General features: G+C 44.9%; 1 protein-coding gene across 2 annotated transcripts; it reads right to left on the reverse strand.

Moving 5' to 3' along the window:
- Positions 1-2,127: 2,127 nt before the first annotated feature.
- ACOT11 (acyl-CoA thioesterase 11) lies at positions 2,128-411,411 on the reverse strand. 2 transcript variants are annotated; one of them, XM_069232622.1, is made up of 16 exons: positions 411,107-411,411; positions 224,106-224,353; positions 196,959-197,028; positions 153,606-153,666; positions 150,014-150,115; positions 140,623-140,758; positions 139,421-139,580; positions 117,911-118,030; positions 116,749-116,893; positions 97,934-97,989; positions 90,183-90,249; positions 68,144-68,227; positions 51,441-51,574; positions 26,688-26,819; positions 14,930-15,056; positions 2,128-4,935 (listed from the first exon to the last, which is right to left on the reverse strand). In XM_069232622.1, exons 2-16 carry the CDS (start codon positions 224,242-224,244, stop codon positions 4,780-4,782), a joined length of 1,689 nt encoding a protein of 562 aa, XP_069088723.1. In that variant the 5' UTR covers positions 224,245-224,353; positions 411,107-411,411; the 3' UTR covers positions 2,128-4,779. The 2 variants fall into 2 exon arrangements, with proteins under 2 accessions (XP_069088723.1, XP_069088724.1); XM_069232623.1 differs by lacking the exon at positions 411,107-411,411 and adding an exon at positions 224,467-224,526.
- Between the last annotated feature and the right edge of the window lie 165,305 nt (positions 411,412-576,716).

The following is a 576,716-nucleotide window of genomic DNA, read 5'->3' on the forward strand; positions in this document are numbered from 1 at the left end:
GGCCTGGCAAAAGGCCAGGTTGAATTTGCAGTTTAAAAACTGCACACAGTCAGACAGACTCGCTGTATGCACCTTTATCAAAGAGTGAAGCGTGCCTGTCCAGTACATCCCATCTGTAGGAGCAGGTGCGTTCTTTAAACGTGCTCATATTCCATATTACCTACTGTTGCCATGGTTGCATCTGGGTCCTACTTTTGGCAGCCATCAAGGGGCTGGCGGTTTAGATTCTTGGTAGCCCCATGCTTCCAGATGGAAATGTCTTTGCACAATGTGATGCACCATGATCAGCTGAACATCCTTAGCCTAATCCATCATGGCCGCCTATCCATTGATTTCTATGGCGTTTTCCCATCTCAAGATGTTGGAATTCACTTCCTTGATTCCTACTTTCCTTCTAGGTAATTGTTTCCCTATATAAACAGCTTGTAAATGCCTCCTGGTGTGTCACAACACTTTGCTTTTTTCCTGGCCTTACTTCTCTTTGTGCAGTGTGCTACTGCTGTTGTAGTGAATTTCAGAGGTTTTTTCTGCCTCATGCTTTTTCCTCCTGTTGGTTTCCTTAAAGGGCACTTTCTAGCTCCGTGTTTCTATCACTGGCTGGCAACGTGGCTTCCGGAGGCAATTGTCCTTTCTTAATATCCAGAACTTCCAGACCCAGACGTCAACCCTTGTGTCCAGCTCTTGAGACCCACAGACTGCAAAGACTGCCCTGAGGCATGTTTTAAAGGGCTACTTCAGTGGGTGACACAATAAGTACTGCAGGCCCACTAATAACATTTAATTTAAAGGCCCTGGGTACACATTGTACCACTTTACTAGGGACGTATAAGTAAATAAAATGCGCCAATCCTGTGTTAGCCAATATCACCATGTTTAAAGGAGAAAGCTGAAGCACTGTAGCAGGGATTTAGCAGTGGTAAAGTACACAGTGACCTAAAGCCCACAAAAATGAATTTCAGCTACAGGAGGTGGGTGAGTAGGCAAAAGGTTTTGGGGAATACCACTCTAAGGGCTGTCAGATCTAACAAAGAGGTGATCATAATAGAGTATGTCATATTGGCAGTGGGAGCTGAGGTACATTTTGGTAGCTACAGAAACATTTCACCATAAGATGTGAGTCACTGTTCCGAGGGGTTGCACCCGGTTAGGTTTAAAAATACCCAAAGTGTACTTACTGACACCGTGAGAAAAGTAATGAAGTTTAGTCATGAGAAATCAAAGGAATGTGTACAATGTGTGTTGTGTTTCTGAGGGAAAGGAAATGGGTGTGAATGCTACTTTTTTTATTAGAGAATTGATGCCTAAAAATGCTGAGTGTTTATCAAATGGGAGAGTCAGGCATCAGATCAATATTGCAATCTGTTTGTAGGAGACAAGGTCCAGTATGTATGTGGGCAACAGGTTTTGTTTGAGGAGAATGTGTATGCCTAAACATCTTTATGGATAGGGTCAGGGCCTCCCTTATTTTTGTTTCCTTGAAATTTGCTATACAGTATAAAGTGTTTGAGATTACTCCTAATTTGTTCAGGGCTAGTGATGCCTAAGTGTAATTCTGTACCATTCCAAACCCCCTGTGTTGTCCATGTAGAGGGTGCCCCACTGAAATGAATAGTGACACTAATGTATTGTTTTTTCTGTGTATGGTTACAGATTTGTGTCCCCAGCTTTGCTCATCACATGGAAATTAAAGACACCTCTCTGTGTCCTATTATTCAACCATTGAACATAGCTAGTTACCAGTAAAGATAAAACAGAGTCTAACATTATTACTGGATTATTAAAGCCAAACCCACAAAATGGTAAACAGATTTGAGGTTTTTCAGAAAGTTCATAAGAAAAGTGAAACTTGAAAATAAGATAATCCATATGTAATTTACAACATATTGTCTTGCATAGCCTCAAAAGTCTGTTGCTAGCTCTGCCTACATAAGATGTAGTTGTAAATGTACAATTGACAAAGCACCTCAAAATTATTTAGATAACATTGTGTTTACTACCCACATCAAATCCAAATTTATGTAGATGGGTAAACCTGAAACTTGATACACAATCTATCTAATGTCAAATGTGTTTCATAAATATACTTTTAAAATGCTCAGGTTAAAATAAATGAAAGCTTAAACAGAGTTCAGAGGGAAGTTGCAGAGGTGGGTAAATAGGGTCTGGTTTATAGCAAGATAGAAAGATGCACATATATTCCTGTACCATACAAAATGTTTATTTTTACAGCTTTGCTGTCACTCACCAAACACCACTACCACAATCCTTAAATACAAAAGGGTAAACAGGAAATATATTCCTTCTCTGACAACTACAATTGGTTTATGAGAGATTAGAGTTGGACGATTTCCATAAATGCCCAAGAAAACCAAGAATTCCTCAATCCATTCTGTGCAAATTAACAATACATGTTATATTTTTAAACATATTAAAGCAGCAACTATGCTTTAAAAAGATTACATCAAAGTACTGAAAGAATTTATTGGCTCATGCATCAGACTGTAAAAATGCCTGAGATAAGGTTTCTTCAAATTCCTGATGTTTATTGTGTAAAAGGGTCACTATTCATCACTGTGTAATGTTATAAAAAGAGTTTGAATTGTAATACTTTCTTTAAGTTATTTTTAAATAGTATTTATCATATTTGAACGTCTGCAATGCATTAGGTGGTTTAATTTGCAACTTCTTCATATGGGAGTATTTACATGACATTAATACTCGAGATTCATCTCAATATGGATTCCGGTAACATCACAGCACTGAATCAGCTCTTATTTCTACGACGGATCTGATTCGTAGGCAAGCTGACCAGAGAGGGTCAGCTATGTCGGTCCTGTTAGACCGGTCAGGGCCACTGACAGCATTTCACCTGCTTTGATGGTGCAAAGGCTGTGGCAGGTCGGCCTGAAGGGCAAGGATCTGAAGTTGTTGGAGACCTTTTAGTAGTGGCGACTTCAGAGCTACATCCTTCCAGCTGCCCAGTGGAGTGCCACAAGGGTCATCTCTAAGCCCCACTTTATTTAACATATACGTCACCCCTTTGGCGGAATTGATAGAATCGTTCAGCTTCCAGGTTTCGTCTTATGAGGACGACCCAGATCATTATGTCCATCATCGATGACTGGGAAGAAGTAACTGACAGGTTTAGCTTGTATATGGTAGAGATCAGCGGTTGGATGATAAAGAACTGCCTAAAAATGAACAGGGAGAAAACGGAGATCATGCTGTAAGGAATGGACAGCGCCATTTGAAATGCTCGCTGGTGGCCAGGAAACTGTGGTGCATTACTGGTTTCAGTCAAAGTAGCTAAAAACCTGTGGGTACTGTTTGACAACACCTCTTCTTTTTGATACTCAAGTTAACACAACTGAGAGCTCCTGCTTTTCGTTGGTTTGCATGTTGAAGAAAGTTCTGATCTTTCTTCCTAGAGATCTCAGGGCTGCAGTGACCAGTGCTTTAATCACATCTTGCTTATACTATTGCAATGCCCTGTATCTCAATGCAAACCAATTTTGTATTAACAAGTTTCAAATCATCCAGAATATGGCTGTCTGCCTTGTAAATGGTCTTCCTAGATACTGTTCAATTAGAGAGGGGCTGAGATCTTTGCACTGGCTTCCGGTCAAGAAGAGGGTGCTATTTAAAGCACTGTGTTTGACCCATAAATTTCTCTATGAGCAGGTATCACACTACCTTAGGATTATCCTGAGTTGGTATGTGCCAGTGAGAACGCTGAGATCCTCAGATCAATTCAAGGTGATTGTACCGCGTTGTAGGAAAGCTAGATCGGGTGCTCGGTGTTTCACGGCGGCAGCAGCTAGGCTGTAGAACTCCCTCCCTATTCTTATCAGGTGTTTGAGTTCTCATTTGCCGTTTCGTAAACAGCCTAAACATGGCTCTTCTTATCTGAGTAGTTGGTAGGGATGGTCCTACCGCATACCGGGGGGTTGATTTGTTCTTTCCTGTCCGTCCCTCTAGTTTTTCCTCGGGTTCTCCCTTCTTTTAGAGCTTTGATACCTATTTGTTTTAACACACTATAAAAATTACAAATATCATCAACTAGGAAGACATAGTAATGTACATGCCTACATCTGCTTCAAAGCATGCAGTGTTACTAAAAATGCCACTTATCTAAGTTATTTTACAGTAGTTATTTTAAGGAGCTTATGCGGTCAGTTCTTTAGTACAAAAAACCATAAATGTCATTTAGTACCTACTTTGTGAAAGTGCAATTCTTCACGCAATGTGATAAGTGTAAATAGGCCTGATATATGACTACAATAAGTTCCAAAAGAAAGTATGTAAATAGGTTATATACAGAAGGGTATATGAACAACGCCCAAGTGCTGGCCACAAACGTACTGTTAAGCAGCAACCGAATGAAGTCATTCCTTTATATGAACTGTCAACATTTAAGGAACGTTGGCATGTCAATTAAAATAATGTGATAGCAACACTTCCTGGTTCCTACTTCCATGCTGGAATTTAGTTTGTACCTCTGGTATACCATGCTAACAGGTTTATTCACCCTGTTACAATCTTCCTTGATGTCTGTTCAATTAGCTATTGTCCTTGAATGGCAAACGTTGTCCACAAACTCAGCGGTATAAAATCACTTCTTTATAACACCCACAAACACTGTACTAGGCACTCCCTTGTGTTCTAAAGTAGATACAAGTTCGATAATTCTGACTACCACCTCCTCTTATATTGCACCCTGCAAAAATAACATGAACCAACACCTCCTACATCTATGGGAAAGATGCACAGATGCTGATGTTACAGATTTTGGAGTCCCACGGAAATATCATCTTTATTTTTTTCAAGAAATTTTTCGCAGTTTTGGAAAGTAGTGTAGAGCTCGGAGGATAGTCCAACAATATTTGTAGTTACGTACGAGACGTATCCCGGGGTAAGTTGGTTGTAATAGGAAATCTAGAAAAAAATAAAGAAAAAAGAAGCAGTTTACTAATTTAAAGGCATCCTTTCCAGCAGATAACTGATAGTCCTGTTCATTTTTCAAGTTACTGAGTACAACTAGCTAGGTGGTATAAAGCCTGAACACATGTACAGACATCTCTACTCTCTTACTGATGGTTGTTCCAACTGATGCAAAGGGGAGCTTATCGTTCGTCGCACCAGCATTTGCTATCTGGCTAGAATGAGTATAAAATAAAATATACTTTAACAGAAACATTTGCATGTAAACATAAATAACAAGCAAATGTATTTTACCAAAAGTGCGAAAGTGCTTTCAAGATCATTTCATGTTATTTTTCCACTTGTAGTAACTTAACCTTGAAATACTTCCCAACTGTGGGAATTTCTTCAGGTATTAATATGCATACTTAACTATTGACATGTATCCCTGATGAGTGACCCTTTAAGAAATTAACCCTAGGAAAATAAAGTAAAGGCATATTGCTTACACTTGTACAATCACCCATGCATAACACATAAAGACAAACAATGGCAATGCCAATGGGTCTGGCCTTTTTAGTGTCTTTTTATGGAACGAAGTGAATTGTTTTAATAGCAATTTTTGAGGTGTTGAAGAAAAACATTGCAGACATATATTTGATAGAAGTGAAAACTCAAACATTTACATAGAAAGTAATAATTTGTAGCAACTAAACATTTTCTGTTTTTTTAAATAATTTATACTAGTTAAAACATCCAAAGTTTATTTAAAAAAAAAAAGACAGGTTTTTATTGTTTAATTTGTTATACAAATACAATGAAATCCCACAGAGTAAAAGGACATTTACTCAGTTACAGAATGAGCTAGTGCACATTATTCGGATAACGCGAATGGAACAGAGCACAGGGTAATCACTCCGTCGGAACACATTAGTCAACAAACACAGCCAAAGACAATAGGTCTCGTGTTGGGACCTACTGACTTTGCCGATGCAGTTTGGCTATGCTGTACAGCATTGGCAAGGCGGTGTTCAGCACAGCCAGAAAAAAGGCATGATGACGATACTGCAGTTGTCACATTATTTTGAGTGCGTGTATGTGAGCATGAGTCACTAAACATGCATGCCTACAAAATGAAACGGGCACCAACTTTTTATTTACCATGCCAAGATCGGTCAGTAAATATACAAAAGTTAAAAAGAAGCAGCACAAAAGTGTTTTTTAAGGTGGAGGGGCCGGCAGCAATTTGCTGTATAATACCCTCCCAAAAAACACGAAACATTAAATATTTTTTAAAAAAAAGAGTGCGTGCGTGGTGCCAACAGAGGAGGTGTGGGGAAGGGAAAAGCAACACACGAGGGAAAGCAAGATGGCGTAGGGAGAAGCACGTGAACAAGAAAGACACACGGATTGCGGGGAGGGAAGCATGTTTTAGGGTGGGAAGGACAGAAGCACACATGAGAGTGCTTGCAACACGGAGCCCAGGGCAGCATTTTGTGTAGGGGTGGGTATCTGGCAGGACACGAGGGAAGAGAACTTGATAACACGTACTCTCAAACAGTGCTGAAGCAAACAGAAAAGAGAGGTTCCCTAAAAGTGAGCAGTGGAAAGATAAAAGCCAGCCAATGGGAGAGCTAGTCAAGGATCTGTGCTCCAGGGGAGGAAGAAACAAAGGACAGACTGGAACTAGAAAAGATACTGGATAAGAAACAGAAGAGCTCTGACAGGGCTGCTGGGGAATGCAAGGTGGGGGTTGTATGAATCAAGCAGATAAAGTGAGTGACAACAAAAGTTCACCAGAAGTGTGGATGCAGCCGGCAGCGCAGGTTCTGAGGGGACCAGGCTGCAATGAGGAAGACAGGAGTGATGCTGATAACCACTGAATCCCTCGTCTCCACCTATTAAGCAACCCTTTGTTTAACAATCGCTTTGTTTGTGAACATAAACTTCAAAACTGGTGCTTTTTCTTTGCACCTTTAAGAATTATATGAATTTGCTATAAACGATTAGAAACATTTTTATGGTGAATCCATGGATTATTAGCACAGTGAAACTTGCGCGAGGCTCTGGCAAAGCTTTGCCCAGGATATAACCAGACACATTGCCAGGGACATTCTGGGTACATAAGACGAATCAGGGCAGACCATAACTTTTATTAAAAAAAACAGCTCTCCCATGCACTTATGGGTTTAATATTTTATTTGAAATAGGTGTGATGATGCACACGTGGGAGAAGCAACATGGAGTGGGGAAGCACAGGAGAGCTTGCAGCACATACGGAGAAAGCAACATAGAGCACGCAAGGGGGGAGGGTGCACAAGAGGGCAAAAGTTGGAAAAAGCAAGCAATCGTTTTAGAGTGCTTAAGAAAGAAAAAAAAGCAGTTCTCTGAAAGAGTGCATTGAAAGGGTAGAAGCCAGCCAGTCAGAAAGATGGTAAGATGGCCCTGCTCCAAGGGATGGACAAACACAAGATGGGAAAGCTGGGACAAAAAGTCAATGAACAGGAAGCAAGTAAAACAGTGATAATAAAGACAACCAATGGTAATCAATGAGACTGCTATAAGCCCCCGTAACTCTTGGAAAGCCTACAATAGGTCTTTTGCATCCAGTTAGCTGGTGCTGTCTGGTAGGCTAGACCTAAAAATGTATCCAACAACATCAGGCACAATTTGCAAAGCAATATGATGCTCGCTAATGCTATGTGTTAAAATGATCTACCCTATTAGCAAAAAAGTACATGTACACCACAACAGAATCTCTAAACACAGATCAAAACCAAAGATATTCTACTTGGCCATGCCGAATTAAAGGGCCAGAACAAACTAATTGAGCGACTATGCTAGAAACAATGACCATCTAAGGAATATCGCCACCTTGCACTGCAGTACAAGATTAATACACAACTGGAAAAGGTATAGCAAAGCAAATGTACTTGCACAAGTGATACCACAGAAAGGTAAAATATATTCCAATTTAACGGAAAAAATAATACAGAGTAGAAATGCAAAGTTGCTGAAAACATTTCAAATTGGCCCGAAAAGATAAATGCTTTCACCTAGAACAAAATGGACATAAAATGACAAATATTTTGGTAAATACAGCAAACTAGAATGTGTCTACATGTCAAAGCGAACATGAACTAGTGAAACTGAGGTGTATCAGTCTAGTAGGGGTGAAGATATTAAACGCACTGCGTGAATGAACGTATCTGGCAATGTGCTGACTATCACATGTATGTCCTTTCTACATGAAGGAATCACATTAACTATTACATCAACATCTTCCTTGTACATTGGGGCGGCCTTGGGTAAACGTTTATGGCTAGCGATTTCTCAACTCCAAGCCCTTCATTACAAGGAGGGAGGACAGTTACTGTAGGCAGAAGAAATAAAAGTCAGATTACAAGAGATGCAGCAGTAATACTGGGAGAGGGCCCTGAAGTACCTTGCCTCCGTTGGTCACTATAGGAGATGTTTCTGGGGTTTTTCTTATGCTGGGGACCATAGTTACCTCTGAATTACCAGATATGCTGCTGGTAATGTTACTCCTGGGTTAGAGCCTTCCACCCTATTTTTGTTAATTAATGAGTTGAGGGATTTCAATAGTTTAGCCTTCCTGAAGTAGATATCAAGATGGATTATTCTCAGTGCAAACCCTTTCTGACACCTACGAGGAAACTAATCGAACCAGTCTCTGGGCAGGATGAAGGCAGTAGCTGACTTCTTTGCTACGAGACTTGACAAGCTCTGGTCAGTGACTCATGCCTCATTGTTAGCATATCACTTGACATGAGTAGCGGGTTCGATCCCTTCCTATTCCAACGGGTATGCCCACCCACATCTACAGGCTCCTGTTTTGCATCTGGCTGCAATGCAGTACAGCAGCACATTGATTATTATCAATCGATTTTCAAAAAAAGGCTGAGCTACTATTGAGAGTGTCCATAAAAAAGCACTTGTCCAAACTTCCTTGCTTGGTCTGCCAAAAATTACAAAATGAAGGGTGGTCCAAGCGACACATGCTTAAAATACATTTACTCATGCACAATTCAAACATGCACAGCTGTTATTGACACCCGGGGGCATATTTAAGAAAAGTGGTACTGCACCCAGTGCAGCACCACTTTTCTTGCACCCCTTAGCGACCCCCTAACGCTAAGTGTGCGCCGGATTTAAAATATGGTCACCATGGTGGTAGTTAGGGTACTAGCATCTGAATTTTTGACACTAGCTTTGGAGGATTAGCGTAAAGAATTCTGACGCTTATCCTGTGAAGCACCCAGAGTTCCATCGTAAGCAACGGAAGCCTTAGGCATTAAAAGTGACGAAAATAATGGCGCAATTAAATCTCTTAGATTTCCTTGCACCATTTTTTAGGCCCCCTTAACAGGGGAACGAGGCGCAATGCATGCGTTTTTGCATATTCCCAATTTTCACTTCATCCACTGATAGACACGTTTCTAAAATCACATTTCCTCTTACTTTTTCTAGCTGGAGAATGGAGCAATTCAATTCAAACACCTGTAGCCAGTTGTCAATATCACTGTTTGGAACGTGGGGTATACGATTCTCAGTATGGAGTGCATAATAACCCAACTGAACCTGCCACTGACCGCGTGCTGCTGGGCCCCTTTAGGTTTCAATCTTCATCCTAATGAAGCGCTCCTCATGAGCCACAGCTGTTTTCCTTGGAATCTGGACAATTTACAGTCTCCCACAGAGTCTACAGCTCCGTGCTCCTCGCCATGATTAGCGGAGACGTCTGCTGGAGGTTCTACTGCAAACTCTGGAATGCAGATTCAAAGAGGGAAGGCTCCCACTGATTCCCTCACGGACCACCTCACTATAAATGAGCATTATAGCACACTTCATCGTGGGAATTTACATCCGAGGTCACCCGTATGCCGCCGATTTGACCCTGACTGCATTTGTCGATGAAAAGGTACATATTACATGTCCGATAGCATTTATATAGCAGAGGATATGCTTCTTACATCACCGGCCTGGGAAATACCTGCAGCTCTAAAGCAACATGTTTTAAACGCAGCTGGGATACTTTGACCCTGCTTTATTTCATTTACATACCTGCAGTCTTGGCAACTGTGTAAGGCGCTTGTGCACAGATACCTTACAAGAGGCTCAGTTATGGAAACTTGGAAATAATCAATCTCTCTCTCTCTCTCTCTCTCTCTCTCTCTCTCTCTCTCTCTCTCTCTCTCTCTCCCTCTCCCTCTCCCTCTCCCTCTCCCTCTCCCTCTCCCTCTCCCTCTCCCTCCCCCTCTCCCTCCCTCCATGTGGTTGAGCCCAGTTCTTAGTAAGCTGCAGTCACTGCAAAACGTATGGAAACCAGATGGAGGGGGACACGCCACAAATATGTTATTTCTCACAAATATCAAGTACAGATTTGTAATTGTGGAGTAAATAACAGCCACTGGATGGCTGAAAAGGCTTCAGAAATGTGGTCTCATCAATGTCCGAAGATGAGCCGATAATTTGCAAGGGCCGGGTACGAAGCACTGGAGAACAATCTCCTGCAGTAGTGAAAAGGCAGGTTTTCGAGGTGCTTGAATAAAAGAAAAAGAATAACAATTAAACAATAGCTGGAAGTTTCGACTCAAGGGAACGGTTCTTCACATTACAGCACATAACGGCATGTTTTCAGAATGGGGTGGAGGGCTTCGCAGGCAACTCTTTGTCTCTACCTGTTGGAAAGTGCCTAGAGACCCATCTATCTTACCACATCATGAGGCCTCAGAGATATCACGCACTCAGGGGAGACACACTCACCCCCCAACAACTAAAGCTCTTGCCACTGGTGGATTCAGTCCGCATAACCCTCTGTAGAATACATTAAGAGGGCAACGTAAACATGTTATGAGCTTGCAGTCGAGACAAACCTTTTGATCACAATCACTTCGACAAGCTTGCCTTACCAAATTTGCACGTCACATCCTCTTCCCTGAAGACCTGTGTGTAATGTACTTCTGACAGTCAACATTTAAGCTTCATAAGGGAAGTATGTCTCCATCTGTGCCCAGTGCACATTGGCTTCACTATAAATGGGTGCCTGTGAGCAGCCTCATGCGCATAAAGAAAGTGGTTCTTTGCGGCTTCTGGGTCATGGTACATTGTACTACCCAGGGTCAATACTCTTCCAGCTCTCAGTGCTCCAGTGCGGAGTCACTATGGTCAAGGGTACCCATACCTAGGTGAAAAGAAGAACAAGGTGGCGCGTTGGAATAATGGCAAGCTCCAGGGGGAAGTGGCTGGCCTGTCAGCCGTTCATTTTAGGTTAGCTAATTCCCTGATGAAACTAGAAACATCACCAGCAGGAACTCCAAATTATTTGAAGAGTGCTCAGGCAGCATTAAATGACTCCTTTCCCACTGTGCCGTGCAGCGTGACATGCCAGTGTGCCAGTCTGCCATGCTGACAGTAGTGGTGAGTCTACCCACTTAGGTGTTCCACAACATTACAGTCTCCCGAGCCCAGTCACCCTTTTCTCCTAGCATACACCAGTCCCCTGATGCTGCCACTCTTAGAGTAGATGCGATGTACAATGTGCCATGGGAAAGGCAATTAATGAATTGTGTGCACAGGATTTATGCGCATGCAACTGTTTGTGTGCAGTAGTCTGAATAAGTGCGTACAAGAGTATTTATATGTATTGGTGTGTATGTGGCAGGGTGCTTATAATAAACTTAATGCAACATACAATATCGCCAAATGATCACATTACTACATATATCATTGCATTACTAGGCATAGCTTGGCACTTGGTTGGCACATGATAACATCGCTGGCATGTAATGGAACTGTCAGACATTTCAATGAAAAATGCTTGCTATATGATCTTATAGTGTGGCAGTGCCTCACAAATTATGACAATGCTTCCCTGAAGATGACATCACTGTTTAGATGATGACCTCACTGATCAAATGATGACATGGAATAACTTGGCAAATTATTCTCTTTCTGGGCCATATAATATCAGTGCGCATCGTACGACATATGTCTTAACTGGGTGTAAGAAACTGGGTTGTTGGTTGACCTGGGTGTGTAACTGGGCCAAGCAGCAAACACAATCCTTGTAAGGATATGACACAAGTAAACCGCAAATTAACCTGTGCTCTACGCCCTAGTAGCTTAGCTCAGAGCGGTCAGGCTTAATGTAGAGACAATGTGTAAAGTATGTGTGCAACACTTCAAACAATAACACTGTGCAACCACCCAAAAAAGGAGACCAAAACTGAGTTAGATAAATAGAGTAGATTTTAATAAATAACACAAGATCAAACTGACAAAAATCAAAGTTTTAAGTAGAGAAAGCGCCAAAAAGCACAAAGTGTTATTAGGGGTATCTAGTTGTGCTGGACCACGGAAAAGTCACAAGTTCAGGCTGACCGCAATGGAGTGTGGGCTAGCTACAGGGACCCAGGTAGGCCAGATAAACAAAGTACCTTAAATCTGGGTTGCAGAGCTTTGAATGAATCTGTGTTGAAGATTGGCACGCAACCAAGGCGCTGCATTGGTTCTGAGATGCGCCAAGGCTGCGGTGCAAGGGCCTGTTGCGTCAACATCGAGGAGCCCATCGACAGGGCTTGCATTGCAAAGGCAGGTGTAGGGGATGCATTGTGCAGTTGAGGCGATGCGTCTGTTTCGGGGTGCAGTGAACTTGAGATGTGGAGCTTTCAGCATTGTTGTCGAGAGATTCATTTAACTGCTCTGGGAAGCTCTGTGGTTCTGAACGTGATACATTGAACCCAAAATGCAGGATGCAGCAGCAATGCGAGTCTTTTGCGATGGGTCCAATCCATGTAGCAGTGACAATATGTGAGTTCTGCTTGAGGATGCACCCCTCAGCCGAGAGGATGCATCAGTTCTGCTCAGGGATGCATTGCTCAGCAGAAAGGATGCATTGGTTCATCTAAAAAGCACCTTAGGCCCACTTCCAAGGGACAGGACTGTGGCGGCACCACTTGGCAGGGTAGATTCACGGATGGCAGAGTCGAAGTGCAGAAGGAGGGTGGTTGGAAGTTTGTTAGGTCCCTGAGACTTCCGATAAAGAGGGCAGCCAAATAGCCCTTGGAGACACTTTGGGTTCTGAGTTCAAGAGATGCAGGTCCAGTCCTTCTCACCCTGACAAGAGGGCAGCAGGCCAGCACAGCAAAGCTGGAGTCTAGCAGAGAGCAGTCCAGCATAGTGACAGTCTTTTCAAGAGCACAGCAGTCCTTCTTACTGGCAGAGCATCCACAGGTCCAGAAGTGTACTGAAGTGGTGGTGTCTGAGGTCCACTTTTTATACTCAGTTGTGCCTTTTAAGTGGTGGAGACTTCAAAGGAATGTTTTTAAATTGCACAAATGCCCTGTCCCCCTGCCCTGGCTCAAGACAAACTACAGGGGGTATGCAGTCCTTTGTGTCGGGACAGGAAACAGCCTATTCCAGTGGAAGCGAGGCTGTGTCCAGCTCCTCTCTCCCATCCTGCCCAGGATGACCCATCAAGTCTAAACTAAGCTCCCATTGTGTGTGACTGTCATGGAGGAATGCACAAAACCCGACTGCCAACTACACCCAGTCATGTGGCCAGAGACTGGATGTAGGCACCAAGTTGTGGCTGTCTAGAAGGAATACACAAAACCCAACTGCCAAATACACCCAGAGATGGGTTACAGGCACCAAATGGCTAAGGCAAGAAAATACAAACTTTCTAAAGGTGGCATTTTCAGAACTGCAATTTAAAATCTGACTTCACCATTTTAGAATTTTAAATTGTAATTCCATGGCACCACACTTGAAGGAGTTATCTTCCCATTTGGAAATTACGCTTAGAAAATGTAATAAGGCAATTCCAATGTTACCCTATGGTAGTGATAGGCCGTGCAATAGTGATATACTATTGTTACCACCAAGACACTAAAACGTACATACTTTTTAAATACATTGCACCCTGCCCTGTGAGCTGTCAGGGGCCTACTCTACAGTACGAGTGACTTATATGTATTAAAAAGGAAGGTTTGGGCCTGACGAAAGGTTGATTTTACCAGGTTGACAGAGCAGTTTAAAATGCACACACAGGCTCTGCAATGGCAAGCCTGAGACATGCTCAAGGGCTGATTAATTGGATGGCACAATCAGTGCTGCAGGTCCACTAGTAGCATTTAATTTACAGCCCCTGCGCACATATAGTGCACTCTACTAGGAACTTATGAGATAAGTAAATTCAATATGCCAATTGTTGACCAGCCAATATTACAATTTTTTAGAGAAGAGTGCACAAACACTTTAGCACTGGTTAGCACTAGTAAAGTGTGAAGTGTTCTAATATCGCAGTATCTTTTTTATCTCTTTCATTGTCCCATCTGGCCCGTGGTAAGTAGATTTTTATCCTTGTATTACTGATAACATACTACAGGGAGGCAGGATTGGAAAATGAAAGCAAATATAAAGCAGACATTGGGAGTGATGATTTGCACATTTGGAATAGGGTAAGGACTGACGACAAATGACATAGCAATATTATTTGACATTGATATAAAGCATGGGGCTTTTTAATGATTTTGTTTGGAAATTGTGCTGTAAAATACACCAATTGGCTCAATGTATAGCAAAATTCTGCACGTATTCCAGATCTTCTTTTGGCATGGTTGGGCTTGCTAATTTTAGTCACCGTGTATAATTTAAGCCAAGTATTTATGCCCCAAATGTTATCAATAATAAAAGTTCCAGGGTTTATCTTCCAAGTGGTTGCATCAAACAGTGTTGGGTAAAAGAGGCTTAACTAGTTGCTGTAAGACACAACGCAATGTCAGTTGCAGTGTGGCCTTGAGCACACACAACCTCTAGCAGCTACATGGCTTTAACAGTGATCTGGACATCAGCTGCAAGTATTGTGGCAAACCACTAGTACCTAAAATAGAAATTAGCTCCTACTATGGTTGCACTGTATTTAATGTCCAAAATAACAAAAACCTAAATGGGTTATAACACAATAAATATTCGGAGAGCTTACCTTGGTCTTCTCATCTTTATCTTTCCAAATACAAAAGCCAGCACAAAGTATCTCTCCTCTTGTATACTCGTCGGTCGCTGGATGTGTAGGTAGTGTGACTGATCTGAATGCTACAACATAAGGATCACTGAAAGACAAGAGGCACTACTGTAACCATGGTTATATCAATAAACACAGCGAGCTTCAAATATGAAAAGTGATGTGATGTATTTAAAGGAATGCCAATTACTCTACAAACTTTCCATGCCATTCCATTATACTGGATCTGCCTACATCGTTCAGAATCGTACACTCTCGAATGCACGGTGGGTAGACCGAATTTATTAATAGATATTTGGTCCTTAAAGCATCGTGTTTACATGTTCGCTGACAAAGATGTTTGAAGATGATCTAAGAATTAACTTTAAGGGGTTAACTTTAAGAAGGGCATTAGCTTGGAATATTCACATCAAGCTTGCAAAAGGTGATAGGAGAAATGCTTCCAATAAATGTAATCACTGGCAATGGCTTCGGGTAGCGTTCCAACCCGTTGTTCTCTTGCTGTGCATGCTACCTACATTTGAACTCAGCGATGCAAATCAGTCTTTACCCAGATCTATTAGGAACAGATCAGCTTGACCTGCCAGGTCTGCCCTGGACTGGAACACAAGCAACATAGGACTGGTTTTATCCTGTTTGCTGCTGATCAGTCGGGTAAATATTCACATAACTGATAGCTACATTACATTTTTTTAAGTTGTAAGAAACAGGTAAAAACATGTCTGCACAGATGGAACTTGCAACTCAACTTACTTTCCAAGCAGAAGCCCCAGTCTTTTAACAGACCACACCTAGAAGTCTTTACAATGCCAACCTTTTATGCAGTTAGTAATTCGAGGTGTCTACTTTTAAATCCCTTGATCAACCTTACAAGGAGGCATCCACTATCTCAACTTGTAGGGCTACGCTGATCTGCCTAATCACTCACCTCCCAACTGGTGCCTATAACATTTACACTGAACTGCATGCTGTGAAAGGAGGTCACAACCATTTGGGAGAACGAGGAGGGCTTGTTTGGTAACTCTCCATGCAGTGCTCAAGGTGAGAATACCCTGAAAAGTAGTTGGGGAGGATTTATTTTCCAAAATTACTACAGACTGGTAAACATGTGATGTCACATACCTTCAAGGGTGTGGGGAGGCTCAGATGCATGTCAGGGGCATAAGACACACATTAGCTCATGTCCTGAACTTTAAGCTGGTGTGAGGGAAAGAAATCAGCTCTTGCCAGCTGCCTGTAATCTGGGAGGACCCTAAAAAGGCCATAGGCACCAAGGGCAACATGTCTGTGCAACTGGCATGAGTATCTGCCTGGGCTGAGATTCCATGCCTTCAACATTCAAATAAACGTTAGGGAATATCCTATGGCCTTTTTGCTACACACTGATGCATGTGTTCAACTTCAGCCTATGTTGAATCTTTATTGATCTATCCTAAATTTGATCCTAGAGTCTGGCATTCACTGCTTATTGGCTCCTGCAGTGCCAAGACCACCAGCTGAAATCATCTCCCATCCAGTTCGGTGGGGGAGGGGACTCGTTCTCTCCACCATCAGTCAGAGGTCTCGGTCTCACCCATCAAACTGACTGCAGTAATAGCCTAGCTCAGTCTCACTGGAGGTCACATAGCTTAGCTGCCACTGGGTCTAGTCAGGATAAATGACCTTCAGGCCAGCTTCTCCACACGTTGGAGGGCCTGACTTGACTCCATGGACCATACCAGTCAGTGTCCCACCATATACATATATCTTGGCATTGTGTTGAACAAACGCTCTCCTCCTTCGGCCTCCAAGCTGTAGCTGCGCTTGCCTGTCCTCATACCAAACCTTGCCATTCTGGCTTTTAGATTAAACTTCTCACCTGTTTGGTGGGGGTCGAGCTCTTCCTCACACTAACCGCTTGCCTTTCCATGGCTGATAATACAGTGAGCTTCTCGGAAGCCACAACTCACAAATTAGGTACTCCGGTACATTAAAGTGGGTGATGTTAACAGGCCCTCTTATCATTGTTCCAGAGCAGGAATCCATGGAAGAATGTGTATATGCTTGAGGAATATTCCCTATCACCTCGTAACTATAATGTTTTGATTGATGTGAAAGACAGAAGCTTGGCTAGGCTGTTTCAGACAACGAATTTTGGAGGCAGTGTCTGAGCTGCAAGACGTAGCTGCAGAATAAAATCAATCTTTAAGAAGGCAATAATCAGTCTTTAAGCAGGCAATCTGTCCCAACCAGGGTAGTTCGAGTTTTCTTCCTCGTCACCAGAGATCCTTAAGCAAAGCATCTAATAATAGTGGTCTGCTATAATCATACAATTGGGCTATCTAGCTCTCAATTTTAACCCTGCATAGTAAGAGACCGGATGCTGGGAAACTGAAGAACTAGTACATGATGGGATCCCCCGGGCCACCGTCATGGATTAGTTTACTCAGAAACCCGATCCTACAGTACATTCTTTCAGCTCCTCCACCTCTGTCAGCTATGAGTCTGCCGGGTTTATAAAATACTCACACAGACGTCTCCAGTAAACAATGCCAGTTTATTAACGCCCGAATCCACTGTCAGCCCCTGGATGTTGCTGTTAGAATGTATCATTTGTGCCAGGGGCTCCACTGAGAGGGAAAATAAAAGTGGGGAGGAGAAACCCCATCTCGTGTTCGTGCATTTGAGAAGGGTAATCGGAGAAGCTTTGGTATTATTGACATTTATTCTGAATATGTGACAGAACTACTAAGTCCTAAACAAATATAGCCTAAACCACTACTGCTAAACAACTAAAACGTCTCTACAACTAAGTACTGAACAACTACTGTCTAAACAACAATTGTGCCTGAAAAAACAATTGCCTGAACAACATATATATATATTCTAAACAACTAATAAACCATAAAAACCAAAAAGAAAACCTTACCTTACAATTAGTTGTTCAGGCAATTGTTATTCAGGCACAATTGTTGTTTAGACAGTAGTTGTTCAGTACTTAGTTGTAAAGACTTTTTAGTTCTTTAGCAGTAGTGGTTCAGACAAGTAGTGGTTTAGACCTAGTTGTTCAGGATGTTTCTCATTTATTCTACCGGGTAGACAAAAAAAAGCTAGCTAAGATGCATGTTTGGAGAGCAGGGTATAATTCTGAGAGCTTAAGTAAAAAAAATACCTATTAACCCTGTCAGAGGTGTACTGTGGAGGACATTCTAGATGTCCCCTTACTTCCTGATTTCGCTACTAAACGTAGATGGTAAAATATCAGCAAACATATTTGTTAATGAACTTACTCCACTATTATTCACTGTAAAGTTTCCAGAACTGCCCTTCTTAGTGCAGATAAGGCCTCTCACAGTTTAATCTTTCTTTCATGGGGGGCAATGTCAAGATAACATTTTTCTGCACAGTACAACAATGCTATTAAAATATACTGCTCGAGTACACCAGCCTTCATGTGCAATAATCAGACGGTGCAGATGTCTCATTGAAAGAGGTATGAACCAGGGTTGCCCCAATTGAGGCCTTTACAGAGGTCATCTATTCAGAATTACATGTGCACCATTCTTTTCTTTTCTGCACATGCCACATTATTGAATATTAGCGTTTTAGGGTGACATTATACCAGCAGCCAGGATAACTGCTATCAATGCAACAGAACACACTTCTAAAGACGTCTGGAAATTGTTTGATCTACAGGGAGTGCAGAATTATTAGGCAAGTTGTATTTTTGAGGATTAATTTTATTACTGAACAACAACCATGTTCTCAATGAACCCAAAAAACTAATTAATATCAAAACTGAATATTTTTGGAAGTAGTTTTTAGTTTGTTTTTAGTTTTAGCTATGTTAGGGGGATATCTGTGTGTGCAGGTGACTATCACTGTGCATAATTATTAGGCAACTTAACAAAAAAAAAATATATACCCATTTCAATTATTTATCATTACCAGTGAAACCAATATAACATCTGAACATTCACAAATATACATTTCTGACATTCAAAAACAAAACAAAAACAAATCAGTGACCAATATAGCCACCTTTCTTTGCAAGGACACTCAAAAGCCTGCCATCCATGGATTCTGTCAGTGTTTTGATCTGTTCACCATCAACATTGCGTGCAGCAGCAACCACAGCCTCCCAGACACTGTTCAGAGAGGTGTACTGTTTTCCCTCCTTGTAAATCTCACATTTGATGATGGACCACAGGTTCTCAATGTGGTTCAGATCAGGTGAACAAGGAGGCCATGTCATTAGATTTCCTTCTTTTATACCCTTTCTTGCCAGCCACGCTGTGGAGTACTTGGACGCGTGTGATGGAGCATTGTCCTGCATGAAAACCATGTTTTTCTTGAAGGATGCAGACTTCTTCCTGTACCACTGCTTGAAGAAGGTGTCTTCCAGGAACTGGCAGTAGGACTGGGAGTTGAGCTTGACTCCATCCTCAACCCGAAAAGGCCCCACAAGCTCATCTTTGATGATACCAGCCCAAACCAGTACTCCACCTCCACCTTGCTGGCGTCTGAGTCGGACTGGAGCTCTCTGCCCTTTACCAATCCAGCCACGGGCCCATCCATCTGGCCCATCAAGACTCACTCATTTCATCAGTCCATAAAACCTTAGAAAAATCAGTCTTGAGATATTTCTTGGCCCAGTCTTGACGTTTCAGCTTGTGTGTCTTGTTCAGTGGTGGTCGTCTTTCAGCCTTTCTTACCTTGGCCATGTCTCTGAGTATTGCACACCTTGTGCTTTTGGGCACTCCAGTGATGTTGCAGCTCTGAAATATGGCCAAACTGGTGGCAAGTGGCATCGTGGCAGCTGCACGCTTGACTTTTCTCAGTTCATGGGCAGTTAATTTGCGCCTTGGTTTTTCCACACGCTTCTTGCGACCCTGTTGACTATTTTGAATGAAACGCTTGATTGTTCGATGATCACGCTTCAGAAGCTTTGCAATTTTAAGAGTGCTGCATCCCTCTGCAAGATATCTCACTATTTTTGACTTTTCTGAGCCTGTCAAGTCCTTCTTTTGACCCATTTTGCCAAAGGAAAGGAAGTTGCCTAATAATTATGCACACCTGATATAGGGTGTTGATGTCATTAGACCACACCCCTTCTCATTACAGAGATGCACATCACCTAATATGCTTAATTGGTAGTAGGCTTTCGAGCCTATACAGCTTGGAGTAAGACAACATGCATAAAGAGGATGATGTGGTCAAAATACTCATTTGCCTAATAATTCTGCACTCCCTGTAAAGCGTTTCAAAACTCAGATTCTGACCCTTGATGTCTTGGCTTTTAATATTAATACTCGAAACAGAAGCTGAAACATCTGAAGGTCAAACTTCTCTCCAACCTGGCTTGGATTGGTGTAATTAACTTTGTAATGCTACTTAAAGATGTTAATAATTAAAGGAGACGGCAGGATAATCTTCTCACAAACTTCACCCATCAACTTCTTCCTTCTCTTCTCTGCCTCTCATAGGCTAAGATCCTAATGACAATTTTCATATGAAAGCAAAGAGAATCCACAAACTCAAAAATGCTTGCGCATGATACCTACACACGGGGCTGGCGCTACCCGACGTACAGTGCTATTATTGGGCTAAATTATCCAATTGTGTTTAAATGATAAATCCCGAAACAGGAAAACCTTTTTCTTCAAGTTCAAGAATCCCAGGTTTTATTTTAAAAACATAAAATTAAAAAAAACAGCATAAGGGGTGATTTATGAATGGGTGGTCATGTACTCCATCTCTATTTGCTTCCTGCTCGATAGATTCTACCATTTTTCGTAGAACCTACTGTTCTTAAATACTATATATGGCCAAAGTGCGAAGACAGGAATACATGGCATTGGTCAATCTGTTGCATTTCACAATACAATGAATGATTTGCACTTTTGTTACAAAATTTTAACGTTTTACATTACCGTTTTACATTTTTACTAACTGCATCCTGTCTAGATATTACATTTTTCAGAGTGTAAATCCTCAGTATGTTCTTTGGTCACTGGAATGTCTCTGTAAATGCTCTATTGACGCTACTGTTCTTTGTTTGTGGGACTCCTCCTAGCGATTTGGCCATTATAAAAATGAAATGGGCACGAGATTTGGTGTTTTTTTGTTCAGATCATTCATTTAATAAGAAGGCCTTGAAACATGACAATGTACAATAACAGTGGTATCAAATATCAGGCCAACTTGATTTTAATCCTTTGCAAATGTGCAGATACCAGATAGATTTATGTGGACATATGAGGTACTGGGAATGGTATCAAGCCTGGTACATATTCTGCCTACATGTTTTGTAGCATAATAAATCATAATTTCCTAAATAAGAATTGCTTTCATTTCAGTTGTATAAATATGACATTTTACCCTCACCGGGTAAACAAGACATAATTTCAAAGAGGCCCAGCCAATGCGAGGCTACATACCAAGTGTTCATTGCAATTTTGAAAGAATAGCAATTGTGCACAACAAACAACATAATCCATCAATTCACACAACACAAGTTGGAGGACATATTTCCCCTCTACATTCCCAGGATCCCAATGCCCTATAAAAGGGAGAGTGACTCAGTCATCACTAACGGGATGTAGCAAGAGCCCCGGAATTGAAATAGGAGAGTAAAGAACAGAAATATGGAAAGGACTGATATAACAGGGATAGGTAGCAATTTGGGATTAAAAGGTATACAAAAAGACCTAAGAGGAGGGAGAAGAATCAGGAGCTCACAGACCCTAAATGTGTATGGATAGTTAGAGTTTGTTTCTTTTGGTCGTGACTTGATGTACAAACATTCAACTGGTGTAGCCCAGAAAAGGAAAGTAAGAAGGGAAAGGGACAGCAGTGAGTATATGAGGTGTGGCAAAATAAATGAGGGGGGGGATAAACCTGCACTTGAGGCTCATCCTTTATCCCTCCTAACCATAGAACCCAATAGTAGCATTACTCAACCTCAAAGCAGCAGTATCTCCTTCTGCAAACCCCCTGTAGGCTATCCATACTTTAGCAGCAAGTCAATGATGTCTTATCCCTCGCTGTCTGTATGATCAAGGTTGTTCACATATGCTGCCCCTGCTGGAAAAATCCAGCTTCTATTCTCAGCTGAGCAGGGTATAGGAGCACGGCCACGAATCCCTAACCCCCACTTCTCGGACTCCTTTCCCAGTTCTTTAATTTTTTGTCTCCTTGCGCTAGTCCTGGAACTTAAGTCTGTAAAGAAGAATAGTCAACGTCCTTAGCAGAGTTCTCTGTCTGTTTGCACTGACCTCAGCAATTTTCACTGGTATGTTGCCTATCCAGGCGGGACAAAATCATGCCTCCAGTTTCTCCTCAGTCTTGCAGCATTTGTTGGTAGTCATTCCACTTTCTTAACCAATAAAACGGGGTCACTGGTTCTGGGTGAATGCAGTAAGGTTTTGAAAACTTGGACCCCATCCACCACCACGTGTATTTTGGTATGGTCCAAGTGGTCTGTGGCGGAGCGTGGCAATGGCTTTGGTAGGGCCATTAGCTGGTAGGAGTCCCACTCCATATTTATTTCTTGTCACAGACTTGTACTCACGTTTGCCAGAGATTCTATCAGTGAATAACACCAGTCTGAAAGGGAGCCTCAGCTTCTTAAAAGGGATCTTTCAATTAGGTTTCCTGTGAAGATACTGACAGGCCATGGTGTGCCATGTTCTTCAAAGTAATTTGAGGATTTTTTGAAGTTTTTCAATATTAGGCACCACAAGTGTGCTCTCTACCATCCATAGTCTAACTGAGTGGTGGGAAGGCTGAGCAGGGCCATAAATGAGGCAATACAACTGTCAAAGATCAGTCGACTGGACTGGAAGAAGTTCTTACATGATAGAATGGTAGCTTATCAGTTGTCCCCACATCAGGACAGAGGGAGGACTAATTTTGAGTTGTTTAGAGGTAGAAAAGCACATAGTAATTTAGTTTCTCAATGGCTGTGCTAGGTCAAAGGATGGAATGATGTTGGCAAAGGTGAGAGTTGGACATCAAAATGAGTCTTGATTGAAGACTAAAAGGAAGGTTAAGATCATATAAAAAGGTTGAACTGAAAGTGGGTACTTTGTTGAGGATATGGGCTCCTGTTGGTGTGCAGCTCTGATCTAAGTTTACACAACCATTTTGGGTTGTAAAATTGTTCCATAAAACTGTAAAGTAAGGGGATGGCAGAATTTATATTTGGAGCCGTGAGGCATCATGTTGGAGTTTATATGTGTCACAAGGAATCTATGCAGTTTGACAATTCAATGCAGCCGTCTGAGGCAACTCTTATAGCAGGCCAAGAACAGATCTTTCATTTGGGTTTGGCAGAGGGAATCAAATCAGATCGCAGGTCTTACTTGAGGAATTCCAGGATTCCGGATTATTGTCTTATCTAAGATGAGGTTGATATGGCAGATCTCCAGTTCAACCTTAGTAAAAATAATAATGTTTTAATATATTTGTGTGGGTGATAAATTGGGACCAGAAGAGCTTATTTATGTTTAACAACACATTATTTGCCAGACTAGTTTTGACACACTGCTAGTTTGGCCCCAACCATCAACAAAGCATCTGTAGGTGACATATCAAATGTGATAACCTTTTAACATATAATTTCAAGTGATGGCAGGTATGTATCAAATTATTTAGACAACTGGCTCGACAAGCTTGTCATTTTAACAACTCAGTACTTCTATATTTATATTATCAAAGGAACGACAGCACCTACTGTTTTCAACTGTTCTCTTGACTTTCTTTTTTTTTTTTTTTTTACTTCTCTGTCCGGTGAATGATCTGTAATTATCACTGCATTTCTATGGAATCAATACAGATTTGCCAGACCACCAGAAGAAATAAAAATCAAAGACAAAAAAAAACTGTGGCTTAAGCCTTCACTGTGCAAATGTGTCTGCGCTTCCTGCAATTGCAGACTAGCTTGCTACATCCTTCTGACGTCAAACAAAACCAAATCAGCTAAATATGATTCACACAAATCTTGCTTAAGGGGTCAAACATATTCAACCTTATAAATGACACCTAAACTTGACTGAGAGAATTGAGTGGTCAGATTATCACTAAATCTGCAGGGTGAACCCACACATTATTTGTAAGTCATTTAAAAAAAGTTTGTCAGAGCCTAACTGGGAATAACTGTTGGTAATTTGAGACCACCAGTAGTGCCCATTACCTAAAGATTCCTCTTCAAAACAGTAGGAAAACTAATCAAACACCTGTACAGAACCAAATATTAATAAACTTTTCAGGAGCCTACCTATCCATAAAAGGAGGACAATTTTAAGAATGTTTCAGGGTATGAATGATTAAACATACAACAACCATTGTTCAAGGCTATGCATGATTTAACATACTATGACCACTGCACTTTAAAGAAACAGCGGAGATCATGGCTGAACTTCAGAGAACTACTAAGTATCACAATGCAAGTCTTGATAGGGATAACAGTATAATACATATTAGAACATTAGAATGTTGGGAGCTCCACCACAGACAAAGGAGTGCTCTGGGCTTTTATTGGCTGGTAAAAGCGAGAGAGTCAACATTCCAATGTTCTTTGTTCACAGCAACAGCGGTCAACAAAGGCCTCAGGAGCCCGCGGGGACCTTAACCCCTTTAGTGTGGGCGTCGGCCGCACTACCTCCCTGGTGCGGGTCACGACCAGTGGCCGACACCAGGGAGGGGGTTTGAATTTTTTTTTTTTTTTTTTAGCCCTGGGAGACATGGAAGAGGTTCTGTGTCTCCCCCCGCCCGCCCCTTTGTGACGTCGACGTCACAGTGTTGTTTTCCCCATCGAAGTCCGATGGGGAAAATGGCCCCAAACGGCCTTCCCCACGTTCGGGAAGGCCTCGTATGAAAGGGGAGACTCTCCTTCCTGAACGCGTTTCCTGGCCCTCGATCGCAGCACAGCTGCGATTGAGGGCCAGGAAACACCACTAGACGCCAGGGATTTCACTTGGGGGGGGGGGCGAAGGGAGTGTGGGCTGTCGTCCCCCTAGGAAAACACCCCCCCCCCCGGGGGCCATATTTTAAAAGTTCGATCACGCCACCCCCAGGGGGCTAATTGTTTTTTTTTTTTTAAATAACAAAATTGACAGGGGGTCACCCGTAGGCAGGGCGACCCCCAGTGGGGCCATATTTTTAGATTTCAATGTTGGGGCACGCAAGTGAGGTAACATTTTATCGGGAGACTTGGGGGAACACAGAATAGCACAACAAATGTTATTGCCCCTTGTCTTTCTCTATATTTTTTCCTGCCAAATGTAAGACAGTGTGTAAAAAAGACGTCTATTTGAGAAATGGCCTGTAATTCACATGCTAGTATGGGCACCCCGGAATTCAGAGATGGGCAAATAACCACTGCTGCTCAATACCTTATCTTATGCCCATTTTGGAAATACAAATGTTTTCTTGATACCTATTTTTCACTCTTTATATTTCAGCAAATGAATTGCTGTATACCCGGTATAGAATGAAAACCCATTGCAAGGTGCAGCTCATTTATTGGCTCTGGGTACCTAGGGATCTTGATGAACCTACAAGCCCTATATATCCCTGCAACCAGAAGAGTCCAGCACACGTAACGGTATACTGCTTGAAAAAAAACTGACATTGCAGGAAAAAGTTGCAGAGTAAAACACTGAGAAAAATGGCTGTTTTTTTCAGCTCAATTTCAATATTTGTTTTTTTCAGCTGTTATTTTCTGTAGGAAAACCTTGTAGGATCTACACAAATGACACCTTGCTGAATTCAGAGTTTTGTCTACTTTTCATAAACACTTAGCTTTCCGGGATCAAGTGTTGGTTTCACACCCATTCCTGTCACTAACTGGAAGGAGGATGAAAGCACCAAAAATAGTAAAAATGAAGTATGTCCCAGTAAAATGCCAAAATTGTGTTAAAAATGTCGTTTTCTGATTCAACTCTGCCTGTTCCGAAAGCTGGGAAGATGGTGATTTTAGCACCGCAAACCCTTTGTTGATGCCATTTTCAGGGTAAAAACCACAAGCCTTCTTCAGCAGCCCTTTTTTCCAATTTTTTTTTTAAAAAAACTAAATTTTAGGTGTACTTTCGCTAATTTCTTGGTCTCCTCCAGGGGAACCCAGAAACTCTGGGTACCTTTAGAATCCCTAGGATGTTGGAAAAAAAGGACGCAAATTTGGTGTGGATAGCTTATGTGCACAAAAAGTTATGAAGGCCTAAGCGCAAACTACCCCAAAGAGCCAAAAAAGGGCTCAGCACTGGGGGGGTGGGGGGGAAGGCCCAGCAGCTAAGAGGTTAAGAGGTTAATCCCCTCCGGCTCCGTGAGGACTTTGTTTTATTTATTAGAACATTCTCCCGTCTAGTGGCAGAATGTCTTAATAGCCTTATAGCCCTTCGTAGCTGGGCCATACCAGCAATTAAAGGCCCGCTCCCTTGTTAAAGGCCAGAGCTGATGCTGGAGCAGACCTTTAATGGCCGGTACTGCAGGCTGTAAGGCTATATTACATTTGAGAAACGAATGACAAATCTATAAGCATATATTGCAAACATGAAAAGCCAATACTGTTTATATAAATGAATTACCTTTTGAAACATCAAATACATTATGCAGTGTGCACAAAAACTACACTTACCATACAAACAGATAAATGAATGATTTGTGTAAACTCATATGTGCGCAATAGCCAGACCAAAGTAGCTTTACCATCATAGACTAATCATTTCAGCGTACCTACCCAACATCACAGGGTGTTCTTCGTGATGCCAAAATAATAAAGTCAGTGAGTTTTTTGTCAGTGCTGCTAGGGGGGGTGATCACATGGTATATCATATCATCTTCATCGACTTGCTGTAGAAGCTCACATTTTCTAAACAACAACAAAATGAAAATATTTTAATTGTTGGCTTCTAGATAATCTTGTAGTATAATAACTCAGTTACGATTCTATGTATGATTCACAAAACAAATATGCATCTCATAGGTCAATGAAGCATAACATCATCTTTTACACAAATGGTCCAACCTAGCATGCAGTACTGATCCCAAGCTGTGCTGGGCATTGACACAGCAAAGGAATGGGCAAGTCAGCATAATTTAATTATTTGACTGGAGTCTTCACATTCTAAACGTCTGGGAGAAGAGCCCCAACAATAACAAGCATTTGCAATGCAATCTGTCTTTCATATTTCAAACAAGTTAATTGTCATCTTTTGACAAAGGCGCTCACGAGCAAACATTAAAAAAAATGAGTAGAAACTGAGAATAGACGACTTAACAAAATAAAATAAAGTTAGCTTTAAAAAATAAAACTTTGCAATTGAGTTTGTTCTGCTACGCACGTTTTTGCCAGTCACAAGCCTTCTCTTTCCAGGGCACTGGAAGTTAAAAAAAAAAAATAGTACCTCGATCACCTCGGGAGCAGCGGACGGGCACTAATTAAGTTGAAATTAATTAGTGCTTGATCGCGCTCCACAGAGAGGAACGCTAATGATGCCAGACATGCTTTGACAAATTATGTTGCTGTAAAGAAGAGTGCCACGCAAACCAACAAATGGCAAGCAACAGGGGGTTCCAAGCCCTTTACTGAACACAACAGCGTCTCGCTTTTGAGACACATGAGCAAGCGCATGCACTAGCAGGCTTGACCCTAAAAAGGACAAAGCTGTGGTATAACAATTTGGGTTATGTTTCAAGTAAGCTGGTTAGGAAGACAGTTCAGGCTCAATTATGTATCTACAATAGAAATTGCATGATGGTATCTACTTAAAGGGCACAAACGGCTACCCGACAAGGGTGTCCTAGCGGCTAAGAATTGTGATAGCCACTGGGAACGAAAATTCACAGATATGTGTTAATAACTTACCGTGAGGACATAAATCTATATGTGCCTTAACAAGTTCTCATATGTTGGTTTTGATTTCGTTCTCATACTTGCTTGAAACTCACTAATCCCCTAACATAATTGCACATTTACATCTATTTTAAACAAACTTCCACTTAATCATCTTGTATTGTACATTGCACATTTCAGCCCAACTGTCCTAGTCATGGTAGTCTTGTTCCGAAATTGGCAAAACGAAGTGGGGATTGCAGAAAATAGCAGAATTAGCTTTTATTCAAGAAACTTCTAACAGTCTTCCAAGGTCATCTCACATTCGTCTGAGAAGTGGTGCCTGGCACCTGCTCAGTAGTGCTTCTCTGTACATTTCTGGCTTTTGATCAATACTTCTAACAACAGATTCCTCGCCTTTTGAGCCAATTACAAAGCTGTAACCCCCACCCCAAAAGTTGCATGGTCTAGGGAGCGGTCTTTTCACCGGGAAGTCCTGCAGGACTGGTCAGGCAAAATGACCCTCCTTGCGGACTTAGGGATCAATACCACAATGCCTGGAATGGACAGATGCTCTTGTAGCAGCACTGAACCCCTCTACCCAGGACTGCAGTGGCAGCATTTGCCCTGGTGGAGTAAGCTTGAAGGTCCTCAGGAGACTCATTGTGGGCACAGCACAGTTTAATGCAAAGGTCAACCCACCTCATTAAAGTCAGTGTCTGGACTGCATTTTCTTTTTTTTTTTCTAACCAGCTATTCAGACAAAGTTGACCATCCACCCATTGAACATTAATTCTGTCAATATAGAAACTAACGGCCTGCCTAGGATCCAATCGGTGTAGCCTTTATCCCTCATTATAGGGATGCTGTGGAAAGAAGGTCAGAGGGAGCATACTGGACTGTCCCTCATAAAAAGTTATCATAACTTCCAGAAGAAGGGTCCAAAGCATTAACCTGTCAGGGGAAAAGGTGTTACATAGCAAGAGAACAGCTAACACCTGCAATTCACTGATGTGATGTGCAGAAGTGATGACAGTAAGATAAACCATCTTAAAGGTATCAATGGCATATGCTCAAACAGCACACATATCAAAAAGGTAAAGACAATGGATGGCTTGAATAAAGAGGGCTGATCAGACAAACCACGAAAGGCAGAAAGGTCAGTTAAGTAACCTTTAACTTTAGAGGTGGGTGAATCAAAAAATTAACAGGAGGAGCCAAGCCAGAGCAGAGCCAAGGGTCTGGCTAGGCTCTAAGAGCCTGTGCACGAATAGAGCCTGGAAAATATTTGGTATGTAAATCATGCAACAAACATTAAGGTAATATGATAAGGTGGTTGCACAATAAAAAAAAAAAGTGTATTCCTTAAACATGCAGGCCCATTTCACGTTAGTACTTCAGATTGAGAAGTGTTTATTAAAAGCAAGAGTTTTACACCATAACCTGGAAACATTCCTGTCCTTATCCTTGATGACAATGCTATTAGAGTAAAAAGAAGCAGGCCAGCTGGCATGTGTGGTCTAGGTTCTTATTAAAGATGGAGCAACATTATAAGCTATTAAACACAAGAGAGGAATTTGTATAGCACTTCCTTAACTCATGTATTTGAAGGTGCTCGCGTATGCGATAGTGAAAAAAAAGGAGGATGGATCAAATAAAGTATTTTCCTAGGATCACACAACTTGGTCAAGCTGGGAAGCCAGGGCTGATCCCAGATTTTCCAGTTTTAGGCTGCAATTGAGCCTCTAGTTTCTCTTTCTGACATCAAACGTTAATGGTAGAAAAACAAAAGGTAGAAAAATACTTTATTAGTTTATAAAAACCATAAACATACATATACAAAATACAATTACAGTTATCAATTATCCTAAAAAGTGTGCAAATGGTAAAATGTAAACAGAAAATAAAAAGAGGTCCTCAAAATTAAAATGAAGGAAACCCAAATACAATTCTGGACACAAACATAACGTATTATTTTAAGAGAGCATAATCACAACCATCCCTATGAGGACGTATAGCATTCTGTTATCTTAAGGTGCATTCAAGAATAACAAAACCCTTACATTGCCGATACCTAATGTCTACAGGATGGATTCTGAAGTTATGTGACTGAGCAATTCCCTTATTTGTCTAAAGGGTGTTGGAAGAGCTTGCTGGAGCTTCCCGGGCAGAAAATATTCTCAGAAACTGGATTATTCTGATATTTAGCTTTTCGTTACTTGGGTCGAGAGCTGTCATGATAGCCGACCTACAGGACCGAACTCCTAGGATGTTAAATTCTCTTCTCAGTAATTCCCTTCTCTGATTTCCCATAGCTGGGCAAACGCAGACCACATGGATTAGGGTCTCCCTAGTTTGATGACACAGTCTACAGGCCTGTGGATGCATCCCTGCCTCTCTTTTCCATTTCGGTAGGAAATCAAGATTTGGTAGATCTCCCAACCTCATCTGTATGAGGGTCTGCTTAGTTTTTCGTGCTAATGAGGAGGACATGATAGGAGATTCCTTATCCAATGCATATGAATTTAGGACCAACTATCCATGAGATTGATTCGATAGAGCCTCCATGTCTTCTAACCGGCTTAAGATTTTGGCTGATTTGTTAACTCCTTTTCTAAAAGTGGATGCCGGTAATGAGCTGCCCCACAGATCACCCAGCTCCTGTCGTGCTATGCTGTTTTCCCAGTAGTACTTAAAAAATTTATTGACCCTGTCAAGATTGATTTCCTGCCAGACTATATTTGCAAGCTAAATGTAATTTGTAACAGCCATTGACAAATGCTGCCGGTCTTGCCAATGATTGCTTTGTTAGCGAAAACTCTAGTCTGACTTGGGCTGGGGAGGCCGAGCTAGGAAGTTGGAAGACTTGTTTATACGATTTCACAAATAAGTTATCTAGTATAGCCACCTCCGCCCCCCTCATTATTACTGTCCCATATGTAAGGGTCGGAAGTAATTGTGCTCTCATAACCATGGTCATTGGTTTAGGGCCACCCAAGGATGGAATCTGCCAAGTTACCAAAGGCCCGGTTTAAGGTGTGTGCCTAATCCCTTATTACTTCTTTGTGGGCTGCAAATGTGCCTTTAGAGTCAATCCTGACCCCGAGGTATGTGTATGCTACTACTTCCTCAATATGCTGGCCACTCAAATACCACTTTCGACGTATGGTACGTTTACGATTAAGGGGGATTATTTTGGATTTCTTATAGTTTATTTCTAAATCATTAGCCAACGCATATCCTCCTAAATAATTCAAAGGTTTCTGTAAACCTATTCTGGAATTACTAAGCAGCAGCAGGTCATCAGCATAAAGTAGGTTGGATATTTGGCGACCCTTTAAACTTGGTGGGTGGGATGGCTGCTTGTCCAGTGCTGGAGATAGATCTGGTATGTACAAATTGAAAAGGAGCGGGCCTGTTACACAGCCCTGTTTCAGACAAACAGTGGTTTTGATAGGCCTGGATAGATAAGAGCCATCTCCCAATTTGATTTTAACCCAAGTGTTAGAATAGAGCATAATAATGGCATTTAATAGATTCCCCGGCATCCCCCACTGCTGTAGTTTTATCTATAATTTATCTCTGGGGACACAGTCAAATGCATCTTTAAAATCCACAAAGCACAATTAAAGGGGTGTCCCTGTAGCCTTTGCTCTATTGATTATTGAGCCCTTCCAGATGTCTGGGGCAAGGCCTGTTGCTGAATGTAGTTGAAAATTATGGTAAAGAAAGCCGCCCATCTTGATGTGCGCTGTTTAAAATATGGCCTGTGTAGGCCGTTGGGGCCAGGAGCACAGTCTGGGCATGTTTTTTTCTATTATCTTAGTTATTTCAAGAGAACTAAAGGTAATAGGCTCCTCAGGCTCCCTATTATCCGCAGTCATCTCCCGTTGGGCTGGGCTGGAGATATTTCTTTAAAATGAGATTTCAAGTATCCCACCCATATCTCCTCTGTGATGTTTGCGTTGTTTGCGGCGCTGGGGCCTTTCTCAATGTTGTTAATCAACCGACTAGAGTTTGCCAGTGTTGATGCATAATGTAATTTTGCCCATAGTGTTTCCTGCTTAGATCATTTAAAAAGCCAGATGCCCCTCTTTAATAGTTTATTTTCTTTCCGTAGAGTTTTTAAAATTAATTTGTCAGTTGCATATTTCTGTAATTGTCTCTGAAGCCTCTTCACTCCCGATTTCCTCAGTCGTATTGCCCTTGGCAAGAGTATAATCTATCTATGCCCCAGGTATGACCCCCTAAACCTGCCCCTCCCTGGAGATTGCTTAATGAGATTTTCTGTGAAGGACTCCAATATGGCAGCTACCCTTGATGGGTAATTAGCAATATTTTCCAGTATCCCACCAGCTTCCTCTGCTTGGGCTACGACCGAATATGAGCTCCATTTTAGTTGCTTTAGGTTTTCAGAATAGAGTTCCCATTAAGGAGGTTTGTTTCTTCCTGGATAGGCACTTGGCTCCGGATTGTAATTATTTGTGGATTATGGTCACTTTCTGAATGGTCTTGAATTCTAAAATCCCTCACAAGTTTGAATAGGGGGCATTTACCAGGGTGTAATCTAAGTATGAGACAACCTTTTCCGTAGCTCTTGTCAAGACGGGGGGGGGGGGGGGGGGGGACTGACGGTAGCCACCCATTTGGTGCAAAGAGACCTGCTAACTCACAGCTCTTAATTAGCTTAGTACCAACTTTGTCTTTCTTTATCCAGAGTGGTAAATTTTGAATGGGCAGTGGAACCGCTAATTGTACATGGTCCTCAGTTTGCATGTGGAATAGATTAAGATTAAAATCTCTGGAGACAAGCCAGTAGGCAGGATTATACACATTTTTTTAGTTGGAGCAGATGTTTTAACAGAATATTGGCTTCCAAATTTTTCTTTTTGGTATTAAAGTACACAGTAATCAGGATCAAAGGATCATGATTATTTTTTGCCCAATTATCCAGGCGAACCTACAGTGCGGGCTGATCTCCCATCTGTCCTCCGGACTATTTCGCCCCAAGCTTAGAGTTAATATAAATTGACAGACCTCCTATTGCCCTTCCAAACGTATTATGTTTCACTGCAGGTTTATAAAACTCCTCATAGCCAATTAGGGTATGATTCGTAAGTGCCCATGTTTCTTGCAGCATTATGATACCAAAGGAGCTCAAGAATTCGATAATCTCGGCATCTTTCAGCTTCGACTGAAGACCCCCTATATTCCATGAGCAGACACTTAATGATCCTTGCGTCAGAGGTGTTTGTTGAGCTGTCATTCAGGCTTTTCGAGATAATCTGGGGGTAGCACTGTTGGAAGCTGTTGGGTTCTTATGTCGAGTCCTCTGTGCGAGTCTTCCATGCATTCTGGAATTCCTGCACAAGACTCGACATAAGAGAACGGGGCTGGAGAGCGGTTGGGACGGTGTCGGTCGTTCTTTGTAAGCCGCCCTGCATATTTATTGGAATAAACTTACTTTGAAAGTACAGACGCTTCATTTGGCGACGAGGGAGCTGCAGGACAGTTTGCGCCCACGCGTGCGCTTCTTCTGTGTTCGACGCCGTGCCGGTTTTTCTTCTGGCACCAGTTTGAACGGACGACCCCTGTTCTGGACTTGGCGGTTCCGGATTTCATGGTGCGGTTGTGCACTGCTGACCCCAGCGTTGCTTCTGTGTCACTGCCTGATTTTGAGGCAGATCCTTCGAGGAGCTGTACGTTGGTGGCGCGTGTTAATCTACACGTGCGCGCTTCATGTTGCGTCACTGCCCTGCACTTGAAGTGTTTCCTAGCAACTGGGACACTCCTGCGCTTGAAGTGTTTCCTAGCAACTGGGACGCTCCGTCCTCGTGTACGTGCATCTTCTAATTGGTCTCGTCAGCAACTGGAACACTTTCACTTTGGTTCCTCCTGTAGATCGGAAAGAGTGGAATTTCTTTTCCTCAACGATCAAACTGTGTTTTCAAGACTTTTCTTCAGTGGTGATACGCTCATCTTATGCTAGCGTATCTTCTGCAGTTTTCATATTCTTCATAATTCTTACACCATTTCAACGGTGATACGCACACCCTTTTTGCATGTCATCTTTCCAGTAACAATTTTTAACTTTACCATTATCATATTAGTGGGAACTTATAACTAACTTGTTACCATGCAGCATTCCATCCTTCCTCCCCCTTTGTTTTCTCCTGATCCAGTCTCATCAGAGGCAGATTGGGATTCATGGAAGGAAGGTTTTGAAGCTTATCTTGATGCTCTCGATGGTGACTACTTTACTCACAAAAAAAAGTTTGCTGTGTTACGTCATTGTTTAGGTCCAGAAGGTCGCAAAATTTTAAAACACATTCCCCAAGTATGTGTTCCTTTGCCTGTGGGTGAAGGGGATGGAGGTATTGATGAATATGCTTCTGCTATTAAGTCACTGGATTCTAGATTTAAAGCATGTAAAAATGTTATAATGGAAAGGCACAGATTTTACAAAAGAGGACAGATTCCTGGGGAACCAGTAGCGAGTTTTGTGGGTGCTTTAAGAATGTTAGCTGTTTCATGTGATTATAAGGCGTGTGAGGATGAAATGATAAGGGATCAACTCGTTGAGAAGACTAATAACAAAAAGGTACAGGAAACTCCCTTGTCTACTCCAAATTTAACGTTAGAAAAGGCGGTAGAGATAGCAACTAGAATTGAAAGTACTACCATGTTCATGCAACAGATTAACACAGCCAGTGAGAAGGATTCTTTTCAGAAAATAGCAATGATCAAACAGAAGTCTAACAAATCTCACGTGAATGTCAAAGATGAAACATCAGTTAAGAAGGAGAACTTTAAGAAAACTGAATGCTTTAGATGTGGTAGTTCCTCTCATTTAGGCAATGTAAGCAGTTGTCTGGCCGTAGGAAAGAGATGTGCCAAGTGTTCTAAGATCGGACATTTTGCAAGGGTGTGCAAATCTGGATCAAGGGATAAGATTTCAAGGGATAAGATTTTTAGGTTACATAGTGACAATGGGGGTTGGTTAGATCCATCTACCAGTGAGGAGGACGAAATTCTTACTATTTCTGGTGGTTCTAAAATTGGCAGTGATAGCCGCCACAGTGTATTTTTTAATAAATTCAAGAGGCCTACCTGTAAATTGTCAATCATTGGATATGAAATAGTTGTAGTGGCTAATTCAGGTTCACCCTACACACTTGTGAGTGAGAAGGTATGGAAGAAATATTTTGACCATATTGAGCTTCAGAAGTCTCATATTAGGCCAGTGGGATATGGTGGAAAACCAGTGGAAGTATTGGGGGAGTATGAGGTTGAATTGAATTTTCAAGGTAATTTAGCTAAAGGAGTGGTGTATGTAGCTAAAGATGATGCCTGTTTGTTGGGGTGGGAGGATCAAAAGAAGTTAGGTATTTTATTGGACCCCAATAACCCCGATCAAGTAATCTTAAGCAAAAATTATAACCGCATGTTGTCTGTGGGATCTATCTGGCTTGATGCTTTTCCGGATGTTTTCAAGGATGGTATTGGTATGTTTAAAAACTTTGGGCACAAGATTAAGTTGAAGGAGAATGCTATTCCCAAGGTTCACAGGGTACGCAGAGTACCATTAGCACTGAGAGCAGAGTTGAAAAGAGAGTTGGACAGATTGTGTGATCAACACATAATTGAAAAGGTGGACGCGTCTGATTGGGTGGCTCCCATTGTGATTGCCCGTAAAGCCAACGGATCCATTCGCATGTGTGTGGATTTGCGCAATCTTAATGCGCAAATTTGGGTGGATTGTCATCCTTTGCCCAACATTGCTGAAATGCTATCTACACTTGGTAACGCTTGCGTGTTCAGTTTATTAGACATGACATCAGCGTAACATCAAATCAATTTGCATCCCGAGTCAAGGCAATTGACAGCCTTTATTACGCCTGAAGAGTTGTTTCAATTTAGACGCATGCCATTTGGATTAGCTTCCGCAGTGTTACAAAGAGTGGTAGATAGTTTATTCGGAAATATGGATGGTGTTATGGCCCTCCAAGATGACATTCTAGTCTTTGGCAAGGATCAAGATCAGCATGATGAAAGGATGAGACAAGTATTATCTACGCTGGGTGAGAGAGGGATTGTTCTCAGTGCAGACAAATTAAGTTTAGTACGTCATCAACTGACTACCTAGGTTATAAAATATCAGAACGAGGCGTGGAACCGAAGGAGAGTTTGGTCAAAGCTTTTGAAGATTTCCAATTTCCCTGTAATAAGGATCAAATTAGATCCTTTATGTGTCTCATTGAGTTTTACGCCAGATTCATTCCCAATTGTGCCAGTAAAACGTATAATATCAGGTCTCTCTTAAAAAAAAAAATGTTAAATTTGACTGGTGTCATGAATGTGAGCAGGAATTTGCAGCTATCAAAAAAGAAGTTGTTTTGGCCATTCCGTTGAAGGCCTTCGACACCAAAGATGAAATTGTAATCATGACTGATGCTAGTCAACTGGGTCTGGGAGCGGTTACAGTGGATGAATGGCAAGGATGAAGCGATTGCTTTTGCCTCACCCAGTCTAAGAGGTGCGGATGCTACATATTCGACAATAGAAAGAGAGGCTCTCGCGTGTTGGTGGGGAATTGTCCATTTCAAGCCTTATCTGTGGGGTGTGCATTTTACTGTCAGGTTGGACCATAAACCTTTGGTGCAATTATTTTCCACTTCAGGTGCGCACCGCGCCACTCCTAGAATAGACAAGTGGCAGTATAGATTGCAAATGTACGACTTTCATGTGGAATATGTGCGAGGTGCAAAGAATGTTCTAGCTGATTGCCTTTCCCGTCTTCCTCATACTAGCGTACTTGGTAAGGAGGAGACAAATGAGGATGATGTTCTAGTATGCTCATTGGAGTGTCAATTGGAAGGTGCGGTGACTGAAGATGAATGGAGGGAAGCATGTGATAGGGATAAACAAATGAAGGAAGTTATGGGAGGCATATCACAAGGATGGTCGGTTTGCAAATCTATACATTGTGAAGGGTACAAACACATTTTTGAGGAGTTGTCTGTTGTGAATAATATGTTGATGCGTACGGGAACTATGGTTGTTCCTGTGGGATTGAGGTATAAAATATTAACATTGAGACATGAAGGTCACATTGGTATACGGGCCATGAAGAGGAGATTAAGGGAAATTGTTTGGTGGCCGGGGTTGGACAGAGATGTGGAACACTTTGTGAGAGATTGTTTGCCCTGTGCTATTAGTGACAAGTCTCAGGTCACTCTTCCTTCTCCTGTTGAGGCAATTGAATACCCGTGAAAGCTTGGAGCAAGACTGCTGTGGATTTGATTGGTCCCGTTAATTTGCTGAATGGACAGGTGGAATATGGTATAGTATTAATTGATTTCTATAGTCGTTGGCCTGAGTTCAAGTTGGTGAAAGTTCCTACTGCTCATAAAGTCATTGAGTTTTTGGAATCCGTTTTTGACAGAGAAGGTATTCCCAATGAGATACTTACAGATAACGGGAGTCAATTCACATCTGCCCAGTTTTCGGATTTCCTGAGACACTTTGGAATTAAGCATGTTAAAACATCCCATTATCATCCTAGGAGTAATGGTCTTGTTGAACGTTTAAACAGGGCGATTAAGGAAAGCATACAACTGGCTAAGATCGGAGGTTTGAATTGCAAGGAAGAGTTGAGGAAGCTATTGTGGGCGGTGCAAACTACACCCAATGCAGATACGGGTGTGTCCCCTTTTATGTTATTGAGAGGAAGAGTTCCTGCAACCAAGTTGACAAGAAAATGGATGGGTAAAGTTGAAATTGAAAAGGGTTTGATTGAGAAGGTGAGTGAAAAGAGGTTAACTGCTCAGGACAAATATAAGGGGCGTCCAAGGACGACTGTTTGTGTTAAGGAGGGTGCTTATGTCAAAATTAAAAGTGCTCGTATTATTCAGAAGGGTGAATCTAAATTTTCGAGCCCAAGGAAAGTCGTCAAAATTTGCAAAAATGCCGTTATGTTGGAGGATGGCAATTGGTTGAACAAGGAGAGGTTGTCCTTGGCTCACGAGGTGGAATTAAAGAAAAGGACATGGGATGAGTCCACCAAGGTGGAGCAAGAAATGAAGGACATTCGGGGAAAGAATTCTCTTCGTGGTGTGAAAGTGTTGGACAAGGAGTCGGTGGACCCCTCCAAGGAAGTGTATGAGAAGAACAACGTGAGGAGAACGGCTTCGTCTAGAAACAGGATGCTTCCCAGAAGATTTCATATTTTTGTGCTTTAGAATAGTTGTTGTAATGTTTTTTTTGTGTTTAGCTTTGATTTTAGTTTTGTAAAATTTCATGTGTTAAGAGGGAGGATGTGTTGGGTTCTTATGTTGAGTCCTCCGTGCGAGTCTTCCATGCATTCTGGAATTCCTGCACGAGACTCAACATAAGAAAACGGGGCTGGAAAGCGGTTGGGACGGTGTCTGTGGTGGTCGTTCTTTGTAAGCTGTCCTGCATATTTATTGGAATAAACTTACTTTGAAAGCACAGACGCTTCAGAAGCCAAGACCAGTTGTCTTGTAAATCGCCATATCTCCTGGGTTGTCTAGCTATTATCCTTCTCCGGCCCTCTTCTTCCCTTATTTCTATTTGTAAATCTAGTGGAAGTACCGCACCTTGTCCTGGCAGGTCTTGGTCAGGTTCTCCAGCCTGGGGCTTCCCGGTTGATCCTCGCAGAACAGACCAGGTGGCTGTTTTTTGCCTGGTCATGTGGCTTCTCTGCAGTAACGGGTGCGGGTATCTTTCTTCTAAATAGTAGCATATTTCAATTCCCCAGTCTTTGAGGATGCTTCTTTTCTCTATAATTTGCATTGGTAGTTCCGGAGATGCAAATATCACAACAGATGGGTCTGTATACTGGCTGTTCTGCGCTTGAATGAATTTTATGGCGGTGCTGTCATCAGAACTCCCTGGTTCCAGGTCCGGGAGTGCCTTTATTAATTTGAGAATAGTGGAGCGATTTAGCACATCTTGGATTTATATTCTGGAATCCATAGTACCTGCAAGCCTTGATCCAGCAAGGCCTGATTTGAGCTGTCTGCCAAGTTGGACTGTGCTATTGTAATCTTCGCTGTATCTGCCCCTAGATGGTGGTTCCATACTGTCGCATCTGCCCCCTCTACTTTAGTTGTCACTTCTGCTGGCACACCGGGGGTGGGCCTCAGCTCAACCTGAGTAGGTACAAAGGGCGGCAATAGGATAGTTACTTGCTGGTCCTTGGAGAGCCCAGCCATACCCTCTGACTCTGGCCCTTTCAATGCCGGGTCAGGGGGCAAAAGCCCCTCATGGTCTAATGTCCAGGGCTGTGTTGTATGTGGGGGGCTTGTTGTCCCCACATCCCCCTCCTGCACTATATGAGGTGGAATTTCGGTATTGACTGTGAAGGCCACCTGGGTATTCTTTCTGCCCTTGCCCGCTTCCTCTCTATCTTAGTCAATCGGTGGCAGGGCTACCCTTCCAGATCTGTGGGTTCTATCATTTGGGATGTGTGTTCCAGAGCACTTCCTATTTCCCTGATTGTGTTCCCGTCTGAGTTACTTATCCTCATGGCTGATGTTATTTGCGGGCTATTCTGGTTCTCCTCCGAGGGTGTTGGCGGTTTGGGAGTTAAGGACAATGGCAATGGGGTCTCCATATCCATGCTTTCTTATTTACTTGAAAGGCGAATTTCCTTCATAATATCTTTAAAGATTACTGGCAATTGACCAATGCGATCTACTACCTCCTTATAAGAGCAAATGGTGAAGTCCTTAAGTTGTTTTTTTTGTGTGTCCTTGTTATTAGTGAGTTTAATTCTTCTAGTTTACCATCAATTCCTGCGACAAAAACTGCCATGGTTTTTAACAGATCTACCTGGATGTTAATTTTGTGGGACTGTAATTGCAGTGCTGTTACTGTTGTCTACATCCGGTTCAAAATTGTCGCCCATATATCCGTTGTGGGCGCCAGGATGGCAGTGGGCTCGTTCGAGTCAGTTCTTTGGGATGCCCAAAGGGCTTGAGTAATCTGAGTGGATCGCCATGCGCCCCTAGCTTCTTCTGGTGCCCTTAAAGCTGGCTCCTCCTGAGCTGCATTTTTCGGACTGATGATAGAAAAATTGTAGTATTTAGTTCTAAAGCACCTTTGGTGGGGGGCTGTTGCCCCTCTCTCCCCACGCCCTGCGGGGTGTTATCCTCATCACCCGGTAAGTTGGTTAGGCTATCCTGCCGGGAGAGGCAGGATGCTGTTTGGACTGGTTTCTCCACACCAGAGGGTATGTAGGGGAGCAATCTTTGAGTCTTAGTGTCTTTTGAGTCCATGGGGCTAGCCCTTATGGTTCTGACTTCCAAAATGCTGATGGTGGGAGATAGTGGTGGGGGGGAGGGGGGTGGATAGTTTTCTTTGTCTTCTGGGCCCCTTCTCTGGTCGAGGGCCTGATTCTCAGTCAATATTAAGGGGGGGAGAGAGTTTGATACTTAGTAATCCTGTTTGTTGTCCGAAAATAGTCTGATATTTTACGCGGCTTAGCTGGAGCTGGGGAGGCCCTCCCCCCGGACTGGAGGCTAGTGGTCTCATTGAATGGCTTGGCTATAGCCTCTGCCGTTACAAAGTCCTGTATTGACGAGGGCTCAGTAAGCGAGGTGGGGGGGCTCTGAGGACTCGAGAAAGGGGTTTCCTGGGAGACCTTGCAGGATAGACTCTGTTGTCTACTCTTGCTCTCCTTTTGTTTGCATTCTGGCAGGCAGTAGTTCCTCCTTCCTCTTTCTCTTGTTTATAAGTGAGGTCCTGCCTCGTATTCTGCCAGATCTCATCTCTGCTAACCGCAGTTAGGGCAAATGTGGGCAGTATGGCAAATAGAAGCAATGTGGTAACAGATGGTTTCTCGGTTAAGCTGGCTTATTGTGGGGCAGAGTTGGTAGGTGGCCAGGCGACTTAGATAGTCTAGCAGAGCTAAGATTGGTTGGTTGCTTAGTTGTTTGATACTTGATTGCTTGCTTGCTTGCTTGTTTACTTGTTTACTTTATGAAGATGTGAAAAACCGAGGAAAGGGATGTGAGTAGGGATGAGCAGGGGCAAGCGGGTCCCTCCAGCCAGCCCCAGAAGCCGCACCCAACCTAGCCGGGCCGCTTCCGCGGGGAGGCGGGGCACACACGCAGCAGTGGAGACTAAACCCACTGCGCTCGCCACACACAGTCACACACCCCCTTACTGTATGCTCCAAGGCCACCACTGGTCCAATTATTGTCTGCTGTCCTTTGTATACGGTCCACCGGCCAGTGTTGTCCCAGTCTCCTTCCCTCCTTGGACACTCCGCTGATGCACTTCATACTCCGTAGGCTGGGCAGCAGGTAGCAGGAGGGCGGGCAGGCAGGCAGGGAGCAGATGGGCAGGCAGCAGATGGGCAGGCAGGCATGTAGAGGGGGGCAGGCCACCGCTCACTCCACTGCGCACACTGTCTCTCAGCCGCCCCACTGCTCCCCCGAGTGCTGTAGAGAGACGACCGAGCAGGATTGACGACAGGGTAGGCACACCGGAGCAGCTGGCAGGTGTGCCTAGACCGCGGATGAAGCAGCAGGTGGGTCGCAGCTGGGCCGCGGGCCGGGCAAGCCCTCCTCTGCCCACAGCACCACTCCTGCACTCCCGCAACCCCGCACCCACTCCTATTCCCGCAGCAGGGCTCTGCAACCGCAGCTAGAGGCCGCGGGGTCGAAGGCCAAAGAAAGTGGCTGAAGAAAGTGGTGTCGGGTCAGAACGAGGGGGTACTGGCAACTGCAGACCCCTCCATGCCCCTCCAGGTCCGATGACCAACGGCACCCAGCCGGCAGCACGGGCCGCGATCCCACTGCTCCTCCGCTTCACGTTTCCGCATCGTCTCTCCGCACGCCAACCCGGAACCGGAAGAGGATTGAGTAAATCTCCTTCCTAGGTTGCAAAGGCATCAAACGTTAATGCTTGCCCTTTATTCTCAGGGGATGAGCTGAGAGTGTGGGTGACACTCAGAATTCACATGTTTTACTTGGCAGTTTTACATAGTGCATACTTGCCCAAGGAGATATGAGAGCTTTACAACAGACACAAACTATGTTACACCTTTTATTTTTCGTCACAGGGGGACTGGAAATCACAGGATACTAAGCTGAGGCCGAGAATTGAATCTGGTTCCCCATGTTACATGGTCTATAAGTATAGCCATTAGGCCACTTCAATTCCTGTGACAGCCCAGCTCGGTTTGGACCGAAGTTTCTAAGAGGACCTGGAGCTGAGCCAGTGCTAAGTATCACGCTTGAGCCTGGGTCAAGCATTCAGTGGCTCACCCACCTGTACTTAACTGTGCCCAGAGAAAAGGCTTGCTGAGTCAGACACAAACATTAGACAGCTTGGCTTGAAGAGGACCAGCCTATCTGTCCTCACACCTGGTAACAAACTTAGACGATCATCCACAGTAAATAGACTTTGATGATGGCCAACGGGCAGCAAAAAAATCAGATCCACCACCACTGGCGGAAGACAAAGCCACTTTGTTGTTCCTGCTAAATCTCCACACATTGAGGTGTAGATTGTGGAGGTTGAGGTTCAGAACTCCTCCTTTCTGGTGGAACAGCATATGCTCCTGAAGAAGACAAGCATAAATGTTCAGATCCAGCAAGCTGGCATACTGAGCAGCCAGAGCCCAAACCGAGATTATCAAGATGAGCCTCCTCATCATCGGCCTGAATGTGTGGAACATGTTTGAGCCTTGGACGGCATTAAAGTGGCTTTCAACCAACAGAACTAGCATGAAAGCAAGGCAACAGTAGGGGAATCCACCCAAACCACAGGCTTCATTTTAGTTATAATGTAGCATGACACAGGCCAATAGCTTGCTGCTGAAGTTGGCTCTGGATCAGACATTGGAACTGGGATAGAGTTTGGAACTGGTGCCTCTGGAGCTGAAGCAGAGGTGTGACCTGGCAGCAGTGGGGACCCAGACTAAAGCCGGATAAGGTCGCATGGCACCAGGGGTGGACTGCTTGCATAAGTTCAATGGTGACCTAAATGGGGCCATGGGGCTTGAAGACATGTCAGATGGATTCAGAGCCATTAAAAACAATTCCTTAAAAAAACCTAATGATGGCCTGGAAAAATTCAAGGCACATTGGCTCTCAGAATCCTGTCTGAATTGGATTATGCCTCCATAGTTGAATCTTTCGACTGCTCACTGAGTGACTTCTCCCTGAAGTAGAAGCAGCGGGACAGAGTAAACTGCCACTTGGACTTTTGGTACTTGCACAGGGACACTTCTATCGACTTTGTCTTAGAGTTACTCTAGGATGGTGATCCGAATGATGAACAGACCTTCATCTTTGAAAGGGATTGGTCTTGCTTGGCATCACACTCCCCAATGGCCACTGAAACCAAGCCACCAAAGACAGGCTGGGAGACTCCTTTTTGGGGAACACAGGGCAGCAAAGAGCTACTGAGCCTGGTTGTATGATGGAACCACACATGCTGGAACAACACATACCTTCACAACGCGGCTGGAACCATGACCGCGTCATTTCAACGCATGCATTTACCACGCATGCCTTTACAACAAATTTCATTGTAAAAGCATGCCTAGTAAAGGCAGGAGTGGAAACGCATGCATAACAGCATGTGTTGTTCTGTCATTACACCCCCACCTGCACTGAGGCCCAAAACTACCCACACCCCTAACACCTAAACTACCAGAACCCCCACCCGCCCTGAGCCCAAATAAAAAAATCTATCCAAACCCCGCCCCTATGAACTAAAGTACCATGACCCCCCACTGCCCTGAGCCGCACCCCTTGCCCCATAAAACTAAACTACCCCGGCACCTGCCCTGAGCCCTAAAAAAAAAAAAAATGATCCCCACCCCTGCACCCAAAAAAGTAAACTACCCTGTTTCCCCACCCGCCCTGAGCCCTAAAAAAAAAAACTACCCTAACCGACCACCCCAAAAAACTAAACTACCCCGACACCCCCACCCGTCCTGAGCCCTAAAACCTTCCCCTCACTAATAAGTAAACTACCCCCAAACTCTCTAAGCCCTAAAAAAAAAATATCCCGACCCCTTCCACCCATGCCTCTAAAAACTAAAGTATCCCGACACCCCCACCCACCCTAAGCCCTAAATCGACACCCACCACTAAAAACTAGCCCCCAACCCTGCCCCAAGCGCACTTACCTCACCATGTCCTCTGCCCATCCTCCATCCTCCTCCCGCCCTTCCTTAAACCTTCTCCCACCCCTTTAAAAATAAACTATCCCACCCCCACACGAAGCCCTAAATTAAAAAAATACCCAAACACCCCATTCCTGCCTCTAAACCCCCCCCCACCCTAAGCACTTTCAAAAAATACCCAAACTCCCTGCCCCGTCCCTTAAAAAAATTGCCCGCCCCGATCACCACAACCACCCCAATCCCTTAATCCACCCACCACCCCTGCCCCACCCCCACTTACCTCCCCGAATCCTCCATGTCCTCTCCTGAATAACGCATGTTTTTTTTCTGTGCCTTAACCACGCATATGCGTAGGTCAGCACATGCGTGCTTAAAGCACAGAAAAAGCCATGTGTGGTTACTCTTGCGTGGGAAACGTCTGTGTCCTTAAGGACACGTTGTTAAGGATGTTTCCCACTGGGCCTAAACCCTGGAGGTTCTGGTTAACTGTCTCTGTTGTACTGGGTGCTTCCTACTTTAGCTCTTAAATTAGGCCATGTATTACTCCTTCACCAGAAGACCCTATGTGCTAGCGATGGAAAGCTCAGAGCTCACAAATCCTACAACACAATTAATAAATGCCCAGCCCAGTATTTTTTCTTAAACAAAGAAAAGTACTTTAACACACACCAGAAGGAAATATTCCATATTATTATGATAAAATGCCCTTGGGAGCTATCAGGCAGTGCTGCACCTCTATCTGCTGTCTCCTTCGATCCTCCCCTTTGCCTCTGACAAAGCTTGGTTACTCTTAGGTCTAGGTCGTTTCCCCTCCTTAGCCTCCTTGGGGGAAGAGGTATTAGTGAGACTATGATACAGGTGAAGTTGTCATTCTGGAAGTTGGTGCATTCAGTATTTACTGCTCAGTCTCAGTTTTAAGTCTTACTACGCATGGTGGTTCAACCCCTGTTGATTCCATGCACTTGGCTGGCTCTCTCTGTCCAGTACTCTCACACCCTTTCTCCTAGGAGCTGACAACTTCATTTGTGCACCCTGCTATATCCACTAGGCCCACATTCCACAGTGTGCAGAGTAGGAGTGAAGTTGGGATTTTAAGTTGTAGTCCCGATCAGACTTCCTATGGAAGTTGCAGCACTCAGGGCCCCTGGCAAAGGTCGCAGGTACCACTTCTTTTGCCTATAGATGATGTAGGTAGATGTAGCCTTGCAGGGGCCTGAAGAGCCGGCAATGCATAGACCAGTTACTCCGATTTGACCATGCACAGGCCAGTTAGTATGGGAAGACGTGCCATACACTCTGGGAAGTAACTCTGGTTACTCTGGGAAGATGCGGTCGTGCACAGGCCACTTAATTCTGACACTCAATCACAGCCCTGACCGGGGCTCAGCATACTTTGTGGTTCCCGGCAGGAATCAAAGAGGAAAGACTGCAGGCCCACAGACATCAGAATCCACAGATGATTCTTGGTCCTTTTCTTTAGGGTGTCACGGCAGACACCTTGGACACGCTGTCACCCTGGACAGACACTCTACTTGCAAGATTGCCAGGCTCATTCTCTCTCTCAGCATGCATGCAGGTTTTAAAGCGCTTCAGGTTAGATACACAGCTCTTTCAGCAAGTGATCCTGGCATAGGTGATGTCCTCTTTCAGAAGATGCTTGTCAGGCAGACACCAGCTCTGGTTACACCGCACTCCTCTGAGTACTCTTTGGAGATCTCCATTCCTTGGCTCAAAAGGATTTGCAGCTTAAACAAGACACAATGCATTGAGGTACCACTTTTTCACACAAAAATTAGACGGGAGATGTGTATCCACTGACTGCAGGTTTAGAACCAGTTTAAGGAGTTTCAAAAACATGATACACTACCTATCAAACAATCAATCAGGATTTATAAAGCGCTGCAAATCAACAGTGAGGGTCTGAAGGCTAGTTGCTTTGCAGTACTCTGTTCTTTCTAACAACCCAGTCCTGAGTCCTTTTATGAAATATTAAAGAGGTGCTGCATTCCTAAGGTGCAGAGCAAGGTCGTTCCAGGCTTTCGCCATCAGGTGAGAGAAGGAGCGTCCTTCGCAGTTGGATCGGCAGATCCAGGTGGTGTCTGCTAGGAAGAGGGAGGCAGATCAAAGGTGTTTGGGTCAGTTGGTGTAAGGTAATTTGTTTGTTAATGCATGCTGGTCCTTCTTTGTGCAAGGCTTTGTTTGTGTGGGTCAGCATCTTGTACTGGCATCTCTTCTGGACCAGGAGCCAGTGTAGCTTCTGAGGTGCAGTGTGATGTGAGTCCGTCTGGGGAGGTCAAGGATGATCCTTGCTGCTTAGTTTTGATTTGTCTGTAATCTCTTCAGGAGACATACAGTGAGTCCTACATGAAGAGTGTTACCGTAGTCCCGCCTGCTGGTGATGACAGCTGGAGTGACAATCCTTCTGCCATTGATTGGGAGCCATCTGAAGATCTTACAGGGCATGCACAGGGTGTGGAAGCAGGTGAACGAGACTGCATTTACTGATAACTTGCTGTCCATGATGATGCCAAGGTTGTGGGTGTAGTCTGTAAGGGTGGGGGAATGGCAGAGTTTAGAAGATCACCAAGTGTCATTCCATGGTTACGTGTTGTTCCCAAAGATGGAAACTTCAGTCTTGTCTGTGTTGAGCTTGAGACAGTTGTCTTTCATCCAGTCAGCAAAGGTTCACCATACATATGTGGAAGTTGGTTCTGGTGGTGGAAGGGGTCTTCTGACAGAAAGAGGATGATCTGGGAGTCATCGGCATTTCAGATAATGTTGACTACGTGCGATCTGGTGGTCATGTACATGTAAAAGAGGCTGGGGCTGAAGGACGGTCCTTGTGGGATGTCGCAGATGATCTTCTTGGGTTCCAAGGTGAATGGTGGGAGATGGATTCTCTGGGTTTTTTCAGTGTGGTATGAGGTGATCCATTTGCGGGCATCTCCCTGGATTCCGATTTGGTGGCGTCTGTTGACCAAGATGTAGTGGGAGATGGTGTCGTAGGCGTCTGACCGCTCTAGGAGGATGAGGGCTGCTTTTTCTCTGTGGTCTAGGAAGGACCAGGTGTCATCCATGGCTATGATCAGGGCAATCTAGATGCTGTGGTTGGCTCGGAATCCAGATTGAGAGGGGTCCAGGAGGTTGTAGTGTTGCAAGTGTTTGGTGAGTTGTTGGTTAATTGCCTTTTCAAGAACCTTGGCCGGAAACGGAAGCAGGGAGATGGGCAGGTAGTTTTTCGGATCTCCTGTGTCAGTGGATGACTTCTTCAGCAGGGGCCTCACTTTAGCGTATTTCCAGTATTCAAGGAAGGAGGCTGTGATGATGGAGGCATTTAGGACTTTCTTGAGCTCGTCACCATTCGTCTTGCTACCGAGGTTGAAGATGAGGTGGGGACATGAGTGCTCCTGAGTTTACAAGTGATCACGAGTGTACGAGTGTCCAGTGTTTTATGTGCTAAAACCACAACAGGGACAGTGGCCAACTATCTGTCCAATGTCTGTCAAAGAGAGCACACTTGGTGCACCCCTTCAAATCACAGGACAACACCATGCCCTTACAAATTGAAAAGGGATGAACCTAAGCCTCTGAACACATGCCAAATTAGCGTGGCACCAGGTCCAAAATCAAAAACCAGAATACCAGATAAATGCAGTTGGGCACTCAGGGAAGAGAAGCACTACTGTACAGCATGAATTGGCATTTCCGTCCTAATGCTGTCTGGGTCTCTGATCGGCTTCCTACTGGATCGCTGATCGGCTTCCTACTGGCACTGCACGGCTTAAATATTGTGGTCTTAGGCAATAACAGCCCTGTACACAGTCACAAAAATACATTTTGAAAAAGGTTGATAAAACCTGCTGATAGCAGAACTGTGGATCAGAGTCAAAGGACATGGTAAAAGATGAACTAATGTCAATGTGCAAGGGTTCCGCCCATATGCATATTCATGACCTCACCTACAGAGGTGGGACAGAATTGAGATGGAGTCTTGTGGCGCCACCTGCCAGTGCACATGAGATATTGCAGAAAGTTTTCTGAATCAAGACTGGTGCCTAGGTGATTTAAAGAGTGAGGAATTTATGGCTAGAAGTACCCTTTAGAAATGACTGCTCATGCTCCAGAAAGTTAAAATGAGGGCCTATGTCTTATACATTTCCAAATATCCTTCCCTTCAATGTGAGAAACAAAGACTCTACAATTAATAACATAAGGAAAAGAGTAGGATTGTGCAAGAGAAAGGCATCCACCTAGACAACCTGACAGCATTGAGAACACTAACGACTCCCATTAGTACCACTATAAACTCCTAACTCAAATTATTTCAGTACAATTGTAAAGCAGACTTTGTAGAATTAACAACCACATATAAATTGGACACACAAAAGGCTTCACACGTATGACAAAAAAGTGGAATGCCAACATTGAGTACAATTTCCTCATCCTCTTTTATCTTTTACTCCGCAAACGTTATAACAGGAGATCAAAGGGTTGGATTAGAGATCCGAGGAACATTGATACATCCTGTGGAGATAAACAGAAAATTGGCAAACACTTACAGGGAGTTAGGCCTGGACAGCAGACTGTGAGCCCTTTTATTTAATAAATAAGTTAGCACATATCAACTCTTTCCAATGATGCTCCTGTTTGGTGTTCGTCATCTGGTGCATCACTCTAGTAGGCACCACAAATCCTTTACTAACAGGGAATTCTTCACCCTTGGTAAAATCATATAATGCAAGTATCACGATTACGTTGATGTTCAGGAAAAGTTCTTCAACAGAGTCTGTCCACTTCCTTTTGTGAAAAGAAAATCCCGATTTTCCACCCAGCGTACCCTAAGCAGGCCCTTTTCACAGTAACTACTGGTCTTTTTTTTCCTTTCTCAGCAGCGTTCCGATATGTACCATGAAAGTTAACTGCCTCCCCTCCTTTTTCCCCACTGTCAGGCTTTGTGTGATACACGTTTTGGTGATTTTACTGTTTATTGCTAGTTTTGGTAAGTCCTCGTAACCTTTCCTGCAACTGCTTTAGGTCATGACCCCAAAATTCAGATCGGGGCATCCGGGGACTCAGCGCCTCTCTCTCTCTGAGGTTGCTGGGTCTTGCACAGAAGAGCACGATGCAGATTCCTGGATTCCAACTGTCCCTTTTCACTGATGGGCCTTTGAGGTATTCCTTTCAGTTTCTTTCACGCCTCAGACAACACTATGATCTCCTCTCGTCTGCATCTCCTTCCAACCACCTCCTTCTATTCCTCACTGCTCGTCTCCTCAGGTGTTCTGCAATCATTTTTGTCATTCTGGCTTGTTCTGCTTCACTCCTGCACCTCTTCTGTGGGTCTTCTTGCACTCTGCTCCTTCTTTTCCTTTTATCTGTCACTTGATTTTTGCTCCGCTCCTTCACTTCCCCCTTCTTTTCATCACTGTATTCGCTCAATAAGGAGTTACTGCCTTCTAAATAGGATGGGCTGATTCACTTCCGACTGAGTCTAGGAGTGGTTTCCAGGTTTTCTGCATGGCCCACCCATTCAAGCAAATGATCATCAGGCTCTGTGCCTGACCCGGAAAAAATAGGAGTTTCACAAGGACTCAACAGTTCCGCGATCTATGACTTTGTGACAGGTGACCTGCCACACACCCATTTACTACAGTAGGAGGTCATGGATCTCACAGCCAAGTACAATGAAAACATGACAGAACTGATGTGCGTGACTATCCCACAAACACTAAAAACGCAAAAAAACTAAATATCAGCACATTAGAACTCATAGATGTAAACAAGGAAAGGAAAACTGTCCTACTGTACAAACAACATATTGTTAAAGCAACATGTGGAAACATAAAAAGGAGAAAGATCAAGCAAAAACCCACCTGAAAAAGATTTGAGGCTGTGAAACAATCCGCTCTCCTTAGAACTTGCTCACCATGCCATTTCAGTTTGGACCCAGCCACGTACAAATCAGTCTTGACCTTGCTCCAAAAAGCACAGTCCAGTCCAAACTGCTATTATGTGATAGCGTCAGTTTCTCATGCATGATGAGAACTAATGATTTACTTTTCTGTGTTTGATCACATAAAAAATAACCAAAGTTCACACAAGCGTCACAACTAACCAACAAGGGGTTCTCCGGGGTTATAGTCTCTCTTCTATCCTATTCAACATTGACTTGCAGTGTTAAGCCTTAATTTTATGAGTTTTGAACATCTCATATAGTTTACATGGAAAGTATATGACACACAGCTAGTGATATCTAAATATTATCTCCCAAGGATGGTATATTAATTGCGAATGTGCTTGAGGACACCCAAACCTGATGGGGCTCCACCACCCAAAACCTAACCCTATGACAGACAGGTGTGTCCTGTTATCACACACCGATTGCCTGTCCTGATTCAAACATTGCCCAATTCACTTACTTTATTAAACTGTACCTTTGCCTCTAGCCAACCTTAGAACCATAGACCTGCGTCCATGCACAGGCCAGTAAAGTTGGACAACATTTCACATTTGCTGTAGTGGCGCCCCTTATACGTTAGGATTATATTTAGATTAGCATGAATCACTGCCATGTATTTGGGAACCAACAACTACCTTGCACAAAAATGTTCTATTTCTGGCACAGAATACTATTGTGGGAGCATTGTCATTGAAATACCAGCCGGCAATAAGACAAAAAACATTGGCAAAGCCAACAGGCCTGGCTTATGAAAGTACTATCTAAGTTAATGACTGCCAGAGAAATGAAATACACCATAAATTACCTAAGTATCTAAGACAGCTTAATAGTTTTACAATGCCACATAAGTGCCCTTGAAAGGTCCACCTCAGGCAGCTGGACAAATAATAAAAAAATGATCACAGCTGTATGGAGGACAAGCACTTTTTTGTGGAAGCACACAGCTTTTGCCCAATGGAAACGTACTCCGGGCTCCCAACATGTGGGATGAACCACACCCCTCTCTAGAAATGCTCACGTATTGTCTGGCGAGAGCTGCGCTGTCAAACCAGACCATAAAAACTCTAAATCAATCCTTTTTAGGATGTGATCCCAGAGTGAGGGCCTCCATGCAAACAGACATCAGGATAATCTCATCCTACGAGGCTTTTAAAAAACTAAAAATCCTGCTTTCCTTTGCCTCTTTCCATCTTCTCTCCTTGTAACAGATTCCAACATGAGTTCCTTAATTGAAAATCTTACTCCTTACATTTGCTACTCACCGTTCATATCCTACACAGCCTGTGTGGTCGTTACATAGCAGTATACTTTACTGGACACTGTACTACACGTTTTTATAGTATATATCAAACATCATATTTTTTCCGAAACAGGCCGCTACTCCATCACTCGCTATATGTTGTCTGTGATATATAAACTTGCTAATAAATACATGTAAAACCCATGACGCAATAGAAGTTGCACAGAAGTAATTCTCAGTCTGGGAGTTTCGTTCTTTGAACAGGCGAGAGCATCTGGAGTTATCACTTACATGTAGTGCGGATCCCACTCGTGCCGGCGGCTTAGATCTGACAGGAGGAGGAAGGCTTGCCTTGGGTCAATACCGAGGGTCTTCTCTAATCTAATGGACAAAATATTATCCTCCTCCAGCGTGAATAGTTGGACCTGCCGGAGCAAATATATAACAAATGTCTTCAGTGACTGCTTAAACAAGTTATTAGCCCACCATAAACGTTCGCCAGTATACTGCTTTAATGTGATTGTACTGCCCCCGCAGAAGTGTCATAATTTACGTAACCAAGTACTTTACATTTCGACTGATAAATATATACTTATTTAAGTAACATCACGGTTGACATCATAAACACCACCAGTAATTGCACCAGTAAAGCCCAAGGGCTAGACAACAATATACCGTACAGTTAATCTTGTGCGGCGCATATAGGACTGAGCTTCCATTATGTGTACACAGGGTTGAAAATACATTCACAATAACCGAGTGTTTGTTGGTCCTATATTGTAGCCCGTGACGAAATGAAGGTACACCAAAATGGTGGACATCCTTTGATGTACACTCACTCATACTGCTAATCAGTGGTACAAGGTGATATCTGTGTGTGCCAGCAGCAGGGAGTGTATAATTGATAAACAACAAGGAGTGCAATAGGAGACATATCGTAGCTCCCTCAAACGTGCTTTATTCAAACCTATACTGAAACCTTGCCCTATTGTATGGTGTACCTACAATGAATACAGAAATTATCCGTTCAGTGGCATGCAACATTGGGTAAATGTACACCCCCACTAGTTTATTGCAGGAGGCGGCTCCTCCGTTAGGGCGGAGGAGCGTTGCCACTTGCCAGTAGCGGCAGCTGCAAAACCTTTCAAAGAAAACAATAATAAACTTTGTTTATTAGCGTTTTCTTTCCAAGGGGCGGGGTAATGGGGGTGACGAACAGTGAGGGGGAGTGCATCCTCACTGTGCAGGTATGTTTGGCCGGCCGTCTCAGGCCAGCCAAACACACATGCACAGTGTACTATCTCCAGCCCACTAGAGAGCCTGCACAGGCTCCCAGTCTGCCAAGGATCGCCCTGGCTGAGCACACCCAGCTAATCCTTACGCTGCTTTGAGCAGTGTAAGGATTGGACGCAGGGCAGGCTGGGAGCCTTGACCTGCCTGAAGCAGAGGAGCGGCACAGCGGTGGAGAAGTTAAGTGTTTTAAAAAAAAATGTAACGTTTGTTCCCCCCCCAAACACACACGCCGCCCCACCCCTTTCACGCCACGCAAGCGGCTCCTGGTTTATTGCTTCAACTGAAGCATGTGCTAAAAAAACTTACATATAATTGTAGGCATACTAAAATTAACTTTAAATTACCATTTCTGATGCATCCTTCTAATCGCATTTTCCTCACCTTTAGAATATCCCAGGCACATACCTGGATCCAGATGATATCTCAGCATAGTTCAGCATAGTTCCTGTGCACCAGAAGGTGGAGTTGTGCAGTTCTATGTTGACACCATCCGGGTTCCATCCAGGAACCGCTTGCTGGAGCTGCATATAAGTGCCACCCAAGCACACTTATGTCAGTTCCTTTCTTTTGATGTGTATGAATGTGGATCCGGAGCGAGCACCCAAAAGTTTCTCATCAGTTGACAAGTTTTGTTCCAGCGTGCAAGGGAACATGACGCCTCCTAAAACAACAGTTTTTGAACTTTTTAGGGGCTATTACAAACAGATTTCTGTGACATATCCCCACGAGTTTGGTCTCTAGTATTTCGGTTTGGGTTACTACTCAAAGACATGTGAGGAGTATCCCCATATACATCTACAGACGATCCAGGACCAAAAAAACAACCTGTAAGCATAAGACCAGTGCTTATGAAGTCAAGAGTGCAGACTCGTTCCTGCTAGCGGGGAGGCTCCTGTGACAGGTCTTCATTGCGGTCCAAGTCTTCGGGTAAGTTGAAATCCAAGAAGAGGCATAAGAATTCCAAGGGGGTTTGTTCCAGTCTTGCTATTCTCCTTTTGAGAAGTTGCAAGGACGTCCAGGTGCTGCTTCATCCTGCTCCCAGTTCCTACGGAGCAGCCAATTCTGCAACTGATCTCAATGCACCCTGAATTTCTAGATCTGTCCGCAACGTCACAACAGACTGAAGTTTTTATGGAAGCGTTGTTCCAAATTTCTGGCACTCTGTCAGCTCCTTCTGTTGCGCCTTTGGACCCCACAGATTTGTGGAGGGCTCAAGTTGGGGTACCGTCAGTGGATCCCTCTTCAATGCCATCTGTGTCCCCTAAACCTGTTTTAGGGTCAGCTCTGGCTCCAGAGCTGACTCTACATCCAGTACCAGGATCTACAGTGGTTCCTGCCATGCTGACACTGCACCTACTGTCCTGTGAGACTTCAACCCAAATCCATCTCGACCTTGACCGTGGTCCATCCTAGAACAGTTCCGATATGCTTGGCCCCAGCTTTACCAAGAGCCACCCTGCAGTGCTCCAACAACTTTCTGGATTGGACTCAGACTAAAGTCAACCAGCTTTTGGTGGCAATGTAAATGAGGATGAATTTCCCCCACAATATAATAATGACAACTTCTATTTGGTCCTATCAGAGGCCAGTGAATTGGACACTTACCCTGACACAGGGCTGGGTTTTCTCCCTGGTTCTTCAATAGAAAGGACTGCCTGATTGTCTGAAGTCCTGGACTTGCAGTTGCCATTTGTTGAGGTAAAAACCAATGTCCTCTCTGAAGTTTTGCAGCCTGAGCAGACCTCGTCCAAGCCCATGCTGCCATTCAACAAAACTCTGACCGACACTCTTATGGGTAGTTGGACCTTGTTTCTGCCTACCTGTGTACGAAATGGAACACAATGCCACAGCCCTCCCACGGGTGGCCCTGCTTTCTTGATGCAGCACTCCACTCCTGGAATTCTGGTATTCTCCTAGCCGGATTAAACCCAACTCATTCCCTACAACCCCCTTGGACCCCACCACATAGAGAATCAAAGAAAATGTAGGCATTCGGAAACTAGATGTTGTCTTTGGCTAGCCTCGCCCTTCAGTCAGGCACTGCCAGCTGTTTGCTGGGTAGGCAGTCCCATGCATTATAAGACAAAGCCACATAGATCTTGGCAGCAGTCTCAAAGTAATTCTGTACCAACCTTGCACAAACTAATAAGGTTGGCCAAGGCAAAGCAAAACATGTCAAAGTCAGAAGTGGACACTGCTGATTGCTTATGCAGAGAAGTGAGCACCAATGTGGTACTCCAATGGCACACATGGATACATTCTACAGGACGCTGGGATGACAATCTGGCATCACTATGGATATGTCTTTTGGTGGGTCTCACCTATTTGGCATGAAGGTCGACTCTGCACTAGAGCACTTCAAAGAAGGCAGACCCAGAGTGCGTTCCTTTGGTCTCCTGACAAACTGCAACAGCTTTGCACCTTTTGAGGCCTCCCCAGGGGTTTTGCATACAGGTAATGACAAAGCCCACTTCCTCAGCAAGGAGAGAACCCTAGTCCAATTGGCATTAGGGGTCCAGCAGACAAGGTTTAGACCCACAGAAACAGTAATCCTCCCAGCCCCATGCCCTCCAGCAGCAGCCTGCAAGTATCTTTAGTTTGCCCTTAGCACCCCACGACCACCTTGTGAGAGGCTGAATTAGTCATTTCCTTCAGGGCTAGCCTACCATAATATCCAACAGGTGGGTCCTGCAGATATTTCCATGAGGCTATATCTTGCCATTCTGATCCGCTGTGACTTTCAGTCGCATGAGAATGGCTTTTGGAGAAAAACGTGTCTATTTTACTGCAAAAAGTACAGTCTGTTATGGCACAAGGAGCCATAGAGAAGGTCCTGGCCTGAGAAATAGGACATGGATGTTATTTCACAGTGCGAAAAAATTGGAGGAGGCCTTTGTCCTATTCAAATCTCTGTCCTCTCAATTTCTTCCTGTGGAAGGACAAATTCAAGAAGCTCACTCTGGCCCAGGTTCTATCTACTCTGGATCTAGGGGGCATATGGTTAGCCTAGGGCCTGCAGGATGCTTATTTCCATGTTCTTGTGCTGCAGGCCAACAAGTGCTATTTATGGTTTAAAGGAGGACCAGGAGCACTTTCGGTTTTTTATGCCCCCTTCAGCCTCACCAGTGTCCAGTGAGTGTTCAAGAAGGTGATGGTGATAGCTGCACCATACCACTGAAGGTCAGGTGTACCAGCCTTCCTTTACCACAATGATCTGCTGTTCAAGGCCCTAGCCACTCATGGACCACCTCCAGACAATAAATATACTAGCATCATTGGGGTCCACTATTAACATGTCAAAGTCACACCGACTCCTTCGCAAAGGCTACCTTTTTTTAAAGCCACCCTGGTGCATTATCATGCCTTCCCTTCGAAACATTAAGTTCAGGACAACAGGCTATGATCCTGATGTTTCAGCCTCTGTCCTGGGTCTAAGTAAGGGTGGCTCAGAGGCTTCTTGGGCTATTGACCTCCTGCTTGTCGACCAGGCCAGATGACAGATGCGGGCTAAGCAGTGGAATTTTAAGTCTCAATGTGCCACCACTAAGGAAGCTCGTCAAATTCTCTACCCCACCCAGAGTCTACAATGGGGAACCGCACATCACTGTTAGTTTGAGGATGTCATCTGGGAGAGGTGGCGATCAGCAGAGGCAGAGAGCCATATCCACACCAAGCTGTTGGAGTTGTGGGCCACTGGGTTGGTGTTTAAGCCTTCCATCCATCCTTTAAGTGAAGGCTGGTTCAGGTACTTACTGACAATACCACTGTTATGTGGTATTGCAACCAACAGGGCAGAGTAAGGTGCTGGGGTCTTTGCTAAAAAGCCATGCGTCTCTGCAACTTGCTGACTCATCAGGACATTTCCCTGATTGTGCACTACCGAAGTGGACAAGCACAGCTGGCGATGCGTAGGGGGATCACGAATGGCAGCTACACCAAGCGGTAGCAGAGGGAGTATTTCACCAATGGGGAGAACCCTGGCTCAATCTCTTCACCACTGCTGAGAATAAGCAATCTTAGCACTTTTGTGTGCTAAAATTTCAGAGAAGGATCTCGGGATACATTCTGCCTTAAATGGAGCACAGGTCTTCTCCATGCCTTCCTGCCTCTGCCCCTCCTGCCTTTAATTTTGAAGAAGATCAGTAACAACAGAGCCAAAGTCATCCTCGCGACTGAGAATTGGGCCAGGAAAGTGTGGTACCCAGAAATTATGGCCAGAGCATCTGGCCTTTGGTCAGACTGCCATTTTAGGAGCATCGTCTGTCGTACAAGCGTGGCAGGGTCTTGCATCCGGGCTTGCACAATCTACAACTCCTTGTGTGGACATTGAACAGCTGATGTTGGCTGCATTCGATCTCCCTCTCAAAGTCGTAGACTTCATTCTAGTGGCCAGGCTTCTTTCATTAAAGTCTGATTATACGGGACGCTGGAATAGGTTTGTGGTTTGGCGTGGCACCCGTTATACGGACCCACTGGCCTTTTAGTGCTTACAGGACAAGCCATCCTTATTCAAATCACCTGTTGTGATTAGATTTAATTTCCTTACTGTTTGCATGTGTACCCCTTTTGAACTGATGCACAGCTGCTAGCTATGACTCCTGACCCTGAAGACTGTCTTTCTTGTTTGCAATCACATCAGCTTTTCTCATTAGTGAGCTCCAGGCTCTTTCTGTTCACCCACAGTACCCCATCTTCTTTGTGGACAAACTGGTGCGGAGCAAAAGTTGTGACTCCCTTTTGTGTTGGATAGTCTATCACACTTCTGACATTCTCTGCTCCACCTCATCTCTCGAAAGAGGAGGTGGCACTACATCATGTGGATACCAAAAGGGAGAGGATGTTTTACATCAATCGCACCAAAGACCATTGGATTACGCAATCAGCACTGTGTGGGGTCCTCTGTGGAAAAGAAAGGCAAGGCAGTGCAGGAAAGGCCTTTGTCCAGGTAGAAGCTCCTCCGGATTAAGACATTCTATGTGTTGGCCAAGAAGCAGTCTCCAGAAGGACTGGGGACTCATTCTAGGAGGGCCAAACCTGCTGCCACTGCACTGGCATGCAGAGTGCCTGCCCTTAACATCAGTCAGGTCATAATGTGGGCAGTAGTGCACAAGTCCATAAAGCACTACTGCCTTGACTGTCGGATCTGATGGGACGGGCATTTTGGCCATTTGATCCTACAGGACTTCTTGGTGAATGCCATTTCACATACCCTCCACCTTGGGAGTTACTGCCTTGGTATCTATTCTCCGACTGAGGAATCAGCAGCTAGAAGTAACCATCAGAAGAACAAGTTACTTACCTTCAATAACGCTCTTTTTGGTGGATACTATAAGCACAGATTCATCACTGTCTTTCCACCTCCTCATTCAGTGGAAAGGCCTCTTTCCCATCTAAAAAGGCCTGAAATTAGAGATCTTCACACTGGCACAGTTAACTGGTTTTTGAGTTCCGTTTCTTAGGGCGCAAAAAATGTCAAGAAAGAAACAGATGTAAGCATGTGTGGGTAGTGCTCATAAAGTGCCTCCAGCTGTCACTTCTGAGGCAGAACTGAGTTGATAGAGAGCTGCTTGATGCCACCTACGAAGCCTATGCTTTTGGATCCAGTCTGGTGCCTGGGGATATTCTAAAGATGAGGAATCTGCGTTAGCTAAAAGTATCCACTAGAAAGAGCGTTACCGAAGGTCAGCATGTTGTTTGTTTCAGCCCTGAGTAAGATGTATATTTTAGTGTTTATAGGGTTTCTCATGCCTCCCATCAGCTACTTCAGGGGACAAATGAACTAAATGCGATATATAACATTATTTGGCCATTTTCGTCTTACAAGTAGTTGACAGAGTATATAACTATCTTGTTATTTTGTGAGAGAAGGGGAGTGAGGAAGAGCATTAGTTTTGGGGTGTAGGATGTAAACATAGCTGTGGGCAATTGCGTTATGGTCTACATTGGCTTCGTGAAACAAGCTCAATGGGGAGCCGGTTTATTGTTTACAGGCCTGTTCTGCATGCCTGATTAGGTTATTACTAGGATTAGTTAAGCTTCTCTATTTAGAACCGCTTGTACTTTCCTTATTTTTTTTGTTGCCAGGAATGCCTAGAATTATCCCGCTAAACACTAGCAAACTTATGACGTTTATCTTGTTCGGAGGGGTGAAGAATGGACAGTGCACAGCGAAACAAATGCAAAACCAGGTATTTTTTCAAATCAAATTGTGATCCAGCCTTGAGGGTAATATTTAATACAGGGCTCTCCTTCCGTGAATCGGTTCCAGTGGGACCTGGGCTGAAAGTGTTTTCTGTTATTTTTGTTTCACAGAAGGATATTTGAAAATGGTAGTGATCTACACCTCCACAATATCCCCACCCTGCTCATGCATGTTTTAGATCATGAATTAGCATGTTTCAGTAAAACTTAAAGGTTCTTCTCGCAAAAATGAAGTATTTGTTTAAAAAAAGGACATGTTCCATTGTGTAGATACATATGCTCTGGAGCTACAAGCAGAATAGGTGAAAGGAGACATAGCCCAACATTTTCCCACATTCCCATTGGTTAGATAGGATGCCAGTCATGATTTGCTCGTGGAAGTGGCTTAAAAGGGCTACATAAGTGGGTGGCACAGTCAGTGCTGCAGGCCCACTAGTAGTATTTAATTTACAGGACCTGCTTTCTCCCTTTGTGACGCTTTTTCATTTGTCTCTCCTTCCGTCTTCCCCAAACGTGCCTTTTGCTTGCAGTAAATGCCTGATGTGGAAAACTAAGTGCGACCCTCAAAAATAAGTGCTGGTGCCCCCCCCACCCCCTGTAAAATACCGGCTCAAATTAATGCAATCATCACAAGCCCCTGGACTGTTGGAAATGGGTTCTTCTTTCCGTCTCTGCTCCTTTGTAAGTAAGTGTGCTTTACTTGTAGGAGCACCTTGTAGGCAGAGCTAATCTGGTGAACTGCAAATCTTTAACAGTTTCGAGATTAACATGCTGTGTAGGCTTCTGGAACTTGCCCATGGACTGCCAAGTGCTTGTTCAAAACAAAGGAGTTTCTAGGACCTGGGGTACCCTGGAATGTGCTTGTAGTCTTACATGCTTTGCATGTGAAAAGACATTGTTCAGGAGACTTCAACTACACTTTATGTGGGATTCTCAATCAATCAGTTTTTGTAGAGCATAACTACTCACCCGTGAGGATCTCAAGGTGCTGGGGGGGGGGGGGGGGGGGGTGACAGACAGAGCCTCATTCGAAAAGCCACGCCTTGAGGTTCTTCCTGAAGATGGTGAGTGATGGGCTTTGTCTGAGGTTATTCCAGCTCTTTGCTGCAAGGTAGGTGAAGGACCATCCTTCACCAGTGGTTTTCCGTATGCATGGCATGGTGGCCAGTGCTTGCTGGCCAGAGGAATCTGGCGGGGTGTGGATGGAGACGCGGTGGTTCAGGTAGGCCGGTCCGACGGTGTGTATGGCTTTGTATGTGTGGGTGAGTAGCTTGAAGGTGATTAGTTTTTCTATCGGGAGCCAGTGGAGGGTCCTCAGGTGCTGGGAGATATGTTCTTGGCGTGGTGGGTTGAGGACAAGTCTGGCGGCGGCGTTCTGGATGAGTTGCAGCTTTCTGATGTTTCTTGTTGTGGTGCCGGCGTAGAGAGTGTTGCAGTAGTCAAGTTTGCTTGTGACTGAGGCGTGGGTGACTGTCCTGCGGCAGTCTGGTGAGATCCATTTAAAAATGTTCCGGAGATTGCAGAAGGTGTGCCAGCAGGAGGAGGTGACTGAGTTTACCTGACGGGTCATAGATAAGGAGTCAAGGATAATGCCTAGGTTGCGGGCGTGCTCAGTCAGTGAGGGTGGGGTGCTTAGAGATGTGGGCCACCAGGAGTCGTCCCATGCTGAGGTGGTGTTTCCGAAGATGATGAGCTCTGTCTTGTCAGAGTTGAGCTTGAGGCAGCTTCCTCACATTCAGGTGGCGACGGCTTCCATTCCAGAGTGGAAATTCCTTTTGGCCGTGTCTGGGTATTTGGTGAGGGAAATGATGAGTTGTGTGTCATCAGCATACGCCACAATGTTCATTCCGTGGCTTCCGATGATGGCTGAGAGTGCGGTCATGTATATGTTGAAAAGAGTTGGACTCAGAGAGGACCCTTTGGGTTTAGATGTACAGTGAGGGTGCCTGACCCTCAGTATTTCCGGAGAGGAAGGAGTGGATCCGTTTCAGGCCTGTTTCGCGGATTCCTACGTCCTGGAGTCTAGTGCATAGTGTTCTGTGGGAGACCGTGTTGAAGGTCGCTGAGAGGTCAAGGAGTATGAGTGCTGCGGTGTGGCCGCAGTCTAGAAGTTATCGGATGTCGTCGGTGACTGCAAGAAGAGCTGTCTCCATTCTGTGGTTGCTGCGGAACCCGGACTGGGAGCTGTCCAGAGATTTGTTGACCTCGATGATATTTCGTAGGTTCGTTTTGTTGGCTTTCTCCATGTCTTTGGCCAGGTAGGGTAGCAGTGAGATGGGCCAGAAGTTCTTTGGTTGTGTTGGGTCAGCCAAGGGTTTCTTCAGGAGGGGGCGTACTTCCACGTGTTTCCAGTCCTCGGGGAAGATGCACATGTTGATGGAGCGGTTTATCGTGTTCTGGAGCTCGGGGCGATGGATGTGCTGGCTCTGATGTAGATGTGGTGCAGGAAAGGGTCTGTGGAGGCTCCGGAGTGGGTGCTGTTCATGATGCTTTCTGTTTCCTCCATGGTGAGAGTGGACCAGCTGGGGATGGTCTGGGTGGGTTCTGGGGGGGTGGGTCATTCGTAGGTTCTAGTGCTGGGTTGGTTTTCCAGGAGAAAGCTGTCATAGATGTCTTGGATCTTGGGGTGGAAGAAGGAGCATTTCAATATTTGAAATAGAAAATCTATCATATTACAAAACTAACTGAACTATGTCAGTAATACCAGGTTGACTTCTTCACTTTGGGTAGCGGTTACCTGTTGACTACATTCCTGTACTTTGAGACATATCAAGGCTTGATAGTACAAGTATTGAAATGATGATGCATTATATCTGTTCTGTCTGAGGCATAGCTAATGGTAAAAAACTTGGTTTTTACACCATTTTTCATGAAGGGACAAAGACAATCAGTGAGCCATGAACAATTTGGTGCATTTCAGTTTTTTGGGAGAGTTTGGTCTTCCTGTAGAAATTTGGGAATTTCTATTTTCGGTGGTCTCAACTGACATTGAACTACACACATTTTATCTTGATGTTTTATTCTGTGAGAATTATTTATGACAATGAGAATGCTACCCTGTATGATAAAATAGTTTTACTATTTTATCCCCCCTTTATTCTTTTGAATGGGAAGCAACATTATGCATATGACTTTATCCAGCGTGCTATGGTAGCAATAAACAGATTTGAAGATACACAATTAACAGCTGAATTAAACATTGAATGCATGTGTGAGGTTTCAGTACCGCCGTCAGTATTTAAACACGCTGATGGAGATCATGTAGCCTAAGTAACAGATATCTTCACAAACATTAAAACTACCTATATGGCTGTAGTACAACAGTCAACAATGAGGTACTCTGAAGAGAATTTGTAGACAAGAAAAGCTGCTGCAGCTCACATGGATTATGGTCTCAGATAAATAATGAGGTTTCTTTGTCTAATCACAATCATATACAGCACAAAGATCTTATGTGCGGAGTGACGCAGAGCTCCTCGCTCAGACCTCTTCAATATCTACATGACCCCACTGGCAAAGTCATAGGAGCTAACAAAATAAACATCCTCACATATGCTGACGTCATGCAACTGATACTGATCCTCATGCCCTGCTCACAAGCGAAAATCCCCAAAATCATCATAGACAAGAAACTGAACAAGTCAACTCAGGGGTCTCGGCCTGCTTCAACACACTAACGATCATTCAAGCCCTCTTCGCCAGCAGAGTAGACTATCCCTTCACGCAGAGATTATCACCCAGCTCACAAGAAGATTGCAGACCATCCACAACACAGCAGCCAGACTAGCCCTCAGCCTCCCCTGATGAGCCCACATCCCACCACACATTAAGGAACTACCCTGGCTCTTGATGCACACCCCCACACACTTTAAACTCCTCATCCACACCCACAAAACTCTCCACAACACTGGCTCTGCCTACCTGAACAGCCTCATCCACTCCCATCAACCTTCCAGACACCTGCACTTTCACGGTCTCTCACCAAGAACAAACCCCATGCATGCACAAAAGCAGAACACAGGTACCTGGTCCAAAAAGCCTAGAACAATCTTCCACAACACATCAGAGCCTCCTCCTCTCGTCTTACTGACTTGGCTTTTTCGAATAAGCCCCAAAGGCTGCCTCACACACCTGCTACAGAGCATCTGGATACTTTCACGGGAGATTAGTGCTCCATGAAAACACTGATCACATAACAAAAAAACTAACATATCAGGTGTTCAATACTCTAGCCTTCAGAAACCTGCTGGACATGGCATACAGCCATGCCCAAAACCAATTCCTCTACTATTTTCAGAGCACACCCGCTATGGGCATACGATATGCTTCTTGGCCATGCTGTGCTGTGTGTTCTATTTGAGGGTGTTCCTTTTTAGAAGGGATTCAACGACTGGTGTTTTTTCCACCCTAAATTTATAAGAATTTACAAATGTGCAAACAGCAAATATTAATTTGGCAAACAGCTTCAAAAACTTTACGTTTTTTTATTTCACTTTTTTCATAAAAAAAGGACATATCCAGTGCTCTGGACTGTGCACTGGTTCTCCCTGCTGTTAAGATGGGCTCACTTACCTCTCACAAGGTCCAAAAAAACATTTCTTCAAGATGTTGTTTACCGCTCACTAACTGGGAGGACCGATTCAGGGGACTAAGGGCCTCATTGCGAGTGTGGCGGTCTGAGGACAACAGTCACTGACACAGCCACCACACCCATCCTATCTGCAGAAAACCACCCCAGCAGACCCGTAGACATCCACCACAAGCACCACGCCTGCAGACAGCACAACTTCAGATACACATACATCCACCACATCCAGCCATCCCGCAGTCACCACCCCAACAGACACACACCCACCCACCACCACTGCATCCCTCAGCAACTCCACCTCCCGTTCCCCCAAGGCACACAAACGCCAACACTCACCCAACCAACAGACACCCACCACACACAAACATACCTCGCATAAGCATGCATCCATGACATCCACACCTATACTGTCTACAACCACTCCCTCAACCTCCAAATCCTGGCCCCCTTCTGGTGACCGACCCTGTGTGTTCAAAAACTGTTCCTATGTGAGCTTGATCTTACCCTTCTTCTCCCCACCCCGTAACACACCCAAAAGGACCCCATCCAGCTCCAAGACATTCCCTTCCATCTCCAAGGCCTCCCCTGCAAGCACCCATTCCCCTCCCCGCCAAGAAGAAGCCCACCTCTCCAAAGAAGACTCCAACCCCTCCCAAGAAGACAACTTCTCCTAAATCTGATCCCCCCCCCGCAATCCCCCGGATAATACCGGAGGTGACTGCCTGCCCCCTTGATGCCCTTTCCTGTGGAAGTTCCATGACAGCTGGGAGTCAAGTTTAGGCACAACAATGTGCTATATCAGGACTATTTTGGCCTGCCAATGGCCTTTGGAATTTAAAAAGTTTCTGATTTAATAAACCCAAACAGTTTGTGTTTTTGGGTACACATTTGTCCTGTAATTCCTTTAACACCATTATGTTGTCCCTGATTAATTTGTGTTGTGTGCCTGCAGTTATGTGTGGGTGACCCTGCTTGCTGCTCCATGTGCTGTTGATTGCAGTGTGTGAGTTTGTGGGCAGTGCAAGTGTCCACCGAAAGAAGCGTATATATTGTGTCTGTAAATGCAATGTTGGTGTCATGGCATTGTGTAGTATTTGGTGTGGTAAGTTTTTCTTTTAGTGTTGTGCAACGTGGGCATGTATGGTGTTAGACTTGCTCCCTGATAAGGCTTCTGTATGTATCTGATGTGTGTCATCTTGAGTTTTGTTTGTGCAGACATGGAGTGTGTTCTGTTGTGCTTGCTGTGTTTGAATTTGCCTGTGCCTGTGTCCATTTAGGTGTGTCTCTCTTTCAGCTAGTTCCTGTAGGGGTATGTCCCATGCAGTAGGAGTTGTATGTATTTTGATGACTTGCCCTTCCCCATCGTGCAGATGTGCATGACGTTTAGGTTTAGTAGTGTTTATCCCTGGGACCCATGTAGGGTAATTTCCTAAGCACGTTTGAGGGGGCTGTTCGAAGTGGTGTATGTTGCAGTGCAGTCCCCTTTCCTGGGTGTCACAGATGCCCCCCACCACCATTTGTGCAGGTATAGTTCTCATGTTTTCTTTGCATTTTTGTCTCTGTGTTTTGTGCATGCCATTGGGCTTCCATTGTGCTGTGATGTATGTGATGTGTGTGTCCATTGCAAGGCTCTTTCATCATGGTGTTGTTTGTGTTCCATGCCACTTCGATAGATATGTGTGTTGTATGTGTGGACAGTCCCTGGCCAGTGGTGTGACAATGTTGTGTAGCATTCACTGTCCCTGTGCCTGAGCTGTGTGGCCATGTGTATTTGTATAGTGTTGAGGTGCAGTGTGTGTGTGTTGCCCAAAGGGGGTGTATAGTGACTGTATGCATGTCCGTGTTGATGTATGTTTGTGGGTTGAAAGGTGTACCTGCTGCCCATGGCATGCCCCCCATGATGTGTAAGAAGGCACAACACGCTGTTTTTAAGCTTAATGATACACATAGGTGTGTGTTCTTATGGTTGTTGGCGTCCACCGCAGCATGGATTTCGTTGTCTTTGGAAGATGATCAGCAGCGGCATGACGTGTGAAGGGCTCCATGGCGGCACCTGACGTGTAAGTCTGCCTGCAAGTGAGTGTCTCTCTTTATACTGTCCATCTCCTTTTTCTGATACATGGTGGTTGGACCGCCAAAGTCACATTGTCGTGTGCAACTGCGTAATGACTCTGGTGGCAACACAGACTCCGCCGGCCTGTTTGTGCTTCCTTGTAACTGTGGTGTTCTGTGCTACTTGGCTGTGCCTGCGAACTGCCGGCAACCGCTGGTGGTCTTTTTATAGTACAACCGCCATACTCGTAATACGGCGATCCGACAGCCAGATCGACAGCCATCGGACTGCCACCATTGCGGTCTGCAGACCACCAAACTCTTAATCAGGCCCTTCCTCTTCTGGGACAAGTATTTCAGACAAATGATGCTGACCCCAATTTAGCCACCTTTTTGGGAAGATCCATAAAAGACCCTAAGTGATGCATCAACAGATCTTGGAAGGCATGCCAAGTTAAGCTTCTTGACGTGTCAGGGCCTCTTTGAAAAAATCTAGATTTGGCATTCATGGTCAAAGAGCAAGGCATTCCAATTGACCATGATGTTCTGGGGGGTTGGACACAACAAGACATCTGTATATTGGGTAATGCAAAGAATTCCCTGAATTCAGAAAGCCGCAGATCCATTTTCTTACAAATTGACCCTAAACTCTGCACGTTGCAACAAATGAGGCAGGTTCTTCATATGAAGGGTTACTATTCAGAGTCCTATTTATGAAAAAGATGGTTACATTTTTGAGTACTTTCACATCCTTTGACAAACCTCAAACTGCCCTTAAAAAGGTATTTCACCCTCACCTTTCCACTAGCACTGGCAGGAACCAATCAGACAACCACTTATCTTACACCACGCTCCCTGTTGAGGAAACTTTCGACGAAGGGGTTCATAAACAACAACCAAAGAGACACCCTTTTCTTTCAAACCAGACACTGTGGATACAGGGGTAATTTCGTATGCTGAGGTAACAACGGACGTTCAGTGAATTCTGCCTTTCAAGGTAAGTCATCAATATTTTAATTTGGTGTTGTGGGGGAGGACTAGACATTATTTTTTTTATTTGGCAACAAATCACCCAGGATACATGGATACGTGTGTAGTTGTGTTGGTGGTCATGGTTGTGTCATGTGTGGATGTAGTGTTGTTAGAGTGTGTCGATAGTGTAAGAAAGATATGATGTGTAATGGATGTATATCAATGGGTGCTTTCGGAAATACGTGTTGTGTGGTGGTGGACTGACAATGGCTACTAGTGTGAATGTGGTGTGTTGAGTAGTGTGTTGTGCAGGGGGACACCTATGGCTGAGGTACAGTGTGCGTGTGCATGTGTGTGAGACTTACCTCTATCCCATAGCCACTGCCATTGTTCGATGTCCATTTGGTCCTGCGACGTCCTCCCTCCATCAGCAATCCGCAGCCAGTACACTACCTGAGAGTTGTAACATCTAACTATGGGCGATGGGAACCTGCCAGCCAGACGGCTGGGGAGAGCATGCTGTAATGGCGGTCGACGGCTCAGCTGCAATACATCTAAACATGGGTGTCGGACCGTCACCTGCCTGACAGAGTACTTGGGCCCACCACTGTGGCAGACTGGCTGTAATACCGTCAAGGTCTGAATCAGGACCTTATTTCAGTGTTTTACTTCTGAGCCACACCAATAGCAAGACAAACATTTAAAATTACAGATTACAATTTCCAGATGACAATGGGACCTTGCAGCAAGGACAGGTGGATCTTTTCTGGTCATCTTTTTTTTTTTATTATTTGGACATCTGACAGTTGATAGGCCATTGATTATTGGTCTCATGGGATGTGGAGGTCTTGAATAATCATAGTTTTCATTTTTTTCTGCAAAGAGGTTACATGTTAATGTAACATGGACGCTGAAAATAAAAAGCGTTAAGAGACTGCATAAACCTAAACCTCCATGTCCTTAACAGAATTGAAGATCCTTGTTCACAAATGCTATACATTTTTCGATTAGTGTGTCACAAATGTTCAAATACTTGCAAAAGTAATGATGTCCAGTGGGAAAGATTATATATGAAAAACGCATATTTTGTGAACCTGGAAGTTCAAACAGGGAGCTAGCAATGCCTAAACAGATGTTAAATATTAACTAAGTAACCTGCTTTGCTGGAAATCACCCAACTCCCTCGGTTTGGAGGCAAGTGAGCCTATTGTTTTAAATATAGGGACTTTATCTACAAGCAGCTCTCCTGTCATTAAAATATCGGACATGTTTCTTTGTGTCCTCGCATATCCCGGTGTTCTCACTCCTATCTGTTTGTAGGTTTGGTATTTTTAGTAGTATGTAAAATATTTTTTGACCCACAAAGTTTCGTGTAGATCCGAGTTTTCATACTTTACAAAGACTGTGACCTTTACACAACCAAATTTCAATTCGCTATTTCTTCCCCCACAAGGAGGGAATGTTCAATACAATGTCACAAAGAGGAAACGTTTGCAAACGACACAAAGCTACAACATTTCCCTAAGACCTTACCAAACTCTGCCACTTTGCATACACCTAGTTACATTGCTCTCCCTTCATTATTTCTCAACCATCTCCTCTACCTAAGTCTTACAAATAAAAATAGCTCATGGTAAATGTTCTGAAAGATGTGCAAAATATATTATTACCTGAAAGTGAAATATTGGAATCTTCACCATGTGCACGCCACAATAGCAACATTAAATGGAAACATATCCATTTATTGTTCAATTACCAATGCCAACGTAAAAGTAATATACTGTCAACGTACAGTCAGCCATATTTAGAAACGTGTTATAGAATCACACATGAATTAAAAATGCAATACATAAATGCATTATATGTCAAATTGTTTTTATTGCAGTACCTTATTAGCTTCTGTTGCAAGCATCCAGTTTGACTTTGATACGAGTATCTTCAGCGAAGACACATTGTTGTAGCTCAAATAAACCTAGAATTACAACGTTAACACTTAGCCATTGTTCACTATAAACACCAGGTCAAATACCAACATCATCAGAATATTTCTATAAAGCCAAATGTGAGGGAAAATGCTTGAAGGTGCTTTTTTTTTTAACAAACATTATAAGCAGGGCTACTAGAATAATGAAGCAGGCGATGGCCAAATTATGCGACAGGGTTAAATTAATTATGTGGCAAGAAAAGGCGCACTATGTGGTGTGATACAGCACATTTTCTGAGAGTAGTATTTCATTATTGTTTATTTTCACACTTCTAAACACTGTCTGGGCATTGGTTGTACCGCATTAGTACCAGTTTAACACCCACATATAACACTAAGCAACAAGAATTTGACCAGTCATTCTGTAAAGGGTCTTCCACTACGTGCCAACATGTGTCATTGCATTTTTTTAACCATTTAAGGTAGAAACATTTTTTGTTGTTGAAATCAGCAGATTAAGCAGCAAATGATGGATTATCTGGAAAACACGGCAAATCTATAATTATGCGAAAAATACCACAGCCGCACAATTTCAGTGACCCTGATTCTAAGAGGAGACAAACAAAAGGAAAGGCATGGTAGAGGTTCAAGACGAATGGAAATACACAATTCTTGACATTCTTAATGAAAAAAACAGGAATGTGTGACAGCTGTACACTAAACTCACGACCTCCCCCCCCCCCCCCTCACCCCCACAGCATGAAGATCTACGTACAATGGCATGAATTAAGCTGAAATGTCTTCAGCCGCTTATATATTATACCAGAGTTTATAGTATGTCGGCTATCAGTGCACCACTTAATAATTACAGACATGTAGGAATGATCTCCTAAAATGTTGTTTTTTACATCCAAGAAGCAAGAGAATTAAGACCCAGGCAGACTATCTAAGCTTGATCTATCTAGGATACCGTTTTAGCAATTTGTCCCAAATCTATATATACATTCAGTATTTTCACATTTTGACCCATTAAGTCAAATATGTCCCACTCATATGATGTTTGTGAATTAATGGAAAAACGAAAACTGAGAAAACATATTGGATGCAAGAATCATTGTATAGTTTAGTACTGTGTACATAAACATAGTACATCAATTTAGCACATAAATGTTTACTTCCTTACGGGTAATCTGAAAATTACCTCAATGCACTGGTCCAAACTAGTACCAATATGGCACTCTTATTAAATAATACGCCAATTCTTAACATGCATTTTCATTTGAGAATCAAATTCTGTGCATGTGCTGGACTTGCATTTCTATTTTGGGGATATTGAAAAAAAGAGTAAATGTGGCAAAAATTCACAAACTGTATGGCTACTTTTTGTTGACTATAATCTGATATAACTGCCAACTTGTTGCGGGTATTTTCTTACTACTGTTGAAATTGTTGCACAAGCCATATAGCCTCATTTGAGATGAATACTTCCCCTCCGTATAATTTTTTGTTATCTTCAGGTCTTTCATGAATATTTTCCCTCTCCTAAAATGTATTATTATTTTCAGCTCCTATAGTGGCTGTCCATAGAAAGATGTTTCTATTTTGTCAAAAGACGTAAATGCAGTTAGTGTGTAACAATGTGATGTCTAAAGAGAAGAAAGATGTCGTGATGCCCTAAAATAAATATTTGGGGGCATAACTATCTGACCACTTTCACAGCCGTTTCTTTCATGCTCTGTGCTATTTGACCACTATGAGAGCCATTTTGCCTCATGCTCTATGCTAAGGCTTCTTCGTCTCTACAGCTGTGTCTTTTCTGGGGTTGAGTGAGACTGTTTTCATGCTGTGGGTGCCAGGGCCTCTCATGTATCAGAGGATTCACATGCTTGAGTCCGGTGTTGCAGCGAGTCTGGTCCTTTCTCTCATTTTTTACAATAACACTGAAGCCTTTGAGACAGAGCACTAATAGAAAACCTCTTCTGGGTTTCTCTATAAGATGGAACTGATCAGTGTGGAATCTTTGGAGCTTGGTATGTGGAGCCCCCAAGATAGCCACAGGTTAGTTCAATGGGTGATGGAGCAGCACAGAGCAGTAATAAAGGTATAGAGGACCAGAGCCAAGACTATAGGGATCCAAATCTAAGGCAGACTCCGCTGGTGACGAGTTGACTCTCTAGAAGTATGAGCCCATGTTGCATCTTAAGATTTGCATCAACATACCCAATTTTTAACCCATCAGCTTACAGTCATATTGGATTATGCAGGTGTTCTCATCACATATTGTTAAAGATTGGGGAGTATCCTTGAAGCAGTGATGTCACAAAAATGTGAAAAGAAGCTAGCAGGACTGATGCCTTCTTCAAACAGAACATGAGAACATGGAGCACATAGACCAAGGTGAGGCAGAAAATGAACAGGAATTTTCCAGGGGGGAAAAAGATGCTTTTTTAATGCATTCACTCCATATATGCTAATCCAGCCTTAAAGATGTTCACACTGAGAAGGATAAGACAGAAGGGAAGTACAGGATGGAGGCATTGGTTTAAGGGTGACAGAAACAGTTATTGCAGTGCTGCAGAGACATCAAATGGGTGGTCCACAGAATTCAAGCTATTTTCTTACCAAACTATCATCACAATGGAGAATAAAACTGGGAGTTGAAAACACTCATATAAAGTTGGTGATACAAGTCACTGGTCAGCCTTCGAATTTGGGATGGAAATGTTTTGATAACTGGGTACATTAATTGAGGCGTTACTGGGTGCTCGGAAGGGAAGAAATTGGTAACTGTGAGGAAAGCCCTGAGACGGATCTATATTACAATGTCAGTAGGACCTACTGTGAAAATCAATACATCACATTTAAAACATTGGGTAGTACTATGTTGGGAGTGCCATTATATCCCAAGCCATTACCATTACAATAGTCATTACACCACAGATACTTTTTTTAACTATATATATATATATATATATATATATATATATATATATATATATATATATAGTTCTGCTGTGCATTAAACCCCGAAAACACTGAAATTATCTATAACTCGCAAAACAGGTATGCAAACCACATCTGGCATACCAAATGCCATGCTTAAGACATAACCCTTGACGTGCAGATAAACTTACAAATGTTGTAAATAATATTAAAGATGAGATTACATATCACTTTACCAATACCACTACGAAAAAGAAGACTATGAATATAATATTATTTTTTTGGTTTCAATACACATTGCCATTTAATTACGTCATGCTTTTTGTGTTGTTCCTTGATGGTATAAATATTTTGAGCATTGCATCTGGTGGGCGAATTTTGATTTCCATGTCTGTTGTGCAAGTTATGAATTGCGGACTGTAAGGAACCCAATACGAAAGGCTGTAAGAAGACACAGCATTGAGAAAGTTGGTCCACATCATCCTGGTTAGCGAAGGATAAGAGGGGGGGCATTATCAGAAAAGACGAGCATTGAGTAAATGGAAAAGGTGGTGGACAGGCCTCTGGAGACTAGAGTGACAGGACAGGAGGAGGGACTTTAAGGTGCAAGGCCAATAGAAGACTAGGAAGAGCTTGACGTGAACTTCCAGGTTAGCTTAAGTACAAATAGCAGAACAGAGGAAATACCCTGGCAACCTCATTGGTGATAGGGCTCTCTGTAGCTGTTCGTTCATGTATTGTTGGTGTCTTCCAAAAATGATTGTTGAGTTTTGGCTTTCCTCTCATCTGGTTCCCCCTTTGTCTTTCTGACTTAGTTGCTCGGAGGCTTTGTTCCATTTTTGATCTCTGCCTACTCCTGTCTAGCATTCTACATGTGTGACTGTTGGTGCACCTGAGTTTCAATAGGATTTCCGAATTTCTCCAGTGTCATCAATTGCCTTTTCACCTGATTATCAGCTGGGCGGACAAGAGGTTTTGGAGATATTAAGCTACTATGGTCACACACAGTGAACTGAGGAGTTCATATTTCTAAATTGTTTCCTTTCCAATAGTTCACATATCAATAAAAGCCTGCCCCCAATAACTGGCATTGGAGACGTGACTGGATATCTGATGATAAATGTGTTAAGTTCGAATCAGTGGGCCACAACCAATGTTTTTCTTGGGCTCGCTCTCACAAACCCCATTTTTCCCTGGAGTGATTGAGGCTCAGCAATTACTTTATTTTTCACGCCCTCATCTCTCTTCACAGTGGATATTGGTGGATTATCTTGCCACAACACTGCAGCAGGAGATCACTTTATGACACGTTCTAATAATAACTTGAACATTTCTATAGTTTTAGGTTTCAATGGGCACCCATAACTTCACTTTAACTGTGTTTGTTTAAGGGAATGTCTAAGGTTTCTTTAGACATCTATTAAGGAGTTGTACACAAAGCGAACTCTGACTTCACTTTAACTTTTGTATTGTCAAGTTATTTTTTTTTTTTTTTTAATGATATACCACATTTATCGGTTCCCTGAACCCAACTTGCTGTGGGTGGCCATCCAAAGATGGGCACAGACAAAGGCCATGGGTGGAGGGTTTCATCCAGGCGTTCAGCCCTTACAGCCTTTGGCCAGCCACTGTGCCCAACCACTGCTGGAGGCCAACCTCTGAGTGTGACCACTAGCCAAGTGCAGTAAGCACAATTGTAGTGTTTTTTTTAGGGTTATCTATTCCTGTGACCTCAGGGGGTCCACGGGACCAACGGAGGGTGCAGAAGTTTCCTTCAATAAAACATATATTTTCCTTTATTTCTAAGGACTTTTTTGAAAATTTACATAATCCAAACATAAACAAATATAAAAAACAATACAAAGAAAGTATGAATGTGTATAAGCTGATAAGAAAAACAAGAGCACAAAAGATAAAAGCAAATCATACAAATGAGAATACACAAGTCGTCTAATAGAATCGATAAGGAAGGATTGTGTTAAACAGTATGCACTGCAATAACAATGTGATGGCAAGGAGCAAAATTAAAGTGTCACCTGTGCAAAGCAGAATCATTATCAGAGGTTAGCATAAAATCAAAATGTACATTGCCATGAGAAAACGATTATAGATATTAAAGAAAAACAATGGCTGAATTAAATGGAGTACTGAGGGAGCATAAAAACAAAAATGGATATGTGCTCGGTGTGAGAAGGATACCAGAAGGGGCTGATTCACGCATATGTGGTTGATTAGCAGTGGAGGGAGAATGGTGACGAAGCCTCATAGAGGTTTACTCTTAGCTAAATGTACCCAACAATGGTCCATTCTGTGATTTCCATGGGGTGTGTTATAATGCAATAAAGTCTGTACGTCTCACATGTGCAATCCAATTCAAACATGACTTGAAGGCGGTGGAGGCAATGTTTTTCCAATTGGTAACAATGGGCCTACAGGTGGCTGTTGGAACAATATCTAGGAGTAGTGCATCACTGAAAGAGTTCAGTCGAGGGTCCATGGATAGAAACTCAAGTTTTAGCTGAAAACCAAATAGTGTTGATAGAAAACTGAATATTTTGTCCCAGAAAGTATTGACAGCACAGCAGTAGAAGGTTAGATGCAGTAGATCACTGGTTTTCTTTGTTACAGTTCCAGAAAATTTGGTCATCTAAGAGACCAACTATGTGGAGACGTGAGGGGGTCCAAAAGTCTACGAAGGAGCCAGAATTGTGTCTGGGAAACAGCTTGTATCCTTTTTTGGGAAATGACCTATTTCCCAATCAAGTTCCAGTCCTCTTGGGATTTGGTTTAGTTATGTTGAGATTGGTTGTAAGAGTTTGTAATATCTTGAGACCTAGTGTCCAGATATATTGGTTATGGTAATCAGCCTAAGGAGAGAGGGGTCTTGGGAAGGAGGTTTGACGTTAGATACACCTGATTTAAGTTTAAGGAAGTTGTAAAAATCCATGTTTTCTAATCTGAAGTGGTTTTGGAGCTCTTTGAAGCTATGAGGGTAGTTCTTTGAGCCTAAATGTAACAAAAAGTGGATGCCTTCAGAGGACCAGGTTGTCGAATAGAGTCGAGGCCCATTGATCTTAAATAACGTGTTATGCCAGAGCGATATCATGTTAGAAGATTTTATCAGAACAACTAGGAGTTGGTCTAATTTTAACAAGGCCTGTTTAGTGTTGTGAAAAATTTGTTTGGCATGTAGGGATGTTTTAATGTTGTTGGATAATAGTATTATGGGGTGAAAGTCTTCCAGAATTGCTCGTTCGACTAGAAGCCAGGCTAGAGAGTAGTCTAGTGGAGGAGAGAACATGGAGCTTTGCTTTGCCATGAAAGCAGTTCTCCTTGAGCTTTTATTTTGCCAAATAAAATTACACAGACGTTTGTCAAGTTTGTAGTGGATGTCATCTAAAAGGGTAAGTGGGAGCATGCACGTGAAGTAGTTTACAATAGGTGTGACCATCATTTTTATGGTCTCAATGCAACCTCACCAGATAATAAATTTGGGGTTCCAGCTGTGCAGAACTATTTTGTATTTTCTGTAGGGCATTTTTTGTTATGTTTTAATGTATCGACTAGGTCTGACCTGAATTCTCTCCCTAGAGGTAGTCTGTTTGCCATGCCAATCCAGAATCCTCCAAGAGGTCTTTGCAGAAGAGGATATTTAGGCCCTTGACTTCAGATTTGTCTCAAAGGAGGCTGTAGCCTGCAACCAGAGCATATCTATTAATAGTACTAATAGAGCTTTGATAATAGAAGGGTGGGCATTATCTGTCACAATCAGGATGTCATCAGTGCACGCCGCTACTTTTATAATGACATTGTTGAAGTTAACACTGGAGATTAAATTATTATTTTGGATATTGCAGAGAAGTGGCTTTAGGGCAAGAATAAACAGGGAGTACTAGACAGAGAGGACATCTTTGCCAAGATGGAATTTGGACTTTGTTTCCCTAAGAAAGATCGATAAGACTTTATCAAATGCCTTCTTGCCATCTAGAGTAATGGGCAAAGTTTAGAAGTGTGTATTTTATGCTCTTTCTCAAACATGGCATAATAATTGAGTGTTGTCATTGGATGTGCGACCTTTCATGGAGCCTATTTGAGATCCACTGGTTAGCTTGGGTAGAAGTGGTTCTAAACGTTTAGATAAGATATTGGCATCTAACTTTTTTAGAGAGCTAGATCTATAGTTTTTAGCTAGGGTTAGGTCTTTACCGTGTTTGAGAATAACTACTATGGTACCTTTGCTTGTCGTTCCAGGGACTAACCCAGTTTCAGCAAAGTGATGAAATAGGGCAACCACTGTAAGTATCAATAAAAGTGAAAATGTTTTATGAAAATTTGAGATAAAGCAATTCGGACCTGTGGCTTTTTGCGACTTGAGGGATTTGATTGTTAGTTGTATTTCTTCTTTGCTACTGTCAGAGTTACGTTTTTGACTCTCCTCTTGGGATAACTGTGTAAGTTTTAGTTTATCTAAGTAGGATTTGCCGGACTCGGTAGAGGGTTGACAGTCAGTCTGTTATAATGACTCACAGAACTCTGAATACTTCTAGAATCTTTGGAAATTCATTTGTATATTGTTCTCTTTGTCTTTAATGTAAATAATATTTCTTTGTTTTTTTGTGTGTTTCAGATGGGATGCAGCATTTTCCCTGCTTTACTCGTCTCACATAATTACAGACTTTTGAATTTGCTGATCCGGACCCCTACCTTCTTACTTCGTAACTTGTTATATCATATTTTTGGTTTGTTAAAAGTGTTAGGGTGGTGGAGTCGAGATTTGAAATATTAAGTGCTTCGAGACGTTTAATCCAAGTTTCTAAGGCACTTATCTTAATATTATGTTCTTGGTTTAATTTTGCTTGAATATCTGTTAATGTGCCTCTGATTGTTGCTTTTATTGTGTCCCAAATTGTGGGCCTCAAGCTATCAGGAGTCTTATTTTCTCTAATGTAATTAAATATAGTTGATTCTATGTGTGATCTGAAAGTGTCAACTTTTATTGTTTCATCACTCAAATGACATTTGTTATTTTGGCTCCTTGGGCCCCATTATCAATTGTGATTTGGAGACTGCTTATACAGGGCTTGACTGGGGTACATTGAGTGATAAGTGGACTTCAAATGAGCCATAATTCACTTTCCAAACAATCCTTGGCACAGCAAATGTGGGGTACAAAACAAGTATAAAAGATAAATACAAAGAAACAGAAAAGTAAAAACCCAACCCAAAAAACCCTTGCCCTCCCCTATTCACCACCCGTTCCATCCATAACAAATAACTTGAGGAGACAACAGAGGGACAACAGCCGACAGCTGCAAGACCAATAAGTATGTAGTAATTTGTAAGATACTCAAACTGACAACCTTGGGTCACAAGTGTCATAGAGATAAACCACAGGCCCAAACCTAGATACAAGGCACTGCAGTTAACACAAAAGCTAAATTTGTGGACACAATTTAAACTGAATAATCAAAGGGATAGGATCACCGAGTCACCACTGCTACCCTTCTGAAAGTTTGTATGATGATACTAAAGATGATGCTAAAGATGCTAATTAATATGCCTTAGTAGCATAAGTGTAAATAAGCGACCATAAAATGGGCATAGAAAGGTATATGCTAGTATGACCAGTTGGCAACAGAGGGTGCTGATCAGGATATTCCTAACTAAACGTTCCAACCAATTAGTAGTAAGTAATTTAGTGTATAGGCATATGGATTTGGTAATTTCTATCACTAACAATCAAGCATTGACTACCAATATGAATCAATCAAACATTTTGCAAAAACAAGTATAACAAGCATATGTGAATCTTAACTGTAGACAAGCAGGGTATCCGTTCCATGTAGAGTCGAACCAAAGACCATTTGAATGATATGTTTGCTCGAATCATCAAGAAAAATTAAAGCTTTCTTTTATTAGAATTAGAGGAACAGCCTTTTAAATTTCCATTTTGTGATCTTCATGGTCATTTAGGAAAGTAGTAAGGTCTTTCATGTCACAAAGATATAGAGTTTGCCATCCATGAGCACTCAGAATCTTGCAGGACCAGTAAACGAAAATTGGAGGTTCATTTTTTTGAGGCTAGGACTCAGGAAAGCTTTCCTTGTTTCAACTGTTGTTTTCGAGTAGTCTTACGAGATCTATATTTTTTGCCCATTCCACAGGATATGATTACGCTTACATCTGTAGTTGAGGATCAACTCTCTATGGTAAAAACACAGCTGTTTGAAGACCATTTGTCTCATTATTGATTTTGTTTGCAGGCTTAAATGAGGGTACACAATGTGCACATTCAAGTTCAAAGTCTTTGGTGAAGGCTTTGCCGGTGGCTTGTGGAAGCCATTTTTCCAAGAAGGTGATGCATGAATCTACAGTCTTCTGATCCTTCTGGGATGCCAAATACATGCAGATTGCCCCTGCGGTTCCTGTCTTCTAATTTGGCTACCTCTTTGTGAAGATTAATCATTGATGATTGGAGCATTCTGAGTTCTCTCTCTGTTTTAGATGAGAGGTCCTCCACGGCACTGATCAACTGCTCTGCATCAGACAGTTTGTCACTGATCGTGGACCTCAGCCAGCTTTTTTAGAATCATTTCCATAGTAGCATTTATGTCTGTTTTCCCCTTTATCGGTGAGTCTGGAGAAGAGGGTCAGCCTTAGAGCATTTTAGTGGTGATTTGGGGTCTTTGTCTGCCACTGTGCAGGTACTAATAGCTCTACTAATGGTAGTGCGACTCAGGGTAATGAGGCACAGGTTCGAGGGCCAGTCCATTATATCAGGAAGCCAGTGGTGTGCAGCGAACTGTGTAGCTTTAGAATGATTGGGATGGTGCAGTGATAGTTTAGTGTTGTTATCTCATCTATAGTTGTTCAATGCTGCAGATTAGGTTGTGAGAGAGAGTGTTCAGATTGGAAGTTGTGTGTCCATTAATCTGCAGGTTTATAGTTGTATGACATGGGGATGATATTGTTGGTATTAGAAAAACTCTTTGAAAGTAGTGGGACACAAACACTTAGGCCCTCATTACAACCTTGGTGGGCGGCTGAAGCTGCCTGCCAAGATTGGATCGCCGGGCGGCCGCCAATGCAGCCGCACCCCCGCCGCAGCCATTTGGAGATCCCCGCTGGGCCGGCGGGGATCTCGGCCGCAACACAGGAGCTGGCTCCAAATGGAGCCGGCGGCGTTGCGACGGGTGCAGTTGCACCCGTTGCGCTTTTCACTGTCTGCATAGCAGACAGTGAAAAGCTGCACCGGGCCCCTAGGGGCCCCGCGACTCCCGGTACCGCCAGCCTTTTGGGGACACCTAATCCCCTGGGCAGCGCTGCAAGCAGTGCTGCCCTGGCGGATTACAACCGCCGAGCCCATTGTGGCAGGAAACTGCCGGCCCCAGCGGTGCGACCGCAGCCGTAATGCCCTGGGAAGCACCGCCAGCCTGTTGGCGGTGTTTCCTCCAGAACAGCCCTGGCGGTTTTGGACTGCCAGGGTTGTAATGAGGGCCTTAGTGTGCTATTCAGGTACAGGGGTCTAGTGGGCAAAGGAAAGGGCTTATGGGCTGTACTGGCAGACCTCAGATCTACAATTGGTGTACAGCAAATAAAAGTGTATGTGCTCATGTGTTCGAGAGGCACAGTCAGTTGAAGTATGCCATGAGCAGTTTTGTCATTAATACAACCAGATCACATGAAGCACTCAGGAGGTACAGGGGTTGAGGTGATGTAGGTAGAAGCTTAGGAGCTGTATTGGTAAAGTTGCAGATCTATAATTCCTGGTTGATAATTAGGGAACATTGGTAAACGATAGCTGGAGAGAGCGCAGACAGGTCCACGAGTTACTTGGAGTGTGCTCTGAGTGGATTTGGTAGCTCAAAGACAAACTAAGTATAGTAGCCAAAGAAAGAAAAATCATAAGTGTTGAATTCTGAATTTACAAGCTGATATCAGGAGCAGCACACGTTATATTAAGGCTGAGGTTTTACTGTGGCACATTTGGCGGCCCCATCTTAAGGTCAGGCATGTTTAGGTGTGCCGGATTTTGTCAGTGCATTTCTTCAGTGCATAGTATTGTCGGCAAGTGGGATGTGATCAGCAGGGCTGCAGCAGGAATAATGAAAGGGGTTACCTGGTTAGTAGTTGCAAAGTCGTCCTGAGTGTGCTCTAGTTAACACTGAGGTTGAAGCTGGTAAATAGGCTGCAGCCATTTTGTTGATAAAGTTGCAAGGTGGATAGAGAAGCAGTATTCTCAAAAAGTCCACAGAAATTATTTTTCGCTGAGAACAAAGAGTGTTGCTATATTCCTTCAAGCATACATTCTCATCTGTGGTCACTTGCCATCATTTTCATGCTGTGTAGATGATGCAATCCTGGTTTCTCAGCCCACGCCCTCAGGATTACGCTGCCATTCGACTCGCTGTCCAAGACACGCCAACCCCTGCCAACCCCATGCCCCCAATTTTTTTATATTAATTTTCAACTTAGGGGTGGTCCGTTCAAACAACCACTCATGGATCTGGGGGTCAGGCTCGCCTGCCCTCTCATGCCCATTTAGATTTTAGTTTTTCCAACTGTGCCCTTTGGTAGCCAGGCAATCACAGTGTGGCAGATTTGTGACTACACAACCAGATTTGCACATCTGGAATGATTAAGAGGAGAAAAAGCTTACTCATCCTAGAGTGTGCCTTTATTTTCTTTTACTGGATTCACAAATCCTTTGTGGTTTTGCAAATCTGTGCTTGATCTGCAAATTACAATTCCACATATCCACCTCTCAAGCCCACACAAAAAATTGTACATTAATTCCTGGAAAATGAGTGAGTTGATCTAAAGCACTTCTGTTGTGCTAAACTTCATCCAATTCTCTTTAGCCATTCTTGCTCTATTAGAGAGCAAAAAATCCTGTGATAGGTGAAAATGGAAATATTTTTGACCCACTTTTTGGCTCCCGCTTGGTGATTTTATATGGAATTTGCCATGCCAAACCCAAATTAAATTATAATTTTATTTGAAAGTTCTTCACAGTCAAACAGCACCAAATGTATTTAAAAAACAATAAATGCTTTTACAATGCAAAGTCCTAACCATAAGTACACATGCAAAGCATACATACATATATATATATATATATATATATATATATATATGGAGAGAGAGAAAGAGAGAGAGAGAGAGAGATAGAGAAACCTGTAGTGAAAGAGTTATTATGAGGACGGCCCATGTTTCACAAGGCAAAGCCTTCAGTGGATCATGGTGCCCTTCCTACCCCTCAAAAATGGCAATAAACTGCATGTTAAACTATGCATATCTACATATATAAGCTATGCCATATATTTTATGTGCATTTGTTTTATATGAAGGTATATAAGCAAAACCCAGAAGAAGGGTGTTAACATTGTATATTGAAGAGGCCCACTGGGTATTAAGAGAGCTGTAATATAATTATAACAACACTCTGTGAGGCAGTACCTACTGTGTTTCTCATGCCAATGTAGCTGTAATTCCAATGATGATAAACTGGAATTTAACCTTTACACTAAAGTAATAAACATGAGCATGTGAGCTTATCAATATATTAACTCTTGGTAACGTTATTGCCATACAATTAATATATTTATGCCATAGCAATGAAAATAAATGTGACCCAATAACATTATGTAACACATCTGTGCTAATAAAGATCCATTCATGCATTTACTACTGCAGTGCAAGAGTCAAATTCAAGTTTATTAGGATAGTACAGCAAACATAATATGGAAAATCAATGTTACTGCCCCACAGAGTCCACGTAACAATTACTTTACACAAGGGAACAACTTTCATAATAGTCACAATATTGCTTAAGTGTGATTTTATCTTCCTGCATATATTTAAGCCCATGCATCACAATTTTGGTCAAATACCTTTTGTTAAAACAAATGCACATGACTAAATGCTAAGGCATGAACCATATATGCAGATCCGAAAAGCATAATATGCTATTTATTACCATTGTTGAGGGAGGAGTTATAGTTATAGTTAGGTCAGTTGTTCCATAGGAAAACCGTTTTTTTGTGCTATAACTTTGGCCCCGTTTGACAAATCTCCACGATATTTTCCAAAAAGGTGCTACTTTTTTTACTATTTTATGCATTTAAAAAGTTTCAGGGTGATCCTTCAAATGGGGCTGAAAAAAATCCCTATGCATTTTCTGCAGACTCCTTTAAGAAGGGCTACCACAAAAACTGCTGAACGGATTTACACCAAATGTGGCAGGAAACTGGATCTTGGTCCACAGATTGTGCTTTTTGTGATTTGGTTTAAATCTGTTTGTTTGTGGGAAATTAAGGTAAAAAAGATAGTTGCATATCTGGATGGTTGGGTCCACAAGAGGCTTGCAAGAGCGCAAATTCAAAAATGGAGTTAAGAAGCCCATTTTTCCTGTGAGCCTTCTCACCCCCGCAAGAGCGAGAAACTGCAGTGAGTCCTGTGGGAGCGAGCACTCTGATTGGCTGGCTGCTGGAGGTTTAGAAATTAAATGGCCGCCATTATTGTTTACTGTGAAAAATAACAGGTGTTGTAGAAATGAAGTAAAATGGCTATATAAGGGAGCAGGAGGAAGGCATATTGCCGCCCCAGATCATGACAGGAGGTCTATAAGGTTTAACTATTATGATGGAAGGGCATGTATATTGGTTTTTTTTTAATTGTGATTTTGTGGGATGATGAAAATTAAAAAGAAGCAGGTGAGTTTTTAGTACATTCTACAAGGAGAAAGGCATCCTTTCTCCTTTGGTATTGAATACAGGGAGTGCAGAATTATTAGGCAAGTTGTATTTTTGAGGATTAATTTTATTATTGAACAACAACCATGTTCTCAATGAACCCAAAAAACTCATTAATATCAAAGCTGAATATTTTTGGAAGTAGTTTTTAGTTTGTTTTTAGTTTTAGCTATGTTAGGGGGATATCTGTGTGTGCAGGTGACTATTACTGTGCATAATTATTAGGCAACTTTACAAAAAAAAATATATACCCATTTCAATTATTTATTATTACCAGTGAAACCAATGTAACATCTCAACATTCACAAATATACATTTCTGACATTCAAAAACAAAACAAAAACAAATCAGTGACCAATATAGCCACCTTTCTTTGCAAGGACACTCAAAAGCCTACCATCCATGGATTCTGTCAGTGTTTTGATCTGTTCACCATCAACATTGCGTGCAGCAGCAACCACAGCCTCCCAGACACTGTTCAGAGAGGTGTACTGTTTTCCCTCCTTGTAAATCTCACATTTGATGATGGACCACAGGTTCTCAATGGGGTTCAGATCAGGTGAACAAGGAGGCCATGTCATTAGATTTCCTTCTTTTATACCCTTTCTTGCCAGCCACGCTGTGGAGTGCTTGGACGCGTGTGATGGAGCATTGTCCTGCATGAAAATCATGTTTTTCTTGAAGGATGCAGACTTCTTCCTGTACCACTGCTTGAAGAAGGTGTCTTCCAGGAACTGGCAGTAGGACTGGGAGTTGAGCTTGACTCCATCCTCAACCCGAAAAGGCCCCACAAGCTCATCTTTGATGATACCAGCCCAAACCAGTACTCCACCTCCACCTTGCTGGCGTCTGAGTCGGACTGGAGCTCTCTGCCCTTTACCAATCCAGCCACGGGCCCATCCATCTGGCCCATCAAGACTCACTCTCATTTCATCAGTCCATAAAACCTTATAAAAATCAGTCTTGAGATATTTCTTGGCCCAGTCTTGACGTTTCAGCTTGTGTGTCTTGTTCAGTGGTGGTCGTCTTTCAGCCTTTCTTACCTTGGCCATGTCTCTGAGTATTGCACACCTTGTGCTTTTGGGCACTCCAGTGATGTTGCAGCTCTGAAATATGGCCAAACTGGTGGCAATTGGCATCGTGGCAGCTGCACGCTTGACTTTTCTCATGGGCAGTTATTTTGCGCCTTGGTTTTTCCACACGCTTCTTGCGACCCTGTTGACTATTTTGAATGAAACGCTTGATTGTTCGATGATCACGCTTCAGAAGCTTTGCAATTTTAAGAGTGCTGCATCCCTCTGCAAGATATCTCACTATTTTTGACTTTTCTGAGCCTGTCAAGTCCTTCTTTTGACCCATTTTGCCAAAGGAAAGGAAGTTGCCTAATAATTATGCACACCTGATATAGGGTGTTGATGTCATTAGACCACACCCCTTCTCATTACAGAGATGCACATCACATAATATGCTTAATTGGTAGTAGGCTTTCGAGCCTATACAGCTTGGAGTAAGACAACATGCATAAAGAGGATGATGTGGTCAAAATACTCATTTGCCTAATAATTCTGCACTCCCTGTAAACTGTCAATTCTTTTTTTCTCTTTTTTTTTTTTAAATGTTGCGATCTCAGAGGACTCTCACTGGATTGTGCACAACAGAAAGTAGTAAGCGTTTCCTGAATACAGTCTGGTATGCACACTTATCAATGCAGAACGCAGTCTTGCTGGAGATGGTAGTTGTCTCTTCTTGCACAACACTATACAGTTCAGTAATCCAAGTGAGAGGTCTCAGAGTAGAAGCCAGTCCCTCCACACACACTACTGTGCACATCCGTCATATGACATAGAGGTCTCAGTCGGAAGGCCAGACCCTTCCTACACCCCAGAATGAACACCCATCATCCAAGAGAGAGGTCTCAGCGTAAATCATTGTCCTTCTCACACCCTACTATGCACACCAGTCATCTGAGACATATGTCTCAGCGGAGAGGCCAATCTCTCCTTACAACCTACTATGTACACCTGTCATCCAAGAGAGAGGTCTCAGTGCAGAGGCTAGTCTCTCTCTACACCAGAGGTTTCCAACATTTTCTATAGTGAGAGCTACTTCCAATCAGTGAAAATTATAATGAGCTACCGAAGGCTAAGCAACTTGCGCATTGTTACCAGATGCCCCCATGGCCAGTCTAATTGGCTTCAAGCCTAATGTCCATACAATCAGATTCTATGGTTTGAACAAAATACTTTCACTAGTGGTACCATAACAGGGCTGCTGTGTGTGTCATTGAGAGCATGGTCCAAAGAGATTTATGAACATGTGCGTGTGAATAGGATATATGTGTGCAGGTGACAGAGACTGTGTAATATGTATTTGTGGCACAGGACATACCTTTCACCATATGTGGCACTGTTACATGTATAACACAAACATACAACCACTTTTTTTTTAATGTGAGAAATTTAAAGGGCAGAAAAATATTTGTGAAAATGTTCAGAATATGGAACATTTTCTTCACCATCAATGTCTCCCACTTACAATAAGGGCTGCATTTTTCTCTTATAAATTTGGCACTGTGTCACGAAAATTGATCTAAAGACTTAACTTTGTTTATATGGATTCCATAAAACTCATTTACATTTTCTCAATTTTCTTCCATTTTCAAGTGTCACATTTGCAAACAAAAGGCATCTTGCTTCCAGTGGCCTGTATATGGCTATATTTGTAACAGAAAAATACACTTGTTTAAATGGAAGGAAATGTAGGTGCAGAAACATGCTTCATAAAATGCTAAGATGTAATTGGCTTAATTAAAATTGAAGAAAATTGGAGAAAGACTTTAAGATTTGGGCCTGATTTAGAGATGGCGGAGAGGTTCCTCCGTCACAAATGTGATGGATATTCCGTCTGCCCTATTACGATTCCATAATATCCTATGAAAATCTTAATACGGCGGACGGGATATCTCTCACGTTTGTGACAGAGTAACCTATCTGCCAAACGCTAAATCAGGCCCGTAATGTTTCATAGAAAGATTTCTTCACTTTAAATTTCCCCCATTTTTTTGTTATAAATATGGCACAGTGTCTACAGGCCACTGTGACCAAAAGGCCTGCTGTTTGTAAATGTGACACTTTGAAATGGGAGAAAATGAAAGTGTAATTTTCTCCCACTAAAAAGCATTCAGAAACATCATTTTGTTCTCACACTCTAATATGAAGTCGAAAAGGACTTTTGTTTAAGAGTTTAATACTTCAGTCAGTTCTTCACCTCTGTGCCCCAGTTTGGCCCTTAAATCTGAAAGAGCACTGCTCATTATCAGGCTCTGTTATCTGCAGCCTGATGATGATAATGTAAAGTAAACACAGCCTTACCTTAATGTTAAAAGAAAAATGTGACTGTGCTTTGCTTATTTAAAAATAAACTCGAGGTGAACTACTGTGGAGGAATCTGGGAGACACTGATAGCTCGGTCCCTGGGCTGTATGGCTCGAGGAGAGGGGCAGCATTCCCCTTTCCCCCAAAATAAATAAATTGGGCCTTGAGGATGTGGTCCCTGGGGCTGAATACTGTTCAGGGAGGGCAGCCTAATGCCCTCTCCCCTAAATAAGTAAAGTGGGCCATACGGGACCTAGTTCCCAGGGCCTAAAAAAAGCTTGTAATTAGATGAATATGTCTGTGATAACTAAAAAAAAACACAGAAATTTACCAGTTATAGTTAGCAGAGCTAACTACAACTTGCACCCCGCCATGCACTGCTTATGACCTCACATATTACTCATGACATGTCGATGACATTGTTAATTACACTACTGATGACATCACTAATTCAAATGCTACTGTTCTCACTGACATAGTTTTTTAAAAACAAAAACAGATTTATTTATCAGACCTAAGAATGTTCATTTAACCTCTGTTTTTTTCAGTGAATTCTTTGGTGTGTGTGTGTGTGTATTCTACTGTTTGCTAAATGCAGCACTGCAGATTTTCATCCAGTGCTGAGCTGCCCAACTTTTATGAAGTCTTGGCCAAAGTCGGCAAGCACATATTCAGATCTAAGAGAGGTCTCATTACACACTGCCATCATGGACACCAGAACAAAACAGAGTAGCGGCAGAGATATGGTGGAGATCATTGCTGTGTGATGTATGACATTACATTACATTACACCAGTCACTGATATTTCACAACACTAGTCAACATTTGTTTATTTGTTTTTATCATTAATGTCATTAAACATAATTCACTACATTGATGCTCCCAACACTTTATATTTAAAATACAAGTCTGTAGGTGCATTACCGTATAAATTAAATATCTACTCTCTTTTTGAGCTCATATGAATAAGGAGGGCATAAAAAGTATTTCCAAAAGGACTGAAGAATGTTGGTCTAGCTTGACAGCACAGCTGTCACCAGGCGTTATATGAGCAACTTAAAAAAGAGCTTTCAGAGTAGTAAAGAGAAGTGCTTTTGCTCCACCCACATGTTGATGTACAGTAGTACATGCCTGTAGTGCTTCCACAGAAGAAGCTGTGTGCTTCCACAGCAAAATCAGGTCGCCTGAGCCAGAGTTTTTTTTTTTGTTATAGCAAGTACAGCTATTGTCTTAGAACAGAGCTTGACCTTTAGGTCAAACATATGCCATTACAATGACACATTTCTCCAATATAACTATGGTGTATGTTTTTCGCTGCAGCAGCACAGACTGGAAAAGAGAAGAAAACGAAAAATGTGCTGCTGCATTGCAGTACCAGATGCCTCCCCTTTGCATCATCAGTTTCAGACATACCATCACAGAGCACACCTTGAGAGAATGGTGTTTTTCTTTCTAGTTCTTAGTTTGAAGATTTATGGGCTAAGGGGACTTTTAAAGTTATTTGGCTCCCAAACTTTCATTTGATTATTCATTTTAATAAGTTATTTAATTACAAAAAATTACTGTTAGAGATTGGGTTCCAGGTTGTCAGACTATGCACCCTGTACTAGTAGGAACCACAATCCTAGTCAGGGTAAGTCAGATACACCCTCTGGTATGCTAGAACAGAGCAGTCAGGCTAATTTAAAAGGCAATGTGTAAAGTATATGTGAAACACACACACAGTAACACAATGTAAACACCACAAAAAGACTCCACACAGGTTTAGAACAATGGTTTATTATATTCTAAAGAAAATAAGACCAAAATGACAAAAATCCAATAAATACAATTTGAGATATGAATTTCAGAAGAACAAGTGTAAAAATAGTGCTTAGAAGCAAATAGCAGTTATGAGGTTACTTAAGGTTGCACTGGAGCCAAACAAAGTCACAGTTCAAGCTGACTGCAATAGAACATAGGCTGGGTACAAGAGCCACGCAGGCATGGGGAACAGAATACCTTGATCCTCATCGCAAACACAAGATGTGGGGTTGATGCATCTGTAGATGCGTCAATGTCACTCCTGCAGTAGAGGGATGCGTTGATTTTTCCCACATGCTGATGGTGATACGTTAGTTTCTGAAGCCATTGTACCAGGTTTCTCCACACTGTTGAAGGGATCCATTGGTTGCCCTTCAGTGACGGTGGGGATGTGGTGGTTTCAGTGCTGTGTCAATGCAGATGCGCCAGGTGCCACTTCCAGCAGACAGGGGATGCGTCATTAATGCTGTGGTTCCGGAGAAGTTGCTTGGGCTCCAACTGTGATGCACCGATTTTACTCCTGCAACATCCCGGAGTCTCTAGCAACAGGAGGCAAACCAACAAGCCATTGGAGATCACTTCAGTTGCAATGCTGAGTCCAGCTCTTCATCAGTGGGGTCAGAATGCAGCAGGCAGGAGGGCAGCACAGCCGAAAAGCAGTTCTTCCAAATCAGGGTAGTAGTCCTTGAAGCAGCACAGCAGTTTTTCTGACAGAGTGCAGTTGTAGGTCCCGAAGTGTCTGATTTGGTGGGGTCAAAGACCCAGTACTTATATTCAAAAAAATACTGTATTTCCTCATTTCTAAGGTGACCTTTTGGATCCCACTTGTGATCCCTGTTATTTCTGTTGCCATCTCCTTCCCCACCATTATCAACTTCGCCGGTATCGGGAAGTCTGGGGAGGAGCTATTGGGGCATGTTATGGGGGCCCTTAGTACCACTGAGCAACACAGAAAAGCTTACCTTTATAAAGACATGTTTAGGGCATCAGTGGTAGTACTTTCAGGACTACATTCTGTGGTTTATGTACAGTGGAGGTATGCTGCATTGCCATATGGGTAAAATGAGCACCGTCCCACTAATGGAGTCATTTTACAGAATGTCAAATATTTTGCTGTTATACAACATTATTTAATACCATAACCATAATCAGTTAACATGAATTTTCAGCAAATGTAGAGATAAATGTGCAAGCGTTGTTTCTGATTCATTTTCTCCAATTATTGGTGTAAAATTAGGAAAAGCTTTTGCTTGTGCTCTGGTACTTTTAGGCAAGATACACCAAAATTTAGTCTATGTTACTGTTCTACATTTGTCAGAATAATGGCCTATCTACGCCTGCCTTTTTAGGGTCGAGCCTGCGTTGCATGCGCTCGCGCATGCGTACTGCAGCGAGACGCTTTAGGGTTTAGAAAACGGCTTGGAGCCCTGTTGAAGTCACGTCAGTGTTTTTCATTGGTTCGTGGGCTTGCCTATTAGAATCTGCTTGCTTTCATTAGTCGAAGGCATGCATACGTCATGCCTTTTCCGGTGGCTAGCCCTCCTCGAGCGCATCGACCAAGTTCAGAAAACTTGCGAGGCTCGCTGTTTTCTGTCCGGCTCGTGGACAACTTTTTCTCTAATTTACTAGCGCGATTTCGCTTGGCAGAAGTTGAGCGCTTTACATAGTTAATTGCACTTTTTCGGGTTACGTACATAAATGCACTTTTGCCGATAGGTGAAAAGTTGGGTTAGGAGTTTACAACGCTATCAGCTCTAACATGAGCAAACCCGAGACCCGTTGCATTGCAAATGCTTGTTAGGTTTGGCATGACAGTGCAGCTGCCTGGGTGACAAATGTTTTGCAATTCTTTAAAATATGCAGAGTGGCCTTTGGCGTGGCTTCACACAGAGGAGTATTACCTTCTCACCTCATGCTATCAGCTGCCAAAGTATCCTTCCACTTTCCAGAACGTGGTTCCATTCGAAAGCAAGGATTATTCTAAATCTGAGTAACAAACTCAACTATGCTGTTTGCCGCATTCAGCAGCTCCTTTTTTCCCCGATATGCATTCTACACAGAAAGCCATATCTCTGCTGCTTTTCCAGGCATTTGCAAAGCCAGCAGGACAGACTTTACTGTGCTAAACAGCTGTGCATATAAAGCATGCACACAGTATTTGTAAATGCCTATATTTACATTGTTGGTATGTTAGAGCCAGACCTATCGGTTTTACAAATGCGTGTCGTTTTTTTTGGCATCCAGGCGCCAGAAGGCCTGCATCAGTCTCTCTTCCTGAAATAGGGCGAGAGTGCTGCTTCAGGAGAGGCGTTATGCTCAGAACTAGCCTCTCGGTTTTGAAAAGTTAAGAATGTGCAATCCAGATACTTTCAGGGTCCGACAGACCCAATCTGAGCACAAAATGAACAGGCCCAGATTAGTGTTGCACAAGGTACTCTCCATATACACCTTTGTACAGTTTGTGCAAGAAATGGGAAAACAACAAACTTGAGTAGTATTTGGACGTGTTTTGCATGCCTTATTGTCCCACATTCCGCGTGTAGTACCACTAGTTAAGGGCCGGTGGTTAGTCTATGGGAAAACTGCAAACAACAGAAGTTTGATGGGGGCGACCCCATTTTACCACTACTATGTGGACCTAAATGATTTGTTTATCTGAGTGATGCGCATCTAAGAGTTAGGCAGCAAAGAATAGACATTTCCGAAGTCTCCGTCTCCAAGAGCCATCACAATGGAGGTAATGCCTGAAAGTAATTTAAGAAGCTACGGAAATGGCCTTTTATGGTTATCTCTTTGTATCCTTGAAAAATGTATGCGGGTCGAAACTTTCAGCAACAACAAAGTTGGATCAGAAAAAGACACTTTAAAATGTTATTTTAGAGGCACGATAGGAAGGCAAAACAACCAATAACACATTTGCAGGCTGCTTTCATTCAAATACCACTGTGATCACTGCAGGGTCCATTTACATTACTTTAGCTCTACAGGCATGATATTATTCAGTATATCATCTTCTAAGTATTACAGCTGAATGTACTCCTTACAAATGCATGCGTTCTCCATGCAGTCTTTCTTGCCTCACATTATGCCCAAAAACCCAATAAAAAGATTTATAAAGAAAGAGGTTACCCGGTTACTTGGATCCCAGTGGACGGACAATGGTACTTCACACTGCTTACAAGAGATGACGTATTTCCTATGACAAAAAGTTTTGATTGGTTAAAATATTGTTAGGCAGTCAGAGTCATGTGGGCATGTAAGGCAATCAAAACACGTCTCAAGTACATATCTGACAGGTGTACTACACACTCAATGTTTGCCGGTGCTTGCAAGGGCTGGAAGCTGCAACATATTTTCTGGGTACCCGGGATTACTTCCCCAACAATAATCAGTCCAGAGGAAGAGAGATAAAGACAGAATATGGAGAAAGAAGGACGAAGATGAAAAAGAGAGGACAAAAGTGACAAATTGGTGAGAAACCCGACATAAAAAAGAACCTGCAAGAGTCGGATGAACACTGGAAATACAGAGTGGTGGGAGAAAGAGGTGTGAGGGGGACAGATATTGGCAGCCTTGGTATTTGGCAACTGCTGCAATCAACAGCGCCCCGTAGTGGGGTCATAGGATACATTTACGTCGGTAGAGAAGGCATAAAATAACATTTTAGACCATTACACTTATCATTCTGCTTTTGTGTGTGGTTTATCTCTTAACAATGGCAGACTTAGTCAGCTTCACAAGCTGGGGTTGTTTCAAATTCACAGCAAAAAAATGAAAAAAGTGGTAGATGTGATTTTTAGAGGGTGCTATAAAAAAAGCAGTCCAGTGGCTTCAGAGAGGTTTTAGCTACTTTTGGACAACATCGCGATCTTAAAGCAGTTTTAATATACTTAAAACAGATCACCCCCTCCTATCAGCTGCCTGTTAATAATTCGCACAAGACTCCTCAGAACGCAGAGTGTAACCGCGGCCACAAGGGTGCGCTGCGGCCTCTCCCACAGCAGACCTCTGTTATTGGTGCTATGAATGGGAGGAGCACACACTGCTGGAGGGAGGGAGAGGGGGCGTGACGCCGCTGCTACAGTTAATTAAAGGGCTAATAGCATAACAGACATTGGAGCCTGTCAAGAATGATAGCTATTTTATGACAAGACCGGAGGCTCCTATTATGCAGTTGTCTTTTCTTTATTTTAATAGCAGCTCCAGTCAAGATTCACTACAACTCCCATAAGGCAAACCACAAGTAGCCAATGGGAGAACAACAGTAGTCCATAACAGTGCACCAATCACCGTCGATTCCACGGAATAATACCCATCTTGACTGAAAACAGCCCTCTTTTCTTGCTGCTCCTCAGTCAAGATAAGTATTATTTCGTTTTTTCTCCTCGATTTTATAGTTGGCACGTCATTTGTATATGTTTGGCATCAATGTTGTGACTTTAGTTTTCTTTGTGGATCGCTAAATCGGCTTGTCAGGCGCAAGTGTTTTTGCTCATTTTCCCGGCTCGCACGCGGCCGGTAACGGTCTCTGTGACCGTTTGAGTTTCCTCAGCACGCGTTGGCTTATTTCAGCCGACGCGCGTTGAAGAAACGGTTCACTTACCTCAACGCTGCTCCTGGGGCTCGGCTGAGGCTCGTCGGAGCAGACTTTTCGTCCTTAGGGTCAATTTCACTTCCCGGCTCCGTCTCTTTTCAGCTAACTCCGCCCGTGGGCAGGGCCAGATATCTCCTTTCCTCTCTGTGTGAGAGGTTTAACCCTTACAGGCCAGATACCTCTTTTCCTCTCTGTGTGAGAGGTTTAACCCTTACCTGGCTTGGCTGAAGGAGTATTGTGATTTCATTTTGTTACCATGGATAGTTCTCAGCCTCAGTTAATTCATGAGGAGGAGGAAGATGTGTTAAAAGAACATTTAAATGAGTTTATTCAGTCTTCTGTGGATCAGGCTATAGTTACCTCTTGGCAAAAACTGTCAAAAAATTTGGAACATTTGGTGGTTAATATCGTGTCCAAGACCATGCTGGCCCATTCTGCGGGGGAAAGCAGAAAGCATCCAGTCTCCTCAAAAAATAAAAAAGAGACGCTAACTGGAAGTGACAATGTTTCACACATGGCGGAGGACGTGGTTCCTCATGGGCCTCCTAATAAGGAGGGGTTAATAGCTAAGTCTATGAGAAAATGCATGGTTAAAACCAAACACATTTCATCTCCTATTAAAATAACAAAGATTTTGGACACTGATGAGGAAGAAAACGTTCCAGAGTCGGATGAGGGTAGTTCGGATGAGGATGTTGGAGGGTTGCTTTTCCCTCCTCCTCTCAAAAAGCCCAAATATGTTTTGGAGTCCTCAGCCGTTCTGGATTCTGAAGGGGTACCTATGTTCGATCCAGGAGATATACAACATCCGAATTCCACAGAGTGGCTCCCCTCAGAACATGTGGCGAATTATGTCACTGCAAGACTTCGTACTCCCTTGGATAAACAGGTCCGGGGGAAGTTAAAATCGGAGTGTCCCTGCCCAGCTCTGTCTTCTAAGATAACGGCGACTCCAGCGATTGATTCTTCGCTCCTGACTTTCTTTACCAGATACGGCAAAGATCCCCGTAAAGGGGTGGATAAAGCCTGGTCCACATGTCAGGATAAGCTTTTGGACATTGTGGGTCCCTTGACACGTATATTTGATATAGCGGAAGCAGCTCAGCTGGAACAAGTCGCCATTGACCCCGAAGAGCTCTCCTTATGGGCGCAGCGAGCTGTTTGTTTGTTAGGAAATGCTAATTCCTCCATTACTCACGAGCGGAGGAAGGGACTCTTGCTCAAGTTGGACCCAAAGTTAGTTAACTTAGCCGGTTCGGATCCGGGGGTGAAAGCAGAAGGGTTACTGTTTGGTGATTCCTTTATTAAACAGTTAAGCAAGTATGTGACCACTTTTTCTTCGTTGGATAAGGCGCAGCAATCTTTGAAAAAGATGTTAGCTTCTCGGGTTTTCACCAGGGCCGGCAGAGGTAGGAACTGCTTTGCCGGCCGAGCTTATGCCAACCAAGGTTCCCGCGGTACCTACCAGAACACCTATCAGGATTACAGGCCTCAATTCTATCCCCAAAGAAGCAGGGCTTTCAGGGCAAAAGGAGGCCGTAGCTCCAGAAGTGCGACCCAACTCGGTAAGTCAGACTTCCTTTACTCCGGTGGTGGGGGGCCGCATTGCGTTATGTCTGTCAAAATGGGAGGATCTCACAAAGGATCCTTGGGTTTTAAACACAGTGCGAGGTTATGTTATAGAACTCTTGTCAGAACCTTTTCAAGAGGTTTTTCCTCCCCCTCCTCAGTTTTCAGATCAAATGACAGATTTAATTTTGTTGGAGATTCAATCTCTGCTGCAAAAACAAGCTATTGTCCCTTGTCCTCTAGATCCTTCAGGTTTCCTCAGTTCCGTTTTTCTGGTTCAGAAAAAGAACAAGAAAATGCGTCCAGTCATCAATTTGAAACAGTTCAACCAGTTTGTTCTTTATCGGTATTTCAAGATGGAAACTATTCTTCATCTCAGAGATACCCTTCTTCGGGGCGATTGGTTGGTAAGGTTGGATCTTCGGGATGCTTATCTGTCGGTTCCCATTCATCCCGTCTCGCAGAAGTTTCTCCAATTCCACTGGGCAGGTCAGTATTTTCGTTTCACCTCTCTTCCTTTCGGCCTTTCCTCCGCCCCGTGGTGCTTCACAAAATTAATGAGGCCAGTAGCGGCTTTTCTCAGGGCTCGAGGCATACGCCTGGTGATTTACTTGGACGACATTTTGATCATGAGTCAGACTCGCGCTTTGCTTTTGTCACAAGTGCGTCTTGCTTTCGTTCTGTTGGAAGATCTAGGTTTTATCGTAAATTACGAGAAATCTTCTCTAGATCCATTTCAACAAATCGAGTTCCTAGGCTTTTTGGTAGATTGCGTATCAGCTACTCTCCTTCTACCGTCCTCAAAGATCAAATTCATAAACTGTTTAGAGATGCTTGCAGGCTTCTTTGCAATCAGGAGCCTCGCAAGAGACAGGATTTCCTGTTCGGTTCTGCTCAGAATGGACAACATTTCGGCGGTGCGTTACATCAATCGGTTAGGAGGCACAAAGTCCAGGCCTTTAGCGGAATTAGCGAAAGGGTTTTGGGAGTTTTGTCTTCAAAACAAAATCTCGGTTCAAGCCGAATATTTTCCGGGCAATCTCAATTTGGTAGCGGACTGGTACTCCCGTTTTTTTCGGGACTCCAGCGACTCGATGCTCAACTTACAGGTGTTCAACGTCCTACTACACAAGTGGGGTCCCTTCCACATAGATCTCTTTGCTTCACGATTAAACACTCAGCTTCCACGATTTTTCAGTTGGCTTCCAGACCCTCTAGCTCTAGCCTTCGATGCGTTTACTCAGGATTGGTCGTCTTCCCTCAATTACGCCTTTCCTCCTTTTATCTTGATTCCCAGAGTTCTGGCACAAGTCAGACGTCAGCAAGCTTCTCTAGTCCTCATAGTCCCTTATTGGCACTCCCAGGTGTGGTTCCCTTCCCTCCTGGAACTGTCAATCGATTCCCCGATTCTGATACCCTCCTTTCCAGATCTCCTGACCAATCATCAAGGCCTCCGTCACAGTTTAATTCTTCAAGAGTCCCTGATTTTATCGGCGTGGAAAATTTCGGGGAATCTCGATCTAGCGTTTCAATTTCGGCAGAAGCTGCAGCCTTCATTGACCGGGCTACAGCTCCTGGAACAAAGAAGGCTTATAGATCAGCTTGGTCTCTCTGGTGTTGCTGGTGTTTGGGAAGACAAGTTGATCCCATTACAGCGGATGTGTCTTTGATGGTCAATTTTCTGGCGTCGGAAGCCAGTAAAGGTAAGTCCTTTCGTACTATTAATTTATATAGATCTGCGATTTCTTCGATTCATGATTACTTCCAAGGGAAGCCTATTGGCGAACATCCGCTGGTTTGTCGTCTATTAAAGGGAGTAAAATTTTCTAATCCACCAAAACCTAAATACAGTTGTTTATGGGATGTCAATACAGTTTTAACGTTGTTTGGCTCTTGGCCCGACAATCCTTTGTTATCTTTGAAGCAGTTATCGGCTAAGCTTGCTATGCTTTTATGTTTGGTATCTTTTAAACGGTTATCCGATGTTAGAGCTCTTGATGTTACTGCTCGTTATTTTACTCCCTCCGGAGTTCTGTTTAATGTAGTGAGACGTACCAAAACTAACCTTTCTTCAGTTTTTTATCCCTTTTTTCCTGATCATCCCAAGCTCTGTGTGGGTCAATGTTTAAAAGTTTATGAACAACGGACAGCCGATTTGAGAAAGTCCTCTTCTACTCAGTTATTGATCTCTTTTAGGAAACCTTACAATCCTGTATCCTCTCCTACTTTGGCCCGTTGGGTTCGCTGGATTATGACTTTAGCTGGTATTGATACCTCTGTTTTTGGTGCGCATTCAGCTAGGGGAGCCATGGCATCTAAAGCTTTTTGGGCTGGTTCTCGTTTGGAGGATATTCTCAGATCGGCTGATTGGTCTAATGATAATGTATTCAAAGTGTTTTATTGCAAACCGATTCAGTATGCTTCATTTAATGTGATAGATTCGCTTTAAAATTGCATAATAGGAGCCTCCGGTCTGGTCATAAAATGTAGATTTTCCTAGTAATTTATGAAGGAAAGTCTTAATTTTATTAAAGACACGGAGGCGAGTATTATCCCACCACTATAAATTCTAACTCTGTGATTTTATTACCCTCCCTTTTTAGCTTCTACTTCAACACAGCAAACCTCTGCATAGAGATCGTTTAGGTGCGATGGCTTCCCTGATGTTTCCTTTCAAGGATTCTCAAGCGACGAGTCGACAAGACCTGCCTGTTTTCCTTCAGAGACTTATATTTTATCTACAAGAAGTTTTCTCGCTTTGTTTGGCATTTTGTGTTTGTTGGGTTATTATTCCATTGTTTACTTCTTATTGAATTCCGCACAAGGAAAGAGGGCTGTTTTCAGTCAAGATGGGTATTATTCCGTGGAATCGACGGTGATTGGTGCACTGTTATGGACTTCTGTTGTTCTCCCATTGGCTACTTGTGGTTTGCCTTATGGGAGTTGTAGTGAATCTTGACTGGAGCTGCTATTAAAATAAAGAAAAGACAACTGCATAATACTCGCCTCCGTGTCTTTAATAAAATTAAGACTTTCCTTCATAAATTACTAGGAAAATCTACATTGTCCCTTACACCGCCTGTGTGTACACCCACGCCTGTGGCTCGGGTCCATCAAGTGGGTGAGGGCTGATAACTAGCATCATTGACCTAAGTTTTCACTTCATTCTGACCTGCTTATACGCTTTGTATACGTCAGTATCATTTACTCACTAAGATTTTCCTTCAGAAACTCTTACAGTTAATTATAAACATGATAAACAGAGGAGTCAACTCTTTCTCTGTTAATGCTAGCTGGTCCACACTATTTATGACTCCTGTCCGGACTAGAGGTTTGGCGGAATTCCATGCAGAGGTTCCCCGTGACAGAAATTACTGTTTAACCCGTATCTCTGCATGGAATTCCGCCTATTACCAGTGCGACCCCTCATAATAGGGAACAACTGCACGGGCACAGAATTACTGCGCAGTACTCTGCCGGGGTGTTCCCTACTTCAAGAGGTTTAACACTCCCATTTACCGCCCGTTTCCAGCAGGCGGTGAACGGGAGCATTGGCTCCTCGGTGGGGATGGAGGGAGGAGGCTGGGACGGGAGGGGAGGAAGAGAGAAGAATAGCCTTGGCAGGGGGAGCAGAATTGCAGCCAAAGCCTCGCGCCATTTTAATGGCCGGAATCTTAAACTAGTAAAATCGGGTATAGTGTCCCACACCCTGGGAAACCGGGTGCAGGAATACAGTGTCACACCTTGGAATACGGCTCTGCCGGATTTATAATCATTCCGTAAGCGTTTTGATATAAAGTACATATTTAAACAGACGTCTCCTTTCTTCTCGCATTTACAGAGGGGGAGCTGCAATGAACCCTTACATAAAATGGCTAACACACTAAAAAGCTGTGTTGAAAAGACACTTGTGGTTGACTAATGTAGATGACGCATTCTTCGGTGAATATGGCAATCCACAACGTAACATTCTGGCATTATGTGCTTCAGGAAAGCAGCTTTCAAGAATCTGGATCAGGGTGTTCGCTTTTTGGATCTCGGCTGTCTCCAGTGACCCCCTGATGGAGACATACATTGTAAATTCTATGTTAAAATCCATTTTTGGAACCTCCAGTTCAGACCTTTTAAATTGAGTCCAGTTACTCGTCTGCTGGGGTAGGATTCTCTGTGAAATCTGACTATACAGGTGATTGTAGCACAACACTGCAGGCAGACCTACTGAAATAATTGGTCATTTTGGGAACATTATAAAACTCTTCTTGGACTGCAAGTGTCCTTATTTGTAAATCTGGAGAAGTTGGAAATCTATATCCTGTTTCATATAGGCATCACGGTGGGTACAGGCCTCAGTGTTAGGATGCAAGCCGCTGTTTTACCATTTTAGCTATTATTTGTGATTTATTAAATTGTTAATGTCATTAGTAAAGCCAGAATAATCCAAGCAAATTATTTGGATGGTGAGGAGGTTAATTTAAAATGACTGATAATCGGTTTCGCTTTCCCTCTGTCTCATTTAAAGTCCCTTAATACGCTTTCTTTAATTTTATCTGGAATGGAAGTCAGACTAAATAAAGGTTCATTTTTAGGGACGCCCGTTTTTAACTTTTTGAAAATAAATGCCCATAATCCCTCTTCTCAAATTCCCTGGCACTCCACCCATCCCAGGGGCCAACGGTGTTACCTATCTGTTTCCAAGTAGCATATTTACAACACTCACCGGTCTAGTCTGATCTTTTTTCTTGCACTTGCTTCCCGATATCGCCTTTCACCGTCCTAGAAAAGAGAAATACACTGTCACCTTAGTGCACCGAGGAAGTGAAACATTTCGTCTCTACGTAGTACAATTATTATTTCACTATACCGACTTGATGTATAATTTTTATGAATGAAAGACAAATATAATATTTACACATTAAACCGAGAAGGTAAGGACATTTAGAATCGGAATTCACAAATGCGAGAGTTCAGTCATCTAAACAACTCTATGACAACTGACTAAACATTATTCCGAGCCTCATTCGAACTGCCCTGCAAATCCAAATCGGACAGTAAGTTTTCGTTCGCGTTCATTTTTTTTATTTTTTTCATCTGGGTCAATCATTAGGGTAAACTGTAAATGTTGAGTTTACACAGCTCAGGGCGGTACAGATCGCACAACCTACTGATACTGCCCACCACAGTATTTATCAGGTGCCACTCTCCACCCAGGATTCTGCTGACAGGATTCAGAATGAGCACCTTCCAAAGGGGCATCTTCAATAAGCAGTAATAACCTAACACTGTAACTGGGAACGCCCTGAAATTAACTGATATATGCCGAGAGCTACAGCGGCATCTGAAGTTAGGGGCATCATTATGAGGGGAGAAGAAACCTCAAAGCATCCAGCAATGTAAAGTCACCACGTGAATCTTCTTCCTAGTAACGTGATGGTTTTCTATTTACAAATTAAAAAATATATACATTTCATTAAAAGACACGGATCTCAATGCCCACTTGAACCTTGCTGCTATATGCCTGTAAAGGTAAGACAAACTCAATTACCATTTAAAACGGCCTTTTTAACAATGTGTCACCGAGGAGCAGTACAGTAGATTGTGGACAGAGGCACCTTACCGAGTGGGAGAAGAAGGTTTGTGAGTAAACAGTCTGGCAAGGTCATGCTTTGATTACTTACGGGTAACCCTCATTACTCCTGGGCCTGGTCTTCCTTGTCCCAATCCCTCCGTAACCGAGGGTGAGCCTCCTCCCCAGATAGTTACTCCTTGAGCTGCTGACCGAGAAGAAACAACTTGACTCTAAAATTAGAGTATGGTCTACTTATAGTTCACTGATTTATCCTAATTCCTTCTTACAACTAGCGCCCTGCACCCTCTCTTCATACCCAAATATCAAACCTTAAATTTAGGATGTAGAAGCACGGGGTCCTAAGAGTCCGAAAGTAGCAGGAAGTGGATTGACTGGGATGAGCAAAACTAGGACCTGTAGCAACTATTACCAGCAGTAATCAAATCATTACTTCCTGGTCCGTCTTCCTCACCTCAGTCCATACGTAATGCAGGGTACACAAACCTAAATACCCTAAATTAGAATATAGGATCCAAACCCAAACTTTATTATTGAGTCAAACAAAAACAGTTTCTAAAAATCTGAGATATAAGTGAACCGCTATTTGAATTCGAAACACTTCGGCGATAATGAGTGTTGAGGCGGGAATGTCCCCTGCATGGCAACACAGACATGACAGCCCTGCACTGCATCATCTAGCTGCATTAATCTGGTATCCTGACCTTTCTTTTGGACCTCGTGCACGTGGCAATCATGCTTATAAACTAGGCAATTCTGCAAGCTGTAAGATCCAGAGCTGAGCTCGGTTGTCTGGAGGGCTGCAGCTGCTCATCAAACCGATTCATTAAGCATCCGTAGTTCGCTTTCAACAGCTCATTGGGTTCTCTGCGGAGTCAAACCCCTAAATCTCTTACCGGCTCTCTTGCCCACGTTAGCAGGAATGCTTAGGTTAACTCCCATGTTGCCTCTTTCAGGGGAAACAATATCGACTTGGTCCAGTTTATCACGATCCCGGAGAAACTTCCAAGCCTGGTAAATTTCCGGATCAAGAGGTTCAAATGATCAAGCGCTCTCTCCCATACACGGTGAAATCATCTGCGTAAGCAAAACTATGATTCTGCAGGATGTAAATGCCTGATCATGATATGCATGATGTTGCCACACCCGAGCCGCGAGAGGCGCCAAGGCTATGGCAAAATTGGCATCCCTGCCAGGTACCTCGAAACACCTGGAATGGGGAGATAAGTGCTCCATTCACCCACATGCGTGCTACAGACTGCGATACAAAAGACCAATTCATCACTGAAACTTGGGGCTCATTCCAGTGCACAACAGCAGTGCAAAGAGGTAGGGCCATTCCAGTAAATCAAATGCCTCCGTAGCATCTAAGAAAACCGCAGCAGTGCTGAGGCTGGGGTCGATAGTGTGGACTGTGGTGAAGAAGATGTGCAGATTGTGGGCCATGGAGCTACTAGGAACAAAGCTCGACTGGTCCGGGCGGACAATGGACGGCAATAGTGGAAGAAGTCGCAAGACAATTAATTTGGCAAGGATTTTATTGTCAATATTGAGCATTGATAAGGGACTGTTTGACAGAGTCCTCCGTAGATGTGTAGCATTCGTTGTCCAAACCTCGATATCCTGTGTAGCCAACCAGAAGTCAATGGGCGACCATGTGGTATGTGTAACCCTTATGCAGGTGCCCTCAGTAGTGTGCTTGAGCTGCAAGTGCCAAAGATCAATGAGATAATTGTCCTTGATTAGCAAGCATAGTTTGGCCGTTGCTCTCGGTGGGGTCTTCTAGTTTCACTGGACCTATCCATCACCGCATCTAGCCAGTCGCCACACCTCAGTAAAGAAATTAGGGGCGTATACAGAAAAAAGTTTGACTGGGTGTCCTGGAGCACGCCGGAAATAAAGACATTTCAAACCAACAGGTTGCACAGTACTCTACTCGTGTTCCATGGTAGACCTGTACGGATCAGTATAGAACCCCTTGCGCATAATTAGAGTAATATCAAGCATGTCTTACGCCCAACCATCCCTCTTCTAGTCGCGCATGCATGTCCTCTGTGAGATGTAGCTCTTGCAGCATGCATATATCTATCTTATGTCTTTGTAAGTATGCAAGGACATGCAGCACTTTACGCCTATTATTCAGACCCTGAACAGTCCAGGTTACACCGTTGATATATTGCATTTAGTTCAGCCAGAGGGTGTGGGTATCCTCGTCGCATTGTTGTAGTCACCAAGCATGAGACTGCACCGCAACACACTGAGTAGCAATTAGGGTGTGTGGGGGACAAAAAAACATTTAGCAGCCAGCAGGCCATTTGCAATAACACCCTTAAAACATATCGCCCACTCTGACCCCCCAATCAGGCCAAATTTCACTAACCCAACCACCAAACATCTACAAAGAAACAGTGTAGGCATTTTGGGATTCAACCCTAGTAGGGCATCATAGAACCTGGAACTCTCCCCAGCCAGTGTCTAGCTGGGTTGCAGGAAAAGTATATGGTTCTGGCAATCAGGGTCACCCAGAGGGGCCATCAGTGGCAATTACTTAATCGTCACTGTCTGCAGTTTTGCCGCCTCCAGTACACTTTAGTACCTTGATCTCCCAGACAGGCAGAAACAGCATATTTTTGGTTACATAGAAGCAGCCTCCTGCTAGTTGTACAGGGAGAAATCATTGTAGCCGTGTAATGTTCCCTGCACATTGCCCTCATCTTAGGAGCAATGTCGTTAGTCTCAGGATGTTGCCAAGTACGCACCAGCTTAGCGTTCCACCATCAAACAGCTCATGTGTGGTCAGACCAAGCATCTCAGTCATTGTCACTCAGATGCCCCTATCCAGCATCTCTTGCTACTGATGATGAACTCTCGTTGAGTACAGGGATGCTCTTAACAAACCTGAGGGCCACCTACAGATCTGTGAAATAGTGGGTCTTACCAGAGTGTTGTATTTGTAGCTTGGCTGGGTAAAGTAAAGAGTAAGGAGTTGCTCCGTGCGTTGGAGCAAACACTTAGCAGGTAGAAACCCCTTCTAGTGGCTTGCATTGCAATGGTAAAATCAGGGAAAATTGAAATTTCATTTCCTTGATAGTGAATTGGCTGCTTCTCTCTTGCCAGATGTAGAGCCGTGTCCCTATCTCTGTAGTTCAGCAGCCTGGCTATAATGGGGCAGCCAGGTGCCTCCGGGGGAGGCCGCTGTCCTAGTATCCTATGGGCCCTTTCCACAGTGAGCATGTTCAAGAGTGTGTTGCCAAACGGTTCACGGAGCAACGCCTTGACATAATCCATCATATGGCCCATTGCCATCGATTCTGGCAACCCTAGGTTGTTCCTCCTTGATCGGGCTTCCAGATCTTTGTTTTTGTTCATGATCACTTCTAGCACTTTTTCCATCTGGAGTAATTTCTCTCCTGCTGCAGAATGTTCATCCTCAACGTCCAATGTGCGACACTCGAGTAGGTTTATGAATTCTTCGTGTTTATGAACTTTATCTTTGAGATGGTCAAACCTGTCCGTCAAGAGATCTATTTTAGCATCAATGGCAGTCAGGCTCTGCTTAAGATCTAGGAACATGGAACGGATGTCTACTGTGAGAGGTGAACTCTCTCATTCTCCCGATTCAATTAGTGGTTGTCAGGAGGAGTGTCCATCATTTGTGTCTGCCTGCATTTTTCAAAGGTGAGCTTGGAATGTCTTGCATCTGTTTTCCCCATCATTTATCTGGCACCACACAGGAGTTCTCAGGATCAGGTGGAAGGTAAGCACAGTCTCATGAGGATGGGATCGTCACTCTTCAAGCAGGTCCAGCCACTCCCCCAGGGAAGTGTTATTGGGGGCACAAACAGACCCACTCCTCTGCATTCCAGAACCTGGGATCTGGTGTCTCCCGAGTCAACAGCCCAGCAGCTCAAGTAAGCGATATCCATGCAAGCAGTTACAGGTTAGACTCAGGAGTCCTCCTCAGCTCCTCGCAGGCCTGACCTCACCCCAGTGCTCTGATCTCGGGGGCACGAGCAAGCCATTTTCTCCCAGTTATCCTGTAACAGAGGGAACTCCTCCTTGGCATCAAACAATGCACAATCAGCGCCTTGAGGCATGAACACAGCTGTCTCCAGCAACAGGGTACCAGTTACTCATGCTCACGTAAAGTAGCTTGTCTGTGTCAATGGCCGATTGCACCGTAAGCAGGCAGGGCCACCTCTGCTGGGCAGGGATGCAATCGCCACCCACTTTCAGCTGCTCAAACAGCCCATGACCTTGTAGCTGCAGGTCTGCCACGAGAAGGGAAGGAGAACCAAACTCCCAAAGTGGGAAGGGTATGCCCAGACGTGGGTCCTGTGATCAGTGTCACTGGATTCAAGCTAGCCTGGATGATGAAGGGTGATACCCTGAAACTTGTCCCAGGATGCTTGTTTCCGGGCCAGGGAGAACCTGGACTGGCAGTTCAGGCTGGACTGTTACCATGGGGAACAGGGTCAAGACTGATTTGCATATGGCTGGGTCCAAACTTGGGGGGCATAGAGAGTAAAAGAACACTGAATTAAACCCAGATCTGTGAATGGGGGGTGTGTGTTTAAAAAGTTTCAGCACTCTGTCCATCATCCTTTTGTGTTGCTAAAGGCACCCAAAGTGGGAAGGGTCCTGGGCTCACTATGCCACTGGATTCAAGCTAGCCTGGCTGATGAATGGTGATACCCTGAAAGCAGTCCCAGGATGCTTGTTTCCAGGTCCTGCAAGGACCTGGTCTGGCAGTTCGGGCTGGACTGTTCCCATGGGGGAACAGGGTCAAAACTGATTTGCATATCGCTGGGTCCAAATTGGGGTGGCAAGGTGAGCAAAAGAACGATTGATTAAACCCCGATCTGTGACAGGGGGTGAGTGTTTGAAAAGTTTCAGCACTCCGTCCATCATCCTTTTATGTTGTTAGAGGCAAAGTATATAAGCTGCACACAAACAGTAATAGAGTGAAAACACAACACAAGAAAAATCCAAAACCAAATAAAAAAAATAGAGAACATTTGTCTGTGTGGGAGGAGAAGTTGTTGTCGCAATGAGCCGCTGGTTGAAGTCTTGGTGAAGCCGTCGACAATGGCAGGAAAAGCCTCTGAGTGGGAAACGCTGCATTTACAGGCCGAAGAGGTCATCACTGATAAGGAGCCTGTCACCATTGTGCCCAGTGAAAATGTTTATCTTCAGACAAACTACGTTTTGGAATTGGAAAACCTCCAGCGGGACAAAGCTGCAGGCTGTAGCCGAAGAGGGCTCCACAAGGCCTGGCACTGAAGCGGAAAGGTCCAGCTGAACAGAATTTGCTGCTACAGAGAAGAACATAGCAGGAGCTACTTCAAATTCAGGCCAACCAACGATACATATTGGGCAGATCGGTTAGCAGGTAGGTCCTGGTCTTCAGTCGGTTCTCAAGGAAGTTTTTGGTGAACATTTTTCTACGTCTCAAGTTTTAAGGTTAGGCAGGAGCATTACCTCTAAAACCAGTTCCAAGGGTCCATGACATCGGGGACACCACTTGGGTGATTAGGACTCACACCAAAAGAGGCCAGATGCAGAGTTGAAGGCCTTAGGGGCTTATTATGCACATGTAGCTCACACAGGACTTCAGCCACCTAGCCTTTGATGTCACTTCTGGTGGTCCTGGGTTCAAGGAGGTGGCCCACTTTTCCTTCAGGCAGCAAGTCAGGCCTTTAAGAGGCAGGGTAATCCTCTGGTAGCAGCAGGGCGGTCCTCTGGGTTCAAGGCAGCTTTTCTAAAGTCGACCACTGAAGAGGTGTTCTGAGAGTTCAATATTTATACCTGGTGCCAGCCTTGTAAGTAGGGGATTTCCTATACTACACCACATCTGGTTCTGGAAAGGTCTTCATTTCTCCTGCCAAGGCTCCAAGAAGTCTAGGTTGACAAAAGACTAGCGCCAGGCTCTTTTGTGTGTGCTGGAGGCAAGCCCTTTGAGGTGTAAGAGGGGCAGAGAACAGCTCTGCCAAAAGCCATCCTGGCAAGATGGCCCAACAACTAGTCACCTTTTGTCTTGGTGACTGGGGGAGAATAAACAAAGCAAAGAGAAGAGCCATTCACAGTCATGTCAACAAAGACACTGGGACAAGGCACAACTGGTTAGGACAAGAAAAAGGCAACTTACTAAAAGTGGCATTTTCAGAATTGTGATTTAAAATCTGACTTTGCCGTTAAAGAGGATTTTAAATTGCAACTCATTTGAGTCTAAATATAATATCCATATCCGCTCCTAATCCCACGTTAGCACTAATTAAAGATAATAAGGTAAACCAATGTTATCCAATGGGAGAGATAGGCCTTACAGTCATGTTAAACAAATTTAGGAATTTTCCACTACCAGGACACGTACAACGTAAACCCACTTGTCCAACTTTTTAAAATACACTGCACCCTGATCAATGGGCCCTTTGGGCCTATCTTAGTGCTGCATGTATGTATTAAAAAAAAGAAGGTATAGGCCCGGCAAAAGGTTTAGTTTCAAGATGAAAAATAGTCCCTCGTTTGAGGGTTTTGGCTAGTAAAGAAACACCATGTGAAGAGGAGATCTAGAAATATAGTTGGGTGTCATCTGCACACTTCTGCTGTGATATGTTGGATTTGTGAAGTAAAGCTCCAAAGAGTCTGAGGTGCAGGCTAAAGAGAAGGTAGATAAAAGAATGGAACCATGGCAAACTCTTTGAATGAGCAGAAACTGATTCATGAGTGATAACTACCTTGATCTTTTGTGATTAGTTAGTTAGTTAAGAGGCGAACTGTATCCCTAAATCTCATGCCATGTTAGAGGACTTCTAACAATGAAGCAATCAAGTAGCATACCCATCAAATGAGCGAGTTTCGCACGATGTTGATTTGATCATTATAATAAAAGGAAGCAGAGAACAGGTAGGTGGTTGGGCTTCTGTGTGGACACAGTGGTTGTTAAAATTCCTGCTGAACATGTTGCTTGAGTATTGCATCAAGTGGAGAGTAAAGTGTTCCCTGCGCTGTTCAGTGAAAGTCGAATTATCATTTGTTGGTGACAGATAATATTCATTCTGGTGTAAGAAGGGGCAATCGATTTGATTTGAGTCCTAATCCTAGACACTTGAAAGTGAAGTAGGGTTTCCTTTTAAGGGTGTTTTCATTTATGACAGCCACTCCACCCACTAGCTTTACTACAAAGCAAGTGATGACCTATCCTGCCCTGAAAAAACCATAATGGTTTAAATCCAGAATTTGTTAACTCGTCTTGTTAAGAAGAACAGATCAAGATTCAGAGAGAAAAATGTCTTCTCAGTCTCAATGCAATGTTTGGCTGTTGATCTGCAATTATGCAGTAGAAATGAAACATATGGTAGTCACCATACTCACTGGCATTAAGGCTAGTGGATTCTTACTTTTTTTTCTCTGTTCCTCTTAGAAGGGTGATGTTGGAGAAGAAGTGATTCGTGACGTGTCAAAGTAGTGTTTTTATAATAAAACAACTGATGTTCCAAGAAAGGATCCCCACGTAAGAGTGTGTATGTTTCTGTGAACATTGGAGACAAAGCGTACCACTTTTGCAGGCAACCTATCTTACTGCAGCCTTGAGAAAAGCACAGAGTGAAAGAATGTCTTGTTTAAAGAACGTCTTAGCCAACCTAGGCTAAGAACAGCTAGATAGAGAAAATAAAACACAACCGCAAATGTGGCTGTTGTTAAAATATTATAACAAAGCTAGAATAAAACATATCTGGCCACAGACCAAAACGTCTGACAGGAGGTCTGCCCTGGCTGTCAAGGCAATAGTGCTTTGTGAATGTGTGCATTGATGCCCACATCACAGTCTGACAGATGTCAAGGACACATGCAGCATGCCAACGTAGTGGTGTCAGTCTTGGCCCTGGTCGAATGTGGCCTCTGTTTTTCTGGAGGGTGATTTTTGGCCAGTGCATAGCAGATCCTAATGCAAAGGACTATCCACCTTTCCACAGTACATTTCTCCACGGTCTTACCTTTCTTTGTCTCACAGAACCCCACAAAAGGTTGCTCACCAACCTGATGGTCTTTGGTAAGATTGAGGTAAAACCTTAAAGCTCTTTTAAGATCCAGCCAATGAAGTCTCTCCTCCTCTTTCGAGGAATGGGGGTGGGGGTTTCAAGGAATGTTGGGATGGTGAAAATAAACCAACATGAAAAGGGATTACAACTTTTAGCAAGAGTTTGTCTAGAAAAAGGTAGTTTAGGATGGTTGCACTGAAAGCTTGGATTTCACTCATGCAACACACTGAAATGATCATGATAAGGAAGACTATTTTTAAAGTTAAGAGATGCAGCAGACAGCTGTGCATTGGCACGAAGAGTACACATGAGAAAAGTCAGGATCAAATTAAGATCCCACTATGTCATCACAAACTGTTTAGGAGGGAACATGTATGTTAAACCTTTTTATGAACCTCATTACAAATGGAGATTTAAATAAGGACAGCTGGTATGCAAAAAAACACAAAGAAAAAATAAACAATAAAACATCTAGCAGTTTGGCTTGCAACAGGACTCCACACCAGACCACAAATGTGTCCCAGTGCCCGGATGCTCATTCCCACAAATTTCAGGTACTACACTCTCCCGGCTCAATCTGGAGCCACTAGTATGACTTGGGCAAAGTCGTTCCTGGTCATTTTCAGAACCTTGGCAGGAGAGGTAGAGGATGAAAGGCATTCAGGAACCCTATGCCCCACTCTAGAAGGAATCGTCTCCCAGAAACAGCCTTCTTGGAAACACTAGCAGGCAAACGTTTTGACACTAAATGTTCCCAACAGTTATGAAAAGATCTAGCTAGGGTTCTCCCCACTGGCGGAATATACCCTGTGCAGTCTCTGGTGTGACTGCCAGGCACTACCTCTGTGATTCTCTGCATTGGCATCAAAGATCCAACTAGCTGGTTACGGATCAGGGTGATGTTCAGATGGTCCAGGCAACTCCATAGGCATACAACCTTTTGGCACAGGTCCTAGGATCCTCCTCTGCCCTGCTTGTTGCAATAGCACATGGCAGTGGTGTTGTTTGTGAGAACCAGCCTTCCCTTGAGGACAGCAGGAAGGCATTCAATTCCAACTGAATAGCATGCAACTCCAACAGACTGACCTCCACAGCCCAGAAGAGACACATCTGCTACCACGGTCTGATCTGGGTGAGCAAAGGAGAAAGGTCTGATGCTGGTTTAACTGCGGTTGAACAACCATTAATGGAAATCTTTTGAAGTCTCCTCTGAAACCTAAATGGAATCCAACAGGTTCCCTTGGTGCTGGGTCCACAGACTTCAGATTCTATTGCAGAGCTCCCACATGCCATCTTGCATAGTCAAAGAGCATGACCAATAGGCCATCAAGGCACAGAACCCTTCTCATTGAGACCCAGGATTGAGGTTGAAACATTAGTATCATACCCCAAATGTCCTGGACTCATGACGGAGGGAAGGCCACAAACTGCACCGTAGACAAGGGAAGTCTCTGTAAAAGAGTCTGATGCAACTTCATCACATTGATCCTGAACTCTAATGATGTCAGGAGGTTCAGCGTTGTGTGGTGGTGGTCTACGACCTTCAACAACCAGCCATCAGGGTAGGGGATGACTGGCATACCCTCCCTCCAAAGATGTGCCTCACCCACCGCATCACTTTTGTGAACACTGAAGGGTCGCTGGTGAGGCTGAAAGCGAACACACTAATTTGAAAATGATCCTGGCCTACCTTAATCCACAGGCAATGCCAGTGTGACTGCAGGACGGACACATGAAAGTAAGTGTCCTGCACATCCAAGGCTGTCATCCAGTTGCCTGGATCCACAGAAGATAGAACCTGGGCCGATGTCAGTGCTTTTGCCAGGAAGGTGTTCAGAAGGAAAATAACTAAAAGAGGAAAATGGCCTTCATCCTTCAGCTCAAAGAAATAGATGGAGTAAAAACCAATATTTATTTCCGAGTCCAGTACTTTCTCTACGGACAGTATAGTGTGCACCTCTTGCAATAAGATAGACAGATGCTCCTCTTAAAGCTGCTTTGATGTAGATGTGACAGGTCGGAAAGTAATGTAAGTGCATAGCCCCATTAAGCAAGCTGGAGGGCCCATCTGTCAAATGTGACAGCTTGTCACCCTTGGAGAAAATGTTTGATTGTGCCTCCCACAGGGTCGTCATGCACTGCACCACCATACTAGTGGAGTACTTTGTCCTAGAAGAGAACTTACATTGGCCAATCTTAAAGTGAAGCTAGTCAAAGAAAACCTGTTTCCTTAATACCTCAGTTCGCTTTGACTCCATGTCAGGGGTGGGAGAAACAGAAGGGTGGAGGCAGTTGGTTCTTAGGAAATGAATTGGGATTTACCTTAATTGCTGGTGGAAGTCTGGACCACCAGGCTTTACAATGTTGGATGTTGAGTCAAAGAATCAGGGTCATGGGGCACTGGTCCATGCCACAGGCGGGCATGAGCAAGGCTTAGACCTAGGACTCATCAATGTATCAGTTAAGGCTTCATTGAACGGCAGTAAAGATTCAGAGAAAGCCTGCCCAAGATGTAAAGCATTATTAGGAACATTAAGCTTGGCCACCACAGAAGGAATTTGTAAATCCAGAAGCTCAGCACCATGTCTAATCACTATGGCAAAGGAAGTACTTTCTTCTGTTGGTGGACCTGGGGGAAAATAGGATGTATCAACCCAGTATCAGTGAAAGTATTAAGCTCATGGGCTTCTAGTCAATCCAAGTACAAATTGTCATCATCATAATGTGGGGGAAAATCTTTCCCAACACCTCTGTTGTCTCCTAGTGGTGACAAACTGATCAGAGTTGGAAGCGAAAAGTTGGTGAAGCAATTAAGGGTAGCCCTCTGGTAGAAGCAGTGTTTAGTCTGACGCTGACTATACTGGAAGCGGGTACGTCGGAGTGAAATGGCTGCTACCATGGATGAGTGAAAAGACGAGTTTGGCTCAGAGTTGAACTTCGGCGCTGGCAAGGTGTCCCCCTCTGGCACCAGTGGCATCAACATCAAAGGAACTAGCACAGATTGAGGAGCCGGAGTAGAAGTATGCATTGGAATTGGTGAGGAACGCAAGGGAGTTCAAGAGGCGCAGACGGTACCAAGGTGGATCCAGCAACAGAAATCCAACAGGTGGCCACTGTGGATCACTGAAGCCATAAGGCACACCAGATGGAAAAGAAATAGTGCTAACAATTTGCTACATGGCCTCAATATATTGTAGTGTCACTGATGACCCAGAAAATAATAGTGAAATGGTCTCCTCAATCAGTAATCAGCACTCAGACCAAGTAGCTCATTTATGTCCCTGCAACTTCAAGGAAGATAGAGCATGGACGGATGTGGATGAGTTCCGCTTAGCTTCTTGTGTTTCTGCTTTGATTTGGCCTTTGACTTACCAAATTACTTTGACCGTGAAGAGGACCTGTATGAATGGCACCGACAGTGGAACAGGTCTGCACCCTTGATTTCGAGCATGACTTGTGTGGCTTTTTCCAAAGCTTGGAGATGTACAACTTCGATTCATGTCAAGATTGCGGTTGGATTCATTAGGGCACCTTCTCTACACAACCTGTGGAATGGTTTACACCCTGTAGTTGTAGTTTGGGACCCTGTACATTTGGGACTCTAGATTTCAATTTTTGGAAGAAATAAGGGGGGAGATTGGAAGTCAGCGTGCAGGGGTGGTGCCTATCTCCAGCTCCATTCTTTTACTTTGAGGGTTAACAAAGTCAAACACTAAGCTGCACGGCTCCACCTAGATGTGCTCAGGGGCACTGCTGTGAAATCTTCCACATCCAGTCTGACTACTGGGGATAGTCTAAAGGTGAGGAATCTACACTTAGAAGTATCTATCCGAAATACCATTACCAGATCTCTGGAAGTAGGCAGGCACAGATGCTCAAGTGACTATTATCGAGTTGATTGATACAGAGGGTAGGTAATCAGGTAGGGAAATTGGCGCCCACCTCAGAAGCATAATGTTATCGCTTCAGGTCCTAGGTACCAACGGATGCACAAAGATGTGAAGAACCACGTGACATCAAACTCAAAATACAGACAAGACATGACTTAGGAACAGGGAATGGACCAATTGACAGACACCAAATACAACAGGGCAAGAGGTTTGCAGTGTCCAGGGTTGGAGACAGTGGTCTAATTATCCCTACAAAAAAAGAATCACTGGCAAAGCTAAAAGGTCTTGCCTTGGGGACCTACTGGCTTTGACAATAACGTGCAGCATTAGCAAAAAAGTTTTTTCTGATGCTGCAACAAACATGGTCCACTTATGAAATGATGCTAGCATAATTTTTCTGTTAACCAATCAAAAGTGTATATATAAACACACATACTTTCACTGAAAAAAACAAAGGCTAAAGCAACGTTATAGTTAGTTGTGATAAAAGGATCAGTTTTTTTTTTTTTTAAAGAAAACCTTAGAAGTTTGAAGAACGATGTGGGCAGGTGCATGGATTCACTTGAAATATGCCTGTCATTTATTAGGGGGTGTTGGAGGTGGCACCTGCGCAGGAAACGCTCAAGTCCATATTAGACAGATTTCCACTGCCCTCCATCCAGCTAGAGAAGATGACATGCATGATAATTAGTTATTCCAGGACAAATGTCAAAAGTCCCTTAAATAAGTCAGTTTGCAAAATTTGGTTTATTGGGTCAAAGTTATTTCTGCTTTAAAGAAAAGTTCTTAAATTCACCAAAGTATAAAACGAGATAGTGGGTTAACTCTCTATACATGATACTAAATAAACTTAACCAGGAGGCTAGTGTGCACCCATCTTTAAAATCCAGCAGAAACTGTAGGACACTCGATGTGGTGGCACCTTCAAACCATCACACACTATGGGGGTCATTCTAAGTCTGCGCGGTCGAAAGACCGCTGAGGGTATTTTGGGATTTGCCCTGGGCTGGAGGGCGACCGCCAAAAGGCCGCCCGCCAGCCCAGGGCAAATCATCCTTCCCACGAGGACGCCGGCTCAGAATTGAGCCGGCGGAGTGGGAAGGTGCGACGGGTGCAGTGGCACCCGTCGCGTATTTCAGTGTCTGCAAAGCAGACACTGAAATACAAAGTGGGGCCCTCTTACGGGGGCCCCTCGGCACCCCATACCGCCATCCTGTTCCTGGCGGGAGACCCGGCAGGAACAGGATGGCGATATGGGGTGTCAGAATCCCCATGGCGGCGGAGCGCGCTCCGCCGCCATGGAGGATTCACATGGGCAGCGGAAAACCGGCGGGAGACCGCCGGTTTTCCGCATCCTACCGCGCCCGAACCGCGGCGGTCAGAATGCCCTGCGGGGCACTGCCGGCCTGTCGGCGGTGCTCCCGCCGACCCTGGCCCCGGCGGTCTCTGACCGCCGGGGTCAGAATGACCCCCTATGTCCTCAAAAAACAAAGATGCTGGACTCTAAATTAAGAGCCACAGCAAAACACTTGAACGGAAATGTATGAAAGACCGCTATTTCTGCGATCAAACCGTGTTTCCTTAATTAGCGTATTGCTGAACCCAGTTAGCAAGGACCTTTGCCAAAACTTATGTCCATGTGTGTTATCAAAATTAGTTTATTTCTGCATTTTGTTGAGTCACATCCCAGTAAAGATACCATTATACTGCCCTTTTAAAATCTACCATTAATGAGTCAGTTAGATTTTTCAATGGGCTTTCATAATTTCCTACTCTGCAATGGGATCTAAAGCAAACCTTGCCTCGTGAACACTTCTTTGGAGCCTCATGGTGGAGAAGAATAAACGTTAAATTTATGATCGCTCGCTTTACTCTTGGTCCTTAAGCTTTTACTCTTTATCAACTTCAGGATACCCTGACATCAAGTGATGGGACTGGAAACTGCTTCTACATCTGTTCATATAGAGCATGTACAACGCAAGCATGAATGATTGTCATCCCTGCTTGTATGCACCATTATCAGTTCACGTAACAATCAGTGGGTATTTTGACCAGTGGCATCTACCGAAGGGTGTTGAGAAAGAAAAAGAGCCCACAAACTAAGAGAAATGTGGGTGACATTTAAGTGAGAATAAGAAAGGAAGAGAAAAGAAGCATTGGACAGCTGAGGAACAAGAAAATAGGTTGCAGAGCTTGAAAAAAAGCCTCAACAGGTGTAGGTGGAACATGTGCGTGGTAGCCTACTGAAACGCCCACAATATGTCTCCGGTAGATACATGCCTGGAAGATGTCACTGCAGCCGCCCTCGCTATGTTGATGATGCAGTTTAAGCTTCATTGAGTGTGAAACAGTGAGTGATTGCAGCTTTGTAGTTGCCACAGATCCCCAGCTAAAAGACACATGTATGGCAGCCTCTATCGAAGCTGTGGAACACAGCTGTATATCCCCACGGTGAGGACCCAGGCATGGGTGGCAAAAGATGGGAGCGGAGTAAAAAGCCTGCTCCTCCCACCCTTACTGCAATAAAATGGGCCTCCTGAGATGGTGCCATCTTCAACTGCAAGGCTCCTGTGGCAGGAGGCTACAGCTATGGTCTTGTAACAAAAATATTCACTAGCTTTCAAACACTGGACATGCCTTTCCTTGCTGGAAAAGAAGGGGAGAGCTCTGCTGCACCGCACAATCAGGGCTCAGCAACTTTGACACAATCATGTCAGTCCTTTGCCACTGAAGGACCTCATGTGTCAAATGATCAAACAATTGTCAATGAGAGTCTCCTCTGTCGATGAATCACAATGCATCATCTACAATACACCTTCTAACGCAATCTGCATCTTTGGTGGGGTTATGTTGATACAGGATGTACAATAGTTTGCTTTGTTACGTCACTTCTGGTTATTACAAGTGCAACAGCATGTGCCGTTATTTCTTCAGGCAAAGTGTAGGTCATCAAAGGACAGTGACACTTTTCCATTAGGGGTTCTGCATTGACTTTGTTTGGGTCAAACCTTATCTTTGAGACCTGTGTAATCTGTTTACTCATAGTATAAATTTATATTCCGGTTTTTCTTAAGGCATCCATTTGTAACTATATAAGTCTACAAACATTAGGGGACTGAAAATACACAATAACAATATGTGCATTAAAAAGAGTCATAATGCTAGAAAATAGTTAAATATCTTGAACAACTGGCTATGATTCAGGACAATTTCTCCCGGATCACTGCAAATAATCTCCATAAAGAACAATGTCGGGGGTTGAGGATCATTCATTAACTAATGCACACTGAATGTGTAGAAATTTACAAAACTGAAGATGGAAGTTTGCAACAGTCGACCTGTGGATAGTTTATTCTTTATTTCACAAAATCACTTCACTCACCACTCCAAATTTTGGTTTGCGTTGTTATATAAATATTTCCCTTCATATGCTGTCCTTATGTATTGGTATTGTCATTTAGATTCACTGATCCAGTAGAAGGTCCAACAAACTCTTCTGCCTCAGGTTTAATTGACATTGTTGTGGGGTTATGCAATTTCTGTAAATCACTAATTTGTTCACGCCCATCAGTATGTTGTTAAAACAGACTTTGGTTCGCACTTTTTTGGTGATATGCAATTTTTTTCTTACTCTCCAGGGAGTGCACTTTGCGTTAATGATATGCCTTGCTTCAAGTTATTCAAAGACAGTGTATATCTCAGTTGTATCACTGTTTTATTACAAGGATGGTTTCAACTAGATGGAACAGGCGACAGGTACAGAAGAGAATTGTTATCGATTGGCTCAGATATCTCTAACAGAGTCATCATGGTCCATTTTCCTAACACACAATTTGGTGACATTTTGATAAATGGCTTCACTGTGCAGTGATAAGGTGATTGTCTGAGAATCTACCTAGACTTTGGCATTAGGAGCCCTGCGGCCATTCGGATCATTAATCCACAAACAGCCTTATGCAAGGAGTACTTTTTTCATAACTAGGAATTCATTATATGATCTGAGACTTTTTGATTAGTCAATGCCCTTAAGACTTGAGTGAATGTAAATAAGAACTAATCCTGAAACACCGTTAAGCAAGCTAAGATAAAATACTTTTATCACTGATTTCACTGTACCCTATTTCGACACTGACGTGGCATTTAGTGAAAACTATTCATTGTTTTTTTAAATATCACTATCAGTAAAAATGAAATGATTCTTAGAAATCTCTTTGGAAGACTAAGCTCATCGTTAAATTGCAGACATACTTATTGTGGATCTCCATTTTTCTCAATTAAATCTAATTGATTCAGTTGCTCTGGGTAATATTCAATATATCTAGTGAGAAATAATCACATCTGAGAAAAGAAGTAACAGGGCTTTTCACAATATCTAACCTATGAACTGTTGCACGAGAGAATGATTCCTTGTGTTCCCAGGTTCAGCAGGCTGAACAAGGGCACCTGGAAGAGGTTCCATTGACTTAACTTGCCCTTTATTAGATGATGGACCATCCGAAGTCAACTAGACGATTGTGTCTCGATTAACTTGTTGGATAGTGAATCCCTTTGTAAGCTGCAACGCGGCCATGGGATTGTTGCAGAAGCAGCCTGATTACATAGCTGTTTTATATGACTATTTTTCAATATAAGTTGATTACCAATAGACTGCAATGTAACCTTCTATGACACCAGAGTATTGTAGAGAAAAGACCACACTCTCCGGCCCTGTAAATCGTCCAGTAATCCAGTCAGCGAGTCAAAAAGTGCTTGGCACACCACACAGACGATCTGCATTGGCGTATTACCTTTGTTGGAGCCAGTTCATGATGGGAGGGACTTCCAGAGATTATACAGAAAAGCAATGGGTGAAGGCAGCACCAATCTAGACTGCCATAAGGGCACCCCCTGCTGGCTAAAGCAAGTCACGGGTCATTTCAGTTTATCCATTAATATGGCTGAAGGTGCAATAAAGCTAACCTGCTGCAAGACAGAAAAACAAGTCCTAGAACATTAGCTTCATTTCCACAGCTTTTTTGCCTTGTTTGTGCATGAAGTCCACCCTTCTAGGCCACAATCCAGGAGCAAGGCGGTGTACTTCTGAACAAATGGTGCCAATAGCTGGCCATGATGGTTTCTCATGGAGAGCCCAGCAGACTGGTATATTTTCTTGCCCTATGTCTGCAAATATTTACCTCTTTATCGATGTCAGAGGACACTGCGCTTAACAGATGCTAACATTACAAGCAAAGATTGGGCATAAAGATACCACATACACTGAAATTACCTTGAAAACCTGGTATTTCTTGTCCAAGCACTTGAGTTTTCAGGTGCAAAGAAGGCTCCTTCCAAATACCCAGGGTCTGGTTCAGAATGTCTTACTCGATGACATAAGTTGGCTTAAGAGGGGGAGATATCACGGTGACCTCATTACCTGACAGGGGGCACCAGGTAATTCCACCCATGTGAACCGATCATGGCACAGGTTCCTGCCAGTAGGATTGGTGATTACCAACTGCAATGTGGGATGGTAACAGGGACTCCGCACTGAGAACACCACACCTGTTAGTAGCCACAAGATACTCATGGCAGACCCCTGGGGGTAGAGCTGAAGCACAATGCTGATTTGGGAAGGGACGATGCCAGCAGACACAGGTGTTGCAGGCTCTATCACACTTGCCCACTGCAGCCATCTGAGCAATACTGACAACGGACCTTTGGGATCAGCTTGGACACTCTCTGGGTCCACTACCCCACATCTCCAACAACCATACCAGAATCACAAGCCAAACACTTAAGAAGTAATAGAACCACAGCTCACTAACTGCTACATGACAGTTAACCAGCAATAACATACAATTTGTTTACTCATCACAAAAATCCTGGTGGGTGCACTCTAGTGCCCTGAATTGAAAGTAAGGAGGCGTTTTCAGGTCAACATGAAATGTTATAAATTAACACTTGATTCTACAAATTGTCATTGTAAATGAGCATCTATGTTTTATTTCACGTTGTGTAGTAGTTTTCAAAGCATTACCTCTGGTTCCGGCCTTATACGGGGTAGGGTACAGGGTTGGTTTTTGTCATCATAAACCACAAAGGTCATAAAGGCACTGTTGATGTGTCTTCTACTGACTTCTCCTTCCTGTCGGTAAGCCTCCACGCACACCCCAACCTCCATACTGAAAAAAGAGTGCAGCAGGTCACATAAATAATCTCAAACACAACCACCAGCACAAAAGACAACTGCCTCCTCTAAATGAGCATGATGAACACGGATGTCTCTCGTGATAAAGTGCCACGAAACAGCTTCTACAGCGATAACCACTGACTATAATTTCCATTACGCTGAGTTGGTGCACTCATATATTAAAATACTGTAAGTCTACAGTGGCACTTTTTTAAACTTTATAATGTCGCAATAAAATATTAGAAACCACATTAACCAACTCACACGGCATGAAAACACCAAAGAGGAGGTAATGGTACAAAGGAGCAACACACCATATCAATCAGATCTGGTTGGTCCCTTCAAAGCTTTAGGTATTGTACCCAGTCTGTCCATGCTTGTACAGTATATGAGATAGCCTTTAGATGGCCTGGGGTGGCTCACACTTGCATGTCCTTTGCTGTTACAACTAGTACCTCTGTGGACTGCACACGGCCAGAATGCCCCCATATTTCACAACTGGTCCTGGACGTTGTGCTATCTGTAATGGTTGCCACTTTTATCGTGGGACTTCCCCATGGCTCACCAATTTTGGCGTCACTGCTATAAGCGGTTACGATACAAAGTACAATTCAAAAGTGGTGTGTTAATGTGTTAATCAGTGATGTATTAATCAGAATAGGTTATGGAAAAAAGGGCTTGTGTTGTGTTTTTTTCTCAAGCAACCAAGAATTCAATGGAACATAATGACAAACAAATTGGTGCACCGCTCTGATTACCGTGAACTGTGTCCCAACAAGCAAATGGAAGATAGGAATCTGGGCTCATTTGTTCAAATAATAATGACCTCTCTAACATTTGATGAAGCCTACTTCTCTAAAGCACACCTTTCAGTTCTCTTTAATTGGCTTTGTTGAGATATCCTTCCACACATTAATCTATACTACTTGGCATTCTCAGCGCCAGTGCCGGAAAGGAAAGCAGGGTGAAACGCTGTTCTCACTACATATAGGAAATTGTAAAGGCTCACCTGTTTTTGAATGCGTTGTTGACAATAGCTTTTAAAAGGAGGCGGTCCCCGACCTGAGATGGCCCCCGGAAATGGAACATTTCTATTGTCTTCAGAGTTGGGTGGTCGTGGCAGAGACGGCTGGGGAAAAGAAAGCAGATGAGCAATTTATTACGTAATGGCAAAACCATTATGTTTAAATTACTTGTCATTTTTGAACTAGTGCATTCAGCAGGCAGCAAAATGTGCTCACATCCTCGGGTAATTGAAGGAGTGTTAACCCCTGTGTAGCCTACAAATGCTTAATTTACACTATTGGAGTATATCCAACCTATTTTCAAACCCAAAGGTTAGCTGGAAAGGTCTTGTTTTTTTAAGTCCAGTTTATCAATATTCTTATTATGTTTTGAGGTGGGATATATTTTATTGATTGAAAAATACACATGAATACAAAATACATATCATGATGAAGTATTAAGAAAATAATCTTTATGGTTATTTGAAAGGCAAAGCCTGCAATGTGCAATAAAGGCTCAAGTGTCTTGCAGAAACCTAATGCTCAGTGGTTCGGACACCGTTAGGCCACGTTTTCTTCACCTGGAGCCCAGTACATTTAATGCCACTGAAGAGGTTAATAAAAACACTGATTAGCCAATCATGGAACTAAATCAGGTTATGTTGTGTGCATGTTGGGGATTTCACAGGTGTATATCTTTTTTGCAAAACATGCCGGAATGTTCTAATAGTGTTCTTTATATTGGTCAGTTTCAACAAGAAAAAAACAATCACTGAGTTGATCTGAGCAAAATGGTCAGAATTCTGGAAGCGGATATACGTTCCTCTCATTTTAAAAGAGGAAAATATAATAATTCCGACATGGACCAGAAAACTCTTCATCTCAAAGGTATCAAATACAAGGAGATGGACATTTTAGTTTCATATGCTGTTCTTAAGAAGATGTAAAAAAATTCAAATTCCTCGATGAATCAATTGCAATATAATTTTAGCAAAATTTAGCAATGAATCGGAGGCTCCAACAGGAGCTTATTATGTGTCATATAAGTGCACGTGTGTCCATTTCACTTTCTACCTTGCAAGTTCTCCCGAACAAACATACACAAGAAGGCTGTGTGGTGTCTACTAGTCACGGATGTAAACTGTAGAACAAAAATATATTTCCACTGATCACCAATGAAATTCGAAGTGTCTGGGGTTGGAAACAGCTTTAAAATAGCTTGTCTAAGAAGTCCTGTCCTTATTTCCTTGTGTGAAGAAATAAAACAAATATGATATTCAACAAGCACTGGCAAAACCAATAGGTCTGCTCGTGGCAAAGTGACAGAATGGATATTGTCTTTTAATTTTATAACGAGCATATGCTACAAAAATTAACAAAAACGCAAGCATGGTACAAATTAAACCTGGCAGCCCTATGCGTGTAACAAAAATGTTAAATAAAAAAAAAAATCAAATATAGTTCCATTAGAATGGAACGAGTGCTTCCTACCTGGTAGGTGTACTTAGAACAGGTGTGTTTTTGCACATTACGTGGAAGTATGATTCTTATTGGCACAAAAAAAAGATACTATGGGCCTTTGAATTACAATAACTATTTAAAAACAAAAGGATGTCTAAAATAAACAACCACTGGCAAAGCTAATGGTTCTTGCCTTGCAGCAAGACCCATTAGCAAATGCAGACCAATTAGATTTGCAATTTTTTAAAATGTCAATCTTGGCCCTGCTCCCCATGGGGACCAGTTTTGGGGGTATTACCCCTCATCAGCCAAGCTAGGTTAAATTCAGTGGCACAACTAGCACAGGGCCTATGTCTGGGCAACCCTTTCTACGTAGGGCGACAAGTGCAAAAAGAACAGATGATGGATGGAATGCTGAACAATGTCAAACATTCACCCTCAGTCACAGATCTGGGCTTAAATCCATTCTTTTTTCGCTGGCCGCGTCATTTCAGTTCGGACCCAGCCATATGCAAATCAGTCTTGACCCTGCTCTCCATGGGAATAGTCCTGAACTGCCAGGTAAGGCTCTGTGTTGCTATAGTTGCCCTAAGTGGGAGGGGTATGCCCAGACGTGGGTCCGGTGCTCACTGTGCCACTGGAGTGAGGTGCTACTGTGAGTTTGGGTGTTCCAATTGTATGCTGCATCTGAGGATGAGTGTGTATGGGTTGTTCTGACTAATATATTCTGTGGGGGTTAGGACTGTTTATTTCTCATTCTGGTTGGAATTGGTGTGAGCTCAATGATACCCAAATCTATGGAATATCTCTGCTGGGTTGGATGTGCGCTTAGTGTTCTGTTCAATGTGTTCTACTAGATGTTGCAATACAACAGTTTGTCTCCATTATGAAAAGAACCTTGCCCTTTAATTTTCTTAGACTAGCTTTCAGAGCCCTTCCTTGTTGCCCAACTGATGTGGGATCAGACACTTTGAGATGCCCACGAGGCTGCCTTGTACTCAACAACTTGTTGAGTGTCTTTCAATATTTTCGCAGTGTGTTTAGTTTTCTGCTTTCCAGAAGCTTACTTGTTATGCATGACTTAGTTTTAATTTATGTAGCCATTGCACCAGAGGTGGTACTGATGCCAGGTCTAGAGATGTATTGTAACTTTACACATTTTTTTTCAGTGTACCATTCCCTCCCAATAACTCATATTTCTCTATTACTTCAAACTTCACGCCTCACATCCCAGCATTCCTGGATGATAGTTTTTGATTTGCCCACGACCGTGTAGCGAGTGATGACGGGGTTCCGATATAAGTTGGTACACATGTGATTGCTCATGCTTGTTGAACAGTCACTCAACCAGGTTAGCAGAAGAAAGATTTGCATGGTGTCAGTGCCACTGGTGGTGTGTGGCCTAAAAACCTGGAGCTCCTGCATGGATCCCAATCACAGCCAGATGTTGCCGTAAGAGCAGGTTATCAAAGGTGTTGAAGACTATTAGCACTTTGCACACCAACAACACGGTGCTGTGCCTCCACTCTCAAGTCCCCAAGCAGAGAGCAGAACAATATCATACTTATTGCTGGCCTGAACCTGTCCGAATAGGGTTCAAGTATATTATGCCTTTCAACAAACATGCGGTTACTTTATCTTCTAGGAGTGTGATGGGGCTTGAATAAGGGGTAAAGAAACTGGTTGAAAATCGTAGGATCTTTGACAAGAAGGCTTTTCATAATTCGTATCATTACAGCAGATTAAAACTGGGGGAGAAGAGGCAGATGTCTAATGGCCTGTTCATCAAGTCTCTCAGCTCTAGGTTAACAACACCTGAGCATGCCTTATAGATGCGACCTGATTGTAAGGAGAGCCGCAGCACATCCACAAGGCCAATTATTAGAAAGACTTCTGTGATGGAAAGAAAAGTTTACTTGATTTAGAATAGGCCAAACTATGGAGAAATGTTTTCCTCACTAGGCAGATTCGAAGGAGAAACAAGAGATTCAGGCTTGATATTAAATCTAATGGTTTAAAATTTCAAAGAGAAGAAACATGTTTTCACACAAATCCAAGAATGGAATAAAGTTGTAGCCAGTAATTTCATAGATTACACAGAATAGTTATTTTTAGATATTAGAAATGAAAAGAAAACCTGTTCAGAGAAGTATGTTCAGGCTTGGTTTCACAGTGCAAATACATGCGATGCATATTGTTATTAATTGTTTAAAGTATTCACAGGGTGAGCTTTGGCTCTGCCCACAGGATATTTCTCTGTCATGTCATGATATCGTCTATTTGGAACCATCCCCCCTCTTTTTGGGTGCTTACATTACAGTCCATGAGGGAGTATTTTACATACCAAATGTACTCTTAATTATCACACACTAAATTATTTATCTCACAGACGCATTCTATAATGAAAGCAATCTGTTTTAGGTTCCCCCCCTGCAGCAGGCGTTTTTAAAACATTTACTCGTAATTCAAAATGTGGGTCACACCTATTAGCTTTGTCAGTGTTCGTATAAAATTATGATCATGTGATTGCAGGTTTTTCTCCTCTTTGGTAGATCACGTCATTGTGTTAATCTGGAGGGCTGTTTCAAGTGTGCTTTTTACCTGCTGGAGATGACTGGGTAAGTTATTTGCAGCAAGGATGCCTCTGAACTAAACTAACTGGTTTAAAATGATGCACTGTCATGTATATTCCATAGATGAATTGAGAAGCTTTAGCCAAATAACAGTTTTTTCAGGACGTAAAATGACGAAGTTTTAATTCGGCAGTTCTTAGATGACAGTCCCAGTCAACACAGGTCACGGGGTTCCTAACAAAATCTTGTTCATATTGCTTTGAAAGTTGTTGCACGTTCATCCTTTGTTATGTGCATAGGATAATAAAGAGACTTGACAAATAATCCGATATTGTGAGGTGTAATGATGAATAGTCAGGTAAGAGTACTAGGCCAAGACCCTAAAACTAGAGTTGCACAAAGTTGTATAGTTACCCGATTCTCAACTTCACACCTTACTTCACTTTGCAAGTTTGCCGAAGAGTGCAGATTTGAAAATAAGGCAGCTTTATCCGCTTTTCATAGCAGCAGAAAGTCATTCAGACAGTCATTCAGAGGACAGCGAGTTGAACTGCTGCTATTGGGCAACCATTGCTCTCCAATGCCCTTCAGCATGCACTGTCGCCTGCTGGGTTAGCTCTCTGCCAACCTCCATAGCAAGATCTGTGTCCTTCACATCTTGTCACATCCTCAGAGATCCTGCACTTCTCCCACCTATGTCCCGGCCCCATCACACGCCGTCATCAGCCTTAGATCTCTGAAGGAGTGTTAAAACTGTAGGCTTTCCCGCCCTTTATGTGTGGAACATACTTCATCTGAAGAACAGCACTGTTGTGCAGCACATGGGTGGGGAAGCCTCACACTGTCAAAGTAGTGTCTAGACAGGAAGCTTCACCAACCTTTGGGGAGGTAAAGTTTCAGACTTCATTGGCAAAGATTTCCACTTGCCTGCCCCAATTGAGAAATGCTTGCAAATCACATAAATCAAGTATAGAGGCCTTGTCGAGACAGACATTGAAATCACCCTACGCAGAGATCAGCTTACAAGTAAATGAGATCTGAGCCATCAATTTTAAGAAAAGAACTATGGAGGCTCGTGGATGGTCTAGAGGGGAGGCTATGTAGGAATAAAGCAGCAGCAATGGTCCAGGGAGGACTCAAAGATGCTGTTAGGAACTCAGAGCCTAGAAACATGCTGCTGGTAGGAGATTTAGTACCAAACTGAAGAATGTGAATATGTGGACACATTTTCACAGGCTACAGGTCCTGATTCACTACTGGGACCTAAAGGCACAGGGAGGGCCAGACCACAAAGTGCAGGCCCTGCATTCTTCCAAGCAGACCTGCTCTCCAGACTTAAACACACTGTGCATGACAACTTTATCAAAGGCATTAATATCCCTAACCTACAGGTAGACATAAGGGAACACGCTCCTGTCACCACTGCACATTCAACTGCGGCAGAACTGCGCAAAGAGAATCCCAAAATGATAGTGGGAGATGGGCCAAGTGTTTATCTAGGAAAATTACTCTGTGAATGAGGAGGCAACATCATCTTAGTTTAGCACACCCTCAGATCCACCCAAAACACCCAAGTTATAACAGTGGAAAAAAACATTTGAAATTTACAAAAAAATCACTGCGTATATGTGCAAAATGTATTTCATGAATAAGTGAGCATGCAAAATGACACTTTTTCTCCAAATGTAGGAAATGTTTTTGTGAATTCCACCACTATTAATATTCAAATGAGAACTAAAGAAAATAACTGATCCATCCCCATTTTTGCACTCATGGACCTGACACACAATCTTTCAGCTGGGAGACACCAGGGTGAAATTAAAGAAAATTGCACTAAGGGGTTCAATGGGGTGCCCACTTTTGGTGCCCCTGGGACACTGTAGTAATACAGAAGTGGTCCATAGACTATCTTAAAGGGTATTCCCTCATTTGCAATGGGATGTGTCCCCATGAAAAGAGGGAAACACTTTGCCTCTGTGCCTGCGTCCATAATACCAAGGCCTGGGCACAGAGGCAAAGTGTATATCAGGAGGCGCACTGAGTGTGCAGCACAGTCAATGCGCGCTCTGCAAGGGGGAGCAAGTGGGCTCCATGGACCCACCATGTATCCCCTGCATGCAGGTGTAGTCACTCATTGCACCCACCTACAGGGAGATCTGTTCCCCCTTTGCAGAGCATGCGGAATGCAGTGTTCTCTGTGAAAGGCGGAGCAGCTGCTTCAAACACCCAAAAGGACTTTCACTGTGTGTTAGCTGAGAGTTTGAGGGTGGCACGTTATATTTAATACAGCACACCATCCCTGTTTGCATCTGATGCTTCTCATTAAAGGTGCGCCACGGGACAACCAGTGACAGTGCGCCATAGGTATAATAATACGGCCCCAAAGGCCATTTCATGAAGGGCTGCTTCAGCTCTGCGCAGAAGTGAGTGCCTGTTCTTTTTCCTGAGACACCTAAAGTTCATACATATAACTTGGAATGTCTCTGAGTTAATGCATGAAGTTTATAAAAACAGTTGGAAACAGAGACTGCCTATCTCTACTCACCGTTCCGACTTGTTCTGACTAAAGTTTATGCATTAATTAACTCGAAGAAATTCAGCATTATATGTATTAACTCTACACTCCTCTTGGGCAAAGGGCTCAATTCTGCAAAGAGCCAGTGCACCGGATCATGAATGCCCCAGGCCTGCTAGCAATCGAGCACACATTGGAGCTAACCAGGCCTCTGTAATATAGCAGTGTACCACTCCTTAAACAAGTAGTTCAAAGATATGTGAACACGGTCCACCCCGAGATGACAGGAGGAAGCCTGATATAACACAGCAAGGCATTTGTCCAGCACATTTAAAAAGGTGAACATAATCTGTGGTAATTGCCACTACAGTTCTTATGTCCATCTCTTTTTCTACTACTACTTGGACTTGGGAGATGCACTGTTTTCTATTTGGAGAAACATTTCATTGGAGAAATTATACCTATTAAACAAGTTATTCCACAAAAATGCCAAAGTCCCAAAAGATCCAAAGGCACTGCAGTGAAGTGGAGTTGGTAGCAGACAGGGACTAGGAAGGTCCTTAGCATTCATCTAAATTATGTGCAGATATCCAGATTCGGAACAGGAGGATGGAAGGGTTTGAGTCTTCTCAAACAACTATTGAAAAGAGACTTCCAGGCGAGCAAAGGCACAAGGAACGCACAAGTGGTAAAGGTCGGCAAATAACATGTTTGATCGAACAATCTGCTAAGATAAAACCCTTGTAACTCTGTAAGGGAAAATTATAGAAGGAATAACTTGCACATTTGTGGATACCAGAGGGGTGTTAGGAGAGGAAATGCCCTTGCCTTTAAGTAAATGTGCGTTTTTTAATCTTTCAACAGCAGGCAATACCTAAAGCACTCCCCTCCCCCCCTCACCACCCACTAGCCCTGCCACCCCAGTCTCTTTGTTAAATGGAGTTGCTGCAATGCCAGAGGTCTGTTTTTCTTAAATGCCAATATTAGCTCGTCTGGGCTACATACGTCTCTATGATGTTGCCGAATTGAAGTGCAGTAGTCATCTGTGCTCGGAGGCGCTTTGATTATGACAACTCCTTGAAGTCTCTACTAAAGGAGTCTAAAAGTCGGCCCCATTATTTGGAGAAGGCTCTCCCCCAATGCTCGTTTGGACAATTTCCCCAAGCTGAGAATCCACCACAATCTTCCAATCCTATTATCTTCAGACAACAGAATCTGCTTTCCCCAAAGGCTCAGAATAGTTGGATTAGCTGCAAGCCGAAGGTGGGATATCAGTTTATTTAGTGGACCACATAGTGGATAAATATCTGGTATGGGAAGTCCCATGAAAATCACCTCAGCATACCTGGTCAGGTCTAACCCAGTGACTTGTTCAATAGTGACAATATTGAGGTCCAGAAAGGGTGTATATTGGGACAAGACCAGAGTATGTAGGTAAGGGATGTCTCCTCCACGCATCTCTTCCAGCAGAGAGGGCTACCACCTCTGCTCATGAATAGATGTGTTGGGTGAAGTGCCAGCGGTATAGTATCTTAAGTGTTTTTTTCTCCCTCCTGAGTGGGCAGCATAGCCGTTAGCACGATTCAGAATTTCTTCTCATGGGTCATGATCTAAAGTGATACCTAGCTGCTTCTCCCAGGTTTGCAGAAATGTGCGCCTGGTGAGGCATCGAGTGGTGCTAGGCATGTATATAATAGAGATGGCACGTTTGTTATCTGTGCAATGTAAGAGGTACTTTTCAAAAGATGTAAGAGCCCTTGTCTCCCCTTGCTTAATTCTAGGGCTTAATAGACAGTGACGTAGTTGTAAATAGCAGTATCATTCTGTCTCTGGGATATGCTACTCTTCCTTAGGGTGTTTGGACGATTTTATGAAGCCCTGCGTCAACACGTCTCTTAGTATTTTGCACGCTTCTTGCAGGAACTTGTATGCGGTTCTGGTCAGTCCAGGTGTGAATTTGCAATTTCTCCAAAGGGGTGTAAATGGGAAGAGGAATGTGGTGAGGCCCCACTTGACCCCCACCCTGTCCTAGAGTTCCAATGTTGCCCTCATGATGGGAGGAGATGTTGTGAGAAGGTAGCCTCTTTCTAGCCTTGTTACCCCCACTTTTGGCCTGTTTGTGAGTGTATGTCAGGGTGTTTGTCACTGTTTTCACTGTCTCACTGGGATCCTGATAGCCAGGCCTCAGTGCTCATAGTGAAAACACCATGTTTTCAGTATGGTTGTTATGTGTCACTGGGATCCTGCTGGTCAGGACCCCAGTGCTCATAGGTTTGTGGCCTATATGTATGTGTCACTGGGACCCTGTCACACAGGGCCCCAGTGCTCATAGGTGTGCATGTGTATGTTCCCTGTGTGGTGCCTAACTGTCTCACTGAGGCTCTGCTAACCAGAACCTCAGTGGTTATGCTCTCTCATTTCTTTCCAAATTGTCACTGACAGGCTAGTGACCATTTTTACCAATTTACATTGGCTTACTGGAACACCCTTATAATTCCCTAGTATATGGTACTGAGGTACCCAGGGTATTGGGGTTCCAGGAGATCCCTATGGGCTGCAGCATTTCTTTTGCCACCCATAGGGAGCTCTGACAATTCTTACACAGGCCTGCCACTGCAGCCTGAGTGAAATAACGTCCACGTTATTTCACAGCCATTTTACACTGCACTTAAGTAACTTATAAGTCACCTATATGTCTAACCTTTACCTGGTAAAGGTTAGGTGCAAAGTTACTTAGTGTGAGGGCACCCTGGCACTAGCCAAGGTGCCCCCACATTGTTCAGAGCCAATTCACTGAACTTTGTGAGTGCGGGGACACCATTACACGCGTGCACTACATATAGGTCACTACCTATATGTAGCTTCACCATGGTAACTCCGAATATGGCCATGTAACATGTCTATGATCATGGAATTGCCCCCTCTATGCCATCCTGGCATTGTTGGTACAATTCCATGATCCCAGTGGTCTGTAGCACAGACCCTGGTACTGCCAGACTGCCCTTCCTGGGGTTTCGCTGCAGCTGCTGCTGCTGCCAACCCCTCAGACAGGCAGCTGCCCTCCTGGGGTCCAGCCAGGCCTGGCCCAGGATGGCAGAACAAAGAACTTCCTCTGAGAGAGGGTGTGACACCCTCTCCCTTTGGAAAATGGTGTGAAGGCAGGGGAGGAGTAGCCTCCCCCAGCCTCTGGAAATGCTTTGTTGGGCACAGGTGTGCCCAATTCTGCATAAGCCAGTCTACACCGGTTCAGGGACCCCTTAGCCCCTGCTCTGGCGCGAAACTGGACAAAGGAAAGGGGAGTGACCACTCCCCTGACCTGCACCTCCCCTGGGAGGTGTCCAGAGCTCCTCCAGTGTGCTCCAGACCTCTGCCATCTTGGAAACAGAGGTGCTGCTGGCACACTGGACTGCTCTGAGTGTCCAGTGCCACCAGGTGACGTCAGAGACTCCTTGTGATAGGCTCCTTCAGGTGTTAGTAGCCTTTCCTCTCTCCTAGGTAGCCAAACCCTCTTTTCTGGCTATTTAGGGTCTCTGTCTCTGGGGAAACTTTAGATAACGAATGCATGATCTCAGCCGAGTTCCTCTGCATCTCCCTCTTCACCTTCTGATAAGGAATCGACCGCTGACCGCGCTGGAAGCCTGCAAACCTGCAACATAGTAGCAAAGACGACTACTGCAACTCTGTAACGCTGATCCTGCCGCCTTCTCGACTGTTTTCCTGCTTGTGCATGCTGTGGGGGTAGTCTGCCTCCTCTCTGCACCAGAAGCTCCGAAGAAATCTCCCGTGGGTCGACGGAATCTTCCCCCTGCAACCGCAGGCACCAAAAAGCTGCATTTCCGGTCCCTTGGGTCTCCTCTCAGCACGACGAGCGAGGTCCCTCGAATCCAGCGACACCGTCCAAGTGACCGCCACAGTCCAGTGACTCTTCAGCCCAAGTTTGGTGGAGGTAAGTCCTTGCCTCACCTCGCTGGGCTGCATTGCTGGGAACCGCGACTTTGCAAGCTTCTCCGGCCCCTGTGCACTTCCGGCGGAAATCCTTCGTGCACAGCCAAGCCGGGGTCCACGGCACTCTAACCTGCATTGCACGACTTTCTAAGTTGGTCTCCGGCGACGTGGGACTCCTTTGTGCAACTTCGGCGAGCACCGTTTCACGCATCCTCGTAGTGCCTGTTTCTGGCACTTCTCCGGGTGCTACCTGCTTCAGTGAGGGCTTTTTGTCTTGCTCGACGTCCCCTCTCTCTGCAGGTCCAATTTGCGACCTCCTGGTCCCTCCTGGGCCCCAGCAGCGTCCAAAAACGCCAAACGCACGATTTGCGTGTAGCAAGGCTTGTTGGCGTCCATCCGGCGGGAAAACACTTCTGCACGACTCTCCAAGGCGTGGGGGATCCATCCTCCAAAAGGGAAGTCTCTAGCCCTTGTCGTTCCTGCAGTATTCACAGTTCTTCAGCCTAGTAAGAGCTTCTTTGCACCAACCGCTGGCATTTCTTGGGCATCTGCCCATCTCCGAGCTGCTTGTGACTTTTGGACTTGGTCCCCTTGTTCCACAGGTACCTTCAGACAGGAATCCATCGTTGTTGCATTGCTGATTTGTGTTTTCCTTGCATTCTCCCTCTAACATGACTATTTTGTCCTTAGGGGAACTTTGGTGCACTTTGCACTCACTTTTCAGGGTCTTGGGGTGGGTTATTTTGCTAACTCTCACTATTTTCTAATAGTCCCAGCGACCCTCTACAAGGTCACATAGGTTTGGGGTCCATTCGTGGTTCGCATTCCACTTCTGGAGTATATGGTTTGTGTTGCCCCTATCCCTATGTTTCCCCATTGCATCCTATTGTAACTATACATTGTTTGCACTGTTTTCTAAGACTATACTGCATATTTTTGCTATTGTGTATATATATCTTGTGTATATTTCCTATCCTCTCACTGAGGGTACACTCTAAGATACTTTGGCATATTGTCATAAAAATAAAGTACCTTTATTTTTAGTATAACTGTGTATTGTGTTTTCTTATGATATTGTGCATATGACACTAAGTGGTACTGTAGTAGCTTCACACGTCTCCTAGTTCAGCCTGAGCTGCTTTGCTAAGCTACCATTATCTATCAGCCTAAGCTGCTAGACACCCTATACACTAATAAGGGATAACTGGGCCTGGTGCAAGGTGCAAGTACCCCTTGGTACTCACTACAAGCCAGTCCAGCCTCCTACATTGGTTGTGCAGTGGTGGGATAAGTGCTTGAGACTACTTACCACTCTTGTCATTGTACTTTTCATAAGAGAAAAATATACAAAACAAGGTCAGTGTATATACACATAGCCAAAAAGTTTTGCATTTCCTCTTTGCACTCTTTTCTAAGTGCTGAAAAGTACTTCTAAAACTTTCAAAAAGTTCTTAAAAGTTTAAAAAGTTTTTTTCTGTCTTTCCAAAAAGTTCTGAAAACTTTTTTCTCTTTCACTTTAACTCTCTCTAAAAATGTCTGGCACAGGCCAAAATGTTGAACTGTCCAAACTTGCATATGATCACCTTAGCTGGAAAGGAGCAAGGAGTCTCTGCATAGAGAGAGGTTTGAGTGTAGGGAAGAATCCTTCCTTAGAACTGTTAATTAATATGCTTAGAGTACAGGATAAGGCCATAAGTGCCCAATCTGTAGAAAAAGTAGCTAATGGTTCTCAATCTGATCCAGGGACTCCCCCAGGAAAAGGTTCAGGAAAGAAACTTCTCAGCCTGCCCATTACTAGACAGTCTAGCATAGTTGGTACAGAGGTTGAATCACACCATACTAATGGTGTGCTCTCACATTATACTGGTAGCCAAGCTGTTAGGGTGCCCTCTGTAAGGGACAGGTCTCCTTCTGTTCATTCCCATCATACCTCTGTATCTAGAAATGTCCCTCCCACCCACCCTGATGACAGATTGTTAGAAAGGGAGCTCAATAGATTGAGAGTGGAACAGACCAGACTGAAGCTCAAGAAGCAACAGCTGGATTTGGATAGACAGTCTTTAGAAGTAGAGAAGGAAAGACAGAAGTTGGGTTTAGATACCCATGGTGGCAGCAGCAGTATTCCCCATAGTCATCCTGCAAAAGAGCATGATTCCAGGAATCTGCACAAGATAGTTCCCCCTTATAAGGAGGGGGATGACATTAACAAGTGGTTTGCTGCACTTGAGAGGGCCTGTGCTGTACAGGATGTCCCTCAAAAGCAGTGGGCTGCTATCCTATGGCTATCATTTAGTGGAAAGGGTAGGGATAGACTCCTTACTGTGAAAGAAAGTGATGCCAATAATTTTACAGTTCTTAAGAATGCACTCCTGGATGGTTATGGCTTAACCACTGAACAGTACAGGATAAAGTTCAGAGAGACCAAAAAGGAGTCTTCACAAGACTGGGTTGATTTCATTGACCATTCAGTGAAGGCCTTGGAGGGGTGGTTACATGGCAGTAAAGTTACTGATTATGAAAGCCTGTATAACACAATCCTGAGAGAGCATATACTTAATAATTGTGTGTCTGATTTGTTGCACCAGTACCTGGTAGACTCTGATCTGACCTCTCCCCAAGAATTGGGAAAGAAGGCAGACAAATGGGTCAGAACAAGGGTGAACAGAAAAGTTCATACAGGGGGTGACAAAGATGGCAATAAGAAGAAAGATGGTGAAAAATCTCAAGAAAAGCATGGGGATAAGGGTAAAACCAAAGATCCCACTTCAAATCTTAAACACTCTTCAGAGGGTGGGGATAAAACAAATTCTTCCTCTTCTTCCCAACCTGCACACATTAAAAAGCCTTGGTGCTTTGTGTGTAAAAACAGAGGCCATAGGCCAGGGGATAAGTCCTGTCCAGGTAAACCCCCTGAGCCTACCACCACTAATACATCAAGCTCTAGTGCCCCTAGCAGTAGTGGTACTAGTGGTGGGACTGCTGGCAACAGTCAAGCAAAGGGTGTAGTTGGGTTCACTTATGGGTCCATAGTGGAAACTGATGTAATCAGTCCCAAGACAGTTTCTGTCACACCTAGTGCCATTGGCCTTGCCACACTGGCTGCTTGTCCCCTTACAATGGATAAGTACAGGCAGACAGTTTCAATAAATGGTGTTGAGGCCTTGGCCTACAGGGACACAGGTGCCAGTTTCACTTTGGTGACTGAAAACCTAGTGCCTCCTGAACAACACATCATTGGACAACAGTATAAGATTATTGATGTCCATAACTCCACTAAGTTTCTTCCCTTAGCTATAATTCAGTTTAGTTGGGGTGGAGTTACTGGCCCTAAGCAGGTGGTGGTATCACCTAGCTTACCTGTAGACTGTCTCTTAGGTAATGACCTAGAGGCCTCAGGTTGGGCTGATGTAGAGTTTTATGCCCATGCAGCCATGCTGGGCATCCCTGAGGAATTGTTCCCTCTCATTTCAAGTGAAATGAAAAAGCAAAGGAGAGAAGGCCTGAAAACTCAGGATCCCTCTCCATCAACAGGTAAAAAGGGTATCACAGTATCCCCTAACCACCCTACCATTCAGGATACTATTCCTGTGGTGGGAGAAACCTCTCCTGGGGTGGCACCTGCTCTAAGGGAATCATCAGCTGGCAAAGCTGGACTCCCTGAGGTGGAAGTACCTCTCTGTGGGATAACTAACATTGGTGAGAAAAACAGCACCATTTTAGTTAACATGGAGCATCCCTCCAACCCTTCCAGAGAAACTTTAGTGCAGAAACCCTGCACTACCTCACAACACTTAGGACAGCATCCCTGCCCTAGTGTGGAGCTCATAGGACAGCATCCCTGCCCTGCTCCAACTCAAGAGAAACAGCATCCCTGTTCTCTCTTCCAGCCAGATGGACAAAGTTTTTGCCCAGCTATGGCTTTTCTGAGACAGCATCCCTGTCTGGCATTTCCATCACTACAAATAGGTTCAGTGGACAATTCCCACTGCTCTAAACTAAAACTTACTGATAGAAACTCTGAAAATACATCTTCACATTGTTGCTTAGCTAAAAAACTTCAAACAGGGTGGTTTACATCCCCACAGGGAAGTAACCATATAGTGGATGATAAAGGGAGTAACCAGTCTATTGCAGAGCTACTCTCTACTTATCACCACTTAGACAATAAAGTCTCAACTGGCCAAGGTTAGCCTTATTGTCCTTCGTTTGGGGGGGGTTGTGTGAGAAGGTAGCCTCTTTCTAGCCTTGTTGCCCCCACTTTTGGCCTGTTTGTGAGTGTATGTCAGGGTGTTTGTCACTGTTTTCACTGTCTCACTGGGATCCTGATAGCCAGGCCTCAGTGCTCATAGTGAAAACACCATGTTTTCAGTATGGTTGTTATGTGTCACTGGGATCCTGCTGGTCAGGACCCCAGTGCTCATAGGTTTGTGGCCTATATGTATGTGTCACTGGGACCCTGTCACACAGGGCCCCAGTGCTCATAGGTGTGCATGTGTATGTTCCCTGTGTGGTGCCTAACTGTCTCACTGAGGCTCTGCTAACCAGAACCTCAGTGGTTATGCTCTCTCATTTCTTTCCAAATTGTCACTGACAGGCTAGTGACCATTTTTACCAATTTACATTGGCTTACTGGAACACCCTTATAATTCCCTAGTATATGGTACTGAGGTACCCAGGGTATTGGGGTTCCAGGAGATCCCTATGGGCTGCAGCATTTCTTTTGCCACCCATAGGGAGCTCTGACAATTCTTACACAGGCCTGCCACTGCAGCCTGAGTGAAATAACGTCCACGTTATTTCACAGCCATTTTACACTGCACTTAAGTAACTTATAAGTCACCTATATGTCTAACCTTTACCTGGTAAAGGTTAGGTGCAAAGTTACTTAGTGTGAGGGCACCCTGGCACTAGCCAAGGTGCCCCCACATTGTTCAGAGCCAATTCACTGAACTTTGTGAGTGCGGGGACACCATTACACGCGTGCACTACATATAGGTCACTACCTATATGTAGTTTCACCATGGTAACTCCGAATATGGCCATGTAACATGTCTATGATCATGGAATTGCCCCCTCTATGCCATCCTGGCATTGTTGGTACAATTCCATGATCCCAGTGGTCTGTAGCACAGACCCTGGTACTGCCAGACTGCCCTTCCTGGGGTTTCTCTGCAGCTGCTGCTGCTGCCAACCCCTCAGACAGGCAGCTGCCCTCCTGGGGTCCAGCCAGGCCTGGCCCAGGATGGCAGAACAAAGAACTTCCTCTGAGAGAGGGTGTGACACCCTCTCCCTTTGGAAAATGGTGTGAAGGCAGGGGAGGAGTAGCCTCCCCCAGCCTCTGGAAATGCTTTGTTGGGCACAGGTGTGCCCAATTCTGCATAAGCCAGTCTACACCGGTTCAGGGACCCCTTAGCCCCTGCTCTGGCGCGAAACTGGACAAAGGAAAGGGGAGTGACCACTCCCCTGACCTGCACCTCCCCTGGGAGGTGTCCAGAGCTCCTCCAGTGTGCTCCAGACCTCTGCCATCTTGGAAACAGAGGTGCTGCTGGCACACTGGACTGCTCTGAGTGGCCAGTGCCACCAGGTGACGTCAGAGACTCCTTGTGATAGGCTCCTTCAGGTGTTAGTAGCCTTTCCTCTCTCCTAGGTAGCCAAACCCTCTTTTCTGGCTATTTAGGGTCTCTGTCTCTGGGGAAACTTTAGATAACGAATGCATGAGCTCAGCCGAGTTCCTCTGCATCTCCCTCTTCACCTTCTGATAAGGAATCGACCGCTGACCGCGCTGGAAGCCTGCAAACCTGCAACATAGTAGCAAAGACGACTACTGCAACTCTGTAACGCTGATCCTGCCGCCTTCTCGACTGTTTTCCTGCTTGTGCATGCTGTGGGGGTAGTCTGCCTCCTCTCTGCACCAGAAGCTCCGAAGAAATCTCCCGTGGGTCGACAGAATCTTCCCCCTGCAACCGCAGGCACCAAAAAGCTGCATTTCCGGTCCCTTGGGTCTCCTCTCAGCACGACGAGCGAGGTCCCTCGAATCCAGCGACACCGTCCAAGTGACCGCCACAGTCCAGTGACTCTTCAGCCCAAGTTTGGTGGAGGTAAGTCCTTGCCTCACCTCGCTGGGCTGCATTGCTGGGAACCGCGACTTTGCAAGCTTCTCCGGCCCCTGTGCACTTCCGGCGGAAATCCTTCGTGCACAGCCAAGCCGGGGTCCACGGCACTCTAACCTGCATTGCACGACTTTCTAAGTTGGTCTCCGGCGACGTGGGACTCCTTTGTGCAACTTCGGCGAGCACCGTTTCACGCATCCTCGTAGTGCCTGTTTCTGGCACTTCTCCGGGTGCTACCTGCTTCAGTGAGGGCTTTTTGTCTTGCTCGACGTCCCCTCTCTCTGCAGGTCCAATTTGCGACCTCCTGGTCCCTCCTGGGCCCCAGCAGCGCCCAAAAACGCCAAACGCACGATTTGCGTGTAGCAAGGCTTGTTGGCGTCCATCCGGCGGGAAAACACTTCTGCACGACTCTCCAAGGCGTGGGGGATCCATCCTCCAAAAGGGAAGTCTCTAGCCCTTGTCGTTCCTGCAGTATTCACAGTTCTTCAGCCTAGTAAGAGCTTCTTTGCACCAACCGCTGGCATTTCTTGGGCATCTGCCCATCTCCGAGCTGCTTGTGACTTTTGGACTTGGTCCCCTTGTTCCACAGGTACCTTCAGACAGGAATCCATCGTTGTTGCATTGCTGATTTGTGTTTTCCTTGCATTCTCCCTCTAACATGACTATTTTGTCCTTAGGGGAACTTTGGTGCACTTTGCACTCACTTTTCAGGGTCTTGGGGTGGGTTATTTTGCTAACTCTCACTATTTTCTAATAGTCCCAGCGACCCTCTACAAGGTCACATAGGTTTGGGGTCCATTCGTGGTTCGCATTCCACTTCTGGAGTATATGGTTTGTGTTGCCCCTATCCCTATGTTTCCCCATTGCATCCTATTGTAACTATACATTGTTTGCACTGTTTTCTAAGACTATACTGCATATTTTTGCTATTGTGTATATATATCTTGTGTATATTTCCTATCCTCTCACTGAGGGTACACTCTAAGATACTTTGGCATATTGTCATAAAAATAAAGTACCTTTATTTTTAGTATAACTGTGTATTGTGTTTTCTTATGATATTGTGCATATGACACTAAGTGGTACTGTAGTAGCTTCACACGTCTCCTAGTTCAGCCTGAGCTGCTTTGCTAAGCTACCATTATCTATCAGCCTAAGCTGCTAGACACCCTATACACTAATAAGGGATAACTGGGCCTGGTGCAAGGTGCAAGTACCCCTTGGTACTCACTACAAGCCAGTCCAGCCTCCTATAGATGTACAGCATTTTTGTCTGGTCGGGTCAAAGTTGCCAGGGGATCTCCCACAGGCATGGGTCCTGTTGCCACTGTGATGTCAATCATGCACCATCCCTTCTCTGTTTCTCATTGTTCCCAATAGTTAAGGTAGCATAGGTGAGTTGCAGCACTGTAATTGGCTAGACTGGGAATTCCCAGACCCCATTATCTTGATGTGGCGACCTCGGTTTTCCCCTGATCCTCTCTGCACTACCCTGCCATATGAGGGTGTAACAGATTTTCTGGAGGCCAGCTTTGTATTCCCTGGGTATTCGCAGAGCGAGGGCCTGAAAAAGGTACAATTCTTTAGGCAATATCGTCATTTTGAACACTGCTATTGTACGGAGAAATGAGAAGGGTTTATGTTTCCAGCTGTTGAGTTCACATCGAAAGCCTCATTTCAAGCACTGGAAGTTTATATCCCTAGTTTTAGCTAGTGTGGGGGAGTTGTACTAGAAGGTATTCTGGTGCATCAGTTTCACGGTTCCAGATTTGGCCTCCAACTACAAGAACTTTTCTCCATATTTTTGTGGAGTGGGTCCGCTAGTGTTCCATCTCGAGTTCCACACCTAATTTAAGGTGGAGTTCCTCTTAAGGTTTTCAGAGACATGCAACTTCAACTATTAGGATACCTCAAAGGAACACCTTTAAGGCATCCCAGAGGGTGGCCATGTTCACTTCCCCGTGTCATTATGGAGGAAATAGTCTTCTATTCCCTTCTGGACATTATTGCAGTCACCAGGCCACACAAGAGGTAGTCTTGAAGTAACCAGGTGTTGGTAGTTCTGGGTCCCTAAGAACCTATGTTGGTTAGCATATAGGAGACTGCTCTATTGTCTGAGAGAGTAATAGTTTGTTGGGTGGAGTCTGTTAAGTTAGGCAGCGGGCGTGTATCCAGTAGAATACAGTTGAGTCTAGTGTATGTTTTCTGAGCTCCCAACAAGTAGAATAGTCACAGATAAAAGGGTGGAGGGTTGTCCATGCATCGACCAGTTCTATTTCTTCCAGCAGCGTCCTACTTGTAGGGGATATGGCTGTTAAGCTTTCCCTCCCTGTTAGGTCAATATCTACCATGGGGTCAAGGACTAAGTTAAGACCGCCTCCAAATATTAGAGATGCGTTAGACCAGGCTGTCAGGGTATGGATTACATATGTCAGGAAAGATTCCTGGGCTGTAGACCGATGCCAGAATGAGTGAAATGCCTCTCAGTGAGCCCAGTATGACCACCCATCTCTCACTAGCATCCTGTAGGGTTCCTTTCAACACCAGTGGGCAGTGTCCATGTATGAGGATGCCCACTCCTGCCGACTTTTTGCAGCCAAAGGGGAGAAATATTGATCTGGGTAATCTTTGGATTTGAAGCGGTAGTTATCTAATTGCAGAAGATGAGTTTCTTGGAGGAGTCCTATGTCTGCTCAGAGCAGAAAAAATTTGCATAGGATGGAGTGTTGTTTATTAGGGTTTTTGAGACCACAAACATTGTAAGTGAGAACATGAAGAGCATTAGTGGGCATGGTCATGTCACAAGAGGTAGTGGCTTAGTTGTTCGTATAAGAAGGAGGGCCAGTGCGGACATGGTCGGGGTGGACTGCTATTTTCTCCCAGAAACCAAGGATCCCCATTTGGAAAAGAACAAGAACAGCAAAAATAAGAACATTGTAGTCTTAACTGAGATGGAAGTTGGTAGATGGACAACAATCCTGTAGGGTTCTTTAGTCAACAATGTTGGTCCAGTAAGGATCAGGACTCCACTTCTGTAGGAGAAAGGGGCAACTGTCAACACAGGTTGAAGCGTCACCAGCTGAGGTCGGCAGTGCCCACATAAAGGCTCAGTGGTCATGTTGCTCCAGCTCGGCGCATGGGGCTGCCAATAGAGTCAGAGAGTACTTTTTGTATATTTTGTTGTCTTGATTGTTTTTATGACTGAAGTCAATTTGAACAAAATAAACATAATTGAATTGAGATGAGAGGAATTGTGTTTCTAAATTTACTTGCACAACTTATTTCATTCTTGCTCCTGTTGGAGTTAATAACAAGAGTTTCTCACAAGTGAGTCTATCGCAGAGACCTCATGTTTGCAGCCCAGGGTGATTCTTGAACGTTATATATATATTTCATTCTTTGAAAGGATGTGGGTGGCAAAGGCCTCCATCAAATGGGAATTTATGGGACAGCCAGGGGAGTAAATCGCTACTTGGATTTGGCTTTATATTAAGGTGACAAAGCTGATAAACACCCAAGGTCTTAATAGTACCTTCCTGACTCTTGCATAGTTAGGAGATACTGTTTTATTTTTATTCATTCTTGTTTTGCCCTTGTGGTATCTTGCCTTTGCTAGGGTCCGTTTGCTGATCACATTCAGACAGGTTGTCAATTCTGTTGAAGTTGTTTAATAAACATTTTTTAACAAAATCCTTTAACAGTGGACTAGAGGATAAACAGTCCTGGTCATCTATGAAATGCAATCCAAATGTTCACAAAAGGTTTTACTTATAGACTATCCCGGTGAATGTAATAGTTCTTGTGAGGAGCAGCCTAATAAGGGGGGGGGAGGGGGATGGTGAAGGGAAGGAAGGATGGGAAAAGGTAGCAGCTAGAAGTTAGAGGCTAGTGTCCAAGGGAACAAAGACATGAGGGGGAAGGGGGGTCAGGGTGAAAGGGGGATGGGAGGGGTTGGGTTGTACAAGGGGGGACAGAAGTAGTGTATGGTGGGGATGAGAAAGCGGTGAACAGATGTGTAAAAGTATGTGTTAGCGGTGGTGGAGGTGGGAGGAATGCTGTTATGGTGTTGCTAGCAAAAGGACGGGGAGGGCAGGTAGCAGAGGGGGTTATCAACGGACCAGCGGTGGTGGGGGGTCTGTAAAAAAGAGAGCCCACACCTGATTAAACAGGGCAGCCTGATCCTGGAGGTTATAGATGATTCTCTCACGTGCGGCTATTCGAGTCATTGACGCTATCCTCTCATCCGGGGTGGGAGGGTCCACCGATCTCCAGTGGCGGAGGATATGAATTTTCTGTCTCTTCATTTTAAAGTTTGCATGTGTTTCACGTAACTGAACTGGTCAATATGCTGACTGTCTTGTTACATTTGATCTTGATCTCAGAAGGATCTAGCGTGCACACATTGGGAAATTGATTATTGAAACACAATATGCCCCTGAATTGCACTAAAGTGTTCTCCTTGATTAAGCACCACTGAGGAGATGGGGCATTGCTTCATAAAACTTGTCACATAAACGTTGTGACTCATTCATTCACTCACATAAACGTTGTGCTGTTTGGCTAAGTGTTGGTTTAATGGGCTATTTTTGAACAGGTTTACATCAAATAACCAGGGTATATACTTTTGGTGACCAAATGAATTAAGAAGATGATGATTCAGGAGGTTGTCACAGATGCAGAGGGAAGCTACGAATTACTTTCACTGGCAGTCCTATGCACTGCGACAAGTGTGCAGAAACAGGATGGGAGAATCCCTTCCAACACAGGCTACGCTATGAACACATACTGCCAAACATTCACTCCAGCCCCAAACAGCACAAAATGAACAAGTTCTCCTCAGTGCTTCCTGGCCACACTGGTAAAAAGCACTATTTAAATCCACAACACACAGTAATTGTTTTAAGTACATACCTTGCTGCAATTGTGGCAACATTTTCCATCCATGCCATGATCTGGCCACCAAAAGTGTTCCCTTGGTGATTTGCGTGGGGAGGCAAAACAAGTTCCACGCTCTCAACCCTTGTATTTTGCGCAGGGACCTCTTCGGCAACACTTTCTTCTTTGTCCCTTTCTGTCAGACAAGAAGCAATACAAAACTTAGAAATGTCAACACTTTCTATAACAGAAGTATATGCTTTATGGAGGACAGGTTTGTGATAGACCCGAATGAGCTTTTAATACCAACTGAAAAGTACACCAGTGAAGAGCAGCAAACTATAACCACAGTGAACTCTGTCTAACATTCAGTGTTAAACTGATTTACTAATTGTGAATGTTGTCATCAACAAATTCAAGAAAACTACAGAAATGTGATATTCTCCAATAAATCCCCAAGGAAGAACAAAGAGGCTGGATTCATACGATTAGCATCTGTAAGGAAAGGCTTATGGGCCTCCTACGTATATAAAGGCAGATGGAGGATGTTGATATGGAACACAGGATTTGTGCTTCCCATAAAAATATTAGAAATCCTAGGTTTGTGTAAAAATATGTAACCATCAGTTCTATAAATCAATAGGTACCTGTCAATGTTCTCAACCCAAAACACGGAGAATGTCTTCTGCAGGGATCTTTTCTCTGTCTGTGTCGCAGCACACTGAGGACTTATCCAAGGGTTGGTCAGGTTGTTATTTTGTAGATAATATATCTTTTTTATTAACAATCATTTACATAAAGCATATACACGTGCAGTTCATTTAGCTTTAACTGGATCACATGCATGTAAATTCTCAGTCTCAGAAACGGTTCTATAGAGACTACAAAATTCTCATTTGCAACCAACTGGTAGTATTATGTTCTTGGCGTTTGCCACTGTATCATCATCCAGGCCTCGGCCTAACCCCTCCCGCACCACCCAAATACTGTGCATAGCCGACCTTCAAAAGTTACAAGTTTTAACAAACAAAACTTGTAAGTGGAACAATCATCAAAACAATACTAAAAAGAGCCTCATTTCTATCCAAAATGAGGGGGACAAAATTTACCATGGCACATTGATATTCCTAGCTCTGTGGTGGTGGTTCAGTTATCACTTGTCGGCTGTAGCACATTTTACTGCACAATATGTAAAAGTGATAATAGTAAAAATTATATTTGTTCTGGGTCAAACTTACCATCCTGGATTGAGCTTCTCACAAGAAGATCCTTAATAATGTCCGTATGGAGTAGCCGCATACGTCGGCGTTCCGCAGCAATGCTATGCTCTGTATGTTCCTCTTCAGTCAGAGGGGTGAACGGCTCTAATTTTACCTGAGAAGGAAATATATGCATTATAAATGTTCACATTTCTTTCAGTTAAGGTAAAATATATTAATTTGTTCACCACATTTAACACATTTAATAACATGCTTATTAGCGGGACAGCAAGAACAGCATTCAAAGCCTGTAACTGCTGGTTCTGTCAGTACCCGGACAGATGCTGCCAACAATATCAGCAGGTCCAGTCTGCACTGTTGCGGTTCTTCCTGTGTGAAGAAATTAGTTTGTTTTATTTTGATCTACTGTTGTGTTTTAATTGTGTATGGTATTTTCACTGATGCCCGAATTGTTTAAAAACACAAAGAAAAATAAACAGCAACATATTGTTAAAGTTTACATGTCACTGTTAGAGTTGAAAGGGTGCACAGAATTATGATCATGTTATGAAACATATTGAGTTCATATACTCACTATTCAGTTGGTGCTTAGCAAAAAGGCGTGGTGGTTTTAATATGAATGTGTAAGGAAATTCATTCTCACGTTATTCCTGCCACCTGACATCATAGATCACAAGGTTTATTTTTCTCAAATTACTTTGGTGATGTGAATTAGCTGTTCACAGCCCTCTCGTGGAAGAAGTGGGACTTCAATTCATTCCATGACAGCAGAAAGCACAACAGTTCCTACCGAGACTGCATCAAGGCCATTGTCTTATAACAATTCGTCAACAGCAACATAATTTGGCCTCATCTGAGAGAGAAGTCACAGACTGGAAAACAGAAGTTCAGGTATGCATGTGTGATGACAACATCTACATACTGAACTCTCATGAACAGAAATCTGTTGGTGCTCATATTAGGCACCTAGGGATCCTTAGAATGCGCCATATTGTAGGTTCTTTATTTTCATGATCTCCCCATTCTGTGCACTCGCTACAAATATTCTGATTTCTCTGATAATCTTGCTAGATTAAATCTGCACCAAAATTTGCTTAAAATGAAGCCTTTAAATGACAGTGTGGATTTCTTTTTTGTGTGAATATTGGGTAAAATGTTGCCTGAACTCACAACAATAAATCGAAATGCTTGACAGTCTGGCATGTACTGTTACATGCCTAACCACATATTATTTCCTTACCTTTGGTAACAATCTTTAAGGTGGTTACCTGCAGATGTCTTACTTTTGAATATCCCAGGAGCAAGCAGGAATGGATCAAGAAAACGTCTGCAATAGCTCTCCAGCAGATGGCACTGACTTCGTTTTGACATCAGATGTGGAGATGTGATGACATCAACGGAGTCATAAAGCAAAAGGACTGGTACATAATGTAAGTTCCACTCTTTTTTTGCCATGACTTCCAAGATGTATTTGAAAAGAGGGATACCTGTATAATGGGGCAATGCATAGATAACTTGCCATTTTATTGTAAACGGAGCTAATACTTTGGCTAGAAGAGGAGACAGAAAAGGGTTGTGAGGAATTAGCTGGTAGTTAGAGTAACAAACAGGAAGTTTGTTACAGAATGCAATTCAATTTTTCTCTGATGAATACTTCTACCTGCAGATTTCTCACCTTTGAATAGATTTGCATGCAGTACCTCGAATGAGGAGGGTCTGGAGAAAGATTAGATTTGCTAATCTTGAAGACCAGAGCAGGTAAAGAGACCATATTCAGAATCTAATCAATAATGCTTTTTGAAGGTGTGGTGAGAGGACCACAAAGCCACCTTGCATGTTTGCCACACCTACACCTCTAGCTAAGGCCGCTGTGGAAACCCTGGCTCTGATGGAATGAGTCCTCCTTCCTTCCTTCAGGCAGTTCTTTGTTAGCCAATGTTTAGCAAATGTCAATACAAAGGGCAATCTATTTAGAGAGTGTGTTTCTGAACCGCTTTACCCTTTTTACACCCAGTCCATACAATTAAGAGTTGGTCATCCAATCTGATGTGCAATTCATGTGAAAGTTGATCGCTCTACTAGGGTCCAACCTATACAGTCCTTCTTCTTCCTTAGATGAGGTGGAGGTAGACAAAATGTTGGTAATTTGAAAGATTGTCCATAAGGGATGGGGACTCTGTTTTTGACAGAAAAGCAGCCTTAGTTTGAAGCACCAACTTGCCTTTTGAGAAGCATGGGAATGAGGGGTGAGCAGAAAGGGCTTGAAGTTCTCTATCACAACTAGTTGAGGTAAGGGCCAACAAGCAAACTGTCTTGAGGGTCAGTAGTCTCAAATGACAACTGTGCAGGGGCTCAAATGGAGTCCCCTTAAGAAATGTTAGAACTAGGTTGACGTCCCATTGTGGCACGATAAACAGTACTGGTGGATACATGTTTGTCAACCCTTTAAGAAATGTTTCAACCACCGTCGATTTGAACATTGAGAGTTGATATGGCAAACAAAGGCTAAGAGATTCCCCTTGAATTCAGCTACTGCACAGACTCTTTGAGGGTCATTGAGGGTCAGTGTAAAATGTAGTACACTAGACAGGGATGCTTTGAGAGGATCAACCCCTAATTCACTAGGAAACAAACTTGTTCCACCTCCCGGAATAAACCAATTTGGTAGTGGGGCAACCTGTAGAAAGTATCACGTCTACCTCCTCCAGCAGAATCTCAAAAGTGTCAAGAATGCAACCCCTCAATTTCCCTGTATGAGAAGATTGGGGTGCAGGATCTGCCCTCCTGATTAGTTTAAAAGATCCATTCTGAGCAGTAGACAAAGAGGGGCTACTACAGCAAGGTGCCGTAGGACTGTGACCACAGTCTTCTTGGACAGTCAGCGGCAATGGGAATCACCTGGACCCGGTCATGATGAATCTTCATCGGCACACAAGGAACCAAAAGTATGAAAGGAAACACATTGTGAAGTGGAAATTTCAACATCAACTCAAAAGCGTCCCCTGAGACTACCCGCAATGGCATTGGAAGGCACAGAATTTTGGGCAATGAGTGTTGCTGTGAGTGACAAAATTCCCCGTCTGAGATATACCCTTAAGAGCAAAGAGATCTCAGACTCTCTTGAGGTGAAGGCCCACTTGTGGTCAGCAAGATGATATCAACACAGGGTGTCCACTCTGGTGTTCAAGGATCATGCTAAGTGATTGGCCATCAGCCATAGACCATGTTGATGCACCTAGGTCCAGAGTCTCAGGGCTTCCCAACAGAGAGACTGAGATCGAAATTGAGATCCCGCTCCTTCCTATTTATTCAGGTATCCAGTTACAGTTGTGTTGTCGGTCAAGATTTAGACCAATTAACCAAAAAGCTTCTCTCCTGGACCTGTGTCTTTTACCCATCAATATGATCTCCAAAGGTTGAGGCGCAGGTGTTAGTGCAGATGACGACAGGGTATGCAGTCCCAGAGCTGAAGGCACTTGAGGTGAAGAATCGACTGATTTCAACTGCAGTGTCAAGGCCAATACCACAGTGGTTCACAGCCCAAACTATGTGCAATCAGGACCGACATTGGAAGAGACACTAGCAACGATGATGTAGGGTCAGTTAGAGTTTGGATTAGAGGTAGTGCTAGAAAGAACCAACAGCAGGGATGTTACAGAACCAAAAGGGCCCCAGACCTGTCCCCATGAGTCCATCCAGCACACCAGAAGGGATGGCCGCTTTCTTAAAAAGATCCATCATTACTTGCAAGTAGCTACACTGATCTGCTTCCAGTGCCGGGTACTACTGGTAGATGAGCATAGATGCCAGTTGTGGCCATGGAGAAGGTGCAGATTTTGCTGGAGGGGACAGTGTCAGATCTGGAATAATTGAAGACACTGCCGGAGATTTCTCCACCAACTCCGGCTCTAGTGTAGCTGAAGCAAAGGGATCTTGCATGCTTGGAAGGATGAGGGGAGGAAGAAGAACGCTTCTTCTTGTGGTGTCATTTATTTTCCCTCAACAACGTGGTTGAGCGTGGTGATCTTGAAGGGGCCCAGAGCCTTTCTTATTAGAGTGACCCTTGCCTGGTTCGTCTACAACTCCAACAACTTTAATCAGAGTGAGCCATAAACAGCTTTGCCTGGTGCTCCTTGATGGTGTTAAGGTGTATTTTAACAGAGGTCAGACAACAATGTGTTATGCCTTGAAACGAGGCACCACAGACAGTCTTGTGTGGGTCTATGATGGACGTGTCCATCACATCATCAACAAGGCTTACAGACTGAGCGCTATGGTGATGACATTGTCCCTGCTGCACTAAAAAAGGAATAACTTTCTATGTCAGGAATGTCTGTGAGGGCGAGGCTCAGGACCATGTTGAATGGCGTGGAAAAAGAACAAATGATTTTAGGACACCAGTCCTATTGCTATAGAACGCCATTGATGTCATCACAACTATGTGTATGTGTATGACGTTGCAATAGAGTCAACACCATCTGCAGGCACCAGAGATCTAATGCATACATTTTTTCAGATCTTGTCTTGCGTATGGGATATTCAAAGGTGAGGAATCTGCAGGACGTATCCATCAGAACATGTCTGTTCTCCCGGCTCAGGTGGTTAAGCTGGTACATAGCTCTGGTTGCCTGAGATCAACAGAACACCTAACCACTTTGTGTTCATGGAAATATCCCTGATAATGTAAGAAGGCCAGGTCTTGTAACTATTTGCTCCTAATTCCCCACACCACCACTGCCACCTGGAGTCTAAATAGTCCCCGACTGCTGCTGGGCCCAAAAACAACATTATATTTTTGCCATCCTGCACCATCAGCTTAGCCTAGAAACGTGGGGAAGCCTCATCAGCTAAGGAGATCAGCTCCATGTTCAATTGCAGTTATTGCCTTAACATAAGTATTGAAGGTCTGAGGTCCCGGAAGACAGGGACCCTAGAACCTTCTAACACTTTCAATCTTTTACTCACTATGCCTGCCCTGCTACGCTGCACCTTCACCTGCAGTCATATTTCTCCCCTGCCATATCTGTCACTTCCAACTGGAACAAGGCACCCAGAGACTCAAGATTCTCCACCTCATGCCTCTTTACCTATCCTAAACTCATGCCAGCTAACAGCAGCCACAGGGATAGAGAAGCGCTAGTGTCAAAGATTGGTAGCAATCACGAAAGCTAGTTAGCCTTACCCTTTAAAATAACTTTTTACCGTCAGGGGGGGCGCATCTTTTTTAGGCCTCACCTAGGTTATAGTAAAAGAGCAGAAAACCATTATCACCTTTTTAATTTGATGTGCACGTGAATAAGAGTAGAGTTGGAACAGAGTTTTCAGAAGAGGAGGATGAGTTAATGACATCTGAATACATGACTCACTCTGGAGCATTCTAGTTTTATTATCATCTTTATCAGTTTCTACTCTTGAAAGGAATGTTTCTTGGATCAGCACGTATGTGATGCATTGTTGTTAGAATAGTTTTGGTTCTTGCTCCGGGGGGGGGTGTTGTGTTCCACAGTCTTAGAATGCTGAAATGCTAGAACGCTTTACTTTAGTTTGTATTTCAATGTTCTATTAGAGGCAGTTCTTTCTCCTGGTGTATGCTGACAGGCTGTGCCACTAAAGTTATGAAGAAAGACCTATTTCTGCACTCCTGGGTGTTTGATCTTTACTAATTTGAAGGCAAGGGCTGAGGGACATCTGGTGGAGTAACCATTCACTGCAGCATGTTGTTTTCTCCATCTTTCAGACCTTCTTCGATGTAATGACGTGTGACTCCCTGGGTGTTTCCCCTAATCAGCTGTGCCAGCCTACTATGATGGCTATCAATCACTGGTGGAAAGCATTTGCACTACACTGCACTAATGAATGGGTGCTATGTATGGAAGGATTTTGCGTTATGTAATGAAAGTGGATCCATGTGGCCACATTAGGTCAAGTTTTGTTTAGGGAACTCCGTCTTCTACATATCCTTCTTCAATGCAGCAAAATGACACACACAATGGTGTGTGACTGACATTTTGTAGCACTGGGAAGCATCACTTCCTACCCGTTTAGAGAAATGGCAGGCGGGCATCATTAATAGGTCAGAGCTCTTAACAAAGAAAAGACAAACAGTTGATTCAATTTAATGGGCACCACAAAAAAGTTTGTGCGTTGTAATTTTGGGGATGTTTAGTAAGTGCTAGTTCATTGTAATACACACAATGCATATCCCATTAGAAATTTTGGGAAAGGCAAAAAAAATTGATCATGGCAATTTGGACAGAGCTGAGAAGGGCAATAAAATCAAATACTCAACAGCGCAAAGTCCTAAATTGTCCTCTTCGGCAGGGCCCGAAAGCTTTGGGTGACAGAATGCTGGCCACCAGACCTTGGCCCTGCCCTGCTGGCCAAAAAAGTGGTGAAGAACCTTGGAGTAAAAACTGACCATGCATTATCTATGAAAGATCAAGTAAACTCCGTCTGTGCCATGTGTTTTTCGACCTTGAAGCTCCTTAAAGTTGTTCCTTGGCTGCCTACCACATCCAGGAAAAGCCTAGTTCAAGCACTCATTATCTGCAGGCTGGATTATGGAAATGCCTTACCGGTAGACGCCAACAACTCTCTCCTGGCTCAGCTGCACATGGTGCAGAACACTGCGGCCCACCTTATCTGTAATCTACCTACTCGGTCTCCATCTGCGTTCACCTGGGAAAAAACTACACTGACTGCCTATTAGGAAACAAACTGTTTTCATACTTTGCTGCCCGACTCACAAGGCTTTCCACACAGCTCAGCCGGCCCTCTTACATTCCTAGCTCAGATACAACCAGCGGTCCAGGCAGCTAAGGTCATCTAATAAGACCCTTCTCAATTCTACGCGTTCCGTACTGCCAGACATGGTGGCAGATCTTTTTCATACCTAGGCCCTTACCATTGGAATAAACTCCCTCTTTACATGCCCTCCTGCTCTGACTTCCAGATTACAGATGTTGAAAACCTGGCTGTTTTGATTTGTCTGTCTGTGGCCTGGCATTGCAAGCAATGAGATACTCTCTTGAGAGTGAGTTGTTGCGTTTTACCAAGTACGAAATAATAATAAATACAGTGACTAACACACCCTTCTGTGGTACTTCCCTTTTTATAAATAGAATACTTAAGCTGTCCGGTAAGAGCAGAAAGAAAAATATGCCAATTCATCAGAACACACCGTCAACACGTAGTATCAGGGTTATTTGGTTTGTAGACTACTACTGCATCATGATGTAGTGTTCTTTAAAGAGGTGAGTCTTCAGCTCTTTCCTAGATTAGAGCAGGGTTGGGGCAGGCCTGGTGCATACAAGGGTATTGTTCAATGTGTATGCATGTCTTTGCACTGTGTCAGCCATTGGGTCGTGATGACGAAGGGAACATTGCAATTTGGTAAATTCCGAAATAAGACACACACACATTGCACCATTGCTCTGGATCAGAAGCATACCATCTCCAGAAATGTACAAATGGCAAGTGCTGATATCCTGCAAAGTGACCCAGAAAGTATATTTGAAGTGTAAAGGAAGGGCGGGGAGGTTATTTCAACATTTGCTTCCAATAATAAGTTGGAAACACCCCCATTACACATTTTGGCTTTAACTGCCGCCACCACTATACCACATGAGTACTGGCAGGAACTCAAGGACTCCTGTTATGAGACGTACAAAAGAGTCCCTCCACAATTGGCTCAAAGTGTTAACACGTATGATTTCATAAAAAATAATTTCTGGTACTAGAGAAAAATCCAACCCAGGCTACTTATTGTAAAGGTTATGTTGCATCACGTCCTGTGACATCAAGTAGTCAGAAGGCTGCCATATCACTTCTTGTCATTTTTATGAATAACACTACCTAACTTTTCTGGCCAAGGATGGGGACCCCACATGTGAACTGTTCCAGGACCCCAATGTTCCATTTTCTTTATTGAACCCCATTGAACAGACATCATGTAGCCAGCCTTTTATGAAGGCTGCCAGCCCCAACAATAGTTGAAATCTAGAATCACACCTGGAAGCAGTAAATAAATGAATTAGTAACTCCTCTGGTAAAAACAAACCTAACAGGTCTACGTTTCTCTTTGATCACACTGGTGCCTTTTTGTACTTAATCCACTCCCAGCATGAGACATAGGTCTCACTTGGTACCTTTCAATGCAAGTCCAAATGTCAAAAGCTTAAATACTGTCCTCCACTAACTACACCTTTTTCTAAGGTCAAACCTCGCCTTCCCAAAACCCTGAGATCACTTGTGCAATTTCTATTTCTTTCCCATATCTACTGAGAATAAACATTGCAGAATTATTTCTATCCAAACAATTCTATTCTCCACTCAACAATCAGATTGTCAACTAGTGCAAAAAAATAAAAATCCATGTACACGCCCATCAATATCCACTGACTTCCTTATGCAGAATGCATCAACTTCAAGGCTGACTACATCACCTTTAAAACCATCCATCGTTTTTAATCCTCCTATCCGATCCATACTCAGTAGCTAGAGAAATACAAAAGCAAATCTCATCGGGCCATGAACATTTCCTGTACCAAAATAAAGGAAATACATTAAAGGATCTCTTTTCATGTTACCTACCAAGGATATGGAACAAGCTATGTGAGATGGTCCCAAAAACGCTAATCTGTTTGCCTTCTGATAAGCATGGTAATCCTTAGATATGCTCTACCCACCGCTTGACATAAATTCCAGCAACAGATTGATCCCTCACCTCACTCTAAAACACTCCCTTTTATTGTCCACTTTTATGATAACCATTGGTATACTTTTGTTATTAAAGGTTGTAGTTTTTATTCCCTTGTTCCGCTGTGTGTGCTTAAGGAATACTGAAATAAAAGGGAAAAACGAAAATGCAACACATTTTTTACAGTATTATTTCAAATTTCATCATTAGATTTGCTACTTCCCACTCTCTTCTAGGAGTGGTGGTTTTTTGTTACCAGAAACACATGGTCAGTGTGATGTGTTGCCAGTCTCACCAACATATTGATTCTGAAGTAATTTTCATCGAACTTTATTTTTCCTGTGGGCATTTTTATATTAAAATAATGTTTGAAGTTTTTATTGTGCAAATATCACCTGTTACTGAATACCCTCCGCTATAATGCAACATATTACTAGCATCCCCACCATCTCTCAGAAAACGAGTTCCTTGTCTAGAGAAGGAAATGAGCAGTGGGATCTTCATATGTACCTTTCAGCTTATTCACATTTTTATTTTGGTCCTATGTCAATTGGTGAGGATCGATTCCATATTGGTCTGGATACTATCAAGGACATACAGCAGGTCAATGTATGGCATTTTATCTAAATACATTACAAACAAATTTAGTTTAGTTCTTTTATCTTTTCACCTTGTTAAAATTGCATGCATTTAAGTGTACTTTATCCATACCTTGCCGGTCCCATCACCTTGCGCCACAAACGTTGCATACGCCTGACAGACCTTCCATTGTTTTCCACTGAAAAGATCTTCATAACAAACTTGTATGCCAACCTGGAAATGATAAAGGAACACATTGTCACAAAACCAAATTATCCTACACAAATCACTTAAGACATCTTAAAATAAGGCTATTTAAATACTAGGGAATAGTTGAAAACATATCTTCTGTGCTATTTCCCATTACAAACGTTTGAGAATTGCACCTGCCTAACTAGACAGTGGAAACTAGTTTTCAAAGCCTTCATTTGTATCCCTGATACACAGCCAGTACAATGCAAGTGCACCCTGCTGCACATCCAGTGCAACTGACCACTCCCATACCTCTGGTCAATAGATGTACCCCGAGTCCCAGATATTTTTCAGGCTGTCTCATGCACTCTTGCTTTCTAATATCAGATATGTTCTGGAAAGTCATGATCTCACTACGGTCTAAGCTTATCGATGGGTGTCTGTGGACATCTGTAACAAGACTCTAAGATTACAATTCTATCCTACACCTTTGCCAATGGATGACCAATCAGAATATACCAGGGAACCATGATCGTATAAGAGCAAACCGGGTTACAAGCAACTGAGAATCTTTTTGTCAAACCGAACGACAACTTTAGGAAATATATATATATATATATATATATATATATATATATATGTGCATCTAAAGGGAAATCCTTGTAGATAGTATGCAGTAGAGATACACAGACAATCGGCTACTTTGCAAATCTCCCTCATCTGCCTAACCACAACAGCGATTTCAATGGCTCTGATGGAATTAGCACAAATTAATTCCAGAAGTGTCCTTTTCCCTTCGACCTTCTAACAGTGACTGGTGCAGGAAAGATTCCAGAGGGTGGCAGAAGAAGATAAAGCAATTAACCTGCTTGGAGCAATGTCACAGTAGGTGCAAATAGACTAACAAATGTCCCCAAAACCCCTGGTTCTGTGATGGGTGACCTTAAATGCTCTTCAGCCCTATAGGGTGTGCAATGGATTGTATAATGCATTGTGGAAATGTAAAAACACTGTCCTGTTTGCTATAACTAATCTCCTCCAACCAGTTTTTGCAGCTTGTCTTGTTTGTGCTAGCCTACGCTACTGGGTGTGCCCATCTCGGAGCCTTGCCAGTTGATATGCAAATATTTGCAAACCAGCTTGCTAAGCCAAAGGTATTTACTTTTTGGTTACTTACAAAATCCATTTACCACTTCTCATGAGCTCAGCTAGGCACCTGCCTGTTCTCTTGGTAAGAATTTTATCATGGTATTGATACTAAGAACTGTGTGTAGTAGGCTATAATTCTGGGCTTGGTCGCATCTCATGGAGTCTACATCCATTGCTGGTATAAATAAATAAATAATGCATTAGCAGCTTACAGGAGCGGGTGGGCGGGTAAAGCAACATGGCAGGCGGGGAGAAGCAACATGTGGGAGAAATCACGAGTGAAGGAAAGCAAAGTTGGTTGTGAAATGTGGAGGACAGAAGCACTGGGAAAAGACAGCAACACAAGTGTGGATGATGGAAGAGAAGCCCACAGGCTGAGAGCGGCAACACCTTACAGAAGCCATACTGAGAGCAGTTGTGGGGGGAGCATGCAAGGAGAGACAGCTGGAAGACATACACTCTCATGAAGTACTTCACACACACAAAAAAAAAGAGCTCCCAAAAAGTGAGCAGTTGTGGAAGAATAGAAGGACTCAATCATGGAGGTGGTAAACAGGCTATGCTTTGAGGGAGGAATTAACACGAGATGGACAGCATAAAACAAACAAAGCAAGCAAACAGAAAGCAAGCAAATGTGAGTGACAAAAGGCAAAGCCAGTAGTAAGCGATGGACAGAATGCATTTCTAGGTCAGCTGTCAGCATGTTCCCAAAATGTCTATGCAACCAGACAGTTGTGCTGTCTGGTAGGCTTCTACCTAAAAAACACAGGGACTGCAAAAGCCTCAACAGGGTACAAGCCACGTCAATCTGCAAAGTAGCACTTTTTATACTCTAACTTTGGTGCACGATAAGGGGAGATGTAGTACACTTAGGGGCATGTGCACCCATTTTCTGCAGACAAGGGCAGTGTAGCATTACAGAAGGGGCCACAGACTTATGTGGCCCCTTCTGTAATACAGATAATGCAGTGCCTATGTAGAGAGGGTGCTGTCCTAAGGGGGCCTCCTCTCATTAGCATGGTGGTGTGGCCTGATGCTAATAAGGGATACACTTTGCCTCTGTGCCCGCACCGTATTAAGAACGTGGAGGCAAAGAGATCCTAAAGAGGTACACTGACAATACACCACAGAGAGGAGGTGCACAGTCAATTCACCCCCCGTCCCATGTCCAACCCAAGACACTCTCTGAAAGGGAGGAAAGAGGGTTCCATGGACCTCCTAAGCATCCCCCTGCAGGGAGGTGCAGTCTCCCACTGTTCCCACATACAGTGGGATCTTTGTTCCCCCAACCCCATAAAGGGCAGGTCAGGTGCCACTTGCACTGTGAAAGACATAGCAGCTGCTTCAAACAGCTAATCCGCCTTTCACTAGTGTAGTTTGTGGCTGCCATGAGAGTAGCGCTTTATATGTAATAGTGTGTACTGCCCCTGATTGCGCTCAGCTCACCTTGTTAAAAGTGTGCCACAGTCGAACAGGGACAGTGCATCCTAAGTGTAATATGGTGCCTACTGTATAAAACACCCTAGGTCTTCATTCCAAACTCCCCGGTATTTTGGGTGCTAAAACAGCAGATGATAATACCATTACTGCCAGATGCAGTATTTACTGTGAGCAGTATTACCTCCCAGTTCCAAGCAAACCCCACACCTAAGAACGTTTCCTCCATTCCAGGATATAACCCCTGAATTTTGCAGTGACCCCAGCACAATTTCAGCCAGGTGTTACCTCTGCAAGTAAAAAAGTGTATTGCAGATATGCTACTTGTAAATCTGGTTGCTTCTACATCTGAATTGGGAATACTGGCACAGTCAGAGTGAGTAAAGTAGTAATTTATTTAAAATGGGCTAAACGATCATTAGCTATTAATTCTCCTAGTCTTTACAGAGTATACAGCAACTCTCTTGTAAGTAATGTGCAGAAGTGTGAACATACTGCTGAGATTTGACAGCTTTGTTAATTCATCCTCATATAGCATAGTTTTAATAAATTAGTTTTACCTAAACTCAAGCCATATTCTTGCAATCAACATGCCTCTCCTCCATTACTGTTTCTGGAAATAATTGCCCTCAATTACAAGGGCAGCATTGGGAGAGGATACAGGCGGAGTGGCGAGCTGCACGACACTGATGTCCTTCCTCCACACGGTGGCCCTAGAGGGTCACCAGGTAGAATCCACACGTGGCAAAGCCTGCTGAGCCCTATGGAATTCTGTTGATTCCTAAGGGCCCGGGGGCCCCAAGGCACCCTGATAATCCTGCAGATTGCCATCAGTAGAGTGTGCAAAAGGGCATTGCAATCACAGTACCAGCAAAAAAAAGAGATAGAGAGAGAGAGAGAAAAGAAAAGAAAACACTAGAGTTTGCTGAAATTCTTTTATACAAACCTCCATACTGGAATTAAAGGCACGGTTGACCTTTGCCTTCAGGTTTACAACTTGACCAACACTACAAGCAAAAGAACATTGTTATTTAGTAAACAGAACGTTATTGGTTTTATATTTGTATTGGGATACAGGTCATATGAATGGAAACATGTAATCAGGCAACCTATCCTATTCATATCAAGCGCTCTGCAAGTTTTTATGAATAATTGTGACCGTTTCATTAAGTACTGAAATTGGGGCCTTACTACTTGCAATATTAACTGCACTGCCTCGATCAGAAACTGAAAATGCCCTTCCCATACTTGACAACTTACTTTGTGCAGCTGCTGAAGACTTCAGCCTCAATATATATATATTTTTTTTTATCTCTAATATGCAGCACACCAACTTCAGAACATACAAATGGAAAAGACTAATATAACCCTATAGGCATTAAGGGTTCCTCAACTCTTAAACCATTTTCGGTCAGGCTAAAGACAGATTTTTCAGCCTGCCAGATCTCACAACCCAAACCAATACACAGGAGGAACTTTGGGTCAGGCCGCTTAAGCCACTGGCTTCTCCTTTGGGTTAGCGCCCTTCAGCCATTGCTTTGGGACTGTGTCCATCACATTCTGGAACAGGCCAGAGCAGTATTTATGTCTCCTGGGCACGACATTGGCTACTATGTTTCATTCTACCCCATAGCGAGTGCTTCATTACAATACAAAAGGTGGATTGTTTTTTATTGCAGGAGCAGTTTGCAGGAACTATTTGTCGAACAGGGAAGCAAACCTACAAAAAGGCTTCCCTCAATAAAAGCAACACATTGTCCTTTGTTACTGCTATACTCAACCTCTTTCAGTAAGGGTCCAGATAACGGTGGATCAGTGGAGCTTAGGTAAGGTGTAATACAATGGGAAGGTTCTGAGTCATACAATATTTTTACAAAGCTTTTATCACCCACATACCTCTGATTATCGTTAAATTAGTGTGTTATAATTAAGAAAAATAAAAAACAATTCATTCTTCAGGGTTATTGATACAGGTTTAAATACTGTGTCAATGACATCACTTCCGATACCGTATAAATGCAGCACTGGGCTTATTCCAAATGAATTCCATGTCGACTAATAGGCCCACAGTCTGTTTCCAACACTCGCGCTCTGCCATTTTGTACACAAATGTGTCCTCCAGAATAAACAGAGGGCACCTTTACAAAGTTATTGGGATACTCCTTCTCCCACCTCGCAGCAAAGATCCGGAACAGCCTTCCCCTCCATCTCTGGACCACCACCTGTCAATCAGAATTCCAAAAGGCACTCAAGACATGGCACATGGCTGATCGAATAAGCCCACCTGGACCTGCTAGCGCTTGGATACCCTACCGGGTGATAAGTCGCGCTATACAAATCCATTGATTGATTGATTGATTGATTGACTTTGCACTCAAAATCCCTAGTGAAAGGCACACACAAAAGACACTCCTTGACACAGCACTGCTATTTACAGTACAATATTGTTCAGTTTCTTAAGACCAATTCCAACAGAATTTTCACCTCAAGTATTTATATTCAGAAACTACATCAAGAGCATTTTCATTAAGTGGCCTGGCAAACCTATTGACTTTTGCGAGGCATAGGTATTACTATAGGATCTTTGTCCTAGTAGTCACACAGAACTAGAACAATCTACTGTACTGGTATCCAGGTCAATAGATCTCCAAGATACACTGCGCTCAAATTTATGACTAAAGGAGTTGACAATTTGCCCCTTTTGTCAAACTTTGCATATAACTGTTCACAAGCTCTTACTGGTGTAATATATGTTGCACATTTGTCTTTTGTTGTGACCTCACTTTTATGGACACTATGCCGATCTCACCTTGTGAAACACCCGTTGATATAATGTTCTCTTATAATTCTTAAATATAGTTTTGTTTTTGGCTAAGTGGTTTGTTGTATGTCACTACATAAGCTGTCTAAGGGGGGGGGGGATTTTTTGACCCTATTACCAAAGAGTTGTTTTTCTTTTTAATTTAAATTTTTTGTGTCAATGCGTCTTCCCGACGGTACAATTCTGGAATTTTATATTTATTAGACCCAGATTCTGAGAGGTACTGGGTCCACAGTGTGTATATTTAACAGAATCCTAAATTAGGCATAATGTTAGACTCTGAATGTTATACGACTGAAAGGATCATGCATTAACCCAAGCTGCAGCTACCCGGAGATTCCTAATCGTTATTCAAAATAGAAGACATATGCCAGTGATGACTTTAAGAATTAGGGAGCCACCCGATGCCCTCAGAGATGTCAGAGAGGGCTTGAGATGAGCAAATATAGTTCTTGGCTGTCATTTGAATAGTCCCTTGGCCTGGCTCCCACTCCTTCGCTTAAAAGAGGTTTGGAACAATGAGAAAATTAAGACACTTTTCATGTCAAAGTAGAAGACTGAATTAAAACAGAACCTATGATAATTCTGTATGTCTGATATCATTGCACGCTCATTTATGAATACATCAATGAGTAGTTATTCCATGAGATTTACATCAAATAATCCATGACTAGGTGGGTGGCAAAGATTGCATTATCTGTTTTTGGTTATTGACAAAGCAAATAGAAGCTTTCAACAACGTATTAGTTTAAAATCAACCTATGTTGATTTAAAAAATTGATTCTGAGATGGTCTATTGGTTGACATTTTAGACAATTTCAGGCTCCTAACATTATAAGAATTTTGGCGGCATGTATTAGTTATTAGGTCTCTGACAGACAGCACATGCACTGTCTGTAGTAGACCTGTTGTGCTCAATCTGTAGGCTTCAGCCCGCCCATAGGCTTACCATTTGCTTCCTCCATCAACACTCTCATATCCTTTGTCCCCATTTGTCCGTGACATGCATGCGTCATGCCATGCCTCTTCTTGTGTTTAGCCCTCCCCCAGTGCATGGACCAAGTATTTGTTTTCATCCACTGCTCCCATTTTAGGAGTTCATTTTTTATTTGCGTTTCAGCAATCTACGCAAGTGCAGTGTTTTTATTTTTAATTGAGCACTCCAGGAGAGTGCATTTTTTATTTTATTTTTTACAGCCGCCTCCCTTTTTGTAGTTCTCTGCCCCCTTTATTGAGCTTTATATTTTCCTCTGTCGTCCATTTGCTATTATCCCACCCATATCCCCAAGTGTTGTTTCAGCAGCCTGTTCTTTCTGTACATCTGAAGCCCCCCCCCCCTCATGTTATTCCGGCTGCTTTGAAGATACCATTTGCGTAATACACAATGCTACTGGATTGGCTTTGAGTTTCGCCATGGCTTGCAACTTAGGATTAGTCCCTGTGAGCAGTGTTTGTTGCCATGAAGTGGAGGGTGGACTGGCAAAAAACACAGCTTTGGCGGGTGGAAATGGCCAGCAGGATGCTACTGCAGCAGCACTAGTATGTGTGTCTGTGCATTTTAAATCTTTCAGCACAGAACTGCTGCCCTTTTGCACTTCACACAGCCTAATCACGAAAAGCTGCTGCCACCCCCAAGAACTTCATGATTTTTCAGGATTAATCAATATTTTTGTTCAGCTCACACCCCTGCAAGGTCCTTATTGCACCAGTTTCTGTAATGTGCAAGACAACTTAAGGGCACTTTCATACCATGATGAGCACAATTTTTGATAAGCTTCAATCCCTGATGCTTTCTACCCCCAACGCCCCTGCTGCTTCCTCATGCTCGTATTATAAAAAAAAAAAAAATACACTTTCACTTTTTTTTTCCTTTTTAGTTACCAATCCAACTCTGTCTGGTATCTAAAAACTAAAAACAAAAAACAGCTCTGATCAATCACGTGATAGATTCAAGGGGAACTCTGCAGAGCGCCATTCATTCTTTTACGTGAGAATAATAATAGAATAACTTATTCACAATCGAGGATTCATATACACACCATCAGTCATGCGAAGAGGTCTGGGCATGGCACTGCTCAAGTGGCCCATGCACATTACCATTCACTGTGCCCGTGGTTTTAACAACGTTCATTCATGCACACGTCTAACACAATTTATTGCTGTATACATGTTGGCTCCCAGCCATCCTCGCACTTGAGACAGGAAATCCTGGCACCCGAGGGATTCCCTGCTGCTAAAAACCCAGTCGGAGGTGGGGAACAGCTTCCCCACCTCCTGAAGCTGTTTTTTCAGTTTTCAGGGAAATGACGATCAGTGCACGCGGCACTCTTGGAGCTATCCCTGCCCCGATCACTTATCCAGACAGGAGAGGTATTGTTGGAAAGGGGAGACTCTCCCCTTTCCAATGGTATCCCCCAAGTGGATCATTGCTTGGGGGATTGCCCAAGGAGGGTGATCCCCGAGCAGGGATCCACTCCACTAGACACAAGGGAGGCGGAGCGGCCACTTGGGCAAGGGCTTTTGCTCCCCCTATATTATTTTATTTCGGCACAATTCAGTCTTTCTGACCCCCGTGGGTTGCAGATGGGGGCAATAGCCCCCAATCTGCCCCACCCCAGGGACTGAAAGCCTACCAGGCGCCAGAGTTTATTTTTTTTGTTTAGAAAAGTGTGAGGGCTGCCCAGAGTGGGCTCCACAATCCTCTCTCCCCCTCAAAATAATAGGCAGTCTTTCTGCCCCTTCCCCCCCTGGTGGGGGGGCAGATGGGGTCATTACCAACACTAGACACAAGAGATTTATTTTTTAATAAAAGGGGGGGCTGCCCATCATGGGCATGGCCATGCGCCCACCCCATATAAATGGGGACCAAAGTCTTTCTGCCCATCCCCGGAGGGCAGACTGGGGCAGTAGCCCCAATCTGTCCCCCTGGGAGGGACAGGGGCAGAAAGCTCACTAGGCACCAGGGATTTTTTCTTGAATACGGAGTGGTGAGTAGCTGCCCACAAATGGGCACAGCCTTTCTGCCCCCCCTGTGGGGGAAGATGAGGTTTATTACCCCCAATCTACCCCATGGGTACGCTGCCACGTAATAAAACCTACCAGACCCAGACACTTCTGAAAATTAAACATCTGGGACAGTGCAGGGTGGTGAGCTCCGCATACACTATTTTCTTACCCACAATGCCATGCAAACCTCCAACTTTGCCTGATATCACATATTTTCTGTACATTTCTGTGATGGAAACTTCCTGAATCCGCATGAATTCACAAAATTTCAGCTACCCTGCATTGCCCTATTTGTCCCGATAAAAATTCTGCCCCACTTGTGTGGGTGTCCAAAGCACAGTCAGCCTAAAAAAGTATGAAAAAATGTCCCTTTGGACCTGCTTAGGTCCCCCCTCAATTTCTACATGTTTTTGGGCCTTCTCTGTCCCAGACACTTGGCCCACCTACAGAAGTGGAGTATCATTTTTATCAGGAGACTGAGGGGAACGCTAGGTGGTAAGAAATTTGTTCCAGCGTGGTGATCCCACACAAATGTGAGGAAAATGTGATTTGTTTAGCTAAATTTGAGGTTTGCAGAGGATTCTGGGTAAGAAAACGTTGGGGGATCCACCCAAGCCACACCTCCTTGGACGCCCTGGAGGGCGTAGTGTTCAGAAAAGTCTGGGTTTGGTAGGTTTCCCTAAATGGCCGCCAAGTCCAGACCAAAAACACAGGTGTCCCCCTTGCAAGAACAGGTCGTTTCGTGATAGATAATTTTGATGTCTCCACAATACTTTTTGGGCCCTTACCTGTCACAGGCATCTGGCCCACCCACACAAGTGAGGTAGCATTTTTATCGGAAGACCTGGGGGGAACGCTGGGTAGTAGGAGATTCCAGAACTTTCCATCACAGAAATGTGAGGAAAATGTGTCTTTTCAGACAAATTTTGAGGTTTGCAAGTGATTCTGGGTAACAGAACCTGGTGAGAGTCACACAAGTCACCCCATCCTGGATACTCCTGGGTGCCTAGTTTTAAAAAATGTACAGTTTTGCTAGGTTTCACTTGGTTCCGGCTGAGATAGGGCCCAAACTCCACAGATAGGCACATTCCAAAACAAGGGGCAGTTTTGGGTGAGAAAATGTGAAGTATCCACTTTACGTTTTGGGCCGTTTCCTGTCGCGGGCCCTATGCCTGCCAACACAAGTGAGGTACTATTTTATCAGGAGACTTGGAGGAATGCTGGGTGAAAGGAAGTTTGTGGACTCCCTGAGATTCCAGAATGTTCCATCACAGAAATGTGAGGAAAATATGTTTTGTTAGGCAACTTTTGAGGTTTGCAAGAGATTCTAGGGTGACAGCACATGGTGAGAGAGACACAACTCTGGAGTCCCCTAGATGTCTAGTTGTCAAAAATGCACAGGTTTCCTAGGTTTTCCCAGGTGCTGGCGGAGCTAGAGCCCAAAGTCAACAATTAGGTACACTGCAAAAACAGTAAGTTTTTAGTGGAAAATTGTGCTGTGACTACATTGGGTTCGGGACCATTTCCTGTTGCGGGCACTAGGCCTACCCACACAAGTGAGGTACCATTTTTATTGGGAGACTTTGGGGAACACAGAAAAGTAGAACAAGTGTTATTAGCAACTGTTCTTCTCTGCATTTGCACCTTCAAAATGTAACAGTGTGTAAGAAAGAACTAATTGTGAGAAATGCCCTCTTATTCACACTCTAGTATGGGTACCCCCAAATTCACACATGTGCGAATAACCACTGCTTCTAAGCTCCATATCTTGTGCCCATTTTGGAAATACATAGGTTTCCTTGATATTTATTTTTCATTCTTTATGTTTTACTAAACGAATTACTGTATACCCGGTACACAATGAAAAACCACTGCAAGGTGCAGCTCAGCTATTGGCTCTGGGTATCTTGGGTTCTTGGTGAACCTACAAGCCCTTTATATCCCCTCACCCAGAAGGGTCCAGCAGAGGTAACAGTATATTGCTTTCAAAAATCAAAATCTGCCATAATTAGAAGTTACAGATGAAAACATAGACACAAATGGCTGGTGTTTTTTTCAACCCAATTTCAATATTTGTCTTATTACAACTGTTACTTTCTATAAGAAAACTTAGAAGGATCTACACAAATTACCCCTTGCTAAATTCAGAATTGTGTCTACTTTTCTGAAATGCATAGCTTTCTGGGATCTACTATTGGTTTCACACCCATTTCTACCACTAACTGGACAGAGGTTAAAAGCACAAAAAAATAGGAAAAATGGGCTATATCCCAGTAAAATGCAAAAACTGTTTTGAAAAATTAAATTTTCTGATTCAGGTCTACCTGTTACTGAAAGCTAAGAAGATGGTCATTTTATCACCGAAACCCCTCATTGATGCCATTTGCCAGGGAAAAAATAGATGCTTTCTTCTGCAGCATTTTTTTCCCAGAAAAGCAAAAATGTAGCTGTATTTCAACTAATTTCTCGGTCCCCCATAGGGGAATCCACAAACTCTGGCTACCTTTAGAATCCCCAGGGTGTTGCGAAAAAAGGATGCAAATTTGGTGTGGGTAGCTTATGTGGGCAAAACGTTATGGGGGCCTGCCCTACATAGCCAAAAACGGCTTAGAACCGAGAGGGGGCCTCTTATTGCGCAATAACCTACAGAGTATTATTTTCACATTCGTGCTGTAGCCAAGACAACCTGCTGAATGCCACTCCCCGGGTCATGTGCTGCTCATGCAAAGCCGACTTTTGTAGACAGAGCACTGCCCTCAGCTGGATGTGTGTGGCACCTTTGCCAAATAGCAATGCAAGCGCTTCGAGGACACCTTTCTCTCTGCCATTCTTCCGTGGCTATCTCTGAAAGTGGCCTGGGATGTAAATGTAGGTGGCTTCTATATTTCAGGATAGATACCATTCAGATCCTGAATTGTCTTGGCTTTCTCAATTCCCCGAATCAGTCCTATACTACCTGTTTTAAGTGTGAAATGCGTCTGCAATGCTGTAAGTACAAGTGCCATGTCTCCCAAAAAATATTTGTATCTTTGTGATCGGGCGTCGCAGGGAAAGAACAATATGAGCAATATATGTACTAGCACGGAATTGTATATACACACACAATACTCACACCAACTACTTCCATGTAAAGGTCAAAGCAAACTCTTTCATCTGTTGCACTTATGAGACGTAAGACTTCATTGTTACTGTCGCCACTGATGAAAATGCATTGTCCTTCACAGATAGAATCACTGCAATCACAGGTGCCAACCGAGGAGGCATCCAGGTCCGCAGAGGAGGAGCCACCTGCATGCATTTGTGTTTTTTTTTTTAACAATACTGCCCTGAACTTTAAACCTGTGGCCTTAAGCCATAGGCAGGCACGTCAAGGACAGAGCTAGCTAAGGCACTACTCGGCTATTCCATGCGCCTTCAAGAAAGCGATTCTTTCCTTTTAAAACAGTTTTTCATTAACATAAACTGATACACATTCATACATTGCTAGCATGTATGATTACTCCAGAAAACTACAAATAACTCGTGAAACACCAGGACGGTGTGGTGTGTAGATGCGCCCTTTGTTTGATGTGGACCTTTCTTTTAGGTTACTTTCAGATTATGCAAAATGTCCTTCTTTGTAGTAAGGCCACACATTTGTCAGACTCTTCACTCCAGGAATTTTATTCCTGGATAAAAGTGTGTTTAACATTGTCTCTGGAAACCACAGATTACCTAGACAAAATTGACTGGCGGCGTCACAAGCTTAATATGTTGTTCTTCTTTAGCAAAGCTGCACAGCATCAGGGGAGCTGAAAGGCTAAAACCCATTAACAAAACCAATAGACTACAAAGGTGAGACCTATTGGCTTCGCTAATGCTTGTTTGTTTTAAACTATATCGAATTAATAAACAACTGATGCTGTGCTGACCTCTAAATTAAACAAATAGCGCCACCATATGTCAGACTGTCATAAGTGCTGGTGTTAACAATTAATCGCTGGTGCCGAGTTCCAGAAACCTGTGGCCTAAATAAAGCACTGCTCACATACCCTCTCACAGGAGTCTGATATCCTTCGGAATTCCAAACTGCAGACATCAAAGTCATTCTTGTAAAGCCAGGTTCCAAGCCAACAACGTCCTGGCTAGCCATCACCCAATCTGCAAAGGCCCTCTCCTATGTAAACTAATTGAAAGAGCTGCCAACATTTACAAAAGTATGTGTGTGGTGTTTGCATAGAGCAAACCAATTTGAAAGGCTTATCATCCTAAATGAAACAGACTGAATCTAATACACAAACAGGTTTCTGCCAAGATAGGAGTAGAGAATGTGCACAAAATTACAACACAAGATGATATTAAGACGAGTGGGACTCGCAACTGACTAAGTCCTTCCTAAAAGGCCCCTCATCCCATCATTCCCTGCTTTCTGTTCTTACCCTTCAACACCAAACAAAAGATTTTCTCAAGATTCAACAATTCGCCCCTTCTCTAAAGTATATCTCAGAATTATGCTGGACCGGTGCTCTTCTTTCAGTCTCAGATGCTACAGCTATGCTCACGATATGTAAATTTCAAATCCCAGCGAACCTAAGATTCATTTGCAACCGGCTAATGTCTCTTAGTCTAATGGATGCACAGTAATTTATTCATATAAAAACAGAGATAAGAGCCTGTTTGAAATGATCATCTTCCAGGTACCGATCTTCTATCCAAAAATGTTTAGCCCATTTCCTAACCTATCACTCCAATAGAGAAAAATATGGGGTGATCATGGACTCAAACCTTACCGATTCTTTAAATGAACAGAGTTATGAAAGAGTGTTTTACATGACGAAATGTCCAAGCTTCTCTTACTTACAGTCCCCCTCAAATGGATAGGAAACCCAGGTGTCCAATACTCTTCCAAATAGACGACACCAACCTCACAGCTTTAAACCAAGTATTTAAAATGCTACAGTAAATCCAGAAAGCAACTGCAAGACAGCTCCACAACCTCAACAGTGGGTCACACATTCCCCATGTTCTGTAGTCTCTACACTATTCAAAAAGACAACACACATACAGGCATACATACAGTGGAAGACTATATGTTTGCAGGTACATTGGCACACACAGGGGAATGGGAAATTCATAAATGTGTGGGTGAGCATACATGGATATTTAGTAGGAGTGGGCACATGGAAAAAAGGCAGATGCATAAATAAGAATAAATGTGGGGGGGGTGAGTTATTTATAGATGGACCAATGACTGGGGTCAGTGTAGCAATAAGTTAGCATATCTAGGTGGGTGGAAGACATTGTTGTAGATGAATGTGTTTGTGAGGGTATAGGAAAGGTTCTTCATCTATGCATCAACTCAGTATAATCACCCATCCCTGCGACCACTCATTCTTCCATTTCCTCACTCACTCATCCAAGCAGCCATTCAAACTACTGGTCAACCATTCACCCATCCAAGCACTCCTTTGTATAACAAGTAATTCAAATATCAACTCATTTTTGCATTCGCTTACCAGCACAAACTTGCCAATCAATGCAGAGGCGCTTTCACTTATTATAAAAATAGGCCAGGCTTATTGACTTTGTCAATACAACTCTTGGCTTAGCCTATAAAGTCTCACGTGTGTTTGATGCAAAACAGCCAGCAAGCAATAATAATGCGAAGCATATGCCGCTTCAACAGACCAGCTGGAACTTGCAATGGTAAAAACCATACATTAGACCATCATATGTATACAACTGTTCTCAATACAAGCAAATCGAAGCAGGAACAGATGGCTGAGAATGATACCAACTGACACTCAAAAATGAGCAAGTGCCAAGATCTCCTCTTTAGAAAGGATGTGAGAAGACCTTGACAAACAGACACAGAAGGCACAGACAGGAGCGGACGCCACTATTTTCTAAAATTCTTGCTTTCTTGCGCCGATCCTCTCAGAAGGGTACACTTACAACACCTCGAAGAACATGAGCAGCTGTAAGGTATTTAATAAAATGGCAGCAGTGCATTAATGTGTGTGCCTCGGCATGCATGCTGGGGTAATGGCGGTCAGCAGTGCATTAATGTGTGCCTCGGCATGCATGCTGGGATAATGGCGGTCAGCAGTGCATTAATGTGTGTGCCTCGGCATGCATGCTGGGATAATGGCGGTCAGCAGTGCATTAATGTGTGCCTCGGCATGCATGCTGGGATAATGGCGGTCAGCAGTGCATTAATGTGTGTGCCTCGGCATGCATGCTGGGATAATGGCGGTCAGCAGTGCATTAATGTGTGCCTCGGCATGCATGCTGGGGTAATGGCGGTCAGCAGTGCATTAATGTGTGTGCCTCGGCATGCCTGCTGGGGTAATGGCGGTCAGCAGTGCATTAATGTGTGCCTCGGCATGCATGCTGGGGTAATGGCGGTCAGCAGTGCATTAATGTGTGCCTGCATGCATGCTGGGGTAATGGCGGTCAGCAGTGCATTAATGTGTGTGCCTCGGCATGCATGCTGGGGTAATGGCGGTCAGCAGTGCATTAATGTGTGCCAGCATGCATGCTGGGGTAATGGCGGTCAGCAGTGCATTAATGTGTGTGCCTCGGCATGCATGCTGGGATAATGGCGGTCGTTAGACTGGTATAAAAATGACAGCAGTTAAATAATAACATCAATTAGTGCGTGTTAATGGTTCATGTTAAGACATTTTCATGACACACATACTGATGTTAAGCCAGACATAAGTAAATCTACTTTCTCACGGATTGCAACAGCACGTCTTAGAATCCACCCATACTTTGCTGACTCGTTTATTTAAAATGGTTACTGTCTTCTTTCTAATATATTAGGGTGTAACAGTGTACGCTGCCACCCCCACCCTGCCCCTCCCGTCTGATGTTAAGATGTTGTGCTGTTACGCCACAATCCAGGCTGCAGTCCGAACTGCTCTTTGCAGGTAGCAACCTGCTACATCTGTTCAAGGACAGCAGAGAGTTCACTTGAGTTCATTTCATCCTTTTTAGCCCAGTGCATTCTTACCGCACCATTACTTATTAAAGCTGTGTGCCGGCCACAACTGGGAAAATGTAAGACGGGTGGGGAACGGGACTACTAAAAAAATAAAATATAAAACAAAGGAAAACAACTCATTTACTGCTGCAACTATACTGAGAGGAAGGTGGCTTGATGCAGGCAGCCACATCTGCTGAATCGCTCCAGTCAAGTACAGGCTGGGTGGCATCCAGCACCAACAGGTGCACAGGTACTGCAGACCCTCCATGCAGGACCTATGTGAGGTGGCTGCAGTGTTGCCCCCACCTCACTGTCTGCCTTCTTGCACTGTAGCAGCTCCACGCAAAACCACTGTGTCGGAGTTTTCTGATGAAGGAGATGGGCTCCTTTGCTGTGCAGTGCTTACTAGTCCTGGCCACTTGATATGCCTCCATAAAAAAATTGTTGTCCAGAGATTTTCATTATTGATTTGTGTTTTTGTATCATTAAAGAAGCAATTTAGCTTGGTTAGACAATGCTAATCTGTGCTGATTTTTTCTGGGCGACATTTTGAACAAGCCGATTCAAAGCGTCACGCTGCCATGAGCACAAGCACGAAGGAGAGACACAAAAGGAAAAAGAAGTTTGCTTGCAGTCAAACGTGTCAGCAAACGAGCAATTATCCATGTAACAGAATCGATGGCCAAGGTGGTAACAAAACTGCCCCAGGGAGGGATAAACCAATGTTAACAAAGGATTTTTTAAAGGCAAGCCCATGAACAAGTGATAGTGATGGGCGTGCGGTGGGCACGGTTAAAAGCCCACAGATAGATTACAACAGGCCAGAGCGCTTGCGCGCTCAACCTAAAATGGCAGATGTGTTGCAGTAATAATGTAATCTTTAAGGAACCATGAGCCCTATGTACTTCATTTTGGTGTCAAAACATAGATTTTGGGAGTCAAGTAGTCTTATAGAGACAAAAAATAACTCCTCAGAGCAACCCTTCCTCTATTTCCACAATTGTGGCTTATAATGATGTGTTTTCGCCATCATACTGGCAATTTATTTAAAACTTTTTTTTGTTTCAGGTTTTCTGTTGATTCAAATTTGTAAACATGAGCGAAGCAGGTGATAGCAGAGGATCTTTATCTCAAGACAGAGTGATGCTAACTACAAAATGTGAGGACTTTATTAACAAAGAAAAATGTATCATACACCAATCTAATCTGAAAGGAAAGCTAACATCAACTGCAGCTGGGCAGAAGAGAGTTTGAGATGCTGCAGAAATACGGCAAGATGACGTTCACAAAAGATTGGAACTGATGAGCGAAGATGATACAATATTTTATCATTGTAACAACAAGTGCTACAAGTCATAAATAATAGAAAAAAGCTTGGAAAAAAAGTAATAAAAACCGACTCTTCTGAGAAAGGGACGACAACCAAACCCAATGACCAATCACTTAGAAAATCGATGGCTACCCATTGTCCACCTCCAACAACTGATCAGAAAACAGAGGATCTTCAATGTATTATCTGTGGTTTAGCCAGAACAAGGGCCACATGGATTGACAAAAGAACAAAGTACAGAGTATGTGAGTCTCAAAGGGCAAACATGTTTTTATCTGTAGGTAGTTTCTTCCAAGATGAAGTTTTCAGCAAAGCAGCTGATCTAAACAGCAAGGTGAATGTGTTTGCTGCTGATTTGTATTCCCACCTGAACTGCATGTGTGAGTACATTCAAAAATATGAATGTACAATGAGCTCCCAAAAGCAAAGTAACCGCCAGCCTTCAGTTAAGTTTGCACTCTTTGAAAAAGCAAATTAACTTTTAAAGCCACTCTTGAGTGCTGGCTACAAGTTCACACTCAGAGAGATCAGAGAAATAATGGTCAACATTGATGAAACTGTACTGATCTATAATAATGAAATTAAGAGTTGGCTGGTGAGAATGTACAATGACAGAACTAGTACTTGTCAGTCTAACAAAAAGAATGAGCCAAGTATGGTGTTCTCAGCTGAGTTGACTCCTTAAGTTCTTGCTGCCAAAATAAGATCACAGGATGCAGTAAATTCAACTGGAACCATTTAAAGAAATATCCTGAAACAATTAGACTTTGGACGTAATGACAACTTTTGTGATGCTCCGCAAATCATCAGAGTCAACAAGAATGTCTGATGTAGTCTTTACCATTTTTTACATCATTGTTTAATATCAGCACAGCAAAACTGTTGCAAACAGATTTTCTTGAGTTCAGAACAGAAGCCAACAACAATGATGATGGTTTTGAAGACATAAGAGAAGAAGTGGAAGACAATCTCATGAATAGGCATGCTTACACTGTGCAAATGTACTATCTTATCCAAATCATGTTTTACAAATTACATCATGGCAAAAAAAAAAAACTCCTCTACACATGATGACTGCCTACGCAATCTATGGAAAGAGTAGGGAGCTAATAACTTCAATGAATAGGACCGGTGCATCAACAAGTTATGACATAGTATGGAGCAGGAACTTGTGAAACCGACAGCACTCCACTTTCAAGTCACTTTACAGAAAAGGATTTACAATTGCTGCTCTTGATAGTTTTGATTTTGAAGACAGCTCTTCTTTGCCTGGAACATCCAGCACACATGATACTGCCATGGTGCTTTTTCAAGACTGCATCAATGAAGTAGCTGCTGGAAAACAAGCTGTGTCCGCTGTAAGCATAAACAAAGCTGCAAACTTATAATCCATCTGCCTTGCCAATGTGTGAAAAATCACTACAGCCATCAACACGCCCCAGTCTACCAGAAAATTCCAAAGTGGCTGAAGACATGAATCTTCTTCTACCTAATGCTGCAGTCCGCAAAGCTGATTAAATTGAACTTATCATATCGCTGTTTTGGTGAGGACTGAAGGATCAAGAAAAGCCTGTTACTCTGTGGGCTGGAATTCACGTTCTGATCTCCCAGAATATCGTGCCACTTAAGAAGGTTGGGTTTTTACCAGTAGTTCCATCTCCAGTCACAAACTACGCAAAATTCAAAGTGTCCACGTTCAGCTTGAAGACCAGCCTTTCATGCAAATTTTCTGCAATGAAGGTGTTTTCCGTATTGTAGCTGACATTTTTATGAGCAATCCAGTACAAATGAACGATTTTTATCAAACGATGGGCATCTTCCACTTGACAAAAGTTGTGTTGGGGTGTGCAGGAAGTGATCTCAGTGGATGTGACATAAACAATGCACTTATTGAGGCTGAAATATTTGGAAGCAAAACTGTCCAGTCAGTATTGAGCTGAACTCATGTTGGTTCGTTACAAGGTATGCTCATCATATCTGAGGCTACAAAAACACTGTGCTGGAATGCCTTCTGCTGCAAGGATGACAAATTAGGTTTTGCATATCTTATCTTAGAAGTGAACAAGGCACAGGGTGCACTTCATTCAAAAGACACTAAGCAAAGCCAAGCAAAGCAAATGCAATGTTCAGTACACTCAGTTCAATATCAGAAAACCTAAAAAACAAATTCATAGAGTTTGCCAAAGAATGTGAAGAAAAATCAGAACGTCGCAAGTGCTGAGGAAATATTTTACACATGATAGCTCTAGTGAAAAACTTGGTACATGCTGATTGGGAGCTGCATGTGAAGTCTGTGGAGTCACTGGTGGCAGTTTTGTTTGCAGAAACAAATAAAGTAAAGTCAACTATGAAAATGTGTGTAAAAGTGATAAACATTATTTTTCCTACTCTGATCATTTGGTGTACACATAAAAGGATTAAAAGCCATTATTACGTGTTTCATTTCTATATACGTCTCTTCTTCCTCTATTATAGCCTCCATTTTGGAAAATGGAGGAAAGGTTCCTCTGAGGAGTCATTTTCTGTCTGTCTAAGACTGCTTGACCTCCAAAACTGAAATATTACATCATCACTGCAACAGATCTGCCATTTTAAACAATGTTGTCCAGAAAAACTCAGCCCGGATCAGCAATGTCTAACCAAGCTAAATTACTTCTTTAATGATCCAAAAACACAAATCAAAAATGAAAATCTCTGGACAACATTTTTTTTCCGGAGGTATATCAGGGGGCTGGGATTATAGTGTATGTGTGTGGACTAACACTACTCTACAAGGTAGATAAAGAAGTCTCTAAACAGACTTAGAACAATTACTTTTTGGATGAACTATTTAATATGTCAAAATCGAAGGCAGTAATTTTCTACAATACACAAGCTAACATGAAATTAGATATTTGGGAGCTTTAGTTACCACCACAGCATCACCTTCTTAAGGCAACTACAGAGAACTGTGGTGCACAGTTGGGTTTACAAGAAGCAAGAGAAGGATCAAAGGGTACTTTAGAGACCAGCTGGCTGCCGGTTTGAGCATCTATCATGTATTGCTCCATCACAATTCCTATTCAGTGACACACCAGCAAGGAGTTTTGTGCTCAGGGGCTTTCTGTAACAGGGGGTGTTAGTTTGTTCTCTCAGTTTGCAGTTTAGCAAATTCCAGAGTCTGGAAGCCTAGACACTGAGGCCCATATTTATACTTTTTTAGTGCCGCATTTGCGTAGTTTTTTTACGCAAAAGCGGCACAAACTTACAAAATATAATGGTATTTTGTAGGTTTGTGCCGAATTTGCGTAAAAAAAACTATGCAAATGCGGCGCTAAAAAAGTATAAATATGGGCCTCAGTTATTTGACCCCAGACGTCTGTCACCAGACGTTCCCTTTATATTCAGTTTCAAACATTTGTCTATTGTCTTTAATCTAAGTTTATGGATGCATTTGTGGAAGATGCAGGAGGTAAATATAAAACAGCCTCATGGTGGCCTCTGAGCAAATGTATTCAGAGGACCAAAAGTGGAAACACTTAAGGGGCAGCACCAGAGTTGGTTACAGTGTAGTTCTGAGCCACTGCATCCAGGATTAGTCCTATTCTGAATCTAGCCCACTGTGTTTTGTTATGTGCAGGCCCCAATTAAAGACAGTGACTCCATGAGGATGAGCTCGGTTTGGACAGTGGTGCATAATTTGACTGAGTCACCATGGCACTCTCCTAGAGTAAAAAGAAATGGTGTATCATTATGCACGCCCTTTAGTAGTCTCCCATCACCTGACTCATCCGTTATCTGACCAGTGGTATTGCAACTATGTCATCGCCCACTGCAGCCATTTTTGATTTAGGTGCTGCTATGTTTTGCCTGACCTTGATGTGACTATCATCAGGACACGGATTTCCACGATCTTCACAAATGAAACATCTGATGTAAAATATGCAAAATGGTGTAATATCTAAACTCGTCATGACATGCAGGGCACTAGCATTCCTCAAAACGCATAAATCACAAAACTTAACATTTGTATCCTACATGATTCTTTCAACAATGGGCCCTCTACTTTTAAATCAGAGGGAAACACAGAGTTCTGATAGCCACAGAACTAGACAAATAAAAGAGAAACACTTGTTTCAACAAATGAGCTGCTGTGGCTAACTTCATGTTTTAGAGTTTGACTTAAGGCTATAGAGATAAGTGTCTAGACCACGGATTGATGCTTGCCTAATAAAGATCTAGTTAGACGGTTGCCAGTTTTTTTGGAAAAGGAGTTGAAACTTTCTTTCTGTTTTGATGTGGACCGATGATTTTAACAAGAACTAATTGGCACTCCAGGAGCAGAGTACAACGTGCATATTAAAACCATGGCATATTCATTGGTCTGTCGCTGTACTAATTACAGTGGGCAGTCGGGTACAATGGAGATGCAACTGCCTGCTTCAAGCATATGCAAAAAAATCCCTCTTCTGCTCCAGTGAACCTTGCAGCTACAGAATCATCAAAGAGACAGGTAGCTACAAATGATGGGGGCTGGCAGTGCAATGGATCTCCAAGGCTTCTGCTGTTCATCAACAGCGTATGGATTTAGCTACAAATAAGACAACCCTCACCCTTGTTCAGATTATGCTGCATGCAAGGACACTACAGCTGTGCTTGCCTGTGACTGGCAGCAGTGTGGGAGAATAGATTAACTGTGGATCCCTGAACAGTCTAATGAGTGCATTTGGAAGGGGCACTATTTGTTTCAGAAAACTTTCTGTACTGCAGGTATAACCCCTGCGATGTTGAAGTCCACAAAGAATTTCTGTTTATTTCTTCACTCAAGTTTGCAATGCAAAATGATTTTGTTCATTTCGTCATATAAATTTGTCAGCAGTCCAGAAATTAATCTAGAAAATGTTCTAAAAATACCTGCTTATTCAATGATAATTAACTCCACTAAAACGCGTTCACTGCCTAACAGACAAAATGCTGCATTTTGCATTACTCACTTAGAGAACAGAAAATCTATTTTTACCATGTATTTCAAAGAAACAAGTGTTCTTTCTTATAAATATCACCTGGTCTGAAGGACTTCACACTTTCCACCTCCAAACATCAACATTTTGAATGGCATTACATTGGTAGATTTTACATTTGTAATAATTACCTCACAGATATTACATTGGGGATACCTTTACATAGTGATACTTTACAGGAATACTTTACTTAGCAGGTAAGGTGGTCAGTGTAATATTATATTTGCCTGTGCTTATGTATATGTTCACCTATTTATTAGGCTCTATGTATTTATATATATATGTAGTATTCACTGACAAAAACAAAGGTTTCTGGGACGTTATAGTTAGGCTCACATTTTAAACCTACAAAACCATAGAAATTCACCGGTTATACTTTAAGTTATCTCAAGTAACTATAACTCGTGCCCCAAGGTAAATATAACTCCTGCCCCGCCATGCACAGTTTTTTTTGTCAAAAATATTACTGCAAATATTACATTGATATTATCAATGATGTTATCAAAGATGTCATGAGTGATGTAATTTGTGGGGTAATTAGCAGAGCACGTCGAGGGCATGAGTTATAGTTACCATAGGGCACAAGTATCCCTACTTCTCATCCATCATCCTTACATCTCATTCCTGCTTTGCATCCCTATTTCTCATCCATCATTTCTACTTCTCATCCATCATCCCTATATCTCATCCATCTTTTCTACTTCTCAGCCATCACTACTTCTCATCCATAATCCCTACTTCTCATCCATAATCTCTACTTCTTATCCATAATCCTTACTTCTCACCCATCATCCTTACTGCTCATCCCTACTTCTTTTCCTCACCACTACTTCTCATCCATTATCCATACTTCTCCTCCATCATCCCTACTTCTCATCCATCTTCCCTACTTCTCATACATCATCACTATTTCTCATTCCTCAGCCCTCAGTCATACCAACACACTTTCAATGTCACAAAACACCCCTTCACACTGATAGGGTGACAACGGCCAATCAGAGTTAAGAAAGAAGTCTGCACTCTATTGATCTAGCCACTGAAAAAACAGCCTTTTCATTGCCCATGCTGGTTGAGGATAAAGGGGAGGAAATACAACTGGTGTTTGCTTCCAGTGAATCCAAAGCTACATAGCAAATCATTTTATTTGAGTGTTTTTGTTTGCATAGGCTTCTGTAGAAAGCTCAGTTGTTTGATGGAGAAGAGGGCATGCATGACCTGGGCCATATATCAACACTTGGAGAGAGGGCTGAACAGTTCATGGGAAATCTTTTCTGGTTTTGGTTTCATATGTAACATCTCTGTCCAGGCCTTGCTCTTTCTAGTTTTCTACACAATCAAAACCCAGCCCCTGCCAACTGCAAGGAAAGAAAGAAATGCTATTGCCAGAGTTAACGGCAGCCTCGGAACAAAAACATTTTTTTGCTACACATAAAATTGAAACCAGAAAAAGTTTCTAATGAACTATGTTACCCTGTCTCCAAGAGTTGATTTTAAACATTTCATTTGTTAGGATATTAAACTAAAACCTGATAACGTTTCTGATTGTCTGTTTACCTCTGTTTCCAAGTGTTGATTTATGGCCCAAGTCCTTGTCTTACCCAAACCATCACAGCTTTCTAGCAGAGGCCTGTGTAATTAGAAAAGCTTTTTAAAAATAATGAAATGCTGTACAACCTTGGATTCACTGGAAGCAACCTGCACAGTGTGCAACGAGAATACTTTTTCCAGTGGCTAGACCAATAGACTGCAGCCCTCCTAACTCTGATTGGCTGTGGCCAACCAATCACTGTGAATATGTGTTTCACAACATTGAAGGTGTGTTGGTCTGATGAGGGATGAGGAATGAGAAATACGGATGAGGTATGAGAGGTAGTGATGAAATGTAGGGATAATGGATGAGACGCAGGGATGATGGACGATTCATGAGAAGTAGGGATAAAAAAATAAGGCTAATAAATGATTGATGAGAAGTAGAGATAGGAAGTATGGATAATGGATGAGAAATAAGGAAGAAGAATGATAAATAGGGATGTGGAAGAGAAATAGGGATGTGGAAGAGAAATAGGGATGATGAATGATGGGTGAGTATTAGGGGTAACGGATGATGCATGAGAAATAACAAATATGTATGAGAAGTAGGGATGATGGATGAGAATTAGGGATGATGTTTGGTGGATGAGAAATAGGGATGATGGATGAGACATATGGCTTATGGATAAAAAGCAGGAGTGATGGATGAGAGGAAGGGATGAGAAGTAGAGGTGATGGATGAGAAGTAGAAATGATTGATGAGAAGTAGAGATGGGAAGTATGGATAATGGATGAGAAATAAGGAGGAAAAATGAGAAATAGGGATGGTGGATGGTGGATGAGAAATAGGGATGTGGATGAGAAATAGGGATGATGAATGATGGGTGAGTATTAGGGGTAACGGATGATGCATGAGAAATAACGAATATGTATGAGAAGTAGGGATGATGGATGAGAATTAGGGACGATGTTTGCTGGATGAGAAATAGGGATGATGGATGAGACGTATGGTTTATGGATAAGAAGCAGGAGTGATGGATGAGAGGAAGGGATGAGAAGTAGAGGTGATGGATGAGAAGTAGGGTTGAGAAGTAAGGATGGTAGGAGAGAAGTAGGGATAATAGATGAGAAGTAGGGTTGAGAAGTAAGAACGCTGGATGAGACGTAGTGATGACTGATGTGAAGTCAGGATGATGGATGAAAAGTAGGGATGAGAAGTAGGGATGATGGAAGAGAAGTATGGGTGATGGATGAGAAGTAGGTAGGATGGATGAGAAGCAGGGATGAGAAGCAGGGATAAGGGATGAGAAGCAGGGATGATGTATGAGAGGCAGAGAGGATGGATAAGAAGTAGGGGTGATGGATGTGAAGCAAGGATGAGAAGAAGGATTAGGAATTAAAAGCAGGAATGAGGAATGAGAAGTGGGGATGAAGAATGTGAAGTAGTGATGGTGGATGGGAAGTAGGGATGAAAAGCAGGGATGAGAAGTAAGGATGAAGAGTGAGAAGTAAGGATGATGGATGAGAAGTAGGGGTGGGAAGCAGGGATGATGTACAAGAAGTAGGGATGATAGATAAAAAGTAGGGATGAGAAGCAGGGATGCGAAGTAAGGATGATGGATAAAAAGCAGGGATGACAAGTAGTGAAAATAGACGAGAAGTAGGGATAATGGATGTCAGTAGGGATGAGAAGCAGGGATAAGTGATGACAAGTAGGGATTCTGGAAGAGAAGTAGGGATGATAGATGAGAAGTAGTTATGAAAGATGATAAGTAGGGTTGAGAAGCAGGGATAAGGAATAAGAAGTAGGGATGATGGATGAAAAGTATGGATCAAGGATGAGAAGTAGGGATGGGAAGCAGGGATGATAGACAAGAAGTAGATATGATGGATGAGAAGTAAGGATGAGAAGTGAGGAAGATGGATAAGAAGCAGGCATGAGAAGTAGAGATTAGGGGTGAGGAATGAGGATGTCCTAAAATGGATGCTGTACCACCAACACTCTGAATCTGCACACATCAAATGTCTGTTTGTCTAGCAGAGTTTTAAGCATAGGATAGGTCAAGCTAAAAAATGACAAAGGCCTTTTACCACACCAGGCACAGTATTACATATTTGGCTTGGTACAATATCAGCCAAGCCAACCTGCAGTAAAGAAATGCAACCACTAGGCAGCTCGGCATGGATGGTACTATCTAAACCTATGCTTAAAGACTTTGCTGTAAAAATGGTAAAAGGCTTTGCCACTTTCAAGCTTGACATGAATGGCACTTTACTAACCCTCTGCTTACAAATTCTGCTAGACAAACAAACATTTGAGGAGACAAGATTCAGAGTGTCAGTGATGTTCTCTGGTACTCTAAATAAAGAAGTTTCTCTCCACCTAAATTTGGGAACTACCCAGCGCTTCCTGCTTCCTTTCTTTCACATATATATTTTGTTAAGGACAGGGCACTTAAAACTAGGCTACCTGCAAAGTAAAATGTGTGATTTAAAAGACTGAAAGGTTATCTGTGATGTAAAGACTACCTAAGTAACCACCACAATGTAATGACTCCTGATGTAACTTCCGTGATATGACAGTAACATACCCATTTGTTCACAACACCTTACATGGTACCATTGCTGCCCACTTGTGAACACACATGGGCACTTATTTACACTGCTATACAGGGTAGCGTATCAAATAGATTACTTTTCCAGTGTGTGGGTCCAGTAGGTCCCTGAAATAACTAAATATAGACTAGGTACACGTTTTTGTGATGTCACATCATCTATTCTGTTCAGCTTTAACTACATACAATATTGCATATATATCTCATTTCATCATGTGAATAAATGTCCATTTTGCCTTTGAGGACAGTATGATAATAATCGATTTCAATAGAGAGTGAAACCAACGGAAAAGTCATTTAACAATAACATACAATGCTACTTAAGAACCTTGGATTCCCTTACTAGTAAAAGGAGAAAGGTAATACTACCAAGATTGTGTTAAATAAGAAAATGGTGAAGACTTTAGAAAAGTGATAAATTCTGCTAGGGCTCAAATTCCGATCATAACAACTGCACTGCTGCTGCAAAACGTTTGTGAAAGGGGGAGGAAGAGTTTGACATTCTTAGACTAATGTTTGATTGTATTACTGAATATTCTAATGTTTGATTGTATTACTGAATATCAGCTCCAACAATATTGGGGCACAATAATATCGAGAATAAAATATCGAGGGACGTAATATCAAAAGGTAAGTGCATAAAGGGAAGTGTAGGTTTACTATTCCTAACTACACATCTACATAACTTGATAATATATGTACAGTATTCGCACATTTTAAGCGGCATTAGGTGTAGCAAATTTAGGCTTACCGGTTGATATTTTACTGTAGCTTATCTGTCCTCGATATTGTGGTTTCCCTAGTCAGGGTACATACATAAAAATTTTAATATGAATGATTCTCATTGGCAAGAGGACATTTAGCCTTGAAACTCTACAAGAACAATTATGTTGATTTACTGGATTGTAACTGAAATACATAAAACAGAAGGAGAGAGGTGAGCACGAAAACATACTAGGAGTAGTTGGTGACTCGTTACTTTAGCACTAGAAATAGAGACCATATTCCTGTCAATTTTCTAAGACATTTTGGTACAATTTGTTACACAAATCTATGGATTGTGGGAAAGGGAAGAGAGGCATGTAGTGTCTATCAACTCTCATTTATTTTGAAAACTTATTTTGGGGGTTTTGGAGACGGTCAATTTTTTCCCATCATTAGTTTCCGTTTATGGTTATTAGTCAGTACGTTTGTGGGTGAGTTCGAATAGATTTCGGTTGTTTGAGGATTTCGTAAAATCAAGCACTTATTTTTGCACTGATAAATATTTAAATTTGCTTACTTCCAGGGATTGGATGCAAGTTCGTATCATGGTGAGTGAGAAGCTCGGATTAATGTTTGGGGGGGATAGGATGGGGGTGGGAGAATTGGAGGCAGACAGAGAGCAAGAGGAGAAACTGGGGGCCCCGTTATTACTAGGGAATTTGCAGTGATGGTAGATTGATGAGGTTGTATAGAGGTCATAAGCTTTTCGTAAAAGAATGTCACTCTGCCACCACCAGTTTTCTTTTTTGTGTGATCTATGGCAACATTCAAACTAGCTGAGGTCAGTTCATGGGTAGTGGAGTATGTTATTTCTTCATCCGATTTTCAAACGGGCAACTTCCCAAGAACCAATATCCATCTCTTAGGGAGACCATACTGCCTCACAAATCAGTATCCACCTGGACCACATTGAGTCAACAGATGATCTGCACGAAGCATCATACCTACTTGGAGATTCTTGGACTGCGCCGAATTTAAGGTTTTTACCAACTGCCACCTCACACTCTAAAATTCCCACAAAACATATGTTTGCACGAAACAAAGTTCCATAAACGATCTTCAGACATCAAATGAAACCACCTCTCACATTTAGGCCCTATTTACAGTTTCGGTAGAATAGGATGAGCTATTTACCACATAACTTTTTAACTTGCAAACGAGGCATAACATGAGGAATCGGTACGTAAAGCACTGGATTGTGCATGGTTCGCCTTTTTATGGGTTTTATTCCACCTTCCAACTAATATATTTTGGCAGGTTTGACCTGCCACAATGTATCAGGCAAAAACTGCGAGGGTGTGATAACTAGCACATAACTAAGCATTACGGTTTTCAGCTTCAACATATTTCTGCTGGTAAAAACCCACCAGACAGGAATCTACCTGTTCAGCGGACACTGAAAACCACTGAAGATTGGCCTGTAAAGGGCACCAGAGACCAGGCAAAAGGAGAAAGCTTGACACATTGGAACTTGTTTCACTTATTTACATTTCTCGACATATATGAATTCACAGGCAAATAAGTGTCTTGTAGTACTAAGATGAAGGAAAGATGATGCACCCTGATCTTAGGAAACTAAGGTTGTATGAAACTGTAATATGCTTAAACTTGCTTGGCTGCGTTCCTTATGGGTTTCATCCTACCCGGCTCAGAAAGCATATAGACTGAGGTGATTGTGTAACGTGACCAGCATTATTTTTTTACAATTTCATAATCGTGCCCCCCAACACAGAAGAATGGTGATTCAATTGTAAATCATTCTCAGCTTCTACACCCCATGCAATCTTCAGTCATTTTGCTTATTGTGCAGTTTCTCTGCATGAGAAAAATACCTTTTTTTTCCTTATCTGCTTCCGCATCTAAATATTGATATTTGGATCACAAGTGAATCCAAAATTTGAAAATGTGTACTCAAATCTGTTCACAGATAAAGAATAATAATATGCTTTGTTTATTGTGGTCTGATACTAATTTCAGACACGTAATGCTGTAAGAAATAGTTGTGCCAAAAGCATTATTTTTTATCAACTGAGGAAAGATGAGAGGCTCAGTGTGCCTTCTGCTTTTCATCCATGTGGCCTTTGGGATGCACAGAGATGTGCGCAGTAGCTGCGAGATTCTGCTGTCTTATGGGATAAAATGTGTGATTTCTAAGAAACAAACACCTAATTTGTTTGGACACATCAGAACAGAAACACCAATTGGTGCAAAACATCCTTTAAAAAGCCTTTACCATTTTTGCATTACTAGTTGCTTGATGCCTATAATTAGAGTGTTTCACATTACACACGTTGTACTAATGGCCAGTATTTATCACGAGACATCTAAACTGAAATAATTTCTGGAAAGAGGTTTGTAGGTATTCTTCATATGTTTGTGATTGTATTATCTAAAGGAGGTTGCTACCATGTAGGCTGCACTAAACATTATAACGTATAACTGATTAGGTGAGTTTCTCGCCTTCCAGCAATGCAGTGAGTCGTTCACACAAGGGTCAGCACTTTATATACACAATGTAGCATATAATCATTAACAATACTTCTGAAAGACAAAGAGAAGGTAAGGTAAGGACGGTGTGAATTTAAGTGTCTGGGAAAGTCACTGAACTAACTATTGGTAAACAAACCTCTGTCTCCGGAAAAGCTTTTTTGCTGCCAAAATGTAAAAGCACTGATAATCACTGATTTTCAGAGGTTGGAAAACACTGAAAACTACCCACTTGAATAATCAAAAAATAAACAGAGGAAACCATACATAAGAGTCTACACGAGGATCAGCATTTAGAGCTGCACTGCGGATATGTTAGCCTCGTTTGGATAGTTTAACAGTGTGGCCTATTTTTCAAGTTTATTTGCGAAGTTCACAAAAGCAAATCCCTTTCTTTCTTTGAGTTATGTGCCTTTATGTTAGTGGTGGCAAAATATACTGAAATGCAGAGTTAACCAGGAGTAATTAAAACAATTAAAACATTTGTTATTATTAAACGTCAATGGGATCTCAACTGCTGTAGGAAAAACAGCACTGCGTTTGTTCCCTTGATACTGTGGGCTATAGGGGCCTCTTCTTTGGAGGAGATAGGTGGCACGTGACGCACACTGGTGTGCTCTTTCCACTGAACTGCGAACTCACAAGTAGTAAGAGATTTCACTGGATTCGGACAGGAGACCGAACAGTCTTACCTTGCTGTGACCAGCTGTACAGTAAGGATATTGCAGATTAGTTTAATAAAATTAATTGAAAGAAAATGGCACCAGAAATTGTATATTTATTAAATACACCAGAAGACACTGAAGCTTTTTTCAACTACTGATAATACTGAACCTTCAAGGGCGCTATGGACTTTTTACCAAGGTCCATACTTAGCAAGTGAAGTACTTAACTTTGTGTTCATAAGAGGTAGTGTTCTATCAATAGTAATTCCTTAGTAACCAACACGAGTAGGTATCTATATTGCAACTGTTCAGCTGTGTACATGAGGAGGGGTCTCAGCTAGAAAAGTATGCAATATAATAGCTCTATGCAAGTGAAAGTGTATTTTGTTGTACACACCGAATAAAAACAGGATTTCATGAACTAGTAAATTACTGAATTGCAGCAAATGAAAAGATGATGTAAACAATAATAACATTTCAAGAATTCAAATGGAACTAGAATGCCTACTCGTTTGGCCGACCCGAGTGCCAGACTTTGGTCTCGTTTTGGCAGATCTGAGAGCCAGAGGTTGGCACGGTGTAGGGAGCATCATAACATATTCAAAGGGTGACTCCTAATATTTTATCACCGCTAGTCAAATATTTTTGCCACGTTTATCTCATTAATATTAATCACTATAAATGATATGGTTGAGCAAGACAGCCAAATGCATGCACTGTGCTAAGGACCCAGACGCCCTACAAAATCCTGTGAATATCCTGTACTGCGTGGGGCAGAAAACTTCTACAAGCCCCCCTCTGGGTGACAGGAACATGAGATTACCTGAATGTGTGTATACTGATGGCCGTGAAGACAGAGGACTGGGAGGAAGACACTGCCTGATGCAAGACAGCGGTTGAGGAGGAAGCTCAAAATGGTGCTGCCTATTGCTGGGTACACCACGGGGTCGGGCCACTTCGCTTGCAGTTTCTAGGGGGAGTGCAAACCCTTACCGGAGGAGCCGAGGGAGCTGGACCACAGATACCCAGAGAGCAAGACCAATCCAGAACACTCCAAAAGTAAAAGTAGAAGGAGATGGCATAATCAAACTGGAGCACCAAACTGACATGGACATGGGGGGCTGTGTAACTGGAGGTATCCCTGAGGGACAATATGATGAGGTGGGATGAAAACCAGGAACTCCTGGAATGTTTCGGGGGATGGCCTTGAGAGGGGGAACTCACCCGTAAGTCAGATACTGCTACATATGTGACTGGTAGTGCAGCAGATAAAGAAGCCACATCAGTGGTATGGTTAGTGATATGTCTTGGGTGTGGGGCGAAGTGAGAATAAGCATTGTTGGAAAACCACAGTTCACAAAACTTTGGGCCTTATGATGCCTGATGTGGCACATCTTTCTTTGTTACCCACTGTGGATTAAAGCATTATTCAACAAAAGCAAGAGCCTGAGGACCACCATGGGGGCATGCAGGTCACCTCAGAGGCCAGGAGTTTGCAGATCACTTGTCCAAGAGAAGCTCTGTTGGGGTATCGGAATAAGACAGGAATGGCAGAGATGTAGTTTGAAGTAGAGTTGTCAATGACTAATCCCTGGGTGATGAACTACAGCCTGACAGCCAAAAATCACCCGCACAGAGATTTAAAATTTGGTATAGATATCAGGTTTTTTTCTAGTAGCAACCTATTTAGGATATGGGAATTTGAGTGAGAAAATGGGATGCCCTTCAACCTGTTGAATGGACAGACACTGGTTTATTAGTTTTCTGAGATTATTACAGACATTGTACGTCAGCAGCTCACATGAGAATTTCTCACATATACTACCACACCATTCATATATACAAATATGGGAAAAGGTACAGAAATCACAAGTCGTTGTGACCCATGTAGACAAACAGTTTGACAGCAGACTCATGGTAAATCTACAGAGATGGGTAGAGGCTTGGAATGGTCATATGACATTCTTGTCCAGGCTAATCCTGAAGTGTATGTTGCTGTTTAAATACCGTGGAGGGAAAGGAGAGGTCACACAGACCATGGGTGAGGCAGTGGTGATGGTCACATTGAAACCCAATAAAATAAATCCATCTCAATGTACTTCCTACCACCCGATAGTCCTCCTTAATATAGATGCAAAACTCTTTACAAACATTTTAGCTAGACACCTCAATTGCATTAGCTGCAGTCTGGTACACCAGAGTGAGACTGGATTCATTCAGAGGCGGAAGGCGGCACACATATGACATTATTAGATCGGCTACCCATCTGATTGAGAAGACATTTCTCCGATTGTCCGGTCATTGGATGCCAAGAAGGCCTCTGACAAAGTGCATTGGGCCTTCTTGCACATAACTCTCCATAGAATGGGGCCCTACATTTTTAAAGATGATCTTTGCAAGCTATGCAAACCCCGTGGCCACAGTCAATATGAATGGACACCTCTGCCTTATTCCTGCTTTCTAGAGGCACAAGGCAGGGCTGCCCTATTTTGTCCCTGCTTTTTGGCCTTTTGTTGAAGCCTTGGTCTGCTTTTCTGCTTTATCTGATAAACTTAAGAACTAACAAGGATAATGTTTGACCTGCAAGAGTTCAAAATTTCGTTCTTTGCCAACAACATCTTGTTAACGCTAGGATCTACAGTTACCTCCTTGTCAACAGTAGTTCATCTACTTTAAGCCCCCCCCAACCCAGTTTTGATGGAGCTATGAGAACAGACCTCCACTCATGGGGAAAACTGATGATCTCCTGGCTGGGCATAATTAATTTGGTTAAAATGAATATCATTCCACACCTATACCTTTTCCTAGCTCTCTCAATATGGGTAGATCCCACAAAGTTGGAATGTATCCAACGCCGACTGATGTCATTTATCTGGAAGGGAAGAACTCCTAAACTCCTACAATAATTGTTGACGCAGCCCTGAGAATCAGGCAGTTTTAGGGCCCAGATTAATCCCACCTATTTTCCAGTAGCCCAAATTCGTACAGTAGTAGAATGGTCCATGCTGGAGTCAGGGAAGAACTGGCAAGGAATTGACCATGCAGTATTACGGAGGCCTCTCTAGGACTCTGCATTGTTGAACAGGCGAAGCAGACCACCCTGGCATATGTTAGCACCTTTGTGTCCACAACCCTCAAAACGTGTGATCTATATGATGAGTCACGCGAGCAGGTAGCAAACCCATCCCCCCTACACACCAATACACTACAACTGTGCATTCACCCGAGTCCTGGAGGGACGGGCCTTCCACAAATCAGAAGGGCATGTACAAAAACAATCTCTCCAAGTCCTTTCTGCAGTGTAAAACCATGTTCAAGCTCCTGGAGTTTGAGAGTCTCCACTATGCCCAGCTCCGGCCCTGGGAAACACATTCCAGCATCCACTTTGGAGCTACCAGAGCTAAAACGCCTTTCTAAATGATTTTTCCCAAGCTCGTAGGCAGGCGGGGTATGACCTTCATGCTGTATGATTGACAGGACATGCCCCCCCACCTGGAGACGCAATAATGGATGGGAATAATCCCTGGGCTTGCAGGGCACTGCCAAGCAGTGAGTCAGAGTGGGCAGGGATATATACTCTTCACAACCTCAACAGGGACATAATGCATTATAAGGTCCAATACGACTGGCACTCCTTATGGACTACATCGCCTGTACCATAATGCATCTCGATGATTGGGGGGTGCAGTGCCCTCAGCGAAGCGCTCCATATACAGTGGGCCTGCCCAGTGATCCAGCCCTTCTGGGAAGCAACCACCAAGTTCCTTCATGAGATACTGGTATATACTATTCCCTTCATACCAGAGGTGATGCACCTAAAGCAAGTACAATGCACAAATGGTACAAGTGCCTTCAGTGCCTGGGAGCCTCAAAACTGACAATAGCCTAAACTGGAAGAAGGTGAAAAGTCCTGCAAGTCCTTCAATCATGCAATTGTACCATAGAGTGTGGACAATATTAGGCATGGAACGTTTGACTCACCTAATGTTTGGCCACAAATGGAAACCACTCTACAAGCAACTTACTGGAGGCCCTGCCAACTTAAGTCTTCCACCATTCTGGAGAGCCCTGGGTCTCTTCCATTAAAGCAGCACTAAGAGCTTACACCCTTGCACAAACACATGTGTTTTGAGTGTGGTGGCTGGGACAAGATACTATGGGATTTGTCGGCTGGGCAGTCGCAGCTTTTTGAGGGAGGGGGGACCTTGTGTTAAGGGCGGGACTTATCCTCTGCCAGTTGGGGCCCCAGGGCCCCATGCATGAGGTACAACTCTTGGAAGGGGAGTACATGGACAAATACATGTACCTTTAACAATCCCTATTGCTGGAATGCTAAAGTGACTTTTGTAACCACAAATTAGCTATATTTGACCCATCTTTGGATGAGAGACGGGCTAATGGTTGTCCTCCTCTCTCTTTAAAAATGTTATTAATAAGATTTACAGAAAATGGTGACATGAAACCTGTGAGTCCTTGATAGCTATGAAATGGTAGAGGGTATCTACATTCCTTAGATGGTATGCAATAGGGATCGCATTCCTGCCCGAGACCCTTCTTACAGATGCAGTATTCAGAAAATGTGGTGGCCAATTGTACTCTTCCGAATTTTTGTCTTACACAAGAAGAGTGTTAGTATGGGTAGCATTAGAGGTCCCCCTCCTGCACCACTATTCGGTGACAGACACATATGGGAGATATGTTTGAATGCATGGACTAATGCAGGGAGTGGGGGTTTGCTTCGTTAACATACAAGCACCAAATGTAGATGAAGGGTATATTTCTGGTCCATGTTAGACTTGCTGACACCCTACATTGACATACCCAAAGTATAGGCAGAGGATTTTAATTGTGTTTTGAATGGTGAAATAGAAAGACACCCCACACACCATGCACAAAACTGGGAATTGTTGGGATGCTGCGCGAAGTGACTAGCAGAGTGGACTTCTTGATAGTTGGAGGGTTCCTCACTCTGCTTGGATGGCTTTGTCCTGCTACTCGACTACGTAAAAAAAATGCACTACAGATTAGATATTACTGATCACACAAAACTTATGGCTGACAATCCAGGCGCCACAATATATGGGTAGATTCCTATTAGATCACTCACCGTTAATGATCGAGTATAGAGGCGCACAGGCTTTCTCCCCACATAGGGACTCAACCCCGAAACAATACAACACAAGGCCTTTAGGCTGGACATCTTAGCATCGATGGATACTTATACAAAGAGCAATTGGATTACAACTGCCAGCCATCAGAGCTACAGAACATTCAAGGTGGTTCTGAGGGAGAAATGCACAGGTAAAACAGACAGAGCTAGTAGACAACTAAAACATGGCTTGATTCAACAGGAAGCGGGAATAGCGCAACAACAAAGACAGGGCCCCGGAAGCCCCATAAATGAGGCAGAATTCTTACAGCCTAGGTGTGAAGTAGGAGAATATGGACAATTCCAGAAGACTACTGGCCAGGTTACTGAAAATGAGAGGCCTGCTTCCATAATGCTGGTGCTGCCTAGGCCAGATGGTACCATGGTGGCCTCCCAGATAGAGGTCAATGAGATCCTTTCACAGTGTTGAATAAAGGTATGTAAACAACCAGGAGACACTGATAGTCGTCCCTCAATCAGACACAGAGAGACAACTATCTGGGACATATGCAACTTCCAACACTCACTGAAGACTTGAGAGCCGAGGTGGAGTTAGACTGCCACAAAAAATTTAGTTGAGGCCATTAGGGCACTGCCTCGGGTAAAGGTGACAGGCACAGATGATCCACCTCCCAGAGTTTTATCACACTTATGTAGCTCTTGAATAGCCTACCAAAAGGTTATAGAAAGGCCAGACATATTGGTACTCTGCCACAGATTCTGAAAGAAAGCATATTTGTGACGCCCAAACCGGAGAAGAATGACACAAATCAGGGGTCATACTGATCACTATTGGTGATTAATGTTGTCATAAATCGGGCGTGGCTTCGGGCGTCAAGATGGCGGTCGCACTCTGGACCCCTCCGTCATCCGCCCAAAGTTATCGCGATTTAGCGACCTAATGGTGCCATGCCAACCGTCCACGCAGTCTCTCCGTCCCGCTGGGATCCTGCTGTGGTGAGCGGTGGTGAAGCCGAACCACGTACACGCGCTGCGGCCCGAATGTCAAAATGGCCGTCGGAGCCGGGCCGCCTTGACGCAGCCGACACTGAGCTGCCTGCCCCTTGGTGCGGCTGCCTTGGACCAGAGGCGCCGTGAATGATTGGGAGGGAGCCGGCGCTGAGCTCCAGGGCGCGAGCCCCTGTGGATTGAGGGGGCGGCGCTGCCCCAGCCTGCGAGCGGGGTTCCTGATGGCACGGGCCGCCTTGCACCCCTGCCTGACGGCGATGGCTGCAGGAGCCGCGGCGATCGATCCGCTTCGAAGAGAGGACCCCCTTGGATTGGCCCGGGCGGTGGGGGGCTGCGGGAAGGCAGGGGAAGAGGCTCAATAAAAGGAAGAGGAGCCCGGTGTCTCGGACTGCCTCCGGGTCCCAGGCCAAGTGGGGCCTACTGCAGAGTGCCATAGAGGTTTGAAGCGAACCGACCGGACGGGGATAAAGGCCCCTGGGCCCCTATCGAGTCGCGCAGCCGCAGCGCAGTCAACACATACCCACCAACATCAGCCGTGGAGACCGGCAACCGGGGCCGGGGTGGACCCGCGCGGGGGAGTCACGCCCGAGGGTGTGGGGATCTAAATCCCGCGCTGGAGTGTCCCCGGAGCCGGAGGGTGTCCCTGAACTCGTGCCTTTCGGCGATCCTGAGCTGGGGTCACCCGACGAGGTCCCGGGCGGGCCCAGGTGACTCTCCGGGGGTTTCCCCCCGCCGCGTTTGACGATTTGGCCCTCCCAAGGGGAGGAGCGGACCTGCGACCACTACGCTCCAAATAAAGAACTGAGATCACGCTAACTTGCCTACCACGAAAGAGCCCTACCAGCGGATGCCCGCCCTGAGACACGACCTGGAGCACCTCAAAAAACTATACAACTGACCCTCGCCCCCGCGCCAAGATGGGGAAGGACAAGGCAAACAAACAACCGCCGGCCTCCCAGCAAAAGATCGACCAGTTCACGACGCCGGCGGGTCCCCGGGGAGGGGGAGACGCGGCTGGTGGAGGCCCGGCGCCGGACAGAGTGAATGCCATCCTCCAGGCAATCCAATCATCGCAAGCGGCCGTGGAGACCAAAATCGGGGAAGTACGAGAGGTTGTGGGCCTTATTCGGCAAGACCTCAGAAACGCGGTGAGTCGAATCACCGAGGTGGAAGCCCGGGTTTCCCAGACTGAAGACGAGCTAACCGACCTCAGAACCAAGGTGGCCCAGCTACAAACTCGAACCAGTGAGCTGCACCGTTGTGCGGAGGACGCAGAAAACCGATCAAGGCGCAACAACCTGCGCTTCATCGGATTCCCGGAGGGCGTAGAGGAGGACAAGGCCCCCGAATTTCTAGAGCGGTGGATTAAGACCTGGATGCCGGATCAAACTCTTTCACCCTGGTTTGCGGTCGAGCGTGCCCATAGGGCCCTTGCCCCACGCCCCGCACCGGGTGACCCAAAACGCCCGATGATTGCGCACTTCTTTAACTTCAAAGACCAAGACACTATCCTTAAAGAAGCTAGTCGCTCCGAAGACCTCCAATGGGAGAATCATAAGATCTTAATCTTCCCAGACTACACCCGTGAAGTTCAGACCCGCCGCCGATCATATGAGCACGTAAAACAAAAGCTTAGAGCAATGCAGCTCTCATACATGCTCCTCTTTCCTGCGAGACTTAAGGTCCTCATGGCCGGGAAGGCGTACTTTTTTTAATCTTCCGAGGATGCGTGGGACTGGCTAACGGAGGAGGGTGTCGGAGTCCGGAGGGGTCCCCTGAGACCGGTGGGGGAGGCCTCCCGTGAGGGCCCCCCCCCCTTGGGGAGACCCCGAAGGAGCCGGAGGCGTACCAGATCCCGAAGAGGGAGGCGAAAAGACTCAGGCACTCCCACGAACGGCGAGGCAGCTCGAGACCCCGATACACAGACCGAGGGAGCTCCGGTCGGACCCTCGGGATCCCGGGACACAACCCAAGCTGCTGATGATAACCGCCTGAGCCAGTCCCCGGTGCTTGGTTGATATGAGTCGTTAGGTCCCCACCGAGATACGCTGGGAGGACCTGGGCCGCCCGGCCCGCACCCGCGGGCCCTGGAGGAGACATTGCGGGTGGCTTCGCACCTGCTTAACGCATGCCACGCAAAATTTGAATTATGACTGCTAATTGCAATTGATCCGACTAAAAGGAGGGGTCCACCACTCCACCCCAACGACAGTCCTTCTGGCTGTTTGGTTCTGGTTGGGTACTTGGGCGACAGATGCATCCAGGGAGGGAGTATGGGGAGGGGGGTGGTTGGGGGGTGAAGAGTTTGAAACGGGTTTAGATAGTAAAATGTTGATTAGTTTTCTTTGTTGACTTAATATTTCACTGTTATGTTTGAAACGGTCGTCCCGGGGTCCACAGACAGGTACTCAATACCGTATAGCACCCACGCAACCCACGCCTGGCCCTCACTAACTCAGATCATCTCATGGAACGTAAATGGCCTATTAGACAAGATCAAGAGATCCGCAGTACTCAATACTCTCCGCAGATACTCCCCCTCAGTGGTCCTATTACAAGAAACCCACCTCCTCGGGACTAGGTGCCCCATGCTCGCGCGAGGAGGGTACGACAGAGTTTATCACGCAGGCTTCTCCAGAGGGGTGGCCATTCTACTCCACCGCTCACTACCCATAGTGGTTACAGCCACGGAATCCGACCCGCAGGGCAGATTTGTAGCAGTTACGGGGATTCTTCACGGGTCACCGATAAACCTTGTATGTGTGTATGGCCCCCCGGCGGGACTTGACGCATTCTTACTCTCACTCCACCACGTGGCAGCGGGTCTCCCCCAGGGTACTACCCTGTTGGGAGGGGACTTCAACGCCGTCCTTGACCCCAGTCTAGATGTATCCGGCGAAATCACTGCTAGTAGATCCAACCGGGCCTCGAGTCTTAGCAGCTGGGCGGAGAGCCTCGACTTGTGTGAGGTGTGGAGAACCTGGCATCCCAGGGGGCGCCAGTACACGCACACTTCGGCTGCCCACTCGACACAGTCCAGAATAGACCTCGTATTTATGCCTGCTCTAGACATCACCAGAGGAGATGCTACCTCGTGGGGTCTCAGACCACGCGCCAGTGTGTGTCCGGCTGGGCGGTGCGGACCCCATCAGACGCCCGACGTGGCGCCTGAACGCATGGTACCTACAGGACAACGACTACACCCATGAAATTAGGAACCACCTCACTCAATATTTCGAGCTGAACCTGGGATCGGTCCGATCTCCAGGTACAATATGGGTCGCCTGCAAGGCCACTCTCAGAGGACATGCCAAATATCTCCTGCGTTCACGAGAACGTGCCCGAGACTCGCGAGTGTCTGAGTTGGAGGCCAAGGCGCTAAGCCTGGAGCGCCAGCAAGTGACCTCAGCATGGGCCTATATTTTGAGACAGCTTACTATGGTTAGAGAAGAAATTAAGCACTTAGCGCTAGAATCAGCAAAACATATTTGGAGGGCCTCAGCAGCACGAATATATGGCTGGGGGGATAAAAAAGGGAAACTCTTACACTGGCTGGCCACCCGCCGTCTAGCCAACAGGGTCATACCTGAAATTGTGGAGGACTCGGGTTCTCTTTCCAAAACACCCACTGAAATCGCGCAAAGTTTTGCTTCTTACTACGCGCGCCTATATGCAGATCACCCCCGACCCATTGCTGAGAGAGAGTCTCCCCTTTTAAACGACATAACTCTTTCCAGAGTCTCCCTGGCGACAAGGAATAGACTTTTGGTCTCGCGGAAATCGCTAGCGCGATCGCCAGTCTGGCACCGGGCAAGACCCCGGGGCCAGATAGATTCCCTGCAGAGTTATACAGCAAATGCGGTGACATTTTGGGTCCCCACTTGCTTAGTATGTACGAAGAAGCTGAGAGACAGGGCCGCTTCCCCACCGGGATCGACCAAGCCACAATTGTAGTGATCCCCAAGACCCAACCCCCGTTGCGACACTGCTCGGCATACCGGCCCATCTCACTTCTAAATACGGAGATCAAAGTGCTGTCCTCGATCCTTGCCTCCAGACTGAGGGAGGTGATGCCCACTCTGGTTCATCCTGACCAGTGCGGCTTTATGCCTACCCGCAGTACTCGGCATTGCATTAGGCGGTTACATCTGGCCTTGGCGCATCACAAGACCCTGTTGCATACCCCCCTGGCGTTACTCCTACTCGACTTTGAAAAAGCCTTTGACACGGTGGACTGGTCCTTACTCGACCACGTTCTGCAAAGAAATAGACTCGGGCCTAAATTCCGAGGCCTGGTGAGGCTCCTCTACTCTAATCCGACGGCCTGGGTACAAGTGAACGGAGTGGTCTCCGACGCGTTCCCCATCGGTCGTGGCACCCGACAGGGATGCCCGCTATCCCCACTGCTCTTTGCGTTAATAATAGAGCCCCTGGCGATACTGCTGCGAGAGGACTTGAAGGTTGGCCCTGGCCCGCCTGCCCAGAGGACCGAGTAGCGTTATACGCAGAGGATGTCCTACTGTACATTTCCAACCCGGCTAAAAGCGGTCCTCGCGTCCTGCAAATTCTGGGCCTCTTCGCGGAGGTCTCGGGACTGATTCTAAACCCCAATAAGTCCCTATTGGTCCCCCTACATCGCTCCCGGGAATGTGTGGACTGGCAGCGTAAATCCCAGTGCGAAGGAATAGTTTTAAATATTTGGGAATACACGTCTCACTACTCTCTGAGCTGACATGGGAGCTCAACATTACACCGCTAACCAGAAGAATCAGAACTGACCTACAGCGCTGGAGGACCCTCCCCCTAAACCTGTGTAGTGCTTTCCTCTTATCTAGTTTTAAGCACTAACATAACACAACAGAAATGCACTTCTGAGGTCAAAGAAGACTTTTATTCAGATTCGAATCTGCCGGACCTCGTGCTGGAGCTTGGCGCCAGCTGGCAGCAATCCCGTGTGGGTAGATGAATCTCTTTCTCGCGGCTGACAGGGGTCATCAGCTTGCAGACCTTAGAAAGATGAAGCTGTGAATAGTTCCCACACGGTGAAGTATTTGTTTTGCTTTGCATTCAATATCTTATAAATATAACCTGCTGTGTATATTGCAAACTGATATATTTTGTTTGATTAACGCGGACTTGAAAGCTACTAATTCGTCATACATAAAAATTGGGGTTGGGGAAGAATTAACAACAATAAAAGTCTTCTTTGACCTCAGAAGTGCATTTCTGTTGTGTTATGTTAGTGCTTAGAAACTAGATAAGAGGAAAGCACTCCAATTGGTACCAGGAGTGGGGTCGGTCATTAAGAGGTGATTAAGAGGGTGTTGACGAGTTGGTAGATTTCTAAGTGCACACTTTAAAAGTGTAATCGTTTTTGTTGTTTGGAGAATTACAGAAATTGTTTTTTTTGGAGAATCACAGTAGCACGGCAGACCATGTCTGGGAATGCATGTATTGGTAAACTGCCTGATGGTGCTACGAAAAACTGTGAATTGTTTTCTGTTTGGGGAATTACAGAAGAAAATGCATGTGTAGCTAAAATGCCTGATGGTGTTTTGAGAAATAATTCCTGTTGTACATATGTAGAAAACGTGTCTTTTGGAAGTAATGATGACAGAAAGGTTTGGATACCTTTATCTGCTTACAGAGAAATGCAGGAGAAATGTAGGAAGTTGGAACATGAAAATAGGAATTTACGTGAGCAAATTAGCCCGACTGAAAGTTATAAAAATGAAGAATCTTTCTTTTCCCATTCCAGTAATGAGGGGGTTAAGACAGCTCCGAGCTGCACTGAGTTTTCGTGTGAGCCAGGGTTTTTGGCAGCCAAAATGCATTCCTTAACTGATAACACGGACGAGAGAGCTCAGAGTTACCGTTGCAAAATGCACAAGTAAAACGAAAGAGTTTCATTAGCTTGTTTGATTTTTGGAAAAAGAATAGCTCTCATTTGAGAGAAATCCTAACACTTTTGTATATGGTCACTGTGAAAAATTATATGCAGCTGCGCGCTTGTGATTTGGCAAATGAAATAATGCAGACTTTAGGTTTTTGCGCAGTGCAAGAAGGAAATACTTATGTACATGTAATTCAAGAACAAGGGAAGAAAATAGTGCCCCTAGCTAGAATCATACACTGGATCTGGTATTTGCAAGACAGGGCTAGAGTACCACAGATAAAAGAGTTACCAATGAAGTTGAATGCACCATTTGAATTAGTGTCCACTGAAGATAAAAAGCATGTTTGTTTTACTAATGATTCATTGACTGAAATGTTGTTTTCTGGCACAGGAGAAGGAACAGCGTTGTATAATGTGTGTCAGATTTTAAAGCAAGAGCTACGTGAGATGTGTCATTTTTACGCTGATTTTTGGTTCATTGCTAATGTTTTAGCACCTAACTGGTTCAATTACCTTGCAGATGTTAATGAGAAAAATTCAGAGAGAGAAGTGTTCACCCAGAATTCTGCCTTAGTGGGGATGGCTAAGTGGGTGCCCCAGAAATGTGAACAGCTGGGAGAAAAAGCCACTTACAGGTGGGCAGAGATGAGAGAGATGCACATTCCCCTAGATTTGATAAAAACTGTGCAGCACGCACAAAAGCAATCTGTCATGCAAGCAGTCACAGAGCAGTTGGGGAGAGGAAAGTTACCAGGACAGAAATGGCAAATTGATCAGGTTTTAGGGAAAGTGATTGCTGCAGATTACCAAGGAAAAATCGAAATTATGCTGATACCTAGAAAAGAATCTGATTTATTCATACAAATTGGAGACAGAATGGCCCAAATTGGCAAAAGTGCAGTGAATGGAGGTTTGGTAAAGAAGGAGTCTGCCCCAGCCCTTCTGACAGTGCAAGAAAAGGGAAGCTGTGGTGCAGCAGATAAAAACCTCAGTGCTGATGTGTGGGCTGAAGCCCCAAGTGATCCTCCAAAACCTACAGAAAATATAACAAAGGGCCCCAAAAACGTCCTGCTGATTATAATACAGGGAAAGAAAGAGGAAGGGCGCAGTTTAAATGAAAAATGTTATTTGCAAGAAAAGTCATACTTGTTTCTTTTGCAGATCCTACCACGTTTCGCCACTGTCCCTGAGTGTGCTGTGTGGTCCCCCTTCCGGTGTGTGCGTGTGGGGTCGGGGAAGGGACCGAATCCCCAACCTGAACCTGGCTGAGTAAAGTGCCAGCACCATGGATCCATTTTGCGCAAACTGCGCCTTCAGTTCAAGTTCAACTTGTTTGATTGCATTCTTCCACTGGAACTAAGCTGTGTTTTTTTTTTTTTTCCCTCTCGTATGGAACTCTGACTTTGGCTTACCTTCCAGTATACCTTTCAGATGGACCGTGCATCTTTACATGAGTAGAACTCATGCCACATCAAATTGCTAACACTGTTGAATTAGAGACTCACTCAGAGTATAAAAATTGCCCAGTCTTTTCTGTATAGATGTATCTGATGTGAAAGGTTATGAGATCAATGTGTTAATTCAAATGTGACTTGCTGATAATGTTTTTTTTGTGCTGATGTTTTTGTTTTTGTTTGAAACAAGAGATATGTGAAACAAAAATTCATTGGTCAAAGGGCGGAATGTACTGCCATTTGATAAAGTTTGTTTTGACCAATGACTTTGTGTTTCACCACTGCGCATATTAGTTGCTCAATGTTCACCAGTAGCACATGATGTATTCAATTTAGCTGCCTATTGACTTTGACATGCTATTAGATATTCTGCCTATTGGCTTTGACATGATATCATATATTACATTTTGTATTCAGCTCCGCTGCCTATTGGCTTTGACATGATATTAGACATTGCATTTTGTATTCAGCTCAGCTGCCTATGGGCTTTGACATGATATAAGACATTGCATTTTGTATTCAGCTTAGATGCTTATTGGCTTTGATATGACACTAGACATTGCATTTGATATTTAGGTTAGCTGCCTATTGCCTTTAACATGACATTGCATTTGATATTTAGGTTAGCTGCCTATTGCCTTTAACATGGAGTTAGACATTGCAGTTGAGAATCCAAGCTGTATTTTTCCAAGCTGTGTTTTTGCACAAGAGAACCAAGATGTTTTTCTCACAGTAGACTAGACATGATAAGAGAGAGTACAAGGGTGTTGTTCTCTCTGCTTGAGCTTGGGAACAGGAGTAGTCTTGGAGACCTGGCCAGTCTCCAAAAGGCTTGCTCAGTTTCCCAGGTCTGAGAGGAGGGGGCACACCTTTGTAACGAATGTAACAGGCTGCAGAGAGTCAGATTCGAATCTGCCGGACCTCGTGCTGGAGCTTGGCGCCAGCTGCCAGCAATCCCATGTGGGTAGATGAATCTCTTTCTCGCGGCTGACAGGGGTCATCAGCTTGCAGACCTTAGAAAGATGAAGCTGTGAATAGTTCCCACACGGTGAAGTATTTGTTTTGCTTTGCATTCAATATCTTATAAATATAACCTGCTGTGTATATTGCAAACTGATATATTTTGTGTGATTAACGCGGACTTGAAAGCTACTAATTCGTCATACATAAAAATTGGGGTTGGGGAAGAATTAACAACAATAAAAGTCTTCTTTGACCTCAGAAGTGCATTTCTGTTGTGTTATGTTAGTGCTTAGAAACTAGATAAGAGGAAAGCACTACAACCTGCTAGGTAGAATAGCACTCTACAAGATGATGATCCTCCCCAGACTCCTATACCTATTGCAAAACTTCCCACACCCCATCCCCAAGAAATGGTTCAAAGAGATGGACACGGTGGCGCATCAATTCATGTGGAATGACACCCGTCCGCGCCTGGCGCTCAAAACCTGCCAAAGAGATGTCTACGACGGGGGTTGGGCATGTCCAACATCCTTTACTATCTCTTCGCGATGCACCTGCTCGTGATCAATGACTGGGTGGGGGGCAGGTGGTCGGACCCGGCGTACCGACTGGAACTCCGATCGCTGGGCTACCCGTGGTTCTTTGATGCCCTGTACGGGGGCCCGATCTCCCGGGATGTCCCAGAAGTGACCAAAGTGATTTTATTGGGTTGGCGGGAGGCCCAGAGGCGGTCGGGGTGGTGGGGGCGCCTTACCCAGCAGACCCCGCTATGGCACGGGAAACACTTAACGGAAGTGGCGGGCCTGGAGGGATTTCAGAAATGAGACAATATAGGTATCTCTACACTGGGCGATGTTTGGGGAAGATCACATATGTGATCATTTGAGGACCTCCAGGAACTCTTTTCTCTAAACAAGACACAATTCCATAGGTATCTCCAGCTCCGCCACGCCCTACTAGTACACGTGCAGGCAGGAGACAACATACCCGAATATAACCCCATGGAGGCGAAGGTACTGATGGGGAATCTGGGCAGGGGAGGTGTTTCCCAGATATATCGTACTTTGATCGCCAACACTGCTTGCTCCCTGGGGGGGCTCCGCCAGAGATGGGAGGGATGGGTGGGTCCTATGGAGGAGATGGACTGGGGCGAAGCGTTGATGGCCCCTCGTACCCTAACAATGGCCACTTGCTTCCGATTAATACAGACTTTTTACCTCCACACAGCCTACCTCACACTCACCAAACTACACAGGGCGGGCCTCCAACCCACAGCTGAGTGCCCACGATGCATGAACCCCGCGGCCGATTTCTTCCACATGGTATGGACATGTCCGGTCATGGTGACCTACTGGGGGGCGGTCCTAAAGGAAGTCTCGGGAGTCTTACAGGAAAGCATAGAAAGGGAGCCACTGCCTCTCTTACTTGGGATTATGGGAGACACTGGGTTGAGAAGATCGGATCGAACCTTCCTTGGGGTGGCATGCCTGGTGGCCAAGAGGGATATAATGGCGAACTGGAAAGCCAGGGGTGCCCCAGCATTGGCTAAATGGAGGCGAGGAGTGGACTGGTGTGCGCAACGTGAGAAACTGGTATACGAGGCCAGAGGATGCCCGAATAAATATGATAGGATATGGGGTAAGTGGGAGGCCGCAGCAGTCACTTAGGCGGTGCAGGACCTTCATTTACACTGTGATGCCTGGGACCTGGGACTTGGGACCGGCCACTGTTAGGTGCCCTGTTGGCGCCTTGTTAAATGTATGTATCATTGACCTATTTTTTCGCAAAATCAATAAAATGTCTTTATAAAAAAAAAATATTGTCATAAATTGTAGCAAATAGACTGCTTCACATAATGGGATCCTTAGTCTACAATGATCAGTGCATCTTCAGTCTGGGCAGTAGAATACTCATGAACCTCAGAAAACGTAGTTATACGATGCATGGAACAGAAAGAACAGGGATTAAAAGCACACTGGTAGCATTTTATAATGAGAAAGCATTTGATATGCTAGACCTGGATTATATGTTTGCATTGTTAGAGAGCATAGGCTTTGGCCCTAGTTTTCTAGTGTGGATCCGACTTCTGAACAAGGAACCCATGGTCCAGGTGAAATCAGGCGGGTTGATATCGGAGAGGTGGAAAATAGACAGAAGCACCAGACAGGGTGTCTACTGTCTCCACTGCTTTTTAACTTGGCAGTGGAGCCCTTAGTGATAAAAGTAAGGAGGGTGATGCATGAGCGGGGCATTAGGGTAGGAGAGAGGGTAACAGTGTCAATGTATGCTGTTGACACATTAACATATTTGTCAAAGTGTCAACATTCTATTGAGATGATCAATACACTTGCGGTACGGCATGGGGATAGCCTGCCACAAGTGTAGATAACATCCACTGGGCGGTGATACTCAGTTGCTATTAACTAAGCTTATTCCATCCCATTAAGTGGCCGCTCAAAACAACAGAATCCGAGCTTACAACGCACCATACAAATCCTTAGGTGAACATTCACCTTTCCACCATTCAATTTCTTTAACAAATAATTTTATTTTACTAAAATAAAGCGGTCAGGACCTTCTAGAAAAAAAAAAAAAACTTACAGTTTAATAAAACAGTCAAAACGAAACACGATTGTTCCATTTTAAAATGTGGTCCATAACATGAAGATCACAAGTTACCTTATAGTTTGCTCAAAGTAGATATCGTCCACGGAGGCAGTAACACAAGGGCAGCCAGCATGTTTTTCAGCTGAAAATGACAAATAGAGAACTTTTACTGCATAAAAAGACATACCTTTGAAATGCTGATATAAGTCGCCAAAGGATGCAAAATAAGACTGATGTATTGCTCAATAAACAATTAAAATGTTGCATGTATTACTCAATAAACCTGTATTAGTTTTGATATAATTGGACGTAAGTGTTCAGATTTTGTGGTAGGCACCTGTTCAAAAATGAATGTCGCCATGGATTTTTATTTTCAGGAATGGCCATTAATGTCTCAGAACTTAGCACCTGAATTAGGCTAGTGTTCCATGATGGCTTAACATCTATATTATTTTCAGAGGTTTTGTTTACACCACAATGTGTAATAAAGCTGCTAGGGTGCACTCGCCCTGTGATCTTAGTCTGCTAGGTTATCTTGATTTAATCTTCTGAGTCGAAGCTGCGGTGATGCCATGACAGTTCATGCTGATCCTTCCAGGGAGGAAGACCCTGAGTCAGATGAGTCAGGGTTACAAAGAAGAAGACTTTTTTCATATCTGGTTAAATTGAGATTTGGCATTCCAGGCCATGCAGAGGACACATTCACTGTAGAGCAGGATCACAACAATGAAACTGCCAGCAGGTAAATTTGTGGTTGGTTGTTGTTCCACTGGAAACTTTATCAACACTGCAACTTCACTTATATAATCAAGACAGCATTGAATTATTTGTGTCAATTTAATGTCAATTCTTAACAACTGATTGTGAGAAACTAATATCATTGTGATAATATCACAGGATAATATCTTGCATATAATTTGAATTAGTGTCTTACAACGCATTAATACAGCTGGCACAAGACAATAATTTACTTAACAAATATCAGTATGTATGTATGTATGTATGTATGTATGTATGTATGTATGTATCAGTACCAGTGTGATACATCAACATCAGAGGACCTTTTACCTACAATTATTAGCAGAAATCACCTACTACCTAGCACCCCTTTCTAATTTTAAGTCCACAATTCATGACACAAAAATAATATGACAAAGATATAAGGTTCCAATAAGTAATCCAAAACCTCGTTTGTTAGCCCTCATGCTTACAATCAGCATGAAAGTAGTGACAACCAGCTCTTAGGGCCAGATGTAGCAAGAAAAAAATTAGCGATTTGCAAATTGCGAGTCAAACCGACTCGCAAATTGCAACTCGCAAACTGGTATGCAGAAAGGTGTCTCAGACACCTTCTGCGACTCGCTATGGGGTCGCAAAGACCCACCTCATGAATATTAATGAGGTGGGTCGCAAATTGCGACCCCATAGCGAGTCCCTGCACTCCCAGGGATGGTGGCCTGCTGGAGACAGCAGACCTCCAGGTCTGTGACTGCTTTTTTAATAAAGCATTTTTTTTTTTTTTTTTTTTATTGCAGCCCGTTTTCCTTAAAGGAAAACGAGTCGCAGTTCCAAAAAATAATGAAACCATTTGGTTTCTTTCTTTCAGAGTAGGCAGTGGTCCATTGGACCACTGCCTGCTCTGAAAAAATATTTTCAGCGACATTCACAACGTTTGCGAATGCGTTACCAGCCACTTCAAGTGGGTGGTAACTGCGAGTTGGTTTGCGACCGCATTCGCGGTCACAAAGCAACTCAGCATGGCGATGCGGTCGCAAATAGGAAGGGGACACCCTTCCTATTTGCGAGTCGCATCCTCAAATTGCGAGTCGGTCCCGACTCGCAATTTGAGGATGAGCATCGCGATGGCCATTTTGCATGTCGAAAACTGCGTTTTTCCCAGTTTGCGACATGCAAACCGGTTGCTACATCTGGCCCTTAGTTTACAATTATTTGTAGAATTATAAATCAAGTGGGTGTAGGTGTCTTAAATCGATGGGTTGTGACGATGGGAATATGTTATCTTCCATTATGTGCATCGGATTTCTCTTTAGTGAATCAAAAGTAGAATGTTTGGCCAACATTCAATCCTACCTGCACGTTGAGGATCATAACCACATCCCCACCACATATACTTGAGAAGGACATATATTTTATCTACGTGGCCCACTGGGGCATTGAAAGATGTCAAATCTTTGAAATCTCAGACTTAAATCATGTGACTAACAAGAAGCAATCCTTTCATCTTCATTTAAAGTACAAAGCAGAATCAAAGCACAATTCACCTAGATTTGAGTTTCAGTCATTCTGGAAAGTGGTACACATATACACTCCCAGAACCTATGAGTTAGAAATGGGGTCTCTAGTTGGCAGTTGGTTTGCATCATGTCCAATTAGGTACCCTCACTCTATTCAGGATAAGGGAGATATCCACTCAAATAACCCCTGCTCACCCCCTTGGAAGATTGGCACGAGCAGTCAGGCTTATCTCAGAAGCAATGTGCAAAGCATTTGCAAATAACACACAGTAACACAGTGAAAACACTACAAAAGGACACCACAGTGGTTTTAGAAAAATAGCCAATATTTATCTGTGTAAAACAAGAAAAAAATTAGAAAAATCCAATAATCAGTAATAAATATATGAATTTTGCAAGAATTACTTAAAGAGTTCCTTGAAGTCGATAGCTCCACCTAAACCAAAGTTCAGGCCGGCCGCGGCGTCGCGGGCCAGCTGCGGTGTCGGGAAGACCCGCAAACAGTACCTTGGAAATGCAGGGCATCGTGAGCCTCGCAATGAGGTCCGAAATCAGCGTCGCTGGCGCTGCGGTGTCGGTTCCAGAGGTCGGTGCACAGATCGTCGGGCTCTTGAAGTCATACGGTTGCAGATCGAACTCCGGGCTGATGAAGTCAGGAGCGCTGGTGTGGATGGCGCCGGGGCTGCGGTGCGAAGAGGGACGATGCAACGTGCGGTGCCCATAGGTCACAGTGCAGGCAGCGGCTCATGACGGCATCCAGCGGCATTTGTGCAGAGGAAAACATTTATCAAACTCATTCCATTATCTGTGTCTGAAAAGGTGGTGCTGAATTGGAATATGCGGCATGTGAAAAAGTTGATGAACAAGGTATGGTCATGAAGCAAAGCACCTTCTAGGAAAAGGTAGCTATCATTGACTGAGGTTTGAGGCATGGTCTTTGGATGTGTGAAGAATCTCCCTTTAATCAGCTCGACTGCTGCAAGGCTGCTGGTGCAGTTCCAGCGTGAATCCTGATGCGCCGTATCCAACTCGGGCTCCACAAGGTTGGTCTTCGGTTCTCAGAACTTGTGCTATATAGGTTTTGTGGTCTTGAAAATCCTCTGAGCAGCAAAAGGCATTATCCCTATTTAACAAAATTGCATTTTGTTGGATAGGTGCTGCAGGGCCCCTCAGACCTCTCCTTTACGCTGCCCATCAATGCAATAATTGCAGTGCCAAAACTTCCTTCCCAGTCTCATGGAAATATTTAGTGCTATTTCTAACAAAACCAGTACACTTCAAGAGAACTGTAGGAGTTTTTACAAACAGGACAAGTCATCCCAAAGTTCACAATATGAAGTACTTGGAATTGTGACATCTGTTTTGGCTTCCAGGTTCTGGCAGTAGTAGCCACAAAAGTTTGCATAATCCAATAGCATACTAGACACAGCAGTATTCCTGGGGATCGCATCAACAGACCTTATTCAGCAGCCTTAGAAAAACCTGTTCCAATCAGAGATTTCGATAAATACCACAGCAGTTTTTTGAACAGTTCCACCAGGATGTCTTTCAATGCACACATTAAGCTTGAAATGAGGGTCAGGAAATCATATTTGCAGGGTAAGCATACCACTGGAAGGTACTCCTATTCCCCTAAATTGATGCAAGTCCTCTGAGACTTTCTGTATTGTTGCGGAAATCTCAGAGGCCACTTCCTGTCCAACGCAAGATAGCAGTGTCCTTTCTCACAGATCATCACCTCAACTTGACAGCAGTCCATAAACCCATCTATTTTATTGTGCAAAGGAAGCACACACATCCATATAGAGTGATAGCCCAGAGGCCTTATGTGGTTCACTGATCCACAATATACAAACCAGTTCTCTGCGGACAAAAGCAGTAAGAGTTTAACATCTCCTTCACAAGTTCCAAGTAAGATTCAGACATTTCCAACTACTTTATCAATGTATTAATTACATCCCAGTCCAGGTAAGCAGTTACACCTTCAATCACTTGTGGCTAGATACAATTATAAAAGATATTTCTCATATCTCCTGGTCAGATTGAAATAATTGAAAATTAATTTCAGATGTGAGTTCTAGTCTAGCAACATCCATAAACAGCAGAACTTCATATAGATAGTCTTGAACATAATAGAGATCCCAATTTACTGCCATCTAACTTAAAGGAGGAGGAGCTATGGGCAAGGATCTCCCAGCAGACTTTGTGGCACATAAATGCCACATAAGGGAGGTTTGAGAGGTAAACATTCACGAGCAACATTCAGATGGTGTTGTAACCCAATGAGGATGGCAAATAGATGACTAAATGTAAGTTCCATTTTGTGGTAGCAAATGAAGATATGTCAATTTTTCCTTAGGGCTTTTGTCTCAATGTCAGAGACATAAAACACATGTCCCAAAATTAGACATAACACACAAGAACAGTTCCTGTTTCAGGCCAACAAAAGTAGCAAATAGTGTAATCTTGTGCTCAGCTGTCTACTTTACATCCTGCAAGGGTAGAAATTCAAGAACAGGGCTAAATCTGAATAAGGCAGATAATGCTGAAGAGAACAGTACTGGGCATCTCTGCCACCCATTTTTGTTTCTGTACTGTAGTCACTGTCAAACATATTCCTTCCTCAATCTCAGAAAACGTTGCCACTTTCACAATATTAGATGGTAGAATGTACAGTGGGGGTTCCTGTTGGATTGTGGAAGAACTACAAATTTCCTGTCCTGATAATGTAAAAAGTGCATTAGCTTTCCCATTTTAATCCCAGATCTGTATGTTATTATAAAGTCAAACACAGAAAAGGTGCGCACGCATCTTAATTGCTTGCCCATCAATGCCTAGGCGGACCAGCATAGCAACTCCCTCTTCTTGTGATTAGTGAAAACCTTTATTGAGTAAACCTTACCCAGTGAATAATATCTTCACTCCATGACCCAAGCCTTAACAGTTTGTAACTACATTCCCATGAATGTGTAGTTTTTCTGAGTGAAAGTTAATGAGTGCAGGGATAGAGGCTGTATATTTTTTTAATGCCCCTATCCCTCTAGAACAAGACCCTGCCCATGGGCAATACCTATGAAGCTCAAAACCCAAAAAACTCAGCATGTGTCCTGCACACAAATAGAAATTACATCCGAATCTCATCAGTTATCCCACTTGACTGGAATGATCACTCTCCCCCTTCCAAAATTGCAGTAACCTAAACCTATTTCACAATCCAATAATCCTAATTGTGAATGGGGCAAACTCTCCCAAAAACTAATTCAATCTCTAGATCAACCTAGACCAGCCCTCACCTTCCTGAGGCTGTTCTGCAATTTAACTCTTAGATTACAGATAACCGTGACCCTGCCCATTGCTAAAACGTGAAATCTTATTTTTGTGTACAGGAGGTGTGCTCCGTTTTTGTGCCTTTCAGCCAAAACATGGAACTTTCTTCCATTATCCATCAGAGAGATTGAGAATTACCTAGATTTCATGAAATGCTGAAGACTCATCTCGTCATTAACTAGACAGGTATTTAGCTTCTGGGCTGAGAATAATCCAAAAACACCCAGATACCTTCCTGGGTAATAGTTTTTTATGCAAAAAATGTTTTCATCATCATGATCACCAACAAACTGTGTGTGGAACTGATATGTTTGGCCTTGCAAGCAATGTGTTGTGCCCTTACCTAAGGTGGTCAAAACCAAACATACATGTAAATGTTCTTCCAACGTGCATATTTTGCAAAGCTCAAATCAGTTCCTTCTTCAGAGCTTCTTGAAAAAATGGGAGATATCATCTAGATTGCTACTAAAAGATATAGGAATCCTAAAGTGTCTTCAGTGATGAAATATTGATAGGCTGTGGGTGCACTACACAGAATTAATGTCATCATCATTTGGTACTATTCAACACCGAATGTTGTCTGAAATGTGGTTTTCTAATTTGTCCCCAGCTCCACACTCTCACCATATGGTATGCCCCTCTTATGACCAGACTGGTTAATCACTTGTACTCTTAACATAATTCAACAACACTAAGATCAAGGGGAATGGATACATTTTGTCTATTTTAAGTAAATTCTTGCAAAATAATCACCGAAAGCCCTCAATTTTTCTCCTTTTTAGGCATTACAAAACGGTGAGAGAAATGGAATAGTTAAGACTGAATGTACATATTTTGTACAGGGTTTTTCAATTAGTCTATTAATTCAATTCACAATACTTTATTTCCAAGAAATAAATTCTTAAAGAAATATTGCACATTTCCTAATTAATTAAACAGAACAATTACACATACCAAAAAATCAATACTGCGCAGCATACTTTTAAAATAATTCCACCATGCATAAGTGAAACCTTTAAATTAGAAAAAAACAACAAAATAAACATTTAAAATTTCGCCACACCGAAGCTAAAAAAAAGTCCACAAACCAGAGTCTCACATCCATTGCAGCATTAGAAAGGGAAAGCTGACTAGTAACATAGAAAGGGAAAGCATTGACTAGTAACATAGAACTCACTCTGTCTCTGTAAGACATTTATAAAGTGCAATGTGCCTCACCACTAAACATCATCACAGGTGGCTACTCAGTTGACCTTATGTGGCGCCGCGTGCTGCGCCGCGAGCCGAACATTCGGCTCGGGCCGCACAATGCGTTTGCAGGACGCAGCGCGCCCCCAGTCTGTTGTGTGCTTTGCGAGGCCCCAGATTGGGCATGGGGCCTCGCTCGGTCTCCGTGCACTGCGTTTTTTGGGCATCCTGAGCCCTCTTACATGTTCTTTTCTTCGTTTTCTGGGACATCTGGTTGTACCTTCCTTTATGTTTTTTCCCCCTTCCCATGTTCCCTTTTTCTTCCCAGCATTCCTTGTTCCCTATTCTCTATGGTTCCTAGTCTATTCTGTTCTATGTACTTTTCCCTATCTAAGATGGTGTCCTTTTACTTCCTGTTGGTCGTTTCCTATTTAGTGGTATTTAAGGGATGTGTTTCTTTCTTTCCTTGCGCTGCAACACTTTCTGTTTAGATAGTGTCTTCGCTCCTGTTTCTTAGCCTTTCTGCGCTAGATCTTGTCTATCTCGTGTATTACCTGTATTTTTGCCTCTGTTGATTCCTGTTCTTTTGTTCCTGTTTCAGGAATCTATCTGTTTGGAGGTTTTTTCCATGGCGTACAGCACCGTGGCTACCAGAAAGAGTCGCCCCTTTCTGGGCCAGAGCCAAACATTCAAGACCCACGCCACTCGATCTGCGGATTCCAGGCGTAAGCAGCACGTGAGTCGTGACAGATTGCAGTGCCAAATTCTCCCGACATCCTCTAACACCATGGATGATACAGTGGCAGCTGCTGCAGATCCTGATCAATCTCTTCTGACAACTATTCAGCAACAGGCTCAGGAACTGCAACAACTACGCAATGAGAATGCTGCGTTACGACAGGCTTTGGCTTTCCGCAGTGGCGATGTTCCGACTATCTCCGCCTCTACTCCTCGTTTCTCCGGTGAACCAACTAAACTGCGTGAATTCCTTGATGCATTAACGGTGTATTTTGCCTTCCGACCTACCCAATTCTCCTATGACAGGACAAAGGTGGGATACCTTATCAGTGCGTTATCCGGTCCTGCCTTGGCCTGGGCAACCCCGATGGTATCATCCAACGACCTGGTATTATCGGACTATTCCGCCTTCGTGAATCGATTCAAACAAATGTTTAGTCGTCCAGGATTGGAGGCCTCTGCGAAGGAAGCCTTATGTGACTTCCAACAAGGCTCACAAGATGTCCTTCAATATATTACGCGCTTTCGTCAGCTAGCAGCAGAGACCACCTGGGTGGAACGTACTCTGGTGACCTTGTTTCGCAGAGGACTTAAAGAAGAAATAAAAGATGAGTTAATACACTCCACCAGAGTTGAAGATCTTCGTGGTCTGATGGATCAAGCACTTCCCATCGAATACCGTCTCCAAGAACGACGATTGGAGAAGAGAAAGAGTAGAGGATCTTCTCAGCCAAGCACTTCACGGGGTTATCTGCATCGTTCTGAGGAACCTCGCATTCCTGCTAGAGACATTGAGGGAGAACCTATGCAAGTAGATACCACTCGAGGCCCGCTTTCCGTTAGCGAGCGGGAAGACAGACGTAAGAAAGGATTGTGCCTGTACTGTGGGGCTGCTGGCCACATACTTCGGACCTGCCCTGTACGTCCTCAAAGGCCATCGGGAAACGCCACTTCCCGCCCTCTGTAAGAAGGGAGGGGACGGGATCATCAGCTATACCTTCCATCAGTTCATTTAAGGACAATGCCACGTCCTTGTTCATGTTACCTGTCATGTTACAGCTACCTGACGGCCGTCAAAAAAGAACTATGGCATTACTAGATTGTGGCGCTAGTGGTATTTACCTGGATAAGACTTGGGCCACTACTCAACAAATTCCAACACAACCCAAAGAACTTCCAGAACAAGTGCACACAGTGGATGGATCCTTAATATCCTCTGGTCCAGTCGATACTACTACCCTGACATTAAGTTTACAGTTTGGTAACCATCAAGAACACATCTCCTTTGATCTCATATCATCCCCCAACCATACCATCATTCTAGGAATTCCGTGGTTCATAAGACATAATCCGTATGTGAACTGGGAAACCCGGACTATTTCCCTGTCGTCACAGTTTTGTCATGAGAACTGTTTTGCTTCCGACAAATATTGGTCACCTAAAAGATTGACACCTACTGAAAGTACTACCGGGTATTCCATCAATACTGTCTAAGGAGTCCCTGAACACTATTTAGAATTTCAAGATGTGTTCCAAAAACCATCCAGACCTGTGTTAACTCCACATCGAGATTACGATTGTGCAATTCCCTTGGAACCTGGAACTGTCGTTCCCTTTGGGAGGATGTATTCCCTCACGGAACCCGAAAAGGAAGTTCTAAAGGAGTACCTGGAAGAAAACTTACAGAGTGGTCTTATTGTTCCATCGTCTTCTCAGGCAGGGGCTCCCCTCTTTTTTGTACCCAAGAAGACAAAGGATCTTCGTCCTTGCTTGGATTTTCGAGGCCTGAATAAGATAACTATAAAGGACCGTTATCCTTTGCCCCTCATCAAGGATATTCTAGAGGCAGTCAGAGGGGCTCAACGTTTTACTAAAATGGATCTACGGGGAGCCTACCACCTTTTACGTATTAAAGAAGGAGACGAGTGGAAAACAGCTTTCAGGACCCCATTTGGTCACTTTGAGTACAAGGTTATGCCTTTTGGTCTCACTAATGCCCCCGCAATTTTCCAAAGATTTATGGACTCTGTGTTTTCTGATCTTTTGAACCAAACGGTTGTAATCTACTTAGACGATATTCTTATTTATTCTAGACGTCCTGAACTGCATTCTTCTCACGTGAAACAAGTCCTTCAAAGACTCCGGGAACATCAACTATCTTGTAAACCAGAAAAGTGTGAGTTTGACAAGACGGATGTCAAATATCTGGGTTACCATTTAAGTTCCACCGGCATAGCTATGGACCAAGAAAAAGTACAAGCCATCCTAGATTGGCCTTCTCCTTCCTCTATTAAGGAAACACAATGTTTTCTAGGATTAGCACATTTTTATCGGCAGTTTATCTCAGACTTTGCAAAACAAACCAGCCACATAACTCACACTCTAAAGAAGGAAAATTTAACGAAAGGGTTTGTCTGGACTAAGGCGGCTGAAACAGCTTTTCAAGGTTTAAAGAAGGCTTTCACTCAAGCTCCCATCTTGAGACACCCAGATACCAACAAACAATTTATTGCAGTTACCGATGCTTCCGAAAAAGCCATCGGAACTGTCTTACTCCAACAACAAGAAGATGATGGCCTTGAACATCCTGTTTTCTATTTGTCTCATGTACTCTCTACATCGGAACAACATTACACAGTACTAGAAAGGGAGTTATTAGCTCTGAAAACAGCCTGCCTAGAATAGAGACAGTTTCTTATGGGTTCCAAGGAGCCTTTTGAGGTGAGAACAGACCATCGTAATCTACAATGTTTACGTAATTTTGTATGCCAGAATAGTCGCCAGGCGCGTTGGGCCTTTTTCTTCAGTCAGTATGATTTTTACATCACCTATATTCCTGGATCCCAAAACATTCTGGCTGATGCTCTGTCTCGCCGTTATCCAGATTGTACTCCTACCCCATCTCAGTATCTACTTGAGCCTCGTAAGATCATCGGAGTAGCTCAGTCTTTCCTGGATGCGGTACAACTGGAATATTCCAGCCTGTCTGACCACGAAGTAGAGAAATTAAACCCCCTTATATATAAAAAGCAAGGATATTATTATTATCAGAACCTGTTGTTCCTCCCTACTAATAGAGTTAGAGAAAAGGCATTACAAATGTGCCATGATTCGCCGGTTGCGGGTCATAAAGGCATCAAGGCCACACAAGAACTTCTCTCGCAATCTTTCTGGTGGCCTACCTGGAAATCGGATGTTGAAAGATACGTTCAGGCTTGTCCCATATGTGCTCAAGTAAAGATTCCCCGTACCAGACCTGCAGGATTACTACAACAATTGCCTGTTCCACCAGCTCCCTGGCACACCATTTCTACTGATTTCATGTGTTCGCTCCCTCCATCAGCAGGAAACCGGGTTATCATGGTCACTGTTGATTCCTTTACTAAGATGGCTCACTTCACTGCCCTGAAAAAGTTACCTACGTCCCAAGAACTAAGCCAGATATTTATCTACCATATTTTCCGTCTCCATGGACTTCCACATACCATTGTATCTGACAGAGGACCTCAGTACATTTCCCAGTTTTGGAAATATTTTTGTAGGACACTAAATATCAATATAGCACTATCATCGGGTTTCCATCCTCAAACCAATGGACAGACTGAGCGTCTTAACCAAGGATTAGAGCAATACCTTCGCTGTTTTTGTAATTCTACCCAGAGCAACTGGAACACTTACCTCCCTATTGCTGAATTCTCCTACAATAATACTGTCCATAGGGCCTCCAAGGTCACTCCTTTTTTCTGTTCTTATGGCTATCATCCTACTTCTTTTCCTACTTCTCCTCAGTCTTCCTCTCCTCTGCCTGCGGTTACTTCCCTTTCCAGACGACTTCTATAAATCCATAGACTAATTCGATCCAATTTGTTGAACACCAAGAGATATATGAAGAAAATAGCAGACAAGAAACGTAGGAACATTCCAGACTATCACCTTCAGGATAAAGTCTGGCTTTCATCCAAATTCTTGCCTTTACGCCTTTCTCAGAATAAGTTCACACCCCGCTACTACGGGCCTTTCCGTATCCTTCAGCTGATTAATCCTGTCACTGTCCGTCTTCACTTGCCTCGTACATGGAAAATTCATCCAGTCTTTCATGTTTCCCAGCTCAAACCTTACGTACCTGATCCTTACTCTCGTCAGTTTCCTTGTCCTCCTCCTGTGTTAGTGAATGATGTACCTGAATATGAGGTACAAGAAATTTGTGATTCTCGTATCTTTCACAAACGCCTTCAGTATCTGATTCATTGGAAGGGTTATCCTCTCAGTGAATGCTCTTGGGAAGATGCATCTTCTGTTCACGCACCTCTTCTGATTCGTCATTTTCACTGCCTTTTTCTACACAAACCTGGGGCCTCGGGGGGGCTACTTGTTGTGTGCTTTGCGAGGCCCCAGATTGGGCATGGGGCCTCGCTCTGTCTCTGTGCACGCGTTTTTCGGGCATCCTGAGCCCTCTTACCTGTTCTTTTCTTTTCTTCGTTTTCTGGGACATCTGGTTGTACCTTCCTTTATGTTTTTTACCCCTTCCCATGTTCCCTATTTCTTCCCAGCATTCCCTATTCTCTATGGTTCCTAGTCTATTCTGTTCTATGTACTTTTCCCTATCTAAGATGGTGTCCTTTTACTTCCTGTTGGTCGTTTTCTGTTTAGTGGTATTTAAGGGATGTGTTTCTTTCTTTCCTTGCGCTGCAACACTTTCTGTTTAGATAGTGTCTACGCTCCTCTTTCTTAGCCTTTCTGCGCTAGATCTTGTCTATCTCATGTATTACCTGTATTTTTGCCTCTGTTGATTCCTGTTCTTTTGTTCCTGTTTCAGGAATCTATCTGTTTGGAGGTTTTTTCCCCTTTTCAGGGTTTTTTTCCCTCTGGCGCTATTTCTGAAGGGTACGGTCTGTACTTGGCGTTTCCATTGCCTACAGCACCGTGGCTACCAGAAAGAGTCGCCCCTTTCTGGGCCAGAGCCGAACATTCAAGACCCACGCCACTGGATCTACGGATTCCAGGCGTAAGTAGCACGTGAGTCGTGACACCTTAATGTGTATTTCAAATTGCCCAGGACTGCCAGAGCATTCTATTGATACAGTCAAGTTTGCTTTCCTGTTGTAACCATGCCACCATCATGAGGGAGGTGCCAACCTAGAACTTCAAAACCTAGATGGGGGGAGACCCTGTCTTGAGTGATATGATTTTACCCAGATATTGACCTGTGGCAATGGCCACATCTCGATGTCTAAGGCCTCATACTAAATTTAAACCCATATCTCTCAACAGTATCCATACTTTTTGAAGACAGGGTGGATAATCTTCTTCCTTTCCATGAGGAAATGAACACAAGTGGCTCACTGAGTATTTCTTACCCCGCTTACAGGGGCATTGACCATCACTCTCAGCTATTTCGGGCTTTAACCCTGGTATTCGCCAACATGGGTCAATTCCCACCTTTAATCTCAGGATTTAATTACGATGATATTATCTGGGATTTCGTGGAGGAACAGAAAAAAGTTCATACTCTCCTGAGAAGCTAAGGTATGGACAACTGAACTTTTGGCCTTAAGATACTGAAGGTTTTCCTTCCAGCTAGTTTCAATAGCACATTGCCTAAGGGTACTCTTTATTTGGCTAACTTTAACCACCACCCCTCCTTCCAAATACATGTCGGGGACTCCCACACGCTTTAGCATTATTATCACAAGGTTTTTCTAACTGAGAAGAGGTGACAGAATCTCAGGGAATATGGACACAGTTTATTGGCAGGGACCCCTATTCTTGAGCCAAAAATAAAGTGCAGGGCTCTGGCATCTGCCAGTGCACTCAATGTAATGGTTCTCAACTCCCATCTTACAGCTTGAATCATTATGTTTTTGGGTAAGTCAAGAAGCAACTTCAAGACACTACCTTCAAGTCCTTCCCATGGGACTCTTCGGTCCATTACCCGCACCTCTGCTCCATAAAGAGCCAGTGGAATCAGTTGACCCTATATAAACCTACTTAGCGGGACAAAGGAATAACTGCCATATTTGCAATCAATCCTTTTTAAACCATTCACCTCTGCTGAAAACGCTAGTTTCCGAGAAGCCATATGTTTATCCCACCTACACTGAAAAAATCATGCCCAGATATTTATTCTCAGTAACTTGCTCCTGCCGCACCTTCTCCAAAAACTAAGTGAATTTATTTTTCTTACTGGCACAAAACAGGGTTTTTGTCTTGTCAATGTTTATAGTTGGCTTGTTTTCAAGACAGGAGTAGTTTAGGGCATTTAGTTTTCATTGTAGCCCTATAAGCATAGGTTCCAACACCAGCAGATCGTCAGCGTACATAAGACAGCTGATATACCTACCCTCAACCTTTGGAGAGTAACTGTGTACTACTTAACGTCTGGGGAGGCTGCCATAACCGATTCTCTACTGGGATTTTCCTTGATAGATTGCCCAGCCTGTCCAGATCAACTTAAACCCAATTTTCATTATCAAGCTTCATCAAAAGGTCTAGCAGGGCTCCAGACAAATTCCACTGCTGGAGTTTTCTCCAGAGCGTACCTCTGCCCACCCTGTTGAATGCCACTTGGAAGTCAACAAAGCAACAGCAGAGGCTACCTACCGACTTCACTGACTTTCTTGCCACATCAAACAGTGAGAGCCCAGAGTGAGAGAGTGGTCCATCGTAGAATGCCCTGGTCTGAAAATTCCCTGCTCAGTAGGGATCAATCCAGTATCAAAAGCCCAGGCTAACTATTTTCTCTCCTTTCTTCCGCACAATCTTCTCTCCTTTTTTATATTCTCTTCTCCTGCATCTTCTTTGTACTTCTCCATATGTTTAATTCTATCGCTAGCCCTTTTCTTCATATGTATGGCAACAGAAACTTTCTCTTGGGTGCGCCTAGCCATTAGCAGCACCTGCCACATTTCTTTGACCTCAGTGGATTCACTGTTCCCCAGTTCCAGAAGCCTTCCAGAAGATGTTCTGCAGAGATGTCTAGAGAGGTCAGCTATAATACAAATGCTTTCAGTCTCAGATGGCTGGATTATGGTTTCCACAATATACGGTTCAAGGGCATGGATACCCAGTATATTGATCGCTGCAGGATTATCTAGATATTAAACCATTTTTTAAAGCTAGTCTGTTATACCAGCCCTTTGTAACATGACAGGCTATATACTAAGTCATTACAGATTCACACAACTGCTAGCTAGGGTACTTGCAGAAATTTCCTGATTGATCATTCCTTCTGAATGAATGGTAGGTTTGGGTAGTGCCAACCACTTATATATCAGGAATAGGAAATATCATGAAAGTTGCCGGCTTTAGAACAGCATGACTCAATGTCCTGTACAACTGGCAATCCCATTCACACATCAAACGCTTGATTGACATATCATATGTGATAGGTGAGAAGGGAGTTCAGCTAATGGCCGCCGAATTTGTGGTCTCTCAGCTGTGACAACAAACTCACAGTGATACTACTTTTCATTTCAGGTCCTTACACACAACAGTGTGGCGTCCCACCGGGGTTCATCATATGCCCTTTATTATTCAACATGTACCTAACCTCCTGATTAGACCATTCACATGTTACAACTATTTATACGACACCCACATATTTTTTTTTGTTGAATGGAAGGGCTGGAAGAACTTTACAATTTAAAAAAACTTAATGACTGCCTTCGCACCACAAACAAACGGCCCACAAAGACAGAGCTTATCACCCGTGGACAATGACAAAAATACTAACGTACTGCCATATCGCCTAAGGAACATGAGGCTCCACTAACAATATCAAGAGACGTCAGAAACCATGGATTCAGACCTATATTTGATACCATATGTTAACAACATAAAGCATAGTAACAAAACAATAGAAAATAATACTTAACATCTTCCCATGCCTTGGATACCAACAAAAACTGCAAGACATCCTCACACTCGTAATCTCCAAGCTTGATCATGCCAACAGCGTATACTTTGGTGCACCCGCATTCATCATGCGTAAAATACAACTCATCTAAAATGCTACTTCAAGATTTCTTCTCTGCACAAGAAAACACATTACTCCAGCCAAGCAATCACTCCACTGGCTACCTGTTTCAAGAAGGGCAATGTTCAAGACACTTTGCATTGTGCACAGAGCCTTCAAGGAAAATGGGTGCTGTTCCTACAAGCTAAATTCAAGGAATACAAACAAATCAGGACACTGTGCTGCAGACTTGCACCACTTATCATACCAGCGTACCAAAAGAAATCCGTTGGAGGCACTACTATCTCAGTACAAGCTGCCAATCCCTGGAACACAATACCAGCCGGAAGTTGAAGCAACCAAGGGCCTATAAACTTCAGAAGAAAGTTGAAAACATGACTCTTTCAAAAACAACTACCCCTTCACACATCCTGACAACAGAACTCAGAAAGACAGTTCATCGCAGCAGACTATGGGCAATACTTCTGGAGCTAGGAGCAGATGAGGGCTTGGTTGTCTTTTTGAGGGCCCTGCACAGCGGAGTGAATGCTACTGTAGGTTTTGGTCCAGGAGGAGAATGCAATGACATTCTCAATCTACAGCGTGGTGTTCGCCAAAGCTGTATCTTGGCATCCATTTTGTTTCTCCTTTACATTAACGGTTTAAATGCCACCCTACAGGCCTCAGGAAAGGACTTGCCTATGATTAAGTCCATTTCAGTACCGGCTCTGCTTTATGCAGATTATGCTGTTTTGCTAGCTCGTTCCTCCAATGGTCTGAGGGCTTTAATTAGCTGTTTTGTTGACTTTATGGACAACTTATATTTGGAAACAAATATTTTGAAAACTAAATGTGTGATATGTAGTCTGTAAGCCACCAAAACTGGTTCTTTGTGTATCAAAAGCTAGCATGTCTAGCAGGTGATTAACTTTTATTGGAATCCTGTTCAGGGCTGAAAAACCTACTCCACCACTCCTATGGTGAGTTTTATTTTATGAGGTCGAGCTATTTTTAGTCTCCACTCCACTCTGCTGGCAAGTGGACAAAGAAGAGGTGTTCTGTTCAGTCAGAAACAATTAGCAATTAAGATGCCTTTAAATCTTATTCTTGTCACATCTGCTCTGTGTTCAGAGACAGAGGTCAAAAGTCAGTCTGTCTTCTTGCAATGCAAATACTTTTCCTTGTGACTGCAGAGTTCCAGGATATGGTAAGGTGAACTGTCTGACCTATGTGAAATAAAAGGCTTTTGGTATCAGCTTTTTCCTAACACACAACATTTATATAACTAAGTCAACTTTACACATTTTCAAAATATATTTCAGTAGATCTGAAAGGCCAATTTTTGTACTTCTGTATGATGAATAAAATATTTTAATAGGATGAAAAAAGTCAGAATACTTTACTTGGTATTGTGCAAATTATAAATGTTTTCTGAAACCCAATTTTCATAGATTATTGTTAATACACTATATAGTTTTAACAGTAAAGTTGCAAGTTAGTGAGAAGGTTTTTGGACATTTCTTGGAAATGTACTGTCTGTAAATGACAGTGTGCTACCACATCATGCTTTAGTAATATATTTATTTAAAGTGTGAACTGCTGTTTGCGCTTCAACCATTCTGTGGGGGCCCTGTTTGATATGGCTAGAAGGGTAGGCAATAAGCCCAATAAGCTTCTTCTAGAGGTCTACTCATGAAAGTGCTTACCTGTTTTATCATACTGCTCTGAAATATGGTGTTACCGGGATGTATCTAAGGTTCAAGTAGAGGAGAATCAATTCTGTCAGTGTTTGCTCGGTCTCCCCCCTTCAACACCTCATCTCTTTTTATACAAGGAATTGACTGGGGCTGGACTATGTATCCGACTCTATTAATGGTGCGCCTTTACTTCTTTGGGTGTCTGTTTGTTCCAACAGACACACATCCCTTAATCAAGAGATCATATTTGACTTTGTGAATTGTGAGAAGGGCATTTCCATTCCATGGCTAAGTTATGTGCAATCTATCTCCAAAGCCTTAGGTTAGGAACTGTTTACTCCCCCCCACCCCTTTCTTTCACCAAAGCAGACATCTCAAGGGTCAAAATGCATTTTGCTAAACACAGGGTGGCTTCAAGTGAAGCAGTTGAATAGAGGAATCCTTTATTGCGTGACTATGCTATGGTCCAAATATCACCCCATCTTGAACCATACTTGACATGGATTATTAGCCCTTGGAAAATTTTGGTTAGGAAGCTTTAGATCACTGCTTTGCTTTCCCTTGGGACAGTATGATAAATGATCTGTTTTAGTGTGTCCGTGTGAGGAGTCCTCTGTACAAACTTTGGACAAAATTTAAAGGCATTTCTATTTGCTCATTCGTTTTCTGAACTCTCACCCCTTTATACAGCTGCCTCTGTTGTTTTGGGAGGGGGATGACAGGAGATTATTATCGGCTGGCCTGGCCCTCAAATGCCATCTGTGGCTATGACCCTGGAATGCAGAGGAGATGAGTGGAGTAGAGTAGATTAGAGTAGAGTAGAGTGGGATAGAAAAGAGTAGAGTAGAGCAAAGCAGAGTGGAACAGAGTAGAGTGGAATAGTATGGAATAGTGTAGAGTGGAATAGAGTGGAGTGAAATAGATTAGAGCAAAGTAGAGTGGAACAGAGTAGAGTACAGCAGAGGAGAGTGGAATGGAATACAGTGTTATGGGGGAATAGAGGGTCGTAGAGTGGAGTGGTATAGAGTGGAGCGCACAGAGTGGAGTAAAGTATTGTAGAGTGGAGTAGTACAGCACAGAGTGGAGTAAACTGTCAGAGTGGAGTGGCATAGAGTGGAGTTCAGTGTTGTAGAATGGAGAAAAGTGAATGTTGAATAGTTGAGGGGAGTAGAGTGGGGGGGCGTAGGGTATAGTGGTGTGTTGTAGAGTAGTATGGAGTGGAGTGGCATCTCAGAGTGGAGGGGAGTGGCGTGACATAAAGTGGTGTGTCGTTGAGTGTCTTAGAGTTGAGGGGCATAGAGTTGAGGGGCATAGAGTTGAGTGGCATAGAGTGGAGTGGCATAGAGTGGAGTGGCATGTCCTGGAGTAGAGTGGAGTAGCATGTCAGAGTGGAGTGGTGTGTGGCAGAGTGTCCTAGAGTAACACGGCATAAAGTGGATTGTCTTAGAGCGGAGTGGTGTTTTGGAGAGTGGAGTGTCATAGAATGGAGTGGCGTGGCATAGAGTGGAATAGAGTGTAGGGACACAGAGTGGAGTAGAGTGGTGCAGAGTAGAGTGGCATAGTGTGGCGTATGAATGGCTTGGTAGGTCACTGCCATTACAGACAGCACATTTTCAGTTCAAATGTCCATTACATTTGTACAGACATACAGTCTTACTGATAAAAGTATACAACGCACAAATGATAATGTGTAGAAAAGTCACGACCTAGCGTATTGATCATACTAAAATATTTGTTTCCATCACACAACAAAATTACTAAAAAGTGCTTCATTGTGCTTTGATAATTGATACTTTTTTACATATCTGCACAGTTCATTTACAGTCATATAAATGTTCTTGTGCGCTACAAAAAAAGCTTTCCTTTCACAGCAGGATTGTCACATAAATAATCTCACTTTGAAGTCAGAGTAAGAAAGTAAGCACTAAACTCCCTCAGAAGACAGAGTCTGACATTTGACCTCTGTCTTTGAATGCACAGCACATGTGATAAGATAAGGACAATTTAAAGGCCTGCATACAGACAGGCTCCATGAGAGGGTCTAACTCATGCTGGACAGCCTAAAACAAATAAAGCTAGCAAATAGAAAGCAAGAAAATGAACCAGAGTACAAGTTTTTTCCTTTGTCTGCATGTTTTTTCTACAGATAAAGAACAACTAACAAGCCTAAATGCATGGATTCACTGTCTGAACCCAAACAGCAAGCCAACGGCTCGATCCTGACCTAATTTAATGTAGATATGGATTGCAAGAAATCTTTTTTTTCCTTTCATTCTTACTTTCAACCTTTATCAAAAAGGAACACAAAATCTATCAATTTCATGCAATCTACAGTATGATTAGAAACCTATGCAAGACTGACTTTAATGTCACCAAAAAAACATCAACAATAGACTGCTGCTTTTTCTTTTCCAGCAACTCAGATTCTACCACTACTTTTTCAAGTAAATGAAACAGGATATGTCTCCAAGACATAGACCAAGATCACCACAATTAGCTGTCACGTGACTTGATCACCATCTATTAAACATACTCCTAAACAACAGGTTTTTTTCTTAAAAGCTGTTTTTAATTGAACATTTTTCAAACTAACAAAAAACATCAATATTTGTAACCTTGGTCATGGAACAATCATAATCAAGCTGTACAGGGATGTCTCTTGGAAGAAGTACTAGATAAAGCTTTAGCATCCCATACACTATACTGCATGTCTAGAAATAAGAGGGAAACCCTAAACTGTTGGGTTGTGAAAGGCCTCCTGCATTGCTCTTCAAAGCCCCACAAGCTCATCTTTGTTTGTTAACCTATGAATGGACACTGCCTGCAGTTCTACTGTTCTTTCCACCAGGATTATATTCTACAGTAGATGTATATTCCAAGAGGTTAACTGAAATTCAAGCTACTGTAGTTATAGATTGTTTCAGTTTCTTTCCAAATAAAATGAACTATGGTCCGTTTTTTTAAATGAAAGTTCTTACCCACAAATATGGTGTGAATTTTTCTACACTCCAAACATATGCAAGAAGCTCCATTTCTATCACTGAATATTTCTGCTCTACCTGACATAACATCCTAGAAATAATTTGTTTCCTAATAAATCTAAATTCCAAATAATTTCTTTCCAAATAAAATTAACTATGGTCTGTTTTTAAAATGAAACGTCTTACCCACAAATATGGTGTGAATTGTTCTACACTGCAAACATATGCAAGACCTCCTTTTCTATTTTCATTTTCAGAATATTTATGTTCTACCTGACGTAACATCTTAGAAATAACTCCTTTTGTAATAAATCCAAATTATTTATTTCCAAATAAAATGAACTATGGTCTGTTTTTAAAATAAAACGTCTTACCCACAAATATGGTGTGAATGTTTCTACACCCTAAATATATGCAAGAAGCTCCTTTTCTATAACTGAATAGTTTTGCTCTACCTGACGTAACATCCTAGAAATAAACCCACTGTATGCTCAGGCTTCCCATCAATTTGAGAAAGAGCAGCACCTAAACCATATTTAGGAACATGAACAGTTAAAATGGTTTCTTCCCTTCCAAGAATGGTTGTAATGCCAAAGCCTGTACTATTTCTGGTTTGAAATGTCTTGAGCATATTGTCCCATTCTTGCACGGATTCATTCAAACACAGCTCCTTTTTTCAACAAAGATGCAAAACACTCAGTTAATTTGGCAACATTCTTCATAAACTTTAAGTAGAATTCACATAATCCTAAGAATAGAATTCACATAATCTTAAGAAAGATAGTAATTGTTTGCTATTCCTTGTTGCAGGTGCTTTCACTAAACTCGGTTTCTGAGAATACATGACCAAGAAAATCATTTTCTCTTGTTTTACAAACACATTTTTTTTCTCTATGAGTCACCCCTCTGTTCTCCAGAATACCCAAAACTTCATCTAGAGCTTTATCATGATCATGTTCATTATCTTTAAAAAAAAATCTATCATCCTACAGTGCTACCACTTGTCGATTTCCCTGAAACATGACTGACAAAAGTCTTTGGCAAACAGCCATGGCTGATGCCAGCCCAAATGGCATTCAACACAGCTGAAAAATTACATCAGGGTGCTATACTGTTAAACGCCAAGTCTGTCGTTCAAGTTCTATTTGATGATAAGCTGCCCTCAAAGTCTAGTTTTGTAAACCACTTTGGACATTCTATTGTTGTTATTATTTCTTCAATTCTTTGCAGCGCAAAATTGTCAACCCAAATGGCTTCATTAATATTTCCTAAATCTACACACATTCTGAGCTCACCAGATTTCTTATGTGCCAAAACAATGAGAGTCAACCACAATGTACACAAATCCTTTAGCATATTTGACGGATCATTCCTAATACTAAAAGAAATGTTGTTAATTTATGTTCTGCTGTTGAAACACCTTGCTTGACTTTGCTAATATGTGAAACATAAAATTCTTTCTAGTTTATCTTGAAATAATACTTTGAATTTTTCTTCCCAACAACCTTTACTGCAACTTTGTTAAAGTGATTTATCCTATTCTCAGGGCCACTGGAATAATGTGATTATGTGGTCACAGTGATTTTCACATAATTATAGATTTGCCGCATTTGCCACATAATCCATAATCTGTCGCATTATGTGCAATTTTCAAGCTCAATAATTTCAAAAGTTACTAAAAATGCTGAGACATGCGCTGCTGCACAGCACAAGGCTCTTTACAAAGCTGGAATGGTCACCTATCTGTATTTGGTTGTTAAACTGGTACTACTCAGGTGCAGACAATGTCCAAACAGTGCTACCAAGTTTTAAAATGATGAAATAATGAAGTAATACCATTACAAAATGTGCCACATTATGGTTCATAATTTGTCTTTTCTTGCTGCATAATTTACTCAACCCTGCCACATAATTTGGTCCTCTCCTGCTGCATAATTCCAGTGGCCCTGCCTATTCTTCTAAAACATAATTGGTCTATTTAAACCAGGTTTAAATGTTAAACTTAATTCAGCTTGGCGCAACCATCCTAAAACATTTATTGCTACATAAACCTGACCTTTAATAGATTCACCTAGAACTTCATTAATGGAAATAGCCTACGAGATCTATTTAACTACCTTCAAAAGCAATCATTAACACACCTGTTGGTAATAAAGCTTTACCAGACCAAAATTGAATGAATTTCACTTTAGATACAATAGTAATGGGTTCCCCTGTATCTACAAGGAGCCTAATTGCTTTTATATTAATAAGTACTTCAATGACAAGATCAGAATCAATTGTTTCATTATTTGTGCTTTCTGTTTTTACTACTACATCTAGCTCACTACTATTAACATTTCAGCTATATTCACTTGTGCACTCTTCATTCAGTACACAACAAACATTGTTCTTTTTCTCCCCCACATACTCTAGAAAATTGACCAATTTTTCCACAGTTTCCACATTGGAGACCCAAATATTTTTAAAAGAATAAACATAAGAAAATGTACCACATCTGTGGTAAATAACGTTGATTGTTCCCTGTTGTACCTGACTAGTTGACATACTAAAATTAGTGACACTCTTTCTTATTACCAAGAGAACCTTTGTTAGGATATTTGTTAATCACAGCACCTGAAATAATCAACTGCAAAGTATAGTTTTCAAACTCACAATTTGCTGCTAACATTTTTAAAGCTGTAAGGTATCGATACTTTCACAAGGATTCTGAGATCTTGTAAAGAAAGATAATTCTGCATAACTATATGTTTTGTTTTAGAAACATATTTGTTTAATTCTGCCACCACTATTTCAAACTCATCAGGATCTGCACCATCTGGGGTGGAGGGGGTTATACTATGGTAAATGATCAAACACAAACTGACCCTCTACTCCTAAATGGTTATACATAAGTCTCTGCTATCTTTCAGGGCGGTACCTTTGACCATCTTTCGCACCCAAATATGCTTTAAATGATTGAATCCACAGTTTCTATTCTAATGGTAGTTCTCCTGGTTCTTGAAGAAATGCAGCCAGAGAAGTTACCTTCTGCACAATGTAAAACCAGAATGCAACACCACGCAGAATAAGGTTTTATTAAACCGCTTGAAGCATGCAAATTCCTGCAAATACTTTTCACCAGAAGTGTGCAAACTGCTGTAATAAATCATGCAGCAAACAAGTTCAGATTCTAAGTATGCAATTCCCTATGAGTAATTTGCACAAAAAGCGTGCAAATCTCTCTTATAAATCTTACAGCAATGTGAAGCGGTGAAATGAGGGAAACTGAGCTACAGATGATCATCACCATCTTCACAAGGGATTTTATTGTTTGTAATATTATTAGTTTTTTATTTTTTATAATCCTTGTATGAAAGGCAGCTATGTTTCATTCTATGGGCCGAAAGCACTTTAATAAATTTAATTTACTTCCAGGTCAAGGGCATAGCCTGACCTGACCTACTGCAGACAATTCTTAGACAAATTTTGGATATCTTTAACTGGCTAATGCAGAATTTGTCTCCCTAAATGAGGGAACCAATGTGATGTCAAATTTCGGGAGGTGCTAGATGGATGTGGTAGGAAGCTAAGAAAAAGATTAAAATGTGGACATGGCTCTGTTCTGCCAACATCTCAAAATGTGTGTGATCTAGATGGTTGATATCTGCTGTCTGTGGAAGATGAGCACTTCCAGAGGTGTAGATAATGCAGTTACCATCAGGAATTTGGGAACATGAGGGCCAAGCAAGGCTTTATGCATCAAATCAAGATGAATAACGGGCCATTTTTTCAAGGAAGGTAAGTTTAAGTAATACTTGCAGATCCTGTGTATTCAGGAGTCCATAATCATGCCCAGCTGGCCACAGATCATATAGAAGTTCATGCATACCCTAAAGAACACACCTATATCACAGAGGAACAATCCATCCTGGCGCAACTGAAGTACTGGCACCCAAGAGTTCCATGTGCTTGAGGTACCTCAACTTCTGATGATGCAGAAAAATGCATGATGGTGACAGGCATCTAGAGTAATAACACTGTCACAAGGAAGGGTGGGCATGTTCATGGAGGTCAGTGCAAAAATGCCATTTAAGAGTAAGACCGGTACTCTTCCTTTACAAGAATGGAAGAAGATACGCTGCCTTAGACGTGTTTTTTGTATATGTGTATTTTTTCTTAATGTATTTATTGTGTACTGTACTTCAATGGTTTTAATACTCACGCAATAAAGAATATATATATATGCCTTAGACGTCTGATCTTTTTGAAGGAGCATATGGCAAAAATATCATAGTAAACAAAGCTGTGAATTTTTTATGAAATGCTAATGTCTTAAAATAACAAGCATCAACAAAGCTAATAGGTTTTGCCTTGGCAAGCTGGTGCAATGGTTATTTTTTGTTTGGCAAGCATGTGCAGGTCACTTTTTTTTTCTTTTTTTTTTTTAAAGCACGCTGTTTACACTTGGTGCCCCATATGATTGCAATAATAATTTTAATAGAACAAAAGTGGTTTCTATTCATGTGCACTTAAAACAGGTATAGAAACCATTTTACTTTTATGCCCATCAAATTAAAAGATAATTTTTATTAGTGCAAAGAAAAGGTGCTATTGGTTTTAATTACTGTAACCTGAAAACATGGTTTAAACAAACAAGGATACCTAGAAAATGCGGATACAAATTGGAATGAGAGAAAAACCCGCCACTGAATGCACTTCTTTTTTTGCAGAGGTACAGATATGAGCAGATAAGGAATCATCACTTACAGTGCAAGAGACCAATGGAAGAAGTGTGCTTACTCATTTCTCCATACCTTATGTAATAAAAGTGGAATATATATATTTATATATAGTGAACCTATGTAGATAGATGTTATTTTTTATTACAAAGCTAGCACAACAGCTAACCCTTCCTTTAGGCTAGACTGAAAATCAACATTTCCAGGTGCTACTTAGACTGAAAGAGTATGTGCTTCAGTGAGAGGCTTGCTTCCTAAGTGTTAAATGTTAAGAGAAATGTATAGAAGTCTCAGAGCTCTCAGGTTTCCTATTACAGAGAGTCCTAAATACTAAGATTTTTCAAATCGTAAAATTGTTCTCCTGATTTCCTGATAAGAGGTACAATAAGTCCAATAGTCTTTGCAAGGGTGAACAGCTTTCTTCAGACAGTCCAGGATTTTCATGGACGGTCCCGGAATCGTCACAGTTTTAATAAAAACGAATAAATGTCTCGATTTTGGGGAGAGGGTCGGGTGAGCATGCACATTAAATTTAAAATAGAGTGCCGGCTCACATTCCCTCTGGATCTCTTATGTAAAATAACCTCAGGGGAGTTGTTAGAGTGGTTATTCAATGAAATTATTGTTGGCACTATTTTTGTTTAACTTGTAGGTAAAGTTGGCACATCTTTATGTCCATGTTAGGTTTTACGAAGAAGCTCTGTATGTGTTATTGTTGGTTCATTTCTGTAGAAAAGAAAAATACTTTTATTGGTCATTGCGCACCTCTACACGTTCCATCTCGTAGGCACATATGTGCTCTTATCAAGCCCTGGTTGCATAATTTGCTTTTGTGACTTTAAGCTCTGTTTTTACCTTTACAGATACAAAACTATGAATCCAAGAATGCAAATAGACTGATTTAGCTACTCATGAGCTGTCTGTAATATCTTCTTTTAAGATAGGTAAAGCTCATCGAAATGGTGCAAACTCCTAAACGCTGATTTTCGTTTGCCTAACATATAATCCAGTTTTCTCACTGCATTTCTCATCAAGTTGCAGCACATGTCCCAGTTTTTAGAGAGGGTACACTCGATACAGATGGAGGCATGTTTCCATGTATTCTGGTAGAGAATTATTTATCAGAAAGCAATTTAATTAATGTGGTAAATACAGCAATCAAATGTTGCATTTAATTCCCCAAATGACATATTGTCTGTCTTTCCTATATTCAGGACCACTGGAATTATGCGATTGCGGCGACTTTCACATAATTAGATATTTGCTGCATTTGTCACATAATCCATCATCTGTGCCATAATCTGCAGATTTTAACAAAAAATAGTTTCTAGCTCAAACGGTTCAAAAGTTACGTAAAAATCAATTTGTTGTAGCAGGGTGGAAGGCCATTTACAAAGCTGGACTGGTCACTTTTCTGTTGCTTATCATATTTGGCTATTAAATTGGCACTAATGAGGTGTAAACAATGTCCAGACAGTGTTACCATGTTTAAAAATGGCAAGATAATAAAGAAATACTATTACAAAAGGTGCCACATTATTTTTCCTTTTCTCGCCGCATAATTTGGCCCTCCTCTGCCAACTAATTCCAGTATTCCTGCCTATATTGGTCAGCGCTGTCAATTAAGTCCTTCTGAACTCCTGCGTGTATGAAACATTATTACTACAATTGTTAGTGGACTGTCTCGGTTTTTGTTTTACGAAAATCTGGCCAACGTTGCCTTTGCAAACATTTTAATAAGCTCTTTAATATTAAAGACCACCACTGTTGCATTTTGCATGTTCAAAAAATGCACAGCAAGTGACAGTGGATTTGAAAGAACCGTAAATCATACCTACAAACTCTCGTAAATCACTTAAATCACGGATTTGAAAAACTCCACAACTGTTCACAAATTAGGAGATCAACTGACATCCTGCTCCCCTGAGACATCAACAATGCGACGACCGACTAAATCCAACATCCATTAGTAAATTACATTAAACTAACAACTAAGAGCGTTTAATAAAAAGCACGTCTGTGCAAAGCGAAAAAAAAAATATATATATATATATATATATATAAATATACACATATAGACACACACACGCGTTACAAATATTTATGTTTCTCAAGTAGCTTTAAAATTACTTTAAGTATGTACGCTATTTTATTATCACCTAAAAAAAATCTAAATTACAAACTAATTCTATTTTGATAAGCCAACAGGATATTGATCATTTCAAAATGACCGTTCCAAGATGGCCGCTGTGTTTGCATGGCATGAAGTGCAAGATCAGTGGACGTTGTTTTCAGTACAGCTCCCAATCCCTGTTGAGTTTAGCTTCACTACCCCGTTCGCGCCCCTCACACACCCACCTGAGAGACAGGCCGTCGTGTCGATCCACTTCAGCAGTTGGCCGACGCCGAGCTCTCCCCGGTGGTTGGCGTGACAAGGCATGACCATCTGGCTCATGTTCACCTCGGTGGGGTTGCGATAGCCGTTGGTCGAGGCCATGGTCGTGGTGGCGGGCTGTCCCCCGAAGTTGCAGGCTTAAATCGGAGCACTCAAAGGCTTAAGGCAGCGACAGCGAGCCTCCTTTTCCCCCGAGTTGCTAGACCACCACCTAGTGCGAGAGATTAAACATATACTGTGAATATTTCATTTCCCAGCATGAGTATTCCAATGTCATCCTATATCGTTTGCTGCAGCCGGTCGCACGCTCCTCTTTTCGCGCACCTTATTCCTTCCAAGGATTGGACATGCGCTGCACGGGTAATCGCTAAATCTTTTAAAGGCGTTCTTCCCCCCCTCTTTGCTAATGTCATGAACCGCCCCCTGCAGGCGAAACAAGTGTAAAGTTTTCCACTTTCTGAAACTTTTTTTTCAGCTGCTAGATATATTATGATAAGCCCATACACACCTGTAAGTGTAAGGGACTTTATTTTCTTAGTATGTGCCTGTTCCTCCTACACTGTGGGTGTGTGTTTAGTCCCTCCCCACCAGCTCCCTCACAAGACTACAAGTCCTGAATTCAAAGGAAAACCCTGGACTGGCACAGCACATCACGCATGGAACTGTGTAGTTATCAAACATAAAATGTGAACATTGCAATAAATTCAAAACAAGCTATCGAATTTGTGTAGTGTATATGAAATATGACGCAGCAGAGAATTATTTTATAAGTGGTATGCATTCCCAATTATGATTAAACGTGAAAACACCAGGTAACAAGTAAGTACATTCACTTACACTCGCACAACTAATTCCCTTGAAGTGTAAACGTGGCAGCCATGTAGGGTTTTCCGATGCACTACTACTCAAATGACGAATGGTCATACAAGAAAGGAAGACCATGAAAGATCAATTAAACATTTGTAATAAAAAATAGTATCGTAAGCTTTTTTGTGTCGTTTGCATGTTTGAATAAAACGATGTACATTTTACATATTTCAAAGAACGGTTTTGGGTGTGCTCATAAGTAATAACCCTTATTTGTTTCAAAAGATTTTTTAACAACAGTTAAAGTCGAACTGTCGAAGAAGAAACTCGCATCACTTGAAATGAACCTCTTTGCCTAGTTGAGCGTGGTAGTTTTCTTATTTTTCCTGTTGGTCTACCTTTTAATTTCGGCCTCGCTGTGATAGTCCGTCTTCTCTTTCACAAACATTTTGGTGTATGCACTGAGGAATGCAAAAAGAACAAGTGATGGACGGAATGCTGAACAAAGTCAAACATTCACCCCCAGTATAGAGATCTGGGCCTAAATCCATCGTTTTTTTGCTGCCCATGCCATTCCAGTTTGGACCCAGCCATATGCAAATCAGTCTTGACCCTGTTCCCCATGGAAACAGTCCGGCCCGAACTGCCAAGCCAGGTCCTCCCTGGACCGTAAACAAGCGTTCTATTTGCATTTGTCGCCCTAAGTGGGAAGGGGATGGCCAGACGTTGGTCCCTTGTTTCCCATGCCACTGGATTCAAGCTAGCCTGGCTAATGAGGGGTGAAACCCCGAAACCGGTCCCAGGATGCTTGTTTCCAGTCCAGGGAAGACCTCGCCTACAGAGTTTGACATTTCGGTGCACATTCGCAGAGAAATGTAAGAGTATGTAAATGCTTACTCCTATAGTACTCCTTACCCATACTCATAAGTGCTTTTGTGAATTACCTACAAGTATTTATCTGTCCTTCCTTACACTTTGTATAGGGTGATCAGATCTTTAGTAGGATGCTAATTGGCAACATTTTCATTTTTTGCTGCAAATAGAGGAAGGAGGTAAATGGAAGTGCTTTATTTATATGCAGGGCTACTGGAATTACGTGGCAGGAAAAGACCAAGTTAGGAGGCAGGGTTGATCACTTTATGTGGCAAGAAAAGTCCAGCTATCAATTCACAATGCCAATACCTCTAACTCAAGCAAAGGAAAGACCTATTGCATTGCAAATGCTTGTTCTATTTTGTGAGTGACTGCGTAAATATGTCTTTCTATATATGTTCACTGAAAAAAAAGGTTAAAGTGACGTTTTAGTTAGGAAATATTATATTTTGCTTTACGTTACAAAAAAACCATAGAAATTTGCTGAAAAAAAATGACGGTTAAAGTGAGGTTATAGTTAGGTAAATTTCAGGTTTCTCATCAATTTCATTTCAAATGTTGGAGTTATATTATAAATTATGTCACAGAAGATGTCATTACTGATGTAATATGTGGGGTTAGTCGCAGTGCATGGTGAGGGGGCGAGTTATGTTTACCTTGGAGCAAGAGTCATAGGTGGTCATTACAACATTGGCGGTAAAAGCCGCTTACCGCCGCGCAGAAGACCGCCAACACACCGCCGCAGAATTCCGCCACAGCTATTATGACCCACATTTCGGAATCCACCAAAATTCAGACACCCACACAAGTCCGCCACACCAAAGGTCAGTGATAAACTGGCAAAAACAAAACCGACACCGTCACGCCAACAGAAATACGCCCACACTATCACGACACACGAATCCACGCGGCAGTCTTTCAACCGCGGTATTCCATTGGCGGTACACACCGCCACGCTCAAAATACACACACTCTTACAAAACACAGCCACATTGGACAATTTGAAATACACACACCTGATACACATACACACACCACTCCCACACACCCATTACAATATAAAACACACACCCACATCACCCACAAACCCCCATGCCAAAAAATTCTGAAAGAAGGCCAGAGAGAGAGCACCAGCAAGAACAACAGCATCCACAGGCACACAACACCATCACCCACAGAACTTCCACGCACCTCACACAACACACCACTACATATCAGCACACTTATCACCACACACTACACCCCACACATCATCTACACCACCCCATGGCACGGCAAAGACACCCCAGGTTTTCGGAGGAGGAGCTCAGGGTCATGGTGGAGGAAATCGTCCGGGTAGAGCCACAGCTATTCGGATCACAGGTGCAGCACACCTCAATTGCAAGGAAGATGGAGCTATGGCGAAGAATAGTGGACAGGGTCAACGCAGTGGGACAGCACCCAAGAAATCGGGAGGACATCAGGAAGAGGTGGAACGACCTACGGGGGAAGGTGCGTTCTGTGGTCTCAAGACACCACCTGGCGGTTCAGAGGACTGACGGCAGACCCCCACCTCCTCACCCACAACTAACAACATGGGAGGAGCAGGTCTTGGCGATTCTGCATCCTGAGGACCTCGCAGGAGTAGGTGGAGGAATGGACTCTGGTAAGACAAATCTTAATTATTACATCCCCCACCCTCACCCTCACCACCAGCACCCCAACTCCTCACATATGTACCCAACATCACAAACCACCCATCCCAACACCAAGCCCTGCATGCAACAACAAAGCATGGACACCCATCACTAAAGCATGCCCACTGCACATACCCATACAACCCCCTAAACCATCTACACACAAGGTCCCACACAGGAATGCAAGCACTGGGGTACACAGTCACCCACCCATTGCACACCATGACACACACAGATGTAATAACCATCCTTTTATACCCCTGCAGGACCCCTACCCAACGTCAACGGACAGGAGGGTCCACACATGTCCACACCACCAACAGAACAGGCCCACAGTGATGACAGCACCTCTGTACAACTGGATCTAGATGACCAGCCCGGACTATCGGGGACCTCTGGACAGTCGGTTCCCCTCACCCAGTCACAGGCCACCACAGACCTTCCCCCCTCTGGAAACACCAGCACACCACCCACCCAGCGGGCCCATACCTCCGTCCCCAGGACACGTCAATCAGCTGTGTGTCCACCACTACAGAGAACCCAGGATAACCCACCACCCCAACAACAACAGGGACCTGGGGGCAGTGGTAGTGGGCACACGGTCCAGGGGAAGGAGGCCCAGGAACACAGGGGAAGTGGGAGGGCTGCTGTGCGACAGGGGGTGGACAGGCCAAGGGAACCCACTCTCCACGAGGCCCTCTCCTCCATCATGGGAGCATACCACCACTCCCAGGAGACGATACTGGCTAAGTTCCAGGAGACCCAGCGCCTGCAGGAGGAACAGTATATGGGTTTCAGGGAGGAACTCAGAACCATCAGCTCCACCCTGGGCACCATTGTAGGGGTGCTGAAGGAAGTACTCAACACCAGGAGGGTCACTGTGGCACTACAAGGGGCCCCTGACACTAGCATGGACGATGAACTGCCCACCACCTCCGCCGGCGCTAGTGGACAGGACGCCCTGCCACAGGACCACCACACCAGCACCCCACCCCCTGCAGAGGGAGAACCACCCCTCAAACGGTCCCTGAGATCCAGGACAAAGACAGAGCACGATGCCAAGACCCACGCCAAGAAATGAGACCACCCTGATTGTCATCTTACTGCCCACTTTGTCACCCTGTCCATACTTTAACTGCCCCAGCTCAACTTCCTATGCCCATTTGGGCAATGCACCTGTGAGACTAATAGACTGGACTCTGCCATGGACATTCCTCCGCCATCACCCCTCACCATTTCACTACCCCCTCCAATATTGAGCACTTAAATAAACACCCTTAAAGCACCAAACAATCTGGAGTCTGTCTGTGATTTCGAAATAGTGTATTAGCAATTACAGTGACAAAATGCTCTTTCAATTGTAATGTCAACATACCTATGTCACACAGCTCTAGTCCATGAGGAATCTAAGCAGATGTCACACAGTGGGACCCACATCTGTGAAATCGTAAGGGAAAGTGACAACTCAGTGACCATACACTGGGTGAAAATGACACACAGTAGCGAGGTAGTAGTGTTAAAGTACATGTAGTAGGCAGGTCTGTACTCTTACCTGTGTCTCACTGGAAATATTGCTGGATCACTGAGTCCCTCTTGTTCATGTCTTCTTCCTCTGCTTCCTCCTCTTCACTGTCCACAGGCTCCACAGCTGCAACAACACCGCCATCTGGACCATCCTCCTGCAGAAAAGGCACCTGTCATCGCAAAGCCAAGTTATGAAGCATACAGCAGGCCACAATGATCTGGCACACCTTCTTTGGTGAGTAGAATAGGGATCAACCTGTCATATGGAGGCACCTGAACCTGGCCTTCAGGAGGCCGAAGGTCCGCTCGATCACCCTCCTAGTTCGCCCATGGGCCTCATTGTAGCGTTCCTCTGCCCTTGTCCTGGGATTCCTCACTGGGGTCAGTAGCCATGACAGGTTGGGGTAACCAGAGTCACCTGCAAATGGTGAGGGATAACTGTTAGACACACACTAACCTATAGGGATATCCCCAGACCCAGACAACCATTCCCACTGACTTGCCTCCAGGTGCTCACCTAATAGCCACACACACTGCCTCTGGAGTTGACCCATCACATAAGGGATGCTGCTATTCCGCAGGATGTAGGAATCATGCACTGAGCCAGGGAACATGGCATTCACATGGGAGATGTACGGGTCTGCCAAACATACCATCTGTACATTCATCGAATGATAACTCTTCGGTTTCTGTACACCTGTTCACTCCTGAGGGTGGGACCAAAGCCACATGGGTCCCATCAATGGCACCTATGATGTTGGGGATGTGTCCCAGGGCATAGAAATCACCTTTCACTGTAGGCAAATCCTCCACCTGAGGGAAAACGATGTAGCTCCGCATGTGTTTCAGAAGGGCAGACAACACTCTGGGCACTAGTTGGAAAACATAGGCTGTGACATCCCTGATGCTATGGCCACTGTTGTTTGAAAAGACCCACTTGCAAGGAAATAGAGCACTGACAGCACCTGCACTTGAGGGGGGATTCCTGTGGGATTGCGGATTGCTGACATCAGGTCTGGCTCCAACTGGGTACACAGTTCCTGGATTGTGGCACGGTCAAGCCTGTATGTGATAATCAAATGTCGCTCCTCCATTGTCGACAGGTCCACCAACGGTCGGTACACCGGAGGATGCCGCCATCTCCTCACATGTCCCAGCGAACGGTGCCTATGAAGGACAACAGCGAGCACAGAGTCAAACAACTCAGAGGTACGTGCCCACAGTTTACCCAGAACACCAAACATACACAAAATGTGGCCTGTATGTGTGTTGAGTCTAGGCCTAGGTATGTGTGACGCAGTTGGAAATGAAGCCATGTGGGCCCCTGAAATGGCGGCTGCCTGACCTCTAAAGTAGGACAATGGGATGTGAGGTAACTGCGCTGGCGTTGTACACCGTCGCGGTAGGCGGTCGAAGACCGCGGCGCAATTCTGCATTGGTTAACATTGGACCCTATGGGTCCCAGGAGCCAATGACGATGTACGCCGGCGGTGACGGTACGCACCGCCGCGGACTTGACCGCCATTTTCTATCTGTTCAATCACTCGATACCTGATCTTCGACAGGAGAGGACCTACACTGCAAGTGCTGCTGTGACCTCGGTCTGGAAGAGACAATGGCTCGAGTGTCTGGGGAAAGGGCCCCTGCCTTCACATCGGAGGAGTTGGAGAAGCTCGTGGATGGGGTCCTCCCCCAGTACACGCTAGTCTACGGTCCTCCAGACAAACAGGTAAGTACACAGGGAGCATGTTGTATGGGCTATGCCTGTGTGGAGAGGGCTGGATGTAAGAAGGAAGGGGGGAGAGTGCTGCGTGCATGAAAGACGGTGAATGCATGTGCCACATGGCAAGGGTAGGGATGGGGGCCAATCACTTTGACGGTGCAGTTGGTAATAACATCTCTTTTTCCCCTGTACATTTCATGTAGATCAGCGCCCACCAGAAAAAAGATATTTGGCGTGCCATCACCAGGAACGTCCGGAGCCTGGGGGTCTACCACAGACGGAGCACCCACTGCCGGAAAAGATGGGAGGACATTCGCCGCTGGAGCAAGAAGACAGCGGAGGCTCAGCTGGGGATGGCCTCCCAACGTGGGAGGGGTGCCCGTCGCACCATGACCCCCCTGATGTTCAGGATCCTGGCGGTGGCCTACCCGGAGTTGGATGGGCGTTTGAGGGCATCACAGCCGCCACAAGGGGGTGAGTACACTCTCATTCTGCTTACTTTGCGTGCAGTGGAGGGGTCTGGGTGGGGGAGGTGGGCTGTGGGTTTCCCTAGGCCAGGGTGAGTTCCATAGGCAAGGCCCCTCCGTAAGGCAGGCCATGTGGCACCCCAGCCCACCTCTGTAGAGTGCCAAGTACACCTAGTCATGCCCCTGTGTCATCTATGTGTGCAGATGTCGTCCATAGCCTTTTAGGCCATTTCCCAGGAATTGAACAGAGGAGCCCAAGAGCGCGACGTAGTGCAGGGGGCTTCTGTGTCTGTCGTGTCCGCCAACGGTAGCGGTAATGCATGCACTCAACATGTCTTTCTTCTGTCTTTCCCCCCCCTTTTTGTGGTCTCCCTGTTCTTGTGTGCATTAGCATCATCAGGCGGAGGAGCAGTGGCACCGGAGCATGAGGGAGCTGCATCCCACATGGCCCTGGATGGCGACACTACGGAGTCTGAATTCACCAGTGGGACGGAGCGCGAGGGGAGCTCCACGGCGGGGACAGGAGCTGACACCAGTGACACGGACTCGTCCTCTGATGGGAGCTCCCTTGTGGTGGCGGCAACATCTGTGCCCCCGCATCTACAGGTACAGCCGCCACCCTCCCTACCAGCACCGCCCTCCCAGCAGTCCCTCAGCCTTTGCCCTGTGCCCGCTCACCCAGGAGGGTGGGCATCACCTTCGCCCCAGGCACCTCAGGCCCTGCCCCAGTCACCCCTGCTGCCCTCAGTGAGGAGGCCATTGACCTCCTCAGGTCCCTCACTGTTGGGCAGTCTACCATTTTAATTGCCATCCGGGGTGTAGAGAGGCAGTTGCAACAGACAAATGCATTCCTGGAGGGCATTCATTCTGGTCAGGCGGCCCTTCAGTGAGCTTTTCAGACTCTGGCCTCAGCACCAATGGCAGCCATTGTCCCCGTCTCTAGCCTCCCCCTCCAACTTCCTCCACCCCAACCCAATCCCCTGTACCTCAGCCTATCCCAAGCACACCTACAGACCAACATGCACACACCTCAACACCCAAGGGAAGCTCAGGACAACATAAGCACCACACATCCCACAGGCACTCACGCAAGCATCACACACATGCAGACACACCAACATCCACTGCCTCCACTGTGTCCCCCTCCTCCTCGTCTCCCTCCTCCCTCCCAGTCTCGTCTACACTCATACCTGCATGCACTACCTCTACAGCCACTACGTCCCTCTCCAGCACACCCACCCCCACACCCCGCTCACGTGCAGTCACCACCCCCACTACCATTCACACGTCCCCTGTGTCCTCTTCCAGTGTGTCTGTGACGCCCCCTCCCAAGATACACAAACGCAGGCACACACCCACCCAACAGTCATCCACCTCACGACAGCCTCCAGCGCATGCACCTTCACCCAAAGTCACCAAACGCACACCTCCTACAACCACCACCTCTTCCTCCACTCCCAAACCCCCTCCAGCTACCTGTCCCAGTGTGTCCAAAAAACTTTTCCTGTCCAACCTTGACCTCTTTCCCACACCTCCCCCACCCCGTCCGTCTCATAGATCCCGAACTAGCACCTCAGCCACAACATCTCCGGGACTATTGGTGCCTGTAGTCACCGGAATGTGGAGTGCAACGGCCACCAGGGCAGCCAGTGTGGCACGGAGCCACAGCACAGACAGTTCCCCGCCTGTGAAGCATCAGAAGTTGGCCAGTGCCCGGCGGGAGAGGGGGAAGACTCCAGCCACCAAAGATGCTCCCAGGCGTCCCATTAGGAGTGTGGAGTCATCTGTGACACCTTCCAAGGTGGGGAAGGGCCACAAGAAACCTGGCAAGTCTGGGAAGAGCGGCACGGCGGAGAAGACCGCCATCATCCCCGATGCCCAGGAGGCCACCGCCCAGCTGCCCATGAGGCCACCGCCAGCATCAGCCCAGCTGCCCAGGAGGCCACCGCCAGCATCAGCCCAGCTGCCCAGGAGGCCACTGCCAGCATCAGCCCAGCTGCCCAGGAGGCCACCGCCAGCATCAGGCCAGCTGCCCAGGAGGCCACCGCCAGCACCAGCCCCACTGGGCCATGAAGGACCGCCAGCAAAAGCCCTGCTGGGCCATGAAGGATCACCAGCAAAAGCCCCGCTGAGCCATGAAGGACCGCCAGAAAAATCCCCGCTGGGCCATGAAGGACCACCAGCAGCTGAGACCCTGCACAGGGCACCGCCGTCTCAAGCACCGCTGCACGGGGCACCGCCGTCTCAAGCACCGATGAACAGGGCACCAGGGCACTGCCGTCTCAAGCACCGCTGCACAGGGCACTGCCGTCTCAAGCACCGCTGAACAGGGCACCGCCGTCTCAAGCACCGCTGCCCAGGGCACCGCCATCTCAAGTACCGCTGAACAGGGCACTGCCGTCTCAAGTACCGCTGAACAGGGCACCGCCGTCTCAAGCACCGCTGCACAGGGCACCGCCGTCTCACGCACCGCTGCACAGGGCACCGCCGTCTCAAGCACCGCTGAACAGGGCCCGCCGTCTCAAGCACCGCTGAACAGGGCACCACCGTCTCAAGCACAGCTGAACAGGGCACCGCCGTCTCAAGCACCGTTGCACAGGGCACCGCCATCTCAAGCACTGCTAGCCCATGAGCGGCAGTGGCACTGACGCAACTGAGTCCGTCACGGGGTGAATGATGCACTCTGGGTACCATGCCCCTCCAGAACCAGTGGAGACTGTCATCCACAACCTTTGTCCTTAGCAGGATGAAGCACTCTGGGCACCATGCCCCTCCAGAACCAGTGGAGACTGTCATCCACAACCTCTGTCCTTAGCAGGATGAAGCACTCTGGGCACCATGGCCCCTCCAGAAGCAGTGGAGACTGTCATCCACTTGTGAGACTATGGCTTTGCACTCCCCAGGATGGAACAGTGGGCAACCCACCCACTGTAGAGACTTGTGAGACTGTGGCTTTACACTCCCCAGGATATGGCAGTGGGTAACCCACCCACTGTAGAGACTTGTGAGACTGTGGCTTTGCACTCCCCAGGATATGGCAGTGGACAACCCACCCACTGTAGAGACTTGTGAGACTGTGGCTTTGCACTCCCCAGGAAATGGCAGTGGGCAACCCACCCACTGGAGAGACTTGTGAGACTGTTGCTTTGCACTCCACAGGATGGATCAGTGGGCAACCCACCCACTGTAGAGACTTGTGAGACTGTGGCTTTGCACTCCCCAGGATATGGCAGTGGGCAACCCACCCACTGTAGAGACTTGTGAGACTGTGGCTTTGCACTCCCCAGGAAGGAACAGTGGGCAACCCACCTACTGTAGAGACTTGAGAGACTGTGGCTTTGCACTCCCCAGGATTGAACAGTGGGCATGTGGCCCCCTCGTGGATTTGGTGTCGTGCACTCAAGGGGCTGAGGTGCCCCCCCCTTTCCCTCCCCCTGAGGTGCCTGTTTAGTTGCTCTCTGATGCCCCTGCAGTGTTCTCTCCGTCATGGTCGGGGCTCTTGTGTGGGCCTCGCCCATACCGTGTGGTCCCAGTGTTCAACTGACTTTCTTAGTGCACTACCTGGACTACTATGCTTGGTATATATTTTGTCAATGGTGTATATATATATTTCTGCCTACTTGCTTTTAATATATTACAATGGTTACACTCATTTTCTATTGTCTTTGCATTCTTCTGGGGGATTTGGGGGGTGTAACTGTGATGTGTTGATATGCATTAGTGTGTGTGTTGTAGTGGGTGAGGGTGGGGGTGTTGCGTGTGTGTGTCCCTGTTTTTTGCCTCCCCTCTCCCCTGTGTCGTAGGTGCAGTACTTACCGTGGTCTTCGCCGCCGGCATTGGTGCTCCTGGTAGAGGAGCAGGAAGACTATTGCAGGTAGAATTTGGAGTTCCGGGTCCATGGGGTCCTCGTTCCTCGTGGGGTGTGTAGAGTTGAGCGTTTTCCCTTAGGGATTCCTGTTTCCGCCGTGTTCTTATCCGCGGTGAATCCGCCCCGGAAAAGGTGGCGGATTGGTAGGTTGTGATACTGTGGGCGGTACATTGTCTCCCGCCTGTCTGTTGGCGGTGACCACCGCGCTGTTTGTTTGTACCGCCGTTGCGGTCGGAGTGTTAAAGTGGCTGTCTTTGTTGCCAGTTTCCGCCACGGTCATAATTGCAATTTCTTTACCGCCGTCCTGTTGGCGGACTTACCACCGCTTTAACACTGACCGCCAGGGTTGTAATGACCACCATAGTGTCTTCAGATAATTATAACCGTTGAATTTCTGTGGTTTTGTGCGTGTAAAATCTGAACCCAACTATAACGTCCCTCTAACCTTTGGATTCAAGATAGTTCTGGCATACAAAGTGCTATTAGCACCCACAAGTGACTGAAAGCATCCCATGAAGTAGGCAAAGGATATATATCTTAGATAAACCTTTGAGAATTCTGCAGTCGCTCACATTTTATTTCCGAAAATCCAAGTTGCAGCAACTTAAATAGCAATTATCTGAGTATACTTTTGTATTCATTTTTATTTATCAATTGGATTTGTGTCACAAGGGTGACTTTCAGTTCTTATTATACAGCTATAGTAATGAGCATGTACAGGCTAAAAGACTGGAAGTCACCCTTATAATATGTGGTCGATGACGGCTAAGTCTTGAAATATGTTCTAAGCTTTTCAACATTATCACAATAAGATAATTATCTCTGCTTGCATTTTACAATCCAATAATTGCAAAATTAGCACAGGCTGACAGAGATTCCAAATAATTGTTGTAAACATATCTCATAATAAAATAGATGTACTTTATTATGGATGACCTAAGGTCCCACCCTGTCATCACCTTTCTTGCACACAAAACCTGGTCTCAGTCCAGTGTTTTTTCTTTGATTCTCCACAATTACTGCTCTCAAAGAACACGTCCCCACTTTTCTGCATTCATCTCTGAATTCTATCGTGTCTGCTGCTAGATCTTTGGGGAACTAGTATCAAGCGTTAAAAGTAAAAAATGTAGTTATGTTTCTCTTAGTGTAAACTTCCAAGGGGTCATAGGTGACTTACGGACAGGGCTGCTTTTTCAGGCAACAATACTACATGCTGAGACCAGTAGACCTGTAAATACAATGGGAAAATAAAACTACATATCCAAGAGTGCTCAGTGCTGGCTGCTGGATGAAGAATGAACGCTGAATGAAAGTTTCAGGTCATGGAACATGTTGACAGCTGTTCTCCTTCAGGACTCTTCATGGTAAGATTTCTTTTTCTTACTTCACAAATTTATTACAAATTTTGTGCTGTTTTCTTTCCATTTGGAGTCTGTACTTGTTGTGTTCTCTCTCTTATTTTCTTCCAATGTATACATAATTTGGTTATACATTTCTTGTGAATTTTGAAATAGGCCTGAATCATTTTGATAGAAAGTACTTAGGCTGTAACATTGCACAGCTTTACATGGTATTTTAAGTTTGTACAAGGGGTGACACCAGGATCTCAAACCCCCACCCCTCTCCCCACAGCACAGGCATACCTCTACACTACAGCTTACCACAAAATGGCAGCCAGTAACTCTACTCTTTTTCGCCGTCCTCCCACTCATTATCTGATATAACATGTTTCATCATTTGATAGCATATACCAATTCACTACCAGATTCCTCATCCATCAACGGAAAAGGCATATACTACATGAAAGGGTCTGCAGGACCTTACCAGATGCATGCAATATCAGCCCTCTAAACTAGCTACTTAATATTAACCAGACATGTCTGTGAAAATCAAAGAACTTTGCCACCCGAGGTGTTGTTCCAAAAGATGAGGACTTCTGTCTTGTCCATGTTGAGCTTGAGGCAGTTGGCCTTCATCCAGTCTGCAACGTTCACTATACATCTGTGGAAGTTGGTTCTGGTGGTGGAGGGGTCTTCTGACAGCGAGAGGAAGAGCTCGGAGTCAGCAGCATAGAAGATGATGTTGAGTCCTTGCGATCTGACAATGTTGGCCGAGGGAGGGGGGGGTGTCATGTATGTGAGGAAGAGTGTGGGGCTGAGGGACGATCCTTGGGGGACGCTGCCGATGATCTCCTTGGGTTCTGAGGTGAATGGTGGGAGACTGATTCTCTCGATTCCTTCAGTGAGGTATGAGGAAATCCATTTGAGGGCATCTCCCTGGATTCCGATTTGGTGGAGTCTGTTGATCAAGATAGAATTTTATCGGATCTGTTGGATTAGGAGGGGTGTCACTTTAGCGTATTTCCAGTCTTCAGGGAAGGAGGCTGTGGTGGTTGAGGCATTCAGGACTTTCTTAAGCTTGTCGCCAATCGTCTTGCTAACAAGGGTTGAAGATGTGGTGGGGGCATGGGTCCGTGGGTGCTCCTGAGTGTACGGTGTTCATGATGGAGATAGTGGCTTGAGTTGTCAGAGGGCCCTGAATGGGTGATCAGGTGTTCGGGGTTTGTGGTTGTGGGAGTGAGAAGGCTGATGCTATCGGTGGTAGGGGGTTGGGGTTTGAAGTTCTCATAAATGGCTGATATCTTAATTTCAGACCCCCTTACCTGACATCTCATAATGGCAATCATGTAAAGACCCTTAGGAAAGGCACCCAAACACTATTTTGAGGACAATAAGGCTTCAGTGAAGAGCCCAATTACACTGTGAGAGGGGCACAAGGCTACCATCAGGGGAGTCGTCATCACAGGGGAAATAAGGGATGGGGGGGAGAGACATGCTAGATCGGCTACCATAGAGGGGGAATTGACTCAGTTGAAAAGCGAATATGGGGCTATCCCAATCCCCTCTGGCAAGATAACCATGGACTTAAAGAAGGCAGAGTATCAGATAGTCGCCAACTACAAGGCCAAAATGGCCCACCTGACTAAAGAGAAAAGGAACTATCCAGGGGGAAATAAGACAAGAAAATTGCAAGCATGGATTGGAAATAAAGAACGAGACAGCATGTTTGTTAGAGAATTGAAGGTGGACTCTGAGAATACAGGGAGAGGTAGTGGTGAGATAGCGGAGAAATGTGCCAACATTTGAAACATTTTACTATTCCCAAATGCTGGTCCCTGACCAAGAAGTGCTAGCTTTTATAAATGATTGCCCCCTGAGGCTTTTATGGTGAGGAACATACGATAGACCTGGAGATGGATATTATGGCAGAGGAGGTATTCTCTGCAATGGCCACATGCAATCAGGGAAAGCCCCGGGATAAACGGGTTCCCGGTTGAACTGTTTCAGAAATTGCGGAGGTGGACGGCAGCCCCTCTAACGCAACCTTCAAGAAGGCATTTCAAGAAGGAGAGCTACTGGACAATACCACTTGAAGACTGTGGTGTTCATTTCAAAGGCAGGGAACCCCCCAGATAGATGTGACTCATACCTGCCCATATACCTACTAAATGCAGATTTCAAGATCCTAGCCAAAAATCTTAGCAGCTAGACTAAGGGCAGTGGTGACGGAGTTGGTACACCCAGGCCACAATGGTTTTAGGCCAGGGAGCTCAACCAGGCTGAACCTGAAAATGCTACATTACCAACCGTGCAGCGGCAGGGGCCTTTTTCCGGTGGGAAGGGTGATCGTTGGCTAGACACAAATATGGTCTTCTCCTCAGTGGAATGGACATACCTCTTTGGGGTGCTGGGTAAGATGGGGTTTGGCCTCAAATACATTAGGTGGGTCAAATTACTTTATGACTGTCCAAATGCCAGCGTGTGGGTTAATGGTCATCTTTGCAAGAATTTTGAGTGAGGAGGGGCATTTGTCATGGGTGTCCACTCTCGCTGATGTTGTTCTGTTTGGCAGTAGAAGTGTTGACAGAATGGGTACGAGTGGATGTGCAGGTCTGGGGATGGCCGAGCGGCGACAGAGGGGATGAGTGCATGTCACTGTATACTGATGATATCATATTGTATCTGACAAACGTGGACCCAACACTTGACAGGCTACAGGATATTTTTGAAGTGTTAGGGAACATTCAGATTTTGCCATAAATTGGGACAAGTCCAGTTTGATGCAGAGGGAGACCCTTGCTCTTCCGCTGCAGATAAAGACCAAACAGTTTAAATATATGGAGATCAGGATAACTAAATGTTCAGATCCGTACTATGCAATGAATTTGGGCTCTCTGCTTAAAGGGCTGGAGCAAGACAGGAAACATTGGCAGTCTCTGCGCCTTTCATTAATGGGGAAGGTGGGTGGCACTCCCCAGGTTCTTGTATGTCCTTCAGAATAACCCATATATGATCAAAGACGGGTGGACGCAATAGTGCAAACAGTACTCTGGACGGGTGGAGAGACTGTGTCAATATGAAAGCCCTTCAAAGGTCTAAATATGAGGGCTGCATCGCCCTGCTGAATGTGAGAAAATACCCTGAAGCAGCACAAGTGAGTGTAGTAAATGACTGGGTTAGCCCGACATTTGGGAAGACAGGATGGGAAGAAGAGATAGGAATTACTTGCATGCGCTGTACGGGGGTAGGTTGCGGCACAATGCATGCCTAGCGTTGGGGACTGTGGTGGACAACTAGAGGAAACTGACCAGAGAAATGGGATGGGGCCACAGGCTGACCCCAAGGACACCAAAGTGGAGGGCTCCATATTGTGACATTGTGGCTCTGAGAGGGTTTCGGGGATGATATGACATTGGATTTTCTACTGGTGGATGGATGGTATGTGAACAGAGTAGTTCCCTTTAACTTCCTTAAAAAGGAGTATCGGATGTCAGAGAAGCAATGGCTGTGCTATGGTCAACTTAGACATGCCCTCAGGGAATGTGTGTCTCTAGGAGAAGAGAAATAAGGCAACTCCCCGCTGGAAAGTAGATTCCTAGATGGGAGGATCAAAAGGAAATTGATCTCATTGACATATGGGATGGTGATGGGAAACACACAGCTCCTCCGTTGAAATTGCAGGCCACATGGGAACAGGACCTAGGGAAGCTAGATGAGGATGTCTGGCAGGAGGCTTTGGAATTTTCAGCTTTGGTGACAATAAAGTTGAGTTTCCGCCTGATCTAACTAAAGATATTACACTGGGTCTACTACCCATACACCCTGCTATCCCTGCTATGTCGGATAGACCAGGGTGGGAGATGCGTATTGCCTTGGGGGCTAGGGGCTGGAAGGCATTTTCCTACACACACACTCTGGAGCTGTCCCTGCATACAAGCCTTTTGGGAAGCAGTTGGAAGTTCTGTAGAGGAGGCAATGGGACTACCCCTGGAGCTACAGCCACAACTGGAGCTACTAAGTATAGAGGGCCCAACAGATCATTCCCACTATCGGAAGCTATTACTACATTTGGGTAGTATGGTGAGAAATGGGATATTGCTCATAAATGGGGTTCTGGTACTCCCCCTACGCATCAGGACTGCGAGCCAGGCATTAGGTATTATAAAATAATGAAAACGGAAATCTACAAATGAAGAGGGTGCCTGAGGAAATGTGATAACATTTGGGAAGGGTGGGGCATGAAAGTGGGTTGAGAGAGGGGTGAAGGTGGCACGCAGGTCCAGTACTAGTTGAGGGGATGGTGACATTTGATTCATTCACCTCCACAGATAACAACTGGGGATGAAGGGAGAGCCACGGAGATGGAGAAGATGGGCTCCGATGTGGACCCTGCTTCTGTAGTTCTGATATGTAAAGACTTTGGGATGAGAAGGGTGTTCGAGGGATGTCGTGTTTTGTATATTAATGTACTTGTTGTTCTGCATAAAACAATAAAAACGTATATAAAAAAGTAAAAAAAGATTTCCACCCCAATATGCATGCACAACGTAAAATGTCACGAACAAAAAAAAAGTTCTCCAGGAGAAATAAAATACAACAGATGTCACCAAGAAGCCACATGCTGAAAACTTGAATATGCACTATATTGTTTATCACAGATCCACATACAAACTACCACATACTCCCCACAATGCAAAAATCTGAATTATTTAATCCCAAAACAGCTCTATGGTCAATCCTAACTACAAAAACATGCAAGAAAAAGACGTGTCAGAATACCATGAATTGGTCCTATGGATTCCTTATTTACACCCACATATGCCTACCAAAACATTTCCACCCATATCCAAATATCCCCAAAGATTCAAAAACTGTCAGCCTAAGGGACACATACACACAACCAAAATCCTCAAAGACAGCAAATCTGTCTGACCATATTTAAATGTTAGACATTAAATAATTTCTTTTTTTTTTTTTGATAAAGAGATTTTATTAAATTTTGCATAAAACAATTATGAATACAGTACAACATGATGCCAACGGGCATCAAAACAGTAATGGTCAAGTCCTCGGTCCCTGCCCCTTTTATTACTAAATGTTGCTCACCATCCACTCTTAAAGGCCTGCTACATCCTCCCATTTCCCCCATATCTTCTTATGTTTGTGTAAGCAACCTCTGGCCTCGTACACAAGTTTCTCCCGCTGCGCACACCAATCCACTCCCCGTCTCCACTTAGCCAGGGCCGGAGCCACCCTGGCCTTCCAATCTGCCATTATGTCCCTTTTGGCCACTAGACACGCCACCCCTAAGAAGGACCGATCTGCTCTTCGTAGCTCTGTATCTCCCATGACCCCGAGAAGGAGGGGCAGTGGTGACCTCTTTACCTCCTCCTGTAGGACCTCAGATATCTCTTGCACCACCTTTTCCCAATAGGCCATTATAATCGGGCATGTCCATACCATGTGGTAGAAATCCGCTGTATGATACCTGCAGCGGGGGCATTCCGCTGTGGGGCGGAGGCCTGCTTTATGTAACATGGCGGGTGTGAGGTATGCGGCATGTAGGAAATAGGATTGTATTAAACGGAAGTGTGTGGCCATTGTTAGGGAGCGTGGGGCCATTAGTGCTTCTGTCCAGTCCGCTTCCTCCATGGATCCCACCCAACTCTCCCACCTTTGGCGAAGCTCTCTTAGGGGTCCCCCAGTGGCGGTGATTAAGGTGCGATAAATCTGAAAAACCCCTCCCCTTCCCAGGTCTCCCATCAGTGCCTTGGCTTCCATGGGGCTGTTCTCGGGTATGGTGTCTCCTGTCTGCAGGTGAACTAGTAGGGCATGGCGTAATTGGAGATATCGGTGGAACTGTGTTTTGTTTAAGGAATATTGTTTCTGGAGGTCTTGAAAAGATCGTATATGTGTCCCTCTCCAAACATCTCCCAGCGTGGAGATCCCTATGGTGTCCCATTTCTGGAAGCCCTCCAGACCTGCCACATGTATCAGCTGCTTCCCATGCCATAGCGGGGTTTGTTAGGTTAGACGTCCCCACCACCCCGTCACTTTCTGGGCTGTACGCCATCCCAGTAGTACCACTTTGGTCACATCTGGAGTATCCCGGGGTATCGGGCTCCCGTAGAGTATGTCAAGGATCCGTGGGTAGCCCATTGTCTGTAATTCTAGTTGGTGTGCGGGGTCTGTCCATCCACCTCCCATCCAGTCATTGATTACAAGTGTGTGCATCGCTAGATAATAGTATTGAATTTTCGACATGCCCAGTCCACCCTCATATACATCCCTCTGACAGGTTTTTAGCGACAATCTTGTACGTGACCCACTCCATATGAATTGGCGTGCTAAAGAGTCCATCTCCTTGAACCATCTCACTGGGATGGGGTGTGGGAAATTCTGCAGGAGGTATAAGAGCCTGGGGAGAATCATCATCTTGTACAGCGCTATTCTACCCAGTAAATTCAAGGGGAAGGCCTTCCAGCGCAGAAGGTCGATTTTGATTTTCTTTGAAAGCGGCGCGACATTGAGTTCCCACACTAGCTCAGGGAGAAGTGAGCTATGTATCCAGAGGTATTTAAAGCTGTTTCTCCGTACAGGGATATTTCGTTGCCAATCTATACAGTCGTGCGAGCGATGAAGGGGGATCAGTAAAGATTTGGCTGGGTTCAGGGTCAGCCCTGAGGCTTCCGCGAAAAGTCTAAGGATCTCTAGGACGCGTGGGCCGCTTTTGGATGGGTTGGAGATATACAGGAGCACATCATCTGTGTACAAAGCCACTCTGTCTTCCGAACCAGAGGGCCAGTGCCAGCCCTCGATCAGTGGGTCGCTTCTCATTAGTATCGCCAGTGGCTCTATCACTAGTGCGAAGAGCAGGGGAGATAACGGGCATCCCTGTCGAGTCCCACGGCCAATGGGGATTGGGTCGGAGACTACTCCATTCACCCTGATTCGAGCCGTCGGGTTAGAGTATAGGAGTTTCACCAATCCCCGGAATTTAGGTCCGAGCCCGTTTTTATATAGGACCTGATTGAGGTAGGACCAATCTACCGTATCAAAGGCCTTTTCGAAGTCGAGTAAAAGCAGTGCCAATTGCGTATGCAATAGCGCTTTGCGGTGCGCCAAAGCAAGATGTAATCGTCTGATGCAGTGCCTTGTGCTACGAGTGGGCATAAAACCACATTGGTCAGGGTGCACCAGCGTGGGCATTGCCTCCTTCAGTCTGGAAGCAAGGATCGAAGAGAGCACCTTGACTTCCACATTTAGGAGCGAGATAGGCCGGTACGCTGAACATTGTCGTGATGGGGGTTGGGTTTTGGGGATTACCACAATAGTGGCTTGATCAATCTCTGTTGGGAAGCGGCCTTGATTCTCTGCTTCTTCGTACATGTTGAGCAGGTGGGGACCCAGAATATCGCTACATTTACTATAAAATTCCGCTGGAAAGCCGTCGGGGCCTGGTGTTTTGCCTGATGCTAGTCCCGATATTGCGTTACAGACTTCTACAAGATCGATGGCCTCGTCCAGTCTGTCTCTCACCTCTGGGGTTACCCCGGGAAGGGTAATCTCATTCAGTAGGGGGGACTCTCTCTCAACAGCAGGGTGTGGGTGCCTGGCGTATAGACGGGCGTAGTAGGAGGCAAAGCTATGTGCGATTTCCACTGCTGTTTTGACAAGAGTACCCGAGTCATTTAAGATCTCCGGTATAATTCTGTTAGCCATGGGGTGGGTGGCCAGCCAATGCAGTAGCTTCCCGTTTTTATCCCCCCATCCATAAATTCGGCCTGCTGAGGCTCTCCACATGTGCTTGGCCGAATCTAGCATTATATGTTTAATATCTTCTCTTACCCTGGTCAGTTTCCTCATGGTCGAGGCCGATGCCAAGTTTTCATGTTGGCATTCGAGTCTCCGGGCCTTGTTCTCTAGCTCGGTGATCTGGGAGTTTTGATCCCGTTCACGGGACTGAAGAATGCTTCTGGCATGTCCTCTAATAGTGGCCTTGCAGGCAGCCCATAACATTCCTGGGGACCGAACCGAGCCCTCATTTAATTCGAAATATTGGCCGAGGTGCAACCTGATCTCTTGGGTGTACTCTGTATCTTGTAAGTGCCACGCGTTCAAGCGCCACATAGGCCGTCTGATAAGGTCTGCTCTACCCAGTCGGATCCGTATTGGTGCATGATCGGAGACCCCCCGTGGAAGAATCTCTGCCCCTGCGACTTTTAAGAAATCTAGGGCGGGCATGAACACCAGGTCTATTCTGGATTGCGTCTGGTGGGCTGCCGAAGTATGTGTGTATTGGCGTTCTCTGGGATGCCAGGTGCGCCACACCTCACACAATCCGAGGCTCTCCGCCCAACTACTTAGGGCTGAGGCCCGCTTGGATCTATTTGTGGTAGTTTCCCCAGAAATGTCCAGCTTTGGGTCAAGGACCGTGTTGAAGTCGCCTCCCAGTAGGGTAGTTCCTTGGGGTAATCCTGAGGTTACTCGGTGGAGCGAAAGTAGGAAGGAGTCAAGATTTGCCGGGGGCGCATAGGCGCACACCAAGTTTAGCGGTTGTCCGTGAAGAGTCCCCGTGACCACCATGAATCTACCTTGTGAGTCAGATTGCGTGGAAGTGATTACCATAGGCAAAGATCGGTGGAGCAGAATGGCCACTCCTCTAGAGCCTCTGGAAAACCCTGCATGATATATCCTATCGTATCCTCCTCTCGCAAGCATAGGGCATCTGGACCCAAGTAGATGGGTCTCTTGCAGGAGAACTACTGAGGGGCAATACCTGCGGAGGGTGTTAAATACTGCCGATCTTTTGATCTTGTCTAACAGGCCGTTTACATTCCAGGAGAGGACCTGGGTTACTGAGGGCCAAGCGTGAGGTGTGCCGATGTTGGGCATGTTTGGGTGCAGGCCCAGGGATGACCATTTCGGACGTGACCGTGAAATTTCAAATCTACAAACCAGGCTAACTAATTTGTCGCCTCTTAAACCTAACTTAAACTTCCCCTCTCCCCTAAATTCCCCCCCTCCCCATACTCCCCCCCCGGAAGCATCTGTCGCCCATGTACCCAACCAAAACCAGACAGCCAGTAAAACTGTCATTGGAGTGGAGTGATGGACCCCTCCTTTCTTTCGGATCAATTGCAATTAGCAGTCACAAATCAAGCGTTCAACACCATACTCTAGGAAGTCTCTGGAGCTATCAATGTTAATCTCGCTAGGGGTCGCCCGAGAGGATCAAGCGAAGCCCGAATCCCCCTACGTCTCGCGCAGGGGTCCCACACCTCCCGTCAGCCGAGTACCGGAGACTGACTCAATCGCCCATCCTCGGCGGGTCGGGACGGTGTTCGAGACACCGGAAGAATCTCAGTGTTAGATTCGGCATGAGGACCAGAGTCCCGAGCTGTTTCATCCTCTGCAGGAGCGATCGAGTCTTTCTGTCTGCCTCTCCGGGATCTGGTGCGCCGTCTGCTCCTCCGGGGCCCCTCTGATGGTGAGGGCCCGACATGTGGGGTTCTTCCAGCGGTCCCGGAGGGACCCTTTCGGGCTCCGATGCCCTCCTCTGTCAGCCAGTCCCAAGCTTCCTCAGGAGAATCAAAAAAGTAGGCTTTCCCAGCCATAAGGACTTTGAGGCGTGCGGGGAAAAGGAGCATGTACGAGAGCTGCATTGCCCTTAGTTTTTGCTTAACATGCTCGTATGACCTACGGCGGGTTTGGACTTCTCTGGTGTAGTCCGGGAAAATTAGGATTTTGTGGTTTTCCCACTGCGTACCCTCTTGCCGCCTCGCTTCCCTGAGGATATTGTCTCTATCCTTAAAGTTAAGGAATCGTGCGATCATCGGGCGCCTCGGGCCGCCCGGGGGTGGGCGAGGTGCGAGCGCCCTGTGGGCTCTTTCAATTGCAAACAAGGGTGAGAGGGATTGGTCAGGCATCCAAGATTTGATCCACGTCTCCAGGAATTCGGCTGCTTTGTCATCCTCTATGCCCTCCGGGAAACCTATGAAGCGTAAGTTGTTGCGCCTGGCCCGGTTTTCCGCATCTTCTGCACGGCGGTGAAGCTCGCCGGTTCGGGATTGTAGCTGGGCCACTTTGGCTTTGAGGTCAGACAAATCGTCTTCGTTTGGGAGACTCGGGTTTCCACTTCCGTAATTCGGGTTACTGCATTTCTAAGGTCCTGTCTGATGAGGCCCATGTCCACTCGCACCTCACCAATTTTTGTTTCTACGGCTATCTGCGATGATTGAATAGCTTGGAGAATGGCACTCACCCCGTCCGGGGCCGAACCCCCACCAGCCGCTTCTCCCCCTCCTCGTTGGCCCGTGATAGTCGTGAACTGGTCGATTTTTTGTTGGGAGGGTGGAGGTTGTTTGTTCGTTTTATCTTTTCCCATCGTGGCACTTGAGGCGGGTGTCAGGTGGGCCACACCTTCCTTAATGCGGTTTCAAGCCTGAGAATTTAGTGCGTTGTTAAGTACCTTGGACTGTGGGGGGGCTCGCTGTGTCTGATCACATACGGACGGCCGGCGATGGCCCCTTCTTTTCAGGTCCCTTTCTCGCTCTCTCCACCAGTTGGGGGGGGTCCCGTCTGAGTCCCAGACCCAGGCCTCTCCACCTTAAGGGCTCTGCACCTCCACTGTAGGCCCCGCGCCGTCACGACCTCGCTCTCAATCTCTCGAGTCGTTCCGACCAGGGTCCAAGGTTAACCAAGCACGACCCGGAACCCAGGATATCCACTTGCCCCAAGGTGTTGTTCTCCACTGCTCGGCTCGCAGTCTAGATTCTGCTGCAGTCCAGCTCGCGCTCCACCCGGGCCCGAGAGAGGCGGGAACCAAGCCCCCAGGCCCCCGGGCCCCTTCTTGTTGCTGCAGGGATGGGGGAGTGGGGGTGTCACCGCTCGTCTTCTCCCTCCACTCCCTCCCGATCTCCGATTCACTTCTTTGCCCCCCCGGGGGCGCCACTCGGATCTCCGGGCGGGTCCTGATCCCCAGCACGCCTCCAGATTTAAATTCCCTCCAGTAGGGGGATCTCGGGGGCCAGGGCCTCCGCCACGGCCCCAGCGCGGCACTGCAAGCCGCTCGGGCGGCCAGAGAGGGCCTCCAGTCTCCCAGGCCGCACCCGCGCCTCGTGAGCCGGCGCGGCGCCGCTCACCCGGTGTCCTCCTCCTCGACAAGGGGGGGTGCCTGTCAGCACTCCAGCGGCAGGGATCCACCGTCGGGGCGTGCCCCAGCTCTCACCGGGCCTCTCGCCGTCCCTCAACCTGCAGCAATCGTCTCCCAAGCCCACCTCAGATCCGCCGGGTGCATCTCGCAGTGGCCGCCATCTTGAACTCCTCTTTACGGGATCAGCCGAGCCGCCGTATGAGGGCGAGCCGCCGGCTTTTCTCCAAATCGCCCCAGCAGACTTCTCCACGGGCCCCCGGGACACCGGGGAGCCATGTACAGCGTTTTTTGCTCCCTTGGACCGCGGTAGTTAAGGGCGGATGACGGAGGGGTCCAGAGCACTCTCAGAGTGCGACCGCCATCTTGACGCCCAAAGCCACTAAATAATTTCTTATATTGTACGCTAGCTGATATCAATTTTCAGTTTTGTAGTTCACTGTTATGAGAACTTGTACACTTACCAAAGTTATTCATCAAATTGTAGGGCAGCTAGGAAAACTCCCATTACTGCCATAAAGCTAGAGACATGACATTGATTAGGACAGGACCTTATATACGGCTGCCATAAGGACGGCAAAAGCCAACTGGGAAAGCAAAACATTTGATGATCTCTTAGAAACTTCTACTAATAATGACCATACGACTTTGGCAGATAGTGAGTCAGGGAGGCAAGAACTTGGTTAAACCTTTGGAGATCTCCATTCAACCAAGCGAGTGGGTGATCTGATCTGCATATAGAAAATATGCCCAAATCTTCCAAGCAATTGCTCTCCTACTAGTTTGCTAGATAATCTAAAAATATTTTCTGCTAACAGGTTCTGGGGAAGTATTGGAGTGACTCAATGAGAATAAGATCTAAACCACCTAGAGAATGGATTTAGACCCAGGACCGGAACTGTAGACCAGGTTTTCCATTTTCTAAGGGATAAGTGGAAGACAGTTGATATCTGTGGTGGGCATGGGAGGGAGCACTTTTTGTCACATTCATTGACCTTTGACAGCCTTTCACCTCGTTCCAAGAGAAAAACTATGGGAGGTACTTTCTGGCCTCGGAATCTCAAATAGCTTGTTCACTATTATTATACAGCCTCATTAATGAAATTATGTATGGATCGAGTGGGCCCTAAACAGTGAACTGACTGAGAAAATTGCTGTTGAAAAAGGAGTTCACCAGGGTTGTGTTTTGGCCATGGCTTTTTCCTTTTATTTATTAACAACTGCAGAGAGTTTTTGATGAAATGTGCAAACGACTCTCCAGTCAGATGGTTCCCGCATTAATTTTTGCCGTTGACTTCCTCCTTGATAGGTTCCATTTCTTTTATAAGCAACATGGTCTGGAAATCAATGCTCTAAAAACCAAGTTAAGGAACTATTACACTGAGGAGCACATAATTGGAGAAGGTAAATGAATTAGAGTATCTAGGAATTTGCTTGTCAGAGTAGTGGAGCCCCCAGATTTCAAAGAGCTGTTCCCAGCTTAACCACTGGGCTTCTGCCATTCTCAGATTTGTCAAAAGGGCCCCCTTCCAACCAATTTTTGTTTTCCACGATAGAAGTATACAATGCTCAAGCTAAGAATGGGGACGAGTTCTGGGGAAATTGCTCCATTGCTTCTTTAGGAATTAGAGAAAACACCTTTATAAGGGTGCTTGTGAGTATGAGGGGAGTTACTCCTTTACTTCGCCTTATGCTTGGCCTCACTATTAAGTCTATTATAGAGTTGAATATGTTAAGACCCACACTTTATTGGCTTCCAGTATGGTCTATGGGGGAGCTGCAGCTGTATAGAGAAGCCCTTAGTGATACATTGACAGTATTCAGAAGATCCTGTGGTTAGTCTACATTAAACAGTCACTAAAATATTTGGGGTTGGGTAGTTATTGGTATACTCCTTCTAGTTCAACACCCATAACAGCTTTTGTCAAACATAGGCATTGAGCCCAATTTTTTGCCCGTAGTGAGTTCTCAAACTCCACGGATAGACGCACCAGGTCTTTTCTCTTACATAAAAACCAGTTTAGGGCAGTGGAATTCTTAAATTTCATTAATCCTGCACATGCCAGATATCTTGTTTTGCAATTTAGTTATGGTATTCTGCCAATCACCACTTTTCCCTCAACATGGTTGTCACTGCCAGATAAATTCAACCTGTGCCCGACATGCTGCCATGCTGCTGAAACAAAAGAACATGTATTCTTCTATGCAACTTACTCTAAAGCAAGATCCAGGTAGATAGTGCCTATGTGTCATTTACTCTGACAAACCGTGAAAATGCCCTGGAAGCTTGAGAAATCGACCGCAAGCGGGTGGTGGTTACTGCAGGTTCCAAATTTTTGTATGCAGCATGGATGATTAGACAGAAAATAATGGTTACTTGTAATATTTCAACTAATAGCAACATGACGTGAGCACTTCATCATGGAAGATTTTATTTTATTTTAGCCCTGTAATAATTTTGTCTTGTACATGATTACTTTGTATTTCAAACCAATTTTTATCTGCATTTATCTGCCCCTTGAAAATGTATTGTAGAAATTGTGTATGATAGAATGTTTTATGATGGGTTTTACATTTGTATTTGTTGATGAGTGTTTGATCTGTCAATAAACTGATGATTATTATGACACTTGGTCTGTGGTCACTGGGAAATCATCCTGACTTCAGGCAATCTCGAAGGAAACTGGAGCGATCTTCATTGCATCTGGTCCTTGACATGAACAGAAGTTCAATTGAAAATGACATTCAGATCGTAAGAAATTATCAGAAAAAGTAATTAAAGAGCCACCTTGGAATCTTACTTGTGGAAAATACAGATCTTGGTTGTTATATCCAGGGAGGACCTCACAAACTTATCCAGTACTTCAAAGTCATCAACAGTATCCAGATGCAGTGGTAACCTGAAGCTCCAAAACATGCATATACCCTTCAGATACATTTTATGTCAAGTCAGAGCCCTTCATTCAGAAACAAAAATATCTTTGTAACTGTGTAACTTTGTCCATCTGAAATACTGAACCCTACCTGAAGCAATGACCATCTCAAATTTGATGTCAGGAGTATGGTCATCTGGGGCCTAATCATATAAAGTGAATCTTTTGCTGAGACTTTAAAGCAGTGGTAAATCAGCCAGTCTGGAAGGAAAAGCCAAACCTTACCATTCCATTTAAAACCCAAGAAGCCCTCAGATTTTATAAAATCATATACATCAGTTATGCTATGTTTATAATAAACAGTTTATTATTTATTTATGATTTGTTTTTTATTTAGTTCTAATATATTATCAATTTGTTTAATAAAAGCATGGCACGGATAATAGTGAAATGCAGTTTTAGCAGGAAAGAAATAACAAAATCAAAAGATAGTGCTAGCTTTATATAAAATAAGGTGGAACAAATGCACAAGACACTTGGTATAAAGTAAAACGAAAACAAACACAATTCCAGCATTATTCATAATTTTATCAAAAAGGAAATTATGAAGATAAAGCCCCCACTTACTTATTGGATAACGAACAGAAAGCAAGAATCATTCCTCTCTGTTAAAATTAATTAATCCTTTTCCATCATGTACGACGAACTAAAGACCTCTTATTAGAAGTAAGTGTTTAACATCAAAAGCCAGTGCTTCATTTGAGCCTTTGGTTGCTACTGGGCCCCAGTGGCACTAATTTTGGGTACCAGCACTTATTTTTCCTCATCTGATATTTACCTAGAGCAAGAGAGAAAAACACACAAAAAGGAAAAGAAGGAGAAAAAGAGATCCAGGAGAACCTTCACAAAGCGAGAAAGCAGAAACCTGCCAGAGTGAGACAACAAGCACTGGCAAAGCCAATAGGTTTTGCCTATCAGAAATCTATTGGTGTTATCAATGTTGTTTACATGGCTTATAGTCAAATTTTAGTGATATGACGTGGCCAGCACTGACCCCTCATAGTGCTTTTTTTCACTTTAAGCCATGTCTCACACCAGCTCAACTTCTGCGCAACATGTAAAAAAAAATAATTGGCAAAGCCAATAGGCCTTGCCTATACAAGAGCTATTGGCTTTGTCAATGTGTTTTTGCCATATGGTATACTGGATTTGTTGGAGTAGAGTGTCATCAAGTGGAGTAGGGGGAGTAGAGTGTCGCATAGCTGAGTAGATGGGAGTAGAGTTCAGTGGTTCGGTGGAAGAGAGTGTCATAGAGTGGAGTGTCGTAGAGTGGAGTGGGGTGGAATAGGGTGGAGTGGATTGAGGTAGTGGGGTTGATTGAATTGGAGTACAATGGGTTAGGTTGGGTTGGATTGAGTGGAGTGGGATGAATGGGATTGAGTGGCCTGACTGGATAGGGGGGATTGGAGTGAGGTGGATTGAAATGGGGTGGGAAGAATTGGACTGGAGTGATAGGACTGGGATTGATTGGATAGGGGTGGGGTGGGGTGGTTGGATTGGATTAGAGTAGGGTGGTTTGGAGTGGAATGAATTAGAGTGGAGTGGGGTGGATTAGACTGAACTAGTGAGGGTGGATTGTACTATACTGGAGGGTGGGGGTTGTACTAGTCTGGAGAGGGATTGGATTGGAGTGGGGTGGACTGGAGTGGGGTGTATTGGAGTGGGGTGGGGTATATTGGAGTGGGGTGGATTTAAATGGGGTGGGGTAGACTGGATGGGGTGGATTAGATTGGAGTGGGGTGGATTGAAATGATTGGAGTGGGGTGTATTGAAATGGGTGAGGTGGACTGAGATGGGGTGTGTTAGATTGTGGTGGAGTGGAGAGGACTGGTCGGGTGGATTGCATTGAGGTGGGGTGGATTGGAGTGGGGTGAAATGGAATGAGTGGTGTGGACTGTAGTTGGGTGGGATGGAGTGGGGTGAAGTGGACTGGGGTGTATTGGATTAGCATAGGGTGGGTGGAGTGGTGTAGAGTGGACTGCAGTGAGGTGAACTGGATGGGGTGCATTGGGGTGGGGTGAGCTGGACTGAGGTTGATTGGTGTGGGGTGGGGTGGATTGGAGTAGGGTGGGGTGGATTGGAGTGGGGTAGATTGGATTTGTCTGGTTTGGGGTGAATTGGATTGGAGTGAGGGGACTGGAATGGGTGGGGTGGATTGTTTTGGATTGGAGGGGGTGATTGTTTTGGTTTGAAGTTGGGCTGATTGGAGTGGGGCAGACACTTTTGAATTGGAGTGTGGCAGATTGTTTTGGATTGGAGTAGGGCAGATTGTTTTGAATTAGAGTGGGGCAAATTGTTTTGCATTGGGGCAGATTGCTTTGGATTGGAGTGGAGCAGATTGGTGTAGGGCAGATTTGAATGAGGCGGATTGTTTTGGATTGGAGTGGGGCAGATTGTTTTGGATTGGAGTGGGATGGATTGGAGTGGGCTGATTGTTTTGGAATGGAGTGGAGAAGGTTGGAGTGAGGCGGATTGGAGTGGGGCAGACTAAAGTGGGACAGACTGTTTTGGATTGGAGTGGAGTAGATTGGAGTCGGGGTGCAATGTATACATAAATAAATTCAGGATTTGTAAAGCACTGTAAATCACCCGTGAGGGTCTCAAGGCGCTGAATTGTTGCCAAGGGGAGATTAAGTGATTTGCCTAGAATCACAAGATGTTGAGCCAATGCCGAGACTCAAACCTGGTTCCCCCAGTGCCGAAAGAGGCAGCTTAGGCTGTTACGCCACACCCTCTCCCATTTGGAGTGGGCAGACTGTTTTGGATTGGAGTGGAGCAGATTGGAGTGAGGTAGTTTGTTTTCTGTTGAAGTGGGGCGGATTGTTTTTGATTGGAATGGGGCAGATTGTTCTGGAGTGAAGTGGACACATTGTTTTGGATTGGAGTGGGACAGCCTGTATTGGATTGCAGTGGGGCAAATTGGCTGGGACAGATTTTTTGGATTGGAGTAGGGCATATTGGTTTGGATTGGAGTGAGGCAGATTGTTTTGGATTAGAGCATTGAGAAGGGTGGATTAGTCTGGAGTGCGGTTTGGTGGATTGGCATGTATTGGAGAGGTAGATTGGAGTAAGGTGGATTGAGGTGTACTGCACAAATATGTGTTAGAGGATAATTTCAGAAATTATACACATAAGAAACAAACAATGTTGCTTTGCAATATTTAGAACAAGATAATCCTCATCGTTTAAGAACAGCACCACGAGCAAAAACAAAAGAAAACATAAGTGCAAAGTGTGAACAGAAGACTTGGCAAAATAAAATAAAGGTGACTATAGAAAATAAATCTTTGCAGTTTGGTTTGTCCTGCTGGGCACGTTTTGTCTGGTCACACACCTGTTTGCACAGCACTAAAAGTAAAAAAAAACCATAACAGTAACGCAGTCACGTAGCGAGGAGCGGAGGGACACTGATTAAGTTGAATCAATCAGTGCTTGGTCCCTGCTCCACAGAGAGTAATGGAAATAATGCTACGTCTGCAGTGATGAATTACGAGGCTGTAAAGAAGCGTGCCAGGCAAGCCAACAAATGGTAAACAGTGGGTGGACTACAAGCCCTTATTGTTAACAAAAGTGTCTCCCAAGCGTGACTCATGCGCTAGCACATGATCTCACAGGCTGGACCCCAATAAAACTCAAATCAGTTAATCATTGTGTTAGACTTTTCATCCTTGGCGTGGTGTCCCTTAACTTTTTGCCTCTGTTTCCCAGGTTGCCGAAGTGTGCTGGGCTCTGTTTTTGCTGTTTTTGTTACTCTGGGCACTTTACCACTGCTAACCAGTGCTAAAGTGCAAGTGCTCCAATTGGCTTATCCATGATTGGCATATTTGATTTACTATTAAGTCCCTAGTAAAGTGCACTAGAGGTGCCCAGGGCCTATAAATCAAATGCTACTAGTGGGCCTACAGCACTGGTTGTGCCACTCACATGAGTAGCCCTGTAATCATGTTTCAGACCTGCACTGCAGTGTCTGTGTGTGCAGTTTTAAACTGTAAATTTGACTTGGCAAGTGTACCCACTTGCCAGACCTAAACCTTTCCCTTTCTTACATGTAAGGCACCCCTAAGCTAGGCCCTAGGTAGCCCCAAGGGCAGTGTATGGTTAAAGTAGGACATATAGTAATGTGTTTTATATGTCCTGGCAGTGAAATATTGCTAAATTCGTTTTTCACTGTTGTAAGGCCTGTCCCTCTCATAGGTTAACATAGGGGCTACCTTTAAATATGATTAAAGTGTAGATTGTCTTTGGGAGCAGAAGGACATGTGGAATTTGGGGTCTCTGAGCTCACAATTTAAAAATACATCTTTTAGTAAAGTTGATTTAAGATAGTGTGTTTGAAAATGCCACTTTAAGAAAGTGAGCATTTTCTTGCCTAAACCATTTCTGTGACCCTGCCTGTTTGTGGATTCCCTGTCTGGGTCAGTTTGACAGTTGGGCTGGTTGCACCTCTCACTAGACAGTGACACAAAGGGAGCTGGGGTGTAGCCTGCATATCCTGATGAGCCATCTGTGCTAGAAGGGAGGGGAGGAGTGGTCACTTACACCTGAAAGGGCTGTGCCTGCCCTCACACAATGCAGTCTCCAACCCCCTGGTGAGTTCCTGGGGCCTGGCCTGGTCAAGGCAGGATTTCACAATCAAGAGAGACTTTCCTTTGAAGTAAGCCTACTTCAAATGGCAAAATGGGTATAAGAAGGGCACCCAAAACCACAGACTTTAGAACACTTCTGGAAACCAAGAGGAACCTCTGCCTGGAGAGGAGCTGAAGAGCTGAGAAAGAAGAGCTGCCCTGCCTGTGACTGTGCTTTGTGGAGCTATCCTGCAGTTGCTGCTTCTGCCAGAGAAGGAGGGCAAAAACTGGACTTTGTGTGCCTTCCATCTTGTGAAGATCTCCAAGGGCTTGATTTAGAGCTTGCCTCCTGTTGTTTGAAGTATCAGGGACAGCAAAGACTTCTCTCTGCCAGCACCTGGAGTCTCTGGAGAGACTCCTACTCTGCCAAGTGGTGCCCATCCAGTTCCTAGGACCCTGAAAGGAGAAGCTGGCAGCCCAAGAGTAAGAAATCCACGCACAGAACGCCGTGCGGGTAAAAGATCGACGCAACTCCGATCTGCGGCTGAAAAATCGACGTGCTGCCGGCTTTGCAAATGAAAATCTACGCCTCCTGCAACGCAACCAGAAGATTGACGCATGGGGCTGGAGAAACGACGTACAGCATCGTTGACGGAGACTGGTGAGATCGCAACCAGCGCTACGTGGTTTTCCAATCATGATGCGGCTGGATTTCCAACACAAACACTGCTGGGCGTATAAAAACAACGCAAGGCCTGCCCGGACCAGAGAGTGCTGACCGGATCGACGCATCGCTCTCCTGCAGAGAGAAGAAACATCACACACTGACCCGACTAAAGGAGAAACGACGCAAGGTCTCGCTCATGAGTGAAATCGACGCATCGCAAGCCCTTTTTTATGCACACTCGCCGGTGCTGGGTTATTTTTGACGCACCCAAGGTACATTTTCACGCTAACAGCGTTAGTGTGTGTTTAAAATTACATGAAGACTCTTTTTGCATTTTTAGTGATAACTTGACTTGTGTATTGTGGATTTTTGTCGTTTTGGACTTGTTTTGTTTAGATAAATATTTTCTATTTTTAAACCTAGTTAAGCCTGCCTGCTTGTGCCAAGCTACCAAGAGGATAAGCCGGGGGATAGCTGAGGGTAATTCTCTTTTACCCTGACTAGAGTGAGGGTCCTTGCTTGGACAGGCGGTAACCTGACTGCCAACCAAAGACCCCATTTCTAACACATGGGCATTATTACATAAAACAAAAAAACTTGACATTCCATGCTTTGAAGAGCTTAAAACACTTGGGGTGTGTGACCTAATGTTTCTATTTAGAGAAAATTCCACCCGCCCCTTTTCAGCCTAACACGATTCCACTTTTGTAGTGGTGCACAGACACCTTTTGTTTTCCTCAAGAGCCCTTCCTCTTAAGCCTAGTTAGTGACCTAACTGTGCACACCTGCCAACAACACATGAACTATTACCACAGGCCCTCGCCCTGTTCAGTTTTGGAACAATGTGCGCTCTTCAAGCTGATAGGACAGTGATTAGAAAGGGGGTCAAGCAGACCTTTTCACCGCATGGGTATCAACTTGTCGCTCCGATGTACCTCTGAGAAGACTACGGAGTCAAGGGCACACACACCCAAAGGCGTAAAAGGGGTGATTAGCGTGCTAAGGGCCTGATTAATTCAGCACTACTATGGAGATGCATTACCACTTCCAAGGAAGTGAGAGGTAAATGTTCCCATGTGTGTATATGCAACATTGTGATGGTTTTTATTAGCTTAAAAAAATTAAGTTGGATTTGTTCCCATGTGTGGTAGGAGTCTTGGGGCTGGGATGGCAATAGGGAATGAAACGGTGTTGTCTTAATAATGAGCAAGAATCAAACCTAATGTATCATATTGAAATCCAAAAGCATCAAAATAAGGTAATATCTGATGCCACCTGATTTACCTTACCATTATTTTACTCTATGATTTGCTGATTACTAATAGCTAGATCTGCAACTGGAGCCTTGGCCCCATAAGCTACTTAAAAATGCATTATTTGATCAATTGATTATTGCAGAACAGCTTTACAATCACAACCTTCTGTGCTCTGCAGAGTAGTTTCCCCAAGTCATTTCCCTTTTCCAAGGTGCAAATTGGTTCGCTAGGAATTAGCCCAAAAGTACGAGAAAATGTTCCTACAGTTGCCAACCTTCTCTGATCGATGTCTGCTTAGCAAATAAAAGATCGGCAGGAGATCATGATTTCGGTCCCGCACTTTATTTAAACAAATCTGTGCATTCAGGGAATTGCATCCCATAATTACTTCAGCTGGACTAACACTGGAAAGGCACTGCCTTCTAAAAAATAAACCATAAGACTGGAGACAGAGACCTGAACACCTGAGACAAGCACCAAGCTAGCGTAAGCATGGCCATAAGAGAATAAAGGCCGCTCATTAGAACAAAAGGGGGTTGTGCTGGCCGAGCTCGGGCAGATGCTCAGGCTACCATAAACGTCACATGCTCATTTTATGCTCATAAAAGTGTACAGACGTTAAGGGGTCAGTACAGACAACGCGTGTGGCATTTTAACGAGTCTAAGCAAGGCCTCTCAGAGTATCTACAAGGGAGCCACCGACTGTGTCTTTATCCCCGTCAGGAAAGTTCTCCTGCTCAGTATCTGATGGATATCACCAGCGTAAAGCCCTCCTTCTACTTCACTTGTGTTGGAGTGTAGCTTTTATATTCAATATTAACATGAAAAGCTTGCAAAATAATGTATAAATGATGCTGAATAGAAAACGTGGTAGGATAAAAATGAATGCACATGTTTGAAATGTGCCCACGGGGAGTGGCCACCAATGTATACAATGATTAATGAAACTGACTAATAATGAATTAATAATGTACCAATGTATGATTTTGTATTAACATTAAGAGTTAAATGTTAAGGGTTTGCCAAATTAATCACTAGGCCTTAGTTAGCAAGGGTCCGGGCTTAGCTGCCTGGTCTCATATTAACTGTGTTTTTCTAATGTTCAATGTGCTGTCTTCCTAAAGGACGTGAAACTGTACTTTTCCAGAAGCGAGAGAGATGTGTGTGTAACCATAGTAAATTCTTTCTCACGAGACCCGACTTGCTTAAGGAGACATTCTTGCTGAATGTAACAGTGTAATTCGCAACAGGTACAAGGTCGTCTATGGTAAAGACAATGGAACTACTGACTGGAGCGACGAGTGTAACTTTTCTTACCTGACATTCTACCCGCTGAAGACGTCAATCACAGGAACCAATAAAATGCATGAGAACTGTCTTAGGTGAAAATTCCAATAAGGTGATCAACGGATTATTGGACAGAGATAACGATGCACCAAATATTACCCAATTGGAAATTAGAGACTTGTTCGACAGATTCAATATAACGACGTGACACAAGGAGAAATCAGCCATTCTTGGCATTCTTCCTCGCCACTTTGATGCCATTACCTAGCCATTACGCGCCTTTTACTGAGCCATTATAGGGACACTCTTGCTATGGTACCCTGCCTTAAGACTTTGTTGTTCTGATACCCTAAACCATCCTCATCCTCTCTTTGCCCTATAACGCGCTTCTCCTCCTTATGAGGGAAGCATTCCTTCATACCCTATTTTGCTGAGACTCTGCTGCTTATCTTGGCTGATGGCGAATCGACTGCTAATCTAAGGACGAAGACTGACTCTGTATGCTGACTCATTACAGAGGGTAACTATATGATAATGAATTGTAATTGTCTGTTTGCCTTTTCTTTCTAGGTACCAACTGCTCTTTTGACAGAGACCATAGTTAGATGTTTTCTAAATTTGTGTTGCTAAATTGGTTTGCATGAAGTTCAACATGCTGATGCTAATTAGAGGTTAGTTAAGGAATTCACTAATATTGGGTGCAAATAGACAAACGACTGAATCTTTGCTTTGTTGAATACTGCGTTAATGATACTAATGATGCTAAAGTTGATTCATGCTGACATCATGCTTTGTTCTGATGTTCCTGATATTTGCTTTGATAAAGTCTTATTCACATTGCCATATTATAATGCTTTTGATGTGCTTATTGGTATTGAGACTAATAAACATGACATTAGAATTGTAACTAATAGGGTATAAATAGCTAAACCTTTATTAGCTTTGCGTGATCATTTATTGGCTGGAAGGTCATGGTGTTTCAGTCTTATTGGAGGGTATTGGTAAGGCGAATCGATTAGTTATTGTGAATACTGATGAAGTAATTGATCTATTGATTGAAATGCCAAATAGCTTCTCGTCTTAAGGAGCCCCCAATCAGGGTCAAAAGGTTCATTGGCTTAAAACGAGTCCCCATATAAATAAATTAGCTAGGTCGGGACGTGTTATCACTTGCAATCCGTGCTCTTCAGAAAGCCCACCATCCTCGACACAAAAACCCGCAAAGTGCCAAGTAGACTGGAAGCTTTGGCAGCCTTTGTAGCTCTCAACAAATCAGGCCAAAAATGCAAGTCCAGCTGGGACAAGTAACCAGGAATGAGAAAACAATGGAAAGATAAAACAGAGAGAAAAAGATGACAAGAAAAAGAAAGGAAATAAGATAGAAGAGAAAGATAGTAAATACAGAATGACAAATCCAAAAAGGGGAATAAGGATCAGCAGTGGAGGAGAAACAAAAAGAAGAAACATGAGAGAACAAGCAACGCACTGAGAATGAATGCGTCCACCCCAGAAAGGAGGAGAGATAACAGGACAATGAAGAGAATGAGAGAGGATATGGCATAACGGCTAGAGTGGCTGACTTTGAAGCTAGGCAACCAGAAGCTTAACATCCTTTGATTCTTGGTTGATCACTTTATCTCTCTTTGCCTAAAAATGAATGAGTCTGTGTTCGTGTGTAATGCAACTGGCTCGTGTATAGTGCTCAGATACCTTCAGAGTGTAGAGACAAAAGGTAACTAACATGCAGCTGCCAAACATGCTTGCTCACAGATATCAAAGTAGGTCAGTGGATGAAAAGGAGTACTTAGTCCATGGGCCACTGATAAGAAAACCACACAAAGAGCCACAGGAAATAGTATGCAACAACCAATAGAAACAGAGGAAAAGTGGCAAGCACACAAACAAATGAAAAGTAAGGACAGGATGTAAGCCTCGGTTAAGAGTTATATTAAATATAGTAGACTTCACAAGCACAGCACACACGCCGTGGAGGCGAAACCTAAAAAGGGACAGGAAGTATCTGGAAGTCAATTAAAGAAACATGAGATGGATTTCAGACTGTACAACCTTGGTATTCAGCACATTGACATGTAACAGTGCTAGCTGCAGGCTTCTAAGCAAAACTTTGGACACTGCCTCTCATTATTTTACAAATAAAGCAATGCCAAAAGCCACTGCAGATCGCATAATGTACATTCATCTATGATCAGAAAATGGGTTGAAGGGAGGCCTTACGTAGAGTTTTGCCGATTGGATACTCCATAATAAACGTGGCAGAAGTCACATCCACCATTTTACAAGTGCATTATGGACTGTGACACTTTTAATATGGCGGAAGGAATATTGACCACGTTTTGACAGTGTGTCCCATGTTACAAACTCTTCATAAGGCCCTAATTTATTAAATGTTGATAGCGATTGGTGTTTCACTTGGGATTTTAGCCTTAGAGGCTGTTTTCCAGCAGCTATTTGGCAAACTATTTAATTGTGTAATTCATTATTTGTTCTGAACACCTAAAATGTTTAAAGCTAAATTACTAACATCCTCCAAATGTTCGAATTGTGATAAAGGCGAAGGTACATTGGCTCACAAGATTTTTTTATTGTAGCACAGTTACTTATTTTGGGAGTTTGGTGTGTGAAACAATCTGTAAACTTCTCCCTTTAAAAGTAGTATCACTGTGATAACTTATCTATAAAAAGGTTATGTTTTGTGTGAGTTATCTACTCGTGTCATCTGCTGTTTATCTATAAAAACACGTAACTTGTGGTAATAATTTGTTTTAATTATTTTTGAGTCCATTTAGGTGCGTTGAGTTTGGGTAACATTGTATTCCTACCAACCTGATTGCACTAGCACAGGCAGTTTAAACAGCATAAAGATAGCTTTTTTTGCTATGGTACTGCATTGATGTGCTTAATACTATGTATGCAGGGCACTTATTTCCGATGTAGCATTGTATTCTCCAACAGAACTGGACCTTGAGTTAGAAAACTAATCACAATAAGCCAGGAGTGTTCAACGTAGGTCAAGGAGTTGTATGCCATTGTCTATGTAAATAATCTACATTTAAATACACTAACCTTAAAGTTATCCTTAGTGGATATCCTGGAAAATTGGGTTGGATCCCACACTTCTAGATCTACACTGGACACGCCTGAAATGAGTACTATTGCCATGATGGGCTTATTTCTGGTTAAAGTTTTGAAGACACATTTGTCAATTACACAAATATTGCCTGTGGGAGTGAGTGCCTACGTAGTTAAGTTTGCCACTTCTTTACTTACACAAAAGTAAAAATAATAGGTTAGTTCAGTGAAATAATATATTATATGTTTATTTTGGGTCGGGGATAATGTGTAAGGGCTATTATAAACTTCTTTCTTTGAATCGCTGGCTAGAAAAGTGCTTACTTGTAGGCAAACGAGTGAAGCACTCATTCTTCGAATTTTTGTTCGCAGTTGGCCTAGAAAAATGTAGTAATGCATTTCTTTCTGTACACGCATTGGAAAAAAAAAACACATTCATGTGGTAGTACAATGTGGCTATCCACTTCGCACAAAAAGGCAATGATAAAAGGGACGTATTATTCTAGCACCCTAGCTGGCCGTTAAGGGAGTTACATTGGGATGAGGCATCAATGACTCTTCCCCATAATCCTATCTAGGATTATTGCTAGTTGCTATCAGTGATTAATTTGTGCCAGCACTTGCAGGTAGTGGGCACTGACACACATGGTTAGGGATTGGAACTTATTTTTCATCATAAAAATTTTACCCATAGCAAAAGAGAAAAAGGCAGTAAGGAAAATGGAATAAGGAGGATGAAGAAAGGGGCTTTTAGAGGGCCGGGTACCTAAGGGTCTTAGACCCGGCAGTAATTAAGTAAAGGACATTGAAAAGGGCCCCTTAACAGGCCCTATATTCATGTCCATAACTTTAATGTCAAAAACAATGATCGATTTCTGAACAATTAATGTGAAAAACGATATAAAGTAATCCAAGTCCGCGATTTAGTTCCTGTTTATTTTTAACATTCTTAGGGAATGGAGAATTAAATAAACTATTTCCAGGATGTGGTGTTTCTGCAAAATACTGACAAGGCGAAAGTAAAAGAACATTCTGTGTTTCCTGTTCAGTGTGTGCATTGTGTGTTTGGGGGATAGTGAAGTGAAGGAATTGTATTCAGGCGAGAGTTAAGAGGGTTCTGAAAAGGAAAGAGATGAGGTGTAAGACATGCAGATGGAGGAAATGTGGAGAGAAAAAGGGTGTATATGTCTAACAGAATTACCATAGCGGAAGGGAGTGATCAAAACACTCGGAAGCCCTCTTCCCCTTCCACATGCCTCGGTAATGTTTAACTCACTGTCTCAAGTTAAGAATCAAAACATGTTCAGTATTATTTACAATGAAGTAATTGTAACTCATTCATCACCATCATCAATCAATCAAACATATACAGAGCAGGGAAAATCACCCGTGAGGGTCTCGAGACGCCGGAGGGTGCTGTCATTTTGCTGGATCATTACAAAGCCAATAGTCCTGGCAGGTTATAAGTGTACGTCAGTGGTTGTGTTATATATCTGGATGCAATAACAAAGCTAAGAGAGAAATCTAAAATACAGCTCGAGTGGAACAATAGGCGAATCTGAGAAATTTAGTTAACATGTTTAAACCACGAGATCCCCTGCTTTTTTCATCCTACTTTAAGCCCTGAGGGAGAGAAATATAGGTAAACAGTGAACATGGAGAAAATGGTTAAAAAATAACATGCAAGAGCTAAAGAGAGAGGAAGAGTAGCGTGGTGGAAGAAAAAGGTATGATGTGGATTTTACATTAGGCAGTCATTCTATTTGGTATTCAACAATCCTGACAGTGGGCACGTAAGAGAAGCTTTGAGCCCCTGCATTTATGTTTTAACAAATTAAGCAATGGTTGCTATTAATGATCTGGGTCACCTGGTGAACCTGAAGTCACAATTACCCTTTCCCCCTCTATCAAGGTATCCTTTCTGGTTGGTGACAATCTACAGGGCGGATAATTGGGGAGCTGCCCGGAGCAGTTCACCCTCCCACCATTGTTATGACTTATCTGTCAGCACTGCGCAGAGTTGGTGGTGATCCTAACATAGAGCATACAATTGCCCCATCGGTGTAAGATGGAACTGTACACTTTATTTCCTGTAGCAGTAGGGAGGCCATGAGAAGAATCTTGCAGTTATCCCTTAGGGAACCACTGGCATTCTGAAGAACTCTGTGACTGACCAATAATCGCTCTGTGATCACTAAGGGATAATAAAGTGGGATGTCCAGAAGAGGGGGTTGAACCTCCGGTAATAAAGTACTCACTGAATGTATGATGAAGGTAACATAAATTATTGATAATCTTGTATCCTTCGGTATTCAGAATCGGTGTCTGATTTTAGTGCATTGATTCGATTGAGACTACCTAGATTGTGCTTAAATTATCCTTACTGTGTGGTTATGGTGAAATTCACTTGCAACACTTGTATTCCTCTACAAAGAGAGTGGTCTGCTTTTCTGCTGTCATCTGGATTTAGGAATACCATTGCACGTGCTGCTTTAAAGAGGAGACTGGTTGAGGGCGGCAGTGCTAGGCAGCTATCGAGAGGCAGACCAGCTCAGGTTTTGTTCCAGTAGTATTTTAATGTGATGGTTGTCCTCCTCTAGGAACCCATGAGGCCTTGCTTAGCAAAGCACTTCGTGTGGGAGAGGATTAGTGAAACTCCTCATCCACCACTGGACCTGCATATCTATTAGCAACTACAACTGCCCCATTCTCGTGCCTGATGGATTATGGAGCCCTGCCTTAAGACCACTCTCTGTGTCATCTGTTTGAATGATGCATCTATACTTCATGCTGTATTGTGCTGTCATTGCGTGATAAGGTGTGGATGTGTACTTTATGTCAAAAAATGTGCCCTGAAGCTGATGGTCAGTGGCATGTTTGAAGCTACACAAAAACTTAAACTAATAGACAAATAAATAAGGATTCCAGGATACAAATCATCATATGAAATGCTACCCGACCAAAAGCCAACATAAAATGAAGTTTACTACTGTCTTAATTCATTTTATAATAAAGTTAAGTATTGAGCCTGGACGTGGACCTCAGCTCCCATGAGAGGTGCAGGAAGGAAGTCACGCGAGTCCAATGCTACATATTCTGCAGGACTAGCAGCGAGTATCGTTGGATGTGCACACTGTCTGCTCGCATACAAAAATAACTTCTACAACACTATGGCCCTCATTTCGACCGCGGCGGTCTTTTTCAAAGACTGCTGAGGAACCGCCGTGCTGAAGACCGCCAGTGCAGGTGGTTTTCCGCGCGGCGTATTATGACTGCTGGCAGCCCTCCGTCCTTTTTCGGATGGAGAGCCACCAGCAGCCATACTGGCGGTCAGCGGGGAAGTGGAGGTGTGAGTATATAGAGAGGGTGTGTGAGTGCGTGTATGCATGTGGGGGGTGTTGTGTGTATGGGAAATGTGTGTGGGTCGGTCTGTGTGCATGTCTGTGTGTATTTGTGCGGGTATATGTTGTTGCAGTGTATGTGTGCCTGTAGGGGTGTGTGTCTGTGCATGTTGGGGGTGGGGAGGGGGTGTTTGTCTGTGCATGTTGGGGGTAGGGGTGGGGAGGGGGGTCCTGCCACCTTTGGGGGGTGGCAGGTGGGTGGGGGGGTGGGCGGAGGACTCAGGGTGGGGGAGACCCCTATTAGTGCCAGGGAAGGAATTCCCTGGCACTGATAGTGCCTACCACCATGGATTTCGTGGCGGTTCCAAACCACCCGAAATCCATGGCGGTATGCAGGGTCGTGATACCGCTGGCGGTCTGGTGACGGCTGCCGGGCTGGAGACCGAAGTCTCCAGCCCAGTGGTCATCACCGCCCTGGCGGTCGGTATGGAGAAGTGGCGGATGACGGTCATAATTCCATTTTTTTTCCCCGTCGGCCTGTTGGCAGTATTACCGCCACTTGTCCCTCGTCTGCCAGGGTTGTAATGAGAGCCAATGTCTGGTAACATGGGGCGTGCTTAATATTTTGCCCATGCATATAATAATGTTGGCCAATAGGCACTAGACCCAGAGCCTTAAAGGGCCAGGCAAGGCCGCGCGTTCCTTCATTCGCTCACTTCCCAGCAGCACGATGTTAGGTTCAGTGCTGCATTACTTCACTTCATGAACTAGAGCTGGTACTGCTGCGAGACATCGACGGCCGTGATTCCGCTGCCAGGCGGACAGTGTCGTCTGCAACTTATTGGCGCGTAATCAAAGCGAGCGACTCGGCCTTGAGGTGAAGGATGTGTTGTGCACCCCCATGCGCTCCACGTGAGTAAAATCCACGGCACGTGCAGGTCCTGGCGACCTCAGGTAACCTCTTTGCACAAGAGCACGAGAACACACACCTCAGCGTCTTCCACTTTCCAGCTAACCAATTGGGGTCAATGTTCACGGAATACCGTTTTACACTCGCATCAGTAAATACAAGCTTTGCACAATAAGCACCACATTCAACATTTTAGTCTCATGTACACTTGTATTAAGGACAACCAAGGGCTAATTTAGATATGTGGTAACCACATCACTAGTGTCCCCCTGTTGCAATCACGAGTTAGATTGGCCTGCTCGCTTTGCGTACTCATTTTCAGTATGGAGATATTAACGTGAGCACCAGCATGCAAATTCCCGAAGCTTATTAAGTATCCAATAATGGCAATTAAAAGTATTATCGTATGCCTCTATATTTGCACGCTTCAATTTTCATTTTTTTATTTTAATACTTTCTAGCACGGGTGCTGCAAAAATGTAATAGTCAATGCCACCATGTCCTGTGAGTTGTGAAGATTAAGGGGCACATACATTAATTATCTAAGAGCTAGTGGGCACGCGGTGCCCAGAGTAAGCAGGGGCAAAACAGGGTACATGAGCGGTATGTAGAATAGTTACTTGGAATGAGAAACAGCAGATTCTCGAGAACTTTTCCCTTGGTGCCTGTTGGTTGCGCTTGCTCGTGACTGAGGTTTGACAGTATTTCAGAAGAAGGCCTTTTCTTTACTTGCCCTTTCGGTAGGCACTGCTAATGACACTAATTAAGTACTACTTCATGTGAACAATAACAAAAGAGAACACAATGACAAGCAGCTATCAAGGCAAGACATATAATTAAGGATAGGTTAAGTGCGGGGGTGGGAGGAAGCTCCTTTCTAAGTGCTCAGTAACTAGAGCAACATTAAATGTCTAAGCTTGTGCAATTGGCCATTTAGAGAAATATGTGTTTTTAACATAATTAAGAAAGAAAATTGACATAACCTTGTTTGCCATGGAAATTGCCTTAGACACATGCTTTATGCACCCGAGCTGTAAATAATATTTAAGTCTTCACACTCATTGTTCCCTCTTGTGATGAGATTATTTTAGCCAAATTGTGTACAACAGCTATACTTGCACAGAAGGTATGCACAGATTTGATTGTTTATGTTTTTGCAACCTTAATTAGGATAGATGCAGTACTACTTAAAAGGACAGATTTAATTTAATACCGAAATACGTGGCAAGAGTGAGGCTATTGACAACAAGGCCATCCACGGCTACAAAATGAGAAGAAAGACTATCACCCCTGGTATCTTGCATTGATGCAGAGGCAATAGGGTAATAGAAACATTTAAATCGTGTTGTTTTACTACCTCTAAATTATCTATTCTGGATGTGCAGCTTGCTACACACTGAAGCAGTTGCCATCTTTAGGCCTCCAGTGCGGCTCTGTCACCAGCCTGTGTGCTCATGAGATGAACGAACGTTGCGGGATTGCCTTCAGGAATTGTAGGAGCAGTGACCCATCCACAAGTCTTTCCCTCACCTTTGGGAACCCACGCAGCCACAAAAAGTGTGGAGCGAATATGCCTACCCTTCCCACACTGTAAAAAGTGATGGTTGGGTGAAGTCGAGGTATAGAACTACATTCGCTGGAAGGTGATTTTTGGGACGGAAAAGTTCTCTGCGTGCACCCTGCTTCGAGTGCCCAACTGTACTATTGTCTGGATCTCTATTACCGATATTTGTGGTCATAGGCAAACATGGAACATGCGTGCACACCGCAACATAGTCTTGACTCATGGATTGCAGTCATGCTGGCCTGGGAGGGGCGCACAAAGCACTGCCATCATTGTGGTGGAAGGTTACTGCCTTCACTAGGAGTTAAGCAGCACAAGCGCAGTGGTGGCAGCATGCCATGTAGTGATCAGTAGGAGTAAACAGTAGGACCTTCTTAACCTGTGTCACTGGAGTGAGGCCTACAGGCTTACGCACCCTTTTAAAATTTCTGCTGCTGTGTGTTTAACTCACCCCTTGGCCTACATTGGTTAGATGTAAAGTGCTGCACAGTGCAGGAGTGGTGACACTGTACTGCTTGTATTTGTGCCTGGGATGGATACAGTAGGGGGATAGAGCAGTGTTGTGCAGTAGTATATGCATGGTGAGTGTGTGTACTGGGTAGATGTAAACCTGCAAGTGATATATTACATGAGAGATGTAGTGCTGTGCAATGGAATCATGTGCTGAGTGTATGTGTGCTTGTGAAAGGTACTGTACATATAAAGTGAAGTGTTGTGAAGCAAGTATGGTGAATGTATGTGCTGGCAGTTTGTATGTTTGCTAAGTAGAACACCTTTGCACAATACAGAAAAGCTGCAGTACTGAGCAGTGCACACAGAATAAAAGTGAGTGCTGAATGTATGTGGGTCTGCGATGGCACAATACTTAGAGGTGACAGTACTGACTAGTGTATGTGCTATGTCCATACACTGAGTACAGGTGTGCGTGCAATGGTACATTACATGGAGGACCCTGGGTTCCATGTTGGTGCAGAGGAATCCCCCAAGATTTGTGTATTGCTGTATTCCTGTGATCTGGGTGGGACACACTAGAGAAGGGATTGAGAGACTCACCTGTACACATCAAAGGGTGCTCCTTGATTCAGAGAGAGATCACAAGGAAGGGGCCTAGACACATCTCACAAAGGAGATGGGGCTGATAAGGGAAACATAAAGAGTAATGGCTAGGAGCCCGGAATTAAACTTTTGATGCACATATCCTGGTGCCTGACGTCCAGGTGTGAACTCTAGCCCTCACATGGCCGATGTCGTGGGACTATCAGCTTCTGAGTCTCTCCTGATGTGTCCGCCTTTCAACGGGAAGAAAAGAGAAGCGAAGAGTTTACTCTAAAAGAAGGAAAACCCCAACATAAAACGTAAAATACCCAGACCCTAAATCACATTTGGCGTCTGGAAATAGACAATAGGAAGGGGAGGTTGAGACCAGGGCTGGCTTTAGGGCAGTGCGACTAATCAAGCCGCACCTGGTGCTGTTTTGGTGTGGGACCCTGTGCTTAAAAATAACTTACAGGTTTGAAATGGTGAACTTCCTTTAGTGTCCAACAGTTTTCAGGCAGCAATAAAAATGCCAAGATAATTCAGGCGATTGATGCTACTGCTAATGAGAGGTCAGAATTTTGTCTAGTGGCAGTTTTTACTAATCACAAAGTAGCTCAGAGGGATAATGTGCCTACTGCAAAGAACATGTACCATGCAGATCACAAAACTGTGTCAGTGAACTATAAGTAGGGCTTTAAAAAAATGAAATGCATGTCAGAGAGGGGCCATAGAGAGGTGAGGGGCACTGTTGGAAAGTGGTGAGAGAATTCATGGAAAAGGAGGTCACAAACGGCGCCAAAAAAGACTGTCGCACCAGGGGCCACTAGCGCTAAAGCCGGCCTTGGTTTAGACCCCAAAAATTCATCATCTGTCAAGAAGCAAGATGGGCTGTGTGAGGAGAGGGAGCTTTGCAAGACTTGTACCTGTGACCAGGACTGGGGACCAAGGCCTCCTAGTCTTCCTGCTGGGTGAGGGGACATCACGCAGGGAAACGAAGGCCATTTGCTCTGGAGCCTAGTGCACCAGCACCTGCTTGCATGCAAAGACCAGTGTGCCTCATGAGTGTGCCTCATTAAGAAGAGGAGACCACTTTAAGAAGCGAGGTCCAGTGGGGAGCCTTGTTGAGAGGACGCTCAATGTGTGGAGACGGCTGTGTACTAAATGGATCATTGCACGTGCACAGGATTGGATCGGCAACCCCGTAAGCCAGGAGAGGGTGCTGTGAACTTAGTTGTGATTAGAATGCCATGCAGGGAGTGTGAACCCTGTACCACTTCATTGCAGTGACCTCACACGCCAGGAGGGTCCACCGTGAAAGTAATTGCTGCCAACAAAGCAATGGCAGCACCATATGCCAGGAGGGGCTGCCGTTGTATGGGTACCAGCAAAGTGAACACCAAGGCATTGCCAGTGGGTTCCGAGGAAATCTTGAATGCCAGGAGGAGGTGCCAGTACCAGGTAGTGTGAAGTTCAGGCCAACGCCCGGAAAATTGAAGATGCAACCAGTGAGTCAAGAACAAGCACAAAACCTGCCTCTGACCTGTACCGTGAACTCCAGAGGACATTGAGAGGGCACCACCGTGTTATCTGGATCAAACCCCCCACTTCCCCTCCCCATTTGGGGAACACTGAACTTACTGTACCAATGGAAGCCATTAGCACCTTCAGTCACTGTTGGAGCTTGCAGCATAGCTCAAGGAAAGCATGCACCTTCTGGGTGCTGCCATGAAACCCAAACGCAGACCGACTAGACCAAGCAGGTCTACAGCATTGTGAGTGCCCCTGTGGTCAGGGCATCTGCTGAGATGCTGCTGGATCCAAGGGGGCTCACTGCGAAAGGCGCTGTAGTACCACCAACATTTTTGACTATTTGCTAAGAGTCGGAGAGGACTCCTGAGTAAGGCCTACTAGTGAGCATTCCTGTGTGCGGCCAACAGTGAATGGGGAAAAACCAGACCACCTTAAAATGAAGAGGGTGGGACAGGGACATGCCAGTTAATCACTAGAGCTCCCAACCTCAAGGGGATTGTGTTGGTGCTTATTAATGTAGAAATACTTCATTGAATGTGTAGAATTAGAAATAAAATACTTATTTTTAATATAAAAAAACAAGTATTTGACTTTGATTTATTGACATTGCTGAGTACACTTTGAGTTATGAGTCGTTTTAACTTACCTGTACCTACACTTCTGCTCAGGATCCATATTAGGTCGGACCCCGGGACATCAGGAGTAAAAGGCCTCAACCACCATGGTTGGGTTCAGTAGCCCCATGCATGCCCTGTGGCGTTCTAAAAGGGTTCTGACTTTGTAGCACCAGAAAATCACTGTCAGAATATCCCCCGACATAAATATTGTCTCTTAAATTTTATCTACAAAATATTATCCCTTTGAAGACAGTGGAAACAAAGGACATGATATATACATGTCAGGCAGTATTTCTGTATGCAATATTCTGACATACAACCTTGCAGATATATTGATGCACTACTGTGACCTGCCCTCAGTCCTCCTTGAACGTATGAGGAAGGGGCCCATTAGGACCCCTGAGAAAGACCAGAACTGGTGGTACAGAGGGTGGTGGTGGCTCATACAGAAGAGAAAATTCAAAGGCTGGGAAGGAAAAGGGAGTAGTGACAGCAAAGAGCCACTACCGTCTGTGCAGCATGGCCAACTTTGCCAGAGTGAGGAGGGCAGATTATAAACATTGTCCCTGTGCTTTTGGTTATGTGGGGGTCGGGCAGCCTGCAGGAGGAGTTTAATACTATTTGGCTAATAGGCTAAACATATCATCTAACAAGGGGACTCGAGTTCTAAAGCACTTTATGAGAATGTACCAGACATTATACCACACATGGAGCAAATTACTTAAAACGTTCTGGTTTTCTTGAAATAATTAGGTCTCCCAGTTGGATTGTTCATGAAATGAATTGTCAATTGAATAACAATTCCTCGTGGAATCTTACTTGACTTAATGCAAGCATACACAATGCAATTGTCATGGCACAGTAAACAGCAGCATTCTTTGGTTCAGTTTCAACTTCAAAAATGTGTTAGGATTTTGTTCATAGTCTGCAGCAATTACCTGATGCTTTCTAATCCCAATGCCTTAACATTTGTTGTGTCATTTGTTTCACTTGGTTTGGTGCTCATTTTCAAATGGCTTTAGTCTCTTTCATTTTGTGTAACACCCTTGTTTTGCTGTATGCCTTCTAAAGAGTCCTCATTGATACGGTATGTTGTACTATAGCTGGTGCTTGGCTACGCTGTTTTATCTCCCAACACATCTTTCCTAACCAAACGATCCTTCGATTGAAATAAAATATGTCTATCTTGCCATCCCTTTCTCTAGTACTCCAGTATGTTTGTTGCACATGTGTACTGTTAATCTATCTTTCCTGACATTTCTGTTAAAACAGGTGAACACATATACAGGGAGTGCAGAATTATTAGGCAAGTTGTATTTTTGAGGATTAATTTTATTATTGAACAACAACCATGTTCTCAATGAACCCAAAAAACTCATTAATATCAAAGCTGAATATTTTTGGAAGTAGTTTTTAGTTTGTTTTTAGTTTTAGTTATGTTAGGGGGATATCTGTGTGTGCAGGTGACTATTACTGTGCATAATTATTAGGCAACTTAACAAAAAAAAATATATACCCATTTCAATTATTTATTATTACCAGTGAAACCAATATAACATCTCAACATTCACAAATATACATTTCTGACATTCAAAAACAAAACAAAAACAAATCAGTGACCAATATAGCCACCTTTCTTTGCAAGGACACTCAAAAGCCTGCCATCCATGGATTCTGTCAGTGTTTTGATCTGTTCACCATCAACATTGCGTGCAGCAGCAACCACAGCCTCCCAGACACTGTTCAGAGAGGTGTACTGTTTTCCCTCCTTGTAAATCTCACATTTGATGATGGACCACAGGTTCTCAATGGGGTTCAGATCAGGTGAACAAGGAGGCCATGTCATTAGATTTCCTTCTTTTATACCCTTTCTTGCCAGCCACGCTGTGGAGTACTTGGACGCGTGTGATGGAGCATTGTCCTGCATGAAAATCATGTTTTTCTTGAAGGATGCAGACTTCTTCCTGTACCACTGCTTGAAGAAGGTGTCTTCCAGGAACTGGCAGTAGGACTGGGAGTTGAGCTTGACTCCATCCTCAACCCGAAAAGGCCCCACAAGCTCATCTTTGATGATACCAGCCCAAACCAGTACTCCACCTCCACCTTGCTGGCGTCTGAGTCGGACTGGAGCTCTCTGCCCTTTACCAATCCAGCCACGGGCCCATCCATCTGGCCCATCAAGACTCACTCTCATTTCATCAGTCCATAAAACCTTATAAAAATCAGTCTTGAGATATTTCTTGGCCCAGTCTTGACGTTTCAGCTTGTGTGTCTTGTTCAGTGGTGGTCGTCTTTCAGCCTTTCTTACCTTGGCCATGTCTCTGAGTATTGCACACCTTGTGCTTTTGGGCACTCCAGTGATGTTGCAGCTCTGAAATATGGCCAAACTGGTGGCAAGTGGCATTGTGGCAGCTGCACGCTTGACTTTTCTCAGTTCATGGGCAGTTATTTTGCGCCTTGGTTTTTCCACACGCTTCTTGCGACCCTGTTGACTATTTTGAATTAAACGCTTGATTGTTCGATGATCACGCTTCAGAAGCTTTGCAATTTTAAGAGTGCTGCATCCCTCTGCAAGATATCTCACTATTTTTGACTTTTCTGAGCCTGTCAAGTCCTTCTTTTGACCCATTTTGCCAAAGGAAAGGAAGTTGCCTAATAATTATGCACACCTGATATAGGGTGTTGATGTCATTAGACCACACCCCTTCTCATTACAGAGATGCACATCACCTAATATGCTTAATTGGTAGTAGGCTTTCGAGCCTATACAGTTTGGAGTAAGACAACATGCATAAAGAGGATGATGTGGTCAAAATACTCATTTGCCTAATAATTCTGCACTCCCTGTATACTATTTTTCTTTAAGGAATTACAGCTTCTTTCCAATTCGAGTCATAGCAACATACATGCACAGAGAGTGTTAATAAAACACTAAGGTGCTACCTATAAAAAGCAAGAAAATATAGCTATATATACAATGTATCTTAAAGGGATACTCTAAGAATCAAAGAATGCAAGCTTGGACATTTAAGTACAACGTCCACTAAAATAACTACAGGCTGGGAAGCCTCTGCTGCAACTTTGCACATCTGTCAATACCTGAAAAGTTTAAATATCAAAAAGCATTCCACTTATTGCTTTATGGCAAACTCAGAGGAAGACAAAAGACATTTTAAATCTCTAAGGGCACTAAAGAAATATGGATCTTTCAGTAAAGGAACAATATCATTATCAATGGCCCAGCGTGTTACATATTTTCTAGAATAATTAACAAGTCTGGCATCTGGTTCTAAACAATATTATTTATGGCCGAAACTATCAAGAGTCTACCATTAACTCCAGATGTTTGATTAGGATAAAAAAATCAATTCACCTTGCCAGGAAATGTGCAAGGATATTCTGTGCTACAGGCAAAAATTGTTTTGCTAAAGGAGCGCTCCACCGCCAGAGAAAACGGTTCTTTTTGCTGTCTTCTTGTAATGTGGTGCCACTTTGTGAGCACCATATGCAAACACATTTGTAAAGACTTATGCAGCAGACCTGAGCCTGGCATCTTAAAATAACGAAATTCAAGCAGTGTTATCTGGCACTTGCATCACTTAGGCGGTCATTCTGACTTTGGGGGGCGGCGGAGGCCGCCCGCCAAAGTCCCGCCGTCAGAATACCGCTGCGCGGTCAGAAGACCGCCGTGGTAATTCTGAGTTTCCCGCTGGGCTGGCGGGCGACCGCCAGAAGGCCGCCCGCCAGCCCAGCGGGAAACCCCCTTCCATGAGGATGCCGGCTCCGAATGGAGCCGGCGGAGTGGAAGGGGTGCGACGGGTGCAGTTGCACCCGTCGCGATTTTCAGTGTCTGCTTGGCAGACACTGAAAATCTTGGTGGGGCCCTGTTAGGGGGCCCCTGCAGTGCCCATGCCATTGGCATGGGCACTGCAGGGGCCCCCAGGGGCCCCACGACACCCGTTACCGCCAGCCAGGTTCTGGCAGTCAAAACCGCCAGAACCAGGCTGGCGGTAAGGGGGTCGGAATCCCCATGGCGGCGCTGCCTGCAGCGCCGCCATGGAGGATTCCCTTGGGCAGCGGGAAACCGGTAGGACACCGCTGGTTTCCCGTTTCTGACCGCGGCTGTACCGCCGCGGTCAGAATGCCCATGGATGCACCGCCAGCCTGTTGGCGGTGCATCCGTGGTCCCCGGCCCTGGCGGTAGGCAACTGCCAGGGTCGGAATGACCCCCTTAGTTTTATCCACCTAGCAGCTGCCCTTTAAGGTAATGCATTCCACTTGTATGTGTTGAATCTGATTATGAAAATGAATTGCATATGTATGAATGCCATGATGTTATGTAAAACAAGCACGGGAAGGGGACAGGGCCTGCTCCGCACAAAATGCCATGTCCCAGAAGGCTTCCTCGGACATCTTCAATATTCATGAACAGATTGTGGGGGTCATTCTAAGCAAACTTACGCCGCCAAATGACCGCTCCGCGGTCAAAAGACCGCGGGGGCCATTCAGACATTCCCGCTGGGCCGGCGGGCGCCCGCCGGCCCAGCGGGAAAGGCCCTGCAACACAGAAGCCGGCTCCGAATGGAGCCGGCGGTGTTGCAGGGGTGCGACGGGTGCAGTTGCACCCGTCGCGATTTTCACTGTCTGCTATGCAGACAGTGAAAATCATGCTGGGGCCCTGTTAGGGGGCCCCTGCACTGCCCATGCCAGTGGCATGGGCAGTGCAGGGGCCCCCAGGGGCCCCACGGCACCCTTCCCGCCATCCTGTTTCTGGTGGTGAAAACCGCCAGAAACAGGCTGGCGGGAAGGGGGTCGGAATCCCCATGGCGGCGCTGCTTGCAGCGCCGCCATGGAGGATTCTCCCAGCCGGGGCTAATCCGGCGGGAAACCGCCGGACCCGGCTGGGCGACCGCGGCTTTACAGCCGCGGTCGGAATAACACATGAAGCACCGCCAGCCTGTTGGCGGTGCTTCCGTGGACAGCCACCCTGGCGGTCTATGACCGCCAGGGTTGGAATGAGGGCCTGTGTGTCCTGTTCCCATGCCAATAAAACATCCTGCCTTTAGAGACCCCACCACAACAATTTCCAACTTCCACAGCTTGCACAGTGTTAAGCGCTGAGGCTAGGACGGGACGGCAGGGCCCGGAGTGCAAGGCAGAGTTCCTGCGGACCTTAAAGCAACTGGAGTGAAAGAATGAGTCCTGACGATGGCTGACACTGCAGCATCCTCCGTAAACCGAACAACAGCTGAAAACGGCCGGCGGCGGCTTCAGCAATATCTATATTTTGTGCTTTGAGTAGCGCAGTCACTGCAGCACTTTCCACAATGCAAAATGACTGCTTGTCAACCCTTTCATAAAATACTTGAGGAATTTGTAATTTCCCCCAAAATATTGCAGGAGTGTAATTTGCATAGTACATGTACTGTTGGGGGAGAGTGCGCTTTCACCAAATATTAGATGTAGAATTGTAAATTTGACCTGGCAGTATCTGGCATGCCCACCGCTTCCCTGACACAGGAATGTGCTGCTACTACAGGGCTTGAGCTGTGGTGCCTCCCCTTGTTGCCAGCAGCTGGGCCAGGAGTGGAGTGATGTGTGGTATGGGGTAGTTGCACAAACACCAGCGTTTGCGTGATCCACTTTGCGAAATAATGGGAAAGTGACAGTAACAAAGTGACAAGGCCTAGGTAAAGTGCACCGCCAAACAAGCTGATCCGATTGAATAAGCAAGAAATACACAGGGACAGTCCACTTCACAGATCCCCACCACAGCAATATTTCATATTTGTACTGAAATGTGTGAAGGGCAGGCGGGAAAGGGCTATGATATTCAAAAACTGTTGCAAGAAATAAAACAGTGTCTCCAGACGCTCAGCAGGAAAACAGATATCCTGAGCAGCTAGACAAGCAAGCCCTGAGAAAACATGGCCAAGAGGTGCATTTCAGATACTGAAGATGATATGCCAGAGGTAAAGAAAACGACCCCAAAATGGACAAAACTCTGGAGACCAAAAAATCCGAAAATGAAAACCTGGAAATGTAGTCTTGGTGCATAAAATATCCATATTTTCAGCACAGTAGAATCAACCAACGGCGGCAACATGGAGACCATTTTTCCATCCCTCCTTGTTGACTAATATGGCAGAGATAGTTTTCACGATCTTCATTGTGGAAAAAGTGCATAGATCACTAGAGCCAACACCCGTCCCAGAAACACCACCTTGGAGGGTAATGGAAAGACTGTTGAATTTAAGGAACCTGGTCACAGTTATTGGATTAGCCAGAGAGCACCATGACATAGTACATGAAGGTTCTTCAATATTTGTTTTCCTGATTTTACACCACACATGGAGGAGGCCCGATGAGCATTCAGCAGTGTCAAGAAGAAACTAAAGACACTGAACATGCAGCGTGCCGAGCTTTATACGATCAGCCTTAGCTTTGCCAATGCAGGTAAGTTTTGGGTGTTCAATTATCCACGGGTAGAATCATGCTAAAAATAGGAGTTGCCTCACCATGAATCCCAGTCAAGAGATATGGAAATGTGGACATGAATGATTAACGTGGAAAATTCGGCCGTCTGTCTTGAAAACTAAATGTACGTTGCAGAGCCTAAGGCATCCCGTAGCCAAGAATTAGAGTTGCTATATAAATACCCTCCCTCATCCCCCTCCATCTCTTCTTTCCACTGCTCAACACAATGCCCACTTTGGAATATGGATGGAAAAGATCTGATCTGAAATTACACCCGGATAGAAGTGGTGAAATAGTCTGGGTGGCGACACAGTTGATATAGAGCTGAAAGGGCTCACAGACGGCAGACCTTTTACAAATAAGAGACAGCTAATACTGTAATACAGTGGTGGATTTTTGCTTTGTAAGACCCCGGGCCCATATCCACTGCACCACTGTAAGTTAATGTAAACAAGACCAAAACGACAAAAATCCAACACACACAAGCAAAGATATGAATTTTTAAAGTAAAAAGAGTCTTAATCAATAGAAATCAATGGATGCGTTGTTTTAGCACAAAGTACCTGGTATGCATCAAAAATAAAGCTGCACGTGTGAGGAGTCCCTTCCTGCGCAAAAACAATTGTGCCAACAACGCAGACACCTTTGCACCATGGTGCAGTGGTGCCTGCGTGGGCCTAGGCACCAATTTGTGCACCGGCGCAGGCAGAAGTGACAGGAATGCCCCGTATTTCGTTAATACGGTGCATTCCTGCCCCTTTCTTTTTGACGCAGGGCAGCGCAGCAAAGTGACTTGCTGCACTACCCTGTGGCAAAAAACTCCTAAATTAGAGCCCTCAGTTTCTCTACTTGAGGAAATCAGGGACTTCCTAATGGCCTGCTCAACACCTTTATCCGCCGTCTGTACTTCTGTTCGTCAATTGACAAGTGTATTGTAGTCCCCAAACTGCACATAATAGTGGATGGAACACAGGCCATATTGTCACAGAGTACCCTGTGTGGCAAAATTTTAAAGGCTTGACCACATTTTGATGTGCTTTTTAGGGGACCTATGTCTGTAATACAAGGGCCACCCTGATTGCCCACAAGAGCCAGAGTAAGTGTAATAAGTCAAACAAATGTCCCGTGGGACTTATTCACCAACATTTGTACTTGCTTTGAAAGTGTGAAAACTCAATAAGTAACTTGTATCATAACAAATGTTATTGAAAAAGGGTATGTGACACAATATCTTGTATGATGATTGTTTTCACATCTTTAGTATAAGGACAATATACATTTCCTTATATATCCAAATTAGTACAGCTGACACAGTGCTAAGACAGTGAACAAGTATATATATACAACAACATACAACTTTGGGCTCTGTTTAATGCCTTGTTCTATGTTGCTGTATAAATACTTGTTCATCGTCTGCACTAATTTGGATATATAAGGAAATGTAGCTTCAAGTCGCTAGGGACTGAAGGAATTACTATAGTTTCACTAGGCAAATCTACAGGATTAGTCAGAATTCTGATGAGGACAAAGACATGAACATGTAAAAAAAGCATATGGTAGGCGTGCTTTAATGGAATATTGCATGGTTCGAAGGCAAGTAATAAAGGTTTTACAGGTACATATGCCATCACTTCATATTCACCTATGGATTTAAACCCATTGTGCCCCACTCGCCTGATACTGAATAACTCCCTCACTCAACTAAGCGATGGCTCCAAACCATGCAGATTGCAGCAGGCAGCCTCCTCCCTCAACATCCCAAAACACACACACCTGGCACCTGAAACAACTTCACTGACTCCCAATCCACAGCTCTTTTCAAATTCCTAAAACACACATTTCAAGTTTTACACAGCACTGGGCCAATATACCTCAATAACGCCTCAGATTTCAGAAACCTTCCAGACACCTTTGCTCAGCACAGGCAGCACCAGAGCAATAAAATACTTCTAATTGGCTCAAAAACAACAGAATGACCTGCCTCTACACGTATGTGTTGTCTCTAAAGTTAGTTCATTACGCACAAAGCTGAACACTTGTCTCTTCGACTAGGTTACTCCATGTATCACCCCTGACTGCTCTTGAATCGGCAACGTGATACCCTCTTGGGCGATAGTGCATTTTACAAACAGTTCATACAATTACAGAGAGCTCTGCACCCAGCGCTACACGTAAAATGTGTGACGTGCTTGCCATGTTGATCCTCCGTCACAATGTAGTAAATGTTCGGTTTTTTGTCTGATAAGTGCATTACAGTTACAGCACTGCACATAATGGTGGATGAGACATTTGCTACTTTCTCACAGATAACTCTGTGTGTCAAAAGCTACCGTTCTTCATAGTTTATGATGTTCTCTTTAGGGAACTTCAGTAGTATTTCCCAACATGTTTGCCTTAGTTTCAAAGGTAGATATGCTCATTCAGATCAAGTAATAACACCTGGGAGGCATACTCGGACACCCCCAACGTGCATCCTCAAACAGGAAGGACTTGGATTTACCCAGTGAGTGCACTAAAGCCGCATGTAAGACATGTCTTACTGAGTCTCATGTGGCTGTCATGGGAGCTAGGCATGCATTTGGTAATGTTCAGAAAGGTGGAGGCAGTTACTTGACAGGTGGTAAAACGTAGTCAAACTGATTCTGTCCTGTGGTATATGAATGTGACGGGCCCTTGCATGGTGGGGTAGTGTTGATGCGAGAGCAGTGATCTGTTGGATTGGGCCTGTGGCCAGCAGTATGAAAGTCTTGTGTCTGAATGGCATGTGAATGGACCAAAAAGCAGTTGGTGCCTTGACTTGGCTTTATGGCTCACCTTTAGACGTCTTGGTTTCAATTCTCAGATAGTTTCATAAGTATTTGTGCTTTATTTTTGGAGCTGTTAAAACCAACCAGTGTGAGTGGTGAATTAACTTAAAAAAATAGTACCACACTTAAGTAAGTAAGATGGCACTTACTAGGAACTCCTTGTTTCTTTTTCTCATTATAGGTTGCTGTGGATTTTGGGCCCTAGCTCATCTGGCACCTAGGTGAACCTGCACATTTTAGAAAACTAGACAACAAGGGGAGTCCAGGGGTGCATGACTTGCATGGCTCTCACTAAGCAATATTAGCAAGAAACCCTTTCAAACATCACACTTAGAAAAGAAACACACATTTCCTTCATATTTCTTTGACGGAAAGACATGAAATCTGCATGAAGCAACATGCTTCCTACCACCCTGATTTACCACATGTCTCCTGATAAGAACGGTACCCCACCTTTGTGGGTGACCCAAGAGAAAACAACACAAAAGGCCATAAATCACTATGTTGAGAGATACGCAATAGGAGTAAGTGTGTTATTTGGGGCCGCACTGTGGCACCACCTATGCAAACCTACAACCACAGACATTTTTTAAAACTAGACAACCAAGAGAGTCCTGGGTAGGGTGCTTTGATTGCATCCCATGATGTTTTCTTACCCACAGTGCTCTACAAACCTCAAACACTGACTGAAATCACTCATTGATCTTCCATTTCTGTGATGGAAGCTTCAAGAATCCACAGGAGTCCACAAAATTCCTACCACTGTGCATTACCACACTTGTGCCAATAAAAATGCAGCCTCAGTTGTGTGGTTGGGCCTAGTGCCCAATACAGGAATGCTTAAACAAATGTCAACAGGAACCCTCGCCATGGGTTCGCATTGACCTTGGTTTAACCCGTTTCTGTCACAGTCACTAGGCCTATCCACACAAATGAGATAGCATTTTTATCTGGGAACCTGGGGAAATAGCTGTTGGTTGGAAGTTTGTGGCTTCCTACAGAATCCAGAACTTACTATCACAGAAATGTGAGGAAATTGTGTTTTTTAGCAAAAGTTTGAGGTTTGCAAGGGATTCTGGGTAAAAAAAAACTTCCTGAGACCGATGAAAGTCAGCCCAGTTAGGATACCCCTAGGTATCTAGTTTGAAAAATGTACAGGTTGGCTAAGCTTCCCTAGATGCTGGCTGAGCTAGAGTCCAAAATCTAGAGCTACCCATATTAAAAGAAATGTCAGTTTTCAGTGCAAAATTGTGATGCGTCCATGTTCTGTTTTGGGCTATTTCCTGTCACGGGCACTAGGCACAAGGTACAGTTTTTATCGGGAGACTTGGAGGAATGCAGGGTGGATGGAAATTTGTGGCTCGCTATAGATTCCAGAACTTTACATCATAGAAATGTGAGGAAAATGTTTTTGTTTTTTTATTCAAAGTATGGGGTTTGCAACGGATTCTGTGTACCCACACAGATGAGGTACAGGTTGGTTAGGGCCAGATGCCAGCTGAGCTAGGGTTCAAAATCTAGAGCTTCCCACATTGTGGAAAAATGCAATGTGTCCATGTTGCATTTTGGGCCATTTTCTGTTGCAGGCACTAGGCCTACAAACACAAGTAGGTCAGTTTTTGGTGGAAAAATGCGATGCACCCATGTTGTATTTTTGACCATTTCCTGTCTTGGCACTAGGGTTACCCACACAGGTAAGGTACCATTTTTATTAGGAGACATGAGGGCAATGCGAGTAAAAGGAAGATTGTGGCTGCCCGCAGAATCTAGAACTATAGCTTTCCCTGATCACCCATGGGTTTTTCACACTGGTTTACACCACAAACTGGAATTAGGTTGAGAGCACATAAAATAGTAAAAATGGGCTACCTCTTCAAAAAATGCCAAAACTGTTGTACAAAATTAGGTTTTTTGATTCAGCTCTGCATGTTCCCTAAAGCAGGGAAGATTTTTACTTTAGCACAGCAAACCATTTGTTGAGGCCATTTTTAGGAAACAAACAGACACTTTTATCCAGAGCACATTTTCCGTATTTTCCACACAAAAAAACTAAAACGTTTGCTATATTTTGCCTAATTTCTTGGTCCCTGCAGGGTTAATCCACAAATCCTGGTTACCCTCAAAATCCCTTGGAAAACTGCACATTTGGTGTGGATACCTTTGTAGAAAAAGAGTTAACGAGCTCTTAACGCAAACTATCCTAAAAAGCCAAAAAAGGGCTCAGCACTGGTGGTGGGTGGAGGCCCAGCAGCTAAGGAGTTAACACTGCAATTTGCACATTAGAACAAATGTATGCCTCAAATGGAAGGGGAAAGACACAGCAAGAGATATATTCCAACCTAAAGATATTCAAGGACATGGCAAATAGAGAAGATAAGGGGCATATTTATCATTGAGCAACACGAGGGGGCTCCAGGGTGACACTACTACTAGGTCAGACTTATCAAGCCACGCAAGGCTGCAAAAGGTGGCCTTGCGTGGCTTGATAAATCTAGAGTAACAACGCCACACAAGGCCACCTTGGGTGGCCCTGCCTGACTTGATAAATCTAAAGTAATACAATGCAGAACAATACGTTGCATTACTCAGCCCCAGGGCGGCGTTCCATGGGTGGAGTGTAGGTACTCCCATGCATCTAGGCATGGATTTTGGCACATTTCCAGTTTTACCAACACTGGTAAACCTGTGAATGTGTCAAAATGCTACACCTTCCCATGGGAGACCCAACAAGAAGAAATATCTTTATTTCTCCTCGTTGTTTTCTCTTTCAAAGTGTGCTGCCTTCTGAGGCACACTTAGAAGGAGCAAAATACCTCTGTGGATCAATTTTGTGCCCCTTCCTACACAAAACAATCCTGCCTCAATGCAGACACCCTTGCACCAATGTGTGAGGATGCTTGGTTGGTGCTAAGCAGCCAAAAGGCCACCAGCGGAAGAAAAGGGCATGAATGTGCCATATAATGTTAAATATACGGCGCGTTCCTGCTATTTTCCTTTAATGAAGCGCAGGAAGGTGGCTTGCTGCACTATGCTGCATGAACGTTTGATAAATTTGCCCCTAAATCCCAAGGAAACTATGCAGCTGTGAGGACATAGAGCAATGGCAACATCTCAGTACCCCCAGTAAAATACTAGGTAGAATATTACGCCCCACATGAGCTGTATATAATATTACAAGTACAGAATCCTCAGATAAACACACTGCATGAGATACCCCAAGTATACGGAATTGCTTCAGGGAATTTAGCAGCTACATGCATCAGATTTATGGAATTGACATAGACTCACAATGACAGCTGAAGGACTCGCATACAGAGCCCCTATTGCAGCCAGTCACAAAGGAAGATATAAAAAATGCAATTAAAAACGTGTCAAAAGCCCACGCACCTAGCACAAATGGTACGGTAAATTTCTGCAAAACATACATAGTTTTCCTATCCCCATATCTTGGTAATGCTAGCTGAGGCACATGGTTGATGTGTACTTCCCCTGTAGATGAAGGCACAAATAATTACCATTCTCAAATCTAAGAAGCTGGAGAGCGCCTGTGCCTAATATAGGCCGATACTTCTCTTTAATACTGATACAGAAATCCTTATCAAAATCCTGGCAGACAAAGTCCTCCCAATGATGTGGGGTCTGATGCTCCTGGACCAGGCTGGTTTTATCCCTCACCACTCAACCATATATAACTTAGGGTAAGCTACAAGCATTCTTCAGATCATTGAAATTGTTCAGTCTAGATGTACAAGCAACAGCTGTATTCCTAGATGTAGGGAATGCATTTGACTTCTTTGACTGTGGTTTTAAAATGGAAATTGGGCATGGGTGCCAGGTTCCTGTCTTGAGTATCTTGGTTATATAGAGATTTAAATGGGCAAGATCACAACAAATAATTCCAAACATGGGAATAGGCTGTGATTATCACTATCTATCTGCCCATGGAACCATTGGCAAGCGTGAGCATTACCAACTGAATTAGACTTGCGGGTAAGGAAACAATGACATTATTATATGAAGACAATATGCTGTCGATACAGCAGAAATTTAATTATTGGTCCTCGTGTCAAAGAGATCATCTATGCTTGACAGGTCATGCACTATGTTCCTCAAAGTATTAATAGTTCAGTTGTAAAGTGGTGCGCAGAAAGCCATATTAACCTGCATTCATAATAGGTAGGCAGCATGAAACCCATGTGGTTTTAGTTTTATGTTTAAAGAACAAATTTGGTTCTATGTTATAGTTCATGATGTAAGCTAACAGTTTGTATTAAAATGATATTAGATTTCATGGAAAAGTGTTTTAAAAGTAACATGAGAATGTAGTAATAGCCTATAGTTACATGAAAGGGTTAACGGAATCTTTTTGTTTTAAACTTATTTTAACATGAGCAAGCCTAATAGCTTATTAATAATGAATTTACAGTCTAGAGATGCTAAATGTATATTAAATGCATAAATGAATGTGCTGTTTTAATTCACTTGTATTAGCATAAGTGACGGCTCCAAGGCCCTGTGTCGTGACTGTGCAGAAAATGTTTATTCATTCATGCTAACGTGAACTTTTTTTCAGACCTAATTCTCATGAGAAAGCTAGCTTGGAAATAGATGTTCTATTGTTTCACGCATAGAGAGTTTGTGAATTTGGCCTTCAATCCATTACATTCGGATCTGTGTACAGGCAACATACGTAAAGTTTTACTTGTTGGTAATGGGAACTTTCGGCAATGGTGCAGCCTGTGTCGCATGATCGATTTCTATTGGATGTTACATCTTCTGTGTCATATGGAGTGATGGAAGGAAGACTCAGCTTGCCCTCTGAACTTTAATATTTAATTCCCCAAATGGATTTGCAGCAGATCTTTCAGCCTACTGTTTAGGAGCTTAACCTCTTTGACTTTGAGAAGTATACTCCTCTCTACCCTTTGAAGTGCCTTGCTGAGACTTAGAAAGATTTTTTCCATGATTCTTGATCGAGCATCTGAAATGCTGACGCCTCCCATTTTTTACCTACTTTTTGTCAACCTTAGTTAGTCTCTTGATTTTCCAAATTTCCTTTTACCAAATTATTTTTGTGCTTTTTGCCTTTTTGCCCATCCGTGCTTGTCCTAGCACATGTTAAATGGATTTTCTAATTCATGGATTTCCCTTTGTCAAAGTTATTAAAGAATGAAGGCTTAGACCAAGCTAAATGACTAACAAAAGTAGGCAGCACATGTTTCATTCTTTTCAGATTTTTGTATTGCTCTAATGTTTTGCCGTCATTAAGTGTTTAGTGTTTTTAATGTTAGTTTGTCTGAACTTCTTTAGGACGTTTAGGCAACCTATAATGATTCTGCACCTTTGTAGTCTTATTTTGAGAATAATTTATGTAACTGAGCATTAATTTGTAATAAAGCCCTTTGATCTTTGTTTCAGCTTGAAGTATCAGTTGTGTGACTTAATGGGTCATACTGTAAATTGAAACTGATTTGTTAATGTTTTATGCCTGATGTCTCTACATCCTTACCTGCTGAGTGAAAAGATCCAAAGACCTCGTCCTATCACATATCCTGCTAAGGAGAAAATCCTACAGCACTGCCATATGTTTCACACCATCACACCAGAATATTAGTTTTTCCCTGCACTACACAAATTCCAGCAATATGTAAAAAATTCTGGGGTCGAAGTTAGCTGGAATCAATAAATATTTCTTCCACTGACAATAAAGCCCAGTCACATCAAAATTCCCTCTGAGGTGGACAGATGATTCAGTAAGATATTTGTGTATTAAAGTACACTAGGATCCACAAGTGTTATTTTAGATAACTATGGAGTGATTATAAACTAACTGACACATTGCATAGACCAATGAAATAAACACCTCCTATTGTTTACTATCCACGTTATTGCCCCTAAACTGCTTTACTGTTTTCTTCACATACCTATTGCTCCCACTAAAGCATGTTTCAGTCCCACTTGGTAAGCGTCACCTGGGCATGTAAGCAGCCAAGGGATAAACCATGACACACTTACACAGCCATGTGAGTGAGGGGAACTCTGTGTACTAGACATCGAACAATGCTACTGTGAAGCCCAGAAATAATTTGCCCCCTTCTGAACACATAGCCGACAAGAGCTTACACCTGACAGCCAAAACCTTCTCTCTAGCATTGATAATCTTAAATAAAAATTGCAGACCTAGAGTAGGATTCAAAACTCACGCTTTGATCTCATTAGAAAACAACCCCTGGCTACCAGCAGCACTAGAAATCAAGGCTGCTACGCAACTTTCTTGTCTTGGAATTAAGTATGTAGGGTTTTTTTTTCAGAAGGGGAGTTTATAAGCCTGATGTTGTTGTGGAGCAATTTTAGTGACGCTTGTGTGCACATTATTTTAGTAACTAGGCCTGTGGCCTGTGCCCTTTACCCTAGTAACGTTTCATTTTATTTCATTTATTCTTTTAGAAACTGCCACATTTTTGGTGATGTTTTATTTTCCTTTATCTTGCTTTCCTTTCGCCTAGGAAAGCATTTACATTTCTTAGCACGACTTTCTTTCACTCTGTGCTGTTTTCAACGTTGCAAGGAGATAGGATTGTCGGTACAAGTAGTACATTGCGTCTCTAACATTTCTCAGAAGCATACACATTTTTATGTGGGGCACCTTTCTTAGAACACTAGCTGTTTTATTATATAAACATTTCTCTGTCCCATGCACGTTAGAGAGAGTTTCCAGCCAGATGCCCACAACTGCATGCTGTCTGACTTCATTACAGCTGCTCGCTGAGACTACCAGTTCCTGGCCCATATGGGGATGGTGTCTCTATAGACAACAGGCTTCTCCACTACTGTCATACTTAGGAATGGGGGAATGATGTCTTCCTGGGGGTCCTGAAGGACGGAGTAGTGCTTATTCTGCTGTAATTACAATACATAGAGGGTAACCCAAAAACATCCCAAAGGACCTGGGTAAATCATAATATAGAACTACATTGGTCCATGTATAAATTAACCATACTATCTTAATGAACAAAAACTCAATTTCATCTCAAATAAATTGTATCCATGCAACATAAAACACAATCATTTTTTCACAAAACTTTCATATCAAAAATGCAAATTGTTATTAATGCATCTTTATGGCTCCATACATCGCTGTGTCATATTCCTCATAAAAACAAATTGTAAAATTTTCCCCAACAAAGATGAAAAAAAGAACATTGTGCTAGAGAAAAGTGCCCGTGATTAGAAAAGAAAAGGAATTATTCAAACCTTTTGTAAGTTATTTGCGTCCATAAGCCTGTTGGTTGACCACTCTACAAAAACCGAATGACCATCAAATCTCCTCAAGGTATGGTGATTCTGGTCATGAGTTAACCTGTTGATGGAATTAATAGACCAATCCAGGCTAGTCGTTTATCCAAACAAATTTCGAATTGCATTTCTCTACTTTCTACGTGGAAAATCTACATCACAAACAAATCCAACAAATCACTTCATGATGGAATCTAACAAATTACATAAAAACTCACAATAGTCCAATATTAAGGGCTGCAATACATATTGAACATCCAGGTTAATTAAACCCAGTTAAACTAGTAAGTACTATGATTCATCCGTTTCAAAAAACAAATTGCCTAGCGTTTACATATACGTTGGTCCTAAATTTCAAATAAAACCACCCAAGTCAACTAATAATATACCTTACTATGACCTCACAGTACTTCAACAATAAAGGCTGAACAGTTCATTTGTAACCATCCAGCTACACAAGCTCACCTTTTCACTCCTGGTGGGTACTACCAATTCTCACTTTCTTTGAACGTGACCAGGAAAAACCAGCGCCTAAATCAGTTTCCTCCCGTCAACGATTACGTAGGTCTAAATATGTCTGGAATGCAAACTTGCATCAGATTCACTCAGATCTTTTAACCCCTTCCTACCTCAAAGTGCAACATATCTTGAACACGGCAAGGACAACCCACACTTCAAACAATTTCCCTTGCATCAAAGAGTATGTAGGTGCAGATATGTCCAAAGTATGGAAACTACGTCAGTGAGCCAATTACACTCAGATCTTTAAACCTACCCTCCCTCTAGGGGCATCACATCTCAATCCTTTTGTTTATTCCAATCCATGTAAAAATAGGGCCCTCAATAACTTCTTTCTATTCCTACATTCTAACGAACCCTCCCGTAAACTAAGGCATATAAAACCTCATTTATAGATTCCAACGCTTACATAAAATTGGACAATTTCTGAGAAGACTGAAAAACAATTCAAAGCAACTTATTTGTGCATACCCCCTTCATGAAGCACACAATCATTATCAAATAAAGAGGGGGGACATCATCAAATATTAACATAGTTAAGCAAACAATGGAAAAGAATACTAAATTGTGTACTTATCCAGGGCAGCCATTGACATCAAAATGTTGAAACCTATTTAATTTACAAAAACATTTCAAAAAATGGAATTCTCGCTAGGTAGAATGTGAACCTAAGCCCAAGATCAACCACTAACAAGGCTGGTCACCTGTCTTGTTATTTCTTCATATTCATTCAGACCCTGCAATACCATATTCAAAAGATGGATCCATTTACATTCACCTAAGTTAAGAATATTGGATATGTCCCCTCCCCGTGCATTCATAACAACCTTTTCAATCACACACCATCTCATGCTTTCTGCAGAATGATTCTGGGTTGTGATGTGGTCAACCAAAGGAGCTCCCTGTACTTTGCATCTAATGCGACTACAGTGTTGTAAAATGCGCACCTTGATCCTTTGTCTCGTCTGACCAACATACAATAAGTCACAAGGGCATCTAATCACATAAATTGCATTCATCCTGTTACAATTAGTATGTTATCTCAATGAAAAGGTTTGACTATTATAGTGGAATGTTTTAATTTCCAAACACAATGTACATGCTATACAGTTGCCACATTTGTAAAGTCCCACAATCTGTGGTAGCTGCCACAAAGACTCAACCATAGGTTTCAGAAACAAATCTCAGTATTTACATATAGGTTCTAGAATTGAGCACACCCAGATACTTTGGGACAACCCGGGGGTCTATTCAAACTCTTATGAATTTTGGGAAGTGTACAAATCGCAGGAATACGGGGATGATTTTTATTCAGTAAATCATGCTCCAAATCTGTAAGGAACCCCATCATCAGCCCATCATCAGTAATCTTTTTAATCAAACCTGCAATCGCTTTCGTAGGATTCGAGTTAAGTTTAATATAACTCACTCCATCCATTAGTTGGGAAAAAATGTCAGCCTTATAACATAAAACATTAGTAGTGTAGGTAGGAGTTACACATCTTGCATAGTGACAGTATGGTGAGACTTTTCTTGTGTTTCACTTTCCTTGTTACCATTTTGCTTCTAATATACTTCTTCATCCTAATTATTGTGTTTCATGTTATTTTACTTAATTAGCAGAAGATTCAATAAATCCTATTGAACCACTTCCTGCTTCTGTTTTTCTTTGCAAGTGTGAAACAAATGTAACTGAGTGAAAAGGATGGGATCTGATCCACCACGATTTCCCTGAGAAGTCACAACTTCAGGTGCTCAGTTGCCACAAATCACCCCTGCTCTTGGCAATGGGGGAGGTGCTGCTAGCTGGCAGGAAATGGATTAGGCCGACAGTTGTCACATGGTGTGGGATTGGACTCAGTTCCCCACAATTCAGGTGGTGCTGCCGCCCAAATGCAGCAGCCTCATTTGTACAATGAGAGCCAATGCAACGTGGTACTGCCAATGTTTGGTCAGGCACTGATTTTCGGATCTTCCTGAGTATCTCTGTCTAACCTTGTGCTAAAGGCACCTCAATACTATATACAGAGACATCCGTGGTATTGAGGATTTCTGCCTCAGCTAGAAAGGTAGCACCTATTCGATGTAGGTTGTTCATGCTTGAACTTTAAAAGGCTCAATCCCCATTTGGTGTCCTTATCTCTGAACAGGTACATTTACCATGGCAAACCCACAATGGGTGGTAACTCCAGTAAACATGCAACCTCCCCTTACTGCTCATTTGTTAGCTAAATGCCTTACAGCCCGGGGGGGCCTGTTACATTTGTAGTTGAGGCTTATCCAGCCTACAGAATAGAAACATTTCCTTCTTGGGTCAACTTTCTATTGGTTGATGGGAACACTAATAATAAATCATTATACACGTGCTAATATACCTGCACAATACGGAGCATACGTATATTTAGGGATACCACTATCCTTTCAAGACCACCATAACTGGCTTGACGGCACCCTACCCCACACAATCCTACACGCTAGGTTAGGTCCTCTGAATACCTGGCCCTTACTGGCCACATACACACCGCATCCTGATGCAGGCACCCTGGTGGTAGCTGAGGTACACTGCTCACACACTGAGGTTACAGCAATAGACTCTTAGAACAGTTTGTAATGAAAATATTAAATACTAATCCAGTACGTGCTGCTCCAGTGCAACCACATGCAGTCGCACCAGGCATTAACCCTGTGACTGTACATTCAGTTATGGGTAAGGTACCCACCAAACGGGAAGAAATTCTGTTTTGGTTAGCTCAAAAAATAAAAACACTTGAGGCAGTATGGGGCTGGGCTGAACCTAGATTTGGGGATGCAATTCATAGGCAATTTTGCCACTGTGTCTTCAATAATATTTAGTAGTCTTAAAGGGGAAGCAATAGCACTAGCAGTGCGCATGCAGCTTTGGGATGTTCCTGTACAGGATCAAGAATGCAAGCTATGAAGATTATCACCAACACCTGCTCTAGTATTGATCGGGATAGTCTGGGAGCCAGACCTAGTAAACCACAATTACAGGGTATCCAATAAGGATTCTACTAAGCAAGCACCCAAGGGTCCAAAAAAACACTAGGATAAACAAATACCTAAAAAAGAAAGGGGAGAATCTCTGCAATCGGAGACCCCTCAAAACTGCTATAATCTTAGAAATACAGATAATATAAAAACTCCTGATAGATATTAATAAACTGATACATGCCAATCTCATTCATTTCAGGACTCACCAGATAAATGCAGTGAGAGAGGTGGGTGGTCAGAGCAGTGAACTGATTATGTGAAACAGAGTCTGAAGTTTGTGTTAAAAAAGAAGAGAAACGTCCCCCAAAAAAACCTCAATTCAAAAAGCAGGAGGCAGTGATTTCTATATGAAATGCCACTCAGGGTGAGAGCTTTACTGAAAAATAGGAAGTGGGCACTGGCCCTGCTAGACAGCGCAGCAGAGGTCACAATAGTTTGCCAGAATCTTCAAGAGCATCTGGAGGTGAAAGCAACTAATTACTTTTTATAAGTCAGGGCTGCGGACATGTGCGTCTCCACACTTGATAGGGTGTATAAACTGAAAATACAATTAGAAGGAGATATTGAGCGCACAATTGACGCTATCTTTTGGTATCCCGTAACAACAATTTATGATATTTTGTTGGCCGAAAAAGATTGCCCACCAGAATTTGTCTGTAATCTCCCATATGGGGAACAGGTAATTGAACCCTCTTTCTTGCCCCTTGTTCCAAGAGAGCCCAGAGAGGCTTGCGTCATCGATTGGGTGAAGGCGCTACCATATAATATCAATCAGATCCCAACCACATCCTCAACCACAATATCCCAAAAAGCATGAAGCTAGAGCACCCGTGATCCTCAAGAGTACCAGGGTGTAATTGAACCCTGTGCCTCACCAATGAAAAACCCATTTTTCCCTGTAGCTAACCAGACCATTCATACAGAATAGTATTAGACTACAGATATTTAAATAATCAAACACACACATTTGCCATTTAAAATGCACATAGCACAGCACTCATTAAGAATATAGTGCGCAAAAAATACAAAACAACCTTGAATATTTCCAACTTTTTTCTGCCAAAATATTGCGCCTGAAAGTAGGGATTTAACAAGTTTTACCGCTATAGGCTCGCAAAAATGTTTTTCCTGGCTCCCACAGGGGTATACAAACAATCCAGGATTGTTTTCAGCCCGTGTTACTTCAATTTACACGACATTGACCCTGAGGCATTGTCTTACATAGACGATATCTACCTTATGGATGATGATCTCGCACAACATATAAAATGGGTAAGCCGCATTGTTGTGGGATTTGCAGAAATAGGTTACAAATTTAATTAAAAAAAAACTAAAATAGCCTTCCTTCGTGTCCTATTTTTGGGATATGAATTATCAGATGAAGGCAAGAGCCTAGCGCCCCAATTTCTAGAAAAATGGGCACAACTGCAACCACCGAACACCATCAAAAAGCTCCAGTCATTGTTGGGCTTTTTAAACTTTGACAGAATTTACATTCCAGATTCTGAAAAACATTTACATTTACATTTGGTCATCAGACGTTCAACGAGAGTTATACCATCCCTACTGCATAAAGATCATGTCTGTATTCCACAGCTGAACAAGGTTTTGCTCCCACAGAAAAAATTCGGACTGCTGTTCAGATTGCTGTCATTAATGAGAGAACTCCGACCCAGGGAAAATGCATTATTGTCGTATCTCTGGTCCCAGCCCTCTAGGTTGTCACAAAAGCCAGCGTTCCTAACAACAAAGCACTACATCCACGTTGGATTCAATGGGCAACGTCTCTGACAGCAACTGATGTTGAATATGTTTTCGACCCTAAATTACAAACTCAAGAATTTCTCCAATATGAACTAGAATACCCAGTCCCAGCTAACATTTTACCTATTGAACAATATTGTACCATAATTTACACTGATGGTTCAGCCCAACCAGCAATAGGCAATAACCATCAATACTCCGCTGCCTATGAGGTTGTGAGTGGCTATGTGAAAGATTGTGATATCCATCCACAACATACTTACACGCAGACCTTAGGGGACTGCACTGCACAATTAGCAGAGCTTAAGGTTCTGTTGATGGCACTGGAACACATGGATCCAGAACAGTTAACACTAATCATCTGTGATTCATATTACTATGTCCAGTCCTTCAATGATACCTGCATTACAGGTGCCAACATGGGTTCAGAGATTCAAAAGGCAACAAGGCAATTTAACACAGACTACTGTGGGGGAAAGTAGTGGTTCTGATAGAAATGCTACCCAGTGTCCATGTAGTTCATACATTGGGACATCAACGTGTTGGAATACATGTTATAGGCAATACTTTGGCTGATGCGGTGGCCAAATCAGCAGCAGCTATGGCTTCTGTTGCTGCAATAACTCGTTCACGGATGAGGTTGGATGATGAAACATTTGCTGCTGTGAAAGCTTCAGCTGAAAGCAAGCCCATGCCAGTGGCATATCCTGCCAAATATTCCTACCACATATCTAGCCTAAATATTGTCCTAGTAACAACACAAGGGGTGGGTGATTGTGGGATCTCCAACAAAGATCAAGGACCTAAGTTGATCAAAGCAGTGCATGAGGGAGTTGTTTATGCCCATGCTGGTGTGGTGGCTACTAACTCACTATTACAAGCACGCTATCGGTGGCCAGGTCTATACAAACAGACCAAACAATAATCCTTTGCTGTGACATCTGTCAGCAAATAAAAGGGTCCACCGTCAAATACCAATCGCAGACACCCCTCCTAACTTCCAGTAAACCTCTACAATGTATGCACCTGGACCACTGTGGTCCCTTGACACCTGATGGTGCATACAAATACATCTTAGTTGCTGTCGACTCATGCTCCAGATTTCTATGGGTATGACCACAATGCTTAGCTGACGCTCAAACTGTTATTAAAGATTTGCAAGTCTTTATTGGCACATATGCAGTTGCGGCGTTCCACTTGGACCAGGGCCCTGCTTTTGCCTCGAGGGCCTTCAGGGAAACCATGGCTTTGTTAGGTGCCCAACTGTATTATTCATCTCCGTATCATCCTGAGGGAAATAGTGTTGTGGAACAAAGAAACTGAGATTTTAAGCAATCCTTAACAGCAAGATAATTAGGCATGGGTCATAGTTGGCTTACTCACCTGTATGGAGTCCAGAGAGCACTTAATAATCTGCCCAGAAGGTCCTTGGGAGGGCTTACTCCTTATGAAGTCCTGTTCGGAACACAAATGTTTGTTCCAGATTGTGATGGTTCTGGCGCAGAGGAGGCAGATACACCTTTTGACATAAATGAATGTGTCACTGTCTTGTAGGACTTACAACACTTATGTGATGACAGCGCATCTGTCAGTGCTTCCTCTTTGGGAATAAGGGACGCACTAATAACACCAACCAGTTGGATTCCAAAATTTGGGGATTGAGTGCATGAAAAGATGGCTGTGAAAAAGGAGTTTGGTCCTTCCTATTGTGCACCGGTTGCAGTCCTGAGAAAACAAGGTACCAGAACTGTTATTCTACCATCGCTGCCTGGTTCCAAAGAAAACCGCTTTGTGCCCATAGACCATGTCAAGCTACACCATATGGCTGACCCTCCACAGCAGACCTAGAGGACTTCTGGGTAGTACCAGACTCCCTCTCACTATAGATCAGGATGTTCCTCTACAGGTTTTGAGCAGCAATACTGACACTTCCCCAAGCTTGGGGAGGGTGGAAAATGATCTTTCATTAGCCCCACTAACTTCTTCTGTGACAAGTAACGTCCACAAAAATGTGCAATTTTTCTCATATTCAACTCGAATGGGTGGAATCACCTACTATGAACCAACAAGGGAGACTTTGGCCAGTTCTCCTAATCCAAACACGCTCCATTTTTTGCACAAACAGCTTCTGGATATTTTGCTGACGTCAATGACTCTTTCACTGACTCATCTGCCTCTTCTGCAACAAGACTGTCAAGAGCACATAAGCTGATAAAACTAGCTCAAAACTAACGATTTCATTCGTCCATGGAACTATCTGTGACTCTTAATAACTGTACTTGCCTTCCTTCTTTGGGCTGGGTTTGTCTTTGTTTTTTTCTTATAACAAGGTCATTACCTTCCTGACCACTCTACAGTTGATCTGGTGGATGAGGTCTTAAAACTGATTTTTTTTTCCCATAAGGTCCGCAGAGAGTTGTCTCTAGTGAACATTTCAGCTATACCAGTTCCTGATGGGATTGTTTGGGATAAAGGATCTTTTGATATATATGGCCCGATGGAGGTTATTCAAATTCCATATGTATTTAAACTTTCAATGAATGATGTAATAACACCTGGAGTTGTTTCTGATGACTGGGATGTAAAAACAATTAATTACATGTTATCTGATCTACAGTATTTTACTGTGTTTGAAAGTGAAGATGTTTTTCAATCAAAAGAAAGTTATGGAGATATGTTCTGTTACAATTATGGACATCATTTTATTAATAGAGCAAGTACCCCAAAGACTATCTTTAGTTACACACAATGGGAATATTGTCAAACTCCGCCAGTGGGGATTTCCAAAACATACTATGAAAAGTTTGCATATTTTTCTGGGCATAATGTACACAATGCTGAGTCATATTATTTTAAATTGCCTATAATGGAAATGCACAGTGTTTTATTGACTTATACAAAATTGATTTATTCTGATTTCTTTTTTTTCCCAGTTGGCTATAGAAGGCTATGAATATTGGCTAAAGTTGATTGACTTAAAGAGTATATGGGGAACTAAAAATTGGCAAATAAAGGGAAAGGAAGCTTTATTTGGAGCATGCCTGATACCTATTCAAGTGATATTTTTAAATGAAACTGTACAACAGACAAGCTGTTTAGGCTTGACAAAAGTAAGGAATTTAATTCACTCAGTTTCCCTGCCGCTGCTAAATTTAACAAATGGCAAAAATGCATTAATGCAACTGAAGATCAGCTCAATGGGTGGGTCCAAACTGGAACATTTAACGAATCACTTTCACATCCTGGTGGTGGTTATTGTGGCCAGTGGACACAAATTGTTGTCATGTGCATTTTGTAAACTCCACAGGAGGTTTTAGAACAAGTGGATCAGACCCTCGCTATGTGTCATCAGAACATTTGGGTATAGTAAAAACATACAGTGTAGGAAACCTATGCCAGAAATGGTTAAAAAGTTCCTCCCTAGATGCTGTTAAAGAACACCGCAGTCTCCTGTCTAACAACACAGCCTTGCAGGGTTTCCTGTTAGGCTCCAGAAGACAACGTAAAAAGCGCTTCTTATATGCAATTTATAATGAAATTTGGAAACTTTCCCAACAAGAAGCTGCTGCATGGTTAAGGCAAATAGATCAGGACAAAATTACAGAAAGCATTAGCCATAGATAATGGGATTAATATATTTTTAGACCGAATATACACTTTAAACAACATAATTTCATATGCAATAGACATTGTACAAAGTGACATGTCATTTTGACAACATGGACAAAGCCAACTTAAGTCTATTATGCAGTTGGGATGACCCTACAAACATTTAAATCTGGTCGCATTCCCTGGAAACACGTTAGCTCAAAGGACATTTTTTCAGCATTTAATATGATGCAACAAATAATGGCTAAGAACGAAGCAACTTATGTTAAACATTGAAAAGTTAGAAAAGTTGCCTTTTATTGTAGCTGAAATACCATCTTCTGAATGGTTAATATACAGGGTTATCAATCTGCCTATTTAAACACTGCAATTTACATCTTGCTTAAAACACATTTCAGCGGGTTGATTTGAAAGGCTGGGATATAGTTACAGCCATGAGGTGTGGGAGCTATCCTTTTCATACAAATGTGTCAATGGCATGAAAGAGGTCTTTCTTAATGGCAGTGAATGCAAGACTTTTGTAAGACATTTGATGGTTTACAGGCAGTTGTCCTTGCACAGGGCGTGCAACGCTTCAGCAGCGAATTTAGCTCGATATTTGAAGGGAGTTCCAGTCCCCTTGATTAGACCAGCGTTCCAGGTGCTTTCTAATGGAAGTTACATGCTTCTTAATAGTGAGAGCTGTTGTGGAATGTGAGCCGGAATTGCTTATGTAGTTTAGGTCTCCCAGATTGTCACCTGTTATGGTAATGTTCTCTTTCCCCCTACGAAACAGATGAAAGTAGCAGATACTTTGCCTCATTATGCTATTTCAAATGTGAACTTTGACGAGTTAAGCAGACTAAAAGCTCTGTTGTTCCAAAAACACGTGACACTGACATCTGCACACAAGACCTATGAGCTCCAAGTGGCAAGGCCATCTGCAGAGATACAGTCCCTATAAGCTAAAAAAATTCCGAGACACTTTGGTGAACTCATGGGACGGATTTTTAACGCATCCAGTACTACAGGGATGGTACATTTCTTTAAGGCAGGCTTTCTGGTTTTGTAAGCACTTTCTCCTCTATAACTGGCACAATACCTTCAGCCATACACTCAATATTTTTGAGTATTTTCGGGGATTTCCAATTACTTTGGCTATAATAGGTGGCATCTTGCTGTTACTGTTTTTTATTCGTAATGACTGTTCCACCGCAACAAGGAGGACTGATGGTGCTTCCACCAGTCCAACTGTGTTGTGAGTGCACGATGCAGTATTTTGGTGCACCACTCCCGGAAGAACTGGAGAGTAACTGGTGTCTGTCATTCAGACTGGTTTTGGATTGTGTGCAGCCCATGCCTGGTGCCCTTTTAAATGTGCACTAAAAGTTTGTCTTTCTACGTGGCGCTTACTTTCATTGGGCGCTGATCTGTTGATGTTCTCACTGAAGGCTCATTATCAGACATGCGCGTTGAGGGTGCGTTCACTATGTGAAGCCATTTATGAGCTGCCCTTTGTGGATCATGCAGCTCTTGCCTCGATATCCGGCACAACGCAGAATGCTGCTGCCTCAGGTGGAGCACAGGCTTTGGAACACGAGTGCTCTTTGGTTTTCCTTGGCACCGATTTGGTCACCTTACCACCTGCCGAAGTGAGCCAATTGTCCCAGCTGTAATTGGAGATTTTCAAGATGACATTGACTTTTAACAATTCAGCTTCTTGGTGTTACTGCTAAGATTTTAAATTGTCCATTTCAATTTTTACCAATATGCCTGCTCAAGTACCTTTTGACTTGTCACAGTTGACATTTATGTATATAAGTTATAAAATTTTACATTTTAGTTGCTTTTAATTTAGGGATTAGGCTGCTCTACCACTTCTGAACCGACAAGGGGAGAGTGTTGTGGAGCCATTTTAGTGATGCCTGTGGGCAAGCTATTTTAGCAACTAGGCCTGTGGCCTGTGCCCTTTAGCCTAGCAACATTTCATTTTATTTCATTTTAGAAATGGCCACATTTGTGATGATGTTTTATTTTCCTTCATCTTGCTGTCCTTTCACCTAGGAAAGCATTTACATTTCTTAGCACAACATACTTTCTCTCTGTGCTTTCTTCAAGGCTGGAACAAGATAGGATTGTCGGCACAAGTGGTACATTGTATCTCTAACATTTCACAGAAACATATGTATTTTTACGTGGGGACACTTTTCTCAGAACACTAGCTGTTTTATTATATAACATTTTTCTGTCCTATGCCCATTAAAGGGAGGTTCCAGCCAGATAACCACGACTGCATGCTGTCTGACTTTATTACAGCTGCTCGCTGAGACTACTGGTTCCCTGGCCTTTATGTGGATGGTGTCTCTACAGACAATAGGCTTCTCCACTACTGTCATACACATGTATGGGGGATGATGTCTTCCCGGGGGTCCTGAAGGGCGGAGTAGAGCTTATTCTGCTATGCTCTAATATAGAACATTAGTAGCGTAGGTAGGAATTACACATCTTGCATAGTGACAATATGGTAGGACGTTTCTTGTATTTCACTTTCCTTGTCACCATTTTGCTTCTAATATGCTTCATCATCGTAATTATTGCATTTCATGTTATTTTATCTAATATGCAGCTGATTCAATAAATCCTATTGAACCACTCCCTGCTTCTGTTTGCCTTTGCATGTGTGAGGTGAATGTAACTGAGAGAAAAGGATGAGAGCTGATACACCACGATTTCCCTGAGAAGTCACAATGTCATGCACCTGGTTGCCACAGATCACCCATGCTCTTGGGCATAGGTGAGGTGCTGCTAGCTGGCTGGAAATGGATTAGGCCGACAGTTGTCACATGGTGTGGGATTGGACTGAGTTTCCCACAGCTCAGTTGATGCTGCTGCCCAACTCCAGCAGCCTCATTGGTACAATGAAAGCCAACGCAAAAATTTGTTCTGAACATTTATACTACAGACTGTGACACACTCCCAGAATACCTGGAGTAGCCGGATGTTGTGCCAGCCCTGTCGTTGGTGCTCGGAAACCCAAACTCATCCCACTGAATGTCACAAATATATTAATCAATAATGACTGTGGATCTGCCATCCACCTGTAAAACAAAACAAAGGTGGATCTTCCACAGACAATTACAGAAAAACAATGGTGATACTGCTTCATATAAATCATATAGATCTCTCTAAATATCAAACATAGACTTGTACACATTAAAATTTAGGTAGACCTATTCTGGCACATTCTACATATGGCAGCTGCAAATAAAATACTACTAGCAAGGCAAACCACACAGCTCAGAAAGAAAACCTGATATATTGAAGGTGTGCAGGAAGTCTGCTGAGAAGATTCCTGAGAAGACACAGGTAATACAGTGTCAGTTAAGCACATAGGACCTCATTACAACCCTGGCAGTAAATCCCACTTTCCGCCGTGCAGAAGACCGCCAACATACCATTGCGTCCACGGAACTCCGCTACAGGTATTACGACCCACAGCTCGGAATCTGCCACAATACAGACACCCACCAAGTCCACCACACCAAAGGTCAGTAATAAACTGGCGATACCAAAACCAATACCGTCACGCCAACAGGAATACGCCCACAGTATCACGACCCACAAATCTACGCAGCGGTCTTTCAACCGCGGTATTTCATTGGCGGTACACACCGCCGCGCTCAAAATGCACACACATTTACAAAACACAACCACATTGGACAATTCGAAATACACACACCTGATACACATACACACACCACACCCACACACCCAATCCAATATAAAGCACACACCCACATCACCCACAAATCCTTACAACCAAAATTTTGAAAGAAGGCCAGAGAGAGAGACTACCTAAAACAACACCAGCATCCACAGACACACAACACCATCACTTACACAACATCCACGCACCTCAAACAACACACACCAACACATCCCCCTCACACATCACAACAGACACCACCTCACACATCACCCACACCACATCATGGCACCTCAAAGACACCCCAGGTTCTCTGAGGAGGAGCTCAGGGTCATGGTGGAGGAAATCGTCCGGGTAGAGCCACAGCTATTCGGATCACAGGTGCAGCAGACATCCATTGCTAGGAAGATGGAGCTATGGCGCAGAATTGTCAACAGGGTTAACTCAGTGGGACAGCATCCAAGAACACGGGATGACATCAGGAAGAGGTGGAACGACCTACGGGGGAAGGTACGTTCTGTGGTATCCAGACACCAGATTGCTGTACAGAGGACTGGCGGTGGACCCCCACCTCCTTCCCCACAACTAACAACATGGGAGGAGCAAGTCTTGGCAATTATGCATCCTTAGAGCCTCGCAGGAGAAGCAGGAGGACTGGACTCTGGTAAGACATATCTTTACTACTCTATCCCCCACACCCCACCTGCATGCCATCACATACCCCCACCCTGACCCTCACACCCATCACCCCAACAACCCACAGATACCCCACTAACACAACCCACACATCCCAAAACCAAACCCTGCATGTAACACCAATGCATGGACACCCATCACCAAAGCATGTCCAGTACAGAGACTCACTCATGCCCCAAAATCACCAATCACACAAGGACCAAGCCAATAATGCAAGCACAGGAGTAGAGGGTCACTCACCCATTGCACAAGATGGCACACACAGATACAATAACTATGCATTTACACCCCAACAGGACCTCTACCCAACGGACAGGAGGTGCCAGACATATCCAGTCCCCCCACAGAAGAGACCCACAGTGATGACAGCAGCTCGGCACGCCTGGATCAAGATGACCAGCCCGGCCCATCAGGGACCTCAGGACAGTCGGTTCCCCTGACACAGTCACAAACCACCACAGAGTCTCCCCCCTCAGGAAACACCAGCACAGCACCCACCCAGCGGGCCCATCCCTCTGTCCCCATGACACGTCAATCAGCAGTGTGTCCACCACTACAGGGAACCCAGGCAACCCCACTAACACAGGACAATCAGGGACCTGGGGCAGTGGCAGTGGGCACAAGGTTCAGGGGACAGAGGCACAGGACAACAGGGAAGCTGGGAGGACTGCTGTGCGACAGGGGGAGGACAGGGCCAGGGAACCCACTCTCCACGAGGCACTCTTCAACATCATGGGAGCTTACCACCATTCCCAGGAGACCATGGGCACGGTACTGGCCAAGTTTCAGGAGACCCAGCGGCTGCAGGAGGAACACTACCTGGGGATCAGGGAGGGCTTGAAGTCCATCAACACCACCCTGGTCACCATTGCAGGGGTGCTGGCAGACCTTCTCAACACCAGGAGGGACACAGTGGCACACCAACGGGTCCCTGATACTAGCCTGGACGATGAACAGCCCTCCACCTCCGCCGGCGCTAGTGGACAGGAGGCACTGCCACAGGAACAACAGGACACCAGCACCCCACCCCCTGCAGATGGAGAACCACCCGCAAACGGTCCCTGAGATCCAGGAACAAGACAGAGAACATTGCCAAGACCCCCGCCAGGAAATAAGACACCCCTGAATGTCACCCTTCTGTCCCACTATGTCACCCTGTCCATCCTTAAACTGCCATTGCGCCACTTCCTATGCCCCTTTGGACAATGCATCTGTGAAACAAATAGACTGGACTCTGCCATGGACATACCTCCAACATCATCCCAGCCCATTTTACAACCCCCTACACTTATTTGCACAGGAATAAACACACTTCAATCACAAAACAATCTGGAGTCAGTCTGTACTTTCACTAATGTGTAATTGCAACATCTCTGAAATATAGCAATGTCAATGTACTTGTGCACATACCAATGTTACACAGCTGTAGGCCAGGAGTAAACATAGCAGAGGGCACAGAGTGGGACCCAGATCTGTGAAATGGAAGGTCAAAGTGACAAGTCAGTGTCCATACACTGAGGGAAAATGACAGACATATGCTAGCTCCAACAATAGTATGAGATGCGGGAAGCAGTGACATCTTCTTACCTGTGTCTCAGTGGAAGTATTGCATGATGATGTTGTTTCGGTTGTCAATATCCTCTTCTTCTGCCTCCTCTTCTTCACTGTCCACAGGTTCCACAGTTGCCACAAGACCACCATCTGGCCCATCCTCCTGCAGAAAAGGCACCTGGCGTCGCAAAGCCAGGTTGTGCAGCATACAGCAGGCCACGATTATCTGGCACAACTTCTTCGGTGAGTAGTATAGGGAACCACCTGTCAGATGGAGGCACCGGAATCTGGCCTTCAGGAGGCTGAAGGTGCGTTCGATTATTCTCCTAGTTCGCCCATGTACCTCATTGTAGCGTTCCTCTTCCCTTGTCCTGGGTTCCTCACTGGGGTCAGTAGCCATGACAGGTTGGGGTAACCAGAGTCACCTGCAAATGTCGAGGGACAACTGTTAGACACACACTAACCCTTAGGGACAATCCCATACCCAGGCACCTATGTCAACTGTATTGGGATCTTGGGCTCACCTATTAGCCACACACCGTGCCTCAGGGGTTGCCCCATCACATAAGGGATGCTGCTATTTCTCAAACTATAAGCATCATGCACAGAGCCAGGACAATTGGCATTGACATGGGAGATGTACTGGTCTGCAAAACACACCATCTGCACATTCATCGAATGGTAGCTCTTATGGTTTCTGTACACCTGTTCATTCCTGCGGGGGGGACAAATGCCACATGTGTCCCATCAGTGGCACCAATGATGTTGGGGATATGTCCCAGGGCATAGAAGTCAGCTTTCACTGTGGGCAAATCCTCCACCTGAGGGAAAACGATGTCGCTGCGCATGTGTTTCAGCAGGGCAGACAACACTCTGGGCAACACATTAGAGAACATTGGCTGGGACATCCCTGATGCCATGGCCACTGTTGCTTGAAAAGACCCACTGACCAGGAAATGGAGTACAGACACGACCTGCACTAGAGGGGGTATCCCTGTGGGATGGCGGATAGCTGACATCAGGTCGGGCTCCAACTGGACACACAGTTCCAGGATTGTTGCACGATCAAGTCTGTATGTGATTACGATGTGTCTCTCTTCCTTTGTCGACAGGTCCACCAGGGGTCTGTACACCGGAGGATGCGTCATCTCATTCCCTGCACTAGCAGACGTGCCCTATGGAGGAGAACAGCGAGCAGAGTCATCCAACACTGAGGTATCACAATGTGTTATTTGCAGAAACATTATTAATCCGCAATGTGCCGGTATCTGTCTGTATTCCCGGCCTAGATAGTTGTGACGCAGTTATTATCCATCCCATGTGGCTCCATGAAATGGCGGCTGCCTGACCTGTAAGGTGGGACAAGGGCATATGAGGTAACTGCCCTGGGGTTGTACACCGTCGTGGTGGGCGGTCGAAGACCGCGGCGCAATTCAGCATTGGTTAACATTGGACCCTATGGGTCCCAGGAGCCAATGATGATGTACGCCGGCGGTGATGGTACGCACCGATGCGGACGTGACCGCCATTTTCTGTCTGTTCACTCACTTGATACCTGACCTTCAACAGGAGAGGACCTCCACTGCAAGTGCTGCTGTGACCTGTATCTGGAAGCGACGATGACTACAGTGTCTGGGGAAAGGGCCCCTGTCTTCACTTCGGAGGAGTTGGAGACACTAGTGGATGGGGTCTTCCCCCAGTACACGCAACTATATTGTCCTCCAGACAAACAGGTGAGTACACTGTGAGCATGCTGCATGGGCAATGCCTGCTTTGAGTGGTGTGGATGGAAGTTACATGGGGGGGCTGAGGCCTGCATGTGCAGATGGTGAGTGTATGTGCGTCAGGGCATAGGTGGGAACTGGTGGGCTATAATTATGACGGTCCGGACGTGTGAGTCATTTCCTTACCCCCTGTACCATTCCTCTAGGTCAGCGCCCACCAGAGAAGGGTATTTGGCGTGCCATTCCCAAGGACGTCCGGACCCTCGGGGTCCACCACAGACAGAGCACCCACTGCAGTAAAAGATGGGAGGACCTGCGCCGCTGGAGCAAGAAGACGGCAGAGGCCCAGCTGGGAATGGCATCCCAATGTGGAAGGGGTGCCCGTCGCACCATGACCCCCCTGATGTCCCGGATCCTGGGGGTGGCGTATCCGGAGTTGGATGGGTGCTTGAGGGCATCACAGCAGCCACAAGGGGGTGAGTACACTCTCATTCAGCTGACTCTGCGCGCATAACGAGGTGTCTGGGTGGGGGAGGTGGTCAGTGGGTTCCCCTAGGCCAGGGCGAACTTGGTAGGCAAGGTCCCTTGTGAGGCAGGTTATGTGGCACCCCCAACCCCACTAGTGGTAATAGCTATCTACACCTAGTCAGGCTCCTGTGACTTCCAGGTGTGCAGCAATTTGGCTTAGGCCTCGTACCCCATGGTCAGGTGAAATTTCTAGGAACTGTTAGTGCATGGCGTAGTGCAGAGGGCTGCTCCATGTGTGTTGTGTCCGCCAATGGTAGTGGTGTTGCATGCACTGAACATGTGTTTCTTCTGTCTTCTCCCCCCTTTTTGTGGTCCCCCTGTTCTTGTGTTCAATAGCATCATCAGGCGGAGCAGGAGGGAGCTGCAACCCACTTGGCCCTGGAGGGTGAAGCAACGGAGTCTGAAGCCACCAGTGGGACGGAGGGCGAGGGGAGCTCCACGGCGGGGACAGGAGCAGACACCAGTGACAGCGACACCTCCTCTGATGGGAGCTCCCTTGCGGTGGCAGGCACCTCTGTGCCCACCGCATCAACAGGTACAGCCGCCACACCCCCTACCTGCACCGCACTCCCAGCAGCCCCTCAGCGTGTGTTCAGTGCCCGCTCACCCAGGAGGGTGGGCATCTCCTTCGCCCCAGGCACCTCAGGCCCTGCCCCAGTCAGCTCTGCTGCCCTCAGTGAGGAGGCTATTGACCTCCTGAGATCCCTCACTGTTGGGAAATCTACCATTTTGAATGCCATCCAGGGTGTTGAGAGGAGTTTGCAACAAACAAATGCATACCTGGAGGGCATTCATTCTGGGCAGGCGGCCCAACTGAGAGCATTTCAGGCTCTGGCCTCAGCATTGATGGCAGCCATTGTCCCTGTGTCCAGCCTCCCCCCCCCAACTTCCTCCACCCAGACCCAATCCCCTGTACCTCAGCCTATCCCGAGCACACCATCAGACCTGCATGCACACACATCAACACACAAGAGTGGCTCAGGCAAAAATAAGCACCACACATCCCACAGGCCCTCACACAAGCACCATCCCCATGCAGACACAACAACATCCACTGCCTCCACTGTTTTCCCCTCCTCCACGTCCTCCTCCTCCCTCCCTGTCTCATCTCCACTCACACGTGCATGCACTACATCCTCAGCCACTACCTCCATCACCAGCACGCCCATCACCACACACCGCTCACGTGCAATCACCACCCCAAATACCATTCACACATACCCTGTGTCCTCTCCCAGTGTGTCTGTGAGCCCTCCACCCAAAGTACACAAACGCAGGCACACACCCACCCAACAGCCATCCACCTCACAACAGCCTCCGGCCCATGCACCTTCACCCAAATTCAGCAGACGTACACCTCCTACAACCACTACCTCTTCCTCCACTCCCAAACCCCCTCCATCTTCCCGTCCCAGTGTGTCTAAAAAATGTTTCCTGGCAACCCTTGACCTCTTCCCTTCACCTCCCCCTGTCCTTCCCCTAGGGACAGGCTTTCCAGGTCCCAGCCCAGCACAACAGCCACCAAATCCCCAGGCACAGTGGTGCCAGCAACTGTGCGGTCATCGAGTGCGCCACCCATCAGGGCTGCCAGTGTGCCACATAGCAAGGGCAAGGACATTCCGCCACCTGCCAAGGTGAAAAAGGTGCCCACATCCCAGAGTGAGAAGTCGAAACTACCAGCCACCAAGGGCTCAGCAAAATCAAAAGGGGATAGTGGCAAGACAACTGCGGCACCATCAAAGGTGGGGAAGGGCCAAAGCAGAAGAGCAGGTCAGGAGAGGGCATGGTGGCACCGACTGAGGGACCAGTGTCACACCTTCTGTCCACGACCACAGCAACCTGTACGGCGGCGAACACCGCTAGCTGTCCCGCCACCACAACCGCCACCTGCACCGCCACCTGCACCGTCACCGGCACGTCTACAGCCTCACCGAGCCCGAGCCTCTTCCCCAGTGGGCAGCCGTCCGAGGCTGCAGGAGACGTCCTGATGTGTCCCTCAGCAGGTGTTGACCCATGTACCGCTGCCACAGACATCGCCACAAGCACCGCCGCCACAGACACCACTGCCACAGACACCGCTGCAAGCACCGCCACTGGCGCCGCGACGTACTTGGACAGTGCCACCACCGCTGACATGGCTACCATCCCCAGTGGTCAGTCGTCCAAGGCTGGAGGAGAGTTCCTGGACCCTGGGCAGCTTCCATGAGGCATGACTTCCATCACTGTTTGCACCTGTAGGTGGAAGGCGAAGCCGCAGCAGTGTGGGGTATGTCGCTGCCTCCATGGCGTATCATGCTACCTGTACCTCGCCAATCTCGTGGCACGCACACCCAGGTGAGGGAATTGTACCGGCCACACTGCACGTGGAGCACTCTGGGCACCATGCCCCCTCCAGAACCAGTGGAGAATGACATCCACTACCTCAGTCCTTGGCAGGATGAAGCACTCTGGGCACCATGTCCCCTCCAGAACCAGTGGAGAATGACATCCACTACTTCAGTCTTTGGCAGGATGAAGCACTCTGGGCAAAAGGCCCCCTCCAGAACCAGTGGAGAATGACATCCACTTGAGAGACTGTGGCTTTGCACTCCCCAGGATAATGCAGAGGGCAAACCACCCACTGGAGAGACTTGAGAGACTGTGGCTTTGCACTCCCCAGGATAACGCAGTGGGCAAACCACCCACTGGAGAGACTTGAGAGGCTGTGGCTTTGCACTCCCCAGGACCAAGCAGTGGGCATACCACCCACTGGAGAGACTTGATAGACTGTGGCTTTGCACTCCCCAGGATAATGCAGTGGGGAAACCACCCACTGGAGAGACCTCAGAGACTGTGGCTTTGCACTCCCCAGGATACAGCAATGGGCATGGAGCCCCCTCGTGCAGCAGTGGCATTGTGCGTTCATTTGTCTGCGGTGCCCCCCTCCCACTCCACCTGAGGTGCCTGTATATTTTCGATCTGATGCCCCAGCAGTGTTCTCTCCGTTTCCAGTCAGGTATCTAGTGTGGGCTTCGCCCATGCATTTTGGGCCCAGTGGTCCACGGACAATGATTGGTACACTATCCGGACTTGTGTAGTTGGTGTACATATTTGAATATATAGAATTTTGACTATCTGATTTTTCATGATTACAATGGTTACAATCATTTCCTTTTGTCCTTGCGTTCTTCCAGGGGGCGGGGGGTGTATATGTAATGTTGCTGCATGTATTTGTGTGTATGTTGTTGTGGGAGAGGGTGGGGGTATTGCATGTTGCGTGTGTGTGTGTCACTCTCTTTCCCCCCCCCCTGTGTTGTAGGTGCAGTACTCACCGTGGTCGTCGCCGCCGCTGTTCGTACTCCTTGTAGATGGGAAGATACACCAACATGGGCAGGACCTGTAACTCGGGCTCCATGGTGTCCTGGTTCCTCGTTAGGTGTCGAGAGGTGAGTGTTTTCCCTTCTGTGTACTGTTTCCACCGTGCTTTTGATCGCGTTGGTTCCGTCCCGGAAAAGGTGGCAGATAGGCGTCTGAAATACAGTGGGCGGTACTTTGTCCTCCGCCTGTGTGTTGGCGGTTAACGCTGCGGTGTTTGTTTCTACTGCCGTGGCGGTCAGAGTGTTAAAGTGGCTGTCTATGTTGGTGGTTTCCGCCATGGTCATGATCCCATTTTTTTTTCCGCTGGCCTGTTGGCGGTATTACCGCCGCTTTAACACCGACCGCCAGGGTTGTAATGAGGGCCATAGTCCTTGCTTTTTAGTCAACCGCTTATTCAATCTGAGACACCCACTGCTTACTATCAGCCATCCTCAGATCCTCTCATACACAATTAGCTGGCCCTTAGAGACCCTCCATCAGCCTCCAGACAGCATAAATACCACAGTTCACCCTCACAGAAGTTCAAAGAAACACTTTCCACTTGCAGATAGCTCTCCTAGAGTGCAATATCACTCTTGGTTGCCCACAGCTTTCTACTAGACACTCACAGCTAGTTCTTCAGCTCTCAGAGACCTTTGACATGCTCTGAAACACCACCTGAAGGCCATCAGAGACACTCCAGTCAGGCTGTGAAAACCTTAAATCTATCTTGACACCCCCTAGTCCGCCCAAAACACCTCCACTCTACTCTCATATTCCCTGAATTGGCCATCACTATTTATCAACATATCCTCAGAGATATTAAGGCACAGCCATGCTTCCAACACCATTGTTTAATCATTTGTTACCTTATCAAGCCCTTGTCCTACTGTCAGCCACCCTCACCATTCATTAGATCCCTCCAGATTTCCCTCAGAGACCCTCAGTCTGCTTTTAAAAGTTCCTAACAGGCCTATGGAGGTCCTCAGCTAGCCACTAGACACCTTTACTCTAGCTTAAGACACCCCCAAACCATTCACTGAAACCACAAACTGACCCCCAAAAGGCTTCCAGGTGGCTTTCAGTCTGATCCTTATTTACCTCACTTGGGCCCTTAGAAATATCCAGCTATCTCTTAGCCCACCTCGTGAACACACAGTCTGGTTCACCATCTGTTATTTAAACAACAAATGTGTGCTCCTACAGAATCCTTGAAATCTGATACCTTTAGCATGACCTTGGAATACACAGACATGCTCTGAGAGACCTGCGGAATGTCCCTACCCTCAGCTGATCCTCAAATGATCTCAGTCAGTACTCAGTAACTGTTGCTCCTAGCGCTCCCCCAGCCAGCCCACAGAGAACTTCAGTATGCAGCCAGAGTGCGATTTAAAGTCAGGCAACCATTAAGTATGTCATTGCCAGAGACTATTCTCTCTCTCTTTTGCTGACATACTCCTCTGGAGGCCAGATGGATTAAGGGCCATGGAGTTTTGGCCATTCGACCGATTACCCGATTTAGAGTGGGAGGTCAAAGGGCCAGTTGTTTACTCTCCAGTCTAAATCTGGTCCTATGTTATTTTCTCATCTGTCTTACCCTGTAGCTTTCTCTTGCATCATATTATATCTTTCTCCCATTTCTTCTTACACTGCTTCTTTCCTTTCTCTCCCTCTTATCTTTCAATCCTCTTCTTTAAAGTATCCTTTTCTGTGCTTGCACTCTAGTTTCACTTGCACCATATTTCTTCACCAGGGTCGAATGTCTATCTAAAGCAGTCTTAATCTCTTTGAAGAGGACATGGACTTTGATTCCCCAAAATATCTTGGGTAGCAGAAATGACATCACACATCCTTTGACCTCAATGGTATCACAAGAAGTGACATCATATGACTTTTGTCTCTGAATCCTATGAAGTGATACCACTGGACCTTGATCCTGATAACAGCACAATAACTAAGATATCACTGCAACTAGTTTATATTTCAAACAAATATTGTATTGGTCAAGCGCAAGGAGATCCACGCATGAGGACTTCATTTCTCATTATGCATCTACATGTAGAAGATGAAGAAGCCAGACTTCATTCCTTGTCCTCTATCCCCACAGGAAGTGAAAGCACTGTATTTCTCATCATCGATCTGCACAGAAAGTGACATCACTTCCTTCCTTCACCCTACATAAATCAACACTTCAGGGTGTCCCATTGCCAAGGGCTCACCAGCAAAGGGCTGACACGGATAAGGACACTGCCCGTTTGGACCTGTTTTATGGCCAGGAACGGCACTGGGCCAGAATCCCATTTGACTGACACTTACACAGTAAGATATAATCATGTACCTCATCCGGCACCCCAAACTACCAATCCTCAAAATTACACCCAGACCTAGCATTTGCACAGCACAAAGATCCAACCTCCTACACATCCCACTTAATACCACACATCCTGAAACTACAGAATATACACTCCAACTCATACACCTTAACCCTCGCTCTGTAATACTCCATGCACCAGACATCACAGATCTCATCACCAGTCACAAGCTTGACATCGTCTTCATCCTCTTCATCACAGAAACATGGTTTACCCCCACATCCTCACATATCATAGACATCCTTCATCCCATAGGCTGCAACATCCTTTGTGTGGACCATACACATAGGAAGGGAGCACCCTCACTGTCACACCTTAGTCCTCCTGGTCCTGTGCCTTTGGCAGGCAAGTAACACTCAAATCCATGGAGCTGCTGACATGCATTGCCCATGCATTGCCCACTCACTGCACCGTAGACTACCACTTTCCATTTAATCTACAGGCCTCCCAGGTGGAGCAAGGACTTAATTGATGATTTCTACTACCTCCCAATCTGACATATTCACACCACACTGACTCCAACTTCCCAGACAACATAAGCTAAAAAACAAGAGACATCCTCTTCAAGCTCACTCAGCGTGGTACAGCATGTCACACAACCAACAGACTCTAAAGGCCGCATCCTCAACCATGTCTTCCCAACATTACCAACAATTCAATACATACTATCAATGCCACTGGACTAGAAAGGCCACTTTGCCATCTCTATCTTCCTGCTAAGCATCCTACCAAAAAAATAAAGTCAACCCAAAAGAGAAGACCTAACTTTCCGATCCTTCAACGACTTCTTCATTGACATCCTAATACCTGAACTCATCTCTCACACTATCAACTCGACGTCCGACCCCAAAACCCTTCGAAACAACTTCATCACTTTTTTGGAAAACTAGAGAACATCCACACCTCAATTAAAACATGCAAGGGCAGGCAACACATTTAGCACCCTATCACTTTTTAAGACTTTGGCGTAAATCAACAATCCATCCGCACACAGGAATGAACATGGAGAAAAACAGAACTCCTTATACCCTCATGACACTGATGACCTTCTGCTCAGCATGTAGACCGCTTATCACATCATCCACTCAAAGTACTATATAAGGACCATCAATGAATCCACCAGTGGAAGCAGAAAGCTTTTCAATATAATCAACCATTGCATCAGCTCCCTGCAAGACCCATATATCCTCACGCCACAGAAAGTGCAATGCCTTTAACTTATTTTTCAGAGACAAAATACAGAACATCCAAAAGCATGTAGAGTCTAGCAATGGTCATCCTTCAACACCCTATACCTATATCTTGCAGATCTCACCAAGATACTCAATTCTTGCAAAGCCACCTCTTATAAGGTGATATCTAACACTCATCCTTCATCAAAGTTCTCTCTGGGGACACTCTCACCCTTATTCACCATGTGAATACCTCACTCACTCAAGGCATCTTCCCAGAAACTGTTCAGACAGGCCAGATCCTCCCACTCCTAAAAAACACATATACTCGACCCTGATGAACTCGCAAATTACTGGTCCATCACTCACCTAGCATTCATCGGCAAGATCAGTGAAAACGCAATATATGTTCCACTCCAAGATCACGTTAATATTAACCACCCCCTCTGCAAGTATTCACTATCTATTGTAGACAATGCCCTGCTGACTAGAGATAAAGATGACCCTGCCTCCTGATATTGCTGCATCTCTCAGTTTCCTTCAACACAGTTGACCATCTCACTCTCATACACACCCTGGAGTCCTGAATGGGATTCACTGGCAATGTCCTTCACTTGTTCTCCTCCTTTCTTTCCAACCAACCCTAGTTGGTTCACATGGACACTTCCAGGTCCAAAAAAGATCCCTATCACCTGTGGAGTCATCCAGTGTTCCATGCTCTCCCCCGACATCTTCATTGTCTATATGAAGTCCCTTTTTGCTCTACTCACCAATATGCTGGTGATATACAACTGTACTTGAAAGTCTCCTCTGCTTCAGAAGTCCAGCGCCTCAGACACTGTCTGCACATCTTACAGACCTGAATGTCCAGCACCTACCAGAAGCTCAGTTTAGCCAAAGCGAAATTTCTATTACTTACTAAGAACAATAAACAACAAACCCCAACTTTCACTGAATGCCAAGTCACTTGGATTCACTCAGGCCACCAATCTCATCCTTATGAAGCATAGATGTGACTGTTTTGTACACATCATTAGGTACGGCCTAGAGATAGCTTTAGTTGGTTTGCCATCCTTGTAATGAAACAAATCATTCATAAAAAAACACTATAATATATAATGAGCTTTGGCTCAGCTCTTTTCATCCATTCTGTTCAACAATCATTTGCATTTGCTTCTGCTGACTGCAGCATACAACACGGAGCATCTTCCATTAGCTGCCTTGCGCAGTGAATGGCTGCATTTTACCTGCTCAAGTATGCATATCAATATAAAAAGAAGTGCCAGAGCATTGGTCCAAGCATTCCCTGTTTGCTTAAACTATGTCTTAAAGTTGCATTAATTCATAATCAATAGTACCCTTTTCTTTGTGCAAATAAGAATCATATTTTTCAGTGGCAAGCATTAAAACTAAAAAAAGGTTCTGTTAAAAGCACACTTGCCTGCTACGAAGGATACAGTTCTATTAAAACTGTATTCAGGTTTTTTTATTTGAAATTGTTATTGCAAGGATATGGCATTATGGTGGTCATTACGACCCTGGCGGTCAAAGACCGCCAGGGGTAATGTAGCGTCCGTACCGCCAACAGGCTGGCGGTACGGAGGCCCTCATTACGACCGCGGCGGTAGCGCCACGGTCGCACCGCCGGGGCTGGCGGTTTCCCGCCATTTTAGCCCCGGCAGTGATAATCCGCCAGGGCAGCGCTGCCCTGGTGATTATGACATCCCTACCGCCAGCCTGTTTCTGGTGGTTTACACCGCCAGGAAGAGGCTGGCGGTAAGGGATGTCCTGGGGCCCCTGGGGCATGGCATGGGCAGTGCAGGGGCCCCCTAACAGGGCCCCGGCCAGCTTTTCACTGTCTGCATAGCAGACAGTGAAAAGCGCGACGGTTGCAACTGCACCCGTCGCACGGCCGCAACACCGCCGGCTCCATTAGGAGCCGGCTCCTATGTTGCGGCCTCATCCCCGCTGGGCCGGCGGGCGCAAACTTGGTTTGCGCCCACCGGCCCAGCGGGAATGTCATAACAAGGTCGTAATGACCCCCTATATTTTTTATTTTTTAGTACACCCTTGCAATAATAAAAAATAAACATTTCATCAGCTTGCTTAATACCCATTGACTTTGTCAATGCATGCTTTTCATGCATTCAAAATGCTGAAGCATGGTAACAAGTTTTTGTTTCCACTTGCTTCATTTTCTGGTGTATTTATGAAGTCTACTAAAGATTATTGCAGAGTGGAATGCAAATTCCTTACCAAAACAAAAGGTGTAGTTTCCCAGGTGGAGCTTCAGAAAGTAAATACTGCTCATTGAGACACAGTTTACCTTCTGTTCATGAAACTGCTTTTGTCACCTCTGAGGGCTGGAGTGGCAAGGGCAGTGTCAGGCGTCAACCCCTGGAGACTTCTAAATAATGTCCATGGAAGGGAGATGAGAAGGAAAACGCCCTGAAGCCTATTATATTATTCCCACCTCGTCAATTACTCTAACTCGATACTTTCAACGGTAATTGCTCAGCAAACAGATGCATTAAAAGAAGACACAAACAATACGAAATGAATTGTATAGCTTCTTGCTTCTTGCTTCTCGCTTTTCTGCTTCCCTGTAGTGAATCATACTAGACTGGCTTTACTTGTACATCTCCGTGTACACTTTTATTTAAAACGTGTTTTCCCTCTGACCCAAGGCACTTGGCTGGCTGCGGTCGTCCTTGAACCATGGAGTGGGCTGGATGACAATCTCCTTGTCCCAGCCACCTTGAGGAAATCACCACTTCACCATGTTCACTGGGTCCTCGTTGGATGCCTCGTCATCTTCCATTCTCTCTGGAATCCATGCTACTCCCGGGAACTGTGCAGTCCTCGCCCATTCTCGTGCTTGGCTGTCCACACTTTCTCCTTTTCTTTGCCTCATTCCCTCAATGCCCTGTTTGCCTACACTTCCAACTGGACGCGCCTCCCCCTTGGTGCCATGCACGCATTATCCTATTGTGGTTTTCCTGTTCCTCCTTCTGGCTATACTCAAAATCAGCTGTTCCTTCTGTCCCCTCCCCTACACTATCCTGCGTGTGTCAAGGAAGATCAATTAGAATCAGGTATCCTGCCACACAAGCATTAAAGCCTTTGTGCTAGTGCATCCCTGATGCACTAACACATAAGCTGTTTGCAAATGGCAAATATTTTTGCATTTGCATCTCTGTTAAATTTAATAGATGGAATGTGTTGCTACCATTGACTAGTAGCAGGATAGCAGTATTTTTTAAATGTCTCCCAGTCAAACAGTTGTGTTATATATGGATAGGCAAGCCCTTCCAATAAGTCAATTGTGCACATTTTGAATTCCACATGAATGGGTTGGTCTTGTGGACAGTGGTAGTCCCCAATACGTTCCAATACGAGTGGGTCATTCAACTGCACCATGTGATTTTGTGTTTCATACAACACTACTTCTTCTCACCCCACAAACTACCAACATTGGAATTATGTACTACCTTTTCTTTGTGCCAATAAGAATCATATTTTTCTGTGACAAGCATTAAAACTAGGATCAGGAGAGTTGGAATACAGATTGAGGCTGCCCACGAATGAAACACAATGGAAAGGAAGCTGCTACCTTGTTAAATCGGTGTCATGTAAACATGAGCTGTTTCAGTAATAGACCCTTATTATCGCACCACACCTGCGCTGTGCAGAATCAGGAGAATATGACAGGATGTAGGACACCCGAGAAGTAGTAAAGGACGGGCACTAGGACCCATAGAAGGTAGCAAGTGCCCGCCAGTGACAGTAGCAAAGTGGAGCCCCCGCCTCAGGTGTGTGTGGCCAGGCCGAACTTGAAACCACTGCGGGTGCTGGTCCAAGGGTTATTTAAAGAGCTGACACAGTTCAAGTGCAGAACATTGTCTGAAGCTATTGCTGGACAGTGAATGCCATTGTATCCCAGTGGACAGCATTACATGGAACATTACGCATACACCAATGCATTGGGGCGAGAGATTTAAAAAAAGTACTCTTACTTCAAACTCATTTGCATCTTGTTACGAGTTCCCACGTCTTAGCGTGTCCACAATCGCTCCTCACGACTGTCCAATGAACGGATTGGTAGGTTAGGAGATGGTAATGTTTGCGTGACAGAATACCACAGAGAAGGGTCGCATACCCTTTGGTCATGGCAATTAGTTGTCATAATAGGGGAGTATAGTGTTCACCTGTGAGAGGCAAACTGTGGGCCTCCTGGGCAGGAGCTGCCCAAACCAAAGCTGGCCAGTGTGCGTCATCTGCTCCTTCCCAGGTTCATGATGTCTGACGCATTAAGGTGCACAAGTAAACCTATACTGCTAAATTTTTCTGCTAATTGACTCTTGAAATATTATGTTATTGGAAGCTCCGTCTTACATATCCACTTCCAAGAGGTATGATGATTTACCACTTGCAGGATTTGTCCTTCTTTTTCTTCTCTTAAAGCTTCCTGTTTTGTGCATCACTTTTTTCCTTATTCTTGCAGAGGCGCTCTAACGTGTTACTATTACATGTACCTCTTAGTTGTACCTGTACTTAACATGAGGTTTGACTTGGTGCAGCAACATACTTAGGGGCATATTTAAGAGATCCCAACACCACCGGAGGGTCACTTTACGTGACGCTCCAGTGGCACTAAGCTCTGCTCCATGTTTCCAAGGAGGTGTAACACCACTTTTATGTGGTGTTATGCTTCCTTGTAAATATGGGCCCCACTGACACAGTTTTCTGTGTCAGAACGGCGTGCAATGGGTGTTGCTGTGAGCGTTCCACCACAACACTCATTGCTTTTGACACCGCCTCAGATTTACACGTTGTCGTAATCCTGAGGCAGTGCCATGGGAAAATAAGGAGGAATGCTTCTATCACCGCGATCACCCCAACATTTTCCAGGAAGGAGTAGAGGTGGATGACATTTTTTTGGGAAAGATTTGTGAAGATTCTTCAAACGGTGTCAAAGCACAAAACCAGAGCAAGTCAGCAATTATAGTTAGAGGTATTTCAAGTAAGTATAACTGGTGGCCCAAGATAACTATTGCCCGCGCCCCTGTTATGCAGTTTTTTCATCAATAATTTAACTTCTAATGTTCCACTGATATTATTATCGGCGTTTATAAAAGTTATAAAAGTTGTTATGAGTGCTGTAATGTCTGTGGTAATTTGCAGTGCATGGCGAGGGCCTGAGTTATAGCTACCTTAGGCCGCGGGTTATAGTTACTTTAAATAATCTAACTATAACTGCTGAATTTCATTGGTTTTGTGTGAGTAAATTCAGAACCTAATTATAACGTTCCTGTAACCTTAGTTTTTTTAAGTGAATTTCTAGGTTTTTTTTAAATTCTATTTCCTAACTATAACGTCCATGTAGCCTTTCATTTTTTCAGTAAATTTCTATGTTTTTTTTTACATAAAGTAATTTTCATTACAATACGTTAATCCAACCATCGCCGCGCATGGCAGCAGGGCCACCCTCCCCGGGCTGATTTTGGCCCCAGGGATTCCATCTTCTGGGGCCCGGCCATTCGTCCTGGGTCCCCTGCAGGGCACCCAGTGTACAATGGTACCGCGGGAGGAACCTCAACACCCCCACGGCTCCAGCTGGCTTCCCGCCTCCTGCGGGAGCAGGCACTGCTTTTGCACACAGGGAGCTGCTAAACATGCAGCTCCCTGTTTACAAAAGCAGTTGTTTTCAGAGATGCAGGCAGGTAAACTGAGGAAACCTCCGCTTCCAGCAAGTGAGAGCTGCCTGACAGCTCTCACTTGCTGGAACAGGAGAGTTTGCTCTGACTTGGTGGGAGCTGTCAACACTCCAGCCAAGTCAGAACAAACAGATATGTCCTGGGGGTGGGCACCCCAGGACATAGAAGGAGCCAGCCATGGGGGGTGACGGTCCCCAGGGCCATTATTGGCTCTACAAGGTGGGGCTGCACGCCCCCCTCCAACATTTAAATAGCCCCGTGGAGGTGGTAGTCCACAAGGCCAGGTGTCCGCAGGTGGGCTCCCCACATTTATTTCACAGTTAGCCCTGGGGAGGTGGCAGTGCCTGGGGCTGTGGGGGAGGCCATATGGTCCTCCCCCATTTGAAATTCTTGTTTTGCTCCAGGGAGGTGGTGGTCCCCAGGGTGTGGGGGGCTGCGCGGCCCTCCTGCATATTTTTCTGATATCGCCCAGGGAGGGTGGTGGTCCTCAGGGCTAATACAAGCCCTAGGAGGGGGGTCCTGTGCACCTGCATCCTCTTTCGATCTGCCCGCAGGACCTGGCCCACCCAGGTGCAAAAATAAAGTCCCAAACAAGCACACCGTGCCCTTGGGGATGAGGCCAAAAGAGTGGCCCTAGGGGTTGGGGTCCCCGGGGCCTAACAAGGCGAGGGAAGGGGGGCACAAGACCCTCCTCCCCTTGAGTGACCCAAGAGATAGGGATTCCTGGGGCTGATAATGGCTCCTCGGGGGCCTTAATTTGAAAAAAATGGTACTGGGTGATGGGGTCTCCAGGATTAGGCCCAATAGCCAACCTCCAACTGTGCACTGCCAAACCTGTATGTATCACAGGGTTGGCTGTATGGGAGGTGTTGACTGCAGGCCCTGCAGCCAACCCTCCCTGCCGTGCACAGTGGGGGGTTGCATTTACTTATGGTAATTGATTACTACTTAACATTAAAAAAAACTCAAGAAGTTTACTAAAAAATCAAAAGTTAAAATAATGTTACAGTTTGGTGAGATATAAAGATCTATTTTCTTTAAAAAAAAGCTTAGAAATTCACTGAAAAAACAAAGGTTAAAGTAACGGTAAAATAGGTGAATATGTCTGTGTCAACATTAAAGTTTAAAAAAAAAAACACAGAAATTCACGGGTTATGGTTAGCAGCCCTAACTATAACTTGCATCTCTGCCATGCAGTGTTTATGACCTCACAGTTGACATCACTCATGACATGTTCTATGACATAATTTATGACATTACTGATGACATCTCAAATGCCATCTTTAATGATAAAGTTGGATTTTAAGTCATAATTCTGAAAATGACACTCTTAGAAAGTTGGCATTTTGTTCTTCTAACCATTTGGTGCCTGCAGTCTGTATCCTGAATCACATGACCATGTGTAACTGGCAGTTGGTCTTTGTGCTTTATTAACAGACAGTGAGACAAAGGGGAAAAAGGTGTTAGCAGGATAGGCCATCTTTGAATTGATGAGGGGGAGGTATTGTCACTGACCACACTTGCACATCCTAAAGGTTCCACCGTAGAAGACTCACAAAGGGTGTCACTCCAGTCTACTGTGCCCCCAGGCGAGCTGGGGCCAGGGCAGAGAAACAGGAAATTTCAGAAACTTCCCCTACTTCAAAGCTGGCACCAAGTACAAATATTGGACCCTCAGGCCAACATTTTCAGTATACTCCTGGGCCAGTGGGTGCTACAGAGGAAAGGTGCCTTGCTGCAATGCTGCTTGAGGCCTGCCCTACTTCCTGAGAAGGAAGACTCAACTTGCACCTTTCATCTCAAACTAAAGTGACTATCGCCTGACTTACCCCCTGTTCTGAGCTATAAGGAAATATCAAACTCTAAAGGCATCCCTGCATCTGCCCAGCTGACCTGCTGCCTGAACCTGCAAATGGAACTGCCTGAGCCCTGCTGGCCTCTGTTGGAGTGAGTTCCTAAGCCCCAAGAGGTGCCCCCCAGGCCCTGGACCCTTGGTGTGACATCAGTTGTACTCCATTTCCTAGAAAATAAGAAATCCCAAAATCTTGGGCTCTCGGCGACCGTGAAACAGGCCTGTTTACACCAATATCTTGCCACATGTGCCGAACATCAACGAGAAGCTCCAGTGAACCCGACTCTTCATGCTACAGTGACCACCAGTGATGTCAGCAACAGGAGAGCTGCATTTTGTGCTACTGCATCGACAGCCCGCACTGTCCGCCAATGGGAATCTCCAGCAGCAACAGCCTGCGACCACCGACCAGATGTTAGCGCTACAGCAATGACCATCCGATACACCCAGCCTGCTCTTTATGCCACACTGAGGACCACCCACACCACTCTCCCTGCACATTGTGGCCCCCTTCAGAATGAACTGGACTTGTTGCGCAGGACTCTAGAAGGTAACTTTTTCAGTCGGACCAATCTGGTCCCTCTATCCAGCCCACGCTCCATCATTGTCAACCTGAATTTGTGACCTGCAGAATCAAATAACTGCGAGTGGAGCTTTGTGCTTTTAGATGCTATACTTACCATAAATCTTTGAAATTGTATATCTTCGGTTCCACTGGTTGGATTGTAGTTGTTTTAGTCTCAAATAATGTATTAAAAGTTACTAAATGTTTCTAAATTCGTGTGGGATTTTTTTTTGTACTATATTTCCGTGTTATTACAGTTTGAACTGCTGCATAACTTTACAAAATGCCTCAAATTTAAGCCTACTTGCATTTGCGCAAGCTGCCAGAGGGTTGACCACAGATTAATTTTGGGTTTGCTTATGTTTCACCCTAACAAGAATTATGGTTGCTGCTTGAGTAGGGTTTCACACCCCTGAACTAGTAACCCAATTTTCTACACTCTAAATATTTCAAAAACCGTGACTAGAGCATGCTACTGTGTACATACTAACATGACACAGATGTGGTTTTGATCATAGTCAACAAAAAGAAGGTTCTTGTGCCTCACGCGTCACTTGCTTTGTTCAGACAGCTGACAGGAAAAGAGCAGCAAGTGTTCAGAGACCGAGAATGGCGGCACATTCTAACAATAGACACTGACTACAGACAGCATAGTGCAGTAGTTTTAACGCATGAAAAACAACAGGAGAGTATTTTTGCAATACAGCAGACACAAAAGACGCCAGGTTACAAGATCTGTCTGGGGACTCTTGCACTTTGCTGCTATTTACTTAGCAACAGAGTATGTATTGAAAGCGTGTGGTATTGTGCTTCAAGTGATATTGTGCTCCATTCCTAACATTGGGCCTGATTACAACTTTGGAGGAGGTGTTAATCCATCCCAAAAGTGACGGTAAAGTGACGGATATACCACCAGCCGTATTACGAGTTCCATAGGATATAATGGACTCGTAATACGGCTGGTGGTATATCCGTCACTTTACCGTCACTTTTGGGATGGATTAACACCTCCTCCAAAGTTGTAATCAGGCCCATTGTCCCAAAGGGTGAGAGATTCTCTTGTTTATTTACTTTTCAATTTAGAATTTTAACTGGTCCTTCCTGTTCAGAGATGCCACCGGACCAGCATTTTTGCCGTTCTGACCGGTATTTTCATTCCAAGAAAGGTTAAAAATAATCGTGAAAACTTTCAGAATCTAGGCCTATTTCCCCACTGAAATATACCCCTGAGGTACAAACTATCACAAAAAAGCACACCAAACATATTCTGAAGTTGCCTGAATTATTCCTAAACAGTTTTTAAAGCACATAGTGGCGTATGTGCAGTGTTAACAACAGAAGGCAATGGATTTCAAAAGTTTTTTTTTAATGAGAACCATCACCTCGCCCATCCAGTTCCTTAAAACATGTACAAGTGGGTAGTATTTTTCACTTCGAAAGGTATCCAACTCTTGCCACAAGCTTGTGTCCTAGGTCAAGTCTGTTTACTGCTGCCTACGTGCTGAGTATTCTGGCTTCAGTTTCTGCAACCTTTAAGATTTCAGCTCCTACTTCCTCTACATATTGGTTAAAGGACTACATCAGATATCTGTTGATGGAGCTTTGGGTTTTGTCTCTATGTCCTCCTACTAGGACTAAGCATCACAAGACCCTGCTGTCTAGGCACATGATGTAACGGAATGTATTTGGAGTTCATACTTAGGAAGAATTTCTCTCATCTCTCAAAATCGGATAGATCCCTCCTCCTATCAAGAAATTGAACCCTGAGCTCGGTACCATCACAAATATCCGTTCCGAGGCAACATTAGAGTGAAGGTATCTGCATCACAACTCATTTCCTAAATTTCCAGTCTGGATTTCATTCCAGATATAGCACTGAGACCGCCACAATTCATTTACAGTTAATGCTCTAAAACCCCTAGACAAGAAGGATGCACGCTTGTTGGTTCTCCTTGATTTCTCATGAGCATTCTACACCCTAGACCACCTGCCGGTTTCACGCATCCTGATCCTAAGAACAGCTTCTAAGGGTCCTTTCAATCACTCCTCTCGTCAAGATCTCAGTTTATGAAATTAGACTCTTTTGAATCGTCCACACAGCACTTAAATGTTGCATCCCATAAAGGGCTGTTCTCTCAACATACCCAGGTATGTAGCTTAGTCGGTGAGATTCACATTTCCCAACTAAACAAGTGGGGAAAATCAATGCAGGCATACCTGATGCGATTCTGGGCACCCACACCCAACTACCGTTCCAAGAAAGAATGATTTATTTGAGGGAATGTCACACCCCAAACACCCCTGAAGCTACGCACTGAACATGCCTGATTAACGAATATTTGGAAACTCTAACACCAAGAGCTGCTGTCCCAGTACTGAAACACTGGTCGGACTGGGACAGATAATAGGCTGAGGCACCAAATTAAAAGTGGCTCCCATTAGAGAATCAGATAGCCTTAAGATACGCTGTGTGTTTTGTAATAAATGAGAGACTGCATGCATTTGTACTTGTTATAGGCAATGTGTGCGTTAATATTCGGAAACTCTTCAGTACAAACTGGCCCATTAGATCATAAAACAGGCCCACGGCAGCAAAAAACAGTCCATACACTGATCTGTGAGTCCAACTCTTCAGGTATTGCCATATTGCACTATAGGCCACTGTGACCCTGCTGAGACATCCTGAGAGTTTGGACAGTGACCTCTATCCTGTCCTGAACCATGAGGTATCAACCCAATATTGAGGCATCCTGAGATTGCACCTATCTCTTGACCTGCACTTCTGTCCACCTACTGAGACATCCTGAGAGGTCTGGAGCATAGCTCTCTCCTCACCTACTGCATGCACCACTGCATGCACCACTGTACCTGTCCCGAGATATGCTGCGAATTCCACAGGTGCATGTTTATCCTGGTGTGAACAATGAGGTGCTATCCTAGATGTTAACTGACAGGCATCCAGAGAGCTCTGACTGTGCACAACTATCAAGACATGCATCATGCACTATTACCCCAGTACTGAGACATGAGTGTAATTTAAGAAGTATGGTTTATAGTAATGTATTGACCTACAAACTGTAGGTTTAAGTCTCAGTCACAGAGGTCAAAGGTAGAAGTGCCTGTTACACAGATCTCAAGAGCACGAGCCTATATCCCAGTAGAACAGCCCGGAGGTGTAATGCATCTGCTGCAGTGATCTGTTTGTAACACATAGACCAGATTTTTGGTGGAAAAAAGCGTACTTTAAGACCATGGCAAGATGATAGCTGGGGTCAAATGTGTTTATTCACAACTGACCACCTAAATATGTAAGATGGCATTTTCAGACAAAATGAGCGCGTTTCCAAAAAATGCAAGTTATAGGTATAATTCATGGTAATTCGGAAGCAGCTTTTTGATGATGATATGATATTATTTTTGTTTTTGCCATGATCACCAGATCTAGGATAATTTTAAATACTTCCTTTTCCACCAATTTTCCTCCAATTTTTTTATGCTTTTGTGTTCTATATAGGTTGGTCAGTTTAACTGGTCTGATGTTCTTAAAAATGGGCCATTTGCCAACTTTCATTAAAAAAAAATTGACAAAAAAAAACAACTCTCTGGAAAGATGTATTTCATTTGTAGTCCTTAATAGATGTATGACAGAATCCTGAAAGCCATTTCAATGTATGGCTTTATAACGCAAGCGTTATAACAAAAATGCCTTTCCAGCAAAAGGCCTTTACAAAGAAATGTATTAAAACAATTCTGCCTTTACAACGAAAGCCTTTACCATGGAAATGTAAGTATTTAACAAGTAAGTATAAACGATTTTTACATCTATATAAAGCTATATATAAAATATCTCTGTCTCTCTCTCTCTCTCTATATATATATATATATATATGTGTTATATATTTAAATATATAGGGTTTATTTTCTTATTTTTACCTGTAAAATACTTGCTTTTTTGTGGCAAGGCTTCTTTGGGAAAAGTATATATTTCAACAATATATATATATATACATATATATATATATATATATATATATATATATATATATATATATATATATATATACACACAAATACACCCACATATATACCTTTTAACCAACAACCCCTGAACCCTAAAAAAATTATTTCCCACCCCAAAATTCCCTTACCACCCAAAATCTCATACCCCCAAACCCTAAAAATTTCCATACCACCCAAAACCCCATACCTACCCTAAAGCCTAAAAATGCCCTTACCGCCCAAAAAAACAGACCCATCCGTAATACTAAAAATTCCCTACCCGCCCAACAATTATACCCACCCTAAAACCCCAAATTAAAAAAAAATAGAAATTCACTCCAAAAAACAAAGGTTACAGGGACTTAATAGTTACGCACACATTTGAAACGTACAAAAACATAGAAATTCACCTTTTATAATCAAAGTTATCTCAAGAAACTATGGGCCAGATGCAGGAAACGTTTAGCGAGTCGCAAACGGCAAAAATTGCCGTTTGCGACTCGCTAAACGCATTTCCCTATGCAGGAATGCATATTGCGAGTTGGGACCGACTCGCAATATGCATTTCAGAATCGCAAATAGGAAGGGGTGTTCCCTTCCTATTTGCGATTCGGAGTGGAATGCAATACCATTTGCGACCGCATATGCGGTCGCTAAGGGTATCGCAGTTACCATCCACTTCAAGTGGATGGTAACCCACTCGCAAATTGGAAGGGGTCCCAATGAAATTGGAAGGGGTCCCAATGGGACCCCTTCCACTTTGTGAATGGACCCACAAATATTTTTTCAGGGTAGGTAGTGGTCCAAGGGACCACTACCTGCCCTGAAAAAAAACCGAAACTAAAGGTTTCGGATTTTTTTTTAAGTGCAGCTCGTTTTCCTTTAAGGAAAACGGGCTACACTTAAAAAATAAAAAACTGCTTTATTTAAAAGCAGTCACGAACATGGAGGTCTGCTGACTACAGCAGGCCTCCATGTTTGCGAGTGCCTATAGTCGCTATGGGGCCGCAATTTGCGACCCACCTCATGAATATTAATGAGGTGGGTCTTTGCGACCCCATAGTGACTTGCAGACGGTGTCTGAGACACCGTTCTGCATACCAATTTGCGAGTTGCAAATTGCGAGTCGCAGGGACTCGCAATTTGCAAGTTGCAAATTGGCTTTTTGCTACATCTGGCCCTATAACTCATGCAAGGTAACTATAAATCGCTACCTTGCCATCCACTGCTAATTACCCCATAAATTACGTCACTCATGACATCTTTGATAACATCATTGATAATATCAATGTAATATTTGCAGTAAACTTTTTGATGAAAAAACTGTGCATGGCGGGGGCACGCGTTACAGTTACCTTAGGACACGAGTTATAGTTACTTGAGATAACTCTAACTATAACAGGTGAATTTATACGGTTTTGTACATTTAAAATGAGAGCCTAACTATAGTGTCCCTGTAACCTTTGTTTTTTTCAGTGAAAAAAAAATATATATATATACTAAATCCTAAGAATACTGTATATATATATATATTCACAATTATTATATACTTTTTAATAGATATTTACACACACTAATATATGTATGTACACACACACACATAGATATACATTTAAAAGCTTTTTACTTTACCTGCAATATATTTACATTAACCACATTTTCGTTAGAAAAGGCATCCGTTCTAAAGACATGATCGCTGTAAACAATACTGTTGTAAAATCCTTTCATTGTAAATGTAAATTGTTAAAAAGGTCTTTGTTGTAAATGCCTCCCGTTGTTTGGCTTTCTGTACAAATGCTATTTCCCATCCTTAATGGATCAATGTGCTTTAAAATACTTCATTGTTATTGTGCACACCATGCACGTCAGTTTGGACCCAGCCATATGCAAATCAGTCTTGGCCCTGTTCCAATGGGAACAGTCCAGTGCGAGCTGCCCAGCCAGGTCCTCCCTGAACAGGAACACAAGCAGGAACACAAGCAGCCTAGGATTGGTTTTGCCGTAGTTATGGGTTCATTAGCTGGGAATAGCTTGGTTCCAGTGACACAGTGTGAACTGGACTCACGTCTGGGCATACCTGTCCCACTTAAGAGGACACATTTAAGTGTACAAAACAGTGATGGATGAATGTAATGCTTGAATTAATCTAAAACACTTGTAATTACTTGAGGAGCAGGGTCAAGGTTGTTTGTTTTTTGATGCCCTATTTGTGAGGGATATACTCTGAGATGGGTCCCATGTTCACTGTGACCCTATACTTGGCTGATGAGCTCATAATAAGTACGAACCTCATCCTGGGTTGCTTGTTTTCTGGTTCAGTGAGGACTTGGGCTGGACTGTTCTTATTGGAGTAGATTGAAGGCTGATTTACATATGGCTGGGTACTAACTGAGGTGGCATGGTGGGTGAAAACTGATGGATTGGGAGGCATCCCCGAGCTAGCACCAGTCGCTAACATTATTTCAAGCACTCCATCCATCACTTTGTTTTTTGATTCTCCAATTTACCTAGCCATTAACCCTCACTTCTACCTTGTTATATTTAGAGTAAAATCTCTAGTTCAAAATGGTTTCAAATGCCTGATTTGTCACTGACATCTCCCACAAATGCAGAGATGAGGTATGTCAGAGGATGGTAGGAGCTGCATATTTTCCTAAAGGTTTCTTGAACTCCCTATCCAATATTAACATGCTGCAGTAATAAAATGCCCCATTAAACATCCATTTCTGAACAGTATCCTTGGGGAAAAACCACGACATACTACCAGTGAAAGTGCTTTAACATCCTTTCAACTCAAAACCACTCCTGGATCGAACCTTCAGAGTAAACAACACAGCTGACGGTGTAAGGCAGATTCAATGGGTTATTCCTATGCTACTTAGTAACACCCTCAGAACATATATAAGGGCAGTTGGTATAATGCTCTTTCCAATGGGTTGCTGCTCTGCCAATCTTAAATGTACTTTTCAAATGATATAGTATGGCTGGTTGTATACCTTTATGTTGATCAGAGCATATACTATGGCTAATGTATAATGACCATTCCTCTGAGTTGGTCTTCTGCAATTTTCTGGATGAACCGCAAAGAAAATGACATTCATATAGGTTGCTCCCTGCTGTTCCTGAGTCAAAACCACAGAACATATATTATGACTTGTTGTACATATTAGCCATTCCTATGGGTTGCCCTCTGGTTTCCCTTGGTATACTCAGAGGAAGTATCTATCTGCTACGCCTGGATGAACTCCGCAGCCTTATGCTAGAACTGCCTTTATTGGTCGCTCTTCTTGTGCTCCTGGTTAGATCTTTTAGAGGATATAGCAAGGTGGGTTGTAAAAAGTCAATTTCTTTGGAGGCTTTCTCTCCCACCTTTGGGTGAACTCAACATAACATAGCTGGCTTTATCCTTTCTGTTAGATTTGACATCCCTGTCATGGTATTCCACAAACTATTTGCCTTCTCTCCCTTACTTTGCTGAACTTGTTTTTGTTGACATTAGGACTCTGCACTTTACCCCTGCTAACCAGTGCTAAAGTGGTTGTGCTCTCTCTTTAAAACATGGTGAAACTGGCCTACACCTAATTTGCACATTTAATTTACTTCTAAATCCCTAGTAATTTACACTGTCTCTCCCAATGGCATACAAATTAAAGGCTACAACTACACTCTTATACCAAGCACTAATGTTGCACTGTAAACATGTCGCAGGCCTGCACTGCAGCCTGTGGTGCAGTTTTAATCTACCACTTCAACCTGGCAAAGTAAACCTTTGTTATGCCTAAACCCCCTTTTTAATACTTATATTTCATCCCTAAGGTAGGCCCTAAAGGCTCTTAGAGCAGGGTGCCTGGTATTTAAGAGGTAAGACATATGTGTATACATTTTACATGCCCTGAAAGTGAAGGACTCTTCAAGTAATTTGTTTACTGTTGTAAGGCTTATCGCTCCGCTAGACTCACATTGGGTTTCTTTATTACACTTAATACGTGCTAATTTCAGATTTGGAGTAGGCAGAAATATGCTGTTTACACTCAAATGAACTGTGATTTAAAATCATCTTTAGTAGGAAAGTCAGATATTAAGTTACTATTCTGAGAATGCTTCATTTAGAAAGTCGTCAGTTACCTGTTGAAACCAGATGTGCCTTTCTGCCAGTGTCCTGGTCACATAACTGTGAATGGCTGCGCTGTTGTGGATTGTGTGTTGCTTCCAGACAGTGAGACAAAGGAAGCGTAGGTGTGAGGGGAGAGGGTCCTCCTGTCAAGATGGCTAAGGATGGTCTCTGTCCTACCCTGATTACATTTGAAAGGGCCCTGCCTCCAGCCTACACACAGGAACCTGACACCAGGCTTCCCTTGGGTTTGTCACCGTAGACAGCTTGGAGTTAGGACTTGTGGAAGAGGAAGAACTGAACATAACCAGTTTTGGGGTAGGTCCTGGAATTCCTGCACACAAAGGTTCGGCACCAGATATGAAAGTGGGACCTTCAAAACCTCTCATAAGAACTCTGCTAGACCTGCGGAAAATTCAGAAGGACAGACCTGCTGCAAGAAGGATTGCCTTGCTGCTGAAGAAGGAAATTGGGCCTGTTTGCCATGATCTCAGGCTACCCAGAATGGCACCAAGAGTCAGTTGGCTGACCTGTGTGAGGACACAACAAGCTTACAGAGATCTCTCTGAAACTGCTCAGCTGACCAGCACCAATTAGACCGGCCTGGACCTGCCTGAACCATGCTGCTGGCCTCTGCTGGAGTGAGTCCTGATCCTCAAGCAGTGTCCCCCAGGTTCTGGACCCTTGGTTGGCATTAGTGTGAACTCCTCTTCAAGAAAAAGTGAAAATCCTGAAGTCTGGGCTCCTCATGACCTCAAAGTGACCTCTTTGCTTTAAGAATCGACCACCAACTGACAGCGATCATCTACAACAACCGGCAACACCGAGCCAAAAACAACCGTCTGCAATGATCAACCAGCACAAAACTTGAGAGATGACCAGCTCTTCATGCTACAGCAAGAACTATCTGTGGTACTCAACCTGCCTCTCGTGCCAACAGACTCCTCCTCCTCATAGCCCCCTCCAATGTGAATGGAACTCTAGTAGTCAGACGCGAGAAAGTAACTCTTCAGCAGGACTATCCTGGTTCCTGTATCTGAGCAACGCCAACCTGAACTTGTGACTTTCCTCTTTTTTTGCACGAGCAGGTAAGCAGGAGTGGCTCTTTGTGCTTCTTGGAGCTATTTTTACCTAAATATAAATATCTCAGATTCTTCTGAGTTTTGTCAGTCTGTTATCATTTTAGTTATCAAAATGTACCCTATTTTTCTAAATTGGTTTGGGATTTTTCTTCTTTTGTGTTTTCCCTTTATTACTGTTTATGAGCTGCATAAACACTTTACATAGGGGGTCATTCTGACCCCCTCCGGCGGCGGTAGCCGCCGGCCTGGCTGGGACCGCCAGAAGACCGTCCCGCGGTCAGAAGACCGCGGCGGTCATTCTGGGTTTCCCACTGGGCTGGCGGGCGGGCGACCGCCAAAAGGCCGCCCGCCAGCCCAGTGGGAAACACCCTTCCACGAGGAAGCCGGCTCCGAATGGAGCCAGCGGAGTGGAAGGTGTGCGACGGGTGCATGGCACCCGTCGCGAATTTCAGTGTCTGCAAAGCAGACACTGAAATTCAAAGTGGGGCCCTCTTATGGGGGCCCCTGCAGTGCATGGCATGGGCACTGCAGGGGCCCCCAGGGGCCCCACGACACACCTCACCGCCATCCTGTTCCTGGCGGTCGGAACCGCCAGGAACAGGATGGCGGTGAGGGGGTCGGAATCCCCCATGGCGGCGCAGCAAGCTGCGCCGCCATGGGGGATTCCCAGGGCAGCGGAAAACCGGCGGGACACCGCCGGTTTTCCTGTTCTGACCGCGGCCAAACCGCCGCGGTCAGAATGCCCTGCGGGGCACCGCCAGCCTGTTGGCGGTGCTCCCGCCGACCCCGGCCCCGGCGGTCCTTGACCGCCGGGGTCGGAATGACCCCCATAGTGCCTCCAAGTTAAGCCTGACTGCTTTTGTGCCAACCTACCAGAGGTTAAGCACAGGCTAATTTATTGACTTTTGTGGTCCACCCTGACAAGGTTTGTGTTTATTATTTGAGTGGGTCTTCCACCTCTCTCAACTAATGACCTAATATCTTATACTTTCCTATTCATATATGTTGTTCCTCTGGTGCTCGATAGACTCCTTATGATTACCCTATGACTGACTGTATAATTGTTGAACATCTGCCATTTCACATTGGGAGGTCAGAACATGCACTATGGCTGGTGTATAATGCCCATTTCTAGGGTTGCCACCTACTGCTTCTGAGTGGAATCTTAAAGAACACAGGAATGAGTAATTTGTGCAAACAATCACTGTGTGTCGCTTTTTGCCACTCCTAGGTGGACCCCTAAAGCATATGCAATAGATGGTTGTAAATGTTACTGAGGAAGTGATTGGAGGTGTTCCAAAGTTTAGGACTCTGCAGTCCCAGGTAACTGCTGGCGTAATTCTCCCAATTCAGTGGCATTGATGTATCAGATGAAAGGATGCCCATTGAAGGTTCCTTGTTGGAATATATTAGGAAGCCAAGTTATGTGGGAATGTACGTCCTTTGCTCAGTAAGATTTATTGATCAGGCATAATAGCTTGAATTTGACCTTAGAGTCCACTCAGAGCCATTTAAGACATGAGTAGTGTCTCAGCTGTCAGAATCTGATAATCATGCTACAGGTTAAGGAATTTGCATGCTTACAGTATGAGAAATGAAAAAGGTTCCGCTGCCGCTCAGACACAACCCTGGGCCCTTTGAAGTTTCTCCAGTCCGGCTGTGTACACAGTCGGCCTGGAGAAACCTAAGTGCGCATGTGTGTTTGGACAGCTATATTAGGCCGTCCAAACACACATGCGCACTTAGTGGACCCAATTCCTCATCCCCCCTCCCATCTCCCGTGGCCCAGTTCCCCCATTCCCTGCACCTGCTGGCTGAGCCAGCAGCAGAAAAATAAAAAACAATATTTAAATATTGTTTTGTGTTCCTGCTGCTGGCTCTTAGCCAGTGGGGCGATGCCCCTGGATAAATCCATTTATCTTCTGGAGCCTGGATTGAATCTGTCAGAAACTGGAAGCTCTTGGAAACAGGCAAACAGTGGTGCTGGAACAATTTTCAGATTGGCGTCGTGCTATTGATGTTGTATCGCCGTAGTTATAGGGTCTGTGAGAAACCCAAGCTTCCTACAAAAACTCAACTATAGTAAATGTGCCAAGCCCACTCAGCAGGAGAGGGGTAAGGGTGTAGTATGTAGTTGCTGGTGCATTTTGGAGCACTGGCGAGGTAGTGCACTGTCATTTACCAACAGTACATTTCCTGTTGATTTGGCCATTAAATCTGAATAGACATGCAGTTTTATTGGTGAAACTATATCGTGCAAAAGTGGATTTCAGCAAATATTTATAATTTTTGCATCAATAAGTGTCTAGTTTTGTTTGATCCTATTAAAGTCTGTTTTCATCACACTTTAGAATTACAGAAAATAGCTTAAGTTGTGTCTTCCGAATTGCTGATATATTTTTTAATATATGCATAGTTAATTTACTGTTATTTAAATGTGTTACAAAAACCTGCATACTACAGTCCTTCAATTTGTTCCCATTCGATTGTCACCTAGATCCCTTTTACAAAATGCTCTCACTTTGCAGCCAGAGAAATAAAAGTACACCCTAGATTCTAAATAAGCAGGAATTTGTGAGAAGACATAGCCTGAAATCCAAAAGGTTTATTTCTGGGGGGGGCTGCAGCACCACCCAGCACCCATGCAGACAAACCCTTAGCTGGACAGTCACTTTCTAGGTACATTCAACGATCACCGTGAACATCTCATTTGGTGAATCAGTTGGACTGTAGCTGACCGAGTAGCCTTAGCACAGTTCTAGCTGACCAGTTACTAATGAATTCTAATGGATCCAGGTGTAATGTATGATTTTGGAGATTTGATGTGTTCAGCTGAAAAAAGCAAGGCAAATTCTACAGCGTAGTACAAATATAAACTGATTAGATACTAATATTCAATTTCTATATGCAAAGAATCGATGGGGATGTTCTTTGTAGAATTTGGCAGGTTTCCATCTGGCAGTCACTGGACATAGAGCTAAATATAAACTATTTTTGGGTGACAAACAAAATTTGCGCAAAATTCCAAATGTGGCTGCTCAGGTTAAATTTTTGCTCTAATTTCTGGAGTCAAAATGGCATACCCCTGTGGTGTTTATTAAATGATAACCATTGCTATGAACCATTTAAATAATATGCATAAAATGACAAAAAAGTGCCGGATGTTCTAGGCTATGAAGAAATTACGGCCACGGCAAAGCAGCAGTGACTTCTCAGTAGAATTGCTGTTCTGCTTCGACGAAATGTAAAAAAACGAAAGGAGACTGTCAAAAAGCTGCAAGGGGAGCTCCTGGCTTATGTGCATTAATTTACACCCTGGAGACCTTGGGAATATTAAAAAAGATGGATGGATATTTTTAGCGTGCTCGGGTACTGTGAAAGCAAGTGTCTGTCCTCATTAAAATCTCCAGCCTCTCTCAGCTGTCACATATAAACGCTGTTGACGGATGCAGGACCGGGGTCACCATGGCAACGGGAGCAGCGGCGTGGGTGACAGCGTTCTTACACTGTAGACCCTCGTCTGACCTGATTTCAGCAAAAGTGAGCATTTAAACCCACTGAATACCATATTATAATTTATTAGTCGTATGCGGGTTATTAAAAGATGTTTGCGTCAGGGAGCAGAAATGACATGAAAGAAATAACATTAGAACACTCAGTGTAATAACACTGCCCACGTCTGACCTGGTGCACCGGAGGCAGAAAGCAATTTGTCCAATTTTAACCGATCTGCGCCTGATCTACATATCGTGCTCGCTCTCAGGGTTGAGGGATACAGAGGGGCCACTGCGGCAGGTCGTGCAGTCAATCCTTTGTCTGTCTCGCCTAAGCCTAATGAAACTGGTGTACTGATGAAGTATGATTAAAAACAAAATAATAAAGCACCCGCATTTCATGGGAAGCAATTTGTAAAATATTGCACTTTTAAAAAATAAATAGACCTTGCGGCTTGTTCACAACTAATTCAAATATGCTTTCAACATTTTGGACATCAAATCGCAGACTTTTTATTTTTACAACATTTATTTCGTATATTTTCAATAAAAGTGTTCTATATTTGCAGTAGTGATAAAACTACTGCAACATGAAAAGCGAAAACATATAAAATATGGTAAGAAGCATGGACGTTAATTCACTGAAATGCCAGAGGTAGCGGAAGTGCAAATACATGCACTTTGACCTCCACTTTCACTTACACACACTTACTTACACATACACAAAAACTTCACACACACACACACACTCTCTATCTCATACCACACTCTCCCTGGCAAGCATGCACACAACATACATTTAAAAACATTTTTTACTTATCTCAACTATCATGGAAGGGCATATTCCACCTAAGTGTACACCATTTTTATTACACTTATAGTGACTAATATATGATATATAGTATTATTCACTTTTAGTGTAATAAAACATTGACATAAGACAAAGAGAGTGAAACACCAACTGACATCATAAGCACGAGCTCTCACTGTTCCAGGCACTGAATTTGCCATCTCTGAGGCCAGGTGTTGCAAAGGCAGTGCCAGGGCTAGCAAAGGGCAAGCCAGGGGTCTCAGCTGCGACCCCTGCCGACCCCTAAACGGCGTCCATGGTAAAAAGCCCTAAAAAATAAAGCAATTAAAATCACATTGTTCACCAAACCAAAATTAATTTTATGACAAGCCTGGAGGCTCTTATTATGCGTTTCTTTTCTTACTTTAATACATAGCAGCAGTCAAGAAATATACTACAATTCCCAGAAGGCAAAGGAACAATAGTCAATGGGAATAAAAACGTAGTCCGAACAGTGTACACCAATCACACATATACAAGGGTATTATGACGTCACTTGACTTCGAACAGCCCTCTTTTCTTGCTGCTCGCAGTCAAGTTAAGTACCCTTTTATCTTTCTCTGCATAAATTTTATAGTTGTGAAGTTTTATTTTGTGTTATTAATAATTGTAATTCTGCAGCTCGCGCTGTGCTACGCGCTGTGCTACGCGCTGTGTTGCTGGATTATTTTCCCCTTCTTTCTACCAGACGGCAGGTTGTTGCATTTCCTTTCAGCGCCCGGCGGCCCGCGCGCTAAGTCCATTTGCCGAATACCCCCTTCGGCGTGCGGCGGGGCGCACGCTGTGTTTTCAACTGCCGGGTTTCCTCACGCGGCAGTTAGAATCGCCGCGCTTGAGGAAACTCCGGCGCTCTATAGGTCTTCTCTCCCCTGATGCGCTACATTGATTAGTCACTGGTTTTAGCACTCCCTTACCTGCTGCTTGACAGGTTAACGTTGTGGCTCCACAGCTCTTCCTTCTCCTTCGTTTTCCCTTCGGCTGTCTTCCAGCTTAGCGACGCCCATAGGCGGAGCTTCAGTGGCTCCTTTTCCTTGCTATTAACCCCTCACTTTCTAGTTCTTATTCTTTCCCATCATGGATTCTGAACTCCCCTTCACATGAGGTTGACGATATCAGGCAGGAACTGTCTGCTTTTATAAAATCCTCTGTCCAACAGGCAGTTTCCTCTTCTATGCAGAAAATTTCAAAGAACCTAGAATTTTCCTTTTCTGACATGATTTCTAGGTCTATGTCGGCCCATGCTGCGGGGGAATGCAGTCAGCACCTTTCTCCCAATAAAAATCCCCAAAAATCTAAACAATTGGCGCAAAAGAGAAGTGAGATTTTCTCACATGTGGCAGAGGACGCGGTTCCTCAAAAGGCTCCCTCCAAGGAGTATAAACATTTGGACATTGGGAAACCAAGTTTAAAACACAAATCCAAAGAGAAAAATGTTATTGCTCCTTTGATAATATCGTCCATCCCTGATACAGATGACGATCTACCAGACCTGGACTCTGATTCCAATGTTTCTAACAATGGAGACGATGGTACCTTTTCCCCCCCACCCACTAAAAAATCTAAGCCATCCTCCCTTCAAACTTCCAACCTTTTAGACCTTGCGGGTTTCCCGATGTTTGACCCTTCCAATATCTTTCACCCTAACTCTACTAAGTGGGTTCCTGCAGACCATGTGGCACAATATGTCTCTGCAAAAATGAATTGTCCCCTAGATAAACAAACTAGAACAAAATTAAAATCAGAGTGCCCTCACCCCTCCCTTTCCCGTAATCTCTCTGTCACCCCCTCTATTGACCTCTTACCCGTATATTTGACATCGCTGAAGCAGCCAGAATTGACGGCTCCTTCATCGACCCTGAAGAGCTTACTTTATGGGTCCAACGTACCTTTTGCCTCCTAGGCAATGCAAATTCCGCTCTTACGCATGAGAGACGCAAGGGTCTACTCTTGAAACTCGACCCCAAACTCATCAACCTGGCGACTGTCCAACCCAATGCTCAGACCGACGGTGCTCTATTTGGAGAGTCTTTTATCAAAGACTTAAGTAAATACCTAGCAAATTTTACGTCGCTGGATAAGGCTCAACAATCACTAAAGAAGATGTTTGCCCAGCGGGTTTTTGCAAGGGCTGGCAGAGGAAGGAACCGCTTTGCCGGACGTCCATACCACAACCAAGGTTCCAGAGGATACCACAACGTGTCTTTCCAAGAGTATAGGCCGCAATTTTATCCTCAAAGAGCATGAGGTTTCCTCTCCAGAGGCTTCAGGAACTCGAGATCCTCTTCCCAACCAAGTAAGTCCTATACTTTCTTCTATACCGGTAGGAGGGCGTCTCTGTTTTTTCCTACCAAAATGGTCGGAAATCATGGTAGACCCTTGGATTCTCCACTCTGTTCAAGGTTATTCCATAGAACTGTATGCAATTCCTATTCAGACTCAGTTACCCCCCCTCCCACGTTTTTCCTCAGACATGGCATCCCTAATTTCCGCGGAGGTGCAATCCCTTTTGCAAAAACAAGGCATCGCCCCTACCCTTCCCGATCCGACAGGTTTTACCAGCTCAATTTTCCTGGTTCAAAAGAAAAACAAAAAAATGCGCCATGTGATAAACCTCAAGGCGTTCAACCACTTTGTAGTCTATCATCATTTCAAGATGGAAACCATCCTCCATCTCAGAGATACTCTTCTTCAACAGGATTGGATGGTGCGGTTGGATCTTCAGGATGCGTATCTAGTGGTTCCAATCCACCCTCATTTCAGGAAGTTTCTCCAATTTCAATGGTCAAACCAGTATTTTCATTTTACCTCTCTACCCTTTGGTCTCTCATCGGCCCCATGGTGTTTCACCAAACTCATAAAACCAGTGGTAGCCTTTCTCAGAGCTCAAGGTGTCAGACTCATCATCTACCTCGACGATATCCTAATAATGAGCCAGTCCCCACAATCCCTTTCGTCTCATCTATCCCTCACGTGCTCCCTCCTATCAGACCTAGGTTTTATCATAAACAGAGAAAAATCCATCCTAACCCCTTCCCAAATTATAGAATTCTTAGGTTTCCAAATAAATTCAATCTCTGCCACTCTTATGCTTCCCTCTGCAAAGATCAAGACCATAAAGTCGGAAATCCTACAAGTCCTACACAGTTCTCAGATCTCTCTCAGAACGTTAGCGCGAATTGTGGGTTTCCTCTCCTCTTCAATCCAAGCTATTTTCCCAGGCACTCTCCACTACAGAGCCCTTCAAAGATTAAAAATTCTTCACTTAAGGAAAGGCCTCTCATACGCAGATATTATTCCATTATACGTCGATTCTCGCACAGAACTTCAATGATGGATAGACCATTTAGAGGCCTGGAACGGAAGGACTATCTTTGCATCAGCCCCAGATCTAGTATTAGAATCAGATGCAAGCCAATCCGGCTGGGGGGCCCGATGTGGACCAATCTCGACTGGAGGCACATGGTCGTCAGAGGAGTCCAAAATGCATATCAATTGTTTAGAGATGCTTGCCGGCTCCTTTGCAATCAGAAGCCTTGCAAAAAACAGAGTTCGCTGTGCCATTCTCCTCAGAATGGACAACATCTCTGCTGTTCGTTATATCAATCACCTTGGGGGCACAAGATCCAAACCTCTGGCGAAACTAACAAAGGGGTTTTGGGAATTTTGCCTTTTAAACCACATTTCGGTTCATGCAGAGTACTTTCCGGGCTCTCAAAATGTGGTAGCAGATTGGCATTCTCGTCATCTTCGAGATTCAATCGATTGGAAACTACACACTTCAATATTCCAGATCATTCAGAACAAATGGGGTCCTCTTCAAATCGATCTTTTTGCGTCTTGCCTCAATTCTCAGCTTGCCCAATTCTACAGCTGGCATCCAGATCCATTGTCATTGGCATCAGATGCCTTCTTACAGGACTGGTCCCCTTCCCTCAATTACGCCTTTCCCCCGTTTCTCATGATCAGCAGGGTGCTGGCCCATATCAGGCGTCAACAAGCCTCTTTAATTCTCATAACTCCCTTTTGGCAATCACAAACTTGTTTCCCAGCTCTTCTAGAACTATCAATGGATTTCTCGATTTTGATTCCTTCCTTCCCGGATCTACTGCTCGACCCTCTAGGCCGATCCCATCCTCTCATTCTGGACAATTTATTGACTCTCTCTGCATGGAAAATCTCGGGCAATCTCAATCTTTCCCGAGCATTTCGACAGAAGCTTCCCAATATATCTCACAGTCATGGGCCCCAGGCACAAAAAAGGCTTACTCGTCAGCCTGGTCTTTTTGGAACAGCTGGTGTCTGGGAAAACACATTGATCCCTTTTCAGCGGATTTGATTTTTATTATCAACTTTTTAGCGGCTGAAGCCAGCAAAGGCAAAGGTTTCCGTACTATCAACCTATATAGATCAGCTATCTCTGCCAATCATGCTCTAGTCAATGGAAAACCTGTGGGAGAACACCCTCTGATTTGCCGTTTACTAAAGGGAGTAAAGTTTTCAAATCCTCCTTTGCCTAAATATAGTCATTTATGGGATGTTAATATTGTTTTGAAATGTATTCTGTCATGGCCTGATAATCTCATGCTTTCGTTAAAAATGTTATCTGCAAAGTTGACCATGTTATTGTGCCTTGTTTCTATTAAACGTCTCTCAGATGTTAAAAAAGCTCTCGATATTTCTAATTGGCAATTTACACCTACAGGGGTTTTGTTTACTGTGGTTCGTCGAACCAAAACCAATTTATCCTCAGTCTTTTATCCATATTTTCCTGATCACCCGAAACTATATGTTGGACAATGTTTAAAAGCGTATGAATCAAAGACTGCAGATTTAAGATCTTCTTCTCATTCTCAATTACTAATTTCATTTAGGAAACCCAACTCTCCTGTTTCGGCTGCTATCCTAGCTCGGTGGGTTAAATGGTTGATGTTTCTAGGGGGCATAGATACCTCTATGTTTGGAGCTCACTCTTCCAGAGGGGCAATGGCTTCTAAAGCGTTCTGGGCAGGCTCCCGCTTAGAAGATATTCTTAAATCTGTAGACTGGTCCAATGTCAATGTATTTAAAGTTTTTTACTGCAAACCTATCGATAATGTGTCTCTGAATGTAATTAATATGCTTTAAACTCGCATAATAGGTGCCTCCGGTCTTGTCATAAGATGTAGACTTTCCTCGTCCCATGACGGAAAGTCTTAATTTTATTAAAGAAACGGAGGCGAGTATTTTTCCTCCACTTTCATTAACTTTGTTTTTTATTTCCCGTCCCTTCTTTTAGCACCACTGGCCATCACTCAACCTTCCACTTAAGACTCCTTCTTCAGCTTGGTTTTTTGCTCTTCAAGCTTCCATGGCACCGTTCAAAGCAGCCCTTCCCTCCGGAGTTACTTACCAGGATCTGTCTTGGTTACCTTGGATTTTGAACTTTTGTTACGATGTTCTGTCTTTTATTATGGCAATTCTCATTCTGTTTTCTATTGTTCCACTGTTTAATTCTAATTGACTCTCTTGCAAGAAAAGAGGGCTGTTCGCAGTCAAGTGACGTGATAATACCTTGTATATGTATGATTGGTGTACACTGTTCTGACTATGTTTTTATTCCCATTGGCTATTGTTCCTTTGCCTTCTGGGAATTGTAGTATATTTCTTGACTGCTACTATTTATTAAAGTAAGAAAAGAAACGCATAATACTCGCCATGGGACTAGGAAAATCTACATTTTACAATAAAATACATCAATATAAAAAATAAGTGTTTAAAAAGTCAGTCTGTTAACCGCATCAAAATATTGCATTTGATAGAGCAAGCGTAATGGCACCATTTCAACTTAGAACATGATATTTCTTAAACAAAAGTCTCAACTACTGTTTCTTATATAGGAAAACTTTCAACTAGAGTATGAATCAAAGGTGTTATAACCATCCTTAACATGTACATATACCACATTTATTTAAATCATTCCAATAACCACAAGAAGCAATATCTACTCAAGACATTAATAACTCACAGACTTTTTTGTGCATCGAAATTTCCCAAAGCTATCCCATGTTGCTAGAAATCCTAAATAATATTTTTTAAATTCTGGAGACTCTTTTCTGTATTAGATAATTGTGGTCACTCATTTGCCTGTTTTTTTAAAATTTCTTACAAACTATTGTTTAATATTGGTAATAATTCCACCTACTCAAGGATCATTCATTTCTGGTAATTACCTCACAGAGGGGTTGCTTTCCTTCACATATTCTAGATCTAAAGCAAGCCTCTCCTCCAAGTTAACTACAGACAATTTATAGGCCACATGGTTACATAAACTGGTTAAGAATTTTACAGGTCTATGCTTTGCTGCTACACCCCCTAGAACATAAATTTAATTCGGGCCCAATTGTTTGAAGCATTGTTGCCTTGTGTAGATTCAATAAGTTTTTCATAATTATGAATTTGAGGATTCCATAACCTATTTTACCGTACAGAGCTAGTACATTACTATCATCAAAAAATAATAATATTTATTGGACAGGCAAAACCTTTATTAAAAGCCTCGTACTGAATCCCCCATACATTGTGTCCAGTGGGAAAGCTTGAAGTATATCCTATTAGTTAAATAAAGACACCAGTAGACAACTTTTAGCAACAATCACCAGATCCAAGTTGTAATCAACATAGCCGTTCAGTAGATGCCCCATACAATCTGTCCGAAGTGTTGGCTTGTAGAAGCAAGTTGCATTTGCCCAAATATAATTTCCTCTAGGCGTTAGCACTAATAGCTCACCCTTTTTAGTACCCCACTTTTCAATCTTGGATAACTGCTGTCTTCAAAATAGCAAAATGAGGTTGTGTATTTGTTTGGAAGTACAGTTCAGCTGCATGCCTTGTCTTCAAGAGAGACTTAAAACACTCTTCCTGGCGCTAAAAATTAATTATATATTTTGCTCTTAGGTCGAGCCTAGACAGCGCTTGCGCTGTCAGGTGATCTGTTGTATTCAGAATTGGGCTTGTGACTCCTCCCCTTGCTTTTGATTAGCCTATGGTCTGTCTTGTTACATTTTTTTGCTCGCTAGTGGTTCATTTGGGTTTTAGCACCCTCCTGTTTGGAAGTTGTTTATTCCCATGGAGTGTCGCCCTAGGACTTGTCGTCCTACGCTACTTTTTATTTTATTTTTGTGCTTTGGAACATTTTTCTTTTAAAGCGTTTAGAGCTTTTCGTGCAGTGCACTTGCTATGTTTCTTCTCATGTTTAATGGCGCTATTTGTTTAAATATACTTGGATAGATTAAAGGCTTGTTTACAGCTTGTGGACGATTTAGTGTATTTGAAGAGAAAGCTCTGAAACGTAACACATGGTGTTTTATATTCGCCGTGTGACTCCATCCTGGCGCCGGGTTGTTACAAAAGGTGTGATTCTGTGCATTTCTTTTGAAGTGCTAATGGTTGCCTAAAGCCTAGAATCACACTGTAGTGCTTTAAAAACACTTGCAACACATTTTTATTTTTAGAAAACAAATATATGTCCACAACTCACATTAATGCAAATTGTGCTTTTTAAGGAAAAGCTATTTTACGTTTCTGGACACGCGTTATTTTACGTGTGCTAGTTGTGGCAGAAGGGTTTATATTTACATTGCATAAGGGCTAATATTTATTTGATTCTAAAAAATACATATTTTGGTATTAAAGACAGATAACAAAATATCAGGTAAAGACATACACATGCATATTTTGATGAAGAAATTAATGGTATTTTAAGGATGGTGAATACATGCGGTAAAATAATTGTTCCTGGTGCTGCTCGCTGTTTTATTGTCCGGTTCCTTGTTATTGCTGCTTATTTTTTCATCTTGGTTAGAAATTATCTTTATTGTCAAAGCTTCCATTTCCATTTCATACAATTATATTTTCTCATTTGCATGTAATTTTGCAGTGTACTTCATTTCACCCTTGTGTCCATTTCACAAAAACTCACCTTTGTGTCCCAAAGATTATAGCTTTCCAATCTCCCTTGAACTAACACAGAATTTGCATAAACTACACAAATTGAAAATGATGAAAACTTCCAATCTATGGACATCAAAAATCAAATATCAATAGAATGGTTCTTTATCAATCCACAAACAGAAAACTTTGAAAATGAATTGATGCAACACCTACCAACAACTGTGGAAATATTTTTTTTGCAATGGATGCATAAAGGACATTGTAAAACAAATTAACTTAGTTGAAAAAATATTATATATGCAAAAACAGTTAATTGAAAATGTGTTGAAAAAAATGCATGTACAAATGTTTCAAAGAGAGGGAGCACACTGCCTACACTCCAGCAACAAAGTATGACCCCAATGCATTACGGTAAATACAGTCAAATTCATAGTCCATTCAAAAAGTAATAAAGTCTTTCACCTCCGTAGGTGCTGTATATCCCTGTACACGTGTTTCTGGGTTTAGCCCGTCATCAGCAGGGAGCGGCATGGTATAGGGGCTTGCTTGAAATGGCACCAAATGTCTTCTTGGGTTTAAGTACCACTCATGGTGCACAGGTGCCTCCCAAGGCTCATCAGCCGTGGCTCAAGGGAGCGTCATAAGGACAGTTTCAAAGAGAGGTAGCACACTGCCTACACTCCAGCAACAAAGTATGACCCCAATGTATCTTGCTCTATTTTTCTAACTTGGCGTGGGAACCTTTTTTAGTGGTGTTTTCACTTTATTACTGTTTGTAATGTTGTACAAATACTTTACACTCTGCCTCTAAGTTAAACCTGGCTGCTCTGTGGCAAGCTACTAGAGGGTTGAGTATAGGTTAATTTGGGGTTGTCTTGTGCCTCACCTTGACAAGCATTGTGGTTGCTACTTGACCAGGGCTCTCACCCCAGTCAACCAACAACCCAATTTCTCACAGTATTCCCTTGCTCCATTGGAGAATGGACCTCATATTATACAGTCAGTCATGAATGTAGACAGTTGCCAGTATATGTGTATAAATCTGCCTTGAAGCACCATTCCCTTGTGCTATGCATCTAATCGGGGACATATTTCTAAACAGAAGCAAATCATTTTCCTATGAAGACGTGTACTTCCTCCCAATTCACCACTTATACAGAATATGCATTTATATTTGTTGTTTGGTTATTTTCAGTAGTGTAGACAGTCTATAAGAGGCCATCAGAGAGCTTTATGCATTTTTAATTTTTCAACAACTGGGAGACAGACGTAAACAGAGGGACAACATTACTGATATTTGTGGCTTATGCTACGTTTAACGAATTCTGAAAAGGTGTATCCATCCTTGTATGTGTTGGTATTAATATAGCACCTATCTAGCTGGGAAGCAAGTAAGCACTGTACATTGTCATACCCATGAAAAACATTGCATTTAAAAGCTTTATACTTTAGGAACGGGTACATTAAGTAATTTTCCCTAGAATCACATCTTTTCCAATGAAGTGCAGAGGCTGGCATTTAAGTCTAGGTCCCCAGATTCAAAGTAGTCAGCTTTCATGAGACCATACCGCCCAAAGAAGTGGAAACATAATTATATTTTTTGTAGTCATTTATATTGAATATTTGCTTGTATTTTATAGGTACCTGCGAACTCAAGCATGTCTGTTCATTACACAAATAGCAAAGGTATGTGGAGAATTTAAAATCATATCACTTGGTCATGTTATAGGTTATTTATTACCGCCCATCTCATCTGATATATGCTAATAGTTTCTGATAATCGTTTCCCTCACAATCCTAGCAAGCCTTAATGTGTTTCACTGGGGCTAGTAAAAATCATCATATACTTGTGAAACTGAACAATTTGTTATCAAACTAACTGTGCATTCACCTTATTCCCCTGGCGAGAAGCTAATCAAACAAATTTTTAATAAGAAAAGAACCTACAATTACTGAACTACCATCAAACAATAAAGTGGCTTAACTGGAAACTAATTGTCCCTAGTCTTAGACATGACATTCCAGTTATTTTCACTTAAGCGTGTTTCTTTTTGAGTTCCATATTGCTATATTCAGTTACCCTGTCCGTTTTCTAAGGATGGTGTGATAACTGCAGCACTGTGTACCAATGCAGACGTTTCTGCATTAATATGTACATTAGGCCATCATTACTTTCGCTATATATTGTCACTGGTGATAACCTGGGCTGTCTCACCAACTTCAATGTCTAATGATCAATTGTTTGTCTATGATAAGCAAAGTAACTAACCACCTAAGCACGTGTTTGGGAAATTTGTACAAATCAGCGATGCCTTGATCACAGTTCTCACTAGTCCTAGAAACGATATACCGAAGGCATTTTATAGTTTCCCAAATATATGTCCACATATGTGTTCTAATTTCTGCAGTTTCCACAGAATATGTATCACGCATTCTTGAACTCACCTACACAGCCAACAACTTTTAAATCATATTACAGTTCGGTCCTGTGTATCTTTTCTGATGTCCACTGGAATTCCAGGATAATTTTGAGCTTTACAATTTTCTGCGTGGCTTCCCTCACACCATCATTATGATTTCACAATTACTATTGCTCGTGTGCTTTTGTGAAGGTGTATTTCACCTGATATTAAATTACACAGAGGTAATATTTGTCATTCACTTAGAATAGAAATTAGTATATAATCCACAATTTTGCCCCTCTAATCCATGTTCAACGCTATGGAGATGGCAGAATTTGGCAAAAGGTAAAGTCCCCCAAAAGAGTAATATAAAAAACTGAATTACCTCTGCTTGTCCACTGTAATTTATCACATTTGGTACTTTCTTGTAGTAAAATAATGCCCATATTTTGGTCTCTCCCTTAAAGGACACAATCCCCTCACTCACTTTGTCCACTTTAGGAGCTACAAATTTAACACAGGCCACAAGTAATGTTGATGACTGGCAGGTCCTTTCAGCCCTCAGAAAAAAAAATAGAATTAAACAACCCTATTTCATTATGACAGGTGATCTGGAAGAAAAAGCAGCCCCAGAAGGTTTAATTATTATACATGAACCACACATTTTCTTGGAAGATCTGATTTTCAGAAAAGAATTGTCATACATGGAGAGGAAGTGCACAATGGATTCGTTAATTTTAATAATGAATACAGTGAACAGAATTTTGGATGCTATGCTAATAGAGATAATAGCCAAGGAAGAGACCCTCCAAACACAGTAACTATCAGTCAATGCAAGTAAAGAATGAGAATAAAGGAAATAAACATTTTAGTGACAAACTTTAAAAAGTATCCTAACACATGCCAAGATAGGCTAACTCAAGAAGGATTTAGAGACATGTAGTAATTAAACTAGGGTTTCTTTCCACTAAACAAGATTACTGTTAGAAATGGGGTCTTTGGTTGGCAGTCAGGTTACCCCCCTTTCCAAGCAAGGACCCTCACTCTAGTCAGGGTAAAGGAGAATCACCCTCAGTTAACCCCCATTCACCCCCTTGGTAGCTTGGCACAAGCAGGCAGGCTTAACTTCAGAGTCTAGGTGTAAAGTGTTTGTACCAACACACACAGTAACTCAGTGAAAACACTACAAAATGACACGACACTGGTTTAGAAAAATAGGTAATATTTATCTAAACAAAAAAAGACCAAAGCAACAAAAATCCACCATACACAAGTCAAGTTATGAAATAAAAAACAAAAAGAGTCTTAAATCCTTAGAAAGCAGTGCTAGCACTGTTAGCATGAAAAAGTACCTGAGTTGTGTCAAAATAACACCGCACGGTTGAGTGTGCATCGGAAAAGGCCAGCGATGCGTCGATTTCTCACTCACAAGCGAGACTGTGCATCGTTCCTCCTCCGGTCAGGTTGGCGTGCGTCGTTTTTCCTCTCCACAGGAGAGCGATGTGTCGATCCGGACAGGCCCCCTCGGGTCCAGGCAGGCTTTGTGTTGTTTTTCCGCACCCAGCGATGTTGCGTTGAAAATCCAGTCGCAAGGTATCACAACACTGCGCTTCGTGGGGTTTGCTTTGTTATCAGCCTCCGTTAGCGGGTGTTGTGCGTCGTTTCTCACCCACATCTTGGAAGGTGTGTCGAAAATTTCCACGGTCTGTGTGTGGATTTTCAGTCTTTGGCTGCCAGCCTCACCTTTCAAGGGTCCAGGAACTGGACAGGGCAGCACTTGGCAGGGCAGGAGTCTCAGCAGAGAGTCCAGGTGCTGGCAGGGGAAGTCTTTGATGGCCCTGAGACTTCAGCAACAGGAGGGAAGCTCAGGTCAAGCCCTTGGAGATTTCTTCACAAGCAGGAATGCACAACAAATTCCAATCTTTTTTTTTTAAACCAGATTTTATTAAGATTTTCAATTAGTCATTTTCTACATCAACAATGTAATCTCTTGCAAGGCAAATTCCAATAATATATTTAGCAGGCTGGTTGCATTACATTGTAACAGATCGTGGTCAACAAATTACTAAATTATTACTTAACACTACCCCCCCTCCCCAACCCACCCAACTCCCTCCCCTTAGAGAGCCCTGATTCATATGTTAATAGTGTTAGTGGAGTAGCCCATGTCATACTTGTGTGAAGTTTAGCAACTGGGGCTAGGTGCATCGCAGTTCATCTTATTTTAACCTCTCAGTCTCAAGTTTCAGGACCCAGGTTGAGGCCCCCATAGCTATGAGTTCTTGAACCATGTAAGCCCCTCGACTCGTGAGATCACTAGGAGAATACTCAGGTCTGGGTGTTGGCTTTAAGAATATCAATAATCACCTCCCAGTCCTCCGCTACTTCAGGGGGGGTCTAATTCCTCTTTTGGCCTCTCGATGGAGGATAGCCCCTCACTGCTCGCCCACTTAGATAATTCACTTTTCCACTGAGGCGTTCCAGGTCCCCTCGGGTTTTTCCAAGTTGATGCGATCTCTCGCTTAGCCAGTGATAAGGCCAAGTCCTGGAATCTATCTGTGACTTTGTGTTTAGCAGAGTGAGTAAAACCGTTGAAGAGGCATTGGTCCATGGAACAGGGTACATCCCTACTCAGAAGGCGCGCCAGGGTTTGGCATACCTCTGACCAGAAAGGCTCCAACTGGGGGCAATTCCAGAACATGTGTCTGAATTCTGCCCCAACTGACCCACATCTCGGGCAGCACTCTGTTGCCTTCCCAAAGTATTTGTTGATGCGTGCTGGAGTCAGGTATGCTTGGTGCAGCACGTAGAAATTTATAAGCTTGAATCTGGCATTTCGTGTTGCCCTGGGTAGGCCCTTCAGAATGCACCCCCATTCTTCCTCTGGGATATCCCGGTTCAGATCTTTCTCCCAAGCTTGTTTAAGGAGGGTCATGGGGGTTGTTCTGTCCACTCGTATCAGTCCATACAGGGTTGAGACTACTTTAGATTTGCCATTTGCTGAAGATAAATAAGTGCAAACAGCCTGTGTGAGAGGCTCAGTCCCCCTCCCCTGCCAGTGCCTGCGGATACTAGCCGTTATTGCCCCATATATTAAAAAGTGTCCCCCTGGTAGGCCAAAATCCGTCCTGAGGGTCTCAAAGGACATCAATGCACTGTCCTTAAATAGGGACCCCACCGTAGGGATCCCATCTTCCACCCAGTCCCTAAGCTCATTCCAAGTGCCCCGATGTGGTAGGGCCTGTAAAGCAAAAACAACAAGTGATGGACGGAATGCTGAACATTGTCAAACATTCACCCCCCAGTACAGTGATCTGGGCCTAAATCCATCGTTTTTTTGCTGCCCATGCCATTCCAGTTTGGACCCAGCCATATGCAAATCAGTCTTGACCCTGTTCCCCATGGGAACAGTCCAGCCCGAACTGCTAGGCCAGGTCTCCCCTGGACTGGAAACAAGCATCCTGGGACCGGTTTCGGGGTTTCACCCCTCATCAGCCAGGCTAGTTTCAATCCAGTGGCATGGGAAGCACGGGACCCACGTCTGGGCATACCCTTCCCACTTAGGGCGACAAAGCAAAAACAACAAGTGATGGACGGAATGCTGAACATTGCCAAACATTCACCCCCAGTACAGTGATCTGGGCCTAAATCCATCGTTTTTTTGCTGCCCATGCCATTCCAGTTTGGACCCAGCCATATGCAAATCAGTCTTGACCCTGTTCCCCATGGGAACAGTCCAGCCCGAACTGCTAGGCCAGGTCTTCCCTGGACTGGAAACAAGCATCCTGGGACCGGTTTTGGGGTTTCACCCCTCATCAGCCAGGCTAGTTTCAATCCAGTGGCATGGGAAGCACGGGACCCACGTCTGGGCATACCCTTCCCACTTAGGGCGACAAAGCAAAAACAACAAGTGATGGACGGAATGCTGAACATTGCCAAACATTCACCCCCAGTACAGTGATCTGGGCCTAAATCCATCGTTTTTTTGCTGCCCATGCCATTCCAGTTTGGACCCAGCCATATGCAAATCAGTCTTGACCCTGTTCCCCATGGGAACAGTCCAGCCCGAACTGCTAGGCCAGGTCTTCCCTGGACTGGAAACAAGAATCCTGGGACCAGTTTTGGGGTTTCACCCCTCATCAGCCAGGCTAGCTTCAATCCAGTGGCATGGGAAGCACGGGACCCACGTCTGGGCATACCCTTCCCACTTAGGGCGACAAAGCAAAAACAACAAGTGATGGACGGAATGCTGAACATTGTCAAACATTCACCCCCAGTACAGTGATCTGGGCCTAAATCCATCGTTTTTTTGCTGCCCAAGCCATTCCAGTTTGGACCCAGCCATATGCAAATCAGTCTTGACTGATGAGGGGGTGAAACCCCGAAACCAGTCCCAGGATGCTTGTTTCCGGTCCAGGGAGGACCTGGCCTGGCAGTTCGGGCTGGACTGTTCCCATGAGGAACAGGGCCAAGACTGATTTGCATATGGATGGGTCCAAACTGGGGTGGCATGGTGAGCAAAAGAACGATGGATTAAACCCAGATCTGTGACTGGGGGTGAGTGTTTGCATTGTCAGCACTCCGTCCATCATCTTTTTGTGTTGTTATAGTTGCCCTATGTGGGAAGGGTATGCCCAGACGTGGGTCCCTTGCTCACTGTGCCACTGGAATCAAGCTAGCCTGGCTGATGAGGGGGTGAAACCCCGAAACCGGTCCCAGGATGCTTGTTTCCGGTCCAGGGAGGACCTGGCCTGGCAGTTCGGGCTGGACTGTTCCCATGAGGAACAGGGTCAAGACTGATTTGCATATGGCTGGGTCCAAACTGGGGTGGCATGGTGAGCAAAAGAACGATGGATTAAACCCAGATCTGTGACTGGGGGTGAGTGTTTGCATTGTCAGCACTCCGTCCATCATCTTTTTGTGTTGTTATAGTTGCCCTATGTGGGAAGGGTATGCCCAGACGTGGGTCCCTTGCTCACTGTGCCACTGGAATCAAGCTAGCCTGGCTGATGAGGGGGTGAAACCCCGAAACCGGTCCCAGGATGCTTGTTTCCGGTCCAGAGAGGACCTGGCCTGGCAGTTCGGGCTGGACTGTTCCCATGAGGAACAGGGTCAAGACTGATTTGCATATGGCTGGGTCCAAACTGGGGTGGCATGGTGAGCAAAAGAACGATGGATTAAACCCAGATCTGTGACTGGGGGTGAGTGTTTGCATTGTCAGCACTCCGTCCATCATCTTTTTGTGTTGTTATAGTTGCCCTATGTGGGAAGGGTATGCCCAGACGTGGGTCCCTTGCTCACTGTGCCACTGGAATCAAGCTAGCCTGGCTGATGAGGGGGTGAAACCCCGAAACCGGTCCCAGGATGCTTGTTTCCGGTCCAGGGAGGACCTGGCCTGGCAGTTCGGGCTGGACTGTTCCCATGAGGAACAGGGTCAAGACTGATTTGCATATGGCTGGGTCCCAACGATGGATTAAACCCAGATCTGTGACTGGGGGTGAGTGTTTGCATTGTCAGCACTCCGTCCATCATCTTTTTGTGTTGTTATAGTTGCCCTATGTGGGAAGGGTATGCCCAGAAGTGGGTCCCTTGCTCACTGTGCCACTGGAATCAAGCTAGCCTGGCTGATGAGGGGGTGAAACCCTGAAACCGGTCCCAGGATGCTTGTTTCCGGTCCAGAGAGGACCTGGCCTGGCAGTTCGGGCTGGACTGTTCCCATGAGGAACAGGGTCAAGACTGATTTGCATATGGCTGGGTCCAAACTGGGGTGGCATGGTGAGCAAAAGAACGATGGATTAAACCCAGATCTGTGGCTGGGGGTGAGTGTTTGCATTGTCAGCACTCCGTCCATCATCTTTTTGTGTTGTTATAGTTGCCCTATGTGGGAAGGGTATGCCCAGACGTGGGTCCCCTGCTCACTGTGCCACTGGAATCAAGCTAGCCTGGCTGATGAGGGGGTGAAACCCCGAAACCGGTCCCAGGATGCTTGTTTCCGGTCCAGGGAGGACCTGGCCTGGCAGTTCGGGCTGGACTGTTCCCATGAGAAACAGGGTCAAGACTGATTTGCATATGGCTGGGTCCAAACTGGGGTGGCATGGTGAGCAAAAGAACGATGGATTAAACCCAGATCTGTGACTGGGGGTGAGTGTTTGCATTGTCAGCACTCCGTCCATCATCTTTTTGTGTTGTTGTAGGGCCTGTAAAGACAAGAGGGGTAGCTCTGGTGAATAGGGTGTCTCCACCTTGATCCTGGGCAGGAAAGTCTTCCACCACTGAGTCAGGATTTTTAATTCAGGAGGGTCCTGTTTCCCATCCCTGGGGCTTCTCAATAGGATCTCAAACAGTCTATGCTCCTGCGGAGTGAACGCCTTCACGTTCATTCTCGCATCTAATCTATCTGACATCCAATGCACCAACCACTGTAGCTGTGCCACTAAATAATAGGCCTCGAAGTCAGGGACCGCCAGACCACCATCTGTGGACTGTCGTTGAAGGTTAGCTAGGGCTACCCTCCTCCACCTCTCCTCCATATAAATGATATTACCATGGCGTCTAATTCTTTAAAGATGGCTTTAGGAATCCAAATTGGTAACACTGTGAAATGATACAGCAGTCTTGGTAGTACAATCATTTTGAGGACTGCTATCCGCCCAGCCACTGATAGTGGCAATGTCTGCCAAAAAGCCATACGAGCTTTTATGGAACGCATGGAGCTTCCAATATTGCCTTCAAGGATGTCTTGGGAATCATGATAGATTTTCACTCCCAGATAAGGGAGTCCGTTCGGAACCCACCTGACCAGTCCCAGGTTCAGCGGTGGCGCACGTAGTCCCCCCAATGGGAACAGGCCAGTTTTGTCCACTTTTAAGCCAGAATTTCCCTAAAACCTGGAAAGCATCTGCTGCACTCGGGGTAAATCTCTCTGGACATCTTCTAGGAATATTAAAAGATCATCTGCATAAAGGGCTATACGATGTCTCTCACCCCCTGCTGGTATACCCGGACCCCCTTTTCCTGCTCTGGCTGCAGCTGCTAAAGGCTCCATTGCCAACGCAAATAAGAGAGGAGACAATGGGCAGCCCTGCCTTGTTCCACGCTCAACCTTATAGTTATTGGATATTGTTTGCCCTGTGCGCACTCTGGCCGTGGGTTTGGTGTATAGTAGTTTCACCCATGAGATGTATTCGGGCCCAAGTCCGAGTTTGGCCATCACTGTGTATAAAAATTCCCAATCTAGGCTATCAAAAGCTTTCTCTATGTCTACTGCCAGGACTCCTATAAGGGTAGCTGTAGAGGCCTGGTCTCTCATGATGGCTATTAGTCTGCGGATGTTGCCAGCTGTATTTCGCCCAGGGATGAAACCTGCCTGATCTGGGAGTATCAATGAGGCCATGAGTGGGAGGAGTCTAGTTGCCAAGATCTTACTGAGGATTTTGGAAATCAAGGTTCAGCATGGATAAAGGTCTATAAGCCCCCACCTCAGTTGGGTTTTTACCAGGTTTGAGGAGAGGGACTATGACCGCCTCGCGGGTAGATGTTGGTAATGCGCCCTGTTCTTTGGAAACTTTATATAGGTTTTCTCATCTTGGGGAAAGTATGTCCATGTAGGTGGCATAAAATTCAATGGGGAGTCCATCTGTCCTGGGGATTTCCCTCTAGCCAGACCCTTCATGGCCTCCCTAATTTCGGCTAGTGTGATGTGCCCCTCTAGTTGCTCTGAGATCTCTGGTAACAGTGGGTTCAACTGTAGTTCAGTTAAGTAATCTTCATTGGATTCCCCAACGTAATTGAGTCTTTTCCTGTATAAGCGTTCGTAGAAGGTCGTGAAATGTGAGTTAATTTGTTCTTGCCCGTATATGTGATTCCCCTGTTCAGTGGTTAGATCCATAATAGTAGGGGACCTGATGGATTGAGACACCACCCAAGCAAGTAGTCGGCCTGCCTTATCCCTCTCTCTGTGCACCCGAGCCCGTGCAGGATAGCTCCACAAAGCACAGTCATAGGCAGGGCAGCACTTCTCCTCAGCTCTTCTCCTTGGCAGAGATTCCTTTTGATGTCCAGAACTGATCTAATTTTCAGGGATTTGGGTGCTCTTCTTATACCCATTTTGGCCTTTGAAGTAGGCCTACTTCAAAGGAAAGTCTCTCTTGTTTGTGAAATCCTGCCTTGCCAAGGCCAGGTCCCAGACACACACCAGGGGTTGGAGACTGCATTGTGTGAGGGCAGGCACAGCCCTTTCAGGTGTAAGTGACCACTCCTTCCCTCCTTCTTAGCACAGATGGCTCATCATGATATGCAGGCTACACCCCAGCTCCCTTTCTGTCACTGTCTAGAGAGAGGTACAAACAGCCCAACTGTCAAACTGACCCAGACAGGGAATCCACAATCAGGCAGAATCACAGAATGGCTTAAGCAAGAAAATGCCTACTTTCTAAAAGTGGCATTTTCAAACACACAATCTCAAAACCAACTTTTCTAAAAGATGTATTTCTAAATTGTGAGTTCAGAGACCCCGAACTCCACATGTCCATCTGCTCCCAAAGGGAATCTATACCTTAATCATATTTAAAGGAAGCCCCCATGTTAACCTATGAGAGGGATAGGCTTTGCCTGGGGAAAACCGAGTTTGGCAGTGTTTCACTGTCAGGTCATATAAAACACATTAGTATAGTTCCTGCCTTAAACATACACTGCACCCTGCCTATGGGGCTACCCAGGTCCTACCTTAGGGGTGTCTTATATGTAAGAAAAGGGAAGGTTTTGGCCTGGCAAGTGGGTGTACTTGCCAAGTCGAATTGGCAGTTTAAAACTGCACACACAGACACTTCAGTGACAGGTCTGGACCATGTTATCAGGGCTACTAATGTGGGTGGCACAATCAGTGCTGCAGGCCCACTTGTAGCATTTGATTTACAGGCCCTGGGCACCTCTAGTGCACTGTACTAGGGACTTACCAGTAAATCAAATATGCCAATCATGGAAATCCAATTACACATACATTTTACATAGGAGCACTTGCACTTTAGCACTGGATAGCAGCGGTAAAGTGCCCAGAGTAACAAAAACAGCAAAAACATTGTCCAGCACACATCAACAACCTGGGAAACAGAGGCAAAATGTTAGGGGAGACCACTCCAAGGATGCCAAGTCTAAAAATTACTATACTATTCATGATACAATAGCAAATAAATACAGAGGCAAAATAGAGGAGAGTAAACTGGAGCTTTACTTCAAGTGACAAATTGAGCAGAAATGAGGGACCAAGCACAAGTAGAAATGCTTATCCACAACCGCCAAATTAGTTTGAATTATTTCCAGCAAGAGGGCAATGTGGGGGAATCCCACATCCATTTTCTGAGTGAGGTCTTGCCAGACAGAGAATTTGGTATAAAAAGCAAAAGGAAGACAGGTGGACAGATAGCCTTTCCATAGGGACAAGAAGCAGTGGAAAGCAGCACTAGAAATTAGATTACATTAGAAAAATTGAATTTAGTTGTAAATCTGTCTACTAAACCACGTACAGAAGCAAAACAAGCAGTGCTTATCAAGGGTCTCTGATTTTTACCTACAAATTAACACAATAACTTTTTTTTTTTTTTTTTTTGCAAATTTGTTTATTCGCATTTTATGTAGGCAATACAGTCAATGCAGAAGAACCCATTGGGGCCGAACAATAGCTAACAACAACAGTATAGCAGATGTTGGAAATATATTATCTCGCAATTTCATCAGCAAGAGAGAGAGGGAACCGTTGAACCTCCAGCAATCTAAGTAGCAAGGGGGCGCAGAGGGAGGCGGGGGGGCAGGGATGAGAGCAAGGAATCATCATCAATCTTAGGAATCAAGGCACTCGGTTGAGGGAAGGTGAAAGGGGCACACACCTGTGGGCCAGGGCGGGTAACTAACAGCAGCTACCACCCTACCTTATCCATTCATTCCACACCCAAGAGTAAACCATCACACACGGTCGCAACCGCTACCCTCCTTCTCCCATACACTCACACATGTAATGGCCTCATGTATGCAGCGATCTAACAAGATTAATAAAACTAAGGCGGTCATTCTGACTGCGGCGGTCGGCGGTCGCCACCCGCCAAGCGGTTCCCGCCGAAAGACTGCCCCGCGGTCAAAAGACCGCGGTGGCCATTCCGGCTTTCCCGCTGGGCCGGCGGGCGACCGCCAGAAGACCGCCGGCCGGCCCAGCGGGACAGTCCCTTCGACAATGAAGCCGGCTCGGAATAGAGCCGGCGGAGTTGAAGGGGTGCGACGGGTGCAGTGGCACCCGTCGCGATATTCACTGTCTGCTAAGCAGACAGTGAAAATCTTTGTGGGGCCCTGTTAGGGGGCCCCTGCACTGCCCATGCCAGTGGGAAACCGGCGGGAAACCGCCGGCTCCCCTTTTCCGACCGCGGCTTTACCGCCGCGGTCAGAATCGCCCAGGAAGCACCGCCAGCCTGTTGGCGGTACTTCCGCCGCACTCCGCCATGGAGTCAAGGTCAGAATGACCCCCTGAGTTCCCTATGTTCACTGGGTCAACGTGTTGGTGCCAAAGACTATGCACAAGCACAATGTTCGTGCATGAACTGTAGGCTTCGGGCTCCAGCTGGGCTATTAGGAGAGTGTTAGTAACGTCTGCCCAATAGATTGTCTAGTTTGTAATACCTCAGCAGATTTACAAAAACTATTTAGTGTTGCAACGACCCAGCAGAGTCCGGAAATTAATAGCCAAGGGCATCCCTCGCACCAAGGGGCAAAAAACATGAGTCGGTAGGTGAGTGGTAATGAAAACACTGAGCATGTACGCAAAAGAGTTTGAACATGTGCGTTTTGGTGGATAATTTTAAAAGGGTAGACACATGTAGAATGTTTACTCTGCCATAATAGAAAAGAGATGATGTGATGGTGTTTTTGCCTTTTAAATCGAGTTACACTAATATGTTTCAACAGAAACTGGTTGACAATGGTCAAGGTGGGGTAGCTTCTTTCTTGTTATTTTCACCTTACAGTTTAGGGTCAGAAAATACTTACAAGTCTTTTATGGTCCTGAAGAATGCATTTGACTATAAATGCATGAGAAAGAAAACAATAATATGTTGACCAAATAAAAGGTTTATAGGCAACAAGAGCATAAAATCCCATTTTGAGAACTGAAAATAAACCCAGCATACTTCTCCAAAATACACAACTTTACTGCAATAATAACCACTGGGTGAAAAAGCAGATAAAAAATCTGGCACAAAAAAGAGATCACAATGAGCCCTCTGAGCAACAGTCACTGCTCTACTACCAATTCCTAGAATTTTTCCACAACCCATTAAGGTGTGCGGGGATGAAACCGAGAGGGCATTAATCACAGAATCAAATACGTTTGTCTAACTAGGGACCTTATTAATCACAGCACTAAGACAACAAATGAGGATGGAAGACAATGAGGGATCACTGGAAGATATAGTGTCCACCAAAAATATTAACAAAGGGAGATCATTTTTTGCCTGATGAATACTTCTTCCCACAGATTCTAACCTAGTGAAGAAGTGACTAGTTGAATATGAAGACATTCCGATTCCATGGAAAGGATATGGCACAAAACCAATGACACTTCTTGTTCTGAGCCTTAGCAAAGAGATCCACAACTGGACACCCCCATCTGGAGAAGATCATTTCTGTCACTTTTGGGTAAAGTTTTGGATGAAGTTACCACTCGTGGTCTTATAAGGAGGATAGGTCAGAGTATCCGCTCCCACATTGAGGGTGGCCACAAGGTGAGCTGCTAGTAGAAAGAGGCACTGTTGCAGCACTAATTTTCCCCTCATCACTTCAAGATGGTGGACAAGGAGTTGGTAGTCCTTTTTCATTCCCTGATCAACTCACATGACCCATTAACAAGGCCATACCTTGATTCCTCCCTCATTGACCAAAAATGAACTATAAAATGGATGATTGGATGAATGTATCTCACCCCTACTCTAGCAAAACTCCTACAATACTCCTGATTCAGCTCTTCACTCTAGAAGAATTCATACAATACTTCTATTCAACTCCTCTGTAAGTGCCCTGGTCCCGCTCACCCTGTTAGTGGGAACACTACACAACTCATTATATACCCATAGTTACTGCTCCATCACTTCACCCAAGAGCTGCTACTTTATTAAGCAACCAGATTATTGTCAGTGAAAATATAGTTGCAGATGTGGTTGACCTTCCAAGCTAGCCACGTTTTCCTATAAGCGATTTAAAGGGTGATCAGCAACCTGTTCATAGGTGTTTGAAGCAGTCCACTCAACTTACTTGCCCTTCTTTCAAGTGATCTTAAATATAAAGTGCATCAAAATGATCATCAGGTATTTGTAATTCAAGTTCTTTCTGATGTAGCATGTATAGTACAGTAAAGAAAGTGTAGGTAAAAGCTGGTACAGTAAGGAGTTTAATGCAAGAAGAATTGTCTAGTGTGAGCTGCAGCCATGTAGGATAACAAACATTTCTGAATGCCCCAAAAGATGTATAACTTTTTTAGAACCTGCATATTTCCAATAGAACGTAGTGTACACAAGAGGGCCTCAAACACTTTGTGGAGGAGTATGAAAACATGGAGGGATTTTTGTAGCAGCAGGGAAATCCATAAGTGTTCTTGCTAGAGGAAAAACATACAAGTCCAGAGGTTAGATAACTGGCTAGGTAGGTTCAGATGTGGCGTCCTATCCATCGCTTCCCCTGGGAGGCTTGGATAATGTTAACAAGAGGGTAAATCGCTAAAAGAATTGTAGGGCACAAGGAGTCTAGCCCAATAAATCGGAGGGTAACACAGGCCGGCTACAAATGGAAGCACTTCTCATAATCATAGGATTCTGACGACTTCACAAAACATGGCATGACCCTTGGCCCAGATGAAAAAGAGCCATTGTATGCATTTAAGATTAATTTATTAATCCTGGAGATAGCCAAGGCCTTTTGGTTTTACTACGACTGTATGTGTAATGTTCTTCCTTACATGGACTTTCAGTCAGCTCTCTACATCCACTGGCCTGCTATGGTGACTTTCACATTTTTCTACCATACTCCAAAGCATACAGCATGGGGTAAAGGGTCTACCCACTTTAGTCATTGGCCAACTGAAAGGAAGTGCCGCAGCCGGGCAGGTGGGGAGTACAGTGGTTTAATGTAGGTGGCAAAGCTCAGTAACTTCACTATAACTGATGCCATTCTGCCCTTTCACAAGTAGCACAGTCTCACACACACAAAGAAGTTCCCTTAAGTGCCAGGGACTATTACCGCAATGTCTACTTTTTTAGATTAAAAAAGTATGATTTCTTTTAACCAGTGTTTTTTAGGATCAGTGAAGGCTCGCCAGCTGACTCCACGAACCATAACATATTGAAAAAGCCGAAAGGCTGGCTGTCAAAGCCAAACTTGTTAGCTTTGCCACTGCTTCTTGGAAACGTGTGACTGCATCATCTGAACAGTGATTCCACATGAAAACAATTTAAACAAGCAAATGGTGAAGTAACTGTTATTTTTAGAAGATCTGTGGTCAGACAGCTGAGCTGTGTCCAACCCTCCTCTACCTGTAATTTACGCAGAGGTTAAACATACCTGTGAGTGATTGATAATAACCATTTAAATAGTTTTCCATCACGCAAGACGCCTGGGTTTGAGTGAATGCCCAAGGATGGCATAGTGTGCAGTGTTTTATCATGAGGTAAAATGTCTGCACTACCCGTACACAAATGAATGTAAAGTGTTCCACTGAAGCTTGTCCAAGGTGACATTGTGTAATTCAGCTCGCAGTGGAAAACACTGCATGTGAGCGAGCGTTAGATTCCCCCCAAGGCAGTGACCTGATCGCAATTCATTGTAAAAAAAAAAATAGCACTGAGATATAATTGCTAGAGAGAGGAATTAGCGGAACAGTTCTTATAAAGCACCGCAACTCGATTTTTGAAATCTAATAACTTTTTTAGGATTATGTACTCTGTTACCTCGACTTTATGTTATTATTTCTTTATTTAGTTATAGTATTTGTAAAGTGCGAATAACAAAATGTGTCCTTGAGCTGTCACTTACTATAAATATCCAACCAATAAGGTTTCGGTAATTCTTTGGGGCAATATCAAAAAGGTTTTCATTTTTCCCCTCAAATTCCAGATACTTAAAAAGGCATCTGAGATACATGGGTAAAGTGTTCCAGGCAGGGGGTACTTGATAAAACAGAGCCCACCACCCTGACATTCTCCCTGGGATTCTCTAATCTTAGATACACTGACGGGACATCACTCCGAAGAGCATAAAGTTTTGGGTTTGTAGCGTGAGAATATTTGTCACCATTTGTAACTAGGAGCTGGAGCTTGCGGGCAGCCCAGGGACAACACTTTACTATAGTTTATGCATGCACCGCCAGCTGCTTGGGAAGTGAATAATGGCTGTCCTCTGGAAGAAAACAGATGAGTTTCCTCAAGACCTTGAAGTGGAGAAACCAAGCAACAGAACTCTTAGCAATCAGGGCTTTGAAGGATTAATCAGTGTATAATTCCTCCCCTTTTGATTCCTGTCCGTCTTGAAAGGGGCGGGATAGAGACCTAAAGTGTCTGACTACTAGGCTGAGCACCAAAACGAGGGATGTCTGCCCAGAACCATTACCTCTGTTTTATCAAAATGTAACTTAAGGTAATTTTTGGACGATCATTTGCCCAGTGCTTGGGGCACAACTGAAAATCTTTGTGGACCAGTTTCAAATGACCATTCTGTTCAAGAATCAGCTATGTATCATATGGAAAGTGCATGCAAGAAGGATAAAATGGTCTAATAAGGTATGAGGAGGCTACTCAGAGATTAACTAGAGTGGGACTGAGGGCAGAGCCCTGAGGAACTCCACAGAAGAGATGAGAGGTTGAAGATGTGAAGGGAGGCATGATGACTGAGTGTGGTCCATAACTGAAAAGTGGATCCAGTCCACTACTCTTCCCTTACTCTAGTCCCATGGAACCTTTTTACATATGTATCATGGCAGGTGGGCTCAAAGGCCACAGAAAAGTCCGAATGGATAACGGGGTCTACACCTACCCGATTAGTCAGCACCCATTACTTGTTTTTGACTGCAACCTCTGACTACAGCTTGCACTGACGCAAGCAGAGTTGTACTCAATACAATTAAACAGCTTTCAACGTCCTTTTCCTGCCACTTTGTGGCAAAAGGTAACAGGTAGATTGGTCTGTAATTACTTAGCATGATATCTCACTGCGAGACAAATATTATATTATCTTTATTTTTTTTTCAATATTTTTTTTAATTTGTACACTTTTTTAAAATATTTTTTTAAGTCACTGTTTTATTGCGCACATCTTGAAATTAACCATAAGGTACCAGTCTTGGAGCATTACTTTTGTTTTACAGAAAATGCTGTCAGAGACAGATGTAGACAGGTGCTATAGTTGGTACAACAAAACGATTCTCACCCATAGCATTGCTTCTTCTGTGCATGAATAGAGACTATAACTACTGAGAGAGAGAAACAGAGATGAAGTATAATAGCAGATGAAAGAGAGGCAGAATGTCTGTGCCTATGTGTGTGTGTTTGTGTGTGCGCGCGTGTATATGTACAAATCATCAGGTGCATGTGCTCGTGAAGAGTGTTCATACAGTTAGCACACATGCAAGTTGGTTGGAATAACACAGTTAAACATAGATTTCTGTACTCTTGTTAGCCTCCTTTCATCTTAAAAACCAAAAGAGATGTGAATTAGCTCCCTTCATTGTGGTCATAGCCTCCAGTGACCACGGTCATAGACCATAAACGACTCACTGATCTAAAGATGGTCAGTGATCAAAAAATATGGCAAGATCAAAAGCGAAACTCTTGTCAAAAGTCATTGACATGGACCAGAAAGTTTGGACATTTAAACGTTTAAAGAATTTGCAGGCTTATAGTATTACATCAACTATATGACAAGGATAATACATATATTTACAATTTAAGTCACAGATAAATTGATTTACCAGAATTTCATGATCAAGTGCTGAACCAGGTTTCCCGTTTCCAAGAGAGATCATTTGACCACTGAACCCCATTCCCTACAAATTATGAAAGCAATCGTATCCACAAAACACCTAAAACATCCATGAAACTTAGAAACATCTGCCTTCCACCTTAGTTCACTAGTAAAATGAATTCTGCTATCTTGTAAAGCGCTCTGTACCTCTACACGCCTGAGATAATAATGAACACAAGCAGATTAAGCAAATAAATAAATATTATTTCGGTCATCCAGCTTTGAGTGTTACATGTTTAAGCGAGGAAACTCTGAAGCCATAGCGCAAGCCTTCAGTGAAAAGTGCAAACACGCACGTAGGGTGCAGACGGGGGACGTCTAATGTGTGAATTACCACAGGGAAAATATATTTTCTAAAGTACTTTAAGGTCAATGTTTCTCTCAAATAATCTGACATTACTGACAGGAAGCTTTCATAACTAATTTTGGTAAGAATTCTAGCTGGGGGCTTCCTGCTTGCTTCCTGGTGTGCTGCCTGTGTTGATAAAACCCAGCGTGTAGCTGGACTTAGTAGAAGGCTCAGCAAGTGCCAGAGACACTTTTTGAAACCATATTTACATCAAATTGAGGCCATTAACATATGCCTACATGTTGTTTATGAGCCACAATGTGCACGTCTCTTTTAAGGGAGAAAAACATAGCATGGCATAGCATGGTGGCTGGTGAGTGGAGGCACCCACAGGCAGAGGCAAGTAGTATCCCCATCACATTCTGTCGATCTATTTTGGAAGAACAAGTGTGGGGATACTGGAAGGTTGCATCCCATATCCACTGGTGTATGAGGGAGTGCTCCTTATAGACCATCAAGTATACTAATAAAGTGATGGAAAGAATGCTTACATTTATCTCAGCCACTGGTAATTACTCAGGCTGCATCCCCACCATCGTTATTTTGCACACCATGCCACCTCAGTTAGGACCAGTATACTAATAAATATGGAGTGGAGAAGTGTGGCTCAATGGTTAGAGCGCAGAAATCTGGCCCGGGACCAGGGTTCAATTCCTGCCTTGGTGGGTCTTGGGCTCAATTTCCTCCCACCTGATCATTCTCGCATTGGTGCCTAATCTAATTCGTGGGTCCCACTCTGTAACTCTGGGCAATAGCTTGCTTAATCTCCACAAAGGCCCCAACAGCGCTTGGATGCCTGGCTTCACCTTGGAGGTTGCCCAGGAGTGGGCACCTCACAGGGAAAAGCCAGGAGGGGTTCCACAGTGGTATGTGTACACTGCCTTGAGACCCTAACGGGTGAGTATACAAATATGAAGTTTATAGTTTACCAAACCATATGCAGATCAGTCCTGACCCTGCTCTAACGGGAACACTGTAGCCCGAACTGCCAGGCCATGTCCTTCCTGAACAAGCCAGGGCCAACCCTGAGTAATTACCAGTGGCAAAGATTAAGTCACGCATTCCCTTCACAGTTTTTTGTATACTCCTTGTACACCTTGCAGTCTGTGGGGCGGGGCCTGAAAACACTTCTCAACTGGGGGCACCACACAGCAACATATACATCACCATTCCATTTCTGTTTGGTGCTCCTGGGAAGTGCTGGGTAGGAATAGCCAGGAGAGTGCAGAGGGCAACAAGCCACTTGGCCTTTTTTATGGTGAAGAGCAACAACTTTATGTTGTTCTTTCTACGTAGCTATCACCATCCGCACATTGTAAATGTACCAAAATGAAGGCCTTTATCCTATATCAGTCCGGGGGACATCCAAAACATGAACTATTGCTCCTACAGCAACTTTACCCCTTTGCAATAAGAGCAATGTAAATGTTCTATATTTTGACTACTACTTAGCAGTTCATACTAAGTGGGCGCTCTGCTCTGTAGAGTCAATCATAGGGGAGAGTGGAAGTGGGAGCGATAGCGTGATGTGCCAGCAAAGGCAGGGTGTGGCCGGTGGTTCGTGGCTTTTTATGGGTGGTGCAGATGGTGGTGAAGGCTATTCTCAACAACTGCTTTCTAGTTGTTATGCCCCACCCTATGACCCTTCCAGCGTTGGTGTGAATTCCAGCAGAACTGTTAAGAAGACTTTTAATGGATGCATGTGTGGCAAATTCTTGTAGTGAGTGACGGAGACGATGGGAGCAGGGAAGGTGGCCAAAAGAAGCACTTGACAAGTTCAAGCAAACAGACCCAGGTTCGAGCTGGAACAGCGTCGGGTTATGCAGGAAGCTGCAGAGGTGCTCAGCCTGGATGCTGGTGGATGCTGATTGCTTGGTTGGGAATTGAACATGACGTGCACGTAGAGCAAAAAGGAGATGCACACTTGCAGCTGACATGTGGGGCTGCAGCAGCTTTCTGCACTATTTAAGGGCGTCACTGCACCCACTGCGCGGGATGTGGACTTGGAGCTGACGTGCTGCGCTTCTGTGCACTGGGACAACAAGCCCCAGGAGACCCAGGGGCCATCGGGCGTGGGGCGCCTACTTTCTGCACTATTTTAGTGCCTCGCTGGCTGCACCCAGTGAGTGGAAATGGGCACTTGGAGCTGACGTCCTGGGCTGCTGTGTACAAGGAGTACAAGCACCAGGAGCCATTGAGAGGACATCTACTTTCTACACTATTTAAGTGCCTCACTGCACCCACTGCACAGGACGTGCACTTGGAGTGATGTGCGGGACTGCTGCACACGGGGGCTACAAGCCCCAGATGTTCCAGGAACTATCAGGCGTGGGGCATCTACTTTCTGCACTATTTAAGTGCTTCACTGCCCCCGCAACACGGGATGTGTACTAGGAGCTCACAGGCGGGGGCTGCTGCGCAAAGAGACTACAAGCCCCAGGGAGCCCAGGAACCATTAGGCTTCAGTGTCTACTTTCTGCACTATTTGAGTGCCTCACTGTACACGTTCCACATGATGCGTGTCATACGCGCCTGGGCTCTGCCCGGATTATGGGCAGGCCAGTATTCGCCCATCATCAACTGCCAGAGGCTGGCTGTTATGTCACTGGCAGGGTTTAGCCCACTTTAGCAAACCCATAGAGGGGAAGTTGCAAGGGTCCCCTCCCTGTGCCCAGTGCTTAATTTGTGCTTGTTGTTTCCGGTGCTGAGCACCGGCACTTATTTCTGAGTGCCGGGGCTTATTCTTATGCCTCAAGCATTTGCTGCGAGCAAAAAACACATATGGGAAAGACGGAAGAAGGAAAAACAAAAAAGCGTCATAAAGGGAGAAAGTAGAAAGTTGCAGGATGAGCTGAAGGGGTAGGGGTGACCGTAAATGGATTGAAGAGGCCCGAGATGGCTTCAGGATTACGCTGCCTCGGTGTTCAGTGCTGGCAGATTTAACTACAGCAGTCTCGTGTTTAAGAGAAGGCCTTTGAGCACCCGCACCTCTACACAAATTAAGCACTGCCTGTGCCACTATAACGGTTTAGACCATACGTGGTGACTGTTTTCAATAATGAGACTCAGGGTCTCCTGCCCGGGTCAGTGATTAACAGTAATGCTGGAGTGGCATCTCTTTTGAGCGTTGGGTATTTACACATGCCCCCACGTGCACGGCCTTACCAGTACTACGTAGGGGCGGTGGGGGCAACCATAACACTGCCCACCCCACCACTTTGGCTCCTTGAGCCAGGGCTCGGCCGCCAACAAAGTACTGGTTCACGTTTGAATGTTATTTGTAAGACTGTTCACTCATTTTTTTTACGTGCTGGGAGACGGTGATTGTGCTATTTGTGGTGTGAATTTGTGCCTTGCACTGGAATCGTGGGGAAACGCAAACTGAGATACGGAAAAGCTAGGACTGTCCTAGAAAATCCTCTCTGGACACAGTTATTACGCAAACTGTACTATCATAGACAAAGAGATCCAAATAGATGAAAGACATCTTTATTTTATTACGGCACTCCAGAGCTAATTTCTGCTATCATAGCTCAATCTGACGCTTCTGTGCCAGCTCATGGAAGCGACCTTGCATCTGGTATGACGCGTTTCTACCATCGGCGGCCCCTTTTGTCCAACCAAGGAATCAGTTCCTGTTACTCCACCCCCACAGGCTATTGCGGGGCCTAATTGCAGGACACAGTTCAATACTGAGAACCAATCAAGCAACAGCCTACCAATATAACTATATTGGGTGCCTTTAAATGTGACCTTATTAGGCAGGTTAATGATAAACTCAAAAGTGTTTTGATGCCTGTCTCCGGTCCCTCCACGAGCGCCTTGGACGTACTAAAAAACACGTATTCCTATTATGAAGTAGAGGGTCACAGACAATCACTAGGCATGCTCCACAGCCAAGCTCTATGTATTTCTTGCAGCTGGTTCGTCCTGAGGTTAGGCCCCAGGGGCTGAGGCTACGATAAGGGCCTCTTGAGATACTAATGGGTACCTTGACTCGGAGGGGAGAGTGCCTATGTAACCAGCAAGAGATGCGCATCAATCTTTAAACCTCCATGACCTCACCCATAACTTAAGTACCAGAGCCGGCAAGACCAGTATGGAATCTACCACCTGCATTGTGCCCATATGTTTTAATTTTGGCTGATGTGCCTTTTTTAGACTAACAGGTCATGGAAACCACAGAATAGCTCATTAACATGGTGACTCATTGGCTGCATGGGAACACTGAATGTAGGGGGCAGGTGTTTAGTTAGATTTTGTTATTAGGAGGGAGAGTTGGGTTGATCCTATGGAGAAGGAATACATAGGAGATTGTATATTTGTTAATTTCAGAAGCCCACTTGTTGCTGGTGATTTGATTCAGTCATCATACGCTGATCATACATGCTATGGTCTATTCGAGTTATCCTGCTAACTTTTTTTTTTTTTTTTACAAAGAAATAAATTACTCAGATTAGTATAGCATGGCTAATCATCCATGAGGGTATCCAGGTGCTGGCCATAGGCACGGGAAGATTAGGTAATTTGCCCAGACTCACAGGATGTTGAGATGATGTTGAGACCTGAACTTAGATTCCCCGGTCTGGAGTTGGCAGCTCTTGCCGCTGCACTATATCCTCCCCCTTTCTTACAGGGTTCCTTTCAGGGCCCTGAAACCACCAGGAAGGGTTTCGGTAGGTGACCAAAACCCCACATTTTATCCTCTTGTGCTTACATCTAAACCAACTCATAATCAATATTCAGTTATTTTATAGTGCACTACTCACCCGTAGGGTCTCAAGGTGCTGTGGGGTACGGCCCAAGGGTTCAGTCAAAGAGCCAGGTCTTGAGGTCCTTCCTGAATTCAGGTAGCGATGGCGACTGCTTCCATCCTGTCTTTGAAATTCTTCTTGGCTGTTGAGGGGTTTTCGGTAAGGGAGATGATCAGCTGGGTGCCATCAGCGTAGGATACGATGTTCATACCATAGTTCTTGACGATTGGGGTGAGCGGGGTCATGTAGATGTTGAACAGTGTGGGGCTCAACGAGGATCCTTGGGGTACTCCACAACTGATTTCTGTAGGTTCTGAGAGGTGTGGCAGCAGCCTGACTCTCTGTGTTCTGCCTGTCAGGAAGGAGTGTATCATTCGAAGGGCCTTGCCGTGTATGCCTGCTGTGTGGAGTTTGGCACATAGGGTGCGGTGGGACACTGTCAAAGGCGGCTGAAAGATTTAATAGGATGAGGGCTGCTGTTTGGCCACACTCAAGGAGAGGGTGGATGTCATCTGTTGTGGCGAGCAGGGTGGCTCGATGCTGTGGTTAGTTCTGAATCCTGATTGGGAGATGTCCAGGATGGTGTTGTCCGCAATGTGTTGGCGGAGCTGATCGTTTATTGCTTTTTCAACGAACTTAGCTGGGAAGGGCAGCAGCGAGATGGGGCGGTAGTTCTTGAGAACCGTTGGGTCGGCTGTGGGTTTCTTCAATAGTGGGCGGATCTCAGCATACTTCCAGTCTTCGATGAAGGTTGCTGACTCTATGGAGCAGTTGATGGTATTGCAGAGCTCGGGTGCGGGCGAGGCACTGGCCTTGATGAAGATGTAGTGGGGTCAGGGTTCGGTAGGGGCTCCGGAATGGATGCTGCTCATAATGGAGTGAGTCTCACCTGTTGTGAGTGGGGTCCAGGGTTGCAGGAGCCGTGGGGGTTCGTTGGATTCTGATTGGGGCATTATTGGTGAGTTTGGAGAGTCTTAGAGGTCCTGAGATGGAGGGATGTTAGTGGTCACCGCTTGTGGTTTGGTGAATTCTTTGATGACGTTGAAGAGTTATTTTGTGTTGTGTGTGGTGGCGTTAATGCAGTCCTGCAGGGATTTTTCCAGGTGATTTGATGAGGCCATGGTGGGATCTTGTGGCGGATTTGAAGGCTGCAAGGTCTTCTGGGTATTTGCTGTTCCTTCATTTCTTCTCCATACGCCTGCAGGTGCACTTTGATTCCTGGAATGTGGGAGTGACCAGCTGGCTTTCTTGGTGGTGTATTTCCCTGTGGTCGTTCGGAGAGGAGCTAGGGTGTTGGCGCAATAGGGGATCCATTTGTGGAGGTTGTGTGCTGAGGTGTTGGGATCTGTTGTGTCGGGGGTGGTGAGTTGCTGAGGGTGTTGACGATTTGCTCTCTGTGGTCTGGTTCCATTTCCTGTGGGGCATGGGCGAATGGTGTAAGTGTGCACTGTAGGTGTGGAAATGGAAAAGTGGATGCAGTAGTGGTCATTCCAGTGTAGCGGGGTTGAGTCGCTGATGGTGATGTTGCTGCTGGCGGAGAAGATGGGGCTGAGAGTGTGTCCGGTGCTGTGCATTGGTGGGGTGACCAGTTGCTTGGGCCTGATTGTGTCCAGGTTCTTGCGTAGCGATGAGGTGATGTGGTCGCTGAGATCGTCGATGTGGAAGGTGAGATCTCTGAGAGTATGTAGTTGCTGGAGGCGAGTGCGTGTAGTCGCTGAAAGCTGGGCGTGGTCTGTAGATGAGGGTTTGGCAGGTTATGGTCTTCGGGGTGGCATGCACTTGGAAGTGGAGGTGATCCGTGGGAAGGGAGAATTCTTGTGTGTTCATTGTTAGTCGGAGGGTGGTCTTGTGGATGATGGCTATGCCGCCTCCTGATCTGGAGGGTGGCTCCTTGCGGAGTAGCTTGTAGTCACTGAAGATGGCGATAGAGATGTCCGGTTTGGATGTAGTGTTTGTCCTTATCTCGGTGAGGAAGGCGATGTCCCGGAGTGTGGCGTCTATTAGGTCCCAAACACTCCATGGCGTGCTTCTGCAGGGAGCGGACATTGAGGAGGATGCACTTGAGGTGGTCTGAAGGAGCTTTTGGCGGTTCTGCGGCTGGGAGGTCTGGCGTTTGGCATGCGGAGAAGGTGAGGTGGCAGCAGGAAAAAGATCTGTGGGTGCCCTTGAGGAAAACTTGGTGGCAGGTGATCCGACGTCTAGGGTTCAGTGCAGTGAGGGTTCCGGTGTCATATCGGTGGATGGTACGCAATCCAGGGTCTGTGGCACTGGTTGCGGTCTAGGTGCAGATGGGCGCAGATCAGCCTGCTTTTAGCGTGGCTTCTGCGTGCCATCAGCGCGCCCGCTGAACGCAGCTATGCAGCAGCCATCCTTAAGAAGGGGAGGGCGGGAAGGCGCCGTGAGGGCAGGGGGCAGGGTCGCGGGGGCAGCAGTGGCAGGGAGCAGGGAAGCAGAGAAGGCAGAAAAACAGATACAGATAAAACAGACAAAACAAGGAAAATTGAAAAGACAGACCGACCAGACAGTCACAGATGGCCACTAGGCCCTCAATGATGAGGCGCGGTGGGTGCCTGCAGGTGGAGGCAGGCCTCCACCATAGAGCCAGTAGGTTCTGTCAGCGGCAGCAGCAGCAGTGAACACGCAGGAGGATGCGACATACGCTGGCCAAAAGATCAGATACTCAGTTTAAAATGGAGTGCCAGAAAATGATTGACATCTATGTTCTCTGGGGGAGATAGCCAGTTTTATATAAGAGAATAGACAGGCAACTGCTTTCTTACATTCCTCTTTTCTGCAGAGGTTCCCATGCCCAGACTGTTGAAATGTGGAGGTAACTCCATTGGCCTGAGAGCCATGTCTAGCCATTGGTCCCTTAATCCAAAGACTGTGTAGTCGTGGAGTCTAACTCAATTAAGATAGTTAGTTGGAACAGTCAATATTTTATGTGCTGGGTATCAAACAAATTAACCCTGGAAACCTGGGTTGATTACGTTTAAGCATATGACATTGTTTTGTTACAGGAAACCTGTGCCGCAAATGAAGTTTTCTGTGACAAGTTTATCTGTTATTTTGTCCTTGGAGTTCCCTCAGTCTATGGATGGGCACAAGTGGGTTTGACCTCATGGTTTAGGAATACCCTAGACTGTGTTATCCATTTAATTCTAACACCAGTAATTTGTTTCAAGCTTTTTGTTTGGCCTGGCATACTAATTATTTCAGCATGGTAAATATACATTTTATAATGATAATTTTACAGCCAGTGTTAGTCCAAATTTCTGTATTTTGTTTGATTTTATAGCCTGGCCTGATATAACATTCGCTATGGCAGATCAAGGCACAACTTAAACCTTGCAGGGATCTTTAATGCTAATCTCAGGAATTTTTTTGTAGCGTGTGATAGTAATATATTTGATGTTGGAGACTATTTTGAGACATGATCGCAGGTACTGTCAGCTGGACTCCGATTTGATAACTTTTGATCTCTGTAATGCAACTGAGTGTTATGATCCCGTCTATCCTACTTCTGCCACCTATGTGAGCAGCCTTTGCCAATCTGTAATTGATTACATCTTTGGGTCCAGTTCTTTGCTAAAACGTGTTGTCTGGGGGCCAAACGACTTGGTATTTACAGTGATTACAATTCACTCATAAAAGCGCTTAAAACACCAGCCAGAAGGTCACAGCGGGGAGCAGTTGAGAACTCGGATCTCAAATTTTAAGGATATGGTGTAAGGCTTGTTGGGAATCAGCCCCATAAGGAGTTCATTCACTGAACCTTATGTTTTCATCACCCATCCCTGTTTGATTGATGTTTGTAATTTAATGTGTCTTCTCAGATCGTAATGAGGGACTTTATGCAGTTGGGAAATGTCATTAGGTCCGAACTAACAAAGCCCAGTGTACCGCAGAAAGATAACCATCCTTCCTGGTTTAATGGCACATGTAGGAAAGTGAACACGAAGCTGTGCATTCCCCTTCAGGGGAACCCATGAGACAGGCATCTCATCACAGCCTGCAGAAGAGAGTACAGGTCTGCCCTGAGAGAGGGGAAATCTGATCTGCAGAGAAACCTATGAGATAAGCTGTTCTTTTCAGGTAAGACTATGAATAACAGGTTATTTTGAGATACTGTTAATAATAATAAACTAGCTAACTGCCCTAGGAGCAGGTTGGCCATAAATATTGCCCCAGACCAATGAGTGAAACACTTTCTACAAATCTACTCCTAAGTAGATTTAGTTCAGGAAACTTCTGATCAGCTCTTGCCTAATTTTCCCCTTAATGTCGAGTTTTCCTTGGGTGAAGTGGTAGAGGCCATTCAACTCAGCCCCCTCAGTAAAGTGCCTAGTCCTGATGGGTCCCAATGGACCTTCATAAATTTAACTTCGATCTGTGAGACTCACTTCTCACCAATTGTATTATTCAAGCTTATGAATCTGGTTTCCCCGCCTCTTGGGAGATAGACATTCTCATGCCCCTTTTTAATAAGAGGTGTCATCGCAACCCTAGGTGTTATCATCCGATTTCACTTTTAGATAGCACTGTGAAGATCATTGGTCAAGGTTTTGTATAATGGCTAACTCCACGGATCTCCAATACTCGCATACTTTAAAGGGTGCAGGACAGCTTCAAGGCTGGCCTGAGAACGATGAAACAATGCCTAACTCTCCATCTCTTGGTAATCAAATATACTGTTGCTAAAGTTCCATCTACCTAGCCTTTATATACCTGACTGGCGCCTTTGATAGTGTAGTTAGGTTGAAGCTTTGGGCACCTCCAAAGTCAATGGGGATCGGGAATGGTTGGTAGAGCTTTCATGTGTTCTCCATTACAACCTTGCTACGTCTGTCAGATATGGGTCAAATGGAGAACGTACTGAGTCTTTTAGCTTGGGCTGGGGGGTACAGCATGCATGTGTTCTCTCCCCAGTGCTCTTTTTATTATTTATCATTGGGTTGGAAGCCACCTTGATATCAAAGGGCAGTGACATGCCAGTTGTTTAGAATAGGCCTGTTCCTGTACCACTGTATGGGGAGGGTGCTGCCTTGCTCTCCAGAACACCCAACGGATTAAAAATCCTATTGGACACTTATAGTGACTCCAGGGGCTCAGTGAATTTAGGCACTAATTTAAGCAAAACGTTATAATGGTGTGTGATCCTAAAAGCTTAAAATCCTAGAGCTCTGACCCTCCAAGGTAAGACGATTGCTTGAACTCATGAGTTCCTGCACATTGGGGTCCTTTTTGATACACAGAGCACATGGGCCCCTTGCCTTGCTAGGAAAAAAATAATGCTTTATGAATGTGATTGGCTTTGTTTTTAATTTCGCCTCTTCAATACGAAAGAAATCAACTGCATATTCTTGGAAATTTATAAAAAGTAAATGTCTGCCGGTTCTAACGCATGGTTCTCGTTTATGGAGGTATAAGAATGTTAATGGCCTTCAAGCTGAGGAAAACAGATTTGATAAGTGCTTGCCTGGCTGCGCACCTAATTGTTCAACCTATTTAGTACAGCAAGAGCTGGTTTGGAATATTTTGGAGACATGATCAACTGCCCCCCCGCTGCGTGATGTTAAATTTTGAGTAACCCTCCTACACATCTTTTAATAGAGAAACCATTGATGGTTGTCTATCGTTTGATCTGGGTAGCAAGGTACTAGATAGACATTCCCTGTTTTTTAAATGATCCCAGATTACTAAATTGGATAGCGAGAAAGGGAGAACCTCAAGTCAGAGAGTATGTTCTGATCGTGACAGCAGCTGGCCTGGAACCACAGCTGCAACTGGTCTGTAATACTTGGGCTATAAGCTACATAACAGATTTAGAGAGGGTATTATTAGATCTCATTTATGCTCTCTGAAGGGCAATATGTCTCAGTTTCTATCTTCGCCTGTCCATATGATGAGGTTTCCCCACATAGTTTGCTCATCCTCATATTCTTTTGTAAATTTCATAGTCAATTGCTAGGACATTTTTAATGCCAGTTCTTAGGGGCACAAGTCTTACAAAATGTCTTCCAGCCTTGCTGTTTTTTAAACAATTGCTGAATTCCCCGAAGGTTCGATTTACTGTTAGCTCCTTCCTCAAGCTTGTTGTAAGTCAGAGGATATTGTTTATTTATTTTATCTTAGGTGGGAGCTTTTTACCTTACGTTGTTTTATTAATGTTGTTTTGATGGTTTATATGATGAATTTGGACTTATTGCTTACTGTGTTCTTAATGATTGTATATGTTTTTATGATGATTTATAATGATCAAATAAGGCTATTGATTGATTGAGTGAATGAATGGATGTGCAGTAAATGCGTTGTGAATTCATAATTGAACAATAGAGTCAAGTGATACAGAAGTCAAAAGTGAAAACCAATACGATTTCAAGATGTATCTTCACATGAGTCAATTAAACAACAAAATCCATAAGCTAGCAACTGATTCTGAAATACTTCATTGGTGTCTGGTCATCTAGAATTCCTACCAGGGATAGTTAAGAAACAGTCAATCTACTGATTTCTGTTGCAGCACACAGAGGAAAATTGTTAAGTAAATGAAATAAGTATTGGCAAATCAAACAGGTCTGGATTTAATGTGCTAACTCAGGTAGCGTTTAGCATCTTAGAGCAGGACACACTGGTTGAGAGTCATCAAAAATGGACAGAGAGGAATATTGTTGTAAAGTAGCTCCTCAAGCAGTTGAATGTAAGCACTGTGAAAAGAGGTGGAAGAATACAGTGAATGACGTGCTGAGAGATGAATATTCCACTGGGCTGAGCCAATACATGGCTGACAAGTCTCAAGCCAATGTTGAAAGAGGCAGGTAGACAAATGTCAATGTTGGAAAGAGGGCTGGTCCAAACCCACTCTAAGTACATTGTAAGTGATAGGTCTAGTTGACAGCTGTCCTGTGACAACCCAGACCTAAACAAAATTGCGAACTTAACAGCTCAAGCACCCTTGTTACAACATACTGAAATAGCCACACGGCAAATGCGAGACATTGTCCATGCACCACTTACAAGGATTGACTTTACATTGTACCTGATGAGCCAGCATGTGCACAAGAGTTTGTGACAACCCGGTGGTGCAGTGGTTCCCAACCTTTTGACTTTATCATTAATGGAACCCAGGGACCCCCACTGAATCATCATTGGAATCTGGGGACCCCCCACTGAGTCATTACTGGAAGCTTGGGCCCTAATTTGTCAAAATCTATTAATATTTTTTAATCTTCTAAGCAGTCGCAGTCCCCCTGAGAAGGCTTCGTCGACCCCCAGGGGTCCCCGGACCACAGGTTGGGAACCACTGCTGTGGTGTAATATTGGAGCTGCTCTCAAGTACAGTATAAAGATGCAGGAGATCGTTTTGCCTTAGTTCATTAGCTATGCATTTTATAAGTTTGTCTACAATTCACATACATTTTCACTGCCTCCTCGGGATCTAAATCAGGACCTACCTGTTTAGAGAATCAATACAGGCGAGAGACGAACATTGAGAAGAAATAGAGAGTACATATTCTCGTGTGTGCGCGCGCTTCCGTGGCTTTTGTTGTCTGTCTCTATACTTGTATGAGAGAAAATCAAAACGTGCATCAATGCTTCTTTCAAACAGATATTCTCTCCCTCCGTCCCACCCACCCCTCCACCAAATATTGTTTTCTTTCTTTTCACAACAATCTTCAATGCATCATTTATGACGGCTGACACGCAACGACCAAAACCACAAGTAACTCAGTGGTTAGGCAACATTGGGTGGTTTTCTCAGGTGAGAATGTTTGTATAGTTTCGGAAAGGACACACCCGCCTATTTCTGAGGAAAGGCAAACTCGTTGTCCTGCCCACAGTAGTCTGTACTTTGCTGGATCCCTGAACTTTACTCTTTGGGCACTCGGATGACACCGGTTTATCTTCAGATAATACTGGTATCAGAAGAGATCATTAGTGGCTGTGCGTGTGGTGACTTCTACTCAGATAAGCATTTCCACCTTCACCTACCTATAAAGATCTTCCAATACGCTACGTCAAATTTTCTGTCAATGTGTAATAATAATAATAATAATAATAATGATAACTTGTGTGTAGATCTAACTAAGGTAGAACTAAAATAACAAGATACAGAGTAATACTCTGGGCCTGCCTCTTAAGCACTGGTTTGGTCTGGTCACCTTCCTTCTGATGTGTCCTTCACATTTTGGACAAGCCCACTGGAGTATCTCCTCTTCAGAAGTCTCCAGGCCTTTTTTGATGGATGAGCTGTGCAAGTCTGCCTATGGATTGCTTTGTAACAGATAGTGATCACAATGAGTATGCCATGATTAGTGTCTCAAGTTATATAAGTCCACGTACAGAGTGCTGTACTACCGTTGTCATGATGAATGCCAGAAGTGAATGACCATGAACAAAAGAGACAAACAGAGATGATAACAAAAAAAGCCTAATGGAAAGCATGTTCGCAAGACACATTGAAATTGTCTGGAAAGTTTGAGGGGCTGCTCATATCCAATGCTGACCGTCTTCTGTGAGGATGCATAAGTGAATAGTGTTTCTCATCATGATCTGAGTAGTTTGGAATATGTTTCTTCTACTCGGCATGCTCTTGTCGTGCAGTTTGCTGCCACAATTGCCTGGTCAGAGTTGCCCAGGTGGTCTGCGGGGCATACTTTGAGCACAGAGGACGTTCTCTATCTCTCCTCTAAACATGTGATAATGAGCTATTTCTATTGCCTATGTTGCTTTGTTTTTCCTTCAGTCTTTGGCCTGGCAAAGCAAAGGGAACTAGCATTAGAAATGCAGTGTCAGCAAGCATGCAATGATTAGTGTGTAAAGTTGTGTGAGCCATCCTTTGAATTTCATTCATTGGCCCTGACAAAAACAAAGAGTAATGGATGAAATATTATCAGCCACTCGTAATAACTCGGTGCTACATTCTAGTCTGCAGGTTTTATGCCCACTATGCCACTTCAGACAGAGACCAGTCATTTACAAAACAGATTTGGTCATTCTCTGAATAGGAACAGTTCAGTCTGATCTGCCTGGCCAAGTCCCCTCTGAATGGCAACACAAGTAAACCCAGGCTGGTTTTGACTTTGTTGGGTCTACTCAACAAGGTGTGGCTTGAGTTTTATGGCACTGTGAGCCACGGACCCACCGATCAGCAAACTGGTCACAACTATTGTGTCTCACTTGAAAAAATATAAAAGTGATGGGTGGAAAGTTTGAATTAATCTCAGCCATTGACAGTTACTTTGGACTGCATTCCCATCATAGTTCATCATAGGCCCTTGCCTTTTTTCTGTTAGGAATTGTCCATCCTAAACTGGTGAACCAAGTCTGTTCTAAGGGAACAAAACCAACACAAACCAGTTTTGGCCTTGTTGGGCCTACTCAGTGAGGTGCAACTTGAATCATACGGCACAGTGAAAACTGGACCCAAAAATGGGCCTGCTAGTCTGACTTAAAGCATCTCATTTAGAAAACCTAAAAAGTGATATGTAGAATGGTTAAGCTAATCTCAGCCATTTGGAGGTTGCAATTGAGTTCATTTTTTTATATTGACTCTACCACTTCAGGCCAAGGCTACCTCCATTCAAATCAGACTTCATTACTCTTTTGAGGAATGTTCACCTGCACTTAACTTCCAAGACATTATGACACCAACTGCTTATATGTTGCTTCTGCACCCACTCTGGGCATCAGATAATGATTGTACAAACCAATTACATTAGTCTGACACTACCATATTGTAGCAAATTGGTGTTAACCCTTGCAGGCATCAGTGTCATGAAGATATCTCTGGCTAATGATGGCCTTAGCATGATGGTGGTAGGTCTTGGCATCTTTTGGACATCCTTGGTATGATGTCCAAAACTGCTGACTTAATGCTTGCACTGGTGTCCATATCATGATGGTACCAGTTTCTGCATAATGGTCCCACTGGTATCGTGGGGCAAAATGTTGGTACATTGTGTTTGAAGGTAGGCCTGCTGATGGCTGATTGAAAACAATATTTGATTGGTTGAATAAAAGAAGCCGCTTGCATCTCACTCTGCTTATGGCAAGCCATACCCGTAGGTTATGTGAACATTTCTAACAAGTTCCACTCATCCATGCATGCAAGCACTTGTTGATAAACTTAATCATTCTTCCATCCTTTTACTCATTTATCTGATCTTGCATACAATCACTCGCGTATCCATCCTTGCGCTCATCCCTCCATCCATGCAATCATTCACTCATCCATCCATTCTTTCAACCACTAACTCATTCTCATGTCACATTACCCTTTAAAACATTCATACAACCAAAAACACACAACTAGCTTTGCCACTGTTTTTTGTATAGTGTTTATAATACACATCTCCTGTTTCTAACCACTGTGAATTACACCTGTTGCTATTACTCAATGTATCAATCTCAAATGGATGAAAAGCTGAACTGACCTGGTCAGGATTCAAACTCAAGCTCTGCAGCTCACTAAATATCAGCAGAAAACTAGCCATCTTGCTGCCATTTTCACGTTCTAAGGGTATTGTCAAATACACAACAAATCTCTTCAGTGGAGGACACAGCTGCATCTCAACCTAGAATTCACCATGGTACATAAGCATGTTAGAAAAATAGACTCTCATTACAAGTGCCTCTGAATTACTGATTTGGCAGATAACTCCCTTTAGCAGGCATATAGGGACACCTGAATGATATAGTTATAGCACAGGCAGTATTACCCCAGGTGCTTCTAAGGACACATTTACCAGATCAGACCTAGTGGATTTTGTTGCCAGAGTGTAGGAAGTTGGCTCTGTATATACTATATTAAAATGAGGTATAGACCCATATGTATACTTTTTTAGTGCCGCATTTGCGTCATTTTTTGATGCAAAAGCAGCGCAAACATACAAAATACAATTATTTTTTGCAAGTTTGTGTCATTTTTTGCATAAAAAAATGACGCAAATGTGGCGCTTAAACAGTATAAATATGGGCCCTAGTGTGCAGAGAGTCCAGGGGTTCCCCACAGGCCTAACAGAGGCTAAAGTAGATAATACTAATGCTCTCTTTTGTGGTAGTGTGGTAGTGTGGTCGAGCAGTTAGGGTTATCAGAGGGTAGAAAAGCATTTGTTGTACACACACAGGCAATACATTAAGCACACACTCAATGAATAACTCAAGGCCAATTGTTTTGATATAGCAAAAATATATTTTGTTACTTTATTTCTAAAACCACAAGATTCAGTTTGCAGGTCTAAGTACATTTGCAAGTAAGTAGCAAACATATGTATCAACACTACTTTGTTTCAATTTGGCAAGTTAAATGGTTTTCAAGAAAACAGCAAATATCTGTTTTAAAAGTTGACAGTGCAATTTTCGAAGACAGTTCTAGGGGAGAAGAAAAGTTAGTACAGTTTTGAGGTAAGTACAAGACTTACAGTTCCAGTCACCGGGGGTTAGGATGTTCACAGGTTGGGGTTCAAGTTAACCCCAAACACCCACCACCAACAACACAGGGCTGGCTGGGTGCAGAGGTCAAAGTTGCTGTCAGCTTTAAAATAGAATCCTATGGGGACTTGGGGTACTCAGAATCAGGCCTGCTTGCAGGTAAGTTCCCGTGTCTTCAGAGGGGGGACCTGGGATGTTTAGAAGAGCACCGGGTGGGGCTCACCAAACACACACCCTCAGCATCACAGGGGCAGCAGAATGCAGGGTGCAAACTTAGCGTCAGGCTCCCAATGCTTTTCAATAGGGGGACCCCAGGGGTCGCAAAAATGCTGCAGGCTAGGTCCAGGGGGTCAGTTCTGGAAAATCACAGGCTGGACAAGGAGGAGGGCCGTCTGCTGAATGTTGCGGGACCGGTGGTCAGATTCTCCAAGGCCAGGTGGCTGCGGATGCAGGAGTACCTTTAGGCATCGAGAATCTTCGTCCAGTTCTCTCGCGGTCGGGGGGGGGGTCCTCCGGATTTAGGCTGCAGACATCGTCATGTTGGCCAGGAGGGGTCAACCCAAGGTTGACACTAGGTTGGAATCGCCTGGGGACTGATCTGGACCAGTAGGCCGCCTGGACACAGGCTGTGGGTGTCGGGTACAGAGTGGGCAAGACTCACGGATCTTGGGCAGTTCTGGAGTCCTTTGCTGGAGTTTCTTTCTGGACAGGGCCGCTGTCCACAGGAGATCTTAGTCCTCTGGGATGCAGGCAGTCCTCTTGAGGTTTTTAAGAGGTCGCAGGTCCTGCAGGATGCCTCACCTTTTTGTAGCAGGGCTTCAGAAGCTGGAGACGGGCCTGAAGGGCTGGAGCCAAATCAGTTGGTGTCTTTGGTCTTCTCTGCTGGGGGTCAGCTTAGCAGTCCTTCTTTTTTCTTCTTGTTGTCTTTAGAGGTCGCCAGAAATCTGACAAGCTAGGTTCATGGGAGCTCTTAAATCCGGAATTTAGGGGTGTTATAGGGGTCAGAGGACAGTAGCCAATGGCTACTATCGCTGATGGTGACCACACCCTTCTGGTGCCCACTTCCTTTGGGGAGGGAGACACAGACCTAACTTTATTGGTCCCTGTCATCCAAATCAAGATGGAGGATTTTGCAAGGGGGTCACTTCAGCTCTGGACTACTTAGGGATGGTCCTAGCTGAAGTTGTAACTCCTCCCTGTTTTTCCTAACTTTCCCTTCGGATATGCTGCCAAAAGTGGGGCTTTGTCCGTTGGGGGGGCATCTCCACTTGCTAGAGTGCCCTGAGGCACTGTAACAAGAGGCCTGAGCCTTTGAGGCTCACCGCCAGATGTTACAGTATCTGTAGCAGGGAGGTGTGAAGCATCTACACCTAGTGCAAGCTATGTTTCTAGTCACAGAGAGCACAAAGGCTCTCACCCCAGGTGGCCAGAAACTTGTCTGGATTTTGCAGGCTGGCACAGACTGGTCTGTCCTGCACTAGATGTTTGGCTAAAATACAGGGGGCATCTCTAAGATTCACTCTTGGTGAATTTTTCCATAAATCCAACACTGGCATCAGTGTGGGTTTATTGAGCAGAGAAGTTTGATACCAAACTTCTCAGACTTCAGTGAAACCATTATGGAGCTGTGGAGTTCGTAATGACAAACTCCCAGACCATATACTCAGTATGGCCACACTGTACTTACAATGTCTAAGAATGGACTTAGACACTGTAGGGGCATATTGCTCATGCAACTATGCCCTAACCTGTTGTATAGAGCATTCTGCCTTAGGGTTGTAAGGCCTTCTAGAGGGGTGACTTACCTATGCCACACACAGTGGTTTGTGGACATGGCACCCTAAGAGGGGTGCCATGTCGACTGTCTTTTTCTCCCCACCAACACACACAAGCTGCAATGGCAGTGTGCATGTGCTTGGTGAGGGGTCCCCCAGGGTGGCATAATACAGGCTGCAGCCCTTGGGGACCTCTCCTGGTCACAGGGCCCTTGGTACCATGGGTACCTTTTATAAGGGACCTAACTGTGTGCCAGGGGTGTGCCAATTGTGGGAACAATGATACAGTTTGTGGGAAAGGACACTGGTGCCTTCAGAGAAACCTTCCATCTTCCAATTAGTAATAGACAAGTGGAAATCTGAGTAGAATGTATCCTGATAAGACAGATCTATCCTGCAAAGCAGCCTTAGCAAAGTATTGGTCAACAAATAAAAAATGCTATCCCTGTCCCTGGGTCTCTTAAATCGGTCTTTGGGTGCATACTAATACTAGATAATGTACTTAAGAGAATCTTTGGTCCAACTTTCTTTCTTTAGCAATTAAGGGTCCAGGGGTGAGGGAACTGTGACAATTCATTGTATACACTTTTTAAGTGTCAGTTAAATCAGAAATATTGGTCATCTCTTGCACCTTTGACATTGCTGATATTGGGTAGGGCTAGCATGCAGATCTCCTTATTGAGTCTTATAAATCTTTCGCAAAGCAAAATGTATGAATGAGCCCATAAATATTCTTAATAGGTTTAGAATTAACACATGTGGTTTATTCTATTTCTCTTTCATGATTTCAGCATGGGTGTATGCAGACTATGCTAAAAAAGCTGAGTCAATGCAGCATTTTTATGAGGGAAACAGCCTTTTCTACATTGCCGGAGCAACCCATAGTGTAGTCGTGCAAGCGTTACCATGCTTGCCTGAACCACGCTTGTGCCTGACCCACGTAAATGCGTAAGCGACCATGCATATGTGTGGTTCAGGCACACAGCAGGAACAGCCGGGAGAGGATCGCGGCGGCCAGGTAAGTGGGGCTGGGGCAGGTGGTGACATTTTTAAGGACAGGGTGGGGTAGGTTTTAGGGCTTAGGGCGGAGGCAGGGGGTCGGGGTAATTTTTAGGACAGGGTGGGGTAGGTTTTAGGGTTTAGGGAGGGGGTCAGGGTAGTTTTTAGGACAGGGCGAGATAGTTTTTAGGACAGGGTAGGTTTTAGGGTTTAGGGTGGATTGTCAGGGTAGTTTTTAGGAGAAGGGGAAGGTTTTAGGGTTTGGGTGGGGGGGTCACAGTAGTTTTTAGGACAGGGTTGGTTAGGTTTTAGGACAGGGTAGAGTGAGGGGTTGGGGTAGTTTTTAGGAGAAGGGGAAGGTTTTAGGGTTTGGGTGGGGGGGTCACAGTAGTTTTTAGGACAGGGTTGGTTAGGTTTTAGGACAGGGTAGAGTGAGGGGTTGGGGTAGTTTTTAGGATAGGGCGGAGTAGATTTTAGGGTTCGGGGTGGTGGTGGGGTGTCGGGGTAGTTTTTAGGAAGGGTGGGTTTTAGGGTTCAGGGCGGGGGGGTTTGAGTAGTTTTTAGGACACAGCGGGTAGGTTTTAGGGTTCAGGGCGGGGGAGTCGAGTCGTTTTTAGGGTAGGGTAGTTTTTAGGACAGGGGTCAGGGTAGTTTTCAGGACAGGGCAGGGTAAGTTTTAGGAGGTGGGAGAGTCTGGGTAATTTTTAGGACAGGGTGGGATCGTTTTTAGGACATGATAGGTTTTAGGGTTTAGGGCGGGAGGTCAGGGTAGTTTTTACAACAGAGCAGGGTAGTTTTTAGGGTTTAGGGCGGGGTGGGAGAGTCAGGGTAGTTTTTATGGCAGGATGGGGTAGTTTTTAGCACAGGATAGGCTTTAGGGTTTAGGGTGAGGTGTCAGGGTAGTTTTTAGGACAGGGTGGAGTCGTTTTTAGGACCAGGTAGGTTTTAGGGTTTAGGGTGGGGGTCAGGGTAGTTTTTAGGACAGTATAGATTTTAAGGCTTAGGGTGGGGGTGGGGGTGGGGGTGGGGGCTTGTGGTAGTTTTTAGAACAGGGCAGGGTAGGTTTTAGGACAGGTTAGTTTTTAGGGCTCAGGGTAGGGGCGGGGTAAGGGTAGTTTTTAGGAAAGGGCAGGTTAGGTTTTAGGGTTTAGGGCAGAGGGTCGGGTAGTTTTTAGGACAGGATGGAGTAGCTTTTAGGACAGGGTAGGTTTTAGCGTTCAGGGTGTGGGGTCGGCGTAGTTTTTAGGACAGGGCAGGGTAGGTTTTAGGACAGGGCAGGATAGCTTTTAGAGTTTAGGGCAGGGGTCAGGGAAGTTTTTAGAACAGGGAAGAGTATGTTTTAGGGTTTAGGGTGGGGCGGGGGCCAGGGTAGTTTTTAGGACAGGGTAGGGTAGTTTTTGGGGCAGGGTAGGTTTTAGGGCTTAGGGTGGAGTCAGGGGGTCGTGGTAGTTTTTAGGACAGGGTCAGTAGGTTTTAGGACAGGTAGCTTTTAGGGCTTAGGGCAGGGGTGGGGGTCAGGATAGTTTTAAGACAGGGCAGGGTAGGTTTTAGGGTTTAGGGCGGGGGGTTGGTGCGGTTTTTAGGACAGGGTGGGGTAGTTTTTAGGGTTTAGGGCGGGGTGGGAGAGTCAGGGTAGTTTTTATGGCAGGATGGGGTAGTTTTTAGCACAGGATAGGCTTTAGGGTTTAGGGTGAGGTGTCAGGGTAGTTTTTAGGACAGGGTGGAGTAGTTTTTAGGACCAGGTAGGTTTTAGGGTTTAGGGTGGGGGTCAGGGTAGTTTTTAGGACAGTATAGATTTTAAGGCTTAGGGTGGGGGTGGGGGTGGGGGTGGGGGCTTGTGGTAGTTTTTAGAACAGGGCAGGGTAGGTTTTAGGACAGGTTAGTTTTTAGGGCTCAGGGTAGGGGCGGGGTAAGGGTAGTTTTTAGGAAAGGGCAGGTTAGGTTTTAGGGTTTAGGGCAGAGGGTCGGGTAGTTTTTAGGACAGGATGGAGTAGCTTTAGGACAGGGTAGGTTTTAGCGTTCAGGGTGTGGGGTCGGCGTAGTTTTTAGGACAGGGCAGGGTAGGTTTTAGGACAGGGCAGGATAGCTTTTAGAGTTTAGGGCAGGGGTCAGGGAAGTTTTTAGAACAGGGCAGAGTATGTTTTAGGGTTTAGGGTGGGGCGGGGGCCAGGGTAGTTTTTAGGACAGGGTAGGGTAGTTTTTGGGGCAGGGTAGGTTTTAGGGCTTAGGGTGGAGTCAGGGGGTCGTGGTAGTTTTTAGGACAGGGTCAGTAGGTTTCAGGACAGGTAGCTTTTAGTGCTTAGGGCAGGGGTGGGGGTCAGGATAGTTTTAAGACAGGGCAGGGTAGGTTTTAGGGTTTAGGGCGGGGGGGTTGGTGCGGTTTTTAGGACAGGGTGGGGTAGCTTTAGGACCAGTACGTTTTAGGGTTGAGGGAGAGGGGGTTGGGATAGTTTTAGAACAGGGCAGAGTAGGTTTTAGGGTTTAGGGTAGGGAGGGGGTCAGGGTAGTTTTTAGGACAGGGTAGGGTAGTTTTTGGGGCAGGGTAGGTTTTAGGACAGGACAGGGTAGCTTTTAGGGCTTAGGCCGGTAGTGGGGGTCAGGATAGTTTTTAGGACAGGGCAGGGTAAGTTTTGGGGTTTAGGGCAGGGGATGGGGTGATTTTTAGGGCAGGGTGGGGTAGCTTTAGGACCAGTACATTTTAGGGTTGAGGGTGAGGGGGTCGGGGTAGTTTTTAGGACAGGACGGGGTAGGTTCGACCTGCCAAAATTTAAAAACGCTTGAGGTATTTAACGCATTCAATAATTATCAGATGTTTTAAATAGCTTTTACCTTGTAGTTCCAATCCGTGCATAAACATGGGTTTACGCGTGGGTCGGAATTAACAGAACCCAATCATAATCAGGCTCATTGTCTCTTTTTACCCTTGAATGTCATTTTCTACTAATAATAAAAGTAGAAGTCATCTGCGAGGAGACTCTAGAAGGCAATGATGTCTTCTGGCAAACCTGGAAAGAGCAAGGGTCTTTCAAATCTACGAAAAGTATCAGCATCCCGTTCTCTGGCATGGTTTGCGATCTACAGTTGCCTAACTTTTGGAGTGAAGCCTGCGAGTGCATGCGCTAGTGCATGTGTCTCACTTACAAAACTTTGTTGTGTTCTGCAAAGGGCCTGGAGCCTACCTGTTGCTGACCATTTTTTGGTTTGCGTGACACTCTTCTTTACAGCCTCCTAATTCGTCAAGGCACGCCTGGCATAATTTCCGTTTCTCTGTGTGGAGCAGGAATCACACACTAATTTAATCAACTTAATTAGTGCCCGCCCGCTGCTCCCGACGTGATTGAGGTATTATTTGTTCTTTTTATCTTGGAGTGCCCCTCAAACAGAAGGCTTGTGACTGGCAAAAACATGCCCAGCAGGCACAAAATTTCAAAGTTTTATTTTTTAAAGTTAACTGTCTGTAATTTTGCCAATTCCTAGTTTCTCAGTTTCTACTCATATTTTCATTTGTTTTTGGTTGTGGGCGCTGTTGTCAAAAGATGATAATGAACTTGTTTGAAATATGAGAGACCTATTTCATTGCAAATGCTTGTTTATTCTTCCTGTCTTGCACCTCCCCACTAACTGGGCTCACCATAGCACAGACTATCAAGATAAAAACCTTCCTGCAGCATAATAGAATTCATAAAGCATATCATGGGAGGTGCAAAGTGATGTATAAGCACCACCTATTGATATTATATTTAGCATGCCTCTCTCTCAAACTTCCTCCTCCATTACACCATTACACCGATAGGTACAGAACTGCAGGAAAAGAGTACTTTTCTAGTCACTCACAGTGGCATGACAAAGGCCCCTGCAGCCCCAGCTGTGTGCAGGGGGGCCTGAGCTCCTGGGGCCCCGCTCAGCACAATACCCTGGCCTGAGAGCTCCTGAGTGAGTCCGGATGGAGGGCTCCTACATGTACTTTGCCGGAGGCCCCCCCTAAAGTTTCATTACACCACTGGGCACTCACACATGACACCAAACTGATTCCAACACAGGCTCATAACAGTTAATACACCCTGCAAGCCATGTGCTCTCCCACAGTGTAGCTTGCTACACATGTGAAAACGTGCTTTAGCGTTCCGCAATGGAGTGTGAAGCCCTATATAAATGTGTCTTTGTGTTGTAGTTCATTACCACATCAATATGTAAATTAAAGCACATGTGTTGTGTAGAATGTGAGAATATTACTTGGGCTTCCCATTGAGTGCTGCTCCAGGCTCCAGAAGCAGCCTGGTAAAGCTATGTGCCAAAGTACCCCCGAGCTCTACGCACATATGCTATTTCTCTGCTTAGGGGCACAGTAAAAGCTTTAGAAATCCTGAGTCATCGATTTGCACTATTTGTCTGCTTGTGTAATAAGGAAAAAAAAAATCTACCATGGAAACAACTGAGGAAATTGCTTGTTACACCTTTGTTGAACTGCCCATTGATGATTTATTGCTTACATATTTACTTGCATTATAGATTTTAACACAGAAATCATTAGTAATCAACAAACATTCTTTGCTAATGATAATAATAATAATATAATAATAATGCCTCCAAAAGAAAATGGAACAAACATTGTTGGATTTAAGATACCCCCATGTTTGACACCTGTAAAGTGGACAAAAAGTATTTTCCCATTTCTTATTATTTTAACACATAAAAATGGTGTGAAATCAGCCAAAGTAAAGAAGAAACAATGTTCACGATTTTCTACATTTCTTTGGCTGATTGGACCTCCCTTCACAAAAAGAAAGGGGAGGAGCCCAGACAAACAGCTGGATACCAGCAGCTCGATTACAAGAGGCACAGGGAGTTCCTCTTCTAATCGAGCTTCCTCATAGAAGCCCAATCAGCTCAAAAAACATGCTTGTTTATGTTTTTTTTTACTTTTCTCTGGCTGATGGGGTTTTCCGTCACTAGTAAGAGAGGGGAGTGCCACAGGGATGGAGCTGCTCTTATTCCTGCAGTGCTCCCTATATGCACGTATTGCAGATGTTGGCAACTGGCTAGCCACTGATATAGTTGAAAAGTTTGGAGTGTCCCTCATGCTATAGTATTCATTTACATATGTTAGAAAATGCATCAAGTTAACGTAGAATTATGAGTTTGAAATGTAGAATTGACAACACGTAGTCATTTTAAATGTGAACAAGTTTAATCAAATGCTAGAAAGCTTGGTGGTATTTGAATATTATTGAATGTTAACCAAACTAAAGTGATGTATTCATGTATTTTAGACTCTGGACTAACAGAATATATGTAAACAATATTGAATTTCTAGTGATTTATATTTTCAATATGCATGCAAACTTAGAAAAATGTAGTAGTGCATCATACGTATTGAACTGTGCCAGCCACAATAATACGTTTTGGAATAATATATTACATGAACACTTATGAATCATATCTATGTTCAAATTACAATTCACATAATGGAATTAATGCTTTATTTGAATATAAATGTGTTATTTTATTTCTTGTGTTAGCCTAACTGAGACCTAATTCAGTTTTGTGGCTGTGCAGAACTTGCAATGTCATTCTGTTTAATGTGAACTTTCTTTTAGATTTCGTTCCCATGTGAAGCTACAGGGAGTGCAGAATTATTAGGCAAGTTGTATTTTTGAGGATTATTTTTATTATTGAACAACAACCATGTTCTCAATGAACCCAAAAAACTCATTAATATCAAAGCTGAATATTTTTGGAAGTAGTTTTTAGTTTGTTTTTAGTTTTAGCTATGTTAGGGGGATATCTGTGTGTGCAGGTGACTATTACTGTGCATAATTATTAGGCAACTTAACAAAAAACAAATATATACCCATTTCAATTATTTATTATTACCAGTGAAACCAATATAACATCTCAACATTCACAAATATACATTTCTGACATTCAAAAACAAAACAAAAACAAATCAGTGACCAATATAGCCACCTTTCTTTGCAAGGACACTCAAAAGCCTGCCTCCATAATACCTGCATGCACTTCCCTTCTCAGTGTTTTGGCCCTCTTATTTTAGCACCCATATTTGGGTAGTACAGTGTTTCTGTTGCCAATATTTTGATAACATGTTAGGTGAGCAGAAATGTATTGAGTCGTAACACAGCAAAGCAGTGAATTCAAAGTCCTCGCCTACGATTAGTGGTGCATAATTAATCACCAGACAAAGCAACATGCTCAAGGATGCAGTCGCCAGAGCACGGCATAATGACAGTGTACAGGCACCAAGGTGGCAGAGACTGTGAGAAAGGGGCGGGATCTCTGCGCCTGAAGCTAATGTAAACATAATATTCTGTACTGCCAAGTCTGTGCTCAGAACCTGTTTGAATTACAGAGATTCTACACAATCGGAGCTTTATTTTTGAAGCCCTTAACATGGGCCATATCAACAAATAATTTCATGCCATGTTTTTTGTGTAAGTGTCCTGGATTGTACGCATCATACTTAGTTTGTGAGCATTTGCACGCTGCTAGTGTCCGGGTTTATTTCTGGCGTGCACTCCAACTAGATAGGATCACGGAAGACCCTGAAATCAGGGGTGTAGCTCCCACTAGTGCAGCAGGTGCAGGGGCACCGGAGCCCAGAGGCCTGAAGTGCTCACTGAACCCTGGTTATTGCGATATTTCACAGTTTAAACGGTGGCCAGAGGGGACATTTCCTTCCTGCACTTGGGCTCATGACACACTGGCTACGCCACAGCTGGAAATCCTTGTCAGGGACAAGGACTTGAGCACACAAGCAAATAGTTCCGCCCTTCCAAGATATTTACACAGCAGAAAGTACACAAGCCTTTTTGTGGCACGCAAAGTTACAGCGCTTCAGTGCTTTTTCTCCAGATAATCTTGAGGTAGGTCCTCTGGTAAAACAACAGTAGGCAACTAACTGCCTTCTGCACCAAAAATAGGGGCGACATTGCAAACATCAAACATGACCGTGTTATCCAAGAAGGGAGAATGGGCATAATGTCACTTCACCTACAGAACCCAAAAACATTACATCAGTGGTTGTGGAAATACGTCAAAATGCCAAGACGTCTAACTGGTTTATACAGTTTTGGAACACTGCTTTTATGATAAAAACTTTGAAGTGAAATCCCAACAGGACTGAAAAGTTTGGGGCACCTTATGAAACTGGCAGCACTTGTTGGTTCAGACCCAAGGTGCCCCCGATGAACACCAGAAGACCAGGCTCTCAGGAAGTACAGGTTATTTAATGAAATTAATCGTCTGGTAATTTAGCATGCTTTGCACAAACACTAGGGCCCGATTTAGAGTTTGGGGTATGGGGTTACTCTGTCACCAACGTGACGGACATCCCATCTGCTGAATTACGATTCCACATAGAAATCGTAATACGGCGGACGGGATGTCCGTCAGGTTTGTGACGGAGTAACCCATCCGCCAAACTCTAAATCAGGCCCAAAAGAAGCTGCCATGAACTACAACGTGCATGAGGTATCCAAGAAGGAAGTTCATCTCTCATGATGCCTGGGGACGCCATAGTTACACCTGAACTGTTTCTGACCAGAGGCGTGAGCTGGTTGCTTAGTCTCCCAGCACCTATGCACAACGTGGGGGGCCCCATCCTACACACGCCCCATAGGGGGAATCTGTTTTCAAGTACTATGTAAACTGCTTTTTAATACCCTTCTACTTTGTTATGTCCGTGCTTCTCACCCACAAAAGGTGATGCAGGAAAACCTGCAAATAATCTGTCCAACAGGCCATTGCTCTGGGTAGCATTCCAACTCATTGTTTTCCACTCACAGTGACACTTTAGACAGCGACTAATGCTATGGAAATCAGCACCGATCCTGATCCTCATGGGAACAGACCATTCTGGACTGCCAGACGATGTTTCCTTCAGAAGGGGAGATAACCAACCTCAGAACATTTTCAGCCTTGTTAGGCCTCGTTCTTGAGGTATAACTTGGAGCTTGTGGCACAGTGAGCAAGGGACTCACATTTAGGCATGCCCTTAGCCGCTATGATGTACTAGGTTGCAGTCTCAGTGATTGCTAGTAGCTGAGATTAATTCAAGCATTCCATCCTTCACTTTATTCATGTTGCAGTAGATGTGTTAAGTGCAATAGGTATGTCCGGACATGGGTCTCATGCTCACAGTTCCACACGACTCAAGCTGACACTGGTGAGGCCAAAGAAGGCTGAAACTGGTCTGGTTTTGCTTTTATTCCCTTATGGAAAGGACCTTTTCTGGCAGTTCGGGATGGACTGTTCCTATTGTAGCAGGACCAAGACAGATTTGCATAGAGCCAGTCTGTGTATAGTGTGGCATTGTGGATGAAAAATGATGCACTGGAATGTGGCCTGGGAGAATGGATTACTGTTTTGAAGCAAAATTACTGAAAATTACGATATTATGGCCGTTCACGTGACTATGAATAATCTCATACAAAAAAGCAGTCCACAGGAGCACAGGAACAATTAAGTGACCATGAGTGACTGCTGTTGTTCATGTTCTGTTGCATTTGGCCCTATTTTCTTAGTGCAAAATGCATCCAAGGGCCCATTTTAGGTGCAAGGATGAATTTTGCACTATGAAATAACACAAAAATGCTGGGTTACATTACTTGTGTAATTCTGCTTAATCTTGTATAATGTTGCTGTAATCTCACTTAATTTTGCTACAGCAAATTACACAAGTTACACCCATGCCTAATGAAAACTGATTTGCATGTCAGTGGGCCCAAATTTAGGATGCATGGTGTGTGAAATGGCAATGGATTTGGATGCAGGCCCAGGTAATAACCAGTGACTCAGATTCATGCAAGCATTCCATTTGTGACTTTTTGTATTCTTCAGTGTGACACTCGAAGTGCGACATGTATGCTCAGACATGGGCTTCGTGCTTACTGTGCCTCTAGAACCAAGCTGCACCCAACTGATGAGCCCCAATCAGGGCAAAGCTGCTCTTTGGTTGCTTGTATTATGGTTCAGGGAGGACCTGGCCTACAGTTTGGACTAGACCATTCCTACTGGAGCAGAGTAACGACTGAATTTCTAATGACTGAGTCCAAACTGAGGTAGCTCGGTGATCGAAATAATGCTAGACTGGGCTAAGATTAATTCAAGCATTCCATCCATCACTTTTTGTATACTTAAAAATTGTCCCAGACAGAGTGGCCACGAACTCACCAGTGTGTTAAACCATTGCCAGAGCATTTAGAAAATCCTTAGTGGACAATAACGATATTGTTTTTCAGTACTTGAGAAATAATAGCTCATTCATTTTAGGAATTAACATTTTCTGAGTCACCATTCTTTCCACGTTTGTGCTAAACCCAATAAAGTTACACAGCTTGTCTTTTCAACTTTCCACAGAAAAGGGTGTGGACTAGAGAGAATGTCCCTCAAGCAAAGTGTAAAAACAAACTGAAGTTGAAAGATCGGTTTACCATTCTGTATTTCACTTAATCGCATGCATTCTGCTCACCCAACAAGGAAATATCTACAAATTACACAACGAACAGGAAGCTTATGGTAAAATAGAGGATCTCTTGTTGGAGTAATATTTGCTGCTGGAATATTATTTGCTTATTATTTAAAAAACAAATTATGCAGCTTTTACAAGACCTGATTGGTATCGCAGCCCTTGACTTTATAAACAATGTCCTACTGCAAACAAACAATTTACATTAGGTCAGTTGTGATGGTTACTAAAGGATCAGACCATAGCAAATGTGAACAGATTCATATTAACTTATTGTAAATATATCTGTTGGATTTTTGAAGTAACAGGCTCGGGCAGGAAGAAAGATAATATGCTGTGGGGCCGAATCTAACAGAGCTGGTGTTTTTTGAGATGTTTTATAAAGTCACAGTGAAGACAATGCACTCTTCCTAATCCAGCAGTCAAAGAAAGATGGCTGCCTGCAGTGGGTGAGAGCAATAGGCTCCTATAGGCCGAACTAGCCCTCTTTATAATTTCCACAACACTGTCGGGAGTGTGGGGTTATCTGGTATGTGGGAGGGGGGAATCATGGGCATCCAGACATGCAGTAGTATGAATCCATATCTAGACATTGAGGGGGTCATTCTAACCCTGGCGGTCGTCGACCGCCAGGGCTAAAATGACGGGGGCACCGCCAACAGGCTGGCGGTGCCCCGCAGGGCATTCTGAAGCGGCGGTTCGGCCGCGGTCAGAAGTGGAAAACCGGCAGTGTCCCGCCGGTTTTCCGCTGCCCTTTTGAATCCTCCATGGCGGCGCAGCTCGCTGCGCCGCCATGGGGATTCAGACACCCCATACCGCCATCCTGTTCCTGGCGGTTCGGCACTGCAGGGGCCCCCGTAAGAGGGCCCCACAAAGAATTTCACTGTCTGCATTGCAGACAGTGAAATTTGCGACGGGTGCCACTGCACTCCGCCAGCTCGTGGGAAGGTAGTTTTACACTGGGCTGGCGGGCGGCCTTTTGGCGGTCGCCCGCCAGCCCAGTGTAAAACCCAGAATCACTGCAGCGGTCTTCCGACCGCGGAGCGGTATTCTGGAGGGGGAACTCTGGCGGGCGGCCTCCGCCACCCGCCAGAGTTAGAATCACCCCCTGAGTGTTATTATTATTATTATTATTATTATTATTATTATTGTTGTTGTTGTTGTTGTTGTTGTTATTATTATCACTATTACAGGTTCAGAATAGCAACATGCAAATTCATCCATGATCATATTGTAAACTATTTTATCTTAAAATATAATTTTCACAAAGTAAGCCATAACCCATAAATAGGCTTTCGGATCATGGGCTAATGGCTGTCACATCTACAACCAGTTTAACGAAGAAACCCCTTGTGTTATCAGATTTGTTGAGCATGCAAACCTGTTTATCTTACTATTCTCTTTTATATGAACAACAGCCAGTTAACTTTTCTGGTGATTGAAAGCCACAGGCAGGGGAAGCTGAGTGCCACTGGCAATGCTTAATTTGTAAAAATATTAAGTGCAAGGGCCCTGGCAAGGAGGACCCTACTGCTTGCACCACCCTTTGCCCTGGGTAGTGCTGCCAATGACAGTACCAACAAATGTAATAACACTCAAGCTTCTACAAGTGTGACAATTCAGATTATTCCAGGCCCCGTAAGCTATAAAAATGGCTTGGGCGACAGCTATTAGTCATTTTCAAAGTATATTGAAGTAATAAACAATAGTTGTTTCGTTCATCTCTAAAGCAAACAAACAGCACCACCATGTGGCAGGCTGTCATACATGCAGGTGTCGACAATTGAGTGCCAGTGCCGGGCACTGGAAACCACTGGCTCAAATTACGCACTGGCCATTGGGCTGTAACAACAAACCTTGCAATCAGGATAGTGATAAACCTTGCCCACTTTGAGGACAGACCTACATGTTTTGAGCCTACTATTGGCAGGGTTACCTCAGGTAGATAGCTGCTAACATATTATGCCAGTAGACCTGGAGACCTTTGCATGACCACATCATATGCAGCCAGGTACAAATAGCAATTGTTGGATAAAATATGGAAAACCTGTCATTTTGAATTTGTTTGTATTTCACAGGACTTTAACATCAACATGAAAACATACACAAGAGCCACCCCATGAACCACTACTCTGAATTTCCAAAATTTTCCCATCTTGCGCAATGAGCTTGGAAGTCAGTGGGTTAACATTAGTGCTTTTTTGACGGTCACTTGAAAGAGCATAACATCTAGCCATTAAGTTCCAAATTTTGGAGCAGGAAAGACAGATATCCTGGCTTCTTTAGTTGATCAAAATTTGTAATCTTTGGCAACATTCTTAATCCTATGTCTCTGTTCTATTATCTGCTCTAAATTTTATAGTGTCCTGAATGCAATTCAAGATTTCAATGCACACTATACACTTATATATGGTTTCACTGCTGAGCAAAAGACACACATCCCTCTGCCCAAAATAAATTCTCAGTTTTTTTGCCAGCAAGAGGGCTCAGTGTGGTAAGTGCTTAATGCTGACACTGGTTGGTGTGTCAATCAAATCACAACTGAATTCTAGCAAAGCAAACTGAGACTTTCATCCTTCTAGGGTGGATCAGTTTTGTACTATTAACATGGGTAACAGAACACTTTTTATTTACAGCACTAATAAATGGAAAAACTACACTTCTAAGTAATTGTCAATAGCTAATATCAATGACATTGGGGGACATGGCCAGACCTGGCCAGGATGGAAGCAAAAAGGCAACAATCCTAAAGGAACCCGAGAAATCCACTAAAAAATTACCACTTCATCATCCACCCTGCGTGTTTGAGAGACCACTGCTGTATTCTGGAAGTCATCCCGATGAAGAGGAGAGACAGCAAGAAACTGCTACGAGAGTCGACCGCTTGGGGCCTGGCGGGCTCAAGACATAGGCCGGCATTTTGTAAATGACAGCTTGCAGAAGAGCTGTGGCCCACAGTGAAGAGGCTGTCCTTGGGGTGCTTAGATGACAAACTTGAGGATGAAGGAGTGAAGGGCACAGAAGGAATCAAAATGTCGCAGAAGAACAAACGGAGTGACTGGGCAAGAGAAAGAATACCCCTTCCCCTTGAGGAGCAATAAGGTCCGGAATGAATGAGAAGAGAGAGAGAGAGAGGACAAGAGAGGGGAAGAGCAGCGAGTGAGAATGAAGCTACAGAAACAAGGTGAGAGGCAGGTGGGAACCCATCTTGTAACTGGGTTGCCCTCTTGGGTGAAGGGATTCCGCCCTACGCGGTGACCTTGGGTAGGCAGTGGGGACTCCTGTCTGCTTTATAGCCATTACAACTCTGCAGCAGATGTGCTGAGATTGCTGAGAGTCCCCATCTGCTCCTATGAGTGCAAAAGAAACATCACCAGGCAAAAGGACATAGTATGAAATAAAAACCTTGAAATGTGCCAAGACTGACAAGAGAAGATCTGTTCAGCAAAGTAAAATGGACAAATATGCCTTTCTGTGATCTAGAGCTGTTGATTCCCTGCTAGATCTGACAATTCACAAGGGAGAATTGGCATGGTCAATAATAGATAGGCAGATCCTGTCCTTAAAGACATTCTATCATCCTTACGAAATGTCAAAGCTATCACTCAAAATGAAAATAGACAGCACTAATGTAAATCTCCTGAGAAAAGACATTAAAGTGGAGAGAAAGTGTTCTGTAATGAAAAGCAATAAATGAAATGCAAAACGAAACCTGTAACCTGCACAAAATTATCAACAGCTGAAAAACGCAACAAATCAACTGCAAAGGCAAAGCTGAAAGATTATGAGGGGAAATCAAGAAGGAACAACATTCAAGTAGTGGGAGTGCCAGGAAGGTGTCAGAACCCCAGCATAAGAGTTATTTCTGTAGACCTGGATCCTCAACCAACTAAAAACAAAAGGTATTTTCAGATTTTTTTTTAATAAAGCTTACACATAGAACTCTAGTCCTTCCACCAAACCTGGGAGCCCCCTGAGGACAATTACAGCATTAACATTCAACTAGCGAGATTGGATTGCCATATTACATTCAGCAAAGCAACAGAAACACAGTCTTAAAGACTTTTCCTTAAATCTACAATACCAGTGATATAGCTTTGATGAGGTCAAAAGGAGACTACAAGAGCAGGACATGAAGGCCCTCATTACAACCCTGGTGGTCAGTGTTAAATCGGCGGTAATACCGTCAACAGGCCATCGGTAAAAAAAAAAGCGATTTGGACCCCGGCGGTTACCGCCATCCAACACCGCCACTTTAACACACCGACCGGCAGGGTGGTAACAGCCACTGGGCTGGAGACTTCGGCCTCCAGCCCGGCGGCCGTCACATTCCCACCCTCGGGATTACGACCCAGCCTACCGCCATGGGTTTGGTGGTTTTTGTACCGCCACGAAAACCATGGCGGTAGGCACTATCAGTGCCAGGGAATTCCTTCACTGGCACTGATAGGGGTCTCCACTGACCCCCACCCCTCCCCAGAGTCCTCCCCAACCATCCCCCACCAACTCCTGCCCCTCCGTACATATACACACAAGCACCCATATACACACTTGTACACACGCATACCCACTTCCATGATGCGGTCGGCAGTGTTTTGCTGGCGTGGCGGTGCTGCTGTCAGCGCTACCTTACCACCGTCCACTGCCATGACCAGCGGCGGTGTTCCGCCAGATTTCTGGCGGAATACCATCGGCGGTCATAATCCGCGTTGCCGGCTTGTAGCCATGTTGGCGGTATGTTGGCGGCCGTGGCGGTAGGCGGTCAATACCGCCAATGTTGTAATGAGGGCCTAAGTACATGATGCTATTTCCAGCGAAGCTCCAAGTCATTTCAGAAGGAAAAACATAGAACTGGATATGACCAGATGAAGCTTGAGGTGGACAGAAAGATGATGTGCAGTGGAGGAGCCCAAGATCCATAAGAAAACAACAAAGACACCTTGTTGATCAAGATACTTGTGAACTTATAGAGAGAAGGAAAAAAGCGCTGGTACAGGGCAGCAAGACTCTAGTTGGATAGAACTTCGCGAAACATCTAGCTATCCATATGTCTAAGATGATGGCCCTTCATACACTCAACAGGCAGAGAACAACTAATGTGGCATGATGAGTAGAAGATGCTCTGTTTTAGGCTAAACGAATGAAAGCTTGGGACGAACATGCACATTATGAGTGTGAGTGAGATGCAGAGAAAGAAATGCCATGAAACCTTACTAATGAAAGGGATTGTATTCAAAAGATTACGTATACAAGACCTTAGTGGCAAAAACACTTGGTGGTGTGGGGGTGGTTGGAGGAATCCAAACATGGATTTCAGGTTGGGGGAAGAGGGATATCAAGGCTAGCCATCATTAAGCCTGTTATTGTTTGTGGTGTGGGCCTACATGGCGAGTAGAGGTTGGCAGGCATTATGCGAGTTTGGGGGGGCAGGCAGTTAGAAGCCGGTGACACTAGATGGCAGGTAGAATTGGGTTCAACTGTACTAGTAGTTATGATTGGTTTGCAATTTTGTAACAGCAAATGTCACAGGCTTTAGGCTTTTACAAGGGAGCAGGTCATGGATGAGGGAGAATTAAGTTTGAGCATGTGTGGCACTCATAGACCTGGAGAACCCACCACTTAGACACTTAAGGATACTATTCTGGAATGTTAATGGCCTGGTGAATAAATAAATAGTTTTAAAAAAGTGTGGCCTTCCTATACCTTATGAAGTATGACTCAGAACTAGACACAGTACACGAGACCCAATTAATGGGAACAAATTGCAAAACCCAGGAGAGAGGCGGGTACGGACCAGTACCTCACTTAGGTGTCACATCAGATTGAAGGGGGGCAGTGATCCTTATTAAAAGATCAGTACCCTTTACGATGGACATAAATGGATTGCTGGTCATAGGCAATTTGTAGCACTAATGGGGCACTGGACTGGAATGTCTCTTAGTGTTTGTTCAGTGTGTCTACCACCAAAGCTACAGTTCTACAAGCCAGGGAAACTGGGTTTGGCTATTCTTCAAATGACGGAAGGCGCTTTGATGTTTGGCGGTGACTTAAACCTCACCCTAATAACGAGCTGGATAGGCGAGACACCTAAAATAGTAAAAACGACTTCTCCTCATAAACTTCGTAGATGCTTTGAGCTTTATAGATATATGGCATGCACACCACCCAAAAGAAAGACAGTATTTATTTTATTCCGTGGACAAAATGCTGGACTTTGGACACATGGATTCTTAATGATAAAAATTTGGTAAAAAGAACTACATACCTCCACTGACTTTTCTGAAACTATCAATACACTACAGTTCCCCACAACAAAACTGGAAGCCTACATAACAGTTATCAGGAGTTAAACAATTTCTCGTGCTGGTTGGTGTTGAGACCCTGGGTACTCAGCTGGACATAAGCAGTATCAAGCCCTAGTTATGAACAAGGCATGCAAATAACCCCTAGTCTCTAAGAGGGAACTATACAAAGTTGGGAACAAAGCTGTGAAGCTATCTGCATAGCTGATATAGGGAGCATTAGGGACGGACTGGGTCCATGAACTGATAACCCCATCAGGGACAAAGGCTCAAGATAATATAAATATCGTAGGTATGTTCTCAGAGTACTACTGCCTTCTTTATATCAAATGGAATAAAATGGAGAAGGGTGAAATCTGAGCCTTTCTAGGCGACATCAAAATACCCAAACTCTCCAAGGATGACAGGTAGACTCTTGAGATAGACATTACATCTGAGGAGATAGCCCATCAAAAAACAACAATCAGGAAAGGCCCGGGCTATAACAGCCTACCATTGGTATTCTACAAGTCAATAAATATCAAATTATCCACCCATTTACTTAATATGTTAAGAGAGTTAGCCATTGAAGGATGTTTATCCTATGAAATAAGGCACGCCTCCAAACCAATGTGCATCCTATAGCTGATATCTCTTCTCAATGTAGTAATTAAAATATTAGCAAAATTATTGGCCATTCAATGGCAGAGAATTGTCGGCACACTAGTACACCTGGATCAATTGGGCTTTATGCCAAATAGGCGTACAAGATCCAATCTAAGAAGGGTCTACGGGCACATGTGGCATGCTAAAAAAAGTAGTAGAAACAAGAGTAATCCTGTCACTAGGTGCTACCAAAGTCTTTGACACCCTTGAATGGCCCTTTGTTTTCCAGATACTGGAAGAAATGGGGATTTGGCCCTAACTTTATGCAGTGGGTAAACTTCTATACAAAGAGGCAATGGCAAGGATACAAATAAATAACACCTGGTCCAGTCCATTCCAATAGAGCGCGGGTAAAAGGCAGGGCGGTTCAGTCTTGCCAAAGATATTCCCATTAGCACTAGAGTCCCTAGCATGTTGGGTCTGGAACGATCCGCTGCTAAGAGGGCTGTGCTGGGACAGCGCATGGAAAAAAGGATATTGATATATGCGGATGATGTGCTTCTATACCTGTCTGAACTGGAATTAACTATTGGCAGATTCCTACAGTTAGTTATGGTATTTGGAAAGTCCTGTAGGCGTCAGATAAGTTGCAAAAACAATTCTGGTTCCCTCTGATGGGTTGGCTGATGGGAAGATCAATTTGCTATTCATTAACTATATTTCTGGAGGATTTAAAAAAATTGGGAATATATGTAATCTGGCACGATTTAGCTAGGAGAAGCTCCCTCCTCAGCTTGATAACTTGAAGGAAGCAGTAAGATACTGGCGATTGCTCCTGCTATTGCTATTTGGCTGGCAGGTCATGTTTAAAATGATAGCGCAAAATACTGCTCATTCGGTCTTCTAAAAAAATTTACACAAAATGGAAGCATAGATTAGGTGGGGTGAGAAACCTTCACAAACATAACTTAACAAGCTTACAAATGAGCTTTGGGAGAATACCCTTGCCAGATACACAAAAATACTAGTGGTCCTACCAGCTCACAGTACTTAATGCTTGGGCACCCCTTGCACAAGAGGAGTCCACTTCATGATCGAGAGACACCCTGTGAGTCTGATGGGATATCCCACAGCCCTGTACAGGGCCACGGTAGTCAATAAAGTTCTACAGCACACTAAAACAGTGTTGAAAACGTGGAGGGAGGAAATAAATTCTTAGGATGGAAAGATGTGCTGACGTAGGAGACACGTCAGTGGAAAAGTGATATTCTGAGGAAGGTGGGAGCACTCCCCAGATTCAAAAAATGGGACTGTATTGGAATCAGCAAACTGGGGGATGTTTTGGGAGATGTGGAACCAATTTCCTCATAAGTCCTTAAACAAGAATAGGAACTGGCAAATTCAGAAACAAATAGGTACATACGACTAAGGCATGCACTTACAGCACACAAGGATCACCACATCACAATAGAAAGCAGTTCCCCACTGGAAGCTAGGATGCTTTTAGACCATCTCTCCAAAAAAGGCCATATCACTGATATACAGGAAAATAAGCAATAATGCCCCAAACCTCCTAGGGAAAATGAGAGAACACTGGTAGAAAGACATGACTACATTAGATGATGATGAATGGGAGGAAGCTCTCAGAGTACCAATGAATGCCAGAACATAAGCAACTACAGAAACATTTCAACATTTTAGGGTCTTATCATTGAGTGCCGCTCCAGTCAATAGTCAGCTTGGAGTCAGCGTCTGGTCACATCACTACACCGTTCATTGCCCTCAACAAACACAGAATCTCCATTCTCTTCTTGTCAATGTTTGCATTAGACGCAGCTGCATGGCCATCTTTTCTATAAGATGATCCTTTAAACCACAGTTGTGCCGATTCCCCCTTCATGGTTCCTGCTAGGGCACTATTTGGTTAAAAAAATAAAGATTTGGAAGATTAGAGCTCGTATGTACTTCAGGTAGAGAGAAAAAGGGACAATTTCAGATGTTCAGATTTGGTCATGTTACGCTTTTTGACTAATTCTTCCTCCCCCATTGAAGACGTACTAAGTGCTCTTAACTGGCTACATACAAATCCATTTTAGGTGATATGAAAGATAGTCTAGCATAGACAAATAGTTGGAACTGCATTGTGTAGTGTATTTAATAGTACTACAGTAGTAGTACTCCTGTGCTGCAAAATGCAATTCACAAACCAATGTGTCGAGACCTCTGCCTGCACCTCTCTGATCTTTTGTTGTTTGATGTGAAACAAATATTTGCAAATGTCCCTCTTTGGGAGCCAAGCGAGAAGGGATGCAAGCCATGCCAAAGCAGGTTATACTTCGGTGTTGCTTATTTCTGACAGGGAAAGTGACTACTTTCAACTGGCTGAGTCACACATCTAACTTAATGTACTCTAACATTTTATTGTATTAATTCTAGACTTAATTAAGATTATTTCACATTAGTATGTATAATAAAACATTTTTGTAAGTTTAATAAACTTTAATAAATGTTCCTATACTGCACCGCAGGGACAACTTTGCACCAATGGTGGAGACTTCACTTAGGTGTGGAACGTTCTGAATAGCAACTTTACACGTATAACTCCTGTTCTAGGAGGCTCCACCAGGGGGGCAGAGACATGTAAGTCTAAACGTAGGAGTAATTTTACACTCTGAAAAAGTGCATAGCAATTAGTATACATGTACTACTAGGTGCAATGGTAGATTTACAAGTGAATACATTTTACAAGTGTAAATGTACATTTGTAAATAGGGCCCTATGTGAAGAAGGAATCTCCCATCCTATGGGGCCAGCTGCCAATGCTACTCTAGAAAAGGAAAATCGAAGCTCTTGTGAACAAAAGACTTTTCATTTAGACTTGAGGTAAAGTAGTAGTTTTTTGTTTTTGAAGAACAGTCTGCACCGGGAACCACAAAAATACAGTTAAAATTAGACTAGCACACTCCATCTTGAAATAAGTTGGAATATCGAGTATGTCTAAACCACAACACGGTGTTGGAGCGAGGGAAGGCATATCCACAGCAATTTTGAAATCTTGGGGCCAAACGCTGAGTGTTATTTCAGAGTCTTACACAGTACCTTACCATTATTGCTGCACAACAAAGCGTTCCACATTGAGCCAGCCAACTGGAACAACTTCTAGTCTTCGCTATGCCACGGTCCAGCCCTGCAGGTAGCTCTAATTCACTTGCCTGTGTTAGTCTGTATTACTGGTTGAGGTTAATGCATGGAATAATCCTTTGTATGCCTAAATAGACGTTGGGGGTGTGGTCCAAGTAAGATGGTAGAGGATCAGTAAGCTGCTTGTGGCTGTGGTATACAGATACGTGCGACTACAGAATAAATGGCATGGATTAACATTTGTATGGGATGTTGCAAACCAGAGGTCGACGAGGTTGAACAGTGTGAGATTGTGCAAGTGTGCAATTATAGGACGGTGACCTGGGTCTGGTGAGTCATCCAGAGCAGGCACTGTGGATGCCTAGGCCTAGTTCAACAGCAGCCTGTAGCCAGTTAAAGGAATATGGCTGGATATCAATTTTGTGACAATGAAGATGGCCAAATTTACAAATATTTAGAACTATTTTGCAAGAGCGATGATCGAAATGCTCCAAATGTTCAATTAATCAATCAATCAAGGGTCTTGTAAAGCGCAACCTTGTCCCCCCGGGGGTTCTCCAGGCCCTGGAAGGATGCTGCGAGCCTTATCCAACTGGCAATGGCGGTCGAAGAGACAAGTCTTCAGCTGCTTTCTAAGGTCCTTCGGAGAAGGGGAGGTGCGAAGGTGGAGGTCGTTCCAGGAACTGGTGGCGAGGTGGGAGAAGAAGCAACTTCCAAAGCATTCGTGGCAGATGCGGGGGACGTTGGCCTAGGCGAGGGAGGCTGAGCAGAGTTCTCTGGTGGGTCGGTGGAATGTGAGGCGTTGTTGATATAGGCGGGTCCGGCGTTGTGAAGGGCCTTATATGTGTGTGCGAGGAGCCTGAAGAGGCATCTTTGCTGGACAGGGAGTCAGTGGAGGACCCTGAGGTCGGGAGAGATGCTGGTTCTTCTGAGGAGGTCAAGGACGAGTCTTGCTGCCGCATTCTGGATGGTCTGGAGGCCATTCATGAGCTGTTTCATGGATCCGGCATAGAGCAGCTGGAGATGAGGGCCTGGGTGACTGTTTTCCTGGTAGAGATGGGGATCCATCGGAAGATCTTGCAGAGCATGCAGAGGATGTGAGAGCAGGAAGATGAGACAGTGTTGTTCTGGTGCTTCATGGTCAGTTGGGTATCCAGGATAATCCCGAGGTTGAGTGCGTTGTCGGTGGGGGACCGAGGGCGGCGGGCCACCATGTGTCGTCCCAGGGGAGGGCGTGTTCCCGAAGATGTTAATTGCAACCCATACAATGGATGCATGCCCATGCTGGGTATATGACAGAACTGATTGTCTATGAAGTAAATTCTTGACTTCGTTAAGGGAAGAGAGCAACAATAGATGAAGGGTTATTTTTAGTACATAGCTGATTTGAATCTGGTTACAACCACAACAATAGAAGAAGATTGAAATTCCCATCAAGGTTATTGACCATAAGTCACTCAATATGCTCTCAAACTCAACATCACTAATGATGTTATAAATAATGTTATTAACTACATGACTGACTCAGAACAATATTCTGCTTGATATGAACATTAAAGACTTCTGCAGTTTCACACAAAACTAATACATATCCTTGCAGACATTATGGGTAGCTATAAGGCTTTGGTATCATCTACAGTATGCTGATATTGCGATGTCTTTGAAGGTGAACTATATATAAAGGAAAAAGGTGTTGCAGTTGCACGTGCAATTCAATAATACTTTCATTGACATTTAAAGCAATTATATGATTGTAATACCACTGTCAGCAACTACATGTCTCACGCTAAACAAGTAGATATGATACGAATGTATTTCTACCCAAACAAACCTTTTTTAACAACATTAGGATAGTGAAAGACTCAGAAAAAACATAACTTTCTAACCTGTATGTTGCAGTTTGCATGCTGCTCTTTTATGACACTTCATAGCTCACTGTGCTAGAATATGAATGTCATTTATGAATTGCACAGTAATAAAAGAGTCTCTGGGTCAAAAGTAGTAACTCACTGACTGAGCAACGCACATGTAATACAGTTCTGTGATACTCATGGTACACGTCCATCGCAGCAGGCGTATTAACCCTCTGCGCTACTTCAGATGAGTCAAGACTCCCATTAAGCAAAACTTTGATCTCAATCCCGCAGGAACATTAATCACCAGAGTTATCTTGACACTTCTATTGTTGCTTGAAAACTACTGGATATAAAAACTCTGCATCAGGTGCTTCCAAAACTGCTGCACAAAAATGGCGCTCAATTACAAAACCGGTTCACCGCCCATCCAGCCTCCTGAGGAAACGCCCGATGCCCGGTATGGCAATTCGGGCCTTGTCGTCATGCACAGTAAATGTTGTTAAAGGTTGTAGAACCACTTTCACTATCTAGATACGTTAAAAATAGCATGGAATTTACTTGTAACACTGCCCTCGATGCCCAAAGGGCGGCTGGATGTAAGGCTTGTGTCACACCTGTCATCATCCGCATAAAACAAAGGTCGTGAATGCCTTCTATTAGTCAATATCAAACTACACCCTTGTCAACATGGGCGGGCCCGAAGGGCACCCCATAAGATTTTTCTGCAAATCCACTCCCACAATCCTACGGGACAGTACATAGAGCCAGCCGTACAATGTCTAGTGTTGGATTGAAGAGCTAAAGAGGTGATCATGAGCGGATGCTCATATGTAAAAAGAGTCCTGGGTTAGCAGCTGGTTGTGATAGTGCATGATGACATGATTAATTAATTGTACATAGAGGCCACTGACTGAATAATCATCAGAGGAGCACAGAGGAAGCCGGAACCTGCATAAGTAGTTGAGTGGATCAGCTACTGTACACCGATGGTGAGGTCAGCGCCTACTTCTGAATCTGCGCCAGCTAGTAATGCTGTGAGGGAGGACAGTGGCGTGATCTAAGCAGAATACAGCTTTATTAAACTTTGGCAAGATGTTTGTATACTGTAAACAAATATGAACAATATCTGTTTTCAGGATGGGTGCCTTTTGTTTTAAGATTCCAGTGTTACATGTACTGAGCAAGAGCATCCCTGTCTCCAATGATGTCCTCAAGTTACCCTTCCCAGACACTCAGGCTTAAGGCACTGATCTTTATTTGGTGCACACTAAGGTCAGATAACCTGTCCCTGCGACGAAAGGCCCTCGCTAAATTTGGATTGGTTGGTCGAAAATGCCCATATTCCATAGTGTGATTGTATTACAAGGATTATTGATGTCAACCCACAAAGTGCATTACAAATTAGAAATAAAGCGCATTTTAGCAAGATCCTAGGTGGCTTTTTTGTTGGCAGTGCAGCCTTTCCTGCATATCCTTCTCGGCTGCAGCTGGAAGGGAAGTGACCTTCGCTCTCTGTTAGAGGGAGAATGAGGAGAGGGGAGCCATGCAGCATGCTAGGCCAGTAAACATAAGTATTTCCTTAGGTCTGAATGAATATCAATCTGTGACTTGAGTCAGCTCCTTTTTTGTATAATGGAAAAAGGGGACGTTGCCTGCGTTGGTTTACGTGGTTTAGTAGCATAAATACTCACAAGGCTTCATCCCTCTTTAATTGTTTCGGGTAGCAGTGTGTGGAGTAAGAGGCCGAGAAAGTGCCCTCTTATTGTGAGCAGGAGAAGGTGCGCATCCTCTTGCCTTCAGCATTCGTGCATGTCCGTGGTTTTTCAAGAACAACTCTAATACGTTTCCTTACATTTTCTTGCATTTTCTTCTTCAAAAAGACAGCAATTGTGCTGATTGGTTAATGACCTTTTTAAACAAGCAATGGCAAATCCAATAGGTCTCACTTTCATTTTAGTTAGAAGGCAAACCTAATGCCTTTGCCTAAGGCGTGGGTGCTCATTATTTCTATTTCAGCAGTGGCCCCGTCTGAGGGCTACAGAAGTGCATATACATAATGTAAGCCACAGTTTGAAAGCCCTAAGTATGGTGGGGCCTAGACAGGTCTGTGGAATACATTTGTATGCATACAAATATACGGATAATACAGAATTGTAGGGGGAATTGTGTGGGAAGACATAGACTGGTCTATACTACAGAGCCTGGACTACAAAATGAGTGAATAACATGGAATCTCAGTGGCAGGGCTGAGGCTTATCTTTATCATAGAGATGTAAACACACAAAATATGGATAGAAAGAAACCTTTTATGGGACGGAGAACTCCTCTGCATGGGAAGGAACATGCACCCCAGCCCTGAGTGCCCAAGTGCATTGATGTCTGGAGCCCTAATGCTCATCTTTGTTGTCATAGCCAAACAAGGATTGTATGTCTGCACCAAGACATAGGCCTGCTCTCGGATTGCAGTCTTGTTGGACAAGGGGGTCGCCAAAGCACTACCATCATAGTAGTGGAAGGCTACTGCCTTCACCAGGAGTTAAGCAGCTGGCGCAAGGTGGTAGCAGCATTCGGTGTAGTGATCCGTAGGAGTGAACAGGTCCTTTTTAACCTGTGTCACTGGAGTGAGTCTTAAAAACACACTCACTTTTAAGGTTCCACTGCTATGTGTTTAACTCTCCCTTGGCCTGCATCAGATTGGTGAGAAGTGCTGCGCAGCACAGCAGTGGTGTATCTGCGCTGAGTGTATGTGTGCCTGGGGAGGGTACAATATAGGGATGATGCAGTACTGAACAGTGTGTGTGTGCCTGGTGAATGCATGTGCTAGAAGTACATGTGCCTATGAGTTGCCCAGTACCTAAAGAATATAGTGCTGTGAACTGTTTGTAGGACAAATGCATGTGCTGGGTGAATGGCGTACAATCCATAAAGAGTACAGTGCATATATGTTAAATGAATATGCCCGGATGCATGTGTGCCTACGAGTGGTAGAATACATAAAGGATACAGTGCTGGCCAATGTGTTCATGTTAAATTGAGGTGCTGGATGTATGTGTGCCTATGAGTGGTACAGTTCAAGGATGGTACAGTACTGTGCAGTGTGTCTATGCTGTATACATGCACTGAGTGTATGTGTGCCTCTCAAAAGTACAATACATGAGATCCCTTGTTAGAAATTGGGTCTCTAGCTGGCAGAGGTACACACCATTGTCCAAGTAGGGACCACAGTCCTACTAAGGGTAAGTCACTACACAATCTAAATTATCCGGTGCTCACCCTCTTGTAGCTTGGCCTAGAGCAGGCAGGCTTAACATAGAGGGCAATGTGTAAAGTATTTGTGCAATTACTCATACAGTAACACAGTTAAAACACCACAAAAAGTACTCGACACCCATTTAGGAAAATAGATAATATTGATCTGAATCAAATAAGACCAAAACAACAAACATCCAATATGTACAAGTCAAGTTATTATATTTTAAAGGTTTAAATGAGTCTCAATCCTTAAGAATCAGTGGTTATATCCTTGTAACACACAGTACCTAGGATGCGTCAAAAATAACGACGCACGGGGCCACAGAGGAGGAGATGTGTTGAAAAATAAGGCGCTGGGTCGGATTTTCTGGTGTGGCACAGACAATGCATCATTTCGTTCCATGTGCAAAGTGATGCATCGATTTTCAGGAGCGCAGCCTTGGTTTCTCACTGCGATGCAGGGATATTTTGACGCCCATGGATGATGCTTTGAAAATGCTTGATGTGCTGTGCTGGTAAGAAGAAGCAGGTGCTGCGTAGAGGATACAGTAAAGTTTCAGCCGCAAGGCAGGCCTGCGTCAATTCCTGCAGGCGTTGTGTCGATTTCCCGACGCACATGGATTTTCTTCTCTTTGGTGACGTTTTTGTGGTCCTGAGACTTCAGAACAAGAGGCAAGCTCAATCAAAGACCTTGGAGAGCACTTGTGGGGAAGGCAGAGTCCTTCCAGCAGAGTCAGGGGCCAGCAGGCAGCAGGGCAGCAGTCCTTCCAGTAAAGCAGTCCAGATGAGTCCTTTGGGCAGCCAGGCAGTCCTTCTGACAGAGTCCAGGTGTAGATCCAGACATGTCTGATTTGGTGGGGTCACTAACCCAGTATATATACCCAAAAATGCCTTTGAAGAGGGAGAAACTTCAAAGCGTGGTTTTGAAGTGCACAAGTTCCCCTTTCAACTCAGCCCTGCCTGCCAGGAGCCATGTGGGGAGTTTTCTGTCCTTTGTGGGAGGGCAGGCCACTGGCCTTTGAAGTGTAAGTGAGATCCCCTTCACCCTTCCTGCCCAGGGAAACCCATCTGTATGCAGATGAATGTAGATGCAGTTGAGTGTCCTGTGTTTATGGCTGCCTGGATGAAATGCACAAAGGGAGCTGTCAACCAGCACAGCCCAGACGTGGATTGCAGTCAGTCTGTAAGGCACACATGGCAGTAAGTACAGGGAAATGCCTACTTTCTAAAAGTGGCATTTCTGAAATAGTAATGTAAAATCCAACTTCACCAATAAGTAGAGTTTCTTACTACCATTCCAACCATACCAAATATGACAAGTCTACTCCACTCAGATCAAAATTTACCACTTAAAAGTATATAAAGGGATTTCCAATGCTGGCCTATGAGAGGAGCAGACTTTACAGTAGTGAAAAACGATTTTGGGAGATTTTTCACTACCAGGGCATGTAAAACGTATAAGTCCATGTCCTGCCTTTTACCTACAAAGCACCCTGCCCTATGGGTTACCTAGGGCCTACCTTAGAGGTGACTTATATGTAAGAAAAGGTTAAATTAAGGCTTGACAAGTAGTTGTAAATGCCAAGTCGAAGTGGCAGTAAAACTGCACACACAGGCCTTGCAATGGCAGGCCTGAGCCATGGTTAAGGGGCTACATATGTGAGTGACACAATCAGTTCTGCAGGTCCACCCGTAGCATTTAAATTACAGGCCCTGGGCACATCTAGTGCACTTCACTAGGGAGTTATAGGTAAATTAAATATGCCAATTGGGTATGAGCCAATGTTACCATGTTTAAGAGAGAGAGCACAAGCACTTTTACCACTGGTCAGCAGTGGTGAAGTGACCAGAGCACTAAAATCCGCAAAAATGAGATCAGAAAAATGGAGGAAGACTGGAAAAAAGTTGGGGGAAGACCACCCTAAGGCTGTCAGGTCTAACAGCCCTGAATTCCATTTTGGGATTCCCAGGCCTAAATGGGGAAACATGGAGCTGAGGTAAAGGGATTCCCCCAGGCAGAATTGTGCACTGCTGCATTCCTGTAAGCTGGATGGGATACACACTGGAAAGGGGAGAGAGCGGCTTCCCCTGTATACTTGAAAAGGTGCTCTTTGATTCAGTGAGAGATAACAAGAAATTGCCTGTGCATATCTCAGGAAGGAGATCGGGATGATAAGGGAATCATAAGGAGTAGGGCTGGGGGCCCGGGGATAACCTTTTGAGGCACATATCACTGTGTCTGACATCCAGGTGTGAACTCTTGACACTCCCATGGCCTCTGTGGTGGGACTATCAGCTTTGGAGATGCTCCTGCTGTGACAGACTGTTTTTCAAGAAGAGGGAGCGGAGGAGTGGGCCCTTCAAAAGAAGCAGAACCTCAACATAAAGCTTCAAAGACTTTGACTCTAAATTGCACTTGCTATCTGGAAATGGACTATAGGAAAGGGAGTTTGAGACCCCAAAAATTGTCATCTGCCAAGCACCCATACAGACTGTGTGAGGAGGTAAAGCTCTACAAGACTTCTGCCTGTGACCAGGACTGGGGGCCAAGGCCTGCTAGTATTCCTGTCTGGTGAGGGGACATCACCCAGTGAATCCAAGACCACCAGCCCTGGAGCTTGGAGCTCCAGCATCTGCTTGTTTGCCAAGACCAGTGTGCCCTGTGAGGAAGAGAAGAGCGTTGGAGGGAGAGTGGTCCAGTGGGGAGCCCTGTTGAGTGGATACCCTGTGTGAGAAAATAGCTACTGCACATATCAGTTTGCTGCTCATGTACAGGTGAACCCTGTATGCCAAGAGAGAGCCACCGTGAATTTACTCGTGTGTCATGCTGCGCCAATCAGGCTGGAGCCTAGGCATGGTCATGAGGCAGTGATCCCATATGCCAGGAGGGACTGCTGTGGAAAAGACTGCCGTGCAGAAAGAACTAAACACTTATGCAGTAGCATGGTGGCAACACCATTTGGCAGGAGGGGCTGCCATGGGAAACACTGCCATGCTATGAGGGCCATAGCCTGTGCAGTAGTGAAGCAGAGACCCTGTATGCCAGGAGGGGCCACCATGGAGAATTTCACTGTGTTGATTGGGCCACAGCCCGTGAACAGGGAGTGGCAGTGACCCAGTATACCAGAGGGGGTCACCAGGATCACTAAGGATTGCGACTGGTTCTGCCCTCCTCGCTGGGAAGTGAGGAAGGCATGGGAACTCCTGTGCATCATTATCCAGATGAGGAACTCAAGACATGAGCATCATAGCCACTCTTCATCGGGAGTGAATAAACACTCAACCCGCAGGAGGAGCTGCAGAAAGCCTCCAGTCACTTTAGGAGCACAACTGCGATAGAGAGAGATTTTGCATCTGCTGAATGCAGCCGTCTGTGCCATGTGCTGCCAACTTACCTGCATGTGGCTGCAGCTGCTGTAAGCGCCCGCCGACAGGATGAGCTCAGGAACTCCGAACGCTTTACACCTGCCTGCCCAGGTAAAACTAGTTTCAGAGCTGGAACACTGTTGACTGTAACTTAGAGTCAAACTAGACTCTTGAGACTCGGACTACTAGTAGGGCATACACTGGATATTACTAATAGTGAATGGGGAATACCTACTATCGCTAACATGAGGGGAAAGTGGGACAGAGAAACACCAAAGGAACACTATAGCGCCGACCTCAGAGGGAATTGCATGATTGTTTGTGAATGTCCTATATTTCCTTTGTGCGGGTTAGCAGTAGAAATAAAATACTTCTCCTTTTTTCCTGAAATTATTTGGCTGAAGAATGATTTATTGCTGCTGCTGCATGCATTTTGAGTTGTGAGACCATCTTCACTAATCTGTAACAACTCCCCTACACCCAGGGAGCACTGGACAGCTCAGACCATGCCTACCCTGAGAGTCAAGTGCAGAAGGGGTACTCGGTTCAATTACTCAGAACCCATAGTATGTCAGGCCCCAGAACATAGGGAGCAAATGGCCACAACCCCACATGGTTGAGCCCAGTAACCCCTACTTGCCCAATGATCACCTGAAAAGGGCTTCTGACTCTCTCATCATGGCATGAACTACATGTGTGTGTAGCGTAGAGCAGTGTACAGTGTTTACAATGCATAGATAAAATAGAACATCTCTAGATGGTAGGGCCAAGCGAGGTCTGTAATATAGGACAGTGAGGACACTATTTATAGGTATAATGGAAGCTTTCAGCAGTGTAGAGCCTATGCTGGTTCTAGACAGTGGTATGGAAGAAATGCATAAGCCCTCAAAAAAACATTTGTACCTGTGCTTCTGTAATTCAAAAGGGAAACAGCAGAACTCTCAACAGAGGAGTGTTACCACAGATGATAGAGGACTGGCACTCCTCAGTAGGAAGCAAGAACACTGGGATAGGGGACCTGCACTTCCATCTCTCCATTCAAGCACTAATCAAAGAGTGGTGGAGCACAGGTACTGCACAGGTAGAATAGGCTATATATAAAATTGACCCTGACCTAATCAACAAAGGTCAGCAGTTAAATATAAAGGGCTTTTTCTCCCATGGTGCGGTAAATAGGGATTATTTATTTTGATTGATTTGATGAGTAACAAATACACACCATTAACCCAGCTACCTCTGTTGGATCCCCTGTATTGCCTAGAAATTGTTCTTTCTGCTGATTACCTAAAAAGTATTGGTAAAATTGGCAACATGTTTATCAGCTTTCATTGTAACTTTTGAGACTCAAACGTCATGTAACAACCAACTGAAAGCTAAAAAATAAATTGCTCCTCAATTTCAATAGCATAGAAAGCTGCTGAGTGACGGAATTAAAACTGCTTCGTGCAATATAGCGCTGCAACAAAAATGAGGCTCTTTTAGTGCTGCAGCACTAACACCTGGAACAGATGAGCGGACCTCTCCCTTACATTGGGGCATGTCTGAACATATATTTTATCGGGCTATTGGAGCAGGATGTAGCTCACAGCTGGAGGTAGTTGTGGTGTCATTCAGGAGACTGTCAGCACATCTCTGAAGCCTGTAGTGGTGGATTCAGTGATGCTTACCTTTTCATTGGGCTTAACTTCTTGTCTTGTAGCAGTGCTTAATTTGTAAAAGAAAGAGTACTGTTGACCCAAGCTCTGCTCGGAAGCCCACCACCAGGACAATTAAATGTTGGCATGCTCAAAACCAAGGCTCGGTAGTCTAAACCCACCTGAGGCCTCTTAATGGCCCTTTATCTCATTCTTGCAAGTTCCTGCTTTCTCTGTGTGTGGTGTTTTCCTGTCTTTCTCTTCCTCTGTTTTACTGGTTAGTGTGTTTTTCCCTCTGTTGTTCTCGACAAATGTCTTGTGTGAAAAAATAAGTTCTGGTTCCCAGAAATGAGTGCTGGTGGCTTCCGCCAGCAACCACTAGCTCAAATTAGGCACTGGTGTGAAGGGCAGCTCTTCTAGCTTCCACCCAAAGAGGGATCTGCGAAGATTTCACTTTGATATCTCATGCAGGCCCACAAGTGCTGATTGTATAGGCGCTGGAGCGAGTATATAGTGACTGACAGTGCTTTACATAGAAATATAGAAGTGAAGGTCCTCACTATTTAGAGTACCTGTTTGCTTCTGAGAAGTGCTGGTACTCTCCCATTAAATGTATTGCAGCAGTGCTGAGAAGTGCAGATACTCTCCCTGACAAATTAAAGAAGTGCAGGTACTCAGTACCGGAGAGTACATACCCATTTAAAGCACTGGGGACCGAGCTCAGAAGGACAGCAGGCTACAGCCTATTTTTGCACCTTGCGGAGATAGAGACTGGGCACGGGGAGCAGGCAGCTGAGACAGCAGCAGTAGCTCAGGCCCATAGGTACCTGTGAGCCCACCCGCAGCCAGAACCTGGACGGTAATCACATCATTGTCTCCATGTGTTAGTAACAAATCAACACTGATTTTTTTTCTGGACGGCGGGGGGCACTCAGACCATGGAGGATCTGGGGGCCCTTCATAAAAGAAAACGAAAATGCTTGTAAAGAAAGAAGAGGGCGTAAGTGAGAAATGCGGGAGCTGGGAGTGGGATCAATAAGGAAATGAACCAGCACATGAGGAAGAACACATGCACTCTCATGCAGTACTTAAAAAAGAAAAAGTGATAAGTGGAAGGATACAAGTCGTTCAGTCAAAAAGATGGTAAAAAAGCTATGCTCTGGGGTAGGGTGAAATGCAGAGGAGAGGTATGCTAGCCATCAAATAGGAAGCAAGCAAATGCCAGTGACAATAGGGCCAAATGATGGTATGTAAATGGATGGACTCTAAACTCAGTGTTAGTACTTACTAACCCCACAATAAGGCGATTGCAACCGGATCTGTTGAACCGTCTGGCAGATTCGACCTAAAAAGCAAAATATTGGTCTCAAAAAAGAGACACAAATTGCCTCTGCCTCTCTTTCCATTCGAGTCCTTTTGAGGAACCATTCTCAGAATATCACACTTACAAAAAACCAACCACATCACCAGTACCCCGATGCCACTAACTCCACCTTCACTGTCAGTACGCTCATACAACTTCTCCACCTTCACTGTCAGTACGCTCATATAACTTCTTCATTCATACCTTCCATACACTCTCAATGATGCCACTGGCTTAGGGACCTTTCATGCAACAGAACTGTTACTAAGGGACTGATTAGAGTTTGGCGGTTGGGTTACTCCGTCAGAAACATGACGGATATCCTGTCCGCCCTATTATGAGTTCCTTAGGATAAAATGGAATCGTAATACGGTGGATGGGACATCCTCCACGTTTGTGACGGAGTAACCCCTCTGCCAAACTCTAAATCAGGCCCTTAGGCTTGAGCCTACCAATAACACCCTCAAGATCACACTCTAGAGTAAACTCATAGGACATGTGTACACATGTTTTACTTCAAATAGCAGGTCACCGGGGATTTCATCCAGGTAGTGATTGGGTCTTACTGGTTCATTGCTGTCCTAGAAGCAAATACCCCTTTCATATATGGAATCTTTCAATATTACTGCACAACTGTCCTGTAATTCGTGAATACATTTGTCCATTTCTTTGCTTTTGAAGGGCCCAATTCATGTTATGTGAAATTGAAAGAACAAACTGGACACCTGTTAATTGCCCCTGCCCGGGAGTTTGCTAATCAACTGTAGGACAATTTGTAGAAGATTCAGAAGAACAAGGGATTTTGCACAAATTGTGCAAGGTGCACAAACCAGTACTGGGATGTCAGACACCCGTAGGAAACAGAAATTGCACCTAACGTGTAATCTACAGGACATGGGGACCGCCGGGTCCTACTTTATACGGCACATATAATTCATTAAAACTCTCATGTCGAGCCAGGTTCTGGAGCCTCGTGGATCTATAGGAGGTCAAGTTCTGCCAGGTATTTTGAAGCCGATTTTGCCCTTGCACAGTTCACTCAGACTGCACCTTCACCACGCGCACTGTTCGCCTGGTTGCTTAACACTGCGTTGTTGTGAAACGCTGCGTCAGTGAGTCCATGCTCTGGTGCGTATGGGACGCTTCATCAATAAGGTGCGCTGTGAAGCTCCGAAGTCTGACTGATAGCGAACTACCTGGCAGTACTGCCAACACGCAAAATAAATAGCATTTCCCTCCCGCAGGCCTTTGCACAAGGTTCTGAATTAGAGTTACAATCAGGGTTGCCACATTTCTCAGAAATAAATTATATTGCTAAAGCCAAGTGCACGTTGGTGAAAAAGAATGTGTGCAAGACCCCCACTGTTCTTTTGCGCCATGGCAGTTACCCGTCTGTTTGCTTAAATAATAATTTAGACAGCTCTCGAACACCGTTGTCAAAAGTAACTTCTTCGTGTATTTGCTGTTTTAGGTCTGTGCTCCAAAAGAAAAAATACCGGATTGCACTGTTTTCTTGCTATTTTTTAGCTGGTAGAGACATGAAAATAGAAGCCGAGTAAAAAAACAAAAATATTGGCCTGGTACCAGCCCTCAAAAGTGCTGAAATGTTGCCTCAAATGCAGTGTATTAGAGTTTCTAAAACTTTTAAACTAATGAAGACTAGCCCAGTCTTGCCACCTTGCTGCATAAATCTATACAATTAAAATGCATTAACTTCATGCTATCCAGTCTAGGACTGTAGATGACTGTGTTTCCTCACAGCTGTATTTAGCAACAAAAAAAAAAAAAGCACGATCGTTCGTCAGACACACTTTTCGGCGCAGCAGGCAGAGCGTTTTAAGCAGTCTTACCGGTTTTCTAAGTTGTAAAACCAGACAGTCCGCAGCTCGTATTCAGCATGTCTCACGTTCACGCGACGCAGCTCTGGCTTCTCGTGCCCCCATTTCACTTTCCTCAGACAGAGCAGCTGAACTGCCCGGAGCCAGCAGCGCCATGTGATAGCAGCCTGGATTCACTTGACCCCCGTGGCAATGACCTGCCTTGAAGGTGAAGCGTCCTCACGCCAGACCACCTGCTGGACTTCCCAGCCCCACGCTGTCCTCGCGGCCTTGCACTCAACGCCACATCACTGTCTTCTTAGGCTCTGGCAGTGCCTGCAAACACATGCACACCCACTTCCTTAAAACTTTTTTAAGGTGGAACCTTCTATGCACTTAATAAGTACGCTGCACTTTTTTGTTCCCTGTTGTTTCGTCGTATTCTATTTACAGCATGGCATGGTTGTGCATTTTCTCTGACTACGCAATTTATGCAAGTTGACCACTGCTACCAAGTTTCGCAGGTCCAGCGTGACTAGCTGATCCACTCCAGTTTTTCTTTCCATTCTGGGACTTATGGTCTTGGTTTTATACTGTCAGAAATAGTACTTCATGTCCGAGGATGCACAGAAGTAACCGGACTGAGCGAGTAGTTGTAGTGCATACATGACAATATTTTAGAACAGCAAAGTGGGAGATTTAAAAAAGCATGATAGGGAGAATGTATTTTCCCTGTTGACTTCTATTGAAGCAGAGGCAGTTTCAGGTGGGAGACAGCCAAAATAAAGCCATTTTTAGCTTCCAAAATTAGGAGTCTTTCACCTGAAACTATGATATTGCAGAGTTGAGAAGTACCTGAACCAAAATTGTCATTCATATCCAAAATTCTCAGCAAAAGGTAATGTTTCACGAAAGTATTCCAGTGGCTCATCTCCCAGTTCTACGTATCTCTTACCATGAGGCTGACCAAGAGCAAGGGATCCCTCTTTCCTTGAATAACATCAGAAAAGGAATCAGCTGGTCCTGCTTGCAAAGGTTGCGTTATTCAATCTACTTGTACTCTTTTTAGATGCATTCTTAGCTCTCCCTGATAAGCCAAAAAGGCACAAACAAATGATATGATTTCCTGAATGCAAAGGGCATTTCAATATACATTGATAAAACTTTTTTATAACATCAAGCAAAGGTAAGAACTCTTCATTATCATAAGTAAGAGAAGGAAGAAAGTTTGTCAAAGCCCCATTCAGAGAGCCACAGTGCAAGCAGGATTTACTGGGCCCAACTGTGGTAGTTCAGACCTTTTAATCTTGATATCCCGGGGCCCGGCCCCGGGCTCAGAAGTGACTAGAGGTTGACACCTGGATGCCAGCCTCAGACATATGTGCTTTAAAAAGTTACCAAAGGACCCCAGCCCCACTCTATATTAATCTATCAGCTCTTTCTCCATCCTTAGATGTGTCCAGACCTTTTTCACCACTGACGACCTTTCAGAATCAAAGAGCTCCTATTGAAGTGCGTCAAAGAGCCTGGTTCTTCCTTCCTGCAATGTGTGTCCCACCCAGCTCTCAGGAATGCAGCAATCCACAAATACGTCTTGGGGAAACCTCTACGTCTCCCTCTCCCTGCACCCGCAGCAAGATCTTGGTCTCCCAAAAGCAAACCGATTGTCTTCCTTCTTCTGTGCTCTTTATAAGTGTACACATACTCCTGCACCCACACGCACTTTGATCACCTCTCCTAGTCTAAGCAGACCGCAGTCCATGAGACAGGCCTAGGTTATAGCATTTAAATGATTCATTTTCGCTCACAACCAAAATTTGTTACCAAAGATCCAGATATTTGAGCAGCTGGGCCACTCAGGGCAGAATTACAAGTCTGTCACCATGCAATGAACTTTGTTTTCTAACAGTCTCCTTGGAAATATGAAACAAAGACTAAATGATAGGACTCGAGGAAGGATCAGGTTTAAGAATTGCACCATTCTGAAAAAATGGATTGCACAACATAGTTAAAAGCCTACCCACTCTATGGGCCAAAGGTGTGGAGCCACTGCAAAGGTAACAATGCAGAAGAGACATTTAAGATGTGAAGAATTCAGAGGTTCAAAAAATGAGAATGAAGAGATCTAAAAAAACAATGGAAGATCCTAAGCATGTGACATAGGATGACATGATGGGCTAGAAAGAGAAATATTCTTGAATAACGCTGAGACTAGGATATTGGCATCCTGAAAATAAATCAACATTCTGAAGTCCTTTTATCACAAACCACTGAGAACTCAAAGTAGAGAGGGCGATGGAAACAGTCCCACAGAAATTGTAAAGCATAAACAAGTGAACACCATTTAAAAGACAATGAATGAGGGAACACCATTCATCAAATGAAGCCCAGTGCCTAGAATAAGACATCAAAGTAGCTCTCCTACAGTTTTGGATGGCTTTCACATGGTGGGGAGGAAGGTCTTTAATCTCAATCTTTCAACTTCCAAGTCAACAGAAATAGTTTGAGAAGCAGAAGCAGAAGCAGAGTCCAATATCGGAGAAGTGATGGAAGCACTGGAGGATCCAAGAGGAAAAGACTGCTAGAAATGGAGAAAGAGAGAGCCATCTGCTTTGTTTTGGAAACGAAGGCTCTGCCAGCATCACCTCTGCTAACTCCTACTGAATTTTGGAAAGGAGCCTTGGAATCAGAGGAAAAAAATACAGTAACCTTCAGGGGCCGTATCACAGATATAGCTCATTATCCTTGTTTGGGCTGGGTGCACCTTTTAAAAGGTGTGCCCGGCGCAAACAAGGAAAATGTGCTGTATTGGGATAAACGCGCTGCCCCAAGGGCAGTCACGAACGTCGCTGCCCTGGGGACAGCGTATTAATATGAAAAATACGCTTTGAAGCCACTCCGTGTTTCACAATGCAGGCAGGAACCCACCTGAACTTTTAGGGGGATTTAGAGATCCCCTTGCAGGCAGGGGCTGTAAAAGACTGCACCTGCCTGCAATGGGATATCTGAGGGTTCTCCTTTCCCCCCTCCAGAGTGTAGGAAAGTACCATCTTGCCTGGCATGTTACCCCCATATTTCACTGTATATATGTTGTTTTAGTTGCATGTGTCACTGGGACCCTGCCAGCCAGGGCCCCAGTGCTCATAAGTGTGCCCTGTATGTGTTCCCTGTGTGATGACTAACTGTCTCACTGAGGCTCTGCTATCCAGAACCTCAGTGGTTATGCTCTCTCATTTCTTTCCAAATTGTCACTAACAGGCTAATGACCAATTTCACCAATTTACATTGGCATACTGGAACACCCTTATAATTCCCTAGTATATGGTACTGAGGTACCCAGGGTATTGGGGTTCCAGGAGATCCCTATGGGCTGCAGCATTTCTTTTGCCACCCATAGGGAGCTCTGACAATTCTTACACAGGCCTGCCCTTGCAGCCTGAGTGAAATAACGTCCACGTTATTTCACAGCCATTTACCACTGCACTTAAGTAACTTATAAGTCACCTATATGTCTAACCTTTACCTGGTAAAGGTTGGGTGCTAAGTTACTTAGTGTGTGGGCACCCTGGCACTAGCCAAGGTGCTCCCAGATTGTTCAGGGCAAATTCCCCGGACTTTGTGAGTGCGGGGACACCATTACACGCGTGCACTATACATATGTCACGACATATGTATAGCGTCACAATGGTAACTCCGAACATGGCCATGGAATTGTCACCCCAATGCCATTCTGGCATTGGGGAGACAATTCCATGATCCCCCGAGTCTCTAGCACAGACCCGGGTACTGCCAAACTACCTTTCCCGGGGTTTCACTGCAGCTGCTGCTGCTGCCAACCCATCATACAGGTTTCTGCCCTCCTGGGGTCCAGCCAGGCTTGGCCCAGGAAGGCAGAACAAAGGACTTCCTCAGAGAGAGGGTGTTACACCCTCTCCCTTTGGAAAAAGGTGTTAGGGCTGGGGAGGAGTAGCCTCCCCCAGCCTCTGGAAATGCTTTCATGGGCACAGATGGTGCCCATTTCTGCATAAGCCAGTCTACACCGGTTCAGGGATCCCCCAGCCCTGCTCTGGCGCGAAACTGGACAAAGGAAAGGGGAGTGACCACTCCCCTGACCTGCACCTCCCCTGGGAGGTGCCCAGAGCTCCTCCAGTGTGCTCCAGACCTCTGCCATCTTGGAAACAGAGGTGCTGCTGGCACACTGGACTGCTCTGAGTGGCTAGTGCCAGCAGGAGACGTCAGAGACTCCTTCTGATAGGCTCCTCCAGGTGTTGCTAGCCTATCCTCTCTCCTAGGTAGCCAAACCTCCTTTTCTGGCTATTTAGGGTCTCTGCTTTGGGGAATTCTTTAGATAACGGATGCAAGAGCTCATCAGAGTTCCTCTGCATCTCTCTCTTCACCTTCTGCCAAGGAATCGACCGCTGACTGCTCTGGAAGCCTGCAAAACTGCAACAAAGTAACAAAGAAGACTACTGCGACCTTGTAACGCTGATCCCGGCGCCTTCTCGACTGTTTTCCTGGTGGTGCATGCTGTGGGGGTAGTCTGCCTCCTCTCTGCACTAGAAGCTCCGAAGAAATCTCCAGTGGGTCGACGGAATCTTCCCCCTGCAACCGCAGGCACCAAAAGACTGCATCACCGGTCCTCTGGGTCTCCTCTCAGCACGACGAGCGAGGTCCCTTGAACTCAGCAACTCTGCCCAAGAGACTCCCACAGTCCAGTGACTCTTCAGTCCAAGTTTGGTGGAGGTAAGTCCTTGCCTCCCCCACGCTAGACTGCATTGCTGGGAACCGCGTGATTTGCAGCTGCTCCGGCTCCTGTGCACTCTTCCAGGATTTCCTTTGTGCACAGCCAAGCCTGGGTCCCCAGCACTCTAACCTGCAGTGCACGACCTCCTGAGTTGTCCTCCGGCGTCGTGGGACCGTCCTTTGTGACTTCGGGTGACCTCTGGTTCACTCCACTTTGTAGTGCCTGTTCTGGCACTTCTGCGGGTGCTGCTTGCTTCTGAGTGGGCTCTTTGTCTTGCTGGACGCCCCCTCTGTCTCCTCACGCAATTGGCGACATCCTGGTCCCTCCTGGGCCACAGCAGCATCCAAAAACCCTAACTGCAACCCTTGCAGCTAGCAAGGCTTCTTTGCAGTCTTTCTGCACGTAAACACCTCTGCAAGCTTCTACACGATGTGGGACATCCATCCTCCAAAGGGGAAGTTTCTAGCCCTTGTCGTTCTTGCAGAATCCACAGCTTCTACCATCCAGTGGCAGCTTCTTTGCACCAACAGCTGGCATTTCCTGGGCATCTGCCCACTCCCGACTTGATCGTGACTCTTGGACTTGGTCCCCTTGTTCCACAGGTACTCTCGTCTGGAAATCCATTGTTGTTGCATTGCTGGTGTTTGTCTTCCTGGCAGAATTCCCCTATCACGACTTCTGTGCTCTCTGGGGAACTTAGGTGCACTTTGCACTCACTTTTCAGGGTCTTGGGGTGGGCTATTTTTCTAACCCTCACTGTTTTCTTACAGTTCCAGCGACCCTCTACAAGGTCACATAGGTTTGGAGTCCATTGGTGGTACGCATTCCACTTCTAGAGTATATGGTTTGTGTTGCCCCTATCCCTATGTGCCCCTATTGCATTCTATTGTGACTATACATTGTTTGCACTGTTTTCTATTGCTATTACTGCATATTTTGGTATTGTGTACATATATCTTGTGTATATTTGCTATCCTCATACTGAGGGTACTCACTGAGATACTTTGGCATATTGTCATAAAAATAAAGTACCTTTATTTTTAGTATATCTGTGTTTTGTGTTTTCTTATGATATTGTGCATATGACACCAGTGGTATAGTAGGAGCTTTACACGCCTCCTAGTTCAGCCTAAGCTGCTCTACTAAGCTACCTTTTCTATCAGCCTAAGCTGCTAGACACCCCTCTACACTAATAAGGGATACCTGGACCTGGTGCAATGTGTAAGTACCCCTTGGTACCCACTACAAACCAGGCCAGCCTCCTACACAGAGGGCTGCCATCAAGGGGCAAACTGACAGTGCACCGCATTTAGGTGGCACACTGTCAGTACGTCTCCTGACAGCTTCTTTGCCTCTGCGCCCACATGTATGATACTCCATGGGTCCAGAGGCAAAGGGGTTCCCTCATTTGCATGATGCCACACAGAGTGATCGCCCTTTGATGATAGTGCTGGTTCTTTATGTGCACTTGTGCTATCAGTATTACATAAGGGGATGCACAAGCGTCTGCAGCCCATTCTGTAATACCAAAGTGCCCTTAGGGGCGCCAAAGTGGGTGCAGACGCCAGTTGCGCCCCCGGGGCACTTCGGTAATAAGGCCCCTGGGCTACTTCACTACTACTGCATAAACCCTGTGAGGTTCTCCTGTCTGGAAACCATGAGCAGGAACTGGGAAGATGAGCGCTGTTTCTTGAAGAACGAAGCATGAGATATAGGATTCCAAACCTCATGCATGATTTCTGAAACCTTGCTGGAGATAAATATAGATTCTGAGACAATGGGAATAATCTTCTAAGTTGATCTTATCCAGCCCTCTGATGTGTACTGTGGTTAATACTAGAATTTGTGTCTCTGCCCAAGTTCCTACTTGAGCTGCAGAGTTCAATGATTTGGAATAGATGCTCCCATTATGGTTAACAAACATTACTTTGGCACTATTATAGGTATTGTCTGATCTCACCAGGATGTTGTGATGAAGTACCCATTGCTGAAAATATAATGCCCTCAAAGCTACAGTAAGCTCTCTCCAGTTTGAGAACTTGTGACACTCCTCACTGTGGACCATCTGGCTTAACAGGAGTGGAAGTCCAGAATTCCATTCTATCCTAGAAAGCTAGTATTGTCATAGTATTGGAGATCCTGAATGCATCACAAACCCCCTGAAAAGATTCAATGGCTCTGGCCACTACTGAAATTTGGTTCTGATTTCCGAAGTGAATGGAGCAAGAGACTCAAATGGATGTGGACTCAGAGATCAAAACATTTGTAGAGGCCACAACAAAGTACGCAGATTAATTCTTGCCTATTGCACAGTGAACAGACAAGCCGACATATAGTCCTGCACCTCCATCCACCTGCTCACTGGATCCTGCTGAATGAAGGGAAAGCAGGTTAGACAGCAGGGTTTGAAGATGGATAGCTCCCACTTCAGGAGGAAGCCTTTGCTTAGGTTCTTCCTGAATTTGACCTTATAAAAGTTGTGTCTGTGGATGTATTGAGGTGGCACTCTGGAGCATTCCGGAGGAACTTAAGTCAGTTCAGGATGGTTATTGGCACTTCCAGCAACAGAATCATCATGACCTGTGACAGGGCTTGGATCAGCCAGTCACAGAGGTATTGGTCAACCTGCATTCCTTGGAGATGAAGATGTGCCATAGTTGGTGCTGAAGACTGAATGGGAGAACCTTGACCTACCGTTGCTGATCCAAAATGGTAGTAATTTACAGGAACTATATGTAAATAGTCATCCATCAGGTTTATTCTAGCCATAACAGTATTCAGGGGGATCAGAGAAATGATTCCCTGTGAAGTATCATTTTTGAATACTAATGTTTTTTACACATCTGTTTGCCTTGTTGAGGTCTGGCACAATAAGCTAACCTGATACCCGAGGAACCACGAAGATGATCGACTAGACACCCATTCATTATTCTGGTTCTGGAATTTTGGTCTTCTTCTCCATTAGGGCATGGAGGCTTTCCTTCACTGCTTTCTTCATGATGGGGTATTTTGACCTTAGCATAGGAATGGTCCCAAATGCAGATGCAGAGAAAGGAACTCTATTTTTTCCACCTTTGAGCAATATCTAGGAGCTACACATCTGAAGTTGATTCTTGCCACTCCTTTAGAAAGTGCTGAATTCAACTATCATCCTGCAGCACATGGTCGATGTCTGCCTGGATCCTGGCATAGTCAGGAATGAGAATACAATGAAAAATAAATTAGTGTTGCAATAACAATGTGGGGTCTACAGACTAAAGACACATGTTAGGGGAGTAAATGATGACATACCGTGGAACAAAATCAACTCTGTGTGAGCTGATAAGGAATTAGTAAATCAGTAATTGTGAAAGATTGGTTTGTTAGTTAACTGGGGTGGGAGCCCTAGTCAAGCAAAAGCCATAATCCTTTGCAGGGTGACCCACAAAAGGCCACTAAATTAAGTTGTGCTTAACCCTGGGTAGCATGGCACAAACGTCAGGCAGGCTTAACCTAAAAGCAATGTATAAAGTACTTATGCAGCACACAAACAGTAATAAAGCGAAAACATAACATAGGAAAAATCCAAACCTATTTAGGAAAATGGAGTAAATGTTAATGACTTGTTTGACACCAAAATGATAAAAATCCAATCAGTAGAGCTGAAATTATGAATTTTTAAAGTTTAACTTAAAGTTTAAGTTTCAAAGAACTAACCGTGGATATCTAGTCACACGCAACCGGGTCAAAGTCGAATATTGTGGCCAATTGTGATGGAGTGCAGTTCAGAAACAAGAAGTGTGTTGAGCATGGTCACCGCTTACCTTCGGACTTATAAAACTTTCCGAAGAAAAATGTTTGAGAAGGTATAGCTGAGTGGGGCAAGGCTGCAGGAGGTGTCTGGTGAAAGAGTGTTGTCGTTGGTTGACCTTGGGTCGATGCTGTGGTGAAGATATCTATGTTCAGATTTAGACGCCAAAATGGGAGTAGAAAAACTCCAGGAGAACAAGGCAGAAGGCTGTGTAGCTGAAGACAGTTAGACGAGGCCGGATACCCCTTTGATGAAGGACCGTTGAAATGGATTTGCTGCTAAGGAGAAGAATGTAGCAGGAGAAGCTGCAAAGTGAATCAGACCGCTGATGCGCCTCGAGCAGATAGATGAGTAGGTTGGACCGGTCTCCTCCTGGTTCTCAGAGCACTTTTTGGGCAAATTTTGGAAAATGGCCATCTAGGCACCTTTAGCACCACAACCAAGGGTCAAGGACTGAAGGGACACCTCTTGGGGATTCAGGACTCACTGGCTGGGTCCAAGTGCGGGTTGAAGATGGTGGGTGCCTGCTATATCCCTGTGGCTCTGAACAGGAGGCCAGCACACTAGCCCTTGGTGTCAATTCTGGTAGTCCTGGGTGCAGGTGTCGATGTAGGGCTCAACAGCAAGTCTGTCCTGTAAGGGTCAAAGGCAGGCTGCAGACAGCAGGATAGTTCTTTCAGGTACTGTGAAGCAATCTTGCACAGTACACAGCAGTAGATAGTCCTCTGAGAGTCCTTCTGGGGGTCCAGTAGTTAGCTGAAGAGTTGATGTCTGAGATCCTCCCGAATGGCCTTTTTCTGAAAGGTGGGAGAAGTTTCTGGAAAGGTTCTTTGAAATGCATGGAATTTCCTGACTCTTCTGCCCTGGCTCCAAGCTGGCTGGAGTGACAAAACAGGGTTGGTAGGCCCTTTGTGTGAAGGCAGAGCCCTGGCTATTTAGGTATAGGTGAGGTTGTGCTTAGCTCCGCCTCCCCTCCCTGATAGCAAATGGTCCGTTGAGGCACACCTAATCCCTCTATCATCAGGAGTTCACAAAGTCTGTCAGCTACACACAGTCATGTGACCTGAGGCAGGCTGCAGACACCAAGGGCTGAGGATAGGAAAATGCCAACTTTCTAAAAGTGGCATTTTCAAAATTGTAATGAAAAATCTGACTTTATCACTAAAGAGGGGTTATCATTACAATTTCATAGGACCACATGGCAGCAGTATGCACCCCGTCCAAGTAGGGACCACAATCCAAATCAGGGTAAGTCACAACACAACCTAAATTATCCTGTGCTCACCCTCCGGTTGTTTGGCACAGATCAGATAGGCTTACTTGGAAGACAATGTGTAAAGTATTTGTGCAATAACTCATACAGTAACAAAGTGAAAACACCACAAAAAGTACTCCACACCAGTGTAGAAAAACAGATATTATTTATCTAAGTCAAATTAGACCAAAATATCAAGAATCCAATGTACACAAGTAAAGTTGTGAATTTTTCACGGTCAAATCCTATTCTATTGCTTAGAAACACAAAAACTCCAAACAGGGCTATTATGACGTCTTGACGGAGTCGTTCCCAACAGTCCGATGCCAATCGCGAGGGAGTGCGGGTCGGTCATGGAGTTGTACGTACCCCAGGCACAGTACCTTTGGAAAACGAGGAAACGAAGACGTTACACAAAGTTGGGGAGATGAGGCGTCACTGGAGCCGGTGCTGTGTCAGTTCCTTACTGCAGCCGGGGAGGTGAAGCGTCGGGTCCTTACTGCCAGGCAGGGGAGGTGGTGTGTCGGTTCAGTCTAGTTGCAGGGAAAATGATGTGGCTTTGGTGGCGAGCCGTCGGTTCCTTACGACTCAGCATGGTCAATGAGTCCAGCAGGTCTAGATGTGGTGCGTCAACTTTGCAGTGTTGTGATCACACCACAGGACTTTAGCTGTGTTGCAGCGATGTCGGGCATGCATTGCAGGTTGGGGTCATTGCACTCAGTGAGGACCACAGAGCTGGAGCAGGTTGCAGCACAGTGTTGGACAGCGGTGCCAGTTCTGGAGTCGCTCTGAAGTCGATTGACTAGCTAGGAGCTAGTAGATGAAGTCTTTGTTGGCCTTGAGACTTCAGACCAGGAGGCAAGCTCAATCCAAGCCCTTGAAGAGCACTTGTGGAGGAAGGCAGAGTCCTTCCAGCAGAGTCATGGAGCAGCAGGCAGCAGGGCAACAAGCAGGATAGCAGTTAGTCCAGAAAAGCAGTCCAGGTGAGTCCTTTGGGCAGCTCAGCAGTCCTTCTGACAAAGTCCAGGTGTAGATCCGGAAGTGTCTGATTTGATGGGGTCACAGACCCAGTATATATACCCAAAAGTACCTTTGAAGTGGAGGACATTTCAAAGAGTGGTTCTGAAGTGCACAAGTTCCGCTTTCAACTCTGCCCTGTCTGCCAGCAGCCCTGTGGGGGGTTATCAGTCCTTTGTGTGAGGGCAAGCCACTGCCCTTTAAAGTGTAAGTCGGAGCCCCTCCACCTTTCCTTCCCAGGGAAGCCCATCTGCATGCAGATAAATGCAGATGCAGTATCCTGTGTTTATGGCTGTCTGGGTGGAATGCATAGACCAGATGTGGATTTGGGACAGGTTTTAAGGCACAGATTACAGTGAGAGCAGAGAAATTCCTACTTTCTAAAAGCAGCATTTCTAAAATAGTAATGTAAAGTCCAACTTCACCAGTAAGTAGGATTTCTTACTACCATTCCAAACATACCAAATATGACAAGTCTATTCCTCTCAGATCAGAAATTACCACTTAAAAGCATATAAGGGGATCTTTAATGCTGACGTATGAGAGGAGCAGACTTCACAGTAGTGAAAAATGACTTTGGGAGCTTTTTACTACCAAGACATGTCAAACTTATGAGTACATGTCCTGCCTTTTACTTACATAGCACCCTGCCCTATGGGTTACCTATGGCCTACCTTAGAGGTGACGTATTTGGCAGGAAAAGGGAATGTAAAGCTTTACATGTAGTTTAAAATGCCAAGTCAAAGTGGCAGTGAGACTACACACCCAGGCCTTGCAATGTCAGACCTGAGACATGGTTAGGGACTACTTATGTGGGTGGCACAAACAGTGCTGCAAGTCCACTACTAGCATTTAACTTTCAGGCACTGGGCACATATAGTGACCTTTACTAGGGACTTATAGGTAAACTAAATATGCCAACTCGGTATGAGCCAATGTTACCATGTTTAAGGGAGAGGGCTCTAGCACTTTAGCACTGGTCAGCAGTGGTAAAGTGTGTAGAGTCCTAAAACAAGCAAAAATGGGATCCGAAAAATGGAGGGAAGTAGGCAAAAAGCTGGGGGAAGACCATCCTAAGGCTGTGAAGTCTAACACTAAAGAGGACATATCTACTTGCCCCTAATTAAGAATTACAGCTTATTAAATGTAATAAGAAATGTTATCCTATGGGAGGGGTATACCTCGCAGTACTGAAAAAAAAATGTAAGCTTTTTTCACTACCAGGACATGTTAAAAGTAAATATCCAACCTTTTAACTACACAGCACCCTGCCCTGTGGACTACGTAGGGCCTACCTTAGGGGTGACATGTAATAAAAGGGGAGTGTACGACTTGACACAGGTTTAAATGCTAAGTCAACATGGCGGTTTAAACCTACATTCATGTTGTATTAGCAGACCTGGTACATGTTTTGAATTGCTACTTAGATGGGTGGCACAATAAGTGCTGCAGGCCCCCTAGTAGCATTTAATTTACGGGCCTTGGGTATATGGTATGCCACTCTACAAGGGACCTACAAGTCAGTTAATTATGATAAATATATTTAAGCCAATCAAACCATGTTTGGGGGAGTGAGCACGAGTACTTTAGCTCTGGTTAGCAGTGGCAAAGTGCATAGAGTCCTTAGGTCAACAAAACCAAATTCAGAGAAAATTGGAGGGACAAAAGGCTAAACATTTGTGGGTGACCCTGCAGAGAGGGCCAGGTCCTATAGTGATTGATTACACACTTAATGGTAAGTGCATTTTATTTAGAGCTTACTACCCCTGATGAAGCATTGAAGCACATTACGCTGGGAAGCAATCTGCTCTGGAAGCCCACATTAGTCCAGTATGGTTAGTCTTTTGCCTAAGCAACCCATTCCATGTTTTTACTCAAGGTTCTTTATGGTGGATTAAATAGGAGTTATCTGTGATCACTGGTGGGGGGAGGGATGGGGTGTATGTTACACCTGCATATGCTGGGTGGGTTTAATGTATGAGCTAGAGGAGGTCAGGTATTGTTAGATTGCAAGGGTATGATGTTCAGAGGAGGAGAGTTTGTGTTCTTGTGAATGAGTTGTGCGCAATGTGAAAAATAGAATAGTGGAGATTAAAGAAACATGCATATGGCAGAGTAAAGTTGTGCTCAGAGAGAGAAGACAGGCAAATGGGGGAAGGAGAGGACAATTTTGAAGAACAAAAAGGAGAGATTTAGAGGATTTTGTTTTTGATGGCATTCAATTAAAGGTTGCAAGACTATGGAAAGCAAGAAGCAAATGTGCTTTTAAACATACTGCTATTTTATGTATTTTTGACATGCACTAGAACCAGGCAAACATAAGTCTACTACTAAGCTACTGCTAAATTACCAGTCCAGCCAGGTCACTTAATGGTCTGAAGTGTTGGAAGTGAAAAGTAATGTCTGGATGCATATATAGTGAACTATTGAGAGCTTAAGCCTGCTGTCAAAGGGAGCAGTAAACTCAGAATTATAGCAGTGTAAGAAAATACATCGGTAACAAATACAAGCACTGAAAATGCTGGAGCATCTGATTTCGGATGTTCATCCTCAAGTGTGGCTCTAGGTACTAACTACAAAATCAAAGTGGGAGCCATTAGCATATGTCTGGATTAGATTGGTACAAGATGAAGGATGAAGACAGCTTCTCTAGACAGTGGAAGTGTAATGCCTGCATTTCTGTGGCTGGAGGGTGGAGATGCAGACACTGGTGTGAGTGTAAGAACTGTGACCAGGACTTTAGAAACGAATGTACTAATTAAACAAATCGGACTGACATTAGCATTCTTTCTGTTGCTAAGGTGGATTTCTCTGTGGATATTGAACATGAATACCTAGGAATACTGTCAGAGAACTTTTAGAGGGACAAATGCTGCTGTTTTCACTGGACCTTTCACTAGAAAAACATCCTGGCGCATTACAATGGGGGCTCCCAGGGGTTGGCATCCATTGGGTATCCGCCCCCGGGAGCTTCGGGCGGGTGGTGCAGTTCATGTATTTTAGTGGTCAGGATTGGCAGGTTCAGGTATGGGATTGTGGTCTTGGCTAGGTGACAGTTGGGGTCTTTCAAAGGGAATGGACACATTTGTAGTGTGCTGTGGTCTTGTCAGGTAGGTCAGAGGTGGTTGTTTTGATCATAAGGTAAAACATTGTTTTACCATACAGGGTGTTCAGCAATTCGGGTGTGGTACAGCTAGAGAAGGGGCTGCCGTTAGCGAGGCTTTAGAAACCTGATGTGATGCTAGGAGGGAGGATTTGATAAAACCAGGTAAGCCTGGGTGGGCCTTACGTGCTCAAAGAGGGAAGCTGCAGGCCGGGAGGTATACGCACTGCCGCAACATGAAGAAAATTTTAAATTAGGTCCGGTTGTTGTAGATATTATGTCAGGTGAATCACGGCGTGGCAAGGAAGAGGATTTGTCACATGCCTTACCTCTGGCGGTGGTGATTGCAGTATGATGGTAGGGTGTACAGGCCGGTTCCCTCCCTATCGGGTAGAGGGAAGCATACAGCCAGCTTGAGCGGTGCAGGAAGAGACACCAAGATCCAGCAGCCAAAGGCGCGTGCAGAGTCGGCACAGCCTCAGGGAACTTGCATGTCAGAAGGGGCAAGAGCACTCATGTAGCACAAGAGGTGGCAGCAAAGTGCCTGCAGCTTATCAGGCCCCTGGTAGCACAAGATGCGCTTTCAGTTACAAAGGCACAAGTACCATTTTATACAGGGCCTAAGGGAATTTTGGTGGGGTAAAAGCGGGCGACAGTATTAGTTTTGATTAAAGGATCTAGTGAACAGCCTAAGCATAAAATTATAAAGTTGGGGAACAAAAGAAAACGTTTCAACAAAATGATGTGGTAAAGGGACTGAAAACAGAACAGGAATCAAACTTTTCTCCCTGGACAAGGGAAGAGTATGTTGTTAAAAGAGCAAAGGGGGTATATGCTCCTAGACGTAACAAAGAACAAACAGGAAAATGGGTGTGGATGCCAGACACAAATAGAGGAGCACAAGAAGGAGAGAGTGAGAACATGTTACCATCCAGAACCACAGCCCCCTCAAGTTGGGGCGAGATGCAGGGCAAGGCAGGGATAAAGCTGGAGTATGAGTCCAGCATAAGTCAGCAGCCACCGGTCAAGTTTACAGCGACTTCCGAACGCCAGTCTGAAGAGACTGAAGAGAGGGAGGGCTTCAGTACAACCATCCCGACAGCAAGGGATCAGAGGACAGCAGTGAACAGGATGTGGCAATGCATAGGATAGATGCTAGAGTGTTTGACAGTGGAGTGGATGATGGGGAATGCCCACATAAGAAATGAAGTGTCTGAGTAACAAAGATGAAGAAGAAGAGTTGGAGGAACTCATGCCTGTGAAAAGAAGTTGGCGACGGTACAGACAAAGAAGTAGGACAGCAGAAGATATCCCAGAATAGCCAGCAGAGACTAAGAGCAGGTGAGCAAGGTTGGTGAGGTTGTTAGGAGACGGGAGGGCACAAGGAAGTTGTGGAAGTAGTTCATAGAGGAGTAAGTACTTGTTGTGTGGACAAAGAAATAGGTACAGATAAAGAGCTAGAAGAATCCAACAATGGGGACAAGCAAGGTGAGCAAAGTAAAGGTGGGCATGAAGGACAGGGGAGCAAAAAGGCAGATAAAACAGCTGAAAGCAAACAATCCAGTGAAGTAGAAGAAGGGGCTTAATCGGATGGTTTGAAACAATTACTGCACCTGGCGGTATCAATGCCATTGGGAGCACATCTTACCAATAAGCCAAAAGAGAATATATGGAAAGGAAAATTCATTAACATGTACAAATCATTGGACAGGAAAGTGCAAGCGAACCAAGGCTCCAAAGAAGAAGCATGGGAGCTAGTAAGGAGACCTAGAGTACCTACAAATATTAATACATGGGCATCAGCATTTTACATTTGCGCAAATGTTTATTGTGAAAAGTTTCTAGAGAGATCAGTGCCAATATTTAAATAGATTTATACCATTAGAAAGGCTCACATGGATTTTAGTGGTTTTTCATGGTTACACTACGGTGAAGAGTGTAGCGCAAGGTTGGGGTTAAAACCTGACAAACCATGGGGTAAAGTTGACAATGAACTGTGGTTACATTAGAGGTACCCGACACTCCCACCACCAGCATTTCACACTGCAAGTGGTCTAACGGTACAAGATCAGCCCTTTCTGGGGCAGCCACCTCAGTTGGAGGAGAGGGGATGGGGTCAAGTTCAAGGGGCAAAAATAAGACATGCTGGAGCTTTAAGAGGGATACCATCAGAGAAACCATGCAAATATAAATCTGAGTGCGCAAAATGTTGGGAAAAGCACGTCCTCATGCAGTTTTTTGGTGAACAAGCAAACAGGAGTTTTAATGGTCAGAGGAGGGATGGGGAGGGCAGTTTCAGCCTGGTAACAAGGGCTTCTACTCCAGTTAAGATTGAAGTTTAAACTCATGGCTGGCCTATTATCCTTACAGAGAAGATGCATTGGTTTTGGAATGGGATTTAGAGAAGGGTTTCGTTTAGGTTATCAATGTCCCAGGCAAAAAAGGTTTGCAGAAAATTTAAAATCTGCCAGAGAACACCTGCCGGTGGTGAAACACAAATTAGCTAACAAGACAGCTGAAGGGTGGTTGGTAGGCCATTTTACAGGGTTGGCCACCACCGGAGGAGATGGTATCCCCAGTTGGTGTTGTACATAAGAAAGCTGAAGGTGAGTTTGGGCCGATCTATCATCTATAATGGCCTGCAGGCTTCACAGTAAATGACTTCATTGGCCAGGAAGATACTGCAGTGCAATTCACATCCGTAGATGTGGCTATAGCACTAGTGAAACGCCGTGGGTTGGTTCAGAGTCGGCTAAATGTGATATTAAATCAGTATTGTTGCTGCTGGTTCGTCCTTTGGATTTCTCTGTGTTAGATATCCAATTTCACGATCCGCTCTATGTTGACAGGTTTTATCCATGGGCTGCGCAGTTTCTCGCAAATTGATTGAGGCTTCTAGTAAGTTTCTGCAATGGTGCTTTGCCTTTAGATTCAGTCACGGGCTGGTACCTCATTAGTTGGACGACTTTATATTTGTTGGTGGTTGTGAGACAAGTGAGTGTAGTACAGTGTTACGACATTTACAAAACATGACACAACAGTTTGGGGTTCCTTTGACACCGGAAAAAAACGGAAGGCTCTAGAAAATGCCTTCTTTTCTTCTGCATTGAGCTGGATACAGGGCAAATGGAAGCCAGATTACAGCAGAACAAGATTAAAGAGTTTGTTTTACTGATAGAACTGATTTCAGCACCCAAGTTACAGCTACATCAGGTGCATACGTTGTTAGGTCATCTAAATTTTACATGCCGAGTTGTGAGAGCAGGGACAGCATTTCGCTTTGGTTTTGCTATGGCAGGAGTGAAATTACCAGACTGTAGGATACAAATTTCAGCTTCAGTTTGTGCTGATTTGAAAGATTGGCTAATGTTCTTGAAAGGCTTCAATGGTGTAACAATATGGTCATTAAATGACAACATTGTCTGTTCGAATCACCTTTTCTCAGATGCTGCAGGTTCAGGTGACTTTGGTCTATTTTTGGGAAGGAAAATAGTGCTTCAAAAGGTGACCAGCCAGGTGGATGGAGGAAGATAGAAGTAGTGCCTTTTTTGAGTTTTTTCCTCTGCTGTTGGCAATTGGCATGTGGGACAAAGTCTTAGCTAAAAACCAGTGACATTCCATGTTAATAACAGAATGGTGGTTGATCTGGTGAATGGCTAGAAGGCTAAACACAGACATCTAGTGAAACTCTTGCAGTGTTTTATGCTCAGGTGTTTAATGTTTAACATTGTATTTAGAGCTAAGCATGGCAGTTGTGGACAATAACATTGTAGACACATTGTCTCATTCACAGTGGCAGAGACACCATGTTTTGGTGCCCTGAGAAGATCTGACAAAGACAGAAGTAGCACATGAATTTGGGACCTAGGAGACTGAGAATGTTAAAACTGATAGAAAACTCGATTGCAGCAACTACCAGAACAGCATATAGTGAGGCGTGGGAATAATATTTTAACAGTGGTGTGGGTAGAAGAGGGTAAGATGAGGAGGATATGGAGGTCAGATGAAACAATGTGTCCAATTTATAATGGGTAACATTGACAGAGGAACTGCAGCCACAGCATTTACAGGAAAACTGGCTGGCATAGCTTTGTATGGTAAATTATTTTGGGGTTATGAAACCTCAGCAGGAGAAATGGGCAAAAGGGTGTTACAAGGGTGGGCTAAGGAGAGGAGATGGGGGGGGGCATTAGAGGGTGCCAGTGACAATGAAGTAATTGCTGTCTTTGATAAAAGGCCTTTAGAGAGATCTGTTTTTCTCTGTTTATGCTGTTTAAGTTATGCATGTCGTGGTTATTTTTTGGAGCATTTTGGGTTTTGGAACTACTTGGTAGGGTCAAGAAATGTGGTTTAAAGGTACAGGATGTGGGACGGCATGAAGGAAATTGAGGTTGTACATGAGAAAATTGAAGACTGATCAGACAGGGAAAAGGCCCAAGGTTATTTTTAACGCTATACAAAGTTTGGTATGGCCGGTCGGGCGTGGCAAGAATTTGGAGGGTGGGGGCGCAAGAAGGCTAGGTGCACACAGTAAGAGGTTAACGGTGTCCCGAATTTTGGGGCTCATGAGGAAAGTTTTGCTACTACTGGGAGTGAATCATAGAGGTTTTAGTACTCATTCCTTTTGGAACACATTCCTCAGCGTCTCTGGCATGCAATGAAAGAGGTAATGAAATTGGGCAGAGGGTCATTAGAATGTTGCTTGAATTCCACCAATCAGCTTCAGGAGGTATGAGAAGTGAGATTAACACATTTACCTTTTTCATTATAGGTTGTTGTGTGGTGGGACCTAGCATGGTGATTATTTCGATATGGATTATTGGCCATTCTTCATTGAATGGGCACTGAAGCAAGCATACATTTTTTTCTTTTTTGGAGAAAACTTGGGTTTTCATTCTGATTAAATACAAGTAAGATCATGCCTTGGTGTGCTGTTAATACACTTAGGGTAGAATGATTTGGTATTATTATCTGGTTTGACCTTGAGTTAATTGGAAGAATGTGGGTGGGGACATTTGTTTTCTGTATTGCGTTAGTAGCGGGAAGAGTCTGGAAAGGGGCAGTGAATTATAATGCAGTGGTAAGGACCAGGCATAAAGTAAATAGGGAAATGCTGCTCTTTTGAAGAGCAAAAGGGATAGGATGGATTGAACATCAAGAGATAGGACTTTATGTTTTAGAGACACAGCAGAGCGCACTTGTCTTTTATAGCGAATGGGCTATACTTGCTGGAAATAAGGGACCGGTTGGCTACAAAGTTGGCAGTAAATAGGTGATGCTGAGAGGGTATTGGCTGTGTACTGTGTATGAATAAAGGCTGTGGCGACAGGCACTGCATCAGTTCTGAGCAAAGGTATGGGTGTTGGGGGGGGGCAGGAAAAGCACCTTTGGCAGGGCTTTTCCTGGTGGCAGGAATGGATGATTTTATGCTAAGCTGGAAGGGTTCGGGGCCTTGCAGGGCAGACCTTGACAGAAGGAACACCGGGGAGAGATAGTTGGGGCATGTGTGAAGGATGGAGAGTGGACTGAAAAGGGATGGAGAGGAATGGTTGCAGGGCTTTTTTGAGGGATTGTTTATGTTGCGGGAGAGGATTAAGGGTGGAGGTGTTAGTCATCAATTGTATTAGTGAGGTGTTTTTTCTTATGAATTGTTGTAATGTAAATAAGTTTTAGCTGCATACCTATCCTAATAAAGTGCCCTTTTGCTCTTACACCGTCCTGTTTATTTCTGTGCCGTCCCGCCGTTAAGGGACCTAGCCGTAGAATATGACGCAAGGCACATATGCATATAATGTGAAAATGGGGGACTCACTAAACCTTAATATTTTCATTAAACGATATAAAAGAGGACTGATTATCGTGAATTCAGGTGCTCCTTCATGTGAAACGCATCACTGAGCTCGGGAACTATCTTTTCCAGGAGCCTAGTGAAAGTCACAAGGAACTATGGCCCTCATTATGAACATGGCAGTCCGTTCTGCTCTGCTGGCGGTGGCGGTAGAAACCGCCAACAGAGGAGAGGTCCGGACCCCCAAATAATGATCCACACAAAACACACGCATCCTGCGAACCACCCACCGCCAGGAGAGGAGTGCCGCCGACGATGGCAGAGTCCACCCACAGGCCGTCGGAAAGGCCCAACCCGCCAATCAAATAATGAACCACCATTCCACTGCCAGTTCCAGGGAAGGAACCACCGCCACACAAAGCCAGCCAGAAATGAACCAAATATAAGGAACCACGCACCGGAGTCGCACAGAACGCGCTGCGTCAGCCATGGATAGAGAGCTGCAGATCATGCCAGCCCTGCTCCTTGCCATATACCTCCAAGACTGAGACCGCTGACGAAGACGACGACGGTAAGTACTGCAACCTACGACACAAGGGAGGAAAGGGTACAGTTACATACCTACCCACTCCACCCATCCTGCAACGCCCCCAACCCTTCACAGCAGCACAAGTCATACACCCCACAACAAGAGGTACTTACCCGACACAAGGCACATCCAACTTGACCATAGTACATACAAAAGCCCCACACCCATAAAAAAGTGAAACAAATGACCAGGGTTCAATGGCCACACAGAAACTTTATTCACAAGCTCACAGAGCCAACAGTGCAAACAGGGCCAATGGCCAGTCCGTATTTTCCCAATTGTCATGGGCCACAATGGGCCCAACCTGACTCCCACAAGTGCTTGGTACTCCACATAATGGGGCACCATATGGGCATCCAGGCACCTCACGGAAGGCGGGCAGGGAGTGGTGGGAATTTTCGACGGGGGTGGGCCTTTGACTTTCTTTTGGAAGCTGGAGGGGGGGTGGGCTTCTCCTTTGAAAGGGGTGGGGGCTGTTTGGCTCGGTGGAGCTGGATGTCCTAGGCTCTGTCCGGGCTTTCTTCTTATCTGGAGAAGGGGCACGGGAATGTGAAGGGCGGACAGTGGTGGGCTGTGATGTGGAAGGAGCGGAAAGGGCAAGGAGGTGGACACGTTTGGGGACAAGACGGGGTGGGCCAGTGGGTTGGAAGAGGTCAGCACGGGAGAGGAAACGTTTTTTTGGAGCCATTGGGGTGGGCGTGGGAGTGGAGGCAGAGGGAGTGGATGTATGGGGTGTAGGAGTGCGTGTAGTGGGTGCAGGTGACTGCTCAGTATGCTGTGGTGTGGTTGATGTCTGATGGGTGGGTGTCTTGGTGCGTTTGTGTGTTTTGGGAGGTGGGGGGTGGACACAGTGGGAGAAGACAGACAGCTAGTGTGGATGTATGTTGCGTGGGTGTCTGCAAGTCTGGTGAGTGTGCTGCATGTGTCAACTACAGTAGAGGTGGTGAGTGCAGGTGTGGTGTATGGGGTGCATGTATGGCTGTCTGCTATTGTGGTGAGTGCAGGAAGAGGAGCAGTAACAGTGAGTGAAGGTGCAGTGCATGAGGGTGTGGATGTAGAGAGGACAGACAGGGAGGCGGAAGAGGTGGGCAAACTGGGGGAAGTGGACGTTGTTGTGTGTGCAGGTGTATGTTGACTGTGTGAATGCTTGTGGTGGGAGGTGTGGTTCTTGTGTTTGGAAGTGTGCTTCTTGTGTGTTGATGTGCTTGTCAGCGTGTCTGAATGTGTGCTTTGGACGGGTGAAGGGAGTGGGGTGCTGGAAGGGTTAGAGGAGGTTGGAGGGGGGACGGAATGGCCAGGGAAACTGGCTGCCATCCGAGAGGAGGCCAGTGCCTGAAAAGATCTCTTTAGGGCAGACACGGCACCGTGAATGCCATCCAGATAGGCATTTGTCTGCTGCACCTCTGATGCTAGCCCCTGGATGGCATTGACAATGGTTGTCTGGCCTACAGAGATGGTTCTCAGGAGGTCAACAGCCTCCTCTGTGAGGGCAGCAGGGCTAACTGGGGCAGGGGAGGAGGTGCCTGGGGCGAAGGAGACGCCCACCTTTCTGGGTGGGTGGGCACAGGCAACTCGGTGGGGAGCAGAAGGGAGGGCGGTGATGGAATGTCACGGTAGTGGTGTGTGCACTAGTGTCCGCCACTGCCGGGGGCCCCATCGGAGGAGGTCTCAGAGTCACTACCCCCTGTCGTAGTAGCCTCCCCTGTGGAAGTCCCCTCGCCCTCCCACCCACTGGTCCCCTGTGCGTCGGTTGTCTCAACCTCGGAGGATCCGTGGGCCGCTGCCTCCCCATGTGCCGGTGCATCAGCTCCCTCGCCTGATGTTGATGCTGTACCAAACCAACACAAGAGAACAGGGATGGGGAGACAAAACAGGAGAGACACATGTAAATAGCTGAATGCAGGTACAGAATGGTCAGACATACACACACCCAGAAAACACTCCCAACAGGCAGCACCGTTCACTATGCCCATGGCCATGCCCCTGACCACTGACCAGAATACTGCTCTACACCCATCCCCTGAAATACCTTAGGAGCCGAAGTAGGTGTTCAAGTTTCAAGTTTAAGTTTATTGACTTGGTTAATTAAAACCATCGCAATTCCAAAATGCATAATAATAATAAGGATACTTTGCCTACTCATTATGTTAATAGAAACCCATAATAAAACATAAAAGCTTAGTTGAAACTAAAACATATCATGATAAAGAGTTGTGCATAGCTAAAATGTTCTCCACTTAATTCCAACCTTGGTCTAGAACTTAACTTTAGGACTTTCTTACTCCCTTAGTAACACTGTAATAGTAAATGAGTGAAGCTGAGTGAGAATCCTAAGTAGTACCTAGGGCTGTTTCCTGGCTGGAATTAAACTTTCTGAGCTTTACTAATCATAAAATAATGGCCCTTGCACACTCGGCTTCAACTTTATTCACTAATTCTTTCTGAGCCTGTACCATGAATTAGGTCCCTCGACAGGAAAACGGGATTGAAAGTCCGCTAAGCCAGCTTATAATGGCCGGTCTGCATGAGCGTATGTTCAGTGTCTTAAAAATGTTTTTGGGATATAATATCCTGAGGCCTAGCAAAGCTGGGCACGCACAAAAAATTTGTTCTAGTGACTCTTGTCTGTACCCACACAGTCAACAGGAATGTGTCAGATCCTGCTGTCTCCATGAAGAGACCATATCCTTTGTTTCCATCAACCCAAAGCAGAAAAGCATGAACCGATGTTTCAGCGACTGAAGTAGGTGAAACCTGACAGGGACAACCCTACACCCTTTGGGGAACATACAGTAGATGGACACCAGCCAATTTCACTGCCTCTAAGCAGCATGAGCCCTATTGCACACCCAGACATCCTTCCAAACTGAAGTATGGTCAATGAGTACTCACCCCCTTGTGACTGCTGTGCAGCCTTCAAGCGCTCATCCAGGTCTGGGTACGCCATCGCCAGGATCCGTCGCATGAGGGGGGTTAGTGCCCGGCGGGCACCCCTTCCACGTTAGGAGGACTTCCCCAGCTGAGCTTCACTGATCTTTCACACCCAGCGCCGCAGGCCCTCCCACCTCTTTCGACAGTGGGTGCTCCGCCGGTTGTAGACCCCCAGGATCCGCACCTCCTTGGCCATGGCATGCCAATGTGCCCTCTTCTGGTGGGCGCTGACCTTAAAGGGCGACACAGAAATGGAACACAGAGGTCAGGCACTTGCACGATAGGAACAGCTGGCTAATCGTCCGCTATGGGACGGACAGTACTCTCAGACATACAGGACAGTCGCACGCAGCATGCCATTCACCATGGCCCATGTAGGCTCAGAGGTGCACACATATGTCCAAGCAACACCATCCATTACACACACACAGTGCCCTCCAAACCCAGACTCATCTGTACCTCTGGCCGTCCGTCCAGTTTCGCGTACAGGTGCAGGACCCCGTCCACTAGCTTCTCCAGTTCTTCTTGGGTGAAGGCCGGGGCCCTTTTCCCTGCAACACGTGGCACATTCATAGCCAGAGGCAGTCCACAGCAATACACAGAGTGGAGTACCTGTCCGCACGAGATCAGGGAGTCAAGTGATCAAACGATGACGAACGAACGTACGTTCCGCGGCGGTGTGCACTGTCACCGCCGGCGGTGATCATGATACGCCAGGATTCCCCAGTGCCATCCATGTTAACCAATGAGGGTGCGAACAGCGGTAAACACCACCTTAGGCTGTGACGTCAACCGCTAGCGGTATGAGGTCACTTCCACAACGAAAGGGCAGAACAACAGTGGGCAGACATTTTGCCTTTACCTACGCATCTACAATTCATTAATACTCACAATGCAGGCCCTACTAGCCACATGAAGCACCTACGCTTCTGTCCATTCAGTATTGTAGCCAACATGAAATACTCTGTCCCATCATTGTGATGTACATTTATATCTGTCAGGTAGTAGATATTGTAGAGACACTGCAATGAACAATGCCGTGTATATAGGATGATAGTGTGCCAATGTATGTGTTTTCATCACTCCCTTTTGTAACCCCTCGTAGGTACCGACCCTTGTGGCATGGAAGGGCACCATCGGTGTACAGACCACTTGTGGATATGGGGACCATGGTGGAGCATCAGATCATAATCACTTACAGACTCACACGTGCAACTATTCAGGACCTTTGTGCATTACTGGATCCTGCACTAACTCCAGCAAATCATGATCAGCATGCCATTCCAACTGAAGTGCAGGTGCTCTCCGAACTCCATTTCCTGGCCATGGGCTCATTTCAAGTGACCGTAGGCATGGGTGCTGGATTTTCACAGCCAATGTTCAGTCAGGTACTGACAAGATTTCTGAATGCATTTGTACACCATCTGCAATTCTATGTGAGGTTCCCCCAAAGTACTGACCTCCCTGCCATCAAGTCTGACTTCTATGCCTTTGCCAAAATTCCCCATGTCATAGGTGCCATCGATGGCACACACATAGCTATCATCCCTCCAAAAGTGAATGAACAGGTGTACAGAAACAGGAAGAACTTCCACTCCATGAACATCCAATTGGTATGTACTGCAGACCAGTACATTTCCAACGTGAATGCCATGTTTCCAGGCTCAGTCCATGATTCACTTGTGTTGAGGAACAGTAGTGAGCCACAGAAGATGGAACAACTACAAGAGGACAGAGGGTGGATCATAGGTAAGTTTGCATGTCATTAACTGACACATTGCAGAAAACCAGCCTTTCTGACTAAGGGACATTACAATGACGGGTCTGTATTGCACCATTTACTGGGTGATTCTGGCTATCCAAACTTGCGTTGGCTCCTGACACCAGTGAGGAATCGCAGGACGGATGCAGAGAGGAATTACAATGAGGCCCATGGACGTACTAGGAGGGTAATAGAGCGAACTACAGGTCTCCTGAATGGTTAGGTTCCGGTGTCTACATATCTCTGGGGGTTCCCTAGCCTATGGCCCTGATAAGGTATGTAGAATAGTGGTGGCCTGCTTCATGCTGCACAACGTGGCAGTGAGACATTCTATCCCCCTCTTGGAGGTGGAGGGTGCTATAGGTCCTGATCAGCTACCTCACAGAGGTGAGGAGAGTGATGGTGAGGATGAGGAAGGGGAAGATGTAAATTCCAGGAACCAAATGATACAACTCTACTTCCAATAACTGTTTCGGACTTAAGCCTCTCATTGGGGTTAGTGACTAATACTGCCAGTGTGCTCTGTCATATAGGGGGGTCGGTCATGATAGGCAATACATGACCCACTTCTGCTCTGCATGGTAGTGACTGAATATATATGCATTCCTTCCTTGCCACCATTTGGGCACACAGGACTACCATCATGCACAAAATTTACAATAATGTTTTTCTCTGCCAGTTGCATCCATACTCCACTTTGTTCACAATTTAAGACAGGGGACAGTGTTACAGGTGTGAAATGTGTTTTATTGGTAGAAGTAAGTGAATTGTGCTATTTACAGTGATGGGAGTCGTAAGGGTGGGGGGTCCTCAAAACCAACTTGGTGGCAGCCTTGTTGGATAGTATTGATGGGTCCATTTTGTTGAACAGTACTTCAAATTGCCCTCAGCTAAGTTTTGTTGGGGAATGGGTGGGATGGTTGCTTTGCATTTGTAGCAGAGTCAATTGTTGGAGGGGGCCTGGTTTTTAGCTGGGTTTCCAGTGCCATATCTTGGCCTAAGAGTACGTTTGGGCGCATGCTGTGGAGCTTCTTGGGGTGACATGGTTGGCCCTTGGGTTTCCTGGGAGGGTAGTTCCTGGGATGTTTCTGCTGCTTGGGTCATCTGATGCTGGTTGTCCATGGCTGTTGTTGGGGCCTCTTGTCCGGTGTGGGTGTCAGACTGTTTTTTTACCAACTGCAGCAGTGCTCCTGCTATGGTGGCCATTGTGGCATTGTGCTCTTTCCACTGCTCCATGGCCTGTTGGTGTTGTTCCTGCTGCATCCTCTGACTTTGCTCAAGGGTGGACACAATCTGTGCCAACCTGTCTTGGGTATGTTGGTAGGCCCCCGGTATACCTCTAAAATAACGTCCTGGGCTTGCTGCATCCTTCCTGTGGCCTCCCCCCTGGCCCACTGGGACCCTTGCACTTGCGCTAGGCCCCTGTGCCTGTGTCCCCTGCACAGGTCTGGCAGTACCACTTGTACTGGGGCCCTCGCATTCCTGCATGTTGGGAGTGGGAGACTGTGGCCTCTGTACCTGTGTTCCACCAGTCTGCACCCTGGGTACACTGGTGTGGGTACGCCTGCCCTGGGCTGCTGGTCTTGACTGGGCGGTAGGGGTGAGAGTGGTTTCCTGTGTGGGGGCTGCTGCATGGTGAGAGTCCAGGACTGTGTGGGGGCCTGTCTGCTCATCAGTGACCAGGGATCCTTCCCCAGTGTCTTGTGAGGTGCTTCTGTCTCCCTGGAGGGCAGTGGCACTTCTTGTCCCGTCCGTTAGGGTTGTATGGGTGGTGGTGCCTGTTGGGGGACATAGACATGTCTGTCACATATGCATATAGGTTTGAGGTGTACAGGATTGGGCTATTTTGTGCTGGTGTTACTTTCAGTGGCCTTCCAGGGTGCCTTTGTGAGGTTGACATTGCATTTAGCGCCAGTGTGGGGTTGCATTGTGGTGATGGGTATTGTTCCATTGTGGGTACATGCAGGGGTGGGTGGCTGTGCACAGCGGGAGTGATGTGGCCCTGTTAGTGGGTGTGAGGTCATGCAGGGGTGTGGGTGTGGTGGGTAATGGCTGGGCAGGGCGTAGGTCCAGGTGGGTGTGGGTGGGGTGGGGTGGTACATGCATTGCAGCTGTGGTGTATATGGGGTAATTGTAGATGACTTACCCGAGTCCATTCCTCCAGTGAGTCCAGTGAGTCCCTCTGAGTGCAGGATGGCCAGTACCTTTTCCTCCCAGTCGGTGTAGTCAGGTGGTGTTGGTGGCAGTCCTCCCCCAGTCTTCTGCACTGTAATGTGGTACCTGGATGCCATGCCACGGACCTTCCCCCGCAGGTCGTTCCATCGCTTCCAGATGTTGTCCCTGGCGCGTGGATGTTGTCCCACTGCATTCACCCTGTTCAAAATGGTCTGCCACAGCTCCAATTTCCGGGCGATGGTTGTGTGCTGCACCTCGGCCCGAAGATTTGTGGCTCCACCTTCAGGATCTCACTCACCATGGTCCTTAACTCCCTTTCGGTGAAGCGTGGATTTTTTGGGGGGACATGGTGAGTGTGGTGGATGGTGTCGGGACTGGGAACAAGGTAAGGGTGCTATTCTGTGGGTGGGTGTGCGTCTCCTGTATGCTGGCGTTCGCTGTCTGGCTCTGGTGCTCGCCGTCTTCTTGTCCGGCTTTCGTTGCAAGGGATTGTGGGGTGTGTCTGGGGGTGTTTTATGGGGCGCTGGATGTGTGTCAGGTGTGTGGGTGATATGCCTATCCAATGTGTGCACTTCTTGCTGTTGAGTCCACTTGCCGCCCGTGGCAGTTGCAGCCGCCAATGGTCGTACATCCTCCACTGTCCGCCGAGGTGATTTTTGCATCATTATTTGGAGGGCGGGATGTGGGTGTGCTTGGCGGTGGCGGGGTGGGATGGGTCTGGATTCCTGCCGACATTGGTGGGGAGTGGTGGTCTGGGCAGTTTTGGCGGGGTTGGATTTTTCGTTCATTATATGGCGGGTTTCCATTCACCGCCAATGGCGGAATTCTGTTCACCTCGGACATGTCGGTCGGCGGTCTTTCCCGCCATGTTCATAATGACTGCCTATATTTGCCAGGATCCTCAGGCACAGATGCAAGACCCAGGACACAGCCTTATCATACCCTGCCTAGAACCACATCAATATAAATAACCTGAATTTATGAACAACATTTGTGCATCCAGGAACACGGAAGAGCTCAAGTAGGTGTGACGGCAATATGGTACCCTTAAAGTAGTGAGTTTAAGAACTCCGACCTACTGTGTGGAGTAGGTAATCATTTATTTTTACTACTACAGACCGGAGGGGTTACTTAGAGACTTTACCATTTGTTTTCTACCCTACAAAAACAGAGTGTGACCCTTGTTTGCCTACGAGGCAGCACTTTGAACGTTTGGAAGATGAGAGACTTAGCTTCTTTTATTTCACTAGTTTGCAGTACAGTGCATGTCACAGAATCTGACAACATGATATATTTAGATAGTGTTAAGTGTCTTTGATTTATGAATGTATTACCAACTCAGAATAATCTAATAGGTAGATTATACATTCATAACTTGCCATGTGCAGTGTTTGTGTGTCTGTATTGTTTTTAAAGTGGAAAAACAGAGGTGGAAATGATTTGTTGCAGCTACACTTAAATAATGTTGTTTTTGGAATATACCCATGAATACAAATGAACCTATTTCCTCCAGACACTGTTTTGGGCAGTCTATTCATGCAAAGTAATGCTGCATGTTTTATGCTATGTTATGTTCTTCTGTACGCTCCCCGACTGTTAGGGGCAGGACACATCAATAGCTTTTGGCAGGGATATACAACAGTCCTGATGAAATCCTGGGACACATAAAGGCCTATTAGAAATTGGGTTGTTGGTTGACTGGGGGTCTGAGCACTGGTCAAGCACCACAATCCTATTTAGGGTAAGGCACCAGCAATCTCCAAATTACCCTGTGCTCACCCCCTGGTAGCTTGGCACATAGCACTTCGACTTAGCTTGTAGGCAATGTGTAAAGTATTTATGCAACACTTCTAAAGGTAAAACTGTGAAACACTACACAAAAGAGATCCCACAGCAGCTTAGAAAACATAGAACACATTTTAATAAATTAAACAAGACCAAAACGACAAAAATCTTGAGTTTCAATATTTTTAAAGAATAAACTGTAAAACAGCACTTAGAAGCAAGAAGCGCCAAACGGGAGTATCTGGTTGCCCCGGACTGGGACAAAGTCAAAAGTTCATGCCAACTGCAATGGAGTTTTGGCCTGCTCTAGGGACCCAGTTAGGCCCGCTTGAATCAAAGCACCTCAAATCCTTGTTGCGAAGCGTTGTGTGGGTCCAAAACACAGATCCATCATGCTGCTAGGACAATGCATAAGTTCCAAGATGCGGTGAGCGGAATAGGGAGATACAGATGCGTCGGCATCAAGGATTCTGTCAACAGGGCTTGTGATGCGAAGACCAGTGTCGGGGATGCATGGTGCCATCAAGACGATGCATTGGTTCCAATCCACGCAGCAGCAGCAATGCAGAGGTTTGGGTACGTCGTCGTCGAGGCTACCTTCGAAGAGGGATGTGGGAAGGTTGCGTAAAGTAACATGTGCTGGGGTGATTCCGAAGGCGATGCACTGATCCCAAAATGCAGCAACGCAAGTCTGTTGCGTCCCTTCTGTCCCACACAGTAGCAGAGACATACCAGTTCTGTTCCACGCAACTGTGACTTTGTGTTGGTTCTGCTTCCCCAACAGAGGATGCTTCGTTTCGCTGGAGAAAGCAACTTAGGCCCACTTGCAAGGGTTCAGGACTGGGGTGGCACCAATTGGCAATGTAGACTTACAGATGGCAGAGCCAAGGTGCCGAAGCAGGGTAGTTAGAAGTCTTTTATGTCCCTGAGATTTCAGATCGGGATGCCAGCCAACTAGCCCTTGGAGTCACTCTGGGTTGGAAAGATGCAAGTCCAGTCCTTCTCACTCCCAGGCAAGAGGACAGCAGGCACAGGTCAGCACAACAGAGCAGGAGTCCTGCAAAGCACCAATCTAGCAGGCCTTCCACAGCACAGCAATCCTTCTTCCTGTACAATTCTTCCTTGGTACAGTGGAACACCCAAGTAGAGAAACAAGCACCTGAAAGGTAACAAGTCAACATTTGCAAAGTGCCTTTCACTACGCGGCAAGACGCGTTGCTACGTTTTTTAACAACTTTTGAACCATCTAGAAATATTTTTTGTCAAAATCTGCTGATAATGCAGCAGATGATGGATTATGTGGCAAATGCAGCAAATCTATAACTATGCGAAAAACGTTGCAGCCACACAATTGCATGATGCTAGGAGTCCTGTCTATAGCCCAATATCTTGACAGTTGCCCTTCACGTGTGTTTTTAGATTCCAGCAAGTAATAGTTAAAAAATATACAAGCAGGAGAAATGAAGTTGATTAAGCGAGGCTGGCAAGCAATACTTCCTTCCTGTCTACACACACACCATGCCAGACCAGGTTCAACGAGGTCAAACTTTGTCTCTTTCGCAACTCCGTCAGAATGCCATACACACGTGTCTGGGAGGAATGCTGCGTAATAAGCATCTATTTTTGTTTCTCATTACAAATTATTTCACAATAATCCTGCACTTGTTGACCTATCCTGAAACCTGACAACCACTTTAAAACTTAAATGTGTTGGGCAATCTGTAAAAGACTTGGGGAATTTTATCAAATCAATAATGTAAATGAATCAATGAGTAAGTACATTTATAAATGTATCTTTGTATTCTTATGGGACGGAGCAGCGAGTTCTAAAAAATGGCACTTCCATAAGAGTGATAGAAACACTTGCATATTTGATTTTAAGTTTGTATCTGGGGTTAGTTAACATAAGATAAACCTAAATGAATGAATCAACAAATTAATTAAATAATTAAATTGTAAAGCGCACACTAATACCACAATGTGTGTCCTGGCACCGGGAGGAGTCCACTAAGGATCCTCAGGAAAATTAGGAGATGGCAGGGATGCTCAAATAGATGCCATTACACTCATCATGCCTAGAGTTAAAAAGGAAGCCAACAACAACATACAGCAAGGATAGAACAGATTATGCTACAGTTTATCCTACTCAGACAAGCAGTAGTGGGTATTAAAAAAGCATTTTGAAATCCATTCATTGAATATCTCCATAATATCATCCACGCATGACCAAGTAGAAGGGAATTAAAGATCAGGGCTTTGCTATCAAACAATTCCTTTTGGAGACCAAGGACAGATAATTATGTGCCTTTTGCCATTCAAATCACACATTCTTCATTGCCCCTTAACTCTTCAGCTCCCTCAGTGAAGAAATATGTTAGATCTTATGAAACTAGAAAATCAGAGAGCGATATTTATCCAGCTTGATAAAATTACACTTACTTTAGATCTAAATTGTTTGCTTGCATATCATGGCAAACCCAGAACATGAGGTTGAACCAGTTTCACAATAATGAAAAGATTTTACTGACTCAGCTGGAGAAGAGCCATCATATACAAAGTAATGTCTCCTCATAGCAGCAATATTACTGAAAGTCATTTTCAAAAACAGAGCTGATAAGATTCGGATTGAAGATTGCTCCCCACACTTTATTGTTTTCAAGAGAAAAGGAGAAAAAACACTGAAAAGGGCCTACTGCCCATTGCGGTTGTGCAGCAATGTGCAATCATCCCAGTTGTACAGCAGAACTGGTCCTGCAAGGGAAAGGAGGGTTTACATCACCAACTTCCAGAGGTGTAGACAGAAAGGGCACCCAGAAAACTAAAATATATCAAACGGTTACGTGGAGATTGTCTGTTTGCTACAAAAAGGCACTTCTGAGGTTGCTACAGTAGCCCAGGATCAAAGGATGATATGGAGAAGACCAGTCGAGGTCCTAATTACACAGGCAAGTAGCAACTGGTTGAAGACCTGTAAAACAAATAATATATTTCAAAGTCCATGACACAAAGCAAAATTAAGCGCATCATGTGGAAATCTTCTTTTTTGCTTACCAGAGTCATGCAATCCTTTCCCTTCAGGGGTAGAAGAAGTGACCAAGTGAAAAACCTTTCTTACTATTCCAAAGTGTGTCGGTGCCACCATTAGTTCTTCAGCACGAGCGCATGTGCATGACCGTGAATGCTCAATACCGCACTCATATATGAGCACATTCTTGTTGCTGGAGTTTTTCATGTGGTAGACAGTCAGCACTATCAGCTGCCACAATCAAGATGTATCATGTGGCTCATGGGCTTCACCAAAGCATTCACCAACTCTGGCCATTTTGAGATCAGTAAAAATGACGGGGTGCTCAAAGGCATACGGAGATCCTACTGTCCACAAGATGGATGGTAGCAAGGTTATCCTACAATACTGTAGAGCTATGCCGAGGTCCAGCCACATAGATAAGGGTCATTGTCAATCTAAAACCTCACCATAATGAGTGCTGCAGGCAACATACACCAGTGCAGACCCCCTCTAAAATCCTCTTGGGAGGCTCAGGATGATTAGCTCCTAAATATGTTTTATATGTCATAGCTAAATACCTAAAACAACTTGGTTAGGGGGTTTCCCTCAGACCAGAGCATAATTTGTAAATAAAGAGGTGCCGGTGCTCAAAGCACTTCTCTTAAACACGAGGCCGCTGTAATTAAATCTGCCAGCACTGAATACTGAGGCAGCGTAATCCTGAAGCCATCTCGGACCTCTTCAATCCATTTACGGCCACCCCTACCCCTTCAGCTCATCCAGCAACTTTCTACTTTTCTCCCTTTATGACACTTTTTAGTTTTTCCTTCTTCCGTTTTTCCCATATGTGTGTTTTGCTCGCAGCAAATGCTTGAGGCATAAGAATAGCCCCGGCCCTCACAAATAAGTGCCGGTGCTCAGCACCGGAAACAACAAGCACAAATTAAGCACTCCCTCAGACAATGCAAAGCCTCTCTAAAAGTATCATTGTTTCATAGCTTAGTAGAATACTAACTAGTAAGCTTGAGAATTATTCTGATGAGGGGCGTGAACTGACAAGAAAGAGAAAATCCACAGTTTAAAGAGGCTACCACTTGCAAACCTAGATATCTTCTAAGTAATCCTACATGGGCAATGCTGGAGAGCCATGTCTAGTCCTCATGTAGTAGGACTGGTGAGTGTACTGGTGGAATTGTTTAGGAAAACCATTGGAGTGGCATACCTACCTCTTAAGGCTACAGATGATGAGAATGGACATTGAACCACAGTGGAGGACAACAGAGGCAGGGAAGGCAGAGAAGAATGGCTGGCTCTCTGCAATCTGAGGCACTAGGCAAGGATTCAGAAATAGGCATATGCCCTTCATGCCGCCTCCAAACTTAGAATCTGGATCTGTTTTTTGTGGAGGCGAAGTAATGCAGATTGTGTCCCTTCCTTCTTCCTCACCCAGCCTGGCACCCCTTATGTTCAATGTTAGTTGGTGGCACTAGGGGGTTAGTGAGAGCCTGGCACTCTGATGGTGGTCTGAAGATTTAAGAGACCTGCTGGGGACAGCAATCTGGCTGAATAACATTGAGAGCAAAAGAGTGACTGGAGAGCGATAGGTAGTACCAAAGAGCTAGGTTGTACTATGGAGCTACTCTTTTTATGGGGAAGAGGCCCAGGGCATGATATTGAAACTCACCGGCTGCTGGGGTTGGCTTCAACTTCTCGGGAACCCACCTTCCTGATGACATCCACTCAAAGAGGTAGTTGAGGAGATGGCAGAGTGATGCCCCTCAGTAAGCAGTTTGTGGAGTGATTGAGGGGCAAGCAGAACCTGTTGGCATCTCAAAGATGGGTAACATTGAAACTCCAACTATGCCTAAGTGGTAACCTCATCTGTAAAATGGCGGAGAGTCTCATTCTTCACACCCTGGAACTTGACAGCTTTTCCTCTGTGGAAGTATTGTGGAGGAATGTGGATTCACTATAATGACTGGACTGCAAGGTGTGGAATCAGGGGCTTTCTGGAAGGTCTGCATAGCTCCAAGATCTTCTAAATCTATTTGGCTCAAGAAGCATGGAAAATGAAAGAGATCCAAAGCCCATGAAGCATAACCTGGACAAATATGCATTCTTAAGAAGCAACACACATTGAGATGAATGAGGCTGACCCCTTTCTATGCAATGGCCTTGGTGCAAAGAGAGACTTCAAAATTTACACTGGAGCACAAAATTCACACGCTAAGCTTGGAACTGAATTGCATTCCATCAGAGGGTCCCTGATTGGGTGGAGTAGTCTGAAAAAGGTTGGGAAGGCTTCACAGCTGACATCAAGGTGCTCAAGGACACCCTAAAAAACAACAAAGGAAATCATTACAGTTGCTTTCTAGTTGAGCGGAAAATGTTGAGGGTAGATGTAGACGAAACTATGTGCGACTGAATGAGGTCCTGGAGAAAGCGGAAGGCCTGAGTGTTTACCTTTTGGTCAAAAGGTAGAATAACCAAGTACTTCCAACTGAAGAGATTGTCCTCATTTTTATTCTGATGAGTGCACTGTCATGGCCTTGGTCCATCCGCGGTAACCTGGCACTCTGCCTACAGCTATAACAGCATGACTCCTCAAATTCAGGGCCAGGGACACCATACAAAAGGCAGCTAGGCCTTCCCACTGCTGCAGCATGTAGTTCTGGAAGGATTAGGTACACTACTACTGGAGGTTCTTAATGAAATGCTGGTGGTAGGGGGGTTATTTGATTAGGAATGAAGACCTGGATAGACTGTTGAATTAGAGAAGAGACATACAGGACCAAGGCTGCCTAAGAAACATATGGGACCAGGGCTGCCTAAACCCTCTTTACACCATGTCGTGACTGCAGGTAGAACCTCTAGGATAGTGCTTGAACGCAAAATTGACTGGGTCCAAGTAGAAATGAATGTCTTGTATGCAGACTTTTAGAAGATCTCTGACCAGGTAGGTTCAACTGAAAACTTTTCGTGTGGTTGACCACTGACCCAAAGGCAGTGACATGGCCATAAGACTGTTTGATGTGTAGACAAAGGAGCACAAGGACAACAATACATTTTTCTTTTACTTGGGCATCCACAACTCCTACTCCGGATTGGACTCTTTCTTTGTCCCACATAGGCATCTGTATAGATTTATGGAAGTAGAAAACTTAGCATGGAGTATATATGGCCTCTCCTCTTTAATGATGGTATTGGAATACTCAGGGGTCAAACGGTAGGCTGCATGGAGAATTTAAACATAGGAACTCGAAGATCAAGTGATTTGACTACTTGTCTGAAGACATGTAAGTTGTGTGACGAATGTGCCTCATACCATTCTACCCCTCTTTTGAATACTGAAGATAAGGTTCTTGCAAAGATACTGGCCAATTGGCTACAAGAGGTTCTAGAGCAAATACTGTATACACATCAAGTGAGCCCCCTACATCAGTGATCGAAGCCTACATATAAATTTTTTTTACTGTCCCATTATTTAATCCACAGATGGGAAACCCTTAAGGGGCCTTCTCGTATGAATATTTTATACTTTAACTTTTTCTGTGAATGATTGCAATAGAAATTAAATCGGTTTTCAGCTTCTAATATTATTCGAGTGCTGTGAAAGTCTGCATAGTGAGGACAAATCTATACATTTTACCCAACAGGTGGTGTGTCAGAGGATGATAAGTCCCAGGGTATGACTTTCCATGTCCTATGCTGGAAGCAGATCATTTTAATTTTACTTTAGAAAGCTGGTTGTACTAATGAATTGAACTAGTGAATTTAACAGATGTTAATCCAGTGGGTTCATATTTCCCACATAAAAACATTTTGTTATCAACTATTTCAGGAAGGTATAGATTATGGACCAGGAGCAATTGGCAGTATCCTTCCTTCTCAAAGCCTATGCTCCCCTATGTTTATCAACAGGAGGTGCAGGATGAGAAATACCATAGGCAGGATTCACAAAAAAGTAGTAAATCTGCACCGCTAGATGTATGTCTACATGTGGGTATTGATTTACTACATTTTGGAATTTACAAAACATTCCCAAATGTATGACTGAAACGCTGCATGAGGCACAGGTTTCCAGGTCTAGTACTGGGAAGGTCCTTTGACTTTGAGTAAGGACAATAAGTAGAAGCCCCTGTGCAAATGCACATTTTTACTCTGAATGGAAAGACTGGAGAAATCATTTAAGATGATTTAAGGGGTTAGATTGCAGTTTAGGAATGTCCATTCCCAAACTTCCAAGGCATACTGTTCCTTGGAACACTCACTTCTCACCACTTTGAGTAAAATTACCAGCATAGACTAATCTGCACTCATGGCAGAAAAATCTGCACTAGTAAATTCATGTATGGCATCAAAGAAACCCTTGGTAAATTTAGACGTAAACTTACTTTTACAATCAAACTTACTTTTTTGAATCGGGCCTTAGATTATGTTAATTCACCACTGAGCTTTTCTTGCACAATTCTAATGAAGATCATTCAAATGACTGGGGCCATGACTAGTTGGTTCTGCTTTTCGGAGCACAGTCTTTCCATTTCACTTCATTAATTAATGTAGTGAAAGATGTCAGGAATATATGGGTATCTTTTAATGAGGTCTTCAAATGACTCTAGAAAGTGTGGATAGGCTTTTCCGTTGATAGACAGCCGTAGCTTTCTAAATTCTTAGAGACAATGCCTCAAAAAAGCATGAACAGAGAATGGTCAAAGCATCAACCTCTTTTAGCATGCATATAAAGCCAATTATTCCTCGTGGGTATTAGAAACGTGACATAAAACATATCACGATCAATTATTAGATCTCTAAAAGTATTTGTCAAGTATGGTGACTGGATTATGCGTTTCTACCATGTTCTAATTTTTCTTTCAATTTTTCTTTACATTTTATTTTAAGAGAAGGTTGATAAAATATAATTACACTTTCTAAGAGTTAAATTCTTTAGAAAATATGTTTGGAGGCCTGAGGTGCAAAATCAGTTAACAGAGAAACTAAAAATGTATAGTGTGTTATGTGTTTGTGTGTGGATTTTTTCATCTGTTGGTAGTTTGTGTGTGCCTGAGTGTATTTGCATGCTCTATGTCTTTGCAGAAAGGATCGCATATATGTTAGGCTACGTTCTTGCGTTTCTTAGACTATCTGGATTTTGATACCTTTGATTGCAGAGGTTCCCAACCTTTTGACTTCTGTGGACCCCCAATTTATCATTACTGGAACCCGGGGACCCCCACTGAATCATTATTGGAATGCCGGCCACCACTCCACCCCCCCCTCCCACTGAGCCATTTCTGAAACTTGGAGCTAAGCTGTTAATATTATTTAAAGGGTAATAAACCTAATTGCCTGCTAAGGGAGATCAAACAGACAGTAAGGCCCACATTACTACTCAAGTGATAAATACTGGGCCCTGTGGAAACTTTTGTTTACAAGGGGATTGGAACCACAAGTTTTGTGATAATTAGCACAGCCTTGCAGTTTTACTCTGATAGTTTCCAGCAGGCCAGCCATGCCAAAATTGATCAGCAAATAGGCCTGGCAAAAGGCAAAACATGGAATTCGATGTTAAAAAACAATTCTGCTTGTAATACCCCATTTTCCTGTAGAAAACTCACAAAAGGAGGTATTTACCACTCATAGTAAATACCACATCCTGGGGTAATGGTATTTACCATGTTTGGTTAATACCCCCACCCTACTCCATCCAACTTCTAATGAAGGCCATAGAGAGTCACAGTTAGCACCTGGTATGTGTGCGTGTAAGTGTAGACCTGTACCACTAGCAAACTATGGTGCATATTTATACTGTTTAACACAAAACTGCGCTAACACAGTTTTGCATCAAATTCCTTAGTGCCTGCTAACGCCATTCCATGCCATTCCATAGCGGCAGCCATGCGCCATATCCATGGATTGATGCACACTGGCGCTAAGGAATGGCTAGCGTAAAAAAAAGACGCTAGGGGATGGCGGTAGGGACAAGGGTTGGAAATGACACTAGGCTGGTCAGTGGCAATAAATATGCTGCTAACTAGCCTAGCATCATTTTCTGATGCACTAGCACCCAAATATGACTCCCGTCTCAGTAAAGACAGGAGTCATGCCCACCACCCCAATAGCCAGCAAAAGGGACCAGTGTCCCTGGGCAAGGCCATAAGACCCAATGCCAGGCAGGGGGCCCATGTCCGGGGCCTCCAATGGCACACCAAAAAAAAACCCAATACCTATAGTTACCCAGGATGGGGTCCCCCTTCCTGTGGTGTCCCTCTGGTGTGGGTGGGGCTTGGGGTGGGCATCTGTGGGCCCATTCCATGGTGTTTGGCCATGGAAATGGGTCCACAGGTACCCTAACTCCTGGTCTGACCCAGGCACTAAATAATGGTGATAAGCAGGCTTAGCACCCTTATTTGGGTCTGCCTCCTCCAGGCGCGTCGTTTCTGCGCCGGAGGATAGCTATGGCGCTGGGGGGTTAGTGTCATGTTGTGGACAGGAACGCCTACCTTGCATCTAATTAGTGCAATGTAGTTTGCAGCATCCACAACATGACACTAACTCCAATATTTTGATGCTAGATGAGTCTAGCGCCAAAATATAAATATGGAGTTAGGTCAGCGCCATTTTAGCGTCAAAATAGATGATGCTAAAATAGCACAACCCAAGTATAAATTGCACCCATGTGTTATGGCTTGTGCTTCCTTTGACTTAGAGGTACAACAGAGTCTAGGTCCTTTAGAAAGCCTCCTAATTCTTCCAGGTTTTAAAGGGACAGTCTTCACTTTGAGACACTTACGTGCCTATTTATACTTTTTGACACAAAATTGCAGTAACGCAGTTTTACCTAAAATTCCTTAGCGCCATTCCATAGTGGTAGCAGTGTGCCATATCTATGGATTGACGCACTCTGGTGCTAAGAAATCGCTAGAGTCAAATACAAAGATGCTAGCTGTAGGGGGGGGGGGGTGGTGGTAGGGACAAAGGCGCTAGTGGGTTAGAGATGATGCTAGGCTGGTAAGCGGCAATAAATATGCCGCTAACCAGCCTAGCTTCATTTTCTGATGCACTAGCACACAAATATCACTCCTCTCTCAGTAAAGACAGGAGTCATGCCCACCACGCTAATGGCCAGCACAGGGGACCAGTGTCCCCTGGGCAAGGCTATAAGACCCAGTGCTTGGCAGGGGGCCCCATGTCCGGGGCCCCCAATGGCACACCCAAAAAAATAATACTTACCTATACTTACACAGGATGGGGTCCCCCATCCTGTGGTCTCCCTCTGGTGTGGGTGGGGGTGTTGCCGGGGCATGGGGTGGGCATCTGTGGGCCCATTCCATGGTGTTTGGCCATGGAAATGGTTCTCCAGGTACCCTAACGCCAGGTCTGACCCAGGCGTTAAATAATGGCACTAAGCAGGCTTAGCACTATTATTTGGGTCTGCCTTCTCCGTGCGTGTCGTTTCTGCACCGGAGGATAGATAGGGCGCTAGGGGTTTAGCGTCATGTTGTGGACGGGAACGCCTACCTTGCATCTAATTAGCGCAAGGTAGTTTGCTGCATCCAGAACATGACCCTAACTCCAATATTTTGACGCTAGACTGGTCTAGCATCAAAATAAATGATGCTAAAACTGCGGAACACAAGTATAAATATGCACCTTAGACCTACCGACAGTTTCGCACTTGGTAACGTGAAATGACTTGCCATAAACAGCTCCATTGGACCACTAGGATTTAGTTCCGTTCATTCCCATGCCTTCTGTTGCTTAAAACAATCGAATGGAAAAGACATTGGTTACGGATGATAAATATGAAAGCTTGTTTCATTCCAATGATGAAATTCACAAACACAAAAAAACGGATTCACTGAAAGAAGACACCATGTCAGGCTCTGAGCCTCAGTGACTGAATTTATCCGAAAAACATTGAGAGGACAGGGGACTGGACGATCTGAAATTACGTATACACTCAACATGGTGAATTTCATGGCTGTAATATCAATAATACATGAAACCTTTCTTGAATGAGGTGTGGAATTAGTCATCTCCAAACCTATATACCTAAAACATCAACATGGATGTTTTCCCTCCTTCAGCAGCACAGTAGCACATGAATCCCTGGCCTGTAGCCAGGGGTAGATGTTTTCGATGAGCATAACACCAAGCAACTAGAGCACAAAAGGGATTTCAAGGTTGGATAGGGTTGTGTTTCCTGCCAAATATCTTTTTTAAATGGCACAACCTGGTCAGAAAAGCACAACATTGTTTGTCTTCGATTACAATTATTTGTGATAATTCATAGAAAATGGAGCCCTTTCGAGCACATTGAGCCAGGATCTTTGGGAATGTTTCAGGAAATATGTATCATATTGTATTTGGCAAGCCTGCCCAGGCAGTGAAGTTGATGAAAACGGAATAGAACATAATTGTAATTATTCATGGAGCTGTTCCTTCGGCATCAAGCAGCTTTGGGGAAATATGTGGCAAATGCTGCATTTCTAGACACATTTTATTTACAATCGTTGATAATAATTGAAGGGGGTGTAGAGACAGTTCTAAACACATTGCCATATAGTTATGAGTACACAGACATGTACTTGGCCCTTATGTTGGTGTCACTGTTAAATCCCTCAGTCTGCTATGTCAGTGTGGGGTCCTCTGTGCTAGTGTCTTGGTGTCAAGGTTTGTGGCCCACGCCAAGGTTTGAAGACCACTATCCCATGTCAATATCCTTGCTTCGGGTTTGGAGCCTCTATGCCTGTTTTCTAGTGTCAGTTTCCTAGTGGTAGTGTCCCATTGTCTCCATGCCAGTGTCTTTCTGTCTTTACCCTTTTCAATAACTTCATTCATTTCAGTACATCAGTGCCCTTGCTTTTGTGTTAATGTCATTTCAGTACAGCAGTGTCCCATGCCCATCAGAATTGCTCCCTGTGCCATTGGCCCTACTATGTGCCACTGCTCTGTTAATGTATCCCAGTGTCACTATTTAAGTGCCAGTATATTTAGGAGATATATAACGTACACATTTTCTCTAAAGCACTGAGTTTACTGTTTCAGACTAAAACTGTGAACGTCTATTATCGATTGTACATGTTTTTAAACATACATTTTATTGTAACTATGATTATATTGATTTTAAGACTTTTGGTGAAATTCATATGTGTGTAGAACTATAGTAAAATAAATAAAACAAATACAACAGTGCCAGTACTAGCATTAGTGTTTGTGCCCCAGGTCAGTGTCCCACAAGAAGTTACTGTTTGCTTATTGTTAGACTTGGCATCTCTGGCGTGGTCTCCCCTAACTTTATACCTCTGTTTCCCAGGTTGTTGATGTGTGCTAGACTCTGTTTTTACTGTTTTTGTTACTCTGGGCACTTTACCACTGCTATCCAGTGCTAAAGTGCAAGTGCTCCTATGTAAACTGTATGTGTAATTGAATTTCCATGATTGGCATATTTGATTTACTGGTAAGTCCCTAGTACAGTGCACTAGAGGTGCCCAGGGCCTGTTCATCAAATGCTACTAGTGGGCCTGCAGCACTGGTTGTGCCACCCACATTAGTAGCCCTGTAATCATGTCTCAGACCTGCCACTGCAGTGTCTGTGTGTGCCATTTTAAAGTGCCAGTTTAACTTGGCAAGTGTACTCACTTGCCAGGCCTAAACCTTTCCTTTTCGTACACGTAAGACACCCCTAAGTTAGTCCCTAGGTAGCCCCATGGGCAGAGTGCAGTGTATGGTTAAGGTAGGACATATACAAATGTGTTTTATATGTCCTGACTGTGAAATACTGCCAAATTCTGTTTTCACTGTTGCAATGCCTATCTCTCTCATAGGTTAACATGGGGGGTGCCTTTAAATATGATTAAGGTTTAGATTCCCTTTGGGAGCAGATAGACATGTGGAGTTTGGGGTCTCTGAGCTCACAATTTAAAAATACATCTTTTAGTGAAGCTGGTTTTGAGATTGTGTGTTTGAAAATGCCACTTTTAGAAAGTGGGCATTTTCTTGCTAAAACCATTCTGTGACTCTGCCCGTTTGTGGATTCCCTGTCTGGGTCAGTTTGACAGTTTGGCTGTTTGCACCTCTCTCTAGACAGTGACACAAGGGGAGCTGAGGTGTAGCCTGCATACCCTGATGAGCCATCTGTGCTGGGAGGAAGGGGAAGAGTGGCCACTTATACCTGAAAGGGCTGTGCCTGCACTCACACAATGCAGTCAACAACCCCCTGGTGTGTGCCTGGGACCTAGCCTGGGCAATGCAGGATCTCGCAAACAAGAAAGACTTTCCTTTGAAGTAGGCCTAAATGGGTATAAGAAGAGCATCTAAACCCCTGAAAATTAGATCACTTCTGGAAATCAAGAGGAACCTCTGCCTGGAGAAGAGCTGAAGAGCTGAGGAGAAGAGCTGCCCTGCCTGTGACTGCGCTTTGTGGAGCTATCTTGCAGTTGCTGCTTCTGTCAGTGCAAGGGGACAAAGACTGGACTTTGTAATGCATTTCTGTTTGTGAAGAAATCTCCAAGGGCTTGTCCTGAGCTTGCCTCCTGTTATTGAAGTCTCAGGGCCATCAAAGTCTTCGCCTGCCAGCACCTGGACTCTCTGCTGAGACTCCTGCCCTGCCAAGTGGTACCCTATCCAGTTCCTGGGGCCTTGAAAGGTGAAGCTGGCAGACCAAGACAGAAAATCCACGCACAGGGCGCTGTGAGGGGAAATTGTCGACGTACCTTCCGAGACACGGCTGAGATACGAGGCTCCGCCGGCTTCGCGGCTGAAATCTATGCTCCACCTGCATTGCGGCTGGAAGATCGACACACGCGGCTAGAGAAATGACGCGCAGCACCCGCTGCTGGAGGCTGATAACATCGCAATCCACATAGCGCGGTTTTTCTGATAACGTGCGGCAGGATTTTTGATGCAAACCTCGCTGGGCGTGGAAAAACAACGCAAAGCCTGCCCGAACCCGAGGTGCCTGTCCGGATCGATGCATCGCTCTCCTGCGGAGAGGAAAAACAACGCACGCCGACTCGACCGGATGAGAAACGAAGCACGGTCTCGCTTGCGAGTGAGAAATCGACGCTTCGCTGGCCTTTTCCAACACACACTCGCCTGTGCGGTGTTATTTTGACGCAACCCAGGTACTTTTTCATGCTAACAGTGTTAGCACTGTTTTCGAAAGGATTTAAGACTCTTTCTGCTTTTTAATTCCTAACTTGACTTGTGTGTGGTGGATTTTTGTTGTTTTGGTATTGTTTTGTTTAGATAAATATTACCTATTTTTCTAAACCTGTGTCGTGTCATTTAGAAGTGTTTTCACTGAATTACTGTGTGTGTTGGTACAAATACTTCATAATAGACTCTGAAGTTAAGCCTGCCTACTTGTGCCAAGCTACCAATGGGGTGAGCGGGGGTTAACTGAGGGTGATTCTCCTTTAACCTGACTAGAGTGAGGGTCCTTGCTTGGACATTGGGTAACCTGACAGCCAACCAAAGACCCCATTTCTAACACTTATATGCTGTTTAACATCTAATTTGAAGTACTAAGGGAACAAAGGAACCTTATAGGCTGAGGATAACCAGTGATGACTGATCTGGTAATCCAGAAAAATGGATGGGGGTTGATGAGTGTTTAAAACTAGAGTGGTCATCATCAGGTCGCTAGTTCAAATCTCAGCAAGACTGACTTAGCACTCCATCCTCCCTGAGGTTGGTAAATTTAGCACCATAAAAAGGGTCACAGTAAGATTCATTGGCTACAATAATTAGACTTGGCAGAAGTGCAGTATGAAGTGCTCTATAAAAACACAAATGATTATTGTGCAAATAAGTGAGTTGACAAGTAAAGCTTACATTTCACAAGGCAGTGTTGACAAGTAAAACAAGCATTTCACTATTGCGTTCATTACAGTGAATCATGCAGCATTAAGGCCCTCATTCTGACCTTGGCGGTCTTTTCGCAAGACCGCCGAGTTACCGCCGCGGTGAAGACCGCCGACCGCGGCGGTATGCCGCTGTGCGCATTCTGACCGCTGGGAGCGTTCCGCCGGAAAACCGCCAGCAGCCACACTGGCGGTCGGCGGGAAAGTGGAGACTGGTCAACCTCCACAGCCACGCCAGCAAAACACCGCCCACAGAATTACGACCCACATTTCTGTGTGGCGGTCTTCTGTTGGCGGTCTTCTGTTGGCGGTCACCTCCCCATGGCTCCTGTCACCTCCCAGAGGACCAACGCACAAGGTAAGTTGATCGTCCGTGAGGGGAGGGGGTGGGGGGGTGTTGTGTGATGTGTGCGTGCATGGGGGTGTGCGTGTGAGTGTGTAGAGGGGGTGTGTGAGTGCGTGCATGCGGGCGGGGAGTGCTGCTGTGCCTATGGGCAATGTGTTTAGTTCGGCGGGTGCGCATGTCGGCATGTATGTGTGCGGGTATGTGTCCCCGTTGTGTATGTGTGTGTGTAGGGGGTGTGTATATGTGAATGTTGGGTGTGTGTGCATGTCGGGGTGCGTGTATGTGCATGTCGGGGTGCGGGTGGGGAGGGGGTTCGTACCACCTCTGGGGGGTGGCATGGGGGTGGAGGGTGTGGGGGGAGGACTCGGGGGGGCAGTGGGGGGTGGGGGAGACCCCTATCAGTGCCAGGGAAGGAATTCCCTGGCCCCGATAGTGCCTACCGCCATGGTTCGCATGGCGGTTCCCGGACGCCAGAAACCGCGGCGGTAAGCAGGGTCATGATACCGTTGGCGGTCTTGGGTCGACCGCCGGACCGGAGTGCGCAGACTCCAGCCCGTCGGTCATGACCGCCGTGGCTGTCGGAGTGGGGAAGTGGCGGTCGGTCGCGCCGGTGACCGCCGCGGTCAGAATGCCATTTTTAATACCGCCGGTCTGTTCGCGGTCCGACCGCCGCCTCTCCGCCGACCGCCAAGGTCAGAATGAGGGCCTAAGTGTATTCCCAGATGACTGTGTACGTTCATTTGAAAATTAAATAAATAGTTTGAAGTTTGTGCATGTCTCTAATTTTAATCTGCATGCTGTACTTCTTAAGAGGTGAAGAAAGGGTTAACATGAGCTAAGCTTTTGTCCTGAAAGCAATTTTTTTACTTTCCGGTTGAAGTTGGGAGGTCTCCTTGTGGCTAGGGCCCTAATGAAACCTCCTTGCTTCAACATCGAGAGTCCTGGATTTGAAATTTGCCACATGCAAAGTATTTTTCTAATTCCTATAATTGACACCGCTTCTTCTCTTGTGTCTCATCTTGTCTTATGAGTTTGTCCTTCCTTCTGGCCCCCCAAATAAAGTATATCCTCCCCTTTTGAAGTGTTTTGGTCTTGCCCACATAAATTAACTTTGAATTGCTGCACCTGATCAGAAGAGACCCTAAAGAGATCCTAAATAAAACATTTCCCTTTGCTCAAACATTTTTCATTGCAGTGACTGTAGGAAAATGGCTCCCTGTTGCAGTTAACCCCCACGTTTTGCCAGATATTTATGTAGATTTGACTGAGAAGTGTGCTGGGAACCTGCTAACCAGGCCCGAGCACCAGTGTTCTTTCACTTAAAAATGTACCATTGTTCCACAATTGGCACATCCCTGGCACACAGATAAGTCCCTTGTAAAAGGTACCAGTGGTACCAAGGGCCCTGTGACCAAGGAAGGTCCCTAAGGGCTGCAGCATATGTTGTGCTACCTTAAAGGGCCCCTCACCTAACACATGCACACTGCCATTGCAGATTGTGTGTGTTGGTGGGGAGAAAAAGGCAAAGTCGACATGGCATCCCCCTCAGGATGCCATGCACACGAAATGCTGCCTGTGGCATAGGTAAGTCATCACTCTAGCAGGCCTTACAGCCCTAAGGCAAAGTGCACTATACCACAGGTGAGGACATAGCTGCATGAGCAATATGCTCCTACAGTGTCTAAGTCTATTTTTAGACATTGTAAGTACAGTGTGGCCATATTAAATATATGGTCTGGTAGTTTGTCAAAACGAACTCCACAGCTCCATAATGGCTACACTAAATACTGGGAAGTGTGATATCAAACTTCTCAGAAGAATAAACCCACACTGATGCCAGTGTTGGATTTATTACAAAATGCACACAGAGGGCATCTCAGAAGATGCCCCCTGTATTTTTACTCAATCCTTCAGTGCAGGACTGACTGGTCTGTGCCAGCCTGCCACTGAGACATGTTTCTCCCCCCCTGGGATGAGAGCCTTTGTGCTCTTTGAGGACAGAAACAAAGCCTGAACTGGGTGGAGGTGCTTCTCACCTCCCCCTGCAGGAACTGTAACACCTGGCGGTGAGCCTCAAAGGCTCATGCCTTTTGTTACAGCACCCCAGGGCAGAGGATAATGAGAAAAACAAGGAGGAGTCACCCACCAGTCAGGAGAGCCCCTAAGGTGTCCTGAGCTGAGGTGACCCCTGCCTTTAGAAATCCTCCATCTTGAGCTTGGAGGATTCCCCCAAAAGGATTAGGGATGTGCCCCCCTCCCCTCAGGGAGGAGGCACAAAGAGGGTGTAGCCACCCTCCAGGACTGTAGCCATTGGCTACTGCACTCCTGACCTAAACACACCCCTAAATTCAGTATTTAGGGGCGACCCAGAACCCAGGAAATCAGATTCCTGCAACCTACACAAAGAAGAAGGACTGCTGACCTGAAAGCCCTGCAGAGACGAAGGAGACGACAACTGACTTGGCCCCAGACCTACCGGCCTGTCTCCAGACTCAAAGATCCTACACAGCGACACATCTGACAGGGTCCAGCAACCTCTGAGGACTCAGAGGACTGCCCTGAACCCGAAGGACCAAGAAACTCCCAAGAACAGCGGCACTGTTCAACAACAGCAACATCTTTTCAACAAAGAAGCAACTTTTAAAGAACTCACTCTTCCCGCCAGAAGCGTGAGACTTCACACTCTGTAACCGATGCCCCCGGCTCGAGCTCCAGAGAACTAACACTGCAGAGAGGACTACCAGGCTCCCCCTGACTGTGACTGCCTGGTTACAAAGAATCCGACACCTGGATCAAGCACTGTACCTGCAGCCCCCAGGACCGAAAGGAACCAACCTTCAGTGCAGGAGTGACCAGCAGGCAGCCCTCTTCCTAGCCCAGTCGGTGGCTGGCCTGATAAGCCCCCCTGTGCCCTGCCTGCATCGCTTAAAGTGACGCCCGGGTCCCTCCATTGCTTTCAATAGCAAACCCGACGCTAACTTTGCACACTGCACCTGGTCGCCCCTGTGCCACTGAGGGTGTGTTTTGTGTGCCTGTTTGTGTCCCCCCAAAAACACCCCGGTCTGCTCCCCGAGGACACAGGTACTTACCTGCCAGCAGACCAGAACCGGAGCACCTCTGTTCTCCATAGGCGCCTATGTGTTTTGGGCCCTCCTTTGACCTCTGCACCTGACTGGCCCTGTGTTGCTGGTGCAGTGGTATTGGGGTTGCCTTGAACCCCCAACGGTGGGCTGCCTATGCCCAGGAGACTGAACTTGTAAGTGCTTTACTTAACTGCAAAACTAACCAAACTTACCTCCCCCAGGAACTGTTGATTTTTGCAGTGTCCACTTTTAAAATAGCTTATTGCCATTTTAATCTATACTGTGTGTACTACTGTTTTAATTCAAAGTTCCTTACTTACCTGTGTAGAGTACCTTGCATTTTATGTATTTACTTCAAATCTTGAATCTTGTGGTTCTAAAAATAAATTAAGAAAATATATTTTTCTATATAAAAACTATTGGCCTGGAGATAAGTCTTTGAGTGTGTGTTCTTCATTTATTGCCTGTGTGTGTACAACAAATGCTTAACACTACCCTTTGATGAGCCTACTTCCTGCTCGACCACACTACCACAAAATAGAGCATTAGTATTATCTAATTTTGCCACTATCAACCTCTGTGGGCATCCCTTGGACTCTGTTCACACGATCTCTCACTTTGAGATAGTATATACAGAGCCAACTTCCTACAGTGACATTCTCAGTTTCCAGTGACACTGTACTGCCTGTGTTGGATCCTTTGCTCTTATGTTTGAATATGGAGGCAATACGTGGGCCTTAATCTTAAGCCTAGTACAGAGAATGAATGAGCTGATAGATTGCTTAGGGGTGTCATTCTAGCATATGCACGGATAGAGCTCCAAGCGCCTCTCTGGAGCCCAGTGACATATACACTCTCTCCTGCCCCTTTAAGGGGCTTTTGCTGCTTTTAAAGTCTTTCACCTTGGATATAAATAGTTAGTAGGTGGGAAAACCTGAGCCAGTACCTCTTTAACAATGGCTATTCCTAGTAGTGCTTCTTTATGTCAAACATTGAGTTGTGGTGCACTGGGGGAGAACCTCAATTCCTAAAGTGCAAGTCTGGATCACTGACATTGCATTCTGCAGTGAGCAGCTGGAATGCTATTGGGATCTTATGGTCAATGCATCCAGACCAGCAGCCATTTGGGGCCCAGTTGTCCCATACCTTGCCTCTCTGGAACAACCTGAACACACAACAGGTATAACACCGAGTGAATAAATACCCCTTCAGTCCCCATTCCCGAATCTGATGCGTGACCAGCTTTCCCTCCCTGCCACACCAGGGAGGGCATTATACTGAGATACACTTGCTGCCCCCGCTCCCCATCGGGGATACCAATGTGGCACTCACTTCTTGAGCTACTGTGCTACCTGCATATCGATCACTACACCTCACACACCACGACCTGCCTGCCACTATATGTGCAGCTCTGCATACCAAATGTCAGGCCCCACTTGATCTTAAGTGCTTTATTGTACATGTATGATGTATATGAATTACTAATGGCAATAGAAATGTACTTATCAAGATGCTTGTACATTTGTGAAACTCATAAATTTTTTTTTTAAAGCAATGGATATTCCATTGTATAGAATTTTATTTCATAGCCATTTATTGTGTCTAAGCCATTACCTAAGGGTAACATCAACGATGTAAATTAGCCATTCCCTGCTCCCAAATAAAGTTCATCTCAAACTGCTGGGCCACAACCAAACTGCTGGTTATTGCACTTAAGAAAGAAAGAATATGTTCCTTTCTGTATGACACCTAATAGCATACTGTAGGTAACACACTAATGATGATGACTGGCAGGTTTGTTGGTTGTATTTTGTTATATTGCAAAATGTTTAATAAACAAACAAAAAAAAAAAATATAGTATTTCTATTATAAATTAACTGAATATAAATATATGCTTGTATTCAGTACAAACGTTTTGTTATAAGTCTTGAAAATATGTTGGATACAGATTAATAAGTAAGATTATTTGGTCTATTTATCTGGTGGTTTTTAGAAATTGGGTTTTTGGTTGACAGAGGTATTCACCCTGTCCAAACAGAAACCACAATCCTAGTCAGGGTAAGTCAGATATGATGAGTGATGGTCTTAGTATATAATTTAAAATGAGATAAGTATATGAAAAATGTGTGAAATGTAATATAAGATGTTTAAAATGTTTATTATTTGTTTAATGTATCAGTAGAAATTTTGTTTATATGTTTATAAGGTGGCAATCACGGTGTTTTTCATATAATCTTTAGATATTTTTAAGTATACATGACAATACAATGTACCATTTCAATATGGCCGACACTTTTTTGTAAAGAATGAAGGGTTAGTAGTCGTCCGTTGTCCATGTTTATTTTGAGAAGGCAGTAATGAGCAGATATTTAACCATTCAATATGTATGGTATATGTTTGACCTGTGAGCAAGGAGCTAAACCTCCGAAACGCGTCAGGATTCTTGAAAACTAAATAAACACACTGCTGCATAAGAAAGAAAAAAAAAAAAAAAGAAAGAAAGAGCTAAGGGATACAATTTAGTAGGGATGGATAGATAAAGTACTGTCTATCAAGATGGCATGACATTTTGAAATTTGAAGAAAAGCCTATTTAGGTTAAGGAGAGAGTATGGCAGTGGTCACATACCCAACAGCTAGAATAGGGTATGTTCATATTGTCAGCAGAAACGCAAGATTTAAAAACACCCGCTTCAGAGTTCCTTGTGCATCCAGTTTTCAGGCAGCAATAAAAATGTCAAGATAACTCTTGTGATTAATGTTGCTGCTAGAGAGAGAGAGATGCAGTATTGTATAGTGGCTGTTTTAACTCGCCATAAAGTAGCACAGGGGGTTAATATGCCTGCTGCAACGAACTCTTACCACGCAGATCACAGGTCTGTATTTTATGTGGATAGCTGAGTGGATTACTGCTGTAGTTACAGAGATTCTTTTTTACCCAGTTCATAAGATAACCATAAAACAGAATACTGACTGTTACCAACTGTCATCAAAGAGCTGCATGCAAACTGTGAAATAGGCTTGGAAGTTAAGTTTTTTACCCCCCGTTTTTCTTTATCTATTCCTAATGTTGCTAAAAAAGGGTTCATTTGGGTAGATATACATTCTTATAAGTAAAGCCAGACAAGGTTTGTTTGAGTAGATATACATTCTCATTAGGAAAGCCATCCTTTAACAGTGCTTTAAAGCAACTGAAATGTCTGTGAGAGAGGGACTATAGAGAAACAATTTTGCCCGGTGATAGTGAGGGAATCCGAGGAGGAGGAATTGGGGGGCACCACATATAGTTGTCACACTGGGCGCCACCAGCGCTAAAGCCGGCCCTGACGGAGTGGTCCTGTTCTTGAAGCAGCTGAAATGTACGCTCCACCGCAAGAAAGCCCAGTGGGAGCTCAAAAGAGGTGGGAGCATATGTGTTTATCCTCTAATCTGCCAGCAAAGTATTTTCGATATTCAAATGGAAATCCCTGGACACCTTTTTATATGAGGGTTTGAGAGAAGATTTTTTTTTTTAATTTAGCGTATTTCTAGACATTTTAATTAATTCTGACTTTTTATAAATGTTGTATCTTTAATGTAAGTGTTCAAAACTTTTCATCTCTTTTGTTGTGGAATCCAATTTCGAACTAACATTTAATGTTACTGTAGTGCTATTACCTCTATTAAAAAGCCAATATACAGAGACGGTAATAAGTCTATTTCTGCATATAGGCCAATAAGTGGTTACCTAAAACTATCTGTACCTCACAGACCCTTATCACTCCTTCCTTGTAATATTGCTTCTTAGCAGAATACAGAACGAGGACCTAAACTATTGTGTCCCTTGTATCTAGGAAAACCCCATTTTCACTCCTGTCTGGACTTTGGAAGAATAATGCAATTCAAATGACATCAACACCAATTTCCTGAAAGTTGAACTTATTATTTGGCGCAGAAAACAAAACTCACATCTGTGCTCTCAGCTATAGTGTCCTACTTAGTGATTAATTTGTGCCGGTGTTTGCTGATGGTTGGCACCTGGCCTCCTTTGTGGGGGTCAGAACTTATTTTTTATTCTTTGACTTCGACCCAGAGCAAGAGAGAGGAGGGAGAAAGGAAGGAGAGAAAGATAAGAAAACAGTGAGAAAGGGTGAAAGCAGGAACGAATAAGAACCTACAAGAGAGAGATAGAGAAACAGGAAGTGGATGAGGTTGGAAGATAGAGGCTTGAGGTAAGCAGCCTTTCCACTCGGCCACAGTGGCATTCGCTACACTGGTATGAAATAAGCATCCAATAGGGGGAAGGATGACCAGATCATGTTGCAGCTTGCACTGCCACAGATATTAGGCTATTATTTTCCCATTTAGTCCTTAAAATCTATTAAAACAATTATTTAATCTTGGGAAAATCAGTTTTCCGTCTAAGAAGCCGCATCTGCATTCACCTATGTATCCACGCTGGCTCCTGTTAAAATGTTAACAACAGCCCAAAGGCAGGTTATCTCAGCTGCCACTGTGCCGCCCGTCTCTCTGCACTGTGTGTATTCAGACAACCTATTGCTGGTAGAAGTCTTCTTAGGAGGCACTGTACTCCAAGGTGATATATATTTTCTGTTATAAATATTTAGAAATTAGCTATCAAGAAAATATTATACAAATAAAACAATTCTATGTTCGATGGTAATATAGGGACGAGAAAAAGCAGGAGCTGTACTAAAGTGGCTGTCAGAGTTAGTGGAAGCTAACTAACAGACCCAGATATGTTCTGAAAACACACCATAGAAAAGTAGAGAGTAGGAGGTCTAACGAGAGGCACTTGCGGGTTAAAAACCACTAAAACTTACTCACCCTCTTCACAAAACCTTATTTTAAAATGTGTTAGGTCTATGGGCAGAGACAATTTAGAATGTTAAAGTAAATAGGATGAAGGTTTTCCACAACTGAACTAAAATGTGCATTAATATTACTTATTCTGTGTTTGAACTCACACATGTATTATCAGGAACCATTGCAATGGAAACAAAGTCATTATGATCTGTTTTACTGTGTTTTTCTGACTTAGGTTAACTAGGCCTCAGTTAAGCCTCATGTCTCTGTCTTTGTTAAAATGGCTGCCAAATTATGATGTTCATTCTGTTTATATTTCTCATTGGACGCTACATGCAGCAAGACGTACATTGTTCATTTGCAAAACATACTGTTGTCGAAGATCTCCCTGGAGGAAGACTTTTGCTACTTTCTAAGGCTCTTCCTGCTAGCAGACTCTATTGCATTCATTCGCACACGTTTTATATTTATGTATCTAGTATGTTCTGCCACCTCCAGATGGCAATAGACCAGAAGGGGGTGATTCATAGTGGGTTAGTGCTCAGATGGTAGAGCTATTTAACTTAAAAATATATATATGATTTGTTATAATACACCATGCTGACTTTGGGGTTTCCATGTTTTCCTGTGCTGAAAATGCATACATAAACCTTTGAATTTGGTGGTTAGCCAGATCTTTTGAGTCTCTACTAAGGCTGATTTTCTGTTAATTTGCTACACATTGGAGACTTATGTCATGATTTAGATCTTGGTGGATTTGGTCCATCCATCGTTTTTCTGCCGGTTTCTCCGTCCGCCTACTAGGTGGTCCGCCTGCTCTATTTAGATGTTAGCAGGTTGATGAATGAAAGTCCATTGGAGTGCCACTGTCTCCGTTAGATTTTTCCTCCTGTATTGACGGCTCCATAGGCAAAAGTGGCTGCTGGAGGGAGTACAGCCAGTTTTTCCACCAGGATAATTATGATGTGCCTTCCTGCCGACGTAACTGTGGTGGGTAAACCTCCACACCTGAGTTGGCAAATTGAAAGGGATATAAGCTCAAAACGTACCTTTTTTCTCTTTTTTTTCACTTCCCTTTCCATTATGATCGTCTAAGTCCTTCCTTTGCTGCTGCAACTTGATCACGAAGCAAATAAACCCTGTTGTCACTGGAATCGAAGGCAACTGTCTTTTTTATCTGTTATCTTTTGAACTGTCTGTTCATATTAGCTCTGGACTCAGACATTTTTAATTCACACTTACAAGCAAAATTTTAATAATGTGCGATGCATATGTGTGTGTAATGTGGTTGTTTACAGAAGTTAAAGAAACACACATGTATAATTTAAGTTAATTTACACATTTGGTGCAAGCTGCCTTCATGTTAATGGACACCTACACAAAAAGTGACATTCATCCCAAATTCAAGATATGTCCATACAGGTGTGTTCAATCATTTTTCGTAAACTATCAAATCATATACATGTGCACCACACATTATTGGAATAACATAAATTTAATAAAATGTAGAAAGTTCACTAGACAAGTCAAAACATTTGTTTACAATAAATGTAAAATCAATGTTAGTTCAAAACTAAGAACATCATATATTTATTAATGTTACATTTCCCTCTGCCTAGTGCATTTTTCTGTGGATTCCTACATTTTAATTTACTCTAAATTTTTAAATATGTAACGCATATGTGTTTATTTTTATTACATCAATATAAAACAAACACACCTGTATTAAGACTTAGACAAAGATAAAAATGTTTAATTTTGTTATAAGTTACCATTATCAGGATGAATTCTTACACCAAAATGTCTATGTCCAATACAAATATTTATCACTAATGTTTGCATTGTACAAATATGTTATTTAAAAAAAGTTTTTGTGTTTACTGTCAGAAATGTAAGTACATTTATGTATCTCCCATTTTCATCATTAACATTGTTACTAATGAATGACTTGTAAATGAATAATAATGTCAGGACAAACTTGGTAAAAATAATATAATTTTATAAACAAATTAGATACTCATAAATGAAGGACAATCATGATGCACAACATTAGCCTGTAGGTTTGTTGCCCAGAACATGCCTCCTAAATAGACTGAAAGGGGTAACATCCTTAGGAAGGGGCATCTAGTGGGCACAGAGCAGGCACCTCAAGGATCATTGTTGGGAGGGGTGGATTTTGGTTTCACAGGGTTTAGAGACAGGTAGGACATTTATTTGAGGGGTGAGAGAGAATTGGGTTTGGAAGGTAGAGGGAGCTGGGGTGGTTGATGTGTGTGTGTTTGTCTGTTTTGCAGTTGCATGTGGGTCTGGTATATGTTGTGTATATTTGGGTGCGTGTTTCTTTGAAGGAGTTTGGTCTTCCGATGAGTGTGTGCGTTTGGTTGGTGTTGTGTGTGTGCTTTTGTGTGAGTGTGTTTGGATGAGTGTGCTCTTGAGGTGGTTGGTGTGGGGTGTGTGTCTGGATGTTTTGCAGCTGAATGTGTGTCTGGTGTATGTTTGGGTGTGTATGATTTAGCAGGTGTTTGGTGTTCAAGTGAGTGTGTGTGTTTGGGTTTGGTGGGTGTTGTTTTGCGTGTAGGTGTGCTTTTGTGTGAGTGTGTTTGGATGAGTGTGCTGTTGAGGTTGCTGTTGTGCTTGTGGGGGTGGTGGCGGTTGTGGAGGTGGTAGCGGTTGTGGGTGTGCTGGTGGTTGTGGTGCTTATGAGTGTGGTGGTGGTTGTGGGTATTGTGGTGCTTGTGGGTGTGGTGTTGGGTGTGGTGCCTGAGGGTGTAGTGTCAGAAGTGTGTTTATGTTGTTTGGGTGCTTGTATATCTTTGTGTGTTTCAGGTCATGTGTGCGTATGTGTGCTTCCTGTGTCTGTAGGAGTGGTTGTCTGTTAAGAGGTGAGTATGCTTGGGAGAGGAAACTTGGGATTTGGGATGAAGAAAGGACCTGAGATGGGGCACACGATTGTGTTGGTTGGGGGGCTGTGGTCACTGCATGCCAGACATTGAACTATGAATGTATGAATCAGTCAATCAATCTGGATTTATAAAGTGTGACTAATCACCCAATAGAGTACCCAAGCGCTTGCACATCCCGGAGGCTTATTCGAACAGCCAGATCCTGAGGGCCATTTGGAATTCTGGAAGTGAGGTGATGGTTCAATCATGATGCACAACATTAGCCTGTAGGTTTGTTGCCCATAACATGCCTCCTAAATAGACTGCCAAGGGGTAACATCCTTAGGAAGGGGCATCTTGTGGGCACAGAGCAAGCACCTCAAGGATCATTGTTGGAAGGGGTGGATTTTGGTTTCACAGGGGAGGCTGATCCAGGTTTTTGCTGCGATGTGAGAGAAGGAGCGTTCTCCATTTGCTTTGGTATATGCGGGGAGTATGGGCAGGTGAAAGGGAGGCAGAGCATAGTCTTCTCAATGGTTGGTGGAAGTTCAGGTATCCAGAAATGCAACCATTTGTTGCATTTAGCAACTAAGGACCTGGATGACATTCAGGATCGGAGGCTGGCCTACAGAGTGCAATTGTGCTCAGGGGCATGGGGTGAGGTGCCTGCGGAGAAGGAAATCCCAGCCCTTTTAGGGGTCGGGTTTAGCCAACTGGGGGGAGCAAGGAGGAGAGTGGAGATGGGTCTCTGGGTGGCAGACAAGGATCAGGATGGTACAGTTTCTGTAAGGTCCGCCACCGCTAGGGACTGTTCGCTTGTAGAGGCCTCCGAAGATGATGAAGAGCTGGTGGCCTCCACTCCAGCTTCCTCCATGCCACTGTGTCCATTGGTGTTCAAGGTCTCCCCACCCGACACACAGTGGCTAGCTGCTTCCCCGACTTTGTGACCTATGTCCCCTTTGCCTGCTCCTGGAGAAGCTGAATAGACATTTACAATAGTTTTATTGTATCTGTGTAAATAAAACTGATCATGAGGGTTTTTCACAAAACAATTTCCAAATGTTCATATTTCACCTGCTTCAAGGCTTTCAAACCTAGGTTTACTTTACCATTATCTCATGAATGGAGAGAACATCTTCCGAACCTGCTTGGTCACAGTTTTGTAATTTCCCATCAATATTCCCATACACTTTTTGATCATTTCTCTTAAATATTTTCATTTTTCTCCAGACAGTTTTTATTTTTTAACACCACTGAATGGTTCTGATTGTTTGTTTTGAATAGTAAACTTATGTCACAAAAAACAATATCAAGCAAAACAACCTTTGCATACTGTAAATTGTCCATCCTCAAATGTCCATTTAACTAATCTCTTTTTGATCATTATGGATTTATCGTCTGAACATACCTAAGGACATAAAAAGGTTGTTTTTGGGTATGTGTTACTCTGTGACCAATGTGTACACATTCCTATCTGTTTTTATCCCAAAATATATACCTATCAAATTTTGTTTAAAAAACAGGCTGGCTTACATACACATTTGTGAAGGATTAAGACACCATGCCAAAATGTCACCTTTAACATAAATTGAATTGATTTTTTGATAAAAGCTTATTTGTAATATGTTTTTACTAAAAAAAAGTTGCAATTTTTTCTCATGTTTCTAGTCATTTTGCCTCACATGCTCACTATTGTTTGACTATAATACCAACTCATCAATGTGACGTTTAGAACATCCACTGTTTCATAAGTGCATTTCTGCTATGTCACCTGTAATCAGGCCAATGTAACCTCCTTCACAATTGTGACCGGAGCATCTCACCTGACACAATCATAAATTGCAGCCTGTTTGGTACAACTGTCACATATAACATCAAACAAACTCATGTACGTCTTTTTCTTAGGCAGGCATGTATCATGTTCAACAAAAAAATATACAAAACACATCATCGTACACCTTTTGCAGAACCTACACCTTCAAGAACTCTTCTTGTGCATTCAACATGTGCCAACCTTTATGTTGATGCCATAATTTATTGCTGTAACAAAGAATAGTTATTTAACAAGAAGACCTAAAAAATAACTGACCTCCTTGATGCTGCTGTTGGGCCCTCAACTGCCCATCAAGCTGTGGATAGGCCATCGCAAGTATGCAGGCCAATAGAGGGGGTCAGGGTGCGACATGCATGCTTCTCATGTTGGGAGGGCAGGCCGAGCTGGACTTTCACTGACTTTTTGGCCCAGCATCGTAGATCCTCCCATCCTTTTCGACAATGGATGCAACGCTGCTTGTAGACCCGCAGGGTCTGCACCTTCTTTGCCATTACCTTCCAGATGGCTTTCTTCTGATGGGCATTGACCTGTATGGATACAAAAAAATTAAAGGAAAAAATATATTTTTTGAGTTTTTTGTTTGTATTGACGTAACACAATTTTGAGAAAACAATCACAAGCATTTTGAAAACGTTAGAACAGTATGTTCTGTTTCCTAATTTCTCTTACATAAATCTTAAAATTTGTAGTGACCTGTTGAGTACCCTTATCTCTTATCATCTCCTTATTTTACTAATCCAGGCCAGTTACATCATCTAGGCAAGGGGTAGAGAGAGCTACTTTTGATCAGTAAAAATCATTGTGAGCTACTGGAGGCTAAACAACTTGTGCATTGTTACCAGACACCCCCACCCCCAGGTTCATTGTCTTTAAACATAATATCCAGAGAGCCAGATATTATGGTTTGAATCATACACTATGACTAAGGGCATTATGAAAGGTCTGTCCAGTGTGTCAGTGAGAGCACAGTCTTTAGTGATGTATGAACATATGTGCAAATGAATGTGAAACATTTGTATGGGTGAAAGCCTGTGTTGTATGTACTTGCACCACATATGTGGCATGTGAGAAAACTGGGCTGATTGCAGAAGCCCCCTAACTTTTTGCTCCCATTTTTCACTTTTTGCTGGTGTTTTCCTGACTCTGAAGATGCCCTGGGCATTGCTAAACAGTCCCAGGGCCTGTGCTCTGATTAAAATGGTTATGCAAATTAGGCTAATTATAATTGACTGTGTCAACCTACCTATAAGTCCCTAGTGTATGGTAGGGCATGTAGGTTTAGGACCCCAAGCATAATTAGTGCACCCATAAGTGCACTGCTGACATGCCCAGTGTCATTTTAAATGCAAAAAGAACAGTTGATGGACGGAATGCAGAACAAATCAAACATTCACCCCCAGTCACAGATCTGGGTTTAATCCATCCGTTTTTTTGCTCACCATGCCATTCCAGTTTGGACCCAGTGATATGCAAATTAGTCTTAACCCTGTTCCTCATGGGAATAGTCCAGCCCGAACTGCCAGACCATGTCCTCCCTGGACCAGAAACAAGCATCCTGGGACCGGTTTCGGGGTATCACCCCTCTTCAGGCAGGCTAGCTTGAATCTGGTGGCATAGTGAGCATGGGACCCACGTCTGGGCATACCCTTCCCACTTGGGGCGACAAATGCAAAAAAAACAGTTGATGGACGGAATGCAGAACAAATCAAACATTCACCCCCAGTCACAGATCTGGGTTTAATCCATAATTTTAAAGGCAGGCCTGCCTTGCTGGATGCTTCTAGATTAAAGTTACCCTCAAATTTGACCTTAAAATGAAAAGTACTTCCAAAGCCTTAAACTACCTTATTTTTACATAAAAGTCACCCCTAAAAGAGTTACCTCCCCATGATCTCTTGACACGAGGTATATACCTCAAGGAATGTCGAGAGAAAAGTGATCTCAAGTGTCTAGAAGGAGCATAAATGGAGATCCGCCTTCTAAAAAAAAGAGGGCCCCTATTATGTAAGGCTCTATGAATAATACACATAGATTTGAAATGAATACGCTGTTTGATCGGGAGCCAGTGAAGTGCCACCAGTGCCGGTTTGGCAGAGAGATGTCTGGGGGAGATAATAAGAAGTCTGGCTGCTGCGTTCTGCACAATTTGCAGCTTCCTTATTACGTACTCTGGGGAACTAAGATGCAGGGAGTTCCCATAGTCCAGACGAGAAAGAACCAAAGCTTGGACAAGAACTCTTCTGGCATTAAAAGGTAGAAGATTAAAAATCTTCCTGAAAGCCCTGATCAAACCAAAACAGACCACGGAGATTCTTTTTACTTGCAGCTCCATCGTCAAACGAGGGTCAAGCAAGAAGCCTAGGCTTTTTACATGTGCCTTTGGAGGAGGTGGACTACTAAAAGCCTCCGAATGTAATGCCAAAGGGGAGGCAGGGGGACTATTGCCTACAATCAGTACTTCCAATTTACCATCATTAAATTTAAGTTTAGATTGGGTCATCCAATCACCTATATCCTTCATACAACAAGCCAAATTAGCGGAAGAGGAATCCCAAGTGCTATAGAGGGATGCCACTAATTGGGTGTCATCGGCATAGGTGACCATTGAAAGATTATAAGGAGTGACTACTTTGGCCAAAGATGATAGATAAATAAATATTGAAAAGGGTTGGACTCAGGGAAGAACCCTGAGGAACTCCACAAGTCAGAGACACAACGTCAGAGAAAAAGGAACGATCCAAAACTTGGAAAGATCTCCCTATAAGAAAAGAAGAAAGCCAAGAAAGGGCTATGCCTCCTAGCCCTAGCTTGGAAAGTCTATCACAAAGAAGAGTGTGATCCACAGTATCGAAGGCTGCACTAAGATCAAGAAGGATAATAGCAACATGACCTCCTTGATCTAAAAGTTGACGAGCCTATTCAGTCACCGTAAGTAGTGCTGACTCCGTCTTATGTTGAGCTCTAAAACCCATTTGAGTAGGATGTAGGAGCTCATGACTCTCAAGATAAATGGTCAGTTGCAAGTTAACTTGTTTCTCCAGAATCTTCGCTAAAATAGGGAGGAGAGCAATAGGTCTATAATTATCCAAAACAGAGAGATCAAGCTTTGGCTTTTACAGAAGAGGTTTTATAATAGCATGTTTAAGGGACTTAGGAAGAGTGCCTGAAGACAAGGAGCTGTTAAGTATTTCTGTCAGAGGTGTGCCCTAGTTGCCCCCAGGGTTCGGTGCAGTGTAACTATAAGCAGGGACCTTATAAAAATATGTTTTATAAGCCCTGGTGAGGAAAAATAGCCAAATTAGTTGTTCCCTCGTTGTAGTGAATGGGCTCCAAAGGATAAAATGGTGGACTTTATTTTAATTAACAAAGTCTCAAAAGGAGCTAGATATATCAAGTTTGGTATCAGACTTAGGTGGTCATTCCGACCTAGGCGGGCGGCGGTTGCCGCCCGCCCGTCGGAATCCGCCTGAATACCGCCCCGCGGTCAATTGACCGCGAGGGGTATTTTGACTTTCCCGCTGGGCCGGCGGGCGATCTGATTCAGATCGCCCGCCGGCCCAGCGGGAAAGCGCCTTCCACAAGGAAGCCGGCTCGGAATCGAGCCGGCGGAGTGGAAGGCGTGCGACGGGTGCAGCAGCACCCGTCGCGCTTTTCAGTGTCTGCATCGCAGACACTGAAAAGCCTAGTTGGGCCCTGTTAGGGGGCCCCTGCCGTGCCCATGCCATTGGCATGGGCACGGCAGGGGCCCCCGAGGGGCCCCGCGACCCCCCCTACCGCCATCCTGTTCATGGCGGCTTTCCCGCCATGAACAGGATGGCGGTAGGGGGGGTCAGAATCCCCTCGGCGGCGCAGCGAGCTGCGCCGCCTTGGAGGATTCTAAGGGTCAGTGGAAAACCGTCGGGAGACCGCCGGTTTTCCCGTTCTGACCGCGGCCAAAGCGCCGCGGTCAGAATGACCAAGGGAGCACCGCCGGCCTGTCGGCGGTGCTCCCGCCCCCGTTGGCCCTGGCGGTAGGGAACCGCCAGGGTCAGAATGAGGGCCTTATTGTTATAATAAATCCAACAACTTGCCAATGTGGAATTTAAAGTAACTAGTTCAGGGAAAGAGTTTTAGAATTCTACTTGAAAATTGCCAACTTCAGCTCTGTAGTGCCCTTCTCTGATTGGCCAGCCTCTGGCAGCCTGGCCAGGCTACCTTGATGAGGTGTGAAGTGGCCTGGGCTGAACACAAAGGAAGTGCCTGGGAGAGGAGATCTGCCTCAACAGATGGCAGAGATATCTTCCTGTATCTTCCCAGACTTCCAGGATTTCACTGGGGCTCCTTGAAAGGGAATCCAATGACGTCGACTCAAAATCGGCTTGCTGTGGAGGGTCGTCCTACGTCGAAGAGAAAAAGCTCCCAAAAAAGTGACAACGTCCGAACGTTACAATTTGACTGGGACTTCCCATGCAGCATATCCGAGGAGGGTTCCAGGGACGTCGAATCCAATTGCAACTTTGACCCGGAAGAAGATTTCCACCCTGAAAAATCATCTAAGTCCGAAGGTAGAATTCTTCACCAAGGTTTCCTGCAACGCATATCCGAAGAGGGCTCCAGAGAGGCTGGATCGGATTGGTGACTTTGTCCCACTGAAGAAAATCTTCAAGAAAAAGACTAAGACCGAGGCCTCCCTGTAGCCGAGCAGGGCTCCATTGTGGTTGGCCTAGAATTTTGACTTTGCCCTTGTAGAGTGCGACCAGATTGGCGCTTTTAGTTTTTATGCACTTGAAAACATTAAGGCCCTCATTACAACCCTGGCGGTCGGTGGTAAAGCGGCGGTAATACCGCAAACAGGCCAGTGGTAAAAAAAAAAAAGAATTATGACCAAGGCGGAAACCGCCCACACAGACAGCCACTTTAACACACCGACCGACACCGCGGTAGCAATAAGCACCGCAGCGGTAACTGCCAACAGCCAGGCGGAAGACAATGTACCGCCCACTGTATTACAACAGGCCTGTCCGCCATCTTTTCCGGGATGGTACCAACGACATCAAAAGCACTGCGGAACCAGAACACAGAAAGCAAAGGACTCACCTCTGGAGACTCAAGGAAGAACCACGACGCCATGGAGCCCGAGTTGCACATATTTCCCATGATTGTATACCTACTCATTCACTCCGAACATCAACATCGGCGAAGACGACTACGGTAAGTACTGCCGCCTAGCACACAAGGGAGGGGGGAGGAAAAAGAGAGTGATACACACGCGCAACACACAACACCCCCACCCCGCCCCCACCCCCACCCCCAAAACCATACACACAAACAGATGCAGTAACATTAAATACACACCTGTAACCCTCAGGAATAATGCAAGGACAAAAGGAATTGATTAAAGTGAGTGTAATAAGATAAAATACGAGAAATTTGTGATTCAAAATCCAAACAGTATATACATATATATATATACAAATGGAGGGACACTGCCCAGTCCTCAATGTACGTGGGCCACAGGGCCACATCACATCGGCCAAGGCCCCACTTGACTCCTGCAACAACACTGAGAGAACACTGCAGGGGCAGCAGGTTGAAAGTACCTAGGGACCTCAGGGGGACGGGGAATGGGGGGGAACCTCAGCCAGAAGATAGTACTTCTGGTCCAACACCACTGGTCCTGGAGGGGGCTACATGCCCTGTGCGATGTCCTGGGGAGTGCAAGGCCACAGTCTCTCTAGTGGGTGGTTTTCCCACTGCTTGGTCCTTGGGAGTGCAAAGCCACAGTCTCTCTAGTGGGTGGTTTTCTCACTGCTTGGTCCTGTGAGTGCAATACCACAGTCTCTCTAGTGGGTGGTTTGCCCACTGCGTGGTCCTGGGGAGTGCAAGGCCACAGTCTATCAAGTGGGTGGTTTGCCCAGTGCTTGGTCCTGGGGAGTGCAAAGCCAAAGTCTACCAAGTGGGTGGTTTGCCGACTGCTTGGTCCTGGGGAGTGCAAGGCCACAGTGTCTCTAGTGGGTGGTTTACCCACTGCTTGGTCCTGGGGAGTGCAAGGCCACAGTCTCTCTAGTGGATGGCTTCTCCACTGGTTCTGGAGGGGGCATTGTGCCCAGTGTGCCTCCTTCTGGCAAGGAGGGGTGAGTGGATGGCTTCTTCCACTGGCTCTGGAGTGAGCATTGTGCCCAGTGAGCTTCATCCTGGGAAGGATGAGGTGAGCGGATGGCTTCTCCACTGGTGCTGGAGGAGGCATTGTGCCCAGTGTGCTTCATCCTGGGAAGGATGGGGTGAGTGGATGGCTTCTCCACTGGTTCCGGAGGGGGCATTGTGCCCAGTGTGCTTAATCCTGGCAAGGAGGGGGTGAGTGGATGGCTTCTTCCACTGGTTCTGGAGGGGGCATTGTGCCCAGTGTGCCTCCTCCTGGCAAGGAGGGGGGTGAGTGGGTGGCTTCTCCACTGGTTCTGGAGGGGGCATTGTGCCCAGTGTGCTTCATCCTGGCAAGGATGGGGTGAGGGGTGGCTTTTTCCACTGGCTCTAGAGGGGGCATCGTGCCCAGTGAGCTACATCCTGGGAAGGATGGGGTGAGTGGATGGCTTCTCCACTGATTCTGGAGGAGGCATTGTGCCCACTGTGCTTCCTCTTTCCACTGGTTCTGGAGGGGGCATTGTGCCCAGTGTGCTTCATCCTGGCAAGGAGGGGGTGAGTGGATGGCTTCTTCCACTGGTTCTGGAGGGGGAGTGGATGGCTTCTTCCACAGGTTCTGGAGGGGGCATTGTGCCCAATGAGCTTCATCTTGGGAAGGATGAGGTGAATGGATGGCTTCTCCACTGGTTCTGAAGGGGGCATTGTGCCCTGTGATGCAGGTCTTGGGGAGTACAAGGTCACAGTCTCTCACCTGGGTGTCAGACCCACAGGATTTGCAGGGGCCAGGATGCACTACAGTCCATGGAGGTAGGAATACACACTGCACAGCGGCGGTGACGGCTGCTCAGTGGTGGCAGTGGCGGTGCTGGTATCGGGGCTGGCAGTGGTGGGGGAGGCTCCAGCCCTTCCCCTGCATCCTCGGACGGCTGCCCACTGGGGCTGCTGCTGCTGGCAGTGGTGCTAGAGGCAGTGCAGGCAGTGGTGGGGGAGGCTCCAGCCCTTCCCCTGCAGCCTCGGACGACTGCCCACTGGGCTACTGCTGCTGGCAGTGGTGCTAGTGGCGGTGCTGGTGTCGGGGATGCCAGTGGTGAGGAGAGGCTCCAGCACTTCCCCTGCAGCCTCGGACGGCTGAATCGCCATGGTTGGTGGTGGGGGCTCAGAATCAGTCTCAGCACCAGGCCTCCTGTCCATCCTGCCTGCAGGTGCAGGCCCTTTGCCCTTCCCCTTGGCAGCTGGTGGTGCCTCCTTGCTCTTCCCCTTAGCAGCTGGTGGTGCCTCCTTGCCCTTCCCCTTGGCAGCTGGTGGTACCTCCTTGCCCTTCCCCTTGGCAGCTGGTGGTGCCACCTTGCCCTTCCCCTTGGCAGCTGATGGTGCCTCCTTGCCCTTCCCCTTGGCAGCTGGTGGTGCCTCCTTGTCCTTCCCCTTGGCAGCTGGTGGTGCCTCATTGCCCTTCCCCTTGGCTGCTGGTGGTGCCTCCTTGTGCTTCACCTTGGCAGCAGATGCAGGCTCACTGTCAGTGCTGATGGTTGGTTCCCTGGAGCCTCTCCCACCTGCAGTAGCTGCCAACACTACTGTGGCCGTGGACTGGGTGGCTGAGGTGCTAGCCTGGGTTCTGACCACCCTGGCCTGACGTGAAGGACGGGGGAGAGGGGTAGGAAGAGGTTAACGGTGGAGAGGAAAAGCTTCTTAGGGGCACTGGGGTGGGAAGACAGTGAAGGTTTGGGAGTGGAGGAAGAGGGAGTGGTTGTTGGATGTGTATGTCTGCTGTGTTTGGGTGCAGGTGCATGGGCTGGATGCTGTTGTGAGGTGGATGGCTGTTGGGTGTCTGAGTGCTTGCATTTGTGTACTTTGGGAGGGGGTGCACAGACACAGTGAGAGACGACACAGGGGACGTGTGCATGGATGTGGGGGTGGTGACTGCCAGTGAGGGGTGTGTACTGATAGGTGTGCTGGTGAGGGGAGTAGTGGATGAGGATGTAGTTCATGGAGGTGTGAGTGGAGACGCTACTGGGAGGGTGGTGGACGAGGAGGAGGAGGGGGACAGAGTGGAGGCAGTGGGTGTGGTTATGTCTGCATCTGGATGGTGTTTGTGTGAGTGCCTGTGGTATGATGTGTGGTGCTTGTGTTTGCCTGAGCCACTCCTGTGTGTTGTCTTGGGTGCATGCTGGTCTCAATGTGTGCTTGGGATAGGTTGGGGTTGAGGGGAATGGGACTGGGCAGAGGAAGTTGGAGGGGGGAGGCTAGAGACAGGGACAATGGCTGCCTTCAAGGAGGAGGCCAGAGCCTGAATTGATCTCTGTTGGGCCGCTATGCCAGAGTGAATGCCCTCCAGGAATGCATTTGTTTGTTGCAAATGGCCTGCTAGCCCCTGGATGGCATTCACTATGGTTGACTGCCCAACAGAGATGGATTGCAGGAGGTCAATAGCCTCCTCACTCAGAGCAGCAGGCTAACTGGGGCAGGGCCTGAGGTGCCTTGGGCGAAGGGGATGCCCACCCTCCTGGGAGAGCAGGCACTTGAAACTCGCTGATGGGCTGCTGGGAGGGAGGTGCTGGTATGGGGGTGGCGGCTGTACCAGTAGGTGGGGTGGGCACAGAGGTGTCTACCACCAGCAGGGAGCTTCCATTGGAGGAGGTATCACTGCCCGAACTGTCCCCTCCTGTCTCTGTCGTGGTGCTCCCCTCGTTCTCCGTCCCACTGGTGCCCTCACCGTCAGTGGATTCAGCCTCCTGGGCCTTGTGGGATACAGCTCTCTTTGACGCCGGTGCCTCTGCTCCTCCGCCAGATGATGCTAATACACATAAGGACAGGGTGACAAAACAAAAAGGAGCGGGAAGAACTATGGATACACTTGGTCAATGGCAGCAAAAACACCACCGTTGGCGTACACGACACACACATACACAGGGAACATCCCTACGCACTATGTAATGCACTACCAGTCACAATGCTAGTCACCAGCCTAAGGATAGGAATACCTAACGCCAATAGCAGCATACCTGAGACCCACAGACCCCTGCCCAGTAGTGGATGCCCACTAGCTTGGTTGAAGGTGGTGTTCATCAGCCCCTGCCCAACATGGAACCTACCCAGCAATGTCCGGCCTGGCCTAGGGGCACCCACAGGCCCACATCCCCCACCCAGAGACCACCCCACCACGCACCGTAGTATATTGTGAAACTATACTCACCCCCTTGTGGCTGCTGTGATGCCCTCAAGCGCCTATCCAGCTCCGGATAGGCCACCGCCAGTATGCGGGCCATCAGGGGGGTCAGGGTTCAACGGGCACCCCTTCCCAGCTGGGCCTCCGCCGTCTTCCTTGCCCAGCATCTCAGGTCCTCCCACCGTTTGCGACAGTGGGTGCTCCCTCTGTCGTAGACCCCCAGGGTCCGCACGTCCTTGGCTATGGCACACCATATACCCTTTTTCTTGTGGGCACTGACCTGCAGAAAAAGATACATTGAAAAAGGTATCAGTCATACCATCCGGCCTGTTGCACTCATGGCCCACCATGGCCCTCACATCCCCTTACGAACAGACATTGGCCACCATACATGCATCACGCTGCCCAGAACCCTTCCACCAACCACCCCTACACGAGGCCCTCACACACAGCTCTCCATACATCCATGCCCCTTGCATCGTGCTCACAGTGTACTTACCTGTCGGTCTGGAGGCCCATACAGCATTCGGTACTGGGGTAGGACCCCATCCACCAGTCTCTCCAACTCCACATCGGTGAAGACAGGGGCCCTTTCCCCAGTGAAAGGAGCCATGGTCGATTCCAGGCACAGGTAACAGCGGCCCTTGCAGTGTAGGTCCTCTTCTGTTGAAGGTCAGGTAGCAAGTGAGTGAACAGATAGAAAATGGCAGTCACGTCCGCGGCGGTGCGTACCGTAAGGGCCAGCGTACATCACCTTTGGCCACTGTAACCCATAGGGCCCATAGACAACCAATGAGGTGTTGCACAGTGGTACTCCACCGCCTCCCGCAACAGCGCACAACATGAGCAGAATTACCTAATTTCCACCTGTCCCTCCAAACAGGACAGACGGACGCCATTTCAGGGGGGGGCAGGCCATGGCACCTAAGTATACCACAGTACACATAGGCACCATTTGGGCCTATCCAATGACATACTGTTACAGTCACAACATTCAATGCAGTGTAGTGTTTGGAAATGTGGAATACTGATAACCTGCTCCCCAGTTTGCCCCCTAGATTACAAGTGCTGCAGATGAATAGGAGATGGAGACACCCCCTGTGTACAGACCGCTGGTGGACTTGTCAACAATGGAGAACAGGCACATTTTCCTCACCTATAGACTTGACAGGGCACAATCACAGAGCTGTGTTCCCAACTGGAGCCTGACCTGATATCTGCTATCCGCCACCCCACCGGGATCCCCCCTCTTGTGGAAGTCCTATCTGTGCTCCATTTCTTGGCAACTGGCTCCTTCCAAGTGACAGTGGGCTTGGCAGCAGGAATGTCACAGCCAATGTTCTCATTAGTGCTGACCAGAGTGTTGTCTGCCCTGATTAAAAACATGCGCAGCTACATCATTTTCCCCCAGGTGGAGGATTTGGCCACAGTGAAAGCTGATTTCTATGCAATGGGACATATCCCCAACATTATTGGGGCAATTGATGGTACACATATTGCATTCCCCCCCCCCCCCCCCGGAGAAATGAACAGGTGTTCAGAAATCAAAAGAGCTTTCACTCGATGAATGTGCAGATAGTGTGCCTGGCGGACCAGTACATCTCCCATGTCAATGCTAAGTATCCTGGCTCTGTGCATGATGCCTATATCCTGAGGAATAGCAGCATCCCATATGTGATGGCTCAACTACAGAGACACTGGGTGTGGCTAATAGATGAGCCCTGGCTCCCACCCAGTACATGTTGGTGTATAGGTATGGTGTGCGCCCTAAGGGTTAGTGTGTGTCTTACAGGTGTCCCTCAATATTTTCAGGTGACTCTGGTTACCCCAACCTCTCATGGCTACTGACCCCTGTAAGGAAACCCAGGACAAGGGCAGAGGAACGTTACAATGAGGCACATGGGCGAACAAAGAGAATAATTGAGAGGACATTCGGCCTCCTGAAAGCCAGGTTTCGGTGCCTGCATCGAACAGGTAGATCCCTGTGCTATTCACTCAAGAAGGTGTGCAGGATAATCCTGGCATGCTGCATGTTGCATAACCTTGCCTTGAGATGCCAGGTGCCTTTTCTGCAGGAGGAGGAGGCTGGAGAGGGGCCTGTGGCAGTAGTGGACCCTGTGGACGGTGAAGATGAGGAGGCAGAGGATGAGGATGAGGACAACAGAACAGCTATAATACGACAGTACTTCCAGTGACACACAGGTAAAACACTGTAACTTCACTTTGCATTGACAGTTTAGTATTTGACATTGTACATGGCAGGCAGATTCTCCCACTTCCATGGTCACTTACTGTACCCTTTGGCATCTCTATTTTCAGATATCTGTGCCCCACTCTGGCACCTGGTGTGTTGTCTGCAGCCAACTACAGGTCATTCCTAAGTATACATTACTGTACAGTTGTATTGAAGTGTTTAAACCTTGTTAAATGAATACATAGTTAAATCCTTTGACATACTCCATACTTGTATTTTTTCAAACTGTATTTATTTAAGTGCTAAGAGGTAGAAGGGGATGTGCAATGGGCTGGGGGGATGAAGGAGGAAAGTCCAGGATAGAGTCCAGTCTATTTCTATCACAGGTGCATTGTCAAAGGGGGCATAGGAAGGGGAGCAATGGCAGTTCAAGGTGGACAGGGTGACAGAGTGGGACACAAGGGTGACAATCAGGAGAGGCTTATTTCCTGGCCGGGGTCTTGGCAATGTTCTCTGGCTTCTGCCTAGATCGCAGGGACTGTTTGCGGGGTGGTTCTCCTTCTGCAGGGGGAGGGGTGCTGGTGGCCTGTTGTTCCTGTGGCAGGGCCTCCTGTCCACTAGCAGCAGCAGAGGTGAAGGGCTGTTCACCGGTGTGGCTAGTGTCAGGGGCACGGTGGTGTGCCACTGCCTCCCTCATGGTGTTGGCCATGTCTGCCAGCACCCCTGCAATGGTGACCAGGGTCCCCAGGTGTTGTCCCTCCTTCAGCCACTGGGTCTCCTGCAACTTGTCCTCCCAGCTTCCCTATTGTACTGTGCCTCTGTCCCCTGAACTGTGTGCCCTCTGCCACTGATCCCAGGTCCCTGATCGTCCTGTGTTTGTGGGGTATCCTGGGGTCCCTGTAGTGGTGGACACACTGCTGATTGACGTGTCCTGGGGACAGAGGTATGGGCCCACTTGGTGGGTGCTGTGATGGTGTTTCCTAAGTGGGGCGGCTCTGTGGTGGTATGGGACTGTGTCTGGGTAACCGACTGTCCGGAGATCCCTGATGGGCCAGGTTGGTCATCCTGTTCCAGGCGAGTAGAGCTGCAGTCATCACTGTGGGCCTCTTCTGGGGGGGCGGATTAGATGTTGCTGACACCTCCTCTCCGGTGATGTTGGGTGGGGGACCTGTGGGGATAAAAATGCAGTGTTATAGTTTCTGCGTGTGACATCTTGTGCATGGGTGTGTTGCCCTGTATGGTTGTGATTGCCCTGTCAGCTTTGCCTTGTGTGAGTAGGAATTTTGTGGGCTAGGTGATTGTCTCTAATGTGCATGCTTTCGTGATGGGTGTGCATGCAGTTTTGTGAGTGGTGTCCATGCATTGGTGTTGCATGCAGGGCTTGGTATTGGGATGGGTGGGTTGTGATGGTGGGGTATATGTGAGGTGGTGGAGTGATGGGGGTGAGAGCAGGGGTGGGAGTTTGTGAAGGCATGCAGGTAGGGTGAAAGTAGTAAAGAGTTGACTTACCAGAGTCCAGTCCTCTTGCTACTCCTGCCACGCCCTCAGGATGCAGTATTGCCAAGACTTGCTCCTCCCATGTTGTTAGTTGTGGGGGAGGAGGTGGTGGTCCACCACTAGTCCACTGTACAGCTATCTGGTGTCTTGCAACCACAGAACATACCTTACCCCGTAGGTCATTCCACCTCTTCCTGATGTCGTCCCTAGTTCTGGGGTGCTGTCCCATGCCATTAACCCTGTCCACGATTCTCTGCCATGGCTCCATCTTCCTGGCAATGGATGTCTGCTGCACCTGTGCTCCTAATAGCTGTGGCTCTACCCGGATGATTTCCTCCACCATTACCCTTAGCTCCTCCTCTAAGAACCTGGGGTGTCTTTTTGGTGCCGTAGGTGTGGTGTGTGTGGTGTGTGTGAGGATGTGTGGGGTGATGTGAGGTGCGTGAATGGTGTATGGGTGATGGTGTTCTGTGGCTCTGGTTCTGTGGGTGCTCTTGGTGTTTCTCTCTCTCTCTCTCTCTCTGTTAATTCTTTTTAGTCGGAAAGGGTTGTGAGTAATGTGTGTGTGTGTGTTTTATAGTGGTGTGGGTGTGTGGGTGTGGTGTGTGTATGTGTGTCAGGTGTGTGTAGTTTCATTTGTCCAATGTGGTGTTGTTTTGTATGTGTGTGTGTATTTTGAGCGTTGCGGTATGTACCGCCAATGGTTTACCGCAGTTGAATGTCCGCCGCAGTGATTCGTGGGTCATAATGCTGTGGGCGTAGTTCTGTTGGCGTTATGGTGTGGGTTTTGCTACCGCCAGTTTATCACTGACCTTTGGGCTGGCGGACTTGTGTGTGTGTCTGTATAGTGACGGATTGCAATGTGTGGGTCATAATATGGGTAGCTGTAAACCGCCACGGCGGCGGTATGTTTGCGGCAGTCGGCATGGCAGTAAGTGGGACTTACCGCCAATGTCATAATGAGGGCCTAATTCTTTAATAAGGCATATCTCTGGTTCCTCTTACCTGATTTTAAGCATTTTTATGTCATTTTAAAGATAGAAATATAATCCATTTGTATAAATTGGTGTTGGATTTTTATTGTGTTTTGTGTTTTGCTTATTTACCGTGATTTTTAATTGCTTTACACATTTGTCTCCTAAGTTAAGCTTTGTCACTCATTGCAAAGCTATCAAGGGTTGAGGTGGGATTAATTTATTGAGACCTATCTGGACTTAGTGGGGGTTAGGGCCTATTAAGTAGCTACTTACCTGCCCTTACCCATAATCCACTTTCCAACATGGCACATATGTGGCACTGCTGTGAAAGTTGGTTGTGATATTCAAACAGATACTGCAGCAGTATACTGGAATGACCTTGTGGCCAAAAACAACCGACTGACATGATTTTGACTACTGGTGTTATTGATGTTGGATTCCTATTGTGACCCAGAAGGTCTGAATCCAGCTGATGAAATAAATCAATAAAGGTTTTCCTATTAAATCTGATTTTTTTGTGTAATATCCATTTTTTCCATGGTGGCTCTGGAACTGTAAATGCGAAAATGGCACTGAGTATTTGGGTTATGCATGGGTTGTAATGTTTTTGGAAAACATGAAAAACAATTCTTTGTTACAATTTTTTTAAAATACCAGTTTTTGATATGTTATGTTTTTTTTGTAATTTGTAAAAATGGAAAGAGCATTACCTTTTTTAATAACATTTACATTTTAAAATGTATGAGGCAACCCCTTCCTTACTGCACTGGCACCAGCTTGTCTTGGGACACTAAAGAGTAGTGACAGACCCTTTGTGAGTATGTTCAGGAAGAGGCTTTGTGGTGTGCAAGTGTGGTAGATGACAGCTCTTCCCCTTCGTTAAGTCAGAGTGGGCTTTTTTGGAAACATCTAGCCTCCATTTGTCTTACTGTCTGGGAGCACTACACAAAGACCAACTGTTAGCTACACCAAGTTGTGTGACCCAGGTTACAGGCTGCAGGCACTAAATGGTTGGGAGAAGAAAATGCCAACTTTCTAAAAGTGGCACTCAAAATCCGACTTTGCCTTGAAAAGGGCTTTAAATTACAATTCATTAGACACCAAACACATCTTTCCCACCTGTTCCCAATAGAAAGTGATCACTTAGTAAATGTAATAAATTAACCCAGTGTTATCCTATGGGAGAGGTAGGGATTGAAGTAGTGAAAACAAATTTGAGAGTTTTTCACTACCAGAACATGTAAAACTTAAAGTACATGTCCAGCTTTTAAAATACTGCAACCAGCCTTCTGGGCTGTTTAGGGCCTACCCTAGGGATGGCTTATATGTATTAAAAAGGAAGGATTGGGCCTGGCAAAGGTTTAATTTGTCAGGTTGAAATGACAGTTTGAAACTATTGCACACACAGGCTCCAATGGCAGGTCGGTAAAATGGCATTTTCCTTCATTTTTGTATCGTACCTTGAAAATTGCATTAACCCTTCATGTTTGTTTCTGAATTTCTATCTAGAACTTTCAATTTGACCCAGTTCTTTCTTACTGAATGTATTTATAAAATTCAGTTTGAATCTTGTCGCTTAGGCCCTCATTATGACTTTTTGAAAGACTGCTGAAGTCGCAGGCACCCAAAGACCGCCAGTGTTAGCACCCAAGGATTTCCACCCATTTAGGGGTGGAACTCCGACATCGTCGGTCTAACTGACACCAGGTGAGAGGTGGTTCCACCGCCAGCACCACCACGCCAAAGGGATGGTGGTGCGGTGCTGGAAAACCCATCCCCTCCAGGATGACCACTTCGTCCAGACAGGTAAGTGGACCTTCCGAAAGTGTTTGGGGGGGTGTTGTGTGCATGTGTGTGGTGTGTGCGTATATGGGTAGTGGTATGGGTGTGCGTGAGTGCGTGTGTGTATATATGTGTGCATGGAGGGTGTGCATGTCTGAATGGAAGCGGAGGGGAGGGGGGTGTCGGGTGAGAGTGAATAGGTGTGTGTATTGGGATGCATGTGAGTAGGGTGTGTGTATGGGTGTGTGCGAGCGAGTGGGGGTGTATATCAGGGAGTGTGTTGATGAGTGGGGGTACGTGTATGTCAGTGCGAGTGTGTTGATGAGTGGGGGTGTGTGTATGTCAGTGTGAGAGCGAGTGTGTTGATGAGTGGGGGTGCACGTATGTCAGTGTGAGAGCGAGTGTGTTGATGAGTGGGGCTGCGTGTATGTCAGTGTGAGAACAAGTGTGTTGATGAGTGGTCTGCGTGTATGTCAGTGTGAGAGCGAGTGTGTTGATGAGTGGGGTTGCGGGTATGAAAATGTGCAGATGAGTGGGGGTGCGTGTATGAATTTGTGAGGATGAGTGGGAGTGCGTGTATGAAGGTGTGCCAGTGAGTGGGGGTGTTTTTCTGTCAGTGTGTGAGTGAGTGGGGTGTTTGTACATATGCGTGCCGTCGGGTGCAGGGGTGTTTGCAAGTCTGCGGTCGAGTGGGGAGGGTAGGTTTGTAAGTGTGCGGTCGGGTGGGTTTGCAAGTGTGTGGGTGTTTGCAAGTGTGTTGATGCATGTGCCAGTGACAGGATTGGGGATTCCTGTCACCGGTTGCGTAAAAACCCTGGCGGTGTGACGCCACGAAAAAGTCTGGTGGTGTGCCAACTTGTAATACCGCCGGCAGTCATACGGCTGTCGACGGGCTGGAGGTGCTCACCTCCCACCCGGCGGGCCCACAGCCCTGGTGGTATCGGCAGCGTTGTGGCAGTCATAATACGACAGTCTTCACCGCCGGTCTGGTGGTGGTAAGACCGCCCCATAATGAGGGCCATTATCTCATAGGCTTTGACATTAGCATTGTCCCAGGCACCCGCAAACTGGGTATGCTACTGTCATGCAGATTAGCTAAGAGATAGTGCAACCACATTTTGGTGTCATAAGTGGGAGACAAGATAGGATTAAGAGATAAGAAAAGAGATCTTCTTCAGTATGATTTTTATCCTGGTCTGGATTTCACCTATACTCCACAGAGGGCAAGGGCCACCAGTGAGGGATGTGTTGGGAGCTAGCTCATTCAATTTTTCAACTTTGTCCCCTGGCATAGCCTCTGATAGTAGCTTTACTGGCTGCCCAGAGGGTGCCAACCGAGTGAACTGAGTCCTCATTAATTTTGAAATAAGCCTTCAGTTCATCCCCAAGGGTCTGCGTGTTGGTTTCATGTTGGAGATAGCAAGCATTAAGATGCCACATGGGACATGGGTCACTAGTGGAGGAGCGTAGGCGGAGGAGAAGAGGGGCGTGGTCCTAGATTGCACAGAGAAAGATCTGGACTTCAGACACCTCACAGCAGTCAACAGCTGGCATGAAAATAAGGTCTATGCGAGATTGAGTATGGTGCGCTGCAGATGTGTGGGTCTACTGGCTGTGGTGAGGCTTCCATACCCTCCATACATTTCAACGACTGAGAGCAGAGGCCCAGTCTGAAAAACGATGAGCACCAGCCTGGCGAGAGACAGATGGAAGGCATGTGGCATCTATGTCTGGGGAAGGGACCTTGTTGAAGTCACCTCCAACTGCTGTCAGTCCCTCAGGAGGGCTTTGGATGGGTCTCCGAGGAGGGCAAACAGTGCTGTAGGGGACACATATATACAAAGAAGGTTGATGGTTACCCCTCAACTGTTCCCGTAAGGGCAATAACACATGCCTGAGGTCCCGCGTTTTACATGTGATGGTCATGGGGAAGGAGCGACGGAGCAGGATCGCCACTCCCCGGCAACCACTAGTATAGCCAGAGTGAAATACCCTATTGTAGCCGTGATGTGCCAGAAAGGGAGAAATGTTCCCCATCAGATGGGTCTCCTGGAGCATCAGGGCATCTGGGAGGAATTGGTGTGTATATTTCAGGACCTCTGCATGCTTCACGCGGTCCAATAGCCTGTTAACATTCCAGGACAACACCAGTTAAGGTAGGGAAATTCCTAATGGGCAAAAAGGTCCAATGATATCTGACTCTGCAGGGAAGGTCTTCCAAGGCATTCATTTAGTGTGTTGACTAATCAGAGCACAGGCTTGGGAGGCCTTGATCCCGCCCAGCAGCAGCAGACGCGGCACATGCTACGCTGCCCACCTTACCGGCAGCGACAGGAGGCGCATAAAGGTATTGCCTTTCACCCGCGGCACGGGACTCACAGAGCACATGTGGAGGAGGCCTTGATCCCGCCCAGCAGCAGCAGTAGACATGGCACAGGCTACGCCGCCCATCTTACCGGCAGCGCCAGAAGGCGCATAAAGGTACTGCTTTTCACAAATGGCGCGGGACGCGCAGAGCACACGTGGGGGAGGCCTTGATCCCACCCAGCAGCAGCAGACCCGCCACAGGCTACGCCGCCCACCGTACTGGCAGCACCAGGAGGCGCATAAAGGTACTGCATTTCACCCGTGGTGCGGGACGCACGCAGGCTTGTCCCGGGCGAAGAGCGGGCCCGTCTGCGCCCGTCAGAGCCCAGAGGAGGCTGGGCTGGTCCACCCCTCAACATTTACTGGTATTTGAGAGATAAAGCGGTGTTTGAATTGCCAACCTTGATGAGGGAGCTTATTATTATTTAGGGCACAAGAATACTTTCTCTATAGTGTTTTCTTGGGCACCAACCTACACTGATGTTGCATCTACCTATGTCCTATGTTTGAACCATAATAGTCCTATTGGCCTCTATGTTAATAGGAGGCCTAGTGAGGAAATAAACACGTCAAAGTAATATTAAATAGGTAATTCAGTTTAGGATTGGTGCCCAGGGATGGGCAAGAGGAAGTAATCAAATGCAAAAACTACACCCCTTCATGAAGATCATACATCAATACTAAAGTATGTCTCAGGTGCAATGGGGGCTATAGAAAAGCAGATTTCAAATGTAGAAGAAAGCCTGTTGGCACAAGGGAGCCCTATAGGGGCCTCATCTTTGCACAACAATCCCTCTAATTTCGACCCTGATTCCACTCACTGGACCAAGGTCATAGAGAGTAGTAACCAGGATGAAGCCCAAAACAGCTCTATGCAATACGCAAATAAGTATATTAGAGGTCAGTGATTTCGCCCCTCCACCTCAATGTACACAAAAGCCTTGAGCATTTCAGAGGGGAAATGCTTCAAATTCTTCAACAGCTGAACTCTGTAATAAGGCAATACAAGTACTCAACTTACTGGACAGCCCCAAATTAAAATCGTCACAAAGAAACCCCCTCAGAAGATAACTGTAACTACAGCAAAATTGCATGTAAATATTCTAGACACAATTAAAGCCTTAGAACTTACAGTTAAATCATCACTTGATATCCTCTTAATTCATTTAATTCAAGTGGAGAGTAAAGTGGTGTCCATACTCGATTTATTGAAGTCACGACCCGTTGATCCAATTCCCACAACTCTTCAATCTAATGGCACAACCCACTTAAACTTACATTTAGCAACGGAGTTGCAATCCCTGCCAATTACATCTGTAGCCAAGCAGCCTCCCACAGAGTCATGTACATACGTGGAATGCTCTCGCAGTGTACATCAAACTACAACAGCGTATACAAGCGCAGGTGGCCCTGAGAGCCATAACACGTCTTACTCTCCCCCGGATACTCCACTTCTCCCATACAACACCTTGCAACTACCTCCTGCGGTGACTCCCTATGTAGTGGTCCTTGCTAATGTTCCTGCTACACCAAGCCATAACCGGGAATCATGGATGTCGCTAAGAAATAAATCCTTAAATTGGATAGGGTCTCGAATGGAACCTGGTAAAATTGGCACTCTATTCGAAAACATAAAGATGGAGAGGAGAGTTAAATGGGTAGGTATGAGCCAGAAATCATTAATGGGGGATTGTGTGGTACTCTCATTTAAATCTCCAAGATTGGTAGAAAGAATCCTACAGAGATTAAGGGGGTCATTCCAACCCTGGCGGTGGGTGATAAAGCGGCGCCCAACCCGCCAACAGGCAGGCGGTCAAAAAAATGGAATTCTGACCCTGGCGGGAACCACCAACACAGGCCGCCACTTTAACACTCCGACCGGCACGGCGGGACAGACAAACAGCGCGGCGGTCACCTCCAACAAGCAGGCGGCAGACAATGTACCGCCCACAGTATCACAACTCACCAATCCGCCACCTTTTCCGGGGTGGGAGCCCCGCCGATAAAAACACGGCGGAAACAGACTACGAACGGGAAAACGCTCACCTCTATACACTCCACGAGGACGGAGGACAGCATGGAACCCGAATTAAACATCCTACCAGCTCTTGTCTACCTGCTCATCTACCACGAGTACGAACTCCGGCGCAGAAGACAACGGTGAGTACTGCACCTACGACACAGGGGAGGGGGGAGGACGAAAGGTTACGGGCACACACATACACCCCCCCCCAACTATCAACATACCAATGCAGAGCAACAACTGAGTGACACCCCTCAAGCCCCCCTGAAAAATGCAAAGACACAATAACATTTTAACATAAATTTATGTATAAATTAGGTTAATTGAAGTCATGGAAAATTATCGTCATGAAATATCAAAGCAAAAATCATGAACAGTGCGAAAGCTATGTACATAGTCAATAAGTCCTGCTCAGTGTGTCAAATATCCACAGTCCGTGGGCCAATGTCTACCAAACACATGGGCAAAGCCCACACAGGAGACCTGAGTCCGTTGGAGAGAACACTGCTGGGGCATCAGATGACAAAACTACAGGCACCTCAGGGGGAAGGGAAGGGGGGGCACCTCAGCCACAGGAGTCCACGACGCCAGAACCACGAAGGGCCCACCATGCCCACTGTGCCATCCTGGGGAGTGCAAAGCCACAGTCCATCAGGTGGATTACAGACTCCACTGGTCATGGAGGAGGCAGGGTGCCCAGAGTGCAGCGTGAACACTAGCTCGACACAGAACCGGCACTGTCCAGGGGCCCAGCGGAGCTGTGCTTGACAGGAAGGGCCCAGCGGAGCGGTGCTTGAGACGGCGGGGCCCAGCGGAGCTGTGCTTGACAGGAAGGGCCCAGCAGAGCGGTGCTTGACAGGAAGGGCCCAGCGGAGCGGTGCTTGAGACGGCGGGGCCCAGTGGAGCGGTGCTTGAGACGGCGGGGCCCAGCGGAGCGGTGCTTGACAGGAAGGGCCCAGCGGAGCGGTGCTTGACAGGAAGGGCCCAGCGGAGCGGTGCTTGAGACGGCGGGGCCCAGCGGAGCGGTGCTTGAGAGGAAGGGCCCAGCGGAGCGGTGCTTGAGACGGCGGGGCCCAGCGGAGCTGTGCTTGACAGGAAGGGCCCAGCGGAGCGGTGCTTGACAGGAAGGGCCCAGCGGAGCGGTGCTTGAGACGGCGGGGCCCAGTGGAGCGGTGCTTGAGACGGCGGGGCCCTGCGGAGCGGTGCTTTACAGGAAGGGCCCAGCGGAGCGGTGCTTGACAGGAAGGGCCCAGCGGAGCGGTGCTTGACAGGAAGGGCCCAGCGGAGCGGTGCTTGAGACGGCGGGGCCCAGCGGAGCGGTGCTTGAGACGGCGTGGCCCAGCGGAGCAGTGCTTGAGAGGAAGGGCCCAGCGGAGCGGTGCTTGAGACGGCGGGGCCCAGCGGAGCGGTGCTTGAGACGGCGGGGCCCAGCGGAGCGGTGCTTGAGACGGCGGGGCCCAGCGGAGCGGTGCTTGAGACGGCGGGGCCCTGTTCAGCGGTGCCTTTCTTCTCGGCGGGGCCCTGTTCAGCGGTGCCTTTCTTCTCGGCGGGGCCCTGTTCAGCGGTGCCTGTCTTCACGGCGGGGCCCTGTTCAGCGGTGCCTTTCTTCACGGCGGGGCCCTGTTCAGTGGTGCCTTTCTTCACGGCGGGGCCCTGTTCAGCGGTGCCTTTCTTCACGGCGGGGCCCTGTTCAGCGGTGCCTTTCTTCTCGGCGGGGCCCTGTTCAGCGGTGCCTTTCTTCACGGCGGGGCCCTGTTCAGCGGTGCCTTTCTTCTCGGCGGGGCCCTGTTCAGCGGTGCCTGTCTTCACGGCGGGGCCCTGTTCAGCGGTGCCTTTCTTGTCTATCAAGGGAGCCAGACCTGGCCAGGACTCCCTGCTTAGTCGCCCTCCGACCGTGCAGTTGCTGGACCCTCCTGTGACGGAGTCCTGGGCCCTTGGGTGTCCTCCGTCACACCCGGGATGGGGCTTGTGGGGCCCTCCTGGTCCGCGCCCCTGCTGGCCTAATGTCACCCACAGCCCTCCTCCCCCACCCAGGCACCTCCACTGTGCGTAAAGATAGCAGAATGTGCTGGTACTCACCCCCTTGTGTCTGCTGTGATGTCCTCACGCGCCCATCCAAATCGGGGTAGGCCACCGCCAGGATCCGGGACATCAGGGGGGTCAAGGTACGACTGGCACCCCTCCTACGTTGGGAGGCCATCCCCAGCAGTGACTCGGCAGTCTTCCTGGTCCCGCGGAGGATGTACTCCCACCTCTTTCGGCAGTGGGTGCCCAGTCTGTTGTGGACCCCCAGGTTCCGGACTTCCTTGGCGATGGCACGCCAAATGTCAACTTTCTGATGGGCGCTGACCTATTTGACATGTACAGGGTGGGAAAGGAAATTTCAACATTTTTCTGCATGTTAGATGTGATTGCACCCCCCTCCCCAACCCTGCCATGTGGCACATGCTCTCATCTGTCGTGCCTTGCACTCCTCATTCGCTCCCCACCCCACCATCTTACATCCACCATACACAACCCAGGCATAGCCCATTCAACGTGCACCCAGTGTACTTACCTGTTGGTCTGGAGGACCGTAGAGTTGCGCATACTGGGGCAGGACCCCATCCACAAGTTTCTCCAACTTTTCTGAAGTGAAGGCAGGGGCCCTTTCCCCAGTCGCAGCAGCCATTGTCTCTTCCAGACCGAGGTCACAGCAGCACTTGCAGTATAGGTCCTCTCCTGTGGATGATCAGGTCTCGAGTGATTAAGCAGATAGAAAATGGCGGTCACGCCCGCGGCGGTGCGTACCGGCGCAGTGCGTACCGCGACCGCCGGCGCACATCGTCATTGGCTCCTTAGACCCATAGGGTGCAATGTTAACCAATGAGCCTTCGCACTGCGGTCTTCGACCGCCTACCGCCACGGTGTGCCACGCCAGCGCGTTGACCTCACATCCCACTGTCACACTTCTCAGGTCAGGCAGCCGCCATTACAAGGGCCCACATGGCTTAATTGCTACTGCGTCACACAGGCCTAGGCCTTGCATTGCCACTCATACAAGCCTTTCAATGCATAGCGATTCGTGTACTGTGCAAGCTGGGTGAACGTACCTGTGGGTTGCTTGATTCTGTGCTCCATGTTGTCCTTCCTAGGCACCGTCCGCTGGGACTTGCGAGGAGAAGGATGAATCCTCCTGTGTACCGACCGCTGGTGGACCTGTCGACAATGGAAGGACGACATATTATACTTCGATACCGACTTGACCGAGCCACTATACATGAACTGTGTGCCCAGCTGGAGCCAGACCTGATGTCCCCCATCCGCCAACCCACAGGGATCCCCCCTCTAGTGCAGGTTCTGTCAGTACTCCATTTTTTGGCAAGTGGGTCTTTTCAGACAACAGTGGCCATGTCATCAGGGATGTCTCAGCCTATGTTTTCTAAGGTTTTGTCCAGAGTGTTGTCTGCCCTGATGAAATACATGCGGAGATACATTGTTTTCCCTGAGGAGGGTGATTTGGCCACTGTGAAGGGTGATTTATATGCCCTTGGACATATCCCCAACATCATTGGTGCCATTGATGGGACCCATGTGGCTTTAGTACCCCCAAAAGACAATGAGCAGGTGTACAGAAATCGAAAAAATTACCATTCGATGAATGTCCAGGTGGTCTGTTTGGCTGACCAGTACATCTCCCATCTAAATGCCAAGTTCCCTGGGTCAGTGCATGACGCGTATGTCATGCGAAATAGCAGCATTCCTTATGTGATGGAACAGCTACAGAGACACCGTGTGTGGCTAATAGGTGACTCTGGTTACCCCAACCTGCCTTGGCTATTGACCCCAGTGAGGAATCCCCGGACCAGGGCAGAGGAACGGTACAATGAGGCACATGGGCGAACTAGGAGGATTATAGAACGGACCTTCGGGGTCCTGAAGGCCAGGTTTAGGTGCCTGCATATGACAGGTGGATCCCTAATGTACTCACCAAAGAAGGTGTGTCATATCATCGTGGCCTTCTGTATGCTTCACAATCTTGCATAGCAACGCCAGGTGCCTTTCCTGCAGGAGGATGGTCCAGATGGTGGTGTTGTAGCAGCTGCGGAGCCTGTGGAGAGTGAAGAGGAGGAAGACGACGGGAACGACACGGACAACAGGGACACAGTTATACAACAGTATTTTCAGTAGCACACAGGTAAGAATCACCCACGCCATTTTACATTTACTTCTGGCCTCCTGCATCTCTACTTTCTGTGTTTCCCCCCAGTTCCTTTTAACTGATTTTTGACTTTCCCTTCCCTTTTCAGAGCTGTATGACCCACTGCGTGACTTCTGCTTTGTTTGCCCATGGACAAATGCTTATTGACATTGGTATGTTGTCATCACAATGTCACAGAACATTATTGCACCGTTATGTGTAATACATTTGTAAAGAATACAAGCAGACTCCTGAAATTTGAAGTGCAATTGGTGATTTATTTTAAGTGCTGCATATAGGTCCATGATAGTAAAACGGTGATGGGTGGGGGTGGAGTAATGTCCATGGCAGAGTCCAGTTCTCAGTAGCACAGGTACATTGTCCATATGCCTGTGGAAGGATGGAGCAGGGGCAGTTCAAGGTTGGACAGGGTGACAATGTGGGACAGTGGGATGACATCAGGGGGTATCTTATGCTGGCGGGAGTCTTGGCATCCTACTCTGTCTTCTTGTGTGATCTCAGGTTCCGCTTGCGGGGTGGTTGATCTTCAGCAGGAGGTGGGGTTCTGGTGGCCTGTCGTTGTGTGGGGGCCTCCTGTCCACTAGCGCCGGCGGAGGTGGTAGGCTGTTCGTCGTCCGGGCTAGTGACAGGGGCCCTTTGGGGTGCCACATGGTCCCGCAATGTGGTGACTATCTGGTTGAGGGCCAGGACGATGGTCCCCATTGCGGTACCGATGTTCCTGAGTTCGTCTCTGAACCCCATGTACCGTTTCTCCTGCTGTGCCTGGATCTCCTGGAACCTGGCCAGTACCGTCGCCATCGTCTCCTGGGAGTGGTGGTATGCTCCCATGATGGTGGTGAGGGCCTCTTGGAGAGTGGGTTCCCTGGGCCGGTCAACCCCCTCTCGCACAGCAGCCCTCCCCTGTTTCCCCGGGCCTCTGTCCCCTGGACGGTGTGCCCACTACCACTGCCCCCAGGTCCCTGTTGTTGTTGGGGTGGTGGGTCAGCGTGGGTGCCCTGTAGTGGCGGACACACCGCTGATTGACGCGTCCTGGAGACAGAGGCATGGGCCCGCTGGGTGGGAGCTGTGCTGGTATTCCCAGAGGGGGTTGGGTCTGCTGTGGCCTGTGTCTGTGTGTGGGGAACCGACTGTCCAGAGGTCCCCGATGGTCCGGGCTGGTCATCAGGTTCTAGGTCGACAGAGCTGCTGTCATCACTGGGGGCCTGTTCTGGGGGCGGGATGGACAAATCTGGACCCTCCTGGCCGGTGTGTTGGCGTTCGGGCCCTGCAGGGGTAAAAGAGTATGGTTATTGCTTCTGTGTGTGCCATGGCGTGCGAATTGTGGGTGCCCTTGTCCCCCAGTGCTGGCATTCCCTTGTGGGAGGAGTTGTGAGGATGGTTTGTGGGGGGGGATGGGTATGTGCAGTGGTCATGCTTAGGTGATGGGTGTCCATGGTTTGTGTTGGCATTCAGGGATTGGTGTTGTGTTGGGTGGGTTGTGCTGGTGAGACATTGGCAGGGAGGATGTGTGCTGGGGGGTTGGGGGTGAGGGTGGGGGTGTGGGTTGGCATGCTGGTGGTTGGGGGGGGTGAAGTAGTTGGGATTAGACTTCCCAGAGTCCATTCCTCCGCCTACTCCAGCGAGGCCCTCAGGATGCAGAATGTTCAAGACCTCTTGCTCCCATGCAGTGAATTCGGGTGGAGTGGGTGGGGGTCCGCCGCCAGTCTTCTGCACAGCGATGTTGTGTCTTGACACCATCGACCGCACCTTCCCCCGTAGGTCGTTCCAGCGCTTTCGGATGTCTTCCCGGTTTCTGGGATGCTGTCCCACAGCGTTGACCCTGTCGACGATCCTTTGCCATAGCTCCGCCTTCCTGGCTATTGTGGTGTGCTGCACCTGTGTGCCGAATAGCTGGGGCTCTACCCTAATTATTTCCTCCACCATGACCCTGAGTTCTTGGTCCGAGAACCTGGGGTGTCTTTGGGGTGCCATGGGGTGGTGTGGGGTGGTGTTTGTGGTGATGAGTGTGGTGTGTGTGGTGGTGTGTGGTGTTTTGTGCGTGGATGTAGTGTGGGTGATGATGTTGTGTTCCTCTGTGTGTTGGGGTTTTCGATAGCTGTGCTCTCTCTCTCTCTCTCGCCTTCTCTCCGAATTTCTAGTAGTGGGGGTTTGTGGGGGATGTGGGGGTGTGTTTTATAGTTGATTGGATGTGTGGGAGTGGTGTTTGTATGTGTATCAGGTGTGTGTATTTCAAATTGTCCAATGTGGCTGTGTTTTGGAGCTGGGTGTGTATTTTGACCACTGCGGTGTGTAACGCCAATGGTATACCGCGGTTAAATGACCGCCGCGTGGATTCATGGGTCGTAATGGCATGGGCGTGTTTGTGTTGGCGTGACAGTGGAGGTTTGGTCATCTCCAGTTTATCGCTGACCGCTGATGAGGCAGCCTTCCGTGGATGTCGGGTTTTTGGCGGTTTGGCAGTTGTGGGTCAGAATGACCGTGGCGGTTTACCGCAGCCGCAGCGGTAGAATGGCGGTCTTCTGACCGGCGGTAAGAGCCTTTTATCGCTGAGGTCAGAATGACCCCCTAAGTGCTCAACAGGTATCTAACCATGAAATTTCATTACTACCATTAGGCTATTTCTACCAAGGCAATAATGGTCAGGACCAACCCAGAAACTGGACTCCCTCCTAGTAATAGATTTCAAGCTCTCTTGCCCCTGGAAGAATTGAACTGACTGAGCAATGATCTGGCCGGCTGTAGCGGGTGGGTTACCCCCATGGAATCTTTATCTGACCCATTAAACAATAGTGAGTGTATTAAGGGCAGTAGCGGGGAAAAACTTGTGGGAACTATTAATGATCAGCACAACATTAGATCTGGAGGGTGCGAAAGAGGGGATCTCGTTCACTCAGCCATTCACTCATTTCTTCCTCCAAATGAAGTAGATCTTGTTACCTCTGATTCAAACGAAGCAGGGGTTGTAAGACCAGGTCTCGATCTTTTGTTCTAGAATGTGGCAGGTCTCCGCAGCAAGATTGAAAACACCGAATAGTTAGGCTTCATTGGAGCATTTTCCTGTTTGTGCCTCCAAGAAACCTGGTGGATCCCATACATATAAATGAATACAGGACATTCCATACTCCCGCGATCCCCTCCATCCATGGCAGGTCGAAAAGGGGCCTTGTACTCATAGTTGAAATGAGCTTGATCTGATAAAGGTGATTGGGCTCACTTATAATGCTTGCTATCAGGTGATTGTGTGCAAACTACAAAATCTGTTACAGTTAGTCATTATAACCTTTTACAATAACACTCCTTTGTGTAGAATTTTGAATATAATCAGACAATTGCAGGATGACCTGGGGTTAGTGTGTAACTCCACCAGGAGAGAGACCCTGATTGTATGGGGAGCTGATTTTAATATACACATGTGCACACAATCCTCTGAGAAAGTCTGTGGCCTATATCAAAGGAGTAACGAGGCACAAGTCCACTTCACTCACAACTATTATGGTAACATACTCAATTACACCATGTTTAGGTTTGACTTATCATTTTCAAATGAAATTTGTGGTAGTAAATTGCAATTTAAACCCACCTTTAAAGGCAGACGCGCAAACACAATAATTGATTTTACATCTAATAACTTCTCTCACAGCGTATCCAACTATCAGACTCATGATATTGTACTTAGAGATCATTATCCTTAAAGCATACATCTTGCCTTGCCTTTGGATAAAAAGCAGCATAGGGGATCCCCGGGCCATCTCAGTAATATAGAATTGGGTTCTAGAAATGGGTATTCTCTACGCTGGTCCCAGATTGAACCAATAGGCTTTCTGACACAGCTGCTTAGCGACTACACTAAAGATTTTGAGATCTGCCTTGCGGATAACATACACCCACAAGAATGTATCAGAGCTTTTACCGCAATTACACCTGGGATTAAAAAGTAATTTAGCTCTAGTGTGAGAATGCCGGGACTACAGAGAAAAAAGTCTGGTTTGACTCTGAATGTACACAGGCTTATAAACTTCTCAAGAAGGCCCTACATAATTCGAAAAGAAGTAAGAGCGAGATTTCCACACTAAGACGAGTTTAAGAAGGCCGTTAAAAATAGGAAAAAATCTATAAAAGAAGAGGTTTTGAATACCCTGTACGAAGCAAGCCTTAAAAACAATAATGTTACATTTTGGAAGGTAGTAAATTTCCCACTGCTGGGAGAAAAAGAATCTCTCAGCATAAAAATAGCTATTACGGAAGAGGAATGGATTGCCCATTTCTCTGAAATATATAGCTCTAAAAAGACGATCCCAGATGCAGATATTCATAAAGGCGACTTGTTGACTATTACTCCACCGTTTAGTATAAATGAGGTCACTGAAACCATTAATGAAAGCAAGAGTGGGAAAGCACCACGCCCAGATGAAGTCCCAGTGGACAAATATATAAGTCGGATACTGCATTTTGGGGCCCTTTATTGACACAGGTCCTCAGAGCATGTTGTTCCACAGGTTTTATTTCAACTCAGACAGAGTCCATCACAGTACCAATATTTTTAAAAGGAGATTGTCCTAACCCTGCCTGTCACAGATCAATTTCGCTTCTCGACACTTTTGCAAAGATGGCTGGCCAGATTATTTTGAATAGACTACAGGAGTGGGCTGGAACAAATAATATTCTGTCGGACTTGCAGTACGGCTTTCGCCCAGGGATAGGAACAGTGGAACAGGCTCTAAACTTAGACATCCTGATTCATAAATACACTAAGGTTAAGAAAGGTAATCTTTACATGGTCTTTGTAGATTTGACCTCGGCGTTTGATTGTACGGTCCACAGCAAATTATGGTCCACCTTGACTCACCTGGGGGTAAATGAAACAAGAATCCATTTCATAAGGGAGTTATACTCTGGAAGCAGAGCAAAGGTAAGGTTTGGGGTGCACGGGGAGTGCACTAGCTAGTTTAATATAAATCAAGAGGTACAAGGCTGTGCATTAACACCATTCATTTTCTAATTATGTATAAACAAACTCGAGACAGTGTTATTAACCAATGTAAGTATTTACCTCAAATTGGCCATCGGCCAATACTAGCTCTTTGGTACGCCGACGACGCCGTACTTATGGCACAAACCCCACTAGCTTTGCATTGTCTTTTGGCAACCTTTGCTAATCACAAGGAAGAACTAGGCCTTAGAGTTAATTGCTCTAAAACATATGTGATGAAATGTGGCACTAACACTACCAAGAACTGCGCATTACAATAAAGGGTGAGAAAATAGATGTTACATCAACATTCTCGGACCTGGGAATTCTGTTTGATAACAAAGGCACCTGGTCCCAATGTATCAGCTCTAGGAAATTACAGTTCACTAAAACCAACATAGCTATAAAAAAATTCTCTAAACGAGTAGGAAGGATCACCCCAAAAGACATGCTGACCATTTATAGTGCTAAATGTGCCCCTGTTGCCATGTATTGGGCTGGCCTATGGGGACATATAAAGTGAAATGTGCTGCAGATAGCGGAAAATGATTTTTTAAAGTCATTTTTAAATGTTCCAAAATCCACCTCATCATTTGTGTGTCATTCAGAACAGGGGGCTACGCATATTGCACATAAAAGTTTGGTCTTCAGAATACGTGAGCCTGAACTGAGCGATTTTCAAAGATTGTTTAACCTTAAATTATCCATTGCGTATTCCCTGGTTGGAGTATATTAAGAACTTTTTCACTGACTTTGGCCACCCGGACTACTATGCTACACAAGATATAATGGGAACATTGAGCAGGAAAGATCTTAGAATGGAGTGCCTTACCCACCAGGCTGATTTAAAGTGGGCCATTGAAGCACAAAAACCTACTGTAATGAGGAACCAACTGATGCAGATGGTGGATGGCATGGAACCTTATCTACAGTATATTTTGAACCCCAGGCACCGTTTTGTTCTCAAGACAAGAGACATTCCATTGATTTGTTAGTTTTCCTGTAATGAATGATTGGAGTGCTGTACTGGAGAACTGTCTCTGCGACTCAGCCTTGATACAAAGTACAATACATACAGTCCTATTTTGTAAATTGTATATTAGCCAGAGAAATAATTTTTTAATAACGTTTTTGAAATCTCTACAAATACGTCAGTGTCTCCCGGCTTATCTGTACCTGCACACTCTTCCACCAATCGAAATATGCAATGGTATTGCAGTTTATCTATGCTCAGTGTTGAAAGCCAGAAACGGTTTTTAGATAACTTCGTAGGTGTTTCAATTACAAACTTTGCTATGGCTTAAAGCTTTCTTAACAGTTGTGCACAATACATATGGGAATATGTCTCCTTGTTTTACCATCATTAACTGATGCATGCCACCCACGGAGTTCAATTGTTAATACAATTATGTTAACTTTTTCATTGTTTTATATGTGCTTTTATGGTTGCTAATAACAACTGATTAAAGCATTTCTACTACAGACTAATCATGCATCCGGGTTGTAATGTACGAGTTGCAGTGTAGGTGTGTACCTGAGTGTAGCGTAGGATAGCAATGTATAAAAACAAGCCAACCCCCCAAAAACATAACTTTGCGCAATCCCATCCCCCAACAACCTCCCACCTCATACTTCCACCCCAGAAGCATCTTTCACCCATAAACTAGTAACTAAGACACAAAACAACTTGGAACCAGGAATGGAGTGGTAGACCTCTCCATAGTGTAGGATCAAGTGCAGCTATCAGGGAAGGAAACCTACAGCCAGTAGCGAGGTACATTGTCTTGTTGCTGCAAGGAATCAGGGAGTTAGTAGGTTAAATCTTGTGGCTTTGAAATAGGTCGGTGTCCGCTATCTGCTCAGTGAGAGGTGTGGAGTCTGCAGCACGGAGGTCCTCTTGACTCAGCTGTGAACCCGCTACAGTGGTAGGTAAGGATGAAAGCGTTGGAAACGGCGGCTGATCCCGTAGATGAGGGGTCAGAGAAGGTGAGTTTGCTCTTTTTGCGCCATGGCCCCTACGGGAGTGGGTGCGGTTTCTTTTCAGTTTTAGAGCTGGGACTGTTAGAACTGGTTCAGAGGGCTTGGTCTGCAGAAGGGGGAGCCACCCTGTTTGTGGAGAGGTCGCTCCTTGGTGAGCCGTGTTCAGGCAGCCTCCGAGCATTGGAAGAAGTGGGACTTGTTTGCGTAGACAACTCTAAGCCAGGCCGGTGAGAGAAGCCTGCAGGAGAGGCCATTCGCCTAGAGCTTTTTCTTATGTGCCACATAAGAACGTCGCTGTAGTTGCACCTCTCTGGTGTAATCTGGAAAGATAAGCACCTTAGCATCACAGTATTTAATATCTGGATGGGAACAGGCCTACCCTGAAGGATTGCGTCTGTGTCTTTGAAGTTTAGGAAGCAGACTGTCATGGCACTATGTGGCGCCCCGGGAGGCGGCCTAGGGGTCAGGACCCTGTGCTCCCATTTGATCGCAAACCAGAGGGACAGCTGCTCTGGTGGCGCCCACAATTTAATCCAGGTTTCAAGGAATTCTGCAACCTGCAGGGGTTCCAAGTCCTCAGGTATCCCCACAAAGCAGAGGCTGTTTCTCCTGAAGCAATTTTCATTGTCTTTGGCATAGCGATTGAGCTCTGCCCTGCACGAGAGGAGTTGGGAGACTTGCGATTTCAAGTTGGTGGCATCATCTTCCACTGTAGACAGGTGGGTTTTGGCCTTGGTGACAATTCTTGTAGAGTTGCACAGGTCTGGGCATAGAAGAGCTACATCAGCGTGAACCACTCCAGCCTTGGTTTCCACTGCAGCGTCGGAAGTTTGAAAGGCCTGGATGATCATGGCTAGGCCGCTCTCCAATGACATGTTTCTTGGCAGCACCGCTACCAGTGTGTCCATGACCTGTGGTGTATTGGTCCAAGAGGTCTGGGAGGCCACTGGGTGGATGGGTCTGTTCTTGCTCATGTTGGTGAGGAGATGAGGTTTCTTGGCAAGCCTTCATGAGGTTCCCAGCCCACTTGCCTCAGCAATATGGCAGCACGAGCAGTCCGGCCATGCTAAAAGACGCCCTCTGCCAGCACCTACCCAGTCAAGAGTAGGGATATCAGTTGCCAGGCGAGACTATCAGGATCTACAAATAAGGAGCTAGGTCCCAGGAAGCCAGCAACTCCAGTCCCACCGACAAAGCCAGACACCGTACCTGGGATATTGGCTGTGTACCTGGTGCTGATATATCTTTTCATTATGTTTGCAGGGAGCTGGACAGAGCACTAGGAGACACTGGTCAATCAGCCAAAGACAGAGGGATCTGAGGTGCTCCCTTCAGGTAGTCTGTCCCAGTACTACAGCCAGGAGCTGGACCTGTCTCTCCATAAGAGGAGCAGCGCACTTCAGGCCTCAAGCATCCCAAGCCCCCAATGGCCGGTCCAGGCAATCAGGACTCTCAGCAGTCTGTTGGAGTCAATAGGAGCAAAAAGAGCACCTTCACCCCTCCCCGACCGAGCTAGCTGGTGGCAGAGTAATGTCTGTACCAAGGGATGCAGACGGGTGGACCGTATAAAATTTACTCACAGATGACTGGGCACATCAGACCACTGCTTTATGGCTAGCAAATGCAGCCCTTTAAGTAGGGGGTTTGAGCCCCTGGGCCACGGGGCGCAAGACATCTGGGACACACCATCAATATAGCAAGGAGGGAAGGAGATTGGATGCCACCAGAGGACTTAATTGTAGCAGAGGGGCCTCCCTTCAATTCCACCCCCACAGGCCCAGTGTTCACAGGAGCTGTAGGGGGTCCGCTGCATACCCCGACATACCAGCAGCTCAGGGAGCGAACCGGTAGCTCCGATGCAGTATCCAGTAGGCATGGCACCTGCCCTAGCCAGCAGGTGCAGGCAGCCAGGATCACGTGCCGTCACCCAAGCAGTCCAATGTCTGTGAGGTTGATTGGAGGCTCTGCGGGTACCAGGCCTGATTGGGTCGCTCCAACATGGGAACCAGCAAGGCCCTTCTTCCCATGCACAGTCCTCCCCCTGTGTCAGGGGACCTCCGATGCAGGCAGAGGGTGAGTTCCCATGCACGATCAATGCATTCAGAATGGTTAGTCCCCGTTGATCAGTCTCTCAGCATTTCGAGCGATCCCTCGGGCAGACAGCAGCAGGTCACCAGGCGGCAGACCCGGCTAATACTTTATGGAGGTGCTTCAGGTCACGCCACACGCTGGGGCCCAGCGGTGCCGTTGTGTCTGTCTCACGTGGGCTGCCATGTTAGGAGAGAGTAGTAACCTCACATCCTGGTAGACAGAAGGGACATCAGCACCTGTCCTCAATTGGGCAGCAAATGTGGCAGGTTCGGATGTAATGGAAAGCATTTGCATGAAAAGCAGGGTGTCCTGATGGCTTGTGGGCGGCAGCTGATAACAGAGAGGGGCAGAGCACTCTTAAAGTGCAACTGCCATCTTGATGCTCCAAGCCATGCCCCATGTTGTGATTTCAAAGGCTGCTAAAGTATTTAGGATTTGTAGTGTGAGAGTGCAAATTTATATTAATCATACTGCATGTGAATTATTTGGCCATGCTTCAGTAATTTGTGGTTCAGTAAGTGGTTTAAACAATGTAAACTTGATGTTTTTGTCATAACTGTGAGTTGAGGATTTTTTTTTTATTGTTTTGTCATGGTATTTTGATGAATTGAATTACATATGCATCAATGAAGCTGTTGAATGTTTATGCTCATTGTAGCTTAAGGTAATCAGATTCATCCTAGTCCAAGATCTCAAGATATTGTAGAACTTGTCAGCAGAATAGTGTGTTCTTTGAGGTGCCACATACCCACATAGGTTTTCCTCTTGATTTTCTGTATTAATACAAATTTTGAACTTTAAGATTGAATATGTTTAATTTAGATTTGTGTTTGTTTATTCTTTGATGCACTAATCAGGGGTGGAATATGGCCAGACAGGGAATCTGCCTTAGTGTGAATTTTGTGATTGATAGATGCCATGGAGGTACTAGTTCTGTTTCGATCAATTGTGGTATTGATTTCCATCTATCTCTAGTTTTCTTTTAATATTTAGGTTGAGCAGACACAATTTTTTTGTTTATTTGTGTCTGTTTCACAGGGAAAGGCCTTGTGCTGATCACCATTCACAGAAGAATCATGCTGCAATTGACAGACTGAAGCTGAGATCTGTGTTGGGATTGATGAGAAATCAAAAAAACTAAGTATTGGATGGAATGCTTGAATTAATCTAAGTCTCCGGTGATCGCTAGGGTCGTATCCCAATCCATCATTTTTCACCCATCATGTCACCTCAGATTGGACCCAACCATATGCAAATCAGCCTTGACCCTGCTCCAGTGGGAAAAGCGCACTAGAATTGCCAAGCTGGGTCCTCTCTGAAATGGAATACAAGCAACCTAGGACTGGTTTCGCCCTGATAGGGGCTCATCAGCCAGATATTGCTTGTTTCCAGTGGCACAGTAAGCACAGGACCTACACATGGGCATGCCCTTCACACCAAGGGTATCAACTACAGCAACAGCAACAAACTAATGGATGGAATGTTTTAATTAATCTCAACCACTGGCAATCGCTCGGGCGGCATCCCAAACCATTTTTTTTTTCGCCCACCATGCCACCTCAGTTTGGACCCAGCCATATGCAAATCAGTCTCGACCAGATTAGTGACTGTTTCAAAAGTGCTTTGGATTGATTTGAATACATTGTTTGAGTAGGTTAAACTGTCATTCCTAAGGATTTGTGGACAGAATGCAAAGCAGCTGTTGCATGGACGGCAGAGGAACTGGCAAGGGTTCAGCCAAATAATGCCCTAGTTGCCCTGGCTATGGAGGAAAGCAAGCAGTAATAGAAAGTGACAGAGAAAAAGGTGAATAAGGCAAAAATAATGAGAGCCACACAGTGCATGCATATTATCATCGTTAAAGTGGCCAGATAATGACCTTGTATTGTATTATTATAAAGGTCTGGTTGATGTGACAAAATCTTTCATCAGGTGAATTTGGCAATACTGCCAACAAAAGAGGTTCAGTGCCATGTACTACAACCTGGAGACTGGGCACATATGAAAAAGTCAGTCTGCTAGAAATGCCTAGAGCCACGCTAGAAGGGGCCAAATCAAGACAGACGGTGACTAACACTGTTGTGAAGTGCTCTAGAATCCCATAGTGGATACATGCAGCTCACACGAAGAGAGTATAGACTGGAGATATAGAGGTGGAGATAACAACTACTGATTTACAGCGTCAAGCTCAAGGACATTGCATGGATCCAGCAGGGGGAGAAGTTGATCATGGTGAAGGTCCTAGTCGCCAGATTGAAAAACAGCAAATTGAAATTGAAGAAGAAACACTGTTGCAGAGCCAGAAGCAAAAAGAAGAAATATAAGCTTGTGTACTTGGTGATCCAGCTTGTGAAAAAGTAAAGCTGAAAATTGGAATCTCAAGAACCCCCTTAGTGAGCCAAGTTGCTATGTCAATCAGATCACAAGTTTAGCTGTGAAGGAGAAGATTGAGCAGTGGAAACAAGAAGATGAGAACATACATCACAGAAATAAGTGGACTTTATCAGATGAAGTGAAAGTTATTGATCTAACGAATTGCTGTTAGTTTATATTTAGAGGTGAACTAGAAGAAGAAGAAGAACCTCCTTGAACGTTTGCCAAGTCTTGGGGACCTTTGAGCAGACATCTTTGAATGAACAAGAATTGAATGATTTTGTTTTGTACCTTAGGTATTCAGAAAAAGTTAACAGGGTTTCCGGAACCTTATGAACTGAAAAAGGAGCTTGATTCCTGGCTTTGTATTTCTTGAATTTTTGTACTTCCACTTCATACCCTTTTGCACTTTTTTATTTGTCCTCACTAAAAGATGGCATACAGCACATGCTCTAAAATATTTTGTATGTTTTCTTTAAGAATGATATTAATAATTTTTGTTGGCTTGTTGTTATTCCTAATTTCTCTGATTGGATATATTTTTACTTCAAAAGGTGTATATATCTGCCTTCCTCAACTAAAAAGTTTGTGACGTGTGCCCTTGTCACATAGGCGGTCATTCCAACCCTGGCGGTTGGTGTTAAAGCGGCGGCAAAACCGCCAACAGGCTGGCGGTAAAAAAAATGGAATTCCGACCGAGGCGGTAACCGCCAACAGTGACCGCCACTTTAACACACCGACCGCCACGGCGGTACAAACAAACAGCGCGGCGGTCACCGCCAACAGACAGGCGGGAGTCAATGTACCACCCACAGTATCACAACCTACCAATCCGCCACCTTTTCCGGGGCGGTAGCCCCGCCGATAAAAACACGGCGGAAACAGCCATTTCGAAGGGAAAACGCTCACCTCCATACACCCCACAAGGAATCAGGACAGCATGGAACCCGAACTCCACATACTCCCAGCGATAGTCTTCCTGCTCCTCTACCAGGAGCACGAACGCCGGTGCAGAAGACAACGGTGAGTATTGCACCTACAACACAGGGGAGGGGGGAGGAAAATAATTACGGGGACACACATACGCGACACACCCACCCCCACCTACTACAACACACACATCAATGCATAGCAATACATCACAGTTACACCCCCCAAACCTCCCAGAAGAATGCAAAGACAAAAGGAAATGATTTTAAACATTGAAATATATTGCAATACTGCCAAAAATATATATACACATCAAAAACTCTTATATACAGAAATGTACAAGTCTGAGCATTGTAGCAGGCATTGTCCGTGGACCACTGGGCCCAAATCACATGGGCAAAGCCCACACAGGATACCTGACTCTAACTGAGAGAACACTGCAGGGGCATCAGATAGCAAAACTACAGGCACCTCAGGGGGAAGGGAAGGGCGGGCACCTCAGCCAGATGAGTGCACAACACCAGATCCACGAGGGGCCTCCATGCCCACTGTTCAATCCTGGGGAGTGCAAAGCCACAGTCTCACAAGTCAAGACAGTGGGTGGGCTGCCCACTGTTCAATCCTGGGGAGTGCAAAGCCACAGCCTCACAAGTCTAGACAGTGGGTGGGCTGCCCACTGTTCAATCCTGGGGAGTGCAAAGCCACAGTCTCACAAGTCTATACAGTGGGTGGGCTGCCCACTGCTCAATCCTGGGGAGTGCAAAGCCACAGTCTCACAAGTGGATAACAGTCTCCACTGGTTCTGGAGGGGGCCTGGTGCCCAGAGTGCTTCTACCTGTGCAGGACAGAGGTAGTGGATGCATGTCCCCACTGGTTCTGGAGGGGGCCTGGTGCCCAGAGTGCCTCGTGCAGCCCTGCCCGACACAGATGCGGCCCAGCCCCTGCCGCTCATGGGCCAGCGGTGCCTGCGATGGAGTGCCCAGTGCAACGGTGCTTGAGATGGAGTGCCCAGTTCAGCGGTGCTTGAGATGAAGGGCCCAGTGCAGCGGTGCTTGAGACGGCGGTGCCCAGTTCAGCGGTGCTTGAGATGAAGGGCCCAGTTCAGCGGTGCTTGAGATGGAGTGCCCAGTTCAGCGGTGCTTGAGATGAAGGGCCCAGTGCAGCGGTGCTTGAGACGGCGGTGCCCAGTTCAGCGGTGCTTGAGATGAAGGGCCCAGTTCAGCGGTGCTTGAGATGAAGGGCCCAGTTCAGCGGTGCTTGAGATGGAGTGTCCAGTTCAGCGGTGCTTGAGATGAAGGGCCCAGTGCAGCGGTGCTTGAGACGCCGGTGCCCAGTTCAGCGGTGCTTGAGATGAAGGGCCCAGTTCAGCGGTGCTTGAGATGAAGGGGCCAGTGCAGCGGTGCTTGAGACGGCGGTGCCCAGTTCAGCGGTGCTTGACATGAAGGGCCCAGTTCAGCGGTGCTTGAGATGAAGGGCCCAGTTCAGCGGTGCTTGAGATGGAGTGCCCAGTTCAGCGGTGCTTGAGATGAAGGACCCAGTGCAGCGGTGCTTGAGACGGCGGTGCCCAGTTCAGCGGTGCTTGAGATGGAGGGCCCAGTTCAGCGGTGCTTGAGATGAAGGGGCCAGTGCAGCGGTGCTTGAGATGAAGGGCCCAGTTCAGCGGTGCTTGAGATGGAGTGCCCAGTTCAGCAGTGCTTGAGATGAAGGGGCCAGTGCAGCGGTGCTTGAGATGGAGTGCCCAGTTCAGCGGTGCTTGAGATGAAGGGGCCAGTGCAGCGGTGCTTCAGACGGCGGTGTCCAGTTCAGCGGTGTTTGAGATGAAGGGCCCAGTGCAGCGGTGCTTGAGACGGCGGTGCCCAGTTCAGCGGTGCTTGAGATGAAGGGCCCAGTGCAGCGGTGCTTGAGATGGAGTGCCCAGTTCAGAGGTGCTTGAGATGAAGGGGCCAGTGCAGCGGTGCTTGAGACGGCGGTGCCCATTTCAGCAGTGCTTGAGATGAAGGGCCCAGTGCAGCGGTGCTTGAGACGGCGGTGCCCAGTTCAGCGGTGCTTGAGATGAAGGGCCCAGTTCAGCGGTGCTTGAGATGGAGTGCCCAGTTCAGCGGTGCTTGAGATGAAGGGCCCAGTGCAGCGGTGCTTGAGACGGCGGTGCCCAGTTCAGCGGTGCTTGAGATGAAGGGCCCAGTGCAGCGGTGCTTGAGACGGCGGTGCCCAGTTCAGCGGTGCTTGAGATGAAGGGCCCAGTTCAGAGGTGCTTGAGATGGAGTGCCCAGTTCAGCGGTGCTTGAGATGAAGGGCCCAGTGCAGCGGTGCTTGAGACGGCGGTGCCCAGTTCAGCGGTGCTTGAGATGAAGGGCCCAGTTCAGCGGTGCTTGAGATGAACGGGCCAGTGCAGCGGTGCTTGAGACGGCGGTGCCCAGTTCAGCGGTGCTTGAGATGAAGGGCCCAGTGCAGCGGTGCTTGAGACGGCGGTGCCCAGTTCAGCGGTGCTTGAGATGAAGGGGCCAGTGCAGCGGTGCTTGAGACGGCGGTGCCCAGTTCAGCGGTGCTTGAGATGAAGGGCCCAGTGCAGCGGTGCTTGAGATGGAGTGCCCAGTTCAGCGGTGCTTGAGATGAAGGGCCCAGTGCAGCGGTGCTTGAGACGGCGGTGCCCAGTTCAGCAGTGCTTGAGATGAAGGGCCCAGTGCAGCGGTGCTTGAGACGGCGGTGCCCAGTTCAGCGGTGCTTGAGATGAAGGGCCCAGTTCAGCGGTGCTTGAGATGGAGTGCCCAGTTCAGCGGTTCTTGAGATGAAGGGCCCAGTGCAGCGATGCTTTAGACGGCGGTGCCCAGTTCAGCGGTGCTTGAGATGAAGGGCCCAGTTCAGCGGTGCTTGAGATGAAGGGGCCAGTGCAGCGGTGCTTGAGACGGCGGTGCTCAGTTCCGCGGAGCTTGAGATGAAGGGCCCAGTGCAGCGGTGATTGAGATGAAGGGCCCAGTGCAGCGGTGCTTGAGACGGCGGTGCCCAGTTCAGCGGGGCTTGAGATGAAGGGCCCAGTGCAGCGGTGCTTGAGACGGCGGTGCCCAGTTCAGCGGTCCCGGCCATGGCGGGGTGCTCATTTGCCACCTGTCCTGTGGCTGGCGGGGCCCTCCTGCCCATCTGTCCTGTGGCTGGCGGGGCCCTCCTGGGCAGCTGTGCCGGGGCTGTTGGTGGCCTCCTGCCCACCTGGGATGGGGCTGGCGGGCCCTCCTGGCCAGCTGGGCTGATGGCGGTGTTGTCGGGCGTGCTGCCCTTCCCAGCCTTCCCTGATCGCCTGTGGCCCTTCCCCACCTTGGGCGGTGTGCCAGCTGTCTCCACACTCCCTGCCGGAGCCCTGGTAGGGGTTTTATTCCCTGGTGTTTTCACCCTCTCCCGCCGGCCACTGCCTATCTTGGGATGTTTCTTCGGGGGTGGGCTGCCTGTGCCTTGGCTTCGCACCAAACTGGCTGCCCTGGTGGGTGGGGCACTCCACTGTCCATGGCTGACTGTGATGACAGGGGCCGATTTTGTCGTGGCTGAGGTGCTGACTGTAGTCCTATGACATGGACGGGGTGGGGGAGTTGGTGGAAAGAGGTTGAGTTTTGACAGGAAAAACTTTTTGGGAGCAGGGGGACGGGTAGGTGTAGTGTGTATGGGAGTGGAGGAAGAGGTTGTGGTTGTAGGAGTTGTAAGTCTGGTGGCTTTGGGTGCAGGTGCTTGGGCTGGAGGCTGTCGTGAGGTGGATGGCTGTTGGGTGGGTGGCTGCCTGCGTTTGTGTATCTTGGAAGGGGGGGCTCTGACACACTGGGAGAGGACACAGGGGACGTGTAAATGGCAGTGGGGGTGGTGACTGCACGTGTGCGGGGTGTTCTGGTGTGTGTGCTTCTGAGGGACGCAGTGGCGGAAGATGTTGTGCATGCAGGTGTGAACGGAGAGGTGACAGGGAGGGAGGAGGTAGACGTGGAGGAGGGGGACACAGTGGAGGCAGTGGGTGTTGGTATGTCTGTATGTGGATGTTGCTTGTGTGACTGCCTGTGGGATGTGTGGTGCTTATGTCTGGCTGAGCTTCCCTTGGGTGTTGAGGTGTGTGCAGGCTGGTCTGATGGTCTGTCTGGGATAGGCAGAGGTACAGGTGATAGGGTATGGGTGGAGGAAGTTGGAGGGGGAAGGCTAGAAACAGGGACAATGGCTGCCATCAGTGCCGAGGCCAGAGTCTTGAACGATCGCTTAAGGGCCGCCTGAGCAGAATGCTCTGGTGCACCTCCCTTTCTACACCCTGGATGGCATTCAAAATGGTAGACTGCCCAACAGTGAGCGTCCTCAGAAGGTCAATGACCTCCTCACTGAGGGCAGCAGGGGTGACTGGGGCAGGGCCTGAGGTGCCTGGGGTGAAGGAGATGCCCACCTTCCTGGGTGAGCGGGCACGGGCCAAACGCTGAGGGGCTGCTGGGAGGGCGGGGCTGGTGCGGTGGGTGGCGGCTGTACCTGTTGTTGCGGGGGGCACAGATGTTGCCGCCACCACAAGGGAGCTCCCTTCAGAGGACGAGTCGGTGTCACTGATGTCTGCCCGAGTCCCCGATGTGGAGCACCCCTCGCCCTCCGTCCCACTGGTGAATTCGGAGTCCATTGTGTGGCCCTCCATGGCCATGTGGGATGCAGCTCCCTCGTGCTCCGATGCCACTTCTCCTCCGCCTGATGATGCTAATGCACACATGAACAGGAAGACCACAAAAAAGGGGGGGGGGAAACAGAATATAGACATGTTGAGTGCATGCATTGGTGACACCGTTGGCGGACAGGACAGACACAGAAGCCCCCTGCACTACGCCGCGCACCTGGGGTCGACTACTCAATCCCTGGGACATGGCCTACAAGCCTATGGACGACATCTGCACACATAGATGACACAGGGCCATGAATAGCTGTACTTGGCAACCTACAGAGGTGGGGGGCGGGGGCACAGGGCCATGCCTTACGGAGGGGCCTAGCCTACAGAAATCGCCCTGGCCTAGGGATACCCACAGCACTCCTCCCCCACCCAGACACCTCCACTGCGCGCAAAGTCAGCAGAATGAGAGTGTACTCACCCCCTTGTGTCTGCTGTGATGCCCTCACGCGCCCATCCAAATCGGGTAGGCCACCGCCAGGATCCGGGACATCAGGGGGGTCAAAGTCCGACTGGCACCCCTCCCACATTGGGAGGCCATCCCCAGCTGAGCCTCCGCCGTCTTCCTGCTCCAGCGGCGGATGTCCTCCCATCTCTTCCGGCAGTGGGTGCCCCGTCTGTGGTGGACCCCCAGGGTCCGGATGTCCTTGGCGATGGCACGCCAAATATCGATCTTCTGGTGGGCGCTGACCTATATGAAATGTACAGGGGGAGAATAGTCATTACCTTCTGCACCCTCAATGTGAGTGGCCCTCCATCCCTACCCTTGCCATGTGGCACATGCTCTCACCGTCGTTTGATGCATGCCTCAATCGCTCCCCTCCCTCCCATCTTTCATCCATCCCACTAAACACAGGCATAGCCCATACAGCATGCTCCCAGTGTATTTACCTGTTTGTCTGGAGGACCGTAGAGTAGCGCGTACAGGGGGAGGACCCCATCCACAAGTTTATCCAACTCCTCCGCAGTGAAGGCAGGGGCCCTTTCCCCAGTTGCATGAGCCATTGTCTCTTCCAAACCAAGGTCACAGCAGCACTTGCAGTGTAGGTCCTCTCCTGTTGAAGATCAGGTATCGAGTGATTAAGCAGATAGAAAATGGCGGTCACGTCCGCGGCGGTGCGTACCGCGACCGCTGGCGCACATCGTCATTGGCTCCTGAGACCCATAGGGTTCAATGTTAACCAATGCTGCATTGCGCCGCGGTCTTCGACCGCCTACCGCCACGGTGTACAACGCCAGCGCAGTTACCTCACATCCCATTGTCGCACTTTACAGGTCAGGCAGCTGCAATTTCATGGGCCCACATGGCTTTCTTTTTACTGCGTCACACATACCTAGGCCTTGCATCAACACTCATACAAGCCAGTCTATGGATTAAGAATCGTGTTCTGTGCTTACGTACCTGTGGGTTGATTGACTCTGTGCTCGCTGTTGTCCTTCATAGGCACCGTCCGCTGGGACATGGGAGGAGATGGAGGCATCCTCCGGTGTACAGACCGCTGGTGGACCTGTCGACAATGGAGGAGAGACATGTCATACTGACATACAGGCTTGACCGTGCCACTATTCAGGAACTGTGTGCCCAGCTGGAGCCAGACCTGATGTCAGCTATCCGCCAACCCACAGGAATCCCCCCTCAAGTGCAGGTGCTGTCAGTGCTCTATTTCCTAGCAAGTGGGTCATTTCAAACAACAGTGGCCATATCATCAGGGATGTCCCAGCCTATGTTTTCCAAGGTGTTGTCCAGAGTGTTGTCTGCCCTGCTGAAACACATGCAGAGCTCCATCGTTTTCCCTGAGGTGGGGGATTTGCCTACAGTGAAGGGTGATTTCTATGCCCTTGGACATATCCCCAACATCATAGGTGCCATTGATGGGACCCATGTGGCTTTGGTCCCCCCCCCACAGGAGTGAACAGGTGTACGGAAACCGGAAGAGTTATCATTCCATGAATGTCCAGATGGTATGTTTGGCAGACCAGTACATCTCCCATGTTAATGCCAAGTTCCCTGGCTCAGTGCATGACGCGTACATCATGCGGAATAGCAGCATCCCTTACGTGATGGGGCAAATCCAGAGGCACCGTGTGTGGCTAATTGGTGACTCTGGTTACCCCAACCTGTCATGGCTACTGACCCCAGTGAGGAATCCCAGGACAAGGGCAGAGGAACGCTACAATGAGGCCCATGGGTGTACTAGGGGGGTGATCGAGCGAACCTTCGGCCTCCTGAAGGCCAGGTTCCGCTGCCTCCATATGACAGGTGGGTCCCTATTCTACTCACCAAAGAAGGTGTGCCAGATCATCGTGTCCTGCTGTATGCTTCACAACCTGGCTTTGCGACAACAGGTGCCTTTTCTGCAGGAGGATGGTCCAGATGGTGGTGTTGTAGCAGCTGTGGAGCCTGTGGAGAGTGAAGACGAGGAAGCCGAAGAAGACGACATAGACAACAGGAACACAGTAATACAGCAATATTTCCAATGACACACAGGTAATACTCACCGGCATACTACATGTACTTAAACACTACTACCTCTCTACTGTCTGTCGTTTTCACCCAGTGTATGGTAACTGAGTTGTGACTTTCCCTTCCGATTTCAGAGATGTGGGCCCCACTGTGTGACATCTGCTTTGTTTCCCCATGGACTACAGCTGTGTGACATTGGTATGTTGGCATCACAATGTAAATAAGCATTTTGGCACTGTAATGTCTAATACATTTGTTCAAAATCACAGCCAGACTCCTGATTGTTTTATGCAATAACTGTGCTTATTAAAGTGCTCTATATTGGAGGGTGGTTGCAAATTGGTGAGGGGTGATGGTGGAGGAATGTCCATGGCAGAGGCCAGACTATTAGTATCACAGGTGCATTGTCCAAATGCCTGTGGAAAGTGGAGCTGGGGCAGTTTAAGGATGGACAGGGTGACAATGTGGGACAGTTGGATGACAATCAGGGTGGTATCCTTTCCTGGCGGGGGTCTTGGCATCTTACTCTGTCTTCTTCCTGGATCTCAGGGACCGCTTGCGGGGTGGTTCTCCTTCTGCAGGGGGTGGGGTGCTGGTGGCCTGTTGGTCCTGTGGCGGGGCCTCCTGTCCACTAGCGCCGGCGGAGGTGGTAGGCAGTTCTTGGTCCATGCTAGTGTCAGGGGCCCTTTGTGGTGCCACAGTGTCCCGCAATGTGGTGACTACCAGATTCAGAACCCCTACGATGGTGCCCAGGGCGGAACTGATGGTTCGTAGTTCCTCCCTGAACCCCAAATACTGGTCCTCCTGCAGGCGCTGGGTCTCCTGAAACCTGGCCAGTACTGTCGCCATCGTCTCCTGGGAATGATGGTACGCTCCCATGATGTTGGAGAGGGCCTCATGGAGAGTGGGTTCCCTGGGCCTGTCCCCCCTGTCGCACAGCAGCCCTCCCAGTTACCCTGTTTCCCTGGGCCTCTGTCCCCTGGACCGTGTGCCCACTGCCACTGCCCCAGGTCCCTGTTGTTGTTGGGGTGGTGGGTTAACCTGGGTGCCCTGTAGTGGTGGACACACCGCTGATTGACGTGTCCTGGGGACAGAGGTATGGGCCCGCTGGGTGGGTGCTGTGCTGGTGTTCCCAGAGGGGGGAAGGTCTGCTGTGGCCTGTGGCTGTCTGAGGGGAACCGACTGTCCCGAGGTCCCCGATGGGCCGGGCTGGTCATCTAGATCCAGGTCGACAGAGCTGCTGTCATCACTGTGGGCCTCTTCTGGGGGTGGAGTGGACATTTGTGGACCCTCCTGCGCGGTGACGTTGCGTTGGGGTCCTGCAGGGGTAGAAAACCATGATTATTGGATCTGTGTGTGCCATGGTGTGCAATGGGTGGGTGCCCGTGTACCCCAGTGCTTGCATTCCTGTGTGGGGGCTTTTGTGACGGTGGTTTGGGGGGGGATGGGTATGTGCAGTGGGCATGCTTTGGTGATGGGTGTCCATGCTTTGTGGTCGCTTGCAGGGCTTGGTGTTGGGATGGGTGGGTTGTGATGGTGAGACATTTGCAAGGAGTAGGAGTGATGGGGGTGAGGGTGAGGGTGGGGGTATGAGTTCGTATGCTGGTGGGGTGGGGGGGATGAAGTAGTGAAGATGAGACTTACCAGAGTCCATTCCTCCAGATACTCCGCCGAGGCCCTCAGGATGCAGGATCGCCAAGACCTGCTCCTCCCATGTTGTAAATTCTGGGGGAGGAGGTGGGGGTCCGCCGCCAGTCCTCTGCACTGCAATGCGGTGTCTGGATACCACGGAACGCACCTTCCCCCGTAGGTCGTTCCACCGCTTCCTGATGTCATCCCGATTTCTTGGGTGCTGTCCCACAGCGTTGACCCTGTCGACTATTCTGCTCCATCTTCCTGGCAATGGACGTCTGCTGCACCTGTGTTCCGAATAGCTGTGGCTCGACCCGGATGATTTCCTCCACCATGACCCTGAGTTCCTCCTCAGAAAACCTGGGGTGTCTTTGCGGTGCCATGGGGTGGTGTAGGTGATGTGTGGGGTGGATTGTGTGGTGCTAAGTGTGGTGATGTGTATTGGTGTGTTGTGTGAAGTGCGCAGTAATAGTGCTGGGTGATGGTAATATGCGCGTCTGGGTGCTCGGTTCTCTATTTCTCTGTGCGTGGTCCCGATATTTTAGGAGTGGGGGTTTGTGGGTGATGTGGGTGTGTCTTTTATATTTAATTGGGTGTGTGGGAGTGGTGTACGTATGTGTATCAGGTGTGTGTATTTGGAATTGTCCAATGTGGCTGTGTTTTGTAAGTGTGTGTGTATTTTGAGCGCGGCGGTGTGTACCGCCAATGGGATACCGCGTTTGAAAGACCGCCACGTGGAATCGTGGGTTGTGATAGTGTGGGCGTATTTCTGTTGGCGTGACGGTGTCGGTTTGGTTATCGCCAGTTTCTCGCTTGCCTTTGGTGTGGCGGACTTTTGTGGGTGTCTGTATTTTGGCGGTTTCCATGTTGTGGGTCAGAATGACCGTGACGGTTTACCGCGGCCGCGGCGGTATGTTGGCGGTCTTCTGACAGCGGTATGCACCTTTTACCGCCAATGTTGGAATGACCACCATAGTTTATAATGTATTGTTTTTATCAGCATTTTCCATGAGCAAGCATTTTCGTCATTATGTCTTTCAGATTTTAAAGCTTTGCTGAAAGAACTTCCTATACTTGAAGACTCTGGGAAATGCATCAGTTATTCTAAGTATGTAATGAAGATTGCACAGCCTAACTTGAAAGTTAATAATATTTAAAAGGAGCATGCATGTAGTCTGAGTGAAAAAAGAGTGTGAGTTTGTTAAGGAATACAATCAGAGGTGATATTGGAAAGATGTCAGTAAAATTAGAGAACACATTGAAGCTGAGGAGAGTTTTAAAAATTCAAATGCGTATCTAAGGCTGAGAATGGAACATGAAAGAAAGGAGAGTTGTGCATGGTGTGAGGAATCTCCAAGAATTAGGCCAGTACAATTTGTTCGCGAGAGTGAGTGTGATAGGAGCCATGTGATTGGTAATGAGTTTTTGGTTGGCGAAGAACCAATGTTTAGAGGAATTTCATTTTTGCGTTGTAAGACTGACTATTTAACTGGCCTTGTAATTGGGTGGGAAGCTGCTTTCTTGCTTTGGTATTCCCTCAGGTTTACTTTGTGAATGAGATGTGTGATGTTGTTGGCTTGCGACCGTGAAGCTTAGATTTTGACAAATTGTGTTAGATGTGTTGGGTGCTATGATTCAATTTATTGGTGTGGCTATGAATGATGTGAAAATTAGAAGAGTATCTTCGCTTGTAGATTGCCTAATACGTAGGAGCACTAACAAAAATAAACCAGGAGCTAATGGTGATGCGTGTTATGATTATGCAGAACCATCTGTGCTTTATATCCTTCTTGCGAAGAAGGGTGGCGTCAGTTGGGTTTTGAGGATACATAAGTGCTATACCTTCAGCCTGGATAACAGTAAGCTTATTAATCACTATATAACCAACATTACTAATATCTCTAGTGAAGCAAAAGTAATTGGGGACTATGGTTTGTGAGAATTGGTTGATTCCTGGTTTGGTGAGATTGGAAAGGGGTTTAGGAATGTTAGTGGGTAGTTTCATCGTTTGGGTGGGGGCATGCTGCATGTCATACTAACCCATATTAACCTATGTAATTATTGTATTAATTTGTGCAATTATTCAATTTCTTTTGTTTACATTCTCTGAACTAGCCTTCTCAAAGATAGGACAACATGTGGGGTACGAAGAAGGTGTCAACAGCATGCAAGTTGAAGTATGAGGAAATGGAGTTGGAAGACGTAAAAGAATGAGTACATGACCAACAAAGATGTTGGAAAAATTGAGACACAAGAGGCAGAAAATGCTGCACACTGTATTGTAAATAGTTTGGGGTTCAGTGATGGTGTAATCATCAAAGGGGGATCTGGTGGATGTTTTCCACTTTTGAGCTTGAATTCCCACATGTGTATTATCATGAGCTATTGCAATTACAACTAAATCACTATGAAATGTTTTAGTGTGTTTTTTTCTGACTTGAGATAACTAGCCCTCAGTTAGGCCTCGTCTCCATCTTTGTTAAAATAGCTGCAGGAACATGATTTCCTTTCTTTGTTAATATTCCTCGCTCAACACTACATGCAGCAAGATGTGCTTTGTTTATTTTATAAGACATATTGGCCCTCATTACAACATTGGCAGTAAAAGCCGCTTACCGCCGTGCAGAAGACTGCCAACACACTGCCGCGGCCGCGGAATTCCGCCACAGCAATTATGACCCACAGTTCTGAATCCGCCAAAATCTAGACAACCACACAAGTCCGCCACACCAAAGGTCAGTGATAAACTGGCTATAACAAAAACTCCACCGTCACGCCAACAGACATACACCCACACTATCACGACTCTATAATCCACGCAGCGGTCTTTCAACCGCGGTATTCCATTGGTGGTACACAACGCCGCGCTCAAAATACACACACTCTTACAAAACACTACCACATTGGACAAATCGAAATACACACACCTGATACACCTAAACACACCACTCCCACACACCCAATACAATATAAAACACACACCCACATCACCCACAAACCCTTACGACAACAAATCACGAACAAAAGCCAGAGAGAGACAGCACCAGAAAGAACAACAGCATCCACAGGCACACAACACCATCACCCACAGAACTTCCACGCACCTCACACAACACCCCACTACATATCAGCACACTTATCACCCCACACTCCACCCCACACATCACCTACACCACCCCAAGGCATGGCAAAGACACCCAAGGTTCTCGGAGGAGGAGCTCAGGGTCATGGTGGAGAAAATCGTCCGGGTAGAGCCACAGCTATTCGGAGCACAGGTGCAGCACACCTCCATTGCAAGGAAGATGGAGCTATGGCGAAGAATAGAGGACAGGGTCAACGCAGTGGGACAGCACCCAAGAAATCGGGAGGACATCAGGAAGAGGTGGAACGACCTACGGGGGAAGATGCGTTCCGTGGTCTCAAGACACCACCTGGCGGTTCAGCGGACTGGCGGCGGACCCCCACCACCTCCCCCACAACTAACAACATGGGAGGAGCAGGTCTTGGTGATTCTGCATCGTGAGGGCCTCGCAGGAGTAGGTGGAGGAATGGACTCTGGTAAGACAAATCTTAACTATTACATCCCCGACCCAACCTGCATGCCAGCACATACCCCCACACTCACCCTCACCCCCAACACTCCAACTCCTCATATATGTCCCAACATAACAAACCACCCATCCCAACACCAAGCCCTGCATGCAACAACAAAGCATGGACACCCATAACTAAAGCCTGCCCACTGCACATACCCATACACCCCCCTAAACCATCATCACACAAGGTCCCACACAGGAATGCAAGCACTGGGGTACACGGTCACCCACCAATTGCACACCATGCCACACACTGATGTAATAAACATCCTTTTATACCCCTGCAGGACCCCTACCCAACGTCACCGGACAGGAGGGTCCACACATGTCCACACCACCAACAGAAGAGGCCCACAGTGATGACAGCACCTCTATCCAACTGGATCTAGATGACCACCCGGCCCATCGGGGACCTCAGGACAGTTGGATCCCCTCACACAGTCACAGGCCACTACAGAGCTTCCCCGCTCTGGAAACACCAGCACAGCACCCACCCAGCGGGCCCATACCTCCGTCCCCAGGACACGTCAATCAGCAGTGTGTCCACCACTACTGGGAACCCAGGCTAACCCACCACCCCAACAACAACAGGGACCTGGGGGCAGTGGGCACACAGTCCAGGGGACGGAGGCCCAGGAACACAGGGGAACTGGGAGGGCTGCTGTGCGACAGGGGGCGGACAGGCCAAGGGAACCCACTCTCCACAAGGCCCTCTCCTCCATCATGGGAGCCTACCACCACTCCCAGGAGACGATGGCAACGGTACTGGCCAAGTTTCAGGAGACCCAGCGCCTGCAGGAGGAACAGTATATGGGGTTCAGGGAGGAACTCAGAACCATCAGCTCCACCCTGGGCACCATCGTAGGGGTGCTGAAGGAAGTACTCAACACCAGGAGGGACACTGTGGCACTACAAGGGGCCCCTGACACTAGCATGGACGATGAACTGCCCACCACCTCCACCGGCGCTAGTGGACAGGACGCCCCGCCACAGGACCACCACACCAGCACCCCACCCCCTGCAGAGGGAGAACCACCCCGCAAACGGTCCCTGAGATCCAGGAACAAGACAGAGCACGATGCCAAGACCCCCGCCAAGAAATGAGACCACCCTGATTGTCATCCTACTGTCCCACTTTGTCACCCTGTCCGTACTTAAACTGCCCCAGCTCCACTTCCTATGCCCATATGGGCAATGCACCTGTGAGACTAATAGACTGGACTCTGCCATGGACATTCCTCCGCCATCACCCCTCACCATTTTACTACCCCCTCCAATATTGAGCACTTAAATAAACACACTTAAAGCACAAAACAATCTGGAGTCTGTCTGTGATTTCAAAATAGTGTATTAGCAATTACAGTGACAAAATGCTCTTTCAATTGTAATGTCAACATACCTATGTCACACAGCTTAAGTCCATGAGGAATCTAAGCAGATGTCACACAGTGGGACCCATATCTGTGAAATCGTAAGGGAAAGTGACAACTCAGTGACCATACACTGGGTGAAAACGACAGACAGTAGAGAGGCAGTAGTGTTTAAGTACATGTAGTAGGCAGGTCTGTACTCTTACCTGTGTCTCACTGGAAATATTGCTGGATCACTGAGTCCCTGTTGTTCATGTCTTCTTCCTCTGCTTCCTCGTCTTCACTGTCCACAGGCTCCACAGCTGCCACAACACCGCCATCTGCACCATCCTCCTGCAGAAATGGCACCTGTCGTCGCAAAGCCAAGTTGTGAAGCATACAGCAGGCCACGATGATCTGGCACACCTTCTTTGGTGAGTAGAATAGGGATCCACCTGTCATATGGAGGCACCGGAACCTGGCCTTCAGGAGGCCGAAGGTCCGCTCGATCACCCTCCTAGTTCGCCCATGGGCCTCATTGTAGCATTCCTCTGCCGTTGTCCTGGGATTCCTCACTGGGGTCAGTAGCCATGACAGGTTGGGGTAACCAGAGTCACCTGCAAATGGCGAGGGACAACTGTTAGACACGTACTAACCTGTAGGGATATCCCCAGACTCAGACAACCATTCCCACTGTCTTGCTTCCCGGTGCTCACCTAATAGCCACACACATTGCCTCTGGAGTTGACCCATCACATAAGGGATGCTGCTATTCCGCAGGATGTAGGCGTCATGCACTGAGCCAGAGAACATGGCATTCACATGGGAGATGTACTGATCTGCCAAACATACCATCTGTACATTCATTGAATGATAACTCTTCTGGTTTCTATACACCTGTTCACTCCTGTGGGGGGGGAACCAAAGCCACATGGGTCCCATCAATGGCACCTATGATGTTGGGGATATGTCCCAGGGCATAGAAATCACCATTCACTGTAGGCAACCTGAGGGAAAACGATGTAGCTCCGCATGTGTTTCAGAAGGGCAGACAACACTCTGGACAACACGTTGGAAAACATAGGCTGGGACATCCCTGATGCTATGGCCGCTGTTGTTTGAAATGACCTATTTGCTAGGAAATGGAGCACTGACAGCACCTGCACTTGGGGGATTCCTGTGGGATGGCGGATTGCTGACATCAGGTCTAGCTCCAACTGGGTACACAGTTCATGGATTGTGGCACGGTCAAGCCTGTATGTGATAATTACATGTCTTTCCTCCATTGTCGACAGGTCCACCAATGGTCCACCAAAGGTACACTGGAGGATGCCGCCATCTCCTCACATGTCCCAGCGGATGGTGCCTATGAAGGACAACAGCGAGCACAGAGTCAAACAACTCAGAGGTACGTACCCACAGTTTACACAGAACACCATTCATACACAAAAAGTGGCCTCTATGTGTGTTGAGTCTAGGCCTAGGTATGTGTGACGCAGTTGAAAATGAAGCCATGTTGGCCCCTGACATGGTGGCTGCCTGACCTCTAAAGTGGGAGAATGGGATGTGAGGTAACTGCGCTGGCGTTGTACACCGTCGCGGTAGGCGGTCGAAGACTGCGGCGCAATGCTGCATTGGTTAACATTGGACCCCATGGGTCCCAGGAGCCAATGACGATGTACGCCGGCAGTGACGGTACGCACCACCGCGGAAGTGACCGCCATTTTCTATCTGTTGAATCACTCGATACCTGATCTTCGACAGGAGAGGACGTACACTGCAAGTGCTGCTGTGACCTCGGTCTGGAAGAGACAATGGCTTGAGTGTCTGGGCAAACGGCCCCTGCCTTCACATCGGAGGAGTTGGAGAAACTCGTGGATGGGGTCCTCCCCCAGTACACGCTACTCTACGGTCCACCAGACAAACAGATAAGTACACAGGGAGCATGATGTATGGGCTATGCCTGTGTGGAGAGAGCTGGATGTAAGAAGGAAGGGGGGAGAGTGCGGCGTGCATGAAATGACGGTGAATCCTTGTGCCACATGGCAAGGGCAGGGATTGGGGCCAATCACTTTGTCGGTGCAGTTGGTAATAACTTACTCTTCCCCCTGTACATTTCATGTAGGTCAGCGCCCACCAGAAAAAACATATTTGGCGTGCCATCGCCAAGGACGTCCGGACCCTGGGGGTCTACCACAGACGGAGCACCCACTGCCGGAAAAGATGGGAGGACATTCACCGCTGGAGCAAGAAGATGGCGGAGGCTCAGCTGGGGATGGCCTCCCAACGTGGGAGGGGTGCCCGTCGCACCATGACCCCCCTGATGTTCAGGATCCTGGCGGTGGCCTACCCGGAGTTGGATGGGCGCTTGAGGGCATCACAGCAGCAACAAGGGGGTGAGTACAATCTCATTCTGTTGACTTAGCGCCCAGTGGAGGGGTCTGGGTGGGGGAGGTGGGCTGTGGGCTTCCCTAGGCCAGGGCGAGTTCCGTAGGCAAAGTCCCTCCGTAAGGCAGGCCATGTGGCACCCCACCCCACCTCTATAGAGTGCCAAGTACACCTAGTCATGCCCCTATGTCATCTATGTGTGCAGATGTCGTCCATAGCCTTGTAGGCCATTTCCCAGGAATTGAACAGTGGAGCCCAAGAGCGTGGCGTAGTGCAGGGGGCTTCTGTGTCTGTCGTGTCCGCCAACAGTAGCGGTAATGCATGCACTCAACATGTCTTTCTTCTGTTGCCCCCCCCCCCTTTTTGTGGTCTCCCTGTTCTTGTGTGCATTAGCATCATCAGGCAGAGGAGCAGTAGCACCGGAGCACCAGGGGGCTGCATCCCACATGGCCATGGAGGGCCACACTACGGACTCAGACTTCACCAGTGGGACAGAGTGCGAGGGGAGCTCCATGGCGGGGACAGGAGCTGAGACCAGTGACACGGACTCGTCCTCTGATGGGAGCTCCCTTGTGGTGGCGGCAACATCTGTGCCACCCCCATCTACAGGTACAGCCACCACCACCCCTTCCAGCACAGCCCTCCCCGCAGCCCCTCAGCCTTCGCCCCGTGCCCGCTCACCCGGGAGGGTGGGCATCACCTTCACCCCAGGCACCTCAGGCCCTGCCCCAGTCACCCCTGCTGCCCTCAGTGAGGAGGCCATTGACCTCCTCAGGTCCCTCACTGTTAGGCAGTCTACCATTGTGAATGCCATCCAGGGTGTAGAAAGGCAGTTGCAACAAACAAATGCATTCCTGGAGGGCATTCATTCTGGTCAGGCGGCCCTTCAGCGAGCTTTTCAGACTCTGGCCTCAGCACTGATGGCAGCCATTGTCCCTGTGTCTAGCCTCCCCCCTCCAACTTCCTCCACCCCGACCCAATCCCCTGTACCTCAGCCTATCCCAAGCACACCTACAGACCAGCATGCACACACGTCAACACACAAGGGAAGCTCAAGCAAACATAAGCACCACACATCCCACAGGCACTCACGCAAGCATCACACACATGCAGACACACCAACATCCACTGCCTCCACTGTGTCCCCCTCCTCCTCGTCTCCCTCCTCCCTCCCTGTCTCGTCTACACTCACACCTGAATGCACTACCTCTACAGCCACTACGTCCCTCTCCAGCACACCCACCACCACACCCCGCTCATGTGCAGTCACCACCCCCACTACCATTCACACGTCCCCTGTGTCCTCTCCCAGTGTGTCTGTGACGCCACCTCCCAAGATACACAAACGCAGGCACACACCCACCCAACAGCCATCGCCCTCACGACAGCCTCCAGCGCATTCACCTTCACCCAAAGTCAGCAAACGAACACCTCCTACAACCACCACCTCTTCCTCCACTCCCAAACCCCCTCCAGCTAGCCGTCGCAGTGTGTCAAAAAACCTTTTCCTGTCCAACCTTGACCTCTTTCCCACACCTCCCCCACCCCGTCCGTCTCATAGGTCCCGAACTAGCACCTCAGCCACAACATCTCTGGGACCAGTGGTGCCTGTAGTCACCGGAATCTGGAGTGCATGGCCACCAGGGCAGCCAGTGTGGCACGGAGCCACAGCACAGACAGTCCCCCACCTGTCAAGCATCAGAAGTTGGCCAGTGCCCGGCGGGAGAGGGGGAAGACTCCAGCCACCAAAGCCGCTCCCACGGGTCCCGGTGGGAGTGTGGAATCAGCTGTGACACCTTCCAAGGTGGGGAAGGGCCACAAGAAACCCGGCAAGTCTGGGAAGAGCAGCACGGCGGAGAAGACTGCCATCATCCCCGCTGCCCAGGAGGCCACCTCCAGCACCAGCCCAGCTGCCCAGGACAGGACCGCCAGCACAAGCCCAGCTGCCCAGGACAGGACTGCGAGCACCAGCCCGCCTGCCCAGGACAGGACCGCCAGCACCAGCCCATCTGCCCAGGACAGGACCGCCAGCACCAGCCCACCTGCCCAGGACAGGCCCGCCAGCACCAGCCCACCTGCCCAGGAGGCCACCGCTAGCACAAGCCCACCTGCCCAGGAGGCCACCGCCAGCACAAGCCTACCTGCCCAGGAGGCCACCGCCAGCACAGGCCCAGCTGCCCAGGAGGCCACCGCCAGCACAGGGCCAGCTGCCCAGGAGGCCACCGCCAGCACAGGCCCAGCTGCCCAGGAGGCCACCGCCAGCACAGGCCCACCTGCCCAGGAGGCTACCGCCAGCACAAGCCCGCCTGCCCAGGAGGCCACCGCCAGCACAAGCCCACCTGCCCAGGAGGCCACCGCCAGCACAGGCCCAGCTGCCCAGGAGGCCACCACCAGCACAGGCCCAGCTGCCCAGGAGGCCACCGCCAGCACAAGCCCCGCTGGGCCATGAAGGACCGCCAGCAAAAGCCCCACTGGGCCATGAAGGACCGCCAGCAAAAGCCCCGCTGGGCCATGAAGGACCGCCAGCAAAAGCCCCGCTGGGTCATGAAGGACCGCCAGCACAAGCCCCGCTGGGCCATGAAGGACCGCCAACAAAAGCCCCGCTGGGCCATGAAGGACCGCCAGCAGCTGAGTCCCTGCAATGGAGACCGCCGCCTCAAGCACCGCTGCACAGGGCACTGCCGTCTCAAGCACCGCTGAACAGGGCACCGCTGTCTCAAGCACCGCTGAACAGGGCACCGCCGTCTCAAGCACCGCTAAACAGGGCACCGCCGTCTCAAGCACCGCTGAACAGGGCACCGCCGTCTCAAGCACCGCTGGCCCATGAGCGGCAAGGGCACTGACGCAACTGAGTCCGTCACGGGGTGAATGATGCACTCTGGGCACAAAGCCCCCTCCAGAACCAGTGGAGAAAGGCATCTACTACCTCTGTCCTTAGCAGGATGAAGCACTCTGGGCACACAGCCCCCTCCAGAACCAGTGGAGAAAGGCATCCACTACCTCTGTCCTTAGCAGGATGAAGCACTCTGGGCACAAAGCCCCCTCCAGAACCAGTGGAGAAAGGCATCCACTACCTCTGTCCTTAGCAGGATGAAGCACTCTGGGCACCATGCCCCCTCCAGAACCAGTGGAGAAAGGCATCCACTACCTCTGTCCTTAGCAGGATGAAGCACTCTGGGCACAAAGCCCCCTCCAGAACCAGTGGAGAAAGGCATCCACTACCTCTGTCCTCAGCAGGATGAAGCACTCTGGGCACCATGCCCCTCCAGAACCAGTGGAGAAAGGCATCCACTACCTCTGTCCTTAGCAGGATGAAGCACTCTGGGCACAAAGCCCCCTCCAGAACTAGTGGAGAAAGGCATCCACTACCTCTGTCCTTAGCAGGATGAAGCACTCTGGGCACCATGCCCCCTCCAGAACCAGTGGAGACTGTCATCCACTTGAGAGATTGTGGCTTTGCACTCCCCAGGATTGAACAGTGGGCAAACCACCCACTGTAGAGACTTGAGAGACTGTGGCTTTGCACTCCCCAGGATTGAACAGTGGGCAACCCACCCACTGTAGAGACTTGGATTTGGCGTTGTGCACTCAAGCTGCTAAGGTGCCCCCCCTTTCCCTCCCCCTGAGGTGCCTGTTTAGTTGCTCTCTGATGCCCCTGCAGTGTTCTCTCCGTCATGGTCGGGGATCTTGTGTGGGCCTCGGCCATACCGTGTGGTCCCAGTGTTCCACTGACTTTATTAGAGCACTACCTGGACTACTATGCTTGGTATATATTTTGTACATGGTGTATATATATATTTCTGCCTACTTGCTTTTAATATATTACAATGGTTACACTCATTTTCTATTGTGTTTGCATTCTTCCGAGGGGTTTGGGGGGTGTAATTGTGATGTATGCATTAGTGTGTGTGTTGTAGTGGGTGAGGGTGGGGGTGTTGCGTGTGTATGTCCCTGTTTTTTCCCTCCCCCCTCCCCTGTGTCGTAGGTGCAGTATTCACAGTGGTCTTCGCCACCGGCATTCATGCTCCTGGTAGAGGAGCAGGAAGACTATTGCAGGTAGAATTTGGAGTTCCGGATCCATGGCGTCCTCGTGGGGTGTGTAGAGGTGAGCGTTTTTCCTTCGGTATTCCTGTTTCCGCCGTGTTTTTATCCGCTGTGAATCCGCCCCGGAAAAGGTGGTGGATTCGCCTGTCATAATAGTGTGGGCGTTACATTGTCCTCCGCCTGTCTGTTGGCGGTGACCGCCAAGCTGTTTGTTTGTACCGCCGTGGCGGTCGGAGTGTTAAAGTGGCTGTCTTTGTTGGCGGTTTCCGCCACGGTCGTAATGGCAAACTTTTTTCCAACTGCCTGTTGGCGGTCTTACCGCCGCTTTATCACCGTCCGCCAGGGTTGTAATGACCACCATTGTTCCCAGTGAAGGTGCTGGAGGAAGCCTTTTGCTGCTTCTGAAGGCTGTTCCTGCTAGCACACTACATTGTATGATTGTCTTTCACCTTTAGAAAGTTGAGAAGAGAGTTCCATAACTTCACTGCTAGATAGGAAAAGGCTCTGGCCTACTTTCTAGAATATTGTATTCTTGGAATCGCAGCCAAGCTATTTCCATCCGAACGCAGGGCACTCCTCGGAATATAATGCCTTGATCTTTATTAAATAATCATCAGTCCTTTCTCGTATAAAGCTCTATGACGGACAGTCTTAAACAGTATCCGTTTCTGAACCGGACGCCAATGTAGGGTCTTGCTGATCTGATTTGCTGCATCCCAGGGATAGGTTTAGTGGCTCTCTAGCTGCAACTTTTTGCATCTGTACCGGGCTTTGAACTGCTTACTGCGCATCAGTATAATGAGTTCCAGTAGTCTATGCAGGATAACATTACAGCACAGATCACTGATCTTCTACTCTGTTCCAGGAGTACGTGAAGGACTTTGCGAAGAAGGACGACCTGACAGGTAATAAAAGATCAATGCACAGCCAAAGCTGTCAATAGCCAGATCTAAAATGCAATGACTGACCAGAGCTCCAATTACCTGTGCTTCTTCATGGCTATTCTTGGCCACATTCATATCTAGCCTATTACCTTGAAACGCAAAAAACGTGGTGGCAGAAGAAATGAAAGAAGAAATAAACTAAAGTAAGCAACTTGTTAAAAATACCCAACAATTGCCATCCTAACTACACTGCAGGATCATAGATAAGGCTCCCAGTGTTCTGTTTTTACTGCTTTTTACAGGTACAAACGGACAGAAAACTATTTATTCTCCTATCTGTATTTATTTTAAATAGAGAAAAATATGGAAAACAGGGCTTCTTTGGGTGATTTTTTTTCTACTGTCAATCATGAATGTCAGGTCTGTATGTGTACAGATTGAGAGTAGGTAAGATACAAAAAAAGATAATAGGTTTCCTAATTAACTTAATTAAGTTCAGATGTAAGGTCATTGCTGATATTCAACAAAGCAAGTGTTTTCAGATAACGCTATTACACTGTGTGCTGCTGAAAGCTTTTGGACATTCCGATGTGAGTATACATTTATCAGTTAAATGTGGAAAATACCTATTGCACCTTCATTTATACAGTAAACACAAAACACAAATAGATACATAGAGAAAGAATTAGTAAAAAATAAATATGGATAAATACAGACAGAAGTGTTGAAAAATGTATTCCATAAAACTGGGAACCCTAGTCATAGACAACGAAAATACCAAATCTTTGCTCGGCTGAACAGTATTAACAAAGTAAAAATGCAATTTGCAAATCCCAATTTTTTTAATTGTTGAGCAGTGTGAAATGTTTTCCCTTGTAATAGAATTTTATTTAAAACAATGTTTTAGGTACCTCATGATTTTACTTCATGCAAAAAAGTATGCAGATCAAATTTTCGTGTGTTTGAACTTTTATGGCTTCAGAATCATGTTTCAAGGACCTTTATCTTTCATTAAGGGCATCGGTGTAGCTTTGCAATTATACTAATGCAGTCCTATAATGGCATTTCATTATTGTGATAAATTGGGCATGTGTAAATTCGCGACAGAGGTTTTGCCTTTGTTTCAGACTTTCCATCTATTTCATGATTCAGTTCCAGGGGCCTGGTAGCTGTTGCCATTAAATATTTGTTCTACATTTCTGTGTTTCTTTTTCACTCTTAGACCTTCTTTCTAAGAAACGCAGGAACTCTGCATCAGTAATTCCACATCCAGAATTACAGCTGTGGCAGGGACTGGTAATCCTGAAATGTGTTATTGCCACACTAATACAACTTTCCTATTTAGAATGGGGATTTACTGTACAAATCTCTGTTTCTGCACTGATACCCATAGGTTGTTTCGGAACTGTGAGCCATTTTCTGGGAACATATTCCTCCAAATTTTAAATGACAACAGAATTACTTTGAAAGGCACTGGGGTTTGGTAGGAGTGCATGTGGTCATAACATACACCTCATAATACCACCTACTCTTGTTTCAAGTCAAATTTGTAATTTCATCATACTCAGAAAGAGGCCCTTTTTGGAGTCCCTGTCAACACCTCATCAAATGAAGAAAGATAAGGGTAGACTGGACAGTATTATGGAGAAAACAGCTAATTCCATGTAATCTTTTAGCTATGTGACAAAACAGCTCCCACATGGCCAAATACCAGAATCATATCTTGGCAACGAGCTGCTGCCCGTCCACCCGTCCATGTGGGCGGAGGAGCCACACTCCCCCCACCTTTTTTCCTGACAAGAAGTGTCTGCCAGGCTGAGGAAAGGGCAGCCTGACAAACACTCTTGTTGTTCAGGTCAGGCATCCAGGAGCTAGACATGCGCTAAATGTGCAGGCATCTGGCTGCATAAGCTGAACTTTGTCAGGCTGAGGATTTCACAGCCCTGTGGGCGTGACCTCTTGAGCCTAGCAAAAGTGCCTCGATGGCCTCCTCCTCCTGATGAGGGGGAGTGTCACTGATAGCCACAGACCAGGGTGCTTCACTTTTAAGCCCTGAAGTGCCCAGGGTCAAGTGTCAATTAGTGTCCATCATGATATTTGTCCTCTTCTATGTCCCATGTCCTGCATCATCTTCTGCTTGTATTTATAACTGTTCTTCTGACCTCACAGGAAATCACAACCTTGGAGCCATTGTTCCCTCCTGCCATGTAGTATTTGTCACAAAATCCATTCCCATATGTACCACTGCTGCAGCGCCACGGAATCCTAGCTATTATTTACACTGAATAGTGGATTCTGCGCTAGAGGACAATGGATCGAAGCAACATGGGTTAGAGAGGATGTCATCAATGTGTAATATGAGCATCAACAAAAATCAACATAATCCATGCTATTAACCCCTTCGCTGCCAGGCCTTTTCCCCCTCCTGTGCCAGGCCTTTTTTTGCCTATTTGGGGCAGTTCGCGCTTAGGCCCTCATAACGTTTTGTCCACATAAGCTAACCAAGCCAAATTTGCGTCCTTTTTTCCCAACATCCTAGGGATTCTAGAGGTACCCAGACTTTGTGGGTTCCCCTGAAGGAGGCCAAGAAATTAGCCAAAATACGGTGAAAATTTCGTTTTTTTCGAAACAAATTGAAAAAGTGGCTGCAGAAGAAGGCTTGTGGTTTTTCCCCTGAAAATGGCATCAACAAAGGGTTTGCGGTGCTAAACTCAGCAGCTTCCCAGCTTTCAGGAACAGGCAGACTTGAATCAGAAAACCCAAGTTTTCAACACAATTTTGGCATTTTACTGGGACATACCCCATTTTTGCAATTTTTTGTGCTTTCAGCCTCCTTCCAGTCAGTGACAGAAATGGGCATGAAACCAATGCTGGATCCCAGAAACCTAAACATTTCTGAAAAGTAGACAAAATTCTGAATTCAGCAAGGGGTCATTTGTGTAGATCCTACAAGGGTTTCCTACAGAAAATAACAACTGAAAAAGAAAAATATTGAAATTGAGGTGAAAAAAACATCAATTTTTCTCTACGTTTTACTCTGTAACTTTTCCCTGCAATGTCAGATTATCAAAAGCAATATACCGTTCCGTCTGCTGGACTCCTCTGGTTGCGGAGGATATATAGGGCTTGTAGGTTCATCAAGAACCCGAGGAACCCAGAGCCAATAAATGAGCTGCACCCTGCAGTGCGTTTTCATTCTATACCGGGTATACAGCAATTCATTTGCTGAAATATAAAGAGTAAAAATTGCTATCAAGAAAACCTTTGTATTTCCAAAAAGGGCACAAGATAAGGTGTTGAGGAGCAGTGGTTATTTGCACATCTCTGAATTCCGGGGTGACCATACTAGCATGTGAATTACAGGGCATTTCTCAAATAGATGTCTTTTTTACACACTCTCCTATATTTGGAAGGAAAAAATATAGAGAAAGACAAGGGGCAATAACACTTGTTTTGCTAATCTATGTTCCCCCAAGTCTCCCGATAAAAATGATACCTCACTTGTGTGGGTAGGCCTAGCGCCCGCGACAGGAAACGCCCCAAAGCGCAATGTGGACACATCCAATTTTTTTAAAGAAAACAGAGGTGTTTTTTGCGAAGTGCCTACCTGTAGATTTTGGCCTCTAGCTCAGCCGGCACCTAGGGAAACCTACCAAACCTGTGCATTTCTGAAAACTAGAGACCTAGGGGAATCTGAGATGGGGTGACTTGTGGGGCTCGGACCAGGTTCTGTTACCCAGAATCCTTTGCAAACCTCAAAATTTGGCTAAAAAAACACATGTTCCTCACATTTCTGTGGCAGAAAGTTCTGGAATCTGAGAGGAGCCACAAATTTCCTTCCACCCAGCGTTCCCCCAAGTCTCCCGATAAAAATGATACCTCACTTGTGTGGGTAGGCCTAGCGCCTGCGACAGGAAACGCCCCAAAGCGCAACGTGGACACATCCAATTTTTTGAAAGAAAACAGAGGTGATTTTTGCGAAGTGCCTACCTGTAGATTTTGGCCTCTAGCTCAGCCGGCACCTAGGGAAACCTACCAAACCTGTGCATTTCAAACTAGAGACCTAGGGGAATCCAAGATGGGATGAGTTGTGGGGCTCGGACCAGTTCTGTTACCCAGAATCCTTTGCAAACCTCAAAATTTGGCTAAAAAAACACATGTTCCTCACATTTCTGTGGCAGAAAGTTCTGGAATCTGAGAGGAGCCACAAATTTCTGGTTTGACTTGTGGGGCTCAGACCAGGTTCTGTTACCCAGAATCCTTTGCAAACCTCAAAATTTGGTTAAAAAAACACCCTTTCCTCTCATTTCGGTGACAGAAAGTTCTGGAATCTGAGAGGAGCCACAAATTTCCTTCCACCCAGCGTTCCCCCAATTCTCCCGATAAAAATGATACCTCACTTGTGTGGGTGGGCTAGGTGCCTGCAACAGAATAAGACCCAAAACTTGAAGGGATAGCACAGCAAGTTTATAAGGGCATATTCTTTTATACATTTTTAGACGGACTCTGCTTTGGGGACCCACATAAGTGAGGTGTCATTTTACTTGGGAGACTAAGGGGAAAACTGGGGAGTAGGAATTTTGTGCTGGAGCGGTGATCCTACTAAGAAAAGTCAGGAAAATATGCTTTTTTATGCAAATTTTGAGGTTTACAGAGGAGTCTGGGTAAGAAAATGTTGGGGGAGCCACGCAAGCTACACCTCCCTAGACTCCTTGGGGTGTCTAGTTTAAAAAAATGTCTGGGTTTTGTAGGTTTCCCTAGATGAAGGCCGCACCCAGGACCAAAAACATAGGTGGGCCCTCCCCCCCAAACACAGGTATTTTTGTAATATATAATTTTGATGTGTGCACATATGTCCGTGATGTGCCAAACACTAAAATTGTGAAAAGAAACACACTTAGGTTATGTGAAGAAGACCCCTCACCCACCAACCAAGTTGGTGGCATGCTTCATCATCGGGGTCCCACCCGAGGCACCTAGCGTGTCACAGGTGTGCTGTGACGCCTGATTACAGCGGAGCAGGTTTTGTCATTTTTACCACACATACTGGTTGGATTTGGCACGAGGGTGAGTGATGGTTCAGTGGATCAAATTTTATTAACAAGAGATTTCACAAAAATGAAATGCACTGCTAATAACTGAAAGGCAAAAAACTGAACCAATGACTCACAGCTCGTGAGCTGTTAAGCCGCGACAAGGCACCAACCGCTTTACAGTCCATTCACACACCTTTCATACATGACACGCACAAGACCATTCACACCGCCAGCCACGGGCCCAGCACATTACAACACTCACATCGACAGACCGCGCCACTCAAGGGCCCATCACTTACATACGCCCACATGCCTGATACAACAATCACACCAGCTGATGGGAGTGTGGACTGCCGTTTGGCTCGCACCGCCAGCCAAGCGCCACCACACGCACACCGCCAGCCAAGCGCCACCCCAAGGACACCGCCAGCCAAGCGCCACCCAAAGCACACCGCCAGCCAAGCGCCACCCCACGCACACCGCCAGCCAAGCGCCACCCCACGCACACCGCCAGCCAAGCGCCACCCCACGCACACCGCCATCACTTTTTTTGTTTATAAACAACAAAGAAACCACTAATTATAAAATAAGCACAAACTACAAGCACAAAAGCTCTAACTAAATACATGACAGAGATGCCAACCGTGAAACATATGAAAATATAAAACAGACAGCTTACGCTCACGGTATTTCCCAGATTTTTTTTTGGGTATGGTAACTTCTATAACAGCCGGGCACACACAGCCCAGGCTTTGAAGGGCATTCGGGGCAGTACATCCGGCTCTCCCTCTGGATTAATCTCCGGGCACATACTCTACATTTCTTTGTGGGCAAGTCTTTTTGGGAATGGGAGGAATGTGATCTGGAAAGTGCTGATCTTTCAATCTAGCCACATCCTCCACCACTTCTACTCTAGGAACTCTTGCCGGTTCCACCACAATAAGGCTTTCTATCACCGACTCCTGAAATTTAACAAATGTCATCCTTGACTCAGGTGAACAATCCTTGTATAAAATAAAGGCATTAAAAGTTGCCAAATGAAATAAATGTAGGGCCAACTTTTTATACCACACATAATACTTACGAAGAGCAATGTAAGGTTCCAACCTCTGATCTACTCTATCAACACCACCCATGTGCCTCTTGTAGTCCAAAATGCACGCAGGTTTGCGCACTTCCGCAACCTGACCCCAAACAGCCACAGGGGAAGTACTCTCATCATGGATGGACGATAGCATGTACACATCCCTCCTGTCTGAAAATTTCAGAGCTAGCAGCTCATTATTCCGCAATGGACTGCACTGTCCCCTCTCAAGTTTTTTACAGACAAGCTCCCTTGGATAGCCTTTCCGGTTAGAATGGATTGTGCCACAAGCAACAGTGTCCACCCTAAACAACTCCTTGAACAACTGCACTCCAGTGTAGAAATTATCTACGTACAAATGGTGACCTTTGTTAAACAGTCGTCTAGCAAGTTCCCACACAATTTTTTCACTAACTCCAAAAGTGGCCGGACAACCAGGAGGGTCAATACTGGAATCCCTACCAGTGTAGACCCGGAAATTATACACATATCCTGTACTGCTTTCAGACAGCAGATACAATTTAATCCCATACCGTGCCCTCTTACTAGGAATGTACTGCTTAAAAACTAAACGCCCCTTGAAAAGGACCAAAGACTTGTCCACACTTATCTCTTTGCCTGGAACATAGACCTCTGAAAACCGATCCACAAAATGATCAAGGACAGGCCTAACCTTAAAAAGACAGTCACAATCAGGGTGATCTCGTGGCAAGGCTAAAGCATTGTCTACAAAATGCAGCATACGAAGAAGAAGCAAATACTGATTACGTGTCATAGTTGCAGGAAATATAGCAGTTGCCATCAAGGGACTAGTAGACCAATAAGAAGCTAGTGACGGCTTCCTGATCAACCCCATCAAAAAAGACAAACCTAAAAACCTTTTCATCTCTTCCAGATATGTGGGAACCCACTGAGTAGCTCTAGACTGAGGCTTAAGTCTGGCAGCGTTGTCCCGCAAATATTGCTCTGCATACACATTTGTCTGCTCCACAATCTCTTCCAAAAATACATCATCCATAAACAAGTGAAAGAAATGGACAGGCAAAAAGTTTTCCGTATTAACTCTACACCCTGGGAGACCAGTAAATGCAGGTAACTGTGGCTGCTCCATGTTTGGGGCAATCCAGGTGTCAGGTCTTCTAATGGGAAACCCTTCAGCCCCAGGCTGCTGCACTCTTGGCACATCAATGTCCTCCTCTAACACAGGCCCTTCATCTGCACTGAGAGTAGCTTCCTCATCAGAAGAATACTCTCGGACAGAAAACTCACTTCCAGAATCTCCTGCTTCCTCCTCTGCCTCAGATGCAGAGTCAGTGTCGTAATCATGGTCTGAAGATGACTCAAAGAGCATGCGAACAACCTGCTGAGTGGTCACTTTGCGGCTAGCCATGATCCTAACAACAAACGGATTGCCAACAACAACTAGCACTAAAATAAGTAGTAAACAAAGTGTAGCTTTATCACAAAGAGTTATGTACTACAAAAAACTATACCACTCACTTGCCTGAAAAAGCTACTCACCAAGCAACTACTCTGCACAGACACAGCAATCACCAATGATATCCCACAAAAAAAAGCAAATTAGACATATGACAACACAAACATCACTGTGCTCAAATCTAAGGACAATGTCAAACACACAATACTGCATTTAGTACACCACCTACAAACATGTCATTCATGCACGTCAACAATACTCCTTTGGAGTAAATTGCTTTCACTTACCTAAAACATGCAACTATGCAAACCGCAGGACAACTACTGCCAAAACCACAAAGATCCACAGCAAAGGAAGCAAAAGCGTTGAACTAGAAGAAAAAGAAGAAATAAATTGTTATAATCACAAATGCAAATACTTTGCCAGTTGACAAACAGCCCACCACCAAGAACTTAGAAGTTGTACCTGGTACCTAAGTGGATACTGCCCCCCTCGGGGGTAGATGGGCGTAAAAAAATTGGCCAATCTGCCCCCAAGGGGGGCAGAAATGGGCAACACCTCTGTGCCCCCTTTAGGGGGCGACGCTTCCCAAAGGGGGCACCCCCAGCACAACACAAAACAAAAACAAAAAATCCCTGCCGTATTGGTGGTTTCTGCCCTCCTTGGGGGCAGATGGGCCTACAAAAATAGGGGCAGAGATGGCCAATACGAACTTTCCCCACTTTAGGGGGGCAACCGTTGCCCAAGGGGTGCCTCCAAACACACACCACACACACATACCCCACAATCCCTGGCGCCTAGTGTGCTTCCACCCCCGGGGGCCAGATCGTCCAAAAAATGGCTGGTCTGCCATCGTGGGGGCCAAAACAGAAAAAAAAAATAGCCCCCCAGGGGAGCAACCCTTGCCCAAGGGGTTGCCCCCAAAATAAACAATAAAAACAAAACCCCTGGTGTCTGGTGGATTTCGCCCCCCCCTTGGGGGCAGATCAGCCCAAAAATCGGCGATCTGCCCCCAGGGGGGGGGGGGCGAAATACAAAACAAATAGCCCCCCAGTGGGGCGACCCTTGCCCAAGGGGTCGCCGCCAAAAGAAACTTTACAATAAAAATAAATCCCTGGTGTCTAGTGGATTTCACCCCCCCCCCCCCCTGGGGGCAGATCCGCCGAAAAAAAGGCGATCTGCCCCCGGGGGGGCGAAATACTAAAAAAAATTGCCCCCAAAATACACACCCAAAATTAAATCCCTGGTGTCTAGTGGTTTTCGCCCCCCCCCCCCGGTGGCAGATCCGCCAAAAAATCGGCGGATCTGCCCCCAGGGGGGGGGCAAAATACTAAAAAAAATTGCTCCCGGGGGGGGCGACCCTTGCCCAAGGGGTCGCCCCCAAAATACACACCCAAAATAAAATCCTTGGTGTCTAGTGGTTTTCGCCCCCCCCTGGTGGCAGATCCGCCGAAAAATCGGCGGATCTGCCCCCAGGGGGGGGCAAAATACTAAAAAAAAAAGCCCCCCAGGGGGGCAACCTTTGCCCAAGGAGTCGGCCCCAAAAGAAACCTAATAGAAAAAATCTCTGGGGTCTAGTGGAGATTCCTGCTCCACGATCGCGGGCCCTGCCCGTGATCGTGGAGCAGGAATCTTGTGAAAACAGGCACAGGGGGAGAGGAAAAACCCTTTCCTTTCCCCCGTGTCTGTTTCCCCCCCCCAACCCCCAAAAACGGAAAGGACTCACCTTTTGGGTCCTTTCCTCCTTGCGCGCTGGAAGCAAATGGCTTCCAGCGCGCCCGGCAACACTAGATGACATCGGCGCGCTGTGCGTGCGCTGACGTCATCGGATTTCCGGGGGGGGGGGGGTCGGGGATGGAAGGGGAAGGGGAAGGTCTTCCCCTTCCATCCCCGCTTTGGGGGGGGAAGGGGGTAGACCGGGGGGCGCTCTAGCACAGGGGAACTGTAGCCTTGGACGAGGTCACCTCGTCGAAGGCACAGAACAGGTTAAACCTCACTCAATAACCACACCAATTTATTGATGAATTATACAATTTATTTCCCTAGATTAACAATGCTAAGGTCACGAAAATAACTCTCAGGCATAAATGGTAAGCGTATAAGATCAATAACGGTTGATTAGAACGTCTTATATATCTCAATTTGATTAAGACAACCAAACAACTTATCTCCAAAAGAATCACACTTATTAGTAATACCAAAATCCGTAATAATGACAAAATATACATTAGTACAGCATTCAAAAGATGTCAAAATAAATCATGAGCATTTCAAATTAATTCCCTCACTAACCGCAAATTAGCATTAACATGTTGTGCTTCATGTGAAAAGAATTTAGTAACACAAATTTTGAAAAACTCTTTAACTCAGTTAATAATGAAAATATTATTAATGTGCAGCAATTTAATCATTGATTGCAGCTGGTACCTGAAATGCACAAGAGACACATCATTCATTACAATGACATGCGTTACCAATATTAAACAGCTATCAGCCTGCTTCTGCCAGGGGACACCATCAGTTATGTCATCAGAAGATTTGGGCCTAATGACAGCTAAACCCACTCAGCCAATAAGACTCGAACCTCTATTCTCCTTCTCCTATATTCTCAATAATAATAATAATAATCCTCCTGAATTCTCTTCTCAATAATACAGTAATCTCACGAGGAATCCTACCACGTTGTTATATTAAATTCTAATAAGCTCACGATTGGTCAATCTATGGGGTGGTTACCCTTCAACCAATCAACAACTAAATTGATGACCTAAAATACAACAATTCTACATTTACTAGAACATTTTCTTCGATAGTTGCATTTCCTCTTCCGTCTCGTCTGTAACTTAATTGTTTCATCGCCTCTTGAGCGCTCCATCTCAGGAAGAAACTTTTACAGTATCCACTCTACTTCCATCCTCGAGGAAAGACGAAGTATTAGTAACATTCTCAAACAATAGGACATTCAATTTAGGGAATGCTCGGTTAAAACATGACCTTTTCAGACATAATGCAGCAACCTACTAAAGGTATCTGTGGACACATCTACTCGAACTTCGAAAACACTTTTATGTACAGCATCCATTTTAGGACATCCTCATTCCTCACTCCTCATCCCTACTTCTCAACCCTGCTTCTCATCCATCATCCCTACTTCTTATCCATTATACATCATCCCTACTTCTCATCCATCATCCCTGCTTCTCTTCCATCATCCCTACTTCTCATCCATCATCCCTACTTCTCATCATCATATATCATCCCTACTTCTCATCCATCATCTCTACTTCTCATCCATCATCCCTACTTCTCTTCCATCATCCCTACTTCTCATCCTTGCGTCTCATCCCTGCTTCTCGTCCATCATCCCTACTTCTCATCCATCATTCCTGCTTCTCTTCCATCATCCCTACTTCTCATCCATCATCCCTACTTCTCTTCCATCATCCCTACTTCTCATCCCTGCGTCTCATCTCTGCTCCTCATCCATCATCCCTACTTCTCATCCATCATCCCTGCTTCTCTTCCATCATCCCTACTTCTCATCCATCATCTCTACTTCTCTTCCGTCATCCCTACTTCTCATCCCTGCGTCTCATCCCTGCTTCTCATCCATCATCCCTACTTCTCATCCATCAGCCCTGCTTCTCTACCATCATCCCTACTTCTCATCCATCATCCCTACTTCTCATCCATCATATATCATCCCTACTTCTCATCCATCATACATCATCCTTACTTCTCATCCGTCACCCCTACTTCTCATCCATCATCCCTGCTTCTCTTCCATCATCCCTGCTTCTCATCCATCATACATCATCCCTACTTCTCATCCATCATCCCTGCTTCTCATCCATCATCCCTACTTCTCATCCATCATCCCTACTCCTCATCCCTGCTTCTCATCCCTACTTCTCTTCCATCATCCCTACTTCTCTTCCATCATCCCTGCTTCTCATCCCTCATCCCTGCTTCTCATCCCTACTTCTCATCCATCTTCCATCATTCCTACTTCTCATGCCTCAGCCATCATCCATACTCCTCATCCATCATCCCTACTCCTCATTCCTCATCCCTCAGTCATACCAACACATTTTCAATTTTGTGAAACACATCTTCACACGGATTGGTTGGGAACAGCCAATCAGAGTTATGAGAGAGAGCTGCGTTCTATTTCAATGAAAAACAGCCTCCTCATTGCACATGGTGGGTGAAGAGGGAGGAGAGGAAATGCTACTGTGTGTTTGTTTCCAGTGAATTCAAGACTGCACAATATTTCATTTTATTTAACTCAGTGTTGTTCTGTTTGCACAGGCCTCTGCAGAAAGCTCTGCTGGTTTGGGAAATACATGGAGTGCACAGCCTGGGCCATAAGTCAGCTCTTGGAGAAAGGGTTATACAGGTCATCTACAGTTCAACCGAAAACCTTTCTGGTTTCAGTTTCATATGTAGAAACAAAATGTTTAAAATCAACTCTAGTGACAGTGCAATCCAGTTCATCCAAACCTTTTCTGGTTTCATGTTTATTTGTAACAAATAAAATGTTTAAATCTGAGCCTGCTTTTTATTTGTAACAAATAACATGTTTACATCTGAGGCTGCTTTTATCTCTGAGAGATGTTTCTTTTTCTTTTCTGAAACCAGAAATATTTTCGATGAACTTTAGATGAACTGTATAACCCTTTCTTCATGAGCTGATTTATGGCCCTAGCTGTGGGCTCCTTGTATTTCCCAAACCAACAGAGCTGTAAGAATGCAGCTCTCTCTCATAACTCTGATTGGCTGTTCCTAACCAATCAGAGTGAAGGTGTGTTTCACAAAACTGAATATGTGTTGGTATGACTGAGGGATGAGGAATGAGGAGTAGGGATGATGGGTGAGGAGCAGGGATGATGGCTGCGGCATGAGAAGTAGGAATGATGGATGTGAAGTAGGGATGAGAAGTAGGGATGATGGAAGAGACGTAGAGATGAGAAGCAGGGATGAGGAGTAGGGATGATGGAAGAGAAGCGGGGATGATGGATGAGAAGTAGGGATGATGGATTAGAAGTAAGGATGATGTATGATGGATGAGAAGCAGGGATGATGGATGAGAAGTAGGGATGATGGATGAGAAGTAGGGATGATGTCTGATGGATGAGAAGTAGGGATGATGGATGGGAAGTGAGAAGTAGGGATGATGTATGATGGATGAGAATTAGGGATGATGGATGAGAAGTAGGGATGATGGAAGAGAAGCAGGGATGATGGATGAGAAGTAGGGGTGATGGATGAGAAGTAGGGATGATGGATGATGGATGAGAAGTAGGGATGATGGAAGAGAAATAGGGATGATGGAAGAGAAGCAGGGATGATGGATGAGAAGTAGGGATGATGGATAAGAAGCAGGGATGAGACGCAGGGATGAGACGCAGGGATGAGAAGTAGGGATGATGGAAGAGAAGTAGGGATGATGGAAGAGAAGTAGGGATGATGGATGAGAAGTAGGGATAATATATGATGGATGAGAAGTAGGGATGATGGATGAGAAGTATGGATGATGGAAGAGAAGTAGGGATGATGGATCAGAAGTAGGGATGATGGATGAGAAGCAGGGATGAGAAGTAGGGATGAGGAGTGAGGAATGAGGATGTCCTAAAATGGATGCTGTATTTATGAATGCTTTGAATTATGAAAAATAACCACAACATTTAGTTAGAGTTTGCTCAGTTAGAAACAGAAAACCAACATTAGAAATCATTTTCAAAAGTTACTAGTTTTACACGTTAATTTATTACACATTTTAGTCATTCAAAATCATCAATTAACATATTAGAAAATTCACACTCTTATTATCCCTCCTGTGATGACTATTTATGTCATAACATCAATCTATAATAAATTCATTTATTATCATCAATTTCAAAATTTTGTCTCTTTTATTTTCGCATTGTTTCTCTTTCTTCTTTTATTTTCTCTGTAGAATTTATTCATTTGAATTTCAAAATCTCTTCTATTCTTTTCCAATTTCTTTCTCTTGTAACATTTTATCATTTTATATGTTCCCCAAATGCCAATTAAACAAAATACAATTATTGACACCCATTTTGCTATTGTCAAAATAATATTTCTCCCCACTTTGCTAAACCAATTCCCCACAGCTTTAATCCCTTTGCAAGCTTTTTCCCAAACCGTAGTTTCTGTTAGTTCTTTTAAATCTTCTCTATTAGTCATGTTATCTACTATTGTGGACAACTTCTGTATTTTCATTGAATTTAAGACTATTCCCACTGAAGGAATTATAGCCCCCAAAATGTCTCATTTGAAATTTCATTGTTTCAGGAATTGTACTCAAGTCTTCCAACTGATAGATTTTCAGAAAGACTATTCCCAAATAACATGTTCATACCATCCTCTAGGAAGACAATAATATGCATCTCTTCCATAAATATAATAAATCCCAGGTACTGGTGGATCCTGTCCATTCATCATAACATCCCACTTACTCCTAAACATAAAAACATGTCTGCATTCACTTTTTCCAACAAACACTCTATCATTCTTACTCCAAGGTCTATATATACAGAGTTGTCCCACATGGTCAGCATCTATCATTAGTTTTCCTTGTTTAGTGATGTCAGTATAAGCATAATCTATTCCAGGTTTTCTACTCATGATTCCCTTATCTATCTTTGATTTTATCTCTATCATTCTATCTTCAGTGTTATCTAAGAATTTATTTTCTATCGGTGTTAGTAAACAGGTCAAATTATTCCTATGAGCAAAAGCTGTACCAAAGGTTAAAGTAGGCTCAAAGAAATCTCTCATAATTACTATGCTATTTTCTTTGGCTATTTTATTTGAATAACCTATGACAGGTACAAATGACAATACCATGTTATAGTTTGAATAAAAATACTGAAAATGTTCTTGATTATAGAAACGCGTTAGCAAAAGACTACAATTTATAGCATAAGTCACAGGCAGGCTATGATGGGTAGTTCCTCTTTCCACTGAGGTCGGAATCTGTGTACATACATAACAATCATTTGAGTCCGTCACCTCAACATACTCATGCAATAAGCAATAGAAAACATTACAAGAAAGCTCTTTCTCTTTGTGTAAGTATTTGACATCTATTCTAAATTTATCTTTTGTTAGTGACTTATCAGTCAGATCTAAGGAACTATAAATTTTCACTGTCTGGTTGGCTCAATCCATCTCATAAACAGTCACTCCTACAAACAACAATAAACATATTAACACACTCACTACTGCCAATCCGATACTAAACACTTTAAAAACTAATCCTACTGTTTTGGTTATTCATACTTTCTATTTATCAAAAAAAGAAAGAAAAACAAATTCAAAAACTACTTCAAAATCCCTCCTAATTTTTTTTTCAATAATTAATTCACTCTTGGACAGCTCTTTGTCAATTTCAGTATAGCAACTTGTCTGATCCAGTTATGTATTTGCCTAATCCAGCAAATATTATTATTTGTCTTTTCAGTATGAACTTTTAGACTCAACTTTTCATTTTCTTTTCCCAAAATCTTTTTATTGTAATCTTCACGTTCCAAAGGAAAAATTTTCAATGTCTCTGTCAAATCAACAGCTCAAAAATTCTTCCTGCCAGTCATTTGTGCTCAAATACCCCCATTCTGGTCCTGCATATCTCTTGCTTGCAACTCTTTTCCTTTTTGGTCTTTTGCCGCTTTCACTTTCTTCTCCACTAGTGTGTTCTCCTTCATTCAATTCTTTTCCTTCCTGAATCGGTGGAATTATATCAACCCTTCCACTCTTTGTACCTTTCTCTGGCCAATTGTCTCATTTTAATGTCTTTTTTCATCAATAGTCTTCTCAATATTGAGTCTTCACTTGCCTTTGGACCTTTTTCTTCCGACGTTCCCGTAACTGGTTCAGGAATGGGATCTGTCCTTTCTTCAGTTTGGTATGTCAAACCACCTGCTTCTGAGGTCACCTTCCTCTTAGCAGATCTTTCTTCTTGTTTTTCACTCTCGTTCGAGGACACCCTCCTCGGTTCGAAATCAGTCTTATCTTTTTCTTCCTGGACTGATTCTTCTACTCCTTTTGATGCTTGCTCAACTTATTCAGTATTTTGCTCTCTTTTGTCTGTTATAGGAGTAGGCACATCTCTGTCATATTCAACATTTTGCTCACTTTCTTTCTCTTTGTTCCCAATGCTCTCAACTGTTGGTAATGTCAACATTTCTTCTTCTCTTTCTGTTGGATCATGCACTTTTCTCGTATGGCTTGCACGCACCCAGTTTGGCTAACCAGCACACTTCACAGCTGTCGTCGTAGTGAGCACAATCTGATAAGGTCCCTTCCACGGGGGCTCTAGGCAAGACTTTCTTACGTGCTTCCATATAAGCACCCAGTCTCCAGCTCTCAAACTGTGACCTTGACCTTGTGTTTTTTGTACTGTTTCAACTTCCACCTGATGAGAAAAAGACTGACTACATCAGCCAAGCTTTTGCAGTAATCTAGCACCATATCATCTGTAATATTCACAAGTGCATTTGCAGGTATTGCTGCCAATCTCATCGCTCTCCCCATCAAAATCTCATGTGGAGACAACGCAGTCTTCTTATCAGTAGTGCTTCTCATTGACATTAACACTAGTGGTAAAGTATCTGGCCACTTTAGATTTGTTGATGCACACACTTTGGCCAATTGTGATTTTAATGTTCCATTCATCTGCTCTACAAGACCTGAAGCTTCTGGGTGATAACTACAATGTAGTCTCTGCTGAATGTTTAATGCAGAAAAAAGCAACTTTATCACCACATTATTGAAGTGTGTTCCTCTATCTGATTCAATTGAAACTGGAAACCAAAACGTGGAATTAGATCTCGCAAAAGCAATTTAGTTGCTGTAAGACTATAATTTCTCCTTGTTGGGTATGCCTCAATCCAGTGACTGAAAATGCACACAATCACCAACACATATTTCAAACCAGCACATGCAGGCATTTCAATGGAATCCATTTGCATTCTACTGAATGGACCTCCCGCCATACCTATGTGTGCCATGTTGACAATTGTTCATTTGCCAACATTCATCTGCTGGCAAATCGCGCACCTATGGCAAACTAGCTTGGCCACTTGTCTGAATTTTGGATTGTACCAGAACTGTTTAAAACTCCTGATCATTGCATCTCTCCCTATGTGCGTTTGACCATGGTAGTATCTAGCCATTTGCGTCAACAAACTGTTTGGCAACACTACTTTTCCATCTACTGTTACCCAAATTTCATCTTCTCTTTGCATGCAACAATGTTTTATCCAATCCCTACGCTCCTCTTCTGAAACATTGTTCTTTATGGCTTTTAGCTCATCAAATGTCTCAACTATCTGCATAGTGAAATTTGCATATATCTCATCATTTTCAGACATCAATTCCCAATTTCCTTTGAATTAAATCCCATTCAGAGCACAAAAGTTTGCAACCTGGTCTGCATAAGCATTTCCCAATGTTACATATTCTTGTCCTCTCTGGTGTGCACCGCATTTAACCACAGCAATTTTCTCAGGTTTCTGTACAGCTTGTAACAATTCATGTATTCTTTCCCCATTTCTTACAGGTGAATCTGAAGAAGTCAGGAACACTCTTTGTGACCAAATTTGTCCAGAATTATGTACAATACCAAATCCATATTAACTATCAGTGTAAATCGTCACTTTCATTTGGTGCGATAGTAGGCATGCCCTAGTAAGAGCCACCAATTCTGCAACTTGTGCAGAGATTACTCCTTCAAGCCATGAAGCTTCTAATATGACAGTAACTGTACACACTGTATATCCTGCTCTAAAGGCACCCTTGTTGTCTCTCAAACAAGAACCATCAACAAAGACAATTTGATCATTGTCTTCCAAACAAGTGTCTTTAATCTCGTCTCTTGGTTTGGTGCATAGTTCTGTTACCTCCAAACAATCATGTTCAGCATTGTCTTTTCTATTCAGATCTTCTCCCTCATTTGGTAATAATGTTGCCGGGTTAAGCACTGTGCACCTTTTGATTGTTACATTTGGCACCCCAAGAATCACTCTCATATCGTGTCAGCCTTGCATTTGTCAGGTATTGTGTTTTGACCTAGTCAATAGAATTTCTCTTGAATGAGGTACCATCACTGTCAGAGGATAACCCATCACAATGTTTTCACTTTGAGTTATACTCTGAACAACAGCTGCCACTGCTGTTAAGCATCCGGGTAAGGCTGCTGCAACATTATCCAAAATAGCTGAAAAATATGCAACTGGACGATTGACACCACCATGTGTTTGTGTCAGGGCAGATGAAGAACATCCATCTCGCTCATGACAATACAGCAAGAAAGGTTTTGTGTAATCAGGCATACCTAAAGCTGGTGTTTGACACAAACTCTCTCTCAATTCAGTAAATGCTCTCATGCATTCCTCATCCATCAGTATTGGATCTGAAACATCTTTATGTGTCAATCTCTGCAGTGGCTTTGAAATGGCTGAAAATGTGGAATCCACTGGCGACAATATCCTACCATTCCCAAAAACATCCTCAACTCTTTTTGTGAACTCTGTATTTTTTCATTTTCATTATTGCCGCTACTCTTTCTCTTGAAATTCTCCTTGACCCTTTCTCAATCAAATGGCCCAAATATTTCACCTCTTGCTGACAGTACTGCAATTTAGCAGGAGATACTTTATGACCATTGTCTCCTAGGAAATTCAACAATGCAATTGTGTCCTCTTTACACCCTTCCTTTGTCTTTGATGCAATCAACAAATCATCAATGTACTGTACTAAGGTCAATGGGTAAGGCATCACCAATGACTCCAAGTCCTTTTATTAAAATCTGATTGAAAATTGATGGTGATTCTGAAAACCCTTGAGGAATTCTACACCAACATTAGACTCTGGTCATAAACTTGAAACAAAAGAGATATCTTCTGTCCTCATCTAGAGGTTCTGAAAAGAAAGCTTGGCACAAATCAATGACTGTGAACAATTCTCTGCATCACATGGAATCTGAAACATTATCACTGCTGGATTTGGCACCACTGGGCAACACTTCACCACGATGTCATTTATTTTCCTCAAGTCTTGAACAAGACAAATTTTTCCATTTAGCTTTTTCAAACCCATTATTGGTGAATTACACGGACTGCTCATTACTTCCTTCAAAACTCCCTGCTCCAATAACTGTTCTATCACGGGTCATTGGGTATTGTGCAGTCTGTGGAAAAACTACATTCTCTTTCACTGCCACTTTGACCCTTTAAACTCCTTCAATCAAACCAATATCCTTGCCTGATAAGTCCCAAACTTTAGATTTAACTCTTTCCTGCAAATCAATCGGTAAATCTTTCTTTTCAAATACTGGAAAGAAATTAATTAAGTCTTCCACATTGTAATCTTCATTTGCCTGCTCATTGTCATCTGTCTGATCTTCCTCAACGTTCAGGAAAGCTAATTCACAAGACATCGTCCTTCTCCCTTCATCAACTGACAAATCTTTCTCTTCATCACTGTTTGTCTCAATTTTAATTCCTTCCATTGAACACAAAATCGAACAATTTATCTTGCATAGTAAGTCTCTTCCCAATAATGATACTGGACTAGAATCGCAAACAACAAAGCTATGGTAACCTCTAAAATTGCCAATTTTCACAAGAACTGGTTCTTTATTGGTGTTGACCAAATGTTTATTTGCAACTCCTACTATTTGCACTGTCCTTTCTGAAACTGGTATGTCTGGAACTTCTATTGTTCTTACTGTTGAGCGTGTTGCTCCTGTGTCAACCAGAAAATTAACCTCATGACCATGTAATTCACCCTTCATAAGGACCTTTCCGATCCACTTCTAATGATGCGGCCATCATATACTCCTCCTCATCTGAACTGTCCAACGGCCATTCAGCTTTTATTTCATCCTCACTATGTAAAGGAAATTGTTCAACTATTTTTACACTTTTGTTTTTAGTCTGATTTGTGACCATTTGCAAAAGCATAACCTGTTGCTGTTCCATTGGGCTCTGTATCATTTGAACCTGTCTCAGCATGTGCATTTGCTGTACAGGCACCATCTGCACCTGTGGCTGCATTTGTTGTATTTGTGGCATTTGTACCTGTTGTACCTGACCTTATACATTCTGCATCTGCTGCATTGGCTGTAAAGGCTGAAAACCTTGCATATTATTCCCATTATTATGGAAATTTTGATTTTGACCTCCCATTCTAGGTCCTGTCATGCTCTGATATGAATTGACACCATTTGTCTGCTGAATTATTCCTCCCTGATTTCACATTGGGCACTGTTTTTCCAATGTCCAATTAATCCACAAATATGACAAATAACACCTTTCGCCTTTGCTGTTTATCCTGCATTTCCACTGAACTAAATCCACATTTCTATTGGCTACCGGAATCATCATTGCACCTCGACCTCTACCTCGACCTTGACTTGGAAACAAACCATTTCCCTGTGGCAGTTGTTGAAAATTCCCTTGCAATCCTGTCTGTGCAGCCTTAATCTGCATTACCATTGCTTTCTCTTTCAGCTTTTTCTGCTTCAACTCAATTTTATCACTACAGTATTTAGCATACTGCAACACTTCATCAATCGGCTTTGCTTGCCAGCAAATCAAATGATTTTTAATCATCTGACTTACTTCTGGTTTCAACCCTTCAACAAATCTGAACAACAAATGAGTCATGCTCTCTTTTTCAATTGTTTCTACACCACTGAATTGTTTGAACGCCTTCAACAATCTTTCATAATATGCATGAACTGATTCCTTCCCTTCCTGTGATGTTCTATCTATGTGTTGCCAATCAAAAAATTTCGGCAAAATTCTCGTTTTCAGAAACTCAATGACTTTAGAATAATGTTTATGTACTTCAGGAGATGGCACACCTGTTTTTGAATCTCTTTGTGGTTCACTTGTCGGCCAATCAACACTTCTCTTGCATTCAATCCACAAATCTGCTGGAAGTACAATATCAAAAAGTGTATTCAAGTCTTCCCACAGACACTTCGAAAGTTTCACAAACCTATGACTTCTGATACCACTCCATTGGTTTCTCTCTCAACCTTGGGTGTCATTCGTAAAACTTATAATATAACTCCTATTCCAAGGTACATGTATTAAATTCCCTGCTGGTGTTTCTCTCATTGGCTGCATTTTCACTGCTTCTCCTGTCTGTGTTACATCATCTTTCTTTGGTCTTTCTCTTTTTCTGTCCCATCTGCTCTCCCATTTGTCTAATGCTTTCCAAACCTGTACTTTCTCAAGTAATTCTCTAAGATGCGTTCTCATTCCTGCAGATCTCATGTGAATAAAATCTTCCTCCTCCAAGTTTAAACTGTAACTTCTTTTCAGAGTTTTCATTTTTGACAGGTCAATATCATACTCAACCACTACTTCTTGTAACTGCTGATAAGCTCTGTCTGCTCCCTTTGTAATTATTTTACATAGATATCTCAGCTGAGGTTCTGTATAGGACTCAAGTCTGTTCACCCCCATTGTTCCTTCCAAAAGTTCACTCCCTTCCATGTTCAATCTCACTCTGTTTATTGTTTCTTCCTCTTTATCTTCTTCTTGTTGTTGTTTGGAATTGTTTAAATCTTCCAACCATTTTGTTATTTCTTGCGCAGACAAGCCTTTCCATGACACTCCATTAGCTTGTGCCTCTGCATCTCACTCTGGTCCTGAACTTGCACGTTGTTGTGGAACCATCGTTCTCTGCCCTTGATTATTACAGAATATCGTTCCTGAATTCTCAACAGGCGACAAATCTATTAAGGAATTTGTCTCATTCAAACTTGGTCCTTGTCTTTTGTGCACATTTACTAATGAATTCACTCCTCTATTATCTACACAAATATATAATAGAGTTACCGGACCCATCGTAATAGGTACAGTAATTGCATCTGGATAATTGAAGGATCCTACCCTCTGCATCTGTCCTGCACCCATATTCTGCATCTGTGGAATTGAATTTGAACAGGCTCCATTAAATTCATCCCTTGCTGACCTTGTGACAACACTAAATTAGTACTTGTTCTCACAATCTGAGCCTCTGGCTGTATTTCAGGAATGTTCATTTCAAACAGTTGTCTGTTACTCAATGAATCATTAAAACTACTCTGCATCTGAACTCTCTCATTGTCCAGGATACTCTTTGCTGATTCTGAAATCAATGGTGCAGTAGGAATCATATTACTAATTCCACTCCCATTCGACCTATTTTCATTCCTTTGACTCACATTTGGCGGAGGATAAGGCTCTAAAATCTGTGTAACTCTCTTATCTTCCTCCATCTCATCATCGTCATTAAACATGACTCTTTTCAAGTCCTTCATGTTTTGTTCTTTAATGTCTGTTAAACCCTTTTTCTTTCCATCTTTTATTTCAATTTCATTATCCTTTGTTCTTGCAGGAAACAATCAAACCCCATGTAATGTGTCTACTCTCCACCTTTTCTGCTCTTCATCCCACATAGCTTCTGCTAACATCTTTTCTACTCTTCTCATTTTCTTTTCAAATTTTAAAGCCTGTTGCTGCTTTGCTACCAGCTCCCATATTGCTAATGCTTCGTATTGTGCTGGCCTCGGTGAAGGTTTTAAAATGTACATTTTTGATAATAGGTTATCCAAAGTTCTTAAATTAAATGTACCATGTTCTGGAAAAGCCAGACAACCTTCTTTCTTTGTAATCTTGACCCAATGTTTCAACCAAAGGCATGCTGCTGTACCTTTCTCCTCAAACACAATATAGGCCGGAGTATTTTCTGGCGGACAAACCTCTCCTTCGAGTGCCGGAATGTATTCATCACCCCTTAATGCACTTCTCAAAGCTTTGAAAAACTTCATTTTTGACTGAATTTATTGAAATCTGATGTCCACAACAAAAATATTTTAACAAACTCAATTAATCTCCATCCAAGCAAATACAAACTATAAACAAAATAAAGAAAGAACAACCATTCATGAAGAGTGACCACAATCCCACAATTCTCTTCAAACCCCTCACCTTCCAATCACATAACTCTATTGTCGGACTGATTGACGAATTTGTGCGCGGCTCCTTTCACCAACCAACCAATCTCAGCGCGGCAACAACTACGTCACACCAACACATTCACCCCTTCACTGAGACGCTGACAAAGTCTGTTGTACTAATCTTTCACAACCCACACATAAAATCAACACAGTATTAATTCACGAGCTAACTTAAAAAAATAAGAAAACAAATTTTCTCATTTACTACAGGTAGGGTATTACACTCGCTTCAGAGCCTTCCAAAGTAACCTACAGCTTTCACCTACTCTTTTTCACAGTTCCCACAATCGTGAGTAAAATTCGACCTGTGAACTTCACTTCTCCACTGTTCCTTGGATTATTGTCTAGTGCACTTAGTACTCACCAAGTCTTCAGTATAATTTCATTAACACCAAATCCTCACAAACTCGACTTTCCAATCACGATGGATCAGTCTATTAAATGAACGAATTACAACATATACAAAGTGTTACTCTACACTTAGAAATATACTCCGGAGTCCCAGACCTCTCTCCTTAGGTCTGTCATCAACAACCACGTGGATAATTCTTTGTGCATCAAGCGCCACACTCAAATGAAGAACGCCTCTTCTCTACTCTCATACCTATAGGAGTATGCCCACTCCATCTAAATCTAACTCTAGAGTATCTCTACTCTTCTAGACTCACATACACCACAACCATCTGCAAATTAGCTAAAGCTGTGCAAGCGCAAACAATCACTTAACCTAATTCAGTCAAACACAGCTAAGAACATACCCTTCAACCTAGGGGGTTTCCAAGAACCGGGGGAAAGTCACTTGAGGCAACTAGCAACTCATCTTGCTAAATCTGTATAATATTTTAGAAAAGAAAACAACAAACCCAACAATTTTATTCGCAACCAATCCTCATAACCTCATTATGACATCATCATAACAATGGCGTAACCATAATCTGCTACCAAAAACTGCTGCAGCGCCACGGAATCCTAGCTATTATTTACACTGAATAGTGGATTCGGCGCTAGAGGATGATGGATTGAAGCGACATAGGTTAGAGAGGATGCCATCAATGAGTAATGTGAGCATCAGCAAAAATCAACATAATCCATGCTATTAAACCTCACTCAATAACCACACCAATTTATTAATGAATTATTAAATTTATTTCCCTAGATTAACAATGCTAAGGTCACACAAATAACTCTCAAGCACAAATGGTGAGCGTAGAAGTTCAATAACAGTTGATTAGAACATCTTATATATCTCAATTTGATTAAGACAACCAGACAAATTATCTCCAAAAGAATCACACGTATTAGTAATACCAAAGTCAGTAATAATGGCAAAATATACATTAGTACAGCATTCAAAAGATGTCAAAATAAGTCATGAGCATTTCAAATTAATTCCCTTACTAACCGCAAATTAACATTAACATGTTGTGCTTCATGTGAAAAGAATTTAGTAACACAAATTTAGAAAAACTCTTTAACTCGGTTATTAATTAAAATATTATTAATGTGCAGGAATTTAATCATTGATTGCAGCTGGTACCTGAAAAGCAAAAGACACATTATTCATTACAATGACATACGTTACCAATAATAAACAGCAATCAGCTTGCTTCTGCCAGGGGACACCATCAGTTATGTCATCAGAAGATTTGGGCCTAACGACAGCTAAACCCACTCAGCCAATAAGACTCAATAATAATAATAATAATAATCCTCCTGAATTCTCTTCTCAATAATAATAATCTCACGAGGAATCCTACCCCGTTGTTATATTAAATTCTAATAAACTCATGATTGGTCAATCTATGGGGTGGTTACACTTCAGCCAATCAACAACTAAATTGATGACCTAGAATACAACAATTCTACATTAACTAGAACATATTCTTTGATAGTTGCATTTCCTCTTCCATCTCGTCTGTCACTCCATTGTTTCATTGCCTCTTGAGCGCTCCATCTCAGGAAGAAACTTTTACAGTATCCACTCTACTTCCATCCTCGAGGAAAGACCAAGTATTAGTTATGGAATGCTCGGTTAAAACATGACCTTGTAAGACATAATGCAGCAACCCACTAGGGGTAGCTGTGGACACATCTACTTGAACTTCGAAAGCACTTTTATGGAAGCTCTGAATTATGGAAAATAACCACAATATTTAGTTAGAGTTTGCTCAGTTAGAAACAGAAAACAAACATTAGAAATAATTTTCCAAAGTTACTTGTTTTAAACGTTAATTCATTACACATTTTAGTTATCCAAAATCATTAATTAACATATTAGAACATTCACACTCTCACACCACTAAACTGCTCAGTCCTCTGATTCAAGAGTGATCTCTTCAAGTGGAGTCATTTGACCCTGGATCAGGCACATACAGTAGCCTAACCTCAGTAATTATGCAATAAACTCTTGTTTGTGCTGGAGAGACAACGACCTTCATGGGAGGAATGAATGAATGAATGAATGAATGAATTAAATATCATTGATTACTTACACATAGCTACATAAAATCATCTCAACGTTCTCATCACAGTTCACACTTAATTAAAAAGCCAAGACTTTAACCCCCTTTGGAATCTTGTATGAGTGTCTTCCACCTTTAGAAGGTTGGGAAGGAAATTCCATAACTTCAGTGTTAGATAGTAAAAGGCTCTGGCCACCTGTCTAGTAAATTGTAATCTTGGAATCGCAGCCAAGCTATTTCCATCCTAATGTAAGTCGCGCCTTGGAAAATAATACCCAGCTCTTTCTTAAATAATCATTGGTGGTTTCTCATGGAAAGCGCTATCACACAGGCAGAGTTTAAAACCAATTCCGTTTCTGAACAGGACACCGATGTAGTGTCTTGCTGATTTGATTTGCTGCATCCCAGGGATAGGTTTAGTAGCTCTCTAGCTGCAATGGTTTATATTTGTACCGGGTTTTGAATTGCTTTCTTGGGAAACCGTCAATACAAAGAGTTGCAGTAGTCTATGCAGGATAAGATAACAGCACAAATCACCAATCTTCTTCTCTGTTCCAGGAGTGCGGGGAGTACTTTCTGAAGAAGGACAGGTAATAATAGGTCAATGCACAGCTGAAGCTGTGAATAGCCAGAACTAAAATGCAATGACTGACCAGAGCTGCAATTACTCGTGCATCTTCAAGGCTATTCATAGCCACATTCATATTCGGCTTATTACCTTGAAACGCAAACAACGTGATGGCAGAAGAAATGAAAGAAAAAGTAAAATAAAGCAAGTAGCTTGTTAAAAATACAGAACAATTACCATCCCAACTATGCTGCAGAATCATAGATAAGGCTCCCAGTTTTCCGTTTTATTGATTTTTACAGAGAAGTAGGGACGGAAAACTATTAATTCTCCTGTCTATATTCATTTTTAAATACATAAAAATATGGAAAATCGGCCTTTTTTGGATGATCTGATTTTTACTGTCACTCATGAATGTCAGGTCTGTAGGTGTCCAGATTGAGAGTAAGGGAGATAAAAAAGACAATAAGTTTCCTAATTAGCTGAATTAAGTGCAGATCTAGTCATTTCTGCTATTCAACAATGCAAGTATTTTCAGATAATGCTATTACTCCGTATGCTGCTGAAAGCCTTTGGATATTGAAGTGCGAGTATACGGTTATCAGTTAAATGTGGAAAAATACCTATTGCAGCTTCATTTATACAACAGACACAAAATATAAATGCATAAATACAGAAAAAATAGCAACAATTAAATATGGATAAAAACATATGGAAATGTAAAAAAAACTAAATGCCATAAAACCGGGAGCTCTAGTCATAGACAAAGAAATAGCACATTTTCGCTCGGCTGAACAGTATTAACAAAGTAAAAATGCAATTTGCAAATTCCAATTTTATTAATTGTTGCACAGTGCAAAATGTTATCCCGTGTAATAGAATTTTGTTTAAAACATTTGTTTTAGGTACCTTATGATTTTACTTCATGCAAAATAAAATACGCAGATCAAATTTGCTAAAGTTCTACCGTAGAGTTTTAGTTTGTTTGAACTTTTCTGGATTCGGAACCATGTTTCAAGGACCCTTATCTTTCATTAAGGGCATCGCTGTAGCTTTGCAATTATACTAATGCAGTCCTATAATGGCATTTCATTGTTGTGATAAATTGGAGATGTGTAAATTCGCGACAGAGGCTTCGCCTTTGTTTGCTTCAGACTTTCCATCTACTTCATGACTCAGTTCCAGGGGCCTGGTAGCTGTTGCCATTAAATATTTGTTCTACATTTCTGGGTTTTTTCCTCACTCTTAGGCCCTCTTCCTAATAAACGCAGGGACTCTGCATCAGTAATTCCACATTCAGAATTACAGATATAGCGGGGACTGGTAATTCTGAACTGCGTTAGTGCCACACTAATACAACTTTCCACCTATGGAATGTGGATTTAATGTGCAAATGTCTGTTTTTGCACTGATTTCCATAGGCACTGATTTCCATAGGCCATTTTCTGGTAACATTTTCCTCAAAATTTTAAATGACAAAAGAAGTCCTTGGAAAAGCATGAGGGTTTGGCAGTAGTGCATGTGGTCATAACATACACCTCATAATACCACATACACTTGTTTCCGTTCAAATTTGTAATTTCGACATACTCAGAAAGAGGCCCTTATTATTTTGGGGTCCCTGTCAACTCCTCATGGAATAAAGAAAGATAGAGGGAGACTGGATAGTATTATGGAGAAAACAGCTAATTCCATGCACACCTTTAGCTACGTGACAAATCAGCTCCCACATGCCCAAATGCCAGAATCATATCTTGACAACCAGCCGCTGCCCGTCCATCCCTCCATGTGGGTGGAGGAGCCACACTCCCCCCACCTTTTTCCCCGACAAGAAGTGTCTGTCAGACTTAGGAAAGGGCAGCCTGACAGACACTCTTGTTGTTCAGGTCAGGCATCAAGGAGCTAGACATGCGCTAAATGTGCAGGTGCCCGGCTGCATGAGCTGAACTTTGTCAGGCTGAGGATTTCATAGCCCTGTGGCCGTGACCTCTTGAGCCTAGCAAAAGTGCCTCGAGGACCTCCTGCTCATGATGAGGGGGAGTGTCACTGATAGTCTCGGACCAGGGTGCTTCACTTTTAAGCCCTGAAGTGCCCAGGGCAGAGTGTCAATCAGTGACACCTCATCACAGAGCGAGGTGGGTTCAGCAGTCTCACTGACCCCATCCCACTTTGTGAAGAGAGAGGGACAGCTGCCTTCTTCATTGGCTTACCTAAGGTAGCAGTTCCAACCGGCCAGGGACCTCTGAGGCTTTACGTTTTTTAATGTTTAGTGCATGCATGTGTGCATGTATGAATGTATGTTTGTGTGTTTAATTGGGAGTGAGTGTTGTGAAAGGAGGTGTGTGTGTGTGTGTATGCATGTGAAGGCATGCATATGAGTGTGTCTGTGTGAGTATGTGTGGCCCCCCAGCCACCTTCCCTGCTAAAATTAAAATGATCACTGACACCAGCATTTCAAAGTAGGGCGAGGCATCAGTGCTGGGAAAGATTTACTTTGGGGTCCTGTAAATATTTTGTTGAGGTGTGGCAACAGAAAGACGGTGGAGTCACGAGGGTCAGGGTCTGACAGTCAACTTATACATTTTGTCCAGAATTATGAAGGCTTTGCGTTGTTCTTGCGTCACACAAGGCTACGCAAGGACAATACAAAGACTTCAGTAATATTTACAAACCTACATAAGGAGTGATTTCTGCTGACTTGCATGCCTTTGTAAAGAAATCTAATGTAATGTGCCTGCTTGCGCTGCCTTCTTTTACATTTCAACTCATGAGGTGTTCCATAGATTCCAAAGATGCATTCTGCAGCACACATAGAAAGGGGGAAATTACTCTAAGGATTGCTATGTGCACAAAAAACATTCCTGGCTGTAACACAGGAACTCTTGCACAATAGTGGAAGGGTGCATTTACTACTGCTAGGCAGCACACACTACACAGTGCAAGGAGAGACCAAAAATGCTCCATATCTTTGTAAATATTGAGCATTCCTGTTCGCTCCCTTTCACACAAAGCAGCAAATTTGCTTCCTGCCCTGCGAAGCATGAAAGATTAGTAAATATGCCTCTTAATTTTTAAAAACTCTAATGCAAAGAAATCGGCAACACGGACAAATGTGACAATAAAGATCATAGGTCTGGTGGATAATGCACTTGCTGGAGAGATCTGTGCTTTGTCTTGTTACAATTCTGACTCATCATAAGGCAGAGTAGTGTAGAGGGTTAATGCAAGTGGTAAAACATTACAATGTGCAACATGGAGATCACAGATTTATATTTTATCTAGTTTGCTCCGTGGCTTAATGGTGTTGTTATAGAAATCATTTTGTTATCTGCAGTTCATAATTTACAATCTTTGCAATACAGCACAGTTAGCTATCAACTGACATCAAGGAGCATTACAATCCTTCTAATACCGCGCAGTGAACTACGAACCCCCATCAAGGTGCAGCACATACGTTTAGAACCTTGGGGCCATATGTATGAAGCGCTGCATTTGCGATATCCAAATAACAATTTTTACCGAATAGCTATTTGGAATTCTCAAAAAGCGATGTAACATCATAATCACAAAATATTTAGCAATTACCTAAAATTCGCAATCGCAAATAGTGATTACCAAATAGCGATTCAGTAAAATAGCGAATCGCAATTTGATAATCACAAATTGCAATTTTTGCATTCTGGAGCAGCTTGATGACCTCACAACCAGAAAGTGAGTCAGTGCATGCTGTTTCCAAAAGTTTGAGCCACAGGAGGAGGCTCACATAGTGAGCTCAGCACCAGGGAGCCATTTAGGAGTGTCAGCCAGGACTCAAAGACACCATGGCAACTGAGGGGAATGCCAAGGAGACAGGAGGCAGAAAGAGGAAGCTCACTTTCAGTGAGCAGGAACTGGAGGTATTAACTGAAGAGGTGATGAAGAGCCATGACAAGTTCTTCGATAAAAACTAATTCCATGTCCCGGAGAGTGAGAAGAGAAAATTGTGGAGTGACATCCAGGCAAAACTCAACGCGGTGGGTATTGCGCAGCGCACAATTGAGGAGATACACAAGTGCTGGTACAATTTACGCACACATGCTAAGGAGAGGATTGCAACTAGACTTAAGGAGCAGTGGCGGAGGACCATCCACCCAGACACCATCAACCCCTTTGGAGGACATGTTGGAGGCAACACTGCAGCCTGAAGCAATATATGCTGTTACCAACATAGACACCCGAGCCACACCAGGCACCCGCAAAGGTAAGGACAACAACTATGTGAATTACCATATGTGCATGTAAAATTGTCCCTTAGAGAAAAGCTATGTTAGCACTCACTGATCAAAATAGCCCATGTCACACAATTCATTCAGCCCAACAATGCCTTATGGGAGTGGTATTCCATACTCCAACTGTGAACCTAAAACAAACATTGCAGCATTGTGCATAACCACACAGAGTCAAGACAAATGACAATTAAAACACTATGTCAGCGTAACTGTTTACTACAAAATGTAACTGTGAACTGAGACATGCAAAAGCACTTTGTAACTGAAATACTGCTCATTGATATTGCAGATGTCCCTGGACCACATGCAGCAGAATCAGAAACTTGGGGGAATGAGGACAGCCAGCCATGGTCTGAGGTCGACAACGTCGTGTCCATAACACCTCCACAACCCAGATGCAGGGCAACAGTGGAACCACTCCCTGAGTTTACTCAGGAGTCGGAGGACTTGCCAGAAGTCATGCATACACCACCTTCTGTTGATAGACACAGCTACAGACAACAATGTCTTTTCCAGTGCCAATACACTCCCCTCAGGAGATGTAGAGCAGATGTCAGACAGAGTTCAGAGGAAGGTGAGGGCCCATCTCTGTTTGGTGGTCTAGAGGCATCAATGTTGAAGGTGCACCGCCTACAACGTGAGCACATGAAATCAAAGCACAGGCAGTTGGTGTCTCTCAGTCACAACATGTGCGAACTGAATGCAACAGTGCAGGAAGGACAGAAAGCAACCGCAGACAATCTAAGGGAGATGACGAATGCAATGAAGGAACTCTGCACAGTAATGAAGCTGGACCATGCTACCCACTTTAAGCGCCATCACCAATTGATGAGTAGATTGGATGGTTTCAGCAGATCAGTCCATTGCCTCACTAATGCAACTGCTTTGCTGTCAAGACGTGCAGTGGTACATTGCAGTGGGGACCTTTGCATGGGGATTGGTCCAGGTTACCAATGCATTGTAGAACATGCAGACATCACGTATCGCTGGGAAGAGCGGCCTGGGTGGTGGGGATAATGAGGAGCTCTCTAGCCTCAGTAGTGTGACTGCCCTGGAATGGCACATAGGCGTCACAGTTCCAGACACAGTGCTGTTGGAAAGTTCTAGTGGAGTGCGTGGACGCAAAACGTAATGGGGACATGTTCTGGGGCTTGTTGTTTTGTGACATTGCATTACTTACATGATGTTAATTGTAAAGCATTTGATTTAAGTACAGATAGTGCCTTTGGACTACCTATGTTCTATTCCCACATATGTGACCAGAAGTTAAGGCAATAAATGTGATCTATGTAGCAAAAAGGAACAATACGTTGTCTCTTCATTACTTACATAAAAAATTATTGTGCGTAATCTCTGCACATCTTTGTCTGCCTTCAGCTGTTCTTGATCCATCTGCTGGGTGAAAGGTTGGTAATGGGTCGTCATCCTTATCTGACTCTGTATCTGTGAGTTCTAGGGGTATGCCTGTCGATGTTGAAATGTTGTGCAACATAGCACATGTAGCCACAATCTTGAAGGAGGTCTCAGCACTGTATTGTAGTGCTCCACCACTTTTGTGCAAGCACCACAAGTGACTCTTTAGCAGGACAAACGTCCTCTCAATCACACTTCACATCCTCCTATATGCTGCATTGTAACTCCGTTCACTTGGTGTTGCTGGATTGAGGTATGGTGAGAGGATAAAAGACCGCACTGCATACGCACTGTCTCCTAAAATGACAGAAGTGACTACTGAGTCATTGTAGTTTCTAACCTAGCCTGATAACTTAGCTACATTGTACTGTGTTAAATTACCAAGTAGGTATCTGTAACAGGAACCCCATTACAGGGCTAATCCCGACAGTGACTGTTGCCAGCATACCCACAGCCGGTTTTGCGGAGAAGTGCCCCGGGGGCACTTCAACGGAAGGAGATCCAATGAAATCGGAGTACTTCCGCGGTCATGAGGTCGGAAAGGGAGGAGAAGACACACAGAGAGGAATGAGGATGAGGAGGACAGAGAAGATGCAAAGAGGAACGAGGACAAGCAAGTGGAAGAAGAGGCAGAGAGTAAAGAAGATGGAGAAGAGGAAGAAGATGTGGAGAGGAGTAACGACAGAGAGGAACCAAGAGAAAAAGCGAGGGCAAAGGGAGACACAGCACCAGAGGCACCAGAGGCAGAGACGGACAGGGAGCAATGCAGGGAGGAGCCCACCTCGAGAAGACCACGCCACGTTCCTGGAGTAACATGGCTCCACAAGGTACGGTCTTATTTAAGTGAAAGAGCTCCTACTGGACTTAGGGAATACAAGGGGAGGGTAGGAGAACCCCGAGGGGGATAACTTCCTAGATACGCTGTGGGGACAAGTGGTGAACCCTACACTATACCTTAATATAAAATCAGTTACCTGATAACCGGTTTCTATCTCTTCCTCCCAAGGCATATCGGTCAGGAGCTTTACTGGGGCCGCCAGTTCCAATCCAAGGCAATCCGGAGGACCGAAGAAACAACCTAAAAAAAAGAAAAGAATAAAGAAAGAACTTGAGTAGATTAAAATATTTATATCTCTAGAACACTCTAAAAGAAAAAGAAAACAAGCATGCTTCAAAACCTCAAATACAGACCGTGGTACCCACAATTATTTACGATATCGGTCTCCTACAGTGGTGTCAGAAGTGGGATTTAATTGGCCTTTTTCTATATTAGGTCGTTACCTACTGGAAAATTGATTCCGAGACCAGTCTAGCGGACATGATGCGCCAGTTAGCAGAAGGACAGAGACATTTACAGTTAATATTCAAAGAACAAGTAAAAAATGCTGAAAAGGATCGGGAACAATTGCAGGCAGCGTTGAAGAGCCAGCCAACCATAAGAGCTAATAAACAATTAGTTCATCAAACAGCACTGCAAAAAGCTGACTGAGATGATTGCAAGCTCCAAGGTACATCCGAATGTTCCAAGCTTGGTCCTACAGAAATATGTGCCGGGAGAAGACCCTGACTCTTTCTTTACTAACTTTGAGAGGGTTGCCAGCTCTGCTACGTGGCCCAAAGAACGTTGGAGTCAGTATGTCGCCCCTTTATTGACAGGCAAATTGCAAACCGCATATCAGGCAGCCAACCCAAGTGGGACTACCCCATATGACGAGATCAAAAAAGCTATACTAGAAAGATTAGGATATGATAGTGAACACTACAGGGTAAAATTTTGACAGGAGAAATGGGGTAACATAGATAACGCCGGGGCCTTATTTTTTTTGTTCAAGATCTGGGATTAAGATGGTTAAAACCTGAGGAGTCCACTAAAGAGGAATTAATACAAAAGATATTACTAGAACAATATTTGGAAGCTCGACCCAGTACCACTAGACATTGGATAAGACAACACCCTAATGTATCTACCACCGAGGCTATTGAATTAGCCAATGCCTATCATAGAACAATGGACTTTAAAAGCTATCCTCCTCGAAGCAGCCGGGCCCTGCTTCTAACAGGAAAGCTGTCTGTAAAATAAAATCTCCACAGGAAGTCTTGGACACTACTAGGCTTACCAGACCAGGGGGAAGAGAGATGGGAGCCCAACCCCCAATGCTATAACTGTGCCGAGTGTGGCCACATCCCCTGAAATTCTCCCCAGCAGGTTCAGAGTCCTGAACCCATGGAGATTGGGTTTACGAAAGGAAGGGTTTTGTTCATAGAGGGTATGCCTACTAAATACGTTATTAGTGTGAAAGTCAATGGACAACCCACCCAGATACTATTAGATTCAGGGTGTCGCCAGTCCGTTATCAAAGCCGAAAGAGTAGCACCTGAACAATGGAAACACAACCAGAAAACAGCCATAACCTGTGTACATGGCGAGACCCTAGCATTTCCCCTTGCTCAAGTAACCCTTGAATGGAGAGGTTGCCTAGAAACACTTAATACGGGAGGGATACCAGGCTTAATACAGGACCTCATAATTGGTACAGATTACCCTGAATTTTTATTATTGTTGGATAAGGCCATTGACCAGGAAAAAAACTTCTCAATGGTTGTTAGAGGGACCTTTCCATGGGGAGGCTATAGAGCCAGGTGAGGAAAAGATGAAGCTAACTCGAAAAAAAAGAGAGAATAACAAACACTATTATGAAGAAGCCATATCTCATATTGTTTCTTTCTCTCCCACAGTATCATCCAAGATTAGCTATACAGGCAGCTTCCTTACCTGTCAGAGAGAAGATCCAACCCTTAAAAACACCTGGGAACAGGTTATTCCAGAAATACCAGACAAGGTAGGAATCTAAATCTAAATCTGTTAAAAAGGGTTTACTTTAAAGAAATGTGAAAACTCAAGATCGAACAAAAACCCAACTGCTGGTCCCCAGCCCCTTTAGATCTCAGGTATTACACTTGGCACATAGTCAATGCGGCGGAGGACACTATGGTTGAGAAAAAACAGATGCCTATCTAATAAACCGCTATTGGCCAGGTGTCTTCTCTGACAACTGAAAGTTTTGTGCCTCTTGCACCAGATGTCAACCCACCAATCCCCCACAACAGCTCAAAGCACCCCTATATCCCTTACTGATTATTGATGTCCCATTTACTAGGGTGGGGATGGACTTGGTAGGACCTTCAGTAACATCCTCCAGAGGGTATCGGTACATTTTGGTATTAGTGGACTATGCCACCAGATATCCTGAGGCCGTTCTTTGAGAAGCATGACCACCAGAATGGTGGCCCAATCGATGGTGGAGTTCTTTGCAAGACTAGGATTTCCCAAAGAACTGTTGACAGACACTAAGGGACACCCTTTGTGTCCAAGCTAATGAAACAGATTTGTGAATTATTAGGTATATAAACAATTGAGGACATCTGTTTATCAATCTCAGATGGCCTAGTGGAACGATATAACCGCACCATTAAGTAATTACTAAAGAAAGCCATTTTGGAGGCAAGTAGAGATTGGGATAAGAAATTGCCACTAGTCGTTTATGCTATTTGGAGTCATGTACAATCCTCCACCAGAAACTGCCTTTTTGAACTAGTCTTTGGTAGACTTCCCAGAAGTCTACTGGACATGGCAGCAGAAGAGTGGGAGGAGGAAGAGGATGAAGGGAGGGACCTCTTAGAGTATGCACAAAATCTTAAAGACACTTTACATTCCCTATGGGCTGAAGTACATGAATAGATGAAGAACACCCAAAACAAACAAATATTATGATCAGAATAGTAAAATAAGGGATCTTCAGATTGGGAGTGTAGTTATTTTACGCCCCTCCTCTGAGAATAAGTTGTTAGTGAAATGGCAAGGACCCTTTTTGATAACAGGAAACATTACCCCAGTTACCTATAGAGTGGCAGTACCACGTGCTAAAAAACATGAACAGATATATCATATTAATATGTTAAAAGAGTGGAAGACCTAGAAAAGACCCCAGAAACACTGACCCTAGTGTCCTTCATTACCAACACTCAGGCCCTGAATATTCAGTTTCCCCCAATATATGACGGGAAGGAGGAACCCCGTCCCGCCCTAATTAAGGATCTTACCAAAAATCAAAAGGAACAAGTAATATCCCTGATCAATCACTATCATGATGTATTTTCCCCCCAGACCGGGATGAACGTCCCTAGCCCAACACCACATTCATACGGAACAAGGAAAATATGTCTGTCTGAAACCCTATCGCAGTGGTTCCCAAACTGTGCGCCGCAGCACCCCGGTGCACCGTTAGAAGTTGCCAGGGGTGCCGCGAGCATTCTGGTAAACATAATGAAACACTTTTTAAAAAGAATAATGTGTTTACTTAACCGAGTGACGGAGGATTTTAGTAACCCATCGGTGTGGTTTGTGTTAAAGCGAAACAAACGGTCGTAAATTACACGTGTGAAAAATAATCTATGCCACACATATACATTAAAGATAAACGAAGGTCAGATAAGTTTTAGGGAAACAAAACAAAGCTTTATTAATTTCTTCCCTTAGCTTAAATTATGTCATCAAGAAAGCTGACAGACCGACTGTTTCAAAAGCAGTTGAGTGTCTCCAGAAAACATGACAAGTTGCAAAAAAAGGAATGTCGAGGGAATGGGCGGTGTTCTGCATGAGTCAACAAGAACATATCACTTTCTGTAACGCCGTTTCTGATGAGTAAATCAAATCCCAACTTTTGTTTATTATGTGAAACCTCCGCAGGCACTAAACTGGATCCGTAAACATTTTCTTAGAAATGTCGTATCACTTGAATCAGGTGACGCTGTGTGACTCTAGTCTAGGTTAACGTTACACGGCGTGGTAAAAATTATTTTCCAGCCGAGTAACAATTTCCCCCTGATAATTCTGCTGCAGTCCGTGGGGAGGGAGGGAGGGAGGATTGCTCGGTGGAGGAGAGGGTGGTACTTGTATGGCAAGTTGGTTTTCAGCATGGGAGAGTTACATGAGCCCACCTGTGAACGTCTTGCATGGTTTCACACAGCAGCGTGATTACGTCGTTTTCAGAACCTTCGGTCCTGCCAGGCATGCGGCAGTTCAGAAGAGAGCACTGGGGTGTTATTGCTACCCTCATTAAAGTGCGCACCTTGTCGAATTCCGGTTTCGTTGAATAATCAGGTAATTATTATCTTCTGATATAATCCATGCTTTCAGCTTGGATACATTTTCATGCTGTGCTCAAGATTGATTTGCTCCAGGACTGCTGAAGACGTTAATTGCAGTATTTTACATGGGGCCTGGCATATCATATGACTGTTATTGCTCCTCGCAGCACTGTGATTTCATTGACCAAAATCTGGCTCAAAACCAGCGAGGCAACAGGAAAACCTGTATAAAATGTTTTCAGAGGAGGCCTAGCGCTCCACAAGAATTTCTTTATTTAAACTTTACATAAACAGTCTAAAAATAATATGTTAAATATGAATATTACTCAAGGGCTGACTATTTGATGGGAATTCTAATCTTTTGTGCCAACTCATGATACCTACATGCTTAGTATAGTGTATTTTTAAATGCTTTCAAGTAACACTGTTCACATTGGTGCATTCTTGTTGTGTAGTTTTTAATTTGCGTTTGTTTAGTTTGTATTGTCAGGTTTTCCCCTACAGGTGCTCGGAGTGTTATTGCTTGCCAAGTGGAGCTGGCCACTGTATAGCCTTGTGATCATTGTTGTAATCCCTCCCGTCTCTCCCATTTGGGATTTCCTCTTTCGCTGCCGGATGTCTTGGTGAAGGGTGGAAAGATAAGGGCATTTTCTCTGTTTGGGCCTGGTAGGGTCTGGAAGGGCCAGAAAGCCTGCCCTGTGTGCCCCTCATTTCTCGCTTATCTAAATATCTCAAATTTCTCCTTCCTTCTTTTCCTTCAACAGTTATCTGACTCACATCCAAACACCCCCCACACGCCATTCGGATGGGCACAGAGACCTACTAACATTGTCTCTGGGGTGTTCTTGGTTGCCCTTACCACACCTCTGGGTAGATTGTGTGGAATTCCCACCGGTGCCAAAAGCCCTCCTCTTAAACATGTAGCTGCTGCAATTAAATGTGGGAAAACGGAATAGTGAAGCAGTGTAATACTGAAGCCATCTCAGGCCTCTTCAATGATTTTAAAACCACGTCCTTCCCCTTCAGCTCACCCTTATTTTCTCCCATTGTGACACTATTTTCTTTTTCTCTTCCTCAGTCTTTCTCTTCTCTTCTGAACTGATTGGCATCTTTATGATTGACAATGAAGAGATTTTTAATACTGAGTTCAAGTTCGTCTGAGCAAAGTGAAGTCTCAGGTTCTTCAAAGAAAAAAGAGGACGGGAAGCGAAAAACCAAGTACAGAAAGTATGATGACAGGTATCTAGAGTATGGTTTCACATGTGTGCAGGTTAATAACGAGGAGCGTCCTCAATGTGTAATCTGTTTAAAAGTTTTGGCTTTAGAATCCATGCTTCCAAGTAAACTAAAGCGTCATCTTGAAAGTCTTCACCCAAATGTGGTTGGAAAGCCAAGGGAATTTTTCCAAAGAAAACTAACAGAAGCCAAATTACAAAAGACCACTTTCTCAAAACAAGCCAAAGTTAATAGTAACGCCCTTTTGTCTTCTTATAAAGTGGCCTATCGTGTTGCACAGTGTAAAAAACCACACACAATTGCATAAGAGTTGATTTTGCCTGCTGCTGTTGATATGGTAACCATCATGCTCGGTGAAGATGCTGGTAAACAGCTGCTCAAAGTGCCTCTTTCTAATAATACTATCAGCCGGAGGATAAATGATATGGCTGACGATATTAACGATCAGCTCATCTGTAACTTAAAAGGCAAAGACTTTGCACTCCAATTGGACGAGGCAACAGACAACCAAAAAGACACCCATCTTATTTGTTATGTCAGGTTTGTTAACAAAAAAAAAATAGTTGAGAATTTGTTGTTCTGTAAGGAAATGAAAGGTGGAACTACCGGTCAAGACTTGCTTGAGGTTGTGGATGATTTTATGGTACAGAATCAGATTGACTGGGAGAGATGTGTTGGAGTTTGTACAGACGGGGGTCGTTCAATGGCAGGATACTACCAAAGACTTCAAACTTGCATACAGCACCTAATGCTGTTTGGACACACTGTATAATACACAGAGAAGCACTAGCAGATGGAAACCTCAGTGAAGAACTGCAAAATATTCTGAAAATAGTCACCAAAGTGATTAATTTTATTAAAACAAGACCAATGAAAGCAAGATTTTTTGCTAAGCTGTGTGAAGACATGGGTGCCGAACACTCATGCCTCTTGTTCTACAGCAGTTCTCGATGGCTGTCTCTCGGTAACTCCCTGCTTAGAGTGTATGAGCTTAGGAATGAAATATACTCATATCTACATGATGATGAACATTGTTTTGCAGACAAATTTATTGATGCAGACTTTCTAATACAAATGGCTTTTCTTTCGGATCTTTTTGAAAAACTGAACGCACTGAACAAGTCCTTGCAAGGTAATAATACTGACATCATGCAGCTCTCAGACAAAGTTTCAGGGTTTAAGAAAAAAGTCATCCTTTGGAAAGGCAATGTAAGCAAAGGTGACTATAAATGTTTTCCTTCATTGGACACGTTTCTGCAAGACAATGAGATGGCATTAAAGGAGGAACTGAGGATAGTTTTTGTTCTGTATTTGTCACAACTGCATTTTTACCTTCAGAAATATTTCCCAGAGGATGAAGTGGAGCCAATAAAATGGGTGAGAGACCCCTTCAATGCTGAGGTACCTCAGCATTTAAATAACGAGGAAGCAGAACAGCTCATTGACATTTCAAGTGACTCAACATTGAAAGTACAATTCCAGTCTGTCACTGCTTGAGTTTTGATGTCAAACTCAAGATGAATACCCAGTGATTAGAAAGATTGCCCTGCGTGTTTTGATCCCGTTTGCTACTTCCTACCTTTGTGAAGCTAGTTTCTCAGCGGTTGCGGTGATAAAGTCAAAATATAGGGCACAAATTCACCTTGAAAAAGAAATGCGTGTTGCGATCTAAAAAATAACACCAAGATTTGAGGAGCTTTGTAAAGAAAAACAAGCACATCCATCTCACTAGGATTTTCCAAACAAATTTAGTCCTTTCGATTTTGTTTACATTCGGACTCCCTGTTTTTTGCTGTTAATTAAAAAAACATTTTCTACAGAAATTTGTTGTGTGGTTAATCTTACATGTGTTAAAAAAAGGTTGCAAATTCATGGAAAAATGTGTGGCCCTTAATATTGTATTGTTTCTGACTTAACTGAATTTAAAAAAAATCTTAAAGTAAACAACTTGTATTTTTATTTTGTTACCAATATGATAATACTTTCATCCCAATTATTTGCAGGAAGAAAATTTGAAGTACTCCTGAGGCTGGGCTTACATTGCCCACCCGAAAAAAAGTAACATAATGGGGAGCCGTGGGCAATGGCCAATATAGGTGAAGGGAGCCGAAGGTCGAAAAAGTTTGGGAACCACTGCCCTATCGTATTCCAGAGGCCCGCAGAAAAGCTGTGGCGGAAGAAGTAATCCAAATGCTAGATAACAATATTATCAAACCTTCCACCAGTCCTTGGTGCTCTCCCATTGTCTTGGTACCGAAGCCGGACTAAAGCCTCCAGTTCTGCTTAGACTTCCGAAAGTTAAACGCTATTTTGACCTTTGATACTTACTCCATGCCTAGGGTAGATGAAATGATAGAACAATTGAGGGGCAGTGAAGTATATGTCCACCCTAGATCTCACAAAGGGATATTGGCAAAAAACCCTATCCAGTGCTTAATTTGTGCTTGTTGTTTCCGGTGCTGAGCACAGGCACTTATTTTTGAGGGCCGGCGCTTAGTCTTCTGCCTCAAGCATTTGCTGCAAGCAAAAGACACGTTTGGGAAAGACGGAGGAAGAGAAAAACGAAAAAGCGTCACAAAGAGAGAAAGCAGAAAGCTGCAGGTGTGAGCTGAAGGGGCAGGGAGTGGCTGTAAATGGATTGAAGAAGCCCGAGATGGCTTCAGGATTATGCTGCATCAGTATTCTGTGTTCGCACATTTAATTGCAGCAGCCGTGTGCTTAAGTGGAGGGCTTTGGGCACCTGCACCTTTTTATTTACAAATTAAGCACTGCCCCTATCCCAAGAAGATAAATGCAAAACCACCTTCTCTACGCCCTCGGGTCTGTATCAATTCAAGGTAATGCCATTTGGATTACTCGTAGCCCCTGCCACCTTCCAAAGACTCATAGATAGACTCCTTCTAAAACATAAAGATCACGCCACTGCATATCTCAATGACATTGTCATATTCAGTCCTTCTTGGGATACCCACCTGTTACACTTGGACAGGGTACTGAAATCACTTAGGGAAGCAAATCTCACAGCGAATCCCAGCAAATGTAAACTAGCTCAGGGTTCCATACAGTACTTACAGTATGATATTGGACAGGGTACCACCCGCCCTCAGGTAGCCAAAATACAAGCAATACAAGACATCCCCTACCCCACTACAAAAAAACAAATACGTTCCTTTTTAGGATTGGTTGGATATTACCAGAGATTTATACCCCACTTTGCGGAGAAGGCTGCCCTATTGACCAACTTGTTGCAATGGAAAAACCCTAATCGCATTTCCATCCTGACGCGAGTTTTGAAACTGCAACAGAGTCTATGCACCCATCCAGTGTTATGTTGTCCGGATTTTACCAAACCCTTTTTGCTCCAGCAGATGCTTCTGATAAATGGTTAGGTGCAGTATTACTGCAAACTGATGACTGCAATGAACCCCACCCTGTGGTCTACATTAGTCGTAAACTGTTGCCTCCTGAACAGAGGGACCAACCATAGAAAAGGAATGTTTGGCCATAAAATGGGCAGTGGAGACCCTTCAATATTAGCTATTGGGACGTCATTTTTCCATCCTCACTGATCATGCTTCTCTAACCTGGCTGTCCCGACACAAAGACACGAATCCTAGGATCCTTCGATGGTTCTTAGTTCTTCACCCTTTTTCCTTCCAGGTAATCCATCTTCCTGGGAAGCTACTGGTCGCGGCTGACTATTTGTCCCTGTCCCAGACTCCTGGATCATTATGGCCCAATTGGCCATCCTGGGAGGGGGAGTTATGTAATGGGAACGCCGTAACAGGGCTACTTCAGGCAGCGACTGTTGCCGGCGTACCCGCAGGCGGTTTCACAGAGAAGTGCCCCGGGGGCACTTCGACGGAAGGCAATCCGACGAAATCGGAGTACTTCCGGGGTCACAAGGTCAGAAAGGGAGGAGAAGACACGGAGAGGAACGAGGACGAGGAGGAGAGAGAAGACGTGAAGAGGAACGAGGACAAGGAGGCGGAAGAAGAGGCAGAGAGTAAAGAAGATGGAGAAGAGGAAGAAGACATGAAGAGGAGTCAAGAGAAAAAGCGAGGACAGAGGGAGCGGCAGAGACGGACAGGGAGCAACACAGAGCGGAGCTCACCTTGAGAAGACCACGCCACGTTCCTGGAGGAACATGGCTCCACAGGGTACGGTCTTATTTAAGTAAAAGAGCTCCTATTGGACTTAGGGGACACGAGGGGAGGGTAGGAGAACCCCGAGAGGGATAACTTCCTAGATACGCTGTGGGGACAAGTGGTGAAGGAAGACCCCCATAAACCACTGATGCATGCAACTCACGTGTGACTCACTTGGAGTGATCCCTACCTCACGTCCTCCACTCACACTTTCCCTGGTGAACCCTACACTATGCCCTATCTCTTCCTCCTGAGGCACATCGCTCAAGAGCTTGACCTGGGGTCGCCAGTGCCAATCCAAGGCAATCCGGAGGATCGAAGAAACAACCTAGAAAAAAGAAAAGAATAAAGAAAGAACTTTAGTAGATTAAAATATTTATACCTCCAGAACACTCTAAAAGAAAAATAAAACAAGCATGCTTTAAAATCTCAAATACAGTCCATGGTACCCACAATTATTTATGATATTGGCCTCCTACAGTATCCTTCTCCAAACTCTCCACCCCGTAGCTGTGTGTATATTCCACTATGCCTGAAGATGTTTGAGTCATGTGTGCTACCAGGGAATCTGGCCACTAAATTTGTGATGATGTGTGAGGCATTGCAGATGACCTCTATATTTGTGGAATGACTATTTTTCCTATTTCTGTAGATGTACTCATTGTCAGATGGTGGACAGATTGTGACATGTGTCCCATCAATGCAGCCAATGATGTGTGGGAATTGGGCTACCTGATAGAAATGTAATTCTGTAAGCTGCAAGTCCTGTGGGGTGTTAGGGAATTAGGGGCCACATGTACATACCATTTTGCACGTCGCAAACGTCAAATCGGGCCGTTTGTGACGTGCAAAATGCACTTTGACATGTACCAAACCATTTTTGCGATTCAGTAAACTATTTACAGAATCGCAAAAAGGGATTGCGAGTCGCAAATAGGAAGGGGTGTTCCCTTCCTAATTGTGACTCGCAGTCCCATGTATGATTGTTTTGTGACAGCGAATGTGGTCGCAAAACAATCGCAGTTAGCACCAGTGTCACACTTGTGCTAACCCATTCGCAAACAGGAAGGGGCCCCATGGGACCCCTTTCCCTTTGTGAATGTCAGTAAAAACATTTTTTCAGCTCTGAAAAAATGAAACGAAAATGTTAAATTTTTTTGTTTTTGAAATGCATCTTGTTTTCCTTTAAGGAAAACAGGCTGCATTTCAAAAAAAGAAAACTGGCTTATTTAAAAGCAGTCACAGACATGGTGGTCTGCTATCTCCAGCAGGCCAACATCCCTGTGAAGGCCACCATTCCCAAGGGGGTCGCAAATTGCGACCTACCTCATGAATAGTCATGAGGTAGGCATTTGCGACCCCCTTGGGAGTCTCAGATAGTGTCATTGACACTATACAACATTCGGTTTTGAGTCTCAAAACAAAAGTTTGATACATGTAGCCCTAGATGTGCTCATTGATTTTAGATAACAGTGCATTCAGGAATGCATGGAAGACAGATGAGAGCGCACTTTGAGACAAACCTCCAGCTGCTGCTATTAACCCCTGACAGCTTCCTGAGGCTAAGAGGTGCAGGGAGTATAACACCTGCACATGAGGGGGTATGGCATTAGTTCTGTGTGTGTCGCTGCAGTTGTGGTTGTAAATCTGGTCTTAGGTCTAATATCATGGCAGAATTCAGCCTATACTTTTCAGAAATCTCCTCTTCCTGGTCAAACAAAGTAATGTGCACTCTGAAAATGCACTCCTGTCTCTTCATACTTCTCCTGAAATCTGCCAGGATCCTCATCCTCCTCGCCATGACGTAGAGTGCAGCCATTGTTGAAAAGGACTGATGCACTCTGGGCCTCTTTATATAGGTTGCACTGGTTAACCACTTGATTTGTGTTGGTGGTAAATTGCACATGCAAAATGCCAGTTTTGCGACCAATCGCAATTTGCGAATGGTTCATACATTGATTTTGCGATTACCTATTGACGAATCGCAATTTGCGATACGCAAAATGCAGTCACAATTTTAGGAAACCGCTATTTTTGTGATTCCTTAAAATTGCAGTGCGAATGCCTTTCATACATTCTAAAAAGGCTATGTTACATTCGCAAATAGTTAATTTTTGCGATTCACACCGTTTGCGAATGCAAAATACTTTGATACATCTGACCTTTGTTTTTTTTTCCTCTGTTGTTCGTTATTCTGAGGCTCCTAAGCTGCTTTTCGGTACTAATTAAGTTTTATTAGCACAGAGAACGCCACCCACTGTGTGATGTTTAAATCCCAGCTTTGTGCTTCCCCACACCAAGCCCTTTTACATGTACAACACCTACCAGCATGGATGAGATGCAATTAATACTTCTGGTAATCCTCAGTATTTTATGCAGCATTTTCTGCACAGTGGTTTATACACCTGTATGATCCCTTGTGTTTATGTGTGTGTGTCATGTAACACACTCTGACATCCTACATTGGGATGAATAGTGCTATAAAAACAATCATATAAAAATATATTAGTGATTGCTATTAAATAGTTATCAGTCTAATTACTCACACAGACAGATGCAGCTGACATTCTTACAGTGTATGCGTATCTCTTACATATAGAAGTTAAACAATGCCAAATAACTTCCCCCAAATCATAGGTTTTCTTAATAAAATTAGTGTCTTTGGTTCCCTTCATTGCATTGGTATCAAGTGTAAGGTTTCAGAGAGCTTCGGACAGGGTGCAGAGAACGTGCGGGCTAATGCTGAATGTGTCCTGGTGTCAGCAAATGACACTGGGACTAACTCAGCATATTTTACTGGGGTCGCCCCAGATTTGGGTCAATATTAGCTTCCCCATCCGGTTGGATCCCCCTAATTTCCTAAACTAGGCAGCATATACATAAATTGCACTCCAGTGCAAAAAACGGACCAAACTATGTTTTGCGCAACTTGTGTAATAGAGAATAGCTCTAGTCCTAATTACATAACTACTGTACTTTTGCACCAGGGCACCAGGGCACCAATGGCAAAATTAATTGAGACAGTTTTAAAACATGTATTACTTATGAATCCTTTTTCTTGTGGAAAACAACATTTTGCCAAACTGGTCAAATAATAATCTTTGTTTTAAAAACTGATTACATTGATTTATATTATTTATGCAGCACTTGTATTAATAAAAATGGCGCAAACTTAGCCTAAAACGTAATTTCATCTTTCACCCTTTAAACTGGCAGAAAGGTATTTGATTCATTGCTGATTATGCAAACACACCAAACAAGACTGAGGGGGTCATTCCGAGTTTGGCGGGCGGCGGTTGCCGCCCGCCAAGCGGGAACCGCCAATTGACCGCTCCGCGGTCAGAAGACCTCGGGGGCCATTCTGACTTTCCCGCTGGGCCGGCGGGCGCCCGCCAAGGGAGCACCCGCCGGCCCAGCGGGAAAGGGCCTGCAACACTGAAGCCGGCTCCGAATGGAGCCGGCAGTGTTGCAGGTGTGCGACGGGTGCAGTTGCACCCGTCGCGCTTTTCACTGTCTGCTAAGCAGACAGTGAAAAGCATACTGGGGCCCTGTTAGGGGGCCCCAGGACACCCGTTCCCGCCATCCTGTTTCTGGCGGTGAAAACCGCCAGAAACAGGCTGGCGGGAAGGGGGTCGGAATCCCCATGGCGGCGCTGCTTGCAGCGCCGCCATTGAGGATTCGCCCAGCCGGGGCTAATCCGGCGGGAAACCGCCGGACCCGGTTTTCCGACCGCGGCTGTAAAGCCGCCGTCGGAATGGGCAATGAAGCACCGCCAGCCTGTTGGCGGTGCTTCAGTCGTTCGTGGCCCTGGCAGTCAGAGACCGCCAGGGTCAGAATGACCCCCTGAGTTTGCTCAAAGTGTTGCCCTTGTTTAAAAAGCCATATCTAATGTGGGATAGACCAAATCCGTACAAAAACATTTGGTCTTACCTAACATTAAAAGAATTGTTGCCAACAGACTGGGATGCTGTAGAGACTAGACATCCATGACAGGCTACTACAACAATGTGGCAATATGCATAAATACATATATGTTCCTTACAATAACTATGGACAGCTAAATGCTGTTCACGCCATCTGCCAGGTAGTTACCCTAAATCCTTTGTTAGGTAAGGGTGTTGACCACCTTCCTTGATCAACTGCCCCAAATCCATACTTCTGAAATCATAAGAAACTGGACAGGTAACAACATTATTAAAGTTTCTTATAGTCCAAAAGCCAAGGAAGTCCAGAATTCTTTACGATGTATTCTTTACTATTCTTCTGAAGAACAGCATAAAACTCGGTGAAGCAGCCAATAGTCCTGGTCCCTTGAGATACCTCTGTAAAAGAATTGTTGTCCAAAGATGTTCATTTTTGATTTGTCTTTTTGTATCATTAGAGAAGTAATTTTGCTTGAGTAGACAATGCTAATTCTTGCCGATTTGTTCTGTTCAGTTTCAAAATGGGAGATGTATTGTAGTGATGATGTAATATTTCAGAAACCATGGGGCCTATATACTTCATTTTGGTGTCAAAACATAGGAATTGGGGGCATCAAGTAGTTTTATAGAGACAGAAAATAACTCCTCAGAGCAACTTTTCCACCAGTTTCCAAAATGGCAGCTCTATAATATTGTGTTTTAGCCATCATACTGGTAATGTTTTCAATATTGTTTTTGTTTCAGGTTTTCCATTGATTCAATTTTGTAAACATGAGCGAAGCAGAGGATCTTTACCTCCTGACAGTGTTGCTAACTACAAAATCTGAGGACTCTTTGGACAAACAAGAATATGTCATATGCCAAACTAATCTGAAAGAAAAGCTAACATCAACTGTGGCGGGACAGATAAGATTTCGAGATCCTGCAGTAATACAGCAAGACCAAGTTCACACAAGTCTGAAACTGATGGGTGAAAAGGATCAAATATTTTATCATTGTAACAACAAGTGCTACAAGTCATATACAATGAAAAAAGCCTGGAAGAAATTTGTCAAAAAATAGCAGAAACCAGTGAATCACAAGAATCTGAGTCTTCTGAGAAAACAACCAAACCCAATGCTAATCCACTTAGAAGATCGATGGCTAACCCTCATCCACCTCCAACAACTCATGAGAAAGCAGAGGATCTTCAACGTGTTATCTGTGATTTAGCCAGAACAAGTGTCAAAGGGATAGACGAAAGAACATAGTACGGAGTATGCGAGTCTCAAAGGGCAAACATGTTTTTATCTGCAGCTAGTTTCTTCCAAGATGACGATTTGAATGAATTTGCAGCAGATTTGTATGCCCACCCAAACTGCATGCGTACATACATTCAAAATTATGTACAATGAGCTCCCAGCAGCAACATAACCACCAGCCTTCAGTTAAGTTTGCACTCTTTGAAAAAGCAAATGTAGTTTCAAAGCCATCCTTGAGTGCTGGCTACAGGTTCACACTCAGTGAAATCAGAGAAATAATGGTCAACATTGATGAAACGGTATTGAACCATAATAATAAAATTAAGATTTTTCTGTTGAGAATGTTCAGTGACATAATTTGTCAGTATAACTAAAAGAATGAGCCACTTATGGTGTTCTCAGTTGGTTTTACTCCTGAAGTTCTTGCTACCAAAATAAGATCACAGGATGCAGTAAAATCATAGTAACCAGTTTAAGAAATGTCCTGAAAGATTTAGATTTTGGACTTAATAACAAATTTTGTGATGCCCCAGAACTCTGCAAATCGAGGGAGTCAACAAGAATGCCTGAAGTCGTCTTAACATTTTTTACATCTTTGTTTAATATCAGCAAAGCAAAACTGTTACCAAATAAAGCTCTTTATTACAGAGCAGGAGCCGACAACATTGATGATGGCTTTGAAGATATAAGCAAAGAAGTGGAACATGATCCCATGAGGTTGAAAAATCACCAAGACCCAATGGTCCACTGCCCTCAACACCACAGACCCAACCCCAACATCAGCATCAAGCAAGACGCCCAAAACTTCTCAGAATGGATCCTCATCTGCGCCGACAAAATCACCCCCACAAGAAACTCCAACACCAGAAGGGCCAGCAAGCATGCAGGGTGGTTCACATCCGCACTCTGCCCCCTAAAGAGGGAATGTAAGTGGCTAGAAAGGTGGGGACGCACCAGCAAAAGCCTATCAGACCGCACCACATTTAAAGCTGCCCTTAACAAATACCATCACCACCTTAGGGAAGCAAAGAAGAGCTCCCTGATCGGCTGCATCGAGAAGAGCACCAACTGCTCTAGGGAGCTTTTCAGTATAATGAGGGAGTTCTCTGGCCCTGCTGCCGCCGAGAACACAATCAGACCCTAGAGGCCCTCTGCAACTCACTGGCAGATTACTTCAACAACAAAATAGCACCCATCTACAGCAACTTTGCCCCGGAAACCACCAGCCTCTACTTCCCCCTTATTCCATTTGATGAAACCCACAGCCACCTGATCACCAACTGAAAGCCACTAACAACTCAGGAAACCTCAGCCATCATGAGCGCGACACACTCTAAATCGCCCATTCACCCATGCACACACTAGATCTACAACCTGGAACACAGTGACATCAGCAGTGTCCTTACCCCACCCTCAATGCCTCTATCTAAACAGCCACCATCCCCAACACCTGGAAGCACTCTGAAGAAAACACCTCCTGAAGAAACTGTCTGCCGACCTCAGCGAACTCAAGAACTACCAACCGATATGGCTACTACCCTTCCCAGCCAAAGTTCTAGAAAGAGCCATCAACAGACAGCTCTCCGAACACCTAGAAAAACACAATCTTCTAGATGCCTCTCAAGCAGGTTTTCATGCCAACCACAACAACGAGACCACCTTGATCACTGCAACGGACAACATCAGAACCTTCCTTGACTGTGGAGAAAAAGTAGCCCTAATCCTCCTTGACCTTTCAGTGGCTTTCAACACCGTATCCCCCCACACTCTCCTAACCAGTTTCCACCAACTCAAAATTCGGAACAACGCACTCAAATGGATCCAAGCACTCAAAGAATTCTCCTACCTTCTTTCACCTCAAAACACAAGAATATAATCTGCGGCGTTTCCCTGGGATCCTCGCTCAGCCCCACCCTCTTTAAAACCTACATGATACCTCTAGCAGACATCGTCCGCAGTGACGGACTCAAAGTCATCTCATACACCAACAACACAAAACTCATCCTATCAGTCTCCAAAGGCCACGCCACCCAGAAAACCAATTTCTGCAAGGCAGTGAGAAAATGCCCTGTGCAATGTGGCTGACTGGATAAGAACCAACTACCTAAAACTAAACGTGGAGAAAACAGAAGTGATCATCTTTGGAAACAACGCATCCCCCTAGGTCGACAACTAGTATACGGATGCCCTTGGACATCCCTCTACCCTGAAAGACCACGCCTGTGACCTAGGCATTATCATTGACAGCAAACTCACCTTCAAGTAACAGATAAACACAGTCTCCGCCTCTTACTTCCTCTGCATCTGCATGCTACGAAAAATTTCCAGATGGATCCCTGCCACCACCCGAAAAACGGTAACCCAAGCCCTAATAACCAGCAGAATAGACCACAGGAATGCACTCTATGCGGTAACTACCACCAAACTCCTTAACCACCTACAAACTATACAGAACTCAGCAGCAAGACTCGTACTACACCTTCATAAACGCACCAGCTTCACCCTGAACACAAGAGATAAGAGATGCCAATTCAAGGTCCTCGCCCTTGCCTTCAAAGCTCTACACAACATCGGACCCAAACACATTAACCGCTGGCTGGCTTTTCACCAAGCCGTCAGAAAACTCCAATCGACCTCCCTCATCCCCACTCATGTCTCACGCATCCACCGGAGTCACTGCGGAGGCGCACTCCTTCTCGTACCTCGCTGCAAAAGCTTGGAACAACCTCCACCTCAGAACCACACACTCCCTCTCCGATTTCAGGAAGAATCTCAAGACCAGGCTCTTTGATGAGAGGCTGCCATCTATACAGTGTCACACCCCTGTGCCTGGATACCCCTCGGGGTGATAAGCAGCACTCAACAAACACTGATTGATTGAGTGAACCGAAAGCCTTATGCTGTGCAAATGTACTGTCTTTCCCAAATCATGTTTTATGAATCACATCAAGGCAAAAAGAAAACTCTGTAACACATGATGACTGTCCACGCAATCTATGACAAGTGCAAAAGTAGAGAGCTAATCACTTCAATGAATATGACTGGTGTATCAACAACTTATAGTGACATAGTACGGAACAGGAGATTGTTAGCAGCTCATGCTGTAAAATCTTGAGTAATGTGAGTCCGAGAGCACACCACTTTCAAGTCACCGTACGAGGAAAGGATTTACAATTGCCGATCCTGATAATTTTGATTTTAAGACAGCTCTTCTTTGTCTGAAACATCCAGCTCACATGATACTGCCATGATGCTTTTTCAAGACTGTACCAATGAAGTAGCTGCTGGAAAACAACCTGTGTCAGTTGTAGGCAATGAAGGTGTTTTCTGTATTGTATCTGACATTTTTATGAGCAATCCAGTAGAATTTGATGATCTTTATCCAATGATGGGCATTTTTCACATGACATAAGTTGTGTTGCATTGTGCAGTAAGTTACATCGGTGGATGTGGCATACACAATGCACTTATTGAGGCTGAAATGTTTGGAAGCAAAACTGTACAGTCAGTATTGAGTAGAACTCATTACGTTCATTTGTTACAAGGTATGCTCATCATTTCTGAGGCTATAGAAACATTGTGTTGGAACGCTTTCTAGAACAAGAATGACAAATTAGGTTTTGAATAACTTATCCCACCAGTATAAAAGGCACAGGGTGAACTTCATTCAAAAGACATAATGCAAAGCCAGGCAATGTTCAATACACTCAGTTCAAAATCAGAAAACCTGAAAACCAAGTTGAACAGTTTGTCAAAGAATGTGAAGACAAATCAGAACTTTGCAAGTACTGGGGAAAGATTTTACACATGATAGCTCTAGTGAAAAACTTGGTAAATGCTGATCAGGAAGGTGATTGAGAGCGGCATGTGAAGACTGTGGAATCACTGATTACTGTGTTTCGCGAATGTAATTGCATAAACTATCTGAGTTATGGGTCCAGGTATTTGGAAAGAGTGAAGAAGGTAGAGGTGAAAAAAAACATACCTCTACAGAAAATTCATCCAAAGACATTTTGTGGTGAAAGACAGAGATACTGTGGCTCCAGATATGAAACTGAAACAGATGGTCCAGAGATCATGGAAAAGCCCCAAGGGAATTGTTGTCAGACATGTAAAAGTGAATATGTTGCTAAATAGCAGCTAGTTTAACATGAAGTCCTTTCTATTTGCAATGCTTTCAGAGAGATGAC

The sequence above is a fragment of the Pleurodeles waltl genome, chromosome 4_2 (genome assembly GCF_031143425.1).
Source record: "Pleurodeles waltl isolate 20211129_DDA chromosome 4_2, aPleWal1.hap1.20221129, whole genome shotgun sequence".
Taxonomy (NCBI): Eukaryota; Metazoa; Chordata; class Amphibia; order Caudata; family Salamandridae; genus Pleurodeles; species Pleurodeles waltl.

Coding starts and splice junctions, on each gene's coding strand:
- ACOT11 (XM_069232622.1), bottom strand. CDS start 224,244: ATGGCCTCGACCAACGGCTATCGCAACCCCACCGAGGTGAACATGAGC. Junction 51,575..68,143: donor TTGCAACAGAAGCTAATAAG/GTACTGCAATAA, acceptor TTGCTCCGGCAG/GTCCAACTATTCACGCTGGA. Junction 26,820..51,440: donor GAGTGGGATCCGCACTACAT/GTAAGTGATAAC, acceptor GTTGTTGTTTAG/AAAATGTGAGCTTCTACAGC.